Here is a 558,873-nt window from a genome sequence, read left to right as displayed (position 1 = left end):
ATAAGGAAGAAGTTCTTTACTGTGAGGGTGCTGAGGTGCTGCAATGGGTTGCCCAAGGAAGTTGTGAATGCTCCATCCCTGGCAGTGTTCAAGGCCAGGCTGGACAGAGTCTTGGGTGACATGGTTTAGTGCGAGGTGTCCCTGCCCATGGCAGGGGTTGGAACTAGATGATCTTAAGGTCCTTTCCAAGCCAAACCGTTCCATGATTCTATATTGGGAAGAAGGATCCTGCCAGCCCAACCCTTTGCGGGATTCTATGTCCTACGGTCGGGCTTTAGGACCCAGCGGCGCGGGTCGAGCGGAGTGAAGCGGCGTCGGACCTGATTGAATCCCGCGGCGCCGCGCGCGGATTGAAACCCCCCGCGTTGATTCGACCGCGTCCGGCTCCGTCCTGTAGAAAGCGTCCTACAGAAACGTGCCCAAATTGGTACCGAACACACCCAAAATAACCCAAATCCAGCTCAAATTGCCTCAAAACCCACCTGAAATGCCCAAGACCAGCCCAAATTACCCAAATCCAGCTCAAATTGCTCCAAAACCCGCCTGAAATGCCCCAAACCAGCCCAGATTACCTCAAAATCAGCCAAAACCCAGCTGGAGTTGCCGAAAGATGTCACAAACCAGCGCGAATTGACCCAAATCTGCCCCAAAATGCCCCAAACGGCCCTAAAACCACCCAGAAATGCACCATACCCACTCCAAGAACCCCCAAATGCCCCCAAACCCTCCCAAATGACCCAAACCTCAGCCAAAACCAGCTTGAATTGTCCCCAAAGAGCAAAAATCACCCCAATTGACCCCAAAGTGCCCCAAATTCCCCAGGAACAGCTAGAAATGCCCACAAACCCACCCCAAGTGCCCCCAAAATGCCCCAAAGCAGCTGAAGGTGTCCCAAAACACCCTGACCCAGCCAGAAAAGCCCCAAAACCCACCCAAATTGCTCCAAATCAGCTCAAACGACCCCCAAAGTGGCTTTAATGGTCTTAAACCAGCCCCCAAATAGCCTGAAATGCCCCAAAATGCCCCAAAATGCCCCAAAAGTCCCCAAAGCAGCTCAAAATCCACCCAAAATGCCCCAAAGCAGCTGGAATTACCCCAGATTATGTCCAAACAGCACAAATTGGCCCAAAATCAGCTTGAAACCTTCCAGAAATGGCCCCAAACACCCCAAATTAGACTCATAGCACCAGTGAAAACCCATTTTATTAATGGGGGGATGTTTGACCCCACAAAAACCCCCTTTTTAACACCACCCCCCCAGTTTGTTCCATTGGGGGGAGGGTATGGGGGGATCCGGGGTCAGTCCACTTTGCGGTGACGGGGAGGTTTGGGGGTTCCCCCCCCCCCATAATACAGCAGCTGCCCCAATAGGAGCCCATTGCAGGCGGCCAACGTGGCGAAGGTCAAGGCCAGGAGTGGGTCCTCCGTCTCCTGTTGGAACATTGCGGGGGGTGGAAAAGGGGATTTGGGGCATCCAAGGTGGGGGGTCTCACCTGAAGGGAGGTGAAGACCTGCACCCGGCCCCCCCGAACAGGAGGGTGGTGGTGACCCCCGAGAGCTGCCCCATGTGGCCTTGGCTGTAGTTGGTGGCAGCTTGAAGGAGCTGGGGGCGGGGGAGGACAGAAGGGGGAGGTCACACATGGATGCTTCGCATCAAGGACCCCCCCCAAGGGGTTGAATTGGGGGTGATGGGGACCATCGGGGTGAATGGGGGGAAATGAACCATTGGGTTGATTCGGGGGGGAACCATTGAGGTGATTTAGGTGGTGGAATGAACCACTGGGTCGATTTGGTGGGGGGTTAGGAATGAACCATTGGGTCGATTTGGGGGGGGAACGAACCACTGGGTTTATTGGGGGGGGGGAGTAATGAACCACTGGGTTGATTTGGGGGCAGGAATGAACTATTGGGTCGATTTGGGGGTTGGGAATGAACCATTGGGTTTATTTGGGGGGGGAGGAATGAACCTTTGGGTTGATTTGGGGGGTGGGGGGGAGTGAACCATTGGGTTACTTAGGGGGAAGGAATGAACCACTGGGTCGATTTGGGGGGGTGCCAATGAACCACTGGGTTGATTTGGGTGGGGGTGGGAAATGAACTATTGGGTTGATATGGAGAGGGGGGAGGAATGCACTATTGGGTTGATTTGGGGGGAGGAATGAACCATTGGGTTGAGTTGGGGAGGAGAATGATCCATTGGGTTGATTGGGGGGGAGGAATGAAGCATTAGGTTGATTGGGGGGGGCAGGAATGAACGATTGGGTTGATTTGGGGGAGCAGAATGAACCATCAGGTTGATTTGAGGAGGGGAGGAAAGAACCATTGGGTCAATTTGGGGGGGCAGGAATGAACTATTGGGCTAGATTTAGGGGGGAGAATGAACCGTTGAGTTGATTTTGGGGGGAACCATTGGGTTGATTTGTGGGGGTTCCATTGAGTTGATTTGGGAGGGGACCGTTGGGTCGAATTGAGGGGAATGAACCATTGGGTCACTTGGGGGGGGAAATGAAACATTGGTTTGATTGCGGGGGGGGAATGAACTGTTGGGTTGATTTGGGGAGGGGAGGAATGAAGCATTGGGTTGATTTGGGGGGGGTAGGAATGAACCATTGGGTTGAATAGGAGGGAACAAACCACTGGGTCGATTCAGGGGGGGCTTATGGTGACCCAGGGTTTAAACCCTGCCATGGGTGCCCCCCTCACCCTGCTGAAGATGATGATGGGCAGATTGGCCTCTTGGAGGAAGGTGATGAGCCTGAAGGGGTATGGGTTGAGAGGAGGGTGCCCAGTAACACCCATTAGCCAGCCACAGCAGCACCCCTGCAGAAAAAATGGGGGGGGGGGGTGTTGTTATAATGAAGGCAAAGGAGCACCCATGGGTGCCCCATAGAATCATAGAATAGAATCATAGAATCGTAAGGGTTGGAAAGGACCTTAAGATCATCTAGTTCCAACCCCCCTGCCATGGGCAGGGACACCTTGCCCTAAACCACGTGGCTCAAGGCTCTGTCCAACCTGGCCTTGAACACCGCCAGGGATGGAGCATCCACAACCTCCCTGGGCAACCCATTCCAGTGCTTCACCACCCTCACTGTAAAGAACTTCTTCCTTATATCTCATCTAAACTTCCTCTGTTTAAGTTTGAACCCATTACCCCTTGTCCTACCACTACAGTCCCTAAGGAAGAGTCCCTCCCCAGCATCCTTGTAGACCCCCTTCAGATACTGGAAGGCTGCTATGAGGTCTCCACACAGCCTTCTCTTCTCCAGGCTGAACAGCCCCAACTTTCTCAGCCTGTCTTCATATGGGAGGTGCTCCAGCCCTCTTATCATCCTCGTGGCCCTCCTCTGGACTCGCTCCAACAGCTCCATGTCCTTTTTATGTTGAGGACACCAGAACTGTATGCAGTACTCCAAGTGGGGTCTCACAAGAGCAGAGTAGAGGGGCAGGATCACCTCCTTCGACCTGCTGGTCACGCTTCTTTTGATGCAGCCCAGGATGCGGTTGGCTTTCTGGGCTGCAAGCGCACACTGCCGGCTCATGTTAAGCTTCTCGTCAACCAACACCCCCAAGTCCTTTTCTGCAGGGCTGCTCTGAATCTCTTCTCTGCCCAGCCTGTAGCAGTGCCTGGGGTTGCCCCGACCCAGGTGTAGGACCTTGCACTTGGCTTGGTTAAACTTCATAAGGTTGGCATCGGCCCACCTCACAAGCGTGTCAAGGTCCCTCTGGATGGCATCCCTTCCCTCCAGCGTATCAACCGAACCACACAGCTTGGTGTCATCGGCAAACTTGCTGAGGGCGCACTCAATCCCACTGTCCATGTCACCGACAAAGATGTTGAACAGGACCGGTCCCAACACCGATCCCTGAGGGACACCACTCGTTACAGGTTTCCAACTGGACATCGAGCCATTTACCACAACTCTTTGCGTGCGGCCATCGAGCCAGTTTTTTATCCACCGAGTGGTCCATCTATCAAATTGATGTCTCTCCAATTTAGAGACAAGGATGTCATGTGGGACAGTGTTGAATGCTTTGCACAAGTCCAGGTAGATGACATCAACTGCTCTGCCGCTGTCCATCACTTCCATGGCTACATCATAGAAGGCCACCAAATTGGTCAGGCAGGATTTCCCCTTAGTGAAGCCATGTTGGCTGTCACCAACTACCTCGTTGTTTTTCAGACCCCATTTACCTCTCCCCGTGTGCACCCCAAGTGCTGCGTGAGGAAGCCAAGGGTCATGGTCTGCAGGAGGAGGAAGAGCACTTCACCCCAAGCACGGGGGGGGGGCGGAGAGAGAGTCATAGGGGGCACCCATGGGTGCTGCCCCCATCACCACCCCTTTAGGCGCGTCCCTACCTGAAGGGGAAGGCCGTGGAGCAGCCATAGGCAACACTCCTGGCCAGCACCAGCAGCTCCAGTGACACCCCTGGGACGCTGAGCCCGGCCCCACTGCGGGCACCCAGCACCCGCAGCACCTGCAGCAGCTTCACTGGGGGGGGAGGACACAGGTGGGTCCCCCTAAACACCACCCCGGTGTCCTCACACATAGACACACATGCCAGTAACACAAGCATTATTCACTCTCATCACTAGTGCGACTGCGTTATGTCCCCTTACAAATACACTAGTAGCCTTGCAAAAAAAAGTAGATTTTTGCACTTTGTATAAGAAAGAGAAGTCTGCTTACTTCTATGAGCAACATACGTAGAGCAGGAGATTTAACAAGGCAGAAACTGTAGCAAGACAGTGACTCAATCTCCCGAGTATCCATTAACAGATACCAAGTTAAGGGCACTTATTAAATGCTAACCATGTTTGCCTCAGCTGCAGGCACACTCTGAAGTCCCTCTGGAACCCACTATCATAAACAGTGAGGTCAGATCCAGGTACTCCTTTCTGATGGTCGTACTCCCAGTAACAATGCCAGATGCCTGTTAAAAAACAATCAATATAAAATGAGTGTTTCTGAAGAGTGCAGAGACAAGGTTGGGGTTTTTTTAAATCTTTGACAAGTGAAGTGTTTTGTCCTCAGCACGTCAGGTAAGCAAAACCCAAACACGCATTACTGAGAGACTAGTCAGCTGTAACATCACATATATAGAAAAGAAAGATCAGTACAAGTGAATACAGACTAAGCACACTGTGGGTAGATAGTTCGGGTTACTACATCTGCTGCTAAGTGTCAGCACAGCTGGATTCTTACTAAATTTTGCTGCCATTTAAGCCCTTCTCACTTAACTGTGTCTAAACCCAGGCACATGCCACCTATAGCATTTAATTGATGTAATCACTTACTTTCCCTGCCCAAAATTAAGCAATAAGGAAAAATAGCCTCAGAGGCTGGAGGATTACACCTACCATAACCTATAATTCCAATCACACCAAAGATGAAAATCCAGAAGAGAACCCCAGCTGTGAACCTCAATAACACAAGGAAGAGCAGACTCACAATCACTGCAATGAACAGCCCACTAGAAAGACAAGAAACAGAAACACAGGGAAAACAAGTGTGAGACTCTTTCTTGCATGCCTGTTACTCCAAATGAGGGTCACTTCATCTCATGTAAAGAGAATGGTTCATAAAAATGTATTTCAAAATCTTCCTTATGAAATATATCCTCATGGCTCTCTGCTGCTAGAAACAGATAGATTATATATGATGATCTCACAGGACACAGCCAGAAATGTTTGCGCACACTGAGTTCTCAGGGTGTCTGAATGGGACCAGTACAGGTCTGGTTTGGTCATTTACACTGGCTGACCACCCCACTGCCTTTTTCAGGCCATGGCCCAGTCTACAGCACAGAAAGTTAAATGGGAGAAATACCTGTGTGTGGGGAGGTTGCTGCTTTACGTCCTCCATTTAAAATCCCTGCTTGCAAAGAAACAATGTTAGTAAAGTAACATTTGAGGAGCTTTCCTAGAAAAAAATAATTCATTTTAGGAGGAAAACCAGTGACTTTCTAGCCGTCAGAAAAGAAAATGATCGGGGCATAGTGATGCATGCAAAGAAACTGTTAAGAGTTTGTAAGTAATGCAGAGAAACTACTTGAACAGAAAAATGACTTTAACCTTCTGTCATGTACCGTAAGTCACATTATTTGTTTCACAATCAAGTTCTGATCAGATAGCTACCTATATCCCCATTCCACATCTGGACAGATTGGTAAAATGACTGACCCTCACACCAGAAATCACAGACCACTTCAAGCTCTGTGGTTTCAGTAGGCCTTCTCTCTGTTGGCTAGGGAACGTCATTCAAAACCACCAGTTAGATTTTGTTTTCAGAACTATTTTTAAAATGCCTGCAGTTATAGGAATTATAAAAACAAGCAATGCTGAAAAACTTAAAACTTTGATACCACAAGACTAGTAGAATCACTCATCGCAATGCTAGAGAAATCATTTCTGATTTCACCAAATTCAATTGCAAGATGCTGGGTTGCACTTCTAAAGCATATGCCACACAAATGAAAATAATTAGGCAAGTGGCACTACCATTGCTGTCAGTAGCTTGCAAGTCAGCCAGGAACAATTGCTCACCTCTTGTGCTTGGCTGGCGGACAGTTTTATTTGTGCTTAACGTAGGTTTTTGAGGTATACTTCGTTTCCTTATCCATTCTATTAACGATTCAAATTCACCATCCGAGCTATCTGATTCTACCTCTGTACTTTGTTGTAATGCCACAGTTGGCACTTTGTTTTCTGTACTTTTTTCACAGCTTCTTTCTCTCCTTCTAACAAGCAAGTCTGGACTGCCTCTGGAGATTGGCTCTCTCAGGTTTTGTGGAGGTGGGAGTTTTATGCGCTTCTGACTCTCTTTCAGGTCTTTCACTCCCCCTTTTTGGTAGTCAGATTCTACAAAGACAGAATCACCAGTGTCACTTGAAGCCTCTGGATACTGAAGTTCTTGACAGCAACTGTTTTTCTTTCCAGAAGTCATCCACTTCTTCTTGGTCTGAAGATCTTTCTGTGCTGCAATTCAAAAGAAACAACTTAAAATTTTGATAATTAGACGAGGCCTTCAGTGCCATGGGTTAGTGGTGGCCTTGGCAGCGCTGGGGAATGGTTGGACTTGATGATCTTAAAGGTCTTTTCCAACCCAGTTGGTTCTGTGATTCTGCGATTCTATAATTTCATTTAGGAAATTTACCTTTGTCTTAACAGAAAAAAAAAAAAAAAGTCCTTGAAAAAGATAGGAAAACACAAAGAATAGAAACCTATCTTCCCATTTTCTTTATTACACCTCGCCCATTTATCACCATACTAAAGGGCAAGTCACGGAAAGATGTATCTTTTTTAATACATCTTTTCTTTTAAAAAGTACCTTAAACCCCATGTATGTACACATCAGCCATCAAGCCCAGCAATCCTGAATAGCGACTAATGCTGGCATAATCTTCATTCATAATCATTGTTACTTCATAGTAACAGAAGCTATGCGCATGCAGAAGTAAGGCTGAACATTTCATGCTGAAGTTTTATAAAACCACCAAGTGAAGATCAGACCACAGCCTACAGCACAAAGTGCACATTTGTCAACAAACAAGGCTTCTGACATCTCAAATTCGACCTGTCAAGATCAAAGGATCATGTCAGATCTCTTGGTGACTTATTTTTTCTTTTAACGGTGCTTCTGGTCCACTGTGCTTCCCCCATTTCCCCTCCAGAAACCATTCCATCAGCTTTTTACAGCCTGCAGTTGGCATACATGTTTCAGGGTTGACATTCTGACCAGCTGCAAAAGATCCCATCCTTCTTGATCAGGGGTCAGAGCTTTTCCAGGTTCACATGAGATCACTGTTATCATCCCTCATCTACCAAAATTCTATCACCTGATCACTGGCCTAGTGGCTGTGTAAAGAATTCCAGAGCTCTGTTCACCCATTCTACTAAAGTCCAGTTTGCTCCTATCAATGAGAAGCGTGCCAGACAGGTGTAGTCAGGCTCTGGATGTTAGTAAACCAAGGCACTTTCCGTCCTTTGGAGGAAAACAGGGATCCTCTGCTCAGCCAAGCACTGAAGCCCCACAACTAATGGTTTCCTAGAGCATCCTGTAGCCAGCATTAACAGGACCACGCAGAGGACCTTGGCTAAAGAAGCTCCAAGTTAAAGGACTGTCTATGGCTCTGCAATACCCTGGCCAAAACGTGCATCGAATCAAAGGTATCTAGCTTAACAACAGTTACCTTCTTTCTTTACTGAGTGTCTTTTGACCACAGAATGAGCTACTACAGCCACAGGATATGCAAATCAGTGTTCCAAAGTCCTCTCTTCACAGTGATCATGCCACATTTGCAGCTCAGTCTAACCAGCCATGAGTTGTATTCTTTTCACAAACCCAAATGCTAGCAGATAGTCCACAGTCTGTATCTACAGATCTACAGCAATGCTTCAACATATATACTTGTCAGACCATTCTGTTACTCCCACAGGAAACAGAAAAGCCTAAAGCAAGAGACAAAGTGAACTTGTGTTTAACATGCTCTCCCCAAAATTTATGAGCTCAGAAATGAATGCTAGCTTTCCACCCATTAAAATGCCTGCTCTATATTTACTGTTGACTTGCCATGCTTTGTTGGGCTTTTTCTCGCTTTCAAGTCCAAGCAGAAATCATCCAGACCCCCTAAAGCCCCCATCACACAGCTCTAAATCCCCCCAGATGCCCAATAAAAGTCCCCAAGACCCCCTAAAGCCCCCAGCACGCAACTCTAAACCCCCCCAGACCCCCAAAATCATCCCCCAGACCCACTAAAGCCCCCCTCAGACAGCTCTAAACCCTCCAGACACCTCAAAAAGCCCACCCCAGACCACCTAAAACCCCCATAAGACCACTGCAAACCCTCCCAGACCCCCAAAATCATCCCCCAGACACCCTAAAGCCCCCATCACACAGATCTAAATCCCCCCAGACCCCCTAAAGCTCCCATCAGAGCACTCTAAATCCCCCCAGATGCCCAATAAAAGTCCCCCAGACCCCCTAAAGCCCCCAGCAGACCACGTTAAAGCCCCCCAGACACCCAAAATCATCCCCCGCACCTCCTAAAGCCCCCATCACACAGCTGTAAATCCCCCCAGACTCCCTGAAGCTCCCATCAGGCCACTCAAAAACCCCCCAGATGCCCAATAAAAGTCCCCCAGACCCCCTAAAACCCCGAGCAGACCACTCAAAACCCCCTCAGACCCCCAAAATCTTCCCCCAGACCACCGAAAGCCCACATCAGGCCACTCTAAACCCCACCAGACCCCCAAAATCATCCCCCAGACCCCCTAAAGCCCCCATCACACAGCTCTAAATGCCCCCAGACACCCTAAAGCTGCCATCAGAGCACTCTAAATCCCCCCAGATGCCCAATAAAAGTCCCCCAGATCCCCTAAAGCCCCCAGCAGACCACTCGAAACCCCCCCCAGACCCCCAAAATCTTCCCCCAGACCACCGAAAGCCCACATCAGACCACTCTAAACCCCACCAGACCCCCAAAATCATCCCCCAGACCCCCTAAAGCCCCCATCACACAGCTCTAAATCCCCCCAGACACCCTAAAGCTCCCATCAGACCACTCTAAATCCCCCCAGATGCCCAATAAAAGCCCCCCAGACCCCCTAAACCCCCCATCACACAGCTCTAAATCCCCCCAGACCCCCTAGAGCTCCAATCAGAGCACGCTAAATCCCCCCAGATGCCCAATAAAAGTCCCACAGACCCCCTAAAGCCCCCAGCAGACAGCTCTAAACCCCCCCAGACCCCCAAAATCATCCCCCAGATCTCGGAAAGCCCACATCAGACCACTCGAAAGCCCACCACACCCCCAAAATCCTCCCCCAGACCCACTAAAGCCCCCCTCAGACAGCTCTAAACCCTCCAGACGCCCAAAAAAGCCCACCCAGACCCCCTAAAGCTTCCATAAGATCACTCCAAACCCCCACAGATCCCTAAAAGCCCCCATCAGTCCACTCTAGATCCCCCCAGACCACCGGAAGCCCCCAGCACACCGCTCCAAACACCAAACTCTAAACCTGGCCGCCGCTTTTCCGTGCTCTCCTACGTATAAATCGCGGCACAGCACGTGGGAGAGCGGCGATGAGGCGCCGGCAGGAGATCGGTGCTGCCACCATGTGGCCAAAAATCGGTACTGCACGTGGTACAGAGAGGGGCTGCGCATGTGGCGGTTAGCCAATCAGAGCGGTGGGGGGGGGGGGGCCGGACCACGAGTGATTGACAGGCGACTGCGCCAATGGCAGCTGCGGAGGCTCCTGCCAATCAGAGAGGCGGGGGGGCCACGAGTGATTGACAGGCATCTCCGCCAATGGCAGCTGAGGAGGGCTCCTGCCAATCAGAGAGGCGGGGGAGGGCCACGAGTGATTGACAGGCGACTCCGCCAATGGCAGCTGCGGACGCGCCTGCCAATCAGAGCGGCGAGGGGGCCGGCCCAAGAGTGATTGACAGGCGCCTCCGCCAATGGCAGCTGCGGGGGGCTCCTGCCAATCAGAGCGGCGGGGGGAGGGCCACGAGTGATTGACAAGCACCTCCGCCAATGGCGAGCATGATGGGCTATACACCCCCTCGCCGCCCCCCCCCGCCTTAGCACCGTTCTATTCACGTAACACTCGCTGGGACCCGGGTTCGACTCCGGCGGGGAGCAAATTCAGGACACCCCCCCCCCCCCCCCCACCCCAACACACCCCTCCCAAATCCCCCCCCAAACGGTTCCCAAGAGTTTGGGAACCCCCCAGACCCTCCCCCCCAAATAAATAACACCACGAGGCAGCTGCAGTGATGGGGTTTATTCCATTTGGGGTGTCACAACCCCAAAACAGCCCAAAACACCCACAATCAGCCCTAAATACCCCAAAACACCCCAAAAGCAACGCCAAAACCCTCCCCAGACCCCCAAAACCACCCCCAGACCCCCTAAAGACCCCCAGAGAACTTACCCCCCCCAGACCCCTTAAAACCCCCTCTCAAAATACCCCACAACCCCCAATATCCCCCAAGCCCCTCCCACATCCCCTAAAAGAACCCCTAGACTCAAACACACACACACCCAGACCCAAAAAACCCCCTCAGACTCCCCACAACCTCCTGTAAACCCCCTAAAGCCGCCCCCCCAGGCCACCAAATCCCCCCCCCCGACCCAAAACCCGCCCCAGACCCCCTAAAGCCCCCATCAGACCACTCGAAACCCCCCCCGAACCCCAAAAACCCCACCCCGGACCCCCTAAACCTCCCATCAGAGCACTCTAAATCCCCCCAGATGCCCAATAAAAGTCCCCCAGACCCCCTAAAGCCCCCAGCAGACCACGCTAAACCCCCACAGACCCCCAAAATCAGCCCACAAACCCCCTAAAGCCCCCATCACACAGCTCTAAATCCCCCCCGACTCCCAAAATCGCCCCCCACACCCCCAAAAGCCCCCAGCAGACAGCTCTAAACCCCCCCAGACTCCCAAAATCGTCCCCCAGACCCTCGGAAGCCCACATCAGACCACACTAAACCCCACCAGACCCCCAAAATCATTCCCCAGACCCACTAAAGCCCCCAGCAGACCACTCTAAAACCCCCCAGCCCCCCCCCCCAAAAATCCACAGACCCCGAAAGTCATCCCCCAGACCCTCTAAGGGTGCCATCAGACCACCCTAAACCCGCCCAGACCCCTAAAAAAGCCCCCCCAGACCCCCTAAAGCCCCCATCACACCACTCTAAAGCCCCCCGATGACGAATAAAAGTACCCCCGACCCACTAAAGCCGGCAGCAGACCACTCTAAACCCCCCCAGTCCCCCAAAATCGTCACCCCAGACCCCCTAAAGTCCACATCAGACCGCCCTAAACCCCACCAGACGCCAAAAAAACCTCACCCAGACCCACGAAAGCCTCCACCAAAATGCTCTAAACCCCCACAGACTCACAAAAGTGCCCCCCGGACCCCCTAAAGCCCCCCTCAGACAGCTCTAAACCCTCCAGATGCCCCAAAAGGCCGGCCCCAGGCTCCCTAAAACCCCCATAAGACCACTGCAAACCCCCCCAGACCCCCAAAATCATCCCCCAGACCCCCTAAACCCCCCATCACACAGCTCAAAATCCCCCCAGACCCCCCAAAGCTCCCACCAGAACACTCTAAATCCCCCCAGATGCCCCATAAAAGTCACACAGACCCCCTAAAGACCCCAGCAGACCATGCTAAACCCCCACAGACCCCCAAAATCATCCCCCAGACCCCCAAAAGCCCCCATCAGACAGCTCTAAACACCCCCAGACTCCCAAAATCGTTCCCCAGACCCAATAAAACCCCCATCAGGCAACTCTAAACCTCCCCAGACCCCCAAAATCTTCCCCCAGACTCCCAAAAGCCCACATCAGACCACTCTAAACCCCACCAGACCCCCAAAATCCTCCCCCAGACCCCCAAAAGCCCACATCAGACCACTCTAAACCCCACCAGACCCCCAAAATCCTCCCCCAGACCCACTAAAGCCCCTATCAGACAGCTCTAAACCCTCCAGACACCTCAAAAAGCCCACCCCAGACCACCTAAAACCCCCATAAGACCACTGCAAACCCCCCCAGACACCCAAAATCATCCCCCAGACCCCCTAAAACCCCCATCACACAGATCTAAATCCCCACAGACCCCCTAAAGCTCCCATCAGAACACTCTAAATCCCCCCAGATGCCCAATAAAAGTCCCACAGACCCCCTAAAGCCCCCATAAGACCACTGCAAACCCCCCCAGACACCCAAAATCATCCCCCGCACCTCCTAAAGCCCCCATCAGACACCTCTAAATCCCCCCAGACTCCCAAAATCGTCCCCCAGACCCCCTAAAGCCCCCTTCAGACCGATCTAAACTCCCCCAGACTCCCAAAATCGTCCCCCAGACCCACTAAAACCCCCCTCAGACAGCTCTAAAGCCTCCAGACACCCCACAAAGCCCACCCCAGACCCCCGAAAGCCCACATCAGACCACTGCAAACCCCACCAGACACCCAAAATCATCCCCCACACCCCCTAAAGCCCCCATCACACAGCTCTAAATGCCCCCAGACCCCCTAAAACTCCCATCAGGCCACTCTAAATCCCCCCAGATGCCCAATAAAAGTCCCACAGACCCCCTAAAGCCCCCAGCAGACCACTCCAAACCCCCCCAGACCCCCAAAAATCTTCCCCCGCACCCCTTAAAGCCCCCATCACACAGCTCTAAATCCCCCAGACCCCCAAAATCATCCCCCAGACCCCCGATAGCCCACATCAGACCACTCTAAACCCCCCCAGACCCCCAAAATCTTGCCCTAGACCCACTAAAGCCCCCCTCAGACAGCTCTAAACCCTCCAGACGCCCAAAAAAAGCCCAGCCCAGACCCCCTAAAGCTCCCATGAGATCACTCCAACCCCCCCCAGATCCCTAAAAGCCCCCATCAGTCCACCCTAGATCCCCCCAGACCACCGGAAGCCCCCAGCACACCGCTCCAAACACCAAACTCTAAACCTGGCCGCCGCTTTTCCGTGCTCTCCTACGTCCAAATCGCGGCACGGCACGTGGGAGAGAGGCGATGAGGCGCCGGCAGGCGATCGGTGCTGCCACCATGTGGCCAAAAATCATTACTGCACGTGGTACAGAGAGGGGCTGCGCATGTGGCGGTTAGCCAATCAGAGCGGTGGGGGGGCCGGACCACGAGTGATTGACAGGCGACTCCGCCAATGGCAGCAGGAGGAGCTCCTGCCAATCAGAGCGGCGAGGGGGCAGGGCCAAGAGTGAGTGACAGGCGTCTCCGCCAATGGCAGCTGCGGGGTCGCCTACCAATCAGAGGGGCGGGGGCCGGGCCAAGAATGATTGACAGGCGTCTCCGGCAATGACAGCAGCTGGCTGCTCCTGCCAATCAGAGTGGTGAGGGGGCCGGGCCACGAGTGATTGACAGGCTTCTGGGCCAATGAAGGCCGAGGGAGGCTCCTCCCAATGAGAGCGACGGGGGGCCGGGCTCCCAGTGATTGACAGGCGCCTCCGCCAATGGCGAGCATGATGGGCTATACACCCCCACCGCCTCCCCCCTCTCCCCCCTTAGCACCGTTCCATTCACGTAACACTCGCTGGGATTCGGGTTCGACTCCGGCGGGGAGCAAATTCCGGACACCCCCCCCCCACCCCAACACACCCCTCCCAAATCCCCCCCCAAACGGTTCCCAAGAGTTTGGGAACCCCCCAGACCCTCCCCCCCAAATAAATAACACCAGGAGGCGGCTGCAGTGATGGGGTTTGTTCCATTTGGGGTGTCGCAACCCCAAAACAGCCCAAAACACCCAAAATCAGCCCTAAATACCCCAAAACACAGAAAAAAAAGGAGCCCTAAATACCCCAAAACACCCCAAAAGCAACGCCAAAACCACCCCAGACCCCCTAAAGGCCCCCAGAGAACTTACCCCCCCAAGACCCCTTAAAACCCCCTCTCAAAATACCCCACAACCCCCAATATCCCCCAAGCCCCTCCCCCATCCCCTAAAAGAACCCCTAGACTCAAACACACACACCCCCAGACCCAAAAAACCCCCTCAGACTCCCCACAACCTCCTGTAAACCCCCTAAAGCCGCCCCCCCCAGGCCACCAAATTCCCCCCGACCCAAAACCCGCCCCAGACCCCCTAAAGCCCCCATCAGACCACTCGAAACCCCCCCCCGAACCCCAAAAAACCCAACCCGGACCCCCTAAAGCCCCCATCAGACCACTCGAAACCCCCCAGACCCCCTAAAGACCCCATCAGACAGCTCTAAATCCCCCCAGACCGCCAAAAATCTTCCCCCAGACCCCCGATAGCCCCCATCACAGAGCTCTAAATCCCCCCAGACTCCCAAAATCGTCCCCCAGGCCCCCTAAAGCCCACATCAGAACATGCTAAACCCCATCAAGCCCCCAAAATCGTCCCCGAGACCCCCGAAAGCCCCCAGCAGAACACCCTAAACGCGCTTAGACGCTCGAAAAAACCCGCCCCAGACCCCCTAAAACCCCCATAAGAGCACTGCAAACCCCCCATGAAGGCAGCAGGAGCGTCGCCCGGCACCACTCCTCGCCCCTCCCATCTCCGCCATCTGCAGTACCGAGTTTTTCCCACATGAAGGCAGCAGCGAGCGCCGCCCGGCACCATTCCTCGCCCCTCCCATCTCCGCCATCTGCAGTACCGAGTTTTCCCCACATGATGGCAGCAGCGAGCGCCGAGCGGCACCGCTCCTCGCCCCTCCCATCTCCGCCACCTGCAGTACCGAGTTTTGCCCACATGATGGCAGCACCTGCTCACTTTTTCGGTACCGCGGAGGCAACGGGCTGAGTAACGGCCTCTCACCCGCCCTGTTTACATCCTCCGGGGACACCAACTGCTGACTGGGGACAGGGCTGACTCTTCTCTGTCCCCGGCGCCTCCGTACCAAAAACCATTCCACGCCTTTGCTGCTGACGACGGGACAAGGCTGGGGCTGTTCCTCCCACGCTCCACAACAGGGGAAAGCCGAGAGGTGCGTTCACGGACAAGACGCTGCTCAGCGGACGACCGGGGAGCGCCGGGGGTTCCGCCTGTGCTGCGCACGGCAGCGGAGCTCCGCACCCCCCGCCGGTGGGGGGGGAAGAGAACCAGAAGGTAAGAGCGGCAAAACTGGTGGCTTGAGATAAAACGCTTTAACCACCGCCACCACCACCCAGATCCCAAACGGGATGGTTTTCTCTCCAAAACTTGGTGTGGGTATCCCCCACCGCCCGTGCAGACCCAGAATCGGAGGAGCGGTAGTACTCTTGGACTCCACAAGCACAGCCTGTCACAGAAGGTCCCTGTTTGGAGGAATCGGACCCAAATCAAGCTGTTACCCCCTTTTTTCAGGGGATCCAACCCATCCTCACCTGCTCCTCTGCCAAATCATCGCCCCCCCGCCCAGTGACACTGGGGTGTCCTAAATAACACCATCCACCCCCAGATTCCCCCACATCCCCCTTCTTATTTCACCCCCTCCATAAAACACCTGCAAGAAAATGAGGAAAGCTGCCCCGAGCAGCAGCTTTTCACTTTAGTAACTGCCATTTACACAGGTACACGCACTCCTAAGAAAGGCTAGAAAGACAAGGGGGACAGCACCCGCAGCCCCTGTCCCGCAGGCTGCAGAGGATGGTGCCACGGCTCTTGCTCAGGCTCTGCTCTGCGACGTTCACTCTCCATTCCCGTGCTGCGATGGGTGCCCCATGGCACCATGGTCCCGGCCCCCATCGGCCGGGGGGGACCTACCAAGCACCATGAGACATCTGCAGTTACAGCCCCTGAAGGTACTTTTCTCCCCCCCCCACTCCGTGGAGTTATGGACAGTGCTACCAAGACCCTCAAATTCAAGCCCATTTGCCTACTGGAGGCCTGTTTACAGGTAATGTAAAAATAAGTCTGAAAGTATCTATTCCATCTTTTTGGGTTCTGGTCCTGCTCCGTGGCATACAGATGACAGTAAGAAAATACACCAAAACCAAACTCCTTACTTAAAATATGTTTCGAGAGAGCAGTGCGCAGAGTATGTAAACGCAGAGTCCTGACGGGCTGGAAGCAAGCCTAAGGCTCTGCAATAAGGTGCGCAGAAGAGGGGAACAGTTCTGATGGGGTCAAACTACGCCAGGCTTCCAGGCACGCACCCCAGAACCGTTCTTCCTGGTGCTGCGCTGGCTGACCCCAACAGGGAGATGTGCACCCTGCCCGGTCAATGTCTGAAATACGTGTCCCTTCCCATCTGCTTCCTCGTGTTAGGAAACCTGAACACAAAATACTTCTTTCTGCCACGGTCCTCACCGGGCTAGACAACAAATATGGTATTTACGGACGGAGGTAATGAGTGAGAGACTTGCCAGCAAAGGCCTGAAGAGAGGTGAACTGCGGTTAATAGCTTCGATCAATCGAAAACCCTCTTCGGTAAAAAAACACAGTGCGCCGACTACCAACGTTATTCTGTTGCACTGCTATGTTTACAAAGATAGATACATTAAAAGGAAATGTATATCATAAACATATATAAGATATATTTGTTGTTACAAATTACATACTGCACTGTTTTATATTACCAGTTTAATAGATAAATGCATAAGAAATTATGTATATGCACACGCACTTAAATGAAACGTAAGAACTCTTGGCCAAAGTTGGTTAGAAGGAAGTGAAGAAAGACACGTTCGTTCACGCTGGAATACGTGGCTGCGGCCGCTCAATGAAGTTGTACTAAAAAGAACCCAAAACCCCAAGGAGGAAGGATATTCAACTTTCTATTGATTTCCTGTTACTCGCTTTCTAAACAAAACCTGATCAACCGCGTCAATACCGCAGCAATTTGCTGTTACTGTGCTGTTACAAAAAGCTGTGACTGCCCAGTTCTGGAGAGGAAGCGCGCCTGGACTTGACGTTGGATTAAGAGTAATGACTGAGAGAGCTGGAACCCTCCTGGAATAGGCAGCAACAGGATTTACGGATGCACGTTCAACAGTGCAAGGAGAGAGTGCCTGTGCAAGGCAAGTGGACCGTCTGTTCCAAAGACTGCTTTTTGTTAGGCAAGATCTTTACTATCAGATGTAAGAACCATAACAGCAGATACACCAGAAGAAAATATTAAATGTTATACAACTTCTTTGTCTCTATAAAATAATCAAAGGGATATAGTCCGTTATCAGAAAGAACTGTGTTCCTCATATCAAGTAAATGCTTTTATTTCAGGTGTGTTTTGTGGAAAAACCCCGTGACGGATATGGTCTTTCAGTAGTGAATATAATTCAGACTGAGAATTAAGAAACTAAAAACATGTGGAAAACAGTGTTTTCTAATACTATGGGGAAAACCAGAATCATCTCGCAGTCATAAAAATTAGAGCTACAGCTTGTGCAATACGTTACTGTTGCTCATCGTTCTGTTCGGGTGCAGGACAACTGGCTTCATACTTCTTCTTCAAGCCTTTCAAATATATCCGCAAACTGTCCGGATCCAATCGAGAATTTCTGGCAGTCTGAACCAATCTCATTGCTAGATGGTACGCAGCTCTCTGTCTCATCATCTCAGGAGTGCTCTTCTGCCTGTGCTGTTCTCAAAAACACACCCATGCAGTAAAACAGGAAATCAATTCCCTTCTGTTATTAAAATACTAATAGTAGCTATTTTCCAGCCTCCTTCTGACCTCCCGATTCTTGATTTGTACACCAACATTCCACCCTCAACTCCTTCACCCTAAGGACTGCTTTGTGTTGTCACCTAACAGCAACCTTCGGTAGAGTATTTTATAGCTGGCTCAGAAATACAGATTTTACTGAAATCTACTTTGCTAAAACCAGAGGCAGTGCTTCTCCCATATCCTTTCAGGAACTGAAAATCTATTTGACTTTTAGAAAAACTGTGAATTACACTATTACAATTTTCTACTACGTACCAAAATTTGGTTTGCAATGTGATTTGTGATTTCCTTTGCATCCACAATTACAGATGATGGTAGGGAGGAAACTTCTGCAGCTTTTAATCCTAAACATATAAAAACACAAATCAGGGGTTTGGATGTCATTTTTCCCTACCTTCCACACTATGTCTGTCAGAATTAACTTGGCCTATTTTCTAAAGGGAGAAATTTTAAGTTTTATTAAAATAATTTTTATATACATTTTCTCTTTGTGTCTCTTTTTTTTTTTAAATAAGCAGTATGGTTTTAAGAGTTACAAATGAAATGTCTCCTGTGTTACCTCTGAGATACGCTTCCACATGAAGTTACTGCTGGTAACGCTGTAACCGTGCAGGATGAGGTGCAGGAGGGGTTAAAGCTGGGAAATGGCACGCTGGTGCTAGCAGCTTCTCTGTTTATTTCTTTTAATTGGGCAGGCCAGCAGATGCCGTGGTTGTGCTAAATGCACTCTCCGTTACACCCAGATATCCAGTGGATACGGATGTTACGCTACTCTCTTGCCAGCAGCCAAACTCCTGCATACTCAGGGTAAGGAAGAGATGGACATGTTTTTTCCTGCCCTAACACAGTTTTTGCCCCTCTGCCTGTGGCCCTGGCTGCTCTGAGGAAGCTGTGCTTCCCTCAGGTGCTTTCTGATTGTAGGGTTAAAAATGAAAAAGGGTCAAGAAGAGCCCCCACCCTCTTTCTTCAAATGTAACTTTGCTCAAGAAAGGAGTGTCATAGCATCTGAAATCGAGCTTGAGCAGCCAAAGGTAAGGAAACTTCTTCTGAAATTCTGATAAAGAAACATTTTAAGGCCAGTTAATTGAAGCCTGACCGGAATAATTCCTAGTCCTCAGTCGCCGGTAGTTTGCAAAAGTCGTGTAGCTCATTTCCTATTGATTAAATGTCACCTAAATCAAACTTCAGAATCTAGTATTCGGAAAGGTATGCATCTCTCTAACTCCTTAAAAACGTAGCTATGCCTTACTGTCACTCGCTCATTTCTTTATTGACCTGTAATCGGTCAATCTGTACAGTCTTCAGCATGATTTATTCTGAAGTTGAAAGAGAAGTAAATGCACTTTCCTGAGAACACCGACTCTTCAGTGGAACCTCTCAAAACAGCCTTAGGCTGATACACTGTAAAATTCCTGCCATTTTTCAAAGAAATCCGATGCCTTTTTGCTAATTGAAAAGGGCCAAGCTGCTGTTTAACCGATATATCATTACTTATGGCAGACACGTAAGAGAATTAGCATTCACAGCTGTAAGTCTCTCCAGAACTCTCACCCACTTCCATCATCGACTCGAGTACTGTGTGCTGAGTTTGGCTCATCTCATTCCAAGGTGAATCAAGTAGCTACTCACATTATTAAAATGGGGTTTTTTTCATAGAACCACAGAACGGTTTGGGTTGGAAGAGATGTTAAAGATCATCTAGTTCCAACCCCCTACCACAGGCAGGGAAAAATTCATCCGAGTTCTTCATACTACCCCAAACTCTCTGCACAGTTAAAACACACAAGTATTAGGAACTAATTACAGACCTGCAGTTGTAACTCTGAGAGAGATATGAACGCAGGAGAAATCTGTCAGCAGAAAAATCTTGTTAGATGCCTACTAACTGAAATAATGTCCTATATAAGGTTTACTAAGTTAAAGTCAGAGTGGAATCCATTACCATAGTTCTTTTCCTCCGTATAGCCTTTAGAGAGTGCGTAAGTGTAAGCAACTTTCTCCTTATTTCCAGCACTGCTTCTCACATGTTGCACTTCAAAATGGTAGTTTTCCACATTGGGATATAAGGCATCTATATGACACAGTTCCAGGAAATGTGTAGCAAATAATGTAAATGCCTAAATCAGGAAACAAGAAAGAAAATTTGTTTTGGAAATGATCCTGGAATAAATTACAATAAATCAGAAAAATTAGATGATCGCATAACTAGTAACAGAGGTGAAACTTTCCACCCATCTAAAACCATCTTCCTGTTTCCTAAACAAGCCTCCAGCCCGTGTGACCGCTGTGTGGAACTACCACTGTACTTCGGAAAGGTAACAGCCGCGTAAAGAGCTTCAACACTTGAGCGTACAAAGCTGTAACACTTGAGCGTACAAAGCTGTACGAAGCAAAACTAAAGAGGCTGGGCTGTTCTCTTCCCAGACAGAAACGCAAACTTGTATTTATGATAAAATAATTAAAAGCGGGTTTTTGGTTGGGGTTTTTTTTTCCAAAACAGAATTACCTTTAAATTCAGCAGATATTCACAGGCAGCGTAACAAATGCCAATTCCTTCTTCAGCGCCGGTACCTCTGCCAAGTTCATCAATTATGACGAGTGATTTGTCATTAGCGTTTTGTATGATGTATGTTCTCTAGGAAAATATTTCATGTGTTACCATCCCTACAAATGCATTTTTTAAGAACCCCCATCAGGAACAGGCCTGCTCAGAGGGATACTTGAGGAATACTCTGCCTTATTCGGATGAAACTTCATACAGAAATTCTTAAAAATCGTGTCACAGCCATAAATTTTACCTTTTCACAGCTTTCCAACAGCTGCCAATTATAGCCAAGCAAAGACTCCTCTTACAGCATTCCTCCTCTTTTCCATTGAATTCCTCCACTTTCCCTCAAAAGTGTATCAGTTTGGGAAAGGGAACTGAGGGAGCTTAGGCTCATTTAAGGTCCAAGAAATAACAAAATGTTGAACCCACTCTCCAACAGAGCACTGATTTTTACTTGTATCGGCATAACTTGTTATTTAAGACATGCCCTGGGTTTCTGTGGTTTATCATTAAGCTAAGAGTTGAAAGCTGAATTTCCGACTACTTTTCAAAGTACGTTCTTTCAATAGAAATATACTAGTACAATTCTTACTAACCTAACAGTAAAAATGGGCCTTGGACCCTGGCTTAGCCATGTTCAATACCTCTTTCATTTCCTTCATGAATGTTGATGCGTTTGTTTCTATATCATCATCCATACCTATTCTGGTAAATATCTGCTCTGCTATTCGAAAAGAACAATACTCTGCTGGGACATAAGAACCTGCAAAACAAGTAAAATATGAGTTTTCTAGTATCGGTCTGACATGCCAAGCTGCCTGAATATGCCAGTGGGGAAACATGTTAGTTTTACACTTGCCCATTGTGCACTGTAGAGAATGCATCTTATTTGATAAAGTTTCATAAGATTATGTTCTACCACTACTTTGTAAGAAAATATTATTATACAGATAACATAATTAAAGAAGTTTATCTGTAAAACCTTAAGAAATCATATGCCTGAAGCTGTGTATCAGCCCTTTAGACTGATACAAAAAAAGTGAGAGTAACACTAGGATGAATCTACATTTCTGTAACCATTGAGTTATTAATCCCAACGAATCTTAGTTTCCCCAAAACGAGATTATAGTGCCTTTATGAAACTTCAAGGCTCATTAGTCTTCTTGAATAGAAAAGAACAGGAAACCTGACAAAGACTTTACACTCTCCATTATTCATATTAAACTCCTGTTTTTTGAGAGCAATTCCTGAAGAACTTGCAGTTCTTGGGGACTGCACCCACAAACACATGGCAGACAAATTTTATTCACCACTGCTAAGTAATTTCATTCTAGTAGAGACAGGGTCAGCCTATTAAGGTGTTTCTTCTGTGCTACCAGCCTGCTGTGGAACAGGTGGTTACCTTTATCTGTAAGGCAAAAAACATGAGGAGTCTAGCTGAGGCTCATCCCTATACTCACGAACTCCTCACGTTCCTTTTGGATTACCAAGACGTACATAGCTTGATGAGCACGCTTCAAGGACGCTCGCTATCAGTCCAATATAAGGTGCTTGACTGGGTTAAGGGGCTCCAAAGAACTAAAGCATACAACTGCACCTCTCCTAAAGACAGACTGGGGAGGCTTCCAGATACACAAACAGGGCCAATGGCAGACCCAAAACCTTGCAGTGGCTTCCGTCAGCAACAAAAGAGCTGGTAGGAGCAAGCAAACTAAAAAACACCTGGTACTATTTAGACAGAATCTTACTCTCAAAGCCAAATCATTCAACCTCATAAGTATTTTTAATTAGAAAACAACTGTCTACAGAAGATTACTAACATGGTACATTTTCACTCACCAATCTGTGCCATAATTTGACAAAGAGCAATCTGTTTTAGGTACGTTGATTTTCCACTCATATTTGGTCCCGTAATAATGACAAAGTTGTTACCCTCTGTCGAGTATGTATGGTTAGGCACAGGTTTTTCCACAGCTATCTTTTCAAGAATGGGATGCCATCCCTGCTTGATGGCTAAAGTATCTGTAAATTCTGGACGAACTAAAGGAGAAAAAGGATACAGAGCACTGCAGAGTTGGTATGGAAAGCTTCATATTTTTCAACTAGCGCGTTCTGAAACAAAGTCATTCTTGCAGAGCAAAAGCCAAACTCTGGCTCGATTCCCTGATTTTTACTTTCCTGTAGCGAGCAAGACTAACATGCAGCACTTGGGAAGAATTACCAGCCACTTTCAGGTACAGATTCTGACTGTCATGCAAATCTTCACGACTTGTTACTACAGAAAGAATCCCATAACACTTCGCTTCTAAATTAACATTGTGTTTGTGTTCTGTAGCAAGTATGGTTAGACTCCAAGAATAAAGAAAAATATAAAGAGCAAAACTTGAAAAGTAATTAAAACAGGAAACCTGAAAGCCAGTTTCACGACTAAGGTATTTTTCATAATTTATTTTTATACTGCTGTGAGCACATCAAGTACAGGGGTCATCAACTCTGCTACTACGACATATGTACCTAGTTATACAAGCACAGGAAACGAGGAACTAGTATTCCTTCTACTTCTGTTCTATGTTATTGCATTGATTATCTGGGTGTGTACTATGCCTACACAGATCCACTTGATACTGGGACTATCTGTATGCATTTCTGTCAGAATACAGTTCTTCTCTGAACCTGTTCTCTATGTCCTCTTTGTCCACCTCAATGGCAGTACCCCAGGCTAACAAAGAAGCGCTGCCAAATTTGGTGGTCTGCTTAAATGGAGCAGACTTCAAGAGAGAAGTGCCAAAACATTTTCTCAGGTTTAAACTTTGGGGAACTCTAATTGCCTGGTGTAGCTTTTAGTCATTTAATTATTTAGATGAGAGAGTCGACTGGTAAAGGGGACTGAAAGCTACACATGACAGTCCATTTCTTTTGGTGGACGCACGTTCATGCCTGGCTGTGCAAACTGCAGGTGTAGATTTATGGGAGAAGCTAAGTGGCTTTGGTCTTGTTATTACTCCTAAAGAAGACCTGTGCTCTGACTCATCTGGTGGGAAAAGATTGTGATGCCTTGATCACCTCAGGTAATGTTCAGTTCACTTACATATCAATTCATATGCTATGATTGGAATCATCAACGCATGAAGATTCACAGTCCATACTGCAAAGTAAACTGATACTGCTCATGAACTGAGCGCTACATAGCAGCATCAGTAATGATGGGCTAATACAGCTCCTGAAATGGCTTCTAGACCTGATTAAGTATCTACACCGTATTGTACCATAGGTAGCTATTCCAGCTCAGCATTAATTGAAGACAATATGACCAACAGGGAGGGACGGGTTGGAAATGTGACGCTCCAGGGCAGCCTTGGCTCTAGTGATCACAAGGTGGTTGAGTTTGAGATCCTCAGGACAGTGAGAAGAGCATGCAGCAAGCTCACTGCCCTTGACTTCAAGAAAGCAGACTTTGGCCTCTTCAGGAACCTGCTTAGTAAGGTTCCATGGGATATAGTCCTAGAGGGCAGGGGGGCCCAAGACTGCTGGTTGATATTCAAGGATCACCTGCTATGTGCTCAGGAGTGTTGCATCCCAACTAGAAGAAAGTGCAGCAGGAGGGCCAGGAGACTTCCATGGAGGGACAAGGAGCTGCTGAGGAAACATAGACGGAAAAAAGAAGCTTATAGAAGGTGGAAGCGAGGACAGGCGGCCTGGGAAGAATATAGGAGCATTGTCTGGGAAGCTAGAGACCAGGTTAGGAAAGCTAAGGCCCAGCTAGAATTCAATCTGGCAAGGGATGTGAAAGATAACAGGACAGGATTCTACAGATACGTAGCAAATAAAAGGCAGACTAGGGACAACGTGGGCCCTCTCCGGAAGCTATCAGGAGAACTGGCTACCGTGGATTTGGAGAAGGCTGAGGTTCTTAATGACTTCTTTGCCTCAGTCTTCACTAGCAAATGCTCTGACCACACCACCCAAGTCTTGGAAAGCAGATGCAGGGACTGTGGGAATGAAGACCTTAGGCCCACTGTAGGAGAGGATCAGGTTCGAGACCATCTTAAGAACCTGAATGTGCACAAGTCCATGGGACCTGATGAAATCCATCCACAGGTCCTGAAGGAGCTGGCGAATGAAGTTGCTAAGCCACTGTCCATCATATTCGAAAAATCCTGGCAGTCAGGTGAAGTTCCCGATGACTGGAAGAAGGGCAATATAACCCCCATTTTCAAGAAGGGGAAGGTGGAAGACCCGGGGAACTACAGACCAGTCAGCCTCACCTCTGTGCCTGGCAAAATCTTGGAGCAGTTTCTCCTGGAAAGCATGCTAAGGCACATGAAAAACAACGAGGTGGTTGGTGACAGCCAACATGGCTTCACTAAGGGGAAATCCTGCCTGACCAATTTGGTGGCCTTCTATGATGGGGCCACGGAACTGATGGACAGCGGCAGAGCAGTTGACGTCATCTACCTGGACTTGTGCAAAGCGTTCGACACTGTCCCGCATGACATCCTTGTCTCTAAATTGGAGAGACATCAATTTGATAGATGGACCGCTCGGTGGATAAAGAACTGGCTTGATGGCCGCACGCAAAGAGTTGTGGTAAATGGCTCGATGTCCAGTTGGAAACCTGTAACGAGTGGTGTCCCTCAGGGATCGGTGTTGGGACCGGTCCTGTTCAACATCTTTGTCGGCGACATGGACAGTGGGATTGAGTGCGCCCTCAGCAAGTTTGCCGATGACACCAAGCTGTGTGGTTTGGTTGATACGCTGGAGGGAAGGGATGCCACCCAGAGGGACCTTGACACGCTTGTGAGGTGGGCCGATGCCAACCTTATGAAGTTTAACCAAGCCAAGTGTAAGGTCCTACACCTGGGTCGGGGCAATCCCAGGCACTGCTACAGGTTGGGCGGAGAAGAGATTCAGAGCAGCCCTGCAGAAAAGGACTTGGGGGTGTTGGTTGACGAAAAGCTTAACATGAGCCGGCAGTGTGCGCTTGCAGCCCAGAAACCAACCGTATCCTGGGCTGCATCAAAAGAAGCGTGGCCAGCAGGTCGAAGGAGGTGATCCTGCCCCTCTACTCTGCTCTTGTGAGACCTCACTTGGAGTACTGCGTACAGTTCTGGTGTCCTCAACATAAAAAGGACATGGAGCTGTTGGAGCAAGTCCAGAGGAGGGCCACGAGGATGATAAGAGGGCTGGAGCACCTCCCGTATGAAGGCAGGCTGAGAGAGTTGGGGCTGTTCAGCCTGGAGTAAAGAAGGCTGCGTGGAGACCTCATAGCAGCCTTCCAGTATCTGAAGGGGGCCTAAAAGGATGCTGGGGAGGGACTCTTCCTTAGGGACTGTAGTGGTAGGACAAGGGGTAATGGCTTCAAACTTAAACAGGGGAAGTTTAGATTAGATATAAGGAAGAAGTTCTTTACAGTGAGGGTGGTGAAGCACTGGAATGGGTTGCCCAGGGAGGCTGTGGATGCTCCATCCCTGGCGATGTTCAAGGCCAGGTTGGACAGAGCCTTGGACCACATGGTTTAGTGCGAGGTGTCCCTGCCCATGGCAGGGGGGTTGGAACTAGATGATCTTAAGGTCCTTTCCAACCCTTACTATTCTATGATTCTATAATTCTATGATTCTATGATCTAGAGCTGGGATCTCAGAATACTGCAGGTTCTTTCTTCAGATGTTTTTACACCTTCACTTTGCCATTTCTACCACTCCACTTTTATCAGCAGCACTACAATCAACATTATCAGTTTGCCATGTTCCAGCCTGTCTTCTACTTCCTCCTTTTCCATTACTGCTTCACAGTTCCAGCTCTTTCCAGGCCACAAACCCATTGCAATCACATCCTCTTGCTGCAGACATTACCCTTTATTTCCTTGTCCTACCCTGCTCAGTTCATATGCTCTTCCCTCGGCTCCTACACACCTGAAATTACAACGTCTTGCTACGTTGCATTTGAGGACTCTGTTCCCAGCCCCTTTCCTGCCTTAAGTACTAACTATTTTGGGGCAGGGACATTCACTTTGTCTTTGTAATGCCAGGACATGCTAACACCTTCCTGTCACTATGTGACTTTCCTTGCATGTGCCCTAAATGAATAGTGCTCGCCTTTGGCTGTTGGCAGGCAGAAAGAACAGCTTTTCACTGTTGGCAGCTTAGAGAGCTCCTTTCAACATCAAGGCTGATGTTTTAGAGGCTGACATTCTACTAATACTTCTTGTTAGAATGCAACTAGTGAGCAGGAACTTGAGTGTGCCAGTTCCTACTCCTCCAGGACTCCCCTCTGTAAGCGAGTGGATACAGCCCCACTGGCTAAACTGGCCACAGCGACCTCAGAGGTGAGCACCTCCGGCCAGGTTATCTCATGGGATGGGATTTCAGAGAGCATGGTTTTGTTCGCTGAAGCTTATAAGTTGGTTCTCTTCACATTCTGGCCACATACCTCTCCCTGTTACTCTAAATTGTCTTTCCAGTGACCCTGTAAGCTTACCGCAAGCCTTTTTGTCTCTTAGTATTTCCTACAGTATTGACTTGTGGCATTTCTGATGCTATGTGTTTGACAGAAGGCAGTTTCCAAAATGTAAAAGCAGACAAATTTACCCAATTCCTGCTGCTAAACTAGTAAATGCTGGGGAGAACACAAGGGAACTGTCATGTGCACTTGGGAGGTGAAGAGCAACACATCCATTTCTGTCTGAGTCTAGAGATGTAGAAGTCCAGTAAGAAGCACACGGGAGAAATAGTCACTACATACTAGAAGTGTTCAGCAGCTCATGGTAGGCCTCTTGGTTACCACTGCGACCATGGACAGAGTAACGACTGTTAACTGTTTGTACCTATGGATTTCAAGACAATTGTAATATTTTTGAAAGAGTAGTTAAAAGGTATTGAAAAACATAATTTGATTTCCAGTCATTAGCAGCTTGTTTTGCATCTTCCTGAATACAGGGCACGGTCTGTTAGGTTTACAGTAATTGCACACATTGCTTCACCTCATGCATTATGCGTGAGAGTAAAAACATCACCCTCAAGTGACCCTTCCACACTGCTGAAAAACTACAGAATGTTATCACTTCCCAGCAGGAAGTTTATGAACTTCCTGAAATCCTTCTACCTGTCAAGGTTGTGAACAAAAGTGCTGTGGAGCGTTAAAAGTGTTCCTGGATTTTAATGAACAGGAATTAAAGAGGATAATTCAGTGCTGCCAAAATTAATTGCTATCCTTTAACTGCACAGTAGCACAAGGCAGGAAACAGGTACCTGGCTGAATGCAGAACTTCAGTATTTCCTAATCCCATTACAAAAATCCTAAATCCTGACTTCTGAGAAGCATAATGTCAACAGAGAGGGCAGAAAACTACAAGCAAGTGCACACAGATAAACTCAGAGCTAACTCCATGTGCTCTAACAGAGCCCTACTTCTGAGGCCTATGAGACCTTAGCCTATTTGCAATGAAATCCAAGGGTGTGTTAAGTCCACTTCTCTTTTGTTATATTCCCATTAAAACAAATCCAAACCAAACTCAAACCAGAACTAAGAGTTGGCACTGTATAAAACAGGAACCACCGTGAATAAAGTCTATCCACATTTCAGAAAACACAAAATGAAGAAGTCTCCCAGGCCCTCAACTCTCACATCCTGCTCTGCTTTCCTCTGCACTCAGAACTGAAAAGAAGAGCCTTGGACTACACCATATTACCATGCCTGGTCATGGAATTCTCCTTTTCTCTCTGCAGATTTATGTATGTCCAGACAAAACATTGATTGGAGCCATAAGGATCCAGTCTTTCCTAAATTAAAAGCCCAGCCAAAACACCACCACTCCTCTACCATTAATATATGTCTCTGGAGACAATCCAATGACACAGCAAAGCTGGCAGCTATAAGTCTTAGGCTCCTAACAGTGCCCCACACTTGGCACACGCCTCCTTGCACCAAGGATACATGGTGCCGCTAACAGCATATGTACTCTTAAGGCAGGGAGCTGGGAGATAAGAAATGTCTTACTGCAAAAGAGAGACCTCTTATAAGCAGAATCTCATTCACAGAGAACTGGCATTCTTTATCCTATCTATATGGCTCAACAAATCCAGTGTTGTACTTCAACCCCAACTTCCTGTCCTTGGTAATGCAAGATGAAGCTCCAGAAGAGCATACCCCAGAGAGCGTTTAATAAAATTCAAAATATATGCCCAAAAATCAGGCAAACATACCTACTGCCTTCCTTCAAGAGTGCAATCGCAATCTGGATCCGGTTCCTTAGGAAGATCAGCATCAGTATGATTATGACCTCAACACCACAAAGTATGGTCACTGTAAACAAACAAAAGTTAGATTTATCAAGAACCGAACCAATAGGCTGCCTCTGTAATTCCACATCCCCCCGCCCCGTCCTTGTGTTTTGCACTATTGTTCATGAGCTTGACAGAATTCTCCGCTAGAGCAGCTCTTTCCTTCTCTCACGGCAGCTGCCAATCTTCAATCCCATTTCATAGTTTTGTGGGGGGAAATTCTACATGCTGAGAGTTTGCCAGAATGGGCAGGACCCTGACAGTTCACCCTTAACAAATGCTGCTTTTATTAACAAGCATTTTGCATGGTTATACTCTAATGCTGCTAATTTGTAGTATTTAGATACAATAAATAAAAAGGAGATGAAGAGTCAACTTTTTCCTGAAGAGTGCAGTTTTCTGATACATACTCCTCTAACATTTAGATGTACTTAAATCAATAGGCTTGTCTGAGCGTTAGCTTGGCGTGAGCTCCTTTCCCCTCAATTGAGGCAAAAAAGCCAAAGAGGCTAAGACAGTACAGTTTTGGACAAAAATATTTTCACCTTCCAGCTGTGCTGCTGGAATCACACAAACTTGCTCTAAGGTTAGAGAGCTGAGAGCACCATGTCCCAGAACACTTCCTCTCTTAGTTATGAGCAGTGTTTGATTCATAACCCAGATCTTGTTTAAAGAGTCGGCTTCTGTCTGATTTCTATCTGTGCCAGTTCAAAACCTACTTCTACAATAGAAAGTAAAAGAATTCTCTGGACTCCACCTAAAGAAGGCAGAGTCTTCAACGCCTGAAGCACACCTCCTCTGACTCTGAGACACATCCCTTAATTCTGGGTGCTTCAGAGCATTTTAGTCAACATTTAAAATAGCCCAGCAGTGGTGGATGGTTACACACAGCAAGACCTGTCTCCAGCTGAAATCAAGAAGTTTTGTGGAGGGAGAGGAAGACAAAGGGATAGTATCCCTAAGCCATGGCGTGCCTGGAGGTTTGCAATGGGACAGGGGAATTGGCTTCAGGTCCCACAGCTTTGACACAGTCTCAGAGTCCAGACCCAGATAGTCAGAGATGACGTTCGATTGTGATCCCAAGTACTATCAGTACCCCCAGCCATCAGAACTGCACGTGGCAAGTGACCCCTGTGCTGCTCAGAGCCACAGACTTTCTTCAGAACAAAGTTTTTGTTACACACGTCAGCACCTATTTTTGATATGCTTCCCCACGAAGGAATACGTAGTCAGGTTCCTCTGAAGTTGGTCTCAACCCAGTTCAGCTCTCTTTAAGTTAATATAGCTTGTCCCAAGCACTGTGAAAAAGGAAAACAATGTCAGTCCGGGATGAGTTCTAGACTAGGACTAAGAGGACCTATGTTGTCTTCATGGATATTTAACTGATCCACTGGGTGACTTTGGAAAAGTAATTTAATTCCTGACTACCTCAATTTACTCATCTGAAAGTGACACTGACCTCTGGGTAAACTATACATTGGCTGCTAAGAATCAGGCAGGGGAGTTACAAGGAAAGACATAATAAAACCCTAATATTCTCTAGGGCTTTTTAGCACGCTAAAAAGCTCTGCCTCAACAATATGTAGAAGATGCTTGTGAGCTCAATGATCCAACAGAGTTACATGAAGACACAAAGCAGAGAAAAGAGATTTAAGCAGTAAACTACCGCTCTATTAATTTAGCCTCCAATAGGGAGAGGCAGTGTTTTAGGTTATGTGCCATTCATCATCAGTTAGTGTCTGTGTGCCTGCTAATAGAGCAGTAACAGCAGTGCAAGTAGTATTTGACAGGTATTTGTTCTCTCTTGTGCCGCTCCTTCCCTTGGGAATGACGCGTATGCTGCAGGCTGTCTTGCTGCAGTAGGATTGTTTTAAATACGCTGCCCTTGTAAGACAAAATAGTGAAGCACTTTTGAAAACTAGAAGTGATGACATTTGTGATGGTTCATTCCACAGCCTTGGGTCAGCCTCCAAGAAAATTCAGTGACCTGAATGTAAACGGGTCTACAAAAGATGCATAGAGTTATTAATCTCATTTCTGGGGCCCTCAAGGAGGGAGCATAAAAAGACTGAGAGGGAAAAATGCCCCCCCCTTATCTTCATCAGGACTTAGTTATCGCTCTCTACTTCCCCATTGTGAAGACTGAACACACAGGAAGTACAATGCTAGTAACAGGAGTGTTTTTCACTCTCACTAGTGCAACTGCATTATGTCCCCTTACAAATACACTAGTAGCCTTGCAAAAAAAGTAGATTTTTGTACTTTGTATAAGAGAATTCTGCTTACTTCTATGAGCAACATATGTAGAGGAGATTTAACAAGGCAGAAACTGTAGCAAGACAGTGACTCAATCTCCTGAGTATCCATTAACAGATACCAAGTTTAAAGGGCACTTACTAAATGCTAACTATGTTTGCCTCAGCTGCAGGAACACTGAAGTCCCTCTGGAATCCAATATCCTAAACAGTGAGGTCAGATCCAGGTATTCCTTTCAGATGGTCATACTCCCAGTAACAATGCCAGATGCCTGTTAAAAAACAATCAGTATAAAATGAGTGTTTCTGAAGAGTGCAGAGACAAGGTTGGGGTTTTTTTAAATCTTTGAAAAGTGAAGTGTTTTGTCCTCAGCACGTCAGGTAAGCAAAACCCAAACACGCATTACTGAGAGACTAGTCAGCTGTAACATCACATATATAGAAAAGAAAGATCAGTACAAGTGAATACAGACTAAGCACACTGTGGGTAGATAGTTCGGGTTACTACATCTGCTGCTAAGTGTCAGCACAGCTGGATTCTTACTAAATTTCGCTGCCATTTAAGCCCTTCTCACTTAACCGTGTCTAAACCCAGGCACTAGTTCTCCCACCTATAGCATTTAATTGATCGCTTACTTTCCCTGCCCAAAATTAAGCAATAAGGAAAAATAGCCTCAGAGGCCGGAGGATTACACCTACCATAACCTATAATTCCAATCACACCAAAGATGAAAATCCAGAAGAGAACCCCAGCTGTGAACCTCAATAACACAAGGAAGAGCAGACTCACAATCATTGCAATGAACAGCCCACTAGAAAGACAAGAAACAGAAACACAGGGAAAACAAGTGTGAGACTCTTTCTTGCGTGCCTGTTACTCCAAATGAGGGTCACTTCATCTCATGTAAGAGAATGGTTCATAAAAATGTATTTCAAAATCTTCCTTATGAAATATATCCTCATGGCTCTCTGCTGCTAGAAACAGATAGATTATATATGATGATCTCACAGGACACAGCCAGAAATGTTTGCGCACACTGAGTTCTCAGGGTGTCTGAATGGGACCAGTACAGGTCTGGTTTGGTCATTTACACTGGCTGACCAAGCCGCTGCCTTTTTCAGGCCATGGCCCAGTCTACAGCACAGAAAGTTAAATGGGAGAAATACCTGTGTGTGGGGAGGTTGCTGGTTTTACGTCCTCCATTTAAAATCCCTGCTTGCAAAGAAACGATATTAGTAAAGTAACATTTGAGGAGCTTTCCTAGCAAAAAAGAATTCATTTTAGGAGGAAAACCAGTGACTTTCTACCCATCGGAAAAGAAAATGATCAGGGCATAGTGATGCAAAGAAAGAAACTGTTAAGAGCCATCAGTAGGACCCCTAGGAAAGACATCTACAGTGTCTTTATCAAGTCTGTGGTAAGAAAATATTTACTTTCATTTCACTCCCAGAAAGGAAGTCAGAAAGGAAAAAATGACTGCAAAAGGCCTTTTTACTCAGGGGGGCCTTCTAAAGCAATGCGAATAAAGCAATGTGAACAATGGTTCTATCCAACAAAGATCCAGCTCAGTCGCTTCATAGAACATTTCATTTCTCAGAGTTTTGAGGTGTCACATCACAATTTTGTATTAGAATAGACTCAAAAGAAATTAATCCCTTTTCTTGCCTGTGTTCAGGAACTTCTCTTCTAAACATTCCTTTGTTTATTTAGCCAGTTACTAAAGATAAAAAATGGGTCAGCCTGATCACGAACAATCAAAACCAGATGTTTTGGGCAAACTAAGTTAGATGGGCGGAGGGACAAGAAAGAGAACATCAGTTTATTTAGTTAAACCTTTATAAACTGGTCTGAAGTCCTAGCCCTTTAAAGGCTTCCCAGCATGATGTGTGTTCCCTTTCTGAATGGCTTGTTTGAAATGCAGGATGCATTCCTCAAAAAAAAGCTGTCGTTTTGAACTTTCTGACTCCATTCTTGAAAGCAGTAAGTTACCTTTATCTACAGTTACCTTCAGATTTACACAAGTCCGAGTAACACCAAAACTGAATGAATACATGGTAACAACTGTCCTTAATAGAGTGGTTCCCTTAAACTGAGCCTTGAAAGCAGCAGTTCTTAGGGAGTATGATAAAAAGAACAGAGCAATTCCATATTTAATTTTTAATCCAGCCTCCTTTCACCGTCAGGCCTTCACTGTCCTCACCCAAACTCTGGCACTTTAATATGTTTGCCCAGAAATCATTTGATGCATGCTGTCATTTGGTGAAAAGTGTGAAGAAAATTCTATCCAACTACTTTAAAAGTAACGACGATTCCTTATAAAAGTATCATATTTGAAACGTGGAAACTGGCTTCTGTATTGAGGAATTCTGTTCAAAAAATGGTCAATTGTCTCTCCAGCCCTTGAGCAGTTGAGCAGTATCTCCTTTGAAAGAATCTGCACTATAAGCCTGATTTCAATAACAGATCTAGAGGGAACGGCCATTTATGCACATATACTTACATATTTGCTTCAGCAAAATAGCTACTTCTTTTCTTTTGGTGCTGCATTTTTACTAATTGCTGATTATTGAGCAATAATGGCAAGATAAAGCTAACTGTTCACTATTTTTTGTTCCTTAAGTTGCTTTGCCTGCTGCACTGGATTTATGGAGTTATATTGGATTTATGTATTATAATGAATTTAACTACATATTGCTAGTATTAATTTGGAAATTGTGATGTGTTTTATACAGATACCAATGACATTTAGCAACTGCAACTGGTTTGAAAGTATCTTAATTAAGATTTTTTAGTTTTGGAATTACCATGAAGATGGGTCCTGCAACAGAAAACAGCACCTCCTGGGTTTCTGCCTGGAAGGATATTAAAAAGCTACTCCAGGCCATACTGTATGCATGTATGCTGTGCTAGCCTTACCTCTACAGAACCATAACATTATGGCAGAGTTTAAAAGCAGGTTTGGTAACAAACACGTACATGATCTATTTTTCAATTCCCCACACACTCCAAAGTGAGTTTGGAAAAACATAAAAATACCAATTAGAATCGTACATTAAAATCCACTACCAAGGAATGGCATAGTCTTCAAAACTTTTTACTCCAACTGATCTTGCATCCAGGACATTATTGATGCCGCTGAGAAAAGACAAACCAGAGAAAAGGCTGCTTTAGATAGAAAAGTTGTAAATTTATTTACACAACCAATAGGCACAGTAAAGGAATTTGAAATATCTTTGCTAGTGATGAGTATATAACTATCCTCCGGCTCCAGTTCCATAACCAAGCCAACATCAACCGCAGTTACACCAAATCAAAACAACTGTAAAAACGTCCATACAGCTCCTGAAAAAGCTTTATTAAAAAAGCTTCATGAGTACTCACTCTCGCCACACAGAACTGATCATTATGTCATAAGTGTATACTATTCAGATCTGCAGTGTACCAAGAGCCAAATAGTTGTGACTCCAGAACTGCTAATAGCAGAGAAGCAGAAAACAGCTCAGTGAAGCAAAAGGAGGACTTCTTGGAGTTGTTTTCCTATCCTGCAAAGTGCTTGCCCATATTAATCTTTTCCTAAGAAGACATAAAGAATCTTCTATCAAAGAACAATGTAGTTGTAGATGCCAGAAGAAGGAAACTTCGTAACGTGCAGGTGTTATTAGTGCTGGTAAGGCACTAGAATGTGGTAGCCTCAGACCGAGAGGTGAGAAAAGGTACCCCTGTGCTCCAGACAGGCTGAGGATGGAGAGCAGCTGGAAAAGGGAGGCTAATTGCAGCGGTTTTCTCTCATCCTGGTTGATACCCAGGATTGGAGATGCTTGCTGTCCACCTGCAAGGGAGGTGTTGTCTGGCATCAGAGCCCAGGACATTGCCTTTTGACCTTTAGACATGTGCTAAAAACAGGAGCATGCTGATGAGGTGAGATTCCAAAGTACCAGGACAGTCCACATTAGTAGAAAGGCCGTTGTAGGAAGGAAGAGCTGAGGCCATTACTGGCTGGCCCGAGTCCTGCTGCATGAGGATTTAATTTTGAACCTCCTTTAACTTTCCTTGGTACTAATTTTTGCTAGGAAAACCAAGTAGAATGTTTTAAAAACTGACAGTCATTCTGAGGCAGACTAAAGCTTTTGGCTCCTTGCTCATTTCTACAGACCACAGTGCTGGTTTTCCTTACGGGAACTTTGCAAGTGCTCAGGCACAGAAACCATCTACTAGCAAGTCCTCTCTGGGTGCCCTCAGCCATTTGCTACAACAGATTGTGATAATTTTTTTTCAATTCCTATATTATTTCACAGTCTCAGAATCCAAAAAACAAGCACTTAAAAAGGGTAAAACCTGTTTTGCAGCTTCCCTGAGATTGGTTACATTTCTTGTTTTCACTCTTCCATCTTTGAACGTAGTCTGATTTGCCACAGTTAGCACACCGCTCTTCGTGGAGAAGTCTGGGAAGCATCTCTTAAGAACTATTCAAAATACCAAAGGAAAGTAGAAGTGTTACACCTCATGTCGAGCTCCACTTTTGCCGCTTGTCTTTTGTAACGTATTTGAACAATTTCAGAGTCAAGGTCAATTGTTTTTCAGCTGATTATCTAATGGATTGTTGACTTTGACAAGTCTTGGAAGAGCCATTATATTCAAAATTAGGATTTTTATGCTCTGGGACTTTTTGTCCCAGCTCAGGCATGGCAGGATCACAGCTTTCAACTGGAGATTCTAGATGCTAACGAATAACAACAGTAGTATCTGTAGCAGTTTAAGAATTTGTAATAAATGCAGAACTTACTCTCTGTCAGTATCTGGGCAGCTTACAAAAACTGCGGCTTCTTCTTCACCCATGGTATCAGCACCCAAAACAATACATAACAGCAAGTGTCAGCTCCTCGTATGCCAGGTGAGCTCCAGTACCAACCACTATCACTGAACATTCTTGGAAAGGAAGCAAAGGAAAACCGACAGAAACTATTGGTTAGACAGAGGGAGGAGGAGATTATAAAAGAGAGAGACAAGGACAGATGATTACATACTCATTTATGTTGCCCTGCTCTTTGCTGCATGAAGTCCTTGTTTTCATCCCAAAGGGAAGAACAGCTCAGTCCTCCTACACAGCTGTACTTCACCTTTAACAGTTCTGCCCTTTCCTTATCAGGTTCCAATAAGCACTGATGCCTGGGCTCTAGATTCAGTCTGGAATATCTACCCCCCCCCCCAGTTATTCTCAGGAAATAATTAAGTAACATGTCTCTTTTCCTCCCTCTGTAATCTTTGCCTCTTGCTAAAAGAAGATAATAGCTTCTTTGCAAATGATTTTGTCTTTTGGGTCAGTACAGCATTTTTCATACAGATTTTAATTTTTTATCATTTAATCCATTATTTTCTCTTTTTGACAGCCTGTGCCTGGTTTACATGATCTCTATTTTAAAGCATGGAAAAATAAACAGCAGTTCCTTATTTGCATGAGCTTCTAGGTCAGTGACAGATACTCTTGAGCATGGAGACCTGTTGTTATCTACTCAGAAACACCTGCTGACCATAGCGACAAAACCAGGTTTTTGTCTCCTTAATTCCTCTGCCTCCCTACACAGCCAGCACTATGTGCAGCACTGAAAAGCAAGCTGCACTGTAACTGGGCTCAAGTACCACCTGAACTTCAACAGCCGCCCAGATGAGCTTTCCTACATTCGTGGCATTTCCTTCTGCCAAGAGGTTGGGTTGGGTTGGGTGCTCGCATGTTTTGGAAGGCACAATTTGCGCTGTAAAGCTTTTGTTATCAGTGATGATTTAAGAGCAAGAAAGAAAGAGCTCCGCTTTACCCAATCACACTCCGAGTGTCTATGGATGGCACTTAGAAAAAATAATAATAAATCTTTATACTTTCAACCTGCTTAAAATTGAATGGATGCCACTGTCAGGTAACAGCTCCTTGTGATCTTGCCACAAAACACTTGTCAGACTGGAGTTGTGCTTTCATGTGAATGCTTATAATCTGCTGAGATGTGTGTAAGAAATAGAACCACTCACAAGGCCTGCTTGGAATGATCATCGAAGGACAATCTTCATCACGTAGGACTTGAGCAACAGACTAAAAAGGGGAAAAATAGGAATGCTGAATACATAGCAGAGTAGCTACGTGAGTTTTGCTTCTCACCCAGTTTGAGAAAATGCCCCAAACTGGACTTTGTAGCCTCCTGCCCAAACTTGACTGGTGGAGCTGCAAGACATATTCATGATGTGAGAATCTAACCTCTCAATGTGATTTGGGAAAAGACTATTCTTTACTTTTCTCGTGACAAAAAAGACAAGACCTGTTCACTTTGGATCAGCAGGTAAGGCAGTAATGACCCCGCAATTGTTACTTGCCTCCCCTTTACTTTTCTCGTAAAGAGTAAGAATTTAACACAACTAACACAGCTGAAGTGCAAGGTGGTTTAGAGATGGGAGAAATAACACAGTACATTTGAGTCCAAAATCAGTTACATGAAAGACAGATTTCTTTTCCTAGCTAAATTACTGGGGAGCTCTAGATAACTCAGGAGCCTTAAGAACTGGTTTCAGACACACTGCTCTACTGCTGTGGAGTACTTAAGTACTAAACAATACTTGCCACAGTACCACAACCGCATGGGTAGCTGCAGATACTCTTTAAGCAAGCAGTAATGATTTAAAGAGTTAGGGATTTGATGTGCATACAAGACCTTCATCTCTGATTAAATCACTGTCAAAGCATATGTATGGGACAGCTCCTTACATGGCGAAATCAGAATACTTCAAAGCTTTGCTGTAGCTCAGTAAAATCATGCGTATTACACATTGCTTGAAGAAAAAAAAAAAAGGATTCCATCACCTCCTGATACATACAGACCTTGCAAGGATTGTTAAAGCCAGGTTTGTAGAACTGCTTGAAGTAATTCCACCGAGCGGGTTTGTATCTGTAGGAAGCCTGAACATCAATGTAGGTCACAAACCTGTCTGGGCACTGTGAGACACAAAGCTGCAAGAAAAGAAGACACACTGGGGGTAGAGAAGGGTAAGGCAAGTCAGCGCAATCAAAAAGCGAGAAAAAAGGCTACCTGTAAAAGTGCCCTGTTTTATGGAATTGCCTTCAGCAATGTTAACTGCAGCATTTGGAAAGGGACACAATGCACTCGTGATTTCCTTGGTGAGTACTTCTAAACTGCTTTGGTAAATACTTTCAAAGTCTCTCCCCTTACCTGGCACATGAAGCATGGCCTGCATCTCCGTCGGCTCTACACATCCTGGTGGATCTGCAGAGCTTCCAGTCTGCTGGAAAAAAAAAAAAACAACTTTTTTTTAACATCAGGAAAAAAGCATCTGCCGGGTCCTCCTCTGCTCCCCTCAGCAGCCATGCACTGAGAGAGGCAGTGCAGTTGCTGCTTTCACAGTACACACCTCACATTCTTCTATTATGTTTGTAAGGAAAACTTCATTTAGAAAAGGTCTCATCCAGCTAAAATTGTTCAACCCTTCTACGCAGTCTCTTCAGTCAAATACAGCTCCATAGTTTTGTGTAAATCACTCAGAAGTGACTTTACTACTGACTAATGATGAATCTCCCCTAGTTACAAAGCAGGAAGGCACATGGCAGGAATAAAATTCTCAGCACTTGAGGTACAGCCATTATAAACCAGATTTATGTGAGAAATCAAGTGAGGATTGGGGTTTGATGGAAGTATCCACTCAGAAGTTATGATTCGTGTAACGGAGAAGCAGTTGTCCCATTGCCCCTGAAGGCTCTGCAGGGCTCTGGAACCATGCAAGTGTACAGCCGTTCTGACTCCTCGGTGCTCCTAAACACCCCCAGGTAGTCTGAAGTCCACCTGTTCAGCAAGTTTCAGACTTCTCCAGAAGGCTGTTCACTGTTTCCAGAGCTGTATTAACCAAACACCCTCTGCAAAGCTCTACTATCCAAGTGCAAGAGGACATCATGCACAAACCTGTGCTTCACCTCAAGAGATTCCATCATACATGATTCACCTAAAGGACTTTTGCAAAAAGATCTTGTACTAATCCTCAGAACAGGGCGGATGCTGCAAGAGGGTTTTTCTACACGAGTGCTACGGTCCTGCGGACTACCCACAGGCCAAGGAACAAAGAAGAGTTTTGTCTTGCTGGGACAATAGGCAACTAACAAGTACACGCTTTACTCTAACCTCGGCTTCCCACCTATGAAACAGGCAATGAAACAGGCTGTCTATGGATCCAGTGTCTTACTTAAGAACTGAAGCTCTTCCCACACCAGTTCTTGGTTTTTTCCCTCCTGCTGTTTGATATGAATGGGACAGGAATGAAAGACCTTGTCTGCAGTTCAAAAGAGGAATTATCAAACAAGCGTTTTCACAAGAGACTGGAGAATTAACCACTTGCAGGAGCAAACAACCAAAGCCATTCTCTGCTTCAGAGATATTGTATGTTTGGAAATAAACAAAATAATTACTCTGCTCCCCCAAACTCTCCTTCAACAAGCATTTCACCTTACTCGATTCATGACCACTGCCAACTTGCCCACAGCCGAGACAAATCCCACACAATGACCTCAGTATTTCTGAACAGGCTGGATCCTTCCAGCAACAGAGTCTAAAGACTGCAGGGTAACAGTGTCAGTGTCTGCATGTAAACAGCCAGGGATTCCTGGAGCAAATCTGCTGCTGATAGAGAAAGTTCCCATTCTGACAGCAGCTGGTCAGTGTTAAGAGGGTTCTTGCTCTTCCTTGCTGGAGATTTCCATCTCTTCAGCTGTGTCAAATAGTCCATATGGTCACACTAACTGATAGGCCAGAAACACCTATCAAGGACAGGGATCAGGAGTAAGGGCAAGCTGGAATGGGAAGCATTTTTAAATGATAGTCAAATAAAGACAATTAACATTTGTAATCAGTAAATTGGTGACCATGTAACAACCCTCATCCAAATTAACACTGGACCTCACTGGATATTGTCAGGATGGCCAAGACCATACTCGGTCACCTGCAGTTTAGTTACATAGTACAATTACTTTGGCAGCGAAGTTGGATCAGAGCAGCCCTTCGCCTAAGTCCCCTGACCTACCCCATGCCACAAGTTGTCACCTTAGAAGATGGAACAGATGAGCATAACTGTTTGTGCAATTGGCCAACAAAGCAGGCCAGTGAAACCGTCTCATGTAAAAAACATCAGGAGGATGATGTTAACCCACACAAGCTCGGTGCCTGGGTTTATTTCCCAGCTTCACGAGATGCTGCAGCACAGCCAAGGGAGTATGAGTTGTGGCACAAGGCAAGAACAAGCTTTCAGGATCTTCACTTTTCAAAGTGCCGCAGGCTCTAACCATGCCCAGATACTCCTGTCACTGGGGATATGCACATCTTCTTGAACATGTCTAGTTTGGAAAACCCTAGATGTCAATCAGAAGTATTTTCTGCATGCACTGATTACTACTGAACATCTGCTTGTGATGAATTCAGAAGTTACAAATTGACCATTCTTTTTGTCAACTCTTATCCACAATACTCAATCTTCTTCATTTCTGTTTATTTTTTTCTGACCAGCACGGGCTAGAGAGACACACGTGTGCTACAGGTCATCTATAAACCAACCACGTTATATTTTGAAGGATATGAATTTTTAAATCAAACAAATGTATGTCTAGTTTTAAGCACCATAACTAAGAGGCAGGGAAAATACGTTATCTCTGTATTTCACTCACCTGTGTTGTAGGGCGCTGTAGGTTTATTAACACTACGGGGCTGGCACATTTCAGAATGTTGAAGTAAAACAAAATGGTCTTGTTCCTGTGGAAGTGGACGTAAGATAAGTAATGTTATAATTATGAGTGCTTGTACATCCTACCTTTCAAAACCTGACAGGATATATTAATATTTAAATTCTATTATTGTGATTGGTCATATTGCAAACACAAAACAAATAAACCCCGAACAAATCCCAAGCAGACCCTGGGTGTTTCATGCCAAGACATCTCTGAAACCAGAGGCATTTGGTCTAAAGAACTATGCTAGCTAAAGAATGCTAACTTTTGAGAAGGTTTTTTCACAGCACGGTTTTAAGCTGAAACAACCCAGGCACTGTTACAGGCATCTGTAGTCCTGCCTCTGAGCAGTGAGGTCTGTAAAACACCCCTGCAAAAACTCTGTGGTCCCTCTGCTTGCACTCAACATACTGTGTGTGCACTGCATGCAAATCACTACTGGCAAACGCTACACTGTGAAAGCTGCCTATTTCTGGCTGATCAGAAGGTGGCACCCAAATCAATCGAAACCTTTTTAGGGTTGAAACCCGAAAGTAGCTGGCCAGGAAACAGAATGATAACAATAGCATCTGCTCATAACCCTGATAAACCTCCTTTGACGTAAAGAAGGGACAGTCTGAGGAGTTTGAACCCCAGAACCCTCACACTTGACAGCTTCTGGAATTCCACTGCACATCCAAGCTCCCTTTAAAACTGGGATTAGCTCAACTGCATGACATTTTACAAGGTTAAATTGTTTTCACCAACCAAAGTATGTTCTACGGTGCACCAGTAACAAAACACGCATCCTGGCAAAACGAGTTCACTGACATTAGCTGTTATTTCTTCAAATCAACAGTGTAAACTTTTGGACTGCACTGTCATCGCTCTTCAATAGCTTCCTAACAGTGCTCATAATCTGTGAGGGGCTCAAAGCCATTAATGACACCATTTTTTTCCCTTAGGACTTAGCCCACTTGCTGATTTTAACAGCAGGAAAGAAAGTTTAAATATGTGTCTGACACAAGAAAAAAGCCACCGAGAAGTAGGTCTGTGTTCTTTATAATGAAACTTGTGGGGTCATATTTAGAGGACAATGGACATATGATGAACCAGCCATATGAGAGCCTCTTCTAAACACGTAGCCGCATACCAAGAAGAAGATAAGAGGAAGAAAACATCTGCAGTCAGATACATGGGAGGAACACCAGGAACTAGATGAACCAATAAGGACACTTACCGAGCCACGTGATTGCCTCGTGCAAGAGGGCTTTTACCAGTCAAAAGGCGCGTGACTAGTGCATGACCGCATGTAGGGATAGAAAACTTTGTCTATAAAGGGATAGCAAAGAACAATAAAATGGCTTCTGCTTGATTCACATTGAATTGTGTAGGGCCCATGGTATTCTCTCCTCAGAAACTGTGCTGTATTCCGTGATTAGACTGTGCTCTGCAGGAGGCAAAACAAGCTTACAGATTACATGCAGATTAAGGGATGGATTACAGGTAGACACAAAGAGGCCTAAGGAAGACTTGCATGACAGCACAAGGTAGAATTAACTTGACCGCATGGAATTCATGCGAGTTCAAATGGGTTTTTGCAGGAGCTGTGAGTGCTGGCTTGCTTTTTAGCTTCTCTCTTCTACTCCTCAGTGAAATTGCTGTGGATGCTTGTTCCAAGCACAAGACTCAAAACACAGAGACTGCGATCACTTTCCAAGGAACACTTCTCAGACTAAGGCCTTAGGGGCTTAGGAAAACCATAGTCCTGGGTTAGCCTTTCACAGTGCTTATTTTCAGGACATGAGAAAAACCTGACAATGGCATCACTGAAGGCACTATGAGCACATCCCACATCTCCACTTTTAGGGACTAGAGGGACTTGTTCAGAGACGGCTCCTGGCCTACTGCCATGAACACTCCTGCTTTTCCAGTAGGTTGCAATTATGTATCTGTTGGCTTATATTTTTATAAGAAACTCCTCAACCAGTAAGCCAGTAAGTGCCAAAATGCAGTCTCAGCAGCTGTATTATTCTCCAGAAATCGTATATATGGAGGGACATTTGTGAATAGGAACTGGAAATCACATTGTAAAAAATAACTAAAGGGAAGACTTGATTAACAAAGAGAAAGAAGGAATGGGAGTGTAACAAAGAGGAAGAAGGAATGGGAGTGGATGGTAACAGAGATGCATATTTGGCTACACACCACACAGTGCATGGACACTGTGTGTCTCAGGCTCCCAAACCCACTTGGCCACTGCTTCGTACTGACCTGAGAGGGCACAAGGGCAAACTGGGCGTGAGAAGGGGAGCAGAGAAGGGGTGCAGTGAGGGGAACACACAACACGACAATGTTTGCTCCTAGTTTTTCCTCTTCAGGAAGTTAGCCTCTCCAAAAACTGCTGTGAAGAATCTTAGAGGGTGCAACAGGTCTTCTTTACACCATTTAGTCTTGTCTCCTCTGTAACAAAAACTTGGGAGGACATGAGGTCCTAGATCTGCCTCTGCTCCACTGCCCATGTCCTGCTCCTTCCCTTCTGAACTGCCCTTTGGACAGTGGCTTGCTCGGGTTTTTTCCCCAGAAAACTAAATGGGAAAAGAAAGAAGCAGCAAAGAGCTGTTACCGAACACTAGCTTCTGGTTTGCTTCCTGCAGAGCCTCTAGCTTCTTCACGGTGACAAGGGCATAAAGGGTGCCTAACACTTTTTAAAAGGGAGAAGCTGAGGGGAAGAAAACAAACTATCTTTAAAATTCTGTTTCATAAAGCACTTAGATTTTCAGAGGAAACATCAACGCGGCATCTTCCCTTCCTGAGCAGCTATTTCCATGTAGAAGTGCTCTGTTTGTATCGGCAGATTAATTTAACTCTCACAATTCAGAATTTAAAACCACTGGGAAACAGAGACAAGCAAACCAAGCCATTCGGCAGTTATCCCAGGGAAGGTATGCTTACAGCTGCCTGTCTCCCAGACCTCTCAGTCTCCTCTCTACTGGCACTGGGTAAACACCATAAAAAAAACCCAAGGGCTTGTCCTTATGGTCTCTTCTGTTATTTGGTGCATGTTGAGAAAAACTAAGAACCAGGCAACAATGTTTTAGGACATAAAAGAATTAACTATCCAAAATCGGGTAGTTAGAAGCTGTGCCAGCTAGTCAATTGTTCTGCAATTAGTGATGCCATCTTTAAGCTATGTTGATACTTTACCAAAAATATTCTCTGAATGATGAAAACAACTGCATTATAGTAGTAATTTGGATCTACACAGGCACCGAGCAACTCATCTGTTTCTGACCTTTATTTGGTATAAAAATACAATAAGAGCATCGCTGTTTCTTCAGTTTCCCAAGAGAACCCCAGCAGACAAACTTAAAACCTCACACCTTACTCACACTGCGTAACAGAGGTATGTGAATGCATTGAATACTCACTTACTGGGGGTATCTTTCTGACTGCAGAACTGCCCGTAGCTGTCAGTTGGATAAATCACTTCCCTGGGGTCGCCATGCACCCAAGCTGCAAACATACACATAGTCTTTTAACATGTTACACAGTTGATAGTTGAAGCAGACCAGCATGAAAATGCATCACTTCTAATGTACCGTTTAAACTCTATTGATCACCACTGAAGAGTATTGATTTGTAGAGCTCCTAACGAAACACCAAAACATAAACCAAACTAAACTGAACTAAGATATGGATGAATCCGTAAGAAAGCAAACCAGTTCACTTTTTACCTTCAGGGCACGTGTATCTGGGTTGTATCCAAAATATGACATAACGGACTTAAAAACTGATGGATATCAAAAGGGGAAACAAGAGGAGTTAACTATGTAGACAAATCTGAGTGCTCACAACATTTCAATGGCATTGAAATTAACGGGATTAACTGGGGGTGTGATGGATACACACGAGGTGTGACTGAAGTTAATGGACTCCATTTGCACTAAGAACAGAAACAAACTCTCACTTTGTAAATTAAAACATTTCCTGACCTCTCACTTGGCAACTTTCCCAGTTTTCAGTTATTAGGTCTGCACCTGGCAACTTGTGTATGATAGGTACTAGCCAGAACCATAGTACTGAATGGGAAGATGTTTACACTGAACTTTTAAACTTCTTTTCTCCACTTTGAAGCAGGATTTCTTCTCCAAGCCACTTCCACCTGCACCATGATTTCCCCTTAAGGATCAAGTACACACCAGCTATCACTACTAGAATCACCATTCCTAAGCTGTAGTGTGCCGACCTGACTCAGCTTCTTCCATGACTAGCCAACTGCTGACTAGTAACTGCTTATTTGACCCCAAGTAATGGAACTTGCATTTATTTTTAAGTATCATCTGAAAGTAAGATGTAATACTAGAATAGAATTCCCCAGCACTACTCTGAGATGACACCCTCAAATCAGGTGCCTAGAGAGCTGTTAGAAATTGGATCTTCTCCCAAACACTTCCTTGCACTTGTATTATGTGGGAAAGATTACAAGCATTACAAAGCTTCCAGTCCCAACGTTCCCCTCCCACACTATATACTAAATGTCAGGAGCCCACTTAGCATACACTTGAGGCTTTGATCTATGCAAACCACCTTGAACTTGCTTCTCTGTAATTATCCCATTTTCTCTCAACTTTGTGACACTATATTTAGTAATTTGTGCAACTGTCATTTTCCTCAAGGTCACTTTGGTACGAATAACAGTGCTTAACAATGGATATGTGCAGTAGAGACAGAACCTATTGAAGATCTCAGAGCAGCAGAGTGTGAATTTAGTGAAACGTTCGAGACAGATGCACAACATCTTCAATGACTTGCAAACACTTACAGAGAATCTGCAATGCTGCCTTTCACCTGGAACAGTTTTAGGTTACCAAAATGAATCTGCTAGTCCTTTTAACCTATGCTAGTTTTCCTGCGCTTTGGAGTTTGGAAATTAACCTGCTGCTTGGTATCAAACACTTTCTGAACTTTCCAGTCAGCTGCATCTCAGAATAACTGTGGTGTTCAGATGCTCAGAGAAAACTAAAGCGCTTCAACAGTGTTAAGCCCCATTCCCTTTTTCATTTGTTAGCCCCCACTGACTTAGTTCAGTAGCGCTGCTTAACAGGAACATTTAGGAGGCATCAACTCTCTCTTAGGAATTCCTACAGTCAGTTGATAACTCAGGTGTGCACAAGATATTAGAAACCAGGAGGCTCTCTGGTGACTGCAAAGAGTCTCTACACCCTGCCACGTGCACTCTCTGCCATCATGACTGACAAGAGGGAGTTCTTCCTGCTTTAATATGACCTTGCTTTTATAATAAAGAAGTCATTGCTACCACTGACAATATCCCTTTCATATTAAACCTGGAATTCTTTTTCACTCCTTAGACAAACTTGGGAGAAAGGAGATAAACGCTGCAACATAATGGTGGTGGAGGTGGTTTTTTTTGCTATCGCAGTCTCATTAAGGATCTTTCCTTAGGAAGGGCCCACATGAGTCAGGCTTACTTCCTCCAGTCTTCTTGGGTGGACTAACACAGCCAACAGCAGCAAAATCCAGCTGAGCGAATGGGCGGAGCAGAGTATTCTCCTCACGCTCTTTTTAGTTCTAATGCAAAGTCTGCCCATGTATTTCAAAAGGCTCCCTTGGTTTCGCTGGGTTTGTATGAATCTTTGGTCTCAAATTTAACCACTCATCTTTTGCAGTGTTTTTTCTCAATTACTACTAGAAATTAGGAGAGTATAAACTGTACCTGCTTTGCCATTATCAGATTGTCTAAAGCTGTCCTTGGCAGTAGTTCTCCTGTGTGCCTAAGGCTTCAGTCATGTTTTCAATAAAACAGTATGAAAAAGAGTCTGCTTTCTGAACAGCAGATTTAGCACACTTCGCAAAACTCCATCACTGGGATCAGCTGGGGGATGGAGGAAGTCACTTCTCAGTTAAATCCCAAAGTGAAACGAAAACTAATTGGGTCCGATTTACAACATATATATTTAGCATTTCATTAACTCTGCAGCAGAAAGAGAAGGAAAGTGACCCACAGAAGAGAAAATACACAGCTGCTGTCATTGCCTGTGCCAGGGTCTAACATCGAGATGAATAAACTTAATCCTCTGTCACCTTCTTTGCAAACTTCGAGCAAGGACAGTGAAAGAATCCATGTGATAAATAAACAATTTCTCTGGCCTAGGCAGAATTCAACACTTCTCACTGAAAAGGAGGTTGTTGGAAGAAATAACCTGACATACAGAGCAGCATCATGTTCTGCATGTTGTGCTGCACTGCTGGTGACTAAATGAAAAGGAATCCAGTCACATACAATTCTGATTCCAGCGTGCTCTGATGCTCCTGAGGCTGCAGCCTGAGTGCTGGCACAAACATCTGGGCTAAAAAAGAAAACTAAAGATAGCTGAACCACACTGCACAGTTGACTCAGCCCTCGGAGCAGCAACATGACATTCTATGACACTAGAATACCGTTTTCCGGAGGCCTGCAGTTATGTCAGTCCTTTTATTGATATGGAGCCAACACACGTGGACAGTATCAAAAATAGCTGACATCTGTCACTCAATGGCTGTCAGATGCACTCCTTTTTCTATGCTTTATGGGCTATGTCAGTGGTTGTAAAGGTTGCAAAGCTCCCTGTCGAGGAGAAAATGCGACTGGAGCAATGGCATCCTGTAATACTTAAAAATGAACTGCAAATCTATCTGGTTATACATTCTGTCTCATTCCCTTGACTGTGTATTTTTGAAAGGGCAGTCTTGTCTGTATCCTTATTTTGCTGCCCTTAAGGGTATATTTTACATGTTTCAATGTATGAAGAAACTGACCTGCCAAATTGTTCTTACAGCTTTTTAACACAAGAAATTTACCAAGATATTGAAAAAGGTAACAGAATACATGATACAGAATTTGTAAATCCATGTTCCTAACACTGGGACTGTACAAGCATCCCTTGTTGTACTGGAGTAATACAGCAGGAGTTATTACTTTAAGTTAACCTGTCCTTTGATGTGAGGCTTTTTTCTAAGATATCTTATTTGCTGCCTTTTACGTGCACTTTGCTGAATTAAAATCATCTTAAATTAAGATGCTAAACATTTATAAAGTATCACCCAGATAAGCCCAAAGTCTCTGGAATATATATGCAAGTCAGTTTGTCAGGAAGGAAAAACTACATGGAATGTTAAATTAGCACTGTTAGTTCATCTGTGAAGTTAAAAGAATGAGAAAGTAAATCATATAGTAACAACTTCAATTCAGTACAGCCACTCAACAGCAGCCACCACTGAAGCAGAACTAAGCACAGCCAGCAGCAAACATCATTCGGTTTCATCTTTCAAGGAGAGTTGGTTACCTTTTACTCAGACCACATCCCAACCCACAGAAACACGAAACATTCTAATACTGTTTACACAAACACACATATGTGAGCTATGCATACGTTACTGAGGGCAAATTTTGACTCAGATTTTCAGCCATAGCATTGTGTGATGAACCTGCCTTTATTGCGTACTTCTCAAGCCAAATTAAACAGGGATCCAGAGCAGCATTCACACATTTTCAAGAAATAGCAGAAATCTACTTTTCCTTTCCATAATAAAGCATAATTCTTGAGTGAGGATTGATTCAGAATCTATCTTCTCTTAATGTGAACTTCATTGACTCTCACATATTTTGCACATGGCTGGCCCCTGGACCTGGGCCAAAGCTGATCTCATCTTTTACTTAGAAACAAATTAGAGCAAAAAGAATAGCTGAAGCACAGTACGAGCACAGATGAAAAGCAGGGGCCATGTGGATCTGGAGCTGGACTAAATGTTTCTAGATTGAAAATTCAAATCTTCTCTGTAAGAAAGGTAGAAAAAGTCACCAGCTACAAATTCAGTATCTCATTCCAGGAACAGGTTCTAGCTCTAAGCAGCATTTCATAAGGTTTGCAAGAGAAGGCTGCTCAGATGCCTCGTGTCCAGCAGGAAACCACTGCACGTGCAGAGCAGGGAATACGACCACTTCGTTGTCTCACATCACTATAACCACATTGTCTGAGAGGACAGACACAAAGGAGTGAGGAACTGGCACCACTGCAGCTGCTGTACTTACTCACAACTCCTAATGCAATGTAACCCAGAATGACGACTATGAAGATCACACGGCACACAATGTCTGTACGGTGCCTAGGAACAGAAAGAAACACTTTTTAAGAACAAGGTGTCTAGTAGAACCCTTTGAGAACATTGAATGTCACAGGGTATTTTAACATCTGAAGATGTCTGCATCTGCACTAAGTGCAAGTCTTACAAGATCACATTTGAGGTGTGAGCAAATAACTGTATATGCCTTTCGCACTGTAGACAGCAATAAGAACATACTGCACAACAGATTTAAACATTCTTAAAACAATACCTTACAACCCTGAATCTACGAGACCATGTATGGTGTAAGCTACTACAGGACACCTGCCCTAAAGCTGGTATCAAATATTGCAGATAATGTGATGAAAGAAAGATTCAGCACAACTTACCTCTATTATAAAGGTAGCTTATGAATGCAAACATAACAGCAGGGAACGAAAAAAAGGCCTATATGCAACTACCCCTAATCTCTGCACAAGATTCTGACTCAGCTGTTTGACCTCATTTAATGCAACCGAAATACGCTCTACAGAGAGGACAAAAATCCCCAGCATACCGGGGAGAGCCATACCTTCTTTTACAGAGAAGCAAACAAAGAACAACACTCTCCCGTCTGAAGACTAAGCCAATGAGTAAACTGTGAGTATTCAGTTAAATTACTGTCTTTGACTTACCGCTCTGCATACTAAGGTCACGCAGGCAGAGAAGCGGAGGTGTGACCGCTTAGACTAATCTTTCTCCAGTGCCTGACCTTGATCAGAGCAGCTCCAGGAGTGTAACTAACATGAAGTACGATGCTCTCATCGAAGCAGGAGGAGGTCAGTACACACTCCAAGGACTCCTCTGGGTGAAGCCAACTTCACAAGTGCTGGTTTCTAAAGATGCGTGGAAGCAAAACTGCTTCCACTTCACAGGCTTCGGCAGGTTTCACTGGTTAAGAAACAGCTGCAGCTGAACAGGTCTCACCAAGGTTTAATTAACAAAGGAGTGAATTACGGCTAAAAGCGCGTGCTGCCCAGAACCTCCTTATCTGAAGGATTTCAGTCGCTGTTGTTATTTCCCATGTCCCACTTATCTGACACAGCTTTGGTGAAGAATGGCTTGTATAACCTAAAGGTTATAAGAGTGCTGCTGTTCATCTCTGCTTGCGACTCCATACAAGGAGCTGAATCTCACCGTAAAAGAAATCTTAGAATCCAAACTCCAACTGACACACTGTCATTTCCAGCACCCACCATTCTTCACATTTCCCAATCTACGTTTCCTCCTCTCACCGAGACCTGTGATTCTTTAGCATAAAGGAGATAAAGATGGCACGTTTTTTAAACAGTTGGAGAACTTGAAAAGTGTTTCCAGGTGTGGAAAAGGAAAGAAAAATCCTGCCCACTTCTCTGGAGAGACAAAGTGGTCCAGGATTCAAGGTCAACATGACCGCAACCTAAGAAAGGCCTTAAAGCAGAAACAGTAATGCTAAGCCAGTGCTGCTCATTTTCCCAGCCCTGTTCAGAAGCAGTTCTGACACTGCCTAAGCTTGGCTCTCGCCCATCAGAGCCAATTCTAAGAGGTACAATGTTTAATTCGAGATGTCTCAGGAGAAATACGGCACCACAAAGACTTTAATTACAACTCCTATAGTCTCAAAGACCTCTTCCAGTCCAATTCTCATAGGTCTCATTTTATGATACTAAATGCAATTAGAGGTTATACCATTTGTGCTAAAGCTCCCTTTTAAAGTTTTGCAGAGCCATCATGAACAAGTACCCACCAACACTTTACCAGGACACAGGATCTTCTGTTCTGTATAAAGCACAAAAGTATTGCTGCTGTATCGTTATTTTAAATTATATGAGACGTACATAAATCCTCTTCTGGGTGGCTTCAGAAAAATTTGAAACAGTTCACAAAGACTAAATGTTGTTCATACGAAACAATGCCTTATTTTACAAGATACTGTGGGTGAAACCCTGGCTCCGTTGAACGCTGTCGACAGCTCAAGGAGCTCACTTTCAGTGAGATCATAATATTACCTCATAGACGTAAGGCTCCACGGGAGAGGAAGAAAAATGTAAAACATCCTAAATGAATAAATCAAAATAACTCTGCAAAGACACAAGGTTATACTGTGAAGATTCTGGGAGTTTCCAAAGGTGCAGGAACTGGAATCACGGGAACTGCTTCGAAACAGCAGATATTGGAAGCCCATGCTTATTACTGAAACCTAATCAGAAATTCTCCAGCCATACTTTGCCTGAAAATAGATTCGATATTATTTTTTTCAAATTAAGAAGGTGTTCTGTTATGGCAAATCTGCTTTTTCGGTTTGTTTCAGGCTAATGAGGCAGAGCAAAATTACTCAGGAGACTGAACTGTTAAACTGAACCCCAAGGAAGATGGATTAATGAAAACAGGATTATGAGAATAGGAACAGAGAACACTGCTCATCACACGGGCTCTAGGATCTTGCTTACAGATATCGTGATCATCACTTTTCTATAATAATTACGGGTAAACATTCAAAGATTAATGATAAAAACCACTTTACATTTCTTATGGTGGAGATGATGAAAACATTAAAAGCGCTTTTGCTAATAGGCAGTATTGGAAATTGTGATGGGTCTTGGTACTTTTTAGATAACCAAGTTCCACAATCTGAGCCAAACCACAGTGAGTCTGAAGACAGAAACAAACTGCTGATAAAACCACCAGATTCATCATTTTCAGGTGACGTCACGAAAGCCCTTCATTTAGTTAAGTGCACAGTTCAGCCTCCTGCGTCACATTTTACTGCTCACTGCTGTCATTTATCTTAATTTATGGAGCCTCCTTTGCTTTCCACTGTCTCTCGGAAACATACTGGCTTCTCGGCTTCTCTTGCCAGGTTATATGTGGCAGTGCATGCAAAGAATACTTTGGGCATGTGTAATGGCATCCTAGCAAATAAATGAATGCAAAGATAAAATCATCCACACAGATTAGTGCCTAAAAGCCATTTATTCATTGACAGTTCATGCACTTCGTCATTAATGACTGTCTAGAACCTTTCTCTGTTCGGCACTTTCATGCCCCATCTGTCACAAGTGCAATGTCACTCAAGATGCTGCACTAGCAAGAAACTACAACATTCATTAGCAAAGCAGCACGAGCAGATATTAGCACCTACAAACAGCCCTGAGCCTGGCACTAAGCACCCTCAGAGAAAACGAGGCTCGAGATGTTCACAGTGTTTCAGGTTACCACTTTCAACTCTGCTGACACATTAAAGTGACCACTAATGTCCTTGCTTCTGAACTCCTCTTCCCTGCTTGACTGACAGCTTGTGTTCTGAGACTTCCCTAAACCATGTTGTGTCAAGGTGGTGTTATGCTACGCCACCCAATGCCATTAATAGCTCTGAAAACCCCCTTCTCCACTGGGGCTGAACTGAGAAGCAAAATCTGCTGTACAAATGGGCATTTCTATTGGCACAGTGGCACTGAAGGCATCATCCTGCACAGCTGAATAACTCTGCAGGGTGCCCATAAACTAAATATTTGCAGAGAAAGTTCCTTTCAAATCCCCCCAGAATTGCCACTTCTACCATGGAGGCCAAAATGCACAAAAAAAGGTATTTATACAAGTTTTCACCACAAGCTGTTTTCTGTCAACTTAAATTCTGCATTTTCTTAATGAGTATGGCTCATCTGCACTGACTTGCACGAACTTACTGAGTTGATATGTCTTAGTTACAGGTACCGTGCTTTAGCAAGTATTGTCTAGCTCTGGAACACCCAGATTTCAGTATCTGTAAATGCTCAGCACCTGTAGACACTGTATGCCGCAAACCAGGAACGTGAAACAAGTATTCAAAATAAAATGTAGGCTTCTCCATTCATATTAGTGAGTACGTGGCACGTTATGTTGATACAGACAACACCACGTAATGAAACATAGATGGACCAATAAAATACCAGCAGCAAGAGAAGTAATTTTATATTCTACCAACATTTATCTATAGCAGACTTCCATCTTTAGCGGGCTATTTAGTCTGAAAAGCACAAAGGATAATTTAAATGTCAAAAATTGTTTATTATTTCAATATTGACCACAGTATCAAGTGATGTGCATGGAGATATCTATAAGTGACACATCTGTATTTGTGAGAAGGTGAAGTTTGTATTGCTAGTTACAGTCAGGAATTTTCATTAGGTTTTTTCCAAACTCCTAAAGATAGCTCAACGCTTATGGTCATTTACAGGTATTCAATTCACCTGAGAACCCATTAACCGTATTTTCTAATCACAGACAAAAAGGCGATCTTTGTCTTAACAAGAACCCCTAGTTTCTAGAAAGATGGTGAACAATTAAAGATAGCCCAGGAGGTGTCAGGAGCTTTTAAAACGTAACAAGAAAAACAAACCTACAGTGTGTCTAACCAGCAAGACGAAGATGAGAAAAGGCCGAAAAACTGCATAGAAGAAGAAGAAAAATAACAAGGGGCAAGCGAAAGAGTTAAGATAAACTCCACAAAATTGGAGGTCAGAAGCCTGATTTACTAATTTGATGTTGCCAAAGCAGTTTAGAAAAAAAATGCCATGATCGTACTGACTCTACAAACTCCCTTGCTGAAATTTAGGGAAAATCTAAATGGAGGAAGACAGTTCATTTCATACCTAAAGTAGCATAATTGCATTAGGAAAAAGGAGATGCTTGTTTCCCACCCGTATGATGGTACCTGACTGATTTATCCACAAACATATGTAAGATATCTTATGATGATGTCAGTGGAAGAAATGCTTTTTTATTCTTAAAGAAGCATAACACTATCTAGATTTCTTATTAATGGCAAGCCTTCCCCACAGCATTCCCCCTTCACACTGGGGGCATTGACATGAAACACCGAGACCATGCAACGGAGCCCTCCTCTCACATGACAAATCTGCCTCAAGTCCAGTACGAGAGACCATTTCAGCGCCAATGGGAGAGACAGACAGACAGACAGATAGATAGCTAGCTTTAGGGTTGTGACACTAGACAAGTGTCCATACATCTGGAAACTGAGAGGTGTCCAACTCACTCCACTCCTAGGGGTGAACATCTGGGGGCAGGGACAGAAAGGTTGGAGGAGATTTCTGCCTTTGAGGAACCAGAGATAGCTTAGACTTAAAATACGATGTGCTAGATTTTGTCTCGTGTGCATTCAGTTAAGCTGATCATCAGATCTGGTGTGAGGAAGGCGTACGCCTCCAGCTCAGACTGACAGGGAACACCAGGAGTTTCGACTTTCCTTGCGGACTCTGTCTACCAAGAATCCTGCTACATCATTTTGAGCTGAGAAATTGCTGAGCTACTGCTCACGTGGTGGATGCAATATACAAACCTTACAAGCACTTTCTGGTAGAAATGCATGTAGATGAACACTTAATAACATCCCTAAACTATCACTTAAATTCATTGCTGTACACAGTGCATACAAAGTCCCACTGGCGGTATCATAAGGATATTCTCTAAACAAACATTTTCATTTCTGTCTAAAATTATTAGCTTTCAGAAAGGAAAAGAAGAAATACATGTTGCGTAGACAACAGTGTGCGTGTGTTCCAATGAGGGTACCACAAGGCTGCAGTTCTCTGCCACAGAAGACACAGAAAGATGCTGAGAAAGATGAAATTGATAGATAATTTGTGGTTCTCTCATTTATTCTTCTCATTAAGGACTGTAACTGCTAGTTTAGAGCTTATTCTCTATGTTACACTTACGTCTGGAAAAACACTGAGAAATTGCCTGTGATTTCTTAGATGCTTTCTGAGCAACTTCACTTGTAAATTACTGAACCTTCAAAGTCGTAACAGACAGGCTTTCATCTGCAGCACCCACTACGGAGTGAAGTCAAGCCAGATGGTTCTGGTAGGAGGCTTTGTAGCAGAGCTACTTTTAGGTTAGATACAATCCACGTTTTCAACGCGTATTTCTACTGTACACAAACATCTCTATGGAGAACAGAGGCAGACAGTCCTGAACAGTGCAGAATGAGAATGGAAAAACTTGAAAGGACTGCAGGATGTAGTCATACCAAAGACATCATCTTGAGAGCATCATTTTGGATTTTCAAGAGCTGGTTGGCTCAGAGTCAATCAACACCACAGCCATTGCATTTTAATCATTTTTAATAAAAAGATGTTTGCATTAAATACACCAAACTCCATAAACAATCCCCTTGAGAATGATGGTACTAGCAAAGCACTACACACATTGTCTTGCTGATAACTCCTCTTACCCACCATTGTTCAACATTAACCACTGGCAACAGCTCTGTTCTATAAAACAAACAAACAAGTTCAGATAACTCAATCTCCTTGAAGAGAATGCATCTGACAAAAACTGGGGGAGTAATCCATTCTTTAATGTACATTAAAACACCATTATTAAGACCTGGCTTTCAGTTCCACAGTTTGTCAGGCTTTTCATGGTTTGGGGGATAGCTTGGTGCTCACCGACTTCAAAACAGCACTTCTACTCTACACCACCTCCAACAATGCATCATCTTCAGCAGTCACGATGATGGGATGTGACCTTTTCCAGCTGTCTCTGCACCTTTCAACGCACATATGTACAATTTGCAGCCTATCTCCCTAGAAACCCATCCCCTAAATTTTCAGAAACAAAAACATTTTTTCCTGATCAGTGAAAACTGACAAAGAAATCAAGCGCAGGACAAGTTATTTTATCAACAGAAAGCACAAATAGGTGTCTTCCCACCCACGCTGTACACAGTAGTTATGTAGTGGCGTAACTGCACACAGAGTTACGCCAGCCATGGCGCGGCGTACCAGCAGCTCCGTCCCCACCCCCATATGCACCCCTAGCACTCGTCTGCCTGCACAAAAACGTATGCTTTCAGCTTCCTAGTACCTCTTCTACAGAGAAGTGGGAAGCCCCAAAGTCAGAAAGAAATTCAGGGAAGATGCCCATTTTCCTCCCATTGAACTCTCTGGAGCATCTTCTGAGATGAGATGGCATTTTTTTCATAGGAGCTAGATAGTCTTTATTTGCCCAAAAGGCTTTGATTTCTTTATCATTTAATCTTAGTAACTGGAAAAAATTAATTTTAAAAGCCCAGTTCAATCACTGTCTTTAAAAAATCAAGTAATAAACTACTTCAAGGTCATGTCTATAGTGCACTGCATAGTGCCGCACTGATGACCCCAGAAGGTCAGGCAAGTCACAGAATCACAGAATGGTTTGGGTTGGAAGGGACCTTCCAAGATCATCCAGCTCCAACCCCCTGCCACAGGCAGGGACACCTTCCACCATATCAGGTTACTCAAAGCGCCATCCAGCCTAGCCTTGAACACTGCCAGGGATGTGAATACATCGTACATCGTATGTTCAGGGATGGAATTTTGGAAAGTCATTTGGGTATCTTGCAGAAATGGTACGTTGAATTTAAATCCAAGTGCACCTCATTGCAAAGTACGCTCAGGAAGCACCAATGCAGCTCTCACTGCCTTACGGCCTGCTGTACAATGAAGCCATACCCTTCACATTTAGCGAACTGATCTCTGTTACATTGCTTCCAACCATACTATCTCACCAAAGCATTATAAAATCCACTGAACATATGTGGTATAGTGGTGATGCACTGTAGTCATTTGGTTGTGTTTTTAAGAAGCTACTGTGGAATGTACAACTAGAATAGCACATATAGTATATACACACCTGGAATTGCAGAAGCTGTCACAGCAACCACACAGCTGTAACAGCAACCCACAGTGCAAAACCAGTTTTCATCAACAGTATCACACAGTAACAGTAAAAACAAGAGGAGTCCTCCTGGCACACCATCACCAGAGCTTCACCACTCCACACGCACAGTAACAGACTGCTCAAAAATACCCTTAAACTGCAGTACCTCAGGATCCAGCTCTGCAGCCCACAGCGCCATTGGTATTCTCACTCACCTCAGAGAGAGACTCTCCACGCACGTAATAGCTGTCCACTCCAGTAAGGGTTTCCGGGCTGGCTGGCTCCAGCAGTCAGCCCCATCGCTGGCAGTGCTGCTGCCCCTGGCCAAGCATCACCCATTGTCTGCCAGGGATTTACCCGACCCGCCAGCCCTGGTAAAACAGGAATGGTACACACCCAGGACATGCTCTGCAGAGAACTAAGTCAGTCCCTTAATGAGGTGACTTCGGGAGCAGGAAAATCAGCTGAAGAACAGAGTGTGCCAGGGTTCCAGTCCTGTGCTGTATGAAACCAGACAGAGTGCATCACATGGCCCTGCACCCCAGAACATGACAACACCTCAAATGGTCCTACTTATATCAGCACAATGTAATTCAGCAGGTACTAGACAGTACGAGGCATACAGAATTGGCATCCAAACAGAAAGAACTCAAGAGCATACAGTTAAATATTCCCCAGTAATCACACATCTCCACAGGTGGTAAGGACTGTCTTCTGGATTTAAAAGAATTGAAGAATCAGATTCACAAGTTTTGCTAACAAAGTTATTTATCCCGTTCACTGCAAAACTGAAAGGATTAAATAGAATGAGTTAAGCTATTTACCTGTTACAAATAGGTCCTCTGAACTTTGGGTCAAATTTCCTTGGTTCACCTGCATTTAAAATAAAACAGCATAAAAATATGTCCTTATTTAAAATAAGATCTATAGAGAGGGGGGTGTTAGCAGCAGTCTTGGAAGAACATCTTCCATATATTCCTATTTAATCAGTTCTGTTAAAATCATTTCAAGCAGGCAATATCAGTAATTCACCAACGCAATGACCTAGTTTTTGTAGATGAGATCAAAGCTTTTTTTTCTTCTAGCTTAAAAACTTTGCAGGCCTCACACTTACCACACAATAAATTATCTTCACATACATTCTATCACTACACCTCTGCACAGTGTTCACAGTAGAAAGTTGCTGATATTTGAGAGACAAGCATTATGTCTCCCGGTCACGTTAAGTGTGTGTGGCAGCAAGTGAACCCTACCTCTCTGGGGCTGCAGGCTAAGCCCTTCTGATTTTTCTCTAAAAGAACAGTTTGGAGTCATATCTTTATCTAATGTTGTACTTACAGCCTTGCAGAGTTATCTGTACTTCCCACTGCTTTGCTTACAGGACTGCATAGACACAGAGCTCAAGGTCTGCCCTTTTTTCATTGGGATTATGAGATGACGAAGCATGGCTGGAGATGGCAGAAATTCTGAGCTGACCTTGCTCTCTCTACACAGCTCTGATTGGCAGTGCAACTGTTCTGGCTTATATTCTAGCAGTATTCCTTACCAAACTATATTGAAAACTCCCAAATACTAACCCACCAATGTGTGCTTCCAATGGACTTGAAGACAGTGAATTACACTGTTTCCAGTCAGTGATTCACTGACAGTGATTTCACACGTGATTTCTCTCAGGAAAGAGTAACACAAATTTAGCACAGAATTTAAATTTTCAACTTTCAAGCTACTGTTTGAAGAGAGAAGCAACTTCATCCTTCACCCAACAAACCAGGGTTGGGATTTTTCCTTTTGAAGCCAGCTGTTCAGCTTCATGGGGGTTTTTCCAAGTTCAGTAGCAATGGAGATTTATGAAAACAAACCTCGTGTAATGAAAAATTACTTCTTCATTCAAATGTCAGCACTACAATACAAATTACTGTTTCAGAGTGCTTTCTCACGGCCTCCTTAAGGATCTCCTCCTCTGAATATACCTGATATTGACAGGTGTAACCAGTCTAAGCTTTCCCCTGCCCACATTAAAAATACTTAGAATAGTAAGGGTGGGAAAGGACCTTAAGGTCATCTAGTTCCAACCCCCCTGCCATGGGCAGGGACACCTTGCCCTAAACCATGTGGTCCAAGGCTCTGTCCAACCTGGCCTTGAACACTGCCAGGGATGGAGCATCCACAACCTCCCTGGGCAACCCATTCCAGTGCTTCACCACCCTCACTGTAAAGAACTTCTTCCTTATATCTAATCTAAACTTCCCCTGTTTAAGTTTGAACCCATTATCCCTTGTCCTACCACTACAGTCCCTAAGGAAGAGTCCCTCCTCAGCATCCTTATAGACCCCCTTCAGATACTGGAAGACTGCTATGAGGTCTCCACGCAGCCTCCTCTCCTCCAGGCTGAACAGCCCCAACTCTCTCAGCCTGCCTTCATACGGGAGGTGCTCCAGCCCTCTTATCATCCTCGTGGCCCTCCTCTGGACTCGCTCCAACAGCTCCATGTCCTTTTTATGTTGAGGACACCAGAACTGTACGCAGTACTCCAAGTGAGGTCTCACGAGAGCAGAGCAGAGGGACAGGATCACCTCCTTCGACCTGCTGGTCACGCTTCTTTTGATGCAGCCCAGGACTTGGTTGGCTTTCTGGGCTGCGAGCGCACACTGAAGCCGGCTCATGTTAAGCTTCTCGTCAACCAACACCCCCAAGTCCTTCTCTGCAGGGAAGTCTCTTCTTCAACTAGAGAAGACTTCAGCAACTACTCGAAAGCAGAGTAGTAACTAAATACCACACTCTCTTCTTGGTTTCTATCAGAAAAACCTTATCAAAACACACACGGGCCACTACAATAAACACAGCAGATAATGAAATTCTATGTGCCCTTCATCTGAGGTGTTCAGGTCCACCTTGCCAAGCTCCTAAAACAAATGTATTTTAAGATGGAAGAGACTGGGAAAGCTAAAAATTGTACAGGTTATTCCTCTTCACTTGTCTTCTCTTCAATCATTTCTCATACGTAAGCCATCCTATACTTTTGGTCATGCTTCTACTCCTTTTCTGGACCTTTTCCAGCACTATTAGACAGCACTGGAAAAGAAAGGGCCAGAACTGCACGGGATATTCTCCACCAATACTGGCTGTGATTCATACAACCATACAACGACTTTTTCTGCTTGATCTCAGTCCACGCCTAATAATTCTTTCTTAGAGTCTACTTTCACGGAACCATCCATTGAGACCCCAAGTCCTCACGTCTGAATGTCAGTAGTCAGCTCGCTCCCACGACCAGAGGAACCTCTCCTCCAAAGCTATTCAGTATTTCCTTAATGGTTTCAACAATGAAGTAGAATGAACGCTTTGAAGGTGTGCAGGTGACAAGTGTTAAAATACTTCTGGGGGCAGAACCAAAGGGATTTTGATGAATGATTTAACAATTCAAAGGGATTTCTGTGCTCTGACGAAAGTCACAAACTCCATTCACAGCAAGCAGCCAGATTTTCAAAAACGCGATAGGCTTTCAGCAGGGAAGGCAAATACTTAGATTTTGCTTATGGATGTTTCTTAAGTCAGTCTGTGTTGTACTGAGAAAGCTTGTTGACAGGGACTATCTCTTGAATATCAAGATATCTCCATTAAGTAGAAGAGTTTCATAATATAATCAGCTGGGCCAGATGCGATGTGATTCCACAAGTGTCCTCCTTTCCATGATATCATCGCTATTAACAGACTAAATTGTAAATAGCTCAAGTTTTGTTATTTATGTCATGCCTGCGTGCTTATGAAATGGAACAAAGAAAATGCACATGAAAAGACACACGTATTTACGGAGCATATTCAAGTGCAGTAGGTGAACTCCACAATACTGCTACAATGAAAACTAACATCCACTAACAGGCGAGAAAACAAACCCAAAGCACCCCAGAAAATGAGCCCTGATTCAGGTAGAGACTTTCATCTCCCTCAGGCAAGAGGAGGGATGCTATGAGATTATAAGTCTACTCTGAGCTCAAAAGACACTAAAATTCACTGACAGAAGTAGTCTGTAGCGTCACTGTTTGCCTCATTCTCATATTCCCTACTTAATTACTAATTTGGGGGTGAGGTGGGAATGACTGATGTTATTAGTATTTACATAACTCCTGGTAAAAGCAAATCACTTCCTTCGCCATAAAAGCCCAAACGTAGTTAGAAAGCAAATTCCGAGCCGCAGGAGTTTGGTAGGCACACAGAAGAAAGCACTTCTGTGGGATAACGACTGTCATTTTTTTGCTAAAATTAAAAAATGAGATTATATTCACTCTTTGGAGATGAGAGATCTATTTCACAGGCCGATTTACAACAGGAAACATTTATACGTTGAATTAGAATATCAGTACAAGAAATATTTCACAAGATATTTCATTTACCAATCCTGACTCCAAGCAGCATATGAATTTAATTGTTGCACTTCATCACTGTAATAATTTTAAAAAGCAAATCTAACTTAGTTATCTAAAATAAAAATCAGCAATGTATATAAAGTTTACCTTTGATCTGTGATCTGAATAAACTTGCAAATGCCATGCTGGGAAAAAATTAGGATATTGCTAATAATTGAAGAAGTTGCAGAAAACCATTTGGGACTGGATCCAAGCCCATTAAACTAAATTGAAATAACATGGTTGAAATAAGTGAGACTTAGGCCAGGCACTTATAAGCTGTTGTAAGAAAGCAGGTGAATTACCGTGTTTTCCATAGTAGTTTTCCTCATCTCTATCCATGTTGCTGTACCTGGATGGCTTTAGCAAGCTGTCTTGCAGGAGATACTGCCTGCAGGCTCCTGTGCTGCTAGCACACTGTCCCCAGCAAACACAGATATACCAAAATACTATTTAAATAGATTTTAAAATAAAGCTGAGTGTCAGGAACTTCTCCAATCAGAATGACAAGTCCCAGAGCAGGCAAGCCTGGCTGTGAGCAGGAAGGTACCACTCAGTGCCTTGCCCACCTTCTGCAAGCCAGTCTGATAGCGTGAACGAAGAGGAATGACTCTTACCAGCTTGTATAACCTACAGGGTATAAGCAGAAAGGGAAACGTGTGCACCTGAATAGCATTTGTAAAATAATCCTATAGAAGTCAATACAACCGAAAAAATCACTGATGCTTTGCTGGGAATAAGGTATCACAGTCAGTAATTACTGTGCTTTTGTAGCCTGTGCTGCTGCAAGAGAAAACAGTCTTCACACCCCACAGCTGGCCACATCTTTCTTCCCACACATGTGCGACGAGCTGCCCCAAGGTACAAGCTATGCAAGTAGGGAAAATAAGATTTACTCTGACACGTTCGAGTCTAAACTGTCTGTGTAGATCACACTTTCGTTCCTGTCAAATGCAACATTTCTCTGTAGGAGTCATAATTTACTAAATTATTTTCTTAATAAAATCTACATCTTGTAATTCTGCACAGCGCAGAAGTGCAGAACAGAAGAGCTGGTGTTAGAAAGTCTTAGCATTGTTAGACACTGTAATGCTTACATGGTGAAAGGAAGTACATGGCATTACAGTTAGAATGTGAAAAGCCTGAAAGCCTGAGGTCATTAAAAAAAAGAAAAAAGGAAACGCAAGCAACCTCTCCTTTTAGCCACAAAGGAACAGAATCCCTGCGTGGCCATCCTGACCAGCAGGAAACTTCTATTCTCTATGGAAGATGACCAAAACACCTATTGTAGAATTCTGTAATGAGAAACACATACACTTCTATATGCATTCCTACAATAGCTTTACAAGACAGGGCTGAACTACATGCAGGAACACCACGAGTAACGTTTTAAAGTTAACCTTGCCACTGTGTAGTACACAAGGGCAAAGAAGAACGATCTCCTATTACAGTTCACAAATGATGCTGTGATACGAAGTCACAGCCCGTTTTGTTATTACAGAACATAACAGCTATGTTAAAATGGTTATCGGGTGAGATATTTAGTATAACCACTATCAGTAAATGATGGTAAAAATAATATAATGAGGATGTAGATTGGTATTTGGTAAAATATTAACCCTTGACTCAACTCTCATACTTCACTAGACTTCCTGCTATCTGCAGGCAAATACAAAGAAAAGCAAAGCAGGGAAGCCAAATGACTGATGGCACTGTGCTCCTACTCAAGTTTGCACCTCTGCCAAAGGCTGCTTCAGCGAATCCCGATATAGCACCGCAACAGAAGGCCCTGAACAGACAGTGCTTAGCACACATGTACACTAACGTGGCATCTGGCCAGCAGCGTATCACCCTACATGATATAACATGATATTCACAGTTCTATTCATTGTGATATTTCTTCTCTCCTCTTATGTACAGCCTCATTCAGGAAAGCACTTAAAGCGGTCTTAATTTTGAGTATATACTTTCCTTTCAGCATACAGTTAATCGTGATTTGAAATTGAGGGCTTGGTACCTAAACCTCATTTGCCACATGGTGTCTTAAATGCACAGTGACTCTTGAATTCCCAAATCTGCATGCTGCAGAGAGTCCAGCGAGGGACTACCGACGTGCTGCAGGACCTGGAGCATCTCTGCTGTGAGAGGCCAGGGCAACTGGCGCTGCTCAGCTGGAGCAGAGCAGCCTCAGGGGGATGGAATCCACATCCAAATCCCTGCAGGGAGGGAATGAGGAGGATTCCAGAGGCGCTTCCAGAAGTGCCCAGGGGCAAGACCAGAGGCCAGGGGCACACACTGACTCGCAGGAGGGTCCCTCTGGACATCAGAAGACACTTTGTCACTGCGAGGGTGACCAACTACAACCAGGGGAGTGGCGGAGACTCCATCCCTGGAGATATCCAGAACCAATCTGGACATGGCTCTGGGCTACCAGCTCTGGGCAGCCCTGCCTGAGCAGGGGGCTGGACCAGGTGACATATAGGGGTCTCTTCCAACCTCAGCCAGTCTGTGATTCTCCGAGTACTTAATTTCTCTTTTCCTTTGGTTTTTCCCCTCAGCTTTTCTTGGCTTCTCTTCTTTTTTTCTCCTTACCTGAAGTCCCTTAAACTCTTCCATACCTTTGGTTATTTCTTAGGCTGTGTGATCACTTTATGGTTTTTTTTTTTTACTGTTTGATTCATCATATTGGACTTTAAGATCTCGATTACTGCTACTGCCTTTGGCAACCACACATTATCTTTGAATGACTTCTTTTTACTTTTTAATGTTCTTTCTCTGCTCCATATCATTTGAATTTTCTCTTTTCCTTCTACACACTCCTCAGCTGCTCACAATATTTTGACAGTGTAGGACTCCTGGTGAAACTGTGCCTGTTATCGTTCCTGGAAACAGGACAGGCAGGCCTGAAAGGCGGCTGAGGTTATGCTTACCCTATGCTCAGTCAAGGTCTCTGTAACCAGCCTTTGAGGACACATTTACCTGTTCACTCCAGTGTTTCTTTTGAGCTTCCCTTTGACATCCTTTTCACATTAGAGTGCCTTATTGAAGCACATGGATCACTGAAACATAACCCTGACATATTTTGCCAGAAATCTCTTCCTCACACTGCTAGGGACCAGACGAGATGAAACATTTCTGCAGTGCTAGCAAAATTTATCAGAAATACCTATTTCCTGAGATGCAGTGTAGAAAAAAAAAGCAGAGAACAGGATAAAAACAGCTTGTCCAGAGGACCTGTGCTCCTTCCAAGAAAGAGGAATCACACTTTGGCAAACCACCCTTTGGAAGTAGTCCTGAAGATGCTGGAAACTGAGAATCAGCTAGTTCCGCTGATGCTCCAGCCAAGAGCACATTTCTGTCTCACCTATAATTTACCCATCGCTCTGCCTTATATTCATGGAGAAGGAAAAATTCTGACTGATCAGCAATTTTTAGTGTTTGTCTAGAAACGCAATTTGCCTGAATAATTTTGTGGGAGGAGGTAAGTTCATATAAATCTCAATTTTTCATTTTAATCTCATGCAATGATTACTCTTACAGTGAATAAATGTTAAATTGCAGTTAACATTATCAAAAAGCTAGAAAAATTCTGCTGAATTGACATCAAAAGCGGGACGAGACTTTAGAGGAAGGGACAGTATAGTTCTTTGCTAAATAGCCCATGAAGCAGGTAATGATATTGGAAGTAGGAAATACAATTTAATCTGAGGAAACTATGATTACTTTAATTGCAGGAAGGTTAGAGTGCTTTAGCAAGTTTCCTGCACAGTCACTCTGACACTGAAGCCGCTGCCTTACAGAAGGAAGTCATCAGGGTACTACTGGGCTGTATCATTGCGCGTTCTGCCTGTCTGCAATTCTCCTTTTTTCCCCCCCTGGGAAAAATAACATTGATCTTTCTGACTTTGCAGAACAACTAACTAAAAGATACACCACCAGATCCCAGGTCTCCACCTAAACTAGAGACCATTTCTCACAATTCAACTTCTCAGACACCAAAACCCAAGACCCATTCCCTCAGTATGATGCTCACCCAAGATTCCAGCTTCTCAACTTCTTCCTTTTTCTGGGACTCTGCTCTGGGAGGGCAGTTTCTTGCCTGACCTGCTGCAGGCTGCTGCTTCTATTCTCCCTGCTCTTCACAGGCATCTTCCGCACTGCTTTTCTGGTCTTGTTTCTTCCCCCTGCTCTTCTTTACCCGTCTCTCCTAGGCATTCTTCTTCTTCTTCCTGGTCATCACAGGCAAGCAGAGGGGAAAACAAAAAACAGTGGGTTTTTTAATGTAGAAATCCCACGCAAGTGTTTCACAGAAGAGACAATCCCCTGCAAAAAAACATATGTATGAAAACCAGCACTCACAGCAACTGCAGCCATTAGCGAGGGCCTGTGCTGAGCTACAACAGTAACTAAGAGTCACTTCAGTGCAGGATGCGACTCTGTGACAAAGCAAGGAGCCTGCTAGACACCTGCACAGACAACACACAGCCAGGAGCCTGGCCACAGAGCACCAGGACAATATACAAACAAGAGACTTCTCCAGAAACAAGTCCTGGAACATTTTCAATTCATTCTCAAATAACCTCCTGTGACACTACACTCATTTTTAGCCGCACGGAGTGATCAATAAGGTCATAGGTATTTTGTACTGTAGGGCGTTGTAGGCATAGGCTGTGTAACTGGGCCATCCATAGCTATCTCATACTTTAAAAGCACGAGGATTTAAAGGGCATTTGTAGAGCTTTAATGAGAGAAACTCCGTTTAATTTTTAAACGGCGTAATTTTTAGACGGCATAAAATGACATGAACAAGCCTTAGATCAACTGCTCCTAGATCTAAAGCCTTCAGCTCGATGACCAGGGCAAGTCAGCAGCAGAGCAAATAAAGATTCTGCCTGTTCCCAACAGACTGAGACTTGAAATGACTTGGCATAAACTAGAGAAGCCCTAAAGCCACCCAGTCTGGTAACTCGATGCGTCTCCTGTTTACAAGCACCTTGCAACACAGATCGAGATCTGCATCAGCTCCCTCACAACGGTGTCTCTGCATCTACAATAGTAAGCATCTATGAAGAAATCTAACGACTTTATGGTAGCAAGACACGTGTCCAAACCGGCGGGAAACCAGGAGAGCAGCAGCAGCAACTGAAATCCTTGCTGACAGTCTCAACAGAAAAGCTGTGATTAGCTGGGGTCCACCGTGGCACAACACAGCAAGGTCTATTTGCAGAACAAAAGGAGGGCAATTAGCCCTGCTGCTGCAGACCTTACTGATTTCATGGGGAAAGAATTTCAGTCTCCAGGTCTTTCAGCATCTTAAAGCTACAGTACACAGTCTCATTTCCAAAATAACTGCAATTTTAGAACGGAAGCGAGAAACAGGGAATTTCTTGGCTAGTTTCTAAACGGGTATTTCCAACTTCGCCCGTTTCCCTATCAAGGAAGATGCAGTGTGAATTAAGGACCCCCCGGGTAATTCCCCTCAGTTTCTAGACCGAGCACGACGTGCTGTGGGATGTATGGAATACGCCTTTGGCTAGTTCAGGTCCGGTGTCCTGTCTCTGCTTCCTCCCGGCTTCTTGTGCCCCTCCTCACTGGCAGAGCACGACGGACCGAAAACTCCTTGATCGGGGTAAGCGTGACTGGGCAACAACTGAAACACCGGTGCGTGACCAGGGTTATTCTCAGAGTAAAGCCGAGAAGATCCTAGGAAGAGAATTAACTCTGCTACAGCTGAAACCAGGGCAAAGGCAGAGACAAGCACAGGGGCAGGGCGCAGGATGCCGGGGCAGGAGCCTCCGAGGCGCCTGAGATTAATCAAGGGAGATTAAGGGAGAATCCAGCGCACTGGACGCTCCTGACCCGGCTCGCCTCCGGCAGACCACAACCCTGCCGCACCGGCCGCTGTGAAGGTACCCGCGCCGGGCGGCCAGCGGGCAGGAGACGCGCCTCTGCGCCCGCCGAAGGGAGGGAGGGAGGGAGGGAGGGAGGGACGGACGGGTGGGCGGGCGGGCTCGTTCGCCTCCCCGATGGCCCCGGACCCCTGGTGGGCTCGAATCTCACCTGCTGCCGCCGCTGCCGGGACCCGGGCCCTGCGCGCCGCCGCGCCACTCCCGGGCGCTGCGCATGCGACACTCGCCGACGGCGCGCCGGAAGGACCAGAACCGGCGCGCGAACACCGGGCTGCGGCCACGAGCACCCCGCGCGCCCGCGGACACCTGAGCGTGGAGCGGCGGCGGCGGCGGCGGCGGCTCCTCACCGTGAGGCAGCGGCGACCAGGCGGCACTAGCCCGCAGGATCGCGCCGCCACTTCCGGCGAACAGCAGCGGGGACAATGGGAGTGCCGCGGCGCATGCGCAGAGCCCGAGCTGCAGCACCGAATTCCGGACACATGATGGCAGCAGCGAGCGGCGCCCGGCGCCACACCGCGGCCCCCCCTTCGCCGCATTTGCAGTACCAGATGTTGGCCACACGACGGCGCAGTGAAGGGCTTCCTGACGTTCAGCCAGCGCCGCCTGCACCCGGCCTGTGCCCACTGCAACGTGTGGGATAGGGCTCTCTGCCAGCCCTCTGTCCACGGTCACAGGCGTCACTCGGGCTATCCGGGCGGGCTGAGGCTCAGCTCCAGCTCTGCTGATAGTGTATCATCATTAATCCATAAGTGCAGACTGGTTTGGTGGCCTCTGGTTTGGGCAGCAAAGACCAGCTGCCCCCCAAAGATGGGGATAGGCAGGAGGGAACTCAGCACTAGCAGGACCCTCTTGGGCAGATGCAGTCGCATGGGCACAGCAAGCAGAGCTGGGGCTGGTGACCAGGTCCATCGACAGCCACAGCAAGCAATGACCAAGGGCCAGGGTCCAGCAGGAGCATGGGGCTGAGCTACAACATACACCCAACAGATCCACACAGGAGAGGAGCATCCATCCAGCAGACAGGGCTGCAGACCAGCACAGCTACAACAGAGCACAGAGGGCTCAGGGCTGAGCACAACTGGGACTCCTGCAGCCAGGGGTGTGGGGCCAGGTGAGGCTGCTCAGGGAAATTAAAGCCTATTAATGCCCTTCAGGCCCCAACAACTTTAAAATGAGTCTAAAAGTCAGTTTACACTGAATAAGGTCATTTATTGCTCCCTTTCAATAAAGCAAGTGAGCTTACAAGAAAATAGTGCCATTCCACCCACTCTGGAGCTAGATGACTATTATACAGGGAAGCACAATTTGAAGTTATCCTTCCCGAGATCTTCATGACTTTAGAGCTATTTCCCTGTGCCAAAAAAAATACTCAGAGAGAAAAATCCTATATCTACATAGGCCAGTTTGGTCAGGGATTTGTGCAACTGCTCTAGTGGAAGGTGTCCCTGTGCCTGCCTGTGGCAGGGGGTTGGAACTGGATGAGCTTTGAAGCTCCTTCCAACCCATTTTGTGATTCTATGATTCTATATTTAACAAGAAATAATGCTGGTGACTACTTCACTGAGAAAAATGTAGGGTTTTGATCAACATGAAGAAAAGTGAAATGCCCGGGGCAGAATTATCCAATATTGATTACACACCCATAATAACAGGGTTCAGGCACTGAGCAAGGCTGATCTTTTAAGTGGCAGAGTCACCCAGTGATTCCTGCCTGGTTTCTCTGTTCTTCTCCAAAGCTGGGAAAGCCCCTGTAGAGCCAAGTCAGCAAACCTTTAGGAATAGTCACAGTTAATACCTTTCCAAGAAATATTATCCAGAAGAGCATGCTGGAGGTACCTGTTCTTCTCACCTGCCCCAGTGCCTCCAGCAGCCACATCACGCCACAGAGCTGGCACACAGAGGTTGCTATGGGATGGGGATGTTATAGGGCCTATTAAATGGTGGCAATCACCTGCAACTAGGCTTCCTGGGAAATGTCCTCACAAAGGCGATAACCAGCATGCCTCAATTGCCCCCATTCCCTCTGGTGTTATAAGGGTATTGCTAAAAAGATATAGCTTTACCCAGGAAGAAGTCTTTTAAGTGCTTACAAACCGTCTCCTACATCTTTGATTTCAGAGGTTGCACAAGCAACATGGGACAGAAAGACAAAAGAACAGTGGCTTTAAATGATGTTAATTTAAAAGCAACTTAAAGCACTGATCTGCACCAGGTGGGGCAGGGAACAGAAACAGCCAAAGTTGGCTTTAGGTGCATAGAGGTCAGGTCATGCTTCCTCTTCCTGTCTGGCCTTGCCATGCCCTGGTGTGTGGTGGCTTTCACTGGTCGCAGTGGTGAGGTGAAACTCTCTCCAGGGACCTCCTGGGATCCTTGCAGCTTTTGTGGCTCTGCTGGGGAATGACCTTGTCAGGATGTCTACAGAGCCTGAACACCTCAGGAGTTCACTTACAGAAAACCAGGTTGTGGCTGCCTGAAGGTGCTTTGAGTTCAAAGGAGTCTCTTTAGGAGACAGGCCTTGACACTGACCAAATCACCATCTTAATACAGAGACATTAATTAAAACAAGCAGCCAGGACCATGCTTACAACCACTCAAGTCATACCTGTGTATGCATGGCACGAGTTCCCACTTTGTCCCCTTCACTTATTAGCACACGTCAGGCACAGAGCTCCCACAATTGCTCAGTCCCATTTTCTCCACAGAAATCCACAAATTGGGATACTCCTTTACCAACTGTAACAGACACAGCCGGAAAAGGGAACAAAACTGGAAAACCCACATGCTTCATTTTGATGGCTTTTTAACTTACATTTCTCTGCTTCTCCTTATGACAAGATTCTCCAAGCTTTGTCTAAAAATAAAACATCAATGAGGACAAAAGGGTTGTTATTGTAAAAGTATCCCCTCCCCTTTCAGGTTTCTGCATAGCCAAGAATAGCTTAAATATCTCTTACATGTGGGTGTAGACATATAGACCCTCTCTCTCTGCCTATTTATTTATTGACATGGTATGTACACAGTTTTTCATCAACTCTAAGCAGTTTTCACGCTCTGGTGCTGAGCATCAATCCAAGCCAGCAACTGACCTGGTGGCTGTAGGATACCTCATGTTTTTCCAGTGTAACATCAGTCTTGGGTGATCCCTGCAAGCACTTAGGCTTATCCTGCTCAGTGGTTACAAGCTGTGGGTTTTCTGTTCTGTAGCAATCTCCAAGCCCTACCTCCAGGATATATTTATTAGTAGCCCTCAGGCGCTTCTCTGAGGCCATATACTTTTTACAGCCAGAGCACTAAACTGTGCTGCCCTCTCAGCCCAATTCATTCTTGACTTCCCAGTGCCAGGGACAAGCAGCAGGACAAGGCTATAGGACACGCCGCTGCAGGGGATGCCAGCCCACAGGAAGCACCAGCAGGATAAGGATGCACGAGCCTGGCCAAGGGTCCCTGACAGACCTAGTCAGAAGTCAGACCTAGCACCCAGCAGCCCAGAAGCAGTACCAAAAATGTTTTCCATTGCCTCCATCCATCCACCCATCCATGCCAGGCCCTGTGGATTTGGGTTGCACAAACTCTGTGCCTTGCCGTGAGCAGTACATGCCACCCCTCGCCCAGCTGTGAGCATTTAATGGCTCTGCTGTCTTCAGGGGCATCATGGTTTAAACGCAGACGGTAACTCAGAACCATGCAGCCGCTCGCTCACTCCTCCCCTTCATCCCCCCCACTCCCACCAGGATGGGAAGGAGAATTGAAAGAATGTAAATCCCACGGCTTGAGACAGGAACAGTCCAGTAACTAAGGTATAATACAAACCCACTACTGCTACCACCAATAATAATAATGATAAGGGAAATAACAAGGGGAGAGAATATAAAAGAGGAAAAGGAAAACAATAAACACAAGTGATGCCCAATACAACCGCTCAGCACCCACCGACCAATACCCAGCCCGAGCCACGCAGCGATCTGGGTCTTCGGGGTAACTCCCCCCTGTTTCTATACTGGACAAGACGTGCTGGGGGATGGAATACCCCTTTGGCTAGTTTGGATTAGGTGTCCTGTCTCTGCTTCCTCCTGGCTTCTTGTGCCCCTCCTCACTGGCAGAGCATGAGACTGAAAAGTCCTTGATCGGGGCAAGCATTACTTAGCAAAAACTAAAACTACACCATGGACTGAATGAACTAGGCGAACCTTATAGGGATGGTCCATGGACTAAGGAATGATATACCTATCTCTTTGTGTGTGTGTGTATATATATGTATAAAACATGGAATAAGGGGTGGATACTGTCCAGGGTTCAGGTAGCCAAAGTGTGTGTAGTGTTGGATTGTTGCCTGCTGACGACACCGCTGAGCTCGTCTGGTTTCATCAGAGTTCATTCCTTGTTGAGGTGATGATCAGAGGAAAGTCAGGGTCAGTCGATGGTTGACCTGAGGACAGTTCTGGGAGACTCCTGCTGCTGCTGCCGGCTTTTCCCATAACTTTACTCTCTGCTGATGATCATGACAGCACATATCTTCTTTTCAAAGCCCAGAGTGGTGGAGATGGGCATCTAGCTGATGGGCTATAGAAGTGTTATATAGCAGGCAACAGCATATAATTGAGTTCATTGGCTTCTATGAAATCTCAGTGATTTCATAGAATCACTATGATTTGCACAACTGCAAATCAAAACTGAACCAAGAGCTTGATCTCACTAAGGACCAGAGAGCTTTGCAGAAACTCACATTTTCTCCAACAGATTTGAAGCATCACCTACCTACCGCTTTTAACAAAAACAGCCAAGAACCACTCAAGAAACTCTCTTTGGGAGAATGCCTGAACCCATATTGAGGCCTTCCTCAGGCCTGCCACTGGAAGTCATCCAGACAGATCAGAGGATTTTGGCTTTTGGGCCTGGATTTGTCTTGCATCTAGCAAGAATTGACAGATGAACACCTAGCAGTTCTTCAGCACGTAGCCTACAGCATATCAGCTACCCAGATGAAAGAGTAAATCCATTGCTCACTGGAGACACTGAAGACATGCTATGAAGCACTACGTGTAAATACCATTCAGAAAATTCCAAACACAACATGTCAGTACCATGAAGGGCCTTGAACTGCATTTTCCCAGGCACAGGTGGTGTTTATCTGAAGTCTAAGAAGACTGACTTGTGTATTGCCATGGACTTTCTATCATCGTTACTTCTTGTTCACTCTTGCCAATTTTAGAACAGTCTGTAAGGTTTCCTTTATTAGAAGTATTTAATGCCAAAATATTAAAATTATCTAGAATACTCTGAAACACATTCTTAGACTAATGTTATACCCATATACTACTACATGCCAAATTTAAATAGCGTCAAAAAAGGAGCGTATTGAGATATTACAAGGAATCTTGAAGCCTAGTTTTTAAAGCAAAATCAGCACTGAGTTTCTGCATGACTTCTGCAGGACTCAGCCCATGCTGCTCTCTCTTAGTAAGTCCACAGTTTTCTTCCACATGCTTTGCAAAGGGCATTAGATGTGTCCTAGCAGGAGTGCCACCTTTCTGAGTGGGCCGACTCAGGACCAGCTGCCCCCCACAGAATGCACACACAAAGCGCTCTGTGTCCAGAGACTTAGAATGACGTCCAGTCCTGAAATGGAAAAATAAGCACTTTGATTTCATACTTGCAATAGACAGTACTTGTAGGAAAGGGCTCCTTTCTCTTCTGCCAAGCTTCTTAGGTCAGATTTCTAAGCTAGCATTTTAGAACAAGGAACAGACTACATACTTCACATAGTGGAACAATCAAATCTGTATTACACATTTCTCTACCTTAGAACTTCTTCCACTGCCTCTTCAGCTTGGGTACTTCCTCTGTCTCTTTTACTCTCAGCCTAGTAGCATAAAGTGCTACAACATTTCGAAACACCTCCACAACCCATGCACCAACTACCCCTCCTTCAAGTTTCTCCTCAAAGCCATGACCAACAAATCTTGTCATAGAATCACAGAACGGTTTGTGCTGGAAAGGACTTTAAAGCTCATCTAGTTCCAACCCCTGGCACTAGAGCAGGTTGCTCCAAGCCCCTGTGTCCAGTCTGGCCTTGAACACTGCCAGGGATGGGGCAGCCACAGCTTCTCTGGGCACCCTGTGCCAGCGCCTCAGCACCCTCACAGGGAAGAGCTTCTGCCTAAGAGCTCATCTCAGTCTCCCCTCTGGCAGGTTAAAGCCATTCCCCTTGGCCTGTCCCTACAGGCCCTTGCCCAAAGCCCCTCTCCAGACTTCTTGTCAGCCCCCTTCAGGTACTGGAATCTTCTCAATGCTCTGTTGCATCTAAGTAACTAATGAATTGCATAACCATATTAACCACTTCAGGAAGATTCTTTTATATGTGAAATGCTATTTCCCTCTGGTGTTTTTTCTGGAAGTAGCACATATAATCCTGAGGGAAAAAAAAATCCCATGCATGCTTTCTAAGGATGCATTTAGCCCTTAAAGGGGAGGGGGAGAAGGGGAGATAATTTTTTTTCTATATTAAAAACCCCCACACCATTGTCAACCACTTTCCCAGGCTATGCAGAACTGAATGCACAAAACTTCATGCTCTCCCACTGAGACCAAGATGATTGCATATAGAAGCCTGAGGTCAGCTATGATCTTCCAGAAAAGGTGACACTTTCCACACCCATGAAAGGTAAGAAACCTGTGAAATTACTATAGCAACTATTTCTTCTGCTTGATCTCGGCAACATATATAGTTCTCATTTCACAAATACAGTAAGCAAGACAGAAGTCTGATGACCACTGTTGCAATCTAACAGTAGATCTGCATCCAACTTCAATTCTTCACATTACGGTGCTGCTGACACCTGTGTGGCTGCAAACATCTATTTTCCTTTAATAGATACACAAGCTGAAAGAGTCCATGAGGTAAAAGATCAACTAGAAAACTGACTATAGCTTTGATAGTTTTAAACCAATAGAAATCATTATACTGTTGGTCTCTACATTTTACTTTACACTACCATAACAAATACATGAGATTAGGAAAAATGTTTTGTCTTAATTCAAAGTAAAAGATACAAAACCCAGAAAGTTTATTCTGGTACTTTATTCTAGTATCTAATTACCGTGACACATTTTGTGCCTAGTTTTTATGGGGACTTGTTCCACTTTTGAATTCCAGTTACTACTGACTGACTTCCTTCAGCATCAGATGGTCCTCAGCATCTTTACAAGGATGAGCATATAAAAAGCAACTCAATCGACCATGCCACGTCTAGCACTCCCTGTGGACTGTTTCTCCTTAGATCAGACCTAGACTGTTGTCATGGCACATTCAAAGTAACATTCAAAGATGTTACTTTCTAAAATGTAAAATGTGAATAGATGTCAAAAGAACTTGGAATGGCTCATTTCTGCAACACATGCCAGAATTTTACCTACCTGCATTCTACAGGGATGTGCCAAATCCATTCATTGTTCTATCAGTGTAGGCCTACAAGTATTACTCCTGATATGGTTTAGAGGTGGACTTGGCAGTCCTGGGGTAACAGTTAGAGGTGATCTTAAAGGTCTTTTCCAACCTAGTTGAATGTCTGATGTAGTACTTAGATAAGAGTGGAAATACTCCCCCTACCAAAAAGCCTATAATGGCATCAGAGTTGATCATGAAAACAGAGTTAAGTGGTCAAAAACTTTCACAAGTTCACTCAATATTAAATACAGTAGAAGGTGAATCCGAATTTACATCATTTGAGCAATGTTTGAAAAGTGAGAGCAGCCACATGAGGTGTCCTTTTCCTGCCATGTCATTAAAAGCCAAGGCACATATTCTGATCTCTTACTGCTTCCCAAAGACCTTCCATCATCATCAGTGGTTCTCAGAAGACACTTCTGCCTGCCCTAACTTCTGAAATGGAACTGAAACTACCTGAAAACAAACATGTGGAATGGCATAATGAAGTTCTGTGGGCTCAGGAAGTGCGAAGTGACGACTCAGAGTATCCCAGTTTAAGAGACCCATCATTTCTAGATATAGGAGAACTGCCAAGTTAGAGACAAAGTTAATACACAGTCATATGCAAGACCAAAACACTACTCACGTAGCTTTGCACAGAACACATGCATAGATGAACTTGTAATTAATCTCATAGCTGTGGCAACGTGTTACTATCGGCAGTTCTGGATGAATCACAGCTGATTTACTGGCATAATATCTCCAGAATCGTCCATGTCCATCGCGAACACCATTGATCAGCCAGGTGGCTGCATGGCAAGCCTCATGAACTAGCGTGTCTCGAAGACGATCTTGGGGTAAGGCAAACAAACGATATGAAGATCAGTCAGGTACGGGGAAGTACAGACTTTCATCCTTGGTCACTGCTTTAGCACTCATTCTTTATAAAGATGCAAGACTTCATCAGGGACTGTAGTGATAGGACAAGGGGTGATGGGTTCAAACTTAAACAGGGAAAGTTCAGGTTAGATATAAGGAAGAAGTTCTTTCCTGTGAGGGTGCTGAGGCACTGGAACAAGTTGCCCAAAGAACTGGTAAATGCTCCATCCCTGGCAGTGTTCAAGTCCAGGTTGGACAGTCTTGGGAGACATGGTCTAGTGTGAGGCATCCCTGCCCATGGCAGGGGCTTGGAACTATATGATCTTAAGGTCCTTTCCAACCCAAGCCATTCCATGATTCTATGACTTATTTTGGAGGTTGGAATTACCAATGTTTTGATCAGATATAATGTCCCAAAACAAGATTTTACTCAGTGGATTTCCAGTTTTGTGATTAGCCCTAATTCTGCACCCTAGTTACTTCCCTACACATCTAATCTGTTTGGGTTTTTTCTGCTTGGTTGGTTTTTTGGGGTTTTGGTTTTTTTTTTTTTGGTTGCTTGGGTTTTTTTTCTTTATATGAGACCTTAAACACTTTTATTTAGACCAAGATTCACTGAATTTTTTTTGTAACATTGACATTTTTCCTTCAGAAACAACTAGAGCAGAGCACTAAATTTTCTCCACAATTAGAATAGAATATTTCAGTTGGAAGGGACCTACAGTGATCATCTAGTCCAACTGCCTGACCAAAATTTAAAGCATGGTATGAAGGGCATTGTCCAAATGCCTCTTAAACACTGACAGGCATGGGGTGCATCGACCACCTCTCTAGAAAACCTGTTCCAGTGTTTAACCACTCTCATGGTAAAGAAATGCTTCCTGCTGTTCAGTTATCTCCTGGCACAGCTTTGAACCATTCCCATATGTCCTATCTCTGGATACCAGCGAGAGGAGCTCAGCACTTCCTCTCTTCAGGAAGCTGTAGAGAGCAATGAGGTCAACCCTCAGCCTCCTTTTCTCCAAACTAGACAAACCCAAAGTTCTTCGTCACTCCTCATAGGCCATTTCTTCCAGACCTTTCGCCCGCTTTGTTGCCCTCCTCTGGATGCATTTAAGTACCTTCACATCCTTATTATATTATGGGGCCCAGAACCACACACAGCACTTAAGGCTACACCAAAGCTGAATACAGCAGTATAGTGACTTTTTTTCACCAGCTAGTTATACTGTGGTTGATGCACCCCAGGATGCGGTTTGCCCTCTTGGCTGCCAGGGCACACTGCTGGCTCCTATTGAGCCTGCTGTCAACCAGCACCCCCAGATCTCTTTCTGCAGGGCTGCTCTCCAGCCACTCCTCTCCCAGTTTATACTTATGCCCAGCATTACTCCATCCCAGGTGCAGAATCCGACATCTGGACTTGCTAAATTTTATCCCATTAATCATCACCCAATGCTCCAACCTAGCTAGATCCCTCTGCAAGGCATCTTGTCCCTCAAGAGTTAACACCACCTCCCAGTTTGGCATCATCAGCAAACTTGCTAACGGTGCATTCAAATCCTGCATCCAGATCATTGATAAACATATTGAACAGGACTGGCCCTATAATCAAACCCTGAGGAACACCACTGGTGACCCGTCGCCAGCCAGACGTAGCCCCATGCACTGCAAGCCTTTGAGCTCTGCCCTTCAGCCAGTTCTTCACTCAGAACACCATGAACCTATTCATCTCACAGTTGGTCAACTTGTCCAGAGGGATGCTGTGAGGGACAGTATCAAAAGCCTTACTAAATTACAGAAAAACTACCTCCACTGCCTTCTTTCACCCACTAGGTGGGTGACCTTATCATAGCAGAATATCAAATCAGCTAAACAGGCCTTTCCCTTTGTGAACCCATGCTGACTGTGTCTTATGTTGCATTATTCTTCAAGTGTCTTTCAATAGTACCCAACACAATCATCTCCATAATTTTTGCAGAAAGTGAGGTTAGACTAACAGGTCTCTAGTTTTCTGCATCTTCCCTCATGTCCTTCTTGCAAATTGGAATAACACTGAATGGCCTCCAGTCAGCAGGGACCTCCCCAGGCTCCCAAGACCTTTTGTAGATGATTGAGAGGTGTCCTGCCATAACTTTCACTAACTCTTTCAGTACTGTGCAGTGAATCCCATCAGGCCCCATGGACTTGTGACATGTATGTGGACATACAGCTGGTTCTTGACAATTTCAGTGTCCACACTTGCAGTCCTCCAACTCAGGAGACTGAGCAGCCCGAAGTCTGACAGTTCTAGTAAAGACTGAGGCAAAAAGTAGCATTGAATGCCTCTGCTTTTTTGTTCATCCCTGTTAGTCAGCTGACCACAAGCATCACTTCAATGTTTTCTTTAGACCTCCTCTTGCTATTAACTTAAAAAAAAGCCTTCCTTTTTATCTGACAACACTGGCCAGTTTCAACTCTAAATGGGCTCTGGCCTTTCATGTCTTCTCCCTGCATATAAAAACCACAGCTCTGTAATCTTCCTGCAAAGCCAGACCTCACTTCCAGAGATCATACAATTTCTTTTTCCCCTTGACCTGCATGAGGAGTTCCCTGTTCAGCCAAGCTAGTCTCCTGCCCTGCTTGCTTGACTTATGACACAAGACTGTCTGCTCCTGCGCTTCTAAAAGGTACTTCTTAAAAACTGATGAGCACTTGTGGACTACTAAGCCCTCAAAAGCAGATTCCCGGCATACTCTGTTGTATCTCAAGGGCAGTTGTATGCTCCAGTTCAGGAGCACCTCTCCTTTGGAGACAGGCTGAGAGAGTTAGCCTCATTCAGCCTGAAGAAGGGAAGGCTCCGGGGAGACCTTATAACAGTCATCCAATATATAAAGAGGCCAACAAGAAAGCTGGAGAGGGGCTTTGGACAAGGGCCTGTAGGGACAGGACAAGGAGAATGGCTTTAACCTGCCAGAGGGGAGACTGAGATGAGCTCTTAGGCAGAAGCTCTTCCCTGTGAGGGTGCTGAGGCGCTGGCACAGGGTGCCCAGAGAAGCTGTGGCTGCCCCATCCCTGGCAGTGTTCAAGGCCAGGTTGGACACAGGGGCTTGGAGCACCCTGCTCTAGTGGAAGGTGTCCCTGCCCGTGGCAGGGGTTAGAAATGGATGAGCTTTAAGGTCCCTTCCAACACAAACCATTCTGTGATTACATGATACTATGATCCCTCAGATCAGATTTATTAAGCTTACTTAAAAATATTCTATCAATTACAGAACTGGTTCTCCTATGGTAACTGCAACATTAATTTCCCCAAATTGAGAGGGGATGAGGGAGAAGTAACAGTTACAGTACCTGCCACACAACGGAACTTAATTTGACACTGACCTATCTTTATTCCAGCTTTAAATACTACCAACGAGGTGGCTAGCTATGATGGATGAGTCAGATTTTAGATTGCCATTATAGTACATATAAAAGTAACCTACAGGTCTTCAAATCAGTAATATAAGCAAAATATTGCAATTAGCATTAATATATCTCTGTTCTCACATTTTTGTAAATTTGTCTAGCCTCTCAGAAGGGTTGTGAAGACAAGTACTACAATCAAGGGAATTATTTATTCAAGATAATATGAAATATGAAAGCAGGGTCCTGTTCCATCTCAGCTAAGCCTCACATTCATGTTTTTATCTCTAGAACTTGCTTTCTCAAAGAAGAATTGACATATCTTTTCTTTTACCTACCTGCAGAGTCACAGACTTTCTCAGAAAGTTCTATGCGAGCGTAACGCTTTGCTTCAGGACCTTCTGTCTGCCCAGTTACACAATATCCCGCTGTTTTTCTCATTTTCTTATTCCAGATTATTTCCATATTGTCTGGTAACTGGAAAACAAAACAGTATGCGTAATCTGCCCTCTCCTACACCTCTCCTTCTGGAGCTCTGGCTTCCCCTCATATTTACTGCAAAGCCAGTAGAGGATGTGCCTGTTAGTGCCCTTAACACTCTTGTCACTTAAGATGAAAACCCACCCTTCTCCTCGTCATTCCCATCATCAGTTTTTCTGTAACCAACACTGGGAGTTTCGCAATGCACGATGAGACAAAAAGTCCCTTGGATCCTCTGTTCTGCCTCCAACAGTGGCTAACACATGCTGCTTAAGAGGAAATACAAGGTCAGGCATGAAACAGAATTTCCTCTTCAAAAAAGATGACTTCTGTTTTTGCAAGTCATTTTGCAAGACACCACCTCACTGAGCCACAGGTGGTTCCTTTGTATTAAACAGCCCTTAAAAGTGTTTTCTGGTGTTTTGGAGAGTACATGTGTGTATGTTCTTAAACACATGCATGGTTAGCACACAGACCACAATAATAGTCTAGTATCAGAAGTTCTACTGTGTAATAATTTAGAGGTCAAGTACCATTTGCTTTGGTTGTTCTGAACCTGCAACTTGCCATTTTAATTTAATGCACCTTCACACTGTGAGAGGGTGAGTAATCACCCCTTGCTTATTCTCTGTGCTGCTCCTTACTTTATAAGCCCTCGTAATACCTATCTTAGTTAACTCTGTTCTTTTACGAACAGGTTTTTTGTCATCCAAATTAGTTAAATGAGCTTAAATAAATGGTCCAGCAGTAGTTAAGTGCTAGTAAAGGTACACGGTTGAAGCACTGGGGAGCAAGGTATTTTGCTTTCAGCAGCAGTGAGCCTGTCCAGCTCAGCTCTCATGACCTCTATGTGTCCTTGGCCAGCCCAACAACATCTTCTCAGCTGCACAGAAACCTTTTCCTTCCTGAAGGAAATGCTACTGGAATTACTAAGGGCAGCATCCTTCCTTTCACAGATGTTTCTCACCAGGGGAGAGCCTCCAGTATCCCAGAAGATGTAAAGATCAAGACAGAAGTTCTCTGAAATTGAACATTCAATTTGAAACACAACTTACAGCTTTAGGTTCACCCAAAACTGTTAGTCAAAGAATAAGCAACTTTTTAACCTGTTCCAGAATAGCAAACATGAACATGCAATAGGAATGAACAAAGACTGCATGTAGCATGAATAAGCATGAGGCAACAGGCCCTAACAACAATGGGAAGAGCTTTTACCCATCATTAGCTCCCTTATTCGCGACATACGCTCCCGCCACTTGCCTTTTGTCAGCTGCAGGCTAGAAAGTTGTGTTACAACTAGCTATTAGGCTGTGGTAACACTGAAGAGTTCACTAGTACATGTTACTTCTGTAAAAGCTTAATGAGCAACAGTGGTATGCAACCTTCCTTCAGCAGCAGAAAGCCGTAGCTGCCTTTGCTGGGGCCTACTACCACAGAGGTAGCAATAGAAACATTCTCAGGCTGCTCAGCTGACAACCATGCAGGTATTATAAAATCCATGAAGATAAGTATCAGTCACCTATTCAAAGATGAAACCGATCACAGGCCCCTCATATAGCAGTTTCTCTCATCAAGGACTCTTGGACAACATCCAGACTGCTCGCTTACAGATGGTACACCGCTACAGCTGGGAAAGCAAGCCAAGCTGTAAACCGCTGCACCACAGTGGTGATAAAACCCTTTCAAGGAAATTGCTTCAACTAATTCAAACATAAGCCATTGCTATAAAGCTTAACTTCCACTAGCTGAAGAGGATAAAGAGTGATCACATCAAAAAGTGAGGAGCAACACTTTAACCAGCATTTTAGAATTGTAGATTTTGTTTTGAAGCCAACCTTCTGCTCGAAGATGGTACTATTATACAGGCAGTAGAGTTTCCATGCCAGCTCCTCTTTATTTTTCTTGAAATACTTCACATAGTGGGAACCTGGATTTGAGAGATCTTGCAAGAAACAGCCAGGCACTGAGCACACCCTGAGCCTGCAAGAAAAACCATAAAGCAGTTTACAGAAATAAATTGAAAAATAATAGGCACTTTATATCCCATCTCTGGGATGCTGCCAGTGGCATATAGCTCTCCTGACTTTTCTCTGGCTTGCCCTCAGGAAGCCAGTGGGAAGCACAGGCTTATAGTGCCTTCTTCCCTCTTCAGGGGCATGAAGGGGCAGAGCTGTTACAACAGAATCATAGAATCATAGAATAGTTAGGGTTGGAAAGGACCTTAAGATCATCTAGTTCCAACCCCCTGCCATGGGCAGGGACACCTCGCACTAAACTGTATCACCCAAGACTCTATCCAACCTGGCCTTGAACACTGACAGGGATGGAGCATCCACAACTTCCTCGGGCAACCCATTCCAGTGCCTCACCACCCTCACAGTAAAGAACTTCTTCCTTATATCTGAACTAAACTTCCCCTGTTTAAGTTTGAACCCATCACCCCTTGTCTTATCACTACAGTCCCTAATGAGGAGTCCCTCCTCAGCATCCTTGTAGCCCCCTTCAGACACTGGAAGCTGCTCTGAGGTCTCCACGCAGCTTCTCTTCTCCAGGCTGAACAGCCCCAATGTTCTCAGCCTGTCTCCATACAGGAGGTGCTCCAGCCCCTGATCACCCTTATGGCCTCCTCTGGACTTGCTCCAACAGCTCCACGTCCTTCTTATGTTGAGGACACCAGAACTGTACACAATACTCTAAGTGAGGTCTCACGAGAGCAGAGTAGAGGGGCAGGATCACCTCCTTTGACCAACAGTTCTGCAATTACTTTATTAATTCACAAAACTAGATTATGAGGACTCCTAAATAGGGAAAGAGGGTAGCTCAGATCTTTGTGACACAGTGAGCCATTATTATACCAAAACTTGATCCTTACATGAACAGCCCTAACACAATCACCCACAATAAAGGTGTATTTTCAGAAACACAGAATCACAGAATCAACGAGGTTGGGAAAGGCCTTCAAGATCATCAAGTCCAACTGCTCCCCAGCACTGCCAAGGCCACCACTAACCCATGGCACCGAGGCCTCGGCTACACGGTGTGTGAACACTTCCAGGGACGGTGACTCCAGCACTGCCCTGGGCAGCCTGTTCCAATGCCTGAGCACCCTTTGGGGAAGGAATTGTTTCTAATCTCTAGTCTAAACCTCCCCTGGTGCAGCTTGAGGCTGTTTCCTCTTGTCCTATCACTTCTTACTTGGGAGAAGAGAACAGCCATCTCCTTGCTCCATCCTCCTTACCTTTTGGGAACCCTCAGGAATTCACTCAGGGGAAGCAGGTATTTTACTAACTCCAATACTGCAGCATTCTGACAAAGTATCAGCTTTGAAGACACCATTTAAAGGTTTTGTATTGGTATACACAATCATAAAATGACTAAAGGAAACATGACATGGATAAAAGGTGGAACAAAGGCAGTTACCATAAATGAAGAGGATGTTCTCCTGAAAAGCTTAAGCTGCATCCATAGAAAAAGAAAGATGAATTCTGCAAGTTCTAAGAATATAGGTCAAAAATACCAAAGCAAGCTTGTTAAAAAGGCCTGTATTACTAATAGGATCAGTCTGGATGGATAAATAGAGTCTATAATCTGGTGTGAGGGTCAGTCATTTTACCAATCTGTCCAGATGTGGAATGGGGATATAGGTAGCTATCTGATCAGAACTTGATTGTGAAATAAATAATGTGAGTTACGGTACACAACAGAAGGTTAAAGTCATTTTTTTTGTTCAAATGGTGTCTCTGCACTACTGCTCCCAGTGTGCTTGTGGTGTATTTTGAATTGGTGAACTGTTACAGAAATGCCTAAGTGACCTAAGTGAGGTCACAAATAGCAGATGGATAAATAGAATCTATATGGCCAGCCATGTTAGAAGTATGTTGTGCCAAGACAAGGAATAGCAAGAAAGCTAACATTTACAAAAAAGATCTGGTACTTGCCACATTTTTTAATCAGTAATTCCTCTAAGCAGAGATTAGCTTATACTCTCCCTGTCATACCCAAGACTGAAAGCTCTGATTTCCAGCTACTTAACTATTAACAACTGCTGATTTGGTAGCAGAAGTTTCTAGGTACCAGAAAAATCAGAACGACATCCTAGGCAAAATACTTAGCGTCTATTTGTCCATCTATAATGGTCAAACAACATAGTAAAAAAAAAAAGGAGAAACACTTACCTTTCCTCTGTCTTTGCTGACTGTGAGCAACCGACCAATTCATTCCTAGGAATTCTTGCAGAAATCATTATCCTGGAAGGTGTTTCTTGAAGTGAAATGGCATTTGGCCTTGGTGTCTTGACTCCCTCCCCTTTCAAAGGCTGGCCATCTTCGCAGGGTGACTTGGTATTTTCTAGTTCAACAGAAAGAGTCACAGGATTACAAAGAATCTGGAACACAGACATCAGCAACTGTGGGGTCGTATTTAGAGGACAATGGACATATGATGAACCAGCCATATGAGAGCCTCTTCTAAACATGTAGCCACGTACCAAGAAGAAGATAAGAGGAAGAAAACATCTGCAGTCAGATACATGGGAGGAACACCAGGAACCAGATGAACCAATAAGGACACTTACCGAGCCACGCGATTGCCTCGTGCCAGAGGGCTTTTACCAGTCAAAAGGCGCGTGACTAGTGCATGACCGCATGTAGGGACAGAAAACTTTGTATATAAAGGGATAGCAAAGAACAATAAAACGGCTTCTGCTTGATTCACACTGAATTGTGTAGGGTCCGTGGTATTCTCTCCTCAAGCAACCAGGTAACAGACAAAGATGAAAAAGTCAAATACTCCGCCTCAGTACACACACTCTTACTGTGCATACTTGAATGCAAAGGCTTTCACAACCGAGGGAAAGGTAATTTGCTGTTATATAGTACAAAAATTGCCATTCAATGAAGGAGTGGCAGACTCCAAGCTTTCAAACATTCAGCTAGGAGGAACTGGAGGGAAAAACATTTGTGACCTCACTTAGGCATTTCTGTAACAGTTCACCAGTTCAAAATACACCACGAGCACAGTGGGAGCAGTAATGCAGAGACACCATTTGAACAAAAAAATGACTTTAACCTTCTGTTGTGTACCGTAAGTCACATTATTTGTTTCACAATCAAGTTCTCATCAGATAGCTACCTATATCCCCATTCCACATCTGGACAGATTGGTAAAATGACTGACACTCACACCAGAAATCACAGACCACTTCAAGCTCTGTGGTTTCAGTAGGCCTTCTCTCTGTTGGCTAGGGAACGTCATTCAAAACCATCAGTTAGATTTTGTTTTCAAAACTATTTTTAAAATGCCTGCAGTTATAGGAATTATAAAAACAAGCAATGCTGAAAAACTTAAAACTTTGATACCACAAGACTAGTAGAATCACTCATCGCAATGCTAGAGAAATCATTTCTGATTTCACCAAATTCAATTGCAAGATGCTGGGTTGCACTTCTAAAGCATATGCTACACAAATGAAAATAATTAGGCAAGTGGCACTACCATTGCTGTCAGTAGCTTGCAAGTCAGCCAGGAACAATTGCTCACCTCTTGTGCTTGGCTGGCGGACAGTTTTATTTGTGCTTAACGTAGGTTTTTGAGGTATACTTCGTTTCCTTATCCGTTCTATTAACGATTCAAATTCACCATCCGAGCTATCTGATTCTACCTCTGTACTTTGTTGTAATGCCACAGTTGGCACTTTGTTTTCTGTACTTTTTTCACAGCTTCTTTCTCTCCTTCTAACAAGCAAGTCTGGACTGCCTCTGGAGATTGGCTCTCTCAGGTTTTGCGGAGGTGGGAGTTTTATGCCCTTCTGACTCTCTTTCAGGTCTTTCACTCCCCCTTTTTGGTAGTCAGATTCTACAAAGACAGAATCATCAGTGTCACTTGAAGCCTCTGGATACTGCAGTTCTTGACAGCAACTGTTTTTCTTTCCAGAAGTCATCCACTTCTTCTTGGTCTGAAGATCCTTCTGTGCTGCAATTCAAAAGAAATAGCTTAAAGTTTTGATAATTTCATTTATGAAATTTACCTCTGTCTTAACAGAAAAAAAAAAAAGTCCTCAAAAAAGATAGGAAAACACAAAGAATAGAAACCTATCTTCCCATTTTCTTTATTACACTTCGCCCATTTATCACCATACTAAAGGGCAAGCCACCAAAAGATGTACTTTTTTTGATACATCTTTTTTTTAAAGAAGTACCTTAAACCCTATGTGTGTACACATCAGCCATCAAGCCCAGCAATCCTGAATAGTAACTAATGCTGGCATGATCTTCCTTCCCAGTAACAAAAGCTATGCGCATGCAGAAGTAAGGCTGAACATTTCATGCTGAAGTTTTATAAAACCACCAAGTGAAGATCAGACCACAGCCTACAGCACAAAGTGCACATTTGTCAACAAACAAGGCTTCTGACATCTCAAATTTGACCTGTCAAGATCAAAGGATCATGTCAGATCTCTTGGTGACTTATTTTTTCTTTTAACGGTGCTTCCGGTCTACTGTGCTTCCCCCATTTCCCCTCCAGAAACCATTCCATCAGCTTTTTACAGCCTGCAGTTGGCATACATGTTTCAGGGTTGACATTCTGACCAGCTGCAAAACATCCCATCCTTCTTGATCAGGGGTCAGAGCTTTTCCAGGTTCACATGAGATCACTGTTATCATCCCTCATCTACCAAAATTCTATCACCTGATCACTGGTCTATTGGCTGTGTAAAGAATTCCAGAGCTCTGTTCACTCATTCTACTAAAGTCCAGTTTGCTCCTATCAATGAGAAGTGCACCAGGCAGGTATAGTCAGGCTCTGAATGTTAGTAAACCAAGGCACTTTCCGTCCTTTGGGGGAAAACAGGGATCCTCTGCTCAGCCAAGCACTGAAGCCCCACAAGTAATGGTTTCCTAGAGCATCTTGTAGCCAGTGTTAACGGGACTATACAGAGGACCTTGGCTAAAGAACCTCCAAGTTAATGGACTGTCTCTGGCTCTGCAATACCCTGGCCAAAACGTGCATCAAATCAAAGGTATCTAGCTTAACAACAGTTACCTTCTTTCTTTACTGAGTGTCTTTTGACCACAGAATGAGCTACTACAGCCACAGGATAAGCAAATCAGTGTTCCAAAGTCCTCTCTTCACAGTGATTATTCCACATTTGCAGCTCAGTCTAACCAGCCATGAGTTGTACTCTTTTCACAGACCCAAATGCTAGCAGATAGTCCACAGTCTGTATCTACAGCAATGCTTCAAAATATATACTTGTCAGACCATACTTTCTTCTGTTACTCCCACAGGAAACAGAAAAGCCTCAAGCAAGAGACAAAGTGAACTTGTGTTTAACATGCTCTCCCAGAAATTTATGAGCTCGGAAATGAATGCTAGCTTTCCACCCATTAAAATGCCTGCTCTGTATTTGCTGTTGACTTGCCATGCTTTGTTGGGCTTTTTCTCACTTTCAAGTCCAAGCAGAAATCATCCAAGTCATCGATCGAGTCCTTCAAACTGTAAAACAAGTGAATCACATGAAAAAGGGAGGCATAAACAGGAAAACAGAAGAGTAAGTATGCCTTACTGAAAACAGCAAACAAAAAAAGCCACACAATGTAACATCATCAGTTGCTCACAGCAAATGTTACCAACCACGTTCATTAATAGAGCATGCACACCTCCAAACATACCATTTTACATTTGACCTGAACATACAGACTGAAGACCAACAGTTCTGGCTGCGCTCACTCCTATAAACATATCTGCCTATGAACCACTAAAACTTCTACTAATTTTTCTGTATTCTGAACAGTAGATGTGACAGAGAAAACTAATATATAAAAGCCATTAATTACAGCACCCACCTCACATATGCCTTTTTTGAAACAGATTTGGGAGTTTTCATTCTAGCTAAAACTGAAACAAGAAAACATCATTAAGAACAAGGTTCCATTTCTTTTGTTATGCTTTTCTTTTTAAGGAGAAAATTTTAGTAAAAATTTGGTCTAAAGTCTTAAAAACAAAAAACCAAAAAAACCCACAAAACTAAAATCACCACCAAACATAAGAATCCTTTATATAGAATTCCAACTCTCAATTCCCCAAAGTTGGCAGCAGCTTTCTTCATGAAGCATTTCCTTCTTACGAAGCATTTCCTTCACAATCAATCCTTGCTCAGCACAAAGCCAGAGAAGTGCTGTTATGTATCTTGCAGTATCCAGTACAGCCTTCTCATATATGTGGATCATTGGGGGTGGAATTGAATGGGTTTATCGCTATTGTCTCCAAACATTTCAGTGACTGCAGGTAGTAGCTTTTCTGCTGCAAAGAGGTGTCCATATGGTTATTCCACTAAGTGTCTCAAAAAAAAAAAAAAAAAAAAAAAGGGAGAAAAGTCAAACAAAACAGGAACAATACCCCACTGCATTTTAATCACTCCAGGAACATTGTGGTGACTGCTAACGACAAAAACACTGTTCAAGCAGTGGTACTGCACATGCTTGAAGCAGTGAGTCTTAGAGAAATACCATTAAAATTTCATACACAATTTTTATGAGAGATTTAAGAAAGTTGAAGGGGAACAAACTTCATTAAAGCATAAATCAGGCTGGGGAGAATGGAAACCATTATCCCTTCTTCCAAACGCAACTAGCTGCAAGAGCAGTTAAGGAGTGTTTGTTCTCCCAGTCTGCAGCTGCATGCATGACTTCAATGGGATTATAAACTTTTGCACTGTGCCATAAGCATAGCATGGGACTGAGTGTTATCATCTTTGAAGAAGAGCACAAGGGGAAGTGTAAAAACAGAATTCAAGAACTTGAACCTCAAAAAGTGTTTGGAGCAGTAAGTTACTTTCAACTTTAGCATCTGGCAGTCTTCACCACTATCTTCATCACAAAAGAAGTAAACATGGCATCCGCTGCCTTCCAATCCACTTCTTCAAGGTGACTCATTGAAGAACAAATGCCAGCAGACAAAGGCTTTCCTAGATGATCATAACCACAATTTTCCTAGACCATGAAGCAGCACCAAACTATTAAGACTTACAGTACTGTAGCTGAACCCAGCACATGGTCACAGAAAACCAAACCTTACAGAAAAATACAACTTGCTACTTAATAAATCAATTCCCTTTAGTTTCTCATCTCTTGGCACATATTTTTACTTCACCCTTTCCTACAATCTTCACTATAGTGATAGCATGGCAATAGAACAGCTTTGCAAATATTCTGCTCCAAGACCCAACTAGTTACTCTCAGCTACCTTCCATACCAGAGCTGACACTTGGCTTTGGCCTCAACTGCCTCCTGAATGGAGGCAAAAAAAGAAAGAGTAGGAAGAAAGAGCAGACTGTCAAATAACTTTAAAAATTACAGGGAGAGAGCTAATAACCTAATGAATGGAGAGTATTGAAATATTTATCAGATCTGAAAGCCCAGTAGCAGTGCAGCAAACTATATACAGCACATTTTAATTCAACTGGATGTAAGCAGTAAGGCTTGACAATGCTTAAGATCATTCACATGGCACTGAGCTGGAGCACAGCATGAACTCTAAAGTAACGAGAAATCTGCTTTAAAAGCAGCTGGACTAACAGAAGAGCAATATGCAGAAGGTAAAATAAACAAATATGACTTCTTGTCTTACCATTTCTACTACCATCTCTGTTTGAATCTTGAATACATAATGAGGAACATACTGCAAACATACTTACAAACCTTTAAACTACTCACCACCTTGAAACCCACTTGAGGTGTGGTAGAGCCATGATTAGTTCATCTAAGGAACAAGCTAAATAGAACTCTTGCAACAGGGAAAAAAAAACCAAACCACTGTGTACTCAACTACTCTAGCACAAAACAATAGTCATTAATGGCTATTAACAAAAAGAAAAATACAAACATCAGGTTTTGTATGTACGGGCTAGACATAAAAATAAGAAGTTATGCAAAAGACACCATGTAAAATTCAATACTCAGTTCCACTGTACCAAGACCTTGAGCCACTATGAAAACCCCAAAACATCCTAAGTGGTTAAGAGTCATGAAGCAAACACATGCAAGAGGGAATTCTGAGTAGTTTAGATACATGTTTGGAACAGCAACTGCTTAGAGAAAATGGTTATTCAAAGATGCTCCGTAGTGTAAGAAGAAAGCAAGTAATAGGGAACAGACAAAACTGAGGCAACAAGAAAAAATAATGCAAGGCAAAAAGCATCGCGGATTGAGACATAAGATTCAAGAACACTCACTGTGGCATACAGCTGCCAACACTGCACTGCAAAGAGAAAATGTACTTTGCAGCAGGAGCAAGGAAAGAAAACAATGCATAAAAACTACTTCACTATAACTAGACAGAAACATGTTCCTTTCATACTCCTTCAGAGAAAAAACCCTAACATGCTATTACTTACACATCCCAAATTCATCATCGCTGCTGGAAGAGAAGTACAGGGCATGGCTGCAAAAAATTAAATGCAGGGTAGTATCAAGAATGTTAGGTCAACAGCAAGTACATCTGCATGTCCCCTGAAGTACCTGTGAACACCAAGAACCAAATACACACTGAAAAAAAGCACTGAATGTCTCAAATAGGCTGAACTGTTTAGTTTTAAATAGAAGTATTAGAACCGGTATGTTAAAATTTATAACCACCATATACATTCAGTATTCAAGTAGTAATCAACCGCTGTCAAAATCTGAACAACTGAACTATCTGGAGACACAGGCTTAGGCCATTATATTGGCTTAAATCCAAATTGGGTATCAGGATTCAGAAGAGACAGAAAGCTTGTTTCTCATCTCACGTATGGTATATGATCAGGCAGAGGATGCTGTGTTGTATGAAGTCTGAAACCTCAAAATATACAAGGAAAAACAAACTACTTTTGTATAAAGTGCACTTTAACATGGCTGCTATGAATATTTATCAAACAGCAGTAGCTTTCCTGGAGCTCTTTTAAGATGCAGATAGATGTGTTGGCACTTCCACTGGCGTTCTCATGCAGATGTAAAGGCAAGCCGCAATACTCCTACCTAATTGTTTATTTCCTATTCTGACAAAACCCAAACATTAACAACTTAAAAAATACATTATGTGATTGCTTAAGAATGCGAAGACAGCTTCTTTTAATTAGAGTTGCTCAAATTTGTCAACAGAATGGTTTGGGTTGGAAGGGACCTTCAAAGCCCATCTTAGTTCACCCCCCCAACCCCCATGAGCAGGGACATGTTCAACTAGACCAGGTTGCTCAGAACCACATCCAGCCTGGCCTTGAGTGTCCCCAGGGATGGGGCATCCACCACCTCTCTGGGCAACCTGTGCCAGGGTTTTACCACCCTCACTGTAAAAAGTTTCTTCCTCATGTCCGGCCTCAATCTCCCTCCTCTAGTTTAAACCCATCAGCCCTCGTCCTGCTGCAGCAGGCCTTGCTGAAAAGTCTCTCCCTATCTTTCTTATAGGCCCCTTTTAAGAACCGAAAGGCCGCAATAAGGTCTCCCCAGAGTTTCTCTTCTCCAACTGAACAACCCCAGCTCTCTCAGCCTTTACTTACAGGAGAGGTGCTCCAGCCCCTGATGATCTTTGTGGTCCTTCTCTGGACCCTCTCCAACAGGTTCATGTCTTTCCTGTCCTGAGGGCTCGAGAGCTGCACGCAGGGAGCATCTCACCAGAGCAGAGCAGAGGGGCAGAATCACCTCCTTTGACCTGCTGGTCATGCTCCTCTGGATGCAGCCCAAGACACGATTGGCCTTCTGGGCTGTGAGCACACACTGTCAAGTCATGTCCAATCTGTCATCCACCAGTACACCCAAAGTATCTCAAAGACTATAATTCTGACACATGCTAATACCAACCAATTATTGTGAAACACTCGAGACCCTAACCTGAAGCTACGTTTCAATACAGTCAGTAAGCATACCGCAGGACATGGGGTCCGGGCTGCGCCCAGCCAAGCGCCTCCTCACCTGCCTCTCCCCGTGCTGCTGCTGCCCGAAGCCAAACCACAGCAGGAGCCGCCATCGCAGGAGCTGGAGGAGCCGCCGCCGGAGCGGGGCCCGGCCCCGCACTGACCGTGTGGGGGTGTGGCAGCCGCGGGGCGCTCCCCGCGGCCCTCACCGCCCCAGCAGGCCTGCATGCGCCTCTGCTGTGGTGGAGCCCCGTCCCGTGCCGCCTCGAGCTGCAAAGGAAAGAGACCGTGAGCAGAGCGCCGCGCCGGGCCGGGCCGGGCCGGGCCGGGGGGAAGGGGGGAAGGGGAAGTCATCCCCACGCACCGCCGCCCGCTCCATCCGCTTCAAACCGCGCGCGCCACTCCGCAGCGCTTCCGGAGCACCGGGCCAGGCCGCCTGCGCGCGGCTCCGCGCCTGCGCACATAGCGGGGAGAAACAGCGGTTGGAGGCGGGTGCGTCGCGGCCAGGCCAGCAGGAGGGAGGCGCCGCAGCGCGGAGAGCAGGCGCGGCAGGGAGCGGCAGCCCCGGGAGTCCAAGCCGAGCACAACCAGGAGACAAAACTCAATGTCACAATGAGCGAGGTTGTCACTCGTTTATATTGACCCACCACTGAGTGGGGAGGTGGGGAATGCTGGTGTCGCTTATTCAAAACAAAACCAGTGATTTACACACACTCCCTGACCTTCAAGATACTACAGTGTGCGATTTGAGGTAAGAGCACTGGGAAGGGCAGAAGAAACAAGCTGGTGTGAGCTCCCAATAACACTTGTGAATTAAGCAAGCACACACCAGAGCTTTCATGTTTGGGTGGGGTTAGTCTAACAGAAACACATCTATGTGCAAGACCTGCACTTACTGGAGATTATTTCTGCTTTTTAAATAAATATTTATCAATTTAAATAGCACTATTTACAACAAAATTACAGAAAGAAAGATGCAAAGCCAGCCGTTCAGAATACTTCTCGGGCAGCAGCACAAGGGCAGCAGCAAACATGAAACACTGGTCAAATCAAACTGGCAAACCAAAGCTTTATTTTCTTTTTAAAGTCTTTGCTACAGTACCTAGGACTGTGCCTCTATACATAATTAACAATCATTCCTGAAAGATCTGTATTTGGCACCAGTTTGTGTTTACCTCAAACACTTGTGGGGAGAATTAATTTCAAATCAAATTTGGTTTTATAAACAGCTGCCTTAATGAAGCCAATCAGCTGAGTTACTTGAGAAGCTTAAAAACTAAACAAAAAAACCCCCAAGTCTTTATCTAAACCAACACATTACAGAGAGCTCCAAAACAAGAGGTCAAATATTAAAAGGCTGATATAGGCTCAAGTGGTTTATAAAACCTATCCGGAAAAAAAAAAAAAAAAAAAAAAAGACTACACCAGCAAATATGCCCTTTCAGTCCACACAGTTTAGAATTTAATGCAGGGAGCCACACTAATTAGCTGGAAACCTTGTCATAGGAGAACCACACATATACCAACAGGACTACCCAAAATTCAATGTTAAAATGCTCCAGTTCCCAATCCACATAAAAGGAGAGAGATTTGTAGGAAGATTAAATCAGTCCATGAAGTCATAATTGGTTGGGCAGTTCAAACTTCCCCCAGCAATCACTATGTCACTCATACACACAGGCTCACATGTACACAGCTCAATCCCATTCAAATTCCTCATGGAATAAAAGGATCCCAGGCTCTTATTGAGTCTTTCCCTATCATGCAAGAAAGAAGTCTGGCTGTGCTTTAATCACTGTCATGTATTACTTCAGCACAGAGTACCAGGCAGTTTAAGTAGAAATGCACAGTTTTAGCTCATCATCTCAACAGAAGTGTTTAAGAGGGTCAGTTCCTGGAGAATTCCGGGTGGGCATGCTGTCTTCTTCATGCAGACTCACTGGCCTCTACTGGCTTAATCACGTGGTCCGGTTTGTTGCCAGCAGCATAGTGATCCCACATCTGAAGATAAAGCCGCTCCAGGTCCATTGTGTACTGTTTCGTGTTAAACAAAGGACTGGATATTCTCTGCTTCCAGACTTTGCCACGTATTTTTTTCAGGCTACCAAAAAAAACAAAAACAAAAAAACAAAACAAAACAAAAAAAAACACAAAAACAAAAAACAAACCCCAAACCCCAAGTTAAAGCAGTCACGAGGTTCCAAGCACTTTTCAGCTAACCCAGAACTGCCAGTACACCTGTTTCAAAAATACCTGCTCCCCCACTTCCACCAAATTCATACTGTTTCATCCCCTCATAATATCTGATACAGACCAGCAGGATCACCTCAACTCAGAAGAGCTGCAGCATTAATACACTAACTTGCATTACTATAGGGACTTTTTACAGGATTATTTTAACTTGCAGTAAGTGAGAAACTGCTTAATGTTCAATTTAAAAAAAAAAAAACCTACAAAAACACAAATGAAAAGGTAAACTGATTGCACATGAGCAATTTCTTCAGAATAGGCAGCACCGTTAAGTTTACTGTAAAAGCAGAAGCTGAGTTAACTGCAAGACAAGAAAGCTCTAGACGAGGATTGCCTAGATCCTTTAAATATTAAAAGATCCGCAAGATTAAAAGTACTGGTCTCAGCACTGTGCCCAAATCCAGCACTTTCCTTTCTTATTGTTACCACATTATACAGTACAAGTTTGCTTACTATTCCAGATCAGTTCCCAGTTTCACAGCAATATCTTCATATTCCTGTCTACTTTTTGCAATGAGCTCAAGACAACCCAGGCAAGTAAGCTGGGAGGCAGCAACACGTGATGCAAGAGTCTCGCCTGTGAACAGACAAAATTGATACAGGAGTAAGCTTACCAAGTAACATACTGCAGAGCATGACATCCTTCTGCATCTACAAGAGGTAGCAAAGTTTGTTGGGCTTGCTGTTTATTATTTTAAAATTAACAATATTCAAATCCATGACCTGGCAGCATGCGCTCACAGCCCAGAAGGCCAATCGTATCCTGGGCTGCATCCAGAGGAGCATGACCAGCAGGTCAAGGGAGGTGATTCTGCCCCTCTGCTCTGCTCTGGTGAGATGCTCCCTGCAGTACTGTGTCCAGCTCTGAATCCTCAGGACAGGAAAGACATGAACCTGTTGGAGATGGTCCAGAGAAGGACCACAAAGATCATCAGGGGCTGGAGCACCTCTCCTGTAAGTAAAGGCTGAGAGAGCTGGGGTTGTTCAGTTGGAGAAGAGAAACTCTGGGGAGACCTTATTGCGGCCTTTCGGTTCTTAAAAGGGGCCTATAAGAAAGATAGGGAGAGACTTTTCAGCAAGGCCTGCTGCAGCAGGACGAGGGCTGATGGGTTTAAACTAGAGGAGGGAGATTGAGGCCGGACATGAGGAAGAAACTTTTTACAGTGAGGGTGGTAAAACCCTGGCACAGGTTGCCCAGAGAGGTGGTGGATGCCCCATCCCTGGGGACACTCAAGGCCAGGCTGGATGTGGTTCTGAGCAACCTGGTCTAGTTGAACATGTCCCTGCTCATGGGGGTTGGGGGGGTGAACTAAGATGACCATTGAGGGTCCCTTCCAATACAAACTATTCCATGACCTGTTCTATGCAGGTTCCCCCGTCGCATTACCTGGCATAGTGACCATTGGAGTCCCAGCCCAGAGTACATCCATCCCAGTTGTGTGCCCATTGCAAAGCGGAGTGTCTAGACAAACATCAGCCAACTGTCCTCTCCTCACATGTTCTTCTTTGGGGGCAACAGGAGAAAAGATTATTCTGTTTTGGGAAAGACCTAAGTTTTGTGCGTATTGCTGAATATTGGGTTCTCCTACAGCTGGGAAGCGCAGCAGCCACAGCACGCTGTTTGGAACTCTTTTTAGGATCTATAACAAAAATGAAGAAGCAAACACAGAAAGTTCAGTCAGAAACAATCTACTTTTTTGAACAAGGAATTACCACATACCAAAATGAAACAAAAAAAGTGTAATACATTAGTCTTCTGACGTATAAAGCGGGGGGGGGAAAACCCCCCACAACCCCAAAACAGATCACCATTTCAAGCGGAATAACTAGGATTACATTTCTACCTAATCCCACTGAGAGAAACAGCAACTCTGAGCAATACTTCACAGAGAACAACTTAGAAAGCAAGTCTTGAAATTTATGAACTCCTTTATTTATAGGCCTATACTATAGAATATAAAAAAAAAAAATTACCCCTCAAGTAACTTTCAGCAGTACATTATAAACTGGACCATGATAGATGCTCACTGCTTAGATCTATAAATCTACCAAGTGCCAAGGCCAGTGAATGACTGGGGCTGTTCAGCCTGGAGAATAAAAGGCTGCACGGGGACCTCATAGCAGCCTTCCATTATCTGAAGGGAGCTTAATCTGAAGGATGCTGGAGAGGGATTCTTCATCAGGGACTGTAGTGATAGGACAAGGGGTGATGGGTTTAAACTTAAACAGGGGAGACTTGGGTTAGATACAAGGAGGCAGTTCTTCCCTGTGAGGGTGCTGAGGCGCTGGTACAGGGTGCTCAGAGAAGCTGTGGCTGCCCCATCCCTGGCAGTGTTCAAGGCCAGGTTGGACACAGGGGCTTGGAGCAACCTGCTCTAGTGGAAGGTGTCCCTGTTCATGGCAGGGGATTGGAACTGGATGATCTTAAGGTCCTTTCCATCCCAAACCATTCTATGATTCCACAACTTAATTGTGCAGACTAAGGAAGGCCAAACTTGTTTCACAATGTAATACCAGTATACTTGAGCTTAACATGATTTTTAACTGTGTAGAAGCACAGATGTGATTTGAAATCAATCTAAAAAATTCTGTTTTCTGTTAACACCAAGTACTGCAACATGAGCATCATAAGGATTCAAATGGCTCAGGGTCAGTGTATTCCACAGAACATTTTCAGTCTTAACTTGCACGAAGCTTCTGCTAACTTGAACAGAACAGCTATGTTCCAGAAGTCTGACCTTAAATTTCATATTAGATACAGATACTCACATTAGCCCACATCTGTAAAGTGGAAGGATCAATCTTATACAACTGATTAAAGTTACAGTATACAACAGCATCCTCTGGTAAGCCATACTGAGATCGGGTAGTAACAATTATAGTGCGTGGAACTTCTTCACCAGTTGCTGCTTTGTTATTAATCTAAAGAAAAAAAAAAAGAAAAAAGAAAAGCTATTGCAACACTGAAAGTGCAGGAACGAGACTGGGCAGAGAAACACCTCATCATCCATTAACATCATCTGTTACTGGAATCGTACCTTTGGGTTTTATTATACCAAATAAAGTTATCTACCTTCCCATAACAAGAACCTAACTGCTATGCATACATGCTTGTGGATACCACAACATTGCAACCACCAAGGCACACAACACTGAGCATCTTCATGCCCTTGCTGTAGCTCCGTGAAATTCTAATTAACTAGCTGGAAAGATGAATCATATGAAAAGGCATTACACACAGACTCCTCCTCTCCTTAAGGCCACTTCACTTCCTTGAACCAAAAATGAAATTAAGCCTTCAAGAAAGAATAAAAAAAAACTATCTAGAAAGCAAAGGAGGGTTTTCTTGTTTGGTAGGATTTTTTGTGGTTTGTTTTTTGGCTTTTTTGGGGGTGGTTTTTTTTGAAGATAAGCACAGAACAGATAGTCAAGACTGAAGAGACAGACTAATATGTAAATGATAGACTGTAAGGAACTAGCCAAAAAGCAAGTAACAGGAAATGCTGAAAATTAGAAGAGTTACATATGGACTTTTCAAAAAGAACTGATCTTACAGCCTTCGCAAAGAATAGGTATAGGCTAATAAAAAAAACCAGCAGAGGATCAAGTTGGGATAATCAGAATACCACACGAGAGTCCTGAGGATTAGTAAAATGGAAGTATGATTTTTAATTATGTATTTTTTTAATAATGACAGCCAATGGTGGGATCAAAGATAAACTCAACAGTACAGACAGGACAACACAGGTACAGAGAGTCTTGTTTGGTCTTTCCTTTTTTCCCCTCTCCATATGTATTTAACATTTAGCTCAGTGGCAGGGCAGCTAGCCAGAACAAGCATACTGTTTACCAATTTGACATGAATGACAATGTCTCAGTCACTGACTCCATTAGAAGATGCAAAGATAATTTAGTTCAACAAGTTAGTAACAGTGCCTCTTTACAGGTCACTGACGAGACCTCAAAAACACAATGCAGTTTTCATTGACGTATGCCCAAAAGTAGCTGATATCGAATTAAAACATGCACAAAGAAAGTTTATATTATTGTGATCAAAATACAGAAATCCTGGTTTAAAAGTGTGCCAACAGAGCTTATATTGCTTCGTCTTAGTGGTGGAGTGCCAAGACAAGAATTCTCTATTATGCTCAGAGGAGAATAATTTCAGGAAAAAATGCTAATAAACTTATCAACCAAACTAAAACATAACCTATTACCAACTTAAAGGAAAACTGAACTTTGTTCAGCTGTGAACAAAAGAACTCATAAAACAAAACCAAGGCATGATAGAACATATGGATAGAACAGTGATAATAAAAGGCCTTGTGTAAATTAATATGAAAAAGTTTCCTGAAGACTGTAAACTAAAAATTCTTAAGTCTACAGAGTTATGCCAATGTCAAAATGTGGTGTTTTTAAAAAGGAATAACTGTTCTGAAAAGGAAGAAGTATTAAGCAAAACCAGTAACTGTCACTACCACTAAAATCCCATGAATTGTTAAGCACTGTGGGCTGGTGGTATAGTACACAGTTCAGAAGGATGTAAGGAGATAAATAAACATTGTTGAGACACAGTGGAATAACTTTGCCTCTATTACCTATCTTTTTTTTTTTTTCCTAAAGGAAAAACACAACTGAAACTGAGCAGCAGCTCACAAATGCCCTGTAGGCTGCAGGCAATGAGTACATCTTGTCTTCAAATTCTGAACAGCCAAGTGTCTTCTTTATGCAACAAGATTAAATTCCTTTGGACTTCAGACACCTCTTGATATAACTTTTCTACCTTTGTGGGGGAAAGTTCATGTTCCAGTACATCTGTGGCTTATAACACATTTGTGAGTTTCCTTAAGCATGACAACTAAACAAATCAAGGTGGAAAGAGACAGACATTTGTGTGAAGGATTTTCTTCCTTGCTATGTTAACACACAAAATATAAATCCCAAGAAAACGAAATGCCTCACCTGAGTAGTTGCTAGTCCATTACTGATGTTGAATCCATTGATAGTTATCTGAATTTGCCCACGATTGATCATCTCAATCACAGCTTCTGCAATTGTGTTCATAGGAATGACTGGCATACTGAGAGCAGCATTGCTGTCTGCATTGTCACAACTGTCAGGACACTTCATCTAAGATAAATCATGTAACCATCAGAGAAAGCACTAGCTTCAGTCCCCAGGATTGAATACACAAAGGAGTAGCTCTCACCTTAACAATCTTGACATCAGGGAGGCTGTCAAGGAAAGCCTTCAAGTCAATGCCATTCAAAACAATTCTGTTATCATAAATATGACCATTGGACTTGAAATCAATGACTGCTTTTTTCTGTTGGAAAAAAAAAAAAAAAGTTTTAAAAAAGTTAAACGAGCCCTTACCAAGTAATATACTAAATGCCATTTTATAAACACAACTATGGAAAACATCTACTTTTCTTGCCCTGTCTTCCAACATACCTTCAGATGGGGGAACATGTTGGCATGGTCTCCAATAAAGAAAGTGTTTGGCATGTATGCCAATTTCTCTGAATACTGCTCAGCCACCTCAACTGGGGAAGTTTCTTTATCTGTGATGATATAATCCATGAATAATGCCCCACTGGTTCCAGGATAGCCTAGCCACATTGCCTAAAAAATAGGAAAGCAAGGCTCCAGTCCCAGGTGCATTGCAAAAATAAAGGAAGTTAAAAAATCAATGCATTTTAAGTTAAATTTTCAACCTACAGATTCAAGTTCCTTCTTGTGCTTTATCAACTGAAGAGCAATCAGTAATCCCAAACTTTCATGACCAAGACAGTGAATAGTTGAAAGATGTTCTAAAATGGATTTGGCTCAAGCAAAAGGCCAAATTATCCAACTACATGCAGCTATAGCCAGAGTACTAACTAATCAGTAAATACAGCTTCTCTTAACTGCGACAATTTCCATAGCCTAGAGTGACTCTGATTCAGGCTTCTCCTATTCTCCTTCCATAAGCATTTTAGAAAATCCTTTCACATTGATTCTGACTAACTAGAATTTCTCTAAGGCTAAAGAAATTTTAAAACGCAACAACTCATTTCCACAACTGCTTCAAATACCTTTTCTTTGTTCTCACTAATGCAAGAAAGCCAGTGGTGTACAGAATTACAGAGTTCTCTTTCAGGACACAGTCAACTGCCCATAAAACACATAAAACACCCAAACTCCTCTGCTTCAACAGAATGATCCTATTTGCCTCACACATGTCAAGCCCTAAAAAGTCTCTCTCGCTTACAGACCGACATGAGCCTTCAACATTTTTTCCACTCTGCCAGAAGAAAAAGATAAACTCTTCCTACTCACAAGGGGTTTTTTTGGAGATACAGAGCGCTCTAACTTAGTTACCTGAATAGGTGCTGGTCTCAGCGCAAATAGTTCATTTCGGGCTCCTTTGGTATAACCATTCATATTAATGAGAATGTGTATCCCATCCTGATGGATGCGGTCTGCTGCTTTTCCATTACATGGTATCTGAAGAATTAAAAAATATATAAGTTATTTGTGTTTTCAGGCTTTTAGGAATAAATGTGATTAGTCATCTGCATACCAATGGATAAATGCCAACTGCATAGTGTAATTTAGGTGAGACTTAAATCTCATACCTCTGTAAAACCAGGAGTTACAAGTCCTCAACTCAATCAAAAAAACTCCTTGTTGAAGCCAAAATGTGAAGCAGTTGCTGACAAAAATGGTAACTGTGGTACTTGAAGATTGCCTCTGCAATACTTAAGTGTTGCCAAGCTCAGCAAGTCATGCAGAAAAATATCACAAATGGACCACAGAAGCAGCTTCAAGCAACACTGAAACTGCTTCAGTTCTTGGCTAAATCAAAAGCAAAGAAGAGCAGGAACTTCACACAAGGTATTACCAATGACTTGCAAGAACAGCAGTAAAGCCTTGGAAATTACAATGTACCTCTTCCTGTCTAATACTGAAAGGTAAACGATTTCCAAAAGTTTTAAATTCCCCCAACTAGTAATTATATAATTAGTCATTATCTACAACCAGATAAAAAAAAAATATTTGAGACATGTAGTTCAGCAGCAGTAAAACAAAAACCTCAGGCTAGAAACTGAGGCTATATAAGCTAGAACAGCCCCACCACCACCACTCCTGTAAGGCTTCATTAATGATCAAAGCTTGTGTAGGTAGTACAAAGCTCAACTGGTAGATTCCCAAACTAAGGTAATGCACAGAAATTGCTTCAAACTGAAGAGCAAGAGCAAGCCAACTGACTACTCTGCAGCTACTGCTAATGCTGACTCACTCTAATATGCACCAAAAAAGTACTTCACTTTTGTAAAAAGGGAAAACTACTTCACATCTTAGAGCAGGGTAAATGCATGCACACAGGCAGCTATATCCCCAAGTAGACAACAGAGTTGCTGTCTTCTAACTTTCATTGAGTTAACACTGCTAATGCCATAGATCATTATAATGCAATCACAAATGATTTCTACCCGTTTGACCCTTCTGTACAAATCTCTACATGTTGCACGGTAACCTAAAAATACAAGTTTAATGCTCAAGAAAACTCAGTGTATCACTCTGGGCAAAGGAAACAGTTTTTCCTAGACAGCTGTTAGGGGCAACAACAAATATGAAATTGCTGCTCTGCTTCACTATAATCCAGGGCTTTCAACATCCACAGCTGCAAAAGCAGGAGGATATGGATGGCTTTCCACAAGCATAACTGGCACTCGGTATTCTAAAAAAACATTTTAAAAGATCGACTTTACAAAATCCATCTCAAAGAGCAATTCTGCTAACATCAATTTAGCGTTTTTACTTATGAGAGCAGGTTCTGAACAACATGAGTTTAAAAACTACATATAAGTGTCATCTGCCAACTAATCTGGCACTGTCCTGGTGCCAATACAGTTCCGTTATTAATGTACACCGATTATCCCATGCTGCTTTAGGGTTTTGTCAGTTATCTTACGATAGTGTAACAACTCCTTGACCTCTGTACATATTGAAATCCCCATCAGTTTTCACATGGAACTTAAAAAGAAAAACCCAAAACCATCTCTAAATGTTACCAAAACAGCCTTTTGGTAAAGATTTTAATAATCACAGGTCACGCAATAACCACTGCATCCCAGGTAAGGCACCACACCAATATATCTACAAACTCCCAAACTGTCAAGACTAACATCAGCAGAATTCAAGAAATTATTTCAACTAAAAATCTCAAAATTACAGGCTGATTTTTTCTTCTTTTAGGCTTGCTAAAAGGTCAATGCATAAAAAAAGCTCACCTGAGATAAGTCAATGAAATGATTTGCTTCAGCCATCACTTTTACACGGAAGTTAGTACCATCGTCAGGGCTCAGGGCATAACAGAATACCTACAGTATGAGGCATCAAAAATTGTCTATCCGCAACAACTTGCCAGCAAATTACTTTGCTCTAAAACATACGGTAATGCAATTTTAAAATACACTAGAAAAGTTACACCTAGTATACAGTTTCATACAAATTGTATTATATTTATTTGTGTGGCATTTACCAGTTAGGAAAGGGGTCAAATGGGGAGGGGAGGAGGCATTAGGCATTTTGACACATTTGCACCAGGCCCCAGTTTTACCTAGTTCTGGTGCTAGAGTATGGCACTGCACCTTGCATAGACATATATATACATATATATACTGTTCTCATCAGTGCAAGGTAAAGTAATTTTAACAAGTAGATTTGCGTAAGCATTAGATTTTTCCAGAACACCTTTTACAAGACACCTCTGAATTTGTAATTAGTGAGAATCATAATGACGACTCAGGTTGAACAGACAAGCTAAGCCTTGGGGAAGCTTTTTAACAGATTCTTTAAAAGGTGACTAGTTCTCTCCAATTAAGAAACTGCAAATGTATCTGAGAAACTCAAGGTTCAGAGGTTATGTAAACAGGCATCTTTCACTAAGCTAGCACATACAAATGTAGAAGAAATTGAACCAACATGCAGAGAATTTATTGTCTTGCAAGACAAAAGCATGGTTTTAGCAAGATAATAGATAACTTCTATTTACCATTTAAATTAAGCTTTGTAGAGCTTTACAAATCCAGAACAAGAAAGCCTGCCCTTTGTCTTAAACTGATTCAAGGTTAAATAATATATTCTCCCCACACCCCACGTACTGAGACCACCAATTTGTTTCATTAAAAATCCCACTTCATAGTCACACTTCTGATAATTCAAGCATGCAGCTTCGCCACAAGCATTTCAGACTACAAAGACTTCACAACAAGGAAAAGGCAAGAAGGAAGGGGGGAAAAAGCCACAAAACGCACAAAAAAGATAAAAAAACAAAATAAAACAAAACACACCAGACTTTGGCAAGAAGGAAAGACTTACAATCCTTTACAGAGATAAACAAATTCTCAGGTCATGGAAAACAGGAGCTCAGAACCAAGGCAATTTAAACATTCATGGGGCAAACAGTGTAACTGGGAATTAGATCTATTTACAGACTCAATCCCTTAATATGACACCCAAGTAATTATAGACATAACAATCCTTAGCATTGCTAAATTGTAAAGGCTCCTTCTGGAGTAAGTGTGATATATCATTTCCTTTTGAAAAAGCAATACCCAGACCAAACTGAAGTTCATATTTGCAATTCAGATATCTCAACTTAAAATACCTGTAGAACAACAGCAGCAGCACAGAGTGAACAAAAAAACCCCAAACAGATGCATATCTGTAAACCAGAAGTAACCAGGCAGTAGCAGCTTGATGCTAAAACACATCTACACAAAGAACAGCTGCAGAACCTTAAAAAAGGTTTTCCAGGGGCCACAGATCTTACTGTAATTCTAAGGACAGGTACCTAATTTGCCTACCTTCTAAGTAACACTTCATATTGGTAAAACAGGATGACTCAGGCTGGAGAACTCTTCAACCCATAGGATAAAGAGGCGACTAACGGGGAAAAAAAAAAAAAAAAAAAAAAACCAAAACCACCCAAAAAACCAAACACCCCCCACCCCCCCCAAAAAAATCCCGCAAAAAAACAAAACCCCAAAACAAAACAAAAAAAACCAAAACCCCCAAAACCTCAACCTAAAATTTGCCCTTCCCTAATTTACCTGCCTGCACCAAGAAAAAGATGCCACTTACAGCCATATTTAAAGCTTTAAGCACGCCATTTATATTTTTACCTCAAATTTGTCTGGATTATGCATGCCTGGGATTGACTGCATTAGGTGTGAGGTTGGATGGTTTCCAAAATCAGAGCTCACATAGCCAATACGAAGTCGACCTTCACTGGCCTTCAAATCCTTAGGATGCTCATATGGTGGCTTGTGAAGAACATTAATCTGTCAAGAAAACATACACAATTGTTCATAAACTCAGGAACCAAAAGCAAATGCTAAACAGAGGGATAAAAACCTCCAACACATGAGTTTGCAGAACTAGCCTTATCCCACATTCAAGTAAGTAGCCTGTGGGCATCTGTTGTTTCAAACCTGCATTGTATGTACTCCACTGGAGCCAAGTGTCACGTCCGCGAACTCTGATACGGTGTGTCGTGTACCTACACTCAGCCGAAGACAGACGTAACTACTCCAAGTTGATACTACTGCTTTTCTACCAGTTTAAGTATTCCATTCCTGATTATTAAATATATTGATACCACACCACTGTGACCAGGAAGTTCTCAAACTACAAGCCACCTGTGACCAGAACAGTATTTCTGTGAAGCACCACAGCATGCTTTCTGTTCTTATGCTCACCATCTTCCCCAGACATAAGCCTGTATTATCAGGCTATTAAGACAAGCCAGTTTGAAAGCTAAGTGTTACCACCTGAAGTTTAAGATTTTTACATTAGCTAAGCAGACCCTTCCAGTGGCTGACAGTGTATTTTCAATTACAGTTGGCAACCTGCACAAGTAAACCATCTCAACATTCAGAAGTGCGCACAGCTATGATCTTCTGGTTGAAAAGAACGGCTACGGAACTGATGGACAGGGGCAGAGCAGTTGACATCACCTGCCTGGACTTGTGCAAAGCATTCGACACTGTCCTGCACGACATCCTTTGTCTCTAAACTGGAGAGACATCAATTTGATAGATGGACCACTCAGTGGATAAAGAACTGGCTCGATGGCTGCACACAAAGAGTTGTGGTCAATGGCTCAATGTCCAGTTGGAAACCTGTAACGAGTGGTGTCCCTCAGGGGTCAGTGTTGGGACCGATCTTCTTCAACATCTTTGTCAGTGACATGGACAGTGGGAGTGAGTGCGCCCTCAGCAAGTTTGCTGACAACACCAAGCTGTGTGGTTCAGTTGATAGGCTGGAGGGAAGGGATGCCACCCAGAGGGACCTGGACATGCTTGTGAGGTGGCCAATGCCAACCTCATGAAGTTCAACCAAGCCAAGTGCAAGGTCCTATACCTGGGTTGGGGCAATCCCAGGCACTGCTACAGGTTGGGCGGAGAAGAGATTCAGAGCAGCCCTGAGGAGAAGGACTTGGGGGTGTTGGTTGATGAGAAACTGAACATGAGCCATCAGTGTGCACCTGCAGCCCAGAAACCAACTGTATCCTGGGCTGCATCAATAGGAGCGTGACCAGCAGGTCGAAGGAGGTGATCCTGCCCCTCTACTCTGCTCTTGTGAGACCCCACTCACAGCCCTGTGTGCAGTTCTGGTGTCCCCAACATCAGAAGGACATGGAGCTGTTGGAGCAAGTCCAGAGGAGGCCATGAGGGTGATCAGGGGCTGGAGCACCTCCTGTATGGAGACAGGCTGAGAAAGTTGGGGCTGTTCAGCCTGGAGAAGAGAAGCTGCGTGGAGACCTCAGAGCAGCTTTCAGTGTCTGAAGGGGGCTACAAGGATGCTGGGGAGGGACTCTTCATTAGAGACTGTAGTGATAGGACAAGGGGTAACAGGTTCAAACTTAAACAGAGGAAATTTAGAGTAGATATAAGAAAGAAGTTCTTTACTGTGAGGGTGCTGAGGCACTGGAATGGGTTGCCTGAGGAAGTTGTGAATGCTCCATCCCTATCAGTGTTCAAGGCCAGGTTGGATAGAGCCTTGGGTGACACGGTTTAGTGCGAGGTGTCCCTGCCCATGGCAGGGGGGTTGGAACTAGATAATCTTAAGGTCCTTTCCAACCCTAACTATTCTATGATTCTATGAAAAAGCAGCATCAAATTTTAGTTAAAGAATTTGCCATTGACTACAACTGCACTCTTAGCAGCTTGAGGTGCTGTGTAGACTTGTAGAAACAGTTAAGTAATTCAGCAAGAGAATATGCAGTTTTGGAAGAATCTATTCTACTGTACACAAAGTACTTCAAAACAGAATCACAACAAATACTTCCTACTGTGATGCATCGCCCCCGTAAACATTGCTGCCATCACCACTAAAGCAAGTGCATTTTGAGAGCCCAGAGCTAACTGAACACAAAACTCATGTTCCAGCAAGGATTCACTAGAGGCAAGGTCACATTCCAAGCGCTACAGATGCTGGAAAGGACCAGATTTTGAGAGATACTATCACACAGCTGCCTGGATTTATTTTACTGTCAGGAAAGAATTTACTCACCCTGCTTTTCCAAACACCCCTCATATGTACGTTTCAAAACTAGATGAGTAACAGTATGCACCATCTCTCTACAGGACAGTGACTCAGAAACCTTACAAAGGCTAATACTAACTATGTGAGTATTAGAGTTTCAGTAGGAACAGGCAAAACCAAAGTACTTAAATCGCAACTTCCTACCTTGTCCAAACACAGATTTCCATGTCTCTCAGCAATAGCCTTCCTAAAACTGTGAGAAAGGGGATACAGCATGCTATGATGTGGGTGGACAGAAGGCAGTCTATTTTTCTCCAGTTGATCAGCTACAATGCTAACCAGCTTCTTCATTCTTTCATCATAGTCTGTCCAATCACAGACAATCTAGAAAAAGGGGAAAAATTAAAAGAATATTAGGATAACAGCTTCCTTGATCTGTACCAGGTATTTCACAAGTTGAGACTAATGCTTCTTTCACGGACGGAAGTGAGGACTTCAGTAATAACTGTTGGTTACTATATAGTCTTATCTTCTGATTTAAGTCTTAAGTCTACTCTGTAAATTTAAATTAGTGATTTGTTGAGGTGAGCATACTTAACATTTTCTGCAGAGGAATCTTAAGAATTACAATCAAAGCCTCATCTTCCTCACCTGCAAACAGTGGGCCAAGTTGCAGTAGGCATCTGGGAAATCAGGTTTCAGTTTCAGAGCAGTGCGGTAAGAGGCAATGGCTTCTGGTATATTCCCCGAATCCTGTAAGGATGCAGAAATGAGTCAGCAGATAAAAATATACTCAGGGTAAGTACTCACAATGCCCCACCATACTCTTAAAGAGTGAATCATTTGCATGTGCTACCTTGTGAATAGAGGCCAGGTTGCTGTGGGCATCAGCAAAAGCTGGGTTTATCTGAATGGCGCGAGTGTAGCACTGTAGAGCTCCTTGAACATCCTGCATCTCCTTCAAAGTATTTCCCATATTAGAGTAAGCATCTGCAAATGTGGGGCTGATTCTAAGAAATAAACATAATATATATTATCATGAACAATAAAAGCTCCTCCTCCAAAGAGAAACCATACTAACTTTTGGGTTTGTAAAGCAACTGAGTTAAAATACACTACTGTAAGTCACTTTCTGTAAAGAGGTATGGTACTTTCCTGTTAAGAAAGGCTGGGACTATTACAGAAAGCATCCATTTACCTAATAGCCTCTTTGTAATGCATCAGAGCCTCCTGTAACTTTCCTTGCTGTTGCAGAACACTTGCTAAATTTGAATGTGCGGCAGCAAACTCTGGAAACACCTGGAAGAAAAAGTAGAATCTTTCAAATTTCCCACGTACATGACATCAAAAAAATACTTGTGCATTTCCTAATCTTCTTTTTATGACTTGGGTCTCTGAGCAGACGTTCCTCGACTTATGACCGAAGAGGGAAAAAAAACTCGTCTTACTACACATCCCAACTTGAATTCCACAGCTCTCCCACCCCACATTCAACTGTACCTCAAGAGCCTTCCGATAAAGACGGACAGCTTCCTCAATATTCCCCTGTTCCCGTTTGATGTTTGCTAGATTGTTGAGAGAATCTGCATGAGTGGGACAAAGTCGCAGAGCTGTATTGTAGCATTCTTCTGCTTCTACCACCTTCAAAAAAAAAAAAAAAGGATACTGTTAATATGGTAATTTTTGTTGTAACAGCACTGCTTATGAGAAGTCATTATACCATCACTTTTAACAAGCTCAAGGTGGAGATTTCCTGAATTATTCTTCGTTATGACTAAGAGAGGGTAACATCCCATCTTGATAAAGCTGGTGACACCTGGTATCTAAAATAAGCATTCATGTACGTTTAAAAAATTTAAAAAAAGTACTCCTTACACTGCCTTTCTCCTTCAAGGCATTGGCCAAGTTACAATAGGCATCAGGGAAGTGGGGCTGCAGTTCAATAGCCCTCCTGTAGGTGTCTATTGCTAGATCTATTAGTCCTTGCTCATAATACACACAGGCAAGGTTGCCATGCACAACTGCGTGATTTGGACTCAAACTCAAGGCTCGTAGATAAGCTGCTACAGCTCTGTAAAAGAAAAAGAAAGTAAACAATTATCCACAGAACAGCAATTTTATTTACCTTGGTCATAAAAAAGACTTACATAAAAAACCCCACCAAACTTCAAGGAATATGTATTAACACACACACAAATCTGTCCTGTGTTACTGAAAACACAGAAGAGTACTGCCTGAATTAAAAGGCCAATCAAGGGATTATGATGAATGTTATTTTAAAGCTATGCTGAATTTTGTAATGACTAGCAGACTAGAAGAAATACTTCATAAAACAGGAATGTCTTCCTCCCACCTGATGCTGTGCAGTGATAAATGTCTTCGGAAAAAAAGGAAAGCTTTCATTTACTTTTTTTAAGCACTCTTCATTGCTAGGATAAGCATGAGACTTGTTCCATTTTTTTCCAGTTTATTATTCAATTGCAATAATATAAACAGTGTATCATTACATCTTTATTCTCTCCACTAACCTAACACATGTATCATGCTTTACTTACAGTTCAAACTTCACTTTATTCAAAAGTGAGATCTTTAATTATATGCTCCTCTAGCACTATCAAAATGACCGGTGTATTCAAATCCTGTTTCTAGACAAATCACAACAATATACATAGTAAGTAAATTCTCAAAAAGGTGATGGAAATTCCAAAATGCTGAGGAAACATGCCCCTGTTTGGTCCATTAATTCACAGTTAAAGAAGAAACCACCGTATCATTTACTGCATGCAATGCAGCTAGTTAGAATAATTAACCTGTTCCCTGCAAGCTTGTATTAAATTTGAAGCCACAAACTACAGTTTCCAGAGATTATAATCCAATTAACAGATGCAATATGGTACACTGCATATAAACAACACAGCCTGGATCTTCTTCCAGAAGCAAAAGTAAGATTCATGTATCAGATTAGAGGTCTCAAAACAAGTTAGTTCAAAACAACGGCGACAGTACTGCAACCCAGTACAGTAACATGATGCCGACACATAATAAATACAGAATATTCCATCAGATGCTCAGCTGAATTTCAGCTTGCCATACATAGAAGAAAGATTTTAGAAGAGACACGTTTATAGATCATACCCTGAATCACAGAATGAAAACCGAGAACTCAAGGGCTCATACCTTTCTCAGGCATCTTGTTTTAACCCTCCCCAGCCTGTATTACAAATCTATTTCCATCAATACCTTCAGAAACTCTAATTTTTAATATTTTATTAAGTATAAGAAAGAAACAATAAGTACATTCCACTGGATTATATTTTTTATCGTTCCAGTAACTCACTCTATATGCATTTCAAATAGCATATTTGCTTGCTTGGCTTACAGCAGAAGTGTCTGCTATGCTGTCCAAAATGACTTTACATCAGGAAGCTAATTTATACCTCGATACATGTGACACGGCACTGAGAGAGCGACAGTACTTATCTGCTTACCTGTCAAATATCCTTGCCTCCTTCAGAACATTTCCCAGATTGATGTAAGCATCCAAAAAATTTGGGTCAAGTGTTACAGCCTGAAAATATTTTCGAAGTAACAGTTTTGAGCATCAACACAAAAACATTTCCTATGAAACCTAGTTGGTTGTTTCTTGTTGGTGATAGTTGTTCTGGTTTGGGTTTGTTTTGGTTTTAATTTGACAAACCCAATCTGTAAGCATCTAAGACTTTATCAATAACCTAGTAAGGAAGGAAAACTTAAGTTATATAAATCATAAAGCATCAGCCATTTATCTGTAGAAATGACAGCATACACTATATTCAAACTTACTCATTTGCTTACCCAGTCAGTTGCAACTACTGCAGAATTAAGTGTTGAGCACTCATTTCATGCTAGGCTGATCATACTTAACTCTCCTGCCTACCCATGCTATGCTGCCTTTCATTTGGTTTTCGGGGAGAAAACGCTAAAAAACCTGATCCATACCCTTGATCTATGGCAAAATAAAACAGCATTTTAAAACTTTAGTAGCCTAGAGACAGTTTCACAAGAGCAAGAAAAGAGCAAATACATCACGTATGCAGGGAAAATTCGGTAGCCATTAAACTAAAACACTCCCTTCCAAACTAAGAAAGTGCAAAAATAAAAAAAAAAATTAAGATCCGACAAAGTTACAGAAGATGCAGTAATAATCTATAGCTGAGTATCTGACAGGCCACACTTACAATCTTTTTTATAGAAACTATTATTTCCAAATTTAAATACTTCATAATCTACCACTAACTAGGCACAGATAACAAAAAAAAAAAAAAAATCCCAAGCAGTTACAATTATTTTTGTAGATCTTAAGTTGTGACACTCAGAAAGAAAATGTCACCACATCTTAAATACGGTCTTAAGTCACTTCAGAAACTTAAGAGACGATACAAACTGAATTAAGATGTAACCTAGATACTTAGGTATAAGAAAACTAGTTAATGACACCAATGTAGAGAAATCTGAACAACAGTGGTGAAAAATAATTCTGGAGAAGAGGAATTAGTATGACACTTAAAACTGTTTTCCTCTGTTACTCAAAGGACAGTAATACCTGAAACAAAATCACAATGAAAAATTATTTTAAGCAGAAAGTTGTTTCTTCCTCTCACCTATCAAACACACAGAATTCCTATCAAATTAGGCTTTGAAAAACTTATTCCAGAAAAGAACCATGAAACAACTTAAGGAATTTTCTTATATTTGACATTTGCGTGTAGTCCTTAGGGCAATTTTAAATATATGTCTCTAGTCGCATACAGGTAGCCTGAAACATTAACACAGGATGTGAAGTAACAGGATCATAAGAAGTTCTCTGCTGATCAAATTTCTATCACCTACAAGCAAACAACTGCATCTACAATAAAAACTAGCAGTGAAGCTGACTGGCTTTAGATAGTTACCTTTTCAAAGTGATGAATTGCAAGCCAAATTTCTCCTTGGGCATTGAAAACACAGCCAAGATTACTCCAGGCCACTGCAAAGTTTGGTTGAGTCTCAATTGCTTTCAAGTAACAGGCCTTGTAACAGTTAAAGAAGAGAGATACAAGGGAAGGGGGATATTTGTAAAAAGAAAAAAAAAAAAAAAAAAGAAAAAAAAAGAAAAAAAAAAATGAGAAAAAAAATTGTTAGTATGCCTTCTCTAACCAGCCAAAAGTGACCCTGCAGTATAGGCTAGCTTGCGCCAAAACTAATGCGCTGCAAACTGCTGTTGATCCTGCGCCAGCGCCAACCAAAACCCAGGTGCAAGCCCACCATTTTTCAGTTACGCTGCTAACAAATTAACATGCCTTTAGACACCAGGTCACCACAGGAATCATCTTAGAAACAATTCAAGTATCTCAGCGCAAGTATCTGCCACCTTTAAGTGCATAAAAACAAAATCCCTACTGCGTAAAAACAACTTTGCTGTGAAATTTAATTATGAAATTGTGAAATATTCTAAACCAGACAAATCACTTAAAAAAAAAAAAAAAAATAGAAAAACTATTAAAAAAGATTCTTCGGTTTTAATTCTCCCTGTCAAGTGAGCTGATACACCCAACGGGTATCTTGTTTCACAGCTTCTTCACATAAATTCCATCACCTGCAGCTTCAAAACCTCAAATGACAGGATTGCATGAAGGTTTAGGTCCCTGTAATGCAAGCGCAAGAAATCGCTGCGCATCCTAAACAGCACGGCGCCTCGCTATCGCTGCGAACTGCTTTGCTAGATTGATTGCCCCTAGGTCCAGTGAACGGCCAACCAGAGTCATTAATCTACCAGACAGGCCCATACAGAAACTCACATGTTAAATTTGATGTCTGGACTCTAAAATGCATTACAACCCAATTTTATCCAAAAGGCTACAGCCTGGAGCTTGGGCAGTCACCCAATCAGAGATTAATCATCCAGTCAACCGTTCACGAGGGCTTAATCGCACGCAATGCGCGTTATCGCTGCGCAGCCTTTGCGCTACTGCAGGATCACAGCGCATCATCAGAAGAGCAGAACGCTGCAATCCAAACAAAGAAGAAAAAAAGGAAAAAAATGAACAACCAGAAGAGTTAGAAGCTTTTACTATTAACTATCTCCAATTATTTCTTAAAAAAATAAAAAAAAATAAAAAAAAAAAAATTAAAGAAAAATTAATTTACTTTTACTTTATTTCTTTGAAAGAATTTGTGGCTACTAGTATAAAATATTCTTACATTACTTGCTTGTAATTAAATATTTTAAGCTGTTTCTGAAGCCACAAGACAGAAGATTCAGGCATGGAGGCAAATGGTTTTGCTGTGGCAGTTACAAACCCGTTACCATATTTCTCATCATGTGACTTTTCGGTGCGTTCCTTGCTGGAAGAGGAGGAGGAGGTGTGTGTCTGCCCTAGATCCAGGCCTCGAGCTCCCTTCAGCGAGGCACCTTACGCATGGAATAGGAGGTTTCACCCACCTGAAACCTTCTAAATACAATATCAGTGGTGAAAAACCAAAAACAAGAGAGAAAATAAAACAAGATCATTAGTAAGAGTTCAACAAAGCAATTGCATTTTTTTTGGACATGTCTTAACACATAGGAATGAGGACAATCTGTGTGTAACAAGGGAGACATGCAGACAGGAGAGGGTTAATCAGGGCAATTGCATACAGCGGGGACTTTGTTTTCTTTTTTTTTTTTTTTTTTTTTTTTTTTGGAAGAAAGGCTCTGAAATATCTACAAAGAGATTAAATTTTAGTTCAAACTGTAAGGAATCTGCTGGCTTGATCTTTCAAATGGACTGATAACCAAAGAAACACATTGCAATTTACTCGAGATGTTTTTCCTCATTTATTAAATTCTCACAAAACGGAATAACACTTTCAAACTAGGTGTCTCCAGAGCTCTGAAACAAAGAAGTCAGCAACCTAAGGCAGGCGCAGTGTCTTGGCCTATACCAGTCACACTAAAGCTGCAGTGAAGTGCAATTCGTGTTAGCTGTCCGCTTGGTGGGCGGACCAAGTGTCTCCAAGACTGTTCAAACTCTAAATGCTGCTACAAAATATTTTCAACCTGGATCAGACCAAATCAATCAGGCTGCCCTAGGATGGTATGCACATCCAAGTTGTGATGAGAAATCAAAAAAAATAGTGAACTTTGAACCTGCACTCCCATTACCCCATAAAGACCATAACCCTCCCCAAATGGTGCTGCAGCCAAACAGACAGCTACGCTGTTCATACACTCCACTTTTTAGCATGCGCGTGGGGCTTGGAGTGACAGAAGTGGAGTCCAGAGTGTTTCTGATTTCTCCACACTCCTCACCCCTGCAGCGCGGACGCGTAAGGTGGCTTGTAACAAGACAATTTCTTTGTGCAATCCAAGTTTTAACATGCCAAGAATTTTAAACTCATCTTGGTGTTCAAATTCTCAGTTTAGGAAACACAAGACTGCTAGAAGCCACCTTTCCACTACAGCAAGTTTTCTTTTGATCAGTTCATTTCCCAAACAAACCAGCTTTGTCCTTCTGATTTCTTTATTTTGGGGGAGGGGAGAGGAAAGACGAGAAGATATTCGGGGGGGGTCGCATACTGCAGCTATTGATCATCTATTAGCCTTTCTTCCACTATAAAGGGAAGGGAAAAGTTAAAAGAATAAAAATCTTTCAAAGCCAATATTACAAGGAAACATTTGGATAAGTTTCTTCTCCACTTACAAGCCACAAAGGACTTTAGAAGAGCAGCGTTTTCAATAGCACCTGCATCGTACAGGAATCTCGAGCTAACCACAGGCTCTCTGCTTGGCACCAGCAGGCAAGCCTCAGATTTGAAGGACTGTTACTTATTTCCAGATAAGAGCATGATGGAGACCCTGCCCAATACTTCAGAATGGTATCAGATAGTCTAGTTCAGCAGAGAGGCTTGGTAATGTTCCATTTCTTGACTTAAACCAACTTTTAAACATGGACATGCCATATCTTGCCCTGCAACTACTCTGGGGTGTTTCAGTGCCTTCAGTTTTCAGCAGTTTCTCAGACTGTCTGTAGATCAACGCAGATCTGAAGACTTGGTGCAAAGTTCAAGTTTTCAAAACACTGATGTTTACATGTATTCTACCCAACACCTACCTTGGCTTCTTCCAAGCGACCCAGGGCTTTGAGAAGGTTCCCCAGGTCACTACGAACACAGTACAAGTCCTGAAAAATCAAAGTCACACTATCAGCTTCAGGACTTCAGACATCCCAAAGGTCTTCACAGAGAACTTTCAAAGGAAAACCCCAGTCCTCTACAGCTTATTTTAAATAAATAAATACATCATGAATGTTAACTATTTTTCTTGACCTAATATTCACAGCCAACAGACCATCTTACTCATTTTAGTACTGTAACAATACAATCATAACAAAGCAGGAAGAAGTAAAAAAGTAGTATTTCATATAATTCCTCTTCATATGGAAATATAAACCAAGAAACAAATCCCCCTGCCACAAGCAGCTTAAGTTCTTTTGCCATACATAAGTACGAATCATAATATACATACAGGATACATATCTAAGTATGAATCATAAAATCCCAGACTGGTTTGGGTTGGAAGGGACCTTAAAGCTCATTCAGTTCCAACCCCCTGCCACGGGCAGGGACACCTTCCACTGGAGCAGGTTGCTCCAAGCCCCTGTGTCCAACCTGGCCTTGAACACTGCCAGGGATGGGGCAGCCACAGCTTCTCTGGACACCCTGTGCCAGCGCCTCAGCACCCTCACAGGGAAGAGCTTCTGCCTAAGAGCTCATCTCAATCTCCCCCTGGCAGGTTAAAGCCATTCCCCCTTGTCCTACATGCCCTTGCAAAAAGTCACTCTCCAGCCTTCTTGAAGCTTCACATCCCTCCAGTTTCTTTTTTTTTTTTTTTTCCTTAAGCAGGACTGCAAACCTGTATTCTTAAGTTACACCACTTCCATTATGGCTTTAAAATAGATTTTATAATGATTTTGCTTCCTGTATCCTGAAAGCTGTTTTTCTCCCTTTTTCTCCCCACTAATCCATCCATTTTCAACAGCCTTGCGATGTGTTCTTGTTCTTTCGTTTTTCACCACAGCACAGGCACTATCTAGCAGTAATGACCACAGAAAATGGGGACATTTCTGTCAATGCTAACAAAAGAAGCTTCTAACCTAAACAAATCTCCTTAAGAAAACATCATCTTACAGTATTTCTAACCAGTGCATAAACTCTACTACACTTAGCATAATGAATTAGACAAGTTCACCTAGCCTGAAGAACACAGACTCTGAGCTCCTGCTGGACTGGGTTTGCATTTGCTTTTCCAAAGGAAAAAGAATATATGCACACCAGACCAATGCTGCATTTTATGGCTTTTTTGGTTGTTTTTGTGGTTTGTTTTTTTTTAAATATACAACCAAATAGCAAGCAGATACCTTCATCATGCTGAGTAGTACTATACAAATGATTTGAGTTTGATACAAAATAAACAGAAGACAGCAGTCTGATACAGTTTACTAAAAATGTCAATTCAAAACAGTTACAACCAAAAATCCAAATACCAAATCTATTTTATATGAGTCACTTATAGAGAGATACTCCATTTCAGCCTACGAAACATAAAAATGATGCTTCTCTAAACCAGTCCCCAGTGGAAATCTAAGGCAGGCCACTCTCACCACCATGAAATTTCTGACTCTGTGATAAGGTAATACACAATGATTTTTTTAAGAACTCGCATTCGAGATTGAGCAGTGATTCTCTCGCTGTAATACTACTGCCTTAAAGCACACAAAGCTAAATATGAGGTCATTCGCTGAAACATCTGACTTCAGGGTAGGGGGTGGAACTCTTGCTTTTCTGTTATTTCAACAATACGGACAAGTACACAATCAGCATCCCTTACTGTACTGCAATATAAAACTTTCTGTAAGACAAGTCTTTCAAAGATCCTTAAGAAAAGTATTAAGTAGATCATCAAGTTTATGGTGTACTGGTTAGAGGGAAGGTTTATCACTTGCTCATTCTTTGAAACCTGCTATTTGTGTGTCCTGCAACAGAAGTATGGAGTTCTTCTATAAAACAAAGCACTACTTACAGGGTTGTACTGAAGGGCAGACACATATGCCTGTACTGCTCCCTCCATATCACCTGCAGCTACCAGCGCAGCAGCCAAATTAATATATCCATCAATGAAATCTGGTTTGAGGCGTAGTGCATGTCTGTAATGTTCAATTGCTTCTTGTAGTTGTCCACGTTCCTTGTACACATTGCCTAGATTCGAGTAGGCTTCGGCCAACAGTGGATTCTGTTTAATAGCCAAAGTGCTGAAGTGAGCAGACCTGGAAGAAAATTCAACAAATTAGCAAGAAAACCGAAACAAACAAAAAACCCCAAACAGACGCCCTCTACTTGCAGTGTTTGCCTGTTTACCTAGTTAGTTAATGAACATTCATGCTTAATCGAGCCAAACATACAGCCAACAAATCTGGCTTTACAGAGTTGTCTTATGTTCAAGGTCCTAGCTTAAACTATCACCTCCCCTGCTCCTATTTGAGATTCTGCTGAGGAAAGATAACTCTCATTTACAATAAGTAGGGTTCAGGCCACCTCACCAAACATGAACTTGATGCACTTGGAGCAAACACTACAGAAATCCTGTGAAGCCTGTTCCAACATTTGGATGCTTTAAGCAGTGTCCCACTCAATATTCTTTTCAAGAAGCAGGACACAGCTGACATGTAGATGTAAAATTCCATGGAATCTTCCCCCATTTTATTTTCCCTGTATCTGAACTCTTATTACAACTTCATTTAGAAGCCTATATAAATTTCAGTCCAAAGGTCATTAGCACAAACAGATTTACAGCTAGATCAAGAGAAGTTAAAAATGCTTGAGGCACATAAAGCAAGATCAGGAACAGGCAAGAAGAAAGAATATAGAGACAACTTTCAGATGACAAAAATCCTTAACTAATCATGCCATATCACAGCAAATAATCAGTCTTGCAACTTAAAAAAGAAAACAAATCCATAAACCCCCACACTGCAGGTAGAATAAATAAGCCTTTATTTACACATGTAAATACCTCCAAGTACACACAAGTGTGGCCAACACTCCAATATTAATGTGGGCAATATCCATATAACATGACAATAATGGCAAGATCTGTTGTTTGTTGTAAAGCTAGTCATTCTAATTTGTATTTATCTTACCCTAACAAAATTCAAAAAGGAAGACCATTATTTTTGACCAGTCCTTACTGCTGCCATGAAGTTAGTCAGTATTTGCGTTCAGTGATAAAAAAGGAAATCAGTGTTAGAATAAAACTTTCATCAGCTATGCTCAGTACTATTAGAGGAGCAAACTATAAAGAAAGCTTGACATAACTCCTTAAGTCTCCTACCTGTCCAATCTGCGACACTGGAAGTGAATGGACGACAGTAATAAAAGCACACCAGTGTTATCGGGCTCTTGTCTCCAAAGCTGCATGCAGTGTCTCTCTGCTGCTTCAAAGTCTCCTGCCTGATACTCACGATGAGCCAACTCCGCTAACCCTTGGAAGGAAAGGATACGTTTCGTTGGTTCTGGAGAATCACCAAAACATTTAAGGGGGGAAAACAAAAAGTTAGATAATGGGAACAAAACAAAACAAAACCACACACACACACACAAAAAAAAAAAAAACCAAAAACAAAACCACACAACAAAACCACCCCCCAAACCAATATAAAAGCACATACGTAACTGAAGGATGAAAATGCCTGAAATGACATAAAACACTACAGCACACAGCATTTCGAACTCTCAGATGTTCATGTCCCAACCTATATTTTTAACATTACCTGCACAAGTCCATGACTTCATCAGCTAATAATAAGAAACATGTAGACTGTAATGGCTGTGAGTATTTGCAAACATTTTCCATTGACCTCAAGTATTTTTAAAGATATTCCTGACATTCAGGTTAGATATAAGGAAGAAGTTCTTTACTGTGAGGGTAGTGAGGCGCTGGAACACGCTGCCCAAAGAACTGGTAAATGCTCCATCCCTGGTAGTGTTCAAGGCCAGGTTGGACAGAGCCTTGGGTGACACGGTCTAGTGTGAGGCATCCCTGCCCAGGGAAGAGGGCTGGAACTAGATAATCTTAGGGTCCTTTCCAAGCCAAACCATTCTATGACTCTACGACATGATACTGTACTTTGGTTCATAACAGTAGTAGCGCTAACAGAACAATGACTCTCCTTCACTCTCCCCCAAGACTTTAAATCTTATGCTCTGTAATATTAAAAACAAGTTCTAAAAGCTTAATAGGGAAATGAAGGACAGCAGACAAAGACTTCAAAGGATTTCAGCAGAAGAAAGTTTTACTGCACCAATAGTGAAAACCCTTAAAGGAAGGGAAGAAGAAAAAAAAAAAAAAAAAGGCATTCCTTGACTCCTCTATAATGAGTGAAAATTCCTTCACAGGACAAAAATTGGCCCTGGAACAATATCTGATGAGGGACAAACACACAATTTCAAAGATTATGCAACTGGCCTACAGAAGGAACCATTAAACAGGGTACAGGAAATGAGTTACTGCTGCTGGAGGCTTGGCTGGAATGGGAGTGACAAAATGGTTTTTGTGTTTAAGATTCAATTATGGAGAGCAAAATACTTAAATAGAATACCATCTTAAGTATGAAACGTAAATAAAATTTCTTCCAAAGCATAGTTCTTTATTAATATACAGGCAAGTGCAGCTTGGGAAAAAACCACAATCGTTCATCCCAGGAAGAAGTGTTGGCCTTCTAATTCTGCCTTTATATTAATGACTCTTATTTTTAACAGGTTTGATTCATGCAAGTCTCTCTTAATTTTTCCCCTGAAGTCCAGCAGTGCCAGTACTCTGCAGTCACTTAATTCATTAAACACTTCCCACCTGGATGTAGAGTTTTAAAATTCTGAATTTAAATGAAACAGATAAATCCTTCCTATTACAACGAAGCAGCTCAACACTTGAGTACATGTATTTTTGCAATTAGGCACTATAAAAATTCTCTTCTTTTGTGAGAACTTTAAAGACAGTAAAATAATCACAAAGAGATTAGGTACAGAGTTACTATCTAGTGTTTATTTTATGAAACTGGGGTTCACGTAAATCACTTTCAGAATTCCTTTTTTAGCACTAGCTGGTTTTGCAGATAAGACTACAACCACTAAATGAAAAAGTGTAGCTGAAGTTGTTTTTCCAGATAATACACTGTCAGCGCAAAAAACATGAGCTGATTCACAGTAAGTAAACTACTCTCTGATACTCGACAAATTAATAGTCAAGTATCTTCAGCCAGATTAGATTTCTGTTTTCTAGGAACCTAGCTTAATAGGTTTCCAAGTGCGACCAAGGGAAAAGTGGACTTCAGTATCTGGTTAAACCTACTGGTAATAAACAGATACAACTGTTACTCAACATGATAATGACAGCACCATTTATAAACATCCAAAGTGCTGACAGTAATAACAGCACTAGAGTACCGACACACTGTTCCTCACTCCCTCCCTCCTGCTGTTAACAGCCACACAGGTTTAAGCTCTCTGGCAGTCTTGTGTATTTTCAAGTTCTGCCAATGGCACAAAGCAAACACAGGGAAGCCAGACAGAGGAAAAGTATGTCCCATGGACCTAAGTAAAAGATTTCCTCTTCAAATAAATTCCAATGGTGTTACTAAATTTCAAAGCAAAAAAAAAAAAAAAAAAAAATAAAAAAATTTCTACTTAAATTCTTATCACCACTTGGAAAGATGCTCCCAACCATTAACTAAATGCTACATTTTGCCTACTGAAGCAGAAAGTGAAACTTAAGTTGCACCTCCCAGGGCAAGAGAGAAGGTGCTGCAGAATTACTGTATTTAATGCCTGGGAGTAAGAACTGCTAACAAAAGCAACAAAATAAGTGAAACACTTCTTTTTTTTTTCTTTTATCAAGTCTCATCAGCACAAAACAAAGCCCCCCAGAAGACATAAAGCAAACTTTTAAAACATTCAGTCCATCTACTTCCAAACAAGTGTTTTAGCAATGATCCTCGAAAAATTCACTGAAAAGTACAAAGTGGGTGGACACCTGTATCACACAGTTCAAAATGAGCTGAACTTTTAACAGAAAGCTAGCTGAAGAAAAGTTCCACAACCCAAAGAATCCGTAACACGGCCATCAATGGTTGCTCACTGAATCAATTTCCAAAGAAAACAGCTGCAGTGAATACTCACAGATGGATGAATCTCTTATCTACTCTTGCATGCCTAGGGTAACTTGTGCTACATGCTTTGACTATTACCTTGGAAAAGGCTAGCACATGCTATGACAACGACCTTTCCTAAGACATCTACAGAATAAAAGCAAAATAAAACCCACACAGATCACAAAGGTACCCAGGGCTGGGATTATTTTTCCCCCAGAAGTAATGTCCTAAACACCTACCATACACTCATGCTCAACCTTACATTTAGGAAAAATCTAAGGCCCAGACAGGAGCAGTTATCAAGGGAAGGTGGTGATGGATGAGGAGCACAGGACTCTCCCCAAGCATGCACATGCTCTTTTCACCTCCACAGATCAAGGCCGCAAAAGGATGCTGCGACCTCGCTGACTAGACACACAGTCCTAGCTGAGGGATAACAAAATACCGTATTGCAGCACTTTGCCTCTCCATCTCCACTTCTGTTATCACCACCATTTCCCTTTACATCCGTATCTCTGCATTGCTATGCCATCTCTTTCTCCAGAGATTATTCCTCTACTTCTCCCAGACGTTTCAGCTTTTAATACTCTTCCTTGCAGAGCCTCCCCCTCCAAAATTTGGGAGATAAGGCTGTGTTGCCCTTTCAACCTTTCGGTAAGGAGAACACTTCTTTTCCTTGCTCTACAGTCAAAATGCGATTTCTCTTTTACTCTCCCTCATCCCTCAAGCTATGGATCTGTAAACTGTATGTAGAATAGGATCTTTCTTAGCTAGAGCACTCCATCTTACCGCCCAGGGAAGCACTGTACTTCTCGGCTATGCCACAGAAGACCTACTCCTTACGTGTAGGGAGAGTTTCCGGACCAGCCAACGTGCATTCTGGGTCAGGTTTTTATCCTACGTCGTCCTCTAACGCAGTCACCGGACAGTCGGATAAACATAACAGTGAGAGAGCGCCGCACTAAGAAGCAATCGCGCCGTGCTCCTCCAAGAGCAGCACCGATAGGAGCCCGCCGAGGAACGAGCCCGGCCCGCCGGCAGCCCGCGACAGCCGGTCGGCGGCCCAAGGCGGGGGGCGTGAGGGACAAGCACAAAGACGGCGGAAGCCACCACCTCGCCCAGGCCGCCGGTTCTGGAAAACTCCGCCGGGAGCGGACCCGCTCGGGGAAGCCAGGCGCGGCCAAAGGGACGCAGGCCGCTGGGCGGCCCCGGGCAAAGGCAGGGCCCGGCCTCCGCAGAGCTGCGGCGCCGCCCGTCCCCGCGCGGCAGGCCACAGTACCTGTGCTGTCAGCCACGTTCCCCACGGAGGTCGCCATCGGGAAAGGGTGGCGGCGAGGCTCTGGCGGAAGCAGCAGAAGGGCCGCGGGTGCGGAGAGGCCAACTCGGCTGAGGCGGGCGGCGCAGGACCGAGCTGCCCGCGACCCCAGCGCGCTGAGGCAGCTTCCGAAATGGCGGTGGCGGAAGGCAGCGAAGTGCCGAATGGCTGCGGCCGGAACTAACTTCCCAAGAGCAAGTAGTCCGGGCGGAGCCAGCCACCGAGCCTGTGGAGATCCCCCGACCGGCGGAGGGATCCCGACCGGCGGAGGGATCCCGACCGGCGGAGGGATCCCGATCGCAACTTCCTCCGTCTCATTCCGCGTAGTCCGGCCTCCAACAAGCGGCCGCTGCATTCTGCGCAGCTCTACGTTTGGCAGCTCAGGTATCCTTCCGCGCAGTTGTTGCGACAAACGCAACGGAGTTGCGCGTGCGCAACCGCCCGCCCCCGCGATGCCGGCGGGGGCCGGCGGGAAGGCGAGGCCAAGCCGGGGCCCGGCACGGGGTTTCCTCACGGTGACCCGAGCAGTGGAATTCCACGCACAGCCCCGGGCCCACGTGTGCCTCCCCAGTGACCAAAACCGAGGACACCCTGTCAATAATGAACCTTCCTGAAAACTCAAAGGCCCAAATTCTGATTTCTCAGACTAACTGCAGCTTCAAAACAAACAAACAAATAGGGCAGCTGTTTACTGCAGTATTCAAAATAGGCAACTGGGGTAAGGGACCATGGCCTTCACGCTGTGGTCCCAGAGCAAAACCTTCCTTTATGAAATGATGATTTCCTAGATCATCAACCGCAGTTATTTTAATCCAAGCAGTCATTTTTCTCCTGACAGAGGTGCATTTATCCAACAGGCCAGTATTGATGAGAAATTATTTTACATCTATACTGACCTAAAACTGAAGAACAAACCATACAAATCATCATTCTGGAGCTTACACAGGCTACAACAAACCAAAATCTCAGCAGGGCATGCTTGTCCAAGGCTTACTTTTCACCATTTACTCAATCACATCACATGTTTTTATAAGCAATTAAAATACTACATAAAAAAAAAAATCTACTTCTTGCTAATACAGTCCACAATATACTGTTCCTTATACCAAACTGGGATGACCATCAACTCAGGAAGGGGAGTTCATTCGTCTGAGTCCAGGTCACTGTCTCCTGCCATGGAATGGAAGTCCTCGCTGTCTTCCTCATCCTCAGACAGACGGACCTGACTCAATACGCTTGGGCCACAGCGCTGCTGCTCTTCCTCTTCCTCCTCTTCCGAGATCTCATACCCCCCAATACTGCTGAAACTTGTATCTCTTGTGTTGCATTTTGGGTCTGGTTCTTCATAGCTGCCATAACTGGAAGAAAGAAGATACTCTTATTATGCCATCGTTTCATATCATCTCCTGATACCGACAATTCTGTATTTAACTCCTGTAGAAGTTCCCTGGCTTGAAGTCCTTGTGGAAGACTCAGAACCACTGCACACTTCAATTCTGCCAGTGGCCAGCTTTTTTAAAAATACCCACAGTTCTCCTGATGAAACAATTGTCTCTCGGCATCCTCATCCTACTCTGATACACCCAGAGCAGGAAAAACAGATCGCTCCAACACCTTCCATCTATCACCTTTACTGCGGACAGGCAGGTAGACAGCCCATTCTCATCATCATCTCTAGCATTTTCTGCTAACTATTGCCAAGGTACTGGGCTGGAGTAACCATTTGCCTGACCTGGCATAGCTACCTCTATGATCATTTATTGGGCAAATGTCATAATAATAGCATTAAAGTAATGCTATTAGTATTAAAACAAGTAATAAAGTAATAACATTACAGGACTAAATTTCACAAGTAGGAAAACAAAAAAAACAAACCCCAGAGAATCTAATGCTAATACTCTATGCAATGGCCAGAGAAGGAAGAGCAGGTTCTCTCCCGTTAATGCTGTACTTGTCATTTTCTAATAATGGACCTCCTTCCAAAGGACAGACTATGCATACTCCAATTCTTTTGGACTGCAATCAAGCAGTTTCTTTTCACGTAAGGAAATGCTTGTTGTTAGAGAAAAAACCCAAACCAAACCCCATGAAGTTAATCGACTAAGTTATCTTTTAATTTAAAAGGCATCTTGCAGTTTCCAAGACAACTTATGAAAGCCTTTATTAGTCTTCAAAAACCACTGTGTACAGGAAATCATCTGACAATAAATACTTTTTTAAAATTTAACTAATGTTTTTATTAGTGAATATCTAACAGCAAAATCGAATTTCTGTCAATAAGTAGCAAATTGCAATTACGGTAATAATGGCTGCAACATTAAAAACAGTGACAAAAATTAAAAGAAATGAGATAATCTTCAGCTTTTTATGATAAACAGTTCAGAAATCTTGAAGAGAAGGGATTTTCAGCTCTAATTACCTGATATTACTGTCCTCCATAACATGAGATGTCTCCCCACCGTCTCCTTCATAAGACATCATGCTTTCATCATTGTCCATGCCCATTCGAGTGTTCTCTTGAAGAACATGAGGTTGTTTAGGTCTCATTGCATTGGGCTCTATATCAGAGTCACTGCCACTCTCACTCAGTTGGATAGCTGTGTAATAAAGCAATGTTTGGTCAACAAATCAACAGTTTTGTTCTGTCAGTTACATACCCACTGTCTTTGTTTAAAGGCTACAATATGGACTGTAAGGTGTGTATACAAAGTAAGGTCTCCACAAGGTAGCAGAAAGGGTACCTGGAAGGTGATACCGCTCACTGAGTGCCCAATTCTGATGTTATTCAAAAGCAATCTCACAACCACCATTACTCAAAAAGGCCTTATTTGCTTGTCTACTCCAAATAATTTCCCCTTCCTTGCCCCTAATAATTTTCAGAAGCCACTGCTAACTGCCACTATGAACTTTTCTGCATAGCAAGTTTTTCAGTAGAACAGGGAAATAATCTGAAGAACCTCCAGACACCTCTTCAGTTCTTGATACATTGACCACACTCTTTCATATCAGACTAAATGCTGTGCTTCTACTAAACTGCCCATTCTTGGCTCTGCACACCAAATCATAGTCTCAGTCTTTCCAGAACCATGTGCAGTTTCACTTTATGAAATGCAGTTGACCAAATCTTGTATTAAGTCTGCTTTCTTCTGTGTCTGTACTTAGAGCATTCCTACTCCACTTTGCTTTCAGTTCCATTTATGTTCAGCCAGTTTTCTCATCTTGTCCTTTGGTCTCTCTTCCTTCTTGACAGCTAGACCATGTGGCCTACATATCCCAGTTATGCTCTAATCTCTCTACTGCATGTTTTTGTGATGAAAGCATGAGATTAGCTGGGTTTGCAAACAAGCAGTTCCTATTCAACCTTTTATAACAAAAGACGCCTACATGAGAAAGGATTATCTCCCTCTTCATCACTGCCATCATCATCATCCTCTCCATCAGACATGAGCAAATCTTCATAGAGGACACTGGCCTGGGGCTGCTGAGCTGCTCCTTCTTCTTCATCAGCAAGGTCACCATCTGCATCTTCAACTTCCTAGGTCATACAGGGATAGCGAAGGTCAAATAACATATAAACTACTGCTGCCATTTCCAGGACATGCCTATTATTTATCACACTATTCTCTCTGAAGTATTCATTCATTTCATAATACTAGTATTTTCAAACTACATTTAAAAGTCTAGCTACTGCTATCAATACTGCTGTCTTTCAGGGTGGCAGACACAGAAGATAGCCCTTATACTATGAAGACTTCTGCCACAAGTATGCAAGTCATCATGTAGACTGTGGCTGGGATTTCTGTAAATATACTCACTGGGGCTGGAGTCTTAGGTTTCCCATCATCATCCTCATCAAACCCTTCAATATCTACGTCAGAGTCTTCCTCGCCCAGCCTACCTCGCCCCTGGCGCATCTGAATGGGGAACAGAAATAGCAATACCATTGAGGGAGGCTCTAGTGGACATAAACCAAAGACTGATACATCTGGACCACAATGATGGGTGTGGGAGTAAAGGGGGTAAAGACAAAAAGAAAAATATATGTATAGCACTCCCAGAGCAAGGATTCCTTCTCTCTTTATTCCAAGATCAGAGAGCACACAGTCTCCACACACTTTTATCCTCACGTGCTCATCATTGAAAAGGGAATTTCCAGCCTTACAGCACCAGAATTCTTTGTTTACCAAGCTATTTCTGGAAAATACCACCAGGTCTTAAAAAGTGCTTATTTTCACAAACTATTTTAAAAGCAGACAACAGTTTCAACAAATCTGCTCCTGGTCTTCTCTCTCCAGCTCTTCCCTCAGTCACCGCGAGTCCAAGGTAAAGAGGACGTGCAGATTCTGTCCCAAAGTCTATAAATTGAAAGTCTATAGAAAGCTGAAGACTTGCAAATCTAGAAGACATTCTCAAAGCTAGAGACAGACCCAATACCAGATGGAAGTATTTATATTCAGTCTCTGTTTGGATTGCTCTGAATAGCTCTCACTAGTCTTTCTGGCACCACCTTCAGTCTTGTGGCCCTCCTCACCTTCTTCCTCCTCCTGGTAATTTATTTTCACAGTCATATTACTGCATTTCCTTCTGCTATTTCCTCTCCTCAACAATTTTTTGTTTAATATAGAACAAAGACTAAGAAAGAATATTCTGTGTTTACCGTAGCAAGTTCATTTATAATGATTTAACACCTTTAACTTGTTTGGTTTTGGTATTTTTTTTTTATCCTTTTACTACTATAAAGTATCTACAGTGGCAACCATCTCTTCCTACGTGTTTCTACAGCTTCTAATCAACCATAATAATCATAATACAACCATAATAATCTAATTACTATGTTCCAAATCCGTAGAATATACTTTGCCATTTCCTTATTCAGAATCAACAAGGGATTGCATATTAGCCCTTTGTAGCATGAGTCACCAGGTTTCTACTCCCAGAAGCAGTGAAGCAAACACATGTGGCCTTAGGCAGATTCTTTTGCAGCTTTTAATGCTCTATTCTTTGTATTGTAGTCTCTCAATTCCCAGTGCTCTTTCAATTTTTCCTTTGAGCAGTCAAAATGAAGGAAATTGTATAACTTTTGAAATGGATTCCCTTCTCTGTTTGGGAAACCTGCAGATCTTTGTCACCTGTTTCCCACAAAGTAATTGCCTCCTTTCAGTTATTTGCTTATATATCCCAACTCTCCAACCACATGAAAAAATGGAGGATTCTGACCTGAGTTCCTTGCTTCTCTGGGGTAGTGATAGGAGTGTCCATAGCGAAAAAATTGCTCTCATCTTGACAGACTGAAGCATCATGTGACATACTGAGGGAAGTGATGGTATCATACAAATCAGGTGGCTAAAGTATATGTGAAAACAGGAGACATAACACTCTCAGGCACTAAACTGAGACCAGAAGAGTATCTTGAGAGGTAAGACTGGGATTTCAGAACTAAATGAAAAATCCAGTTTTTGGCACAGTGTTTGTATTATTAAACACTGTTTAATCAAAATAAGATATTTACTCTTAAAGAACAAACATGGTAAAATACGACTCATAACCTCAGGTTTGACGTTTTCCAAACAGCAGATTTTAAAATAGAAGTCAGTGCTTCTACGCAGTGCAATCCTACAGAGGCCAAAATCCTAAATGGACTCCAAAAGGATTAGATAGATTTATAGAGAATAGTCCTTTCCGCAGCTCATAAATAAAATGGTCCAGACACAACACCAGTTTAAGGTGTCTGAACAGCCAATTGCCAGAAGCAGAGAGGCTTCACTCTAAGAAGAATTACTGTATATTTGCATCTGTTTACTTCTGGTCCCAGCCAGAGACAGAATACTTGATTACATCAACCTTTGGGCTGACTCAGCATGGCCCTTTTAATTTCCTTTCCTACAATGCAAATGGTGATGCAACTACAAATGCTGCTATCAGAACTGGAAAAGGTCTACCACATATGAAATAGCAAAGATTCAACTTTCAATCAGTTCTGTGTAAATCACTGTCTCAAGAGTCCCTAAAGTAACAAAACAAAAAAAAAAAGGTGGGGGGGAGGAGGGAGGAGTTTGGATAAAGTGTTCTAAAGTCAGTCTGGAGTTTGCATGCCCTTTGACCTCTGAAGAATTCCTGAGGAACTACAGATTAGGAGACTTTGATAAAACGCCCTTTTAAGACACAGTGTTTATATCATGACAATCCTGAAAGTGTTAAAAGCAGCAGCAGTAATGCTTAAATTAGGTAAAACAGACTTCCTAAGAATTTAAACAGACATGTAATCACAGACAGCTCTCTACTTGCTGTATTTGCTTTTTATATCCAGGAGGCCAACTCTTGAAGACACATAGAGGTAAGTATTAGTCATCACAACTGCAATTGAAACAAATGGAACTAAAGCCAAGCGACCATCACCGGACCTGCCATCTGTGGCAAGTCTGTGAGTGTGGGAAATGAGAGTGTATCTCCAGCCAAGAAGCAGAAGGAAAGAGTGGCCTTCAGATGACAAGTGAGAGCTCAGGAAGGTCTCTCCTTTAGCAAGCACAGAGAAAGAGCAGACAACTAATAGGCAGTTCATTGCTCAGGCCTCTTTTCCTCTCTCCTGATAACCGACTTGGAAAAAAATCATAACAGATAATACTGCTCTTGGGAAAGAAACCATCAGATAGAAAGGAGAGTGACATTTTTGTCCCCCATTCTCTGAGGTATTGGGATCATCCCTGATCCCAGGAAATTTTCCTCAAAATGAGTCAATAGATAGTTTCAACAGCTAATCTCCAAAGACTCCCTTGCAGCCTGACACTTCCCGCTGCCAGGAAGGTCTTTTTCCATGATACTCAGTTTCCGTATTCTCATCCCATTGAATTCAATCATCATTCCTAGCAAGTCCTTTCTAACTTCCTAAAATGCTACATTTTGTTTGTTTGTTTTGTGGTGTTTTTTTTTTGTGGAGAGAGATGGATGGTGTTAAATATTGCCCAGAAATTGTTTGTATTCTGCTATTTGATGGATAGACACCTGGTGGATAAAGAATTGGCTGGATGGCCGCACACAGAGAGTTGTGGTCAATGGTTCAATGTCCAACTGGAGATGGGTAACAAGTAGTGTCCCCCAGGGGTCAATGTTGGGACTGATCCTGTTCAACATCTTTGTCAGTGACATGGACAGTGGGATTGATGTGCAAGTTTGCCAACGACACCGAGCTGTGTGGTTTGGTTGATATGCTGCAGGGAAGGGATGGGATCCAGCGGGACCTGGATACGCTTAAGAGGTGACCAATGCCAACCTCATGGAGTTCAGCAATGCAAAGGGCAAGGTCCTACACCTGGGTTGGGGCACTCCCAGGCACAGCTACAGGTTGGGTGGAGAAGAGATTCAGAGCAGCCTGAGGAGAAGGACTTGGGGGTGCTGGTCATTGAGAAACCGAACATGAGCCAGCTTTAGTGTGTGCTCACAGCCCAGAAACGAGCCTGAAGAAGAGAAGCTGTGTGGAGACTTCACGGCAGCCTTCTAATATCTGAAGGGGTCCTACAAGGATGCTGGACAGGGACTCTTCATCAGGGACTGTAGCAACACTACAAGGGGTGATGGGTTTAAGCTAAAACAGGGGAAGTTTAGTTTAGATATAAGGAACAAGTTCTTTACTGTGAGGGTGGTGAGCCACTGGCACAGGTTGCCCAAAGAACTGGTGAATGCTCCATCCCTGGCAGTGTTCAAGGCCAGGTTGGACACAGGGGCTTGGAGCAACCCACTCTAGTGGAAGGTGTCCCTGCTCATGGCAGGGGGTTAGAACTGGATGAGCTTTAAGGTCCCTTTCCAACACAAATCATCCGGTGATTCTGTGATTCATTCTGTATCTCAGACAGTAGGATGACATTCCCTGAATCATTATTTACTGGGCAAATTCCAAAGGCAATTTTATTTTTCAGGAATGAACTTGTCATTCCTGTAAGGTTTTTTACCAATGTTTTTAAAAACAACCTGAGTCAAGACAGCAAAAATGAAGAAGTCTAAATAGCTTATAAAATCTTGTCAAACTGTAAACCCTGAAAAAGCAGTCTGTCATACAATCTCAAGTATAAAAATAATGCTTCCAACTTGGTCTAGAATACATAGAAAATAACTAATACACACAACTGTGTGCTATATAATAATAATGAAGAGTAAAAAAATGTTATTTCCATTAGAACCAAAATAAAGAAATTTAAAGAATCTCACCAAAGAATGTAGAGGAGTCGTACTGGACTGACCATATTAAGCAGTTTCTTTGCTCATTGCAATAAGCCTCTTAAACCATACCCCCACCAAATAGCTCTTTGGCTTCTTCTCAGAACTACAGTTTTGATGATTTTTCCTCATGTTCTCCTTACCTTTCCACTGCTTGTCTTCTGAGGGTTTCGAACTGCTACACTTGCACATTGAGTTTCCAACCAACACTGAGTTGTGCCTGACTGTACACAGCTCATCCTAGACCAGTTTTGCAAGTTGCTTCGGAAATCTCCTTTTTTGTCTTAGATATCTCACTCCCTGAAGCATCATAACCACTTCTCATATTTATCCTTAAAAAATAGCTGTTGACACACTATTCAACAAGACACTGCAGTAAAAAACAAACTGCAGACAGATGAAGAACAGTAAACAAAGAGGCACCTCTGGATCAAACATCCAGGAGACTGAAACTAAAAGAAAGTGAAAACTTTGCATGGTCACTTGCCTGTGGAGTGTACGGACCAGGGGTCATAGGATCAAGACTTTCCAGATCTGCCTCCTCTAGTGCTGCTTCCTTAGCAGTAGAGATGTCTCTCTCAAGTTGAGTCAGGTGCTCATCATACTAAAAGGAAAGAAGCTTGCTAAAGTTGCAGAACAAAAAATTCAAACATACAAAAATTTTGCAGTAGAGTGAGCAGTCCACATACCTCAGCTAAAGTCTGATAACAGATGTTTACAATCTCCTGGGCTGTTTTTGTGTACTGACTGTCTGGGCCTGTAGTAAGAAACAGATCTCTTTATGCATTCTGACATTTGCTCAGTTCTACCTGCTGAGACAGAAAGACTGGTTTTGGTTACACAGTGTCCACTACACAGGTCCCTAAATCCCATCACCTTCTGATCTAAGGAGAAATAGTCAAACCAGCCACCCTCAGAGTATTCAGTCCCCTGAGTTGGATGACAGAGATGGAGAGCTGACTGAAGTCCCCATAATCCAGGAAGAAATGGTTAGTGACCTCCTGCTCCACTTAGACATACACAAGTCTAAGAGTGCTGAAGGAAGTGGCAGAGGAACTAAGCCACTCGCCATCATTCATCAGCAGAGTAGCGGGCAGGTCCCTGTTGACTACCTGGACTTGTGCAAAGCATATGAAATTCTCCCACACAACATCCTTGTCTCTAAACTGAAGAGACATGAATTTGATGGATGGACAACTCGGTGGATATATTGACTGGACTGCCACACACAGACAGTTACGGTCAATGGCTCAATGTCCAACTGGAGATGGGTAACAAGTAGTGCCCCTCAGATGTCAATGTTGGGACCGATCCTGTTCAACATTTTTGTCAGTGACATGGACAGTGGGATTGATGTGCCCTCAGACACTGAACTGTGTAGTTTGGTTGACACACCAGAGGGAAGGGATGCCATCCAGGGGGACCTTGACACACTTGAGAGGTGGCCAATGCCAACCTCATAAAGTTAAACAATGCAAAGTGCAAGGCCCTACACCTGGGTCAGGGCACTCCCAGGCACAGCTACAGGGTGGGTGGAGAAGAGATTCAGAGCAGCCCTGAGGAGAAGGACTTGGGGGTGTTGGCTGATGAGAAACTGAACATGAGCCATCAGTGTGCGCCTGCAGCTCAGAAACCAACTGTATCCTGGGCTGCATCAATAGGAGCGTGACCAGCAGGTGGAAGGAGTTGATCCTGCCCCTCTACTCTGCTCTCGTGAGACCTCACTTGCAGCACAGCCCTGTGTGCAGTTCTGGTGTCCTCAACATCAGAAGGACATGGAGCTGTTGGAGCAAGTCCAAGTAGGCCATGAGGATGATCAGGGGCTGGAGCACCTCCCTTATGAAGACAGGCTGAGAATGTTGGGGCTGTTCAGCCTGGAGAAGAGAAGCTGCGTGGAGACCTCAGAGCAGCTTCCAGTGTCTGAAGGCGGCTACAAGGGTGCTGGAGAAGGACTCTTCATCAGGGACTGTAGCGATAGGACAAGGGGGAATGGGTTTAAACTTAAACACAGTAAGTTTAGTTTAGATATAAGGGAGGAAGTTCTTCCCTGTGAGGGTGCTGAGGCACTGGCACAGGGTGCCCAGAGAAGCTGTGGCTGCCCCATCCCTGGCAGTGTTCAAGGCCAGGTTGGACACAGGGGCTTGGAGCACCCTGCTCTAGTGGAAGGTGTCCCTGCCCGTGGCAGGGGGGTTGGAACTGGATGATCTTAAGGTCCTTTCCAACCCATATCATTGTATTATTCTATGACTGGAGGTTGGCCAATGTAATGCCTCTCTACAAAAAGGTCAGGAAGGAAAACCCCGGAAACTACAGTCCTGTCAGCCTGACCTCAGTGCTGGGGAAAGTCATGGAGCAGATGATCGTGAGTGAGATCACACAGCACGTGCGGGAAAACAGGGGGATCAGGCCCAGTCAGCATGGGTTCATGAAGTGCAGGTCCTGCTTGATCTCCCTCTACCAAAAGTTGACCCACCTGGTTGATGAGGGAAAGGCTGTGGACATTGTCTATTTGAACTTGAGTAAAGCACTGACACTGCCTCCCACAGTGTTCTCCTGGAGAAAGAGGCTGCTTATGGCCTGGATAAATGGATTCTTCACTGGGTTGGAAACTGGCTGGATGGCAGAGCCCAGAGAGTGGTGGTATTTGGTGTCACATCTAGCTAGTGACCAGTCACTAGTGGTGTCCCTCAGGGCTTGGCTGTTTAATATCTTCACTGCTGATCTGGATGAGAGGATCGAGGGCACCCTCAGTAAATTTGTGGACAACACCAAGCTGGGTGGGAGTGTTGATCTGCTGGAGGATAGGAGGCTCTGCACAAGGATCTGGGCAGGCTGGATCCATGGGCTGTGGCCAATGGTATGAGGTTCAACAAGGCAAAGTGCCAGGTCCTGCACTTGAGCCACAACAACCCCCTGCAATGCTCCAGGCTTGGGGAAGAGCAGCTGGAAACTGCTCACAGAAAAGGACCTGTGGGTGCTGATCGATGGAGCTGAAGATGAGCAGCTTGTGCCCAGGCAGCCAAGAAGCCACCAGCATCCTGGCCTGTATCAGCACCAGTGTGGCAGCAGGGCCAGGGCAGTGACTGTCCCCCTGTGCTGGGCACTGGTGAGGCTGCACCTCGAATCCTGTGTCAGTTCTGGGCCCCTCACTACAAGAGAGACATTTTGGTGCTGGAGCAGGGCCAGAGAAGGGCAATGGAGCTGGTGCAGGGCCTGGAGCACAAGTGTGATGAGGAATGGCTGAGGGACCTGGGGGGGTTTAGTCTGGAGAAGAGAAGGCTCAGGGGGGACCTTATCACTCTCTACAACTACCTGAAGGGAGGTTGTAGTGAGGTGGGGTCGGTCTCTGTTCCCAAGGAACAAGGGATAGAATCATAGAATCATAGAATAGTAAGGGTTGGAAAGGACCTTAAGATCATCTAGTTCCAGCCCCCCTGCCATGGGCAGGGACACCTTGCCCTAAACCACGTGGTTCAAGGCTCTGTCCAACCTGGCCTTGAACACCGCCAGGGATGGAGCATCCACAACCTCCCTGGGCAACCCATTCCAGTGCCTCACCACCCTCACTGTAAAGAACTTCTTCCTTATATCTAATCTGAACTTCCCCTGTTTAAGTTTGAAGCCATTACCCCTTGTCCTACCACTACAGTCCCTAAGGAAGAGTTCCTCCCCAGCATCCTTGTAGACCCCCTTCAGACACTGGAAGCTGCTCTGAGGTCTCCACGCAGCCTTCTCTTCTCCAGGCTGAACAGCCCCAACTCTCTCAGCCTCTCTTCATACGGGAGGTGCTCCAGCCCTCTTATCATCCTCGTGGCCCTCCTCTGGACTCGCTCCAACAGCTCCATGTCCTTTTTATGTTGAGGACACCAGAACTGTACGCAGTACTCCAAGTGAGGTCTCACAAGAGCAGAGTAGAGGGACAGGATCACCTCCTTCGACCTGCTGGTCACGCTTCTTTTGATGCAGCCCAGGATACGGTTGGCTTTCTCGGCTGCAAGCGCACACTGAAGCCAGCTCATGTTAAGCTTCTCGTCAACCAACACGCCCAAGTCCTTCTCCTCAGGGCTGCTCTGAATCTCTTCTCCGCCCAACCTGTAGCAGTGCCTGGGATTGCCCCGACCCAGGTGTAGGACCTTACACTTGGCTTGGTTAAACTTCATAAGGTTGGGGCAAGAGGAAAACGGCCTCAAGCTGCGCCAAGGGAGGTTGAGATGGAGATTAGGAAAAATTTCTTCCCTGGAGGGTGCTCAGGCATTGGAACAGGCTGCCCAGGGCAGTGCTGGAGTCACCGGCCCTGCAAGTATTCACACCCCGCGTAGACGAGGCCTCAGTGCCATGGGTGAGTGGTGGCCTTGGCGGTGCTAGGGGGACGGTTGGTCTGGATGAGCCTAAAGGTCTTTTCCAACCTGGTTGATTCTATGATTCTATAAAGCAGAGTTCACATTCAGCTGACAAAGAGCAACCAGTCTGTGGCAGCATTAAAGATATTATTTAGGAGATAGGAAGGTTGAACCCTTTCACAAACTCAAGGAAACAAATCCCTGAAGCAGAGATATGTACTGAACAAGTACAAAATCCTCCCCAAAGGTAACCGCCCCATTCTGCACAAGATGACAAATAACGCGCCGTGTGATAGCGAAAACATCACTGTTTAAGTATCTACTTTCTCTGCAGGAAAGGCAAGCTACAATCAAGGTCAGGAGTCACAGCTTCAGGCTTTAACAGCACTACAGAACAGGTGCCCAGATGTATTCAGTTAAGTACAGAAGGAAGCTATAGCCTTGTTTTCACCACCTACCATTGTACTTAATGCTGTTGGCAAGGATGAGGTTAACATCATCAAGGAAAGTCTCTCTGCTCTGGTATTTGTGTTTGGAGATATTCTGGAAGAGATCATCACCCAGTAAGTAATCAAGTCTCAACATCTCTCAAGAGGCTACTCAGTTCAAGCTACATACCTTACGGATAGTCTCCAGATCCATTGGATTAACAATCACCTTGTAATAATCAGGAACAAACTTTTTGTTAACTGGATGATGAAATGGCCAAGACTGCAGGAAAGAAAACAGACAAGTTTAGAAAATGTCTGTGTAGAATTTTTTAGTTTGAGCTACAAATTTCATAAAGCAAGTCTGCAGAACTGATTAACACTCAAAATGTATGGGAAATATTTATCAGAAGGCATCTTGAACCCAATCATTTAGCTTCAGGAGGGATACATTAAAAAGATCTACCAGTTGGATTTTTAACTAAGCCTGTTGCAACCTGTTTGACTGTAGGAACATATAATACAAAATAATAATAATAATAATAATCATATAAAGGACTTCTCTGTTTAACATCACTGTTTCCTGCACCACAGAACTAGTGTCCAGCAAGAACACTCATTGCTTGTACAATAAACAAACATAAACCTAGGTCTGATCTTACAATGGGGGCTATATATATCCATTTATCTGTTCATCATGGTGAGACGGCACAGAAAAACTCCAAAATCCTTTCTAAACACCAGAAATGACCACTTGGTGACAACAGAGAATGGAACCAACAAGTTAAAGAGGATGGACATTAAGCCCTTTCTGTCAGTCTAACCTCTGTAGAACCTTGTTTCTTACTCCATCCAGACACAATGCACACTATAGAATGACACTGAAGTCTTGGTATGTGCAGTTTTTATTTGATAAGCTTAAAGGCTTTTGGGTTTTTTTTAGTACTAACAAACTAGTACAACACTGGGTAAACCTGATCGATTAGAAATCAGCTTATATTTTGTGTGCATCTGAAAACTTTGCAGAATGCTACCAAGGCAAGTGCTATAAGCAACAGAAGAGTATGTTTTATAATTACCATGCTTAATGAAAATCCGTGACTTCATATTAATGGGAGATTGACACAAGCACCATTCAGGAGTGAGAGCAGCAGGAAAAAAACCTGGAACCCAGGCTTCACTGGACTTTTGCTGCAGTGAAGGGAGTGAGTACACGTGTGTCTGTGCCAGTCAGAAAATCACAAGCCAGCTCCCTGGCAGAGCACTCTTTCTATCACAAGGTAAATATATAGCCACAGGACTATAATCAACACATTTTGCACATCACACACACATTCTACTTAAGCTACATACATCTGGAACTGCCATCATTTTTTGAGTGACAATGTTATCCAAAATGAAGGAAAAGGCCACTTGATCATCATCATCCAGGAGGGGATTAATTGCTTTTTCTAATCGAGCCAGTTTATCTTCCTTCTGCAATAAAAGTAAGGAACATCAGTGGCTGACCCTAGATTAATAACTGTTAATGTCAGAATACTCTGTCCCAAGAGACTCCCATTCACCTCTTCACGAAGACACTTGTAAGGGAGTTTAATAGCCTAGATATAAGCCCACATACAAGATAAAGTAACTAGAGTAACAAACGAGCACCTGTTTTTGAGAAAGACTCTGATGTGAACTGTCTATAATTGTAAAAATTCAAATACACCCTGGAGTAGGGGGTAGTTCCCTTATTCTTCTACCATTCTCCTTAAAGCCCTGTGTTTTGCCTACTCAAGTCCTCTATCCTCAAAATCCTCCACCATGCCTGAACATCCCTCCCCTCTCCACTCTGACCACGCTCATTCACAAGACTTGCCTCTTTCAGCTTTTCATCACACAGGTCCAGCATGGACTGAGATATTTGTGTCAGTGAGTGCTTTGGCCCTGCAAACATACAGCAAGTACAGTGAGATCCTCCAGCCTGATTAAAAAGGCAATTATGTCACAATACGACTTAATCTTTACTCCTAAAGCATTACTGATTATATTTCTAGCAAGTACATTCTCAATACGCACAATTACTAAAGTTTAGTATGGATTTCATATGAGAAAAGATTATTAGTAGCAAATATTCACGCTTCTGGTATACATTCTGTGAAGGTCTGGAAACCCTATAGGAAAGCAGCTGTGCCCATGGAAAACAGACTTCTAAGCCCTCCATCTTTGACTAGTTTTCAGAGTATAAGCCATGAAATTTCTGTTTTCTTCACTAATCAGTCATTGAAGCAGAACTGCTAAGGAAGGTAAGATGGACATTAAGGAATATTCAGAAAACCGCAGCTTTAAATTACTTCATGATTCCTCATACATGAAAACAAGTATTTGCAAGAGAAGTATGAAAAAAAAATCTAATTCATTAGGATAAAACAGGGATTTAGCTGACAAGATAATAAAGGAAACAGTAAAGACACAAAACCAATGCTGCCAGTGTCACCTTGGATGCTGCACGGCCCAGAGAGACTCAACGCAGCTAGGAGGGGTTTTTATCTGTCAAATAAATACTTTCTGGACAAATACCTTTCTATCAGCAGTCACAATACAGCTGACCTATAGTTGCTCAATGAATCAGCACTTTTCCCCAGCAGATGCATGCTCTACTGAATAATCTACACTTTTTGTTTTCTTTAAACTAGCTTTCTAACTTACCCAAATGGGGAAAAAATTATTGCAAGCAGTAAAATATACAAAATCATTACAGTAAACTCAAAGCTGCATGCTCCAAGGGAATGGCTTCAACAGGTGTGAATTATTCCTATTTGTATTGAAAGACTCATTCACTAAAGCATGATATTGAGAAAATAAGTTCACAAATATCTCAGCACCAATCCATGACTGAAAGCAAAAAGGAAGGATGCTCATAATGTATTTTACCAAAAGCAGTGTTTTGCTTAGCTTCACCCTGCATGAAGGGCATATGCAGGGCTTTGCTTCAGTGCAGTTTGACTTAATACCATTCTATGATTTTATGAATACATGCACCAGTGTCTTCAGCCACATAAGTCCATAACTGAACTTCAGTGACTACACAAAATCATACAATCCTAGACTGGTTTGGGTTGGAAGGGACCTTAAAGTTCATCCAGTTCCAACCCTCTGCCACAGGCAGGGACACCTTCCACTGGAGCAGGTTGCTCCAAGCCCCTGTGTCCAACCTGGCCTTGAACACTGCCAGGGATGGGGCAGCCACAGCTTCTCTGGGCACCCTGTGCCAGCGCCTCAGCACCCTCACAGGGAAGAGCTTCTGCCTCAGAGCTCATCTCAATCTCCCCTCTGGCAGGTTAAAACCCTTGTCCCATCACTAAATGCCCTTGTAAAAAGTTCCTCTCCAGCATTCAGTTATCATTTAGTTATTGTTAAATGCTAGAGTCCACTTCTTTCTTATTTATGAATTACTCATTAACATTAGTATAGGCTTTCTAGTACATCTGGAAAAAAACATTTATTGTTGCCATCTGTCAATGAATTTATTCTGCTTTTCTATTGCTTTCATTATTTCTAAAAGATTCACACCTCATGCATTAGCAGAAACAGTTTCCCTGTGTTGTTAATAGCCTACCATTGTATGTGGCACTGTTCTTAACAATCAGTTCCAGATGTTCTCGGAACTCTTCCCGGGATGGGTACTGCCGCTTACGAACGTTTTCACGCAGGGTCTGTAAATCCATGGGCCGAGTAATGATCTTATAATAATCTTTGACAACTTTTGGATTTACAGGTGTATGAAAGGGGTATGTCTGAGGATGAAAAGAAAAGAATGAATGCTCATTACACAGTACTAGCACAGCTAATCTAGATTTAACTATCCTCAGTTCAATAGGTACTAACATAATCATGATCCCCTTTACACGATCAGCTCCTTAAATGCACCAGGGAAAATACAATAAGCTCAGCTCCCTGGCAGCTATCACTTTCTTCTACAATGTATTCTTTAATACCATTATAAGAAGAAGAATCTCACAAAAATTTTCAAATGCTATTTTTGGTTATGCAGCACAAAAGTCAAGAAACTGAACCTGAAAATCTTAAATCTTCCATTTAATCTTTTTATTTTGCATGTTTCTGATAAAATATGCTCAGAAACAGTGAAGTATAGAAGTACAGTGCCACATATATCAAAGTATTCCATGTTGCTACATCGAGTGTTATGCACCCTTTCCTGCTTTTACTGGGAAAAAAAAACCAAAAACTACAACAACAAAAACCCCCCACATCCCAGGCTTTGAATATATCTCAATACAGAAATATTGAACAGTATTTTCTGATGTGGACATTTTCATCTCAAAAAGATTCTGAGCTGAAATAACTTTAGAAATAATGCACACTAACTGTGGACAGAGCAGGGGGAAAAAGGAGTGGCCTACACTCACCTGAGAAAAGCCTACCCTAATTTTGCTGTCTACAACACATAACCTACTTCAACCATATTGCTTAAGACACAGTTTTTTGGTCTCAGAGCTTAAACTTACATTAGGAAGATCCCTTATGTCATTGATGATGCCCTCCAATATGGATGACAGCGTCACCATGGGATCTGTTCGCCGTCGGTGGATAGACTTATGAGGACGCTGAAGAAATTAGAGACAGAAAAGTTAAGGCGGTTCCAAGATGCAAAATATTTACCCACAGAAATGCTAGGCAATTTATTAATTTATTGGTGCACATAGAGGACGCACAGGAGTAGTAAAAAAACTGGCCAGCTGGTACAAACAGAAATAGAGATGCTGCCATCAGCTCAGTAACACCTTCACTCACATTCAAATAATCACAGTGAACAGTTGTCCCTACTCGCCGCTTCTTCTTTGGAGGAAGCTGCTGTTTGGGAAACTTCAGGACCAGTGATTTCCTGCGAACCTCATCCGCACTAGGCAAAACAAAAAAACAGAATGCTTTCTCCAGCCCTTCTATCAATCGAGACCATTTGTCCCCATCAGCCATAATACCAAACACACAATCAAAATACTATAGTAATACTCTATGCAAAGCCCTGCCACTTTATTCTTGTGATTAATATACTAAAGTGCATTCTGCACTAAGCTGTAAATTGTTTTTTCATACTATCCATCAGTATCTCTGCTTCTTCCCTTACCTCTCAATCAGTTGTTTTCCCAAGACAATTTTTGTTCCTTCTACTTTGATGAGTTCTTCATTATCATTGTGAATGACTGTTTTTTCCAGCTCTTCCTCCTGCTCCTCTGTCATTGCGACAGGATTAGAAGGTGGGGCGTTTGTTTGGTAGTAGAGAGGGCAGAACTTATTAGTCCTCATATGGCCAATAGCACCACATGCTCCGCATTTTAGCTGCAGAAGCATAAGAAAGATGGCAGATCAGAATTAGGCTCCTAGTTTAGAGGCAAAGTATCATTAAAATCCCTAGTACGTCACTAGAACAGAAACTTCTCCAATCCCCAAGACCTGTTAGGATGCTTTATGAATGGACGTGCTTACTTTCAAGTCTGGACGCTCTTTCATTTTCTTGGGCTTCTTTTCTGGAGGGCCCTTAAGTTTCTCTTTTTCTTGGTTCCGTTTTAACCGCCGTAATTGTTCCTGGATCCTGCGCCGCTCCTTACGCATTTCCTCACGGTGCTGTTCATCGAACAGAGCAAACTTCCGTCTGGGGGGGGGGACACCGAAACACAACACACAAGGTTTTTCATTCGAGTTGATGATTTCCCAGGTACTCTTCTGTCACGTTAATCACTGCACAAAATTCATACTACCCTCCAAATGGACAGCCATTAAATTTCATTCTCTACATAATTACATAAGTGCTGGGCTTTTACACTCAAGCCTACGTTTCTTCATACTGTCAATAAAATGAAATAGTCTACAGGCAAAATTAAGAAGAAAAAAAAAGAAAAAAGAAAAAAATTATATATAGGTCTTACATAAACTCTTCATCCTTTGTAGTCCGTATTCGGCAGTAGGCATCAATAACTGCAGGCTTCCGAACTGTCTCACACCTCACATATTCTTTCCCATCCTCATCTCTAAACGTGCGATAGATTTTGAGGCGACGGCCAGTGGCAGAGGAATTCAGGCTGGTTACAGAGGCAGTGTCGTCATCTTTGTGAGAGTTTGCTGAGGCTCCTGAAGCTGATGCTACAAGAAAGTGTTTAATTTACTTTTAATTTCTTTCACACTGTAGTAGCATCATTGTTTAAATCAGCAGATAGTTTTGACTTAAAAGCTTCCAAGACACACTTCAGGAAAACCTAAGCAATAGAAGTCTTTTCCTTGCTTGTTCATGTTCTCTTATCATGACATATATTAATCCGAAACAAAGTTAACTACTGAATTATCCACATGGATTATAAAACCAGAAGGAACAGCTTGTCAACAAGAACCTGCAGGTGCCTAAGCACAACCTATAAGGCAACTGCAGTAAGACCCTGCAGATTGCTTATAGTCACATTGTTCATCATAGGTGTGGAGATCTGGCAGAAACTGAAGGTCAACAATTACCCAGTTCTCCACCTCGTGTTACAACCGGTGAGCTAGCCTTGTCTCATGTGACCACAGAGATTTTGTCCAAAATAACACCAATATAATTTCATAAGACAATAATCATCAGCAAGTCCTCCACATATCCCTTACTAAATTATTACAGTAATTATTTAATTAGTGATTTATTCCTGATCTGGGTTTACGACAGCAACAATAATGCTGACCCAGACACAGCAGAGTTCAACTTTGCTTATATAGATGCAGCAAGTAAGAGTGGTCATGACCTCCGTCATACAGACAGAAGTTCCTTCACAGGCCACATATTTCTACCTGCTGGTACAAGGACATGTCAAATTCTCCTGAATGCACTTTAAAATAGAGACATCTCTAGTTGCCCAGTTGCCTCCCAAACACACTGCTACAGCACAGAGTGTAACAGACACTATCAACCTCCATACTGTGCCTACCTGTTTCACACACATAGCTGTGTTTACAAACAAGACCCAACTGGAATACCATGAGGTGATTGCAGCAACCGTTTGTGAATACATCTTGAGAATATCACTATTAAAAAAAATACCACTCCACCCTCCCATTACCATCCCCCCACAAAAAAAGGAACCTCAAGCAGCAAGCAGTGGTGAGTATCTAAAGAAATACCAGATTAAGTTTATAGTTGAAAATAAGCAAAGCTACGGGGCAAAGAAAACACATTAAATGCATTTTCAGCCAGTGACTTCTCAGGAGAAGAAGCCCCAGATAAGCATGTCTGTACATTCTCCCTGTAAGAAATCCACACTCTCCTCTGAGAGGGCAGATCAGCACACTTTGCAACCTGACACAAAGTTCTGCATACCTTCCCAGGCACGTTCTGGTGGCTGAAGTTACTTACACAGCCCCTTTTTGTCTCTCCTGTCCTTTCTGCCCCTCTCTTTGTCATTACCACTGTCTTCTCCCAGAAGCATCCTTTGCAATTCCTTTCGTTCCTGCTCTTCTCTTTCCCGAGAGAGCTGAGAACTAGTTTTCTTGTTCTGTAACATATTCTCAATATTCTTTCCCATTTCTTCAAAGTCACTGTCTTCAGCTGAGCTGCTGTCTGTGTCTGTTGACAGGATCTCAGTGGATTCCAAAACCCTGAAACAGGAGGCACCTCGAAAGTCAGTTACAGTTACCCTCCTACATCTCCCCCCTGCAAAAAAATAATCAGCTGTTACCTCCATAGAAAATCAACGGTAAATATGACACAAAGGTTTGAAAATTAATGTTGCAAATCACTACAAGAATAGGCATAATATATTCCTTTCTCAGTCCTCCTGTTAATTCCCCATGTCCAAAAGATCAATTGTTCCTAGCCAATCTTCTCCAACAAGTTGATCTCTTCACCATCAACAGTACTATATTCCCTCCCAAGTATCAGGTTCTGGCCTAACGAATAACGCATTAATTCTTCTGGCAGTTCTAAATAACAGGACATAGAATTGGTAGTTGCTATCCATGAGAGAGATGGTAAACTGCTGTTAACAAAACAAATGAACAAAAAAAAGACAGCAAGGACAGACAGAAGGGCAGGTGGGTGGGCACGCAGAGAGAAAGAAAATAAGGTGGTGAACTACTGATCTGTCAAACAGCAGAACACCTCACGCCATTATATGCGGCAGATTCATTCTACCTTTCCAAAAGGCCTATGACAGCAAGACTCTAAGGCTAACCTATAAGTTGCTATTAACAGCCAAAGCCCTCTTTCTCAGTGCTATATTTTGTGGGCCCAACCAGCCAAATGAACATCTACTCCACTACATAGCAGTGAGCCCCAGGCATACATTGTGCTGGACTTTCAAGATGGGGACAGGGTGGGGTTCAAGGCTGTAAACATCAGATAAGAACTTACTTATTTTGTAAATCAAAGATGCGCTGACACTCTTCTTTGTACCTCTCCTGATGTTCTGCTACAGAAAACCGAGACCCCCGTGCAAATTTGCTCATAGGACCTTCCCCTGAACGAGCCTGCTCTGTAGACATCGTACGTACCACATCAATCACTTCCCACCGGGACAGCTTCTTTATCTGCAAAGAAGAAGATACACTAGAAATGACTTTAGAGACAACTGAGGGAGCTGACTGTGGATTTCAACCCCTTTCCAAACGAGGTCAGAGCAGAAATGTACACATTCTTTCCACCATCAGCTGCTGAATCTGTTAGTGAAGAGAACTCTGTAACCTGCTCCAGGTCTATGCTTACCTCCTCTTCAGGCACTCCAAATTTACGCAGCAGCTGTTTGGCGTTTTTGAGAGAAAGTCGGCGCAGATCAGCATCTGTCCCAGTCACTGTCTTTTTCACTGGTTGAGGTTCTTTATCATCCTGTTCAGAGAAAGATGCAGCCTATTAACGTCATCAACTAAGTCTTTCCTAGGCTCATCTGATATTTTCTGTTCCTGATGCCCCATATTTACTCCATTTCTCCCACATCACTTCCCAGTCGTTGCTTCTTGTCCAATCCAACCTTGGGGACCATACCTTCTGCTGAGTTGGCTTATTTGGAATCTTCACATAAGAAAATCCTTCACCACAACCAGTAGGATCTGCTACACCAGTCACTTCAAGTAGGCACTTGCCCTTCATAGCAGCAATGAAGGCTCGTGTGGTGTTCCATGGAGCTGTGCGCACCTGCCAACAAGAAACATGCCCTCACAATTCTACTACCATCCATGAGAATTCCAAGCTTTTTATTTTGGATTCTTCCAATCATACCGAGAACTATTCAACTGCCATAATGAGGGTGAATTCCACTTCCTGATCCTCTGGCTGACCTGATAAAACCTCTATGAACAACCAAACTGCTAGATATCTCACAAAAGGCATTTAAGGCAAAAAGCCTAGTCCTGAAAGGACCTGGCAAGAAAGATTCCCAAACACAGGTAGATGCTTGGCAGCATAATTCTCAGAGAAGACACAAGAACATTTGATCTACTGAGTCCTACTTTAAATATGTCCTTTAAAGGCCTTATTTCTTTCCTGCCATGCAGATTTATATATTAGTATGCATGCTCTGACAGTACCTCATCATCAATCTTCATTTGGAAATCTTCTTCATTCTCCTCTTCTGGTGCAAAGAAGGATTTCTCCCCATAACCTGCATCCTGCAAAGAAATATTAGGGAAAAAATGCAAACCGAAAGTCTTAGAAAGGTTACTGGAGAGAGAACTGAGGCATATTATAAATCTCCTGTGGAGGCCTATCATGCTGAACAAACACAGTTCCACCAACAGTTGTTCACAGGATTTGCTGCAACCCACAGTATCACAGATGACAAACTGCCCAGTATTTTGACAAACTCCGTAACAAAATACTGCACTTACCGTCAAAAAAATAATCAGTCTCTCTCACAGCCACATACTGGTTATTTTCTGTTGCAGACCTCCATGCAGAACCATAAGCCCTTTCTCATATCTTCCTTTTGCTACCTTTGAGCATAGCTAACTCAGTATCTAAATAATAGGTGGTAAGAATGTAATGTCTCTCTCTTTAAGACCTTAACTCCTTTCTAACACAGCAGAAAACTTAGCAAGCTGTGCAGTACTCAGGGGCCTACTGTGCCTACTTTATAGCAAAATTAGTTTTAGGCAGAAGGTGTTACCTAGCCTCACCCTTCCAGAACTACTTGGCAGTAACTTCTCTTACAGCCTATAAGGCGCATTTACCTTCAGTCGCTGCTCAGCTGCAATCATGCTGTAATAAGCACAGCACTGTTCTGGGGATACCATTGCTCTGATCTCTTCTTCTGTTGGCAATCTGAAATCTGGCTTTAAAACCCACCAATTTGAGTCCATCCCTGAAAAAGGCACAGATCAAACACCAAGTTTGTTTCCCACAAATGTTGGATGCCATCATAATTCTGACTGTATTTCAAGATTTGGTATCCTGCTACAATGCTGGCAAGAGGAGCAAGTGTGACAAATCCGTGACACTTAGACCACTCAGCACCCTCATGGTGAAGAACTTCTGCCTCAGATCTCATCACAATCTCCCCTCTGGCAGGTTAAAGTCATTCCCCCTTGCCCTGTCCCTACAGGCCCTTGCAAAAAGTCCCTCCCCAGATTTCTTGTAGGGCCCCTTTAGGTATTGGAAGAAAAGTCAGAACTCAGGCTCTCAGAGCACTGCTAGACCCAAGAAGACGGGAAAAGCTTCTAGTGGCATTATTTGCTTGTGAACACAACATAGCCATGCACACAGGGAAGGAAACGTGTATGTGTTGGTGTTGTACACTGTTACTTTACGAGTAAATCATTGCCCAAATGGGAAAAAAAAGTCTAGACTGTAGTCATGTTTCACCATCAAGCACACTTGTGCCAAAAAGAAGTGCACATTTATGAAAATGGGAACAAAAAAAACCCCACCCTATCAGATTACTTAAGTTCTTCAAATAGATGTTTTCAGAAATGGTTTATCAGGAGAAGATTTTCACAGAATCATAGAATGGTTTGGATTGGAAGAGACTTCAAAAGTCATCTAGTCCAAATCCCCTGCAATAAGCAGGGACAAGAAACTCCAAAAGCAGCAAAGAATGGCTGACCACCACATCAGATCTTTACCTGTGCGTTTGAAATCAGCACAAAGCTTTAGCCGCTTTCGGATGCTGCTCTCCGAGTGCGAGGGAAAGGCCTTCTTGATATCTTCCATGCGAATTCTCCGAGGACGGTCTCTGCTTTTCCAGAAGAGGCGATAAATAAACACCTACAAAACAAGACTCATTTGTGATGTCTGAAGAAAGAATGCAACAAACCGGCAGACAGCACAGACAATGCTGTTTATAGTGACTACTTCAGACTTCCTACTTAAGACCCCTTTTTTCTTGTGAATTTACTTAGTAAAGTTTTCCAAGCCACATATCTGCTTCAGGTTCAGCTATTTGTGAGAATCAGATGCACAAAAAAAAAGTCATTTTGAAATTTTGTGTTATCACAATAGAAATGTTCATGCTTTGGTACAGGAACTTGAACTCCGAGTACAGCAGGGATTTTCCCACTCTGCAAATACCTCTTGAGTTATAATTCTGAATTAAACTGACAATAAGTTACTTGAAATGTTCTCAAAAATCTGAATTTGTGGATACTTATTTGAATGGTCACTGACAGTCCCAAAGCTTAAGTACCTCAGGATCTAGGAAATCAAAAACCTATGAAGCAACTCTAATTCTGCGGGGAAAAAAAAAAAAACGCAAACCAGCAAAAAGATCCGTTATTGCCTCTTAGTAGAACCCACGGAACTGTCATTTTATCTAGCATAACCACTTCAAAGTTCATTCTAATTTCTTCAGTTTCCTAGACTTTATATAATCGTATAACATTTTATTTTAGCCTCTATCATATACTTATCAGATAGAATGCAAGTTAAAAGAGGAAGCACGCTATATATCATTGTTTATATGACAATCGAAATGGTGTGTATGGTTAACCTCCAATTCTTGTAGTGCTCTCACCTCACAGCAACAAAAAGAAAGAGAACCACAGCAGGGCAATGAGCATCTCAGGGCAAGGCTGTCGACACGCGACGCGTGCCTATGCCATGGGCTTTCTCCAAAGACCCCTCGGATCCCCAAACTGTCTCTTATCATATACCTGCAGAAAATCTCTGATGTGGGTGTTAGCTCGTTTAGAGTTGGGACCAGGCACTTCATAAAGTGGGCACTCCTGACCAACTACAAAAATATCCACTAATTCTCGAACATAATAGCCTTGTCGTGTCCGGATAATCAGGAAATCCGTTTCAGGCATCTTATGTAGATAGATAGGGGCCCGGAAAAGGTTGTTTTCAAATGCCTAATAAGAGAAACAAATCAAAGTTTGAAAGTCAGGTATTGATCAAATTTTCTGCAACTCAACAAAAAAGATCTTTACAACAAACAACAAAACAACAGTCATTTCAACGGTACAGCCTCATTTATACCACAATGTATATAGGTGTGCAGTCACAACATTCCTTGGTTATGCAGAGAATAACCAAGGACGAAGCACAAAAGCATAACAAAACCTAGAACAAATGCAGAAAGAGTTTGAAGGGCTCTTTGGACTCACCGTTAAGGAAGTACTTTAAAAGGGACAGAAAGAACACATACAGAGCTCCAGCCACACTGCCCAAGTCACAGAAGGCAGGGGCTGGGACTGGGAGAACGAAGAACCGCCTGCTGTAGGAGAAGATCAGGTTCAAGATCACCTAAGGAACCTGCAGGTGCCCAAGACCATGGGACCTGACAAGATGCATCCATGTGTCCCGGGGGAACTGGGGAATGTAGATATCAAATCATTATCCATCATATTTGAGAAGTCATGGCAGTCTGGTGAAACTCCTGCTGACTGGAAAAGGGGAAATACAACCCCCGCATTTAACAGGGAAACAAGGAAGACCCAGGGAACTACAGACCAGTCAGTCTCACCTTGGTGCCCGGCAAGATCATGGAGCAGATCCTCCTGGAAACCATGCTAAGGCACACAGACAGTAACAGAGTGATTGGTGACAGCCAACATGGCTTCACTAAGGGCAAATCGTGCCTGACAAATTTGGTGAACTTCTATGATGGGGCCACAGCACTGGTGGATAAGGGAAGAGCAACTGACATCATCTACCTGGACTTGTGCAAGGCATTTGACACTGTCCCACACAACATCTTTGTCTCTAAACCGGAGGCATGGATTTGATGGATGGACCACTCAGTGGATAAGGAATTGGCTGGATGGTTGCACTCATAGAGTTGTGCTCAACAGCTCCATGTGCAAGTGGAGATGAGTGATGAGTGGTGTTCCTCAGGGGTTGGTGTTGGGACCAGCACTGTTCAACCAAGCTATGTGGTGGGGTCGATAGGCTGTAGGGAAGGGATGGGATCCAGAGGGACATGGACAGGCTGGAAAGGTGGGACCTTGAGAACCTCATGACGTTCAATAAGGCCAAGTGCATGGTTCTGTTCCTGGGTCAGGGCAATCCCCAGCACAAACACAGGCTGGGGGAGACTGGATGGAGCAGCCTGAGGAGAAGGAATTGGGGGCGTTGGGTGAGGAGAAGCTCCCCATGACCCGGCTTCAGTGTGTGCTTGAGGCCAGAATCCCCCATGTGCTGGGCTGCACCCCCAGAGCGTGAGCAGCAGGTCAGGGAGGGGATTGTCCCCCTCTGCTGCACTCTGCAGAGACTCCCCCCTGCAGTCCTGATCCAGCTCTGGGGAAACAGCGCAAGAGGGACGTGGAGCTGCTGGAGCAAGTCCAGAGGAGGCCCCGGAGCTGCTGCGAGGGCTGGAGCAGCTCTGCTCTGGAGCCGGGCTGAGAGAGCTGGGCTGGGGCAGCCTGGAGAAGAGAAGGCTCCTGAAGGGGACACCTTAGAGCAGCTCCAGTGCCTAAAGGGGCTCCAGGAAACCTGGAGAGGGGCTTTGGACAAGGGCCTGTAGGGATAGGACAAGAGGAATGACTTTAACCTGCCAGAGGGGAGACTGAGATGAGCTCTGAGGCAGAAGCTCTTCCCTGTGAGGGTGCTGAGGCGCTGGCACAGGGTGCCCAGAGAAGCTGTGGCTGCCCCATCCCTGGCAGTGTTCAAGGCCAGGTTGGACACAGGGGCTTGGAGCAACCTCCCAACCAAAATCATTCTATGGTTCTACAATGATTCTATGATATGCAGAAGAACACTATAACCACAGAAACCAGCCCAGGACATACACACAGATACTGGGAATGGGAGAAGACAACAGAAACTAGGACTGAAGACTTTGCTCAGGAAAGGAGGTTGTAAGAACCTAAACAGAAAAGCAGAGAGCAGCAAAGTTCAGCATTTAAAGGTAAGAAAGTTTAAACTAGCACCAAGGAGGCACTAGACTGAGTGGAATGGGAAAGACTATCCTCTTCTATAAGGGGTTTTCGCTACCTGTAGGGCTTCCACTAGCCTTACCCACTGATACTCTCCCACTCAACCTTCATCCACATTGCAAAGCTTTCCTGAGATGGCCCTGTCCTCACTTCAAGCTTTCCAGAACTCCTGTTTTATCCAAATGAAGTCTTCTCAGGCTTGAACAATTAGTATTGTCAGTTCTGTGATGAATCTCCAATATCACCCTTTACTTTACTTTTTTTCCTGCACGGACAGAATTATTGCTGCAGCAAGAGCAGCTAGCATTAAATGATATTTTTACATTTATCATGAATTTTGTAAGCAGGTGGTCTTTACAACATTCTTAATTCCTCTCCTAATCTCAGCTGTATGTATTTCAACAACAGAGAAATGCTCATAAAAGCAGAAGTCTACAAACCTGACTAGTAACTGGCATCCAGCAGACAACTAGCAGTGCAATTCTCAGAAAGTACACATAAGATTTTGCTCATTCAATCTGAACCATGACAAATCCATGTTTTCTATACCCTCCAACACCTAGGTTTTCTATACCTCCCCAACATTCAAGCAGCTTTGACCTTCCACTCAGTCCTCTCTAACAGTATTTCTAATACCATTCCAAAGGAAAGCAGCAAAGATTCACTTCCTGCAATTCCTATCATTCCTACAATGGTTTAAAAAAACCCACGTACAACAGAGATTAAAAAAAAAACCAAAAAAAACCACAAACCAAGAACTGAATTATTATCAGTAAACAAAAAGACAAACTGGAAAGGAAACAGAATCTGAAGTTCTTTGGAAGTTGAGCATTATTTGTGATTCAATAAACAGGGCAAAAAACATCCTGCCTATTACTCCATGTTCAACTTTTCCGTCTTCTTATGCTTGCTTTTCTTACCTGCAGTAACTGGCCTGGATGCAGAGAACCCAGGAACGGAGAAGTGTGACAATAAACGGTCTCTCCATATTTACAGTCTGGAGCTCCAGGATCTTTGCCAGGTTTCTGCAACATGCAACAAAGGTGCAGTGAGCACTCAGCAAGAGGCAAAAGAAAATCACTGTCCAACAGTAAAACCTGCATACTCACCCTTTTGTAGTAATTTTTAATCTTTGTTGCCATGCCAACCTGCATCATTAAAGGGGCATTTTCCTCACTGTATTCAGCAAGGATGAGATCTCCATCCTTGCCAGTCAGGTCCTGCGGTGTGCGCATGAAGAACATTTCACCCCCACCAGAAGCCTGACGCTCCTGCTCTCTCATCTGTGCTAGTGAAAAAAAACAGTGTTAGGAAAACAGCACATCAAACACATCTGCTGTGCAAATACAGCCACAGCAGACTTCAGACACAGAGAAAAATAACTGTACCTTGGCTTTCTTTTTTATGTGCTTCAGTAGAGGTTGCACAGCATGGGGCCCTGGCTGGGATAAGGCACCAAAAGAGTATTTCTTCAGAGGAGGCCGATGAAACTGTCGGAGCTTCATAGGACCCATATGGGTGGGAAAGAATGGCTGGCGAAGTTCCACTGCTGGGATAGAGTGCTAACACAGTAACAAAATGTGCGTTAAGAATGAGGTGTATCATCTCCAAACCAAGATCATCCTACTAACCCTTACATGACAGAACATGGTAATATTTTTAGGTCTGATAGCAGGGACACCAGTGCATTGAGATTCGCTTATCATCATGTTGCCTTTTGACAGAAAGTGATTAGTCCATATATAAATCTTTCCTCTCTGTACACAGACAACTTTATTTTTACTATTCCAAATGGTACACAAAGAGAGGATTTGTTAATTAACTAGAAGCATGCAAAGCCATTATCCCTAGCAGTGGGAAAGAAGTGCACTTAGAATTACATATATTTTTTCTATTACAGAAAAGGCTGGAATCAGATGAGGTTTTAGAAGGGGTCACTGAACACCATATTGAAGGAGGAAAAGAATATGACATCTTCAGCCAAGGCTAGTGAGCAGTGCTTCAAATTCATCATTATCTAAATTATTTTTATAATATCCAGATTAAAACACCACTAGTAGCAGATGTACAGCCTCATCTCTTGACTATTTGCACCACATTCCGCCCTCCTACTACTGCCTCAGAAAGAAGAGCACTCCAGAAAGAGAGACCACACAAGTGCATGGCAAGTATGACACAGCAAGATCTAGCACCCAAACCTCAGTTTGATGGGGCAATTAAGAAAAGTTAGTTCAAACTCCTTTCTAATAATTTTAGTTAAACAACATTAAAAATCTCATGAACACTTAACTGACCTGCTGTAACCTAAATTCCAGTTTTCTACAAATCCTAAGTCACACTCTCACCTAGAAACCTCCTATCAAGACATTCTATCTATTTCTCTCTCTATAGCCAATACTACTATGACTACCTGAATGATGTTGCCTCCAAAAGTTCCTCGAAGGCCCTGCTGTTTGGGGTAGTAAAACTCATCATTGGACAGGTTCCAGGGATCTTTCACCTCTGGCTGAGACATGTTCTAATTCAATTTTAAAACACAGAGGGAGACATGTCAGAAAAAGAAAAAAATTACCCCTTCCACATCATTCCCAACCTGCAAAGTGCTAAAGCTTACACTGACCTGCTGTGGTTCTTCCTTAATGACGCCTGTTTTTCCCAACAGGATTCGACTCTTCTTTAGAGAAGATTCTTTCTTGTTCTCCTTGGATGGAGAGTTTGAAGTCATTTCTTCCTTTTCATCAGGAATTTCTAAAAACACAAGTAATCACACTGCAGGGTACTTGCCCTGGGGTACAGAAAACATGGATTTGTTATTTCCCACAACCTCCCCCTGAGCTGCAGCGTGGTCCAGACATTTTTGCCTTTATGTTCAGTTTCCAGGTTGACTGTCCTCCGGCACTCCTCCTGCTTTTCCTCCATACAGGTTAATATGAAACAAACTCAAGAAACACAGAAAAGCTCCATGCTCAAAACTCTACGTTACCTTCTTCAGCAGTGAGTAGATTTGAGTGGGAAGAGAATGATTGTGGGGACTGGTTGGCTATCTGCTGCTCAACACAAAATTTACTAATAAACTAATCATTAAAAGTACAAGAAATAGCCAACTGTTCTGCCGAAGTTATTCTAGAGTTGAGAGTCAAGGCAACAGGAGCACCAACACTGCCTCCCAGCTATGTGTACTAATAATCCTTTTCTTCCCCACATAAGTAAAACATGAAAGTGAGTCTGAATCCAAAGATAATATGGAGCTGAACCCAAAAGGGATTCCTGAAAAATTCCAAGAAAGTAGATTGAATTTTAAGTTAGCAATTTGTGAAGCATGGACTTTCCAAGTAAGATTTTCACCCAAGATGCAGGGCCTAGTGACATGGGCTTGGTAAACACTATACCAACTTCATGCACAGGTCTCATATACTCAATATAAAGTAAGAATGGGTTCACCTTTGTCACTACTTATACAGACATCTGCAATGTTGTGATGTATTTCAGACTTGGAAAGAAAATAATGGCAATTTGTTTTTAACAAGCTCAAGTTAAGAGTGATTGTCAAGGTTGCTGGCTAATGCCAAAACATTCCAAACAATAAATATAGAAATTCTTAGACTTGACCCACTTTCCTGAGGAAGGAAATGCAATCCAGGCCGTACAAAAGGGTAGCAAGATATGCTTATCCTTAAATTACATAAGGCTGCTTGAAGACTGATAACCTGAACACAGATCTAAGAGAAAGCGGTGATTTTAGCACCCAAATAAGACAAAAGTCTCTCCAACTTGTAGCAATACAAGCATGGAGTACATTCAAATCAAGGTTCAGGAATACTGACTAACTTTGTAGCAGCAAAAAGATGCTAACAGATATTATGCAAAGTCATTGTTCCCATGTGCCATTACCGTAGCCTGAAAGAGGCTTAAAGAATCTGTTTCTTCGGGCTTTGAAAACAATGTTTGAGAATAGCATGGGCTAGTTTGTGGTTTACTTCTCTACCTTCCATCTTCAAACCAACAAGCGTGCAAGTAAAATTAACTCAGCTGCTTCTAAAACACACCAAGAGTCAGATTAATCATGTTAAAATTAAGTTTCAGGGCATTAAGTTTTACTCTGTTGTTACTGCTTTTAACTTGCGAGCTGAAATAACATGACACCAGTTACTAGCACTGTCTTGTGCTGTGGTCTTTGATTACTTGCAAAATATCTTCAAACGCTAGAACAAAGAAAGGCCGTAAGTATTGTCCCAATGCATTTATCTCCCTTACACTGAGACTATAAATCCTTGCTTCCACTTGTCTTTTCCCATTTGAGTCAAACTTATGGATGCCATAAACATACCTAGAATTATGTTTTCATCATTTGGATCGAGTGTTAAGACAGGGGGATCCAAGTAGGTTTCCATTGCCTGATCATCCCAGATGATATTGTCTTCCCAACGGCCATATACTAACTCTTCATTATCAATTGGGAAAATAGAGTACCAGGTCTTGTCTTCATCCACAGAAACTGCAACAATCATAAGGTAGAATCCTTAAGAGTTTTATACACTACCTTGGCAGAAAACCATTTCTGAACTCATCCCCACATCTTATTCTCTCAACCTTCCCCGTCTTTCAGGACTTTTTCAGCCAGGATCTCTAAAAGGTAAAAGAAAACTCATCTTGGAAGCAAATAGGAAGCAGAGCCCCAAGTCTCGGCTTTACCAGCCCTTTGAGATTTTGCTCCATTGAAACACAGAGAATCTCCAAGAATTAAATATGGCCTCTAATAGGTTTTAAAGCAATCAAGTATCCCTTTTATCTATACCTTGTTGCCAAAACAATGACCCTGCTATTGCACAGAACACAAGTCTGTGTAATACAAGTCTGTATACAGAAACGCGTGTTACATGCACCTATTGATAGGCCAAAGATTGACATCCTTATTACCTTGCTGTTCAGGGGTTTGCTTTTCTTTGCCCTTTGCTATACCTAGGACTCCTGCTACATTTGGTTTCTGTGCTAGCGGAATTGGTGGATTGAGCAAAGAGCCACTGCGGTTCAAACCTGGAGAAACGGAAAACAAAAGTAAAGTGAGCTTGAGTGGGAGGGTTAGAGCGAATTGCACTGTCTTCAATCGGAACTTGGGGGTTGCATGGCGAGTGGTTTCCAGCCTGAAACAGGATGCGCCTACTGCTCATATCACAAAGAGTTTCAAAATGTCATTAGTATGGGTAAGACTTCATAGAATCACAGAATAGTTTGAGTTGGAAGGGACCTTAAAGATCTAGTTCCAAACCTGCCATGGGCAGGGACACTCACTTACAAACACACATTCACCCACAGCTTACTGCTGAAGTTTGCAGCCTCTTCAAAGTTAGGTTTGGCTTGCTTTGCATATGCTGCATGACAATGGATAACATGCATTTTTACATGGTCCCTATAAAAGTGAAAGGCCTTGAGCAGACAGTTGCGATTGACAGAACTGTTGGTCTGGCCTCCAGCAGCTTCCTGTCTTATGCCACCATCATAGAAAAAAGGATGACCAAGCAGACCTCAAGGAATCGTTCTGTGGAAGCAGCTCCTCCCAGGGCAGACCAACTCACCTATGCTCACATGTCACTTAAGTTAATACTTCTAGAAAGCATAAGATGTAACACATGTGAAGAGACCAACCATGTTTAACATGCTACTGTAGCTTTTGATGGGACTCAAGCACAGCAAGCCCAGGCTTGAATAGCTAAGGCACAACTGTGCTGAAACAAAAATTGCTACAAAAAGCTATCTCCAATTCACCTACCCAACTCAGTGTCTTGTATTCACAGCTGAACAGTGAAGGATTGACACTAGTACCCAATAAAGACCTGACATTCCCATCAGTTTTTCCTTGTAGAAGCAGGGTAAGATGTAACAGGTGATAAGCATTGATTCTACACAAGCAATTTAAATTTCAAATCCATCTCTAAGAGAAGTCGAAGGCTTGTAAGAACTGTTACTTCCTATCTAGAAAAAACCAGAGTATCATTATCACTTGACAGTAAATTTCAGAAGATTTTTACACAACTCTTCCATCTAAAAAAAAAAAAAAAAAAAGCAAGCATATGAAGAAAATTCCATTGGCCTATGAACAGCAGACATCCTAAGCGTGGCACTGCTTGATACCAGTATGGGTGGATCTAGCATCTGGTATTCCCCACGGAGAGAAGAAAGCCATAGTTGATATTCTCTTTAACAGAAAGGACCTACTCTGTTTTTGGAAAGAGAGCAAGAGTCTCAGAATTCTGAGCAGAGCTGTGATTTTGCCGAAAAACATTCCCTAACAGGAAGAATTATATTCTTTATTTGAGATGAAAGCATGCAATGGGTCAGCTCAACTACAGCAAGTACAGTTCATATCAGACCATTGATTACCTTGTTGGGCATTGTATGCGGTAGCATTTCTAGTCATGCTGGATGGCAACCAGCCTGCCAAACTTGCTCGCTGTGTCTTAGTCCCTTTGTGCTTGACATCTTCTCCATTCCAGATAACATCATCCTCCCACTGGAGCTGTGTCACCATAAGGAAGTGCTCATCAGCTAGCAAATCATCCTTCTCATCCATCAACCTTGCATCCTGGAACGAAAGAATAATTGCTTGAAGACCTGCACTGACTCTACTTTCAAACTAAAGGAGGAAGATTAAAAAAGTCTCAATTTTGCATGGTGCACAACCATCCACTGGCCCAACCGTCTCATTGTGCAGCAATCTCCTGTGCCACAAAAATCTCCATACCTTCCCCTACAGTTCCCCTCTCACCTCCTCATCTGCGTGGCCTTTAGTTTCCTCCTCCTCCTCCTCCTCCTCCTTCTTCTCTTTCAGCTTGAAACCATAATCAAATCCACTGCCATCTTCAGGGATGCCCAGCATGTCATACCAGAGTTGTGCTGGGCCATAGCGCCATTCTGCCACTTTCGGCTTGGTATCTGTTACTTTGTCTGTATCACCAGCTGACTGGGAAAATTTTGATTCCACAGGTGCCATCATGGTAATCTGAAGCACACCAAAGGAGGAAATGGTTACACTACTGGTCTAAGTGTCAGTAAGAGGTTTCCTCCTTCCAAGTTTCCCAGCTTATTCTCGGAAGAGAAAAGTATTTCTAAGAATTGCTTTTCCATACTTACTAGCTGCCTTAAGAATGCTCTGCAATTAGACTTCCAAGAACACAGAGATTTCTTCTTGATACAAAGAGGATAAGCTCTCCTACTGATCCTGTACCACAGATGCAGCCTTCTCAGTAAGAAGCAATCACCTGAAGTCACTGACTAGTATCTGTAGAAGAGCTTCTGCACAGCTGGAATACAAGCCAACCCTGTTCTCCAGTTTTACTTTGGAGGAAAAGCTCTTTATTCTAAAAGTTGCTGTCCAATCCACTACTACCCCCAGTGCCAGCTGGCGACCCTCTCTAAGTCTCAGATATCCCACCTCATCATCTGAAAGGCACTGCTCAGGAGGGGGAGGAGCAGCAAACTCATATTCCCAAGGAGATTTTCCTTCCATTCCATTCTCAACTACAACTTCACCCTCCTGTATTTGCACTTCTTGTGCCATCTCCCGATGTTTCTTCTTGCGTTTCCTTCGGGCACTACGCCAAACCGATGGAACATTCTTTCCAGGGCCAAAGAGACGCAGGAAACGCAGTACCTAGATTAGGAAAAAACAAGAGAGTCAGAGAAAAAAAACCCCACTCTGGAATGCTTGTCTGTCTTTCCCTCACCTGAAAAACAGTAATGAAAGAGAGCGCTCTAAAATTCAGAAGCTTGGCCTGTACCACAGCCCCAACCCCTGATGCAACCAACAGTCTCTTGGTTATACTTGAAAGAAGTTTCTGATCTGTCTGTTTGATGGATCCTTCCTTTTCAAAAAGATTTATTCTTAATTTCAGACACAAATTCAACAGATGGAAGAAAGACTGCCTTTAGATAGTGAGCATGTGGTAAGATGCCACATGGAAATAATTATTTTCATTTTGAACAATCCATAAGCTTGAAAAAGACACATGGAGATTCAAGAAGAGTTGATAAAATTATTAGCAAAAGAGACAAAGCTAGAAGGCAGTTAGATAAAGCAGAGATTTCTTAAGCAGAGAGATAACAGCAAATACCATGGTCCACAAAGAGTACACTCATTTTTATTTCCATCATAACGCAGTTCCCCTACGTGCATACTTCATACCTCCAGCACCTGCACTAATGACATTGACAAACTTTCTCTTCTGTTTCTAGTACGATTATGCTTGCTGGTTTTTAAGCACTGATAATTGTTTCTTCAGAGCAATCTCGTGAAGAGGGAAAGCATTACTCACAAACTAATTGAAAAACCAAAGATTTGTAAGAAGACATCCTATTAATGTTCCCTGTTAATCTGTTACGCTGATTCCCAAAGGGAATAATGTTTATACAACCACTCTGTCCATCTCTGCCCACATCCATGTTATTGTTCTTCCCAAAACTCCCCCAGATTACTTCTGAACCCTCTGGCCAAGACAAAGGTCAAAGATCTCAGACATAGTTAAGCTGCTAACAGTTTAAATCAAGCACAAAAGTCTGCTTCTCAACCTGCTATTTTAAGTGGTTTCATGAAGAAAAACTGCTACATTAATATACACATTCTCAGACATCAACCAACCCTCATAGCAAAATTGAGAGGATTTCAGGTTTCGCCAGCTCTAGTGGTCATGAATTAATTATGAAAAGTGCTCAGCATTAACAGCTTGCACTGATTTCTGCACCCACTGGGCATATTCAACACCAAGCCAGTCCCTGATGTGATGTAATGTAAGATGTTGAGCAGCAAAGAAATGAGCACACCAACTGATACAAAATACACTAACACAGGAAACACCAAATTCGCAAAAGCCATGGGAGCACTCAGAATGCTAACTTCTGCGCTAGAGCCTCACCTAGATTTCTAACAGACAGAGGTTAGCTAAATCATTAAAACACAACATTTAATTATGCAAACTGCTCAGCTCCTTAAACAAAACCTGTGATGGAGGCACACAATAAAACCAAGTTATCCTGGCTCCCAAACATCTGTTTGGCAACTATAAGCACGTCTTTATTCTCCTTCCCCTCCTACCTTTCCTCTCGACAGCTTTAAAACTTTCAATAATTACTGAAATACATCCACTATATTTGCTATTTGGGATCATTTAGAAAAGTATCGTAATGAATTCGCTTTGCATCAGAAATGATCATTCTTTCAGCCAACTTGTTATTGAGGTAATTTCTGATCCATACTCTGAGCAGTTACGAGGGAGGATTAAATAAAGGATACAGATCACAAATGTGCCCTTTCAGGAAGAGCACACCAAGTTCAGGACAGCATGAAAGGAGGAGCAAGTATTTGCCAGAAAAAACAGAAAGCAGACAGATTAGCATTATGGCTTTTAGTCATCTGGCAAAAGTATCCTCTACAAATCCAAAAAAAAACAGTTTTCAAAGATAAAGATACTTGTGCTATGGTCTTACAGAACTGCAAAACATTATTTCACACCCTGATTTATATGATGCTTTTTAAGACGCTCCTGCAAATGGCAGGAAAAGCACTGCATATTAAGCAATCTGGAAACAGCAGCACACAGAAACTAAAGACAGCATTGAGGTGAGCAAGAGCGTCTACATGATTACTTACTACATAGCCTTAATACTATATGATGCACATTTAGAGGGCTTACGTGATACAGTTTCTGTCACTTTCACATATCTCTTACAATACCTTGCCTGGTCGAAATTCCGGGAAGAGCTCTGTAACGCTTGGCAACTGTTTGGTAGCATCTCGCTGCATGATTCCTGCAAGAGGAAGTGTGAGTTTGCCTTCCTTGGATTCTGCCTGCCTGGCTTCTTGAGGTCCCATCTCTGACTCAGAATCAGAGCTGCTGCTGAAATCCACCTTGTCGGAGGCAGCAGAGGAAGGAGCAATGATGGAGGGCAAAATGATACCGTCTCCATCTTCAGATACTACAATAGAACAAGCACCTTATAAACAAACAGGTTTCCTCCCTGTCCCCTAGTACAACCCCATAACGCCACAACTACTGTTTTTATACCAAGGTATGCAAAAATTAAGCCTCTGCAGGTGTTATGAGTACCATTCTGGTTTAACCTTGCATTTTATCCTAAGCGTTCCAGGTGAATTTCCCAGCCACAACTGAGAGGATGAGATAAAAAAAAGCAGTTTCATCATCAATATCAGTATTTTATCAATCACTGGAAATACAGTATTTCACCTTACATTTCAGACAATCCTTTAACATTGCATATCAGGACAAACACCCACCTTTAGATGCAGTCTGCAGACTGAATTTTGATGACACGTGGTGCTTGCTGCAGAATGAACTGCTGCACAGCAGTGTTTGCTTCCTTCAGATATTCATATTGCCAGAGAGAGGAAGAAAGTTCCCACTCACCCGCTGCAGCTGCATCCTTTTCATCTTCTTTCTTTCCAGGTACTGGAGGTGGTGGTGGTGGTGGCATCAACTTGGAATCAATATCTTCACAGTCAGCATCATAATCATCCTCGTCTTCATCTAACCAGTCAGGAGACAAGACTGCATATTAAACAGACAATAAAAGGGCACCAGGCACTCTTCCCATTGATACTATCTTATACCTGTCCCAACCTGATGAGAAGAGCATGCCTTCTCATTAGTGAGGAGACCATCCTCATTTTGTAACAAGATGCAGAACTCTCACAAGTTCAGCTTTCTGCACATACTCATTTGCAAGATTGAAATTAAGAAAGAATGCAAAGGAAAGGAAAAGGCAAACTGACAGAAAGATGACTGAAGCACTTAGTATATATGCATATATGATGCTATCACTCCCCCTTATTCATGCTTTGCAGAGCAAATAAAGCTGCTAAAGAATTAAGAAAAACATAGTAAAAAGGTGGTTAAAAAGCCCTAATCACCATCACATCCCACTAAACGCAATATGTCAACAGCAAGGTTAAGTGTAAGGCAGCTTTAAGGAACATGCAAAGGTTTAGCATTTACACTAGCAGCTACTGAAAGGGAAAAGTTTCATGGTTTTGCAAATCTTTTCCAGGTCAGACAGAGATCCCTGGGACTAACAAAAGAACCAAACTGCTTTCTGCAGAAAGTCATTTCAGGAAAAAAAAACCCAGGGTAAAACAGGAGAGAATATTAAGATCGAAGTGACTCTCTAAAGGATCAGGACCTTATCTCTACCTCTGAGTATCTCCAAGAAGCACCAGGCCTGCTGCATAACCCTCTTCCTAAGAACACAGATTAATAAAACATGATCAAGTATTGGGGATTCTCTGCAGGGGATCCCAGAGCAAAAGGAGGGTCCTAGTTTCTTTTCTGAGTATAGTTTAAGTCTAATGAGGAACTAATTCACTAAAACAGGAAGATACCAAGCAGTGGCTTCATCCAGTGAACACAGTTCTACAAAAGCTTGTATTAGGTTCTTGAAGCAAGGAGCGAAAAGGTACAACGTCACCCATATAGAAACTGTCACAGCCCACTGCCCCAAAATACCCTCTACAGCTACAGCTGTAACACTAGTCCCATTTACCTGGTCTTCGAACTGGCTGCAGGCTGCCCATTGCCTGCTTATACCTACGGCTCTCATCTTCTGCCACTTCGTTAATATCTGAATAATCAACAGCATCTTCTGTGCTTTTAACCCAGCCTAGGAAGAAAAGAAATCTAGTCACACAGAACTTTATCCTAATATGGATAACTAATGTTGGACTTCGCTGTGTCCACATGAATCCTTTCCTATGCTTCCTTTTCTTAGAGGAACAAATACATCTGATTAACATCGCTCCAACCAACAGCTCCAAGAGCTCTGAATTTCCCCTTCAGATTGGTAAGTACCAACTTCAGCACAAGGAACACCTTTCACTTACTCAGTAAAACTGTTCAACAAGCTCAGAAATAAAAAGGGGACATGATAATATTATGCACTAAATAGGCTTGTTTAACACAGGGGAAACATAGAATAAACTTATTTATGAGAGAGAAGCGATAAGTAAAAAACCCCGCTCATATAAAAATTAGAGGGAACAAGTGCAGAAGTGACCAGGAGATAATGTGGGGTCAACTCTGGAAAGGAAAAGGCAAGGCCTTTTGGCAGAGGACCTCTGACCAGATAAATCACAATATTCCCTGCGTGATGATCTGGGTACTTTTCTTCCTCTCCAGTAAGACCTCTGATCCTGCAGCCCCTCTACGGTTTAACTGCAGGCACCCCCAGTGCCTAACCTTCCTCATCCAGGTGGGCTCCATCAGCCTCCGGGCTGTCCTCCTCGCTGGCTGTGATCTCGGTGATCAGGTTGCCCAGTCCCAGAACACCCAACCCGGCCAGGTGCTTCTTGGATTCCTGGGGAGACCAGAGCCACGTCCCAGCGCGGAGGCTCCGCCAGGCGGGCCGGGCCCCTCGTCAGGCTCGATCCCGTCCTGCAGCCTGCGCCAGTGCCCAGCTCACCGACACCCCTTCCCCGGCTCGCCACGGACCCGCGCCACTGGACACTGGATTCCTCTCCCGTCCCTCAGCCCGCGCCACGCCGCAGCGGCGCCTCCCCGGAGCGACACAGCCCTACCTTGTCGAGGACGCTGTCCCCCTCCAGCTGCCCCGCCTCATTGATGTTGCCGAAGAGGAACCCGGCCAGGGAGAAGGGCTCGGCGCGGCCGCCTTCCGCCTCCTCCTCGCTCTCCGAGTCCGACATCGCGGCGGCGCCGACCCGGAACCGGAACCGGGGACCGGCCGCGACCTGCGGGCCCGGCCAACAGCGCCCCCGCGCGGCCTCGCGGAAGCGCGAAGGCTCTGGCGGTCACCGAGAAACCGGTTATTGCAGCTCCGAAACGGGGCGTGGCTTCCCACGGGAAAGAACTAGGTTTGGAAGGGGTGCGTGACAAACAGCCGGGGGAGTTAATACGAGAGACAGAAAGAGGAGGAAATGTTTATTACAACGTAATTCTGCATAATTTAAACTAAAAACAACAACAACAAAAATCCTTTAAAACTGTTAGCTGTAGTACAAATTCTTTTATAGTATAAAATCAAGTCGCCAGTGTATGTATCAGTACCACACTTGGAGTCCTGGGCTCCCGCCGCTGACGGGCGCTCCTCCGTCCATTGGCTCCTCGCGGTCAGCCCAGGCAGCACCGGGAGCCAGGTTCAGCACTAGGTGAGAGCACGGCGAGGCCCTTCTCCCTTAGGTTCCATAGAAATAGCCCCGCTGTAAACTGGAGAAAGCACTTGCACATCTAAGCACACCCCATAACATCCTCTGGCCACACAACTCCCGTACTGCGTGGCTCCCTGTGGATGGCTTCAGCTGTATTTCAAAAAAACATTTCAGGAATCATTCACACACTGAAAAATTAAAATCAGTCTCTTCATAGAGAGTCTCTTCTGTGAATTAAGACATACACTATCAGTAACAAACTGAGGAATCTTGAATAGTACAGGAAACCCACATAGCTTAACCTGTGTTTTCTGATCTCCCAAAAACCAGACAAAATCCAGCTGTGGCATTGTGTGAAGTCTGTATGTGCTTCCTGTCCACTGGAAAAAAACAAAACATGTGGGAGGCACAGAATGGATTGTAGACTGAAGCACTGGATTACTCACAATAAAATGCATCAAGAATTGTAGGCAGGGAGGGAAAGGAAGATCACAAACTGAGAATGCCCACTGAATGGAAAAGCTCATTTTATCTGTGTGCTCCTGAAGCTCTTCCTCATGAAAAGCAGAGGCTGGAGAAAACCAGCTGAGCTGTCAGCCAAGCAGGGCTTCTGCTCCTGGCAGAAAGTGACAGAAACACATGGCACCTAAGCAACTGTTAACGAGGTACTCCAAAGTCCGTAAAAGGTTTCTGATGGTGTCCAAAGTTCACTTTCTGCTCATTTTCATCACTATCATGTTACTCTCCTCCATACTGTTGTGTGATCCATTTAGTAAGTAAGCTAGATGAGGATGAAGTGTTCTAGGATAATGCAATCAACAATGTAATCAATTCGAATAAATTGATTAAGTAGATGAATTTTATCTCAATATACTCTCTTCCAGTTAACACAAGGTTGGCTGCTCTGGGAGCCTACAGGAACACGAGGGGTGTGCAGTAATACTTGCTCACAGGATTTCTTCTCCACAGAGTTATTGTCATCCAGTTCAGAATAACCACAAAATATGCAGAACTAAAAGATTTCAGTACGTAAAAAAGTAAAAACTTTTTAAAACAGTAGTAGCTTCAGTACAAAATTGCAAATATATGTAGCAAAGAAAAAAAAAAGAAAAAATAAGAGGTGCCTGTTGTTGAAATTAAGTCTATTTAAGAGCAGTTCAAACATGTCACAAACACTTTAAAGTACATCTCTGAATGAAGCAAACGGGCTTGCACCAGGGTAACTAGACAGTTGATTTAGGCCTGACCAGCATTAAAAAATACCCCATGTGCACTGGCTTAAATAAATATATTGTAAACAAGATAAAGCTTTTTTACTCAGTTACTGAAATTTACCTACAGAAAATAATCTTGAATTACAAGGCACAGAGTTAATTACTACCTGCAAGTCAAGCCCACAGTAAAGGCCTACTACTAAAGTAAAAGCAGAACATGGTGAGTAGAGGTTACCTAACTAAAATACTACAGCCTCACAAGCCTGCAGGGCACTGCAACTGGAGCCACATCTGCAACAGCATTTCCATGAGTGCAAGAGGTGCAATGGCACTTGGTGAAGAAAAGTCCCTAAGCTTCTGCAAACATACATAACAGGTGTTTTGGTGCTGCTTGCAATAAGGCAACATTTGGACCTCTGCATTGGTTCTCTAGACACATATACCAGTATTTGGATTAACTGCAGTTTATAAACTATGGGTTGCAGTTTGCTAAAGCAGTACCAATACAAGCATCTCTTAGATACACAAAAATTGCAGCTAGTGTCAGCATCAGTTACACCAGCTGAAGAAAGGCACATCCTCCTCAAAGGGAATTAGGGCACAAATACGAATGTTTCTATCCACCTGGTATTTTTGCAGGTATCAGATAAAGCAAGGTCAAATTAACACAAGATCCCTAAACCCTTCTTGATGTCCTCTCTGTTATCATGCTAAAATGAGGCTTTTTTTCTGTCCAGGGTATACACCAGTGCAGTTTCACATGTGTGGGAATCACAAGAAAGCAAGTCCTGAATTACCAATTGAGGCTGCACCCGGACAAAGACAGCACTGTCAACTTCAGACAACAAAGCTCAGTCCAGCACCATTGGTTTCACACAAAGTAGCTTTGAAGCATGCTGCTTTCACACCACCAGGCTGTAAGGTTAAGTCTAAGGAAGGTTTCATGCACTCACTCCACAGCTGGTCCCGGAATGACACATAAAGAACAGTACACCCTGAAAGTAAAAGCCAGCTGCCACTCGCTAGAGATGCTAAAGAAAGTTAAAAAAGGATGCAAATAGAACTTCAGTTAAAAAAGTTTATATTAACTGATCACCTACTAGAAAGAAAAAACACTGCCCAAGTAAACCTATCCAGTGACTGACTAACCATTACAAATTTAACTGAAACCATTAGTGAGTTGCCAGGAAGAAACAAGGGTTCCTGGTTCCTGTAAACAGAACCTCCAAATTTTCTGTCAGTGTTCTCCCAGAAAAGCAACACAGCAATTTACCGTTAAAATCTCAGGTGGTGGCCCAAGAACATTAAGAAGTGAAGCAATGAATTCCTCAAGAGCAAATAGCAAATGGGCTGCTATCAAGTCTCTGGGATTCATCAAAGGGATCACACTGAAAATCTCGTTTTGAGAAGTGTCATGGCAACTACCTCAGGCAGTCTGAGAAGGTCACTGAACTTTATTCTCAAGGTGCAAAATCTTTTTGGAGAGTGAAATCAAAACTCAGTTTAGATGATTATGAAAGACTTGCATCTAAACTACTTTTTCACCTCCCCGATTCAAAAGTATGAAAATTGCTCATTTGAGTGATTCATTATTATCCTAAATTCCCTACATCAGGAGAAATCAGCTCCTACTTCTATTAATAAGATCACTGCAGCTGTTCCCTGGGTCTTGCTCATCGGATTAAACACACCTTATGCTAACTCTTCATATAAATGATCACAGTTCACTATAAGGTGAATCTCAGTCATATTTCAGGCATTTTTGCATGTAAACAAATTGTTTCAAGATTTAAATTGACAAATCAGAAGAACTGCACAGTCAGACTTCTGTTTGGAAAACAGATCAGTAAATAAGGGATGGGAAAAGCAGCAGCTACACTTAACGCAAAGTTATCAGAATCTGTGCTTTTCAACAAATCTAGTAACTGATGGCTATCTAGTAAAGAAGTCTGGCTTCAAAGAAGTACCTCCTTTTATTTTCCTCACAGAATAAGGACAGAAGCGAAGTGATCCCTGGAGAAGCTGGAGACTGGAACTTTAGAAATAAAGGAGATATTTGACCTCTCAGCTAGAAAAAAACCCTCTCTTTCACTTTCCCTGAAGCAATAAGACCGCAAGAATATTTGTTGCATAAAACATTTCTGCTTAGAGCTGTTAGTGCAAGATGCAAATCTTCAATTTAACTCCTTAAAGAGCCCTCCAAGATTCTAGTCAGTATTCAACTTTGAACCTCCATCACTCCAAGTAACTACAATAAGACACATTTTCTTGTGTTCTTCTTTGTCACAGGATACAGAACTGCACGCACAGCTTCAGCAAAGACCTCACGAACACCCTCCTGATTCAGTGCTGAGCACTCCAAATATTTGACTGCTCCAATTTGTTTAGCCAGCGAAGTCCCCTGCTGCGGGGTAGTGGGAGCCAAGCTTTGCTCTTTCAACTTTTTAACTGTTTCCAGGTCATTTCTTAAGTCTCTCTTCGTGCCCACTAAAAGAACGGGAACATTTGGACAGTGGTGAGAAACTTCAGGATGCCATTTGTGCCTCACATTTGCATAGGAAGAGGGGCTACCAATGGAGAAACAGATGACGAATACATTGGTTTGAGGATACGAGAGTGTGCGCAGGCGGTCATATTCCTCCTGGCCTGCAGTGTCCCAGAGATTCAGGCTAACAGTCCGGCCATCAACAGTCATTTGGGCACTGTAGTTGTCAAACACAGTAGGGATGTACTCTTCCGGGAAGGCATTGGTGGTATAGCTGATGAGAAGACAAGTTTTTCCCACAGCGCCATCTCCAACAACTACACACTTTATAGTCTGCATTCTTTACCCAGAAACAGAGCCCTGCACACAGCAAGAAAACAGTTAGAAAAAGCACAGTCAATTACAGTAATTTTAAAGATAAGCTAACAATTTCTTATCACAGCTAGACATACTCAGTGTCTCAGAAGCAACTGCGAAGCGCTCGCAGGCTAGAAAGGCAATAGTGACACAGAGATGCAATGAGTTGAGAGCTCAGTGACAACTGGCTGCACTCCAACTATGTAAATACAAATTAGACAGATTCCCACAGCCTTGACTTACTGCCAGGCAGTTTCCCCACAGGCTAAGGGACAAGTACTTAGAGGTACCTGCAAGTGGAAAGGGATCATGACCACAGACGTAGCAACAAGATACTCTGTCATTTGTAGGTTCACACATACCTCCATACACACCCCCCCTCCAGGATTCACACTTCTTGCTACGTAGTCTACTGTGTAAACAAAGAAAGGTCCAAAAATTGTATAATAAATCAAACTGGGCTGCACTGCTACAGTTTACTATAATAATTCACTGGAGCAATCATACCTCAAGAAACTGCATTATTTAGAGGACACCAGACAAAAGGTTCAGAAAGTAGCATTTACAAGAAAAGTTATTCTTTGAAATATAACTAGCCATAGTACCCAGATTAGAAGACATAAATATTTTTTCTAAAGAAGCCAAGAACAGATTACTCTCACTAATCAGAAGCAGAACAAGCAGAACTTAATAGGCTTGAGTTACAATAAAGATAATATACTGAGTATTAGAAAAATACATGCTGTGAAAGATCAGCAATCAGCCTTCCTAGGTAGACTGTGGAATTGTTCCATACAGGAGGTATGTGACACTTAAAGGCTTTCCTATCCCTTTCCCAATACGTGATGTGTAGGTTTGATAATCAAACGGATATAGCCTAAAACTAAATTCATTCTAAACTTTCATTACCTGAACATCACGAACTTTGAATACAGCATGGAACAACTACAAGGAGTCATTTGTTGTACGTTTGTTGTAGGCTGGAGCTTCCACTGCTAGCCTGAACTTGCATGTGGCTTTTCACCCAAATGCCTTTGAGGTACTATCAGTAATCCTCGACTTGCAAGCAGCAGCAAATACACTGCTTCAAACAGAAGAGACAAATAGTGGGAGGAACTATACTGCATATTCTAGAAAGATCACAGCTCCAACACCTTCAAAATAGCAAAGGGAACATATGAAAATGAGCAATAGTGAAGTACTTCACTTATAGAAGTCATGGAACCCCCTCCCTCCAACTTCCTCAAAGCCATCGAAACAAATCAACAACTCAGTACCATTTAAGTCTCAGCTTTGTCCTTTTTGACAAAGTCTTTATCTGTATCCACATACTGCTGTCCTCCCACTGAAAGCATACATGATTCCTCTGTACTACGTGAAAACAGACTTAAGCTTTGGCACAGAGCTGCAACAGGCAACTCAAGTGGTATCAACTGTGGTCATTACAACATACAATGTTTAAGAAAGTGTCAATGTATGTACACATGCACTACTGAAAACCAGTCAGTGGTGGGAAGCAGTGCAGAAACCTTGCTCCAGAAAGACCCAGCAGGACACACGAGGGGAAAAATTTGGAGGAAAACAAGCAGGAAGAAGTTGCAGAAGCAGTTCATCCTTTTTGAAAATGGCAGGAATTACATCTCTAAAACAACATGAATCACCTGAAATGAAATCTGGCAAGTACTTTTGAGCTTTGGCAGAAAAGCATATATGTGATTTTCATCATACATCAAAAAAACTACAGTCATCCCATTTCAAGGCTCCATCACATGAACAGAGAGATGTATATGCAACTGCATATTGTAAAGGTAATCAGTAAATGAAGAACGGCACTGACCAGCAAAAGCTGACAGCAGGACTGCATCTATTATTCCAGAACACTTGCACCAAGATTTTCATTTAACAAGCCTAGGGGGGAAAAAAAAATATAGAAAAAAAGGTAAGTTCTTTCAAAGTAGAGGCTTAGAAATATTTCTTGCATTTTGCAAACCCCAAAGTTGAAGTCCCTTTTAATATAAAATTAGTTAAAACATTACAAAATAAACATTCTTAGCATTATATTATTAATAGAGATTGAACACTGTTACCAGCAACATGCAACACAGGATATTTCTGAATGCAAAGGTTGTAAGTGCTATGAGCAAACAGTGACAAAAGAGACCATTTATTTTAATACCATAACACTGTTCTGCCTAAAGATGCAACCATAACTCCCCAACCTTGTCTCTACTGCTGCTCTCCCTGTAGGACAGATCAGTACCTATTCTGAGACACTGCCACACTCTCTCCAGCAGCGAGGCGCCCTTCAGAAGTTTCCAAACCCTGTCTCCCCTTCCCACCCATGCAGCATGCCACCTCTGCAGCTGTGATCACACACTGAAGAAAGGTGAGGAGTTTTTTCATCCAGTTCACCCTATAGTACCACCATCAACAGTGTTGCTACGACCATGCCAGTGGCAGCATATGGTGGGAATGAATCATGGGGGAGGAACACCATACGCTGCTGTTGCTGCCAACATACCACCAGACCACATCACGAAGAGCAGGTTTTAATGCTTATTCCTGCCTCTACTTCAAACAACTACAGTACTTACTAGAAGATGCTGCGCTTAGTAGTGACCAAGAATTCCAGAGCAAAAGTTTCTTCCCAAAGGAACTATCTGTGCAGCAGACCACTCTTTTGATCAGTCAGTAACAAGTGACATCACAGAGATGGCAGAGCTAAGTCAGCTGGATACACGCAATAAAAACTCAACTATAGCAACAAAAGTCTCCTGGAGAACAAGATACACAAAACCCTTTATAGGCCCAGTTCCTAGTTTATGAAATACACAAATTGCAAAGACTTGGAAACAGATCTCTCTTTAAAACACACACCATGTGCTCCCTCAAGGGCTTACACCTCTAGGCATTTCTGTCCAGAGCTTTTCACAGAAAGAAAAGGTATCCCAGAATTGCACCCCTACCTGCACACACCGGGCACTGACACGTGACCACCAATATTCTAAGACAATAAAGGCAGTTTCATATATAGGTAAACTGAAAAGCCACACGCATCCCATACCATCAGCAGCTAAAGGAGCTTGACTCAACCTGATTTAACATTTATAATCAAAGTGCTATCCAAAGATTATTTTCTTGGGCCTTTATTTGAGAGGTCATTAGAGCTTTCAAGTCAGAGAACAGTAGTAGGGTAACAAAAAAGCCTGGAACACAAATGCTCTTTCACAGCATTAGCATCTTCAATTACCTCACTAAGGCTTGGATTTTAGAAGAGCAACATTTGCAGTAAGAAGTAACTCCATCTAAACATGCCAAAGCATCAGGCTAAGTATGAACTACACACATATAATTAAAGACCTTGTAGGCTTTTAAGTATGCTTCTCTGCAGGACTCCTTTAAAGTAGGCTATCTTAAACAAAATAAAAAAAATTAAGATAAATTAAAACGAGAAAAGAGTAGAAAGAAGTTCCTACACTCCAGAAACTGCATGTTGTGAGCTGGTGTCATCTGGTTAAAGATTTGCATATGGAAGACAAAGCTTTTTTTAATTTAAGCCACAACCAAGCAAACAATATTACCTCCATCAGACCTTTTCTATTAAATCCACGTATCACTTTGTTCAAAATGTGTGAAGACTCTATTCTTTTTTGTAAACAATTTGCGTAGCAATAAAACTCTCATAAGATAGCAAGTAGCTGGGGTTAAAATTTGCATGGAAAATTCTTTTTATTTCTCCAGCATCTTTGAACTTGGCACTGCATGCTATTTGAATATAAATATATGCTGGGAAAAAAAACATACTCCAAAAACAAAAATACCAACAACCAAGAGCAGAAAAATTGGTTTAGAGTTTGTTTGAGGTTTTTTTGGTGAGCTTCAGAAGAATTTTGGGGAAAAACTTTAGAGAGAAAAACTCCATGTAAAACAAGCAACAAGAACTGAAAAAGAGAAAAATACAGATTAACACATCAACACATCAAAACCAAGGTTTAGAATTTAGAACCAGAAAAGCTGGACACAAGCTTCAAAGCCAAGTTTAGTTTAAAAGTTGCTCAGCAAGAGAAAGGAGTGAGTCAAGAGCAGTGAGAGGTAATTCAGGTTGCATAGTCCTGTCAGAGAAAGAACTTTCATTACAACTGAAGTGGAAGATCATCAGAATGTGAAGCATTCCAGCAGTTACAGCAGAATGGGAATCATCTGCAAGGAATTAAAATAAAATAAAATCCACCCAAAACCAAACAACCCACAAAGAAGTGTGCAAAAATTAGGTAGATAAGAGTTATTTCTATCTTGTCCACCACTGCCTTTGAATTAGGAAACTGGCATTCCTGTCTGGGTCAGTTTCCTTCTCAGAAGATGCTGCAAAGTCTGCAGCTGCCTGCACACCTGGCATTTCCTTTGGAATGTACAAGATTTCAGTCGACATGTCAAGACGCCACCTGGAGAGCTGCTCCCATTCTGACCTAATTACCTATCCTACTGGTAGCATTAATGTGGACAGCTTACTCTCCTGTACCCAGCTGGACATCTGCTAGGGAAATTAACTCTTTGGATTCCACTCCCTCTTCCCACAAAGCTATCATAAGTGAAATCACAGAATAACTTCATGTTGCATCAAATTTTTGTTGTGGGAGAGAAAAAACTTCTATATCTTCCCTTTAATATCTCTACTGAGAGAAGGGAGAAAACAGAGACAGAAAACAGAGAGGAAACATGAACCTGAATTCTTCTGAGGTTTTCTAGATTTATGGGTTTTATAATTCCTGCACGACAAAAAATTCTCGGCAGAGGAACTACTTCTTCACAGGATATGCCTCTGCCCGTGCTACGTTACCACCACATGCCTCTCTGTCAGGCAGATTTTAGCTTTAATATTGCTCTTTGGTAACCTCATTTTCACAGTTTGTCAGGTCTTCCATATCTCTGTTTCCAGTTTGGGTAGGCCAAACCTTATTTTGGCCAAAAACCGAGCAGAAAACGCAGTAGTTCAGCTGAAATCACCTGAACTGAGCTGTGTTATTCTGTTCAGCCACCACCTTTGATCAATCCCTCCCTGTTTTGCAGGCTCAGAAGACTGATACTGCTTTATCAGAAGCAAGCAGAAGCAGAAGTTAAGAAATCTGAACGACTTAATTGCTCATCTTCCAGAAACAAAAACTGGACCAGAGATGATTCACTCTATCTGCATGATAAGTGAAGTCGGGCAGAAACATTCAACAATGCATTGGGTGGATAAGGCAGCCCTAAGTATATGCTACCATCCTCAGTCATGCAAAGGAATGAAAAGAGTTTTCATGTGTGCAGCTTAGCCGCCAGACCTGACAGGAAAGAGAAAGGGCTCTCTGCAATTTAATTAAGACTGTGTTACTATTCCACAACAGCTCAGCTTACTCACCACTGTTTTAGTGCCAGACTTTTAGAACGTATGCCAAGAGTAAAAAAGTTAAACAGGAGACCTTATCCCTATTACCCTTCAGCAACGAATGACCTACTTGGACGTCTCAGTGCCTTTCAAAGTTTTCCACGCCGCTTTCTGACCTGCAAGAGAAACAAAACAGACAGCAACAGCCTGAGTGGCAGCAGAGGGGGGGGATCAACGAGCCAAGCCAGATTTCAGCAGCACAACAGGAACCGTGGAGCCCAAGACTGCATGTGAACACCTGAATCAAGCAAGCTTGCTTTCTGCAGAGCTCTGCCTGCAGGTTCAGCACCCATGCACATACTACTGGTGCCTAACAAGAGTTGAGTTCTCTCTGGTTGTTCTCTCAGTGTGAATGCTAGAAAGGCCTTACTCCTTTTGGCACAAAGAGTTTTCTCACAGAAATAAGAGAAACCATCCAAAACCTTTCATATAATGCTTTTTAAATCTCTGCCCTTGTCAAATTAGGCTGAAATTGGTTTACCAATTTAAAGATTTATTTTTTTTTTTAGGCATGAATCGAACATAAGCTTTACCAAGTAAACAGTATTCTCTGGGGAACCACAGTGAAAACTAAGTGGTCTGCAAGAGGTATTTGGGCACCTCAACCACACAAACCTCAGTGCGTCAACATTCTTACTACAGAGACTTGTACTCCAAATTTTATAAGAGAGCAATGATACTAGTAACCAACTATCAGTGACCTTAAATTCTATGAACCCAAGATTGTTTACTGGATAATAAATATTTCCAAAGAGCATTAGAAACAAGCTGGTAAAATAACACTACATCAAGGTGTCGCTGCACAATCATCCAGGAGCTAAAAAACAGGACTTCAGTAGATATTTGAATCACCAGCGTAAGAATGTGACAGGTATCTTGCCATAATCAAAAGCTGCAGAGTATTAAACTTGGTTTTCCTACTGAAACCACATGCAGAAGCATGGATTCATGCAAGACATGCAGAGGTATGAGTATCACAGTCAGTTCATAAAGAGCAAATAACATGTCTGTCCTACCTTTTATAGATTGTGGAAATGCCTTATTCATTATTGCTGGCTAAAAGAAGAAAAAACAGTTACCTCAGACATGAGGTTCTGTAAAGAGGTGCATTAAGCACATTGCAGGATGAATGATAAATCCAGCTAAAGCATCCCTGATTCTTATTCAAGGTGAAGAAAAAAAAAAAAAGCCAACTTTTAGTCTATCGTCCTGTCATCTTGTATCACCTGGCATTCACTGGCACTTCAAACACTCTGTTTTTTAAGAAAAGCTGTAACAAAGCCACTGTTGTATTTGAAGGGTAATGTGTATACCAGGAAAATCTGTCTCCCCTCTGGCAGGTTAAAGCCATTCCCCTTGGCCGGTCCCTACAGGCCCTTGTCCAAAGCCCCTCTCCAGGTTTCCTGGAGCCCCTTTAGGCACTGGAGCTGCTCTAAGGTCTCCCCTTCAGGAGCCTTCTCTTCTCCAGGCTGCCCCAGCCCAGCTCTCTCAGCCTGGCTCCAGAGCAGAGCTGCTCCAGCCCTCGCAGCAGCTCCGGGGCCTCCTCTGGCCTCGCTCCAGCAGCTCCACGTCCCTCTTGTGCTGTTGCCCCAGAGCTGGATCAGGACTGCAGGGGGGGTCTCCCCAGAGTGCAGCAGAGGGGCAGGATCCCCTTCCTGAGCTGCTGCTCACGCTCTGGGGGTGCAGCCCAGCACATGGGGGGTTCTGGGCTCAAGCGCACACTGAAGCCGGGTCATGGGGAGCTTCTCCTCACTCAACACTCCCAAGTCCTTCTCCTCAGTCTCCCCTCAGCCTTTGTCTGTGCTGGGGATTGCCCTGACCCAGGAGCAGGACCTTGCACTTGGCCTTGTTGAACTTCCTTTTTTTTTTTGTTGAGCATCTTTTTTTTTTTTTTTTGCGGAACTGGTAGTCTAAAATACCAAACATGTCTCAAAGTTTCCTACAGAAAAGCTTGTGTGCAGTTAACACTCGAAAACTGGCCAAACAGAGCCTTCAAGCTATGCATTTTACATCTGACAAAGAGGAGACCCATAAGATTTTTAAAATCAAAAAATAAACTTGGGAGAAAGAGCACATGGCTGATGATGGTGGCATAAGGAGCACCGCACCCCAGCACAGGACACGTGTTGCAACCGTAGGGACACAAAGAACGAAAGCATTTAAAGCTTTTCGGTGTTGCTTTTTGTGTTTTTTTTAATAACTCAGAGTAAATATAATTAGAATCACAAGTGCTTATAAAAAGTAAACGGACACTAACTATTCATTGGGTCTTAAACAAACAAACAAACAAAAAACCAAACCACAAAACCAAACACTGAAGGGACCTTAAATCAGAAAGAGGGAGGTGCAGAACAAATCAAAGGTAGCATTGCTTCTCAGGGTTTGAGGTTAAGATAGGAATTCCTCAGTACAGGATTACACAAATACTGAGAGTTTGTAAAACTCAAGAAGAGAACCGTTAAGCTTATGAAAGTAAGCTTAGACAATACCTAAAACTCCTGCCGAAACCCCTCAGCACTCAAAATATTTTAGGTCACTATCTTGCTCTACTCTTCCTGAGACAACAATTTGGCAGTTTTTAGAGAGTCGATCAAATATGACTACTCTTATGTATCCCTGTAAAGGAAAATCCACACTTAGCACTGAAACAAGAGACCTTTAGAAAATAATAACTTATCGCCATATGCCAACTTTTTATTATACCTGCTGGGAGCAGAGGTCACCTTAAATTTGTCACTGCATTCCTGATACAGATTAGCATCAGCCTGACTTTAGAACAGCCCAACCTTCGGACACTGCAGGAGAAGGAAGTGCAGGACCTGTCCACGGAGCCATTCCCGTTCCCTGCACATCCCTGAGCGAGAAATGAAACCAGAAAAACCTTCATCCGAATCATCGCGCTTCCCCTACGCGTCCAGCATCTCCAGGCCCCCTGATGAGCACATTCACCTTCGCAAACCCCGCCTGCAGAAGCCAGGACCAGCACCGCATCTCCGCACCCTCTGGGAACGAAGAAAGCGACTCGCCCCACAGCTGGGGGGTAGTTGCCTCGCTTCCCTCCTCCGGAGCCGGCCGCGTTCCCTGCGGGGCATGGCGCGAATCGCTTCCCCGGGGAAGGAAACCGCGGCAGCTCCCAGGCGGGGAGAGGCCGGCGCCGGCCGCAGGCCACCGCCCCGCTGACAGCGAGAGTGGCGGCGGCCGGACGCGGAGGATCTCCCCCCCAACACCCTTCAGCGTGCCGCCTGCGTCGGCCTCCGCCCGGCAGCAACGCTGAAGAGCAACACCCGCGGGATGCCCGGGACCCGCAGGGGCCCATTCCGCCGCCGGGCCGCAGCCACCGCACCTCAGTTCAGCTTGCTCCACCTCACGGCCCGGCAGGGCCCGCCATGCCGCCGCACGCGGGGACCCCGGGGACGCCACTCGCCCACGGCGCACGGGCACCGCGCCCCCCGCACCGCGCTCACCTCCCGCGCCGCCGGCGGCCGCAGCTCCCGGCGCGGCGGCGGGACCCTCGACCCGGCCGCACCCGGCGCCCGCCCCTGCCCCGCCGCGCGCACGCGCTCTCTGCCGCGCCGCTGTGCCCGGAGGGCCCGCCAGGGGGCGCCGCGACAGGAGGGCGGGGCGGGGCTGGGGGCGTGGAGAGGGGCAGTCGCGGGCCGTGACCGCTGCCGGGCTCCGGGGCGTTCCGGTGCAGCCGGCGATCGCTGCGCGGTTCCTTCCGCTCCGCTGCCAGCGCTGGTGGTGCTACGCAGCCACACGCCCTCGGCGTCCACCCCTCCGCGGCCTTCCCGTCACGCCGCAGAGGCCTTTGCCGAGGGCACGTCCGGTCCCCGCCGGCACCGCGGGTGGCGGTGTCGTTCCGCTCATGCCTGCGGCCGCCATCTCCTTCCTGACACCCCCTGGGCCTGGCGCCCCTGCCCAGCCCGGAGAGAGCGAGGTAGGGGACGGGGGTGCAGCCGAGCTCGGCTGGCAGCCCCCAGAGACGGCGGGATCCGGCGGGGCGACCCGAGGGGCAGACACCGGCGCTCCTCCTGTTGTCCTGCCCCGGCTGGTCAGGGGAGCGGGAGAGGCAGATGGCGGGGCTCAGCTCGCTGGTGTTCCTTAAGCACGCGTCGGGGATTTCAGAATATAACCTTTGCACTGGGTTTTTATTACTTGCTGCTTGACCAGGGGAGGAGGTGTGCTGCAGCCTGCACACGGCTCTGGCCTGGGTCTGCTCCTCTGGAGCGGGCACCAAGGTTCCCAGCAGCTCAGGAGCCAGCACTGCTCAGCCGCTGAAGCGCTTGACTGTCAGTTGCTCGGTATTCCCATTTCCAGCTCCTCCTCGTCCTCCTCTGACCAGCTCAAGTTGTCATCTGAATCCTCCTCCTGTACGGCCCTGGGCTCCTCTGTGCTGGCAGCCTTCTGCTCACCACAGGAGTGTGACCTGCACTGAGGGAGCTCTAGCCTGGCCCAGGAGCCACAGCTGTTTTTGCAGAGTGTGATCTCCACCTTGGTAGGGACCATGCTCACGAAGCTCTTCTCTATTTCGATGACCTAGAGAAAAGGAAAAGTACAGTGAGCTGGGTAGAGGAGGGCAGGCAGTATATGCTCATCCTTTCCCTTCTGGCAGAGCCCTGCCAGAGAAGAGAGGAGGAATCTCTTCTTCTTATGTGCCAGGAGACAGAGCAGGATGAAACCTGGACTCCGTCTGAGCTTCATGGTGCTCAGCTTCATCTAAGCAGCAGTGCAGTGCTGGTACAGAGCTCAGGGGAGCTCAGCTAGCCACAGCTGCATGCGGGGCTGCAGCACAGCCCTCTCCCCACAGCAGTAAACTCTGCTGAAACACAGGCATACCCACAGCCGGCAGCATGCTCTGCTGCCCATGGCAGCACACACCAGAAATAAAGGCGAGAAATGCAGATGTAAATTCCTGAGTCTCACTGCTCCTCCCCAGCCAGCAAGCAGTGGAGAAATCAAAGAGCCTCTGAAACAAGCCTCATCATAACCCCAAAGGCATTTCCAAAGAGAGATGGCTATAAATGTCAGTACCTGGGTGACCTGGCCCAGGAGCAAGAGCAAGCACAGGCTGGCTTGCAGCGTTGCAGCCCAGCCCCATGCAGACTACTGGAATAGGGAAATCAGAGTAAACGGAATCTTACCCCCCAAAGATTCATTTCTGCCTGGAAAATCTTATTCCCTTCAAAGATGACATGAACCTCAAGCTGAAAGATCAACAGAAAATTACCTGAGTGGGTAGCACATCACTGCTAGAACTCTTCCTCCAGACAGTGCAGCTGCCTCAAAGCACCATAACACATCCCATGTCCTGGCTCTGGTGTAATGGTCTGGTGATTCCCTTGGGATCATTTCACCCCCTGGGAGCATTTCACCCCCTTCAGAGCATGCCAGCTTCACCTGTGCCACCAGTTGAGGGATTCAAGATCAGCAAAGCCACCCACTGAGAATGAAAGCTGCTGAGCCAGAGTGGCCGGGCAGATGCTGCTGCAGCAGCGAAGCCAAGGGGCTCTCAGCTTTGTGGCAGCAGGTTGGCAGTGCCAACCCCAGCTGCAGCAATAGACCAAACAGGCCATCAAAGAGCACTAGGCACATGGCCAGCTCCTGGCTGTTGATCAACGTCAGGTGCCATGAAAGTGCACCCCCAGCCCAGCTCTGGCAGCCCCACTCACCACGGTGCGGTTGGCTTTCACACTGCTGAGGGCAGGCAGCGGGTTCTTGGCGTAGACTGTCACCACCACCTGACTGCTGGTTTGGTGCCAGTCCTGCCGGCATGACACTGCCTTCTTGTCCTGCCATGGAGAGGAACCCATCATGGCACAGTGTCTAGCCCAAACACACCTCAAACAGAGGGGATGTCTGTACCAGAGGATGCTCCTTTGCAGAGCACTGGCTGAGGTCGATATCAGCCAAATAAGATCAAGCCCTGCCTTTTGTGCCATTTTTTGAGGGGAGGCAGTTAAGGACATGTTAAGACCAGAGACATCCCCTTCTTGTTCCAGAGCCACTCAGCTGTGCACAAGCTCATACATGCTGTGCAGAGTCAGAAAACTCAGTCTGGAGGGCAGTATAGGGACTGTTGCTAGATCACACCACCATGCTAAACTCTGGAGGCAGATGAGACCCAACTGGTCATGTTTCACCTTTCTGCCACAGGACCCACACCTCTTCCATGTCACAGGCAGCTTTGACTGCACCAGGCATTTCTGGAGCATCTCCAGGAGACAGGCCCCCAGCAGCCCTCATCATTGCCAGCTAAAGAAATGCCCCAGGAGGAGCCCCAGCCCCAAACTCAGGTGACAATTAGCACAAAGCATATGCATCACAACATCACAGTTCATTCCCTGCAGCTTCCTTTATATCCACTACATGTTTTCTGCTCCAGGACAACAGTTTGGTGTCAGAGGCAGTTGCTCAGAGCAGTGCTGACTCAGAGGAACATGGTGCACTTTCAGCAATATCCTGGGCCACTTTCGTGAGACTTTCCCAGCTCAAGCCTGTTTACAGCCAAGATTTTTCCTGGGGAAACTTACACGTACACACACAGTACTGGGAATTCGGGTATTCTCCCCATTGCCCTGACACCATGTTGCTATATAGATGAGATCCCTCCTGAAAAGCAGTGGTAGAGTGAAAGCTTCATTAAAACCAGATTCAGTCATCTGTCAAAACTTGTGGGGGTTTTTGCAGGGTTTTTCCCATGCTCAGCAGCCTGTCCCTGTGCAGCAGCCGCCAGCGCTGCCTATGCGGTGCCTGGGGCCAGCTCCTGCCTTGTGCAGCTTCCTATTGCACATCTGCCTGTTGGCTGTGAGAGCTGACATGTTTTGTGAATGCAGGAGCAGCACTTTAAATAGCAGATGAGGGAAGATGAGGCATTCAACCCTGCACAGTCATCTGTGGCAATTATGAAAATTAAGAGAATTAAACGTAGAACCCTGTGCGAATGCAGAGCAAGGGAAGGAGCACCCCTTGGGTGCCAGCAACCGGACTGTGCTCACAGAGCTCCCCCCTGCCAAGAGCCCTCTTACCCCCTTCCCTGCCCAGCAGTGTCGCCCACGGCTGCAGCCCGGCTGCTCCAGGAAGGTGCTGAAGTCCGTGGTTTTGACTCCGCAGCAGCTCCAATACTTCACCCTGGGGAGAGTGGGGTGACCTGAGCGGGGAGCACCCACAGAAGTTGGAGAGGGGATCACAGCAGGCTTTGGGTGAGAGTGGCCTGGAGCCAGCACCTCCCCCTGCCCACCTTGGGAATGTTACCCACAACTGCACTGGCTGCATTGCTGGGGCCACACAGCCTTGCAGTGTAGCACTTACAGCCCTCAGTAGGGTCAGTTTGCTTCCTGGTAAAGAGTTGTTTCTTACCCCTCATGGAAGACAGGAACACCAGGGTGGAAAGTACAAAACTCTGTGTTGCTCTCCGGGCCTTGGTAGATCTGTGGAGCAAGAAGCAGAGGAAAGTTTTGGCTCTGCCTCAGGCATGACGCAGCGTGACGCAGCCAGGCATCTGCCTGTTGGGGCCCATCCCTGCTTAGCGCACAGCATGATGTCCAACGTCACCCTTTCACCATGTCCAGGATCTGTGAGGACTTACTCTGGCGCTCTGCCTCTCTGGCAGCCTGGCCCTGCTCCCTGCTTCTGCCATCAGGGCAGCCACCCTGACCTCACCAGCACACCAGAGCCATCCCTGGCACCCTGGCAGCAGCCCTTCTGTATGCCATCTCCCAAACACAACCTGATCCCAGACAAGGACTGGGCAACATCAGGACAGTGGGCAAGTTTGTACAGCACAGAAACTTGCTGCAAGGTGCCAGGGGCTGTTTGTCCATCCTGTCCTTTCCCATCCTTCCCGGAGCATGTCAGTCTCATGTCGTCATCCACCTTCTGCCTTTTGCTCCTTGTTCGCTCCCCTCTCTGCTGCTTTCCAAGCTTGCCAGCCCTCCCGCAGCTTGGTCCCTCCAGCACACACAATCCCAGAATTCTTAGGGTTGGAAGGGACCTCTGAAGATCATCCAGTCCAATCCCCCTGCTGAGGCAGGGCCACTGAGAGCAGGTTACACAGGAACGCGTCCATGTCCAGGTGGGCTCCTCGAGGCAGGTTACACAAGGTGGCCTTGGGGTGAGATACAAACTGGGCTCTGCTGCGTTAATTAAATGCAGATGGGAATTATTCCATATGCATTTTATCTATATGCCCATATCCTGAATATGTGCTACATTTCATTGCAAGGAATTAGCAGCAGTGAAATGCAAATGTACCTCCAATCAGGAATCTAGAAGCCTCTGGCAGGAATGTGGCTGGGAAGCGACAGAGTCAGCTGCTCTAGGGATGGGATGAGCAGGAGCATACAGAGCTGATAGGTGCTGCCACCTCCCACCAGCACAGCACCTTGTGGAACTGGGAGACGAGCCCCTAACCTGGACCTGCAATACTCCTGGCCATGTGAAGATGGGACCTGCTGGGTACTCACCACCTTGCAGGCTGCATTCTTGCAGGTCGTGCCAACTCTCACCTGAGCAGTCGCCTCCCCTGTGAGAGCAACACAGCTTCACCCTGGGGCACACACCCCCAAACCCTCCCCACAGCCCCACCACCAGCTCGCAGCTTCTCTCGGATGGCCCCTGAGCGCAGCCCATTGCAATGTGCCTCAAGATACAGCTCTGTGGGTTTGCTGGTGCCGAGCATGCAGCACCTGCCAGCCTGTGCTGAGCCTGCCATGCAAAACCCCATGCCGAACTTGCCATATGCAATCCCGCCGCCGTCCATCAGCTCGCCACTACTTGCGCAACTGCCCTCAGGTGCCTTGTCCTTGGAGGATAGGTTCAGTTTCTCCAGTGCCTGTTCCAGAGACCTGGATACTTTAATGGGCAGCAGTTGTCTTGGCTCATCAGAGCTGGGAAACAGCAGCAGCAAAGGCTGAGTTAGGGTCTGGGTTTTTTTGCAGGGTAAGGGTCTCTGCCTCTCCAGAGGAAGCAGCAGCGCTTCCTCAGGAATGTGTGCAGAATGCATGCAGAAGAAGTGGGACAGCAAGGCAACACTGTTAGCTGAGCCCATCTCACCTTGGTCTTTCCCGTTGCATCTTCTCAGCTGATTTTGATCCTTGGATGGTGAGCTCCTCCACTGGTTTGGCCTTCTGATTGTCTGAGGTCTCCCCTTGGCTGAAAGGCTCAGGAGGCTTCTCCTTGCTGTGGAATCCCTTTGTGCACCCCTGAGCAGCAGAGGCAAGCCCGATGCCTGCTTTGCCCTCCCTAACCTGGCATCTGCTCCCAAACCCTGCAAGTTTCTGTGCTTTTGTGGTTCTGTGTCCTGCAGGGATGGGCTCTGATGCTGCACCAGGACAGGGGCTGCGCCTGCAGGGATTCCCAGGGACAAGACAGTGTGGCAGCCTCACCAGGGCCATGGCAGACAGGTCTCAGCTCTGCTGCACCCCAGCCTGGTTGCTGAAGGGCAGCAAGAGTCTCCCCCACGTCCTTGGTCCTCTGCTGCCTCCTCACTCCCCGACCCCAGCACTACTCAGACTTTCACAGCTGTGCTTGTGCTTGGAGCATTTGTGTTCACCCTTGCAGGATCCTGGTAGGGGACCGTAGCTCCTTTGGACACCCTTCTCCAGGAGTGCCTGCCCCGCACTTTGAGAGTAGCACCCTTGCAGGCTCCTTGGAAGCAGATAGGAAATCCCTGGCTGACAGGCAAAGGGGACAGCCTTGCCCCAGGATGGGACAGGAGAGCACAGGGCAGGGGCAAGGAGGAGAGGACAGAGGAGCAGTGGGTGCATTTGGGCTGGCGGGTCACTCACCTTGATGGAGAGGAACTCAGAGAAGTCTGTTGTGCGTTTCTTGCAACAAGACCAGCCCTAGGCACCAGGAGATGACAGAATGGTCAGGTGTAGGCAATCCCACCAAGCACAAGGCTGCAACTGCAGCCCTGGCTCCTGCCCCACTCACTTTCAGAGCATCGTGGAAGATAGGGACACCTGGGTGATACAGGCAGGAATCTGAAAAGGGAAAATCAGGCAGAACCTTTCAGGAGGAGAAATCCTGCCCATGAGCCACCCGTGACACCCAGCAGCTCTGAGCCAGCTCCTGCCATGCTGGGCTCAGCTCAGCCCTGCTTGGCGGTTCAGGCCATGGCATGGCAGCCAAGGCTGGTTCTGAGATCAGGAAAACTGCACACATTCCACTCATCCCAGTGCAAAGGAGACGAGCCCACTTACCCTCGGTGTTGTGCTCAGGATCAAACCTCTGCCCGCAGCCCTTGTTGTAGCACAGTGATGCCATAGCTCAGGCGTACTTGTGGCTTCCTTCACTCCTTCCACAAAAATCCGTCGGTCTCATCCCTACCTGTGATCCTTCCCCTCTGCTTTCCCACAGTTTCCAGCACGGGCACCAGGAGGTGGCTTTGCCTATCTTTGGAGGCAGCCGGAGGAGGTGGCTGGTAACCGGAGAACAGGCTAAAGATGGACACAGCAGCTCAGCAGCTGACAGGACCCGGCGCCTGCATTATCTCGAGAAGCATTTCTGTCCTGCCCCTGCACCCAGCAGAGGGGATGGGCACTGCAGGCTGGGCAGAGGACCTCCAGCACCCACCGTCCTACCAGCACCTGGCATGGAGGCACTGGCAGCACCCCAGTGCTCATACTCAGCTCAGGGCAACCTGTGACTCCTCTTGACCAACAGCTCTCAGTTTCTTCAACAGTTATAGAAGCAGCTAAAAATTTCCTGAAAAAGAAGGGAAATGACTTCCCAGAGTCACAGGGCGAAACCTGTGCTGACCTTCCCCAGCCTCGAAAGCACCATCATCTGCTTGACAGAGGCAACAGCAGACCAAAGCAGTACACATGGCTAATATGTCCTTTGATGCATGGTCTTGTGCAACCCAGGGATGAAGATAATTGTCATCACAGAAGAAGAGCACAAAATGTTACATGGGTCCCCTGTACCCAGGAGGCTCCCTGCACCCATTCTGGGACCCAAAGGTTTTCCTTTACAAAACTCTTCAGATCAAAGGTTTTACTTAATTTCTGCAAGCATCTGCAACAAATACTCTTTTCTTTTTGTTGTTCCTATTTGGGGGACAGCTGGACACCTCCGTTTCCTGGGCACTGTCCTGACCTGCCAGAGCACACAGCACCAGGAGAGCATTTCTGCTCAGAAATTTGGTTTGACATAAGCCCTTGGCACTACCAGACAGGGCAAAGGACAAGTCATGGAGATAGCAGCTGCCCAGGGAGTCTCTTGGGAGGGGAACCCACAGGGCACACTGTGGCTGGTGTAACCCCGTTCCCATCCCATGATGTTGGTTTAATTTAGTTAATCCCCCTACAACAGCCTGCAGGATCTGCTGCCACCCAAGGGGATCTCCAAAGTCCAGAGTTAGGATGAACCCTTGGTTCTGGAGGTCGCCAGGGAGATGACTTCAGACTCATTTTGCACTGCACTGCTGCTCACCTCCAGCTCAGTTCTGCCATCCCCACCTTGCAATGCCATCGCCAGCAGCAACGTCAGGCTGTTCTCTGTCATCTTGTTAGCAAGGAAGACAGCCCCGCAGGAGGCAAGGACATGTACCACAATCACCACCAGGCCTCCTCAGACCTGGGTAGCCTGTGGGTAAACCCACATCCACCCAAAAGCTAGAAGGGAAACATGAGGGCACTGGGGAACTGTCATGCCAGCATGAACGACATGGTTTCAGGCTGATACCTCCCTCGAAGGTCTGCAGTGCCTCAAGACACAACAAATGACACAGCAGTCCCAAAGGTGGGTAAAAAAATTGCTGTTGGCATCCAGAGCCTCTGTTCAGGCGGGAGGGAATCAGTTGGGACCCAGGAAGCTGAGGGAATTTGCAGTCCTGGGGGCTGAACAGAGCGATAGGGTTTCAGATCTCCTTGTCCTTTCCACAGGCTGGCAGCAGGGCTGCAGCTGTCGCCATCCCAGTGCCAGCGAGAACCGGGAGCTTGCGTTACCGCGCACGCTGGGAGCAAACACCACGAGGATGCTGTGGCTGACTCGCACAGCGAGGCTTGTCCTCGCAGAGGGACCAGCAGGTACATGGGCGGCCGCAGCTGAGCAGAGCCCCCTCAGCACCAGAGGAGCAGCAGCCTGCAGCCCACAGCAGCACTGCTCTGCCCTCGCTCCTCCGCTGCTCCACTGCAAAGGTCTGTGGGGAATGAGGCTCGAAAGACAGAACCTACCAGGAGCACAGCACAGTGACAAAGGGTAGATTGGGGTATCCACAGCTCTCAGCACAGGGGAGGCTCCCCAGGGAGGACAAGGTGATGGGGTGCAGCCTGGGAGACAGTTATGAGACATACACCATGAAACAGAGATGAGCCCCAGGGGAAATCTTTGGGCACCCTGTGCCAGCGCCTCACCACCCTCATGGGGAAGAATTTCTGCCTAAGAGCTCATCTCAGTCTCCCCTCTGGCAGGTTAAAACCAGCAAGGAATGGGGCAGCAGAGAATTAAAAATAAAGCCTCTTTGGTTTATGTGCACTTAATTTAATGTATAACAGAACAAAAAGGAGGTAGAAAAAAGGATCAAATGATTCTCAAACCCAACTTAATGTGCTTGCCCTTGAATGACCAGGGTCAGTTTAAAACAGTCCCCCAGAGTCCTGGGGAGAACATGCCGGATGCCTCTGTAGAAGGAAACTGCTGCTCACTCCTGGCTCCTCAGGATACCCTGTGGAATCCGGGGCAGTGTGAAGGGAGCGCAGTCCTAAAGCATGGAGTAGTTCCTCCATACAAAAGGCTGGTTAGAGAAAGGAAAATCCCTGACATACATACTACTGCTACATATGCTAGTGGGCAGAATTCATGTTCTAGTTATCTGGGAAATAAAATATTCCCCATAAGAATATATGTGAGCAATTCTCCAGCAGAATTTCTGCCCAACTGCTCTTCTTCTGTCAGCACTGATCAGTACCAGCAGTTGTCAAACAGATCTGCCCTGATTGTACTCAGCAGCTCAGAGAACAGCTTGGAAAAAGACCAAAAAAACCATCAGAAATGGGCATGTGGGCAATCTTCACCTCTCCATTCAAGAACACTGTCCTTATGCAGCTTGAGTTATTACAAAGCTATTGCCCCAACGCTCTGGTCTCATTGAACAATTACACCTTTAAACTGGAATCAGCTGCCCAGTTGATGGGTGTTTTCTCCCTGTAGTTCAGGCAGTGTCTTGCTCCCAGAGAAAATTTCATCTCTTTGGAGCTGAGCTACTAAAGGAGCCCATTTGCTCTGAAAACACATCAAAAAGCACACTTTGGTCATCAACAGGAACAGTCCAAAATGAAGAGTTCAGTCTAATCCTAAGATGCAGTTTTCCCATCATTAGCTGGCATCCCTAATAAAAACCTGCTGCCTGGGACAGTCTGAACTGGTGGGAAGTGTGAGGGGTTTACAGGTTTTGCTTTGGAGGGTCCTGTGGCCTTAAAACATGGTCGTTATGAGCTCAGTTAGAGCAGAATGGCCAGGGAAAGTGTCCTAAAGGCAGTGGTGAGCCTGGCTGACCTCCTTGCTCTCTTCCTCTCTTTTTGGCTACCTCTGGCACCCAGGTGACTCACCACATAGACAGTCAGGTACGAAACCACAACCAAGATAGAAGAGGGAACGATGGCTCCTTTCAGCAAGGCCATAGGAAACCACATCTTCTTTCAGCTCCCAAAGGTAGCTCACTGGTGTAGTAAGTTTAGTGTATTACACCACTTGTATCTTTCTGCAGTAAGTGACAGCTTCTGGTGAGACATACTGTGCCAGAAAAAAGAAAAATGTTTGTCTATTGCTTTGATGTTACAAAATTATCCATGTACCAGTTAGATTTTTCAGATTTATCTTTGACTCTTGCACATGCACCCACTGTTGTTTACGGGAAGCTGCATAAAGAACAAGTTGTAACTTCTGAAGTCCAAAAATGATGGGGGCTTAAAGCTAAGAGCAAAATTCAAAGAACCAGCCTGCTCACCAGCCCTTAATCTGGTATGAACTGATTCTGCATAAATGCATTTTAAACAAGCTGATTGGATATGACAGCAAAGAGCAAGGGTTTCCTCTTCGTGATAGTCAAAATACTTTTATCAGTCTGCAACTCCCTAACAGCCAGCGATTGGCAGCAGCATGCAGAGGGAAGTGTTCCCTCCGTGCAGGGGCTGAAGCTCAGTTCTTCCCCGTGAGGGTGCTGAGGCGCTGGCACAGGGTGCCCAGAGAAGCTGTGGCTGCCCCATCCCTGGCAGTGTTCGAGGCCAGGCTGGACACAGGGGCTTGGAGCAACCTGCTCTAGTGGAAGGTGTCCCTGCCCGTGGCAGGGGGCTGGAATGGGATGAGCTTTAAGGCCCCTTCAACACAAACCAGTCTGGGACTCTGTGAATCTTCTCAGAGGTTAAACACCCTCTTTACAGTGCGATGCGATAACTCTTGCACCATAACCTGCAGCTTGGTTTGCTCCAATCCATATGGACACATTTGTATTTAAAAAAAAAAAAAAAAAAAAAATCTCGTAAGAGAAGACACCAGATAAAAAAGGCTTAAAATCCACTTTAATAATGCATTCCTGTAACATTCCTCAGACAAACTCAAACTTGTTAGTGGAACAATTACAGCTTGTGTTCAAACAGTTTACACTAAATGAAAAATCTTGTAGTACTACACAAAAGACAGGCAAGGTAAAGATTATACAAACATTTGTTGCAGTTAAATCTTCAGCAAGAGATACAGTATCTTTGTCCAATAGATTGTACTTTACTACCAGTAAAAATAAACAGCGATACAACACGTTATAAAAAAAAAAATCCATCCAAAGAAGAGCCTCCCACAGCCATTCCGACTGCACATGACAGTCAACTACTTTAAAGAAACAGATGGTCCAGATAAAGGAATAACTACAAGTTAGAAGAAAAATAAACAGAACAAAACCAAAATAACCCCGAACATAAAATCTCCCCCAATTAACTACATGATGGATCATTTGGAGCTATATCAATTTACAGAATCATGGGAGCTGCAAAGTACCCAGATGCTGCCCTAATTCTCCAGAGACTTCCCTGTGCTCTTCAGCAAGGTCCACTACACTAAAAAAATGCCAAGACATTGCAATTTTTATCTAGTTTAGTCTCAGGACTCCAGCTGCAAACAGGAAACCTGGAATGGTCAAGGCATGAGGGTCCTTGCTGGATTTTACTGGCTCAACAACCACGGCAGCCTCCCAGAATCCATTTTTCACATTGAAATTATAGGAATGCACCACATGAATTCTTCTAAAACCTTTACCAGTCAGACTGCACTCCCCTTGGCCTAGAGTGGCTTTACCAAAACAGGCCCTAATTAACTATTTTTAATATCATCACCCTCCCCCCTCGAGTTGAGCCCTGCGTGGCCTGCCAAGATTCCTTTCCTTTTTGGGGCGTGTGCAGGGAGTAGCTTAATCCTGTTAGTATCTGCGACGCTTGTTAGAGCCAAAATCAGCCCCTGGATTTCCTCTGTTGAAGGCAGGTGGATTCCCTCCCATCGCTCCAAGGCCCTCCATCGCGCCACTCTGGCCAAAGCGGTCTGCAGGCGGTGGTGGAGTCTTGTGATGAGGACAAATGCAGAAGAGGCAGGGGAAAAAAAAAAAACCAAGGAATAACAGGCAGTTAAACACCATTTGAGCTGATTCAGGTTTTACCAGGATTTCACAATTCCAGCTGACCTTGCTACAAACCTTCAGCTCATAAAAGAGCCCCCATGCCCCAAAACTGGACTGGCAGCACCATTGCAGGACCAAGTCTTTTTCCCCACATAACTTGTAGTCAAGCATACTGGAATACACTTTGTACTATCTCACAGACTAGTGGAGTGTGTGAATAAGGCAGCCAGGGCAAGCAGGACTTCACATTCCAATCATACTCCTTCACCCAAATGGAATACAAACAGGGGGCAATATACTGATCCTACTGCACTACCACAACCCAGGTGCACACAATATTCCAATTCCAAAATAAGTCTGTGCTCTGCTCCTATCTTGCTATTTCCATTCCTTTGGCTCTCTATTTTCCCAGCTGGATTAGTGCTATTGCACTGCCTCTTGCTTCCAGCAGGGAGGTGATCAAAGGATAATTCAGGTTGGAAGGTACCTCAGGAGGTTTCCAGTCCAAACTCCTGCTCAAAAGTGGAGTCAGCTGTGATGTCAGACCAGGTTAATCACTGGCTTTATCCAGTCAGTCCTGTAAACATCCAAGGATGAAGACTGCACAACCTCTCTGGGCAACCTGCTCCGCTGCTTGAAATGTCCTCATGGTGGACATAGTACTTCCTTTGGGGAAGGTTCTAGAGGCAACCACTGCCTCTTCCTTCCCCCCACACTGGGGCTAAGTGACTCCACTGAGGAGAGCTGCTTTACACCAGGCTCCTGGGTTCCATGTATTCTTTGTCCACAGATTTACAGCAGTGAGATATATATATATAGTGTCATGTGACATACATATATGCACATCATAATTAGTACTGTAGATGACTCCATGGTATTGCCTAACCCAACGTTCAGTGAAACTGTCAATGGGAAGGTCCCTAGGGATTCTCAATGGCACTTCACCAGCAGTGCAGGGGAGGCACTAGCAGTAACACAGCACTCCTACCTTTTTCTCCTCCCTATACATGAAAAATTCTGAATAATCATGAACTTCTCCTGTAGGATACATCACAGGGAAGGACATTGCAATCACTCCAAGCAGCTGGAGCAAACATGCAAAGTAACTGCTCTCTACATGAATAAAAAGCTGGAATTCAATGGCCCAGTAACTCCTAAAAAACAAGCACATGGCCAGGATAGTTCTAAAAAGACTGCACATACTTTTGTCCATTAGAGAAACAGCTTACTGTTTTTTGGAAATACTGTATTATTTCACCATATTGATCTGAACTACCTCCCCTTTCGATTCCTCTCTTCATCTTCCCCCTTAATTTCTTTGTGTAGTACACATTCCCTTAACCTCAGCCACTCTAGTGTCCCTACCACTGAGATACAAAAGCTTATAGCTAAACAAAGCTGTTCTTTATGACAAAAAAAAAAAAAAAAAAATCCCTAATGTAGCAGTCATGATAGATCAAGAAGTCTAAGAAGGAAGGTTTGCAGGAGCATTGTTTATTAGACCAATTGATACAAACTGCTGAACGAAGATTCATTTCTGGACAAACCTGACTGCTGCTGGTTCTGCTGCTGACTGGGAATGCTGACACTGAGAAAGGATTGATGGTCTGTGTTACAAAGAAGAATGAGAGATACCACAGAAGCCATTGTCTATTGTACAGCTCTGCACTAAAGCTTAAAACTAAATCAAATATATAAATTTAAAAAGGCAAATAAATAAGCATAACCTCCACTGATTATTTGCTCTTTACCTCCTAAGCAACTGAGCTGAACTCATTTGAGCATACTCACTATTACCATACTCATTTTCACCTATCAGCATAGCAGAGAATTGTTTTTAAAACTGGTGATGGACACAACATTCCTGACAGCCTGGCTTTATGCCTGCAAGAACCTACTCTCAAAACACACTCATTCAACAAAGTGCTTCCCAATTATGCCTTTTAAAAATTAACCATATTATTGCTAAGATTGTAAGTAGTTATTAGACTTGGTTCAATCTTCTGAAAAATTACCAGCCAGTACTTAGGCAAGATTAACTTTTCAAGATTTCAGCAGGAGTTAAGCAACAGGTCTAGTCCAGACAAACAAGCTCAACTTTAGCAGCATAGTGCTTAATAATGAAAAGGATCTGCATTTAAAAGGTGTGCACAAAAGCAGATGGAGATACATTACCATTCCCATGGCTCCATCAGGTATCATAGCTCCAGGACCAGTTGCAGGAGGTGCGGCAGCTGGGACGTTGGTACCACCCATGGCTCCTCTATTGTTCATGCCAATGGTACCTGGAAAAAGACGACTGAAGAACAGTCCTGGCAGACGCAGTGACTGGGGTCTACTCATCACTCCACAGCCACAAAACACCATGTAAGCACTGTGTAAACTCCGTGCAGTGCTATATTCAGGGACAGAGGCCTAGTCCATTAGCTAGCTTTGCACCACCAGGTCAAGACAAACTGATCTTGCATTCCAGTATTACCTGAAACTACAGCAGGCTTTAACACTCACCACTTTCATTAACCACTAAGCCTTTCCACTTGTTCTTGTACACATGGCCTGAACCATGTAGTCAAAATATGGAAGTACAGTATTCATGATTATTTCCTGGGCTCATGGACTAGCACTGTGTGTCATACCAGCTTCTGTATCAGTACAAACTTCTGAAGCCACTATGGGTCTGATGACAACGTCAACGAAGTCTTTTGCTAACTGAACTGAGTCTTCCACAAATGTACAGTATTGCCCCATACCCAGATTTTGTGGTTTGCTGTCACGTGAACACTGCCTGTTACTGAACTGGGAGAGGATTAGTAAAACTGATTTTCTAAATAAAAGCCGGTAAGACTACTCAAAAATTGAACAGATTTTGTAAAGGAGTAAAGGAACACGCATAGGAACAAAGAGAATACTCTTACCTCCCATACCCATCTGTCCCATCCGCATGTCTGGTGGCTCTCTCTGGAAAAAGAGACACTCATTTCAAACGACAAAAATTCAGGCTTTAAAAAAAAAAAAAAAAAAAAGTTATCCAAGTTCTGTGAGTCCTGAGGTTTGCTGCTGAAAACTGTAAAGAAGTCATTCTCAGGGTTAATTAAGAAAAAAAGGATCTGAGGTACCTTCACACTGTAACTGCTTAACAAACAGGTCTTATTTAAAATAATCTCATTCTGAAGGACTGTTTTTCACAATCATGGTAAAACATCCAGCAGCAAAGCTGTGCGTGCAGATTTTGACAAACAGCAGCATAGAGAGATATCTGATATCTGGATGGGAAGATCTGCTGAGCAGCAGTAACACATGAGAGAGAGTTAGTTTTGCTACTTCCTCAGCATAGCTAAGAAGCTTTTCCAGCTATGTAAGCTTGCATTGAAAGGAACACAAGCTTACATAAAGACACAGCAGTGGGTCACTTGCATTAAAATACCAGCTAGTGAGTTCAATTTCTCATTTACTAATAGAGTGCAAGACACACAACAGATCTCCCTCACTGCAAAATTAGGAGCACCTCCTCACTCCAGTGAGGGTACTACTTTTTCCATAGTGGGAACTGAAAAACAGATTTCACTTTACCTGTAGTCTCAGTGCCACTACTTAGCATATGAAGGCACTATTACTTAGAGAAACCAGGAGTTCTGCTACACAGGCTAATATTCACATATTTACATAAGTCACACAGTTTTGGCTCTCTTGGTTTGACATAAATTGACCCCTGAGCAAAATAGGTAAATATTTCACGAGGATACAAGAACACTTGCCACCCAGTTGCCTCCATGCCATTATACCACCTCAATAGCACTTCAGCTGCCTCCACAATAGAAACTTGCTGGGACTGGAAACGCATTGTTCTTTACAGAACTAGAGATACTGCTATTAAAAGGCGGGTACCACACATTTTACATTACAAGACAATACTTGACCAAGTACGAGCAATTACCATGCCTGCAGCAGTGCCTCAAGCTGGGATCATTTCATCTAAGCATGACTAAGACAGGCTGCAGGCTACAGATATAGCTGGCCATATGACCATAACAGAGTTCTGCTGCACTACTTCAAGACAGTACATCTTTGTTACTGTTAGAATAAAATCAGCTAGCATATATTCTTCTGAACAGCAAGACAGCTAATGAACATGAATATGCACAGCATGAACAGCAGTGGGACAGTAACTGGGGTATTTGTATTTCCCAGACTAAACTGTATTAAGACTGGAGGGAGTCAATAATTTAGAGCAGAATGCACTAAAGATGTAGAGTCTATCAACCAACAAGTTAAGCATTCACAGAAAGCCCTGTGCTGTGGAAGGGCAAAACCCTAATGTCAGTGTCCAGATGTAATGGGAAGGTAGAAGCACTCATACCGCATCAGCAAAATTCCCTTTAAAGCCTTCCTGCTGGCGTCTCATCATCTCTTCTTGCTGCCTTCTCATTTCCTCCTCACGGCGTCTGCGTTCTTCCTCTTGCCTGTAAAAAAGAATCCAAGAATACTCAGCACAATATACCTCAACCATTTGCATCACAGCACTGCAGTGCTGCCCAATTGGTGTTATTTGGAAATTTACAACTTTAAGAACATTGTTTTGCTGAGGCTGTAAAACATTAGGCACCTTATAACGAGAACAAACATGTATGTACATGTTTGTGCACATCTCCAACACTTTCCATTTTAAGTTCATTATAAAATCCAGTATGAACACACCCATGAGTATCTCTCATGAGGAGCGGCTGAGGGAACTCAGGTGGTTTAGTATGAAGGGGGCTGAGGGGCGACCTTACTGGTCTCTACAACAACCTGAAAGGAGGTTGTAGTGAGGTGGGGGTTGGTCTCTCTTCCCAAGTAGCAAGTGACAGGACAAGAGGTATCAGCCTCAAGTGGTGCCAGGGGAGGTTTATACTGGGTATTACAAACAGTATCTTCCCTGAAAGGGCTCTCAAGCGCTGGAACAGGCTGCCCAGGGCATGGTGGAATCACCACCCCTGGAGGTATTTAACAGATGTGTAGAAGTGGCACTTATGGACATGGTTTACCTATGGACTTGGCAATGTTAGGTTTACAATTGGACCTGATCTTGAAAGTCTTTTCCAACCTAAACATTTCCATGCAACAGCAGCTCCCAAATACATGCCGACAACATGCAACATAATGCACTGAAGCCAAACAGTTCTCAAGACCCTTCTATTACAGAAGTAGTCTGGTGATCTTCCTGGGGCTTCTCAAAACAACCCTGAGACAAGGAAGAGCTGGAATGGAAAGAGAAATCTCAGACTAAGCTACTCCTCGAATGGATAGATGCTAGAATGGGGTTTTCCAACCGGCAGCACTGAAGCCACTGAATCATTGCACTGATTCTGATTTTTCTATCTGCTCTGTCAAAGAGCTAAACTGAGACACAGAACTGTAAAAAACGCCAAATAATAATCAGTGGAAGAAACTCCTAATTCTTCCATCTTAAACTTCCTGTATGCTCTCCCTGTGAGCAAAAAGGCCCAAGACAACAGCCACATTTTAGGTAATAATTGTTACACTGAACAATTAGGTGTACTGAAGAAGTATTTTATTCTGTATTATGGATTCACAGCACTTCATCACCTGTCCCCTTACCTGAGTTCCAACTGTTTACGTTTTTGTACTTCTTGGTTATGCAATTCCTCCATTCTCCTCAGCTCTTCCTGGCGTCTCATTAAATCTGTAAGAGACAACAGTAAAGAACCCAATCAAACTCATCTCCCATGCCACCTCTTAACCAATTCCTGAACTAGAACCATAGATCACAAGAGAGTAAGATAACAGAGCCTCCATCAACACAGTAACATCTCTCCATCTGTTTGCCACACTATGCTTGGTTACAAGTCAAGCAGCTACACCATGGCTCAACTTCAGTGTACTCTAGCCAGTCTGCTAAGGTACCACCCCTGGATGTTGCAGGGCCATGTTCTGATACTGTATTTGTCTTGGATTGGTACCTTGCCGCATGAGCATAACTTGGTGCTCATGGCGAGCTGCTTCCATTTCCATTTCCAACTTCTCTCGAGCTTCCTTGATGTTGCGGTCTACTTGCTCTTGCTGCTGCTTCTCCATTTCTATTAGAGCCTTCCAGCGCATGGCATATTCGTATTCAAAGCTGCCAGGCTGTGCAAATCGAGGAGGCTGCTCACGCTCCCTGTCAAACAAGGAAGAGCTAGTGAATGCTTCAACAGAGCAAGGGGGAGCCAAGAAAAACACACTTGTGTGTTAAATGCAATGGCACATCCTTTTAACAGTTAGAAATGCATTTCTTAGCAAAACAAATAAGGAATCACTTTGTCTTCTTTCTCAGAAATAGCTATGCCTGAGCACCTGTTCCTCAGGAATCATCTTACTGAATAGAGAAGCTTAGGCAGAATCCTCCTGCAGAATTAATCATACATGGAAACTGTCCTGTTCTCCTCCATAATAAGCAATGACACTGCTTTTGGAAGACACAAAAAAGTATTTAGAAATACTCTGGAAAGAAACAGCCTTTGCTCCTGCTGTATATCGTATGGACAGATCCACCTCTGAAAACAGGCACTGCCCAAATGTGTGTATTTCACTGATCTCTGCAGCCCCTGAACCTGAAAGCACAAGACTATTCCTAACGCAGCCTCCCAGCTTCTGAAGCTCTAGTCTTTCTTACTCAAAAAATTCATGACCTCACATTATGTACTAATTCCCACTGCCTGGACCACGATACCTACTTATCCTGGGAAGCCTTCAAAGACCATGGCCTTATACCTAAATAGCTCTACAATCTCCTAATGCTATTCATATCATTCCTTAAATTTTCACTGTGGGTTCAAACCTGTTTCCTCTGCAGACTTTCCGTAATACTTAAGAGCACATAACTTAAGTCTTCTCTTCAGCTTATCTGAGCAAGGGGATCTCATGTTATCTCAAACTGACCCAATTTTTTATTCCAAGAACTGAAACAGACTTATGAAAAATATGTGGAGGCTGCCAGTCTTGTCCAGCAGTGTGGATCCAAACCCACTGCTTGCTTTCAGCTGACCATGGCAAGAGAACAGAGTACACGGTTCTCTTTCCAGAGTCAGGTCACATTTACAGAAACAAGGATGACCTTTAGAGCACCAATGAGCCACCCTCTGAAGACTGAGGCACTAGTCAATGTCCTAGCCCACAGGTAATCTCATCTCCTGTCACAAGGCAGGCACATACTTGTGATATTGCTGGTTTTTAATGACTAGTTTCTCTGGTAGTCCCTCTTCATCATCATACTGATCCATGGGCTCCACAGTGACAGGGCGAGGGAATCTGTAAAGAAAAGATGATGTGCTTTTAAGAAAATTCAAGGAGCTTGCAGTGTAGGAAAGCATGCGGCCTGTAGGAAAGTACCGTGTCTGAGCTTGTGTAAGAGTGCTTTTAGCACTGCCCAAAGAAATTCAGAGCAGTTGGGGATCTCAACCAAACTGAAACCAGAAATCAATTTGAACACTTTTTTCTTTCTTTCTAGAATAGGAGTTGAACTGTTAATCAAAATCCTTGTTGAATCCAAACCAAAATTGTACTGAAAGAAAAATATTTGCAGTTACTGGTTCAAATTAACAGCTTAACTGAAACCTGACATGCTCCAGTAGGATCTACTCAGTATGAAGTCTTGTAGTCCCTAGAATCTGTGGGATTTTTCCTCCCTTTCTTCTCTTGCTACGTGGCCTACCCTGGGCTGCAAAAGTCCTTGCATGTCTTTTTATAGCTGCCTAAATAAAACGAAGAGTAACTACATTGCTCCTCACTGGAGGTTGCTGCCTGTATCATTCAGACATACCTCTCTGGTGAGACCACCACACGCCATTATTGCCAAGCAGCAGTGCCCTAAAGTACCTGTTGGGCCCTGTCTGAATTCCCTCCCCCCTGCAAGAAATCCACTGGTGCACTTCATAACACAGACACTGCACACATATGCTTCTGTCCTCCTGGTTTCTGCATGCAGAAGAAAGTACTTAACAGAAGTATTCCCAATCTCTGAATCAACTCCCCACCACAGTACTGACACTGCTCATTATCAGCACAGCAGCACTGCAGCTTTCTCATTAGCCCCTCAACCCCATTAGTCAGAGCTGGGGAAATTGCAGTGGCCAGACTCCAGCAGGAAGGCAGGACAGAGGCTAAAATCTCTCTCCTCATCTGAAGATCCACAATGTAGCTTTTCAGTTTGATGTGTTCATATTTCATAATGAACAGTCTTATTTTCCAATGTGAACCAACTGCAACCAGTTTATCTAGCTGTTACCATCATGAACTAGGACAAACCTGAACAAATTTAATCAAAACCAAAGCATAACTAGAAATAAGCAATATCCTGGTTTGCTGTCCCAGATATCAGATACACTGATAGCTACAAAAAAATTGATAGTTACCCCTCAGGTGCTCTCAGTCATACACTGGTAGTGATTAGTCCTGCATGATCACTTTTAAAAATACGTTTTCACGGTTCTTTCAGGATATAAACTTCCGAATCAGCAAAAGCTCCCTGACAGCAATCCTCCTGCAGAGCGCCACGCACTCTGCTGGTTATCCCCTAAGAGTCTCAGGCAAAAACCCTCAGGTATTAAAGAACCCCAAAGCAAACAAAAAAACCCCAAACCCCAAAACCAAACGAAACCAAACCCCACCACCCCAAAACCCAAACAACAACCAAACCCAACATCTGCTCTTTGAAACAGAACATGCTTTTGTATGGGTGTATGGCTCTGCCATATGCAGGCCTCCAAGAACAAGGAGAGAACTGAGAAGTACAAAGCTTATCAAGTTATTTTAGTAATTAGGGGTATAGCCCCAATTTCAGGAGGTATTCTCTTCACAAATTCTAGGTGCATTCATAAAAAATATACAGTAATTTTATTTCCAAGAGATCGAAAAATCGCTCTTGAATTAGAGCAACGAGCCACAGGCTGTGGAATGCATCTAGAATTAGTCATTTACTTGAGCAAGTTGACGTAATTATGCAAAAACAAGCTTTTTTGCCTTATGATATTCAAGCACAAGGGAAAAAGTTTATTATGGTGAAAAATCCAAACAATCTATCTGACTAGCTTCTCTGACAGATCCCATGCCCACAGTGGCAGATCAGCATTCCACACCAGCAGTGCCTGCTGCTGAGTAGAGCCCATCCCAACACTTGCCTTCTGAAGCGACCCAGAGTGCACAATTAATACACTTGAGCTTCATTTCCAACAAATTACATGGATGGTCTCTGAAACAGCTCCTGCTTCTTAAAGGCTGCTTTCATTGCCCTAAGAAGGCTTTATCCAGAAAGAAAGAGCTTATTGATAAGTTTTTTGCATTTACCCCACTAGCAGCTTCACAGAATAAAGTTTTCAGGCCTGAGTCTCAGCACAGACTCACTCTTATTGGAATAAAGCTCAGTAAAACTCCCCCCGGGCAAACCACCTACCCCCTCCTCCCCATCTGTCCCACTCTGGCGTCAAGAAACATTGCTCACAAGTCAGTGCCACCCCTCAACCTGCACACATGCCAGTGTAACACTTCTCACCCTCCACACTTACGTAGTTAGCAGGAAAGACCCATCACTACATCTATCCAGGGCTTTCCTAGCAGCAGGCTTCCCTGAGAACTCCACAATGCCTTTCCCAGAGGATCGTCCTCTGTCATCCACAATAACCACAGCCCTTTCCACCTGGCCAAACACTGAGAAGGCTTCCTCCAGGAGCTCATTGGACACAAACTGAGGCAGGTTCCTGACTGTCAGTGATGCGCTGTGGCATGCAAAACGCACTCTTAGCTGCTTCCCACGTAGAGGCATGTTGTCTAGTTCCACCTTTGCAATCTCTGCCAGAGTGCGAGTTTCCTGAAGATAAAAAAAGTTATCATTAAAACTCTCAATGCAGTACAGAATCATCCACTGTCAGAACAAGCCCATTTCTCCTGATCAAGTAGTTCACAGAGAGGAACAAATAATCTTCCCATAGCATGGTAAAAAGTGCCCTAACAAACCATAGCTGTTGTCTATCATCAGTGACTCTAGCTGAATAGGTATGCGCAGAGTCAGGCGGGGGAATGTACCACCATAAGCTTAATTCAGCAGCCAGTACAAACTAACCAAACAGTTAAATGATCATTATATATCAGCCTTAACTACATTAAAGCTACAAAGCAGGATTCTTTCCAAAAGATTAAAAAATAAAAAAAAAAGGGAAAATTAAGATTAAGATCCAACTACTAGCCAAGTCTGATAACTGTAAAAAGAAATGTTGATTGTATTACAATCCATGGAAGACACCCTATGCCAGTTTCACGCACTTCCACTCATTTAAGTGGAAGTCACCACCAGGCAACTGCACTACAGCAAAGCACCCAGACTTTGGTCTGGGAACCTTATGCTCCATCCGCTCACCTTGAGACTTTCAAAAAGGTAGTACATGATCCAATAAAGTCCGAGAACCAATACTCTATGTTGGTAGCTACCTACCTTGTAGCTACACTTCTATGTGATCACCTAGAGATCCCCTACATCAAGAGCATTCATCACTCCAGTAATACTGCATGACTTCCTATGTCCATAGAAATTCCATGTTCAACCCTTCCAGAAAATGGTAGTCCACCTTGTCTATAATAGCATCACACTCATGTCTTCCTTCTGTTTTCTACCAGCTGACTTCAGAATAACTTAATCAGATATCTCATAAATCCTGCCACAAACTGCCTGAATTCACATTCCTTCTCATAACAAGATCTAGACAAACCACTTGTAGGAGCTGATCCCATATTCCAGGTTACTAAAATCAACAGGAGGCTTAACTAGCAAGCTATCTCAACATCTACCACTTTCAATTAGCAACACTCCTCCAGCACGAGTCACTGCTACAAAACACCCCAAAGGCAGCAAGTCACTCACCAGCCTGATAAAGCCAAAGCCTTTGTCCTTGTGGATGAAGACTTCACCTGCCTTGCCATACTTCTCAAATAACTTTCTCATCTCTTCCTCTGTAATATCAGGGGGCAGATTCCCCACAAACAGGCGGCTTCTCTGGGTGAATGTCTTTTCACCAGGTTTCCGGAAGTTCTTCAGGTCAATAGTCAGGCCTTCATCTGAGGGGAATAAGGTACACAGCTGCTCTACAGTTGGGGGGATAAATGCTATTAGGTTTCATCAGAGTGAACAGAGAGACATAGGACAATATAGGCAACACCACCCATTCACTTCAGTCTCAAACCTCTCCTGCAATCTCTACAGCAACAAAGGGATTTGATTTCAGAATAGGCCTATATTCCTTTTAAAGAAAACATGTACTTGGACCTCAGTGCTCACTAACAACAGTGAAAGATAACTTAGAACTGGAGAAAAGGACAACACTGCAGCTTGAAATAAAGATGTTTCACCCAACTTTTGGAGATCTGGTCAAGATGATTGACCCACAACAAAATCAACTGTAGACACAATACAGAACTTTGCTGTTATAACCTGAATAATTACAGAAATACCAGTTTGGCCAGCAACCATATTTTGACTGAAAACCAACCAACCCCCCCCCCCCCCAAACAGAAAACTAAATCAAACAAAGCACCTACCCCCCCCAAACAAAACAAACTCCAATCCCAGACGTCTACAAAAATATGCAAACAAGAGGAAATTTTGCCCACAGATAACATTTGAGCTAGCTGTCATTCTGTGAGATGGGATTTGGGTTCTAGAGCCCTGGGTTCCAAGCTGAAGAGAAGGCTGGAATGGTGAAAATAGTGGGGAAAAAAACCCACCCCCCCGAACCCAGCCATACAGGTGATTTCTCAGAAAAAAAATACAATATTTATGAACAAAACCTATATTCAGTAAGCAATGCTGTATCTAATACTAATAAACAGGACAGATTGTAGGAACATTCGGAAATCCCCATATTCATATACAAACTTTAACCCTTAATTCAGCAAAAGTCCAGCACAATCCTGGAAGATCTGTTACATGCCAGATACAGAGGTGGCTTTATCATCACTCTATCTTCCTGTATCCTATTTTCCTAAATGTATATCAAACTTCCTCACACAAACAGCAAGCCATAGAATGCAATTCCTTTGCTTTGCAGAGGACATCTCACAGTCACACATATGAAATAAAACTATGGACATGAGTGGCTTGATTCAGGCTACAAAGCATGGCACTGATCAGGAAAGCCTATTCATGCAAAGAATTATACCACTATCACTGTCCTGCCTTGAGCAGACCCACTCAAAGGAATCTGAGATACAGTGACTCCCTATAAGCTGATCTCTGTGAGAATACCACAATATAATTGTTCTCTTGTACTGTTTCCAACCTGACTGGAAAAGACTGGACTGCCACCCTTGCCTATTATCTTCTATGACCTGATAAGGAGCCTGTTTAACAGAGCCACCTAATAAAAATACGCAGGAATTTTTTTACTAGCCCAGGATCTCCGTGTGTGTGTATATATATAGTTAAACCTACAACTTTGACAGAACTCCCCACACACACACAAAGGAATCATTCAAAAGTGCACGTGACTTCTCTATGTTTTGGTTTGAACAGTGAAAGCGTCCCAACTTAAAAAATGAAAATCCAATATAACTAAAGCACTTCTCCTGAAAATGCTAATTGCAATACCTTCCTGCCACACTTCTAAACTATCAAGCCAGATCAGTTAAAGCCCCAGAAGCCACTGATGCTGCCTCAGCTCACAAGCACCTCCATATCCCAACAACAGAGCTAAAGGCCACACTGGTTGAGAAGAAACCTGGAAACACACTAGATCAATACCAGCTGGTATGTGAATGCTGAAATATTAAGTAAAACTGGCCTCACTCGTGTAAAAAATTAGTCTTAACAGGTGACTGCAGACTGCTATAACAGCGTTCTTCCTATAGCTGTACTTTTACAGCAGATGCATTTTGCTAGCGCTTAGAGAAACCTGTGTTGAAAAACCACCCGTTATGGTTGGATTAGAAAAAGACACGGAGCCAAGGGAAAAGGGGCCATCTCGTATTTGCAACGTTTACAGAAACACTGTTAGAGATTCAAGGACTTCCTGAACTTCCTTTTTTAAGCGAGCTTTTCTGGAGAATTTGAGACAAAGGAACCTCTACATCACCGCCCAGTTTCAGAAACACAAGAAAACTATGAACAAACCCCAGTCAAACCTACGGCAGCTGCATCCATCTTCGAACAAATTAAGCAAAACAACCCCCAAAAATAATCCTGCTGTAATTCAAACCCCCGCCTGCAACAACGGATAAGCCCGACTACTGCGGGCGGACCGCGAACGCAAGCGCGGCTTGCTCGAGGACCTGAGAGTTTACTATTTTAAAGCGAAAGAGCGAGTTCCGTTCGTTTCCGCCAAGACCCGTCGCACCCGTGCGAGCCGGAAGCCGACCGGGACCCGAAGTCACGCTACGCAGCGACGGAGGTCGCTCAACGCCTACCCAAAGCAGGGCCGGGCGGCCCGGCGCGGCGGGCCCGGGACTCACTCTGGCTGTTGGCCTGCTGCCCGTTGGCGGGGATGGACGGTGGCGGGTGCGGCTGGTGCTGGTGCTGCTTCCGCGGAGCGTGGTTCTGCTTCTCCATGTTGAAGCCCTTGTTGCCCTGCATCTTCCCCACCTAGAAGCAAACACGCCCGGTCGCTCGCGGCCCCCAGGCCCCGGGTGGCTCCCGCCGCCTCCGGCCCCGCCTCGCCAAGGCCTGCCCGCCAGCCACAGCGGCCGCGTGCAGCGGCGGGGCGGGCCGCGCAGGCCGCGGCGAGGCCCGGCGGCAGCGGCCGCCTGGGAGCGCCCGGCCCGCAGTGGAGCCGAGCCGAGGTCCCGCCGCCGCCTGGGCTCACCTGGCGGCGGACCCCGGCCCCGCGGCGGACGGTGGCCTGCTCACCCCTCAGCGGCGCGGAGGAGAACGCGCGCGCAGCCAGCACTCGCGCAACCTAACCAAGCGCCCCTCACCCGCGCTCCCATTGGCCTGCCAGTCTCCAGCGCTGCGCCGCCATTGGCCGTGCTCGCCGCCACTCACAGCGCTCAGGCGAGGAGGGGCGGGACCAGCCGCCCCGGCGAGCCCTCCACGTGCAGCCGATTGGCTCGTCCCGTGGCGACAGCCCGCCGCACGCGCTGCCAGTCATCGCAGCGGGCACAAGGCTTGGGTGAGCGGCAGCCGAGGGACAAAGGAGCCCAGCAGCTGCCGGGGCGCGCGGCGCAGGCGCAGTGAGACGGGAGCGCGCGCAGGCGCGGCGGGGGCCGCGCGCTTTAAAGAGACAGAGGCGGGGGCTGAGCGCGTGCTTTGGTGCGCTCATTTTCCCCCCCCCTCCCCCTGCCCCCCGTGCCCGGCGGCGGGAGCGCGGCTTTGGTCTGCTCGAGGTACCTCGGGCGAGCGCCAGCCCCGTGCCCGCGCCCTGCCGCACGAGCCCCGATGCCTTCCCTCTGCCCGCCAGCCTCCTCGGCCGGGGCGGTGCTGCCCCGCTGCGGGCGGGCAGGGCCCGGCAGGAGGAACCGGCCTGCGGCGTCCCGCCGTGCCCTGCTCAGACCCCGGGGCGGTCGCGGCGTGGGCGAGTTCACCGCCTTTCAGTAAACCCTTCCGCGCCCCGCCGCAAGTAACAGGGCGGGTGCCGTGCGCCCGTGGCCAGCCCGCTCTCTGGGCGCAGCAGCCCTGCCGGAGCGGGTGCGGCCGGCGGCGTGGCCGGTTCCCCTCCCCGGAGGTGGCCCCGACGTCTCCTCCCGGCCCCGGCGCTGCGCACCGCGGACCCCGCGGGGAGACAACGGATCGGGCCGGGGCTGTGTCCCGGCGGGTGGAGGAGTGGGGCGGCCACGGGGGGGAGTGGTGGGATCCCCCTCGGGCGGGAGAGAGCCCCCGACAGTTGGGGAGACACAGCCGGGCCCGCCGATGCATGGCGGAGGAGAGGTGCGCGGTAGAGGGTGCCGTGGGCGGGCGAGCCCATGCGAGGGGTGTCATGAATGGGGGGGCGGGGGGGAGCCCGGGGGGTGTGGGGTGCCGCGGGCATGGAGGGGGGCGGAGCCTGGGTGGGGGAGGGGAGCCCAGGGGGGCGGTGGCCGGGGCAGCCCCTCCCAGGGGCGGAACGGCGTCCCGGGCCCCGCGGAAGCCCCGCCCGGCCGCGCTGTCACTCACCGCCCCGGGGAGACTCTCCAGCTCCGGGGAGGCGGTAGCGGCGCCTGGACGCGGCCGGGCGGCTCCTCCCGCGGGCAGGTAGAGGCTGTGGCGGCGAGGTCAGACTGGGCCCCTCCGGGGTGGCAGCAGGGCCCGGGTCGTGCGAGGCGGCAGCGATAGGGTTAAGGGGGGGGGGGAAGTGGGGTGGCAATCCTGCTCCGCTGGATCCGCTCCGCACTTTGCGGGTGGCCGCGCGGGCACCGGCGGGGATCGGGGCACCCCGTTCCGGCCCGCGCCTCCCGCCTCGCACGCTCCCCCGCCTCGCGCCGTGCCCCGCCGGGGTGCGGGCGCTGCCCGCGTTCGGCTCCGCGCTGTCTTTTCGCGGGGCCCTGCTCCGCCGCGCTGATCCGCTTCGGGTTTTCCTGCCGCCCGGCGGAGTGCGGGCTGTGGCGCCAATCCCGGGCTCCGGGCTCCGCTCCGCGTTTCCGAGGCTGCCGCCTGCAAGCGAGTCTCGCGAGCCCAGGCCTCGCCGCGGCCAATGGGAAAGCGTCCCTCGCTCTGTACATCCAATAGGGCGCTGCGTCCGCCCCCCCGCTGGCTGCAGCGCGCTGAGGGCTCCGAGCGGCGCCTCCATTTAAAGGGGCCGCGACCCGAATCCGGGCTCTGGGTAGCGCGGGCGGCGCAGCGCGGGGTACCAGGTATGAGGCGCGCCGGCCGCAGGCACCTCCCTGCGGCTGCCCGGAGCGGCGGCAGCATAGGGTGCCCGCGCGTGGGGCGCCGGTGCTTAGCCCCGCGGGTGGGGGCGGGGCAGGCGCGTGCGGCGCGGGTCCCGGGCGGGTGCCCCCCGGGTGGGCGGGGCGGGAGGGGTGGGGTCTTTCGTCCCGGGAGGGGGCGGGGCTTGCGCCACTCACCCCTCTCTTGCCGACCGCTTGGGGGCGCCCTGCGGCGGGGGGCGGGTCCCGGGCCAGTGTCTGCGGGGGGGGACGGGACCCCCCGACCCGCGCTCGCCGTGTGCGGCCCCGTGCGGGCCCCAGGGTGCGGCACCCACCGCATGCAGCCCCTCTGCGAGGAGCGCAGGGCTGCGGTGTCCCCCACCCCCGTGCTGGGGCGCGCCGGGCTCGGGCATTCATGGGGCTGACGCCAGCGCTTGGAGCACCCACCTTAGTAGGGCCTGTCCCCATCCCTGTCCCTGCTGTGGGGCAGCGCCCACCCGGTGCTCTGCCCCAGCACCTTCCTTGGTCACCTCGCCCTGCGCCTTGGGCAAGGCTTTGAGCAACGCAGCCTTAATGCTGTTGTCACCACATGTAGTAGTGAAGCCTGTGGAGCTCTGAAAACGTGCAGGTCTGTGACCCGGCCACCTGCCCTGTCCTGCTTCCCCCTCTGTGGGGAGGGTGGCTCTGGAGCGCAGCAGGGACTGGAGTGAGTCTGTGGGTTCCTGGGTGCCATGCACTGCCCTCGAGAACCAGGCTCTGTGAGATAAAGGAGCAGCCCTATGGGGCTGCTGGTGCCGCTGGAAGAGACCAAGCCCCAACCTGCTGAAGCCTCTCTGACTGGGCTGCATGTAAGCAGCATGGCCGTGGACAGCGAGGTGCCCTGGGTGAATTAGTGTCTCCCATGGGTTTGCAGGACTGGCCCCGGGAGCAGGAGGGTGTGCACTGGCGAGGCTGGGGGCTGGCTGTGGCGGGTGCCTGGCACGGGGAGAGGCCATCGCAGTCACGTATTGCTTGTGTGGGCAGAGGCAGTGCTGGCCATGGGCTGGGTCAGGTGATGGTGGGGGATAGAAAGCTCAGCTGAATGCTGGGGAATGGTTTCTGAAGTCTCTTTCTGGTGAGGGTGAGAGCTGTGTTGTGCTCTTCCCTGCTCCTCCTGCTGTACTTCAGCCTCTTGGTTTAGGCTGTAGCTTCTTTCCCTCTCAGGGCTGCTACATTCCCCAGGAAAACTTAATCTGCATTTTCTTGCCTAACCCTGCCTATCCTGGGACCAAAGCTGGTGATAGGATTGTAGCTCTGTTATTGCCAGTCCAGCTTTACTAAAGGAATAGCCACAGCCTAGAGAGCTGCTGCCTGTAATGGCCAAGCTGCAGCTCACAGCCCCAGCGTCCATATTTGCACCATCTCTGTTTCTCTCCATAGCTGCTTATATCCCTCTTACTGCAAATGCCCTTGCTTTGGAGGATGCTTTGACAGTAAGTCACAGCAGATTCCTCCACAGCCAGAGCAAGGGCCTGAGGCTGAGTCCATGGCTTTTCGGAGCAAAGCCCCTTGTGTAATTTCTTTTAGGGATGTTCTGTGGTCAGTGATGCTGGGATGCATGACCCTGATGGACACAGGTGTGCTAGCAGAAGCCCCTAGTGCAGAAGGGTTATGGTAAAAGCAATCCAAGGGAAGTATGGAATAGTTCGCTACAACACATGACAAGGAATTTGTTAGCTTAGCAAAGGTTGTTCTAGCAGGGTTTCACTGGAATCGTATTGTAATCTCATCAGAGTGTTTTAAGCGTTAACTACTCCCTCTGCTGGCAGCATAGGTCAGGAAAGGGCAGTGCTTGAGACCATCTTCACCAGTCCTGCTGACCATGGGCTCTGGGGGTGTCTTCTGGCCGCTTCCTCTAAGCCTGCTCTGCTGCTCAGCCCTCGGCAACATAAAGAGAATGAATGGAGTCAGTCACTAGGCTGGGTGAGACATTGGTCTGTTCAACACGGCTTTACCCCGCGCCAGTTTGTACAGCTGCACAGGAGGTGAGGCATCCTGACACTGGGATCCGTTTCTGGGGACCTGGCAGCAGGCACCTTGCAGAGCATTCCGAGACTTGTCAGCAAGGCCAAGGAGACAGCTTACCTTGAGCTTCCAGTATTTTGGCTCTATAAAGCCAAAAAATTAGATGGCTTGCCGTCAAAGATACACCCTCTCTGAGATTCTGCCCTCTTGTCTTCTCTCTCTTCTCTGTGCAGTAATGTTTATTCAAAGAATCACAGACAGATTTAGATTGGAAGGCACCTCTGGAAGGCTCTAGTCCAATTGACCTCCTGCTCACAGCAAAGCTGACTTGACTGTGTCATTCAGGGCTTCGTCCGGTGGAGTTTTGAGGACCTCCAGAGCCAGGGAGCCCGTGGCCTGTTCCCAGGCTGGTCAGAGGCCCTCCTGCAGTGTTTGGGCAACAGGTAGAAACCTGGGGGCCATTTCTTTCTGACCACTTCCAGGTCTACTGTCTATTTCTGTCTTTCAGTCGGTGTCTTCTTATCATTAGGGCAGTTTCAACAGACGCTGCTTGAACATGCTGTGCACCTCCATGCTTTTCTGTTGTTCTTCAGCTAGTACTCCCAAAGGTTTTTTACTCACCCACCTCCTTCCCCCGTGTATAACGCTATTTTGGCAGGGCAGATGTTGTTATGTGGCAAGTGGTGAGCCTTGGAAGAAATGTTGCTTATTCATGCTATAGACACAAAGCTGTACAAGTAACAGGAGAGTTTTCTCTCTAACTTGATCTCCAAGTGCAGTTGGTTCTAGAAGCTATTGCTCTCCAGGCATTGCTGCTAAGACTCTGTCTTAACGTGTAAACAAAACAAGTTGTGTTAGAGTATACTTGGATGTGTTGCTCCTTTCTCTGTTGCAAAGCCTTGATGCTTAGTGCTTGGAGGGGGGGATCCTGGTCTTATGCAAAGACATGAGAGTCTTCAAGCAGTTTCAAGCTGCTGCCAGGATGGTGTCCTGGACGGATGAGCATGCTCCTGTTGGTTGTCTTAGAGTTTACTACTAATACAGAGGTGTTGGGTTAACAGCAACCAATGTTGAGATCCAAGCAATGCTGTCAAGTACCTTTTGAAGTGTTGCAGGAAATTTCCTGGTAAACCTAATTCCAGACAATTCTGCTGTTTTGCAGCACCATCTGCTCTGTACTGGAGAGTTCAGGCTTTGTTGATTCGGGTGGCTGCTATCATAGAATCATAGAATGGTTTGGGTTGGAATGGGCCTTAGAGCTCATCCAGTTCCAGCCTCTAGTTCCTAGGAACCTCTAGTTCCTCGAGTTCCATCCTGGAAATAGCTACACAAAGTTTGAGAACTGCACCCTAAGCTGGTGCTCCTGCTGTAGAAAAATCTAGTGGTGGACTTGGTACCTCCTGGCTTTGGGACCGTTAAAAAAACATCACTGGAGTCTTGAGGCTGCTGCTGATATTCTGGGAAGTTCCTTCTTTACCCCTTCTGCCAGTTCCCGTTGCATAGGCAGTTCCAGTCACACATGGCAGTGAAGACTGTCCTGAAGGGGACGTAGTGATAGCTACTGCTGGTTGCACTCTGAGGGAACCGATAATACATTTGTGAGATGAGAAGAGACAACTGTTCACTGAGGCCTGCCTGCAGAGCACAAGCTGAAGAACTTGACCAGTGACATCTGCAGTAGCTATAGCTGACTTGGAGAGAGTCACAGAATGCTGCTGTAAAATCTCCAAGTCACATAGGGTTTTCATATCCCTGGGTCAGTTATCTAAATCAACCAGGTTGGAAAAGACCTTCAAGCTCATCCAGTCCAACCATTACCCCAGCACTGCCAACGCCACCACTAACCCATGGCACTGAGGGCCTCGTCTGCATGGTGTGTGAACACTTCGAGGGACGGTGACTCCAGCACGGCCCTGGGCAGCCTGTTCCAATGCCTGAGCACCCTTTGGGGAAGGAATTGTTCCTCATCTCCATCTAAACCTCCCCTGGCGCAGCTTGAGGCTTGTTACTTGGGAGCAGAGCCCAGCCACCTCCCGGCTCCATCCTCCTTTGAGGTAGTTGTAGAGAGTGTTAATCTGGAAATAGCTGATTCTGAGTTTGTCCAGCTTTGGTTTCCAATTTTTTGAGTCCTCATGTTTGTTTGTTTGTATCTCTGAAGAGTCATCTGCTGTAGATCTTCTTGCCTTGTGGGGTTTTTTTTTGAGATGGGTCATGTCTCCCCGTTTCTTTTCAATGAACAAAATAGGTTTATCACTGAAAGGTGTTTCCTGAACCATAGTTGATTCTTAAAGCAGTGGGATTCTTGCATTACTGTTTTTTATTTTTATTATTAGTATTTTTATTATTGTTATTTGAAACCCCTGACATAGGGGTTGGAACCAGATGATATTTAAGGTCCCTTCCAACCCAAACCATTCTATGGTTCTATGAAGCATCTTAGCTCTTTCAGTGTATGTCATCAAGTGCAGAAACTAGCCAAGAATGAGACAGTAATGGTCTGATGGGGTACTGTGTGCAAGCAGCACTGCACTAAATGTCACCAATGGGCTTTGTGCTCTTTGAAGACCGAGTCTGGGCTGCCAGGTAGGAGCTCAGAGAACGGCCTCTCCAAGAGCTCCTTTCTGCTCCTTTCTGGAGAGTTTTGGCTGGACTGAAACTTGGTCCTTAGCAGTGTGCTAATTTACTGGTTTCTTCATAAAAATGAGTTAACCAATCTGTAATAAATGTTTTGCAGTGCTTGAATCTGGAAAGCTATCGACCGCTCAAGTAAACTCGGATAAGTCACAGCAATGAAGTTAGCTTTTGCCATGTTTGTCACTCAAGGTATAATACTGTTAATGAAGATCTGTTGGCTGAAACCATGCTGGTAGGACTTGATATTATTTTCCTAATGATTTATTGATAGAACTGAGCATTGACCAGTGTTGGTTTTGTTGAGAAATACTAGGTTGGGAGTTACTGTTTATTCTAAAATTTGGCACAAGAAGTAGGAACTTCCTCCAGAGCTCTGCTCAGGTCTTACAGAACTTGTAGGTAGGGATTACCTGCGATGTTGATATAAGTGTCCTAATTTTTTTTACCTATTAACACTTTTCATATTTCAAATGATCTCTAGTAGCAAAAAAAGATAAATCCCTTCAGCCTTCAAAAGTCTTGAAAATCTGAATCCATGTCCATACCCATGGACAAAAGTCTAGGATAGGTACCTAAGCAGTTGCTGTTCCTTTGCTGGAGGAAAACAGTAACTTCATGGCCAAGCTATTTTGTGGGCAGTAGAGACTTCTGAGGTATTCACTTCATCATGAGAGAGCTGTTACAGTATTTTTCCTTACTGCCCGATTTTAATTAAACATCTGGTGGCAGTTCCTCTTTTTTGTAGGTAAGCCACATATTCCCCTGCTAATAGTAACCTGAGGAAACTGAGATGTGGAAGATCTGTGCAGTTACAGCACCACTGATGTCTTTGATAAGCTAGATAAAGTCTTAGGTAGTCACTTTGTGTACTTGGGTGTCTGGCAGAGATGACTCACTCTGAGCTTCCAGGTCTGAGAAGAGATCCATGTTCCCCTCCTTTGGCAGGAAATGCAGGTCAGTTTTGGTAGTCACATGTGTTGGATCTGGCTGTCAATGTTGCACTCTATGCCAGTCCTGCCCACTCCTGAGGGGCAGACCCTCAGCCATGCCATCATTTAGAATCACAGGCTCACAGAATCTCAGAGTGGTTTGGGTTGAAAGGTTGGGGCAGCTATAGTTTCCTTGGGCAACTTCTTCGGAAACCTCGTACACACTACCTGAGAAGCAGTCTGCTTCAGACTTCTGTGCAGGGGACTCCTTGAACTTGATCTTCCCAGGATTATCTGTTGCTGAGTATTTTGGAGAGGATGGTGCTGAGTCCTAAGTAAGGAGTTTTCAAATGTCCAACACAGCAGTCATATCTACTGCCTCCTCTTCATTTGTCTAAGTCATCTTCCAGCATACTCTCCTTGCTGCCAGGTATGTGGCTGGAAAAGAGGAAGATTTCAAGCAGACCCCAGCAACTAAGCTGTGCATTAGCTGATCCTGGAATAAAAAAGACAATGACTTGTGGTGGATCATTTCAGCATCACCAGAAACAATAAGCTATTTTTTTTCCTGTTGGAGCAAATGAGAAGAAACTTTACCAAAGGTAAAGTGGATGTTCAGTTGGAAGCTTAACTCACCTTGAAGCTCAGCAGAAAGCCAAGAAGAATGTGAATGAAAGCAAACAGAAGTAGCATTTCTTACCCTGCTGCAGCTCTTAATTTTCTCAAGTTGAGTTTGACTTCAGTGACCCTTGAAGCTGGAAAGCGTAGTCCTCTCCTGTTCTGAGGGCTGCCCTCTTCATCCTCATCAGCTGGCAGTTGAAAGCCACTGTAAAGACTTCATTGTAAGGGAAACAGAATTGCAGTGATGGGTAGGGACATTCCTTGATTTCCTGCTCAGACTGCTTGTCAGCGTCACCTCCTTGGGTCCTGCCTCAACTCGAACTCCATCAGCTTTTCCAGATTCATAGAATCATAGAATGGTTTGTGTTGGAAGGGACCTTAAAGCTCATCCAGCTCCCAGCCCCCTGCCATGGGCAGGGGCACCTTCCACTAGATCAGGTTGCTCCAAGCCCCGTCCAACCTGGCTTAATACATCAAAAGTCAGCACTCATCTGCTCTCTGTTGCCTTCTCACAGAGCTCTGCTGCAGCACACTTAAAATAATCCAAAGGAAAATATTTTTAAAACTAAATGTTGGACTGCAGAACACATTGCCACTGGCATTGGTTCAGAGAGGGGGTTAGGCAGATTCAGAGAGGATTTGCCCAGTACAGACTCTTATTGGTGACAGTCTCAGTGCAACTCAAGCAGTTCTTCAGCAGCTGATTGCCACTTGATCAGAGGATGTGCTGAAGAGGAACGTCCTCTTAGTTGGGTCTTATGCTCTCTCCCCGAATATCCATTCTTGGTAGAAACAGGGTATTAGAATACATGGTCCTTTTGTTTGACTGACTGCAGCAGTCCTTAGCTTTGCATGTCTCAAGAAGAAATTTTCGGGTCATTCACCAGAACATGTGAGCTGTTCTGCAGGAGACAGAGCTGCTGTCTCTTAGTCAGAGCTGATGAAAGTGAATGGGATCTTGAACACAAAGGGCAGGCGCTGTGCTTCCAACGAGAACATCCAACTGAGTGGTCTTAACTCCAGACTCCTGGGTCTGCAAAAAGGTCTGTGTATCTGTCCCAACCACATACCAATAGTTTGGAGTTAAATTAATCTGCAGATTATTTATTCTCTTTGAGACCATTTTGTTGGTCAATATTGTCTCCCATTAAGTTTGTCAGTCTTGTCTTGCATCATTGTGAGGGTGCTGAGGCGCTGGCACAGGGTGCCCAGAGAAGCTGTGGCTGCCCCATCCCTGGCAGTGTTCAAGGCCAGGTTGGACACAGGGGCTTGGAGCAACCTGCTCTAGTGGAAGGTGTCCCTGCCCGTGCCAGGGGGTTGGAACTGGCAGAGCTTTGAGGTCCCTTCAACCCAAGCCTGTGATTCTATGATCATGATGCTCTTGCATCCAGAGTTTGAAATCAGTGTTAAGGTATGCACTGTTGAAACCGGACTCTTTTGGTCTATTTGTAGAGCACATGAGAAGCATGGCAAGATCATAGATGAATTGATGCTTGCATTATTGTCTGGGAGGGAATGCCCAAATGGATTTCTTATGCTTTAAACTGTTCCCAGGATCTATTTCTGCCAAGCAAAGACTAGGCCAGCTGAAACTGGCAACTACCATATGAGTATTGCCTCTGTGGTTCATTGCAGACTCATGCAAAGTGTCTGAAGGTGAATTTGAGGAGGACGTTAGTCCTGTCAAGTATACCTATAAATAAACTTTTTTTATGCATCTGGTGACTTGACCTTTCTGCTGCTTATTGTTGTAAGGTCTGCTGTCTGTCTGGAAATCTGGGTGGGGGGCATCTTTGAGACAGAGGCATTGTTTGCTTTCTGAGCAGCAGAAAAAACGTGTTTATCATCTTGGGAGGGTTCTCCCCTGCTTCCAATCCTTAGGAGCTTTCTTTCAAATGTCTTTATTTCTATTTTACTTTGTTATTCTTTCTGTCAGTCATCTGAAAACACATATTAGGTCCTGAATTGCTCTGGAATTGGCTCATTCTAGAAGCTTCATCTCCGCTGTAACTAAAGAAAGTGAATGGAATCATCAAAGTCTTCAGTGGTGAAACTTGCTGGGAATCTCTGAAGATTATATCTTGTGTAGTTTCTGTTTGTGATTGTGGGAACAGTGCTTATCTGCTGCTGTGAAACAGAAATTGTTGCTGTGTTTTAAGATAAAATAAGGAGGCAATGACTTTGAACTCCTGGGTATGGAGTAGGGTATGATTCGCTAAACTCTTGCTTAAACGAGTTTCAGAAGTTGGGTACTTTCTCTGTCCAAGTATGTCCTGTTCAGTTCTGAATACACCATCTGTGAGTGAGACTTGGTTATTCTTTCAGGGGGAAGGATACAAAGAAAGACTTAATCAGCCTTCACCAGTGAAATTATTTCAGCCTTCCTCCTTCATTCATATGGGTGAGTTATGCCCATAGTAAGCCCCAATAGACAGGAATACTGAATCTTCTGCTTCAGGGCCTAAAACAGTGCCAAATTTAGAATTAGAATGATTCTCATAGCGATGAATAGGTTGGTGCCATATCTTTTGATTCTTGTGCCTTCCTTGTTGTGTCTACTAACAGCTTGTTTTAGAATCATAGAATCATGGAATAGTTCTCTGAGTAACCTGTTCCATTGCCTCACCACTCTCACACTGAAGAATTTCTTCCTTATATCTAACCTAAATCTCCCTTGTTTCAGTTTGAACACGTTCCCCCATGTCCTATCACTACAGTCCCTGATGAAGAGTCCCTCTCTGGCATCCTTGTAGCCCCCTTCAGATATTGGAAGGATGCTACTGGGGATGCGATGCTTCTTCCAAGTTTTACTCTGCCTGATTACTTGTAGACTCCAGCTCCTAACCCTTTCCCTCTTCAGGTTTTTCAATCATTATCTCTTTTTGGGGGTATAATTCATTTTTAGCCAATATCGATAGAAATGCTTACTTGCCTTATCTCAAAGTCTTGCCTTTTCTGTCTTATGATAACGTGAGCCATAAGGAGCTATGCTGTAACTTTGTCCCCTGATGTTAGAAGTCAGCATCACATCTTCCTGTGCAAAGGAAGATGTCTGTGCCATGCAAAGTCACACTGGTCTTTTTTCCTGACTCTGCTTTGCATGCGTATGACTACTTCGCTACTTGTTCTTCCTCTTATGACTGTTCTTAACATCATGGGCTTTACCACCTTTCTTCTTGGCAGTCTCCAGAATTCCTCTTAGTTCTAAGTTAAGCTTTTCTAAATGTTCTGTGTCTGAATTCTTTACTATGAGAATATGGATACTTTACTATGAATTTATTTACTGAAATTCTTTACTATGAGGGTGCTGAGGCGCTGGCACAGGGTGCCCAGAGAAGCTGTGGCTGCCTCATCCCTGGCAGTGTTCAAGGCCAGGTTGGACGGGGCTTGGGGCAACCTGCTCTAGTGGAAGGTGTCCCTGCCCATGGCAGGGGGTTGGAGCTGGATGAGTTTTGAGGTTCCTTCCAAACCAAACCAGTCTGTGATTCTGTGACTATTATCTCATACGGTTTTGAGGCTATGCTATCGCTGTAGTTTACTATAACATGGTTTATATCTGTCCTCTGACAAAATTCCTGCATCTTGTCATCCCGTATCTTGTTCAAGGCACAGTCTACAGACCTGTAAAGATCTTTCTGCCTCTATGTTTAAGAGAAAAGGTATTTTAAAATTAAAGCTATGTTAGCTCCATGAGAACAGACCAGGAGAAAGAACAGACCAGGTTATTTCAGTCTGGTGAGACAGAGAAAGGCAGGGAAGGGGGCATTACACACCACAGAACAGCTGTGTGAAGCCTCAAGTTGGTACTCAAGTCATTTCTGATATCCCAGTGTCATTTAGCATAAGCAAGTCTGGTTGCCATGCTGTGGTGAGGTGTACGGAGGCTGTAGAGTTCCCAAAGGTTTGCTGTGTCCTGCTGCCTTGTTTTACTCCAACATTGTTCAGAAGAGTGGACAATTCATGTGCTGTGTTAGACTACTTTTCATTAACTTGCAAGTCTTTCTCTCCTTTCCAGTTGCCATCTTCTAAATGGATTCCAGCGAATTTCCAGGATCTTTGGACCCCTTGTCCTTGCCTGACAAACCGCTTATTGGTGATCTTCCTGCTGACATGGAGTTTGGTGAAGATCTCCTGGGCTCCCAAACAGCTTCTACTGAGGACGTTTCAGTTCTTCAGCCTCCTGACTGGGATCAATCCAAGCAGATGACTGCAGATGGGGACTTGGGCCTTCTAGTGAAGGCAGACAGCCCGTCTGAACTAAACAAATCAAACAACCTTGTTCTAGATAAACCTACTGTCTTAGATATGCTGGAGAAACCTGACGTCTTAGATGACTCAGATAAAACTGCTGACATGATGGAGCTGGATAAATCGGAGGGTCTGGATGGGCCGTATAAGGTGCATCCTTCCCAGGAAGTGGAGGAGGGACTGGCAGACTCCTCTGCCCTCTCTAGGGAAGCCCTTGTTCCAGAAACATGGAAAGAAGGGGAAGATGCACCAAGAAGTGATTCTGGGGATGTAAAGGAAGATGGTGCTGCTGCTATTCCTGCACTGTCTGATGACAACACCCCTGAATCACCCCCACAGCCTCTTCCTGATTCTGGGAACCTCAGCAGTGCCCCAGCCATGGAAGAAATCACAGAACAATCCTCAAGTCTGCCAATGGCCCCCTCCCAACCCAATCTTAAACAGACAAAGAAGACAAGGTTGAAGGCACCAAGGAAAAGCTCACCCGTGCAGAAGGAAGGGCTAACAGGGGAGTCAGAGGTGGAACTGAGCATGGACAACAGAACTGCAGCTTTGCCCCCTGAGCCCACAGAGGAAAACCAGTCAGAGGAAGGGGATAATAGTGGGAACAACTCACTAAAAGAAAGTAGTGTACTGAAAGCACAGGAAGCCTCACCACCTGCAGGTAGGTCATTACTCTGCAGAATTTGGCTTCCTTTTGCTCAAGAGGTAATCCTGCACATTGCTGAAGCTGGAGTCTGTTTTGCATTTCAACTTTGCTCATCGTTCACCTGTTATGGGAATTGTCAATGCTCCTGATGGGCTAGGGAAGGAGTCTTGCTTACAGGGAATAATGCTCTGGAAGCTCCTCCCTTGATGTGCGCAAGCTTTCGCTCTAGCTTTCATAGCTTTAACTTTGTTTTTTGATGCTTGTGTCTGCTAGGAGGTTCCCTGATAAAGCTGCAGCTGCACATGCTCGGCTTAGCTCATGCTCTTCACTGGAGTTCCTTCTTTGCTGGAACTGAGGGTCAACCAGAAGGTGTTTCCAGTAGGCAAAGTCCCTCTGCCTAGGCTGGACCTCCTCAGGAGATGCTCAGTCTTGGTCAGAAGCAGTTGAAGGCAACTGTCCGGCATGCCTCTCCCTTGCAGGGAGGTCTCCCCCTTAATGGACTTCTCCCAGGCCATGTGTTTGTATCTCTAGCTATAGATGGTTTAGGAACTTTCCTGTGTCTGATCACCACCAGAACTGTGCTTCTTAGCCAGGACTGTCTGAGGCCTCATGTGCAGACTGACCCTAAGGGTGACTGCATTTGAAGAACACCTGTCCCCTTCTGTAAGAGAAAAGCAAGATGTTAGATGCAAGCTTCTTCTGTGCTTCTGTTCCAGGAGAAGGCCTGTCTGGGAAGGGAAGCGAGCTGCCCACTGAGAAGGTGAGGATAATGCAGTCAAATATATATGCTACAGGAGCATAGAGGGTGGCTGACATTCTCAAACTCTGTGAGGGACACTGGCTGTCTCGTCACCCCTCTGGGAAGGTGTTTGCATGTCTCCCGTGACAGTGATCCCTGTGCGCTGCCACTGTGCTGTAATGTGGCTTTAGTGTGTCTCTGCTACCTCCAGCTGGAATGTCATTCTCATAAGCCTACTTCCTCCTATCCCCCATCTTGCCAACGCTGGTCAAGCATCTGTGGAATTCTATCCGTTTTCAGCCTAGTTATTGGGAAAGCAGATCCCAGAAGTTGGAACTCCACCATGATCTGGGATATTTGTCCATGGTTGTCCTGGCAGATGCTTAGCCTGAATATTTTTTTAATGTCTTCTAGGAGCAGAAAAGAAGTGAACGAGCCAGAAGATCAGAAGCTGCCAGGCCTGAAACTGTGAACTCCTCTGAGAGCAGTGAGTAACTAGGGCCGGCCAGTGCCTGTTTTCAGCCCAAGAGCAGGGCCCAGGCCCGCTGTGGGCAGGTGGCTCATGGTATGAGTGCAGTGGGAACTCTGGAGCTCTGTGCAGACCTTCCTCTTATGCAGAACAGGCACCTTCACCCCATGAGTCTCCATCCTCAGGTACTTGCCTTGCTTTCTCAGGGCACTTAGGTTAAAGGGAGGGTTGTAGTATTTTTACAAACACCAAGTAATAGAGGAAGATGGGTTGTTCCCAGGAAATCCATCTTCCATCTCCTTAGCCAGGAACTTTCTGCCTTTGTCTCTATGGCTGCAGGCTCTCTGAAGGAAGATTACATTTGGGGGATTTTCCTGCAGAAGACCATGAAGCCTCTGGTTGAGATGTTGAGTGTCACCCTGCTATTCCCTAGTATTTGTATGTTGCTCCTTCATTGCCTGCCTGTGCTGGAAGCTGGTGATCCAGCTTGGTCCCTTTAAGGGCTTGAAGGGTTTCCTGCTGTAAATGTTCACTTTGGGCTTCTGCTCAATCTTGGCAAATCCTGATTCCTAGAGGGGAATCATGCTTAAGTCCAGTTTGCTCAAAACCCCCCTGACTCATCTCCAATTCCAACAGAATACCTTTTAAGGGTCCCTTTATTGTTCCACCCAGACAGGCACAAAGCATGTAGAGGGACTCCAGAAAGGTGACCCCAGAAAGCCCCAGTATGTGTCTCATGGCAGACGTTTCTGTCTCAGTTTCTAATGAGGGATTTCTGTGCATCTTTCTCTGCTGCTTTGCAGTTCCGGTCTCTGATGAAGACTCTGATGCCATGGTGGATGATCCCAATGACGAGGATTTTGTTCCTTTTCGTACCCGCCGCTCAACTCGCATGTCTTTACGCACTCAGCTGGCTCAGCGAGCTGCCCGCTCTACCGTCACCAAGATGACTTGTGCCAACTGCCGGACGCCGCTGCAGAAGGGCCAGACTGCCTACCAGCGGAAAGGGCTCCCTCAGCTCTTCTGCTCCAGCTCCTGCCTCACCACCTTCTCCAAAAAACCACCTGGCAAGAAGATATGCACCTTCTGTAAAAAGTATGTGCTCCCTTCCCTCTCCTCAATGCTCCCCTGCTTGTGACCCCATCCACCTACCCCACAGCTCTACCTGCCAGTCCCCGTCCGTGTGACCCTCATGCTTCCCATTCACCCACATCACTCCTGTCCAGTGCCAGCTGCTGCCCATGTCTTCCTTCACACACCATATATCCCATGCTCCCTACAGCCTCTTCACATTACTGCCTTTCCCTGCCTGTCCACAGGCTCAATGCCCCATATCTCAGCCTCCTCCCAAAACAACCTCCTGCATACTCCATCTTCAGGCACCATACCTCTGGCTTGGGAGAGCAGGTGCTATGAGACAGTTCTTGCCACCCCTTTGGGACCCCAGGAAGTCCCGTGCATTGCAGTGTGCCATCCTGTACCTTCCTGGCAGAACTGCTGTGTCTCTGCATTAACACATCCCCTCCTGATCCCAGGGAGATCTGGAACACCAAGGACTCTGTGGTTGCCCAGATTGGTTCAGGTGGCTCTTTCCATGAGTTCTGCACCTCTGTCTGCCTCTCCCTCTACGAGGCCCAGCAGCACAGGCCAGCACCTCAGTCTGCAGATGTATTGGACACCAGCCGCTGCAGTGTCTGCTACAAGCCTGGCGAGGTAAATGGATCTCTTGTGCTTCATGTCCTGGATGAGGTGCTTGCGACGTGCAGCACTTGGTCCTGCCTGGGGGTCATCACAGGGCATTTGTTGGGTTCACCCATGGTGTGAGGCTTCAGCACCTGAATTGGCTTGGGCTTACTGCCAGGTCCTTCCTTGTTGCTGTGAACCAGTCCTTGTTATAGCAGAAGAAATAAGGCTTCTGCTTCCCCCCACCCTGAAGCTCACTGCTTCCTGCTACTCCCCTCTGCCAGATTGCTCTGCTGACTTTTGGTGACGGAGGTCAGCCTAAGTCCATGCCAGCTTCCAGTGTGGCACTTGCCCCAGTTTAAGTGTAACAGCCTGTTCTCCCAGGGGCGATGTTGTAGTGGTGCACATGTGTTGAAGAGAGGCATACGCTGGTTTGCGGGGGTGACAGCAACGATGTCTCCGCAGATCCAGCATGAGGTCAGCAATGGGAGCGTGGTTCACCGCATCTGCAGTGATGCCTGCTTCACCAAGTTCCGGGCCACCAAGGGGCTGAAAACCAACTGCTGTGATAACTGTGGACTTTACATCTACAACAAGGGCTTGCCGCTGGAGTACCTCTTCCACGAAGGCCAGCAAAAACGCTTCTGCAACTCTGCCTGTCTCAACAGTTATAAGAAGGTGGGTAGAGTCAGCTGCCTGGGGTGGGGGGGGTCTCTGTGAGCACACAGCTCTTTTGCTTGGGTGGCACAGGGCACTTCATGCAGTAGCAGGTGACTTGAATCCCCTTGGCCTTTTATTGCTGACAAAGCATTTAAGAGATTGCTGTGGAGAAACTTTGAAGCAGGCCAACAGAATTTATTTATTCTGTGTGCAGCCCGTCTTGGACTTGACCACGGGTCAGGCACTCCATAAGCTGGACTGTGCAGTGACACTGGTATATGTAACTAGTATGGGCTGGCTTCTTTTGGATGTCTCCCCAAAGATGGATATGTTCCTCTGTGGCCTGAGCAGGCTTCACTTAACTGTCTTGATGGGATTGCCAAACTCTGTGTTCCTGCCAGAGTATCCATGAATTGAGAAGGTGAGGTGCCGAAGGCAGCCTGAACCTGCAGGCTATGAGCCTGGCTCTGGCATCAGCTGTTCCTGCAGGAGAGCTGCCCAGTAGTGGATGCAATAGTGGGGTAGGATATGAGGGTTGGACCTCATTGGCTGTGATGGTGCCCTTGGCAGCTCTGTTCTGCTCTGTGTTTGCAGAAGAACACTCGGGTCTACCCGTGCATGTGGTGCAAGACGCTGTGCAAGAACTTTGACATGCTGCCCAACGTGGATCGCAGTGGCAAGATGGGCCTATTCTGCTCCATTTGCTGCACTACCTCCCACAAAGTGAAGCAGTCAGGCTTGGTTGGTAAGAGCACCTACGTTCAGGGAGCTGGTCACCTGTCCGTTCTAGCTCCTTCCTTGGTACCATTTATTGCCTGTGAATGAGGCTGGAAAGAAGGTGTGTTTCTTGCCTGGGGAGGAGTCTAGTGAGAGAAGTGGAGGAGATTTGGAGAGGGAGGAACCCTTGCATGTAAACATCTTAATACTGAGGGATAGTGTACATTGCTGATCTTGAGAATGCAAAAAGCAGTTGTAGCACTGTACTGTGCTGGCATTGCTCTTTCCATTACATGGAGTACCAGGGTGTCCAGGAGTGGGTATGGTCTCTGGTGCAATATGCAGCCTGTTTTGTCCAAATTCCTGTAAAGCCAGGGTCACTTCCTTGAAACACTCTGCTTTCCATCCATGTTTAACATTTCTGTCCTAGCAGAATCTGGTGCTCTTAGTTTCCTGGTGTTCTTGTCCCTTGCTTTTTGATAATAGCTTGACAGACTGAGAATGAGTGAGTAGCTTGCATGTCATCCTCAGAATCCAGTCCCACATCCTGTGCTGCTGCCCTCACCAATGCCTGTCTGTTTCATCAGGTGCCCCTAGACCCTGCAGCTTCTGCAGAAAGAGTTTATCTGAACCCTGCTATTACAACAAGACAGACCGGGTTGTCTACCAGTTCTGCAGCCCCAGCTGCTGGACCAAATTCCAGGTATTGAAATATCCTTCATGCTGGGCTGGGCAATAGAGCTTGTGCCTCCTTTCACACTTAGCAGAGGCTTCACCTTCCTCAAGCTCCTCAGGGAGGGTCCCTAAGAAGGTCTCTGATGGAGCACAAGAGTTGTAGTGAGTGTAGCTGCCCATAACTCAGTCTTGGCCTTATCTCCCCTCTCTCCATTGGGATAAGGTGGACTGTAATTCACTCCCATCTATCAGGTTTTGCCCAGTGGGAGCGCAGTGCAGAGCTGTGCTGTGTGAGTGGTTTGGGATGTAATGGCCTTATGAGGGCATGAGCAAAAGCACAAGTAAGCTAGCAGAGCATGGTGGGCACATGCTAGTGGGGTGGAAAGGGGCAGAGCTGCCCTCTGAGCAAGGTGTCAGCAAAGAACATAAGACTTCTAGAATGTGTTGCCTAAAAGTCTCCAAGCAGAAGGCCTGGATACCTCATGTTTAATAATCCTCAAAGGCTTGACTAGTGGTTTTCAATCTCCTGATGTTATGTTTCAGCATATGTGAAATGTTTGTGGTGTTCAAAGGCAACTGGAAGAATACTAGTTTTGTACAGTTGTCAAAGAACAAAGCAACAGGCAGGAAGACCTGGGAAACTTAGGCCAGGACATGCTTTGGGCAACTGTGAAAACTTAGAGAATCTGGAGGTAGAGAGTTAGTTACTGACAGTTGCAGCATTTGGTTTTGTGAGGTTTCTTCTTGTGCTATTTGTGTTAGGGGTGGTTTTTGGTTGTTTTTTTGTTTGTTCGATGTTATCATTTGCTGAGATCACGAATGGTTTTCTTAGGGTGCCTGTAGAGGTTCTACACTTGTAGACTTCATAAGACTTGAATTCTAGAATAGTTTGGATTAGAAGGGGCCTTCAAAGCTCATCTAGTCCAACCCCCCTGCAATGAGCAGGGACATCTTCAAGTAGACCAAGCTGCTCAGAATCACATCCAGCCTGGCCTTGAATGTTTCCAGGAGCATCCACCACCTCTCTGTACAACCTGTGCCAGGATTTTACCGTCCTCATTGCACAAAATTTCTTCCTTTTGTCTAATCTAAATCTCCCCTTTTTTAAATTAAAACCATTACGCCTTGTCCTATTGCAACAAGTCCTACTAAAAGGTTTGTTCCCATCTTTCTTAAAAGCTCCCTTTAAGTATTGAAAGGCTGCAGTAAGGTCTCCCTGGAGCCTTCTCTTCTCCAGGCCAAGCAACCCCAGGTCTCTCAGCCTGTCTGCAAAGGAGAGGTGCTCCAGCCCTCAGAGCATCTTTGTGGTCCTTCTCTAGACCTGCTCCAACAGGTCCATGTCTTTCCTGTGCTGAGGCCTCCAGAGTTGGACACAGTACTCCAGGTGGGGTCGCATCAGAGCAGAGTAGAGGGGCAGAATCACCTTCCTCAACCTGCTGGCCACGCTCCTTTGGATACAGCCCAGGATGTGGTTGGTTTCTGGGCCGCGAGCACACATTGTCGGCTCATGTCCAGCTTTTCGTCCAGCAGTACCCCCAAGCCCTTGGCAGAGCTGCTCTCAATGCCTTCATCCTCCAGCCTGTATTGATACTGGGGTGGCCCTGACCCACATGCAAGACCCTGCACTTGCCCTTATTGAACCTCATGAGGTTCACGTGGGCCCACTTGTCGAGCTTGTCCCAGTCCCTCTGGATCCCATCCCTTCCCTGCAGCATGTCAACCGCACCACACAGCTTGGTGTCAGATGCAGACTTGTGAGGGTGCTCGTTCCCACTGTCTACGTCCCTGATGAAGATGTTAAATAATACTGGCCCCAGTACGAGCCCCCGAGGGACAGCACTCGTCACTGATCTCTATCTGGACATTGAGCCATTGACCACCACCCTCTGGATGCAACCATGCAACCAATTCCTCATCCACCGAATAATCCATCCATGAAATCTACATCGCTCCCATTTAGAGAGAAGGATGTTGTGGGGGACTGTGTCAAAGGCCTTACAGAAGTCCGGACAGATGACATCTGTAGCTCCTCCCTTGTCCACTGATGCAGTCCCTCCATCTCAGAAGGCCACTAGGTTGGTCAGGCAAGACTTGCCCTTGATGAAGCCTTGTTGTCTCATCCTCCACATGCCTTAGCATAGCTCCCAGGAGGATCTGTTCCGTGAGCTTGCCAGGCACAGAGGAGAGGCTGACAGGTCGGTAGTTCTGAGGGTCCTCCTCCTTCCTACCCTTCTTAAAAATGGTTGCAATGTTTCCCCTTTTCCAGTCACCAGAGACTTCACTTAATTCATGTAATTTGAATTTATTGCCACATGAAATTGGGATTGTAACGAATGAGTAAACCCATGCCTAACCTGGATTAGGAACTGTCTTGCTGGCAGATCTCAGAACACGCTTGGGAAAACCACTGACAAGAGTGTTTCAAGATGGTTTCTTGGGGATTGGTATTAAGCCCAAGGAGTTGAACATCTTCATCAGTCATCTGGCAATAAAGTCAAAGTAAGCGTGATGGAATTTTGCAGATGAAACAAAAACCGGTGAAGTGTTAACTCCTGCTGAGGTCAGGGCAGTCATAGAAAGGAAAGCAATTGTATTGCCTGACAAGATGGGTTCCTCCTAACGCGTGCTTGAACACAGTTTAGTGCAAGATCCTCTATCAGCCTTACTCAGGTAGTGGGGGGATGTAAGTTCTGGGAGAGGAAAGATTTTACAAAGGCCCTGGGATTGCAGCAGATAAGCCATTCAGTGTGAGCATCTCAGTTTATAACCGAAGAGGGAAGGATTAATTAAGTTATTGCAAGTACAAGCAGAGGAACAGAGAGTTAAAGTCTGAGGGCTAGGGAGCAAAAAAGCTACCTAGAATATTGCACAGATAGGGAGGATGTTCATCTGATGTCCAATTTATTTTCAACATTGAAGAAAAATTGAAGTATGCTGAAAAAAAAGACAGAAAAATTACATTTGGGCTTGAAAAATGCATGTACTGAGGCACTCACAGAGCACCTTATCTGAGGTTATCAGAAAGAAAACCAGGAAGATGACTTTATTAATAAATATGTCCTTGGGGACAAGACACCAAGTGCTAAATGGCTGTTTAATCTAACAGAGAAAGGTGGAATGAGAACGTCTGCTTGAATTCTGAAGTTCCGTTACCTTGAAAATAGAAACCAGGCCCCTATGTTTCAAAATCTTACAGAGGAATTCTCAGAAGAGGTAGTGGATAATATGTTTAAATCCAGAGGAATGGCAGCTTGAAAGCTTGCCTTCCTGAGAAGAGCTGGACCCAGTACACTGGAAGAAAAGTGAAATTGCTCAAGAATCTGCTTGCCAGGAGCTTGAGACATGATGTGATGGACTGACTGTGAGCCAGTGACAGTCGCAGCAAGCGCAGGGCTGAGCAGGGGCAGGTGGGCTGCTGCGAGTGGTGGAGGAGGCAGGAGATGGTGGCAGTGCGAAGCGGGTGCTCACTGCCCTCTGTGTGTGTCTCCCTCCATGAGCTGTCTCTGTCTCCTGCAGCGCACCAGCCCGGAAGGTGGGATCCACCTCAACTGCCATTACTGCCACAATCTTTTCAGTGGGAAGCCGGAGATCCTAGACTGGCAGGTGAGGACTTTTTCCCAGGAGGATGTTGAGGTGGAGGCCAACCCCACCTCCTTCCTCTTCCTGCTCAGAGCAGAGCTCCTTCAGTGCCAGTGCTCTGAAGGCCTTAGCTGCAGAGATGTGCCTGGAGACTGCGTGCCAAATGCTGCGCTCCTGATGTTCAGCAGGATGTCAGAAGGGCAGGAGGAGACCACTTCTGCCAAACTGTGCCAGGAGAGCTGGGGACTTGGCTCAACCTGTAGTCTTGCTCTTGCTTCCCCGAGAAGTGTGGGGACCTCCTGCCAAGCCTGGCTGACCCGGTGGTGGTCTCTTTGGCAGGACAAGGTGTACCAGTTCTGTTGCAAGGACTGCTGTGAGGACTTCAAGCGGCTGCGTGGGGTGGTGTCTCAGTGTGAGCACTGCAAGCAGGAGAAGCTGCTGCATGAGAAGATCCGCTTCTCTGGAGTGGAGAAGAACTTCTGCAGCGAAGGTACTTGGGGAAGGCACAGGAGAGGCAGAGCTCCCATGCCAGCCCATGCTGGGGGAGGAGAAGAGAGCATGGAGAGGAACAGAGGGGAGACTGTCTTAGCCAGGCCCTGGGGCGAGAGCCTTGCCATGCAGTGAAGGGAGGACTGTCGTGGGGATGGCTTGCTGTCCAGCCAGGCCCTAGGGCAAGATCTTTTACCGTTCATTGTGTCCTTGGGGAGGGCTTTCTCACAGCTTTTCTCTCTCTGGGGGCTGGGGAGACAGCAGGTGGCAGCTCCGCTCCTCCTGTCATCATGCACTTCTACTCTTGCGTCTGGGCTGGCCTGACCTGGCCTTGCCCTGCCTGCTGGGTTCCTGCACACAGGAGGTTGGAGTCAGACTCTTCCTAGAAGCATGGAGGTGAGAGATGGCAAGTCCCCATGAGGTCCCATCTTATCCCAGCCCCAGGGGCCAGTGCTGGATTGTTCCCTACAGTGTGTTGCGCGTGCTCTGTTGTCTCCGCAGACCTGGATTCTGGTCATGTTTGGGTCAGGGAGGCCCCCCAGTTCATCCTGGGAAGGTTTCACTCCTATTGTTTCTCCGCAGGGTGTGTGCTTCTTTACAAACAGGATTTCACCAAGAACCTGGGCCTGTGCTGCATCACGTGCACCTACTGTTCTCAGACCTGCCAGCGGGCGGTCACCGAGCAGCTGGAGGGCAGTACCTGGGACTTCTGTAGTGAAGACTGCAAAAGCAAATACTTGCTCTGGTACTTCAAGGTCAGTATTGGCACTGGCAGCTTGTGCTAAGTGCTGTGGTGGGCACAGCACCCAGATATGTGGGCATTGCACTGAGGAAGTTCGCACTGCTGGAGTCTGGCTGGCACTGCTGCGGAGAACCTGGCACTGCTGGAGTCCTGCCTGGCAATGACGGGACACTGCTACGGGGAAGCTCACGTAGCTGGAGTCCCCAGCTGATCCTGCCAGAGCACTGCACTGAGGAAGCTCACAGTGCTGGATCCGCGGCTAGTGCTGCTGTGAGAAGTTCGCACCGCTGGAGGCCCCGGCTGGCACTGGCAGGGCACTGCTGTGGGGAAGCTCACAGCACCTTGCTATGTGCACCTTTCACCGGAGAGTTGTGTTGCACTCGGAGGGGGTGTGGTTAGTTACTCGTTGTTTCTCTCCTGCTGATGCGGGCTTTAGGCAGCTCGGTGCCATGCCTGCAAGCGTCAGGGGAAGCTGCTGGAAACCATCCACTGGCGGGGGCAAATCAAACACTTCTGCAACCAGCAGTGTCTGCTGCGATTTTACAACCAACAGAACCAGCCCAACCTGGACACGCAGAAGGGGCCCGAGAGCCTGCTGAACAGTGAGTAGGAGGGAGGGAGGGGACCTGCATAGCTCAGTCCAAGAGACACAGGGAAGACTGAACAGCAAGGGGTGGAAGCTTCCTGCCCAGGACTGGATGAGACGCTAGGGAACAATCCTGCACTGGCCCTTGGGGGGGGAAAAGGACGGAGTGGGACCTAATGGGGCTTCTCCATCTCTAACGTCTATGGTTCTATGACACACAGGGCCCAGACGGGAGGAGCCGGTGCCAGCGTGCTGCCTGTAGCTCACACTCTTAGCGAGGATACTCAGGGATTTAACATCCTCATGTTGCCAGCGGAGAACTCGATTTACAGGGTTAGGGGACAGCGTGGTTTGGCATGATAATCCACCTGCAGCCCCACACCACCTCCGAGCTGTGACCTTCTCAGATCTCATAAACTAATCAGGATTGGGCCAGGTCAGTGCTTGGATGGGAAACATTCAAGGAAAAAGCAGGGTGCTGCAGGAAGTGGTGCTGGTGATGCTGTAGGTGGGCTCTCCTCAGCCAGAGCTGAACCTAGAACGATCTTGAGGGAGCGCTGAGCTGCTGGAAGCACTCTGTCTTGTGATGTTAGATTGGAGTCCTACCACTTACCCAAAGATCGCTGCAGCTTTGGGGAGTTGCCAACCCCGTGTCCCGGATAACCCCATTCTGCATCTATGGAGTTCCAGCTGGAGAGGAGATTTTAACTGCCTGTTGCCCCATTTCCTATCATTAACTTGAGCCAGTTGCTTATGGAAGATTGCAAAGTGCTTTGGGGTCCCTCAGGATGGAAGGTGCTGATAGTGACAGTGACAAGACATCGCTTGGCCCTTGGACACTTGTGTAGTCTCATTCTGCTTGGTCTTTCATAGGCCATGATCTTCTAGGTAATCTGTGTGATCTTGTTAAAATACCTGCAGCTTATGGTGGGACTCGCTTTGGTTCATCGAGCTTCGACAGATACCTGCATCACAGGCTCAGGGCGTTGCTGCCCTCCCTGGCAGCAAAAGGCATGAGGTGTAAAACCCTGACTAGGGTGCACCAAGGAGGGGAAACCAAGGCAAGAATCTTCCCACGAGAGACCTCGTCTTCCATCTCCAGACTCTTCCTGGTTCCTCTCCTGACAGCAGTGGACTGAATGCAAGAAGGGGGAAGCCCTGGATGTCGGTGCTGCTTACTCAGCAAAGCAGAGCTGCTCTGCCAGAAGCAGCAGGTTCCCCCAGCAAGGGGACTCCCAACCTGCCCTCCAAGAGCCACCCTCCATAAAAGGCTGCGTGAGGCAACAGCTCAAGTGGCAGCACACTGGAGTGACCTGGATAAGGAACTAACTGTTGGTTTCTACTTTCTGCTGGCACAGGGGTGCCCAGGGGGAGTCTGCTTGATGGGGCACAGACTTTGCTGCTGCCCAGGGGAGGAAGAGGTGTTAAACTTGCTGGCTCCTGTAGCTCATCAAGTGATTTCCACAGCCCTAGCCATGCTGTTCCATTTGTCCGCTCCTTTCAAGGCATCTCACTTGTGGTGGACCAGTAACTGCTTTTGGGACACAGGCACAGCAAGCAAGCTCTGCCTGTAGAGGGAAGCATGTTTCACGCCATTTCTTCTTGGAGCCATGGACCACAAACTGAGAAGTACCTTCACCACCACCACCTTCTGAGCCCCCTTCTCCGCCACGTCTCTGGAGGTGGCCCAAGAACTTTGCTGTTTGGCATGTGGGGCACCACCCTTCACCATGCCACAGCTATCTCTCCATGCACCCTGTGAGGCACAGGGCTTTGAGGGCATGCAAGGAAAAAAGCTTGTCAGCAGTGGTGAGTGCTCAGCTGAGCTGAGCTGCCCCAGCAGCTGCCATGCTTGGTGAACGCCAGTGGTGGCACTGGGCCCTCTGCGTGTCCTGGCACACTCATCCCTTGCCAGTTGTGGGATAGCTGTGGACACCCTTGTCCCAGGACTGTGGCATACTGCTAAGCTTGAGGAAGGGTGATGGAGGCAGGGCCTGCCATGTGCTTACACAGAGAGTTTTCCAGCCCGGAATGCTGAGTGTGGGATTTTGGGAGGAGCAGCTTGTCAGTGCATGGTGAGGAACAGCTTCTGCCTGGTCCAGCCAGGGTCTCCTATGGACCTGGTAGCTGTGTTGCCAGCTCACAAGGGATTGTCTGGATTTCAGGCCCATCTTGGGCAGAGCTGCTGACTACCTGCTGCTTCTCTCCCAGCCAGTGGTTGCCTAAAACCATTCATTCCTGTGACCCAGTGGCTGCTGCCAACCCAGTGATCCTGGGAGTGCTTGCTGACAATAAAAGTGGCCATTCCTTTGCTGGGGACAGCCTGTGTGATTAGGGATTGAGGAGCTTCTGCCACAAAACTGTGCCCAAAGACTTCCAAGGGGAACTCGCTCTGCACGGGGCCATCCGGCTGGAGAGGATAGAGGATCAGAAGTCATGATTGGTGCAGGCAGTGCAGCTCCTTTGCAGCTCCTTGCTGTTGTTGGGATGAGAGCAAAGAACAAGCTGCAGCTTTCCTGGAAGCGTGGACATGTGGCACATGGAGCTTTGTGGCAGGAGGATCTTGTTTCCCGTAGCTCTGAATCTTTGGTCTGTGGGACAATCAACTTTGCTTTTTATTCTGCTGTGGCAGAAACTGCTCATACTCCATAGCTTGTCTTTTCTTATTCAAGACATTGATGTCTCCCACCTAGGCCTGCTGCCCGCCCGCTTTGGGCTGGTCAGGGGGAGTTCTTGGACCCATTGAGACTGTTTCAGATCCTATGGCTGAATGCTCATCTGCAGGCTAAGGAGCTTCCTCCAGATGGAATTTACCCGTCCCCATGTGGCGGTCAGCAAGTGGACCCTGCTGGGCCTGCAATTGTTCAAGAGCTATCCTGTGTTTCCTCAGGACAGAGGAAATCTGCACAGTGCATATGTCCATTGGGTCTTTCCTGGAGAGCCTATCTGTGTGTAGGAAGTGCAAATGGACCCGCCACTCCCTTTGGGTGCTGAGACCTGCTATTTTCCTTGCAGGTTTCTCCATGCATGGCCCACGGTTAGTCATTGCTGTAGAAGGCAGTTCTTTTTCTCAGCCACATGGGTAACCAGGGCTCACTGGAGACTTGGATGAAGGTGCTCTTTTAGCTCATCAGCCTTTGAGATATGTACAGGTTCCCTGCAGAGCAAATGAACTTGAATTATCATCCAAGCCAGGATGATATTGTCACCACCTGAGACTAGCGTCCGCCACATGTGCCTCTTCCCTGCAGGTGATCCCCTCTTTCCTTAGGGGAAATCCATTGCATCCCTTGGGCTGGGGCAAAGCTGTCTCTCTGCTTTCTGGGATATCTCATAATGCTACTGCTAGCTCTGTCACCTTCTTCCTAGGGATCTCGAAGCACTTTGCCAAGATCTTTGTAGCAGGGAGATGGAGGCACAGGGAGGGGCCATGGCTCGGTACAGCAAGCCAATAGGCAGAGCTGGGAATAGAGCCCTGGATTCTCTCTACAAGGGGCTGGGATTTCTCCTGACTTGTGATGGGGATGGGGTGGACTGCAAGGGAGCACAAAATGACATGGGAATAAGTTGATTTTGGAGTTGTAGTGTCTTCTGAGCTGCTAGGGCTAGAAATTGTGGAAACATTAACTGTTCCTGGAGCGACCAGGAGCAGTTTCTGGGGAGCCTGTCCCTGTGCTCTGGCTGCTGCCACCTTCAGTCCCAGCAGTGGGACCTGTTGGCCCAGGAGCTCTTGAACTTAGAGCTGTTGCTTTCTCTTACAGGTCAGACTTCAGAGCCAAAGCCACCTGCTCCTTCCCCACAGAAGGCAGAGACTAACACGGTAAGGCCCATTGGAGGTAGGGGTTTGCAAAATAGCACAAAGGGGCTGTCCCCAAAGAGAGGACAGATCTGCCATTGCTCAGGGAGATTTCATTCTTCTACAGCGAGTGTGTTTTAAAATGGCTGAGTAGTGGGAGCTGGTAAGAGCTGCTGGGGAGGATGGCATCAGCGTATCTCCTGCAAGGAGGAAGAATAACCATTCCCTGGCAATTGATAATAGGTTCACAATCAGCCTGCCACTGTGCTCCCCTGTGCCTGGGGACAGTCACTGTCTCACTGTGTTCCCCACTGCCCTGTGGGGCGGGAGCAACCAGTGCCAGGCTCTCTGCTGGCAGCTGCAGAGGTGCAGTACAGGCTCGCTGCCTGCCAGGAGCAGCTTGGCAGTTCTTCTCCAGGTCTGTGTGTGTAGGGCACTGCCAGACTCCAGAAGGTGCTTTGGGAGTCCTTCCAGCTGTACCTGTGGTTGGGAAGAGGTGGTGCTGCCCCAGGTGGACACCAACCTCCTGCTTTCTGCATTTCATCAGCTCTCAGCAAAGGCCTCCTCAGCCCAGATGTCTCCAGCTGTGCCGCCGCCCCCCGCCCCTGCGCTTCCAGCCACCCCTCGGAAAAACAAAGCTGCCATGTGTAAGCCACTGATGCAGAACCGTGGCGTTTCCTGCAAGATAGAAATGAAGTCCAAAGGATGTCAAACAGGTAGGAAAACAAGACATAACGGCAGGATTACATGGGCTTTTTGGAAAGGCCAGTGCCACGTCCCTGCTCCAGACTAAATGTGAATCCAGCTTGGAATGCTCTACAGAGTGGCTGGGTGGTTGGCACCTTGCTGAAGAGTCTCAGGACACTGCAGGGCACATGCAGCAGGGCTGGAGGTAGGAAGCCCATTTCCATCAGCAGCGAAAGGAGAGACACAGAGAGCACTGCAGCATGATCCCACCTCTTGTGGGACAACACTTCCTCCGGAGATTGTCACCTTGCCTGAGGGGCTATCTGCTGAGCAGGTTCCACTGTGTAGCTCCTGTTGGGCATGTGTGTGCACTACCATCTCTTTTATAAGAGCAGGTAGTGGTAGGACAAGGGGGAATGGCTTTAACCTGCCAGAGGGGAGATTTAGGTTAGATGTAAGGAAGAAGCTCTTCTCTGTGAGGGTGCTGAGGCGCTGGCACAGGGTGCCCAGAGAAGCTGTGGCTGCCCCATCCCTGGCAGTGTTCAAGGCCAGGTTGGACACAGGGGCTTGGAGCAACCTGCTCTAGTGGAAGGTGTCCCTGCCCGTGCCAGGGGGTTGGAACTGGGTGAGCTTTGAGGTCCCTTCCAACCCAAACCAGTCTGTGATTCTGTGATATGCAAGGCAACTCTCAGTAGGGCCACATAAGAGTAGGGCTTGCACCTCTGCCAAGCTTCTCTTGTTGCAGGGCTGTCTGGCTTGCTGCTGGTCCAGCTCTGCCCATGAGTCATAAAAGCTGGTGCCTAAAAGGGCTTGGTGCTGGATGGCTGGGGCATGGCAGTGCACAGCAGGGCTGGGTGGGGGAACTGCTGGGAGCAAGCTGACTGATGTACTTTCGCTCTTGTCAGAGGCTGACTGGAAGCCCCAGGTGATTGTGTTGCCAATCCCCGTCCCGATCTTCGTGCCTGTGCCTATGCATATGTACTGCCAGAAAGTACCTGTGCCTTTCTCCATGCCTGTCCCGGTAAGCGACACACTCCACCTGCTCATGTTCCCGTACTGTCTTGATCCTTGCTTCTGCGTTCATCCTCTTCTCCTGCCTCTGCTTTTACACTAGTTGGCTGAGTATCAGTTTTCTGCCTGGTGTGCTGCTGTTGACAGGTACCTGTGCCAATGTTCCTGCCCACCACGCTGGAGAACACAGATAAGATTGTGGAGACTATTGAGGAGCTGAAGGTGAAGATCCCCTCCAATCCCCTGGAGGCTGACATCCTGGCCATGGCCGAAATGATTGCAGAGGCTGAGGAACTGGACAAGGCCTCCTCGGACCTGTGCGGTAGGTTTCTGCCATGGTTTGGTCTGGCTCAACAGCTGGGATGATGTGGGGTTTGCCAGCTCTTGGAACTAGATAATCTGCCTGGATTGCAGCTCTCCCAAAGCTTTCCAAAGCCTTTGAAAAGGTAACAGAAAAGAGCAAGTCCTTGACTTCTGCTGAAGAGGTACCAGGAGGGAAGAGCTGCAGCAGGCAGTGGTGTCTGCCACTGTCCCTTTTGGGGATGCCAGTCTTGTGGCACATGTGCAGCACATTTTATTCGGGTGGCTGTTCAGTCTCTTGCCTAAAGCAGCTTCACAGCCAGAAGACCAGCAGTCCTGACCTCACAGGTCTTTTTACTTGGGGGCTCCATTCCTCAAGCACCAGTGACTAGGGCTGTGGCTGGGGAGAGGAAGAAAGTCAGATGCCTTGCTGTCCAGGGAAAGCTGGGCAGTGCAGGTGTCATGGGGCTGCTCTGCTGCAGGGAGCCTGACTTCATTTCCCAGCTGCCACAGGGAAAACAGACAAGACTTTCTTGAAAGTTGGGTTTATGATCTGCTTTTGCATTGCAGACCTGGTGAGTAACCAAAGTGCAGAGGGTCTCCTGGAGGACTGTGATCTGTTTGGACCAGCACGGGACGATGTGTTGGCTATGGCTGTCAAGATGGCAAATGTTCTCGATGAGCCGGGCCAGGACCTGGAGGCTGACTTCCCTAAGAGTAAGAGCTGGGTGAAGCAGGCATGCAGGGCTGCTCATGCTGCAGCAGGATTCTCCCCCTGCCCTTAGCCAACCATTGCCAGCAGCATTAAGAGCTGTGTGAACTCGCCTCCCTATGCCCTCTGACCAGGCTTGAGGCTAGGAACTGTGAGTTCTTGCAGATGACTGCTTGCAGTAGGGGTGAGGAGATCACCGCTTTTGAAGGAGTGTGTGTTTGCCTAGACTAACTGACCTGTTGCAAACATAGGTCTGCAGAGAAGGGGGAATGAGATGGTGATTTTAACAGCACTAAGACCAGAGTAGCGGCACTGGTGTGCTTATGGATGATGATTTCAGAGGATCCAGCAAGGCAAGAGAGAGACCTGGACAGGACATGACATCCTGTGAGGCAGCAGGATTGCTGTGTGTCCATTAGCAGGCAGACCATGGAAGAAGAGGCAGGGACATGTAGGAGCACAGCAGTGCTGAGGCATGCTAGCAGCAAAAGACAGGGAATTGGGGTGCCTGTGCCACGCTGGCCTGGCACAAGAGCATGAGGAATGTTCCTCAGGTTTAAAAAATGAACAAATGAAAAAAGCTGTCAGAAGGAAGAATGTGGGGCTCTGGTTAGTCTGAGAAAGCTTAGCATCATCTGGCAGAGCTGTATTTCCTTTGTTAGGCTGTGGCTAAAAGTTCGTGCCATACAGAGGTGAGGGTGTGAAGTGTTGGGCTGCATGTTCCCTCTTCATCTTGCTGTAAGAACCAGGCCAGTGCAGGGGACAGGATAAGAAGTCTCAGCTGAGCCCTTCTGCCTGTGTTTCCTTTCAGACCCTCTAGACATCAACCCCAGTGTGGACTTTCTATTTGACTGTGGACTGGTGGGACCAGATGATGTGTCCACAGAGCAAGATCTGCCTCGTGCTGTCCGAAAGGTGTGCTCTCAACGGGTATTGCCTGCTTAATGCTCTTTCGGCTTGGAGCAGAAAGGTCTTGGTCTCTGGGATGCTCCATCCCTGGCAGTGTTCAAGGCCAGGTTGGATGGATTCTTGGGTGACATGGTCTAGCGTGAGACGTCCCTGCCCATGGCAGGGGGTTAGAACTGGATGATCTTACGGTCCTTTCCAACCCTAACTATTTTATGATTCTGTGTACGAGGTGAAGTGTGCCAGAGGCTTTGGTGTGCTGGGAAGGTTGTGCCCTCTCCCTTTAGGGCATGCCTGGCCTGCGGGCCGCTCATTGCATGAAAATACTTGCCTGTCACTTCAGAGGAGCTTTGAATGCCACAGGTCATGTGAGAGCTGGCCTCTTCCCTGCCTGTGGTCCTCATAACTAATGGGTCTTGTTGGCAAGTATGCTTGCTGGCATGCACACAGGTATGGTGGGGAGGGAGCTGGCAGTCAGCAGGTCTGAGGGGTGGCCAGGACTCCTGCATCTGTCCCGGGTAGGTGCCCAGTCTCACAGTGCACCTCTCTGCAGGGGCAGAAGCGTCTGGTGCTCTCTGAAAGCTGTTCCCGGGACTCAATGAGCAGCCAGCCCAGCTGCACGGTGCTGAACTACTCATACGGTGTGAATGCCTGGAAGTCCTGGGTACAAGCCAAGTATGCGGGGGGAGAGACGAGCAAGGGAGAGGAGCTACGCTTTGGCCGTAAGTGCCCTGTCTAGGTGGGATGAAGTGTCAGAAACCTCCCAGAAGCTGGGTCCTGGGGTGCTGAGGTGCTCCTGGCCTTGCAGGCTATTGCCTGAGGCTGCCATGCTTCTCTCCTCAGCCAAGCCCATGAGGATCAAGGAAGATATCTTGGCCTGCACAGCAGCTGAGCTCAACTATGGCCTGGCCCAGTTTGTCAAGGAGATAACACGGCCCAATGGGGAGCGCTATGAACCGGACAGCATCTATTACCTCTGCCTTGGCATTCAGCAGGTGAGGGAGGGCTTGCTGCCTCAAGTCCTCCACAGCCAGACCTGGCGGTCAGATCTAGAGTGGGGAGCTAGAGAGGCTCACTGAACTCTCCTTCAGTGCCTTGTCCCAGGACAGCAGCCTGCCTCGTTCAGTCTTTGTTCCCAAGCCCAGTAGGAGGGTGGCAGCTATTCCCCAGCTTTGCACATCCCTGAGGAGGGCTGGGAGATCTCCCTAAACTCAGTCCCTTCTTCAGTACCAAGCCTGCTGTGTCATGCCTCAGGGTTTTCCTCACAGCTCTCGGAAGCAGCTGGTTTTAGGACTCTGCCCTGCAGCTCTGGTTTTACAAGGAGGGGTGCTCTCTGTGTGGGCTCTGGACTCTCTGGCATGGGTTGGCATTCCAGGTGCTGCCATGTTTCTCTTGACTGTGTGTTCTGTCTTTTTTAGTACCTGCTCGAGAACAATCGTATGGTGAATATATTTACAGACCTTTACTACCTGACCTTCGTGCAGGAGCTGAACAAGTCCCTGAGTGGCTGGCAACCCACGATCTTACCAAATAGTATGTGTCTCCAGAGTACCTTCAGTCACCACATATACCCAGGTTTTGTTTCTAGCCTTGGATTCGTCCAGTCTAATTGTGCTCCCCCAGCCTCAACCGTCTTCCTTGGTACAGGCAGCACAGCCCCGCTGTGTCTTGAGGTCATACTGACCCATATTGACAGCAGAGCTGGCCTTGCTTATGCCTCAGCAGCTTCTTGTGCCCAGAGTCAGGGTAGCTGGGAGCAGAGCATGGCTGCTTTGCGTCCTGGGGCAGTTTGAATCTTTACAGCACTTTATAGTGATGTCTCTGCCCTTTGGCAAAGAGGATACCAAGCCTGGAGGCATGCTGGCACATGCGTTTGTGTTCCCAACACATGGGTAAACCCTGCACACTGTACTATGTATTGGCCAGGGTTGCTGTGCTGCTGCCTTGTGATCAAACTAACTTAGAGCCCTGGCAGAGGCTTTTCATGATGCTGTGGTCTGTGCTGCCTTCCTTGTTCTGTTTTGGCAGTGGTTAGTTCACAGGTCCGGCCTCTGCATATTGGTTGTCCTGGGCAAAGGCATTTGGCTCCAGAGCTGTGTGCCTAGGCAGGAGCTGGCCATGTCTGTCCTGCCTGCTGCTTTTCATTCATCTTGTGCTGAGATGTGGTGGAGCACTCGCCTGAAATACATTTATGGCCATCTATAGGGATGAGTAGTTAGGATTGATTTGGGTTCTGGCCTGTAGTTTGGCTGCACTCTGACATGGCTTGTGGCTGGGCAGAGCCAGCATCTAGCTCTGCTGGTGGCTCTGGAGAAGTGACCTCTTGGAAAAGGAGATGTTGTGAAGCATCAATCTTTTGCAGTTAGCTTGCCTGGGCAGGGTGAAGGGATTGCCACAAGGCCACTGTTGATGTGACCTGGTTCTTCCTCTGTGCATTGCAGACACAGTTTTCTCACGTGTTGAGGAGGAGCACCTCTGGGAGTGCAAGCAGCTGGGCGTTTACTCACCCTTTGTGCTCCTCAACACCCTCATGTTCTTCAACACCAAGTTCTTCGGGCTGCAGACAGCAGAGGAGCACATGCAGCTCTCCTTCACCAACGTGGTGCGCCAGTCCCGCAAGTGCACCACGGCACGTGGCATGTCAAAGGTGGTGAGCATCCGCTACTACGCTCCTGCCAAGCAGAAGAAAGGCCGAGGTAGGGTCTGACAGAGCATCTCTGTGCCCCTCTCCCTGCTTCCCCCATCAGGTCCCAGCCATGATCCTGCTTTCTCCCCCTCTGCAGATGGTAGCTCTGGAAAGCGGAAACGTGAAGAGGAGGTACCAATGCTGGAGCAGCGGGAGAACAGGATGAATCCGCTTCGATGCCCAGTCAAGTTCTATGAGTTTTACCTCTCCAAATGGTGAGGCTTTCTCTGGAAAAAATGGCATGTGCCATTTTAGGGCTACCTCAGTTTTGGTGAGACCCTGAGGAGTGGCTGCTGCTCCCCAAACATTTGTACTTGAGTGTGAAGCCTTGCCCAGGGTCTGCACTGCTTGTATAGACCATGGTTGAGAGAATGCTTTTCTCTGCCCCCTTCCACTACGTTCCTCTCTCCAGCCGGGCAGGAGTGTGTGCTATGAGTCCTGGTGCTTGGCTGGTTAGGGGCTTTGGTCCTGAATAAGGAGCTGCAGACTCAGTTTGTGCCCTCATCTTGCCAAAGGATGAGAGGCTGTGGCAAGCCTTAAGCCCCTCCTTGATAGCCATGAGGGCAGGCAAGGCTTTCCCAGGGCTCACCTCCCTCTCTCTCTACAGTCCTGAGAGTCTGCGGACCCGCAACGATGTCTTCTACCTGCAGCCTGAACGGTCGTGCATCGCAGAGTCCCCGCTCTGGTACTCGGTCATCCCCATGGACCGGAGCATGCTGGAGAGCATGCTGAACCGCATCTTGGTCGTGAGGGAGATCTATGAGGAACACAGTCGTCTCAGTGGTCTGGAGGATGACATGGACTAAGAGTGAGGTGCTGCTGGGCTGGCTGTGTCTCAGCCCTGGATGCCTCGTGTCTCTGCCTCCTGCTGCAGGCTGGGGGCTGTGCAGCGTGCGAGGGGATGGTGCTGCAGCAGTGCTGTCCCTTCATCGTTACCGGACTTGGACATCCCATCCTGCTCATCACAGGCCTCTCCTCCGTACGTGGCCCCCATGCTCAGTCATGCCCCCTCTCCTGGCTGCTGGGTGAGCGTCTTCCCCAGGGCCAGCCCCCAGAGCACGGCGGGGCAGAGCCCCTGGGGCAGCTCCCCTTGCCAAGTCCTGTCCTCTCCTACCCCCAACCCTGACACTACTCCCTCCAAACTGCACAATATGAAAGAGCGTTGTCTGGAACCAGTGGCCCTGAGGTTTTTAGTTCCCCCCTTCCCTTCACATCCCCTGAGGAGGCTTCAGGTGCCACAGCAGGAAGGGTAGCTCTGCTGCTGCAGCAGGATGGTGGTTTTGAGCCGGGGGAAGGATCCCTGGCATCCTGAGAGCTACTGTCTCAGAGAAAGGGCTTGTTCCCAGGGGTGGGAGAGGTTCCTGTGCTGTAACATGAGGGCAGAGCCCTGGCCTCCCGAAGGGGATGCCTCCTGTGTACACCACTGGGCCACCTCCCTCAGTTTTGTTAATGTTTTCTGAGTTGGTGGAATATTGATGGAGACGGGTCTGTGCCATCGCTGCTCCCCTTTCCCCACTGTGCCCTGTCCTGGCCCAACCCCCCTTCCCCGGTGCAAGGTGCCATCAGTGGGTCCCTCTGCTGCTGCTGTGGGCTCAGGCAGCCGCTGGCAGAAGCAAGGAGCTCTGTCTGGCCTGTACCCTCCCTCCCGCAGCAGCAGGGTGCCCGAGCCTGGCCCCAGCTGTGCTGCTGCCTCCTGCCCCTCCTCGTGTTTTGGTCGGTTTTCTTCAGCTGTACATGGGTCTCCTATTGAGCCTGTATATATTGTTCTGGGCCCTGGCCCGGGGCCATCTGTTCTCTGTTTCCATGTGGAGAGTGAGCCACTCACCAGTCTTGTTGTAGTGATGCCAGGGCAGTAGGACTAACCCTGTGTCTCTGGAAACCATTCATTTCAAATAAAGATGCGGAAAACTTTTGGCAGCCCCTGCTTCCCCTCACTAGACAGGGTGGGCACTTCAGGAGAGCAGGGCTAGTGTCCCACTGCTGCTGTGCATCTTGCTCCTGTCCAGCCCTGCCTGCACTTCCTACCTTTTCTGGCCGCTGGTATGCTGCCAGCTCTGGTGTGCTGGGATGGCTCCTGCCCCCATACTTGTGTGTACCAGCCCTTGCCCATAGGGCTGCAGTGGCCCTGCCATGGCCATGCAGCCTGTCCATGAGATGGACCAGTTGGAGAGCAATGCCGCAGTGCCCGTGGGCAGAGCAGGAGGCGAATGACATGCAGTAGGTGTTTTATTTGCTCCCCCTGGGTTGACAGGCCCCAGCCCAGCGCTACTCTCAGCCCCACTGCTCCCAGGAGCACAGGGTGCGGCTCAGCCATGTTCACGGAGCCCATCTCATGCCGGCTCTGGGGTCCACGTCACAAGCCTGGCAGGGCCCAGAGACAGAGCCACCACTGTGGCCACCCATGCACTGCCCATCGCAGAGCATCCTATCAGGCCCTGTTCACACTGCCAGGTCTGCCCCTCGCACCTTCCTGTGGGACCCACTGGCCACCCCTAGCCATGCACCCCCCTTCTTCAGGGGTGTGAGGCTGGGGGGAGTTCTGCCAGGAGCTGTGGGGCTGCTGCTGCCGGGCAGGGTGACGTGGGACTTGGGGCCTGGCCCCTTCCAGCACTTGGTGAAACCCAGATGGTAGATCTCCACCATGTTGAGCAGCAAGGACACGCAGGCCACCCCCAGCATGAAGAGGATGAAGATGGTCTTCTCGGTGGGTCGGGAGATGTAGCAGTTGACGGTGTTGGGGCAGGGCCAGCGGCTGCAGGTGTAGAGGGGCTTCAGCTGGAACCCATACAAGGCATACTGGCCCACAATGAAGCCCACCTCCAAGAGAGCCTTGAAGACAACATTGCAGACATATGTCCTCAGGATGGCTCCCCGCATGCAGACCCGTCCCCGCATGTCCCCTGCAGGGAGCCGGGGCTGCCTCGAGCGCTGCCGCCGGGCCCCGCTGACGGCCCGTGCCACCGCTTGCTGCTGTGCCTTCTCCTCAAGGTGCACCAGGTGCAGGATGTGGCCCAGATATATGAGGCTGGGAGTGGAGACAAAGATGATCTGCAGGACCCAGAAGTGGAGGTGGGAGATGGGGAAGGTGCTGTCATAACAGGCGTTCTGGCAGCCGGGCTGCTGTGTGTCACAGGAGAAGCCAGACAGCTCATCACCCCAGACTCGCTCAGCGGCCGCCCCCAGCACCAGGATGCGGAAGACGAAGAGAACAGTGAGCCAGACCTTCCCCACCACCGTGGAGTGTTCCTGGGCATTCTCCAGCAGCCGCCCCAGCAGGCTCCAGTCCCCCATGGCATGCGCCGCCGTGCCCTACAAGACAGCCGCTCTCCAGACGTGACCACTCCACACCCCACCGAGCCACCACCCCATCCCGTGGCCAGGCAGGGACCTGACCCAAGGCTGCCCCTGGGGTGTCCTCACCCTACATCCCATGGGACCCCCTAACCTGTCGTGGGGAGGGCAGCAGGAGCAAAGACCTACGGCAGAAAGCAGTCCCGCCAAGCTGGGAGCACCGTGGTGGCAATGTGGCATGGGGACCCCTCACCGTTGGCCGGCACGTGGGGCAGAGCCCACTGCTCCCGCGCTGTCAGCTCCCCTTGGCAAGGTGGCGTGGGTGCTGCAAGGCCCCTTCCCAGCTGGTCCCTGGCTCCTCAGTGGGATGCAGATGGGTCCGCCTGGCTCTGCCTGTCTCTTGATAGGTGCAGGGTTATGGGGGCATGAGGCAGCTGTGTGCCCCATTGGTGGCTTTCACAGTGACTGGCAGATGAAACAGCCACTGCAGAAACATTTTACCTCTATTTTTGGTCTGGGCACTTTTCTAAATATATTTGGGGCTGCAGGGGCTGGTGCTGGGAGAGCGCGAGCCCTTGGACACTGCTCAATGCCACCCAGGGGACACTTGCTCCTGCACGATAGCTGCCAGGGCACCATGGCCATGGCCCAACCCGGGCACTGCAGCAGCCACAGCCCCTGGGGGCACCCATCTAGGCTAGTGTGCAGGGGCAAGCACCCTACACTGGCACCCAAGCCCCTGGCATGTCCCATCCAGAGCAGAAAGGAGGGAGGCAGTGCCTGAGAATGGAGATTTAATGGCCCCAGATGCCCTCCTGGACATCCAGAAGGGCCAGACCGGCACCTGAGGGATGCTGTGCCTCAGGGACAGGGACAGCACAGGGCCATGGGGCAGCTTTGGGGCAGGGGCAAGGGCTGGGGCCTCCACAATGCTAGCCCTAGCAGGCAGAGCAGCGGTCGCCCTTCTCCTGCAGCCCGGGGTTGCGGCGCAGCATGTCCTTGAGGGAGCCGTCCTGCTCCGTCAACAGCTGGTTGATCTCGTTCTGCTTGTACTCAGAGGAGAGCTTGTGCCCATAGAAGGAGCCCTTCCCTGACGAGGGGTTGGAGTTGTGCTGGCCTCGGCGGGCACAGGCCCTCACCACCAGGTAGACCAGCTCTGCCATGTTGAGGACAATGCATATGCTGGAGGTGACCAGCATGAAAACGGTGAAGATGGTCTTCTCTGTGGGCCGGGAGATGAAGCAGTCAACGGTGTTGGGGCAGGGGTAAGCCTCGCACTTGACCAGCCGCATCATCTGGTAGCCCGGGTAGAGCATGTAAAAGATGTACATAAACACAGCCTCGAAGAGCAGCCTGAAGACCACACTGCAGACATACGTCCACCACAGTGAACCCGCTATGCGCATCTTGTGCTTCTTCACCTCCTCCATGTGCTTGGGATCTGCATGCCCCGTCAGCACCAGCAGCTTCTTTTCCTGATGCTGCTGGTAGGCCACGTGCATGGCCACGAGGAGGGCTGGCGTGGTGACGAGGATGAGCTGCAGGGCCCACAGACGGATATGGGAGATAGGGAAGAAGTGGTCATAGCAGACACTGTTGCAGCCAGGCTGCTGGGTGTTGCAGGTGAAGGCAGACTTCTCGTCCCCCCACACGCTCTCTGCTGCCACCACGAGCACCATTATCCGGAAGATGAAGATGACGGAGAGCCAGATGCGCCCGATGGCGGTGGAGTGGCGGTTCACCCCGCTCAGCACTGTGTACAGGCCAGCCCAGTTCATCGTTCCTCACGTCTGCAGGAGTGAGCAGCAAGAGACAGCGTTAGGAGCGGGAAGGGGCCCTGGCTGAGCTGCCATGTCCCAGCCCTGGTGGCAGCAGCTCCAGGAGGGAGCAGTGGACTGCCGCAGCCCTGGTAGGTAGACAGCAAGATAGACAGACCGCAGCGTGGCTCCTGCTGCTGACACGGCTCAGGGCAGGCAGGACACAGGTTGGTGCCAGCTGCTCCTGCCCTGCCACCCCACACTGCCATAGGGATCCTAACCCACGGCTGCCGCAGAGGATGGGGGTGAAGCTCCCACACCTTTGCAGGGATGCCCGATCCGCACCCAGCACTGAGCTCTCTGCTAGCGATGGACCCAAAGACCTGCACAGGCTCCTCTGCACCAGCGCCTCTCTTCTCTCGTCTCCCCATTCCCTGCAGGAGTGGGGTCGAGGAGCCTCAAGCTGGCAGGCTGCCCAGTGCAGCCATGCATTGCCACCCTCTTAGTGCCGTCCCTGCCTGGGGGGCATGGGGTGACCCCATATCCCAAGCACAGACCCCATCACCCTGCCAGGACCACCCACCAGCACTGAGCAGCCCCGGGAGCTGCTTCCCACCCTGAGCACGAGGCTGGGACCTGTCCCCAGCCACCCCTGGCGTGGAGGGTCCCGGCAGCGCATACCTGCCAGTGAGAAAGGGTCCTCGCGAGCTGCCCCAAATGGCCCCTCTAAGGTCTCATGTCTCCCACCGGAGATCTCTGCTCCGCCTGCCCTCGTCTCTATCCGCCACTGCCCTGCACTGGAAGTCATATGCTGCTTTATAAACTATTTACATACAATGAGGCCTTTATCGGCCCCTGAACAACACACTTTAGCATTCAGATCCAACACCCTGACTTCCGCCCACCCCGGCCAAACAAAGTGCCTGTGTGCCGCATTCCCTCCACACAGCCCCACACCCGCTCCCCCCTGGCCCCACGCCGGCCATGATCTCCCCCAACCACTAGCTGTAGGGTGCTCATCACTCTGCCCATCAGGACCTGTGCCACAGGCACCACCGGGCTGGATGGACACCCTGCTGCATGCCCACCCTGCAGGGATGGCACGGGGAATCATGACTGGAGCTGGAGTCTGGCTGCTCCCCAGCATGGTGCTGAGCAGTCTGTGGGGACCTGTGGGGCTGGGTGCGCTGGGTACAGCTCCTGTGGGTCCCCCATGCTCTTGAGGCTCTGCTGCCAGGGGATTGGTGCCAGCAGCGTGGCTGTCAGGGTGGTGGAGCTGCCCCACACATGCCCTGTCCTGTTGGGGACATGGAAAAAAGCCCACTGGGGTGATGCTGGCTGTGTGCTGACAGGGGCTGCACACAGGGCTGGGAGCTATGTGCCACAGAAGCTGTACTCCTCTCCTGGGACAGGGGCCACTTGCTGCCCCACTGCTTGGACATGCTGGTGGGGGCAGCACTCCCTGTGCTTGCAGACCCCATGCCCCTTGGAGCTGGTGCTCCATCCTTGAGAGGATGGTGCCGTGCCATAGAATCCCGGACTGGTTTGGGTTGGAAGGGAGCTTAAAGCTCATCCAGTTCCATGCCCCTGCCATGGGCAGGGACACCTTCCACTGGAGCAGGTTGCTCCAAGCCCCTGTGTCCAACCTGGCCTTGAACACTGCCAGGGATGGGGCAGCCACAGCTTCTCTGGGCACCCTGTGCCAGCGCCTCAGCACCCTCATAGGGAAGAGCTTCTGTTTAATGTCTAATCTAAATCTCCCCTCTGTGACACATGTCCCTTGGGTTCTGTACCAGCCTCAAGTGAGGAGCAGCACATCCAGCAAAATCTACCAGTTGGGGACCTGCAGGTTGGTGGGGCAACAATGCCACCCCAATGGTACCTTCACCCCTCAGCCCAGGATGCGAGTGCCTGGAGCTGCAGGAACGGTGGTGGGCAAAGTCCCTCTGGTGGAGCTGCGGGGAGGACAGTAGGTGCCCCAGCCAAGCTTTGCTCCTTGCTTCCCGCTCACCAGAGCTCCAGCACTCCTGGCTCTGCCCTCCCCGGCCCACGGCCAAGCCCTTTGAGGCCCCCACCCTGGACCCCCCCAGTGCCCCTCAATCGGGAGGCGTGTGGCCAGCGCCGCAGCGGTGCCGTGCCCCCCAGGCTCTCACCTCAGCGCCAGGACAGGCAAATCTCTTGGGGAGCGCAGTGGCCTCAGCCTGCAGCACAGCACCCTGGACTTTATACTACCCTGCGGCGCGTCACCCCCCCCTCCCAAACAGCCTCGCTCCTTCCAGGACCTGCTCCCTGCCAAGTAAACACCGCCGCTGTGTCCGGCCGGGCTCAGCCGAGGCACCTCACGGGACAGCCCCTGTGCGGGTGGTTCCTCAGAAGCTCTCAGATCCCTCCCGCCGCGATCCCCGCTGTACGTGTCCTCCCTGCCACATGCCCCGCGAACTCCGCACATGCCCCGCGGCGGGGCCCCGCTCTGCACCCTGGGGGGCGGCTCCTGGCAGCCCCAGCACCAGGAGCACCTTGATCTGCCGCTGCAGACTGCCGGCTGGTCCCCGGGAAGCCACCAGCACCCAGATTTAACATGTAAAAGCGCCGCGGGGAGAAGGCAAACAGCCGGTCAACTATTAACCGGGCTAACGGCCCGCTCCAAGGTCCCGCCGCCCAGCACCCTGCGAGGCGCCGGGACGTGGCGACCCTGCCCCGAGGTGGGCTGTGGGGATCCCGCACGGAACCCCCCGCACGGAACCCCCCGCATGAGGACGGCGGGGTGGTACCGTGGGGCGGTGGAGGCGACGGGGGTCCCTCCGCAGTGTGGCGGGTGTGGGGGACAGCGGGGACCAGGGGTGGCCGGGCGGATGCGGGGCGGGTGGGGCCGGACGAGGCCGCAATCTCGGCCCGCGATAAGCCACCGGCTGAGTCAGCAGCGCCCAGAGGCAGCGGGAGCGGCCGCAGCCGCTGGCACCGCCCTGGGCCGCGCTCCCGGGGCTCGGGAAGTGCTGCAGGACCGAGGGGGACCTGCCCGGAGCGGGGTGTGGGGATGCGGCTGGGAAGTGTCGGGGAGAAGACAGAGGGGACAGTATGGCCAAGGGGCTAGAGGGGCCAGGGAGGGGAGAGGGCACTGGAGGGTCTTGGGGGGGGGCGTCAGACTGGTGGGCCCTGGGGGATTTGGAGGGGGGTGCAGGAGTCAGGCTGGGGGGGAGTACTCGGGGTGCTGGGAGCCAGGCTGGGTGGTCCGGGGGCAGCGAGGCCGGCGGGTTGGTGGTCGCCGGCCGCGCCCGCCGCGGCAGCAGGGGGCGCTGCGGGGCGAGGCCGAGGGTGCGGTGGGGCAGCGCGCGCCCGCCGAGTTCAACGCGTGGGAGTGGGCGCCAAAACACCCTAAAAACGGGAAAAAACCCGTCGCAGCGGGAGGAGGGAGGCGCTGGCTGCCCGCTGCTGCCCGCTCCTGCCCGCTGCTGCCCGCTCCTGCCCGCTGCCTGCCCGTTGCTGCCCTCTCCTGCCCGCTGCTGCCTGCTCCTGCCCGCTGCTGCCCGCTCCTGCCCGCTGCCTGCCCGCTGCCGCCCGCTCCTGCCTGCTGTCCTCAGCGGGAGGTTACAGGAGGACCAGGAGCGCCGGAGATGGGAGGGAGCGGGCAGCACCCTCCCCTGCCCAGGGCGGCCGCTGACCTCCGGGCCCAGCCTCTGGCACTGCCACCCGTTTGCAAAGCGGTTGTGCAAAAGCCACCGGTCAAGGACAGGCCGTACGAAGCCTGGAGCTGGCGCTGCCTCCAGTGAGCAGAAAACTGCCCCGTCTGTGCCCACATGGACCAGAAACGGGCTCTTTGTTAATGACATTAATTGGGAGGTTAATTGGGTGTCTGAAGTTGCAAGCGAAGAGCTCGAGGACGTGGGCATGGCACACACAGACAAGCTGATGAGATGGGCAGGGCTGAGCCAACATCCGGACAGCAGGACCAGAGTGATGCAGCTGCTGGCACCTTGCTAGGGAGAGACCTCAGAGCCCAGCAGCCTGCGAGGAAGCCCAGTTCCAACCATTGCTGAAACATCTCTGCTGCCAGGAGGCAATGGGTGCTGCAGAGCAGGCTCTCAGAGCCCCCTTGCTCCTGCTGGCCTGCCCGGGGCAGGGGCGGCCCCAAGCATGGCTCAGCCTTGCTGCCAGCCTGTATGACTGTGGATGGTGGATGGTGTGTGTGTGTGTATGGATGTGGATGGTGTAGGGGCCACCAGGTGTTCAGGCTTGAGCTGATGGCAGGACAGGCATCCCTGGATCAAGGCTGCCATCCTCAGAGAGACAAACCCCTCTGGTTCGAGTTACCTGTACTGGGAAGGGCATTTGTATTGGAAGGGACCTTAAAGCTCATCCAGTTCCAGCCCCCTGCCACGGGCAGGGACACCTTCCACTAGAGCAGGTTGCTCCAAGCCCCTGTGTCCAACCTGGCCTTGAACACTGCCAGGGATGGGGCAGCCACAGCTTCTCTGGCAATGTCCTCTGAAGCTGAGGATGTCCCACAATCATCACACATGTACCCTCTGGGGCACTGTGTCCCCTGGGCTTTGTCAGGTCTCCAAAGATACACTGCTGATGGTCAAGGACACCCTGGGCAGATGGCAGGCTCAGGAGTTTTGCAAAGAAGTAGCATAATAGCAACATGTCATCTGTCACCAGATTCCTCTTGGGGTCCTAGTTGGGGTGGCCGTGCTGGAACACAGGGACAGCAGGCAGCTAGGGCTGTGCAAGGTTGAGGAGGGGGGGACAGAAGGGCAGGGCAATCCCCTATTGTGGGGCAGGGAGGCATCTCCCCTTCAAGAGGGCACTAGGCACCACAGCATAGGCAGCTGATGATGCCAGCATCACCTGGATGGGCCACTGGTCACCAGGCAGGGCTGGCCCTGCTGCTTGCAACATGGCAAGGGGGCTGTTGTTGGAGCTGTGCTGCAGAGCATCAGCATTTCTATAAGGAAACCTGACCCTGTGGCCTGATGCGGGTTTTTCACCTTGGTTTGTCTCCCAGCTGGTCACTAGACAGGGGCACTTGGTGGCTGCAATGGAGGGCACTGGGATGGCAGCCCTGGGGCTGCCAGGTGGTTTGGACCAAAGGGGCCAGCAGTTGGGGCAGCACTGCAAGGCGCTGCAGGTCTTGGTTCAGGTGGGCAGCTCTCCCTTGCCCAGAGAGCTGAGCTTGCAGGGAGCAGTTCTCTCTGTTGGCATGGAAAAGCCCAGGGGAAGGCAGCCCCAAGCCCTGGGCAGGAGTCCCATTGGCCCATCAGAGCCTCATCACAGCTCGGTTCTGTGGCTACCGCCCTGCAGTGTCCCTGCCCTTGGTGGCACAGCATGGCATGGCAGCCTGCCCGCCACTGGCACCTTCCCTGCCCTCCCCATCTGCCCCATGGTGAGGGGTCCATCACCATCCCAGGCTGATGCCCCCAGGCCATGCCCATGCTGCCGGCCATGTGCTACAGCTCCAGAGCACAGGGCACAGGCTGGCAGGGGCTGCGGGACCCCCACATCGGGCAGCACTGGGGGGATCCGGCACAGGGGCTGGAGCACGGTGCTGGGCGGGGTGACGTGTGCCAGTGGCACTGTAGCTGCAGTGGGCCCGCAGGACAACAGGGCAGAGCCCCCCATGCAGTCCTCGCTGCCCCTCGCCTGCCCCCTGCCCCCCGGCTCGGGGCTCAGCCCTGGCTCTGCTGCCTGCATGCTGCCTGCAGGCAATTCAGGCCCCATGCCTGGTTTCCATGGCAACTCCAGTTGAAATTACATTAAAAAGAAATGAAACCAGCAGCTTTTCTGTTTGGCAAGCAGGGGGAAGGGAGCTGGGTTGGGAAAGATGGGGGGTAGGGGAAGATGAGATCCCACATAGTGGTGGGGCAGCAGGGCTGGGGGCATGCGGGAACCCCCCCCCACTGCAGCAAGCCGGGTCCCGCGGTGCTGGCTTGCATGGGTGCTGTGCTGGGGTGATCCCAGGATCCTCCTGCTGCATCCGCAGTGTGGGTGCCACAGACATGGGGGCTGTCTGGACCCTCTGCCAGTGGGCACAGCCATGGCCCCCCACCCAGCCTGGGAGCCCCCAGCCCCTGCACACTCCAAGAAGACGTGAAGACACACTACTATTAAAAATATCACTTCTGTTTTATTTGGAATTTGTTACTTTGCACGGGTGACAGGGTATAAATACATTCTCCAATGAGGATCCTCAGCCTTGCCTGGGGCCGTGGCAGGGTGCAGGGCCGGGGTGCGCTGGCCCCAGGTTGTAGGGCCAGCCGGCACCGGTGCGTCACGGCCGCCAGCTCTGGCAGCGTCTGCCAGCCGGACCGACTGCACAGGGACGAGCTATGGTGTCCCACAGGACCCGGCCCTTCCTCCTGCCTCTCCAGGCCCTGGGGGCCAGTGCCCATCATGGGGGGAGCTGAGACTGGGCTGCCCCATGTGGGCTCCCACACCCAGATGCACCAAAGCCTTGAGCCCTGCCACCCGCAGTTATGTGCGGTTCCATGGCCACCACCAGCCCAGTGGGTGTCTCAGCCCCATCACCCCCAGTTGCCCACTCAAGCAGCCCTGCTCTATCCCAGCCACATGCCCCAGATGTCAGAGCTGGAGTCACCCCACCATGGGGGGAAGGCCCCAGCAGAAGCAAGGCAGGAGGCAGAGTCGCTGTTGGTGAGCAGCTTCACCCTAACCCTGCCAGCCCCCACAGTGCTGCACACCCTGCTGCAGGCTGCAAACCACTGACGGGCAGGGAGGGCACAGCATGGCCTGGGGGCAGGGGTGAAGAGATGTGGGATGCTCCCAATGGAGCAGGGCAGGCTGGGGAGCACTGGGACATGGTGCTGAGGATCTGCCCTGGTTTTCGGGGTGTGGGCAGATGGTGCTCACAGCAGGTGATGCCCACGCAGGGTGGTGGGTGGCAGGGGCTGTGGTGGCAGCAGGGTGGGCTGGGGCCATGGGTGTCCGCAGGCCAGCCCATCAGGTTGGCTGTTTGGCTGAGACACGCGGGCACGGGCAACAGAGGAGGGAGAATATCAAAAATACAAAAGAGGGCAGGAGGCAGCGCCCTGCCTGGTGCCCGCGGGGGCCGTGGGGCGCCAGCACCGTGTGCACACGCTGGCTTCCAACTGGCTTTTTATTTTGTATCAAGAACACTTGGTTTTAAAATCTTTACAAAGGACAAAACGCGGCGACTCCGTTAGTTGTGTAAAGAACTAAAGATCTGCTTAAAAAACGTCTCTGCAAAGAGAAACAACTGACACAAAAGAGATTCTCTGCAGTGCAAAGAAGGGTGGATGTGCCAAGTCTCCAGCCCGGGGCCCTGTGTCCAGGGTCCCCAGGGTCCTCAGCCCCCCGCACCAGCCCCAGCGCCCACACCCAGCATGAGGCCGGGTCTCTGGGCCCTGGCTGCTCCCTCTGCCTATAGCACCATGGCCCACGGCCGCTTCTCGACACAGGCAAGGAGCTGATTCCAGGGCACTGGGGATGCCAAGCTGCCCGAGGATGCTGCACACCAGCTGATGGGATGCCCAGCCCCACTTCTCGCTCCTCATGCATCCAGGGGTGCGTAGCAGGCAGAGCGCTGGGGATGTGATTGCCCTGGGGGGAGGCACAGCCCTGATGCAGGGAGCCCTGTGGCTGCTGCCAGCAGAGTCCCCTCCTGCCTGCCTGTGCCAGTGCATAGGCGCAGGGGCTACGCTGTGTCCCCCCTGCATCCCAGCAGCGCCCCAGGGCGACCCGTGGGGGAGCAGGGAGAGTCAAAGCACTTCTCGAAAGTTAGATAGGAACGAAAGAAAGCGCTGGGGGCGGGGAGTGGGGCATCAGCCGCGCTGGGACCCCGCAGGTCTCCGGCTGCAGAGCCACACCATCCACGGCACTGCCCCTCTGCCCGGGGAGCTCCGCTGGCCCCGGCAGTCCCTCTGCCAGTGTCTGTGCGTGCGTGTGCGTGCGTGCATGCGTGTGCGCGGGCGGCAGGCGGCTATACCCGCGTGGTGGAGTGTGAGTGCGGGAGGCCCGTGCTGTTGAAGCCGGCGGTGAAGGTGTTGTAGGGGTGCAGGGTCTGCAGCCCCACCAGCGAGTTGGGGATCATAGTGATGGTGTTGGGGGTCATGAGCGGGATGTCGTCTGGAGAGCGGCGCAGGGTGAGGGTGTAGTCGGGCAGACCAGCCAGGCGCAGGGCATCGTGAGGTGGCACAGCCTCGCACTCGTGGTGGCCCTGGCTCACCTGCAAGGACGGCATCTCCTCATCAGGCGCATGGGCCATGTCGTTGGCGGCGCCACGCTGGGGGCTGGGCTGCCGGTGCGTGTCCTGCCGGCGCTTGTCTTTGCGGTAGTAGAGGGCGGCAAAGGCCAGCACGTTGAGGAAGAGAAGGGAGGCGCCCACAGCGATGGTGACGCTCAGCTCCGTGGAGTAGTCACGGGGGCTCTCGAGCAGGGTGCCTGCCTCCTGCTCCGGGCTCCACTTCTCCTTCCCGTTGTCACTGTTGTAGGCAGGTGAGATGGCAGGGCGCTTGGTGGTCCAGATCTTGCCATTGGGACGGCGGGTGATGTGGGAGTTCTGCGTGGTGTCAGGGGGTGGCACTTTGGTGGTGGTGGAGGTGTAGTGGAACATATCGTGCAGGTTGTACAGGTGGGGGACCAGGTGCTTCCAGAAAGCCACCTTGGTGGCCCGGTAGTGGTCACGTACCCGTGGCTTCAGCCCTATGTGCAGGTACAGCTGGTCACGGGGGTTGTACTTGGACCAGGCCACCTCCTCAAACCGGTTCGCCTTGGTGTGGATGAACTTGGTGTCCTGGGGGACGGGCTTGTTGGGGTCCCTGAAAAACACAGGCAAAACAGAGCTAGCACTGGGAAAACCAGAGAGATGAGGAAGGAGAGACAGACACAGAGATGGAAGCTGGGGGGACCTTTGCCAGTGGTGGCACAGGGTGGGCTGGTGAAAGGTCCTGCATAGCTGGACAGCACTCCAATCCTGACCAAGTCTCACGCACGATAACCAGTGGCCAACCAACCTCCCCACTCCGGTGCTTGGCGGGGTCCTGCCCCAGGGGCTGGCCGTGTGCTCAGCTTTTCTCTGTGCCCTGACCCCGCTGGAGGTGCAGCACATGAACCTCTGGGCACAGGGGCTTCAGCGTTTCATACCAGGCAGGGCACCCCCCCCGAACAGCCCCAAGGGGTGCAGCTGCAGTGAGCGCAGACCACCCAGGCACAGCACCCATCCCCACTCACCCTGTCTTGGCAAAGTTGGTCCAGTAGGTCATCACCACGGCGCTGAGCATGACGTCGTTCTTGGAGAAGTTGCAGGGAAAGAGGTCTGTGGGGCCAATCATGGGGATCCCGAACACGTAAGGCACCTCATCCCCGTGGGCCGCGTCAGACCACGCAGGCTTCATCAGGCTCTGGCAGTGGTGGTAGAAGGCGTAGAAGTACGTTGGGGAGCCATAGCGGGCATGCAGGTCGGCCGTCACCACTGATGGCTCTACCCACTGGTGGTCAGTGAAGAGGGCCACCAGAGTCTTGCGACGTGTCTCAGGGTTGTCCCTGTCAGCCCAGTCTGTGTACATGAACTTGATGGTCTCCCGCAAGGTGTCCTTTCCCTCAGGGTAGCCATACAGGTTGTCTACAAAGTTGGAGACTGAGTAGTCGAAGTCGCTGCCTGAGACACCATCCTCAGGGTCCACCACGCCCTCCACGAACTTCAGCCCCTCGCCTTGGTTGACCCCCAGCATGATGTCGTAGTTGAGGAACTCGCCTTGCTCCATTAGGATCTCTGGGTCATCTGGGATCACATCCCCATCAATGACCGGCCCAAAGGCCACATGGTAGCGAGCTGGCTGGATGTCTTGCTCCACCAGCTCCTTGGCACTCTTCTGCCGCAGGCAGTCCACCATGTCCACTGTGTCCAGCACGTTGCAACCCACCTTGTCGGCCAGCATACTGGTGTACTTCACGGGTTGGTAGTTCACTGCCCAGCTGGAGAGCGCAGAGCCGCTCTGGATGATGGCTCTCTGGAAGAGACCTGGAAGACAGGCAAGGAGCAGAGGAAGCTCACAGTGCTGTTCCCGCACTCCAGCACTGCAGTGTGGGATGCAGCATGGAGAAGACATTGATGTGCTTGGACCCCTGCAAGGAGCCAGCACTCCAGCCCATACCTGGCCCTGACCTGGGCTGCGCTGCCTTCTGAGCCAGGCTCACACAGGGGGTCAGCTCAGGGCCAACAGAGTGGCTGGGTGACAACCGGGCATGCAGCAGGTGCTCCTGGCAGCAAGCAAGGGCTGCTGTGCTCCCATTGCAGAGATGGCCTGGCACCCCTCTGCTGTGGGGAGGAGCGGGGCCATGGCTGCATCACAGTCTGGCCCTGCTGAGCAGTTCATGCTGTCCCAGCCACCCCGGGGTGTCCTGAGCCCCGAGGCGCATGCGCTGCCCCACTCAGACCATCCTCCAGCCCAGGGTGGCCTCATGGAGCAGCATGGCTGCAGGCTGACAGCAGCGGGAGGGTTAATGCCTGCTTGGAGACACTTAACCCTGCATGTCCCACCCTACCGCTTTGTCAGGGTCCCCCTCGCCCCCCTCCCTGCCGCTTCCTGCCCAGCTGGGGCTGCTCGGTGCCAATCCGGCCCCGCAGGAGCACGCTGCCAGATGCACAAAGAGGGCCTTTCTGCCACCGGGAACACAGAGGGAGTGGACTTTCGCCCTGGAAAACGGGGCCACAAAGGCCCTGGCCCAGGCGGAGGAATGTGTGGCTTCGCTCCAACCCCATGTCAATGGCGCTTGTGCTCGGAATACAAAGGGCGGTGAGGAAGTGGAGCCTCCGGGGCTATGAAAGGCAGCCAGGCTCGGGGTGCACCCTGGGGTCCCTGCTTTTGGGCCAGCCCTCTCTGGAGCCCTGGGTGCTGCCTGCGCCCTTGTCAGACCCCGGCACTAGCTCGCCATGAGGGACTGTCTCAGCCGGTCCCTGAAAGCTGCTGGTACAGCAGGATGGTGGCTGTGGGGCTGCCCCTGGTCCCCTGAATCATGCAGTGCCTGCATGAGACTCCCTGTGCAACCAAGGCCATGTCACTCTGCAGGGGAAAGCATGTACCTTCCTCCAGCAGAGGTGTTCGGAGGCTCCTGCCTCCCAGCCACCATGCCCATAGCTTTTGTCTGTACACACAGTCCTTGCTCTGCCAAGTACCTGACGTACAGTCCCATGCACTGGGACAAAGGGAAGTCACAAGCTCTGTTTGTCACCTCCTGCCACCCTAGAAAGCTGTAACCAGCCTACGGGCTGGAGACTGGCCATGGGCTTGCTTGCTTTGCGCCATCATCCACATGCCAAAGGGCCAGGATGGAGGTTTTCTGGCTCCGAGGAGATGCTGTCCCAGCAGCAGCTGTTGCTCCCTGCCAGCAGCATCACTTCCCAGACGGACCCACCACACTGGGCTCTGCCACTGCTCACCCCTGCCTGGGGAAGCACGGGCAGCTGGTGTCACCAGCAACTGGCTGTGTCGCCAGTGGAGTCCCTTTGTTGTGTCTCTACATGGCCACATCCTGATCCAGGAGGACCCAGGAGTCAGCGAGATCCCAGCCCTGCCATGCCCTCCTGCCCCATGCTAGCACCCCGCTGGAGCTCAACAAGCATCCCAGGGAGGCATCACCACCCTGCAGCTCACCCCAGAGCTCTCCAGCTTGCTAGGGCCCAGGCAGGAAGATACAGCTCTGTCTTCCCTGAATGTTCCCCTCCAAGGTGAGGGTCCCGATGCACCCCATGTCCTGCAGAGCTGGCTGCCACAGCAGAGTGGAGCTGAACAGTGGGCCCAGGGCTGTGCCAGAGGGTGCCTTGTACTGCAGGCTGCCACCAGCTCTTGATTTCCCATTTGCTTTGCACAGGAGCTGAGACTAGAAACACCTCTGCAGTTGTCTGTGCCAAGCCCCGCTCCAAGCAGGGTGCTGGGTGCCTTGTCCAGCTGAGGATGGAGCATACCCAGAGCTGGCAGCAAAGGGCACCAGCCCCCACAGAGGAGGAGATGGGGCAAAGGAAGTACAAGAGGTTTGCCCAGCAGTGACTGCTCCTGCCCCAGCATGGCCTGCTGGGGAGAGAAGCAGCACTTTGGTCCTTGGTGAGGAACCAACCCACCTACAGGGGCTGAGGCTGGCAGGGAAGCCGTGGGTGTCCCTGGCAGCCAGACACAGCATGTGCTGCACCAGCCTCCAGCATCTGCCTCTTGCAGCACCTGGCAGAGCAGGCACAAATTAGCAGCTTCATTAATAGCTCTTGATCACAATGAGTTTTATTTTGATGCAATAAAAACAAATCTTCCTGGTCTTTATGATGCATCTCAGTGCAGTTTTCCTACCCTGCTCCAGTGCCGGCTGCCCCATACCTAGGGAGATGGGTGCTCTGGAGCAGGGCTTTTTTGAGGTCATTTTGTTGCCGTTTGCTTTGATGAGACACTGCAGCACTGAGCACTCCCTTCCTGCCTCTCAGCATTTACAGCTGGCAGCAGCTCCCCTGCCACAGCAGTGAGGGTGCCAGGCACCCAGTGCTACCGTGATGCAGGGGGGACCACACCACAGGCACTGGGCCTGGATGGGAGCAGCAAAAGACATCATGGGCAGATGCAGTGTTTAGTGGCAGAAAGCCTAGTGTCACTTGAGAAGCGCTACACTGGCACAGCAGTATTTTTCATGGCTGGAAAGTCAAGGAGCAGCCCCTCCATCCCCAGCCTCTCTCCATGCTGCTCCCTCCATCCCAGGCTGCCTAGGCAGCCAAGCACACTGTCCTGCTTCCTAAGAGGTGTCACCATCTGGCCGTGAAAACCAGTCTACAACCTTGGGGCTGCCCTGCCAGAAGCACCCAATCACAGAGAGGAGACTCCTGGACCAAAAGCACCTCCCTGCAGTCTCCGCCTGCCTCTAGGCACTCCTGTGATGGAGAGGAGCACTCTAAGAAGTTCCGTGAATGCACTACACCTCGCATCCCCTCCCTGGCCTTTCACGCTCAGTATGGGCAAAGAAAACCTTTTTCTTATGTTGGTCAAGGGGATGCTCAGGGGCTGGAGCACCTCCCATATGAAGACAGGCTGAGAACATTGGGGCTGTTCAGCCTGGAGAAGAGAAGCTGCATGGAGACCTCAGAGCAGCTTCCAGTGTCTGAAGGGGGCTACAAGGATGCCAGAGAGGGACTCTTCATCAGGGACTGTAGTGATAGGACAAGGGGCAATGGGTTCAAGTTTAAACAGGGGAGATTTAGGTTAGATATAAGGAAGAAGCTCTTCCCTGTGAGGGTGCTGCGACGCTGACACAGGGTGCCCAGAGAAGCTGTGGCTGCCCCATCCCTGGCAGTGTTCAAGGCCAGGCTGGACACAGGGGCTTGGAGCAACCTGCTCTAGTGGAAGGTGTCCCTGCCCAGGGCAGGGGGTTGGAACTGGATGAGCTTTAAGGTTCTTTCCAACCCAAACCATTCTATGATTCTTTCTGCAGGAGCTTTCAGCTTATGAAATACCCCCACCCCTGTGCCCCCTCTGCCCAGGATGCCTGCACAAGGGTAGGAGGGCACACAGAGCTCCGGCCATCCACACAGGGGTGGCGCAGTCCCGCACAGGCCCCTGCAGCTGCAGAGCATTCTCTGTCCTGCCCACTGCTCAGAACTGAGTCTGCAAAGATCTACTCATGCTCCTTTCCCACACACTACTCACCACCTAACACAAACAAAACATCCTCTGGTTTTATCTGTCAAAAGCATCTCCTCCTGTGTGCTAAAGAGTTGCTGCCTGCCCAGCACAGCTTTGGGTAGCTGGGAATCCTACCCCAGGAGCCCCTAAAGCAGTGAGGTCCTGCCCTGCTCTGGCATTGCAAGATCGGCAGTGGCTCTTTAGGTATAACTCACATTTTCCATATTCTTAAGCTTATTGTAGTCTAATACCCATTAATATTTCTCCAAGCCAACAGCCCCAGGAGCAACCTGTTCAGGAGCTGGCACGGGGGAGCAGGATGACAGAGGGGCTCACTTCAGGCACTGGGCGCTCCTGCAAGAGTACAGACAGAGCACAAGTGTCCTGAGCACCCTCGGGTAGCAGGGAAAGGGGTTTACCCAGAACAGACATGTCCTGAGCAGGCAATGCAGCTCCATATGTGCTTTCAGCTTTGGGAAGCAGCTGCCCACCAAGTCCAGACATGCCTCTGTTGTCGGGTCTGTGGGGCAGAGCATCTCCCAGAGGTCTGGTCCTTGGGGAACCAACGGTTGCCCAGCAGTGGGAGCAGCCACCCTGAGAGCAGGAGCACTCTGCACAGGGTGAATTAGTGCTGGCTGTGCCCCAGCCCCAGCACAGAGGGAGCACAGAACCTGTGGGCTCCAGAGCGTGCTAGGGATATCCCCCCACCCAGAAAGGTCTGGAGCCCCTCTGCATACTCTGATCCCCTGAGCCATGGCAGCATGTCTCAGCCTCTCCAGTTCACTGGCCCATCCAAGGAGAGGCTGGCAGCTGGCTATGACCACTGGCACCCTGATGGGCAGCAGGGACGGGTTCCTGCGGAAGGGTCATCAGTGGGAAGCAGAGCCCAGCACAGCAATGGATCTGTGCATGGGGGTGGGCAAATGGTGTGCTGGAATCAGGCAAGTTTAACCAAAAAGGGCAGCTGGAGAAATCTGGGAGAGCTGTTTTGGGCTTGCTTTTGACTCCATGGGGCACCAGCATCCTACAAGCCCTGTGCCAGGTCTGGGCTCAGCAGGGTGCTGCCCTTCACTCCCTACCACGAGCACAGGCTCTGCCATCTCTTACTGCAGCTAACACCAGCAGCACCTGCAAACCTCCACATTGAGGGCTACCAGGCAGACCATGATGCTGGTGCTGGTGCAGCCACCTTCGCAGCAGCCTGGCCTGAGATCATTCCTGCTTTCAATACTGGGGCAATCAGTCCATCAACAGCTCCTGGGCCAGAGGAAGGCTTTGCCAGCAGCCTGGCCAGTGCCAGCCTCCTCCCATAAACCCTCCACCATGCCACCAGCACTGCTGAAGGTCTCCATTCCTGTGTGGTTCCCAGGCTCTTGAGCTGGGCTGCAGCTCTTTGCAACAGCTTCAAGTGCAATTGTGTGTGTCTCTGAGGTGCAAACTCATGCCCGTGTCCATTGCTCATATGCCTACTCTTCTCCCCTGCGCTATGCTTGGAGGCACAGCACTGGAAGAGGGCTGCACCCTCATACAAAGCCCTGTGACCAAGACCCTGGCAGGCTGGTCCCCTGTGGACCAGTTCAGGCTTTGTGCCTGCTGTTTTTTCCTTTAGGACATTTATTGAGAACACTTCTACTCCCATGGTTAATTTTTTTCCCTAGTGTTCAATGTAAATGTCTTTGTGGGTGGTTTACATGCATTTGCTCTCATGCCAACACAATCTTCTAGCGTAAGGAATTCATTTCTTTATCTAGCGTAAACACTCTGCTATATTTACAGATATCAACCATATCACTTCCACTGTGTTTTGCAGCACTTTCAGCTCGCCCAGTCTCAAAAGATGGGGCCCTCCTAGGCTCAGGTCCGGCTTCCCCTCTATTCCAGTATGAATGCCTTTCCGAGCACTGCGATCTGTGCTCTCAGTGCCCTGCAAGATGCCCTACACCCCCTCCACACCTGCACATGGGCCAGGCACTGCAGGAGGGGTCCCCACCTCTCCCCACACCTAGGTGCTCGACCTGGGCTGCAGCCCCATGTGCTGGGAGCACCAGCTCCATCCCTGGCTCCCATGTGTTCTGCTGCTGGCCTCTCCCTGCCCATGATGAGGTTTTGCTTCCCAGCCCTGGATCCCGCTCTCACCAGTGACTAATTAAACCGCAGCCCTGACTCGGCTGGAGTGGCCGGTGGTACCAGGTTAGATCAGCAGCCACAGCATCCTCAGGCACAGTTGGCACCTACCTTCAGAGTGGTGGGAGAGGGTGAGCAGGCTGACACAGGAGGCACCGATGCCGGAGCCGAAGACGGTGATCCGCAAGGGATCTCCCCCAAAGAAAGCGATGTTCTCACTGACCCAGCGTAGCGCCTGTATCTGATCCAGCAGCCCGTAATTGCCCTTGGCAGCCTGGTCCCCCGTGCTCAGGAACCCTGTGAGCCAAGGGGAGCCTGGTTAGGGATGAGGAAGCAGGGGGTGTCCTGACCTCCCACCTCCCTTTCCCAGGCCTAGAGGAGCTTCTATAAGAGCCTGTCCTACCACAGCATGAGACCCCGCTACCAAGAGAGTCGTGTGAGCTCTAAGCTGGAGGAGGGACATGACTGAGCTCCAGCCACCCTCTGTGCAGCACAGAGGGGTGAAAGGCTGTGAGTGGTGGGCATGAAGCCTTGTCCTACCCTTGTCCCACCACCTGTGCTAATAACAGGTCAAGATGCCTCATGCATGCTCCAAGAAAAGACAAGAAAGCAGTGGTGGCTGCAGGCAGGCTGAGTGTGTGCACAGCCAATGCTTTCCATGGACTAGCGCGGCCTGGAGGAGGCTCTATAAATGTAAGGAGGTGGGCTGGGCAGAGGGGAACCCACTGTGGCTTAAAATACAATGTCTCGCAGTGAGGAAGATGCTGAGAAATGCTTTCAATAGCAAAGGCAACACCCAAGATAAGCTATCAGTGTTTCATTTGCTTTGACTCAAAGAAGGAAGCCAAAACCATGGCCCTGAGCTAAAATCCAGGCAAGTAACCCTGGCAGGCAGGGAGCGGCACTGTTGCTGCTTCAGCACTGGAGGTGCTCTGGCCGGGCACGTTGCACCACCTCAACGGAGATGACAATGGCACCATTAAAGTCTTATTTCATATTGTGACGTATGTGTCTTAAATTTGCACCTATCTGTCTTAAGAGAGTTGACTTTTAATATTGAAACATCTTGAATAGGCTTGTTTTTACTGGAAAGCCTATTTTAACTGCCATCTTCCCCAGGAGACTATGGGGTCTGGAGGCTGTCAGAGGGACGTGCTGCCCTGGGTTCTGGCCGGGAGCCCAGCTGTGCCACGCTGGATGGCTTGGAAGAGAGCTGGCCCTGCAGCAGCTTGGCTGGGAAGGAGCTCTCCCCAAACCTCCACACCCCTTGTTCTACCTGCTGCTAAGCGAGGCATCAGTGATGCTCCAGGCAGGTCTCGTGTCCCAGGTCATGGGGGGGTCTGCTGCAGCAGACAGGGGACCGCACTGCCTTTTGACCCTGTGTCCCCATTTCACCTCCTTAGGTCACCAGTGCTCATGAAATCATAACTGCCACCCTCCTCTATATGGCACATGACACTTTTCTGTGACCCCTTCTGCGACCCCTTCTGCAGTCAGGCCACGGTGAGGGGCTGCAGGGGTCCCAGTAGCTCAGCTGGCTTGGGGGCAGCCCATGCCTGGTGAGGGAGAACTGCTGGGTCCCAAGGGGCAGCCAGGCCGTACCACTGGCAGCTCACTGCTCTGAGCCCTCCCTGGAGGAGATGCTGGCTAAACACATTTATTATTTATTTAACTGCAGACCAATATTTGCTTTCAGCTGAGCCAGGTTGTGTAAATGAGCCTGGAGGGGGCCAGTGCCAGGAACCAGACTCCACTGCACCAGGGCAGAGGGCAGGGGCAGCCTGCCACAGTGCAGCCCCCATCCTGCTGGGTCCCATTCCTCCCACCACCCCCTTCCCAGCTGGTTCAAGCCCTGTCAGCTGTGGGGGCTCGTCCCACTGCCCGTCTGTGGCCACGCTGGCCAGCCCATACCAAGCACTCCAACGCGGTAGTTCAGGGTGATGACAATCACGTTCCCGTAGCTGGCCAGGACGCTGCCATCTATCATGTTCCCCGTGCCCTCCATGTACGAGCCACCGTGGATATACACCATCACCGGCTTGGCCCCACTGTCCCGGATGTCTGGAAGGAGAGGTGGTTAAACACAGGACCCTGCTGATGGCTGCAGTACCCTGCCTGACAGGCAGGCCAAGGACGAGGGCAATGCCAGCTGCCAGGACTGGGGACGGGGGCTTAGAAACCAAACCCAGAGCTCTCCTGGTGGTCACAGCATGGACCTCCAAGGCCAGCCACCACTGAACCATTCCCGCCAGCCCCTTTCTGCTCCATCTCCACACTGCTGTCCCACCGGGGGTCTCAGCACATGCAGGAGAGATGCCAGCTGGACCCAGCTGCTCTGGGTGCGTGCGGGAGCCAGACCAGTGGCACCTCTGTTGTGGGTGGGAGATGCAGATTCCAGCCCCAGGATGCAGCCCCATGTCCTGTCTTTGGCTGGACCCAAGCCCTCAGCTCCAGGAGTCCTGGAAGCTGGCATTGCAGGGGGGCAGGGATTGGGGTGTGCAGGACCTAGAAGGCAGGGGGGGCAATCGTGGGTGCTCCAATATCTGACTCTCCCACCCCCCCACTCCCATCTCTCCTGGGAAGGTAGAAACTTGCCAGCTGCCTGACCGTGAACCCATGGCACCCCAGTGCTCAGACGCAGACATGGTGATGAGGCAGATAGTGTGTGCATGTGTGCGTGTCAGGGAGGTGAGCACAGTGTCCAGACGAGGACAGGGCATGAGGCATGGAGTGACACTGGGGAATGGGACCCTGAGGGCTGGGGAGGAAGGACTGTGGGAGCCTAGGGGACAGGGAGTAGCCACACTGCCTCTCTTAACCAGCCCTGTCCAGAGGAACAACCTTCCCCTTTTGCCACACTGGCCTGGGGTCCCTCTTGGAGTCGAGCCCAGGCACAAGGGAACAACACCCGTGCTCAGCTCCTGCTCCATCTTGCCCATGTTTGATGGAGGAGGTGGTTGCAGCTGTGGTAAGCCAGCACTGATGGACTCTGCCCTCCCTCATGCTCACCTGCACCTGGCGCTTCGCTCAGGCGGGCTGCCATTGCCTGCCAGGGCTGCTCACAGGCTGCTCACTGCTGGCCCCATCACCGGGCACCACGCGAGAGCCAGCCCCAACGCGGTCCCACAGGCTGGGCCTCCCAGGCACAGCCGCACTGCGCAGCAGGGATGCTTGGCTGGGGATGCTCAGCACCTAACCCCTGCCCACGTCCACTCCTCACTGTGGCTTGCCCGTGGCAGAGGGCTGCTGATGGGTACCTTTGGCATCCCCACCTCCAGCTGTGGCCTGAGGCATGGCTAAGGGTGGCCTCCCTTCCCTATAGAAAAACTCTTCCATCCAGGAGAATGAGCATGTGCCAAAACCTGTGCCGGCGCTTTTCCTATCGCCAGGGTGAAGCCAGGCAAATGCACAGACCTGGGGAGCAAAAAGCGTTTGCACAGCCTCCGGGACAGACATTGCCCGTGTAGCAGAGCTACAGCAGGACAATTCTTCCCAGGAACCACCTGCTTGAAATGCAAAGCACGGGAACATCCATGTCCGTGTCCTCTCCTCCCTGCCACATGCTCCCACCAGCGCAGAAAGGGACTTCCTTGCAGCAGAATGGCAGCAATGTGCAGATGTACCACAGTGGCTCCCAATGGCTGCAGCACATTTTAGCGTGCAGGATCTAGCACAGTTAAGTCACTTAAGCTGAATGCCAGTTTATACCCTGGTACAAGAGATCCTGGGGCACAGGTTACTGGGAGAAAACAATGGGGTTTTTGTCCTGCCAAGGAAAAGCCTTTTCATCTGTTTCCTAAACGCCATCTGCCATGCTGTGCTTGAGCTGCACTGGGACTCCTGCACACCATGAGGGTTTACTGTCCTTGCACATTAGGGCTGCACCCTGGCCAACCCCTCCTGCTGCCTCCTCTTCACATTGCTGCAGCTAAACACACCAGCTCCACACCCTGCAGATGAACAACCCTGGACCACTAAAAATAGCTTACTCTGCAGCTCACTTAGCCCTGGCGTAAACCTAGAATCACATCTGCTTGAAAGCTCACTCGCTCTGACTTGGCCGGTGCCGGTGCTCTGGTTGAAAGCAAGACCTTGCTTGTGTTGAGAGGAGAAGGAGAGAACTGAACAGAAACCATGTCCAAGTGGACAGTGGGTCTCCTGTGCACGGCCCTGCAGGTGCCAAGGTTGCCAAGCTGCTGGCATGGCCACCGTGCAGCAGTGCCCGCGGCAGGCCCGGACACGGGCAGAGGTCACTGGCTCCCAGCTGCATGTCACTAAGTCCAAAGGGATGAGGCTGGAGATGGGATGTGACTGGGCTCAGGGTGAAATGGGCCCAGATGCCCCAGGGCTCCTCTCCTCCCAGGCTGCCATGCTTCCTCCCTGCCCTCGCTCAAGTGGGAGCAAACTTCTCCTAAAGCAAAAGACACCCCACAAGCTTCTCCCCCTATCCTGAGGAGGGGAAGGGCCTGGGCGCCTGCACAGCCAGCCAGCCTGCCCCCCGCCCTGCGGCCGCCTGCGGCACATGGACACACACAGGGCTCCCTGGGGATGGCAGCGGGTGGCAGGCAAACGGAGTTGTTTTGCGTGTCATGCAGTGGCAGCCTCAAGCACAGAAATACCTTCGTCTTCATCACCGTCATTATCCGCTAAGTCCTCGCCCTGTTTCTTAGCGCTGGCTCCTAGGGACCAAACACGAGGAGACAGAACAGAAAGGAAAACAAAACCAAAACCAAACAAAAAAGAAAACCAAAACAACAAAAAAACAAAACAACAAAAGAGAATTCAAAAATAGCGTGATAGCAGAGCTGCTGGCGCCAGGCCTGTGCCCCACAGCACTGCTGGCTACTCACACTGCACCTCTCCCTGCGCCAGGGCAGCAGGCAGCACTGCCCCGGCAGCCGCTTCACCCAGGCCCCTTTCCTGGTCCTGTCCGGGAGCACAGGGGCCTGTGGCAGCACCAGCGCTGGTGGTGGATCAGCCTCTGCAGGCACTCACTGATCCTCCTGTGCCCCAGCCTGGCCCCACACGCATGCAGCCCCTCGGCTCCCAGTGCCAGGCCAAGGCTCCTCTCCCAGGAGCAAGCAGAACCCCTGCTCCCACCTCTGCTGCCCCTGGGGGCAACCGTCCCCAGCCAACAGACCAGCTATGTGAAGGGTTGCCCTGGGTGGCCTCTGGCCACCACCTGGGATCCTGCTTGTCACCACCACGCAGCACGTGGCCGCTCATGCCCGGCATGGCTACACCACAAACCACGAGTGCTGCAGCACAAGCCCACCGCAGCAAGCTGCAGGGAGCCATTGTGATGGGCGCCTCCGGGCACTGCTCAGCTGTCCTGTACCAACTCCCTTCCTAAAAGACTAGTCATGTGGTTGACTGAGGATTGCAAAGGCACCAGCCAGCTTGCCCTGACCAAGGCAGAACCCTAAAAATACTGGTTTCTGTAACATCCTGAATGCCTTCCAGTTGTTACATGGCGCTTAGCAAACCCATGGTGCCAGGGCCAGCAACCTCAGCCCAGCACTGCGGGATGCTATTGTAGATGGCACATGCTGAGCACCGAACATGTCACCTCCTGAGCTGCACGCTGCTGGCGTGAGCCAGAAGATGTGGCCTGTGGGTTGGCAGGGAACAGATGCAGTGCAGACCTTTACCAAGGCTCCATGCCCTTGTGGGCACAAAGCCGAGGAGTGCCATCAGCCTCAAATTTCAGGAAGAGGCTGAGGTCCTCTTATCCCCTTAGAGCTGCAGACTAGCACCTGCAGTCCTCTGCTGCCCAGTGCCTGCACCAAACAAGAACCCTGGGTGAGGGTGACCTAGGGGGTGACAGCAAGGTTTCCCCAGGACTGACAGCACTGTGCCTGTGCTGCCCAGTGACCTCTCCCAGACACACAGGGCTCCAGGGTCCTGCCAGGCACCCGCTGATCCCTGCTGCGATCACCAACAGGCCCCATCACCACCACAGCAAGGGTTCTGCATGGTCTCCAGCAAGGCTCCTGCGAGCGAGGGGCAGCCCCACAGCTAGATCAAACTACAACGAGGCAAGCACAAGACAGGAAGACCAGTTGTTCTCATTGCCACGCTGGAAGTGGGATCCTGCAGGTGACCCCGGTGACGGATAACAGAGATGGCAGCATGGAGTGGGACAGGATTTGAATTTAAAAGGGATTTGTGATGGGGGAGTGAGAGTTCTGAAATGGCCATGAGGCAGCCCCATCGGGGCAAGATGTTTGCACAACACCTTAAGCAGATATGACCCGGAGCCAGGAGCAATGACCAGAAGTCTAGAAAAATCCCTTTTAAAGAACTGAAAAATCTGCAGGCATGAAAAGTTTGCAGGTGGTGGGTCACATGAATCTCAGGAGCAGAGTGACAGGAGCTACAGCAGCACCCCAGCACATGAAAGGCTACTCCTAGGTGGTGAGGTAGAGGAGCAACTCCCCCTCCACTGTGCTGAGCACAGGCAGCACTGGGGCTACCCAAGGCAGTTTGAAGCTGGATGAGAAGAAAACCTTCCCGGCAGAAAGGGCAGGAAAGCTCTGGAAGAGGTGGCCTGGGGTGACCAGGTGAGACACACACTGCCAGGAAGAGGTGAGGTGGAGCTGCTCCTGCCTGGGGCAGGGATGGATCGGCTGTTCCCAGTGCCATCCTGATTTCTTCTGACTCAGAGTTCACCTCCCAGCCTACCCCCTCCACGCCCCAGCCCTGACTCCCTAATTCCCGCTACATCGCCCAGCCATCCTCTGAGCTCCTCATGTCATTCTCCTGTTTTCACCCAACACCACTCCCATCCCCGCCATCTCTCGCCCCAGCCCCACAGCCCCAGAATCCCCAATTCCTGCTACCTCTTTCCCTCCCGCCCGCCAGCCTGTTTGCAGGAGGCTGCAAGCTTGGCCTACTGCATCTTCATTAGGAAGAGCTGCAAGCCCAGAAAGCAAAATGCAAAGTACGTGTGCTGTATTGGCTCATCGGTGCTGTGCGCCAACCTCCTTGGGACTGCTAAGGGGTAGCGGTTTTCCCTAATGAAGACTGCAGGCGCAAGCCTTCATCCGCACTGTGCTTCAGAGCTGGGAAGCCCATCACAGGCAGCCGGAGATCCATTTCCATTGCCAAGCGCCCTGGTACTGTTAAAGCCTTGGGACCAGCTGGATTGCAGCCCTCCAGCCTGGTCTCCTTCAGGGTGCAAAGGCCTCGTGCAGTCAGGGATGGAGGAACCAGCTACGAGGAGCTGCCAGGTTGTAAGAAAGGGCAGTGTACAATATCCCTGTGACCTGAGCAACCTGTCCTGGCTGAGCAGGGCAGGATCCAGCTGGAGACTGCTGCCCCGGAGCCTAGGGATGGCTGGGGCAAGCCTAAAGCAACCTGAGCTACACACACCACAGAAGGGACAGTAGAAAGCAGTGCTGGGAAGCTAAGCAAAGCAGGAGCACAGTAATGCAGGCCAGGGGGAACAGCGGTGCTACGTGTGCGTGGCAGATGCAACGCGTGAGCCTTCCCTACCAGCAGGAAGGTGCCAGGGTAGCAGAGATTATGGTGAACACAGGCTGCTGCAACCAGCAGGCTCTTTGCCTCTTACTATATTGTTCACCTCCACAAGGACCCACTGATGCCCCGGAGCGCCTGAGAGTAGTTACAGATTTTCTTCCCTCACCCATCTTGCATGTTGCTCCATTACCTCTCTCCAGTGGTTATTGCCATGTTCAAGGACACCAGGAGATCACAGAATGGCTGAGGACCATCAGAGGTCATCTAGTCCAACCTCCCTGCTCAAGCAGGGTCACCTACAGCACATCACTCAGGTCTGTGTCCAGATGGTTCTTGAATATCTCCAGGGAAGGAGACTCCACAACCCATCCGGGCAATCTATTCTAGTGCTCAATCACAGCAAAAAAGTTCTTCCTCATGTTCAGGTGGAACTTCCTGTGGTTTAATTTATACCTGCTGCCTCTCATCCTATTGCATGGCACCACCGAGACTGGCTCCATCCTCTTGACACCCTGCCTTCAGATACTTATATATATTGATCAGATCCCCCCAGAGCCTTCTCTAAGCTGAACAGACCCAGCGCCCTCAGCCTTTCCTCATATGAAAGATGTTCCAGACCCTTAATCATTCTAGTAGCCCTTTGCTGGACTTGCTCCAGGAGCTCCATGTCTCTCTTGTACTGGGGAGCTCAGAACTGGATGCCGTGCTCCAGGTGAGGCCTTGTCAGGGGTAAGTAGAGAGAGAGAGTCACCTCCCTTGACCTGCTCTTCCTAATGCAGCCCAGGACACCACTGATCTTGGCTGCAAGGGCCCATTGCTGACTCATGACAACTTGTTGTCCACCAGGACCCCCCGAGATCTTCCTCTGTACTGGCAAAGGCCACCACACAGAGCCACAGAGCACCCACTCTCATGAGGATGGGTTTAAGCTTGTGGATTCACAGCTGGAAAAACCAAACGGACTCGAGGCTCGTACTCCCCTTACCCATCAAAAATGTCCTCCACTCACCCAGTGTGAATGCCTGTTGTGCCACTTCACTGTAAGCTGACTGTGAAGTGACATTGTTCAGGCTGATAGGAAGAATGCACACGGTCTTATCTGAAGGCTCTAGGAAGATTTAAGCTCAAGTTCAGTAAAATATAAAATCACTTTCCCTGAAGCAGGGGCATCCACACGAGATTTATGCTATCTTAAGTAAAGTGTGCCGACAGCACTGACGCCAGTGTAAACAGAGATAAAGGAGGGTGAGGAGCCTCACTCCTTGGAGCCTCTGCACTCAGCATGGCGTGGGTAGGAGAAGAGCAGGACCTGAGCTGACACCTTTCCTGACCCAGACATCTGCTCAGGGTGGCTGTGGGTAGCCCCAGCACCCCTTCCTCAGTGCAAGCTCTCACACAGTGGCAGCAATGCCATGGGGAGCAGGACCCCACAGCAGCGCTGCTACCACATCTAACGGCCACGTACAGCCAGAGGCACACATGCTGGTGGCCAGATCGGCTCAGGTGCTCCTCCAGGACTGATAAGGAATAGGACCAGGACTGATGACAGCTGCTGACCCTGCTGCTGCACCACCCCACAGGCAGGGGCAGCTCCCCTGGGGCCTGTGTTGGGTGGCCCTTGCTCCAGGACAGCAGCATCCCTCGGTATTGCCCTGCCTCTCCCTGTCCCTGGGTGATGCAGAGGACTAATCTCTGTCCTTTAGCGCACACCATAAAAGCACTTCATCTTCTCACGCTCTGCTGCCTCCACCAGCACAAACACCCACCCTCACCTCTGCAAATCACACCCTAGGAGCACAAGGCCAGCTCTGCAGACCACCAGGCTTCATAGGAGGCTGGCAAGAAGCCTTCCTGCAAGGGAGCACTGCAGGAGTCACACAGCCATAGGGAAGCCTCAGCTGGTACTCAGACATGTTTGCTTCTTGGAAAGCAGCAGAGAAGCCACTATGCTTCTCCCACAGAGCAGCTGAAGCGCATCTCAAGCCCAGGAGCTGCTGGAAGCTCCAGCCAGCCTTGCACAGCAGAGCAAGGTGCTGGACTGGCACATTTGTCCCTGCAGCGTCATGGACTCTGCACAGCCACAGCTAGAGAGATTAGGGCAGTAAAAACTGAGGAGGGCTGCTATGTGCAGGGCAGCCACACTTTTCCCCTCTGAAAATGACATCCACCTCCTCAAAGAATCATGGAATGGTTTGAGTTGAAAAGGACCTTAAAGCTCATCCAGCTCCAACCCCCTGCCACGGGCAGGGACACCTTCCACTAGAGCAGGTTGCTCCAAGCCCCTGTGTCCAACCTGGCCTTGAACACTGCCAGGGATGGGGCAGTCACAGCTTCTCTGGGCACCCTGTGCCAGCGCCTCAGCACCCTCACGGGGAAGGCCTGCCCAGGGTGGTGGTGAAGGAGAGGGAAAAGCATAGGCTGCAAGTGTTGGCAGCGCAAAGCAAAGGGCAGAGCTGCATTTTGCACATAGGTTCTGTACCGCATGTGTGTACATGCTCTTCAGGTGGACAGCATTATTTTCACAGAAAACCTGAGCCTCAAAGCTATCAGCTCCCCTGGCACCATCCATGCCTTGCTCCCAGTGAAGGGACCAATGTGCAGGGAGGAGACTGGCACATACTAAATGTCCATATAGGAAATTATTGTGGGCAACTGGGTCTGGAAATGGAGATATTTTTCTGTCCCAGGGATAAATTCTGATAAATTCTCAGTCATTTGGCTGCTATGAAATATGCTGAGCTTAGGAGTGGCAGAGATAATGAAAACTCCAATAAGCTGGGAGCTGAGGCATTTTAAACCAGCAAAATACTGCTCTGTGAGAGGAGAGCTTATTCACTGCCCATATGTGGCCTTACAAATAATAATCACTAATATTCCAGAACAAGCCAATGTTCAAATGGCACAGCCCAATACAATCAGCACTGTAGGTACATGATCCTTACCCCAAGCACTACTAACCCCGGATGCACAATGAGGGACCGGGGACCCTCTGTCTCATCACAAGGGACTCAATTTGAGCCAATGGCAGCACCAGTGTTTGGGTGCTTTAATTACCGGCACATCAAGCCTGGATGCCCAAATGGCCAGCACAGGAGATCTGCTGGTCTCTGAGTCAGCAGAGCCCGGTGCAGGCAGAGGGCACATCCGGGAGATGACCAGAAGCAACTGTAGGTGGGCTGCAAAGAAACTGACCATGAGCAGAGCTGACAGGGAGGGAGAACCAAGAGATGAGCATGCCTGAGATGTTTCACTGCACCTTATATTGTCCCCCTTCTCCAGCCATAATCCGGACCCTGCTTCCCTGGCGCTGGGGGTGGCGGGGGTCCGCCAGCCCCAGCAGCCGGTGGGAGGGCCGGGAGAGGAAGCGCTTTGAAGTGGCTGGTGATCGTTGGCACAGCTAGCTCCGGAGGCAGCGTGCGGAGACTCCCTAATGCACCAGCCCTTTCAGGGCCAGCCTTGGCGCTCAGAGAGATGGCGTGTGAATAGCCAGGGCAGCAACAGGAAAAGCAAAGCAAAGAAACCCAGTAACAAACCTCGGGGAAACGGCTGGAAGGAAAGTGCTCCCCAAACCTCCAAGCCCAGCTGCGCCAGCCCTACCAACCCCAGGGGTGCAGGGAGGTGGAGGCCAGGATGCAGGGACCCCTTGCTCACCAGACACCCCCTCCCTGCCCTGAGCCTTCCAGAAGAGCTTGGCTGCCTTCTGCCCACACGTCCGACCTGGGGGTACACAGAGCAGCCCAGGCTCTCCCTGCCTGCAAAGGGGCCATGTGGTGGGGTGGGCAAAGTCTTGTGCCCAACAAGGGGCTGAACCAGCTCCCATTTGCCTGTCTCCAGTCCCCAGCCCACAGCACTGGCTGGGAACACAGGATCACTTTGAGGCAAGGGGTAGCTGAGCTTTTCCCTTTGTCCCAAAGTGCAGCAGGATGAGCCCTGTGTAGCCCTGGGGATGGAGACAAAGCAAAGCAGAGATGTGCCTGAGCTGGAGGTGCTCGGCTGGGGCTTGGGGAGCATGCTGTGCCAGGGGTGGAGAGCAGGTCCTGACTGGCAGGGCTGGCAGAAGCATGGGAGTGTGAGCAGCATTGGCAGGACCATGGGCTGAGGCAGAACGTAGAATCCCAGACTGGTCTGGGTTGGAAGGAACCTTAAAGCTCATCCAGTTCCAACCCCCTGCCGCACGCAGGGACACCTTCCGCTAGACCAGGTAGCATTTATGCAGCCAGGAGATGTTTTATGCTTTTAACCAAGGATGCAAAATGACCAGGGATGCAACAGGGTAATTGCTCAATCCAGGATGGGCTGCAGGCCCCCATCACACTCATGCTTCCCTGAGTGGGTTCATACCCCCCCCAAGGGGGAATGCATCCATAAGGGATGGGTGCATTCAAATGCTACCCACCATCAGAGGCCCTCATTGCCAGGGGCTGGGAGGCTGCTGGTGCCGGTGGAATGAAGGCTCAGCCCCAGAGAAGCTGTTCTGAAAGGCCTGGAGCAATGTGAGCATCCTTCTCTGACCTGCTCCCAGACCTGCTCTCCCAGCCAGCACCAGTCCCAGCTCCCGTGGCCAGGGAGCAGAGGCGGCTGGAGCATCTGCGTGGCTGCTTTGAGTGGGAAGTGGGGGACAGCAGGATGGGCTGCTCGGAGGGCCCGCGGTCTGGGTGGCGGCACAGAGAGGTGCCGGAGGAGAATGCTGCTGCCAGGGGCCAGCCAAGCACCCTCTTGCTCTCTCTCTCTTTCCTTTCTGTGCCTCTCTGCCGGTCGCCTTGCTACATACCTCCTTTCCTACATATTTTCTTGTTGGGCTTTCGGGTGCATTCCTTGGAAATCCGTTTTACTGTAAAATGAATAAAAGACTACAAAATAACAGGAGGCTCCACGGGTGGGAGTGGGCATGCAATCACAACCACCCTGCCACCCTCCCGCCACCCCCGGGACCGCGGGAGGTGGGGAGGGAGCGTTGCTGTGGGAGGAAAACTCTGGGCCAGCCGTGCTGGGCAGGAAGGAAGGCACGATGCATCCCGTGGCCAAGGGCCCCAGGGACAGAGGAGTGGAGCCAGTCGGCCTGGGAGAAGCCACCTGCCCCCCAGGCTGCCCCGCTGCATGCAGCAGACCCACTGCAGGTCCCTTCCACACCGCTGAAAACCCCGGGGGCTCCTGTTGCGGTGAGGCTGGGGTGGACACACGGGCAGGTGCTGCCTCCTCTGCCCTCTACTTACAGTTCAGGTGGGATCCCCTACAAAGGAAAAGGTTAGACAAGGAGGCACCTGGCCCCGCTCAGCCTCACCCCAACAGGACGGCGCCCGCAGGTCTCTAGCACCCCAGGCTCGTCGCTCCGCCACTGTCCCGCCAGCAGACGGGGGAGCAGCCAAGCGATGCGCCTGCCAGTGCCCCAAACTCCCATTGCTACCAGGGCCTGGAAAAAGGCTCCAAAGTCCCTTCCTTGCCAGAGCCCCTTCTCAGGGAAAGGCAGAGAGTGTTCCTCCCAGCCGCAGCCCACACCCACAACTAGCGCATGGACCTGGGGAGGGTGGGAAGCAGGGAGGAAGGACAAACCCGAACCAACTCAAGACAGAACCTGGCACTCGGCGCCTGGGGAGCACAAACCAGCTTGTCACTCTGTGGATCTGCGGTCAGAGAGTCGGATTCAGATTTAGCAACACAAGAGAGGAACCCGTGACAATGCCATGGAGGTGGAGGGAGGAGGAGCTGGGAGGTGGTGGAGGAGAAGGAGCACGCAAGACAGAGATGGCAGCTGAGGGCAAGAGGGTGAGCTGCGTGGCTAGAGAAAGCTTTAAACAAACAGACAGCATGCTGCAGGGTCCACAACCACATGCTTCAAACACAACACCCAGGTGAGACCAACCACTGCTGGGGAGGGGCGGAGCGGCCTCCCCTGCCCGCCTGCGGGCACCCCGGCGGGACTCACCATCCTCCGTGGGGATGTAGATGTTGAGGTACAGACAGTCCTCGTTGGGATCCTGGATGTAAGTGGCTACAATATCCAAATTGGAAGTAAACCAGATGGGCAGCATGATCTCGGGAACAGCGTTGTGGATGTTCTGGGGGCAGACTGGTGAGAAGTGAGTAGCGTTCCTGATGCCTGACCAGGATGGCGGTGGCTCAGGGGGCATGAACCTCTTCTCCCCGATGGGGGGGGCGGCGTAAGGCACCCCCAGGTACTGGTCCACAGGCCCCAGGATCTCGCTGGGCAGCGGCACACGCACTCCCCGTAACTTCCCATAGTGCGTGTTGACAGTGGGTGAGTAGACCTGGCCCTCCATATGAACGAACGCTGAGGTGAAGCTCAGGATCCAGAGGGCGAGGCGCAGATCCCAGCCAGCCACCAGCTCAGGCACTTGGAGAACACGGGGCACGAGAGGGCTTCTCCAGAGTATCAGCCACATTGTCCGGGAGGAGCAGCACCAACATCCAGGCCTGAAGCTCCTGGGGCAAGGGCTCAGAGCATCCCGGTCATGCCAAGCCTCCAATTTGCCCACTGGGAAGAGACGGAGCAGAAGAGCCAGGAGTCAGGAACCGCACCTTCTGCTGGGTGAGTCGGGAGCGCGGTCGCAGGGAGATGGGTCCTCACAGCTGCCCCACTGCCCGCTGCTGCCTGCCTGCCAATGGCCCAGCCCGGGGGGCACTGCTGCTGCTGTGGGGAGATGGAGGAAATTAACAGCAGACTTGCTCTGGGAAAGCCAAAAGCTCCTGCACAGAAGAAGCCAGATCCCTGGCCAGACCCTCCCACCCATGGGTGCTCGTTGGCTCTGCCACCTCCCAGGCAGGCAGCTCTGGAGCACACCAGCGCGGGCAGCACCAGTACAGCATATACAGACACACAGATGGTATCTGTCCATGCTTGCAGAGCCTGTCCCCAGTGCTCAGAGGCCAGGCCAGCCTCTGCCCCACGTGGGTGAGCCCCGCAGTGCTCTGGGCAGCAGCGTGGTGCCCTTGCCCCATGCTGCAGGAAGGTATCAGCAGCAGGTTACAGGTGCCAAGATAAGCAGGACAGTGCCACTTCCCTGGCACCATCCCTCCACACTAGGAATCTGTCAGGCACCACCGCTCCCCAGCACGGCCCACTGGCTCCTCTCCCCTCCAGGCTGAGCCCACACTGCAGTCAGTGCTCTTCAGCTGGGCTGCATCCCAGCATCACTCCCCTGCCCGTGTGCCACCACCCCACTTCACATACCAGCAAACCAGACCCACATGTCCTACCCAGCCACCCATCTTGCCCATCCACATGCTCTCCAGCCTCCTTTCTCCTTCCACCTGCTGCTGGCCAAAGCAGTGAGAACCCAGGCACAACTCAGGTGATGGGCACAGCCTGGGCAGTGTCCCACTGTGCCAGCCCCCCTACCCTGCCTGCCTCCTGGCCACCCAAGCAAGCCCTGGGGAGGCAGAGCTCTGCTCCCACATCCCCACATCGGGCTGCCAGCAGCGTCGGAAGCAGATGTGGCAGCCCCTCTGTGGGCCCATAGGGAAGGGCGGGAAGGGCAGGCAGGGCAGGCAGGGGGCAGGCAGGGGGTTAGGCAGGGGGGCAGGCAGGGGGCAGGGCAGGCAGGACCTGCAGATGGGGACCAGTGCAGAGCTCCTGTCCAGGGGAGCCCTTGCTGGAGGCTGTGTGGATTTCCAGTGCTCTGCTCTTCACCTCCCCACCGCCTGCCGCTTTCCAGCTTTTATGCAAGTGCAGCCCCCCCGCCAGCCCCGCCAGCACCGCTGCTCCCCAGGGACCGGGACCGGGGCAGCTGCAGAGGCCGTGCTCATCCTCGACCGGCTGGGCAAGAGCAGCATCAGCCCCAGGCCAAGCTCCGTGTCTCGGGCTTTGCAGCCCAGTCCCTGCTTGGTAGCAGGTCAGAGGATGCTTGTCCTGTGCCAGCCACATGTCCTTACCCTGGGAGAGATGGCAGGGGTAGTGGGGCACCTCCATTCTTCCCTAGAGCATCCTTACATGCCCATCCGGTAAATCTCTCCCAAGCTCAGAAGGAAGCAGAGTTGCCTTGGAATTATTGGAGCACAAAATAAGGGCTGTATGCAGATGGGAGGGTGCAGCCCTCGTGGAGGCTCAGCTGGGCAGGGACTCCAGGAATGGAGAATACCTTGTTCAATGAGGAAAATGGGCAGGAAAAAACCCCAATCAAACAAAAAACCCACCACAGAGGGTATCTCAGATCTGCACTGCATATGTGCAGGCAATTCACTGCTGGCCACTAAGGAAACGGGCCTGTGCTGTGCCTGCCCTCCAGATGTGCCCAGGGAACACGGCAAGCTCAGAAATCTGGCATCGTAAGAAATAGCCCAGAAAATCATGTTGCTGCACCCAGCCTGCCCGAGGCCTGCCGGGACTGGGCATGCCAGCTGCTCTGGAGCCCATGGAGGGACCGCAGGCAATGCCAGACAAGGAGGGTGGTAAAACAATGGGGAGAAGCAGTCGCACCTACTGCCCCATCCACAGCACAGGGACAATCTGGGAGCTGAGCTATCATGACCAGGGCTGATCCTGTTCTACCCCTGACCCCCATCACCTCAGCTCACCGTCCCCCTCCACCTCCTCCTGCCCCAGCAGGCAGTGACAGCAACATACACATTATCTCCAAACAGCCTAAGAAACAAAAGGTGTGTCAAGGGACAGAAATACAGCTGCAGCACCCAGAGACCCCAGGCTCTGCTCTGCCACGCCACTGCTGGAGCTGCCACTGCAACACAGTGCCTCCAGCTCTGGAGGAAAACCATCCTTCATCTAATATCCCTTGCAGCAGAGAAATGACATTTGCCAAACAGTGACATCCCAGGGGTGCGATGATGGCTGGGGACCCCCCAGAGCTGCAGTAGTCCGACGTGGGCTCTCACAAGTGCTTCAGACCCACCGCTCTGCCTGGCATTGCTGGAAGGCAAACGGCCCAGCGCAGATCTGCTGAGGGTCCATGGGTTAGCATAAAGCCCAATTATTAATGACTGTCATATCTAATTTGTATGACTGGAAGCTACAGGCAGCTTCCAGTCTTTATGATAGTGCCCACAACTCCCCACAGAGCCATTTCAACCAACCCGTCATTGTTTTTTCCCTCTGCAAGAGCACCACAGCCCTGCCTGTGGTGGCTTTACCCAGCTGGTTTCCTGACTTCCTCAGGCTGTGGCCGCACGCTACTGTGAGCACCACTGCTCCACCAGCTCCTCCAGCTAAGCTGTTTCCCAGCACCAGGCAGCACTGCTCCACAGCTCCCAGCAACTGCAAAGCCAGGACTGAATTCTGGCTTTGCACAGACCACCTGCTCTGTGCCCCTGGAATGGCCACATGCCCAGCGTGACCACCCTGACCTAGCACCAGGAGGAATCTCTTTATAAAACACTGCCAAAACCCAGCTTCTTGCTACAGCTCCTCAGAATTACGTTATGATGATGGTCCTTTGGGGTTTTGTTTAATCCTCATCCATGGTTCTTTTAGCTTATGAAAACCATGGAAATTTGAAGACAAAAACCATAAGATAAGATAGAATTAAAGTTCCAAGTACACATCTTTAAGTTAAATAAAATGATACCACAGGACTTGCAACTGTCTGCAATTATGAGTTTTATGAAGCATCAGGCATAGAGGTGAGTTACATTAGCGATAGCAAAATATGTCCAGATATGGAACTCCACAGTCAAGACCCAGTAGCCCTGACATTCCCCTGGAGAGCGCTCAAATGGAGATCGTGGTGTTCTAACATTTGTAATTCCACATCTGGTTCTATCATTTTAAAAGACTTTTTCCTTCCATCTGGCCCTGTTTTCACCAGCACAGAATAAAGGCATCCAAAACAGTCTCAGCGACATGCTCCTAAGCCTTCCTATGTTTGGACTGTTTTTCAATTATAAACCCCAAAAATGATGCAAACCCTGAATCTGGAATTCCCTGGGTTTCAAATGCCTCATTTGGGATGATTACAATACCCCCGTAACACATCTTATACCCCCGTATTGCTGTTCTGTGCTCTGTGCTTTCTGCTGTAACTTCATGTTAACATAACATTTAGGATGGGAATTTAGCCTTAATTTAATATTGACAGAGTGCCATGAAAACCAGAGCTCAGCCCTCTTCACCGGGGGCTATTGCATGTGCCTTTCTCTGCTGCCTGCTGCCGCATCAGGTCTTTAGCTTGCCCTTGGCTTTTCGAAGCAAAATAACCAGGAGATCTGAGAAAGGACATTTCGTTCAGGGAAGTGATTCCCTCGCATCCCACAGGAGGTGGGAGCAAAACTTTCCGCCTACAGCGCTCCCATTCTTGCCTCCAGCTGCGAAGCCAAGCGCATCCCCCAGCAAAGATGGCTGCTGGCTCCCGGCGGCGCTCCGCCAGCAGGAGCCGAGCCTGCCAACTGGAAAGGAAACGGGGCTGGGCTGGGCAGATACGGCCAAACTGGGGATGCTCAGACGAGCGCGCAGCAGGGAGCCGGCGGGAGAAAGACATCGCAGGCATCCCAGGTCGCTCTGCCAGAGTGCCGGTGGGTGAGCAGAGGAAGTGAGGCTGTTAGGGGTGTTATTCATCCGCCTGGGAAAACAAATGCTCTATCCGTATTTCCAGGGCTGCACTGTCTGCCAGACAGCTCCCTCCTCAATGCTCTCCATGGAAACCTGGGCGGGTGGGATCCTCTGGAAGCCTCCCTTGCAGATGCACAGGCAGGCATCTCCACACCAGCCAGACAAGCTGGATCCACACCTTCCCCAGGAGGCAGCCAAGGCAATGCAAGTAGGCAGCCTGCCCTTGCCTTGGAGCCTTCGCCAGACTGCAGCCTCCTGCCCCTCAGCACTCAGGCTGACCAGCCCCAAGCTCATCATGGTGGTGCTGTGGCTCTGTGTTCCGCATGGTCCGAAGCCAGGACAGACCAGGACCTCAGACCGCCCAGCTGGCACAGATAGATGATTTCCTCCCAACAGCAAGCAGATGGGATGTCCCACTGCACCCTCTGGCCATTCTGCCTTCTGTAGCTTTGCTCACCATCTGATCTTGTTGTATCACAGTGAGAGGTAGCAAAGGGCCAGCTCAGGCACCCCAACACAGACATGCACCTGGCGAGCAGCATGAGAAACCTCTGCCTACTCTCGCCCAGGGTGAGCAAGGTCCAAACCTTTCCACCAGCCTGTCTGCAAGAGCAGGGTCTTGGCTTGCAGCCTCTGATTGGCTTGTGGCCTAGGTCAGTGCTTGAGAAGCTGGTGGTTATGTGCTATGGATTGTGCCCTGTGTGTCTTTCTGACCCACCCCAAGTTACCCATCCATGCCACAGGCAGATGTTTCCTGGTCCCACAGCACTGTGAGAGCAATTCCCAGGACTTCAGGTCCATCACAGAGCTGGTGCACAGTAATAGGTGGCTACCAGTGGCTTGCAGCTACACTGAAAAGGGGCAAGTAGGGCTTCAGAAAGGTCGGCCCTGCTGCTGCTGCTCCTGCTCTGCTTTTCGATAAACGAGCTAAATGACAGGACAGAGAATGTTTTAAAATCTGCATGTGACACCCAGCACTATGGAGGCCAGGGCGGGAGTTTGACACGCTCCCACCAGACTGGAGAAAGGGCTGAGAGCTGATGGGCAGGGCTGTAAGCCATCAGGAGGCAAAAACTTGCACAAACAGACGACAGAGGAAAAGACAGAAGCATTCGTGCCAGAAGGGTCATAAGGGCTGCAGGGGGGTACAAGTTTAATGTGAGCCAGCACGTCATTGCCACCAAAAAAAAGGAGGATCCAGTAGGATGTGCAAACAGCCAGTCTATAAAGACATGTGAAGTAATTACCCTGCTCTCCTCTCAGCTCATAAAGGCACGTCAAGTAATTATACTGTTCTCTTCCCCAAAATATTCGGACCAACTAAGAGAGGCCACAGGAGACCAGCAAGACCACCAAAAAGCCTTGGACAAAAGCCTGGAAGTGTGGGGCTAGTCTAGACAAGACAAGTCAGAGGACACGGGTTTATAACATGTAAAGGCCACAGGAATAAAGGTCGGAACAGTCTGAAATTGAACTTCATGCTAGGTAGGAGACATGTTCATATTAAGAGAGTCAAGTTAAAGCACCCCATGCATATCTGGAAAGGATGCTACATGGCAGATGGGTGGATCAAATCCATCTTGACTCCTCAGTGTCCCCTCCAGCCCAGTCTCCTCCACTTCTTATCTCCCTGGTTGGCAGCTCTGTCCCTGCCTTCCTTTGTTCAGCATTTGTCATCATCTGAGCAAACTCCTGCCACCCTGACCATGAAGACTTCAGCATTTAGGACACTGACAAAGCAGAACACTCAGGAGGCTTCCCAGCACCGTGGAGCCTACACACATCTGCTCTCCACTTTGCAGAGGCCTCCCCCAGAGTCCGGTGTCCATCTCACTCTCTAGGTTTCTCCTAGAGGCACATCTGCAACACCCCTGATATCTATGCACTACAGTCACTCTGATGGGACACAAGTTAAAACAGTCACAAACCTCACCCTCATTTGCTTCAAGTGCAAGAAACACCCCTATGTCTTGCCTTTCACAGCACCACCAATATTCAAAACAAGCTGAATGTCAGAAGCCTACAGCACACTCCACTGCACATCCTTTGCCATGGGGAGAGGATGAGAGACCGCGTGAGAAGTGTCAGTTAAGTTCCTCAGTGCTGCAAGAACATATGTGGGACAGAAGCTCTTTGACAACTCCCAGACACGTGCCAAGATCCTCGAGAGCTCCCATTCAGAACAGAAGAATGTTACCAAAATCTCTAGAAACAGACATTTCAAGTGCCACTTCTGCTGTGGTGCCAATGCCCTCCTGCTGCAATATGGTCTATCCCCGTTTGCTCCGTGGCCTTTAAAGATTCCTTCATGAAGGAGCCAAGCCTGCCTTGGGAAGGACACTGGGGCAAAGTAGACCTTCCCCCTGCCCACATTTCAGCCTTTCCAGGCAGTTTTGGTGTTGAATGCCAGCACACTGCTCAATGCCCAGCTCCAGAAGGCACACTACCCTGCAGGTGAGATAGCCTGGCTCATTTCCAACTCCTGTTTAGCACCAAAAGCCCCCAAAACACAGGATGTTTCTCAGTGTCACTGAGCTGAGACTGGTAGTGTTGCTGAAGGACAGCCAGTGAGCACTGCAACAGGGGCAGTATTGGGGTCAGCACCCAATCCTACCAATGCAAGCAGAGGGTAGAGGACTCAAAGACAACTGTGCTTGAAAGCCTGGGCTCTTTCAGAGTGGGCTCCATGCTCACCTTGAGCTGGTCTAGATTTTGACTGACCTTCCCACTCACTGCTTCCCAGGATCTGGAGGGAAGCTAAGGCAGGGCCACGTGGCACAGCCAGCAGCTGCTGTGTGAGCAAGAGGCTCTGCCAGGACAGGTCCCTGACTGTGAAGAGGGCAGTGGCAGCAGCCTCTTGGTGGGCTGCTGGGTTTCCACATGGTTCAGGGATAGCTGCTGGAAGTAGGCCATTTAATGCTACATTCTGGATAGAAATAATCTGGATTATCTCATGTTACAGCTTCCCTGACTCCAGCCTGAAGAAATGGCGGCAGCTCTTCTCTCCTTCACCTTGCTGTTTGCATAGTTTCCATTTACAAATGCTTTCCCTGCTAGGGCAGAGGTTAATGAGAACCGCTGTCTAAACACCAAACACAGTTCCCTGGCCCTGGCATGGATAGATATACATTTGCTCTCCAGCCAGAACAACAGGCAGCAAAGAAAGAGGTGCTGAGGCACTGGCACAGGGTGCCCAGAGAAGCTGTGGCTGCCCCATCCCTGGCAGTGTTCAAGGCCAGGTTGGACACAGGGGCTTGGAGCAACCTGCTCTAGTGGAAGGTGTCCCTGCCCAGGGCAGGGGGTTGGAACTGGTTGAGCTTTAAGGTCACTTCAACCCAAACCATTCTATGAGTCATTCTAAGAGAGCCTGACCACCCAGCCTGGAAAATCAGAGAGGTGTAGAGGAGACTCCAGAAGCCATGCGAGGGGTCGCTGGAACAGCTGGACATGGCATCGCTCTGTTCCAGCCTGAACGCGCCTGGTCCGGCCTGGCAGGACTGGCCACGAGGGGCCGGTGCGTTGCGGTGTGCCTCGAGCATGGTGAGGGGCGGCGCAGGCTGCCGGTGCCTCCGGTCCCACCCGCGGTGGAGGCGGCGGGAGCTGTCCGTTCAGCACTGCGCCACGCCGCGACGGGGGACGTGCCGGTTCTCCTCCAGCCCGGCCACACGGCACCCAGCGCCTCCAGCGAAAGCGCCTGGCCTCTCTCGGGCTCCAGTCCGGCTGGCAGCCGGAGGAAAGGCGGGACAGGCAAGGACAGCTGCCGGGCAAACTGCATCTCCTCGGCTAGACAAGGGACCACGTCATCGTTGTCTACAGCTTCCTGAGGAGGTGGAGAGGGAAGTGCTGATCTCTTCTCTCTGGGATCCAGTGAGGGGACGTGTGGGAATGGTTCAAAGGTGCGCCAGGGGATGTTTAGACCCGACATCAGTGTCTGACCACCCCTTCACCGAGAGGGTGGTCAAACACTGGAACCGGCTTCCTAGAGAGGTAGTTGATGCCCTTCATGCCTGTCAGTTTTCGAGGAGCATTTGGACAATGCCCTTAATAATTTTGCTTTAACTTTTGGTCAGCCCTGAATTGGTCAGGCAGTTGGACTAGATGATCATTTTAGGTCACTTCCAACTGAAATATTCTATTCTAGATGAAACAGCACTTTGTAAATAAATGGCAGAATTACTGCAGCACTCACTTTGCGCGGGCAGGTGACTGGCAACGCAAAAGTGTAGAACCCTGGAATTTCCAGACATCTATTCAGGAGCGAACTGACAGACAATCTGCTTTCAGCAAGCCCTTGGCACCAGCACAAAGTTCACACCAAGACAACTTGCTTGCTCTCCATAATACCACAAATAAGCAGCCAGCACCTACTTTAAGGCAATATAAGCTCACTCGCAAATCCGAGATCAACACTCCACAGCTAGCAACTGGAGTGTAAATCTCACCCAGCAAAGAGAGCTGTCTGCACAAAGCAGCATTCCTTCACTTCCTTCTCCAGCTTTGGCAAGCCGTGCTGTGACATTATCCCAGCTGCTCGTCACCATCCCCCTCACATCTGCCAGAGTCATGGCTCCTACGTCCTCTCCCAAACAACTGCCCCAGAAACTACCATGGCTAAAGGGGCCTGGATATTTAAATTAAACTGGATCATTATGACTGAACCACAGTAGGGAGCAATTACACACACAGCTCTTCAGAGCAACAAGCTTCTGAAACTCTGAGTCCAAACACCTTCATATTTCTTACATTAGAAAAAGCAGGTTTGAAACGTAATAAAGAAAGGACACTTCAGTGACCCAAAGAGTCTGGCTCAATGCAGTGACATCCCCATTTCTGAAAGGCTCCAAACAAACCAACAAAAATGAAAGCCAGCTGCTGATGGAATGCCCTTCACAAAACTCTCTCATAACCCAGTCCCTCAAGTTCCTTTCTGGAAACCCAGCCATGCAAAAGACATGGACCTCCTTGAAACGATTGGGCCATGGGCAATTTGCATGAAGCCTTGTCCTACCTGTACCACCACCTGTGGTTATAACGGGTCCAGACGTCTCCTGCATGTGCCCAGAAAAGCCGAGAAAGCAGTGGTGGCTGCAGGCAGGCTGAGTGTGTGCACAGCCAATGCTTTCCATGGACCAGCATGGCCTGGAGGAGGCTCTATAAATGTAAGGAGGTGGGCTGGGCACAGAGGAACCCACTGCAGCTTAAAATACAGAGACTTCCTGCAAATGTGACTAGAGAGGGTGGGCAACAAAACCCAAGAGTGCCTTGAATGGGAACAGCTACACCCAAGATAAGTTGTCAATGTTTCAGTTTTGCTGACTCAATTAGAAACCAAAACCCACTTAATCACAGGCTGTAATCCAGACTGTGGCTGTAAGAACCTCTGGTTTCAGCGGCAGAGCTGATAATGGATTGTTTCCTTTACTGACACCTGCCCCAACACCTCTGCCTCACACCACTGCCCACCACTCCTTGTCAGCTAAGCAAAGTTTTGCAGGGCAGGGTTGTAAACCAGGTCATGGAGGTGACCCAGGCTAAAGCTAACGAAACCCAGGGCAAAGAGCAGATATGAGGAAAATAACTGAGACAAGCGGGAATGAACTTTTCCACAGAAGCTGAAACACAACATAATCAGTTTTCCTGTGCTGAGATAAGGTTACAAGTTATCTGTCGGTGTACAAGCACCACCTTCCTGCATCACCCATTACCACCCGATCTTGTACCATGGGACACCCACCCAGCTACCAAGTCCATGGAGCAGGGTGGCTCTATGGGGACAGCAAATCCCTATGCATGGGGTATGGGCCATCCCGACAGAGCCACCCCTCCAGGTCACAGTGCAGACAAAAGGGGCACGTGTGTTCCCTCGCAGTACTTGAAAGCCCAAGCATTGTAGTCCAGCACTAAACCATTTCCTCACTACAGGGTCAGTGGTGGCAATGCTCAGGAAAGCTGTCCTAGAAGATGTTTGAACTAGTATCACCTCCACCATCCATACCACCTCCGTCTTGTTACAACACTCCCTACTTCCAAGTGAAACACCAGACAGGCTCCATGCAGACCCATACACCCAGAGCCCAGGACACAGGGCTGTGCAGTCCCATGCCCCTCGTTTCCCACAGCTAGGAGAGCTGCAGATCCCATCCTGTGCCCAAGAGATGCCCCAGATGAACCCGAGCCCATCACCCTAGTTGGAGAGGCGAGTGCCCCAGCACATCCCACCTGACACAAGCTGCTGAATTATGTGTTAGTGTCAGTGGCCTTGACCAAAGGCCAGACATGATTTTCTGACCATATTGCAACAGCCAAGCAGGGTCATGGGAGCAGCACTTCCTCTGGCCAGCAAGGAACATCCAGACAGAACAATCACACTGTCACCATCATGCTGGTGCCCCTTCCAGTGACCCACCACTCCATGACACTGCAGCATGCCTGGGGACACAGCCCCAGTGGCAGCCACCACCAAGGACCAGGGCACTGCCCACTCCCAGCTCTGCTGTGGCTGGCCTGGGTGACCATGCTCTCCTCCTCATAGCACTGGTGTCTTCATCCCCACTGAGGGCTGGTCTCTGCAAAGCACTCAGAGGTGGGAGACCCAGAAAGCTCTGGACTGGGACAGGAGAAGGGGAGCTGTGGCAACGGGTAGCAGTACATGCTGAGTACAGAGCACAGGCCAGCACAAGCTCTATTTGCTAATGCTGTAACACCCTTTTCCTCTGCTCCCACCAGCAAGCAGGAGTCACTGGAAACATCAGGAAGGGAAGATCTGGATGTGGAGGTGGGAAAATGCTATTGCTGCTGGAAGCACCGCGGGCTTCTCCGTCCACAACACGCATCCCCAGCAAGCTGCTGGTGGCAGAGAGCACCACGTCCCTCTTGCTTCCAGCTGTGCCATGCCCCTCTTCTGTGCAGGGCCAGGGAGACCAGCCTTGGGGCAGCACCTCTCGCCAGGGCTCCTGCCAGGGCTGCACACACAGAGCCAACATGACACAGCGTCAAGCAGCCACGTCCTGCAGCAGCCACTGCTCCTCCAAGGTGACGTCAGCCTCTGCAAGAGCTGGCAGGCAGGACATGCTGTGCATGCTGGCCATGCTGCTCCCAGACACCGCCTGGCTCCAGCAGACACCGGGGCCTGCGATCCTCACCAGCTACGGCTTATCTACAAATTGAATTTCACACTCGCATGCTCCTGAATAAGGCAAGGTGCTGAGGAGCCACCCTCCCACTCCACATCTGTCTCCCCCCTCACCCCACTACGCCGCTGAGTGCCGGCACCAAGGGTAATGACTGGCGGGTGTGGAGGAGCCCCAGGGGAAAGGTACGACCCTGCACAGCCAGCACCAGCCCATGGCAAAGCTGCCGTGGTGCTGGCAGTGCCCTCCAGGCTCAGTGCAACACCAGGGCAAGGGCAGCCCTGGGGCTGCTGGCACAGAGGCCACCTGCAAATGCTGCTGGCACAGCATCCAGAAATGCCCATCTGCAGCTGGGTAAGAGAAAAGCCTGTCCTGGAGTTGCTGGATTCCCCAGAAACGCTAAAGGCTTTCCCAGGAACTCTGGAAACACACTGGAGCTACGTGCTCCAGTGAGCAACCTAAAGAGTTCACAGAGTGTCACAGCCTGAGATCACTGTTGTCACAGGTTGTGCATATTGCTGGCAGCTTGGACAGATGTGGTGTCACAGAATCCCAGACTGGTTTGGGTTGGAAGGGACCTCAAAGCTCACCCAGTTCCAACCCCCTGCCACGGGCAGGGACACCTTCCACTAGAGCAGGTTGCTCCAAGCCCCTGTGTCCAACCTGGCCTTGAACACTGCCAGGGATGGGGCAGCCACAGCTTCTCTGGGCACCCTGTGCCAGTGCCTCAGCACCCTCACAGGGAAGAGCTTCTGCCTCAGAGCTCATCTCAACCTCCCCTCTGGCAGGTTAAAGCCATTCCCCTTGTCCTGTCCCTACAGGCCCTTGTCCAAAGCCCCTCTCCAGGTTTCCTGGAGCCCCTTTAGGCACTGGAGCTGCTCTAAGGTGTCCCCTTCAGGAGCCTTCTCTTCTCCAGGCTGCCCCAGCCCAGCTCTCTCAGCCTGGCTCCAGAGCAGAGCTGCTCCAGCCCTCGCAGCAGCTCCGGGGCCTCCTCTGGACTTACTCGAGCAGGTCCACAACCCTCTTGTGTTGGGGGACAAGGTGTCAGTCACCTTGGAAGGACCACACGCAGTTAGATGGTTCAGCCCAAGCCCACAACAGCCTCTACTCAATTAAGACAAGCAGCTTCCTCAAGCAGGGAAGCCCGCCCTTAGCAAGAGCCATCAGCTGCTCACGTTCCCAAACTGAACCAGAGCTGGCATGACTGAGCAGAAGACCATGGAAGCCTCTCGGGCTGGGGCTCAGCTGCAGCCAGGGCAGCTCTACAAAGTCTGACTTCTTCCCATGTAACCAGGGCTTGCTAAGAACTGGAAGCTGGGCAAATCAGCAGCTAGGATGGAAGCCTGTTCAGATTTAATCCCAATTTATTCTCTATTTTGCCTTGTACCTTTCTCCTCACACATTTTCTATCTTCAAGCACAAAAAAAGCAGAAAGCCTAAAACCTCTGGAAAAAAATCGTTTGCTGTGTTTTAGTGCAAAGGCTGCTGGATCAGCCTGGGGATGCCCTGTCTCTCCAGAGGGAGCAGACCAGGATGAAGCAGGATATACAGGCAGGCTGCAAGTACCAGCAATGCCAAGGAAAGGCAAGTCCCAGTGCCAAGGCGGCTCTTGTGCTCCCTGCTGCTTCTCAGAGGTCCCCGAGCACAGCTCAGCCTCAGCAGATGCCCATTTTTGAAGCATTGCTCCCCACAGACACGGAAGGAGGTTTTTGTTACAAAAGGCAGGTAACCACCTGGCTCCTCTTAAAGTCATGAACATCAAAGTACAGCAGCTCCCTGCTCAAGTCTGCAGCCTCAGATCCTCATCAAGACAGGCCGGCAGCAACAGAGACCAAAATGCCAATGAGGCTAGGCAGAAGCTCTTCCCTGTGAGGGTGCTGAGGCGCTGGCACAGGGTGCCCAGAGAAGCTGTGGCTGCCCCATCCCTGGCAGTGTTCAAGGCCAGGTTGGACACAGGGGCTTGGAGCAACCTGCTCTGGCAGAAGGTGTCCCTGCCTGTGGCAGGGGATTGGGGCTGGATGAGCTTTAAGGTCCCTTCAACACAAACCAGTCTGGGGTTCTGCAACAGCAACAGAGATAATTTCTATCTGGAGGCACAGGATCTGTGCCTTACGGCTGCTCGCCAAGGGCAGATGCGGGTTTTGTGGTTGCAAGGATGCCATGGTGCTGACTGGATATTTCCCTCAGTCCTCACAGACAGGGTCCTCCTGGAAGTCATAAGGATGGGAAAGAGCGTCTTCTTCATGAACTTCAACCTTGCTTTTCCTCATCCTGCTGCCCCATACTCAAAGCCCACTGGGGACCGCTAGATCCCTAGCTCACCTTTGCATCCTCCTCTCCAAGTCTACTTCTGCCACAAGAAGCAAACCTCTCCCAAACCAAGCCTCCCTGCTGTCTCTACACTGCTTGAAGAGCTGTGGGATAGCCTTCTGGCACCACATGTATTCATAGGTAAGGCTGAACTGGACCCTCACTGGTAGGAGGACATGAGTCTTTTCTCATCTGAGCATAAAACCAGGAACAAACCCGATACTGATATTCCCTGATGTGTGTGAGAACTGGCAGAGCCAGGGGACTGAAGGAGATGAAGATCAGATCCCTGGTGATCCCACAGGGAACTGGGACAATGCCGGGATGAGACTCCAGCTCTGCTGCCAGCACGTCGGATGTGTGTCCTGGGGCCAGGGAACCAGAGGAGGCAGAACTGCCAGGTGAGACAGGAGGAAAGGGATATTGTCATCCAGATATGCCATCCCTGGAGACATTCCAGGCCAGGCTGGATGTGGTTCTGAGCAACCTGATCTAGTTGAAGATGTCCCTGCTCCTTGCAAGGGGGTTGGTCTAGATGGCCACTGAGGGTCCCTTCCAACCCAAACCGTTCTGTGATTCTGATTCTATGATGATATGATAAACCCATCCTTCTTCACCAAAGCCCAGTGCTCCCTCCTCCCTTCACCCTTGCTGGTAGGCACAACGTTATGAAAATAACAGCTCAGACCAAGGGCCCACCTTGCCCTACGTACTTTCTTACCAGTACTCAGACGTATGAGCACTTTACAGCTCAGCAGCTGCCCGAATCAGAGGTAGATCTTGGTGTATTTCTTGGTTCTGAGGGAACCTCTTGTCCTTCCTGAATTCACCCTGTTTCTCCTGGAACCCATGTAAGGTTTCGCTGCTCACGACACCTTGTTCTGAGGACTTCTGCAGTTTGACAGAACATCTGCAAGAGGCAATGCCCCTCCTGTTTGGCACCTCCTGCCAACTTCATTTGATGCGACCTTGTACTTGCATAGAAGGAAACAGTAAACACTTAACCTCCATGCCTCCTCTCGTGCCCTCCTGTAGACATCCTTTATTCATCTTCTGCTCTTTCTTTTCCGTTTTTAAGAACCCTGCCTTATTTAGCCATTTTGCAAAGGGGCCATCAGACCTGTGAACATTCCTGCTGCAACTTCCAGGCATCTGACTCCACAAGGACCTCAACATGTCTCTCCAGTGCTCCCCTAGGCAGCTCTAGAGACAGACACACAGAGCAACTGCCCCCCTTCTCCTGCATCACTGTCTCACAATTCCTCAAGCTGCTCAGTGGTGCCTGGAGTCATGTACAGGTAGAGAAAAGATACAAACGCAGCCGGACTCACAGACTCTCCTCCACAACTCCTTTAGCACTGGGTGCCAGCACCAGGACATGGACAAGGCCACCTCCATGGTGAGTGGCATGCAGACACTTTGGCCACACGACAGACTTGAGCTTCTCCCACTCCTGTAGAGCAGCAGCTAATGAACGGCTGATGGAGGCAAAGTCCCTGCAGCCCCATCACACACCAAAGGCCATCCTCAGCAGTCCCCTCCGCAAGCCCATGTGAAAAGCCTTCCTCTGCCAACCATCCTCACCTTCAGAGAGCTGCAGCAGCCCTGGAGCAGACCCAGCTCGCCTCTCACACAGCACAATCGCTGTAGCACTCACCAACCTTTGTCCCTGGCTCCACTGGCATGGCCAGACCATGCGGCCCCCGGCAGAGCCGCGCTCTGCTCGCAGGCTCCTCGCAGGGCACGCACACCCCGAGATGCACTTTGAAAATAACAGACGTTACTCCCCTGTTCTGCATTTTGCAGTGTCAGGAACAAGGCTTCTTCTCCAGTGATCCCCTGAGCTCTTTGCCAAGGCTGCCTCAGCCCAAACAGAGCTCCCCAGCGTGAAGCCTTGCTCACAGACACTGTGACACCCCCTCCCTGCCCCGCTGCCGTCAGACAACATGGCAAAAGGAGCATAGCGGAAAGGCAGAGCTTCCCCACACAACTGCAGGACTAAGCAGGAGCACAGGTTCCATAATGGGCTGCAATACCACATCACTACTGAGCCCAGACAAGCCTCCAGACAAGCAGCACGCACCCTCCTAACCGAGGAGTGGCACACACCCAGCAGCCACAGCCAGAAGCCCCCGTGCCTTTCCACTGCTCCCACTTCTCCCTGTGACCCCTCAGTCAGGCTCACTGCAGGGTGTGAATGACACGGGGTCACACTGCCAAAACTGGCAACTGCAGGACCTGTTCTTCATTCCCCTCACACATGCTGTGGTGCTGCCAAGGCCAGCACAAGGCGCGGGGCACAGCCCCAACCCCGGGGCCACGTTAGGAGACCACCACAGCATCTCGTCCACCATGCAGCACCACTGAGCTGTGACAGCTCTTCTGAGCAGCCCAGCACCAAGATCCAACCCACCTCCTTCTGCTGATGTACCCCCACCTCCCCCCCATGCAGATCCAAGACCCGCTGGGGCTGTGAATGCAGATACAAACACCAACCCTGCTTAAGAAGCATCTTCTGAAACTCCCTGTCAGCAGCAGCCAATAACCACTGACCATTACGGGAGGAATCTCTGTCTGGGATCCTGCAGAGAGCAAAAAACTGTCCCACCCCAATGGCACCGAAAGCCCTATGGGCAGAGCCAAGCTGTCCCTGCCACGTCCCTCTGCCCACACTGCACAGCCTCAGGACAGCAGATCCTTAGCCCCTCCATGCTCTGCTATGAGGTTTCACAGCCTCCTCCATGGCTCCACCACAGCTCGTGCCCAGACATATGCTCCATATCCCCATCCCCACCGCTTCCCACCCTCCTCCTGTTGCTGAATTCCTCCAGCTGCCACTGGCCACCCCACACTGGTCTGTCCAAGGCCACAGTTGCTCCTGGAGAGCCAAAAGGGCTTCCCTTCTCCTCCACTTGCTGTGTAGAAATAGCTCCTAGCAGGAACGATATGGGAAGACAGCAGCAAACTGCTTGGGAGGCAGCAGAACTGCTGTGGTGGGGGAGGTTTAGGAGCTGGCTGAGCTGATATTGCTCAGGAGTGGCTTAGATGGAGCTTAGCGATTCAATCACCTCAAGGTGCCTTCCATACTTGCTGTCCTAAAACTCCTCCTCCCTTGACACAAAGACAAGGCCAACGTGGACCTGCCAGAGGATTTTGGCAGTCACTATGTCCTTGCTCTCTCTCATAGACTCAATGTGATCCTGGTCAAAATGCACCTGGACCCCGCCTGTGTTGGACCTGAGCATCCACAGCAGACCCCACAGAGAGCCCGGAGAGATGCAGCCACCACAGCTGGAGCCTTAGCACAGTGCTCTGCCAATTCTCATGCTCCCTTCTGAAGCCTCAGCAGGCCCCTGCCCGTGGGCAAGGCGCTGCCAGCCCACACCATGCTCCCAGCACTGCCCGGCTCCTGAGCACGTGCTCTCCAGCCCTCTGGGAGAAGAGCCTCTACACGGGTTCTGGGAAAGAGACAGACCCAAACGGAAGGTCCAGAGCAACAGGCTTGGCATGGGCTCAACCTTCCTCTTCCACAGCGCTGCCCTAGATTCACATTCAGCCATCACCATGCTGAGTCTGGGCAGCTGGAGGCTGTGCAAGGCACAGGCAGACCCTGCCAAGACGGGCGCTGTGGCTCCTCAGTGCGGGAGGGTGCAAGGGCTGCCCTGCGTCTCGGCAGCGTCTGCCTGTGCCCCGGTGCTCCGAGGTTGAGCTGTGTGTTTGCAGGTGTCCAACCCAACTCCACATCCCGACCGCACACGTAACCATGGCAACTGCACATATGAGTGGCAAAGCCTCGAGCTGGGCTAACTGCGAATGCAAATGAAGCAAACACATGCACCGTGCTCAGTGTGACCTCTAAATGTCAGCCCGTCACCATTCTGCAGACACCAGCTCTGGGGGTGGCTACCTGCAGCCTGCGGACAGGAGGAGGGACCTCGGGGTTGGCACAGGCGCTCTGGTGCATCACCCCTGCCTTGGTACCCCGCAGCTCCCCGAGGACACATCTACCCCTTGCGCAGCTGCAGATGCCCCCTGATTTCACCCTGGTTTTCAGAGGAAGGAAGGTCGCACCAGGCTGACATAAAGCGTGGCCAGTGCAGGGGCCCAAGGGGAGCTGGGTCTGTCAGCCCAGCCATGAGGGCACCTCCAGCATCTCTGCCCCCACCTATGGCATCAAATGAGGCACCCACAAAGGACAAAAAGAGAATCCCAGTGCCACAGGGACTTCGTGACAGAGCCACCTCCCCAGGGGAGGCCCGTGGCCTTGGAAAGGGCTGACAGTGAAAGCACCAGGAGATGCTACCATTTGGGAGACCATGGTCCAGAAAGAGACTGGCTGGCCAAAGGCCTCACATCCCTTCTCACTTCTCCTCTCCCATACTGCCAACAGCGCCAGACGTGGGCAGGCCCCGGTGGTGACCATCACCCAGCACACCGTCCTGCTCCACGGCTTTGAGCACAACAGAGCTAAACTCAGGCAAATAGTGCAAGCCTCAGCGCACATCAATGGAGACACCAGCAACCCAGAACCACGCTTCTGACCCTCCACATGGCTCAGGGATCAGCACCACCAGCACGGTAGAGCCCGTTTGCCACCGAGCTTCCCTTCACCCTGGCTGCCTGTCCAAGAGAGAGACAGGGAATGATGCCCTTCTGCTCCAGGAGCCCGAAGACCAGTGTCATTCCCCATGCTCCAGAAGCCCAATGGCCAATGTCATTCCCCATACAATGGCCACTAATCTGAGCCACGGGCATCTCCTGCCTGCCCTTGACCTGAGGATGCTCACGCCAGCAGCCTCATGCGGGACAGTACGCGGCGCATCCTTGCACCCCAAATAACGACCCCCACCGGCACCCCGCACGGCGCCTGGGCGGGAACACCAGAGCTGGGACAGCGGCTGCTCCGCGGGGAACGGGGCCAGCCGGGGCCGCGCCGGGCCGGGGCCGCGCAGCCGAGGCGGGCGCACAATCCCCCTTTCAGCGCGTCGCCATGGCAACCCGCCGGCTCGCCGCGGCCGCTCATCCGGCCCCGTTAACCCCCGCCGGTACCCGCCGGTACCCGCCGCCGCGCTCGGCACCACCCGTTAACTCCCGCCCCGTTGCCCAGCCCGGCTCCGGACGCCCCCACCCCGGGATGGGCCCGCGGCCACCCGCCCGCCCGGGAGCCCCGTCACCTCCATCACCCAGACCCCCGTGCATCGGGGCCAGACCCGTCCCCCCGCCGGAGCCGCCGCGGTGCGGGCCGGGCCGGCCCGGGCGCACTCACCGCCTGGGCTGCCGAGGCTGGGCCATGCCGGTGGCGGCAGCGGCTGCTCCGCGCCCCGCTCGGTCCGGCCGGCCTCGGCACCGGTAGCGCGCGGCGCGTGCACGCAGGGGCGGGCGGGGGCGGGGCCGTGCCGCGGCACCCCTTCGCTGCCGGGGGCCCCGGCCCCGCACCCCCCAGCACCCGCTGGCCACCGTGACACCCCCCCCCCCCCGACCGGACACTCGCACACCCTGGGGCGCGCTGCACCCCCAGCGAACGACCCCGTCTGTAGGAGCATCCGCATCCCGGCACCCTCTTCTACCCGGCCATCCTGCAGCACCCCGGGCATCCCCACACCGGCATCCCGCACCACCGCGGGCATCCAGAATCCTGCCCCACTGCAACCTGTACCCTCCCCGGCTCCTCTGCATGCGTCCTGCCCGCCCCGTCCCGCATAGCTCCAGGCTCCGTAGCCCTGGCGCATCCGCAGCATCCCACACGTTCCAGCCCCGCGCCAGGGGAGCAGCCCCAGCCTCTACCACTGCTCTGAAGCACCCAGCTGTTTCAGGGAGGATTCGCCAGGTCCCAGTACGAGATGCCCCATCTCAGCCTCAGCCCTCAGCGGCAAAGCCGCCTGCCCACCCCTGGCCACGCACAGGGCTGTGAGCTCAGCAGCCACAGCCCCATAGGCCCCAGCAGCACGACCCAGCACCTCTGGTCATTGCGCTTTCCCCTCTAGGGAATGTCTTCCCCTTGCTCAGAGCCTGCTGGCAGGAGCCGCCTCTCCTCCAGCCTTCCTCTGCCCATGGCGGGGCTATCTCTGCTCCAGTGCTGCCTGGCAGGATTAAAGATCATTTGAAACAGGGCATGGATCTGAGTCCTGCTGGATGCATCCGGTCTCTGCATCTCTCTGCCGTAGCCAGGGCAGAGTCAGCTGCAATGCCTGATCAAAGAGGACATGCAGTTACCAGCAGACACCTCCGCGCCTTCCGATGCAGGCGAGGAGAGTTGGGCCCTGCCTCACTCCTGCTGGGAGAGCTGCAACCCAGACCCTACCCAGGCTCTGCAAAGCAGTCACCGCTTCCCGTTTAAGCTGCTCATGTGGCAGCACGCAGAGGGCAGGCACTTATTCTAGCGCTCCCGCATGCCAGCAGCACATGCACTGAGCTGGTGAACATGCAGCCACAGGGAAATCCCCAGCACCCTGCTCTGGTTGGGCTTCAGCGGCCCCAACATCTTCCCGCTGCTGCTGCAGAACAGGTCTGAGCTTTCCTGCCCCACACCCTCTCCCAGGGACTGTGGGTGGCAGCTTGACCAATTGCTGGCCTGTAACACCCATGGTGAGCAAAGTGCCAGCTCTGCACACCCTTGAGCAGGCAATATGGTCCAGCACCTTGTGGGATGGATGCACAACCCTGCCTGGTGCCCACCAGGGTTCATCAGCCCTGAGAAGCATCTTGAAGGGGCCCCTGGACCAGTGCAGAGCTGCCCCACAGCAGGCAGGGCTCCCTATGTTCCACTGCTAGACAAAACCAGCCCAGGACAGGGCCACGGTGTACCGTGGGCACCACACTGGGAACACTGGGTGCTGGCAGAGCTGCTCCACTCCTGGCTTCAGCTGCTTGAATGGGAAGCCATGGATCTTCTCGCACAGCTCCAGCACTGATGATGCCTCACGACCTGCCTGGAGCACAATCCATGGGCAGCACTCGCATCAGACTGCTGGGTGTGGGGGTGCATGGGACAGAGCCTGCTCCTGTCCATCCATCACCCTGCCCAGGCACCCCTTGGGGCTGCCCCCCTGCCCCAGGGAACCAGCATCAAACACCCCTACCCTGGACCAGCGGCCACAGCAGGGCAGCTGCTCACATCACTCAATGGGCAGCGTGTAATGACACACACCCCACCCCGGTCGCCTCTGGCTCCGTCACAAGCAGCATTTAGAGGAGGAGGAGGGCTGGAAGCCGTCAGACCTACTGAAAGCTGCAGTGGCTCAGCACTAACGTGCAGCACAGCAACAGCGGCTCCGAGGCATGCAGCCAGGATGGGCAGAGCGCAGCTCCCAACGTGCCCCAGTCCCATGGCACCCTGCAGCCTCCTGCAGCCCCTGGAAACCCCTGGCAGCCAGAGGTTCTTGGAGACTGGGAGCCCTGAGTCTGCCACCACAATGGAGCTCTCGAGTCCTGCTCATCCCACATCGGCATCCAGCCCCAGGAAGGGACAAATCGTCCCCTTTCCCCCAGGGAGGCTGAGCAGGCCTGGGGTGCTTTCACCAGGCACAAAGCAGGAGGTTAACACCCAACTCCGTGCTCTCCAGCATCCCTGCCCAGAGCCGTGCTGCCTCCTGCCACCCCACTCCAGTGCTGGCTGCTGCAGAGCCATCCTCCTCCCACCTCTGGCACCGCATGGATGCAGACACGGTGTGGATGCAGATGCCACTTGGCGCAGACCCAGCTGCCTCCCAGGGCTGGAGAGGAGGGAGCGGCAAGCCCCGGGTGCACACACCAGGAAAAGGGGCTTGTTCTGGCCAAAGCCAGTGCCCAGCTTGCCCGGGGTGGGCTCTGCTGGCCCCAGGGCACTCCCTGTCCACAGCCCAGCCCTCCTCCAGAGCAGTGAGCAGGGCTTCCACGGCCTGGGTCACCCAGCACAGGCTGCAGGAAAGCAGAGCCCCTGGCACACACCTCCCCTGCGGTGTGAGGGGACCTCACAGCTGCTCCCCAGCCTGATCCTCGTGGAAAGGGACAAGCAGCGATGCACAGAGGAAGCAGCCGGGCACACACCTCCATCCTCCTGAACAAGGAAGAGTGCCCATCTACACCAGGCCTGGCCAGCAACACCTTCTACCCCACCTGCAATGAGGTGGCAGGAGCCTACATAGGCACAGGGGACATGCAGTGTGAGATGAGCAGATCCAGTGCTTGGGGCAGCAAACACAGGCCCATCAGCCAGCACATGGGTCTGAGGGCTAGAGCCCCACCATCCCGCCTTCCTCTCCACTTCCTAAACTTGCCTTCTTGCTGTGGCCTACCCTACAAAACTGTGTATGTGCCCTCAGATTAAGATCAAGGGTAACTTCTCCACGAGTTCCTGAGAGCCTCACCCTATCCCACACAGATGGGACAGAAGACAAGAGTGGTCAAGAAAAGCTACCAGAGGGACCACAGGCCAAATGGTCCACAAGCAAATTGCGGAGGAAGAACCAAAGAGAGAAGAAAGGTGCTAGTGATGGTGGTTTCCAGGTTCCAACAGACAGCAGGAACAGAGAGTACTAAACTAGAGCAGCCTGCTACAGAGATGACTCCACGCCAGCATGCTGCATTAGCCAGGTCAAAAGTTGAGAGTGCTGCATGTTACCCATCCACACAAAGCACTGTCAGGAAGGAGTGAACAGAGGAGTTTTGGTGCTTATGAGCAAAACTGTGCTGCAAAAAAGTACTGAGCACACATTTGGTCTGCAGTTCCTCCTAGACTGCAGGGGTACCAACCTGAGCCTCAGCACCTGCTGTGGCTGGGAAGCTTGGCTTGTCAGGGCTCGGGATTACCCTGCAATGTAACTCCCTCTTTGCTTGGTACTTCTGTCCTGGTGGAACATGGCACTAGTAAAACTCTGGACCATGCAAATCCTACAAAGCTTGCACAAACCCTTGCAAGCACATGAACGCCAGCTCATGAAACAAACAGGGAAGAAGGGCTTTCTTTCCCAACCCAAATTGTTTAGCCATTCACAAAAGCTGAAAAGACAGACATTAGTCCTACTGAGGAAGAGAGACCACGTGTAGAGGTGCTGTGGGGCTGTACTGGGGGGAGTGCTGAGGAGGAAAGGCAGGCTCTGAATACACACTCCTTTTGCAAAGTAAGCTCTCTGTATTCATCCAAGAATGTCTGCAGTATGGAGTTCATCTGGTATAAATAAAATACAAAATTTTACAATGTCTTAATCATTATTTTAACAAAAATACTAAAAACTGAGTAAAAACCGAAACTGAAGTGGGGAGGGAGACTATCAGCCACAAGGGATCTCCATAAACATTTGTAGAAATTGGATAGTAAAAACACTTTCTCTGTACAACAAAACCATCTTCCTGGCACCTCCCCGTGAGACAGGCAGCAGCAGCACTGGCAGCAGCACCGCCAACCACTGGCAGAGGTTGGGCCAGCCCCAGCTTGTGGGTCAGGCTGGAGAGGCTGTGTGCAGTCCACAGTGATGCCTGCCTCCTGGATCAGGCTGAAGTGCCATGGATCAGTAGCGTCCAAACGGGTTGTTGTTCTGCTGTGTCTGTGTATCTGTTGAGGTCAAGACAGAGATAGACAGTCACAAGGTCTGGTTCAGAAAAGAGGTCCGTCTCCCCACACCACCAGCACAGAAAGATGAGCATGTCACAGGGTGTTAGAAGTATAACCTTTATGGCACTTTCTGCTCTGCTCCTTTGTCTGAGCCTTGAGGCAGCACCACAGTCAAGACCCCACATTCTTTGAGGAAGACACAGATAATGTGCCAGTCCTGATCCTTAAGCTCCTCCACGAAGCAATCTCCCCACCCCTTGTGGTGGAAGTGTTGCACCATAACAAAGGTGGCAGCGAGCTGGGAGGAAGAGTCTGGGGATAAGTTCTTTCTGATTTCGAAAGAAAAAGCAGCCTGTAAGATTGCACAGCACCTGTGGGCATACAGCTGCTCAGCCAGTGCCGAACACCCATCCCGAGGCACGCCCAGAAACCAAAGCCAGTGAAGGTTTCAGAGACAACCATCCTGGCCCCCTGTCAGTATCTCAGTACAAATGAAGAAACATGCTAAAGGACTTCCAGATAGCACAAGAAGGGCAGGAAACATCATAAAGTTGTATTGAAGAACATCATGAACTTCAGACTGCTGGGACTGATGTTTTGTGATGTACAGTGCTCACAGGACACTTGAGTACTGTCCTGTTACAATGAAATTCTGTCAGTCTTTCCTGAAACCCCATCAGCATGCTTGATCCTAAGTCAGACTAAGTAAAAGGAGACCAATGTAACCTGGTTAGCATGCTCTCCTTCTCAACTTGGCTGGACAATAGCACATTCAGAGATACCCTGGACTCTCCTAACAGAGTCTATCCTGAGGCCAAAGTATTCTTGTCCCCCTCCTACAGGCTGTTCTTGGTTTATGTCCTGCTTTCCACCCCATCCCAAACACTATAAATAGGAACTCCAGATGGAACTGATGCAAACCCATTGAGGAAGCATGGAAGCTGCATGCAGATACATGGCCCATGTAAACCAGCTCTGTTTGCTGTACAGACAGCATACAAAAATATGGCTCTTCTGCTATATTTGGATTCTTATATGAGGTCTTGCTATACTTGAACGTCCTGGCTGGAATCCTCACACAGACTTGTGGTTTGTGAATCAGGCTAGTGGGAAACCCAGCACTTAAAACTGCTGCTTTGGGGAGGGCTTTTTTTGGTCACAAGGACTAAGAATTTGTCATTAGGGAACAAGTATAAGCACAATTTCCAAGTCCCCATTCCACACATTATTACATTTAGCACAGCCTCACACTTAATGCACTGCGAAACCCCTGTGCAGTCCATTTCTGGGCATTTTCATAGCATGTCTGTCATTTTTATGGCAGAAAAGTCAGCGAGGTGACAGTAAAACAGCAGGCCATTTGGAAGGGAACAGCACAGACACTGGGTTCTGCTTCTAGATTCCCGAGCCAGTAGTTCAATGCAGACTATAGGAATACAGTGCCAGACTGAACACCATCTAAGCCATTACCCTGTCTGTGCTGGCAGCCACAGAGGCCCACATAACACTGCAAACACAGCAAGTGTGCAGTAAGACTTCCCAGAACACCCTCCCTGCCTCCAAGAAGTCTTGTCATGATCACAACATGAACACAGTACCTCTGGATCATCCACCAAGTGAGTGCCCCAGGATTACAGCCTCCTTGTGCCACTTGGAGGTCATCTGCAGCAGAGGAAATACCTCTGAATGCCTTAAAGCTTCAGACTGGCTCCTTTTGGGAAAGCTCCGTGGCAGTCCCTACAAAGGCTCAGCTCCCTCATCCCTCTGCAGGCAGCAGCAGGAGGGTCTGGAAGGTTGCTCACAAGCTGCCAAGCACTGCCTGCCCAGCTACTGCGTCCCCTCAGGCCAGAAGCTCTAAGTCCTGATGCCACCTCCCTGTCAGCATCATTTATGGCCTCAGACAGACAGTCTGGCTTAGCCTTGCTTCTCTACACCAGGGTACCTACAATAGGAAACAGTGAGGAGGAGACAAGAGACAGGATCAAGAACACTAAGGCTTACTGGAAAGCTGCTGCTGAAGTTGTCGAACCAGAGCAGCTGTTTGCTGCTGCTGCTGTGTCTGCTGAAGGCCCTGGCGCTGGAACTGCAAAGAAAGAAGTGTCGTTATAGTCGCACCACCAGGCTGGCAGCCTTGGCACGCACAGAGCCCTGGGAAGTGCAGAGGAGGGAGAAGGGGGGATGCAGGTGGAGCACTGCTGGCTTTGTGCTGGACTAGCATGTCCCTCTGCCTCTGCGTGAACACTCACAATGGGCTGCTGGGGGGGAAGAGCCTGCATCCCCAGCCCTGGGGGCTGGCCCTGCGCCTGTGGCTGAGGCACTGTGGAGACCTGGGGTTGCTGCTGCGGCTGTGGTGGCTGTGGCTGTTGCTGCTGCTGCTGCTGTTGCTGCTGCTGTTGTTGCTGTTGTTGCTGCTGCTGTTGCTGCTGTGAAGACAAAAGAGAAGGGACCATGAGGGAACTGTCTGAGCAATACACACAGCAACAGGGCACAGGAAGGACTGAAGGAGAGAGGATGTTCCATGCAGTAACATAGCCTTCTTACACCAGTTTCCTTACAGGTACCTAAATTACCCAAATTTCACCAGGACCCTGCCCCGGGCTGAGAAATGGCAAGAAATACAGGGACAGTAACAAAGCTTTTCTGCAAGATTAGATATTCACAGATGGCAGGAAGAGAGCTACGAGCCTACTGGTCAGATGGGAAATGACCAGCAGCAAACAAGAAACAAAAAAAGAAAACTACTAAGAGCTACCTCAAGAGGTCGGCTGGTTCCTCTCCTGCCTCCTGGTTAAGATCAGCAATACTGACTTCACTGAGTATTTGCCTGACCTGCCCTCAAAAATTTTCCAGAGGCAGCAACAGAGCTCCTATAATCTCCTTACAAAATCCACTCCAGGTCAGTTACTCCTACTACTGTTTTCCCTATCCTCTACCCTGAACCTCCTACGTTATGATTGAAGACCATTTCTTGTCCTCCAGCCAAGGCACAATAAGGGGGTTTTGGCCTTTTTTTTTTTTTGAAGACAAGAACTTTGGCGATTTCTCTCTGCTCTTGTCTCTGCCCCTCTAGCTCAGTGCCCAGCTATTTCAGCCTTTCCGCCTCCATCACATTCCCCAACTCCTCGATTTATCTTGCTGCCACCCTTCTCTGCCCCTCAGGCCAGCCGGTGCTGCACTTCAGTAAAAGGATGTGGATAAAACTGAATGAAGTGTTCCAACCTAGATGTTGACAGAACTAGTTATGGTGAGAAGAATATTCAGTATGCTGGACTTGGAGTCAGAATATATCTACTATTCTTCAGGTTTTTAAATTTCTCCTAATTTTCAGACATGTCTCCCACCTGCCCAATATAGTTTTGAACTCTCTAGATCAACAGAAGAATTTCTAGCAGATATAGAAAACCACTAATGCTATCACAGAAAACCACCCTGGTGATGCTAGGTACAGTTTTGACCACTGGCTCAAAAGGGTAAGGTTCAAACCTTGAACAGACTCAGAAAACAGACAAAAATATAATCAAGAGAAGGGACAGTATTTTATGAAGAGGTTAGAAAAACCTGGACATATGGAAGCTGCAAATGCTGCCTAGGAATACATTGGGTAAACAGCAGAGAGGAAGAAGAGCCAGTAAACAGTAGGACAGAGCAGACAATAATAACTGGATACAAGAAGCAGTCGCAAACACATTGAGGCTTGGATCAAGGATTAAAACCCAAAGAGAATGAGTTTGTAGAAGAGCCTCTGAATTCCCATCTTAAACCAGTCTGGCTACTTAAGTTCTTGAAATGGATGCTATCACCTGGGTACACAAAAAAGCACATGGCTGACTAAATGAGCCATTTCTCCTGATTTCATGTCCTACCTTCTTGCAACACATGACTACCAACCCATGCAAGACAAACCAAAAGGCCACCTGTCCTTTCTAAAAGCCACTGCACCATGACAGTCAACCCAAGCACCAGGAGTCTGCTCTGCATCTGGTAGGCCTTTGATAACACAGGAGGAGACCCAGTAACAGGGGAGACTTTGGGCACTCCATTTTTTTTTTAAGCATCCAAGCGAAGTCAGCTAAAAGCTGAAGGTGTGCATGAAGTTACTGAGCTAGGAGAAGTGGTGGCAATTTGTCTGAGACATGTTCTTTTTCTACATATGACTGATGGAGAATGCTGAAAGAAACCAAGTGAATAGTCAGGTGGTGCTACTCATCAAAAGCACTAAAACTGCTGACCATGCTATGGGCAGTCTCTTGTCCAGTGCAAGACAGCAATTCTCAAATACTGCAGACTGCAGCTCTCTGCAGGAACCACTGTCTCACCGAGGTCCCTCTCAGAACACAAAGCCTCAGCACTCTGTGCCATGTGAAGTCTCCCCATATTCTACAGGTTTGCTAAGCTTTGTCATAAGGTATGCAACTCACCAATTAACCAAACTATTTCTGTGTTTCTCTGTCAGTTCAATACATTTCTGTAACTCTAAGAAATGCATTCATAGTTGTACATCATGTAAGTATGTAATGTTCGTAAGGCCATAATGCAAATCCATGGAATACTCATGTCTGTTGACACATGCCTCTGAACTTCTTCAAACCTAGAGTTGGGTCTAAAAAGCTCACTTTGGATCAGTTTTTCGCCATCCGCTGTTAGATGTGCAGTACAAGGACTGAATCACACCATATTTCCTGCCACTGAATACTGCAACCAGTGCTTATTTTGATCTTGTGAAAACACAGATATAGCCCTAAAAAAGATTTTGTAAGGAACAACTCTATCTGCTCTTGTGTGGGCAGGGGGATTTTCACTTTGTTTCTAGCTCCTGCAACATTAACAGCTAGCTTTCTGCACAATCTTAATGGCTCAGCTGGAGCAGGAAGAAGTGGGTTGCAGGCCACAGAGGACTAAGCAGACCTTTACAGCTCCTAACTTCCCTTTGGCTCATGCTAGGTGATTGGCAAAAGGCAGTGCTGCATGTGTCTCCATCAGGAATGGCCAGTTCTAAGGAAGAACCAACTAGCAAATTATTACAGACAGGCCTGAACAGAGTTGACACAGAGCGGCAGAGCAGAGCGTTGCTGACACAGACGTAAGCCTCCTCTAGGCCCAGCAGCCTTTCTCCTGTCAGCAACCACTCACCCTCAGCATCTGCTGCTGCTGTTGCTGCTGCTGCCTCAGGTACTGCTGCTGCTGCTGGTCAGGCAAGATCTGGCTGGGTCGAATTCCTGAGGGGACTCCTTGGGGACCCAAATGGTTCATCCCACTCATCATGGGGGCCTGCTGTATTGACTGGTGAGGAAACCTGCAAGAGAAAAGGACAAGCTCATGGAGTAGAACATTGATGGGTGGCCAGCTTCTTTAATCCAAACCCAACTTCTGTCATCAATAAGACAGCCCAAACAGCCCCTTTTGCAATCCATGCTGCTTCTCTGCAGAAAGGTGAGGGACACCAGGGCCTCTCAAGGGTTTCGCCCAACCTGTTTTTCTGGAAGCTCTAAGTAACAGTCTTTGGCCCACTTTTCTGCATGGTTTCCCTGCTGGATTTATGCCTGCTCAGGAGCAGTGGAAATCCCATATCTAGCCCTTTGATGGTGATCTGCTGGTTATTAAAACCAAACCCGTGACTTTCTCAGGTAATTTTTCTCATACTTCCCAATACCTTCTTTCTCTGGCTGGTAACACTGTCTCCTGCCTGCAACTAGCATCCCCAAATTTCATCCTGTCTCTCTATTCCTTTCCAGGACTGAAAGCTGGATAAAGATGTCCCCCTGAGGGTGCAAAGGACTCCGATACTGCAAACACAGCACAGAGAACAGGCTCTTCATGAGTTGCTGTTAGGGTTGACTGATGAAATACAGCTTATTAACATCCAGTAGGGTGGGAGGTACCTCTGTGTGTTGCCCAAGGTGTGCCCATAGCCAGGAGCCTGCTGGTGTACGTAGCCACTTGGTCTCTGCTGCATCTGTCTAACAGGATCCACCAGGGCGGGATTAGAGCTGGGGTGGGAATTCTGGTAGGGCTGGCCAGAGTAGGTAGGAGGTACCATTGTGCCTGACTGGGGGGGATGCTGCTGAAGGCCTATGTGGGAGACGTAAGGTGTGTAACCCTGAAATGAAACAAAAAGCCTTTTTCAGTCATGGGGTGAGAGGTACAAAAGAGAATTGGGACGAGAGAACATCAACCTCCTGTAAATACTGTCACAAGGCTGCCCATCTCTGGAATTCAGATTCATGGTGCTCAGTAAATGAGAATTTAGCAGCAGAAATGAAGATGCTGCCCTGTGGTGGAGTCAGATGCCAGATTACCTGTGGTCACTGCCACTTACCTGGGAGGGCTGCAGTGCTCCATAGGATGGGGTTGGAGCCATCTGGCGCACAGGCTGCTGTCCCATTATGCCTTGGCCCTGCTGGAAGGCCACAGAGAAACACTTTTTTCCACATCTCCAAAGGCCAGGACACTGCTGCTCTCTTCTGGGCAGCTCCCACCAAACCAGATAATTAGCTTCACTGCTGAACCTATGAGGCTGCTGCACAGCACGCAGATGCTCATAACTCCTGCCTCACCCCAGCTTGGGACAAACAGGCCACTAACATCCCCACCACTCCATAGCCAGGATGTGGCCCTCTCACCACCACAGATGCCCCCGTACACCTCACTGGCAGCCTCCACCAACTGTGACATGGGCCCACAAAGCGGGTGGTGCACACAGTGCTGCACCAGAAAAGACACAGGAGATACCAACTTTTTGGGCAGAAACAGACAGGGTTTGAGAGCTCTGGCTAGGAGGGACAGCAACCCCAGCGAACCAAACAGCTTGGGTTTGCTGTACTGTGGGGTCCAACAACAGCAAGAGCACAGCGCTGACTTACCAACTTTGCTTGAAGCTGCTGCCTTAGTATCTGTCCCTGGGACACTGGAGGCTGCTGTCTGTACACTGCTGGCTTGTAAGAAGGGTCAATGCCCATCATGCTCCCCATCCCTGGAGGCAGTACACCACTATAGGGAGGACGACTTTGAACTAGTTTCCCCAGTGGCATGCGTACAGGTCTGTAGGATGTATCTAGGCGAGGGCCACCTGCAAGAGGAAGAGAAACAGGCTGACAAGTCACATGCTATTGCTGATCCAGAATGACTGTTCATCACTAGACACATGACAAGAAAAGTGGGAGAGAGATGTAGGGGAAAGCGGAGGGACCTGCCTAGGACCATCTCATAGAAGTGGTTCTTACAAAAGGCTCCCAAAGAAATGCAGCACACTCTCCTCTCCTGTGCACCTACCTGCTGGAAGAGGCTGATTCTGGGCATAGAGACCCACTGGTGATTGCCCATATGCCAGCCTTGACATAGTGCTTCCTGACTGGTGATGCAAGAGATCTGTAGGCATACCAACTCCATACGAAACCCCGCGGCTAGGGCCCAAGACAAAATCCTGTAAAGACAAAGAAGGAGTAAGAAAGATTAATGTCCACTGGGAATTCACAAATGGATGAAAGGGTTGCAAAGTCCGCAGGGGGAAGCCCAGGAAGCTATCTGAACGGGGCAGCCTTCTTCCCTCCCATCAGGTATTAAGGAAATGTTTCCTCTGCTCCAGGCTAGAGAGAGCAGGACAGAGCTCCAGCACTCCCAGCTGAGAGGAAACACATCCCATCTTCAGCATTACACCACTCTCAGGCTCCTCAGGAGGAGAGCTCTATGGGAGTGCTCTGTGACTAGGAGATGGGGAGGCCCATAGCTGTTGGGCAGTCAATTACCTCGGTTTTGCTGGCAGATTGGTTGCGTTTCTTAGTTTTGCTCTGTTTCTTCTTGCGTTCTTCAGTGGAGGTGGCAGGATTAGAGCTTGTTTTGTCAGCCTTGGCTGGTTCCGCAGCTTTCTTCTCCGGCTCTAAAGCCACAGGTGTAGGAGGCTCTTCCTCTTCAGGGGGCAGTGGCAACGGCTCCAGGTAGTAACTGCGGGGCTTGGGTTTCAAGTGTGTGTGGTACAGAAGAAGCCTCTGCTGCTCCTCAAACCTAGACACCTTGCGATCCACCCGGACTGTCCCAAACCACCCCCAGGAGAGGGGGGCTGAGTGCTTTAAGCCCTCAAACAGATCCCAAGGGGAAATCTTCTGCTTTGTAGAGACTTGCAAACCCTTTAAAGCAAAAGAGACAAGAACCTCCAAGTCCCTGCTGTTTCTCCTATGAGGGTACAGGAAACTCCATGCTTTCTTCAGGCTCTACAACATGTGTCTGAGTAAACAGCCTGAGCCCTTATTAGTGGTCCCTGCTCTTCCACATGCAGTAATTTCTAAAGACCTTCATCAACAACTGCCAGTCTCCTTCATCCCATGTCTGCCAGTCTTCTGCACGCTGGTACTGCCCAGTAATCTACGTGACAGAGATTACGGGTTTCTCTTTATGCTTTATATAGCCGTAAGTACAAACCCAACGTTTAAATAGCTTTTCAAGGCCATAGCAGCATGTATCGCTGAGCTTTAATACCCAGCTTTGCCCTTTTTGGACATGGTCATGTGCCAGCTTGTCTGCATACAGCCAGCCACTTCAAGTTCAGCAGGCAACAAGGCGCTGCATACAGATGCCTCCCAAGCTGTGTAGACTCAAGGCATCAGAGGACAAGGTGACACCTGCACTCAAGAGCTATGATGCAGACAAAAAAGCTTCACTAACCTCCTTCTTGAAGATGGAGTCAAAGCCAGCTATTTTATTGCCTTTAGTATCAATGAGGGATCCCTGAGGTTCACAGGTGATGACATCTCGGGTCTGCTTGGGAAGTGGCAGTAGCTGTCGCACCTTCTCCAGGCTGTCAGACTGCCGGTCCCCCAGCTCTTTCTGCACAAGTGGAATAGAGAAAACTTGAATAATCACTCAGGAAAAGTCATCCAAAGCCCACCTGTGCCACTTTTGGCATCAACTTCCAACCCTGCATTACCTCTCACCTTTTCACCCTTCAGGCCTACAGAGCCATTGGGGTCACCCTCACTGCTACATCTAAACAGCAGCAACAGGACAAGTACCATTTGTGAGACACAGGTAAATCTGCATAGCTTGTCAAGCACTATGCATCACACGCTGCTTCCCATACAGGGCCTAGTGTCCCTCACCCTGAGTTTCTTGACAAGATTCATGTATGCCCGCTTGTTCTCCTCCATGCTGCCCTGAGAAATGCTAGACATATCAGCAGCCAGGGTGCCGTTGATGAGAACACTCAGCATGTCCAAAACGGTGGTGAAGAGTTCACTGTCGGTGAAAGCAGAAAGGTCAGAGCCACCAAGAAGCAGATATAAAGCCTCTATCATCATAGTAACACCAAACATTACTAGATTGAAAAGAGCCAGAAGTGCCAAGGACTCTTCAGACTAACCTCCCACACTAATCCTCCTTTTGCTTATTCACCACAGGGTGTTCACACTTGACTCAAGTGTAGTATCACAGATTAAGACTGGCCTCCTGTCTATCCATTCAGCTTCTCCAAAAAACAGCTCTCCCCTGCTTACCTCTGCGCAACTGGAAAGCCAAATCTGCTCTAGATATGTCAGAGTGCACTTGGATACTATGACCTAGGTTGTAGCCTGCTATTACTCTGAAATCTCTTTTGGCTGTCACAGCACTTCTGACAAATCCTCCAGAGAGACAGGCAGCTCACATGAGAAAAGGGGCCACGCTAACAACTGCCTCACTTGAGAAGTGTATGGATCAGAAGTCAGACAGAAAGTTACTTGTTTGACTGCATGTCCACAGTGCCACTGCTGATGATGTCCAGGAGAAGCACAGCCCATTCAGTTGTCTGCTGTGTACTGCGCTGAACTGTGTCAAACATTCCTCCGACCTGGCAGAGAAAAGTAGTTTAGTCACAAGGAGACCATGAAGAAATACTACGATTTAGAAGTGAGAAAGGAGCTTAAACCAGAGCAACTCCTGTACTACAACAATTCCTGCTGAGAGCTGAAGCAGACTGCAGTCAGCAGGACAAACCTCAGATGCAAGAAGTAGTGCTGTGGAATGCAAAAGCACTGAAATGGGAAGGCACATCTCCAAAACAGAGGCCAAGGCTGTGGCTTTCATCTTGGCAAAATACAGCAAGGCAGTTTTTCCATGCACCCTATCCCACTCAGAGCTCAAGACCCAGAAGCAGCACAAATGCCTCTCCTTCTTCCTTGCCTCAGAACATATATAGCCCCCTCGAGCATGTGCCTGTTCCGGAGAAAGGAAAGACGCAAACAACTCTTCATCCCATATGGTTAAGTTCTTTTTCTGCAACTGCTCACCAAATTCAGACGTAGCTTGAGGGCCTCATGCATCAGCTGCTTGGCTTTGCAATCATCTTGGTACTGATCTTCCCGCCAATTTGTTACTATCTATGAAATGTACAAGAGAGGACAGACCTCACAAACTGTATGCTCAAGTTTATAGAAAGCAGTTCGTACTGCCCACTATCCAGTGACAGAGATGGTCAGCTCAAGCACCCTATACCAACCAGGGTAAGATCTCTGCAGCATTGAGCACGTAATCAGACAGACAACATCCCTGAGGACATGCCCAACAGCCTTGCTGGAGGAACAAGCCCTTGAGGAAAGTGAGGGGAGAAGCAAGACACCTACCTGCTGAACCTGGCTGTACAGAGAGGTCAGGAGGCCTTCCCGCTGCTCATCCTGTCCTTTCAAGCATGTTAGCACCAGTGACAGAAATGGCTGCTGGCTTAGGAGGGACATGCTGCAGAGAGAACAGAGCTGGAGCTATGCTGCCAGGCTGGGGGATCAGCACAGCAAGCACCACCTGCCCTTTCCCCAGGACTCACCTCTTCTGCTTCTGGCGGTCCCGCTCTTTGCGGGATGATGACCCCAGATGTTGTCCTTTCTCCAGTTCTTCTCCAGCAGCTTTCAGCACATGGCCCTGCACTGACGTTGGAAGCTTGGCAATCAGGGGGGCCACCAGCCACACTCCTGATCTCTCCAGGGAGCTGTGACAACACAGGAGAGAAAAACAGTTTGCCACCTAACATACAATTCAGACTTCTCTATCTATAAAGGCAGCTGCATGCTGGGACTACACCTACCTGAGGATGGGTTTGGATTTGTTACTGGCAGGCGTAGCACTTGCTGAGCTACTGATATTGTTGACTCCATTGCCAGCACAGCTAGCAGAGCTGGTCTCTGCTGACTGCTGGAATACCTCAATGGTGGCCTTGGCTATATTTTCTAACAAGGAGTTCATCTCCTGGAGATAGGAAAGAAGAGATAGCAAAGTCCTGCTCCAAGAGCACCCACTGACAGGGCGTGCCCATTTCAACTAAACTCAGTACAAATCCAGTTTGCCAACTTCCCCACGGCTGCTGCTTTTCAGGCCTCACTCATTGCATCTTACTCATGCTTTGCTTTTACAGGCCTGACTCCCTCTTTGTTTAGTTTCTCCCTACTCCCACTTCTGCCAGGCCACCTCCCCACCACCTCATAAGTAACCACTTCAACACTGGCAACACACATCCCTCTAAGCAGGAACTCACATTGTTTGTTGTCTGCTTAATCATGAGCTGCAGCTCCAGTGAGGACTGCCTCATGGTCCACTGGTCCAGATTCTGCAACACACACGTGCATACTTCATGAGTCCTTATCTCAGATCAAGCTACCTCAACCCACACCTTCAGCTCCTGTGATAATGAGTGTCAGACCCCTCAGAGGGCTGCATTTTGGACAACCCCACTGTAATGCAACATCAGGCAATTACTAGACACTCAGATTCTGCCAGGAGCCTGTACCTGTAAGATGCGTTTAATCCTCTGGCGTTGAGGATTTTCTCCTTCCTCATTGTCCAGCAGACGGTGTGGATAACAAATCAGCTGCATCAGCCTCTGGGCCTGTGTGCTGCTCAGGACAGGATCCTGCAAGTCATTGCTGTCTTCACAGAGGGACTTCAGACATCGCTCACCTACCCACTCCTGCAAGACGAAAACAGAGTCAGCACAGACAAACTGATGTCTGACTCCAAACTGGCGCCTCTGCTTTCAATCTCGGAAAGATGCAGGGAACATAAACTCATAAAAACCTTATTAGTACGCAGTAATGCCTGATAATAATTTCTCTTCATGAACTGTACTATCCTGATTCAGCAGGCATCAGGCACAGCACAGCAATCACAACAGAGGAAACATCAACTCTGACAAGTCAGCAGTGGTGAAACACAGTAGCTGCTCTTTCTTTTGATAAAATATTGGTATGATTTAACAGTACAGAGTCCCTGCCATGACCAGGCTCCATTGACACCACGGCTTGAGCTCAAAAGATCAGAGGGGATCGCTTGAAATTATTTGGTCTATTTCCTGCACAACAAAGCCCTGGAGCTGTCCTACGTTAAGAAATTCAGGGCTGCAGCTAAGACTACACTAGAATATATGTTATGGAAAAGCACACCCCTTAATTCACAAATAGTAACGGAAAAAACATTCCATCCTTAGTAAAAAACAGTGACTACTTCTCAAAGCCTGGAAGGGGAAACAACTGGCTGGACCCAAGCCACTTATAGTCACAAATCATGAGAAGGTAGACAGAAGACTGTTATTGTCAGTCTCTCAATTTCAGTTGGTGCTCCCTAAGTGTACGATAAAATAAAGGCAGCAGTTTCCAAACCAAACATGGGGTAGGTGCTTCTTCACACAATTTACAGTTAACTGCAGCACTTGTTACTGCAGGATTTTTTCATACTGAAAATCAATTAGGCAAATTCATGAAATTTAAATCTACACAGGACTGCCACACAAGCACTTCTGCAGCTGTAGAGCGAGCCTGAGAATTCTCAGAGAATTCTTCCACTGAGAAGTGACAACTAGAGGAGAAAAGATGAGGACCCAGTTCATGAAGCGCAGGTGCTGGTGCTGAGCCTAGAAAGCTGGAACAGTCCCTCTCAGCAGCAGCCAGCATGCTAAGCACCAAGTAGGGCACAAAGATTGGAAAGGCTAAATCTCTGGTTTCAAATCTTTGTGAATCCACAGCCCAGATCTTCAGCTTCATCCCAGATGAAGTCTCCATTTTGCCAATGCACGTGATCTGGTCATTTCTCCAATGCTTATTGCATTTCTCCCTTCAGTGTTGCTACATCATAACCCCTTGAAACTTCTCTTCCTCGCCTACGTAATATGCATATCCTTGGGAAGACCCTTTATGTCACTTGTTCAGCTTCCTGCAAGAATTCAGACTTCATCTCTAATCCACTTTATTGGTATAATCAACCACCATCTTCAACCCCGAAGGACTTCTAGCCTCTCTCTGCAGTATTTCTTTACAAAACAGCCACCTCTGCACGCTTCATGTTACTGAAACGGCCGCTCATCCGTCTCTTCCCAGGAGAGCACTATGAACACATCTTCCAAGCACTATGGACAACTCCACCATCCCAATCACCAGGTTCAAATTAGCACCTTTGACTCAAGCCTCCCCCTTGGTTCCCATGGTGGTTTATCACAGCTCTATGAAATTAACCTTTCCAAAAGGCCAGTCACAATTATGTTTCTTCATTTAAACAGGCTTAAGGGCAGAGCAGCAACTGAGTCATAATCATTCGCACCTAAGAAACCTTTAACTTAATTCTATCATCTGCTCCTTTTCCCCACCCCCCATGATAAAGTCTATTACAAAATCTACACCTGAATATGTGATGCAGCATTTTCTGAGCTTCAGAAATGACAACCCATGGTTTAAGTCATTCTACAGACATTCCAGAATTGACAGTGTGAGTCCTGCAGCATCCGCTGCTCACACTGGAGGTGCTAATATTAAATGCATCATTTTACCAGCCCTTTCCCCTGCAGCTCTGGCACGATTTGGTGGTACTCACTGCTGTCTATTGGAATGCTCACTTCTACATAAGCACTCCTGCCAACAGCTGGTATGAATACTGATACCAGATACTGCTACTCCCTCCTGTACAAACACACTCTCTTTCTACCTACTGTGAGTCCTTCCTACGTAGACTGGGACCAGCAAGTGAGTATCTACTTGTGCCAATGCTGCAAGTCAGTTTTCAGGAGCACCAAGTATGTTGAATTTATGCTCATAAATAGGTGGCTCCAAATCTTCTTTGGTGGGCTGGGAACACTGCTATATAGCTAGCCAATTAATGAACACCACCATCACAAAGCATGAGGACAACACAGCACTAATGTGTTGTGTTTACACATTAGTAATACAGAATACAGGTTTCAAATTGTAACTGCACCTTTCCTGTTGATGGAATAAATTTGCAACCAAGGACAACCTGCAACACCCATTTTCATAGAGTAGTGGTAACAGCCACTCCATTCGGCAACCAAGTACCTTATTAGCCAGGTTTCAGTTCCCCAAATGTCAGTTTTCCAGAAGAGGAACAGAAACACTGATACTGTCAGATTAGGCTAAGCAAAAGATTTTTGTTGTTGTTCCTTTAATTAACTAAACAGGGCACTGCAAAGTCCAGGGATATGTTAACAGCCTAGCTGCAAGCAACACTTAAGCTGCATTCTGAAAGGCATCATTTATCATTTCAACAAGCTGTCTTGTCTTCTTTGACTCCAGCAGACATCTCAGCAAACCACTCCCAGCATTCCCCTCCTTGTACATGAGCCCTGTGCTGTTGCCAAAGCAAAGGGGATGTGCAGTTCCTGCATACTGCAACACCCAATTCTTGACAACTGGTTGTCTCTCTGGTTTTTGCTGATGGTGACCAATCCTTCACACCATCACGTGGCAGAAGCTTCTTCACAGAAATACGTGCCAAACCCAATCTGCGGGAAGTCATATGGGATATATCTCGTTGCAGAAGGGAGAGGACAAACCTAGAGATGGGACAGACTCACCTGCTGGCATATACTCCTTAGTACATACTTGGCATAAATATCCAAGCTAGCGGTTTCTACAGTTACTACCCGACCACTGGCCTTCCTGGTGCCCAGTTCATCATCCATGAGATCATCAACACCTCCAAGGTGGGAAAAGCCAGAGCCTTTCAGTTCTGCATCTCCTGCAAGAAAAGCACAAGTATCGCTTAACTATCAACGCTAAACCCAAAGACTGACCCACAAGATATCTTGAGCTTTTATAAACTCTCTCTGCAGCTAAGTGATATGAAGCACATTTACAGCTCAACCAAAGGGCCTCAGGCAAGCCACATATCCACCAAAAGAGATCTCCTCTGGCCTTCTATACAGCCAAACACATGAAATACAGTGCCTTTCTCCCACCCCCTAGAAAACCTTCTGAGAGGTTCAGGCTAACAGGTACACACCCAGAACAAAGACAGCCTTTAGCACTGCGAAGACCGCTCCATCCACAATACGATTCTGGGAAGCTGCCAGTAAGTGACGGTCACAGGAAGAGCGAATTCCCACCGTGGGTTTGTCTGCAAAGAGGGCAATGAGGAAGGGCAATACCCAGCAAGAGAGAAATCCAGAGCTGCCCGAATTATGTGCTAGCCAGTACCACAGAATCCAGCTCAGAGAATCCTGAGGCAAGTCCTTTTCCCAACTTTAACATGGGGTCCATTTAACTATGTTTCATGAAGCACAGTGCCAATCATAAAACTGAACCATGATATTCAAATGGGGAGCAGTGCCTGTGGCATGAATTCAAGTTCAAACACTACTCTAACCTGGATTACAGGCTGGGTTTAGAGATCTGAGCTATCAGGATATTGATGAAGAGCCAAAACCAGAGCTTTCTGGACTGTTTCCATCATCAGACAAAAAGGGAATGCTGTAAAATAGCAGCTTCTGGCACCAAGTTAAGAAGCTATACAAAGCTCAAGACAAAAGAGAAGTGATCATTACTCTAATAGCTTAGTGACAGCGAGGCCACCTCTACTGGCTGGTTTCCTGCCTCCAAGGGCCTCATCCCCAACATGCGTGGATACCATGGAATGACATAAATGGAAGGATCTTCTGCTTTGTTCTCTGCAGAAAGTAGTGTATCAGGCTTTGCCTGCTTTATTCAAAGCAAGCAGGTCATGATCTCTAATCACAGGTCCAGTATTCCTTTTTTTGAGGCGCAAGAGCCTCAGTACTTGCACAATAAAGAAAGGCTCTACTTCCATTCACTTACTGCCATCCTGCTGGCATGGGTTCAGCTGTGGAGTCTTAAACAGATGGAGTAAGATGCGGCAGGTCAGACGTGCTCCTGGTTCTGAGTCCTGTTCACTGCAGGCTATGTAAAGAGAACAGTCCACTGAGATTTCTTAAGCACTGGGACACTGACTCTCAATCCAAAAGCTATTCACAGTGCACTGCCCTGAAGCAGACAGTTGAGAAGCTGCAGCAGCCTTATTGTATTTACAAATATGGAGCATGTGCAGCAATTAACATGCAAGTGAGCAAATCAATCGGTATTATCCCCAATGACATGCACTGCATTCTGCTTGCTCCATCTTCCCAACTTCACCCTGTCAGACTCGGAGTGTTGCAATCCCCAGAGCAAAGCTAGGAAGGCAGAGTAAAGGCAGAGTGACCGAGGTGCTGCAGGCCCAGCTGGTCATCTGGCTGCTCTATCCAAAATGCTAAGCGGAACCACATCAGCAGTGGGAGGTGTACTGTTGGAGTTCAGAGCTAAGTACACTGGTCAGACAGTGTGGCTGGTAACATCTCTCTGTGCTTATTTCAGCTTGCACACATACTCCAGAGAACAAGACATTGAAAAACCTCAGCACAACCAGTTTTTGATAGAAACCAAAAGGCCAGAAACCCTCTAAAGCAAAACGCTCAATTCTTAAGTACCATACTACATAAGAAATATTGGAGTCATGTTTCACAACTATGGGGTTCACAAAGTACCCTTCAACCACAGGCCTTTGGGCCAGAACTGAGACTAAAGACCAGCTTTCTGCAGGGATGCACTTACCGGCATTGAGGAGTGAGGGGATAGCAGCACAACGAATCAGGTCCTCCAGCAGCAAGCACTGCCGGGCAATGAGAATGGCAACAAAGGTGGCCAAGGAATCATGGAAAGATAAGTCACTGACCTGGAAGAGAGGACACCAGCCAGTGACCACAACAACCTCTGCCTCATTCCCTCTGTCAGCAATTCCTCAGCTTGCCTAGAAGCTGGGGGTAGAAGGGCCCATAACCCCAGGTCAATGTCCACGATCAGCCCAGGCTGCAACCACCACCAAAAGGTAGCCCTGGTTTTCAAAGCCTTTCCCCTGTCCTCAGAAGACAAAGCTTCCATCCCTTGTTCATTTCTGCCTTCTCCCAAGGGATCCCTCCACTCCTGCTTCAATTCCTTTTCCCCTTTTGAATGTTTGCACTTGCATCAACATTGCAGAGGAGATCATTGAAGCCACAGGTCCCATTATTGGAGGAACAGCACAAAGCTTTGAGCACACCCAGCCACTCGGCGCTTAGAGACTTGCAGTAGCCAGTTAGCTCAGCACACAGGATAGCAATGTCGTTCACCCTGGTAAACAAATAATGAAAAGCAAAGGGTCAACTTTGCTACTCATGCATGCCATCAAGTCAGTGACTCCCTAAGGGACCTCAGCCTTTGCTCCCTCTTCCTCACACCCTGAGATAGCCAAGGAATGGCTACTGGCTTTCTTACCCTCACCTAAAGATTTTACTATCTTGATAGAACCGTGCAAGTTCTGCGTCTCACCTGTCTGGGTCGTGGTGTCCCACACACACGTGCATAAGTGCATTACAGACAAAACTGTAGCGGTTGGCTGGGTTTTCATTGAGGCTCTTGCCCAGGTTGGTGTACGTAAAGTTATGTGCAGATGGATTTTCAATAGTGTCAATCATGAACTCTGGTTCCCATAGCATGTTGGAGTCAGATGGCTCAACATTGCAGTAGATTGTGTTCTTCACCTTGGAGCAGAAGTCACTAAACAGGACAGGAAAGAGAGATTAGGAATACAAAAAACTAAGCTTCTACTGAACTCCGATAAGTAAGTAAAGCAATCCTGTGAAAGACAAGCCCTCTGTGGGCAAGAACGTGTGGAAACTCAAGATCACTGCGTACCAACAAAGCCTCTCCCAAAAGAGTGAAGCTGGTCCTTTGTTGTAGAAGCACCTAGAAGTTACCTGTGGACTGAATGAACACAGCATGGGAATGGCTATTGCAGTTCAGACTGGGGAAAGACCTAGTCAGCCCCTGGTGTCAGAGCAGCTGATGCCCAGAGAAGAGTTTAAGAGCAAGGCAGGCACGTGGCAATACTGCTCCAGCACCCTTCACCACCCTGCTGCAAGCTAGGGCTGACAGATGTTCAGAGTTAAAGATAATGCTCTCCTCAACAGATCTTCTTCCTGAAAATTTGCCCACCTACTTTTTGAATCCCATAGATTTTTAACATTCACAACATGGAATGAGTTCCATGATAACTATGAGAACTATGAAGTTTATTCTTCTGTTTGGAACCTACCATTTGTTATTTTCTCTTCATTCCTTTTTGTGCTTATATTATAAAACAAAATGAACATTCAGTTTATTTTCCGTATCAACAGGAACTTTACAAACTTCTATCATTCCCCTTTATGTCTTCAGTGGGGAGGAGATTCAGTTCCTCACAAGTAAATCATTCCAAACCTCCGGTCATTTATCCACCCTCCTTTGGGCCTAACTTCATTACATGCTTTTTGGAGTTCATTGCCCCAAACCACAAGGCACAATTGTACCATGACTTAAATGGTGATCTAATGATGCTCTCTGATCTAATCTCTATTCCTTTCCAAACAATACCCAATATTAAATTTGCATTTTTGACTGTTACTGAACACTGATATTCTCAATTATGCATCTGTTAAAGCTCAGAGAGTAGGATATATCCATCCCTACACAGAGTTTAGAAGGGGACAAGGACAATCCTATGTGCATTATTTTATGTTTAACTTCATCTGCCAGTTTACCACCAGGTCACCATCACTGTGCCCTACTACAACAACCTGCAGCCATCTTCTCTTGCTACATCGCGAAAAACAGTTAAATGAAAAGTTTTGATATAGCCACTCATACAACTTCCAATGAGTAGAACAGCACAAGCACTAGCAGAGTCCTATGGGACTCCTCAGGAAGGGATCACCCTCAAACTACTAACTGCTTCCCACTCCTTTGCTTCATCTCTAACCTACTGTTTGCCTGCTAGAAGATATTCCTTTTCATCCCCGGCCATTTACTCTAAAGCCTTGCTGAACAGCTTTTGGGAATTCAGTTAGCCTAAGATGAGGTTCCTCCTTTCGATATGTGTGATGACTCCCCCAAAGAACTCCAACGCACCTGCAGCCACAGCGCTCCCTCTTGCTCTCAGTTCAGTCCAGACACGACTCCAAAGGCTCTCAGTAGCCTGGAGTTTAGCCAGCTGACAGCAAGGTACAAGCCACTCTCAGAACCCCTCAGTGGGGGTAACCCTGAGGGTTAGATGTCCCTGTGGCATATTTGCACTGAAAACACCAGTATGGAGCAGGGGCTGTGAGAAAAGACAAAGTGAAGCACTGTACTGGGAAACAGGGCTCTCAGGAGAATCACCCCTTCCCAGGATCATGTAAGCAAAAAGCCAGGGAGATCCAGGTACTCCATCTCTGGGCTGCTAAGGAAGGAGCTGGAGGGGAAGAGTTCCCAAGAGAAGAACTGCAAAGGGGCAAAAGGCCACCGGGTAAAGTAAGCCCATGGGACAGAGCCTCAGGGCAACATCAGCAGAGCAGAACCTGAAGAGAAACAGGGGCAGAACAAGGATGAGGAATGCAAAGGAACAAACCCAGAACCAAGCAGAGCAGGTTCAGAAGCAGTTCAAAGATTATTGGGCAGCTGAGCACAAGCAGAGAACAACCTTTAGAATGAACTGCTCAGTCATCAGAGTTTGGTATGAACAGATCTCTCTACTTCTGTCTTCTAGGAGTGGAGTAAGAAAAGACCTGTGAAGGTGAAGAGGACTACTGAAGGTAATGTACTAAAACCAACTTGACAATCTAAGGTTATATACTAGGTCATTACTGCCTGTGAAACAGTTGATACTTCAGTTCCCCATTGAGAGGATCTCAGGGACAATCCCATCAAACAAGATTACAAGCAAAGCTTAAGCCAAGGTGCTACACTGGTCAGCACCCACTGCATCCCACCTGGCTCATACTCACCTGAAGAGCTCCCCAAATTTACTTTTGAGGTGACTGCAGGAGGTATACAGGTCGTAGAGATAGGCCAGGATACAGCGCTCTGCGGAGGAGCCATCTGAGCGGTTCATGCCATGTTTCACCACCCCGCACAGACTGCATAGAGACAAAAATAACTGCTGCAGGGACACAAAAAGAAAATCTGAAGGAATAACCTCATTACATAGATATCTTCCTGACCACACAGCAGCAGTGCTCAGTGGGCAATATATCCTGTCCCTGACAAATTCCGTGAGCTGAACTTCCAGACACAAAGCTGCTGCCATTTAGGAAGGACACAGATACATCCCTGCCCCTTACAAGCCAACAGAAGATATATTGCTTCCTTCCACACAGTGAGGTGAAGATTCCCTTACCCTTCGAAGACCTGAGCCATCTGGTCCTGGTTCAATATAAGGCAGGAGTGGTAGTGCCGCAGCACAGCCACGATGCACAGGCACAAGCTGGTAGTGTAGCTGCCAACAAGGTCGGAGGATTTCAACAGCAGTTCTGCCTCCACCACGCTCAGTTCATTCAGCAACTGCACCCAATGACAGAAAAACCCTTCAACAGCCACAGGGGTAAGGTATGGTCAGAAATGGAGCAGGCACACCACACCAGCCTATAGGACCTGCCACAAAAGGGACTGGCAGGCGCTCGTTGCCTAGAGATGTACCCCTGAAACAGTTGGCATGCCATACTTGAGCAGTGTCTCAATCAGGCAGTACCAAGGGCTGTCAGTGCTAGGGTATCAGAGAGCGAGTGGGATATGGCCACAGATAGCAGCAGGAAGCTTGTTTTGTGCTTTTATCCTGCATGTCTCTATCAAGCTCCCTTTTTAAGGCTAACAGCCTTAATTCCGTTAGCAACCACAGCAAGGCTTCAAGAGACACCTGGCACAGGCTGCAGAAACAGCAACAGGATTTTAGCAGGACACAGAAGGCAGCCTGCACTGCCATGTGCCAAGGATCTTTCCAGGGGAGCGAGGCGGGAAAGCTGCTGGAGACAGACAACTCCCTTCTCACTCAGCACAAGGCTTTGCTGCAGCCAGGGACAGAGATGCAGTGCAAGTCCTTTGGAGACAACCCTGAAGCCTCTTGAAGAATAATCCTCAGAACAGAACATGTAAGACTACCAGCCACAACCTATTCTTACTAGCTGTAGCCTAGGAGCACTGCAAGGACCACCTCCATGACACATGTCAGAGGGCCACCAACAGTCCCAGAAGCCCAACTATTGCTGTGCAGATCTGCTGTCTTTCAGGCTGATGAGCCCTGACCCAGAAAGCATTTGAGGACACTGACTTACCTGGATGGCAAAGTCGATGAGACCACTGATATTGAGTGAATACTCCATCAAGTCAAATATGAACTGCACGTGCTGTACCAGAGGCAGGTGGTATGACATTCCCAAGGCAAAGCTGGTGATCTGTTCCAAGACATTGCGAGATACCTGCAAGTGCAAGAAAACACACACTACTGTCTCCCCTTGCAGAAGCCACTCAGCAGGCCCATTTCCCTTTCCCTCCAGGAAGCTGCTCTAAGTAACTTGAAGGGACACAGTCAGGGCCTAAGAAGGACAGCAGTCCCATAAACTTCATACCTGAGATGTGACTTGGTGCTGATCAAAGTGAGAAAGGTGCTGGAACTTTGCAAAGATATCTTCAGCTGTTGGGAATGCTTCTGGCTTGCTCTTTTTCCTCTTCTGGCCTTCCTCTCCACCTACCAAAGTTGGGAGGATCAGAAACCAGTATTAGGTTACCTTCCTCATCAGAGGAGGACTAGACATCAGCCATCAGCCCCTGCTGTCCAGCATAGCCAAAAAGCCTGAGCCCCACACCTTAGGCTGATAAGGACCATCCTGAATTCAAAATAATAAACTGCTGAGGAAGGAACTCCTAACCTGAGAATGGCAGTAGGGTTAATATCTAATTTATCCCAAGTGGTAAGTGAGGGTACTCTTTGGAGGGAAAATACTCTCTCCATTTAGATGTACACTGATTCCCTGAGGAGGACAGACGTTCTGTATTGGAGGTGTTTAGCCTCCAAGTTTCTTTGTTAGAGCACCCCATCTTTTAAAGAATCATCTTTCTACCACATTTCAAGTTACTTCTCAAGAACCAGACTAAGAGACAAAAAAAAAAAATTGTAGCCAGATTCTCAGCCAATAGAAGTCAGAGGTTTTCTATGGATCTTGACACAGCTACCCAAATTTCCCATCCAATGCATTTAGCATGTGCCCCAAGCATAATGGCATGCTACATCTACTCAAAGTCTTTGATGAATATGTATAGGCAAAGTCCTCTTCACTTCTTGTGCAAGCATCTAAATGGAAGACTAAAGAAAACCTGAAAAGTGGAAGTTTCGGCCAGGGTCTCACTCTGAACTGATATGACTTACTGCTCTTCTGAAGAAAAGTGTTTTAATTAAACAGATATTGCCACCAGGAAACCAATCATCTCACTTGCTTATGTTCCCAGACATGCTTGTTAGTATGTCTGGGAACAGAGCACCATTCCAGACTCTCAGTGACTGACAGAGTTTACCAGCCACTGTAGATTATATAAAATCCTTTCACTGCAACCCAAAGGAGACAACCCAACCGGACAGATGCTTCCACTTCAGAAGCTCAAACTCTACTAACCTGTCTCTGCAGTGCTCTTTCTGTTTAAAACTTTTAGAATGTCTTTGGTTATCTTCTTGATCGTATGCCGAGCATCGTCTCGTTGCTTTCCAACTCCAAAAAGAACTACCAGCCGCTGGTTACACTCGTGACTGCATGACTCCTCCTAGGGAACCAGAAAAGGCAACTACATTAGCAACTATGAGCCTGAATGCTTTCATCTTGGTTTACATCTGCATCTCTCAAAAGAAGAGTAAAGCTTCATCTCATAAGTTGTTCTGGGTATAAGCAAGGAGACATCTTAAGTAGTTCAGCTCCTGCAGCAGTGCAGCAAAGCCTAACTGGTCCTTACCCACCCACAGCAGTACTGCAGGGAAACCCAGCAGCCTCATGAACAGAGCACAAGGCAGCAACAGGGGAGGGGTTATGAGCAGATCTCATACCTGAGGAATAGGGAAGTGTGTTGCATACTGGATATGCCGAGGCTGGTCATATAGGGATGCTAGCATTCCTTCTACAGACTTATCCTTCAGCAGAGGCTTTGCTTCCTTTTCAGGATCTGGTTTCTCAGGGGAAGGGCTGGCTTTAGATTCACAATGCATTGGAGGAGAAAACATCTAGGGAGACATAAGAACAAGAAAAGGTAGTTAGGGAACATAGTCATGCAACAGCGAAGATGGCTGAAGGAAGGTACAGCTCCTCAGGCCTAAAAAGGGGCAGGAAGAGAGAGGGTTCGAGAAACATTCAGTTCTTAGGGCAATGACCAAGGCAATGTGCTAAGACACTATTCCCATTTCTGCTTCTGCTCCATGTTGTGCCTGGAGTTAAAAACAATGGGAAATAAATAACTACGACTTCGTATTTTGGGAACCACCTCCATAGAACAAGCAAGGATCCTAGGAAAATCTCAGGAAAGCCACATAGCTCTGCACAGCACACCTGCCTAACACGCACCTTGAAAGGCCAGAAATGGCTAGAGGAATGTAGGTACTTGGGGATTTTTCAAACACCACATTTTTATTGTTAAATGCCTCAAAACATTCTGCAGCCATGAACTTCACCAGGGACTGTAGCGATAGGACAAGGGGTGATGGGTTTGAACTTAGACAGGGGAAGTTCAGGTTGGATATAAGGAAGAAGGCCTTCCCTGTGAGGATAGTGAGGCGCTGGAACACGCTGCCCAAAGAACTGGTAAATGCTCCATCCCTGGCAGCGTTCAAGGCCAGGCTGGACGGATTCTTGGGCACACTGGAACAACTCTGCCACCTCCAGCACACTGGCTCTACAGCAGAGAGGAAACACTCACAGAAAAGCGAGGCACCTGCTGGCCCTGACTACAACATACTGACCTACTTACTGAGTAGCAGGCAGAAAATGCAGAAACATACCGAGAAGTCTGTTTTCTCCATGTCATCAAAAAGCATGCTGGAGTTGTGGTCAATGTCAATGGGCTCAGAAAGACCTGTGTCCTGGGAAGAGACAGAGCAGCTTTAGAACCTGGTCTACCAGGGAACAGGAGAATATTTATTTAACACAGCACTTGATGTCCATGTTGGACAGTGACAGCAATATGCCAACACACCCACAGACCTTCAACCCAAGCTGAAACTTAGCACACTGCAAACATCATGGACAGGCCTCACACAGCACCTCATTATATGCTGCTCTGCTCTGAGCAGTGCAAGATTTTCCTATCTACCCCTTTACATTCTGCAGGCCCTTTCCATCCACTTAGAACATAGCTTTCTACTTTTGAAACTGAAATGCTAAAGAAATAGGTTGGGGAAAGGGGAAGCATGAGTCACTGGTACACCCTCTGGCAGATAACAGCAAAGAGGCTGCAAAGCTGGAAAAAATGGGCAAGCACAACACAGGGACATGTGCAGGAGGACCATGATGCTTGTGCTTTCACCTCTAGCTTGATGCCACTGTTTCCTTCTGTCTCCTTCCTGTCATGCTCCTCAGCAGGGTCATCGAAGGGCGACGGCGGGCGAGGCCCATGAGAATCCATGGCAAGGTCACCCCGGGAGATGAGTGTGCACATGTAGATGTTGTGAGAGAAAACATCGTGTCGGATTAACTCACAGAACAGCAGCACCAGGTTAAAGAACTCCACCTTCTCATTTTCCTTCCCAGGATCAGCTGAAGGAACAGCACAGACAGTCAGGGCTATCAGAGGTCTACTGCAATGCTGAGCAACAGCAGCCACCTAAGCTAGGGCTAGAGAAAGTGTTTCCAGAGATCTCAACATAGCGATTGATACACAGTTGTGAGATTACAGCAGGGACTAAAAGCAGAAAGTTCAGTTTCAACAGGTAGCAGTTAAGTAAAAGCTCTCCAGTTAGTCCCTCAGACCAGAGGCACAGGACTTCAGTGTGGAAGTGCCATTTCTGGGTGTACAAACCAGTATCATTCAGAGTTGATAGTATCCTGTCCCCCTTAATCTATTTCAGTAATTCCACTGAGAGACTATTCCAGAGCTTTGTCACTTACTAGTTAGAAACCTCACTCTAGTTCTCAGCCTGAATTAATTCCAAATTAGGCTGCACTCATTTATTCTCAGCCAATGCTCTGTTAACAGAAGTGCTTCTGCATTATCTTTCTGTCACCTGGCCCTCCAGGATGCTTTCCCCCCCTCTCCAAGGTGTGCTCTGGATCACAAGCAAGCCAGAAAGAGACTTAAATATATCCAAGACCTAAACACAAGAGAAGAGCACACAGTTCAAAGTTTGCAGAAGAGGGAAAGCTAGAAACTGTGAGACCACAAGTTCTTATTACATACTTAACATAGGAGCTTGAGTGTCAAGGAACTGCATAAGGACATCCTGAAAGACAGGAGCGCTGGCTGCTGAGAGAGAGCCTGAGGAGATGGAGCCCTTCTCATCCACAACTTCAGAGTCCCCACATCTCTGTAGAAACAGAAAAAAGCACTGACAGCTGTCCCAGAGGAGAAAGTCACTATCCATAAACCCCTAAAAGAAGTTTTGAGAGACTTCTCCTATCTTGCACTTATAGGAAAGCCACCACACAGGTTTCTGTGAGCTACTTCACAGTCTTCAAGTATGCCAGTACTTCTGCACTGCAATCACCTGCCTTCAAACATAATCAAGAAATGGGATACACACGATCCCACAGGCTCATTTACAACCTACTTTGACTTAGGTGGAGCAAATGCCATAATTAACAGCACCAGTGTTAAGAGGTGCTGATCAGCCTTTCCTTTTGGTGCAAGGTAGATAATCATAGTTGGGTAACTTCTGCTCTCCTCACCACTGCTAACTTTCCAGGAATAAGGATGTACCTCAGCTTCTATCTCTGCTTGACGCTTCTCCAGGAGTTTGGCCACAACCATAGCCCTGTGGCGTCCAGAGCGCTTATAGCTGACAGCCCACTCGCACAGCAAGGCCACCACTGCATCGTCGTCTGGGGAGATCTGTTGAGATACAAGCACTACAGTGAGAACCTGAGCCAAGCACAAGAGGTGAGCAGTCCTAAGGCCTCAGGTTGGATAATAGTCAGTCCACTTCTAGTAGAGCACAGCCTGCAGACCACTACATTCCTGGAGGACAGATGTCAAGCTAAAGCTCTCCTGCTTTGCCTCTGCTTTGACTCCACTTTGCAGCATGAGGTGATCCACAGCCCTTGATAAATCTCAGGATGGCTTTGCTTCAGAAAACCATCTCTTCCGGCAGGACATCTACGGAGTGTTAATCCTAGCATACAGTGAAACACAGCTTCGAGCGCTATACAAAGTATGCAAACTACCGTTCCTGCAGCTCGCTGCCAGGAACCAATACAGTATTGGTAGCACTATGGTCCTACACGTTGTAAGTATGTCACCTCCTGGGCTAAAAGGAACTTGAACTGTGAGCTCTGACTGCCAGGAAGCAGCTGCCAGGCCAGAATTTGACCAGGCTAGCATTTACTTCTCTCAGACACATAACATGTCCTTATCATCAATGCGCTATCTGGGCTGATGTCCTCCGTCAGGAGACCTCCTCTGATGGCTGTGTAGATTCTCTCAAGCTTACACATTTTTGTTAGTGCAGACTTTCTAGAGCATGGACCCCCCCTTTCTCACTCTAGTACCTCCCTAATTTAAGGCTGGGCAAAATATTTTTCAATGGAGACTGCATCTCTTGGCCAAATGCCAGCCCCTGGTCAGCTCTGTGCAGATACAGGACAGCAACCATGGAACAGAAACAAGAACATAGCCACATGCAAGACCAGGCCCAGCAGCAAAGTCCCAAGGCACCTCATGACTGTCTTTGGTTGGGCCCAGCCCAAATATCCTGTTATACAAGGAATCCAAAGAGTTGCTGAAGTCAGATCTTTCAAAGCTATGGCTGTCCAGAACTTCTAAAGTGTGCAAGACACGGCCAATAGTGAAGCCTAGAAGAGAACAGAGAAGAGAAATGCATACTTGGCAACTGGTACAATAGACCCTGGAGCAAAAGTTTCTGTAAGCTCAGGAGACTGCCTAAGAAAAGCTGTACCAGCCAGGCAAGCATACCTAGCTCGGTATCCTGACTCTCACATCAGCCAACAGCTGATGTTAGGGGAAAGCATCAGAACATGGCATATATACAAAAGTATAGTTCTCTGGCCCACATTTTCAGCTTCCAGTAACAGAAACTCTTTATAGAAAGAGTTAGTTTCTTTACAGAAAGAAACAGAAACTTTTACACCTGGGTAAAAGGACCTGAGCAAGATTTTTGCATTGAAAAGAAAAAAAGCCATTTGTGTTTTATCCACTGCTGACAGTAAACACCAACAGCAGCAGAGAGGAAAAAATCAAAGAAAATAGCCAGACAGGAGGTTTCTCAGGGTAACACATGAAACATGGGGAAAGAAACTTTAACCTACACCAAGTTACCTGCTGTGGTTTCCTGGCACTTGTCAAAAGACCAGCGAACCTCCACAGCCTGGCCACGTTCCTTTATCTGCTGCTCAATCTCACGCAGCTTTGCCCGAACCTGAAAGCAATGCACTTGTGTAAACATACAAAAAGATGCCTTAGAAGTATTGGGTACCAAAATATCAGAAAATAAAGAGCATGACAGTAATTCTACTCAAGGTTAGATTCTGCCCATCTTCCAAAGGCATCACTGTCTTGCTTATAGCAGAATGGGAGGAATTAATTCCTTAGGAGTGAGACAGCACATCCAGCTCTGCTTATCACACAACATGAAAAGAAAATCCTGACAGAGGTAAGATACAGCTATTGCCTTGGGCCACAAGAGCCCCCTTTTTTGAAGGCTGCTCACCTGCTGTGTAAAGGTTGAATTCCCTCCTGGCATGGGCAAGTTGGACGGGGCTATAGGCAGGTGGTCCAATGGAGAGCCAGTCTTTATTCTGCTGTCAGTCAGTGAGTAATGCCACACAAGGGCACTTGGGCAACACAAAATTATACTCTGCAGCAGATAGAAAAGTCAGTATCGTTGAAAGGTCAAAACTAATCAAGTTCAATTACTTTCTACAGAAATAACCACTCCTTTATCCCACTGCCTAGACATTCATCATCCTGCATAAATATTTACTATCTGGGGGGAGTGTGTGTGTGTGTGTTTGTCCTAAGCTCTCAAAGTGTTTGGGCTAAAGACCATACTAGAGGAGACAGGAAGAAACTACTATTTCTGCTGCACTGAGTTTCTTGCCCTAGGTATGCTTAGGAAGCCAAGACCAGAGTTCCACATTATCCAAAAGCAGTACATGTTGCTGCAGAGCTCCCTGCTGCTTCTAAACAGAACTTATTTTCTACAACTCGCACAGTCAATGCACAACCCAACCCTCACGGTTCAGAAGAAGCATTTACGCTAGTGGCTTACAGCCCTCATCACGAGCAAAGTGTGAGAAGAAACATGAGTCAACAAACCCAAACTCTTTATACTGTATTATTTAATAATTCCAAGTATGATTATAGTAATGATTCTAATAACAGCACGATTATATATTTATTTTTATTCTTTTGCGATCTTGTACAGACACCCAGACAAACACACAAAACTTCACTGAACGATTCCGAGGATACACCCTTACAGCTTCTGGCTCACGAGGAACCAGACATTAAAATGGACAAGCAAGGCTGTTTTAAATACTCAAATGAAAGAATCCACCATATCTGGAGACCACCTGAGCAAAGGTTAATTATGTACGCTGTTAGAAATGCATGGTTCCAGCCTGACTTTACCCAGCTCCAACTTCCAGCCTCTAGATCTCATTCTGCCTCAGCCTTATCTACTATCTTGAGATCAGATCTGTAGATCTTCTACCAGAAAAGCTCTTCTAAGACACAGCAAAAAAGATCAGACCATCATTAACCAACTTGAACTTGTTCAGCAGGTTGTGTTCAAACTCCAAATCAGCCACATCTCTGAGGTGTATATGCTCATATATTTTTCCTAATGCTCCCCAAAGGATTTCTATATTTAAGAAGACATGTTTTATCACACACAAACTAGAAAAAACCCAAACAACTGAACTGCTCCCCATCCCTCCGGGAGCAGGGAGAGAAGAAGAGGGGAGTGAGCAAGCAGCTGCGTGGTTCTCAGTTACCGGCTGGGCTTAACCCACGACAGGGGTTGCTTGTTTTTAAGAGCTCACAAAACTACAAAACACTCATTTTTCACATAATTTCTTTTCCTAGATGACAACCTGTTACTGACACACTCGAGGTGAAACAACCCTTTCTTTCTCATCCCCTCTTCAGCAAAGCTTTCCCAGCTATCTGGGGCAGCTGTGAATAGAGCACAAGGCTCTATTCCAACCCAATTTTCTCATGCAAGTCAGTCAAGGGCATTGCTACAGCACTGATGACTGGTACGAAAGCTCTGTAACACCTCAGCAAAGACCCACCCTCAGACAATCATGGTTTGATATTTCTGTACTCAGGAAGTTGCTGACTCAGACTATAATATTTTTTCTGTGATGGCACACAACATAAGCTCTCCCTGTTGACGCCAGCATCGCCAGCCACTACTCAAACCTACCTGGAGGATGCAGCTGAGCCCATAAACCACTGGCCGGTGCTGGGGGCACAGCAGTAAGTCACTGAAAGGGCTGGGAGGAGGATTCCCTGCAGCTGGCTGAGGGGTGGGAGTTGAAGGAAGAGCGTTCCCTGTCTGGGCAGACAGGATGTGGGGTGGGTGCCCACCAGCACCATCCAGCTGCATAGCAAGCCTGCGGGTGCAGAAGTAGGCCAGGCGTCTGGACAGGTATGCAGACTGCACAAACTCTCCAGAGTACTGCAGGGGAAGAGAAAAGGGGAAAAAATCCTTGTTACAAGTAACACAAGAGAAACGCTTGACCCTCCCAAAGCAGATACTGTGTGGCACTGCCTTGTACAGACAGTCCCTTTTTACAGAGAGCTCCTTAAGCATCATGGATCGCCCACTGGCTACTAAGCATCAGAAAAGCCTTTTAAATGCTCTATGGCAATGACTTCAGGTATCAGGAGGTACCCACACCCAGTTTCAAAGGTCCGCCTAGAATCTGCTGCAACAGGAAAGAAAAAAAGCAGCAGTTGTCATGTAGCAGTGAACAGCGAGTCCAACTATCACAGCTCTGACACGGACGGGGATTACCAAGTCCAGTGCAGGGAAACAGGATAAAGGAGAAAGAAACAGAAGAGTACAGGACTAAAAAGGACTCCTTGCATAAGCAAGGATCGCTGTGGCTCCCAGCACCCCTGAAGCCCAGCAACTGTTCAACAGATCCTTTTTCTTCTCCCATTTTACACTCCTGGTTCTGATTTCATTTCAAGTATTTTGTGCTTTCTATAGAAATCGATGGTTTAAGAGCTAACCTGGTTAGATCTGTACAACGTCTTACTCTTGGCTTGTAAGTCCTCTGTGTTTAATTCTGCTTCCAAGGGGTGAGTCTGGGGGTGTAGGGTGGAAGGAGGGGGCCTGCAGCTGTAAAACGTGAGGCAACGCTGCGTTTCTCTGTAATTTTTTTTTTAATGGCCAAAACACTTGATTTGCAATTTTCTAACTTCCAAAAAAAATCCCTCAAAAAACCCAACAAAAAAACCCCAAACTATAGAGCTGTGGGGGCTTTCTTGTATCCTTGTAATATTTGAAAGGAATAAATGGTGACCCTTTAATATTTTAATTTATATTAAAAAAAAAAAAAAAAAAAAAAGAGCACAACAAACTAAGATGCTCCAAGGGTGGAGCAGCTCTGCTCTGGAGCCAGGCTGAGAGAGCTGGGCTGGGGCAGCCTGGAGAAGAGAAGGCTCCTGAAGGGGACACCTTAGAGCAGCTCCAGTGCCTAAAGGGGCTCCAGGAAACCTGGAGAGGGGCTTTGGACAAGGGCCTGTAGGGACAGGACAAGGGGAACGGCTTTAACCTGCCAGAGGGGAGATTGAGATGAGCTCTGAGGCAGAAGCTCTTCCCTGTGAGGGTGCTGAGGCGCTGGCACAGGGTGCCCAGAGAAGCTGTGGCTGCCCCATCCCTGGCAGTGTTCAAGGCCAGGTTGGACACAGGGGCTTGGAGCAACCTGCTCTAGTGGAAGGTGTCCCTGCCCGTGGCAGGGGGTTGGAACTGGGTGAGCTTTGAGGTCCCTTCAACCCAAACCAGTCTGGGATTCTGTGATTCTAAGACACTCCCTAGCATTCTCTGTGCAAAACAGCTTATCAACCCTTAGGCAGCAGGAAGGGGACACACAACAGTGGAAGTCAGCACCAGGTGTACATTTCTCACCCGCAGCAGCAGGGGCAGGAGCATTTTCAGAAATTCATCTTCTCCTGACCGTATTTTCTCAAAGCATTCAAGGACCCACGTCAGGAACTCATGCCGGTCCAGCATGCCATCCTGCACACAGATACAGGCAGAGCAAAACAAAAGCTTAAGCAACATGAGGGAAAGGCAGAGCAACAGCAGCTGCTTGCTTTTTAACAGTGGAAATCACTCTAGAAGTTTGCACAGTTCTGTACTACCCCTTTCTACTACTGAGCTCAAAACTATCTCCTGCTCTATAAGTCTATTCACAGAAAGAGAATATTCTGCAAAAATAAGTCACTTTGCACCACCTCCCCTAGCCCTCCTCTGCTACACACAGCAGCCCCCTCCAGTGCCTCACCTGGAACATAAACATAGCTAGTTTCTCATTGTAGTCCCACTGCTTCAAAGCTTGTTCCACCTCCTGAGGCATTGGCCCAGATGGTGAACCACATCCTTGCCCTGGGAGCTGTCTATAGAACTCCGCGATTTTCTGCAGCTGCTCCGACAGGTACTTGGTGATGATCTGTGTCCATTCTGGAGAGGAGGAAACAGGTCAGCAATGAGTGTCATGGTAAACAGAAGCAGGAAAGAACCAGGCTGGTGGACAGGAAGAAACACAAAGTGTTCCTGTCATTTGAAAAGGACAGAAAGACAAAGAAAGAAAACTCAGAGACACGATACTAAGTTTGCTTGTGGCCTGAGGGTGGTATGGAAGAAGAGGCATCCAAAGAAATAGGAAACAAGGGGAAAACTTCCATGTTTAGGGGGCATGGTTACTTTGTACAAGGAAAGTTGGGAAGAAATATTCCTCAGTTGCAGTTGTTGAGCATCTTTGAGACTTGCATTTGTTGAGCATTGGAGAGAAGAGACTTTCCAGCATGAAGCAGTGTTAGGCCAGCCTGGTTCAGTATTCTCAATGATGTGACAGACAGCAGAAACACTGGAAACACTTCAACTCTGAACTTGTTCTCAATCTCTTTCAGATATCTGTGTAAAGCCATGGCCAATGATTTTATAAAGTAATTGTCTTCACTTAAAACCTAACTGTATAAGAGACAAACTCAATACACAAAGTGAGCACTATTACACTCCTCTGGGACAATGCAGATAGCAAACCCCAAGGCAAAATATACAAGAACATGAACAAGACTTACAGGGTCAGCGGGGCAGGACAAACACCCAAAGAAATAGGAATAAATATAGTTCTACTTCAGGAGATTGGTTTGTCAAGAAGCCTGTGTAACTTTTATAACACAGAAAAATAAGAAGATAAAAAGAAATATAAGTCCATGGACTTCAGCAGCTAATCCTACTTTCCAAAGGAGTGATCAGGTCCTGTAGTCACTGCCATACAGGTTTAGGAACCATGTTTAAAAACAGAAACAAGGAAGACCCAAGGAACTACAGACCAGTCAGTCTCACCTTGGTGCCCGGCAAGATCATGGAGCAGATCCTCCTGGAAACCATGCTAAGGCACACAGACAGTAACAGAGTGATTGGTGACAGCCAACATGGCTTCACTAAGGGCAAATCGTGCCTGACAAATTTGGTGAACTTCCATGATGGGGCCACAGCACTGGTGGATAAGGGAAGAGCAACTGACATCATCTACCTGGACTTGTGCAAGGCATTTGACACTGTCCCACACGACATCTTTGTCTCTAAACCAGAGGCATGGATTTGATGGATGGACCACTCAGTGGATAAGGAATTGGCTGGATGGTTGCACTCAAAGAGTTGTGGTCAACAGCTCCATGTCCAAGTGAGACCAGTAATGAGTGGTGTCCCTCAGGGGTCAGTGTTGGGACCGATCCTGTTCAACATCTTTGTCGGCGACATGGACAGTGGGATCGAGCACTCTCAGCAAGTTTGCTGATGGCATTGAGCTGTATGGTGGGGCCGATACGCTGGAGGGAAGGGATGGGATCCAGAGGGACATGGACAGGCTGGAAAAGTGAGACTGTGTGAACCTCATGATGTTCAACAAGGCCAAGTGCAAGGTCCTGCCCCTGGGATGGGGCAATCCCCAGCTCAAACACAGGCTGGGGGGGGACTGGATGGAGCAGCCTGAGGAGAAGGACTTGGGGGCATGGGGTGAGGAGAAGCCCCCTATGAGCTGGCTTCAGTGAGTGCTAGAGCCCAGAACCCCCCATGTGCTGGGCTGCACCCCCAGAGTGTGAGCAGCAGGTCAGGGAGGGGATCCTGCCCCTCTGCTGCGGGAAGGGGAGACCCCCCCTGCAGTCCTGATCCAGCTCTGGGGCAACAGCACAAGAGGGACGTGGAGCTGCTGGAGCGAGGCCAGAGGAGGCCCCGGAGCTGCTGTGAGGGCTGGAGCAGCTCTGCTCTGGAGCCAGGCTGAGAGAGCTGGGCTGGGGCAGCCTGGAGAAGAGAAGGCTCCTGAAGGGGACACCTTAGAGCAGCTCCAGTGCCTAAAGGGGCTCCAGGAAACCTGGAGAGGGGCTTTGGGCAGGGGCCTGTAGAGACAGGCCAAGGGGAATGGCTTTAACCTGCCAGAGGGGAGACTGAGATGAGCTCTGAGGCAGAAGCTCTTCCCTGTGAGGGTGCTGAGGCGCTGGCACAGGGTGCCCAGAGAAGCTGTGGCTGCCCCATCCCTGGCAGTGTTCAAGGCCAGGTTGGACACAGGGGCTTGGAGCAACCTGCTCTAGTGGAAGGTGTCCCTGCCCGTGGCAGGGGGTTGGAACTGAAGGAGCTCTGAAGTCCCTTCCAACCCAAACCAGTCTGGGACTCTATGAAACCAGAAAACAGCCAGGGGAGCTCTCCTAGATCATGTAATCTGGGGCAGGCCAGGATGCAAAGGATGTTAGATACGGGATCCAATGAAGCTAAATCGAATTGGAAACACAAACAGGGAGTAACACATCAGAATTTTCTGAGAAGTGTACTTACTCACTTGAGAAGCAGCTAATCAGTCATTGCTAAATTATAATATCTACAATCTTCGTAAGGTAAAAAAACCCAACAGGTTGGACAGCAGAGAGGCACAGCAGAACTTAAGGGGGAGAACGAAGAGGTAGGCTTTCAGGAAGTGTTTGTGGCTGCTACAGCTTATTGTTCAACAGCGTACTTTCACAGGTGGGCTCTGTTGTTTTAGATAGTTACACACGTCAGAGCACTAGGACTTATCAGCAGGAAACAAGCGTATATGGATTCCCAGGCCACCTCTTACTATGCAAGAGCAGACTGAGAATAAAACATATGGGATGGACAAAACCAGTGCTTACCAATGAAGGGATCAATGACATGACGCTTTTTCACCTTGGTTTCTGTGATGGCAGCATAATAAGCACAAGTCATTTTGATGAGCCAGGCTGCTCTCATTACTGGAACGGTGTATTTTGCCAAATAACCAAAGACTTCTTCCTTCTTGCTAAAGATTGGCACCTGTAACAGAATTGAGAGGGAGAATTGCAACCAAGGACTGAGACAGGAACTATTCCAAAGCAACTACACACACTGTAGGTGCTGCAAGCTGTGAAAAAGGTACTGTGTTGCTCTGTATCTCAAAACACTTACTGCAAGAATTCACCTCTGGTCAGAAAGATGATCCACATTTCAGTATAAACAGAAACAAAACAAATTGAAAGAAAACAGAAAACACAATTACATCACTGTAAATCCACACCCTGAATCCCGAAAACAGCTTTGAGGATATCCTCCAGAGGTGACATAAAAAACTACAAAAGACAGACTAAGAACCGAGTCAGAAACACACAGTATCTACTCTACAGACTCAAGACAGGACTCTTCATTATGTAAACAGAACAGAGCGGTTATAAAAGTCTTGTAATATCACAAGTAGCCAACAGAAGATTGTGAGAAACAGGGAATTGAGTATCATAGTAAGAAGGAATTCGTGAATCCAAGATTCGAAATTCAAGATACAATTCGGGGAGAATACCAGTGAAATCCTCACACTGCAGATCTATAAACCAGCAAGCAGTAACACATCACAGGTAATAGCACAGCTGTGGGGCTCACTTCCACACGGTATTACGGAGAGCAAAAGTATGCCCATGTTCACAGAGGAATGAGACAAATTCACAGGGAATGTGTCCATCTGAGAGCTAGCTCCAAGTCTGAACTACCTGAACTACCAATGCTTCAATCGCTTACTTGCTGTGTTTCTTACATTCTTCCCAACCGTTCTGACACCTCAAAGACACACACAGACCACTTGGTTACCGAGTCACTGCTTCCATGTCTAAGTCCATGAAAACTGATGGAGCCCACAGCAGAAAACTGGGGAGGGCCTCGAAAGGTTCAAGCTTTCAAACTGACCTCAGGAAACTGACAGCCAGCATGCAAAGACAGACACAAGGACTAAGTTTACAAAGAGACAGATCCTGGGAAAATCTGATTATTTCCCCCCCGAGAGTGACTCAGAACACCAAGGACCAAGCTCCGGTTTCTAAGCTCCATGCTCTGCTACCGTTTCACAACTGGAAGTTATGTTTTCACTTAATATGTACTAGATTCCCGAGTTCCTTGTTTACAGGCCCACCCTGACAAAGAATCAGCTCCCCTTGCTATCGGGCCTCATGCAATGCAGAGTAAAACCCTTCTTTTTACTTTCATACTCTACAGAATTCATTGCTGTCAGGGAACTACCTAGCCCTGGATGCCAGGGCACAGAAATGCTGTAGCCTGGCTGAGACCAAGCTATAATACACATACACTTCCAGCTTAAAACCAGAAATGTATCACTGCAACCAAAGCCTGGGAAGTCACTCAGCTGATTATGCCCAGTAATTCTCACTATGACTTTTGAGAACTTGAAAAGCCCTCCCTATAAGAATAGCCCTAATCCAAATAATAGACCAGAGGCAACAGTGGCAGCTCTTCTGAAAAAACAGCCAAACCTTTAAATAGATCAGTTGTATCATGCAAGCCAAAAGCTTGCACAACCTCCAATCAGACAAGGAACCAGTTCCCTGAGTGGGAATGATGAAACCAGTGCACTACAAATCCTGGATACTCTTTTCAAGCTGAAAGCTTCAAGAGTTGAAGACAGAAGAAACATCTCCAAATAATAAAAACCTTCTACTATAGAAACATTTCAGAAACAAGCAGACACTAAATGCTCTGCCCTGCCAGGCAGCCTCTCCTGTGACATACCTTCTTAGCAAGATGAGTGAGGGGCTTAGTTCCAGCCAGGTCTGTGAACCAGTTGTTTATGGCACTCTGGGAACGCGCTGTCACCAGCCAAAAGTTATCCTTCTGATTCACCTGGGGTTTCCGTCTTCCTGTGTCAGGCAGTGTATTGCACCGCAGCTTTTCTGCAATAATACTGCTAAAATTTGAGCTGATCTGGGGAGGGGAGGGGGGAAAGGAAAAAACAAAAGATGAATGACAGGTTCACAGGTCAGAGATCTATTCTATGTGCTTAAAATCTCATTCATCATTCCTACCAGTAGTCTCACCAGTAAATACTCAGTAGTATCTACACAAAAAAAACCCCAGCCCATAGTTTCCTTTGTTATACTTGCAGAGAGGAATGCTTCTAGACAACTCATAAAATGACCAAGCAGGGACTCAAGTTGAGACAGAGTTCTCTATAAACACTTGTCAAACCAGACAGAAGGCTTCATGGACAGATGTCAGCCAAGGAAAACAAATATACTGTGCTTATTGATGCCTTACATCCCAGGTCACCACTAGTCCTCTGGTCAGGGAGGCCAGGAGGTCAACATCTTGATTTTAGAGATTGGAAAAATGGAGTTGAAGCCCATGTTTAAATTGCCAAAGGTTTCAAGAAATTTTACTTCCTTTCTACCACGGCCATAATGTAACCAAATCAATAGGGAGTTTCCCATTTCCAGTATCCTAGCCTTCCACTTTAATTGTGAAATAAAAGAACTATATAAGAATACAGGAACTCTAGATGCTGGTTTAACAGAGACCAAGACAAGAACCCACTCTGTCAAAGGTGGCACACAGTTCCAAAAGAATGCAGAACTTTGATTCTACAGGGAGAGAGAGTTCGGTCCTAAGATACCCATCCCCAAGGGAAGGGTCTCCTGGGCCTGGACACAGGAAGGAACGAGCCCCAGGACAGTCCAGGAGGCAGCAGCCTACCGGCACACCCCACCGCCCGCCCGGGGCTCACCTTCGCCGGGTTGAAGTTGACATTTTTGGCACTGCCGTGCTCGTCCCCGGAGACCGCCGGCTGGTTGTTGAAGCCTTGCTTGACGTTCAGCGCAGTCAGCTCGTCCTGCGGGGGAAGCACGGTCAGCAGGGCCCGCCGAGGCCGCTCCGAGGCCCCTCCGCACCCCCCGCCGCGGCGGCTCAGCCAGCGCGGGGCCGGAGCGAGGCGAGGGCCCGGCGGATCCCGGCTCCCTCCACGCCCTCGGTGGCAGGCGGCGACCCCGCCGAGCGCCGGGACACGGGAGCCCCGGCCCCCGCGGCCAGGCCCGGCCCCGCTCTCGCCCAGCCACCACGGGGACGGCCGCGGGACTCCTCACCCAGCCCCAGCCCCAGCCCCAGCCCTGCCGCGGGCTGCAGGCACGACCCCCGGCCCCGCGCCCCGGGACCCCCCGCACCTCCTTCTGCTTGGGGTCCTGCGGGTACACGTCGGGCGGGCCGAGGCGCGGGCGCTTGAGCGGGCGGTGCTCGTAGCTGAGGACGCCGAAGGCCGCCATCCCGGGCCGGCGCGGCCACAACAAGGGCCGCGGGGGCCGCCCGCGCCTGCGCCCTGTGCCGGGGCCGCCCGAGCGCCGCCGGAGAAGCCCGAGCGCCGCGATGCTGTCACAGGCGCTCCGAGAGGAGCCGGAACGTCCCGAAGCTGCGCCGAGGAAACACGAAAAGTCCCAAGCGCCGCAGGGTAGGGCCCAAGCCTACGCCGAGCGGAGGCGGAAAGTGCCGAAGAGTCACGGGGCGGCCCGAGGGGCCCTGCGCCGGCGGAGCGCCGGGCCGAGGTCACGTGGTAGCACCCGGCTATCGCCATCCTTCCTCCCCGGGCACCCCCCATAGCCCCGGACACCCCACACCAGCACTGACCCCCCCCGAGCACACTCCCGTCACTGTGCTGGTGACCGTCCCCCGTCACTGCCCTGTCACTGGCACCATCACTGCGTCCCACAACCACCCTCTGTAACTGTCCCTGGCTCCTGCAGCTGCTCCTGTGAGTCCCTTGGTGCCTGCCCCTGGCACTGCCCCAGTGACTCCCAGTTCTGCCAAGTTCTCAGGGACCCAGCGCAGGATGCCCACGGTTGGGCTGTGGGTCGTGATATTTACACTGACTCTGCTTGGGGGGGGTAGAGCTCATGGGATGAGCCGTGGGGACATGGCAGGGTGAGCTGTGGGGACATGGCAGGGATGAGCCATGAGGACATGGTGGGGATGAGCTGTGGGGACATGGCAGGGGTGAGCTGTGGGGCCTGGACAGGAAGGGTGGCGAGGCCCCAGTGTGATGAGCTCTTGGGCCCTGTTGGACTGAGCCATGGTCCTCACGAGAGTCACCCGTGGGGCGGTGCCATGGGGCAGGAAGTGGCGCGGGTGCGGAAGCAGCAGCCCTGTGTGGTGGGCTGTGCGCAGAGGCTGCTCGCGCTCATCCTGTGGCTCACCCCACCATGGCAGTGCTCAGCGCCTTCCTTGGGCCTGTTCTCTTCTTCGGGCTGGGCCCCTACCTTGTTGCTGCCCGCAGCCCTCCAGGTAAGGGGGCACATGGGCCCCGGCCCATGTTGCCACATGGGTGGTGGGGCTGGGGGATGTTGGTCCCTGGTGACACTGAGGACAGGATGTGGGGCTGTGTGGGCCAGCGAGCCGCTGGGGCATAGCTAGGAATCCTGTGACTGCCCCATGCATCCCGGGACCCCTTGATGGCCCCTTGCAGTGGGACTGCCAGGAGAGCCACATTGTGCTTGGGTCCCCTGTTGGGTGTCCTTGCTCCTTCCCCAGTGCATGGCTACCGGCTACCGCCTGGCCCCGTAGCACTGCTGGCCCCACAGCTCCTGGCCCCATGGCTCTGATGGTGCTGGCCCTGTCAGTGCTACAGGAGGGACACTGGCCATGGGGGTTCCCTGTGGCAGGCTGGGGCGAGTGGCAGCAGCAGGACGTTGATGTGCAGGTCCTATCAGCCCCGTGCGTCAGACAGGGAGGGCATCAGATGGTGGATCTGTGCCAGCCACCCTTTCCATCCTGGTCTTGTCAGTGGGGCCGTGCTCAAGAAGGAGACAGGGGCTGGGGACAGTGACTCCTCTTTCCACCAGCACCCTCACCCCAGCCATTGTTTCCTAAGAAAAAGTCTACTTCTTGGCTGTGTGTCAGTAAAACAGCAGCCTCCCATGGAACCACAGCCCCTCCGTATCCCTGAATCTCCTGGGCTTCCAGGAAGGTGCTCTCCATCTCCACATGCAGAAACAGCCAGAGTGCAAAGCCTGTTTGCTCCATCGTGTTGACATTACAACCCAGGAAAGCCCAGCTCTGGCCTTCTCCTACCCCCGCAGTGCTGGCTGGTTGGTTGGACCTCACAGAAGGGACCACGTGTCCCATTGCCTGAGTTTTAGGGGGAAAATACCATGTTCTGGGAGCCTCCAGGGCAGCTCTCAGCCACTAGCAGCTGGTGTGGCGCTTGCAAGGGCTCTGTGAGGCGCCTCACTCCCGTTGCTCACCCCGCAGCAAGCTGTGCCAGTGCTGCCGGAGTGGACCGAGGCATGATGCCTGGCGCGGGGACCAGCACCCCGCCGGTGGCCCCACAGCCCCCAGCCAGCCCAGGATGTGGCTTCTGGTTGTGTGTCAGGTCCCAGGCTGGCACAGCGCGGTGGAAGGAGGGGGCAGAGGAGACGATGTGGGTGTCTGGGGCGGCTGCTCAGCCTCTGGCACTCGGCAGCGCTTCCTATGGAGGTTGAACTGCCAGGGCCTGGTGGAGGGGCTGCAGTGGGGAGCACAGCTCCATTCAGCAGACACGAGGAAACAGGGGCACCTGCGAGCACCCAAAAAGGTAACAGCGAGAAGAATTTAGCCAGGATGGAGACATCAGGCACAAATCCTGGAAAATCCCTGGGTTTCTCATGGGGTGATCAAAATGAGTTGGCAGGGAGGGATTTCCATCCTGTCCTACAGTGCCAGGGGCTGCGAACAGCAGATGAAGGGAGCAGATGAAGACATTGGGGTGGAACACCACATCCAAGCAGAGGAGCCAAGAGCAGGGATGCGGCAAGGAGAGCTGCTTGGCCAGCGCTCCTCTGTAGCAGGATGCGGGGCTGCCGCAGCCCAGGCATGACCAACACATCACGTGTGAATGGGATGGCGGGGGCCCGGCACCCCAGGCTTGGAAGAGCTGGGCTGGCTTGGCTCGTGTGGAGGAAGGCTGAGGGGATGTGCAGGGCCTCCTGGCACGTGCCATGTCTGCCCAGTGCACCCCTGGTGCGGCCGCCCGCCGCCGCAGTGCCCAGCAGTGCCTGTCCCTTGCAGGGGTGGAGTGTGTCCTTTTCAACGAGGAGTACATGACCTGCACGTGGGGGAGCAGAGAGACGCTCACAGCCAACTACTCCCTCTACTACTGGTAGGTACCACTGCCCCACGGCCAGCCCCACAGCAGGGTGTCCAGCAGTGGATCCCTACATAGGAGGCTCCTGCCAGCATTGCTGGTCCCAGCAACAGCCTGTTCCTCTTCTCCAAGCCCAGAGTGGGGGATGCTCTGTCCCCAGAGCAAGAGGGGTGGGATGTGCTGGGGAGAGGGGTCCTGAGGAGGGCTGGGGCGTGCAGGGTCTTGAGGAGCTCCGGTAACCTGTTGTGGCACAGGTACGAGAACGGGTCCCCCATGGTGGAGTGCCAGCACTACCTGCAGGACCATGGCATCAGCGTTGGCTGCCACTTCAATCAGAGTGAGATCATCCAGTTCCGGCCTTTCCACGTTCTCGTCAACGCCAGTCTCGGCGGCAGGACCCTGAAGATACCCAGCGAGCGCATGGAGCTGCAGGACCTGGGTATGGAGTGGTGGGGGGCACACACTCCCCTCTGTGGGGCTGCTGCAGGGGGCAGGAGCTGGGCTGCGGGTCCCCAGGGCTGCCCCATCATGTCCCAGTTGGCGTTGGGGCCACCGGGGCATGGGGAATGGCACTCACCAGGCATCACCTGTGCCTTGCAGTGAAACCAGAGGCACCCGTCAACCTGACCATCCACAACGTGAGCAACAACCAGCTGCAGCTGACCTGGAGCTCCCCATACCCCAAAGCCCAGTGCCTGGAGCACGCTGTCAAGTACAAGAGCAACAAGGACACCAGCTGGACGGTGAGAGCCACCGGGATGCAGCCACTGTGCATGGGGACCAGCCATGCGCCACAGCAGTGCTGGCCCTCACCGCATGGCCCACGTCTCTCTGCAGGAGCACCGGGTGAAAGGAGACATGTTCTCCTTCCCCAGCATGGACCATGAGAAGTACTACACCTTCTACGTGCGCAGCAAGATCAACAGCTACTGCGGCAGCACCCGGCTTTGGAGCGAATGGAGCGTCCCTGTGGTCTGGGGCAACAACTCCACCAGCAAGGGTAGGTCCTGAGCACTGCAGTGGGACAGGATGGGCTGGGGTATGGAGGGGATTAGCAGGCATGGACCACCGTTGTGCCCACCCCACTGCTATGGTGGTGCACTGGGCACGGGTCCGCATCACCACAGCTCTTTCCAGGCACAGCGGAGGAGCAGCTACACTGGTTCTGGATCCACACAGTCTTAGTCCCCATTGCCTCCTGCCTGATCTTGCTGGTCCTTGTCGTCCTGCTGGTGCGCATGGAAAGGTGAGCGTGGGGGGCTGATGGGAGGCAGCATCACTGGGGCTTTTCTCCTCCAACACATCTGTCCCGCGCAGGGTGTGGGTCATCCTCATGCCCCGAATCCCCAACCCGAGCAAGAACTTTGATGAGCTCTTCATCACCCACAACGGCAACTTCCAGGTAAGGCATCTGCAGGCAGCCCTGCTGCAGGCTCACCCCTGCGCTGCGGGTTGGGGCTGGGCTGGGTGGTGGCTCTTCTCACCCCGCTCTGCTCCCTGAAGGAATGGGCTGGAGTCCCCAAAGATGTCGTGGAGAGCTTCAAGCCCAACTACAGCGAGAACATCTGCTACGTGAGCGAGCTGCCCCCCAACAACAGCTACGAGCCCCTGTGGGAGAGCAGCAACTCTCCCCCGTCTGCGGTGCCCAGTGCCCCGGCCCCCCTCCGTGAGCACAGCCCCTACAAGAACAGCTACATGGGGGTGTGACGTGCTGCTGCACCCTGTGCCCCGCAGGCCTGCACCCCGCTGTGTGAACCCTGCTGCCCCGCGGCCCTTGCTACCTGCTCTCACCTAATGCCTGAGACTCCCAGCCCTGCTCCCTGCCACAGCCGCACACAGCCCGCCATGACCTGGTGGCTGCAGAGCTCCAGTGGCACTGCACGGTGCAGTGCGTGTCCTGCGTGGTGCACAGCGTGCAGTGCACAGAACCCTGCGTGCAGTATTTCATAGAGTCATAGAGTCAATCAGGTTGGAAAAGACCTTTAAGACCATCAAGTCCAACCATTACCCCAGCACTGCCAAGACCACCACTAACCCATGGCACTGAGGCCTCGGCTACACGGTGTGTGAACACTTGCAGGGACGGTGACTCCAGCCCTGCCCTGGGCAGCCTGTTCCAATGCCTGAGCACCCTCTGGGGAATAAATTGGTCCTAATCTCCATCTAAACCTCCTCTGGTGCAGCTTGAGGCCGTTTCCTCTTGTCCCATCCCTTGTTCCTTGGGAGCAGAGACCAGCCCCCTCCTGGATCCATCCTCCTGTCAGTTGCTCTATGGGGTGCACTGGGTGGTCTGTGGGGTGCAGACCCCAGAGACATAGGGACACAGGTACAGGGGACACAGGTACAGGGGACACAGGTACAGGGGACGCGGGTACAGGGGACGCGGGTACGGAGGACGCGGGGACTCGCTTCCTCCCCCGGTGCCGTAGCGCCCCCCAGCGGCGACCAGCTGCGGCCCGGGGTGGGCGTGTCCTCCGCGCTTGACGGACAGGTAACTTTCCATCCCTGCCCACGTGGTCCGCCGGCTCCCGCCCCCTCTCCGCCGATTGGTGGGGTGGCGGCCGAGGCCCCGCCTCCTCGCGGCGGTGATTGGCGGAGGCGCGGCGGTTGGCACGCCCCCGGCGGCTCGGGCTGCCGCGGAGCCCGGTCAGTGATACCGGCGGCCGGGACGGGGCGGGAGGGACCAGCGCCGGTCACCGGTGCGGCGCGGCACAGCGCGGCACGGCACGGGCTCACCATGATCGTGTGTCCACAGAGCGTGGAGCACCCCCGAGGAAGCCGGTGCCAGCGGCTGCCGGGGCAGGTAGGACCCGCCCCGCCGCCACCGGAGCCCGTACCGGAGCACCAGGCTCAGCTCTGCTCGCCGCCACCGACCTGGTCCGGCCGCAGCACCAGCAGGCCAGGGCATTCCCGTCCCCCGGCGGTGGTGCGCGGGGTCGGCGGGGTCGCGCTCTCCCGATGCGGTGGCCGGCGGCCCGGTGCCGGTACCGGTGCGGCAGCGCCGTCCCCATCCCCTTTGTGCGGGATGCGGGAGGCGCCGTGCCTCCATCACTGCCAATCAAACTTGTTTTTCTCTCTCCGCCTGCACTGCTCGCGCCGCGCACCGGGGGCGCTGCCGCCGCCGCTCGCACAATGGGGCCCCAGTTACGGGCCGCCAGCCCTACCGTAGGGACCCCCGCCGCCGGCACTAGCCGTTCTCCCGTCCCCTCGAAAACCGGGGCGGGGGGCAGGCGAGGGGTGTCCGCTGCGGCCGCGTCCTCAGCGAGCATCACCGGCAGAGCCACCGGTACCGGCGGAGACGCGGTGTCGCCTCGCGCGGGAACAGAGTCCCGAGGGTGGCGGGCGGGGGGAGAGGCGGAGGCCCCTCTCCCGCGGCTTCCGGCGCTGCCCGGGCTTGCTCCGGGCGCAGGACCTCCCGCCCGCTTGACACGCACAGTGCCGCCCGCCGGTTGTCTGCCCGGACAGCGCCGGGGCCGGGGGTGCCTGTAGGGGTTCACGGGGCTTGGGGACGGCAAGGACCCCCGGGGAGGGAGGGATGCGCCCCCCGTCCACCGTGCAGGGACGAGGAAAAGGGTTATGGCTGGAGAGGCTGAGGAAGGGGACCCTGGGGGCAATGCGAGAGGCAGCGCCAGGGGGAGGAGGCAGGAGAGAGTCCAGCCGAGGTGAGGGCTGCCCTGCACCTTTCTTCATCCTCCCCTTCTAAGCCATGTCTGCCTGGTCCCTCACTCCATCATCACCTGGACAAACAGCAAGGAGAGCAGAAGCTGTGGGCTGGTGCCATGGCTCCTTGCTGGAGATCACGTTCTCCTGAGGAAGCGGAAGGGCCCCTGGCTCCTCCACCTCTGCCCACCAGGAGAAGACCAGTGGCTGTAGTCTGTAGGTGTCCTCAGGGACATTTCACCTCGTGTCCATGACGTTCCACCAATGTCCTGTTCATTTCCCTGAGCGGAGGGACTTTGGGGGGGACTTTCACAGGTCTCCTCTGGTTTGCACCTTTTCCTGTGGGCCAGAGAAGCCGGTGTTCTTCACCCCTCACCATTTTGAGTTTTGGGGGCTTTTTTGGACCCGTTTGGCCAGAGGAAGCAAAGAGAAAGCTCCAAATGGCGTCAAGTAAATCTCTTGATCCTGAGCAGTGGTGTGTGCCTCAGAATTGCAGGATGGCAGAAAACAGCTGGAGCTTGTTCCTGCGACTGCTCTGTGCTCTGCAGGGCAGGGACAGCCCGAGGTCATGGTGGAGCAGGCACTGGTCTCCAGCAGTGCTCCTGGTTTGCTGCTGTGATGCTGTGGTCGCCTTTGGGTGGGTGGGAGGAAGGTGACAGCAGTGTCAGTGGGGCCAGCTGCTCCCAGGGGAGATTTGGATTTGAGCCTGGGAGGGGAGGAGCATCCATTGCACCTGTGGGTGCTGCCCAGGCTGGTGAGCGGTGGATTCTGTGTGACGGGGTTGGTGGCCGGGCTACAAGTGCAGACCCGCTGTTGGGTGGGAGGTTGCAGCACGGCCATGGGGCTGCAGGAGCTGCCCGGGTGCACGTCCCTGCTCTCTGCTCCGGCCACCCTCTCTGTTTCGCTGGGGCCGTGGATGGACACCCCTTGCCACGTTCCCACCTGTGTTTTCACTGGCGCTTGGGTCTTGTGTGCTGCAGGACCTGCACGGGGAGACCTCCGAGCCCCTCCATGTGCTCCTGACCGTATGGTGCGTGTCAAGACATCGCTTCCGCCTTGGCTTGCCAGGGCAGGGGCCCGGGAGCTTGGTGCTGGTGAGAAGGGTGATGGGATGCTCCGTCCTGGGAGGCCTTGCCTTTGCCTCTGAGCCTGCAAGGAAACATCATTCGTGGTTTGCCCATTGCTCTCCAGGCAGCGCCCTCTCCCTGGCAGAGACCAACCTGTGTTTCCTGCAGCCTGCTGCTAGCAGTGACTGCACCAAGTAGTGCCCAGCTCCCCTAGCCTTCTGACCTGATGATGTCCCTCTGGGAGCACCAAGCTAGGAGAGGGAATCCCAGCCTCTCCAAGAGCCTGGGCTTGGCTGGTGCACACTGCTGCTGCACGGAGAGCTCAGCGGAGTGTTCCCCACAGGTAGTGAAGATGTCCAGCAGCGATCCCGAGCGGCCCCAGTTCCTTTTTGTGAAGGTGTTGGCGAGCTGGGGGCGGCTGGAGGCAGTGACCCAGCAGATGGGCTACCACCCACAGTACCTTGACAGCTTCCTCAAGATGCAGCACTACCTGATGCACATGGATGGGCCCCTGCCCTTTGACTGCCGGCACTACATCGCCATCATGGTGAGCGCTGCTGGGACTGCCCAGGGACATGGGGGGCTCCCTGCTCCCCTTCGCCAGGCAGCCTGTGCTCGGGCTCCTCTGCAGAGGCCACAGTTGTGGTGTGCCAGGGCTGGGTGAGGTGGGTGCGGGCCCCAGGGTGCTGGTCCTGCAGTGTGGCTCTGGTGACATGCTGCTCTTGCAGGCAGCCGCCCGGCACCAGTGCCGGTACCTGGTGAACCTGCACGTGCTGCAGTTCCTGCGTGCGGGGGGAGATCCCCAGTGGCTGCGTGGCCTCGACTTCATCCCCCCCAAACTCCGCAACCTCAACGAGATCAACAAGATCCTGGCACACCGGCCATGGCTCATCACCAAGGAGCACATTGAGGTATTGGCAGAGGGGCTGTCAGACAGGGACAGGGCAGTGGCAGGGACAGCAGCATCCCCCGGGGGGGCTGGCACCCTGTCTGCCTGCATCCCATGGCTGCTCTGTGTATGTCCTGCAGAAGCTGCTGAAGATCAGCGAGTGGAGCTGGTCGCTGGCAGAGCTGGTGCACGCCGTTGTCCTCCTGGCCCACTGCCACGCACTCGCCAGCTTCGTGTTCGGCTGTGGCTGTGAGCAGGATGAGGGGCCGGGGGGCCGGGGCGCACTGAAGCCCTTGTCCCCTGGGAACCAGTGCTTCTGTGAAGCCACCACCGGCAATGGCTGCAGCCAGGAGTTGCTGCGCATCAACCGCAAGCGGGTGAGCCTTTGAGGTGGGTGCGTGGGGGCTGGGGCTGCGGCAGGGGCTGCTGCCCTCACCCTCAGCCTGTGTCTGTGCAGTCCCTGGACTCCTGCATGGAGCTGGATTCCCTCCGGGAACGCATGCAGCGGATCCACGTGGAGACAGAGGGCAGGGAGGAGACCAGGCTGTTGCAGCAGGACCGAGAGGAAGGTGAGGGGCACGAGTGGAGGTGGGTGTGCAGGATGGGAGCTCATCAGGGCGTTACCTCCCTGTGTCTGTACTTACATTTCTGTGATGGACGGTTCAGAGAGGGGCTTCTGGAATGCTGGGGGGAGGCAGTGGCTCTTCCCAAAGAGGCACAGCAAGGACCTGCGTTCAGCCCCTGCTGCGGCGGGGAGAAGGGGAGCTGAGCATCGGGCTGCCCCGTCCGCGGGGCTCTCCCCTCTCGCAGATGCCGATGGGGCAGTCACCAGCGCTGCCAACCTCGCGTGCTACATGCAGGACCCCGACTTTGGGTACCAGGACTTTGCCCGGCGTGATGAGGATCAGACGCAGGTATTCAGAGTCCAGGTGAGGTTCCTGCTCTTCCTGCCTCTCCCACCCTCCCTGCAGCCACAGGGTGCCTGTGCATCACACATCTGGCACAGCTGCTTTTGTACCATGCCTGCGCGGGGAAGCTCAGCTCTGAGAGGGGACCGGCTCTGAGCGCTGGGGAGAGGAAGGGGACTGGGGGCTCCTGTCCCCCAGGACTGCTGGTTTCTTCACCTCTCACAGAGGCCAGGGTCAAAACCTGCCTGACAAGGGATGTGGTTTGTGGCAGAACCACCCCCAGAGCAAACCTATTGAATTCTGCTGCATCCTGAGGTCTCCAGCTCTTCGTTCCTGGAAGCATGCCCCAGGATCCTATTTGCAGTTGTAAAAGCCTCTTGGTGTGCTCAACAGGATTACTCCTGGGAAGACCACGGCTTCTCGCTGGTCAACCGCCTCTACTCTGACATCGGGCATCTCCTGGATGAGAAGTTTCGTATGGTGGATGGTCTGCAAAGCAGCACCATGGCCAAGCGGCAAGGCTGTGAACCCTCCGTCTTCAAGCGAGGCATCTGGAACTACATCCACTGCATGTTTGGCATTAGGTAGGGAAACCAACCTCGCGGTCACGGGCAGAAAACCGAGCTCAGGCAGGAGGGAGGAGGGTCGGGCACTTGGCTTGTCTTGCAGGTGGGCTTGGAGAAGCAACCGAGGGGAATTGCCTGCCTGGATGCACAGGCAGGGGAGAGATGCTTATTTTTGGCCAGGGCGCTTCAGGGTTGGGACTTCAGTGCCTGGTGGCTGCTGCCGTGTGCCCCCTGCCCCGGCAGAGCACAGGCGAGGTGCTGCAGAGGGACGTGGTGCTGGCTGCGAGTCGCCCCTGTGCTCCCCACAGGTACGATGACTACGACTATGCAGAAGTGAATCAGCTCCTGGAGCGAGTGCTCAAAGTTTACATTAAAACTGTAACCTGCTACCCAGAGAAGACAAACTCAGAAATGTTTGACAGGTTCTGGAAGCAGTTCAAGCACAGTGAGAAGGTGGGATGGTCCTTCCAGGCCCAGGGTGGGCAGAGGCTGCAGGCTGAGGTGTTCGGGGGGTGCACGGGAAGTGTTTGAGCCACCAAACCAGGCGGGTGAGGGGGGATGGAAACTCTGTGGAGTTGGGGTTAGCGTGGCACAGGGCTGCCCGCAGTGTGCTGAGCACAGCGGCGCTGCGGGGCCTCCAGGGCCATCACCCCACAGGGGGGAGCCTCCAGCAGCCCTTGGTGCAGCGGCTGCGGTGGTGCCAGGCACAGTGCGGCGCTGGGAGGCAGCCACGGCCTGCGGGGCTGGGAGGAGTGCGACGGGGAAGTGCTGGGAACCTCGGTGGCATTTTGTCCTGTGCCAAAAGCCTCCCTATGCCCAGCGGGTGCTCACCTGCCCCGCTGCGCTGCCTGCCCCGCTGCCTGCAGCATGCTGCAGCAGCCTCAACCGCTTTTGCTTGTCCCGCAGGTCCATGTGAACTTGCTCATCCTGGAAGCCCGGATGCAGGCAGAGCTGCTGTACGCGTTGCAGGCCATCACCCAGTACATGGTCTCCTAGGCCGTGGGGGGCTGCGCTGCGGCAGGGCCAGGCAGCGTTCTCTCTCTGGACTCGCGCTGGGACGGATGGCGAGAGATTGCTCAAATTAGTTTACTTGACTGTCTTGTTCCCTTTTCCTCCCTTGTGGGGTTCACTGAGTGGCCCCGTTACGTGCAATTACCAAACTGTGAGGCAAGTCCGTGCTGCTGAGATGTTGGTGTGATCCTGGAGACTTGACCATGGCCGAGGAAGACTGCCAAAGACACAGGGCAGAGGGAGGCGGGAGGGGACTGGGGCTGCTTCAGGAGCAGGAGCTCCTCGCCCGGGCGCTGCAGGAGCTGTGGCCAAGGGCAGGGAGGGCAGAGCTGCTCCCCCTGTGCTGCTCATGAGCCACCCCTGGCACGGTGCAGCTGCAGGGTCAGGCAGGGGGGAGCAGCCCGGGGTAGGAAGGGGCTGTGCTGGCTGCCTGTGCATCCTGCCCTTGAGGTCTATGTGCCAGACCCCTCTGGGATAGATGAGTGAACTCCAAACTGTGAAGTTCTTGCTGGCACTGGTGCCCTCGTGCTCTGCCTTTGCTGGTGGTGGGGTGAGAAGGTCTCTGACAGTGCTCAGGCTCTGGAGATCGCTGCAGGAGGCTTTGGGCAGTTCTTGGGAGGGAAGCTTGCCTCAAAGCCCCTCCTCTACCCACCATCAGCAGAGGGGCTGCAGGAACGAGGGAGGCTTCTGAGTTAACGTGACATGTATGTGCTTACCACCATGGGAAGGCTGAAGTCCGATGCCTGGTCACTTGCTGTTTACCAGCGTGGTGCAGGAGCACGGTGGGAGCTGTGGGAAGCGTCTCCTTGACCCTGGGCTGGGGGGGGCTCCCTGAGCTGGTGCCATCCCCGTGTGAATGGGGGTAGCCCCTGCCCCAGCCTCACCCTCTGCCCATGGGCATGACTGTGCACCCGCCCCCCCACCGCCACTGCTCCCCACTCGTGCCACAGCCCTGCAGTGGGAGGGTTGGGGGGTCCAGCGTGGAGAGCAGCCATGACGGCGGGCAAGGCCATGGGGGAGCTGGAGGCCCGTGCACGCTGCTGCCCTTGACCTGTTTACTGCGTAAATGTAGGGGGAGAAAACCTTGTGTATGGAAGCTACAGAAAAAAAGCCTATTTTTGCTATAAATACATTATGTTTGACATGGCTGCGTGCTTCATTTCTGCCAGATGTTGGGGGACAATCCTGCTCATGGTTCAGTGCCGCAGCCTCACTGTGTTCTGCCCCTGCAAAGCAGCGCTGTCCCCACAGGGCTGGGGGACGTGCCACAGGAGCCAGCTCCCAGGAGGGGTGAGCCCTTCAGAAGGAAGCAGCACACGCACAGCCAGCTCTGCTGGCAGCAGCAGCGTGGTGCTGGCTGGGGCCAAGTGCTGCCCAGCCCCAGGACATCATAAAATCATGGAATCCCAGACTGGTTTGGGTTGGAAGGGACCTTAAAGCTCATCCAGCTCCAACCCCCTGCCACGGGCAGGGACACCTTCCACTAGAGCAGGTTGCTTCAAGCCCCTGTGTCCAACCTGGCCTTGAACACTGCCAGGGATGGGTGCAAAGCAGGTTCCCGTTTGCCCCCCGTCTCTCCCCATCTGTGCACACAAAGGTGGCCGTGCAGGAGCCAGGGCAGCTGCTGCTTGCTCTAACTCATGGAACAAGCACCAGTTGCACTAGCAAGATGAAGGGCTCCAGGGGCCATGACCCTGACCAGGACTGAGCACTGCTGCTGGCACGGCCAGAGGAGAGAGCCAGCCTCTGTCCCAACACAAACAACATGTCCCCATGGGACCTCAGAGCTCAAAAGCAGCAGATGAAGCAACTACCTACTCCAGCGTCACCAGAATCACCATCACGTCCCAAGGTGGTCTTGTAGCAGATGAGTTGAGTGTGGGGGATTCTGTCACTGGAGAAGCCTGAAGGACCTCGTTGACCAGACACTACAGGACAGTTCTACACCCACACCAGTAACTGCAGCTCAGCTTTTGAAATCCAACTTCAATGCTTGGACTCTGCCCTGCTGCCCCCTTCACCTGCTCAGACGAGGCTGTTCCTCTATTGCACTGTGACTGGGAGGAGAAGAGCTGCCAGGCTGCTCTGCAGGAACCTCCAGGATGCCCAGCACACCTCCACGGGAGCCAGGACACTGCGACCTTACCTGGACCTGCTGAGAAGAGGGTGCAGGCACACGTCCACAGCAGTCACCGGGTCTGCTGCAGCAGCCTGGAGCATGAAGGCACGGGCAGGATCAGCCGGGACTGGTTCTGCAGCAGCCGAGCTGCCCCCGGGCTGCGGGGTGGGAGGAACGGTGAGTCCTGGCCTGCAGAGAACAGCAAGCAGTGCTGCAGCAACGCTCACTGCCACAGCGCTACCATCCACCCACCAGGAGCAGAGCGGTGGCTGCTGGTCTTACCGCAGAGGTGGAGGGGGTAAAAAACAGTACACGGGAGAGGGGGACAAACCGTCCTGCCATGAGCCTGCAGCATGCACCTGCCATCCCCCCGCTGCCCAGGAGCGCTTCCCCACGTGCCGGTTTGTCCACCACAAAAGCTGCGTGAAACAGAGCAACAGCCTTTCCCGGTGTGCTTCAACACGTGGTCCCATCACTGGTGGCACAGGAGAAGTGTTCATCAACCAGCAAGCACCAGGGGAAAGCAGGTCTCTGGCCAGAAATGGAGCTGAGCAGTAAAGTTTTTGCACTGTCTTCAGGTACTGCTGCTCTACAGACACCTCCTCCATAGGGAAAAATGCTTGTGGTGACAACTGGAGGGAGCTGAGAGGTCTCCAAGGAAGGATGACCTACTGCAAACCAGGTCCACTGAACCCACATGGCTGTTGGGACAGAACAGCAGGATTCTTGGGACTACCCTGAGCCAAGGCACCCCAGTCCGAGCCTGGCATCTATTCCATGCTCTGCTCTCCCTGGCAATGCTGAAGTACCAAGTACCAATGCTCAAATTGGCATAAAAACCATTACCTGGGGGAATGCATGTTCCCTCCTGTCGAGTTTTGAATGCGTCCACTCTGATCCGATCTGCAAAATCCACCCTTGGCATTTTGCTTCTCCAACAGCACCTACGTTACACGTGCACAGGAAGCCCTAAGAAGTACCCAAGGAGCAGATACGGGACAGACAGCTTCCCTAAGGAGCTCCCATTTTTGGAGATTGGTTCTGTAACATCCTTGATTTCACTCCATGTCTAACCAGGTCAGGGCAATCCTTCACCCGTTTCTCTCTGAACTTTTCACCTGCCTCCACTCCAAAGCCACACAATCGAAGCTCTGAACTGGTCTCGTCTTCTGCAAGGCCCATCCTGAGCTGTGGAGCAGAGAGCACCCCCAGGGCAGAGGGGCTCAATGTCCTCCAGCTCCCTCCCCGCTGTGAGCACAGACCTGCTCGCATCATAGAAATGATTTCAGTCGAAGGGAGCTTAAAGCTCCTCCAGGTCCAACCCCTGCCACAGGCAGGGACACCTTCCACTAGAGCAGGTTGCTCCAAGCCCCTGTGTCCAACCTGGCCTTGAACACTGCCAGGGATGGGGCAGCCACAGCTTCTCTGGGCACCCTGTGCCAGTGCCTCAGCACCCTCACAGTTAAAATGATGGGATTTGATTCAAGGGCTCCACCACATTCCTCAAAAGCTGCTTCACTGGCTCAGCCTGTATCTGCACCCCTACCTGCCTCCTGTCAAGGAAGGACACCTTAAAGCACTTAACTGAAGCCTCCTCCTGCCCACAGAGGCCTCTTACCCGCTTGCACACCCCTGAGCAGTCCCAAGGAATAACCATCTCCTGGCTTCCACTGTGACATTCATGTCCCCTTTGATGGGCAGCTCCAAGCCATTATCTTCTCTCATCAAAAGCACTCCTCAGGTGTAGTAATCTTCCTCTTGCTGATGGAGGACTTGGGGGCTGCAAGCAAAGATAAAAGCTCACTCACATGCTCATCTGTCCTAATGAAGTGTCAGTATCTGCTTGTGCATAGGGTGGCTGAAAGAACAGAGTAGCAGCAAATCCATCTCTATCCCTAAAGATAACTGGAAGAATTGCTGACATTCAAACATGTAGCATGTTTGAATGTAGCAATATAAAATGAACAGTCAGCTTCTGCATGCAGAGGTCTAGAAGGGCAAGGAGGACTCTAGACTAATCCTGCAGAAGCTAGAATTCCCCAGGGTCAGTTCTAGGGCTTGGCATCCTCACAGGCCCCCACGAACTGCCAGCAATTTGTAACCATGGTTCTACACTCTGCAGAGAACACTGGAGCCTTTGTGGGCTGCCCCGCTGCAACCCCTCCACCTCTGGCAGCTCAGGGGCATTTCACAGAGGGGCTGCCCCAGCAAGAGGGCAGAGGGAAGAAGCCAAGGGCATGGAGCGAATAACTGGATCTTGCCAGGGAAACAGAACAAACTGCAGGAGACACAGCAAGAGGATTACAGGTTTTTATTTGTCAAACATTCCCCCCTAGTCTAGCACGTTCTACAGTCTTGCTAGCACAGATGTACGAGAGCCCGCGGTGGCGCAGGGTTCCGCTGCTCCCAAGAGCAAACAGAAGCACAGACTTTTCTATGTAAAAAAAGAAGAATGGTGAGAAGCGGGTGCAGGAGTGCAGGGGGATGGTGGAAACTGACCGTGAGCGGTGCTGCCCTGTGCGTAGCACACATCTGTGCCAGCAGTGCAGGAACCCTTCTGGGACCACACCGGGTGAAGACTCCGCTGTGCTGCAAGTATCATTTCACAGAACCATCCCCATTGCCCTGTGAATAAAGCTCCTTTCGGGAGCAGTGACCTATTTCTGTGTAGCCAAACCTCTCAAGACACCTTGGGGAGCACCACAGCACCAGCTGCAAACATTCCTTTCTACCACACACCATAACACTGCCTTAGCCAGAGAACCTTAGCCAGAGAACCAACACAACACCATCAGCTCTTTGACCTTTAGCTCCTGCTGCCTCTCCTCCCTCCTCTACATCACAATCCTGGATGCAGTTTTGATTCCACCCAGAGATGGTTTTCCATCACCTACAGACACGCTGGCTGGAGGGAGAGACATAAAGGCTACTGACGAGAGGGGATCCCTTTCTTGAAGGGCAAGCAACTGCAGTCAGGGATTGCCATGTGCTACAGAGCTTTCACATGGACAGATCTTCCAGGCTTCAGGAATCACCTCTTGCTGGCTTTTCCCCACCGTAATTAGAGCACGTTTTCCTTGCAACTGAGGCAAACCCTAAGCTACCCCTGTTCATGCCCCAGAGCTGACTGATTTGCTGTTGGGTTTTTTTGATCATAGGTCCAAAGTTGAATATTATTGTTGTGACCCAAGGCACTTCTACCTGTGGCACCAGACACAGGTTTCTCATTCCTGGAGCACCGCTAGCCCTGAAGCATTGGAGTGTGGCTATAAATAAGCAACTAAGTAGAAGAATTAACAAATTATGGTCTACGTAAAAGCTTTCTAGGCATTTCCTTTGGAAAAGCTGATTAGTGCTACTTGCTTCTAGTATGAAACTCATTTATGAATGCACTCAGGCTCTGGAACGTTTCATTCCTCTTGCTTACCAGGATGATCCGACTGCTGGTTTTACTCAGCAGAGTAGGAGATGACATGGGTTTAGACACACCACCAAGGAAAATTAAGGGCTCCAAGAAGCTTTCAATATTCCAAGCTCTCAGAGGAAGCTGGGGGTAGAGTAAAATACGCTTGTTATAAAGAAGGCTCAAGCAGTTTGCTAAACCCAGAAGTAGATCAAAGCAATGAGTCTGCCTCATACTAGGCTTCATAGGCCTAGCTACCCAAATCCTTTGCAGCCTGGAGCTGCATGGTGGCTTCACACTGTGGAAGATGGCATTTGATCCTCTGGAGATGAAGAAACTTGTTACCCAAGCTTAGTGAGGACAAGGATAACCCACACAGCCCGACATAAGTCCCCTGCACACACCCCTCAGGCACATATCCAGGAGCATTGCTCCCCATGTCACTGGCTCCTTCCCTCCCCAACCAGCTGACAGATGCTCTCAAAATCCCAGCCCAACCTTTCATTAGAGCAAACACTAGCCCACAACTATGGGGTCTGCAGGATGAAGATCCACCAAGACAGGCTGCCGAGTCCAGCAGCAGTCAGCAGCAAACACTTTGGGCAAAAATACAAAACACTGGACAAGTATTGAGCCAGGTTCAGCCCTTCAGCAAGTAGTTTAGGAAATTTAAGGTCTCCTGTGTCCTATGAGGAAATATCCCAGCCTAGGAAAGCTCAAGGTTTATGAAAAGGAAGTGATTTCAGAAGGGGCTGGAGAAGTCCCGAATTCTCTGCATCCCTGCCCTCTGTGCTCATGATCCAAGCTATCCTGCTACACATAGAAATGAGAAGCCAAGTTGCCTGCTTGAGCCTGCAACATTCTATTCATGATTTACTGAGCCCTCTCGGAGCACTGCGAGTCTCTGAACACCACCCTCAGCACTAGGGCACTCTCACACTTCTTCAAACCCTGTTGGCTCCTGTTGTGTTGAGGAGACAGCAAGCACCTGCACAGACTGCTGCAAGACAGACATCGCTGTCAGCACACTGCTACAGCAGCACTCCAGCCAGAGGTGCTCCTGTCTCCATCACTGTCCTCAGGAGTCTGGCCTGGGAGTATGGGGAAAACCCTCCCAATGAATAGGTGCTATTGTCCTTCCTATTGCTTTGGACTCCATTTTAATGAGAAATGAGCTAGAGATTCAGGTAACATGACCACACATACCACTCTCCTGTCCTTTAATATGTGGCTGTGAAGCATGGGCAGTCAACTTGCTCTGGAGACCATGGGGTTCATTTTCCCTCAGGGCCCAAGCTGACAAGGTGGCATATTATGTGCCAAGGAACACAAATCCCTCCGGATCTATTAACTGCAGCACAGAACAGCCACAGATTCTTCTGTGCAGCACATGCCATCAGGTATCTGTGGAAAGGGTATCTATCCATCTGTGTCATGAACTAACTGCAGTGAGAATGTCAATACACAACTCCAGTCTGCGAGGCCTCGGGTTCCAGCTTAGGGTCTGCCTTTTTGTTTGCTACAATGAGGTGTTACCAGACATGCAGACTGGGTAAATTAGAAACATATCACCGTGAGGTCTGCCATGGAGGCAGCCCTCATAGCAAAGGTTATCCAGCGATTCAAAGGCTCTGATGGCACAACATGCTAAAGGTAAGACTGTTGAAGACTACTTGCTGCAGGTAACCAGATAAACCATTCCTTTTCCCATCGTCACTCAAATGAAAATGAAATTAAACCCGTGCACACAGAGCAGACAAGGTGATAAAACAGTATGGCTCATTGCACTGCATGATACAAACCTTCAGAACGGATTGGAAAGGCTTTCTGCCAGACCAAGCCTACCCGAACACCACGAAAGCATGTCTCACACAGATCCTGCCACTGCAAACACCCAAGACAGGACATGACAGCTAATGAACTGAACTCTTGACTCCTAGCTTCTGTCCTGTAAGAACAAAAAGACAGGGCAGGTTCCCAGGCACATTCCTAAGGGTGAGCCTACAGGCTTCAAGTTCCTCCACAGAAGCAGAAACTTCAGCAAAAAAACAAAAGCCCGCAGAAACCAAAAAAGGAGCTACCAAATACAACCGATCCTGCCTTTCATAAGGGCTACCCAGAGTGCCAGCAGATCTAGCACGATCCAGCCCACACCAGCTTCTTAGCAGACTAGGGAATCCGTTCTATGTATCAGCTGCAGTCCAGCTACTGAAGCGACGAGCTGAGAATGAGCATGCTGCTAATGATCAGCATTCCTCACATCATGCTCTCGGCTGGCGGGAGCGCGCAGTGGAGGGAGGAGCCTGAGTGGCTGTGGCTCAATTGCGAGCCATGCCGGCGCCTCCTGCCTGGGCTGGGGGGAGCAGCCGTTCCCCCTTACACTGGGCTGCCCTTCCTGCTTTTCCAATGCCGCTTTCAGCTTCCTGGCCCAAAATGCCTAAGGCCTGTCCCTCCCATGCTGTAGTGTTACCTGGTATCACGTGGACAGATGCAGCAAATGTGGGTTTGTGGGGTTTTTTGTTGGTTTTTTTTTTTTTAATCCAATATTCTCATTTTCAATTAAAATATATAATATATATTTAAAAAGGTTTAGAAAAGAGTCTATGTAATTTTCAGCTACTTTTACATATAGATTACAATAATGTACAAGTCTCCCCCAAGGTGGTTTGAAACCACGGGGACCCACCAATTCTTTCCCCTCAATCATATACATTATCAAACATCAAATGCATTTGTTCCTAATACAGCTCTGAAAGAGAAGTCTGTCACTGGTACCTTCTCAGAGGGAGAGATGCCTAATACACCTAATGGGGACACATTTAACATTGGCTTCATATTCACTGTAGAAAGTTCCCAGATTAGTACAAAAATATTTCATCTATAGAAAATGCCCTTCTGAAAAGCAACCAGGGCTCTGTTAAGGCCACACCCAGGCTTTCCATTTCTCTGCTGTAGCAAGACAGATCAGAAACAAACCCAAAATGATGTTTTTATGTCCCAGGAACAGCTATTAGCACCTGTGCTTATTTTACGGCAGCCTGGTGTATCAGGAAAGTGCTGAGAACAGCATAAGGGACTTCTTGAAACATGCTTCTGATTCAATGGGGCTCAGTTGGCACAGTGAAAACCTCTATGTCCTCCTGTTCCACTCAAGTGGACAAGAGGAAGCCTTCTACACCACGACCACCACCCTCCCCTGCAGCATGATGCTGGATGCTCCAGAGTGGGCACACTGAAACCACTGAAACCAACCCCTGAAACAGCGCACCCCTTTCCCACAGGCTTTCCACCAGTGAGCTCCTTCTAATTCCTCTGTGAGCCTGTGGGATACCAAGTGCAAATCTGGTGGCTTAATCCAAACATCCAACTACTCTGCCCCAGAGAACACCAAGTGAGAGCAGAGCCAACCTTCCGCCAGCCCGAGGCACTGGGAAACCTGCTGCCATAGCAGAGAGAGGACAGCCATTGAGAGACTCCTCCAGCAAACCCAACTCTTCACATGGGAAAACGCTATTGCCTGGCACAGTGTCTTCTGGCCAAGGCTTTTACCAGTGCTCCTCTTCGGACATGTACAGCCCGGAGTCTCTCCAGATGGTTCAAGACAGGGGAGGTTTGCAGGAAGAGCCGTGACACACAACAGGATTGTTATTTTCAAGCTCTTCCTGTTGCAGCCAGACGCAGGTCGCCCCTTCTTCCCAGGTGGGCAGCCCCTTCTGCCCAAGGCATGGTGTGCAGGGAAACCGAATCCAACATGCTCCATTCTTTTCTCTGCCATGGGTGGGAAGTGAAGTCAGAACCCAATCTTCAAACCTGAAGGACACTAGGAAGAAGAAGAATAAAGAGAATGGTTAGATCTCAGTCTCAGTGGGAATCCTGGATGCACAGATAAGGCATTAATTACTATCTATCAGCCCCTGCTGCTCAAGGGATGCCAGCTTCAAGCAAGGAACAAGCACAGATCACAAGAGACCTTGACCAATGGAAAGTCAAGTGGAGGATACAACTGCTCAGCTTCAAGCTTCACAGTACACTTGAGAAAGAAAGACAAAACAAAAGCACAAAGGTCAAAAGTAAGCACTGCTGTAAGGCACCAGCAGAGCTCTGCAAGACAAGGAGGTTTAAAAAAGGACTTGGCTAACACCAAAGGCATTGCAAGAAAGCAGCAAGGAAAAGGAAAATTACTCTCCACCTTAAGCAATCACGAATATCAGCTGGCAGGGAAGAAACTAAAAAAAAGGGATTTTTTAGAAATCATACGCTAAAACCCTTTATCTCACCCACTTAAAGAAATCCTCTTTCTACCTACGAACTTAGAGACCGAGATGAGCTCTGAGGCAGAAGCTCTTCCCTGTGAGGGTGCTGAGGCGCTGGCACAGGGTGCCCAGAGAAGCTGTGGCTGCCCCATCCCTGGCAGTGTTCAAGGCCAGGTTGGACACAGGGGCTTGGAGCAACCTGCTCTAGTGGAAGGTGTCCCTGCCCGTGGCAGGGGGTTGGAACTGGGTGAGCTTTAAGGTCCCTTCCAACACAAACCAGGCTGGGATTTTGTGAACTTCATGCATAGAACAAAGCAAATCCATTGTTTTTAACATCAGTACCTCCTCTGTATTGATTAAGCAATTCACATACTAAGTATGGAATCATGATATGGAAAAAGAACATAACCATGCTGTTAAGAGCTCATGTTCTCCCTCTTAAGCATTATAGACAAATCTTCACCACTACTAGACTCTACCCTTTGATAAACATTCCCTCAGCCTCTCTGCTTTACATTTGAAAAGCCCAGGTAATGAAGGCATCCAGGACCACAGGACAACTTGCATATATTTCAGAAACACTCCTGTGTTAGTGAGAGACAACAGGAATTTCATTCAGGTTGCTGCTCTACTCCATAAAGGAGTTTACTACCTCTTAAGTTAAATCTACCTACCTTTACACAGCTTTTTCTCCTTCTAAAAGGGAATGCAGCTCTCCCAGCAGCTTTTTTTACTCAAAGAGCACCTCATTTCCGAGGAGGAAGTGCCTAACTGCTGCAGAGTTGGGCACAGGAACCATCCTAGACAGGGCTGTTCCCACTATAGAGCTGTAGCATTTTACATAACTACACCTACCTTTTTGTGCTCCTGAAGTTAACTTGGTACCCAGGTATGGTTGGAGGCCTGCGAGGTGCTGGGATAGCTGGGAGTAGACAGAATGGGTTCAAAATTAAAGTCCAATCCTTCTCCATCCATGAGTTCGCTGTTGATGATGTAATCCATATCGCATTCAAGGTTTTCCATGTACATGTCAATGTCCAGGTCAATGGGCAGCCTGTCCTGGTTCAATCCCAAGGGAGCAGGGCTAGCAGAAGAAAGAAGCAGTGGACTGCCCAGCTGGACTGACTGGGCAGTTGTTGCAGAAAGTGGAGCCTTCAAACTGGTGATGCTGGCAGTATTCTGAGGAGATGTTACTATAGGAAGTGTTGATGGCAAAACACTGGCACTGACTGGTTCTGCCTGCTGCTCTGTAGGCTTTCCTCGTGGATTGCCTGAGCTCATCTTACTCTGGGCAGCTTGTCCACCTAGAAGCAGAAGAGTTCGGCTGCTCATCCTGTTACCAGTCTGCGGGAGAACTGGATCCACCTGAGTCATCATAACATCCCTTGGAGGTGGAGAGCTGGGTGTCAGAAGAGCTTCCAAGGTCTGAGGGGCAGAGAAATGGCTGACAGAACTTTGTAGTGAGATATCAACAGGGTTAAACAGGGAATTGCCAAAAGTAGTGGTCTGACCAGCTGCATTCCGCAAGGAAAAGCTGGAATCTCTCTGGATCTGACCACTTGAGGCAGATTGCTGGGTAGATAACACAGATGAGCTGGGAGACATCAAATTTAACCCATCAATGAGCTCAAGCTCCTCAGTCACAGTTGGTGGAACATTGCTGGATGCACTAGAGTACACTAGAGAAGGAAGTAGCTCTTCATCGTGGAGGTCATCCTGCTCTGTCAGGATAGGAGAAAGCCTGGCACTAATGGTGCTTGCATTGGAACTGGTTCGAGGCCGGAACGTGTTCCACATGTCAGAGTCCTCATTGCTTCTTGAGGATGGGCTCCCAGGCCACTTAGGGAATTGGGAGCCAGGACTGTCAGCAGTGGATTCTGGAGCAGACTGGAGAGGCGGCTTCTTTCTAGATGCTTTACCTCTGACTTTTGCAAGTTTGCTGCTGTTGTCCATGGAGGCAGCTCTTCTTCTTGGTGCTTTTCCACTTTTACCACCCTCAGGATTAAGCATCCACCAGGAGCTCTTCCCTGTGGCTTCATTGTGGACTTTAATAAACTTGCTGTGCAGGGACAGGTTATGTCTAATAGAGTTCTGAAAAACAACACAGAAAACCAGAAACGCAAAATCAAGATCTGAGGAACTTTCCCAGCTAGACACTGCACAGGCATAAACACATTCAGACAGTTCCCAGAGAATAAACTTATAACAAAGACCTACCCATTAAAAACTGCTGTTCCTCCTTGAACATGCTTGACAGCACTAGCAAGCAGTGCCACGTCTCACTGCAGCACCAAAGGTGAAACTACCACAACTAGCAAAATTCTAACAAAAGAACTTTTCAAGACCATACAGAATCTGCAAGAACTGGGCACACCCCAGAGCAAGTAAGCAACTCCCCAAATACAGGCTGCAGCTTCAACATGAGCCTAATTTGAGCTAATGCTGCTCCCACCTTTCTGTCAACCCCACTACTGAGTGTAAGCGTGGCTGAACATTCTAAGCACAGCCTGGCAGCAAATCAAATAGACTGGGTGAAGAGAAAGAGCAAACCACTTCTAATTCACTACACCCGGCATCATCTTCATCCCAAAGCCAGAGAAACAAGGGAAACTCTGTAGAACAAGAGTCCTAGCAGTCCTGGAGCCTGCCAGCCTCCCTGGGCATGGAGCAGCATGCTTTCCTCCGCCTGTGTTTCTCATAGGGTAAGGTGTTCGGTGGATAGTGCGCTCCCGCACAGCACATGCCAGTCTGAGCCTCTGCCACCTTTCCATTTGGCAAGACACACATTCTTGCTTTGGCAAGACACACTCTCCTAAGTCCCTCCTTTTGGCTTAGCTTTGCTGGAAACTGGAAGCTGACATATCTGTACACCATCATCAAACTGAATTTCCATCCTGCAGCTGCTAAAATCCTTGGTATTTTAGAGTAAGCAAGCAGTAACTCCTTGTCTGAGCAGATCCTCCCTGAACTCCCCTTGAGGCCTGTGTCATGCATTTGTCTGATGTTTGCATTTCACTTGTTCAGATGGCCAAACACATCTTTGAAAGATGCTACACTGGTAGCAGAGCAGTGGTCCAAGAGCAAGATCTTTTCCACACAAACTAAAAGGCATCTAGCAGCCCTCAGCTTCCATGCATTCTCTCTTAATTCTGAACCAAGTTAACTGTGCTTTTATCACCCTTTCCCACCACCTCTCAACACAGTTCTTTCCTGCCTGCTGCTTTCCCTCTCCCCACCCTTTTCCTCTCGGGTAAGACCTCCCCATGCTAATTTTGGCCACCTCACCAAAAGTACTGTCCTAGAACACAGCAGATGTAGATAAACAATACAGGGAAAGTGGAACGTTTTCCTGGAGAGGGAACAAGGTGTGAGAATCACTCTGTGTCAGCTTTGGCTGTTGGGAACTTGGAGCAGAATGGCTGCTTGTTGCGATCAGTATCCAAGGATACATGTGCTCTGACCTGGAGAGAGCCCCAAGGGTTACTGCAGAGCCAGGGCCTGATGGAACATGTGTTAGCCAATGCTCTTACACAGTTCTATTATCTGAGTTGTTCACAGCAACAGCTATACAACACTCCCGCTGGCATCTTCTCTAAATAAAGCTTTCTTTTCCTTCAAGTCTTGAAGAAAGCACCCCAGACTGGTACCCTGCCTCCCAGAAGGCTGCTCGTTTCCTTTCCAAAGAATCCCCCCCCCTCCTTTCCCAGGTAAATGCATGTGACTGTGAATGCAAACGGCTGCAGCAACAGGAACCACCAAGTTGTCACCAATTCTTCATCTATTCCTCTGAAAGTAACCTGTGAACTCAGGATGACACCCAGTCTCATCGGGAATGACCCAGTAGCTTGTACACACAGTATACATTTGGAGTCTCATAACCACCCATTTTTTAGCTCAATTTACTAAAATGGAACTTTAAATCAATAGGTCCAGGACTTCAAAATGTCACAAATATTCTGTCTTCCTCTAATGCATGGCTATAGGCAGGCTTTAATTCCTGTGTCAGTAAAAGCACACTGTATTGGTGCAAGCACTTCTGAGACCTCAAGAAAAAACAGCACCACTTTGGGTACCATAAGGGACAGTGTTAGCAAATAGTTTTCTACATTCTTTGGCTGAAAAGCAGCTTGAAGACAGACATCTTGGAATAAGCCTAGGATTCACATGGACACAGATATGTGAAGCCCAATACCTTTTATGAAACAGCCTTGAAGTGCTTTTGCGAGTTACTGCTAAACTGACATAACAGCTAATAGCTGTAGAAACAGGTAACTGCTGCACCAGTCCTTTCTCATCCTCCAACTCTCCTCTTCTAATAACACAAGCATCTGTGACCCGATGAGCTTGCTCAGAGTTGCTAACCCAACTGAAAAGCAGCTTTATCCTCCCTTAAAAATCACAGACCTCCAGGCCAAACCTGACAGAGGAAATGACAGAGTTGAGTCACCCAGGCAACCCCGACGTGTTTCCTTGCTCCAAGTTACGCAACTCAAACTAGAAACATACAGATGACATTTAACTTTTTAGATGCTCAACTGCAGCAGTGCAGGAGGACCCCGCTGGTCTGAGCCATCCACACAAGATCTTGGCTCTTCAACATCTTTGACCATAAGGAAGCCTGACCTGAAGGAAGAGGCAGAGGCAGGAATCCTCCAAATTCTTAGGGACTTCTTTGACAACCAGCTCGAACTGGTTATTGCTGTTCATTCACACATCTTACACAGGTTCTTATGACTGTATGTTAAGTATTGTGGTGAAAAACCGGCAGTCTGTATGTGTAACCCATGGGAGATCAGAGGTTACTCCTGGAGCCATTTTCAGACAAAACCATCTGAAATTCATGACAGTATGCACAAAAGCATGGCTAGAGATATTTCTTGTACACTGGAGGGAGACTGCTCAAACCATGCCTCAACCACTGGGGTACAAGCCAGGACACATGGCCCAGCCACAGGAGTGTGCCTAGCAGCAGACACCCACAATCTCCTACATCTGAGTTACCACAACATAAACCCCACTTTGACAAAATCTCCCAGCCCTATTCAAAGGGCAGCAAAACTCCTCACCACTGGACCAGGCCTGCCCCCACACCAGCAACAGCGCTGCTGCGGACCCTGCTCAGCAACAAATAGTGCTTCAGTCTCAGGATGGGAAATCAGCTACAGAAGCTGGCAGCACAACCAAGCAATTATCCCAGTGGATCAGCCTTCTTTCTGGACAGCTGCCACGAACACCCAAATATCATGGAAAAAAGCATAGAGAAGAGAGAATGCCAGTGAAAGCCTTTTCAGGGGACTATACAGCTTTGTAGGTAAGGCCGACGTAATCTACCATAAACCCAAAGTTTTACTTGGAGCAGGTCAGAACATTCAGGATGGTTTGTTCAGACTTGAGGGTTCCTCACACTAAAAAACAAGTTTAAACTCACCTCCTGTGATGTTCTTTCTTCTAAGCACAGATGTGCCCCACCTGGAGCACTGCATCCAGCTCTTGCTCCCCCAACACAAGAGGGACATGGAGCTGCTGGAGCGAGGCCAGAGGAGGCCACGGAGCTGCTGCGAGGGCTGGAGCAGCTCTGCTCTGGAGCCAGGCTGAGAGAGCTGGGCTGGGGCAGCCTGGAGAAGAGAAGGCTCCTGAAGGGGACACCTTAGAGCAGCTCCAGTGCCTAAAGGGGCTCCAGGAAACCTGGAGAGGGGCTTTGGACAAGGGGTGGAGGGACAGGACAAGGGGAATGGCTTTAACCTGCCAGAGGGGAGATTGAGATGAGCTCTGAGGCAGAAGCTCTTCCCTGTGAGGGTGCTGAGGCGCTGGCACAGACTTTTCCCAGAGAAGCTGTGGCTGCCCCATCCCTGGCAGTGTTCAAGGCCAGGTTGGACACAGGGGCTTGGAGCAACCTGCTCTAGTGGAAGGTGTCCCTGCCCGTGGGAAAGGCCCAGGGAGTGGAACTGGATGAGCTTTAAGGTCCCTTCCAACCCAAACCATTTTATGATTCTACGTTCTTCCTAAGATACAGCTCCTTGTCTGCTGAGCTCAACATCTCTGCTCACATGTAGCTCCTGGAAGGGGATGGCTGGTGACATGTTTTTGCTCCCTGGCAGTTGGTTACTTGCTAGAGTGTAACTGCAAAATCTCTGCAACAAAGTCTTCTTCCTGAAGCCTTCAGAGCCAGGTGTCTGGGTGAGCACCGAGAGAGGCTCTGACACATGCAGCAGGCAGGGCCTTTTCCCTTTGCAGCCTTCCAGGAATGCCATAAGAGGCCTGGCTCGGGAGCACGGCCCCGCACTGGGACGTGACCACGTTCTTTGTAGGCAGGGAGAGTGTGCTCCGGGCAGCTGCAGTGAGCGCACGTTTTAATTTTTCCCTGTCACTTTTTCTTGAGACTTTCTGTTAAGGAATCCTCTGTGGTTTGTAGGAGAAACCTGACATTTCCCGGGAGAATGGCCCTGATGCCAGGGAGCAGTGATTGGGAATTCAGGCAAATGTGGACAAGCACAAAATTTTCAAGGATAGCTACTGTTTCTTGTGCCTTTCTCAGCATAGCTTGTGCTCGGCCCCAGGTGCTCTGCTAGCACAGTTCATGCACTGCTGCTGCACGGGTCTGCTCTTCTGGGCAGGGCACAGGAGCCTCCTTCTGCTCCTGTCACACAGAGTGGTTTGAATTGGAAGGGATCTCTGTGCCTGGCAAAATCCTGGAGCAGATTTCCTGGAAAGCTGCTAAGGCACATGAAAAATGAGGTGGTTGGTGACAGCCAACATGGCTTCACTAAGGGGAAATCCTGCCTGACCAATTTGGTGGCCTTCTCTGATGGGGCTACAGAACTGATGGACAGGGGCAGAGCAGTTGACGTCATCTACCGGGACTTGTGCAAAGCATTCGACACTGTCCCGCATGACATCCTTGTCTCTAAATTGGAGAGACATCAATTTGATAGATGGACCACTCGGTGGATAAGGAATTGGCTGGATGGCCACACACAGAGTTACAGTCAACAGCTCAATGTCCAGTTGGAGACAAGCAGCGAGTGGTGTCCCTCAGGGGTCAGTGTTGGGACCAATCCTGTTCAACATCTTTGTTGGCGACATGGACAGTGAGACTGATGCACCCTCAGCAGGTTTGCTGACACCACCAAGCTGTGTGGTTCGGTTGATACACTGGAGGGCAGGGATGCCATCCAGAGGGACCTTGACACACTTGTGAGGTGGGCCGATGCCAACTTTGTGAAGTTTAACCAAGCCAAGTGCAAGGTCCTACACCTGGGTTGGGGCAATCCCAGGCACAGTTACAGCTTGGGTGGAGAAGAGATTCAGAGCAGCCCTGAGGAGAAGGACTTGGGGGTGTTGGTTGATGAGAAACTGAACATGAGCCATCAGTGTGCACCTGCAGCCCAGAAACCAACTGTATCCTGGGCTGCATCAAAAGCAGCGTGACCAGCAGGTGGAAGGAAGTGATCCTGCCCCTCTCCTCTGCTCTCGTGAGACCTCACTTGCAGCACTGTGTGCAGTTCTGGTGTCCCCAACATCAGAAGGACATGGAGCTGTCGGAGCAAGTCCAGAGGAGGCCATGAGGGTGATCAGGGGCTGGAGCACCTCCCATATGGAGACAGGCTGAGAACATTGGGGCTGTTCAGCCTGGAGAAGAGAAGCTGTGTGGAGACCTCAGAGCAGCTTCCAGTGTCTGAAGGGGGCTACAAGGATGCTGGGGAGGGACTCTTCATCAGGGACTGTAGTGATAGGACAAGGGGTGAGGGGTTTAAACTGAAACAGGGGAAGTTTAGATTAGATACAAGGAAGAAGTTCTTTACAGTGAGGGTGGTGAGGCACTGGAACAGGCTGCCCAAGGAAGTTGTGAATGCTCCATCCCTGGCAGTGCTCAAGGCCAGGCTGGACAGAGCCTTGGTCTAGTATGAGGCGTCCCTGCCCATGGCAGGGGTTTGGAACTAGATGATCTTAAGGTCCCTTCCAACCCAAACCATTCATTGCTTCTATGAGTCGTCCTAAGATCTCATCTCAATCTCCCCTCTGGCAGGTTAAAGCCATTCCCCTTGTCCTGTCCCTACAGGCCCCTGCCCAAAGCCCCTCTCCAGGTTTCCTGGAGCCCCTTTAGGCACTGGAGCTGCTCTAAGGTGTCCCCTTCAGGAGCCTTCTCTTCTCCAGGCTGCCCCAGCCCAGCTCTCTCAGCCTGGCTCCAGAGCAGAGCTGCTCCAGCCCTCGCAGCAGCTCCGGGGCCTCCTCTGGACTTGCTTGAGCAGGTCCACATTTTCCGTTCTGTAACCTTTCAATGGGAGCCCAGAAGAAGAAAATCCTAGCTCTTTAAAAAACAAAGACCAAGGCGATTTTCAAGTTTACCAGGACAGGCAGGCATATACCACAAAAGCTGAACAGCTTTTGTTGTATATCAAAAGCTGACAGAGCAGAATAAACTTGTTGGAACACATAATACCAGCAGCCCAGGAGCAGCCTTTTCCTAGGGCTGCCTGGAAAATTAAGCCATGTTGCAAGGAATAATCTTTCAGCAAAGCAGCTTTCCAGAACAAACTGGCAGGGAGCAGGAAAACATAGGAGCAAAATCTCGAGGTAATTTGACTGGCATTGCCGGGGGCAGATGGACTTTTACCAAAGGACAGGCTCTCCCCTACTTGTGAGGAGAACATCACCTTACAGAGTGTAAGGATTCAAGTGAAAAAATTAATCTTACACTTCCATGCTTACTCAGAGCATTGCACCTTGTTTGGGAGAAGGAGCTGTTAATGTCACTTTAACAAGGGTTAAGTACATATCCCTTCATTGCAATGGTGGGCCCTCATCACAGTTGACCACTCGTCAGTATGTTTTATCCCACCTGAAGAATAGGACACCTGGTAACCCCACACTCAGACCATCATCTTCCTCCTATGTACTGCCTCATTTTCCGGACCCAGCACTTCACCATCTTCCTGTCCACAATTCCCTGCCATACCCAGCTGCCTTCCTCCCTCCTCACCACTGCTTGCTGTGGCCATACGATTTAAGGATTAATGGGATCAAAAGGGAAGATTCTGTTCAAAGAAAGACTGATGGACAAAACCCACCCATGCTCCTCAGGTTTCCCTGCTAGACTCTTCAACTACAGCCTCTGAACAACTTTCCTTCAGCTTCTGTTTGTTATTGTCTCCCCTGCTTTAACGAAACCCAGCTAGGCTGTCAGCAGCTGGGACAGAGAACATCTCCCTGTTGCCAGGAGCACTCACATCACTAACACCACATGAATGCATTTGGGGGCATACAAGGTAGTGGCAAGAGTCCAGCAGTTTCCACCCAGCCCCAACTACTCTGGATTCAAAGAGCCAGACCCTCCCTCCCCTTGCAGGGCAGCAACTTCTAGAAACCAAAATAATCCCAACTTAAAAGGAAGCAGCACCTACACCACCACTAAGGATTAACCAGTCTTAATGTGCACCAAACTTTTGCTTTACAGCATCAAGTCAGTTATGCCTCAGTGAGCAAAGACTGGGAAATACTTTGAATGCCTTCTCAAATCATCATCTTGATATTACCATTACCAAAAGCCAAAAGCAAACCTGTGTGAAGCGTTCCCACCAGATGTTCCTTCCCAGATAAAGGGTTTCTTTGTGGAATTAAAGCAAACTCTCCCAGGAGTGATTTGGGCCCTCACCTGTCCGTGTTAAGAAGCTACAATTCAGAGCCAAAAAAACCTTCAAGGATACAGGGACACTCCAGCACAGACCAGATGGATAAAAGAAAACAGCTGATGTGACCGTTTTAGGAACCAACCATTGCTTTTTTTGTAGGTCTGACTTTAGAAACCAAAACTAAACCCCACAGAAGCTGGTTGAACAGCAGCCAACGTGCCAGTGAACCAATGAACAACAAACTTTTCCTCTTTACCGAAACAAGGGTTCACATAATTTTGTATCCACTGCTTGAGTTTATTTGCAAAGCACAAAGATAATCCGGCTAAACCTACCAGCTACAGCCAGGCAGAAAGAGCCTGGAAGACGGACAGGCTTGCTTTTGTCTGCTGGCCTATTACTCTTTTTGATGGAGGAGCTTCGGAGAGCCACAGGATGAGCAGCTGCTCCAGCCCGACGGAGCTCTGTACCTGCTCTGCCAAAAGGTCAGACGTCCTCAGCTCCGGGAGAAGCTGGGAACTACAGCACTGGAAGCTGTGAAGTCACTCTGTCATCATAAACTGAATTGCGGGGCACATGCAAGGCCCCGAAAGCCCTCAGCCGGGTCTCCTGATCCATGTGGTCAACAGTTAACATCAACTGCAGGCAATATGCATGTAACGCAAGCATGGAAGGGTTTAAAGTAAAATGCTGCCTACTGTAACAAAGATTAAGAGCAAGCTCAGTTTCCAGATGGAAGACATATTCTGTTTCAGACAAGCAGAATGCTTGGTAATTTTTAATTCATAACACAGCTACCTGAGCTGTATACATACATATGTGTATTTACATGTACACACGTGAATCCAAGTGAAGTACCACAATGCAGAGGTGTGACTTCAGCCTCCTGTAACTAATCACAGACTGGTTTGGGTTGGAAGGGACCTTAAAGATCATCTCGTTCCAAGCCCTCTGCCTCAGGCAATACTGCAGCATCATTTGTTCTTTCCTTTATATTGTAAGCATAGGAAATGCCCAATTTCTGCTCCAGTGAAGCATCTTTGGAGGGTGAAAACAATGGTTTTAGAGTTCATCCTGTTCGTACAAAGGGAAAGACAACAGCTTTGAGAGAATACACAGAACGCCTCAGTGAGAAAGACAAGTCCTTAACTTGTCCTTAACAGCTCCTCACTGTGTCCAACTTGCTCATACTCATAGTCACAGAATGGTTTGTGTTGGAAGGGACCTTTAAAGCTCATCTAGTCCAACCCCCTGCAATGAGCAGGGACATGTTCAACCAGACCAGGTTGCTCAGAACCACATCCAGCCTGGCCTGGAATGGCTCCAGGGATGGGGCATCCAGCACCTCTCTGGGCAACCCGTGCCAGGATTTTACCACCCTCACTGTACAAAGTTTCTTCCTCACATCCAGCCTCAATCTCCCTCTTTTAGTTTAAACCCATCAGCCCTCGTCCTGCCGCAACAGGCCCTGCTGAAAAGTCTCTCCCTATCTTTGTTATAAGCCCCTTTTAAGTACTGAAAGGCCGCAATAAGGTCTCTCTGGAGTTTCTCTTCTCCAGCTGAACAACCCCAACTCTCTCAGCCTTTGCTTAAAGGAGAGGGGCTCCAGCCTCTGATCATTTTTGTGGTTCTCCTCTGGACCCTCTCATGGATGTGAGAAATGCAGCCATCAGTGCAGGCTGCTTCAGAGGGGTTTATGCGCTTCTGCTTTATTCAAAACCCTCAACACCTTCCTCTCTCAAGTAACCACAAAGCCAGAAGGAATTATCCTCTTATGCACAGAGCAGCTTGCAGAGCACCGAGGGGAGGATTACAAAGCAGCCCCACAACACACCCCTGCGAGGGCATTTCTGCCTTTCGGGCTGGTTAATTCTTAACTTCAGCCGCACACCAGCAAGTCTGTCCTTTACAAAGTGCTCGAAGGAGTTCAAGAACAGCAAACACCACCTTCCTCGAAACACAGATCCTTCCAGAACGCACACGGGTTACACCCTGGCAGGCTGCAACAGCTGCATTTCCCCCCATTGTATAGTGGGAGGACAGCTGGAAAGTACTTGTGAAGCAACAATGACTTGATGGGATTTATATTAACTAAAGTAGATTTAAAAAGTTTTTAAAGTCACATTTCTTTTAAATTCCCATTTAAAATTCCCCATTAGAACTACACGACATACAGATGGGATGTATTATCAGTACCACTCTGCCCAAACAACACAGAAATACCAGAACTAGGAGCTGTAGCAGTATCTTCACAGGCATCCAAACGCTACGCCAGCATTTAGCAGCAGCTTCACATCAATTTCCTTTATCCCAACTCATTCAGTTCAAAACTGAGAATCGATAAAACGAAAAGAACTCCAGAAGATTTCGTTTTACTTCACAGATTATTTAAAAAAAAAAAAAAAAAAGCAAGCAGAGGTCCACAGCTTTAAAAATAACCAGAAGAGCGACAACAAGAAGCCAGGCAGGTCCATTCCTCAGCTGAAGAGGCACATTTATTCTTAAATATAAAACACACGCCTAAATAAATGTAATAAAATTTAAGTCATTAAAATTAAAGTAAATCTAATAATTTACTCTAAGTCCACAAAATCGAATTGAACTGGTTTGATTGATTCCGCATCTTTAAATCTGTGTCTAACCTGCCTCCATCCAATGCACCTTGATGCAAATAGACTAAAGTCAGTGAAACAAACAAAACCTCTCGCAAATCTATAGAGCTGTTTGTAACATCGTTAACATAACAAAACAAGAGTAGAATTCAGAGCTCTGCAGTCACATGTGATGGGGCACGCATGCTGCCAAGCCCTGCCAACAGCACTGGAGAGAGCAGGGAAGAAAAGGCAGCCTCTTGCTGAGCATGTAAGGTTAACCGCATACCCCCCCCAAACTCTGACAGTATTTGTTAAAAATGAAAACAAGTTTTTACAAGCATTTCCCCTGGCACTGTAACAGTTTCAACTGTATTTCTACCAACTGTATTTCTACCACGGTTTTCTGTTTGCTGGTTCAAGTCAAGGGTCTGAAACTGCACTAATCAAAAGGCAGGCCAATTGTCACCACCGCTGCTGTCATTCTGCCCTCCCTCATCTTTCCTGGGAAGAGGTTTCTGTTCTCTTGCCCTCCTAAAGCCAGCCTGAGTTAGTCCATTCCCAGGATGAAAAACTACAACTGAATTTCCCACTGAAAAGCCATCACAGCACAGCTCCAGCAACAGCCTCTGAGCAGGGACCTCACACGTGCACAAGCTCTCAGCCCTACCTTTCTGCAAGTTAAGTCCAACTGCACTTCCCAAAAGAGATACACGATTAAACCACAGAGTAAACACAAAGACCGATGGTCCTGTTGCACATGAATGAATACAGCAAAAGAACAGTCATCATGAATACAGCCGCAAGTCTGCCTTTTCCAGTAGGTAGCATCCAGTCCGGCTGGACACTTTGCTATATCCCACGTTCCCCATGACATCAGTGGATGCATTTCAGAAGCCACACTGAACTTAGGCTCAGGCACTACTGCCAAACAGATACAGACATATCCCTGAAGAGAAAATGTACCAGCTCCATAAACTGTCTGCCAAAGTAAGGACTCCACACAGTGGCAGCAGGACCAGGACAGCACACCTAGCCTGAGGAAGCAAGAACTACCTTCCAGTGAGAGCACCAAGTCTTCTGAAGAGAAAGAAAATGCACCCAAGCACTGCCCCAAATCAGAACTTCATAAAGAGGATTCAACCTGCACAAAGGAGGGGAAAAAAAAGTTTTAGTCAAACAACGTGCGCTCTCTGGGAGCTGTCAGCAAGCTGGATACATGGAAAAGGTGAAAATCTTTCTATCTACCTGTGCCAGCCTAAGCTGTGACATCTGTGGCCCTCTCACCACATTCCTACCTTCTCCTTGGGCAAACGTTCACACTCACACAACCACATGGGGTGCCACTTGAGAGCTGAACCAGCTGAAAGCTCACCTGCCAGAAAAAGCAAATTCACTCTCTGTGCTGACTGACTGCTCAGTCACACAGGCAGAGGAACGCGTGGCTGGAGTCATGGAAGCCCTAAACCACGCTGGCTCAAGCTGTGATGAACTGCTAACCAACACCACCAACGGAGGGGTACACAGCAACCGAGAGCCAAACAAGCACAACTCCAGTCTGCAGCAAGAGCAGGGGAGCACAGTCTTTAGACTACACTCACCACAGCATTCACTGTGATAGATCAGGACAGCCTGAAGTACTATTTGGCAAGCAAACTCTCCTATCTCCCTCGCTCTTTGCTGGAGTCTGCTTGACTAAAGAGATGGGAACACCTGGCTGCCACCTGCAGAAGACAGAAATGGAGAATAGCTCTTTTAATAGAGCTTCTCACACGCCTACTTCCAGAGCAAGAGGAGAAGACAACATTGAGACCCTAGAGCAGGATATTGCTTTCCCTTTTCTGACCTCGAGCCAAGGTTGCCGGTCCCTGCATGGCCACAGTGCTGACACTGCTCTGGGACACTGCAACCTTTTTAAACGGATTCTCCCGAAAGCCAAGAATGCCTGTTATGAAACAGTTATTTATATTGAGCTTCAGCACAGTCATGTGACGAAGCGCCAGGGCCTTGTGTTTAAAACCCCTCCAACTGATGCTTCACCTTGCACAGCAGCTCAGCACAGACTTTTTAACCGATCCTGCCTCCTTTCCTGGACAACTTCCCAAACTCAAAGGGCACAAGCAGCAGTCTCGCAGGGCCGTGCGGTAACCACCCGCCCAGAGATGCCCGCTCCTCTCCGCTCCAGCTGCACAGAGCCGGAGCTCGGGCTGCGTCTGCAGAGCCCCATCCCCGCACTCCCGGGTGGACAAACCCGCACCAGCCAAGCGGCTTTCGGCAGAGCAGAGCCCCGGCCACCCGCGGCACCGCCGCCAAGCCCCAACAGGGACGAATGGCGACGGGTGAGCGCAGAGATGGGGGCCGGGGCGAGGCCCGGCAGCCGGGGAGCGGGACAGCGCCTGGGGCAGCCGCTCCTCGACAGGCCGCCCCGGCCCCGGCCCGCCGCGGGCGCCCCGCCGAAGGCCGGGCCCATCCCTCCCGCCCCGTCACGCACCTTCCAGCCGGCGGAGCTGTTGCTGTCGCCCTTGTCCTTGAAGTAGGGGACGGAGCGGACCATCCACTCGTAGATCTGCGCCAGCGTGAGCCGCTTCTCGGGGGCGCTCTCGATGGCCTGGCTGATGAGCTCGGCGTAGGACTGGTTGCCCCAGGCGTTGCGCCGGGAGCCGCCCTTCCGCGCCGCAGCCCGCGCCCCCTCTGCCCGCCCGGGCCCCGCCGCCGCGCCGCCCGCGCTCTCCTCCGCCGCGCCCGCCGCGCCGCCCGCCTCCGCCGGCAACTCAGGCCGCGGCAAGGGCCAGGTGCAGGAGCGCGGCCGGCTCTGCGGCTCGAAGTCGGGGTCGATGTCTGGCGCCCCCGCGGCGCCGCCCGCCTCCGCCATGGGCCTCCCCCCCCGCCCCGCCTCAGCAGCGCCGCCGCCTCCGGGGGTGACCGACCCCGCGGCCGCGCATCGGCCCAGCCCGTGCCTGCGCCGCTTTGTGAGCGTTGGGCCCCGCCGCGCCGCTCTGTTTACCAGCGGGCAGCGCTGCGCATTGCGCCTGCGCGCGAGGGGCACGCCGGGAGCCGTAGTGCCGGCAGGGCGGCGGCGCGCCGCGAGGCGCGGCCTGAGGACTACAACACCCAGCGTGCACCGCGCCGAGGGGCGGGGCCGGGCCGCGGAGGGTGCGCGTGGCGGGCGGCGCGCCCCGCGCGACTCCAGCCCCCGGCGGCGCCCGCCGCAGCGCGCGGGGGTGCGGGCCCGGGAGCCCCACCCCGGGGGGAGCCCGGCTGCGGGACACGCCCCAGCGCGAGGCGTGACGGGCCCGACCTCCCCCCGGGTCCGCAGCCACGTTCCGGGGCCCCGGCCCTGCGCGCACTGCCCGGGGCCGGCCCCGCCCGGAGCGCTGCGTGGCGCAGTTCCTAAGTACGTGCTCCGGCCCCGAACCCACTCCCCAGCCCAGGCGCCCGGCGCGGCCGAGGGCTCCGCATCGCCCCGCGGGGGCTGCGCTGGATGTCCCGGGCAGCGCCGAGAGCGAGCCCCGCCGTGCGGGTTCCGGGGCCGCGCCGTGTCCTGCCCCGCGCCCTGAATACCCGCTCCGCTTCTGCAGGCGGTGGCGCTGGCGGGCGTGGCGGCAGCTGAGGGGCCCCGAACCCTGGATACCCGCCGGGTTATGCAGGCAGCGGGCGGGCGCCGCCGCGCCGTGCGCGGGCGGGGCGGGCTGCGGCAGCGGGCGGGCCGGGTGCGGCGGCGGCGGCGGCACCACCATGTCGGAGGCGGCGGTGGCGGACACCCGGCGCCTCAACGCCAAGCCGCAGGACCTCACGGACGCTTACGGGCCGCCCAGCAACTTCCTCGAGATCGACATCTTCAACCCGCAGACCGTGGGCATGGGCCGCGCCAGATACACGAGCTACGAGCTGCGAATGCGGGTGCGGCCCCCGCGGGGCCTGCGGGCCCGGGGCGGGTCGTGGGGGCCTGGGCGGGGCTGCGCTGCCGGCGGCCGCGACTACGGCCCGGGGAGGGGCGGCCGCGCTCGGTGCGCGGGGCCGGGGCAGGCCGGGGAGGTCCCGCTGCTCGGGCCGAGCGCGGCCTGCGCGGTGCGTGCGCCGGGACCCGGCCAGGGCGGCTCCGTCCGGCCCGGGCGCAGCTCCCGGGGCTCGGGAGGGCCGGGCAGGGGCTGGGGAGCTGCGCCCCGGCGGTGCCGGGCTGGGGCTGGCGGGTTGCCTGCGGCTCTCCGGCGGGCCGGGGCTCAAGGTCAGCGCTTGAGCTGGTGGGTTTGCCGGGGCCCTTCTGCCCGCAGCGAGCGCCGGTGTGCGCAGGGACAGGGAGGGGGCTGCCCAAGCAGGCTCCGCCGCGGTTCCCCCGAGAGTGCGTGGCCTGGCTCTTGGGCATTACTGGAGGGTTGCTGAGCAGGGCGTGACTGCAGCTGGTTATGTCGAGCAAGGGAGACGAGAGGAGAGGCAGCTAGCAGTGTCTTGGGGCCTGATCACAGCACAGTCCAGCTACCCCTTCTGGGTCATAGAATCATAGAAAGGTTTGTGTTGGGAGGGACCTTAAAGCTCCTCCAGCTCCAACCCCTGCCGCGGGCAGGGACACCTCCCACTAGAGCAGGTTGCTCCGAGCCCCTGTGTCCAACCTGGCCTTGAACACTGCCAGGGATGGGGCAGCCACAGCTTCTCTGGGCACCCTGTGCCAGCGCCTCAGCACCCTCACAGGGAAGAGCTTCTGCCTCAGAGCTCATCTCCATCTCCCCTCTGGCAGGTTACAGCCATTCCCCTTGGCCTGTCCCTACAGGCCCTTGTCCAAAGCCCCTCTCCAGGTTTCCTGGAGCCCCTTTAGGCACTGGAGCTGCTCTAAGGTCTCCCCTTCAGGAGCCTTCTCTTCTCCAGGCTGCCCCAGCCCAGCTCTCTCAGCCTGGCTCCAGAGCAGAGCTGCTCCAGCCCTCGCAGCAGCTCCGGGGCCTCCTCTGGCCTCGCTCCAGCAGCTCCACGTCCCTCTTGTGCTGTTGCCCCAGAGCTGGATCAGGGCTGCAGGGGGGGTCTCCCCAGAGCGCAGCAGAGGGGCAGGATCCCCTCCCTGAGCTGCTGCTCACGCTCTGGGGGTGCAGCCCAGCACATGGGGGGTTCTGGGCTCAAGCACACACTGAAGCCAGGTCATGGGGAGCTTCTCCTCACCCAACACCCTAAGTCCTTATCCTCAGGCTGCTCCATCCCATCCCCCCCAGCCTGTGTTTTGGGGATTGCCCCGTCCCAGGGGCAGGACCTTGCACTTGGCCTTGTTGAACATCATGAGGTTCACACAGTCCCGCTTTTCCAGCCTGTCCATGTCCCTCTGGATCCCATCCCTTTCCTCCATCGTATGAACTGCACCACACAGCTCAATGCCATCAGCAAACTTGCTGAGGGTGCTTGATCCCACTGTCCATGTCACCGAGTCAGCTTGATCATTCTAGAAAAGAGCCTGTGATCCAGCAGTGTGCACAGAGGCTGAGCTCTTCTTGCCGGGTTCTCTTTCCTGGGCCTTAACCAAGCTGATCTGGCAACCTCTTCACAGCTCTGCATCTGGTAGCGCAAAGAAGTAAAATTGAGCTTCCCCTGAAACAAACTCCCTTTAGTATATGTTACAGTGCTGGTGCTGACTCCTGTTCACAGTGTGGTGTAACTGCTAACCCCCCGCTGCCTTTCAGGAGAATTGGGTGTTCGCTTTTTCCTGTTCTGATGCTTGGTTTCCATCAGCCAGGCAAAGGTGCCTGGCAGGGGGCAGGGAGAACCTCTTAGTCCCACAAAAGTAGCTCTTGCAAAGACACTTTGAAAGTTGAAAGCAGCTGATTTTATTTCACAGACCTCATAAGAATATAGTTAAACACGTTGCAGCAGTACCTGTGCTCATCCGTGTGCTTGCTTATCTTGGGGTCTTGCTGCCTCTGTTCCTTGGACGCTCTCGGCTGCACTGACAGGGTAAAGGTGGAGTTGCTGGAGTTGCAGTCCCGGTCATTAGTGGTGAGGGAGAAAGGTGGAAATTGCTGCCCGTTCCTCCAGTGGCACAAGCCAGAGATGAAAAAGCTGCTCACTTGTTAGGGCAGGTGATGTGTGCCTAGGGAGGATTGTAGCGTGAGATCTGACCTTGAACAGTTGCTGGGACAAGATTTCCTTCATTAGCTCTTCCATGGAAATGCCTGTGTTGGCTCTGAGGTTATTTTGCTCTGCAGGCTGGTGTGGAGCTCTCTTGTAGATCATGTCAAAAAGGAGTGAACTGAGGGGTAAAGAAAGAAATGAGCCTTCTCTGTACTGTGAGCCCTGGTTCCAGTGTGCCCCTGGAGGGGGTGTGCTCCTGAAATAGTCACTTGAGGGGGAGGGGATGGTTCTGAGCAGCCTGGCAAGTACTTGCTTGATTCTGAAGCGCTTCAGTGCTTATGTCCTAAATAAAGCAGCTGGGTGTTCTCGTGGTGCCTCTTTCTCAGGGGGCTTGGTTTTCTAAACACAGCTTCAGGTTTCGGGTACATGTTGAAATCCTGTCTGGCTTCCAAAGCAACCTGCATATTAACTGCTTCTCTTTGTTACAGACAAACCTCCCGATCTTCAAATTGAAAGAGTCGTGCGTGAGGAGACGATACAGCGACTTTGAATGGCTGAAGAATGAGCTGGAACGAGACAGTAAGGTGAGACCTGGCTCAGACCTGCCTATTCCTGAAACCAGGACATATGGGAACAGCTGTAGCTGTAGTTGTTGTTGTTGTTCAGTTAGCATTAAAGTTGTAGTTGTAGTTGACCTGCCCAGAAGGGGGGCTGTTGTGGTGGGCAGCTGGTGTGGGGTTTCATCTCTAGCCACATAACGGGGCTGGAAGTGAGTGTCATGGGCACACCGCTTGCAGATGGCCGTTGTGCTGACAGGACGGGTCTGTGCTCTCAGATTGTAGTGCCACCTCTGCCTGGAAAAGCTTTGAAACGACAGCTTCCCTTCCGAGGAGATGAAGGCATCTTTGAGGAGTCCTTCATTGAGGAGCGGAGACAGGGACTAGAACAGTTTATTAACAAGTAAGCTCCATGTCGTGCTTTGCTGTGTGCTGCCTTTCCGGCCACGAGGGCTGTGGGTTGGCCAGGAAGGAGCCTGCCCGCAGGTGCTGTGCCTGCAGCCGGGTAATGAAAGCACGGTGCCGAGGCTGTGGGCTCTGCTCAGTGTCCTCTTCTGAGAGTGAGATGGGTGTTGCAGGACAGCTGTGCTGCGAGACCCACTGACAGCATGGACTCGGGATGTGGGGTGGGGGGAGCACGCTGCGCTCAAGCACCTCGCTGGCCCTGCTGCACGCTGAGCGGTGACCTCGGCCTGAGCCTGGGTGCCTCCAGCTGGCTGCTCTGCGGGGGGGGGTGGTTCTTGCTGGTGGCTTTGCTAACCTCTACATCTGATTTTCTTCCAGAATTGCTGGACACCCCCTGGCACAGAACGAGCGCTGCTTACATATGTTCCTGCAAGAGGAGACTATTGATAGGAATTACGTCCCAGGGAAAGTGCGCCAGTAGGAGCACCTGGCACCGTCTTCCTCCATTCCACCCTCCTTCCTGCAAAAATGACATTTATTTTTACACTAAATCTGTCTTCTCTGAACCAGCTTTTCCTCTCTTGAACCTCCCAGTTTGTTCAGTATTTTCCTCTTTTGTAACTGGCAGCAGCTTGTTCTACTGGGCTGTGGTCTTGGCCTAAAGTATGAAGATTTATGCAAGTGAGTGTGTTGTCCCGTGCCTAGGGGCAGGTGTGAATAGGTGTGGAGCAGGAACTTGCTTATGGCGTTACAGTGTAGGAGCTGCCTCTCTCCCTGTACAAGAAGGTATGAGATGCCATTCACTCCCCCCTGTCTGTGCAGCCCCCAAGCATCTCTGCAGGAGACTCTGAAGAACAGCAGTTGTCCTGTTGGTCAGTGATCACCTCCGGTGTTAGAGTTTTAGTAACTATCCAGAACAGCAAGTAGGTGCCTGGGTGTGTTGGTCTCTCATCCACCCCTCTCACCCTGCATGAAACCCCCTTTCTTCACTGTCTGGAAGTGCTGAGACCCTCCTGGGCAAGGACCTCCTTCTAACCCTGCTCTCAGCCTCCTGCGTTACAGACCCGTGTGGTGTATCTGTGTTAATCTCCCTCCTTCCTAACGTGCTGCTAGCAGCTCAAGGGGTTTCCATGATGTGTGCTCTCTGTGGGCACTTTGGTGTGTGGTAGCTGGGATGCCCTGTCGCAGGGTGCTCCGCTGAGCCGGGGTGTCCGTACCCCGCACCCCGGCAGCAGAGGGGAGCAGACAGGGCTGGCCGAGGGGCTGGTGGGGCTGTTGTGTGGTGGCTGCCGCGGGAGGAGCCCAGCGGTGGGGCCTGGGCTGAGGTCACCTCCAGAAAGGGATGGCAGAAAATGGTCAGTCCTGGACTAGCATTTGATTGTGGAGCAGAAGAAGTTACGAGGCTTTGTGCGTGTTCTCCCCTGTTCTGCAGGGAGCCAGGCAGTGGCTGATGTGGAAGTGAGGACACGGGACTGGTCAGGAAAGGTTTCAGAGCTTGAGGGGGACCGCGAGGCTGTGACTTGCTGCAGCAGAACTGTCTTTTGAAGGCTCCTCCAGCTGTGACAAGCGGGGTTGGGCCTCAGCTTGGGGGCTGCTCAGGTCAAGGCTGGCTGGTTTATAAGCGCTTGGTCACTTTGTGGTGGCTCTTTGCGGTGGCACAGTTGAGCCCTTCTCGGAGCACAGCCCTGCAGTGGCTGCTCTGCATCCCTGCCACGCACCCCCCGAGGCCTCCTGCACGTCCTGGGTTTTCCGGTGAGGAACTGGCACTGCTGGGTGAGGGGTGGCTCTCGGGGAGGAGAAGTAGCTGATAGCAGGAGGGAGCTGCCCTGGGGGCCCAGAGGGGCAGTGGGTGCCAGTGGAGGCGGCCACCCGTGCCTGCAGTGGGGCTCAGCTCCGGCCCCCTCCTCCTGCCCCGCCTGTCCCGCCCGCCCGGCTGTCTCCATCCCGTCCAGTGTAACGTTCAGTTAGCATTAAACCACTGTGAAGCCACGTCTCTGCCTCGTCTAACGGGCATCTACGGGGGCGGGGGGGAGCTGCGCGGAGGCGTTGAACCGGGAGGGGTGCGGGCGGTCCTCCGGGGCGGCAGGGGGCGCCGCAGCGGGAGGCGTGCGGGTGGTCCTCCGGGGCAGCAGGGGGCGCCGCAGCGGCAGGAGTGCGGGTGGTCCTCCGGGGCAGCAGGGGGCGCCGCAGCGGCAGGAGTGCGGGTGGTCCTCCGGGGCGGCAGGGGGCGCCGCAGCGGGAGGAGTGCGGGTGGTCCTCCGGGGCGGCAGGGGGCGCGGCGCGGCGCGGCGCGGCGCGGGGCGGTGCGGGATGCGGCGGGCGGAGGGCCCCGGCTCGCCGCTGTGCGCGGCCCCGCTGCGGGAGGCGCGCGGCGGGGGGTCGCCGCCGTCCTCGCTATACCTCAGCTTCTTCGAGCAGGAGTGCCGCGACATCGTCGCGCGCCTGCGCCAGGCCGCCGAGCCCTCGCCGGGGCAGGGTGACCGCAGCGCGCTCTGGCCCGACGCCGCCGCGTTCGTCACCTCAACGCCGCTGCGGGACTCGCCGCCCCGGGACGATGCGGCCCCGGACAGCGCCGCCCGCCCGCGCGCGCCTGTCCCTGAGGCGGCCGCGGCTCCGGCTCCGGACCCGGCCCGGGGCGGGCCCCGCCGCCTCCCGCAGCGCGCTGCCGGCGCGTGCCCCGGCTCCCGCCCGCGCGCCCTGCCCCGCACAGCGGCCCCGCGCGGCGCCGCACAGCAGCGCTGCGGGCGGCAGGGCCCCGCGGGCTGCGGCGGCAGGAGGGCCCCGCCGGGCCCGGAGCTCCCCAAGGCCGGGAAGGGGCTCGGGGCCCCGAGATCCAGGCTCCCGCAGCCCGCAGGTGAGGGGGGTCGCTGGGGAGAGGCCCCAGCGCGGCGGCCGCTTTCCCCGCACCGCGAACCTCTCTCTGTCCCCAGGTGCCGCGCTGAGGCCGGTGCCCGCGGCCGGGTGCGGGCTCCAGCCCCCCCGGCAGGGCTCCGCAGCCGGCGCCGCCTCCCGGCGCCCCCAGACCCGCTCCCCGCGACAGAGGGACCCAAAGTAACCGCATGTGCGGGGCGCGGGAGGGGCCGGGGGGAGCCGGCGGGCCCGGGGACACCGCCGGCGCCGTGTCAGCCCGTCCTGCCGGGCGCCGCCAGCAGCCCCGGGGCTTGGAGCCCTCACCGGGGGTGCCGGTGCCCGCAGGCCGGGCCGGGCTGCCCCAGGCGCAGTGCGGCTGCTTCGGAGTAGCAGCTCTGTGCGTAACGTTCGTGCTTGGCGTTTCCCCGCTGCAGGTGCTGCCCGTGCCGGAGCACTCAGACAGCCCTCCCGGGGGCTCTCCACAGCAATTCCTGCTGCGGCTTCTCGCTCCCGGCTGCGGCCTCTGAGAAAGGTGGCTTCCCCCAAGCGGTTCCGCGGTAAGGGGGAGCCTGGGCAGGAACCTGGCGGCGCCAGCGGCGCGGGAGGGGGGAGCTGCTGCGCCGGGAAGAACGTTCAGGTCAAGGCTGGTGCTGAGGGAGGGACAGGAGGGGGCCCGGGTGCCCGGGCTCAGGGGAGGGGCAGCCCCTTTCCCTGGGGAGGCACCAGCAAAGAGCCTCAGCACATCTGGTGCTCCGGCTCACGCACAGGGCAGGCAGCGGCCCTGGGCAGTGCATGTTGCTGTCAGGCACTCTCTGAGCAGAGGCTGATGCTCTTTGCTTTCCTTTCCTGCACTCCATCCACTTCAGGATCAACTACCCAGGAGCTGGTGTGCAATAGGACCCAAGAGCTGGAGAAAAATGAGAGCAAAGAATGGCTGGTTGGGACCGTCCTGGGCGTGGGTGAGCAGTATTCCATGGTGTGGTCCCATGCAGGATCAGGGAGCTGGAGCTGATCCCCTGTAGAAAAGAGCCCTCTGGAGCTTACCTGGCTCCTGACTGCCAAAGGCCTGCTGAAAACCAGGCATGGTGAGGAGAGTCTGCGTGTCTGTGCTGGGCTCTGGTGGGTTCTCACCTTGTGTTGGGGTGAGCCCGGGGAAACGGGGACAGCTCAGAGCTGCTGGGAGCTGCACTGTGCAGGAGAACCTTCTCCCAGCAGCACCCGTACAGGCCAGGCCAGCAGAAGCTGCTGTGCTGAAGGGGCTTGAAGACCTCTGGCTCCCTTGGACAGGTTCTGCCCCTGGTCTGGAGCAGCAGCGGGGTTGAAGAGGGGCTGGGAATGGCAGTTTCTAGTGATGACACTTCTCTCCACAGGTAAGGCTGACCAGACGTGGGTGTGTGGGGAGCCCTCTCTTTGTAGTGAGATATCCTCTGACCCAGCCCCAGGGTGTGGGGATGCTGTCACTGCTGAGCAGGTAAGAGCCAGCTGTGCCCTGGCACCACTGAGCCTCGCTCAGCCGGTGGTTTGGGTCAACTCTGCTAGAGTGAGAGGTGATGGGGCCTGTGGCTGCCAGTTTCTGGGGTGGCACCTGAGGTGTTTTAGCCTTTCCCTGGGGTTTACACAAGACCTTGTGCATTTGCTGCATGGCTTTACCACCTCTCCACTGCTCAGAGCACTGCAGGCTCCTATCCAGTTATTTTTTTAAGAGGTTTTTGAAAGCTGCACACCCTCTGTGCCTTGTGGTGTCACTTTTATACCTCCTGATATGTGGGATGTGTCCCCAGGATGGGGTGAGCAGAGCCTTGCAGCAAGGTGGGGCTCCAAGGTGTGGAATCTCCTACCTGCAAAATGCATCTGTGCTTTTGCCAGCAGTTTTGGGGCTCTTTGCTCTCCTGCCAGGTTGGTTCTTGTGACCCATGGGCACTGGCAGGTGCTCCCTGACAAGTGACCAGTGGCTCCTTTGCCAGGCACCGCTGCTGCGCTGAGCACCCCTTGGCAGTGGTGGGTGTGAGGCTGGGTTCTTGGTTGTGCTGCCCTGGAACAGGCCCAGGCTCCTGCAGCAGGGCTGGGTGTCAGATGGAGCTCTGCTCTGACATGCTGAGGGGCTGAGCAGGGCTCCCTAAGCCCAGAGAACCACTGGTGTGTGTGTGCTGCCTGCAGAGATGCTCCTCCACAGGATGGGCTGTGCTCGCGCTGTGCTGCAGCTCGTTTTGGGGGGTGAACACCCCTGCGTCACACTTAGACTCTGCCCTTGCCAGTCTGCAGGTGATCAGCTGTCTCAGGAGCTGAAGCATGTGAAGAGCGAGCTGGAGCGAGTGAAGGGCGAGCTTGGTACGTGGGGCTGGCTGGTTTGGGGGCTGTGGGACACCCTCAATCCAGGTGATACCCCCTGCACTTGTATCTGGAGCCTGGGGCCTGCCGCTCTGGGGGATGGAATCACAGAATCCCAGCCTGGTTTGGGTTGGGAGGGACCTTAAAGCTCATCCACTTCCAACCCCCTGCCACGGGCAGGGACACCTTCCACTAGAGCAGGTTGCTCCAAGCCCCTGTGTCCAACCTGGCCTTGAACACTGCCAGGGATGGGGCAGCCACAGCTTCTCTGGGCACCCTGTGCCAGTGCCTCAGCACCCTCACAGGGAAGAGCTTCTGCCTCAGAGCTCATCTCAATCTCCCCTCTGGCAGGTTAAAGCCCTTCCCCTTGGCCTGTCCCTACATCCCCTGTCCAAAGCCCCTCTCCAGGTTTCTTGTCGGCTCCAGAATTCTTGGGGCTGGTTTTCATGGGGCAGAGCAGGACACTCGCTGCTGCTGGCAGGTCTGGTTGTGGGGTGCTCAGGGCGGGCTGGGCACACACCTACTTGCCTCCTGCCTGCAGCTGACAAGACTGCCCAGTGTGAAGCCTATCGCCGGACGATCTGCTCCTTGCAGGCTCGGCTCAGGGCAGCAGGTACGTTCCCCTCGCTGGGGTGAGCCCTCGCCCCAGGCGGGCTGCAGGGATACTCCAGTGATCCTTTGCCAGGGTAGCTGAGGGCTGCTCGGTGGAAGGGATGCAGCTCTTGGCCTTCTCCGTGTGGCGGGTGCTTGGTGCTGGGAGCAGCAGAGCTTCGATGCTGCCTTTGCTCCCCAGGAATGTGTCTGGAAGATGCAGCAAAGGAGGAAGGTGGTGACTTGGGGAGAGCCTGACAGCAGCACATGGAGACAGAGCCACAACAGCCACTTGTTTGCCCACCTGAGCTGCTGGGACAGTGATACGTGGATCTTTTGAACTAATTCATTTTGCACTCCTTGTATTTAAAATAAAGGATTTGTATTTAAAACAAACCTCGCTTTTTGCAGTGAGGCTTTGCTGTCTCCTGGGCTTGGGCTAGTGACTGGTGCTGCCCCCTGTTCTCCTGGGCAGAAAGGGCAGCTCTGTGTCCGGCGGTTCCGGTAGCTGGTTCTGCTCAGCCACACTTACATGGTGAAGGTGGGTGCTGGTGGATGGAGGCACAGCATGGCTCTGGGGAAGCCTTTCTGGACAAACCTGGTGCTTCCAGGTGGGATACTTGGATGTGGTGGTGGCATGCAGGTTTCTGCCTTAAAACTATCTTCATGCTGGGTGTGGGAAGAGCCAGTGCTGGCTGATGGCACACTGGGTTTCTGCAGCCATTTAGCTGCTATTTATCATTTCTTAGCTGGTGGGTGCAGGTGGGGGGGAAGCAGCTCTTGGGACTCAGTCCCTTACTGTTCCCTCCTGCTGGTGCTGGAGGCCCTGCCCTGCTGCCTTCTGTCTCTTGCAGGTTGATGCAGGCTCCTTGTTGTGCTGCCTCACGTCTGGGTGAGACCCTGGAGACTCTGGCTTAGCTGGAGCTGGCAGCATTCAGAGAGTGGGCCGGGAAGACCAGCCTGCTCCTGCTCCCTGTTACCTCTGGCTGGTGTTCCTGGCTGCCCTGGAGTGCAGCCTGTGCCCATCCCAGGGGTGGCTGCTCTGGGATGTTCCATCTGCTCTCCCAGCCATGCTCGGCGCTTGGTTGCTGAGACAAGTGGCTCTGGTGCACTCTAGTGCGCCCATACCCTCCCTGTATGCGCACGTTAAAGAGAACTTGGTGCAGGTACTAAGGGAGCCAACTAGGAAAGGTGCCTCCCTAGGTTTGTTGTCATGAGGGACTCATGAGCCAAGTGGTGATCGGTGCTTGGCTTGGTCACAGTGACCACAAACTTTCAAATAACTGGTGGTAGGAGGAAAACAGCCATCAAAACTTCGACCCTGGGCATGGGGAGAGCAGACGTCGGGCTGCTGAAGGAGCTGGTTGGACCCCTGCAGTATGGGCCCCGGCAATCGGCCTTTGAAGGTATTGGGCACCAGGAATGCTGGTCACTTTTTAAGTGACCATCCAGCCTGGCCTGGAATGTCTCCAGGGATGAGGCATCCACCACCTCTCTGGGCAACCCGTGCCAGGGTTTTACCACCCTCACTGCACAAAGTTTCTTCTTCACATCCAGCCTTGATCTCCCTCTTTTAGTTTAAACCCATCACCCCTCGTCTTGACACAACAGGCCCTGCTGAAAAGTCTTTCCCCATCTCTCTTACAGGCCCCTTTCCATTGCCTTGAGGTCATTTTGCCGAGTGGGGGCTTTTTGTCTCCTGGGCCCTTGTGTGTGCTCCCCGCCTGCTCTGCTGTCACAGCCCTTTGCCTCTGGTTCTGCCTCTCGCATCCCCGGCGGTGGCGCTGGAGCAGAGCCCTGCCCGCGGTGCCAGGCTGGGGCTGGCTCCTGCGGCATCGCTGCCGGCTGCCGTGGGCTGCTCACGACCCGCGACCGCTGGGTTGCACCAGGAGCAGGTCTCTGGCGGCTGCGGAGGATGGTGCTGCTCTGCCGAGACGGGTCTTTCCCATCGCTCGGCGCTGCCTGTTGCTCCCGGAGCTGAGGAGGCTGCAGCGGGCCTGGGCGCTGGCCGGGACCCCCCCGCTGCAGGGGACGCGGGGGTCGGGGCAGAGTCCCCCTCACGGCAGCGGGGCTGGCTCTGCCCTCCCGGCACAGCCGGGCTCGGGGCACCCTCAGCCGCCCCCTCCGTGGCTTTTCCCAGGGGAACACGGGGAATGCTTGTGACAGGCTGAGAGAGCTGGGCTGGGTCAGCCTGGAGAAGGGAAGGCTCCTGAAGGGGAGACCTTAGAGCAGCTCCAGTGCCTAAAGGGGCTCCAGGAAACCTGGAGAGGGGCTTTGGACAAGGGCCTGTAGGGACAGGACAAGGGGAATGGCTTTAACCTGCCAGAGGGGAGGTTGAGATGAGCTCTGAGGCAGAAGCTCTTCCCTGTGAGGGTGCTGAGGCGCTGGCACAGGGTGCCCAGAGAAGCTGTGGCTGCCCCATCCCTGGCAGTGTTCAAGGCCAGGTTGGACACAGGGGCTTGGAGCAACCTGCTCTAGTGGAAGGTGTCCCTGTCCGTGGCAGGGGCTTGGAACTGGATGAGCTTTAGGGTCCCTTCCAACCCAAACCAGTCTGGGGTTCTATGATTCTATGCCGAGCCGTGCTGACACACCCCCCCCACCCCCCCGCCCCGGTGCCGTTTATGCCTCGTTATTTTAAAAGAATGAACATCAGTGACTGGAGGGCGGCCGAGCACAGGGCACCGGTGGAGCTGGGAGGGGACGGGGCTTCCTCGCACCCCCACGGGGCTTGTCCCGCTCGCCCGGCGCTTTCCCCGGGGCGGCGGGCGGGTCTGCGGCGAGCCGGGGACTCGGGGGGCATGGCCGAGCGCCGGTGCCTGTTCCTGATGCTCGGCTGGGGCGGTGCGATCCGGAACCCGGCGGGCGGAGCCCGGTCCACGTTCCTACCCCTTCGGCAGTGGCGGCAGTCCCGGGGTGAGCAGAGCGGGACCGCACCGGTACGAGCCGAGCCGCGCCACCGGTGAGTCGCGGCGGGCGCCGCCGGCGGGCCGGGCGCGGCCTGGCGCAACCGGTGCTGCGCTTGCATCAGCCGCCGCCCGCACGTGCTGTACCGGTCCCCGTCTCCGGGGCAGCGCTGGGCTCCCGGCGGGATGGAGCGTGGCTGGGAGCTCCTCGGGGCTGGAGACGCCCCCGCGGGTGCTGGGGGAGGGGGTCCCGAGCGGGGATTGACGGCCCTCGGGATGCGGCGGGGTGCGGTGAGTACCGGGGTGCGGTGGGTACCGGGATGCGGTAGGTGCCGGGGTGCGGTGGGTACCGGGATGCGGTAGGTGCCGGGATGCACCGCCTGTCGCCCGGCACGTTGCCGCTCCTCTGCCCGCCCGATGCTCTCCCGTCTTCGGCGACAACGTGGCTTCTGCGCGGCTCGGCCAGCTTCCCCGGAGCCACTTGCTTCCCCGACCCCCGCAGCCACTTGCCCTAGGCCGGCTCCTGTGGCGGGTGCTGCGGGTCTGGGTGCTCTAACGTGCTCTTTCCGCGGGGCAGCAGGGCCCGCGCGGTTCCTGCTCGGGGCCGTTGGCGCGTTTTTTGCGGAAGGGCTGAGCACGATCCCGCTGCCGGCCCCGCGCCAGCAGCGCGCGGAGGTGCTTCGTTTCGGTTGTCAGAAATGGTTGGAGCCACCCAGCACCGCTGGGGAGGGCAGCAGAGCACTCCGGGCACTTGTTCCCTTGAAGCCTGTCCCAGAGGCTGCACATGGGATGGGACAGCTCCTTGGGGTAGGACTGGGCTGAATAGAGATTTTAAGTGTGTGCCAGCTGAGCAGGAGGTTTCATAGAATCCCAGGCTGGTTTGGGTTAGAAGGGACCTTAAAGCTCATTCAGTTCCAACCCCTTGCCACGGGCAGGGACACCTTCCACTAGAGCAGGTTGCTCCAAGCCCCTGTGTCCAACCTGGCCTTGAACACTGCCAGGGATGGGGCAGCCACAGCTTCTCTGGGCACCCTGTGCCAGCGCCTCAGCACCCTCACAGGGAAGAGCTTCTGCCTCAGAGCTCATCTCAATCTCCCCTCTGGCAGGTTAAAGCCCTTCCCCTTGTCCTGTCCCTACAGGCCCTTGTCCAAAGCCCCTCTCCAGGTTTCTTGTAGCCTCTTTGGGCACTGGAGCTGCTCTAAGGTCTCCCCTTAAGGAGCCTTCTCTGGTTCGCTGGTTATGGGGAAGCAGCCAAGCTGGTGGCTGCCACTGCGAACCCCATAATCCCCCTCAGAGGAAAAGGGTCACAAAGTTACCCCCGTGTGTACTGACACTGATACAGCTTGGTGTCAGTGCAGCCAAGTCCAGCGCTAGCTGGAGTGTGTTTCGTTTCCCAATGGAGGGAGCAGAGGGCAGGGAGAAGGTGCTGATGGTTGGGTGGTACTGGGCACAGGATACCAGCCTTGGCTGTGAGCACTGGGAACTGCTTTTCCCACAGCTCCTTTCACCCTGTGCCAGGTGCCTGCTGCACAGGGTGCTTGTCTCCCAGCAGCTTTTGGGCACGGATGGCTGCTGTGAGCAAAGGGGTGTTGCAGAGGAGAACTGCAGCCTGCGGAGCACACGAGGGATGTGCTCCGGGGCCTGTGCTGTGTGTGTGGCCACGCAGCCCTGCCGAGGGCGTAGCGCAGATGCTGGGAGCGAAGAACGGCCACATCCCAGTGAGTCAGCCAAACCCTCCTCTGGAGGAATGCTTCTCCTCTCTGCCATTGCTGCTGTGCGTGCCCACGCGCCGGGCCGGAGGGATGCGCCAGCAGCAAGTCTGGGCTGAGGCATCTCCAGGCAGCCAAATTAGTGGGGAGTTGCTGGGAGACAGTGGGCAAACCCTGGGATGTGCCCGGGGGCCATGTGGTGGGGCTCATGCAGTGCTTGTGCAATGAGCCTGTTCCCCACCACGGGTTCACCAGGTTCAGCCCTGGCTCGCTGCGCACGTGGGGTACGCACAGCCCCAGCCTCTGTCCCACCAGCGTGGTGGGGCTCAGTGCTGACGGGTCGGCTGGGAGCAGGCACGGCTCCAGTGGGCACCGCTGCCTGCCCTGCTCCCACAGCGTGGGTCCTGCAGGACACTGAGCTTCATGCTCCTATGGTCCCTTCTGCAGGGGCTTCGAGCAGCTGAGCACCACCCAGGAGAGGACTTTGGGAAAAAAATGACCAGTGTTGGGAAGAAGCTGATCCGCCGGCGCGTGGTGGATCTGAGCTCCGAGGACACGCGTTTCGCTCGCTGCCTCTCCACGCTGGACCTCATAGCCCTGGGGGTTGGCAGCACGCTGGGGGCCGGTGTGTACGTGCTGGCCGGGGAGGTGGCCAAGGATATGGCTGGTCCCTCCATCGTCCTCTGCTTTTTGGTGGCTGCTCTCTCATCGGTACTGGCCGGACTCTGCTATGCAGAGTTTGGGGCCCGCGTCCCCAAGACTGGCTCTGCCTACCTCTACAGCTACGTCACCGTTGGCGAGATCTGGGCTTTCACAACTGGCTGGAACCTCATTCTCTCCTACGTGATAGGTGTGGGGCTGGGCTGGGTGCTGGCACGTGTGCTTGGGCTCCTTCCAGCACCGCGCTGGCAGTGTGGGGGGCTTGTGGGCCAGCATGTGGTGCTGTGGGTGCAGGGTGTGGGGTGGGATCAGTGGGGAGGTGGGTGCTGGGGTGGCCGGTGCTGCTCTGTCCTGGGCTCAGACTGATGCATAGATTTGCCGTTGACCAGGTACAGCCAGCGTGGCTCGAGCCTGGAGTGCGGCATTTGACAACATCATTGATAACCACATCTCCAACTTCTTCATGAACAAGACCACACTGCACCTGCCAGGGGTGCTGGCTGAGCGCCCGGACTTCTTTGCCCTGATCCTGATTGGGATGCTCACTGGTGAGTGTGCAGGGGTGGCTCTGCAGGTGGTGGCACAGGGGCCAGCAGGTCCCCACTCACCCCTTCCATCCTCGCAGCGCTGCTCGCCTTCGGCGTCAACGAGTCTGCCCTCGTGAACAAAATCTTCACGGCGATGAACCTGGTGGTGCTGGGCTTTGTCATCATCGCTGGCTTTGTGAAGGGAGACATCAAGAACTGGCAGCTCTCAGAGGAGGACTACATCAACCTCTCGTACCTGCAGCCGCTGGTCAAGTGAGGAGTGCAACAGTGCCACGCCAGGGGCTGGCACGGGGCTCGCACCAGCCCCGTGGTCCGTGCACCCCATGGCAGCTGCTCTCCTCCCTCTTTTCCAGGAAAGCAGACTTCGGCTCCGGCGGGTTTGTCCCCTTTGGGCTGGAAGGGATCCTGACTGGTGCTGCCACTTGTTTCTATGCCTTCGTGGGCTTTGACTGCATTGCCACCACAGGTACTGCTGTGGGCAAGCGCAGCTGGCTGGGGCCCGTGGGGAGGGTGCTCCGTGGCGTGGGAAGTAGCTTGTCCCGCTGCTCCTGGGAGGTTTCCCCATCCCCAGCTGGGCCGGCACACAAGGGCTTACAGGGAAAGGGGCTCCCGGTGCCCGGGGTGGGAGCAGGGCTGCACCCTGCCTGTGCAGGCAGCTCCGGGACAGCGGGAGCCTTCCTGCTGCTGAGCCGAGCCTGTGCCGGTGCTGGGAATTGCTGTGGCCTCTGGGTTATTTCCCAGCCCTGCGCAGCATGTTTTCCGAGTGAGTGAGCTCCGCAGGGCCCATGCTGTCCCGAGGGCTCCACCATTCCTCCCGTCCTCCCAGGAATCTGCTTCGTGGGTGGCTGGTACAGGCTGTTCTGCCTGGCCCCCCTGCCTGTGCCTCCCGGCCTGGGCTGCCCGGAGCCTGCCCCCTCCCCTCCCGCGCGGGTCACGGAGCCCTGGCAGGAGCGCGGTGCCCCGGGGCTGCTCGCTGTGCCCACGCACACGGGGGTTCAGACCCCCCCCTGCAGCAGCTCCTGCCTGCTGCTGGCCAGCCCCACGCTGCCGCGAACGGCCCCGCTGCGGCTCGTCCCCTGGGGCTGCGCTGCGGAGCGGGGACCGATGCTGCCTCGTGTATTCGCACAGGGGAGGAAGCCAAGAACCCACAGCGCTCCATCCCCATTGGCATCATCGTGTCCCTCCTCATCTGCTTCGTGGCTTATTTTGGGGTCTCTGCAGCCCTGACCCTCATGGTGCCCTATTTTCTCCTGAACAAGAAGAGCCCCTTGCCTGAGGCTTTCAAGGCAGTGGGCTGGGAGCCCGCCCGGTACGCTGTTGCTGTTGGCTCGCTCTGTGCCCTCTCCACCAGGTAGGGCTGGCTCCATCCCTGGCATGGCACAGGGACCAGCAGCACACATCCTGCCAGGGCTGGGGGTTCTGCTGTCCTGCTCCTGGCACAGAGCTGGTCCCATCCCTGTGGGCAGCTCTCCTAGCAGCCCCTGAGCCATCTCTTCCCTTGGCAGCTTGTTGGGCTCCATGTTCCCAATGCCTCGTGTCATCTATGCCATGGCAGAGGACGGGCTGCTCTTCAAGTTCCTCTCCAGCATCAACAGCCGCACAAAGACCCCTCTGTCAGCCACCATCACCTCGGGGCTCCTCGCAGGTACAGCTCCCGGCTGCTGCCTCACGCTCGGCCCCATGGTGGTCCAGAGTTGTGCTCATGCCACACGTCCTCATTGCAGCGGTGATGGCCTTCCTGTTTGACCTGAAGGACCTGGTGGACCTCATGTCGATCGGCACGCTGCTGGCTTACTCCCTGGTGGCGGTGTGTGTGCTCATCCTCCGGTGGGTGTCTCCTCGCTTGTGCTGGTGCTCAGGGTCCACGTGCCTTACGTTAAGCCTGGGCTTGTGCCCACAGCTTTCTCCTGGGGGATGCAGCCTGGGGAAGTATCAAGCCCCCAAGGTGAAGGCTGGTCACAAGAGGTGGTTGTAGGGAGGTGGGGTTGGTCTCTGCTCCCAAGGAACAAGCGACAGGACAAGAGGAAACGGCTCAAACTGCACCAGGGGAGGTTTAGGTGGAGATTAGGGACAATTCCTTCCCCAGAGGGTGCTCAGGCATTGGAACAGGCTGCCCAGGGCTGTGCTGGAGTCACCGTCCCTGCAAGTATTCACACCCCGTGTAGCCGAGGCCTCAGTGCCATGGGTTAGTGGTGGCCTTGGCAGTGCTGGGCAACGGTTGGACTGGATGAGCTTAAAGGTCTTTTCCACCTTAGTTGATTCTATGACTCTAAGAGCCTGCGCAGTGTCTCTGGGCACATCCATGGAGTGCCTGTCACAGGGCTGCTGCCAGAGCAGCACCTAGGGCTGGAGGAGCAGGAGGGGTATGAGGCTGCTGCCCGCTGTCCCCTCAGGCTCTGTTGCAGCTTGTCGCATCTGTTCAGGTACCAGACCGGGCAGCTGAACTCCCCGAAGGCCATGGAAATGCTGGAGCAGAACGGGAATGAGGAGGAGAGGGTGATCATGAACCCGACTGTCACCAATGCCAGCGCCCCGCAGAAGGAGACGCTGTCCCTGGTGATGCTCTTCAACCCTCCTGTGGACACCCCCACCATGCTCTCGGGGCGCATCGTCTATGTCTGTGTGTCGCTCATAGGTGAGTGAGTGGGAGCCAGCAGCTGATGTGCTCTTCTGCCAGGGCTGGGACACCTCCGCAGAGCCAGGAGGGGACAGCGAGCATGTCAGGAGGAGGAGAGGGGCTGGGCAGCACTGATTGCCAGCTGCTGCGCGCAGTGCCAGCAGGCGCCAGACCCACCGCACCCTGAGCAGGGCATGGCTGGGGTTTGGGGTGCACAGAGGCTTATGGAACACATGGTTGCTGAGCCAGGCATGTGCAGGTGGTCCCTGTGACTTGCCTGGCCCAGGCTGGCACTCAGTAAGGTGGTCCCCAGGTCCCTGAGAGCGCTTAGGCTCAGCCAGCAAGGTTTGATCCACCCAACAGCGCTTAACTGTGCAGCCGGGCCTGGGAACGCCTCAGAGCTGGGTCTGAGCTCAGCCAAGTGCAGGCTCCCCTCGGCTCACCGGGCTTTGGGGTGGGTGTTGGAGGCAGCGCGTGCTGGACCTGAGCAGGAGCAGTGGGTGCCGCAGCCCAGCCACTGGTGAGGCTCAGGGTCCCACGTGCTGTGCAGCCCCCAACTGCTCCCTCTCTTGCAGCCACACTGATCACGGTCATCTGCGTGGTGCTGACCCTCCAGGTGTCGGCACTGAAGGACGGCAGCGTGGGCTGCATCGTGGCCCTGGCGCTGCTCATCGCGGCCCTGCTCATTCCCACCATCGTCATTTGGAGGCAGCCGCAGAGCAACGCGCGGTTGAACTTCAAGGTGAGTGCAGCCCCCAGCAGCTCAGCGTCTGCACCCCCACGGGCCCTGGCAGGGTTTGTGCCATTGCAGGGTCTGCCAGGGCTTGTGGCAGTGTCAGGTACTGTGTCTCGTCCCTTGCAGGTACCTTTCCTCCCCCTCCTGCCGATTTTCAGCATCTTTGTGAACATCCTGCTGATGGTACAGCTGAGTGCTGGTACTTGGGTACGCTTTGCCGTCTGGATGGCCGTGGGTAGGTGTCCTGCAGAGGGGAGCACGGTGCCTGCAGGGTCTCCCCTGGGGGGCTGCTACACTGCACATTTCATTGTGGAAACTCCCCTGCAGGTTTTATGATTTACTTCGGCTATGGGATCCGAAACAGCGTGGAGGGGAAATCCGCGGAGGAATCCTGTGCCACAGGAGAAAAGCCTCTGCACCAGCCTGGACTGGACTCTGGCCCTGGCACTGCTGCAGTCTGAGCTACCAGGCACTGGCACTCCGAGGACCTCGGCCAGTATTCCCGCTTTGAGATACAGTACATCCATCCCCTCTCCCATGGGAGCAAGTCCCAAGAGTCAGGACCATGGAGCCAGGTCGTGCGTTGCCCATTCCCCTTGCAGAGTACAGGTACCAGAGATGAGCTCCTGGTGGCCCGGGGCTGGTCTCTGCCTGCCCTGAGCCCTGCTGAGGGTAGTGACACCGGCACGGCCCTCGTGCCGGGAGCTGCTGTCAGCACTGCTGCTTTCCCTGCGCATGGGCAGCCCCATGCAATGGTGCAGCTCTGTTTGTGCTGTCTGTCCATGTGGCTGTGGTCAATACCTCCTCTCTGTGCTTTCCAAGCACCAGGCATGTACACAGCAGCCATAGCTGGAGCTGTGTGACAAGGCCTGGGGCCGCTCGTTCTGGTACTGCCCAGTGCTCCCTGGCAGCACGGAGCTCAGCTGGTGAATCTGTCTCTTGTGCCATCCCATGCTGAGCCCCGTGCTGCCTGGCAGTGCTGCTTGGTGTGAGCATCTAGCTTGGGTGTCTGTGAAGATGTCCACAGTGTAGCCATACCAGTGTCCAACCTCATATGCCTCTGTAGAGTTGGTACTTTAATATTGACTTTTATACCTATTAAACTAAATGTTTTTTTAAGTGCTTGGCTCTGTTGTTCACGCTGCCTCCTGTGTTAATGCCCTGTCATTACAAATCCCTGGGCAGGACCCCACATGCTGCTGGGCCGGGTGCTGAGCTGATGCCAGTGCAGAGCAGGGTTTGCTGTGCTGGGTCAGCTCCCTGCCCAAACCCTGTCCCTGGGACAGGGAACCATGCAGCAGTGCTCCAGGCCAGCTCAACTCAGTGCTGCTGGCATGCCTGCGCAAGGACACCAGCCCGCAGGGGTGGTCACCACTGTGTCACCGGCTCCCAGGGAAGTGGCTGCAGTAAAGGTCTTGGGAATATCCCCTGGAGGCTCCAGCAATGGCTTGCAGTGGAAGCATGCCAGGAGCTGGGCTGCAGCCATGGGAGAAGATGGTAATTCCTCAGTTCTGCTCTGGTCTAAGTCAGCCCTGACAGATTATTTTGCAAAATAAACTAATTTAGGGCAGATGGACCTTGCGTGGGTTTGGCAGCTCCCTGTTTTGTGGCAGGGTTGCTGCACGGTCAGCGGTGCAGGCCCCATGCCATCAGCTCTGCTTGTCCCCGCAGCTGGAGCCAAGCCCTGCCCTGGGTCTGTGCCCACAGCAGAAGGGGCTGTGGCACAGGGTGCCCTGCCAGGGCCTCAGGCTGCAGCCCTTGAGTGCTGCGGGCTCCTGGCACTGGCTCCTCGCAGGTCCTCCAGCTCTCCTGGTCATGCCTGTGCCCCAGTGTGCAGATACCATCCTGCCTGGTGGGTATGTCCTGGCTGGGGCAGTTCATGAGCCCACAGTGCCCCCAGCACCCCTGCACCCAACTCCAGGTGCTGCTGCCCAAGCCTAGTGGTCAAATGGCCTGTGGCAGGGCTGCAGCCCTTGCCCCGGCTTGGCAGTGCTGTAGCCCCCCATGCCTTTGTTTGTGCCTGTGTCCCTGTGCACGTGTGCACATCCATGCCTGTGGCCATGTGGGTCTGTGCCCCGGGCATGTCCATGCCTGGCTCCAGACCATCCCACTGAGCACCAGTCCCAACCTGGGCACCTGCTGGGACTGGCAGAGCTCTGGACGTAGCTGGAGTGCTGGAAGCCCTGGGCAGGTCCCACCACAGCAGCCTAGTAGGGAAGCAGCTCTCTGGCACCATGCTGGTGCAGTGCAGTGGGTTGGTGCCATCCTGCCATGGGCAGCAGCCCTGTCCACCACCAGGCCCATGCCTGGGGGGGCTGCCCCAGCCCCATTCTGGAGCGACCCTGTCCCCCTCTGCCTACTGCATCCTTCGGCACAGAGCTGCCAGGGATGGCACCACATCCTTTGCCAGGCAACACCTCTGGCCTTCCTTGGCCCCACTGGCATTACTGTACATGGAATCACAGAATCCCAGCCTGGTTTGTGTTGGAAGGGACCTTAAAGCTCATCCAGCTCCAACCCCCTGCCACAGGCAGGGACACCTTCCACTAGAGCAGGTTGCTCCAAGCCTCATCCAACCTGGCCCTGAACACTGCCAAGGATGGGTCACCCCAGCACAGCAGCTGGTGGATGAATAACACCCAGCTGAGCCCCAGCACACTGGCACAAGGGAGCACCCACTCCCACTGCTGCTGTGCCAGCCCGCGTGTGGCCTGTGAGGTGCCAATAGCACCTGGGGCTCTCCCACACAGAGAGGGGCCACGAGAGAAGTGTGTTCCAGGTGATGGCTCGTGGGTGCTGGGGCTGCAGGATGAGCTTTCCCCTCCTGTGCCACTCTGGAAGGGGCCATTCCCTGTTCTGAGGAAAGGCAGCAATCAGCAGAGCCTGCTCTCCACCCCTGCACACAGCTGCTGGCGGTTTGCCCGTAACCGGGGGAATTTCCACTCGGATCCAGAGCACAGGCTGTGTTCCTGCCTGCTGCCTGCCCCTCAGCCTTCCAGTGGAGGCCTGCAGGGAGCCAGACAAGCCTGGAGCTGCTCTCCTGCCTGCGCTTCTACCACCGATGGCTACTGTGCAGAGCGGGCACAGGCATGGGCAGGAGCACAGGCAGGGCTGGTGCCTGCTCCTGTGCTCTCCTCCTGGCTGCAGCGCCACTTGGGAGGCTCCCCTGGGAGCCACGCTTGGTTTGTGATCTCCCTTTTGCCACTTGCCCTGGGTTTACAGGTTGCTGAAGGGCTGTTGGCTGGGGCTGTGTTTGGCACAAGCCATGGGCACAGTGCTCCCTCTGGGAGTTAAAATAGGCTGGCCCACGCTGCAGCATGAGGAGATAATGACCTGCCTTCTTCCCTGTAGGACTGGTAGCAGGTACCCTCAGGTCCTCCTCCCCACGGGTGACCGGCCAGTGGAGCAGAGCTTCGCAAGTGGGATACATCCATCAGCAGGGCCCAAGCCCCAGGATCCAGGGAATGCCCCTGGGACAGACGGGGTCCCCGGTGTGACAGAGCGGACTCCTCGCGCTCCGTTGTGCTGCAGCCCCTGCCCATCCCGAGGAGCTGCAGGAGATCAAAGTGCTGCTGGGGAGATTCCTATCACTCCTTACTCACCGTCTCCAGGCAGGTCCCAACCCCTCAGCTCACACACGCTTGACCTGGTTGCTGGCACCAGGCGCTGGCAGGAGGCTGCGTGTGCCTGACAATCCTCCTGGCCCACGCCACAGCAGATGGCCAGCTCTCTAATCACCCCCTTCATGCTCCCCTCGCTTTGCCTTTGCAGGTCTGGCACCATGAGCTGCTGCCCGGCCGTTTCTCCTCTCCTGCTCTTCTTTCTCCCCAGTGCTGCTGCTGGTGGCCCGGCTCCTGCTCTTGTTCCCTGCTCATGCTGCAAACTAGCCAAAGGGCAGGTTCTGTCACAGCCTGGCCCAGGGCTGACAAGGCTGCAGTGACAGCGATGACAATGTGCCTGTGCACAGCGGGTCCTGGTCCCTCAGGACTCCCAGGAGTCCCTCTTGCAGTGTATCCCAGCAGCACCCACACTCTCCCCACCATGGAGGCAAGTGATGTGGAGAGGAGACAGTGGAGGTGGCACGTGCAGTGCGAGAGGGTGGGTCATGGTGCAGCAGGGACAGGGAAGCTGACAATGCCTCGGTGCAGCACATGGAGGTGCCCACAGGCTGGATGAGAGGCCCGAGCTCAGCCAGCATGGACTACAACACCCCCCTTTTGAGCCGTGCAGCTGCACCAGCGCCCGCACATGGAGCTGACGGTGGCTCTGGCAGCGGAGATGGCTGGGAAGAGGATTCTGAGCAACCTGCTCTAGTGGAAGGTGTCCCTGCCCGTGGCAGGGGTTGGAACTGGGTGAGCTTTAAGGTCCCTTCAGCACAAACCAGTCTGTCATTCTATGATTAATTTCCTGCGGTGTGACAGTGCCCAGCCACGTGAGCTGGTCTACTGCTTCTGTGGGGTGGAGGACAACACGGTCCACCTCCTCTACCAAGCACTGTGATGCCAAGCCTGGTGGGCCTGGCTCTGGGGTTTACAGCAAAGTGTGGGATCCTGTATGACACCAGTGGGAGAGGAAGGTGATCAGGGTCTTCTCAGGGCACGGGTGGCTGGGGAGCACCATGAGTATCGTGCTGCCATTCTCCTGACTGCTCTAAAGTGTGCTCTTGTTCCTGGATCTAAGTGGATTCTGAAAGCTGCTGAGGCAACCTGCCTCTCCCCCTCCCCAGTGCAGATGGCTTTGAGTGTGGTGCTCCTGAGTGAAACTGTGGCTGAGGAGCCTGAGGAGGAGCATCGTTTCCTGGCCAACCTGCTTTGCCTGATTAATTTCTTTATCTGGGAGGAATTATGTCTCCGATCACAAGGGATCCAGCAGAAACTCACTGGAGTCCAATTCCTGATCCCCCAGGGAGCCTGAATGGTGGTTTAAGCTCCTTTGGTTGGTGCTGGCGTGAACTCAGCTCATTACAGAAAGAGCATGGCTGTTGGCCAGGGAAATGGGGCCTCTGCTTCCAGCATTCCTTGGGGAGGCAGCCACATGCTTGCTGCTAAGCTGCACCCTGTTTCTCTTGGGTCTCATCAGGTCTCAGTCTGTTGGCTTGGCACTGCCCTAGCAATGTGAGGACGAAGGGGTTTCTCTCATAATAGGACCTTTGTGTGCTGGTGAAAGGTGTCTGGAAGCAGCCTGGGAGCCTGAGTCTCCAAGGCACAGGGTGAGCCCTGGCCAAGAGCTTGGCCAGGGCAGGAGTGGCTGAGCAAGGATCCTTGGGAACGCTCTTGGCAAGGACATCTTTTTGACTGGTGCAGCACAGGCCAAGGGGGTACCTACACGTGGCAGCACGGGCGGAGAGCTGGGGACACCTACTGACTTGTGAACTTTCTCATCTCTCTTTGGTTCTGCCTGGGACTGCTGTAGGAGGAGGGAGGGATCCTGACATTTGCTGTAGCTGTAGTATTTGAAGTGGATTCTTTTAGGCAAATACATGTATTTGAATAAAAGTCAGCACAAATCTCTTTGCAAAGGTTATGTTGAAAGAGGAACAGTGCATAGATTGCTAGCCCTGGTTTGGGACTTGCTGAAGGAGACACACTTCCTTCAGGCTAACATGAGTGGAAGAGGGAGATTTGTGTAAAGCTGAAATCACAGTATCTCATAAAAGCAGGGACTGATGCCTTCTGCAGTCATAAACCAGCCCAGGTGCCTGCCTCAACAGGTTCCTGCGTGTTCTGTCAGATACATAGGACTGGTGTGTCCAACAGGCCACACCAGGCTCTTCCAGGAGCAAACTGAAACTTGCTTTACCTTTCCCTACAGCAAACACAAGAGATTCCTTTGCTAATCCTAGAATTTCATGGCTGAGACCTCTCCTCATCTTCCTTATTTTTTCCTGTTTCCTTGCTGTTTGCCCAGGCAATTATTCTCTCTGTAATTCACATTCTCCACAAGGGACCTCGTGCTGATGCTGCTTTGCCAGGCTGGACAGATGACTGCTTGTAGCTTTTGCTCTCAATGTCCTGCTCCTTTCACTCCACTTCCACCTCAGGAGCAGCCTGCATCACAGAGGCTCTTCTCAGTGCTGTCATTGCTTCAACCTGATGAAGACCGAACATGCAGCTCCCTCAAAGCCTGTGACAGTCGGACAGGCGCCGCAGCCTGACTTGCAGAACAAACAGGTAGGACACATTTCAACAGTCTAAATGCGAATGCAGTTATCAAGACTTCGGGGTAAGGAGAGTGCTAAACTGATTTGAACTGTGTGCCTGGTCTGCAGATGGATGTACAACCATTTCTATTATCTTGGATGAGATAATGCCTGAAAAATCATGATTAGACATTACTGGGCAAGGAGCAGCTGCTATTATCTGCATAATACAACCCCAACTCACAGGCAGGATTTCACTTCAGTGGAATTACCTGCCCAGCTGTTGGTGAAAGGTAAGGGAAGGTTTTCATCTCCTCTGGTCTGCTGTTTGGACCCAAAGAACAGGCTCTTCAGCCATGTTCTTCTGAAAAGGGGAAGAAAGCCCATCAGAAACACAGGGAAGGGAGTTCCCAGTTCCTTGCTCTCTGAAGCACACGCTGGGCTTTTGGTTTGCTTTAAACACTCTTCTGATTGTGGAACAGGCAATAGGATAGGGAAAGTTCTAGAACCTGCTGATGTGAAAAGTAAGGACGTGTCTTCCTCAGAGCAGCCATACACTTTATGAACAACTCCTTGTGACAGGCAGGAATTCAGTCACCCATCTGGCAGCTGTAATCTCTCCATGTCTCAAAGTTCTGGTGAGGCCAGAGACCAGGCAGATTCTGCTTCTTGTCTGAATTCCCTCACTTCTTCCTCCAGTTTCTTGTCTGAAGGACCAGCTGCTTGATCAAACCCTTCCTCTTCTTCCTCCTCTCTTGCTGATGATGTGGACCCATTGGCCTCCTGGTCCGCTGTATCTTTTTCATTACTGGGACAAATACTGTTGTTGTTGTTTGGGCCCCTATCTCAACTATGGTGTCCTCAGATGCAGTTTGGGTCCCAATCTCTACTATCATGTCCTCAGATGTAGTTTGCGCCCCAGTCTCAGCCAAGGTATTCTCAGAGCTGGTTTGGGTCCCTGTCTTAACCACAGTTCTCTGGTAGTACTGAGCAGCGGCTCAGCAGGCACAGGCCAAGCCCCAGTACAATGCCAGAAGCTGCTGGTTTTCACTGGGGTAGGCAAGGCACCCTCCTGTCAGCTGGCCAGCAGCTTGCCAGGGTTACTTGCCTGTTCAGTTGTGAAGTCCCAGGCTATGAGAGGTGATACCTGCCCATGGCACCTGCCCAAACCCTTCCACACAGCCTGCACCCAGGGACCAGCCACGACAGGGCACGCTGCAGTGTTGCCTCACCCAAAAGTTGTCTTCTCTTACACCAGGATGACACCAGATCCCACAAACCCCATAATGTGTTAGTAGTATTAAACAGCTTATGCAAGGGTGAGCAAGGACCTCAGGAGCCTGCGTAATAAAAGCACCCACATCAATCCCAGGTAGGAAGAGAGAGATATATTCCCTCATCCTCTCCACACAGCAAGGCCACCAGTACCAGGGAAAAGCAGAGAGCCATGGTTGTACCAACATGTTCCTAAGCCAGCAGTCAACAACCTTGGTGAGCCACACAGAGGCTGGCTACTGAGTAACTGCTGTAGCTATAGCCTGCTGGGTACAGAGCTGCCCTTGTCTCAGGCCCCACGTTAGGCACTAAAAAGGACGGCAGTGGGCTGCCCTGGGCTGGTCGCCAGATGCCCACCAAGCTGCTTTGTCACTCCCAGGACAGAGGGGAAGAAAATAAGATGGAAAAGAACTCGTGGATCAAGATAAAGGCAGTTTAATAAAGCAGAAGCAAGGCTGTGTGCAGAAGCAAAGGAAAACAGGAGATTTATTATTTCCCATCATCAGGTGATGTCCAGCCAATTCCCAGGAAGCAGGGCTCCAGCAAGTATAGTGGCTGCTCCAGAAGACAAACATAGTAATAGTAAATACCCCTCCTCTCCTCCTTTCTCTTAGCTTTCATTGCTGAGCAGACATCATATGGCATGGAATATCATAGGACCACAGCCTGGTTTGTGTTGGAAGCGACCTTAAAGCTCATCCAGGTCCAACCCCCTGCCACGGGCAGGGACACCTTCCACTAGAGCAGGTTGCTCCAAACCCCTGTGTCCAACCTGGCCTTGAACACTGCCAGGGATGGGGCAGCCACAGCTTCTCTGGGCACCCTGTGCCAGCGCCTCAGCACCCTCACAGGGAACAATGTATTCCCTTTTGTCAGTTGGCGTCAGTTGTCCTAGCCCTGTCCCCATCCAAGATCTTGCCCACCCCCAGCCTACTAGTGATGGGGGAATGTTGGATGTACAGCCTTGATGCTGGGGAGCACTCAGCAGCAGCAGCCAAAACACTGGTGTGTTGTCAACACCTAGTTAGCAATACAAAGCCCTGCACTATGAGGGCTGCTGGGGGGAATTAACTCCATCTCAGCCAGATGCATTCCAACTGTTTATTTAAAACATTACAAAACACTTTCAACAAAATCACAATGAACAGTGAGGATCTGAAAAGCCACACAGCACTGGGGACATCACAAAGAGAAATGCTCTGCAGGCCCTGACCAACCCAAGGGCTAGATGTGCAGTCAAGCACTTCCAAGAGGATGATACTACCTTGTTCCACTTCTCTCAGCCAAACAGCGATACTGCTTTGTAAGCAGATGAGGTTGTAAATTAGAAACCCCAATCTCTTATCTACCTGCAGAAGGTGCCCAGGCACCTGGAGGGCTCTGATGCTGGTAAGCTTTTAAGAAGTTTCTTACGAGAGCAAGCATGGCTGCAGTCACAGCCTGAAGGAAGCCACATGCTGAGCTGCAATGTGAAGACTATCCTAGCACAAGGTGTGTGGGACATGCTGCATTTCTTCTTACCCAGAATCCTCTCCATTTTGTTTCCCTTGTTGCCCTGTATCAGCACAGAGCATCCTCTCTAGCCCAGAAGGAAGGGGGAATGAATACACGTACATCCACAGACTAAGGAGGGTCACCTTTTGCTGGAACTTGGATCTCACTCCCTACCCCAATCCAAGATCTGAGAACAGGGCTAGCTCTGGAAGGACAAAGCCCTCTACGAGCTAGGACCCATGAGGCAATTAGTAGACCGCAGGCTGATGACTCGCCTTCTGCATCTGAATGATCTTGCCAAAGCCACCTCTTCCGACATCGTAGTCTGTCCGGTACTCGTCTCGCACCTGGGGTACAGCAGGAACACAGATATTAGCATCCTGCACTGCCTGTCTCCTGCTAGGCTCCAGAATCATCACCCCCTCCTTGCTTAGCTGGTGGAGAACTAAAGTTCAGGTTAGAAGCACTCTGATTCATTTGAAATCTCCTAAAATAATCCACCAAAAAGGAGGTAATGGTGGTGAAAATGACAAATGAGGATATATCTGATGGTTGAGGTCTTTAATTTGGACAAGAAGCAAACAAGACTCCAAAATATTTGTATTCAGCTTTGCGATCCAGCTTTCTGAATTGCCAGGCTTGGCTTCCAGGGTATTTTCTCCCCTACACCCCGGATATTTTTCTCCAAATCTGCAAAGGAATCTCACTTTTGCAGTGGGGCAGCCTGCTGCATGCTGAGATTAGCCTAGTAGCTACGCTGTCCCCCTCCATGCAAATATGCATAATTTTAAGAATGTCAGCTTGAATTTAGGTTCCATTCTGCTTGCATTGCAGGAATTTTGGAGTCCTACACAGAAATGGCCTTAAGTTCTATTTCTAGCTTTTAACACCAGGTAACAGTTACTGAAACAACCTGGGAGTGGCTAAAGTTCATCATCAGGTCTTTACAGCCTACACATTGTTCTGCATGAGACAAAACTAGCACAGTCTGAGGGGGATCAAGTTCAAGGTATGAACTGGGATTGCCTTTACCTGTCCTCCAGTCTTTCCTCTTCCATACTGCCGCCCCTCCTTAAACCCTGCATCCCAGTCAGTTCGAATGATGCGGTCGTCCAGTCGTGTGCCGTTGACAAAGCGCATGGCGTGCTCAGCGTCTGCCCTTGTGTAGTACCTGGAGCATACTATAAGGAGAAATAAGCACACTATTTTGTTGGGTAGAAGGATAATAAAAGGAAACTATTGTATTGGAGAAGCAAAAAACCCCTGCCTTCCAGCCTTTTCTTCTCTAACTGCTCTTTATGGGATCAAATACTGTATTCATATAAATCCACACTAAAAATAGCTCTCACACAGAAAGGATTCTGAACGTCGATGCTAGTACCTGCACAGACAAGAAGTAGCTTAGGACTGCTTATTCCTAAAGTAGATAAAACATGTTAAAGCTTTGCTAAGGGCAAGAAACCTGTAAAACGCTTTCTTATACTCTGTGAAACTTGACTGAGTTTGAATATGAGGCGCAGGCCTCACGGGAGAGCAAAGACAGTTCAGGGTACGACTTGTACAAGCGTGCACCCTCTGCCTGGGAATGCTGCCATGGCTTATCCTGCTACTTTGCTCAGGTCTAAAGTTAAGCTGAGAAAGTGAACATGTGCCCTGGCCATGCAAGAGCTCAGACTGATGACTGCAACAGTTCTCATTCTGGCCCTAAAATGACTAAGGGAATTAACAAATTCAAGGAGGTCTCTGCACAGCAGCAGTGGCACTGTCCATCTACTGTGCACTCTGCTTCCCAACTGAGGTGGTGCTGTTGGAGCAGCGAGGTTGGAAGGGAAGCGCCTGGCAGAAAGCACCCGATTATCACTGCTTTCGAGGCTTTTCGCAGCAGCCCAGCTAGGCTGGCTGCGCAGGGAGAGGAACCTGAGGTGGCAACCACGCACACGGGCTGGCTGTAGCAGGGAACCAGAAAGGATACTCGACAAAGCAGAAGCCACAGGGGGTCTTCTTGATCTTGTCCAGCCCCATCACAATCCTCTTGACGTCTCCGCACTTGGCGAAGAGCTCCTGGATCTGCTCCTCGGTGGTGTAGAAGGACAGGTTGCCGACATACAGCGTAGAGGAGATCTTCAGGGACTTCTCCTGCAGCTGCCGGCTGCCCTGAGGGCGGACAGCGCGCAGCGGGGTGAGCGCGGCACCGCCCGCTTCCGGCGCCAGGCCCCGCCGGGCACCTGCCGCCTCCTCGCGCGGCCGTGCCCCGGCCGCAGGCCTGCCCCGCTCCCCGGCCCGGCCCCGCCACCTCCCCGGCACCGCCCCGCTCCCCGGCCCGGCCCCGCCGCGGGCGCACCCGGAAGTGCTGGTCGCGGTACTGGCTGATCTCGCAGTAGGAGTCGCTGTTGAGCCCGCTCAGCGTGGTGCTCAGAAGCCCCGACATCGCGCTGCGCCCGCTCCGGGACCCCTCCGCCGTCGCCATCGTGACCAGCGCCGCGACCACCGCCCCGCTCCCGGACCGGCCGCGCCGCCGCCGCGCCGCCCGATTGGCCCCAGCCCCTGTCGCTCGGGGCGGGGAGGCGGGGCCGTAACGGCGCGCAGCCAATCGGCGCGCGGAGCCGTCGGAAGCGCCGGCTTCGGCGCGGTCCCGGCGCGGTCCCGGCATGCCCCGCGGGCTTTTCTCGCACGGGCAGCCGCCGGAGGGGGCGCGCGGGCATGGCGGGGGCGCGGCTCGCGGCCGTGGCAGGTACCAGGGGCGGGCGCGCGGCCCCCGCCGCTCCGGGCCCCGCCTCACCCCCCCCCGGTCCTGTGTTCCAGGGCTGGTGCGGGAGCTGCTGAGGGAGGAGGCGCCGGCCCGCATCGCCGCCCTCACCGAGGAGCTCTTCCAGGCGGCGGGGAGCGTCCCCGAGCAGGGCGGGAGAGCGGCTGAGGTGGAGGCGCGGGCTCCCGGCCTGCCCGACGGAGGCTCGCCCCGCACGGCAGCGCTCGCCCAGGTTGGTGCCCGGGGGCTCTGCCTCTGCGGCCCGGTTGAACCCGTGGCTCCAGCGCTACGGAAGCGTGGACAAAGCGGGGTTTTCATCAGCCCAGGAGCTTGGAAGTGCAAAACAAAGTGGAAAGTGTCGGCGCACCATGTTCAGGCTAGGTGTGAAAGCACATAACAACGAGGAGGGTTACTGCTACCTTAGTGATGTTGAGGGGTTTTACTATTTCACTTTTCTAGTAGTATCTAATTGTAACTTCAAGTAAGAACGCAAGCAGGGAGCGCTGTGCGCTGAGGTGTTGGCACTGGGTGAGAGGAGAGGTCTTGCGCACGTTGTTCATGGATTCCAGTATCAGTAGTGGGTGCTTGAGGAGGAGGAGGATGAGCAACATGTTTTACCTCCCTGGTAAACTCAGCACATAATCTTAGAGTGGGAAGTACTCATCTTCATACAGTACAAAAGTGAATTAGGTGGTTGTTTATACTGTTTTTAATTTTTTGCCGCATTTATCAAGCCCATTTAACAAGTCCAGAGGAGGCCACGAGGATGATCAGGGGCTGGAGCACCTCCCATATGAAGATAGGCTGGGAACATTGGGGCTGTTCAGCCTGGAGAAGAGAAGCTGCATGGAGACCTCAGAGCAGCTTCTAGTGTCTGAAGGGGGCTACAAGGATGCTGGAGAGGGACTCTTCATCAGGGACTGTAGTGATAGGACAAGGGGTGATGGGTTCAAGCTTAATCAGGGGAAATTCAGGTTAGATATAAGGCAGAAGTTCTTCCCTGTGAGGGTGCTGAGGCGCGGGCACAGGGTGCCCAGAGAAGCTGTGGCTGCCCCATCCCTGGCAGTGTTCAAGGCCAGGTTGGACACAGGGGCTTGGAGCAACCTGCTCTAGTGGAAGGTGTCCCTGCCCGTGGCAGGGGGTTGGACCTGGATGAGCTTTAAGGTCCCTTCAACCCAAACCAGGCTGGGATTCTGTGGTTTATTTATTCTAGAGGAGTACTTATAGAATAGTAAATGTCAGCTTTAAAAGGTTTTTCTGAAAAAGAGCAATACATGAATCTGGAATAAAAACAAGGCTGGTGAGATATTGCCCAACCTTTTCCTCCATAATTGTTTTTTGGAAAGAGATTTAACTCAGAGTGACTATAGGAAGCCTGATTTTGAAAGTCGTGTTTGTGACAAGGAGCAGGACAGGTTTGCAAGTTTAATAACAGAAAGTAATGCTTAGTGCAGTCTGTAGAGAAATACAGGAGCATAAAACTGGTGACCTTCAATTCCTACTGAATCAGTTGGGCTAAGTCAGTTTGAAAGAAAGGAGAAATCATTCATTTGTAATCTGATCTCTTCAATTAAAGGGGCCATGAAATGACTCCTAGTTAGGCAAGAGCATATTTGTAAACAAGATCTGCCACAGAGACAAGGATTAGAAGTGATGGGAAGTGCAATCATTCAAGGTGGGTTGTTAAAGGAGCTTATTGCCTCGATGTGAGACTGAATCATCTTTTTAACAAGAGTATATAGTCAGTAGCCTTTATTTTTTGCTAAGTTTCCTGATGGAGGTATTTAAAATAATTAAACTACTTAGTTTTCTTTTTGACAGACAGAAGAGGTGAAGCTGTACTACAGATCCCAGTATGATTCCTGTAGCTCTTTTCCAATCCCTTCAAGCTTTTCACCATCTGTTCAAAATGTCCATGATGTATTCTGAAAGCTGCCAGTGAATCGGTTGGGGTTTGGTGGTGTGCTAATGCACACATTTTGTATCTGTGAATGCTGGTGAGAAAACTTGGTCCCGGATGGGTAGGGTAAGTGACGTCATGTTTGGATGTGAAATAGGCTTTTATAAAAGACTGAATGGATCTTATGGAATATCCTTATGAGAAGAGCATGTGCTTCCTGCCAGCTGCTTAGGGTTCTCCTGAAGTGATGAGTTTATAGAAAAGAATGATCCATACTTTTAGCTGAAGATATGTGGTCCATTCAGCATGGCTGTTTTCAGGTCACTATCCCAGATCTCCCTGTGGGATCATATAACAGTTTCATGGAAAACTCACATCTTTGACTCCAATGTAAAAGGGAGCGGCACAAACATGTGGGCAGGTCATTACTATGATACACATGAATGATGGCTCCTTTTCCAGTAGTAAATTTCCATGTGACCCAAATGCAGGACAAAATTAAATCTAATGGAATTCTCCTACTCAGGTCGAAGAGAGTGCAGTAAGCCTGTGGAACTGGGCTGTGACCAAACACACGAGTTCTGTTGTCAGTGATGAGCAAAGAGCTAAACGTACGTATGCGTTCCATACTTTCCTCAATGTGTTTTGTGTGCTGTAGCATGAAAAGGAAACTCTGCTGCCAGGCATACATGTAGTGCTGTAGATCTGTTTGGATCTTTGCAGATCGGGTGTAGACAGAGGAAAATATGCAGCCGGCCTTGTATAAACAGTTTAGGAAGAAGCATCCCCATGTAATAGTGGTCTTCAGACAGAGATTCAGTGGAGGCATTCTTATCATTCCCCCTTTCCATGCCAGCATCAGTAAAGAGCTGATGTGACCAAAGGAAGCTATAATTTGTCTTCTGATGTTATGGTTTTAATCTAAAAACCTATGGAAATAACATATATACAAATTTTAGACCATTGGGTCACTTAATTTACATCAAGTGAAATTGTTTTTTTAATGTAACTGTCTCATAATACAGAAAAACTCTAAATCCTCTTTTACTTCCCTGCCTTAGCCAGGTACACAGCTGGGGTGGATTTACTTGGAGCCAGGAGGAGGGCTGGGGGGAAGCAGAAGTGAGCTTTTGGTCTTTTCCTTCAAGTGTTCTTTATGTGGTTCTGCAGGATTGCAATATCTGGCCTACAATTTTATCTTTAGGAATTATAGTCAAAATTAGGCATAATCCGCACATATAAATTGTATCAGGTAACGGGAAAAGGGTAAATTTACCCAAAATAAGTAGTAATTGTAGAGTGTAATGTTCTCAGATCTTGTATCACAGCTGAAGGGCCAGGGAGAGGCTATTTTAAATACATTAAGTGGTGTCTTTTCCACCCCTGATGTATAAGGAAGGCCTGAAAATATGTTTCTTTTTACTTTGAAAATGTAAAGATGATTAAACTTCATTTCCCTATTTTGCTGAAGGCTATTTTGAGGCTCTCAAGACATGTTACTGTAAGCACCTGCAGTGTAATTAAGTCTTTTAATACTGTGTATTTAACTTAAACTCTCTCTAAAGTGTTTAATAGGTAATTTTGAGAATATGTTTGTTTTCCTTACTGCCTGAAAAGATGTTTTGAGCAACTTGGCTAAAAGTCAGAGTGCTTTGACTCCTGAAGCTTTCAGATTTTCTCTTGTAATTTAAAATGGCAAACAATCTTTCAGCCTCACAGGGCCTGGCTTTCTAAAGGCAAAAAAAAACCAAACCCAAAGGAACAGTGACCTTAGGAATGTCTGCCCTGTTTTCTTGCAGTACGGTTTGTTGCCTGCAGGTTGGTGTGCCTTTGTGAAGGCAGTGATCCTCCGGAGGCAACTATCCGAAGACAGATTTTGGTAAGGCCAGTGGTGGGTGAGCAGTGAATTATAGGTGATCTTCAAGGGAAACCTTCAAACCCTGTTTGGGTTGCTTTGGAAAGGGAGTGAAATGAACTTCTGGGGAATAGATGCACTGCAGGGGGAAGCTGTGTTATCACAGGGATACCTTGCTGAGCCAGTGCAGTTAGCATCACAGCTTTGTCATATCGAAAAATGTTACATGAGCAGCATGTTCATTTATTTCAGAATCTTATTGTCTAGTAGGGCACCACGTCTTATGCTGCATCTAAGTGTTCAGGACTTCATTCAGGCATGAGAGGTGCTTGCCAGAAAGCAGACAGGTGAAACACCCCTCTCCTAGTTTAGATATGTACATCAACGAGATGAGATCTAACATTGCCGTTCTTGAAAGTGGCTGTACTGTCACAAAGCACGTATCATTTTCTCCTTCAGATGTCTATGAAAACTGGGAAAGGATGGATAGATATTGGAAAACCTGATCTTGCTGATGGATTTCTGGAGATTGCCATGAGTGTAAGTTCTTTTCCAGTTTTGATTTCTTACAAACACATCTATTTGTAGGTTCCACGGGTGATGCTACGCTTTGTTTTCCAGAGTATAGAAAAACTGTATGCGAAGTTACTTGAGAGGAGCGATGGTGAAGCAGATATTCATATGCACAAAGCTGATGTGGAGAAGAACCTCTTCAAAGTACTTTCTTATCAGGCTGAATCAGTATGTGTTCTTCCCAGTTTTCCTTATAAGTCACTAGGGTATAGAGGGAAACTCTGACACAGTTATTAGATGTATGAATACTTGGCACTGAAGACTTGCTGGGGGATATATTTCCTTCACTTAGATGTAAGATAGCAGATCTCGTGTTTGCATTCAGTGTTGCAATCATGTAATGGTTTTTAATTTGACTCGTTTATTGCAGTCATTTCTGCTAGTTCAGATTTGTTGCGCTCTGATTTGGCTAACATGGCTGTTATAAAACAACCAGCTGCCTTTCTGAATCAGAAATGTGTCAGTTCCAAAGGTGTCCTGTGCTTGGCTGAAGAAGGGGGATAGGACTGGTGTAGAGCCTGCATCCCCAGACTGCATTCACGTAGCACCTGCACAGCAAGACTAATCCCTTTGGACACTCATCAAAGTGAGGCACTGTTGTGCCTGGCTGCAGTTTCTGAGTATTTTATCAATGCTACAGAGTATTGCAGGCATAAGAGTGTAAATATGAGAAAATGTAGTTACCTGCAGTTGCTGATCATGGGACTGACCTCAGTATCCAGGAGGACTGTCTCCAAATTCTCAAGAGCTTCCCAAAACAGCCAAAGCAGTGGCCAAAATTTTTAATTTGATCATGGAGGCAAAAGGGAACCTTAAATTATTGGAGAGGTGGTTTAAGATTTGCTGAACTGTTGTAACACCTTTACATCTGAAAGAACGGGGGACATTAAGATTAGGTACTAGGGAAAAACTCTTCCCTGTGAGGGTGCTGAGGCGCTGGCACAGGGTGCCCAGAGAAGCTGTGGCTGCCCCATCCCTGGCAGTGTTCAAGGCCAGGTTGGACACAGGGGCTTGGAGCAACCTGCTCTAGTGGAAGGTGTCCCTGCCCGTGGCAGGGGGTTGGAACTGGATCAGCTTTAAGGTCCCTTCAACCCAAACCAGGCTGGGATTCTGGGATTCTGTGATTGTAACTTCTCCCGTGCATCTGGCCTTTTCACACTACCTAAGGGCTGCTGTGTTTTTCTGGATGTTTTTATCATCTGCCAATATATAGAAATATACAGAGTTACTGTAGCAGTGTAAGGACACATATCTAATCCCAAACCTAGCCTTACTGAATGTAAAAAACCCAAGTCCTCTTTTATAGAATCATTCTTTTAATGGATTCTAATGCCAAGTTGCTCAGTACAGTTTGCTGGCATGCTCTACTGCTTTCTTAGGCAGTTGCTCAGGGGAATTTTCAGAAAGCAGTGATGTGTGTGCAGCGCTGCAAAGATATGTTGATGAAATTGCCAAAAGAGGTAAGTGAAATAATCTCTTCTTTATCACTCCAGACTTGGCAAGTCTGCTTTCCTCTCTGTATGTTCAAGAATGACATATGCCATGTAACATTCTGGAAAGTACCCTGAACTGTGTTCTCTCTTCTGTGCTTGTTTGCTTATTTGATACTTTCTTACTGAAAATTTTGCTTGAAAACAGCGGGTTTTTTCTTCAAAGTTAATTTTTTTGGTTGCTGTTGTTCCTCATAGTTTATAATTCAAAATAGAATGATAAACTCTTCCTAAAGAATGAGAGAAGACCAACCAGCAAGCAGGGCAAAAAGGTTTCTAAATTGAATGTGTCACCTACCCTTGCACAGAACCAGCTGCATTTTACAGCTTGATCTTGTATTCATCTTCCTCACTTGTACCCACGTGAACTTTTGTCTAGAGACAGATGGGACAAGAGAAGAGCTGAGTCACTAAGTTTTTGATATGCAAGTCTGTCACTACTCTCAGTACTAATCTTCATCTTCATGAAGCTGTAGAGCTATGAATGGAGGCTTCCCACTGCACCAAACTGTGGTTTTTTGTAGTCCGTATGTCACAGAACAATGTCCAGAGAAATAAACTCGAGCATATATAGGAGAGTTCTTTGTTGGTAAAGATAAAAGACTAATATGTTTATATCAGAATAAACTTCCCCACATGTATTTTCATTTGCTTGCTTAAATGTTTTCCCAGTATTTAGGAAACATTTTGTTCCTGTCTCTGTGGTACAGGTAATAAAATATAAAGGGGTAGATCTGAATTCTGAAAGGGAAATACAGGAAGTCTGGTTGGAGTTTAATTGGGTTTTAATCAATTGAACTCCACCACTTTTAAATTGGGTTGTTTTCTTGTGATCTGCAGGCCCTGTTCAGTGCATTGAGGCAGTTGCAGGGGTCCAGCTTTGGTCTGAATTGTAAGAGCAGAGCAGAGCTCACTGGATCTTTGGATCATTTAAATTAATTTAATGCTTTCTGCTTAAACTCCTCCATTAAATAATATTAAACTTCTCATGATGAATGCTCTTCACAAACCAGGAGCACTGATGCTGGCAAGGAGAGGGTTTCTGATCATGAGCGATACAGTTTACTTCTGGTTTAAAGAGTGGTATTTAAACAATGAGGAGGAAGGAAGAGCTGGTGATGGCTGAGTGACTTTGAACCTTTGTGAGCTCTAGGTAGCCCTGAGTCCTTGACCCTTCTAGGCTCCCGTTGTACCAGGGAGCCCTTGCAGAGTATCACAAGGAGGTGGTTGGTAGCACTGAGCAGCTGGAGAGGATTTGCAGCTTGTGGATCGTCAGTGAGCTATGAAACGTAACTGTGAACTCTTGCCCTGTACGTGAAATGCTGGAATTGTTCCAAACACTTGTTCAGAGAGATGCCAGGTTTCTGGGGATATTTAGTGTTAGGCTTGACACCTGGAACACAGTCATTCACTGAAATAGGATTTTAATTACCCTTTGAAATACTTCTTTTCCAAGCATGCAAGTAAGTGGCTGGGATATGCCACAGTGTGCATACAGTGTTACTGCATGGAACCCTCTCAGTACAGAGACTTTTCTGTTCTGGAAAGAAAATGTTCACAAATGAACTAATGAAAATAAGGGTTTCACATCTGAGAGCAATGGGGATTTTGTTCATGCCTACTGCATCTGTGCTTTTGTCTCTGGATTGCAGTGAGATAAACAACAAATTTGAAGCAAGATGCTGTGCTACCTCTCTCATTCTTGCCTGAGGAATTGAAATCTGGAGTCACTTGCAAGAAGCATCATTTATGATTGGAAAAGAAAGTTCCTGCAGAGGCAAAATAGATGTAAATAATGGCAGCCTGTTGGCATATAAAATGTTTTTTCTGTCTCTTTGGACAGCATATGACACCTGCAAATCATTTCAAAGGAAAGATAAATTGTTATGAACAAACATTGTCAGGGCTGACTGATTAAGTAGAAAGCAACAGTGCTCTGAATAACCAAGCATTCAAAAACATTTTTCTCCTAAAACTTGTAATGTAGATGAGGCTTTTTTAACCCCAAAGAGACATGCTGGGAAGGAGCCTTCCATGGAAGAAGTGCAACACTTAACTATAGAAAACTTCTTTTGTAATTTAAAAAAATGAAGTTGCAATGTTCCAGTTGTCCCCTCTCAGGTTTTAACATTTGTTATTTAGTTTACACTTCTAGTGCCTTCGGCATGGTTTCTTGAGGAACTGTTCTACCTCATGTGTTTCTGCCTGCTGGTTTGCATGTTCTGGACCGGTTACTGATGCTTCACTTTCCCACACAATTATGGTTCCGTTTTAGTCATTTTTAATATTCCCTTGTATAAGGTCAGAAGTGGTAACAGTGGATGTATCTTTGACGTAAAGTGCATTTTAAAGAACTCTTACGGTGTTTCTACAACAACATTATAGAAGGAGGAGTCTTTTATTACAGACCTGTTACCTGTCAATCCTCTGTTACAATTTTGGAGTGGAAACCTATGAACTGAAGAGGTATGAACAGAGCTCCTTCTGGCTCAGGTAATGTGCAGAGGCAAACAAAATCCTGCTTTTGAGATGTAAAAATTGGGGGGTGTGCAAGGGAGAAGTAGAGGTTTAACTAAAAATGTGAGAACACAAGTTTTTAGCTGAAACAAATGAACTGAGCAGGTACTCAGTGACTGTTTCATTGTTGCCTAACATTTATATCTGCTGTCCACATGGATTTTCATGTCATTAGCATGAAAGCTGTCTTTCCATGGTTCTTGTCAATTCTCTCCCTAACACTTCTAAAGAGAAGAGGCTGCTCCCAGTTCTTGTGTCATTCATAAATGGTAGTGAAGGGATTTGAAAACTTTGGAAAAGAGTAGACAAATTATTTGGAATGGTTTAAAATGGATTTAAGTAGCATTTGAATTTCTCATAAAGGAGGTGCTTCATTGAGAGTAAGTCCTTGACTGATGAGACATCAAGGTGAAAAGGAATAGAGGTGGTTTGGGTAGGATCCAAGTAAGTAATGAGGTACTACTAAGGAAGAAAAAATGTAGGCTATTGGGAGGAGTATCCTCATGTTACAGCCACAGCCTCAGCTCAGAAAATTTGTTTTTATTTCTTCCTGTTCTTTTTCTTTCAAATAGAAAAAATGAATGGCAACAGAGCAAATTCATAATAGTTATAATGGCGTATATTGTCAAAGAGCATTTGTAGAAATGCTTAGAAAGCTGATGCTTTGGAGCTTCTATTTTATTCCTGTGGAAAATGCAGCACCCAGTGCTGATGGCAGAATTTGAGGAGGAAATAACCTTTGCAAGTTGCAAATAATTATCTGGAGAAAGAGATGTGGCTCCATCTAGTGGCCTCCGGTTTTCCTGTACTCAGGATATATTGTGTTAGGAAACAAATCCTAGTTATTGTTTTTGTTTCTAACAGTTCTTCATTTGCAGTATTTACCGTCGAATCTGCTTTTGTGGAATTACCAGTGTGTTTTCTCTCGGGTGGTCCTTTGTGCTGTCATTTAACCTCTAGGCCAAGAGTGGGGAATCATGACTCCAGGGTTCTGTTTCTGTATCTGCTATTGATTTGCTGTGATCTGGAGAGCAGGTCATGTACAGTTTTGTGTATGACTGTATCATATGTTAGGTGAGATTGAGAACGCTTGCTTCTTCAAGCCCCCTGTGGTTAAAACTGATAAAGCCTGCTGAAACATTTGACCAGACATTGCAGAAGGTGGTGCAGAGGTTGGAGAAGGTGATCAAGCACAATTTTCAATGTGAGGATTTAGAAAGAAAACAAAATTTTCTGTTTTCCAGTAAGTGAGTACTGAGATCAGTTTGCATGATTTCTGTGGTTTCTAACTGGTTAAGAAGTGGGAAAGGACAAGAATGTTGCACATGTCAGAAGACTGGCTGAATTTATCTCTGTCCTCCCATTTAATCCTAACTTTTGCTTATCATTGATAGCCAGAGTTATGACATTGGGAAGATGGACATGAAATATTCTCTTGGCAAAGAAATGCAGGTAAGAAAGAGAGAAATTGTTTTTTACCAGTAGCAGGATTTTGTTACCCTGACTGCGCTGTATCATCGGCCTCTGCTGTGCCAAACCTGACCAGTGATCCTTTGGCTTCCTCTTTAATACTGTCTGCTAGGAAGTCTGGCAGAGTTGCAAGTGCAGTTGCTTTGAGTGTCAGTCTGAAAGTTCAGTCACTGATGGGTGCCCTTAAATCACATTTGAATCTACTTTTTCACAGAAATTAAACTGTAGAGAGTAAGGCTGAAGTAGAGCCTGAACGGCCATCTCTTCTTCCCTTTCCCCTTCTTTCAAGGCATCATCAGTTACATCGGTGTCATTTCTCATAGGTGTTTATCTGCCTGATTCATAAGCTTTATTACTCCTTTTACTACCCACAGTGGATATAGAGAAGATTTTAATCTCTTCCTCTTCATATAAATCACTTATTTGAAGGCAATTATCACGTATGTCTTTGTGATGGTGGCGTTTGTTTGTTTTCCTCTCAGTAAAATTTGTGCCTCTTGTTCCTCCAATTTCTTCTTTCACTCTGTTTTTTCCAGACCTCTGATTTTCCCTGCTATCCTTCTGTTTTCCTCTGAACTCTAGTTGATTCAGGTCCTATGTGAGTTGCAGTGCTACAGATTGGATGCACTTCAGAACTGAGCAATCACCTGATATGTCTGATACCAGTCAGGCATTCTTTTGACTCAGAGAGCTTTTATTTTTCATGATCTTATATTTTAAGTCTTGTATCCATCTGTATGTTCATGTATGGCTATTTTTTTCTGCTCTTCACATGGCATTTAAACTTCCAGTTTGTTTTTCTTTCCAGGCTAAAGTGCTGCGGTTGTTGGCTACAGCTTATTTCGAGTGGGATTGCAATCTGTATCTTGACAAGGCATTGAAAGCTGTGAGCTTGGCAAATCAGGTAGTGATGTGTTGCTGTATTTATAGTGTGTAATAGTTGAAACTCAAGCATTTATCAACACAATAATGTGATGAATCATGTGTTGTCCTTGACATCAGATGGACATGTGTTTGCTTTGTGTTTGTTTTTCATACTCGTAAGTATGTTTTGGTGTTCTCAGCTTTTTAGTAGAGAAACACTTCTTTGCATGTAGAGGTAGAGCTGTCTTGCTGCCTCGTGTTAATAGTGAGGTCCTTTGACAATGATGTGACTACAGTTTCTCTGGCACATATTCATGGAAACTGTACAAACAGAATGAACTACAGTGTGGTCCACTGGAGGTTTAGAGCAGCTGGCTTTTTATGCACCAGACCTTTTGTCTTGCTTTGGCAAAGCAAGGGTTTTGAACTCCGCTACATTTTGAGTCCCCATCTCCTTTCTATAGAAATGTTTGAGCAAATGCCAAACAGTGTTCAGTTTTGAAAGCTGTGTAGCCATGCTACTACATCAGTCTTATTTCAAACAACTAAGTTAACTATTGCAATTTACTAACATGTCTGTGTTTCTTTTGGAACCTGGAAAACGAGCTGTGTAAACATACCACCTGCCCTGAAGAAAGTTCATATATATCTAAGCAGTCACTTAGTGAGGTCTCTTGCTCTTGCACAGATTCTGTTTCCCATATAAAGAGTTGAATTAATTTTGTGCTTCTATCTTCTCAGGTTAGAGTAACTTAGAAAGTTCTGTACTTGTCTTTGGCCATTTTAAAATTTCCATTATCTGTTTCATGCAAAACAAGTTTGAAGTACAAAATCCTGTTTTAAATGAAAGCTCAAATTCAGTTTTCTAGATGCTGTTAAAATTTTCACAGAGATGATGATGCATGTGCTCATGAGATCAGGATAAAAGCCAATGTATTTTAATCATTCTAATAACATACTGCTGTAGTACCTGAGCCCTCTGCAGTTTTTATTGTATTTACTTTTGCAAAACCTTTTGAGGGGAAAGTGTTTTTATAATCATTTTGCTAATGTATGTTTTGATACTGTTTGAGGATATGGAAAACTAGGAGAAAATTTTTATTCTAGAGTCTGAAATGTGCAGTGTTTCAAAGAGAGCTGTAGCATACAGTCTTCATTATATCCATTTGCTCCCATTGTTGTTCTTTCCTAAATTCTGTATTGTTATAAGCTGCTTTGAATCCTGCTTATGTTAATTCCAGACTAATCCAGCCAATTCACACATAGAAAAGCAGGAAATGTTTCTATCATTCAGTATTGTTCAGCTTCTATTCAAAAGTATTGGAAATGGGCAACAGCAAAATAGGAATCATGTATCTCTTGCTTTCATTGTCCTTATGGTCTTCTAGCAGTATGACAATAAATAATAAAGATGCACATTGCATTTAGGAAGAAAATATTACCAGTTGCCTGCCTATTGCTTCAGTTATTAAACCAGAACAAGGATACAGTAGAGTTTCTGTGATTTCCTGATATTTATGTGTATTAGCAATGTGCTGGACTCTCACGGGATCTGTATTCTACAAACAGCTGTCCAAGTAATGTGGTGTTTCTCGTTGTGCAGGAGGATTTGCATCCAGCAGGGTTTTTCTTGAAAATGAAAATCCTTCTTAAAAGTGGAGCATCAGATGAAGATATCAGCTCAGGTATCCCAGCTCTGTGTAGGCTTCATATTAAGGTCACGCTCTGCCATATCCAAGAAATGGCTCAAAGACAAAAGAAAATAGAAAAGACAAAAAAATAAATCCCTTTCTCATGTGTTTTAGAGGAAGCTTCATTAGCTAAATATTGTTCTGGTTTTGGAGTGTGAGACCTAGTAGTCATTGTTCACAGAGGAGTTATCCAGGTGCTAGTGTAAGTTTGAATTAAGTGTCATTTTATTATTGTTGGGAATTTAAACTGATCTGCTGGAAATAGGGAAGAAGGAAGACTCAGAAGGCTGTTAGAATGAAGACAGTGAAAATATAGCAATGTAAAGGTATGGCTTATTTTAGACATAGGCCACAGGCTACTCAGAAATGGTGAAGGTGGATTGTCTCTTAAACAGTCAGCATAGAAGAAAGGCTTGTGAAACACTGCTATCTTGTGTGTGTGATTTTGCAGATTTTGGCCAAGAGACATCAAGTGCTGAGCAGCGTGTTTTTATAAACCCGTGTTACCAGAGTTTAATTTACCTAGGGCAAATAAACTCTTTTCTCCTTATCCCTCAAACTTGTCATTTGAAGAAAACTGATTTTTCTATTGGCATGAGAGAAGAAAGTTTTGGGGGGGACTTTAATATAGAAAGGAAAAATTTATTTCCATAAGTAATGAAATCTTAAGGAAGAGAGGCTCTGTATGGTTGGAAAGCATCAGATGCATAATGAATCCTGTGAGAAATAAATGTAGGATGAGATGAGGAGTTTTTTGCAGAGAGTGGAATGGTTTGAATACTGCCAGACCAGCAGGAATGTGAATTCCACTTCACATTGCTCCTGGCGAATTTCAGCCAGCTTTCCAGTGGACAGTTGTTCAAAACTTCCCATTGCAATGGTTGGCTTCTGTTGTGCAGTTTGAATTGTGGAGCCATGGTGCTGCCTATCACAACAACTCAGCTTATGTTAGTAGCACTAAGAGTCAGTTTTGAACCAATGAGTGGCTATATGTCTTGTGTGGCTGGCAGGAGGGTGTCGTGTCCGTGCACTGCAGCTTCTCTGTCTCTTGAGTGAAGGCTCCTGCCAAGTTTTAGGCATTTGACTAAAATCTTGTATTGCGCATTTGTACACAGGTGCCTTAGAAATGCTTCCTTTAACAACAGCTCTTACAGTCATGTCCTGTGTGTTCCTTCTCTGATCTCATCCAAGCTACAAATGTCTAAATCTTGTTATTAACCATCCAGCACAGTCTGGCAATTTTTAAACTGTATCTGAGTGGTCTAAAACTGATACCTGCTTATCAGCACCAGTCAGTTCAACGGCTGATGCTAAAGGCATTGGGCTTTAAGTAGTTCCCGTTGCAGTGTGATACCACCATGTAGCCTGAGCGCTGACCTCAGTCTTAAGTGGTTCCTGCTGGATAAGGATGAGTCATTTTGATGGAAAGCACCTTGAGGCAAAAGTTTGTGCTACTAATGCCTCTGCAGTTCCTGTTTAAAGAGATACAGGGACAGGATTCCTGGGCTGTCAGTCTGTAACCTTTCGGTAGTACTACAAGAACTGTAGTGTTATCTTCCTTTGGTTTTAGAACTATTACATTGGGGTTTTTAGTTTGGGTTTTTTTTTTCCCAAAGAAGCTGTAAGAGGTAAATGGTAAATTGAGCAGTTAAGTGTCCAGGTTGATAAATAGTCTCTACTGCTCTGTTCTGTCTAGCTGTTGCAGAATTCCTGCACCATGAGATGTCTTTAGACTTTTGTCTGAATACTGCCAAACTGCTGCTGGAGCATGGAAGGTATGAAAGCATCACTGCGTGGGGTGAACACAATATTTGGGCTCATGATGTTCTTTTATAAGCAAAGATCATTTGTTATGCATTGATGCTTTATTTTAAATAAAACCTCACAGAAGAAGGAGGCCCAGAATAATTGAAAAACAGTGTAAGGGTGAACAAGTTCCTGCAAAACAACTTGAGGTTGACATTTCATGCAGTTGAATGCTCCATCATGATTGCTTATGGATATGCTTCCATCTTGCAGTAGATTCTTACTCTTTCATTGTGAGGAGTAAACTCTTTTGAATACTGTGGAACAAGTGTGTGCACATAGGAAGTTAGAACTAAATAGATGAACTGCAGTAAATTCATACCTTGACTCACTTTGTCTGTGTGATTGCCAGTAGTGTTAATGAGAAACATGCTGTATGGCATGAATATGTTACTCTTTAGAATGGAAAATTAACAGCTCTTCTTGTGCAGCCTCTTAAAACTGCATCTGTGTGAATAGGGAATCAGTTGGGTTTGATTTTCTGAAATCTGTTTCTGAACGATTTGAATCTTCACCCGACCATGGAAGAATTGCCCTGCTCCACATCGAGTTCCTGTTGCAGAATAAGAGAGAGCTGCTTGCTAAGCAGAAGGTTGAAGAAATTATTATAGGTCTGTATCCATGTCTTGCTGCTGTTTACTGAAAGCTGGGTTTGGTTGACTGAAATCTTGAATTCTGATTTTCACTTTTATTTTGGCTTATTCTCATCTTTCTTTCTATTTGTGTCTGTTTTCCCTTATGTTTCTTCTGTATGGCAATTCTCCACTTCCATCATGAATGACAGTCATGGTAAAGCTCAGGCTTAAATTCACTTGTTCCTTCTTAGTGTGGACTGTGTGTGGCTGATACACGTGGGATTAGAAGTATTTATCAGAGTTCTGTGTAACGTTAATACTTTGTCCCTCCGGCCCAATGTATTGCTATCAGTACTAAACCATGTTGCACATCCTTGTTTAAGCACCTGAATAACAGTTTCTTTTTCAGGTCTCTTGCACCTGTAGCACTGTAATATTATTTGACTGTAAGATCTGCTGGAAATCAGACTGTATTTTACATAACATCCAGGGAGGTGCAAGAGCTACATTTGCACTGTTCAAGCATGAGAACAGTTTCCTCTTACCCACTGTTTTGGTGTGGGTTTGTTGTTTGTCTGTTTGTTTGTGGTTTGGTTTTGTTTTATTTGTTTCTTTAATTTTCCCCCCAGAAGCAGCACTGGGTCTTGGCTGTAACTGTTGCTGGGTTGGTGTATTTTTATTGTATCATAGAATCTCAGCCTGGTTTGTGTTGGAAGGGAGCTTAAAGCTCATCCAGTCCCAACCCCCTGCCACGGGCAGGGACACCTTCCACTAGAGCAGGTTGCTCCAAGCCCCTGTGTCCAACCTGGCCTTGAACACTGCCAGGGATGGGGCAGCCACAGCTTCTCTGGGAAAAGTCTGTGCCAGCACCTCAGCACCCTCACAGGGAAGAGCTTCTGCCTCAGAGCTCATCTCAATCTCCCCTCTGGCAGGTTAAAGCCATTCCCCTTGTCCTATCATGACATACCCCTGTAAAAAGTCCCTCTCCAGATTTCTTGTAGGCTTCCTTGGAAGACTGCTATAAGGTTGTTGTAGGCTGTGGGACAGTCTTCTCAGATAGTTCTTAGTTGCTTCTCAGTGTGCTTCTTAAAGTTCTTGTAAAGTGATGATTTGCGGTATCTTTTCAGGTTATTATACTGGGAAGCAGCTGTTGCCTGAAGCCTCGAACCGGCTGCACATCATCTTGTGGGACATGGCTGCCAAACATTATGAGGTTTGAGACCAAATAGTAGTGTTATTTGTATGACTGAAAATGAAGATCTGCTTTTTCTGACCTCTTTGGTGTGTCTGGTTTTGATTGAAGCGCGAACTGTTACTAAGAATCCTGTTCCAGTTGGCACTAGTTTTATTTTCTGCCAGCTGGCTGCTGTTTTCCATTACAACATCAAGTTTGAGGTAGCCTCAACTTTAGGTTTGTGTCTGGGAACAGTTATGACCAGAATTGATCATCCAAGGAACCTGTGTAGCCTGACATTCCGGTTCTGTCCTGGGAATGGTACAAAAACCTGAAAATATTCTTTACATTGAGCTGTTTGTTTTACAGTTCTTACTCTCTGATAGTCAGTTGCTTCTTTAAGGAGCATGAACTGTTATCATTTGTACATTGATTTTCTTTTTAGCTTCTATAAAGTAGTTTTGAATGCTTCCATTGTATCTTAGTTCATATACATTCTTCCTGTGAGTGTATGTAAGTTCAGTTATTCAAAACCAGGTACCTTCTTATTCCTTCAGTATTTGGAGGAGAAGAGCTCATGTTCTACTCTTGTATTTCTGTTTTATGCTTGTTTCTTGAATATAAAAACAAAACGTGTCATTTCATTACCTCTCATCTGTGTAGTCATGAAGGAATTTTGCTGATGACACAGCTTCTTTCCTCCTTCTTTTAAACTAAATTCTCTGTCCAAATTGGAACTATAGTTGGGAGTACCACGTTCAGCAGAGTATCATCAAAGCTCTCAATCTAAACGAGATAAACATTTTTGTCTTTTTCTACTAGTTTCAGTTGCCTTGTATTGTGAAGAGAGAGGGCTTTTGTGTTTTGTTCTGTTGTGTATTTAGTCCTAAGAATGTCCTTTCTGGGCCAGATGGATGATCCATCCATTCCAGCGTCCTGTCTTTGAGAGTGGCCATAGAATAAGGGAAGAGCAGGAAGAGGTAAAGGGCAGTTCTACTGTGAATGTTACCTGTGGATCACCCTTCTAGGAGAAAGCTTACACTGGAATATATTTGATTATCTAAATCTTTCATTTCCTATGACCTTTTTTTTTTTTTAATTTGGGCAGTTTGATCACCCCAATAAGGGTGTTTAGTTGGTTGTTTTTTAATTTCCCAGGCAAAAAGCTATTCTGAAGCTCTTCACTGGTACAATTATTCTGTCAGTTTCTACACCCCCGGGCAGATAGATCAGAACTTGGCTAAGCTGCAGAGGAACATGGCTTCTTGTTATCTTCACCTGAAACAAGTTGACAAGGTATATATATGTATAGATATTGATTTATTTGTGTTGCTTTTATTTTTGTAGCTATGTCATTGGGACTTAATCCTAGAATCACAGAATGGCTTGGGTTGGAAGGGACCTTCAAAACTCATCTAGTCCAAACCCCTGCAATGAGCAGGGACATGTTCAACTAGACCAGGTTGCTCAGATCCACATCCAGCCTGGCCTTGAGTGTCTCCAGGGATGGGGCATCCAGCACCTCTCTGGGCAACCCGTGCCAGGGTTTTACCACCCTCACTGTAAAAAGTTTCTTCCTCACATCCAGCCTCAATCTCTCTCTTTTATTTTAAACCCATCAGCCCTCGTCCTGCCGCAACAGGCCCTGCTGAAAAGTCACTTTATCTTTTCAGCTCTGTTCTATTGCAAATTATATTACTGATTTCTAGATGTCATTGTACTGATTTCCTTTAATCTCTTCTGTGAATAGGCTAAAGAGGCAGTTAAAGAAGCAGAGAGATGTGATCCAAACAGCATCTTTACTAAATTCAGTGTCTATAAGATTGCAGTGATGGAGAAAGATACTAATAAAGGTAGAACTTGAAAAATAAAGAGTTCACTACAAGGAGCAGAAGTGCTGAATAGATTAGGAAATACCAAGCAGATTTGGACTGTTCATCTTGAGCAAGACACCACAGAGGGTAGCTAGAAGAAGGGTCTGTGAAGTCATTGAAACTGTCAGGCTGTAAATTTCAACTGACAGTGGGATTCTTTGTATGCACAATATATAATATGTGGAGTCCATGGCCATTTCTGATACTGTCTGGATGGAGCCTCTGGCTGGGAGGTTTCTAACCTTTTCATGGGCAGAAGCTGTAGCAGCATCCCAGGGTGAGCATTGTTGTAGACTTACTGGTTCTAATATTCTTTTGTGTGCATACGCAACATAAAAAAAGGATGCTGAGCTAAATGAGCCTTAACAGAACCATTATTGCTGCTCTTAGTTTCTCTGGACAAGTAGAGCCTGAAGTTACCAGAAAATACATGAATTACTGAGATGACTTTCAGCCTGACATATCTCTGTAGACTCTTTCTTTTTGTTAATGAGTTCTGCTATTCCATGTTTTAATGAGAATCTTAGCTGAAGTAATGAAAATTAAGAACTACAGTCTATACTTGCTTAGAATACCGAGTAACATGCAGAGCTTATTTTCTGATGAATCCCGTGCCAATTAATTCTTCTCTATACATCTTTTTAATGACAGCTTAATTTGTTCACATACTATAGAGTGGGAACCACAGTACAGTGTGAACATAAAAGCATCAGCACCCTTAGCATAAGCCAAGATGTGGGAGCTTGGAATCACGCCCAGACAATGTATTAGAGAAAGTCTTCTGTCTTTGGTGACAGTTATTTAGCAGAACAAAATGAAGGATGTGAGCTAGTTTAATTTGTATGGCATCCTCGTTTCCTGAGATTAGGAGTTTGAAAAGGCTTTGGCACCTCTCTAGGAAGAAACGTGTAATTGTGGGAAGTGCTGCTGTGGTCAGGTTTTCTTGTCTTGGTTTTCATATTAAAAAACATTACAGCCTTTCAGAAGTCGTTGCTAACGCCTCGTTAAAGCAGTAGAACTTTGCACCTTCCAGTTGCTTCTACAAAAAGATATTTAAATGTTTCCTATGTATATTTCAGCTGTGGAAGCAGTTATTGAAATGGGGAAGCTAGCAGAAAAGTCATCTCAACATGAAGACAAGCTGAGAGGGGAGGAAAATACAGGCACTAACCTCTTGAGTCTAGCTGCCCAAATTGCTTTGGAGGTAGAGTAGATAACATTGTCTTTGCTTTATTCCTATAAGTAGGACAGCTCTAACCTGGCCTACTTCTAGTATTTCTATGTATTTCATGCATTTTGAAGTATTTTGAAGTATTTAATGTGTCCAAGGTCTTACTCAAATGTGTTGTGTAATGCAAAGTAGAAATTGGGGTTTTGGGGCTTGGGGGTTCTTGGTAGTAACTGGGGTAATGCAGTTTATCCAAAACATGTTTTAATTTCTTTTCAGAATGAACAGCAAGTTGTGGCTATCAAAGCTTTGGAGTATTTGTCTGAGCATTTACAAGACTGCCGACAATTATTTGCAGCTTTAAAGTGAGAACTGAATGTATTTACAAGGAAAGATAATTTTTTCTGCTTGCTTTTTCGAAAAGACTTTATTATATTGAGGAAGGTGGAAAACAGATGAAAGATTAGTTATCAGTCTTTTTGGTGCTGCAGATGTACCTGAAGCCTGAACTTTGATGTTTATCAATGTTCCAAGTCCCTCTCAAGCAAATAGCATTAGTTGCTCTGAACTTTAGGATTACCTTGTGAACAGATGAGCAACAGCAACTCTAACGAGACTACAACTATGTATTTGGTGAAAATACCAGTTTGTTTGTATCATCTGATGGAGCAGTATCTTACTGAAATATTCCATCATGTTTATAGCAACAAATACTGTGACAGATGTATTTATTCCCATATTTGCTTAAAACCTGTGTTAAAGTACATTTATTTACTTACTGTTCCAAGATTTAATAAAGTGATATATAAAATAAGGCAATAAGGTGGAAAACAGTATAATATTCTCAGTTTGACACTTTGAATTCTGTGAGTTTCACGGGCTGATAGCAAAAGGTCTAGAAGTGGGATCCTTTCTGGAAAATTAGGACAAAGTACACTGTTGGAAAAAAAAAGTCTTGTTTCTTCATTGCTTGTTTTCCTCATATTTAGATGTTTGGTTCGTCTTACGTTGTCAAGGGTCATGGCAGAAAATGAAGAGAAAAGGTGAGTCCGTTTGCAAAATCATTTTCTTATGGTGGATATGTTGTACAGATGAGGTAATATTTTCTTGCTGGGCTTATTTTCTTGCAGAGTAAGCGAGAGATCAGTTTTTGTGCTAGTAACAAGTCCACACAGATGACTTCCCACCTTGACCTAATGACATTACACAGGAATAACTTTTCTACTTGTATAACCTTTCCTTTAAATATTTGCTCTTCACCTTCCTCTCTTATTAATGTGTAAGAATGTCAGGTGTGTTTGATGGGGAAGGTGGCCTAAGGCGCTTTGGTGCTAGGATGTGGTATCTTTCAGAAGTTCTGAGTGAGAACTTCAGAGTGAGACGTCCCTTGCTGAAGAGCAGCCACTTTGCAAACGATGTGTTAGCTTAGCAGAACTGTACTGCAGCGTTTTGACTGTTAAGGAAACAGTGCAGTGTCAGTGGGGTCTGAAGTTTAACCTGCAGTTCCAACCACTGAGAAAATCTCCTGCTGCACTTCTACAACAACCTTCGCTGCTACAGATCAGTCCTTCAGTACTCCTGCATCTTCAAATGCTGAAAGTTTCTAATGCCCGAGGTGTTTGTCAGGGGAAGAATTATTATATCCATAATTATGGAGATGTATTCCAACATAAATAACGTGTTCTGTTGTAAGAAACTTAATCGAACAATTTCTAAAACTTAATTTTTCCTCCATCCTAGAGATGAAGACATCAACTCGATGCTGACTTACTTGACCTTGGGTATACTTTTGTTGCTTTTACATTTTCTGGAGTTCTTCCATCTGTGAACATTTTCTGATATGATTAGGTCCATACCAACCAAATGGTTACACTCCCTATTTCAGTCCAGGTTCCCAACTGTGAAATCAGTGGAAATTCAAACTGGAGATTCAACAATGCTGTGAAGTTGGGTCTCAGTGTTACAGGTTTTTGCTATGGAAACCTTGCAGGCCCGTACTGGAAAAACTTTGTAGAAAAGCCTGTACTTGGGAGCTTCTGTCAGACAAAGGGACAGTTTCTTCCAGGCAGTTTCCCTTTAATCCTTCATAAGGCCACGCATGCAAACAGCAGATACTTGGTCACAAGCCACAGCCTGGGTGGCCTCAAGTGACAGTCTCCTACTCTGACTCACTGGCAGGGACAAGGTTAGTATCTTTAGCAGCAGGGCTACCACAAAAGGAAGAAGTTTGGTTTCGTAAACTGAATCAACAGTGTAACTGTCTATGACATTATCAACAGTGGTGACTTTGCTGTTCCTGCTGTTCAAAAGGGAGCATTTTTTAGATGAAGGTAATGGTTTGGGTTGGTTTTTTTGTTGCCCTGGAGGGCCTAGAAAACTGTAAACTGCTGAAAGGTGGGAGAGGCTTGGTCAAAATGGGTTCCCTCTTTAAAGATGTGTTGCCCTTTGAAAAAGAATTGTCTGTTTGCGAGGTACAGGAGTTTTACGGAGCACTTTCCTCCATCAGAAAAAGTACTTATTTTCCCTAAATCTTTTCTGATCTTTGGACAAGAAAGTCAATGAGATCGTAGGAGCTTTTCGTACACTTGCCATTCCTACTGCAACTGGGAGAGAATGAAGGCTAGAATTGAATGAATTACAGGTTCCTTGAAGAAAGGCCTCAAACCTACCATTCAATTTAAAACCCCTCAACTTTTTTTGTGTAGTTAAGTAAAACTCCTCTGCATTATGCTTCAGTGTCAGTAAACTTCGACAAGGCAGAACTTGCTGGCAGCCTTATGTATCTTATCTAAAATGCTGTTTGAGGCACTTTTGGATGTATTTCTATCCTCTCTGGTCAAGCATGTTAGATGTGAGTTGTAAGAATAACTCTTCATCACGAATTACATGGGAGTTTTGGAAACTTCTGTTTTGTAGTATAGTTATTAGACTTGGAAATGTTTTTATTTTGCTCAGAAAGTGTTACTGATCTATTGAACAACACATTTTTTTGCAGCTCACAAGAGACTCGCTGAGTCTTTCACAGAAGAAAAATTTACAGGGGACATGAGGGTCCTTGAAGCTCACTGGTTTAGGAAAGTTGGTAGGTTGGCACTCACAAAACCTAAACTGAATCCTCTTCACCTCCACTTAGCCAGACCTTAAGGAAGAAAGAAGTGTTTAAAGATGTAGTGGATTTATAAAACTTGTCACCTTTGGCAGTTGCTGCCTTAGCTAGTCGGAAGCTATCTGGTATAGCTCATGTTTTAAGTCAGTTTTCAAGACAAATACCCACACAAGGTCTGTTTGATTGCTGGGATAGCTGATACGTTATTCACTTCACTACAGGAGTTGTGTCCGTGATAGAACTCTTAAGAGTTCACCATTTTTCTTTTAGCCCTTTGCTACCAAGACTCTGTTACAGAAGTAGAATGGAGATCAGGCAAATAGAAGGAATAATGGTTTTCTTCAGTGTCTGAAAAAGAATTGCTACTAAGAGCAATAAAACCCCCCTTACTGCCCATTGAATTGTAGAATGTGAACTGCCTGTAACTAGAGATTAGATGGGCATACCTGTAATGCTGAAGATTTTTACTCTAGCCTCCATTTTTTATGTCTTTGTTAGCTTGGAACTTGGCTGTACAGCTGAGGGGCTGCCCTGCAAAGATGAGGGATTTTTTCCTACTGTCTTTCAAGGTACGTACTCTTGCTGATAGTATCTCTGATTGAGGAATATTGTCCTGCCTGGGTCTGTTGGAATTTACATTTACATATCAGGTATCTCCTTGGCTCTGAAGGTGGAGTGCTTTTGTCACAAGGAGACTGACTTGTTATACTTTACATTCTGTTGCTTAAAAATGTCATAAGAAATTTGGACTTCAGTGAGAACTTTCTAAAATAAGTGGATTCTGATCCTTGGAAACTGTATCATTAATACAAACCTGTTAAATACTCGAGCCCTAATCCCCAGACAGAACTTCTACCAACACTGTCAGTTTTGTATGTGTTTGTAGAGAGGGGACTCCGACACTGCTTCACGCTTTAGATCTAATCTTCTTGTGTAATTGTACAAGTAAAATTGCAATATGGTTATATAGTTATGACTGATTACTAAAAGTGTCATAGAGGAGAGTCAGCAATCATCTGTCCATGAAGAAATTGCTTTATATGGGCTCAATTCTCATTACCTTTCCATGTTTTTGGTGTCAGTTGTCCCAGTTTTGTCCTTCGGACAAAGCTGTTCTAATTGCTCAGAAGACATGCCTGTTAATGGCAGCTGCAGTTGATCTGGAAATGGGGAGACAACCAGTACCACCTTCTGAACAGGTAGGGCATTGCTCAGGTAACTGCTGCTGTAGGTATTGGGGAGCATTTTTTGTCTTTTGAGTTTGAAGTCTTAGGGTTTTTTTACTCAGAACAGGATATTGAGAATCATAGAAAGGTTTGGGTTGGAAAGGACCTTAAGATCATCCAGTTCCAACCCCCTGCCACGGGCAGGGCACCTCACACCAGACTATGTCACCCAAGGCTCTGTCCAGCCTGGCCTTGAACACTGCCAGGAATGGAGCATTTATCACTTCTTTGGGCAATTTGTTTCAGCGCCTCAGCACCCTCACAGGGAAGAACTTTTCCTTTATATCTGAACTTCCCCTGTTTCAGTTTAAACCCATCACCCCTTGTCCTATCACTACAGTCCCTGATGAAGAGTCCCTCTCCGGCATCCAAAGATTAAGAATGTAAGCAGGAGAACCTTTCATATCTCACTAGTATCAATGCACCTTGTGCTTTCCAAACAATCATAAATGTTGGATTTCTGGGAGTTTGAACAGATTTCTATCAGCCAAAGGTCATGGCAGTATCTTCTCTTAGAGGAATTTAAGCCTCCCTTAAAATATTTTGTAAGGAGTCTGGTGCTGAACATTGGTTGGTCAGGCAGATAAGTACTGCATCTTTAGGATTATGCCATTGCTGAAAGCAGTTACCAGTCTGGTTGTGATAAGGCTCACAATTATGTTTGTTTTTTTAAGCATGCATCCTTTTTTGGGTGCTGCACTTACTATGGTAAGATAAGGAAGATGTAAGTGGTTATGACAGAAGCACGGAAGTCTGCTGTACAGTGATTGTGGTAGAAACTTATTTTGTGGGGTGCAGTGCACAGCAGTTTGTGTTCTGGGATTTAGGGGTTTGTCACTCTCAGTAGCACTGTTTTATGCTTGGGAGGTAAAAGAAATGATCTTCCATAGGAACCCAGATGGTTCTTTCTGGACCATTGGAATGCTTGGTGTGAAGAGGCTTTGCTGAGTTGTGGAGGTCTTTGAAAAAAGAAACAGTAACTGGTGGAGATGATGTACTAATTAGGCTGGTTCTTAATTTATTTTATAGTTGGGTATAAAGACCCTTCCTGCTGTGACATGTACATTCCTTTCTCGTTTAAAACTATGACAAAAATAACTTCTTCCATTTTGTAAAATAGGTGGAGCTTTTGACTCAGGCCCTTCAGCACCTCGAGGCATGCAAGGAGATCTGGAAAGTTCTGAAACTAACAGGTAAGCTACAACATGTGTCTGTTCAGCACAAGCAACTCTTAAACTTAGTCACTGTATTAATGAGAAATACACATACAGAATTGCTGTCTCAGGTGGGGAGTGTTGAAGCAGATGATACAAGGCTTTCCTACTAGCTGATACCTTGCCTGAGGCGGTTGCATGAATTTAGCTAATTACAGACAAGCCAGATGTTTTTACTGAGGGAGAGGCATGGTGGTGGGGTCGTGCTTTGGACATCTGAGGCTTTGTTCAAGCCTGCTTCAGAGTTCCACTTGCTCTACTGTGAAATCTGAGTACCTTAATGGTTTTCCTGCCTATTGGAAGCAAAATTTATACCTTGTGGTACACCATGTGCCTTTAAGAAAATGAATCACTACATACAGGTAATTCTGTCTCTTCTGCAGGAGATTTTGCTAAAGACCCAACAGACACATTGCTGCTGCTTTATGAATTTGAAGCAAGATCCAAACTGAATGATCCAGCACTCCACAACCTTATGGAGTCAGTATGGGAGCAACCACAAATAGAGGTCAAGACGCTAGAAATCATTGCATGTAAGGGCTGCATTTGTGCTTTCATAGTTGTTCAAGTCATGAAAACCAGCTTTTGTTGCTCTTTCCTGTTCATTTGGGGTGACCAGGGTTATCATGTATTGTGCAGCATCCAGTAAGAAAGTAGTAGACTGGTCGCTAGCTTGTGACCAGCCTAGGCATCTGGCAAATCTCTTTGCAGTTGTTTATCACAAGCAGGCATCATGCTGTAGTTTAGTTTAGTGACCAATGAGATTAAAGTCTGGCTGCAGTAATTTCTTTCTTCTTCTCTATTTTCTTTTGGTTTTAAGCATTAGCAATGGAATCTCCAGCTCGGTATCCTGTACTGTGTAAGAAAGCTCTCAAGAGTGCATTAAACCTTCACAGAAAGCAGGCTGTCATTGATGTTGAGAAATTTAGGTGAGTGTTACCACATAGCTTTGCCATGAGCCTGTGACTGGAGATGCTGACAGGGAATAAGGCCTTTCACTTCGAAAAAGTGGGTTTTAGCTTACGTGCAAAGTTCCACTTCTTGCTGGCCAACCAATGTACCTCTCAGTCATGACTGTCTAATAGATGTGTTAACTGCAAGGTGTTTCCTGGGCATATTTTTTGAGGCAGTTGTATTTCCAATAAATGAATCTATTGAGGAAGGAAAATGAAAATCATATCCAGAGGGGGTGTCTGGCTGTTTCTTGTGAGGAAGGAGTTCATTTCAAATGGTACCCTGTAGTAGTGAACTATGTATTTCAAAGGCAATGAAGAGATGATTAACAAGAGAAATTAAGTGCTGAGAAGAAAGCCAAGAGTTGTAAGTTAGTGATACGATGCCGCAGTCCATTATTTTGCTGGATAACTGGCTCTCTAACAGCTGTACCTTATGGTACCTGAAAACCAACCTGGCATGTGTCCTTCTCTCTTATTTATATCCCATAAAGGACTTCTTTTCTCCTTTCCAAGTTCCTTGCAGTAACCCCTGGGCAAAGGCAACTGTTAATACTGCTTTTCTCACTTCACATTGAGAAAGAAAAACCTGTTTTGAGAAACCATGTATTTATTACTGATTTTCTGAGGCTGCTGACTACTTACTTCTTGTTGGGGAAGTTAGAAAGTGTGCTTTTTCCTCACTGTTACATGTAGCACCCTAGAAAATATTATGTCTTTCCTTCTTGTGTTACTTTAGAGCTGAGCAATGAAAATCATGAATTGCTTGCTGCTCTTGGCTCTCTTTTGGCATAGTTTGTATGAATGAGATCTGATATAATATCAGATGTATATTTCTGCTTGAGTAATGTGAATGTAGTAAGCACCAGGGTGGACCTGTCTGTGTGACAATCACAGAGACATAAGTTACTGTGCTGCTGATACTAAAAGCTAGCTGTTTGTGCACATGGTATTTAATCTTCCCTCTTTTGCTCTGTTTCAATTCTCAGCAAATGCTTACATAGTTTGATAAATCTTTCTTTACCAACTGGATTAACAGACCTGGATGCCTGTGTACTGCAGGAGGTGTGGGGCTACTTTGAAGATGGTCTGAGCATAATCAGCAGCACAGTGAGTTGAACAGGAGAACAAGAGACTGGGGGATGATCCTGAGCACATGAAAAATAACAAATCTCATCAGGCTGAGAATGCTGAGTAGACTGAGCAGAGCCTGGTGTGATGTGTCAGGCAGCCAAGATTTCTTCAGTAAAAGATACACTGACATTACCTCTAAAGAAATGCCTCTTGGATATTTATGACTAATTATGAGGTTCCCTGGATTTTGTAAGGGCTTTTTTAGAGACATTCAAGGCCAAATTTTCAGTGCCTATTTTAGAAACATCTGGAGCTGAGAGTTCCCATCGTTCCTCCTCTTGCCTTCTACATTCTCACGCTGAATATGTTGGGGGTTCTTTTAAATGCAGATTACTTTTCCAGATCAGTTTAAAGCCAGCTAAAATCTGGAGACCAGACTTGCTTTTGTTCTCAGCTCTGTCTTGTTAAATGTATTTGGGAATGTACTACATTATTGTTTTTTCCGAATGACCTAGAACTGGGTTCCTAGAACCGAGCTGTCAGTACCTCTGGCACCGTGTGCTTTGTTTCTGTGAGAACAGGTTTATGGAGAGTAAAATCTTTCTTTCTGTAAGCATTTCTGCTGCTCCTTTCAAGCCTGAAGCAAACTGCTGTACAGTGAAGTCAGTCGTACTGAGGAAGTCAGACATTTCTACTTAAGATTTGATAGGTGAAAGTCAGTTAAGGAGTATTCCTGTTCAGGACTAGTAAACCAATACTATGTTTCATAGCTTCATTCCATTGCATGGCTGGTTGTTTGATAAAGGTTTGAATGTCTCTTCTTAATGAAAGTGGCATAAAGATATGCTGTTCCTGACCTCCCAAAAAACAGTGTCCCCATATTCATGCCTGCCTTCCACTGAAGTCCTCATCTCTAATTTTGATAATGTTCTTGTTGGGGGCTACAAACAAAATGTTAATGTGGACTGATACACCAGCAGAACTCCACAGCACTAGAAGGCCGCCTTTTGCAGTCTTGCTCATGGCAACAGGTACTAATTGGTACTGTGCAAGGAGAAGGACACTGGGGCATCACATCAGTCCATTATCAGTTAGAAAGCTGGTGCATCTAGTTCAGAAATTCACTCTGGGCCCTCTTACTTAGGATGAGAAGTATCTATCAAAGGGGAAAAGAAGTCCTTCTGGCCTCCCCTTAAGGATTTGCATGACAAATCAGTAACTGCTTGTCCTTCCCTTCCCCAGCTGAATCAGTTTCCCACCACGTTCACGTATTGTAGGGTATTCTGGCTTCTGTTCTGCAGTTACAAAGGCAGTTTTCATTCCAGTCCCACAGAATTCTATTTTCTGATCTACCAATAGGTAATTACAACATGACTTACTTACCCATCTGCAGTAGTGCAGGTGAACTGTGAAGTACAGGATGGCTCTGAAGGAATTGCCCTTTGCTTAGGAGAAAAAAACCCAAGTAACTGTTTTCCCACTCTAAAACTAAACTCTAATGCACTCTTGTCAGTTTTAAAGTGAAAAGTCTATTTTCTGATGAGCTGCTGCTGCTTCTTTTATTACTCCAGAAAGCTTACCCAGAGATGGAGATCCTTTGGTTGATGACAAGAGCCTGGAATACAGGAATATTTCAGTACACCGCTGGGAAATGTAGGGAAGCCGAGCAGTGGTGTGGATTAGGAATGCGCTTCCTCAATCACTTAGGATCTCTGAAGAAAAGCTATGAAGGCCATGTAAGTGTAAGCAGATGGATTTGAGGATGTGGGATTTGAGGTCTGGCCTGAATTTTAGATACGGATCTGCCTGAAGAAACCGCTGCAGAGTTTCATGGTACCTAAATATTCTGGGAGAGCTTGATGCTGAAAGGCTTTTTCAAAGCGAGGCCAAAACGATTTGATAGACAATAGAAAGAGTAATGAAGTGTCCTTTTACTGGAAGGGTTGTGTGAATGCCTGTCTGGAAATAAACTTCTGTCTGTGTGTGGCCATAGGAGAAGCCTTGTACCTTGCTTGCTTTCACTCAGCAAGCCAAGGTGCTGTACCAGTTTACTTAGATCAGCTGTATGAACACTTTCAAACCTGGTTTCTAGAATAATCTAAGGTCTTATAAATAGGGTTTAAGCTGATGTGAATATAACACCAGTTAAGACAATAAGAATTGAGATCGCTTCCTTCCAACCGCAGCCATTCTGTGGTTCTGTGAATGGGTTTGTTCCCTGACACAAGACTCAAGTATAAACTATGCTTTGTGGCAGTATAAATAAACCTACCTTTGTCAGGTTGCACTGATTTAACTTAAACCACTGTATTTAAACCTGTGCCAAAATCTTGACATCAGTTTTAGGTTTAGAACCTGGTGGTAGTCTCCCACCTATTCCCTTGCTTCTGTTCCCTGTTGCTTTCTTGTATTATCTAGTTAAATGGTAGAACTTGTTAACAGCTATGGTGCTTATGTTCTCCAGATGATTGGTCTTTATAGTGAGGTTCTGGACAAACTGGACAGAGCAAAAGGGTTTCTTTCAAACGAACCAGAATAATGAGAGTCACAACTGCAGAAGGGAGGACAGGAGTGGCTCCTGGAGATGTTCTGCTGGATGAAAGAGGCTGTCAGCTCTGTGGAAGCATTGCGTCATGGGAGCAGTGGAAGAGAAACCAGGATCTCCTCCTTGTTGGTAATTAATCTGTGTACTTTTTAGGAAGTCTTTGTTGAATAAATGGAATCGTTTTCCTCTAGGCAATAGTTTTCAGTCTCTGGAGCTATTTAACAGTTAGAAATAAATATTTAACTTTTTTCATGAGATGTGTCTGCTCTTGTGTAACAGGTTGAGTAAATACCTGATTGTAGTAGTAAGTGGCAATAAGAACATTAAAAGTATTCTAAGACCAGGCATCTCTTCTGGATGTCATAGCTACCTTGCTACATAACTATCAGTGACCCCCGAGTGAGCAGGGCCACCTCTCAAGGTTGCCCCTCAAGGCTGAGAGATCCCTTACCTGACACCAGGCATCCATGGCTTGGTGAGTGGCATGCATGGCACATTTAAGATACATGCAGTAAGCTTAAGGGGTAAATAGTAAATAGTATTGACCACCCATTAATCTGTACTTATTAAATATTTTACATTCCCAGATTTACTGATGAGAACTCAGTAAACTAGCTACTAGATCAGATCTATGAACTGTCACACAGCAGTCACAGTTAGTATTTACCACAGCTTTTAAGGAGGGCAAAAATTCCTCTCCCGGTTGGATCAGACCTCAAGTAGCTGGATTTCCAGTGACCATTCCCAACAGGCAGTTCGGCTGCAATCGCTCTGCTTTGCAGGTGCCTGTGCACTGAGTTTACCACTGTCAGTGCAGGCTGGGCCGGGGTTTATTTCACCAGGCTGAATGGTGCCTGGTTCAGTAGCCCACCTCGGCTGACTGGGGGATATAAATCAGTTGCTGGCTTAAAAGAGCTGGGTCTGGGTGCTCCTGCTGCGATGCTCACAGACTGCTCCAGGGGGTGGCATCGCAGCAGCAGTTTCTGATGGACACACCATCGTGGAAGGAAGCTACAGCGTGTGCTGACACTTGCTCTGTAGCTGTAGAGTTCCTCCTTGCTTCTGACACCACAGCTGGACCCTCGGGGGCAGGAGTTCACACATGCCCTCCCTTTCCCCGGCTCTACTTTAGGCCCGTCTTTTTTCCAAATCTGATGATTTCTTCACTGGTGGGGGAGCAGCAACATCTTAGAAGCACAAAGGAAATGCAGCGTGACCTAGGGAAGGGTCCAGGGAGAGGGTATTTTTACCACGGAGCCAGTAGGAATGTGGCTGTGTTGAGCGTTCTGGAGAGGCAGGAAGAAGAGGGGCTGGTCTGGCCACTAGTTTTCAGTTGCACAAGCACATTCACAGGTAAAGGTGTCACACTGTACCCGAGGAGAAGGTCATGTTTGCCCAGTAAGTGCAGCAGGTAATTACATAGAGCATCAAAGGCATCCAGCACTAAATGTGGTTATTTGAAATGAAATGAAGGTAATTAAAAGAGGGCTGAAGCTTTTTCAGGTCGTGCACTGGAACTGAGGTGTCCCTCAGGTCAACGAGCCTCATAAACTGTGACCTGTCTGCAGTCTCCATTCCCATGCTCAGTAACAACACCCCTGCTCCCCCCAAATCTCACTCTGCTTCTCCTGTGAGCAGTTTGAAAGGAAAACATTAAATCAAATCCAAGATTTAAACCCCAAACCCCTCTCCTCTTTGAAGTAGCTCAATGACAAAGCACCGTATGAACCACTTTTCTTCCAGTGAACACTCCTGTTCTCTGCATTTAGAGGTACCAGGAAAAGATACTTGTTGTCATTACACCTTTTCTTCTGCTCCCTGTGTCTAACCACCATATTAAACCCTACAAAGCTGCTGCGTCTGAGCTGGACTACACAGAATCCCAGACTGGTTTGTGTTGGAAGGGAGCTTAAAGCTCACCCAGCTCCAGCCCCCTGCCACGGGCAGGGACACCTTCCACTAGAGCAGGTTGCTCCAAGCCCCTGTGTCCAACCTGGCCTTGAACGCTGCCAGGGATGGGGCAGCCACAGCTTCTCTGGGCACCCTGTGCCAGCGCCTCAGCACCCTCACAGGGAAGAACTTCTGCCTTGTATCTAACCTGAACTTCCCCTGTTTCAGTTTGAACCCATCACCCCTTGTCCTATTGCTAGAGTCCCTGATGAAGAGTCCCCTTGTAAAGTCAAGCCATGACCCAAAATACATCTATGGTCCAAGACCAGAGTCAATCTGTGTTACAAACACACACTCACCTAGAAGAGCTTTTCAGTGGCCTGGTTACGGCTGTAAATAAGCAGACAAGCCCACTCCTTCCTTTTTGGTTTTCTTTTCCCATCTCATTTGCTTTCAGGCAGATTCTCAGTGACCACCTTATACTAAAAAAAAAAAAAAGGCATTTATTTATTTTTTTAAGCACTGTTACCACTTTGCCATGGACAGAGCAGATGGAGAGTCGCTAAGATCAGCACCAAAAAACCAGTTCCAGCACCCAGTGAAGGACTCAAAAAGAAGGTCTCAAAGACAGAGTTCTTTCTTTGTAACTCTCTGTTTATTAAAAATATATGTCTCCTTGGAAGAAGCACTGGTAAACCAACAAGCCTTGTCCTGATCGACTCGATACCATCAGCTATGCCATGGAGTACATCCTCTTCTCCTTGTGACTTCATGAGAGGGAGACAGGAAGAAAAAGAAAAGGAAAAAGAAGGCAGGACTGGTGTGACTGGCAGTTCAAGGGCTTCTGTTTCACCCCCTCCACTTCTCCAGGGTCTGACACTGGGAGCAGCCGAGGCAGGACCAGCGCGGTAGGAATCTGTTGCCAAGTTCCCTCATGTAGGCTCAGTCCCACAACAGCAGCATCCTCCCTGTCTGCAGCACCGTTTTCTGTCCCGGGAAGAAGCTTGGTCCCCGTACGGCTCTGTGTGATGCAGGAGGAGTAACAACAGCTTCTCACCAGGCTGTACAGAGTCCTACAGCAGTTCTCATGCATGCTGTGGCCTGCGTGTGCCCTGCACCAACTGACACCCTGATAACCACTGCCATCAGGAACGGGGAGCAGCACCCCTCACTTATCCCTGTAAAATTGGGGAGGGTGAATGGACCAAGACTTACCTGCTCTGCTCGTAGGGTGACCTCTTTCGTGCTGGTGCTTGGCACTGTGACTAAGAAACAGCATTCACCAGTCCTTTGTAAGGTGGGAGCTCTTCTCCCTGTGCTACGAGTACCCACCAACACTGTTCTTCTTCAAGGCTGCGTGACTTCCCCCACAGCTTCACACAAGGCTCTTCCCATGATGTGGAAACCAGTGTCCTCAAAGCCAGACATATCTCAGCTTAGGGCCAGTTAAGTCGCCTCCCTTGAAAACCCCCCTGCGCAGCAATGGGTGCAGCTCTGCAGCCCCTGCCCCACAGAGCGCCCGGCTTGATCTCCTAAGGGGACCCTGCGAGTGGGAGCAGAGCCCAGTGCCAGGAGGAGGATTTACGCACAGGTGGCAGAGGCAGAACAGCCGCGTGTTCACCCGCCGAGCCGCAGCTCCCGAAGCAGCCGGAGCCGTCCCTGCTGTGTGGGAAGGACAGACCTTCCCCTGGGAAGGCCACCACCTGCAGAGCTGGGAACGTGGCACGGAGCAGGGAAGCAGCTTTTCAATTCTGTTACTGATGTGGGAACGTGTGAGTGTCCATCCAAGGCACAGCGGCAGCTCTTCCTGCCCGTGGCTGATGCAGAGGGAATGCCAGCGTGCTGGCCCAAGCTGGAAGGGGTCACCTCACCTGCACCCACAGGCACAGGGCCAGCCCAACATCCTGGGTTTCCCACAGCAACACAGGACAGCCAGTATATTTGTTCCACGTGGCCGGTACAGTAATTCCTAACTAACCATCGTCGCTCTGGATTCTATTTACAAGAGAGCCAGTTTAAAAAAGTAAGTTAAAAAAATTGATTTTATACCCATTCAGTTCATGATTAACAAGAGAAAAATGGAACAGTGGGAAAAAACCCCAAAAAACCAAAAACCAAAAAGCAACCAACACAGCAACACAACATGGTTTTGGTTTAAAATCAGCTTAAAAAAATAGAACCGAAAGGAAACCTCTCATGCAAACACGTACGTGTGTGGAAAACAATGTGCAATTTAATACGTAGCATCATCCATTCTCTTGCTGGGGCCGGCTCCGGAGCAGCTGCTGCTCCTCCTGGGGCTGCTCTGCACCTCCAGCCCTGTGAGCCAAGGGCGTGGGAAGGACCCGGCCCTGACCGGAGCTGCCTCCGGGGCACCCGGCACCGGCTGAGCTCCTCCTGCCCACCGGGACGCCCCTCGCCCAGGGCTGGGGCACAGGAGCCGAGAGCTCCTTGCAACAACACGGTACCTTTCACGAGAGGTCCCTCAGGTTTCCTAGTCCACGTACATATATATATATAATATATATATAATATCTCTCTCTATATTATATATAAATTACATATACAGATAAATAAAATGCTTTCTGCTGCCTTCCTGTCGCACTGTTCAGAGCTGCCCGACAGTCACACTTGGAAAAATGCCCCTGGAGCTCTGATACGAGCTCATGTGCTCAGAGTCCATTGCTTCACTTGTTCCTTACGTTCCTTATGTTAGTCCTCAGCCACCTCCTCCCATCTCGAATCTTGATTTCATAATAATAATAATAATAATAATAATAATAATAATAAAAAACGACCTTGAATGGGTTCTCATCTGTCTCTAATGGAGCAGTGGGAAGGTCCATGCAGGAACAGCGGGAACAGTCACGTGATGAATGAGATGAGTTCATCCCAACAAAAGAAACAGGACTAGAAAACTCAATTTTGCGACGATCTAAAAAAGGGGCAGGAATAGTTTTCATATCCCCCCCCTCGGGGCAGAGGGCTCGGGTGAGGTGGGACTTGAGAGATCTTCTGCTCACAGGGAAGCAGGTGGGGGATATCTTCAGAGTTTCTCTGGGGATGGGACCCAGATGTAGTGCCCAGATTGGTCCTCAATGATCTGTTTGATTTTGCTGTAGATCTCTTCAAGAGAGTCTCCTTGTACAATGGCTGGAAGAGGAGAGAACAAGCAAGACCCTGAGCATCCGGCAGTGCTGCGCCTTCCCCACCACCAGCTAAAGGAAAAGCCCCTGCAGGGAGTAGCTAAAGGGTGAGCCCTGCAGTGAAGGGGCTGGTGCTGGCGTGACCAATGATGAGCGAATGAACAACCCGCACCAGAGGAGCTGGGATGGGCACACAACGACGATGAGGGTTAACCCAGTGTGTCCAAGGGGATTAGTGAGAGCTGATCCCGCTGCAGAGCGCTCGTGGGAAGGGTTCTCCTTCCACAGCGGGCAGCTAATCAGCTTTGCAAAGGGTGTCAGGGCACCCTGGGCTGCGGCTGCGTCGCAGGGACCGGAGCCCTCACACGGACTAGCCCGTGTGTGCGCCCCGAGGAGCCGGGGCTGTCCGTCCCCTGTGGCCTCTGCCGAGGGCTCCTCGTGTTTGCTGCTTCCTCTGCACCAGGTGGGCATTGCAGTGCTGGCTGGCTGGAAAAGGCAGCTTATGGCTGCTGCTCCCAGCAGGAACTCACACAAAGACCAGAACAGTTCCACTGTTTAGTACGAGCTCAACACAAAGCACTTCACTGTGCTGCCTACAAGGGAGGAAGATACACACAGAATCACAGAATGGTTTGGGTAGGAAGGGAGCTTAAAGCTCATCCAGTTCCAACTGCCTGCCATGGGCAGGGACACCTTCCACTAGAGCAGGTTGCTCCAAGCCCCTGTGTCCAACCTGGCCTTGAACACTGCCAGGGATGGGGCAGCCACAACATCTTTGAGCTGCCTGATCCAGTGCCTTGCCACTCTCACAGGGAAGAACTTCTTCCTTATGTCTATCCTAAATCTTCCCTGTCTAAGTTTGAACCCACCACCCCTTGTCCTATCCCTTCCAACCCAAACCAGTCTGGGATTCTATGAAACAGTTACTGCACTGGAGGAAAGGTGACAGACCAGTGCCTCTGCCTCTCTCCCTGCCCTGTCCAGAATTAATCATGTATGCAAATATTAGTTTCTTAATGAATGGCCAGGGATGCCTGTGTCATGAGCCACCCGTCTCCGCAGGCACAAAGTGCCAGGCAGCCCCTCTGCTTCGGAAGCCAGCTGAACTGCTGCCCTGCTTTTGGGAGAGGTTCTGTAGTAACTTGGGGCAGTCTCCACCACATCACTCGTTTTATCCTTCCTCTTTCAAATGACAATCTTCTCTTTTGAAAACACCTTTCCTCCATGCAGGGAGTTCTATTCCCTGCCGCCCTGGAGCACTCAGCCTGTGCTGCGTTTCCCTGCCTAGGGAGGGGTTTCGGGGTTGTTATTAAAGCTGGCACTAAGCTCCCACAGACTCACTGCCTGACAACTTGTCTCCTCCTCCAGAGCTGGCTTACGCCTATCCCCTGCTCCTGGGGCCGGCCCTTGGCAGGGCTCTCCTGGCAAAGTGCCATTTCTTTCCTGCTTTGATGAAGCTGGACATGTTCCCATGACCCTGTGGCTGGGACAGTGCTGGGAGGGAGGTCACAGCTGCTGGAAACACAAAGTCAATCCGACAGGAGCCTGCTCAGGACACTCACCTGTGAAATACTCTCCAAACTCCTGCTCGAGTTTCATGGCTTTGTCGAAGACCTTGTTGGCCTGTTCATACGTCTGCCTCCGGTTCATCTCCCTGCCACGTGCGAGAAATCAGCTCAGCTACCCTTAGTGGTGAACAGCAGCAAAACTCAGCCCTGGAGCTGGGGGCCTGGAAGCCCCTGGCCACCAGGCACTGAAGCTGTGCAGGGCCCAGCGCCCCAAGACAGGACCCTTCCCCACATGATCTTTGCTGCCTTGGCTCTTCATCCCAACTCCCAACTGCTCTCCCCATCGCTACCCCTCCTCTTCCACCATAGCACATGAGGGGACTCAAACCCAGACCACCCAGCGCCAGAAGAGTCTCTTCTGATCTCACAGTGCATCTCTAGCTACTGAACCCCCCACAGAGAACACTCCTCTCCTGCCTGCACCAGGGCCCAGGCGAGCAGGTTACACCAGGCACATTTGGGAGCATCTTTAGATTTCCCATGGATAATCCTCTTTGAGATGAATGAAGTGCTTTAAGCCAGAGCAATTCATGGAGCCTGGATGCACCACGGCATTAGATGCGGAGGGACACCAGAGACAGCAACGGGCCCAGCTCCTCTTAAAAAGGGACAAGTCCAGCACTAGCAGCAACTTCTGCTGCTTTCTAAAGAGCAGAGGCAGCAGAAATGCCAACCAGTGCCAGAGCTGCTCGCCCTGGGAAGGCACAGAACAGAAGCACAGAACATGGTGGTGTACTTACATGAGAGCTTCAATGGATTTTGGTTTGATGAAAATGGCAATGGGATAAAGTTGTGCTTGTTGCAACCTCTTGATAGCATTGCCAGACACATCCAGGATGCAGTGTTTCCCCTGGAAAGGAGACAATTGGGATCAGACCTACCCACACAGTCTACCCAGTGCACAAACCACCTTCCTCAGATGTGCCTACAAAAGAGAGGACCACAGGGATGAAACACCAGTCTTGAGACATGAGCCAACTCCCAGTGGCCTTCAGTTCTGCTCGCTTAGGGCGGGAGAGCAGCAACCCCACATGGAGCCCTGCGTCCAGCTCTGAGGCAACAGCACAAGAGGGACGTGGAGCTGCTGGAGCGAGGCCAGAGGAGGCCCCGGAGCTGCTGCGAGGGCTGGAGCAGCTCTGCTCTGGAGCCAGGCTGAGAGAGCTGGGCTGGGGCAGCCTGGAGAAGAGAAGGCTCCTGAAGGGGACACCTTAGAGCAGCTCCAGTGCCTCAAGGGGCTCCAGGAACCCTGGAGAGGGGCTTTGGACAAGGGCCTGTAGGGACAGGACAAGGGGAATGGCTTTAACCTGCCAGAGGGGAGGTTGAGATGAGCTCTGAGGCAGAAGCTCTTCCCTGTGAGGGTGCTGAGGCGCTGGCACAGACTTTTCCCAGAGAAGCTGTGGCTGCCCCATCCCTGGCAGTGTTCAAGGCCAGGTTGGACACAGGGGCTTGGAGCAACCTGCTCTAGTGGAAGGTGTCCCTGCCCATGGCAGGGGGCTGGAACTGGAGGAGCTTTAAGGTCTCTCCCAACCCAAACCAACCCAAGCCAATCTGTGAATCTGTGGTCCTCTGAACATGTGAAATGATGTATGAGCCATTGGTACACTCCAATGCTCCTGCAGAGGAAATGCTGCTGCTTGGAGGGCAACCAGGCTCCTTTGCCCTGGGAGCTGCTCAGTACCAGGCTGCTGCCGCCAGCACCAGGCTCTCGGGTGGAGTCTGGGTGACACCAATGTGGAGCATCGTGGCTGAGGAGAGCAGGGGTATGGCGTGGCGGGGCTCCAGAGGGAGGAGAGGCTCGTGCCTGCTTGATGTGGTCACAGCCCTTTGCTAACCCCAGGGGGAGAGGAGGAGAACTGCCAGACACATCTGGGTTTGGACTGGACGTGTCCCGGTCCCACCTGACACTCACCCGCTCTGCCACTGCCCGCACGGACTGGATGCTGGTCCCGTAGAGGTTGTCGTTGAACTGCCCAGCCTCTATGAACTTGTTGTCCTGGATGTCCTTCTCCATCTGCTCCCGGGACACAACGAAGTGGTAATCCTGCCCGTCCACTTCGTTCTCACGACGGGGCCTGGTGGTGTCTGCAGGAGAGGAGGAACCATGGGTGAGCCTGGAGTAATGTGTGCCCCGTGCTCCCGGCCCCCTCCCACCCTGTGGCGCTGCTCCCCTCCTGCAGCACGGGCACGGGCAGGGACTTACGGGGCACGCAGGAGCCGAACTTGTGTGGGAATTCAGAGATGAGGTCGTCGTTGACTCGGTCCTTGGTGGGCCCCAGGATGATCACTGGCCTCGCGTAGTGAACTGCCAACAGGAGCCACAGCCTGAGCCCGCGTCTGCACCGCTCCCGGACACCACCACCACCTCCCTCCCCTCTGACCCAAACCATATGTGGCCCTGGGGAACATCTGTGTGTCTCCAGGGTACGGACCAGCAAAGCTGTTCCCTCGCTCAGGGCAGGAGCCACACAACTGAGTGAGGATGCCGTGCAGCTGGGGGAGTAATGGGAGCCCAAGACTGGTTCAGCTTCTGGCAAGGAGAGGCCACTGAGGCTGGGACCATTGAGCCTGCAGGGATTGAGCATTGTGCAGGGATAAACGCTGAGAGCTCGGGGAGGAAGGGGGTGGTTGCTCTGCAGCAGGGACCTGCCCCGAGGCAGAACACAATAACCCTGTCCTCAGCTGAGGATTAAAGCCCAGCTCAGGTTTAACTCCGGATCCCTCCCTTGGTGCTGTGGGGCAGCTCACCAGCGTTGTCTGCGGATTACAAAGGGGAAGCCCCGTGGGGCGGTGCCATGCCCAGCCCCGTGCTCCCCTGGGTGCTGTGCTGGTGTGGTGGGGCTGGAGGAGGTGGGACTGGTCCCCCTGCCCGTGCTGGACCCGTGCTGCAGCAGGTACATGCAGCTCAGCACTGGGACTTACTTTCTTGCCGTGTCACTGGCTCGTACGACAGGATGGTGTCCTCTTGTCCTTCTGCAACAGAGCCGGGGACATGCAGGTGAGCGCTGCCCATGCTGCTCAGCCCCAATGCCTCCCACCCCACCGCTGCTGCAGGCCCGGGGCTCTTGGGATGCACCGTCTGCCCTGGTAGATGAGCTGCAGGTATGCAGAAGAGCTGCCAGGGATAGGGTGAGCATTCCCTGCAGCTGGACCCCCATACTCTTGTACAGGCTTAGATGCTACATGACCTATGCTACAGACCCAGCCTCTGGCCATTGCTTCCCACAGCAGGCACCACGGGGGACCACCATGGATGGGAACCTACCACTGACCCTTGGAGCAGAGCCCTGCAGCCAGGAGAGAGCAATGGGCAAGATCCCTCCTGCCCCAAGCCCCTGCTCCTCCTGGCTGCAGCATCTTGGTGTCACCAGCAGGAAGGACCAGCCTCTGGACAGAACCACCACCAGGACAGGACACGATGGAAGTGCCAACACGTCACACACACACACACGTGCACAGGGCCGGGAGAGCAGGCGGGATGCACTTACTGGAACTGCTCTCGCTGTCACTGGTGTTAGATGTCACGCCCTCTGCAAAGAACCAGAGACACCCCTTCAGAAGGGGCACAGGCAGCAGGCACCCGGCTGTCACCCAGCACACTGACTCCAAACACCCACCCCAGCACCCACATGGGCATGGGCAGCATCTCCCACCCTTTGCTGGGAAACCAGGGATGTGCAAGGGGGCAGTCGGCTACTCCGGGATGCCAGGAGAGGGCTACCTGGCACGTGTGGGGAGCACATCCTGGTGCTGGGCTTCCCAGGCCAAGTGAGGGGAGGTGGAGGGCACCGGGAGGAGGAGGTGCTGCAGGGGGAGCGGGTGCAGCATGCACACAGGGACAGGGAAGGCACAGCTCCATGCCAGCACAGAGGTGGGAAAGAGGGAGCCTGCCCCTGGGGCTGGGACTCACAGAGACAGGACAGTGACAGGAGGGGACAGTTTGGGGCTTTGCTTGCTCAGGCTTGATCCAGTGCTGCAATTACCCCACAAGTTTGCTGGCCGCTGCCTGCCCCAGGCTCACACCCAGCCAGGAGGACCAAGGGGCTCCTGTCAACGTTGTTCTGCAGCTCTGGGTACGTGGTGCCCCAGAGGATGGGGGCAACACTTCCAAACACTGTCACCCTCCAACTCAGAGCAGACCTGTCATGGTCACTGCCACCTCCCACCCACGCTGGCAGCGGCTCCCGGGCTCCGAGCGCTACACCAGCAGCCAGCCCAGCCAGGAGCAGGAGGCAGAGGAAGATGAGGAGCAGCAGCAGCCCTCGCTGGGCACGCTCAGGGCACAGCAGCATCCCAAGCAAATGGCCCAATCCCCTCCCACGTGCAGCAGCGCCTCCTCCAGCCCCGCAGCGTCCCGGGGCTCCTCCGTCCCGCCCAGGGAAAGCGCAGCGCGCCCAGGCACCACCAGGCATGCCAGCGACGGAGAGAGCGATGCGCATCCAAATTCCACTTACTCAGGTTCTTTGCTCCATAATAATCGTCACTTAACCCAGGGAAGTCCTGATTTCACAGACAGCGAGAAAGGGGAGAGGGGGGAAGAGAAGAGAGTGCAGGAGAGGGGAATCAGAGGGACGGGGGAGACAGAGCCAGACCAGCATTAGTGACAGGAGTGCAGAACGGCCCAGAGCTGCAACTGCAAGTGAGGTTAAGTGTAGTCAGAGCTGACACCATCAGCCTGCTGCCAAAGTCTCACCTCGCATGGCTGGACCCCCCTCCCCACTGAGCCTACCCCCTCTGTCAATGACCCCCAAGGGCCACCCTGGGTCTGGGGAGGGCAGAGGGCCACGGCAGCACTGCTGGCACTGAGCTGCTGGGGAGCAGGGCTGGGTATTCCTCGGGATACCCAATGGCTCCATGCTCTCTGGCACAGCCAGCCCTCCAACGCATGGCGGGGGCATGCTTTTCTCCACATGTTGGCTGCCCGCGCCCAATGCTCGCATGGGCTGTGGGACCATGGGCGAAGGACCCCCAGCTGCAAGCTGGGATGGGCAGCAGCACAACACGAGGGAGCTCACTGTGACATGGGCTGGCAAAGAGCTTCCTGTCCCGGCAAAGCGCTGCCTGTCCCATTCCCAAGCTGTAAGTCACTGAACTGCACTGCCTGAAAGCAGTGCCCCAGCAACCCCCCGCTCCAGCACGGAGCTGGCTGGAGCCCAGCCACGTCCAGGCACTACAAGATACCCACACACAGACTTAACCCCTACCACAGGCCAAAAGCTCATGCTGGCTGCCAGGCTCACGGGAAGCCAGCGCCAGCCTGGCATGGGCAGCAGAGGGAATTGGACAGCCCCTGGAGCAGCCCAGCATCAACCTCCTGCTTCTGCATCATACCCAGGAGAGCCACCAGCCTGGAGGGGATGCACCTGCTGTGCTGGCACCGGGGCAGAGCCTGGCTCCTCTGCCCTGAGGTGTGAGGAGCACTGCTCTCCAGGTGCTTGCTGACAGAGTGGATGCAGTTTAGCATCTGGAAGGAGCAGGAACTGGGTTTGCTGAGCAGCCCCAGAGCTGTCAGGGTGTGGGGGAACAAGCTGAATGACCTGCCCTCACTGGGAGCCCTGGGGTGCTGCCAGGGTCTGCAGCTACCAGAGATGTGCCTCAGTTGCAGGTGGGCAGCTCCTCCAGCAGCGAGGGCTCGGCTCCCCTGTGTCCTGGGGTTTACCTGCAGGAAGGGCTCTTGGGAGGGAATGTGGGGCTGCGGGTCACTTCTAGGGGAGCTGGGGAGGGCGGCCAGGATCCCTGCAGCTCCTCAGGCCTGGCAGGGGCAGGAGCAGCTCTGCAGGAGGTGGCAGCCCCTCGTGCTGAGGGACGGGAGAGCCCTTGGCAGGCAGAGGGAGGGAGCAGAGCCCGCAGCGGAGGGGAGGGCGGCGGGAGGCATAGCAGGGGTCAGGTGGGTGTGAAGTTGGATGAAAGGATGAAGACATTGAACATGAGAGAGAGAAAGAGTGCCAGCCTGCAGCTGCAGCGTTCCGCTCCAGCTCCGGTCTGTCCCTAGTGCTGGCACGGCTGTGGAGCAGCCAGGACCCCTGGCTAAGGACACATGCCGCGTCTCTCCCCTGAGGCAGGGGACCTGAGGGCTGCATTGCTCTCTCTGGCCAGCTTCTACTTACGTTCCTGTCTGCTGCTCTCCTGGGCCAGGTTCTCTTTGCTCTTGTAAAATGGAAACTTTCGAGAGAGGCGGAAACTCTTTTTACGTTTCGTTTTGATCAACTGAAGAACATGGAGATGGAGGACAGAGAAAACACCGGTGTTTAACATGGGGGGAAAATTAAAATGAAGAGACGATGAGGAGCTGGGTCAGGGCAGTTACCCTCGAATGAATAATGGAGATTACATGAAAACTGTAATGCAGGAAAAAAATTAAGCATGGAGAAAACATGTGGTAGGGATGCTGGGAAGCTGACAGGCAATGAGCAGCTCTGCAGGGGTAGCCAGGCCGTTCTCCCTTCCTTGTCCACTCACAAAGCACTCTGTGTGAGGGGTGAGGGCAGCTGCCTTCCCCTGCATGAGCTGCCTGCAATCAGCCCCTAGCCATGGGCCACAGTGGGACGGGCTCTGCTCCACCACCACTCCAACCAGGGCTCCTTCCCCAGCGCCTGCACACATCCTGGGCTCCTCTGCTCACTCCCTGCAGCCACAGAGGATTCATGACAAGTAGACGCAGCTCTGGGGCAGGTTCAGTGCTGCTCTTTGGGATTGCTCCAGCTGCCCCTCTGGGAGCTCCGGCTGCTGGGACTCCTCCTGCCCCGCTAGCTACCAGCTTTGGGTGCCTCACTGAGCCCCAGCTTGGTACTTACCCTGTTAGACTCAATCATGCCGGTCCTGGCGTGGAACTTCACCGTTTTCAACCGCGCTCTCTCTTTCTTTTCCACCCTGATCAAAGTTAAAGGGGAAAAAGAGCTGCTAGTCCCATGCGGGCACCCTCTGTTGCCCACTTGGCTCCCCAGGCAGCTCTGTGCACCCTCAAGTGGTGGCCCCACTGACAAAGGGCAGCTCCTTCCCTGAGAGGGATGGCTGTGGAGCTGCCACCCGGAGTCTGGCCAAGGCCAGTGTCTGCGGGAGCAGGACTGAGGACAAGCCAGGCTTCCCATGAGGGAGGGGACGGAGAACAGAGGTGGGCCTGGCACTGCAGACCTGAAGGCAATGGCAGCCAGCTCCTCTGCTCCCTGTGACTTCCCATCTCATGGGACCTGGCTCACAGAGCCAGGCAGGTTGTCAGAGGATGCAAGAAGCAGCCTGAGTCTGTGACTCTGCGACTCTGCCCTCACTCGGAGCCCCAGACTGGCTACACCAGCTCTCCACCCCCACAGGGACCAGCGCGGGGGCTGAGCACTCCCCTCCTCCCCTGGAGTCTCACCCAGATTTAAAAGACCCCTCTGCAGGGCTCTGGGAGGCACCAGTGTGACAGCTCCTGCTGATGGACACTCACCTCTTTTTGCTGGGGATGACCCCGATCTGCTCGCTCTCGCCGTGTGGTGTGACAAGCCTGGCTTGCCACCACTCGTCATCAGAGGCATTAATGACATGCAGGATGTCCCCATAGGAGAAGCTGAGCCCCTGGCTGGGCAAGCAACTGTCCCGTGTCCGGTCATAGTCAAACAGGGCTCTGCAGAGGAGAGATCACAGAATCACTGAATGGCCTGCGTTGGAAAGGACCTTAAAGCTCATCCAGCTCCAGCCCCCTGCCACGGGCAGGGACACCTTCCACTAGAGCAGGTTGCTCCAAGCCCCTGTGTCCAACCTGGCCTTGAACACTGCCAGGGATGGGGCAGCCACAGCTTCTCTGGGCACCCTGTGCCAGCGCCTCAGCACCCTCACAGGGCAGAGCTTCTGCCTCAGAGCTCATCTCAATCTCCCCTCTGGCAGGTTAAAGCCATTCCCCTTGGCCTGTCCCTACAGGCCCTTGTCCAAAGTCCCTCTCCAGGGATATATACAGAGATACATTAGTCCAGAGCCGATGAATGCAGCTGAGGGTATGTACATACCTGCGTCCACAACTGATCCTTTTCAGACTCCCAAGTACTCCCCCAAGAACAATTTAGTTTAAAATTATCTTCAGTATTAAACTAACCAGCCCCAGAAAAGATTGGTTTTGTTTCTGAACCCCAGGAGCACTAACATCCTCCCTGCACACGCTCCATCGCACACAGCACCGCAGCCCGTACGCACAAGCTGCTCTCAGTGGTTTCACATGCCGTTCCTTCTACCAGTGTCAGCTCTCAGTGTCTGCTTTGAGATACCAACTTCACAAGAAGCCAAACCAAGGGAAGTCACTACAAGCACCACTGCCAGCAGCACAATCCCTGTGTTTCCTCCTGGGACACTGGCCCCGCTTGCCTCCAGCTCAGCACGAGCCCAGGCACCACAGACACTGGCTGGCTGCTGGCTTAATGCTGGCACTAACGAGCCTTCCTCAACCAGGAAAGAGACCTTCTGCTGTGCTCATCACGCCCTTCCACTGCAGGGACTCCTAAGGGGGCCTGAAAGCACACGATGCAAATGGGAGGGAGAGGGACCATGTGGCATGTCCCGTGGAGAGCACTTCTTCAGGCTCAATCCCTGCTCCAGCACCGCCAGGGGCCTCTTTTAAGCCTCTTGGGACCGGGTCAAGGCAGCCAGTCTTAGACGGGGAGGAGGAGAAGAGGGGCTGCTCCTTGGCTTCCTTGGGGAAGGTTCTTTGGACAAGACCTGATGCAGTTCCATGTCCAGATACATCTAGCTACCAGGTCACTCCCCCTTTCCCAGCCTGCTCAGGGCTGGGGCAGCTCTCGTGCTCAGACCCTCCGCACCCAAGCGCCACAGGGTGCTTTGGCAGGAGGTAAGCAACCCTTGCAGGCAGCTCCTGGCTAAAAGATAAGGCTGTGCATGGCCAGGAGGCCCCTGCGAGGCCAGAGCCAGGAAGCAAAGCACAAGCCATGGCCCTGGGAACTGGTCAGGCCGGTTCTGGAGCAGAGCCTGGCTGCAGGGATCCTGCCCACACCCTGTCCTGCAGAGCAGCACTGGCCCCGCAGCTCCTGCCTCCTCCTCCAGCAGCCACTGGCATCCCAGGGCAGGCACAGCAAGGTCTCTGCAAGGGTCATGGCCCTGCAAAGCTGATGTACAAAGCATTCGCTTCCCCAAGGCATGATGCTCCTGGAGACAAGCCCCAAACCATGACAGCACCCAGGACCCGCTGTGGCTGGATGCTCCCCGCGGCACACAGCGTGCAAGGGCCAGGCAGCAGCGTGGCTGCTCTGCTCTGCTCCCAGCCCGGCTTGCAGCACGCACAAGCAGCCAAGAGAGCAGACGGTTTGGCTGGAGGGCAGCGGAGCAGTGCCAGGGACTCCCACAGCATCCTCCCGGTGCCCAGGCACAGTGCCCACCTCACCCCATCCCCACGCGGCACGGCCCCAGTGCCCGTGGACTCTGCCCTGCCGCAGCGCAGGCAGGTAGCATTGGACCTGCCTCATCCCGGCCCGTGCTGTGCTGCTGCAGCTCCAGACCACACCGCGAGCACTGGCACCCCCCAGTCAGCTCCAGCAGCACCGGGGCGCCCAGCTCCAGCATGCAGGGTGCCACACAGTGGCGCGGGGCTGACTCAAGCAGTCGGGTGGCAAGTCCTGTAATTGGTGTCCTGGCCACAGCGCAGCAGCAAAGCTGGTTTCGGGTAAAGTGTGCTCGAAACCACCCCGCCCAGAGGAGCCGGGCAGCCCGGGCACCGCGGGGAGCACCAGCACACCGGCAGGGTGCGCGGCCACAGAGACCGGGAGGGATGGGAAGGGCCATGTTGGAGTAAAGCTCTCCCCTGGGATCACCCTCTCGGCAAGGCGCTGCCCAGCCTCCATCTGAAGCTGTATGTGAGGGGACACAGTGCGTGGAGGCCACCAAAACCACATGGAAGTATGCATCAAGAGATGCAAGGTGCTACAAGCAGCCTGGAGGCAGCGGGAGCTCTCTGGCTCGCAGGCATGCCCGGAACCGTGCAGCACATAAGCAGGCAGGCAACAGAAGCCTCACAGGCTCCACTCAAGCTGGACCCAGCCTAAACCCTGCTCCACCCATAAGGGTGTCCCTGAGACAGCAGGGGAGCAAGGACAGGACTAGCAAGAAAATGTTTATTCAGCCTGGTGCCCAGCTCACTGCACAGCCCCAGCACATAGCCCTGAGATGCTAAATGAAGCGAAATGCCTGCAAAGCCCCACAGGAAGTGGTGAATTGCTGCAGCTCTCCCCTCCTGCCAGAACAGGCTTGCACCAGGTCCAGCAAGAGCCTGAAGCCCCTCTGTATGGGGCATCCAGCCATGCAGTGGGAGATGCAGCCTGAGGCTGATGCTGCCCTGTCCCTTATCACCCTTCTCGCAGGGAGGAAGAGGCATCCGCTGTTCCTGCCAGCCCCCACCCACAACAGGCTGGGCAGAGCGAGGATTTACAGGATTGCTTTAATTACCCAGTTAGAATTACTCATTAGCTGCCACCCCACTCGTGCTGTGGTGGCAAGAGGCAGGCAGTGAGCAGGGTGCAGGATGCAGCAGTTAGAACTGCACGGCTGCTCGACCGCTGCCTGCCCTGCGTCTGGCTCTGCACCAAACGCGCAATGAGGGCTCAGAGCAATAATCCTCCTAAGAGCTCATCTCCCCTCCTGCCAGATCCTGCTGCAGGAACGGCGGGAGGAGATGGGGGAAGCCTGTTACATTGAGTGATTCAAGGAGAGCACCCCGGATGTTGCCCTGAGCTGCCTGGGAAAGAAGCAGCACTGGATGCCCAGAATTTTCCCATTTCCCAGTGGTCCCCAGTGGGTCAGCCTGGCCAGCAGCTGCCCAGGGCTCTGTAGAGACACCAGCACTTCCCAAAGCAGAGCAGCCCTCAGAAGGGGCTCTCCAGTGCAGATCACCCAGCCCCAGCAAACCAGCACAGAAGCATGGCTCTCCCTGCTGTACCCTCTGGGCTCCACGATGCATCTATCACACTTGCTGCCCTGGCCTCCGAGACACTTGGCCACAGGCTGAACCATCCCACCCTGCATCCTGCACTGTGGGGATGGATGCACCCACCTCACCCACTTTCGGCTGCCTGGAGCAAGGGGGGCAGGCAGGAGGGGCTGAGCCTTACCGGACATAGAGAGATCTCTTCTCGCTTGTCCGGAGCGAGCCGGAGCCGGAGCTCATGCTGCTGTTCATCATCTGCTCCCTCAGGTCGTGGATCTTCGACTCGAAGCGGCTGTACTCTGCAGGGAGAGAGGAGGGGTCAGTGCAGGCAGGAGCTGCCCCCCGCACCGGTGAGTGCCGGGAGAGGCAACACCAGCCCGTCCACGGGCATCTCGCCATGAGCCTGCGCCCACCGCTGCACAATGCCAAAGAGGCCGCAGCACCCCGAGAGAGTCCAGGCGCTGCATCAGGACCCAAACCCTGGCACCAGCGGCTCAGGCCAGGGGTGCTGAGCCCTCCAGCACCACAGCAAGGGAGCACCAGGCAGAGCTCAGCAAGCCACTGCCCTGTAGAGCAGTTCAAAACCTGCAGAGAAAAAGGAGACCCTTCCCCCCGGCCCCAGGACCCCGTCACCCACTGACTGCAGCAGCAAGGCACAACCACAGCGCTCTGCCCAGCAGCCACGGGGAGGGGGATGCAGAGCATGGGCCTGGCCCGTGGGAGGGGAGCAGGAAGGAGGAATTCACCTTTTGCTCCTACATGCCTGTGGCAGAGGCCCTGGAGGAGCCGGGGACTCTCCGGAAGCCGTTGCTGGGTGGCTGGATGGGAGCAGCCTCCACACCGGCGCCAGCCGCCGCGCCAGCCCGACCTTCAGCCTGTGCAAAGGTCGGGCCGAGGGTGGAGGCACCAGCTCTGCTTACCCAGGGCCGACCAGGGAACGTATGTTGGGCATGGAGCAGCCCGGGGTCGCTGCTGGCACCGGCACGGCTCACCCGGCACTGGGACCCTCAAGGTTGCTGCCTGGGCATCCCGTGGTTCCAGCCCCGTGTCCCAGAGAGAGGGGACCTGTCTCATCTCTGCTCTAAGACTTGCCTAGAGAAGCCGTGTCCACAACCCAAGGGTTCAGCTGTGGTTTGGCAGGCAGGAGCACAGCAGCTCAGCAGCACAGGCAAGCGCTTGGAGCCCCAGCAGCGCGAGGGGCTGTGCTCGCTGCTGCCTGGCCTGCAGAGCTGCATCACGCAGGGGCAGCGGGAACAGCACTGCTTAGGAATGCACTGTGGGCTGTGCTTGAGAGCCAGCCCCTATTTCCTGCCTCTCCATCCCTTAACCCTGCAGCCAGACCTGCTTGAGCATCCCCCTCCTGCACCCAACTTCCAGAGATGCATTTCTGCTTAAAGACTGGAAAACCCCCAAATGGGTGATACACACAAAACCTGCTGAGCGCAGACAGACTCCACAAGAAGCCCCTTCCCTGCCATGGGACGTCAGAGGTGCCACACACTGAGCAGGGTCACCAGATCCCAGCCACCCCACGGGTACCCACTGCCCTGGCCAGCCTTCCTGCACACAGAGGGAAACAGAAGCAGCCAGGCACAGGCGAGGCTTCTTTTATAGGAAAAGGGAATTCTGTCACCAAAGCAGCAGCAGGGTTTGATGGAGCTCCGGGCAGGGGGAGGTGAGATTCACTACACACCTCACACGGGGTGGACTAGAGCATCTGCAGCAGAGTTCATTCTGTCCCAGGATGTCCCACATCCCAGAGGAGCATCCACTGGAAGCGGGTACAGCTGCTCTGTGACACCTCTTTGGTGCAGGAGGGCAGTTTCTCCTGAGAAGCTGCCAAGCTGGGCACTACAGACCCCATCCCAAACCCTGCTGGGCACAGGCTCACTGCATGCCCTGCCCTGAGAGCATTGCTGCTCCCTCCACATGGGCTCACATCCCGCTGACACCCTTCTCCACCAGAGCCCGACACGGAGGATGCGCTGCCCAGGATCGGGCAGGCAGCGAAGGGCAAAAGCAGGTTTAGCTGCCACTGGCTTCAGGGTGGGGATGTTGGGAGGACAACCTGCAGTGCCACCACCCTGCCAGCATCTGCGTCCCCTGCTTGCAACCCAAGGGCAGAGCCCTCAAATGCCCCAGCTGAGGCACTGCATGAAAGAGACTTTCAAATTCTGCTGGGGAAAGCCCCCCTGGCACAGGAAACACAAGCCAGGCTGGATGCAGCAAGCTGAAGAAGGACACAGGGGCTGCCCTGGCTTTATCTTCCAGACAGCAAAAGGTGTCTGAGGAAGGGTCTCCCAAGGAGCTCTCAACCCGTGCTCGCTCTGACTGCAGAGGGCACAGGACGAAGCAGCCAGCCCCGAAAGCAAACCCCCAGCACGGGGGAGGCAAAGCTACCCCAGCAGCGAGCACGGGATGCTCCCGCTGCCACCACCCCTCATCCGCACACTGGAGCCGCCTCCAAGCAGTTACCAGCAGATAAACCCCAGCAAGCAGCGCTCCTGCCTCTGCTCTCTGCCTCGCAGACACTTTGCCTCCGTGGCCTGGAAGGAGATGTCCTGCAGAGGTGAGCCAGGGCTGATCCCCACCTCCTCAGCATTCCCACGGCACCCAGGAGCCAGACACGATCAGGACACGCTTATCAAAACTGACAAATATGCAGCAGGTGACCGGGCGCCTCTTGCAGCGGTGCCACGTGCCAGGAGGGATTGCACACTTGCTGCTCCCACTGGGCCACTCCATAAAAACTCTGCTCCACCCTCAGCCACTCTGCACTTCCCAGGTTGCAGACGGCTGGAAAGCGGGCCTGATCCAGCACGGGGCTTGGAGAAACCTGGTCTACTGGAAGGTGTCCCTGCCCATGGCAGTGCGTTGGAACTGGATGATCTTAAGGCCCTTTCCAACCAAAACCATTCTATGACGAAGCCTCGCGCCCATGCACTGCTCTCAGCTGTGCAAACATGCCTGCCCATGGCCACGCTGTCAGCAGAGCCCAGGGATGCCCGGCCACAGGCTCCAGCCCAGCCACCTGCGAAAGCTACCCCAGCTCCATCCTTCCCCCGCAGCACAGCATTTCACTGCCCCGAACCCACACACCTTCCTGCTGTGGGGTTAAAGTACAGACACTGCCCTGCACGGGGCACATGTGCGCAGGCATAGGCTCATGGATGGGTAGGGTTTCAGAGGGCAGCATGGCCATGGGGAAAGCTTGGAGGCTCTGAGAAGTCATTGCATGGTCCTGGCACTTCCCTTTGAGAGGCCAGCTCAGAGAAATGCCGTCCTGCAAGATTTCTCTTTTCAGGTGAAGAATATCAAGGCTCTCTGGGGCATGAGGAGAGGGAATTGCCAAATACAAGGACTTGTGATAGTGGCAGGCAAAGGTTGGAGAGAGAAGTGCTCAGAGGGAAGGGACCTCACAATTGCTCAGAGGCATCATCACAGGGAGCAGCCTGCTCCTCCTCAATGGCCTGCAGCAGTGGCTGGAGGCTCTGCGCCAGACACTGGTGCTCAGAGGAGAGCCAGGATCCAGCTTTCTGTCCTTCCCCGATTTTGTCTTTGCTTGTTTCCCCTCCTCATGCCTGCCACAGGGAGGTCTCATTCCCCAGGACCTGTGCAAGCAGCCTCTCTGCTCCCTCAAGGACCTGGGAGGTCAGATGCAGAGCACATGTGCACTCATAGAATCAACCACGTTGAAAAAGACCTTTAGGATCATCCAGTCCAACCATTGCCCAGCACTGCCAAGGCCACCACTAACCCATGGCACTGAGGGCCTCAGCTACATGGTGTGTGAACACTTCCAGGGACGGTGACTCTGGCACTGCCCTGGGCAGCCTGTTCCAATGCCCAACCAGCAACCCACAGGCAAGCCATGTCTGTGCTCACGTATAAGAGACAAGGTGCCATCCTCTGAGGAGTTCCTCCCTGCTAGCAAAGGCAAAGCCGCTTTCCACCAGCATCTTCTCCTTCTGAGCACTCTGTGATCCAGCTCTCCTGCTCTTTTCCACAGCCATGATGCACGCAGAAAAGGCAAACATTTGGGAGCACACATCCCCTCAAGGAGACCCAGCCTCACCTCCACCTGGGGCTCATGCCAGGGAGACCTTTCCCCCTGGCCCCCAGCCCTCTGAGCCTCCAGAGTGCTGAGGTCAGCTCCCAAGAGACAACATTCTAGGTGTCACAGCAGCACTGCTGCCTCCTGGGAGGGCTGCCCCCAGGGTGCTTCTGCCCGCACGTGCCAGGAGCCATCGCAGGCCTGGAAAGCCACCGACTACAAAGCACTAACATTTCAGCCTCGGTCTACAGCAGTTTCAAACCACTTTGTCTAGTCTGACGTTTAGGAAGCGCTCCTGGTTGGCATCTTTGCCAAGTCTCGAGGGGCAAAAGGAGCCAGAGATACAAGAGCATGAAGTGCTTCCTGGAGAAAAAGAAAGAAAAAAACCCACGCCAAACCAAACAAACCCCACACCCTCAGCACACCCTGAGCAGCACCACGGGCTCCACGCCCAATGGCCTCGGCCATGGGATGGACAAGGAACAGCAGGGACAGGGACCCGCCGGGCACTGCCCAGCCGTGCCACAGAAGGGCACACGAGGGGCAGCAGACTGGCCTTGCTGGAGAGGACCAGAGCTGCCGGGGGAACAAACCGGTGGGGCGCAGGAGCGACACGAATCGCTGCACCCAGCACGGCGCTGCTCGGGACACGGCAGCGGCGCGGCGGCAGCTCCGGGCCCATCGCCTGTCGCGGCTGCTCCCGGAGACACCCCAGCCCCGCCAGCCCGGGGGGTCCGCAGGAGCCGCCAGCTCCCCCCCGCGGCCATGGGCTGCCCCTCGGGGCACCACCACCGGCCCCCGGCACCTCTGCCGAAGGAGCTGAAGGCCGGAGGTGGTGACCGGTAGCTCCGGGGCCGCACGGCGGGCGGGATGCTCGGAGCAGGGCATGAGCCCGCACCCAGCACCGAGGCGCCGGTCGCAGCGCCGCCGGCCCGGTGTTCACAGCGGGGTCCCCCCAGAGCCCACCGCGCTGGGCGGCGTGTGAAGGAGCCGCTCCCCAGGACGAGGGGCGGCCGCCGCACCCGCGATCCCCTCGGGAGCCCCCGCCCCGGCCCCGGGCCCCCCAGCAAGGCCCGCGGGACCCCACGGAGCGACGCCTCGCGGTGACCCGGGCCCGCCGGACCCCCCCCGCGCCGCCGCCGCCCCGGGACGGGAGGGGCCGAGCCCGGAGCCGCTGGGGCCGCGCTCACCTGAGCCCCGGAGCCGCGCACAAAGCCGCACACGCACCGCCGGCGGGACGCCACCGCCCCGCCCCGCCCCGCCGCGCCGACCAATCAGCGCCGGCACCGCCCCCCAGGCCCCGCCCCCGCCAATCTGCGCCTCGACCCGGCCTCCCGGCCCGCGCGCCAGCGGGCGCCCCGCCCCCTGATCTGCATGCCCCGCCCCCACATATGAGCATCCCCGCCCCTCCCCTGCATGCCCCGCCCCCTGCCGCACGCCCCGCCCCGCGGGCCGCTGCCCGTACCTTCGGGCCGATACTGCGCGACGATCGTCACCGTCTGCCCCGCGCGCTTCAGCGCCGCCGCCGCCTGCTCGTGAGTCGCGTTGCGCAGGTTCACGCCGTTCACCTGCCGGGACAAAGCGGCTCCGCTGCACCGCAGGGCTCGCACCGCCCCGGCACCGCCCCCCGCACCGGCACCCGCACCCGCAGCGCCTCGGCACCTGAGCCCCGGTACCCGCCCGGCTGGGCACGGCCGGGGCAGCCCCCGCTGCGCTGCAGAACAGCTCCCGAGCCGGCCGGTTCCAGCCCTGGCACCCAGGGGCAAAACACACACTGGCCCGGCCGCGCCATGTCCCGGTGCCGGGAGCAGGGGCCCCCCGGGGCTGGGCCGGAGGCACTCACCGAGAGGATGCGGTCTCCCCTCCGCAGCTCCCCGCTGAGGTCGGCCGGGCCTCCGGCCAGGATGAAGGACACGAAGATGCCCTCGCCATCCTCCCCTCCGACGATGTTGAAGCCCAGGCCGGTGGAGCCTTTGTGCAGGATGATTTTCCGGGGCTCCCTGGAAGGACAGATATGGGACAGGGAGACATCAGGGTGAGGAGCAGCAAAGCTGGTGACAGGGTCAGCGGTGTCAGGGCTTCCCAGCACACCAGCAGGGCAGGAGTCATCCCGAGTGCAACCCGCTGTGATGCAGCCCTCAGCACCGAGGAGGTGATGATAAACCAGGAGAGGTGTGGGCAATGGCATGAGTGACACGAGACTGAGCATGGATGGAGACAGAGCATCCGCTGCAAAATCATGCACAGGACCATGGGGCTGAGAGGTGGCACCGGATGCCACAAGCCTGGGCACCGGGAGCAGTGTGGCCATGCTGGGACAGGGAGGATCGAGCCCCCCTGCAGCACAACGAGTGTGCCTGCGCCCCACACTCCCCACGCCACAGGCCCTGCGCGGCTCAACACAAGTCCTGCATTTTTTGATGATGACTTAATCCTTTCACAGCTCAGACAACAGGCAGGCGAAGGCAGAAAGGCTGCCTGGAATCACAAAAATCCCGGGAAAAAGAAAAAGCAAGTCTGATGGGAACAATGGCAGCTCCCAGCTCAAGCACTGCATTAAAATAAGAAAGACTCGATGATGCCAGCACAGGCTGGTGATGACTGCAGCCAACATGACACCGGGGACCACCAGCGCACCCACTGTGGTGGGCTGGTAACATACAGAGAAGGAATGGGGCTCAGGCGGCAGGAGCAGAGCAGGGATCTTGGGGAATAAACTTTGGCTGAGCAGGCAGCACGAAGTCCTGAAGCCTGGCAGGGTGCTCCCAGGTCACTGGAGCAACTAAACATCTTTTTCAACACCCCAGGCTGGGGTGTCAGTGCTGTCACCTGCGCAGATGGGAGAAGTCTTTGGTGCTTTCACGGATGCTGGTAGCAGGATTTGCTGCAGGAAACTGGATCCAGGCCTGGAAGGCTGTGTCTCCTTTGGGAATGGCTGGCAGGAGCCTCCTGGGAGACAGCTCCTTTCCCAGGGGTGTCGCTGCTTTTCCTCACACCAGTACGAAGCATTTGGACCGCACCGGTCCCACTGCACAATCTTGGTGATGCATGACCAGACAGAGCTGCTGTGATGAGGCTGTCCTGTGAGGCTCGGTGGGGCACAGGAGGTGTTCAGTGCTGTGCTGGGATGGATGAGGGAAGTGCTGTGCCTATTGCAGGCGGTGAACCTGTTCCCTGTTGGGTGGCAGGGGGCTGTGGTGGGGGACAGTGGCCAGGCAGCGCCAGAAGGGCACTGGCATGGCAGCACCATCCTCTAGTGGCTGCCAGCACGTGCTGCACCAGGGCCACCACAGAGCCACCGCCGAGCCATTGCCGTAGAACCACAGAACATTGAGTCATAGAGTCAACCGGGTTGGAAAAGAGCTTTAAGCTCATCCAGCCCAACCGCTCCCCAGCACTGCCAAGGCCACCACTAACCCATGGCACTGAGGCCTCGGCTACACGGGGTGTGAACACTTGCAGCGCCGGTGACTCCAGCCCTGCCCTGGGCAGCCTGTTCCAATGCCTGAGCACCCTTTGGGGAAGGAATTGCTCCTCATCTCCATCTAAACCTCCCCTGGTGCAGCTCGAGGCTGTTTCCTCTTGTCTCATCCCTTGTTCCTTGGGAGCAGAGACCCCACATCACTACAACCACCTTTTGTAGAGAGGGAAAGCTGTGACTCAGGCAAACAGAGCACAACCAGCCAGGTCTCAGTTTCCTGTCCTCAGCATGAGGCTTTGGAGAAGTTTTACACTGCATTTAGGCTCAGAAAAATGTGCTCCTCTTTATTTCCTGGGTTCAGGAAACAAACCGGCTCATGCAGTGTAAAGGATGCTGGTTGGGAAAAGAGGGCTGTGCCGGGGCTGGCAGCTGGTGCAAGGAGGTTTGGGATGCCCTTAGGGAGGGCTCGTATCCAGAGCTGTGCCCCCCTGAGCCCTTCATCCCCGGCACAGCTGAGCTCGGACACAGCTGGTTCCAGCTATTGTAAAACAACTGAAAGACTGGAGCTGAAGTGCCTTACACAAGGCTCAGGAAGGAGCAGGAGGGAGAATGGCTGAGGGACACACAGGGTTGGAGCTCACTGCGGGGCCCCAAGCTCTGCACTGTGCACCCACAGACAGGCTTTCAGCTGAGGCTGCACCAGCAGTGGGGATGAGGTCAAGCAGCCAGAGATGGAAAGAGAGGGAAGGAGAAGGAGCAGAGATTAGGGATGCCCATGCCTGGTACTTACCTGGTGAAGTCTTCGTCCCCAATCATGTGCCGAGGGATGGGCGAGTACCGAGATGGAGTCACCTGCTGGGGAACAGGGTAGGCAGGCTTGCTCTCCATGCTGCCCAGGTAGCCCAGACTGGAGTTATGGCTTATGTGGTTGTCAGCCAGTGCTGAGAAGGCTGCAGGAAAGGAGAAGGGCATCAGGAGCAGAAATCCATCCACAACATGGAGATGCAGACCAGCCCAGCACCGCCCCGGCATGCTCCGTCCCCCTGCCCCATGGTGCCCAGTGCTGCACCCGTGGCCAGCGCCGTACGTACTGCTGGCGTAGTCGGGGGGCGCGTACATGTCGTTGAGGTGGATGTTGCCAGGCTTGGCCACCTTCAGGTACACCATGTCAGAGGTGTTCTTCAGGGCGGCCACTGCCTCCTCGTGCCGCACGTCCTGCAGATTCGTGTTGTTCACCTGCCGGAGGGAACGGGCTGGGTGAGCTGCAGGCAGGGGGCAGGCAGGGGGGCAGACAAAGTGCAGGCAAGGAGCAGGCAGGGAGCAGGCAGGGGGACAGGCAAGGGCTTAAGCGGGAGGGGGGCAGGCAGGGAGGCAGGCAGCAGTGGGGAGAAGCAGTTTCCCGCAGTAGCTCTGGAGACATGGTCCCATCTCCATGGTTTGCCCCCAGCCCACATGTCCCAGCAAGGACCCCGGGCAGGGGTATGGAGCTGCCAGCACAAGGAGTGCCGGGTTAGCATCTGCACCGCGGCACAGTGGAGCCTGCGGCATGGGGCTTACCGCGAGCAGCCGGTCCCCAATCTGCAGGCGCCCGTCCTTTTGGGCAGCGCCTCCCTCGATGATCTTGGTGATGTAGATGCTGTTGTCCCCAGGGATGTGCTGGTTCCCGATGCCCCCGGCGATGCTGAACCCCAGGCCTTGGGGGCAGTGAGAGGGCAGGTGAGGGACAGGCGGATGGATGGAGGCCTGGGCTGGCACCGCAGCCCCTCTGCCTCACTGCGCTTCCCACCCTGCCCCTAACCCAGCAATGGGCCACCCCAGCCCAGCCACCATCCACTGCACTGTGGGGCTGCCCCACACCCTGTGCCCCACCTCATCCGCCCTATGGCCCCTTGCACCGTGGCAGTGCCACTTTGCATCCCATATCCCCTGTGATGCTGCTTTGCACCCCATGGCATCCCACACCAAAGGGTCACCCCACACCATCCTGTGGGGCACCCCGGTCCTGCGAGCGGAGTGAGGGGTTCACCTTTGGGGCCCTTCATGAGGTTGACCTCCATGATGGTCTCTGGTGGGGGCTGCCGACGGCGCACCACAAGCCGCACCACAGGGCCCGCTTCCTTCAGGGCCTCCACCGCTTTGCTGTGCACCACCTCGGAGACGTCCACGTCGTTCACCCGCAGCACACAGTCATTCACCCTGCAGGAACAGGGTGGCCCTTGGCTTCCCTGGGGAACCACCAGCCCATGCCCCCTCCCCCTGTCACCTCTGCCACCCTCCTCCATCCACGCGCACCCCTGAGACGCTCCAGCTGACCGGATCCTGACTCCCAGGGTGAAAGGGGGAGGCAGCAGGGCTGGTCCCCACAGAACCACCCTGATGGAGATGAAAGGCGAAGGGAAAGTCTGGGTCCTGGGGCTACAGAGGGAAGGATGGGAGCAGGAGCCTGGCGCAGGAAGGGGAGGAGGGACGCCTGCAGACAGGAGGCTGATGGCAGGAGACCATGGGCTTCCCTGCTCTGAGAACCTGGCTGTGGGGAAGGGACCATGGGGAGGGGAGTGGGGCAGGACCTGCTTAGAGGGTCTCTGGGGAGATCTGGCATGATACCCTGATGGGGCTGCTCCCCTGGCCTGGTACTTACCCCAGACGGCCATCCATGGCTGCAGCTCCCCCAGGGATGATTTTGGTGATGAAGATACCCGGGTCATCTGGAATGTGGGGGTTGTCAATCCCTCCCGCTATGCTGAAGCCGAGGCCGGAGTTCCCCTGTGGGCAACCAAACACCGCGTCGTTCCCCGTGCGCACCCGCTTGCTCTGGTCCTCCCGCAGCAGCTCCCACCGGCAGAAGCTACCCAGGGCATGGAACCCCTGCAGCACCCACAGCACCCTGGGGTGCCACACGGGGGGCTGAGGGACGCGTGGTCGCAGGGTGCCGGCGCGCTCGGCCGAGGCGCTTGGTGCGGCAGCGCGGAGCAGATGGAGCAGGAGAGTGGGAGCCGCCAGGACCTCCCTCGCCACCACATCTGCCGAGAGACGCTGAGGCAGGCGGTGAGCTGGGAGAGGGGGTGGTCCTTGGCAAGGGGAAAAAACCTCCCCTTGCTGGCTGCTCCCCAGCAGAGCCACAGCGCTGCAGCGCGCACGGACGTGTGCGGCTTGTTCCAGTCCCCAGCAGCCCACCCCTGCCCCTTGGGATGTAGTCCCGGCATGGAGCCAACTCCAGTGACCAGCAGTGCTGATGCCAAACTGTGAAGGGTTGGGTGGAGGGGGCTGCAGGGTGGAGCAGGGTCTCCAGTTCTGCCTCCTCTTCCTTCTGGACATACCTGGAGGATCACTTGAGCTGAAGTCTGCCTCAGGGTAACACAGTGGCCGTGCTGCATCTCCAGCCCCATCCCAGCACCATCCCAGGATGAGCAGCCTGACCCTGTGAAGCCTCTTGCAGGATCCCCATCAGTGACATGCTCACAAGTGCTGCTTCCAGCTCTGTGCTTGATGCAAGTGGACAATTCCTGCTTTTTTTGCTCTGCCTTGAAAATCAGACGGCTCCTCGCCTTGTTTGCTCATGCAGAAGAGCTGACACTTAGTCACATCCTATCGTGCCCGCCTCTCGTACACAGACAGGCTTGGGCCAAGCACTCTTCCGGCTGCCCACAGCCCCAGTAGCTCAGCATTAGGTGATGGGAAACTGCCCTTCCTGGGGACCTGTGGCCAGCAGGGACACACAGAGCTCCCCAGGATCATTGAGCACCAGCAGCCAGCTGCGGCTTGTGCTTCTCCCCCTAGTGATGCAGGGGTCTCCAGACTCTTCTACTGCCTGTGTGCGCTTGAGCCCAGAACCCCCCCGTGTGCTGGGCTGCACCCCCAGAGCGTGAGCAGCAGGTCGAGGGAGGGGGTTCTGCCCCTCTGCTGCATGAAGGGGAGACCCCCCCTGCAGTCCTGATCCAGCTCTGGGGCAACAGCACAAGAGGGATGCGGAGCTGCTGGAGCAAGGCCAGAGGAGGACATGGAGCTGCTGTGAGGGCTGGAGCAGCTCTGCTCTGGAGCCAGGCTGAGAGAGCTGGGCTGGGGCAGCCTGGAGAAGAGAAGGCTCCTGAAGGGGAGCAGCTCCAGTGCCTAAAAGGGCTACAAGGATGCTGGAGAGGGACTCTTCGTCAGGGACTGTAGTGATAGGACAAGGGGTGACAGGTTCAAACTGAAACAGGGGAAGTTCAGGTTAGATCTAAGGCAGAAGCTCTTCCCTGTGAGGATGCTGAGGCGCGGGCACAGGGTGCCCAGAGAAGCTGTGGCTGCCCCATCCCTGGCAGCGTTCAAGGCCAGGCTGGACACAGGGGCTTGGAGCAACCTGCTCTAGTGGAAGGTGTCCCTGCCCGTGGCAGGGGCTTGGAAGTAGGTGGGCTTTACAGCAACGACAAGGATTAATAATGGTAACAGACCAGCAATTTTGGGGTACACTGAGGTCATCTCTGGGAGCCAAGCACCCCAGCAAGGGGACAGCTTCACCTGCAGGCACGAGGGTGCTTCTGCAGTGAGATGGAGCTGATGGATCCCACTGGGGACCAGGTGAAGGACCTGGGTATGTTCCATGCTGGCCCGGCTGCTAAGCACTGAAATTCCCTCATGGTTTCTCACTGCTGGAGAGGGATTCGCTGCCTGAGGCTTTGAAATGGAGGCAGCAATGAGTGCTGCCTCCCTGTGCAACCCTTCCGGCTCCCGCCTTCTGCCTGCTGTGGATAAAGGATGCTCTGAAGAATCCCTGAAAACAAGGCTTTTGCCTCTGAATAGGGCCTGGAGCGAGCAGCACTCAGCCTGAAGTGGCAGGATCCCCTGGGCTGGCTCCGTCAGGCGCGCGGGGAAGCGGTGGGTGAGGCGGCAGCCCCAGATAACCTTCCGTCCACCCACCGCCGTGATGCAGAGCGAGGGGAGGAGGGAGATGACTAAAGGCAGAGAGGAACAGAATAATGAGTGATGTGTCTTCCCCTGCGACGCGGCCTCACGGCGTGGCCGAGCCACCGCTGAGGCAGCGAGGAGGATGGGGGGTGCCATGGGCAGCCCCCTGCCAAATCCCCCTTGGAACCAGCTCTTCCTGCTCCCTCTCCGTCCCTGCTGCTCCCTGGGCACCAGGGGAAAACCCTCTCTGCCCTACATGGTGCTGGCTCACCCTTGGGTAAGCCCCATCCATGAGGAGAGGTGCTTTTAGCCACGGCTGGTGTGATGCGTGTCATCAGCTCTGTGTTGCCAACAGACAAGACAAGGCTCGAGCAGAAACTGCCCCCAGTTCACCAGAAAACCTGTCCTTGGTGCTTGGCACCCGCAGGCTGCGTGCCCGGGTGCTGGGGGGGCTGGCGGCAGGGAGGCAGCGGTGCCTGTGCACGAGCAGAGCTCCCGGCACCGCCGTTCTCTGGCACAGGCGGTGACAGTGAGCCATGAACCCCCCCGGGTTTGTGTGGGTGCAGGGTGAGAGCGAGGGAGGCGAGGGAGACGCCTCTACCCCTCCCTCCCTCCCTTCTGGAGGGGCTGCGGGTGTGCAGCATCCAGCCCCCTCTCCCTGTGCTGGGTAGGCAGAGTCTGACACCCCCAAAGGGACCCGAGAGCAGCCCCTCCCTGGCAGGGCGTGGGGATGGGGGTGCCCGGGGGGGGCGGGTGGGAAGAGGCAGCAGAAGCTGCTGGTGGGTGAATAAAGAGCACTTACCCTCTCCAAGACGATCTCCTCATATTTGAACATCCCATCACTGCCGTTCACCTGGGGAGAGGGGGACAGCGCGTTACGGCTCTGTGCTGGTCCGGGGGGGACTTTCTTTTCCCCTCTGGCAGCTGAATACCAAGAATCCAACGTAAAAGCTGTGCCATCAACCTTAAATGCAATCGCTTGAGCCTGCCCTGGAATGAAACCGTGCACTGCTTTTCTTTCTGGGCATGAGCCAAAGCCCACTGACTTTAATGCACTTCAGTGCAAAGCCTTTATTCTCCCGGCTCATTTCTCCAGCCATGAAAAGGAACACAACCGGAGGCACAAGAAGAAATAACGCCTTTGTTACGCAGCGTGTAATTAACCTCGGGAATTCAGTGCTGCAGGAAGGAAAGAAAGGGGGTTGGTCCATGTAAAGTGAAAAAATAATAAACACCTTTAGCAGCTTCTATCTTTGAAATGTTTTAGGAGCATGACTCTTAACAGGGAATGCAGAATGATTTATTCTACCAAATCAGTTGGGTGCAAAGGAAACAAGGTGCAAGTGTGGGGCACAGTGAGAGGGGAAAAAAAATGTGATGCCTTTAGATTAAAAAATGGTGTAGCCTCTCTCAGTGCTGTACAGCACTGACACCCAGGCTTCAGAATCTCCCATACCCAGCGTGCAAAGCAGGGCTCTGGGAAACATAAAGGCTTGAAACAAAAGGGATGCAACTGTGGGCTCTAAAATAAGAAATGGTGAATGTACAGTTCAAAACCTTCCATTTTCCCCATATGCAACAGCGCACTGGAAAAGGCAGCACCAGTTTTACTCCAGGTCATCACGATCAGGCCATAAACAGCTGCCGAGGTCTAAAATTTGGCAAGATTTGCAAAGCAATTGGCCATTATAACAGTCTTCCAATACCTACAGCGGAGCTAAAGGGAAAATTCTTCCCTGTGAGGGTGGTGAGGCGCTGGCACAGGGTGCCCAGGGAAGCTGTGGACCTCATGAGCTTTAAGGTGCCTCCCAACACAAACCATTCCATGATTCTTTGACTGGAACATCCAGAGCTGTTGTTACACTCAACAGCAACAGTTTTGGAGGGGACTGGCCTCAATCTCCAAATCTCACTTTGGAGAACAAGGGCTGGGACTCTGGGAGGCCTGTGTGGCATCGCAGAGACGGAGGGACCCGTGGCGCAGCAGACAAACACCCCTCCCTTCATGCAGCCCTGCCTCTGCCTGCGGCTCCTGGACAACGTGCAGGGTTCCTCGTGTGGATTTTACATCCACCATTAACCGATGGCTTGTAGGACACACGCAGCCACTGATGTGCTCTGAATCAAAATCCAGAGCTGCGGTGGCTTTGTTTGGACACAGGTCCCTTTATCCAGCAGCAGCACCTGAGTTCTGTCCTGCTTGCCCAGCTTCCCGCTCTCCACCCCTGTGGAGGCACAGCCCGGCTACCCTCAAATCCCTGGGTTGTAAGATGGAAGGGACAGCAAACATCATTCATGCTAAATCTGACACTGTGGCAGGAAACTCAGCTAGGTGGGTCTGACGCCCTAGCCCTATGTACAGGTAGGAAAAGGAAACAGGAGTTTTTCTACATGGGAATAATTGGGTGCCCAGGTGGATCAGGGCATGCCAGGATCAGGAATGGGGCTGTGGACCCTCATCCCCTGCCTAGTTCAGCCCTGGTGAGGCCAAAGCAATCCCACACCCTGTTGTGGGTACTGCGCTTCAAGAAGGATGAGGTTGGGAAGAGTCCAGAGTGGACAGGTGGGATGGGGGCTCTAGAGAACATGGGCTGAGAGGGTTGTCCCTCTGTGGATGTGCTCCGTTCCTGGTGCCTCTCAGCCACAAGAAGATTTCAGGGTACGGTTCAGGGTCAGGACATCCAGATACTCCAAAATTAGGATGCTCTGATCCTCCCAGCAAACAGGGAAAAGATTTGGTCAGCTCTTGAACAAGACTCCCCTATGGAAAAGCACCGGGAGTGGTGGGATGAACCCAAAGCAGGACCCCCGACAGCATCAGAGGGACTACGGCTGGTGCCACCTCCTGCCACACCACTGCCCTGGCCCGTGCTCCTGCAGGCAGGGGGACACCACTTCTCTCGCTGCGGGCTCCCTCTCTGCCATGGGTCGCCTTTCCCTCCTCGCATCCTGCTGTCTTGACTAATCCTGGGGGGTGCGGGCTCACGCTGCCCTCACAGCCTCCCTTGCTGCAGCCTCCAGGCTCATCTCATCTCCACAGTTGGTAGCGTGGGGCACGGCGTCGCCTCTCCCCAGCTTTCCAGCAACTCGGATTCCTGGCACCCTTCACTACTACACACATTGTCCTCTCTGCTTTGGCATTCAGCACAGTTGCCACACAGCCAGCCATATGTACACCCACGGCCGCAGAGGAACAGCACATACATACCTACAGGATGGGGATGTGCAGAAAACGTTGACAATCTGTGAGCCGCAGAGTGCGCCAGCAGCGCCAGCCCCGCCGAGCGAGCGGGGACAGGGACACCCTGGCAGGACACCCGCTGCCAGGCAGGTCAGCCTGGGGTATCCCTGCTCCCCACATCCCGGGGCTGAGCCCTGGTTTGCATCACCCCCCAAAACAAGCATTGCTGGCGCTTGCCCAGTGAGGCACGTGCTGGGGGCAGCCTGCTCCAAGCGGGCACTCTGGGGGCAGCCAGGCCTGACCACGAAGCTTTAGCTCTGATTGTACTTCCAAAATCCATGCCACCAGAATGCCAGTTAATTGCATAAGGAAGCCAAATGGAGAACTTAATATATACCATGTAACCAAGGGAACAAGCCAACAAAGCAAACGTTCCAGCGTTGGAAAATTGAATACCAGTCACTAACTGACGGCAAAGCCTCCCCATGGCTCACACCAGAGCTGCCGGGACCTGGCTCTGCTGCAGCCTCTCCCCCCACTTGCTTGCTGGTGCCCCCAGCACCTCCCAGCTCCCACCTGGGGCTGCCGCAGTGGGGAGATGACGGCTCCACGCCCCCAACAGGGCGAGTGCATCCCACCCTGCTCCCACCTCCCCATGTAACGCCCGCAGAGCTGATGGAGGTGTTGGGGGCTAATTAGCTGTTCCCAGCGTATCCCAATCCTGAGCACCACATCATTTCTCATGGAAAAGAGTAAGGCTATTTTTTCCCAAGCCCTTCCCACACAGTAAACCCACCTGGGGGCTCAGGAAGAGGCCCCCTTTGCTGGCCTTCACTTCCCTCTCATGTTTTGAGCAGCAGGGAAATAGTGATGACATTTAAATCATCAACAGAAGGCTGCAGAGTTAACACTCACTTGATAAACAGAAGAGCACACACCTTCCAGAGCTACTGCAAGCTGTCTGCAGGCTCTGTGGCCAGCACCGCACCAGCGCACGTGGAACGCGCTGTGCAGTTTGCTAGAGGCAGGGTCTGGTTTAGGGTTTTGTTTGTTTGTTTGCTTTTAACTGAAAAAAAGAGGCCAAATTTAGAAGGCCAAGATGAGGTTCCTCCAGCCCAACCCAAACAGCCCACCAGGCTGCAACAGCAACTCACCTGCAGGAAGGATAACGCTGCCTGCAGCTGCTTGTGGAGCAGGATCTAGTCCATACCCTGCAGTTAGGACAGGCTCAATGGGATGTGGTGGTGGAGCAGCCATGGACCAACACGAAGGGTCAGTGCCCAGCAGTGCCGGTGGACCCGGGGTGGAGGGCACCTGGTGATGCTCCAGCAAAGGGAGAGGAGCACAGCCCTGTGCCGGGCAGCGGGTGCAATGGGCACCAGTGCTGCTGGCGAGGGAGAGCCCCCCATGGCAGGGGCAGAGTAAACAGGTCAAGAGCTCCCTCCCTTCACCTCCCCACATTCTGCTGCAGCACTGACACCTGCTAATGCACTTCCAGCCGGCTCCTGGCCTCACCCTGCTCTGTGCATGGCCACAGCACCAGCCTGTGCAGAGAGTCAACAAACACTGCTTTTCTGGTCAGCCTGGTGCCAGAGAGCCACGGGGCTGAGCCTGCTGAGCTTGGGCATGGGGAACATCCCTGGCAATGCTCAAGGCCAGGTTGGATGGGGCTTGGAGCAACCTGCTCTAGTGGAAGGTGTCCCTGCCCGTGGCAGGGGGTTGGAACTGGATGAGCTTTAAGGTCCCTTCCAACACAAACCATTCCATGATTGTATGAAGGGGTTTGAAGCCTGACAGCCCTAGCACAGGGCTGGGAGGGCTCTGCAGTCATGCCGTCTGTGGGAATGGGCAGCAGGCTGCACCCAGCCAGTGCGTGGGACCAAAGGGTGAGGATGCCCACCTCTGCTGCCCCCACCCTGCAGCCACCATGTCTGGGGACCCTGGCAGCAGAGTCAGTGCTGCACAAGGAGGAGCCTCTGTGCTCGCCGGTGGCAGAGCCTGGGACTCCTGTGGCACTTGCTGGCTAGGATCAGGCCTGAGAAGCACTTGGCTTCCTCAGACCTGGCTTAGGACTAAGGAGGAGGTGGCAGCTCGCTGGGTGGCGAGGCACCAAAGAGAACACCAAGGAGTAAAGCTATGAAATCGTCAGCTCCTCAAGGGCTTTGGAGTGACCTTCCATGCTCACTCTGGGGCTGCCTGGCAGCAGTTGCCATGCACCCTGGGCAGCAAGAAGTTGGCTCAGCTTCAGAGAGGCAGCTCTGAAAGGCAGCGACCCCATCCACTACGGGAATTGTGCTCCATCCCCCCTCCTATGGACCTGCTGGGCAAAACACACCAAGGGGTGAAACTGTGAGCAATGACATGGAGCTGGCATTGGTGACCCCCCCAGCACCCGTCCTTACCCTTCAAGGGATGCTTTTAATACAGCAGGAATTTTATAAGGACTTGCAGGGTTCTTACACCCTGGGGTGCTAGGGTCTGCACAAGCTGCAGCAGCAGAGCTGAGCCCTGGCCCCGGTGCAGCAGCTCATACCTTATGGTGCTGCTGGTGCCACATGCTCTTGGGGATGGAGGTGGGTGGACAGAGACTGAAATGAGGAGCAGACTTCTTGATAAACAGCCGAGGCCAAATTCAGCCCAGGAGGGAGTCCAATGAAATCAATGGAGCTAGAACAGGAAGGAACTAGACTACATCCATCTGTTTATCGTTACAGAAAGCATTGAATAGTTAAGTAATTAAAGCCTGGAAGATGTGACTTTAACCCTTCCAAATACACACTACACCAACAGGCTTCAGCTTTTGGGTTTGTACAAAAACCATGCTTCCAGATCTGCCATTTTGGGTGCTCTTCTGCAGCACACCCCTCGTGTGGCTCCTTTGCTGACCTGGGAAACCACTGAATGGGAGGTTTTGGGGGGTGTTTTCCCTGGAGCCCGGCACCCCAGGGAAGGAAAGGGTGGAGCAGGACTTGTTTCTGTGCTGGTATGACATGAAATAGAAGGCAAGAGGGCTTCCAGGCTGGAGGTTGAGAGGAATCAATGTCAGATGTCTCCCCTGCTCTGAATCTATGCTCCTGCAGGCTGGTGGTCCCTGGTCCACCCAGCAGACAACAGCCACAACCTGCTCCTTCGTTTTGACCACCACAGGGCAGTTCCCCCCGGCATGTGCCGCTGAGGTTGGATGGATGGGGTAGGTGACTGCCATCCCCAGGGTGATGCCGGTGCCTGCCCCAAAACACAGCCAAACCCACCCCAGGGGCTGCAGGAAGGGAGCTCCCATCCGGCACAGCAAGAAGCAGCTGTAGCCAAGGCGCAGAGAAAGGGTGGATGGGGATATGGAGCTAATGAGGTGGAGGAGAGGGGGTGGGAGGGATGTGGAGTTAATGAGACAGAGCAGAGGGAAGGCGAGTGCACTGCGGTGGGAGGAGGCGGCCACTGGCCCCTTGGACAGGCTCCCTGCTGCTGGTGGGAGCCTGCCTGGGGAGACAGAGCCTGCCTTTGGCCTCAGGCTCACCCCTTGCTGCCCTTGGGCACAGGGGCAGGGAGGAGGAACCGGTGCGGCTGGAGCCTGGCAGAGGATGCGGTGCCGGTGGCTGCAGTGGCGAGCAGGCAATGTCCCTCCAAGGGAGGGTACAGAACAGATGTGACAGCAGACTTCCCATCCAGGGACACCCACAGCACAGCCCTCCCTTGCCCCAGTTCAGCCTTATGGTGTGTCCTTCCCTTCAGGAGACACCCCCCTGCAGAAGGGCACCAGCAGATGAACACAGGGCACAGCGCTGCCCTGCAGCCGGGGTGCCCAGCAAGAAGCCTCTAACGCCACCAACACCCTGCCCTGCCACACGTTTGGGGAAGGAAACCTTTGGGGACAGCAACTCTCTCGTGCCACATTCATACAAGGCTGCTGGACCCAGGACCACAATGCTGAGAGAGGCACCGTCACCTTCCTCCCAGTGCTGGGTGGCTTCAATTCAGCACCCGAGGCATAATTAAACCGTACAGGGCTGCAGAGGTCTCAGCTGGGCTCCTCCTCCCTTTCATAGCCCTGCCCAACCAGCCCAACTCAGCACTGGTGCGCACTGACCCCACCGCAGCCTGTGGGCTGAGATCTGCAGTTCTTTACGAGGAAGGTTCAACCACCAGAAGTCACCTGCAGCCCCCCAGCATGGCTCCAAAGACAAACCAGCCCCAGATCGCAGTCCCAGTGCTGCTCCATTAATGTGGAAGGCAGCTAAAATCTGCTGCATCAGAAGAAAACCAGGTGCAAAGCACCCAGTCCTGGCAAGCTGTCAACTGAGCTCCCTTTGAGGAGCCCCCCACGAGCATGGTGCCAGTACTGCAGGAATCTGTGCTGGCCACCCTGCTCCCTCCACCTCTCCAGCAGGAATGATTCGCAATCGTTCTGGGAAGGGAACCCTCTGCAACAAACCGAGGAGGATAATCCTTATACTACGCCAAGAGTGCCAAATGCACTGTCGCTGCAAACATAGCCACCAAGCACTGCTCAGCTGCTGGCAGCCTGCACTGGGACAGGAAGAGCAGCACCTGATGGATCCTGCTGCTCTGAGGACCAGTGGATGTGATGCCAGCGAGTGCCAGAGAGCCCTGCCTCCCTCCTGAGGGGCTGGGGCTGCTGGAGGTGGTGTAGGAAGCCAAGTGATGCCCCAGCATGGGAGGCTGAGTAAATGGCTGTGTGGGTAGCCCTGAATCATAGAATCACAGAATCAACCAGGTTGGAAAAGACCTTTAAGCTCATCCAGTCCAACCATTGCCCAGCACTGCCAAGGCCACCACTAACCCCTGTCACTGAGAGCCTTGTCTACACGGTGTGTGAACGCTTCCAGGGACGGTGACTCCAGCCCTGCCCTGGGCAGCCTGTTCCAGTGCCTGAGCACCCTTTGGGGAAGGAATTGTTCCTCATCTCCATCTAAACCTCCCCCGGTGCAGCTTGAGGCCATTTCCTCTTCTCCTGTCCCTTGTTCCTTGGGAGCAGAGATCAGCCCCCTCCTGGCTCCATCCTCCTGTCAGGTAGTTGTAGAGAGCGATAAGGTCCCCCCAAATGGGAATGCCACCAGCCCAGCTTCCCCTCCTCTCTGATGCCTGCTTACCACACAGTGTGCCCCTCTGAGTGCCTCCTGCCTTGTACCCTCCCTGCGCTGGAGTCCCCAGCATCACTTGCTGCTTGCCTTGGCTCTGCTCAGCATCACCCAGCCCCAGTGAGGTTTGGGGGTGGGATGTGCTGTGGGGATGTGATGCAGGTTCTGGGCTCCTCTGCCACCTCACCAGGGCTTCCTTGGGCTGAAGGAGCCTTTTCTGCACCGCTGAGCAGCGAAAACACACCACTTGTTCAAAGGAAGCAAAACAAAACCAGGAGACTTACAGAGAGCCCTTGTTCCAGCGACTCTGGGTTCACGATAATGGGAGCGGGGTTGGCCTGTGAGAAGACAAAAGTGGGATGTCACCAAGCTGAGCGGCAAACCCAGCCCTTCACAGTGCACTGCCTCTCCCATGCCACGTCACCACTGACCCTCTGAGCCAGGCAGGAGGGAGCAATGCAGGAAGGGCTCTGCTCTTGTCTCTCCTCCAGGTGCCCAACAGCCCTGGGACAGGAGCAGGGCCACACACATCATCTGGGCATCGATCTCCTCTTCAGGCCTGGTGTGTCCTGAACACGCCATGGCCTCAGCTGCTGGGAAGGAGACAGGGAGGACTGGGAACTCCCAGCTTTGGGCCAGAATCTCACCAGCACCAAAATTTATTTGAAATCCACATGAGAGCTTATGAAACAGGAGCAGTAGGGAAGGAAGTCCTGAGGGAGGGAGAGAGAGAGGGAGGGAGAGATATATTGCCAGCAGCAAGCCTTGAGGCCTTCACACACCTTCCAGCAGCTGCTGCTGCCCTTCTTAAGCATAACATGCCCTTGGAGAGGTGGCAGTGTTTGGTCCCTCATCCTTGTTATTCCTGGAGTAAACCCTCTGCTCAGCAGCCTCAGTTCATCCCGCACACCACCACACGCGTGCCCCCTCTCTTAGGAGATGAGGTTTATGGGAAGCCCTGAGGAGGGGGACCCGGAGGGAGGGTCTTCTTCCTCCTGGGCTTCCCTCTGCTCATTAGCTCGTTGGATATTGTATTAGAGACACAGGCGCAGAGGGCAAGCACAGGCAGGAGAGGGCAGGAGCAGGCAGGATAACGCAGGATAAGGCAGGAGAAGGCAGGATAACGCAGGAGGTGGCAGGAGAAGGTAGGAGGAGGCAGGAGAAGGCAGAAGAAGGCAGGAGCAGGCAGGATAACACAGGATAAGGCAGGATAATGCAGGAGGTGGCAGGAGAAGGCAAGGAGGAGGCAGGATAACGCACGATAAGGCAGGATAACTCAGGAGAAGGCAAGATAACGCAGGAGGAGGCAGGACGAGGCTGGGCGAGGCGCGAAGGGGCGCTGCCGCGCCGGAGCTGTCCAGCACCGCAACCTCCTGAAGGCGCGGAGCCGGCGGAACCCTTCGCGCAGCCTCTGCCCGGCAGCAGCCCCTGCCCGGGGCAAGGGGAAGTGTTTGCGTCTGAGCGGGAGCGGGAGGCAGAAGCGGCAGAAAGTGAGAAATTTCAGATTAATTACAAAGCCGACATTCCTTGCTGGCACACAACAGCAAGTGGTGTAAAAACCTGGAAGGTCAGGAGTGAGCTGGGACTTGCATTATCATTCCAAGGCTTGTGTGAAGAACAACAGCCAGAGCGAGACAGGGAAATGCTAAAAGACATGAGCTACAAGGGGAGGTGAAGCCTCTGCCTTAGGGCATCAGAACTGTTCAAGGCCAGGTTGGACGGGGCTTGGAGCAACCTGCTGTAGTGGAAAATGTCCCTGCCCGTGGCAGGGGGTTAGAAGTGGATGAGCTTTAAGGTCCTTTCCAACCCAAACCAGTCTATGATTCTGTGAAACAACAGAGTCAGAAACAAGCAAGTCAAGGTGTGGGGTAGCGAGCAATTAACAGGAACCACCGTCCAGTAATGCAGGTGGCTGGGTTGCAGAGTCCAGTGGCCTCTGTGAGCTTGTCGTATTTTCGCAGGAGCAGGCTACCTCCTCATTGCCCTGCTCTGGGTTTATAAGGACTGAGACCAGCTTCCTCACGTTACCCAGCATGGCAGTCCCCACCATCCGTTGTTTAGCTGATCATATTTCTGGACTTTTCACTCTCCTTGGTTCATAGGTGAGAGAGTTTGGAGTCATCCAGATTGTAGTTTAAATCTTGCCCTGAAAGGTTCTGTTCTCATGGATGGAGGCAGTTAATTTGATTTATTCAGATGCTTTCTGATATCTCCTGCAGCTGTAACTATTGGTTACAAACCCATAGTTTTTATGGCAGTTAATTCTCTAACTCAGGCAGATATGACCACTTCCAAGCACTGCCAAACCCCTCCCACACACATAAGAGAATTGCAATTTTCAGGTCCAGTGTCTTGGGATCTCCATGGCCCAGAAGCAATGTTAAGCTGGGAATATCCCCTCTCTGGCAGTACACAGTCCTTGTATTTAATCTAGATAATTTGTGAGATAGCATATATTAAACCTGGCACTGGCTTTTATTAGTCCCCAGTGCAATTCTAGGAAGGGATTCCACATTTCAAGGCAAAAAAGCAGCACTTCTATTGCCAGCAATTAACAAACGATGGATGTTTGAACCTTGATGTGCCAGAGGTCAGCTCTTACTAGATGAGTTTCCAGGAAGGATGCAAAAGAGGCAGTCTAAATGAATGTAGCCCATCACGTGCCCTCTGATTTATGATATGACTTCAACTCCACAAATGACGCTTTGGATCCCTCCCAGGGAGAAATGCTCTGTATGATAATGGCATAGAGGCTTTTGCAGGTCCAGCCTGAGTCCTCCACTGAGCCCTACTGCAGTCTCTTTGTTGAATTACTAATAGCCCACAAATCACACATCACATTGCCTCGCTCGCACAGTGGTGAGCCCTAAGGAAATACTTTGTCTAGCCTGCTCACTGTGCACTGAGCATCCTCTGCAGCCATTCCACACTAGTGATTCTTACAGCTCAAAATACTGCTAGGAGCACAATTTCCCACTCAGGCTCCAGACGGGACCCAGGAGATGCTGCTTGTGAGTGGCTGCTTGAAACAAAATCACACATGGTCAGGCAGAATTCAGACCAGGAAATCCCTGCTTTCCTCCCATAGCCAGCTATCCCAGCTACTACAAGAAAGGTGTTTGGGCATTGTCTCTGACTTCCACTTGCAAATATTCCAACATTTACACCCTGCCTACTCTACCACAAAGTCATGCAAGACCTAAGACTCAGAAGAGGGCCTGAAAATGAAAATCCTCTGCCTCCCTCTGTCAGGCAAGCACATGTTCTGAGCCTTCTGCTAGCCAGGGGAGGAGAGAGAACGTCATCACTTTTTGCTGTGCAGCGGGAACATGCTGGTGAATTAACCATGCCCTCAATTCTATAGGGAATGGTAAGTAATTTATGCCCTAAGGAGCAGGGGGTTACTGCATGCAGGGAGGAGAGGGAACAGGGCTGTGCATTCAGGCCACATTCAATGGGGGCTGTCAGATCTCTTCCATCTAAATGGCTTCATCACATTATTATTATTTACTAAGCCCTGTTTGTGCTTGGGAGGGTTACAAATGGAAAGAGAAGAGGTCCGATCCCTACAGCGCAAACCAAACACCAGCAAGACCATCAAAGCCCAGCAGAGCTGGAGATGCCCTGAACTCCCTCCATCAGGAAGAGGCACAAGGGGCTGCACAGGGCTACACAAGGAGGCTGTGGGGAAGGTGGACCTTGGGGAGTGAGAGGGGTCACTGCACAGAGGCAGAGAGATTGATCTAGGCGCAAAGCCAGCAAGGCAGAAGACAGCTGCTGGAAAAATCTGGACAGCAACAGGAGTCAAAGGGAATAGCAGTGAAGGGGAATGAGGTTTGAAGGTCAGGATTCAAGAGCTCTCTGGTCTCACGGGGGCTGATAGAAGCAGAGCCTTGCATTCACATGTGTCAAGCGACCAAGTGCTTGAGCACTACATGATGGTCCTAGTGGCAGCCACAGCCCAGGAGCTAACGGAGGGAGCAGCAAGGCTGCTGCAGAGGCACCAGGACAGCCTGGAGCATGTCTGGGGCAACTGCCTCCATGGCTAAAGCTGCCAAGGTCTGCATGCAGGGCAGAGGGAAGCCTCCTCCCCACAGCCCACAGCCCCACAGGCTGGAGCACTTCCACTGCAGCATGTGCAGGGAGCAGCAGGACAGAGGGCAGCACGCTGACACACCTCGGGAGCAGGATGCAGCCTTTCATAAACACCTTTAGATACCACCTCTGGGCAGTCATCCAAAAGGGACCACTGCCCTTTGGGCTGTATTTCTGATGAGTGACAGGCACTAAACACAGTCCCCTGGGGGCAGCCAAGCCCCAAACTTCTACAAGCAGCACCCTTCACCTCTGTTTCTATTGCTGTCATCTGCTGGGAAAAAGGTAGGAATTGCAGAATACAATGATTTTCCCAAAATTTCAACCAAAAGAAAAGCTGGGATTAAATGCAAACAGAGGATGCTCATTAGTTTGCTTCCAAGGCCTGAGCCTTCCCCTGTGGCATTGCATAGAATCCCAGGCTGGTTTAAGTTGGAAGGGACCTTAAAGCTCACCCAGCCCCAACCCCCTGCCACGGGCAGGGACACCTTCCACTAGAGCAGGTTGCTCAAAGCCCCTGTGTCCCACCTGGCCTTGAACACTGCCAGGGATGGGGCAGCCACAGCTTCATTTCCCCAAGGACTGCTCTCAGGTCTGGCACACGGGAGCCAAGCACAGAGACTGAACAGGAAGTTCAAGATATTCTCTCCAGAGTTGAAATCCTGAAGCCTTGCAACAGCTTCGCATCCTCCACAGCCAGCCCCGGCCAGCCCACAGAGGTCAAGAATTATGTGCCTCCTCCAGACAACATACCTGCACTGCAGACGTCCCTGGCCAACGGCAACTGGATTGTGCCCACATATAAAATCATTTCCACCTTAACCAGCAACAGGACTCAAACAGGAGCCTCCAGAGATAACAGAATACCAGAATCATTAGGGTTGGAAAGGACCTCTAGAGATCATTTAGTCCAACCCCCCTGCTAAGGCAAGGCGACCTAGAGCAGGTTACACAGGAACGTGTCCAGGCAGGTTTGGGATGTCTCCAGAGAGGGAGACTCCACAACCCCCCTGAGCAGCCTGTGCCAGGGCTCTGCCACCTGCAATGAAAAGAAGTTCTTCCTCATGTTGAGGTGAAACTTCTCTTATTTTAGTTTATGGCCATTGCTCCTCATCCTGTCCCTGGGCACAGCTGGAAAGAGTCTGGCACCATCCTCCTGGCACCCGCCTTTGAGATACTGATCTGCATTGATGAGATCCCTTCTCAGGCTGCTCTTCTCTAGACTCAACAGGCCCAGCTCTTGCAGTCTCTCCTCATAAGAGAGATGTTTCAGACCCCGGAGCATCCTTGTGGCCCTCCCCTGGGCCCTCTCCAGTAGCTGCTGGTCTTTTTTGTACTGAGGAGCCCAGAACTGGACACAGGACTCCAGATGTGGCCTCACCAGGGTCAGTAGAGGGGAAGGATCAGCTCCCTTGACCTGCTGCCACACTCTTCCCGATGCACCCCAGGACACTGTTGTCCCTCCTGGCTCAAGGGCACACTGCATCTCATGGGTGACTTGTCATCCACCAGCACTCCCAGGTCCTTCTCAGCTGAACTGCTCTCTAGTGGGTCAGCCCCAGCCTGTGCTGGTACTTGGGGTTCTTCCTCCCCAGGGGCAGGACCCTCCACTTGCCCTTGTTGAACCTCATCAGGTTTCTCTCTGCCCCATTCTCCAGCCTATGGAGGTCCTGCTGAATGGCAGCACAGCTTCAGGTGTATCAGCCACTGCCCCAGCTTCCCATCATCAGCAAACTCCTGAGTGTGCACTCCAGCCCTTCATCCAGGTTATTGATAAACAAGCTGAATAAGACTGGACGCAGTACTATCCCTGGGGAACACCACTGACTACAGGCCTCCAGCTGAATTCCACTCTGCTGATCACAACCCTCTGAACTCTGCCATTCAGCCAGTTCTCAATCCACCTCACTGTCCATTCATCTAACCCACATTTCCTAAGCTTACATACAAGGATGTTACGGGAGACAGTCAAAAGCCTTGCTGAAGTCAAGGTAGATGACATCCACTGCTCTGCCCTTGTCGACCCATCTTGCCATGTCATCATAAAAAGCTATTAGATTGGTCAAGCGAGGTGACAAAAGCCAGGCCTAATGCGCAGAGCTGGTCTCCACAGGAAGCTGGTGTGCCCCACGTGTCACACACTGAGGGATGCACAGGAAAGGGTGACTATCAATCAGTGACATTGCACCAGTGCATGAGAATCCACGTACTAACTTAACTCCTTTATTTCTGCAACTTCCCCAGATTGGATCAGAGTGGAAAGTCAATCTGCCTTTTAATATCCTTTGCTTCACACCATCTGAGGTATAATAGTAACACTCAACAGGAAATGGCTCTGGAGATAAGGGAAATTCAGTCTTTACATCCTTTTAAAAGCTCTCAGGGGCAGAGGCCAGGCAGGGGATGTCCAACAGAAGCATCTAAACAGGGTGGACGCAGAGGGCTGCTTGTAGCCCGGCTCCATCTGCTTTGATTTCTCTTTTACTGGGTGTTAAGGCATGGAGAAAGCTGTGCATTCACAGCCATGGGAGCAGCTGCTCTCTGGCAGCACCCCGCAGTGCTGGGCACTAGCTGTGAACACTCAGGTACTGGCTCTGGGACACGGAGGAGCGGTGTGATGCTGACACAGCAGTGGGATGCTGCGCACTGGTGGGTTTGCACTGAGCTAATGGTGAATCCCTGTCACAGGAGCGAGCCCGGATCCCGCCAGCACAGCACCAGCACACATGGTGAGCCCCTGCTCACCACCGCTCACCCTGAGGAACTCCCACGAGCTCATCTGCTCCACTCCAGATTCCCTGACCGCTGCACAGACGCTGGTTTTCCCAACACTGGGGCTGCCTCCTGCACCAACCCAGAGCCCAACAACTCACTGCCAGAAACATCACGTCCTGGAGCACCCGAGAAGACACAGCTCCTCCACAGCAACATGGGGTCAAGGACAGACAGAAACCCATTCCTGAAGCTCCCTGTGCTTGAGGTGAGGGAGAGGACGAGCCCTGGGTCTGCCACTGCTAGAGGGCAGGGACATGGAGCAGAGAGGTGCTGGCACCCTCCAGTCTTCTTTGAGCTCCCCCAGATGCTTGCATGCCTACGGACCCCATCGGCTTTCACCTGGCCATGCCCAGGGAAGCCACCTCACACACCTCCCATTAAGAAACACAGCATATCCCTTCCTGTACGAAAGCCTGGCTCCCCAGTGGCCCAGAAGATGTAGGGCTTTTCCTACATCTCAGTACCAAATCCATGCTTTGGCCTTCCTACCCCTTCCCTTCTCAAGGGCAGAGGTACCACTGCTGCCAGGGGCTGGTCCCCTTGTCACAGCTCCCTGTGCTCACCTCTTTTTGCCCATGGGTCCTTTACATGGTGACCAAAGACAAGGGTGCTTGGGAGCATCAGAGGGCTACAGAGCCCTGAGGAAGAGCTACATCCCTCAGGGTTTCCACATGCTGAGATGGGCAGAGGGAGCAAAAGAAAATGGAGGCTGGAAACTTCTGGAGGCTGAAGAATTTCATGGTTAGAGGCGAGTCTCCCTTCACTTTAACTGGGGTGGACAAAGTAACTCTCTTTGCGAGAGTCTCTTCAGCTCCAGATGTGGCATGAACAACCCAGGGGATGCTGCTGGGGCCAGCTCTGGAGCTCTGGGTCTGTGTCAGTCCCGGCTGCCCCAGCACTGCTGCGGCACGGGGCAGAGCTGGGCTGGCTCCGTGGCACGGGCAGGCTCTGGGGCCACCTCGGCACCAGCTCAAAGCACCGCGGCCATCCGGAAACAGGGAACTTGGAAGGTCCCTGCTCACAAGGATCTTTGGCAAAGCCACTGAAGTGCCCAAAGTGTAACGTGAACACAAGCAGCTGCTGAGGGACCAACCTTTGGTTTGGTGCCTTTTCTTAATCTTTTGTTTCTCTTTTTTTAGAGTAAATAGGGACTGGGAAAAGCCTTCACTCAGCGGGGGAGGGAGAAAGCTTCCCAAGAGAGCAGCTCTGTGGAGCCCAAGTTTCCATTTAGAAACCAATAAGGCCGGTGTGCTCATACTTGAAAGTCAGACATCCTGTTCCAGGCTCAGCCCGCTAAAATAAGTGACCCAGTTTGCATTGCTGCCGGGATGCAGAGCTTCCCTCTGACCCGCACTACCAAATGAAATGGGCTCAATTCCCTTTTTTCACAGGAAGAGTTATTATCATCTGAAAGACTCATGTGCTTCCTCCCCTCCTCTGACAAATACACATGTACAGGGGAAAAAAGAAGAGTGAATAAGGGACATCACTAAAATAAGGATTTCTTTGGTTCTGGGATTAAAATATCCCGTTTTCTTTTCTTCAGTAATTCCTGGTTACAAACTGTTAAGAAAAATGTTTATGTGGGACAAAACCAAACTAAAATCCATCAACAGAGCCTTCAACTGAACTCCACTTAATACAAAGGTGACAAAAGTGTACTTTGGGGCCTGGTCCGAGGCGCTCTGAAGCACCATGTGCCCCCAAAATAATCACACCCCTGAGCAGTCCTTCAGCAATCCCTATCCAAGTGAGCTTCTGCAGACTGAACCGGGAACTTCATTTCACACTGAGCTATTCAGAATTTGTTAAATGCTGTATTAAAGGTTTTCACCTCCAAGTCCCTCATATATGTTCATAGCACATGGCTGGATCTGCACTGAGGGCCCTTGAGGGATCCCTGTGCCACCCCATTTCGCATGTGCTAAAACCAGCTGTGAGCATTAGCACAGCCCATAGCATTATGCCTTCTCCCACCTTCCAGCTGTGATGCAGAGGCAGGAATGCACTGACCCCCAGCAGCACATAGGGTTTGAGGTGGCAGGCAGAGCCCCCCGTGCCCCAACCACACCAAACCCCTCATGTCCCATTGTAAGACCAGTGCTGGCCCTGCTCCCTCCCTGGACCCAGAGACCATGGTCCTCAAGGAGAGCATCCTGTGTGGGGCCGTGCGCTGCAGGCATGCAGCACATAGCCACGGCCCTGGCTGATTATGGCCTGATTAGTCTTAATGACTTCCTCTCTCTTTAAATGAGCATTCGCAGCTAAAACAGGAGCGGAAGCTCCTCTCTTCCCATCCCAGCACATGACATGCCGAGGGGTTTACCAGAACAAGGCAGCTCTCCAGGGATGGCAACAGCTTTTGCTTCCCTTACACCTCCCAGCCTCCGCTGCACCCAGGGTACGTGGTGGGACCTCTGGTACGGTCACCCCTGCAGCTCCCTCTCATTCACCCCCAGCTATGGGACCTTCCGCCCTGGAGCACACGCTGTGGGTGGCTGGCACATCCCCGCGCTGGTCAGGACTGGGCTCAGCCAGGTCCCAGCCATGTAACACCCAAAACCATTGGGGAAAGCACGGCCACAGGGAGCAGGGAGAATCCTCCAGCAGCAATGAGGGCTGGTGGGGGCTGAAGGTCTTCTTCCTGTCACCCCAGGTTCTTCATGACAAGCCACCTACACATGGGCTACATCCCTGCTGAAACGGTTGGTAATCCGGTGGAAGTGGGGCTAAGAGCAAGTCCTTCAGCTCCCCTCTCTTAATTCCAATGTTATCCCTTACCATATTAATGGGATGTGTCAGAACGGTCAGCAAGCACAAGCACACAGCCCCTTTTATGAGGGATTCACATGCTCGAGAGAAGGGGGAAAAGTCTTACAGGTGAATAAAGAAACCAAGGAAACAAATTATAGAATCATAGAATGGTTTGGGTTGGAAAGGACCTTAAGATCATCTAGTTCCAACCCCCCCGCCATGGCTGTCCACTCCTAAATGAACTCAATATGTTTTGGGAAGGAGCACTTGAGAACATCCGACCCTCCTCAGCCTGGCCCAGAGGATGGGTGACAGCAGGACATGGGATGCTTTGGGGTAGGCGAAGGGAACCAGCTCACCCAGTGTTTGGGTGTTAAGGCATAAGTTTCCCCAAGGAAATGCATGGAGAGGGGGAATGACTTTATAAAGCATGAACTGAGCCTTGGTTCCAGTTGGGTGGCAGGAAGGGAAGGTCAAGGCCATCAGAGGTCTCATCTGCCCCCAGGACTGTGGGGCCAGGGATGGGCGCGAGGCTGGGGTTGGGGGCAGGAGAGCAGCTGAGAACCTGGTTATAGCAACTCAACTGGTGATGACGGCAGGATCACCAGACGGAGATGCCCAAGAAACAAGCTGAGAGGTGAAATCAGATGGAGGGAGATATATTAGGAACAGACACGCAGATTTACACATCGTGAGTGAGGAGGTGACAAACAGGTCTGTGGGATGGGAATCAAACTCTCACAACGAGGGAGTGAAGCGCGATGAGGAGTGGTGGAGAGGGAAGACCCTCTCGGAACTCCGGCTGGTGGGAGGACAGGCTGGAAGAGATGCTGGAGGTGGAGGGAGAGCAGGGACCGAGCTGGTGGATGAGGTCAGGAACAGAGGAACGCCGTGTTCAGCGGCGGAGCCAGCCATGAGGGGCAAGTTTCACTACAGTTGTATCTACATTTAGGTTGCCAAAAATACCTTTCACAGATTGGCTGTCTTTAATTAACAGGATGTCTCCTGTGCTCCTGGCACGATGCAGAGCTCGTCCTGCTGCGCGGGGCACGGTGTGGGCGCTCTGCAGGGAGGCAGAGCTGGATGCTGGATGCTGGGTGCTGGGCAGGGCAGGCAGCGGCGCTTCCCCCAGTGCCCCTCCACGTGCAGGCACAGAGCAAAAGAGGAAAACTTCACCCCCTTCCTGTTTTGGCTTCTCTCCTTCCCTCCGAACGTGGAGAACGCCTTCCTCCTCTCTCCTCCTCCACCTTTCAGTGCAAAGATTTAGCTAATTTCTTCTATGAATAGCACAGGAGTAGCCATAGCAACATCACCCTGCCAACCTCACCACCTCCACTGCCTCCGTGTCCCGGCACCCTGTTCCTCTCACCCTCCCTCGCACCTCCCCAGGGAACATCTGGGGCTTCAGCCATTTCCCACGCAGCAGCCGCGTCCCGCCTGCCCTCGGCGCCCTCCCTCCTCCCCTCCAGCCGCGCTTGCTCCTCACACGGACACTCAGCACAATGGCCTCCACAAGGCTCTTTCCTCCCCCCACCACCCATTGCCCCAAGAGCCAGGAGCCCCAAATCCAGCAGCATCTGGAGACTCCACACTCCAACAAGGTGTGCCGCGCTGTGCCCACCTCCTCCAGGTAATTCCCAGTGCACAGAAGGAACTACACCAAGCAATATGTGTGCATGGAAAGAAGCTGCCTTTGGCGGAACACTCACTGCTGGAGACAGGCAGGGAAGACCTGTCCTCCCTCCTCTACCTGCCTGGCCATGAGGCACCTCTTCCAGGGGAGCCACACATGCCTGGCATGCTCTGGGCACTTGTAGGTGGTCAGGGATTCATTTTGATGCTGCTCTAACCCCCCTCTGTATCCTCCTTATCCCTCCAAGAGGAAGAAAGGGGCTGTGGGAAGCAGGGACAGCAGGACACTGCATTTCTGGCCAAGCAGGGCCAGCAGACCTGGGGCACTTCCCATCCACATGCTTGGGACCTGCTCTGCCCTGGTCCCCTTCCACAGCCATGAGAGGAAGTGCCTGCGCTGCAGCCACTCCAAATGAACATGAAAATGCTGGCGAAACCCTTGGCTCTGGCCACTGCACCCAGCAGCAGGGACCTCAGGGTGAACTAAACCACAGGGCTGGATCTTCCCTGTGGGAGGGTTGCGGGAAGGAAATGTGTTGGCTGCTGCCGGACCCTCAGTGGTCCAAGTGCTCTGCTCCTCTAGTGCTGCACATCAGGGATGCTTCCCTGGGTGGCACTGCCATTCCTCCCCTAGAGCCTGCAGTCCTCCTCTCACCCCTCTCTAGCATCAGTGAGCAAGGAGGGACAAGGAGGGTGCAGGGCCAGCCGGAGGGATGGCCATGGGAACGATGGAGCATAGCAATGATAGCAAGGGCAGGGAGCAAGGAACATGGATAGATAAGGGAGAAGAAATGAAAAAAATCTCAGAGGTGAGAGGAAAGCAAAGCAAAAAGAAATGAGAAACCCAGAGCTCAGAGATTTCCTCCTTCCCTGCGGTCAGGATTAGGCGTTCTCAGTTACTGGCACTGCCTGAGCAAGCTAATCTGTGTCCTGGAGCAGGGGTGAGGCAGGAGGAGAGGGCACTGGGGCTGGCAGGAGGCGGTTGGATGCAGGGACCGTGCCATGTGTCGGGCAGCACATGTGGGCACATCCCACCCGCTGCGCACGGGGTCTGCGAGCGCACATGGTGTCAGAGAACATCCACCACCACCATATGCAACCGTGAGCACGCTTCCCATGTCAGCATGCACGCACGCGGCCGGCCCAGCGCACGCAGCCTGCGCACGCTCCTCTGCTTACGTGGAGCAGCAAGGCGAGAAAAAAGGCTTAAATGAGAGGTGGTGAAGCTCCCCAGGAGTGAACCCATCCCTGCTGTCCTGGGGAGGCTCCTGGCCCCCACATCTCTTCCCACCTCTGCTGCTGGAAGCACTTCCAGGGACAGGGAGCTCAGTTAAACCAGCAGGACTGAAAAATGGCAGCCCTGCCGGTAGCCGAGGCTCCCAAGGACACGGAGGCTGGGGCTGCCTCCTCAGCTTTTGCAAACCAGCTTTGCATCCACAGCATCCGGCCAAACCTACCCAGGAACCAGCAGCTCCCGGCCTCCCAGAGCCAAACCTGTCCTCTGGGAACAAGCTATGCCCAGCCATTGCCATTTTACCACCTCTTGTCCCTCTGCCCACCACGGGACTGGGAAGAACATGGATTCCTGACAGCTCAGGCACTTGGCACCCTTGGATCAGAAGGGGAGCATTGCTGAGGTATTTGCTGCAAAGCTTTACTCATTGCATACATTTGCTACACACCAGGGAGCAAGGCTGCCTGCTCTGATACAGGCAGCGCACATAGCACACACGTCACATTCTACATGCAGCTCCTGCCATGCCCACATAGCCTCACACACTGGCATCCTCTGTTGCTTGCAATGCATGAGGAGCTTCTGATATTATTATTATTGTTATTATTACTATTTTCATCTTCAGAAGGGCTGAGGCCAAGTAGAGATTCCCACCGTGCACCTTCAGAGCAGCCCAAGCCCTGTGGCAGCACCACAAAGAGACAATGGTTTCTCTTCCACCACTGCAAACCCATGGAAAGCTCTCTGCCCAGCCTGCCACAGCAGCACTGCAGCTGGCAGCGCTTCCCTCCCTTGCAACAGGAGCCCTGGGCCGGGCCTGGCATGCAAGCAGGAGTGGAAAGGAGGGAGCTGACATGCTTCAATTCCCTGCTCCTCCCCAGCTCCCTGAGCTTGCTGCTGGATAGAGGGAAGGAATAGATAGCAAAGGAAAGATGGAAGAATGCTTGCCAGGAATCAGCCAACGAGAGCGAGCTGAGGCTGATTTTGATGCAAAGAGTGGCAGAGAAAGAGACAGAAAGAAGGACCAGGCTGATAAGAAGGTGGGTTTTGGGTGGCTTTCTGTAAACATCATCTGAGCGTATCAGCTTTGAATCTAATTATTTCAACCAGAGCTACAGACTGAGACTGTAATGAAGAAAAAACCAGGGGAAGGGAAGAAGAGGGTTGTGTTTTCTGAGGGGAGAGGAGGAGAGAATTTCCATTGATTCCCGTGTGTCTGCCTGCTACAGCATCTTGAAATAATAATTAGAAGGATCAATAAGAAATCATGTGAGGTTCGAAGATAATGAATGAAAGAGACAGAAGCAGCAAATTGAGATGCCTTTCTCTAAAGCAGGGTAAATTGTTTTTCAGGCAGGGTCTAGCCTCCATTTTAACGCTTTGCAAACAGATCCAACCATTTTCTAAGCTGGCTTGTGGGTTCAAAACAACACTGGTCTCTCCATTTAGGGGAGAAAGAGAGACACAGCCTGAGAATGGGTCCTGGAGGACAGCACTAATAAAATGACTGTGTGTGGGAAGAAATGGAGGCAGTGAATCGGGGCAGAACGCACACAGCTTGCCAGCGACCAGAGCCGCGTTACGTAATGATGTGGGGAGCAGGGACACAGAACCGGATCCATGGGGAGCGGGTGCCGGGTCGGGAGCCAGCCCGCGGGGCTGCCTAGCGGGCAGCGCACCCCGCGCTGAACGCCGCACGGCGGGACGCGTCCGCACCGCCGGGGCTTCGGACAACGGCATCGCCGAGCACCCGGGGTGGGGTGTCCGAAAACCACCGCGCCCGACGCCCACCTTATGCCAAGCGAGACCTCGCTCGGCCCCGGTGCGGAGCTCCCATGAGAGCCAGCCCCGGAGCGACGGCGCTGCCAACCTGGGCGATGCCGGCGGCCGAGCCCGAGCGACAGCGACGGCCAACCGCAACAACGCGCCGGCACCGTCAGCATCCGCCCGCGGAGCCGCCGGGGTGACGCTGCCACGGCCCCGCCACACGTCCCAGGGTACCCTCCGTCCCCGCCCGCCCCGTCCCGCACCCGCCCCGCACCGGGGAGCCGCTGCCCGGGGCTGGCCCGTACCTGCTCGTACCAGTCGCGGGTCGAACACGTGCACTCGGGCCACCAGCCCGGGCCGCTCCCGTTCACCTTGGGCGCGCTCTTCCCCGGCGGCGGCGGCGGCTTCAGCGCGGCGGGGTCCCGGGGGGGCCCCCCCCCCCAGCTTGGCCTTGCCGCGGGTGGCGGGCGCGGCGCCCCCGGGCGCGGGCAGGGTCTGCGAGCCGTACCCGCCGTACCCGTACTGCTCGTGCTGCCACTCGCCGTAGGAAGGGGGCTCCATGCGCCGCAGGGCCGCCATCCGCGTCACCTCGTAGCACTCGGGGCACTTGCAGCAGTGGTGGTGCTTGTGCATCGCTGCCCTCACACCATAGAGCCGGCAGGGAGGGAGGGAGGCGGCGCGGAGGGAGGGATGGAGGGAGGGATGGATGGAGGGATGGATGGATGCTTGGGGGGCGGCGGCGGCCCCCGCCCCGCGCCGCGCCTGCCGCCGCCTCCTCGCCCGCTCGGCGCCCCCGGACCCGCGGGCGGGAGGAGGAGGAGGAGGCGGAAGGCGGGGTGCGGGTTACAGCGCGGTGATCTCCGCCGGCATCGTTCCGCTGCTCGGGGCAGCTCAGCCCGGCCCGGCCCGGTTCGGGAGCACGGCACCTGCGGCGGCGCGGAGCATCCCCCGCCCGACCCCCCCGCTCGTTCCCGGTGCCCAATCCGCGCCCGCGGAGCCTCCGCGCCCGCCCCGCCCGGCGGGGAGCGCCGGTCCCTCCACCGCCCCGGCCGGGCGGCTGCCGGGAGCGGGTGCCGGGCGTGCCCGCAGCACGCGGAGGGAACAGGACCCGGCTCGGCAGCCCACAGCCCGTCCCCATCCCCACCCGCCCCAGGCGGCTCCAGCGCGGCTCCAGGCCCCGCGGTGGTGGGCAGCTCTGCCGGCTTTGGGGGTGACACCAAGAGGGGTTCGCTTTGCATCAGCTGTGGTGCACACCGGAGCATGGCAAGTAGCCCAGCAGCAGCATCTCTGTGGCACCTGCACATCAGCTCTCACTCTGGTTTGCTGGAAATAAGGTTTCCCTGGAGAAAAGAAGGCTCCAGCGAGACCTTAGAGCAGCTCCAGTGCCTAAAGGGGCTACAAGAAACCTGGAGAGGGGTTTTGGACAAGGGCCTGTAGGGACAGGACAAAGGGAATGGCTTTAACCTGCCAGAGGGGAGACTGAGATGAGCTCTGAGGCAGAAACTCTTCCCTGTGAGGGTGCTGAGGCGCTGGCACAGGGTGCCCAGAGAAGCTGTGGCTGCCCCATCCCTGGCAGTGTTCAAGGCCAGGTTGGACACAGGGGCTTGGAGCAACCTGCTCTAGTGGAAGGTGTCCCTGCCCGTGGCAGGGGTTGGAACTGGGTGAGCTTTAAGGTCCCTCCCAATACAAACCAGTCTGGGGTTCTCTGGTTCTGTGAGATGCTGCCATGTGCTCTAGCACAGCGCCCTGGGGATGCTGCAATTGCCCAGTGAGCCACAGTTGTGTTGGGTGTGTAGAAACCCTTTGCTGGGCCTTCCATCTGCTGCCATCTCACAGCACTGCTCAGGCAGTCCCTCACCTCTCACATTAGTGCTGGACTGGAAGAAGTTCTGAAAAGAGTCACCCAGACACACTGAAGTGCAGAAAGAAAAAGACGTTACAAAAGCCCACGTCTGACCAGTTAGAACCTGAGCCTGGCCTCCTAATGCTTGTTGGTTGTAATAAACATTAGGGTGGATGAAGAATTAGTTAAAGGAATGGTACATAACTACATAGAAGAGCAATGGAAGGTGCACAATGGGGCTCCCGCAGGGTACAATGAAGGAATGAGGCAGAAGCGGGAGGGGGCTGCAAGCTGAGCAGCAGGATGTGCTGGGCCAACAGCCCTGCTCAGCCTGCAGGAGCTGCAGGCTGGTCCAGCGTGGCCCTGCACACAAGCAGGGCAGTAGGAGAAGGAAGACAAATGCCCCGGCCTGCTCCTTGTTTCTTTAGCTCTCCAAACTGCAATGCCAAATCACTTCTGCACTTGCCCACCACAGACAGAGGTGCTCCTGCACTGTTTGCTCCCAAGCAGCCAAGTGAAATGGTGAGTTCTGGGCAGAGGGGAGGGGGCAGAAGACACCCCATCATCCCACGTCCCCAAGCCCCATGGTCTCCGCTGCACGGCTCAGAGCCCATCCTCTGCAGCACAGCCGGTGCTTCACTGCCTCTGGGCTGCTCAGGGTACCTCCACCACGGGATAGGTGCTCTGTGCTCAATGCCATGGAGCAGCTCAGCTACACTACACTGAGATTCCCCCAGATGCAAGATAGGACAGTCACAATGTGCCCTGATGAGCAAGTCTAGAGAACCTGTCCTCACCATGCTGGCCTTGAAGCTCCTTTGGTGAGTCTCATCCTGCACTCCCAGGGGCTCCCACTGATGAACAGTCAGCTACGGGACCCGTGTACACTGTGGCACTGACCCAAAGACCCAGAGATGTGGCAAGATGAAGCCAAAAGCTGTGTATAAGAAAGTGCTTCTGCCCTGAACAGCTCAGTGCCACAGGATGCTGCAGACCCCAGGAGCTCACTAAGGCAGGGAAGGATTGGATGCCTGCATGCAAAGAGAGCTTCTTCAGAGTTATTTTAATCAATGAAAAACCGTGTTTGTGTGCACAGAAGGAAAACATGCAGCGCTGGCATTAACAGAGAGCTTTATGCTTCAGGCTTTAAGAAACGAGGATCATCTCCACATCTTCTCCTGCTGCTTGTGCCATCTCCCAGAGCACATGGTGCTGGCCCTGCAGGAGGGTCCTGTGCTCAGGTGAGATGCTGAACCTCCTCAACAGCCAGGGAGGACCAGGGTGGTGGGGGATGTCACTCGTGCAGAGGGGGCATCTTGCAGCAGCGAGGGCAGAAGTGGGAAGGAGGGGAGGGCCGGGGTGAAGCTGAACTAGGGGATTGCTGCACCAAAGCAGAGCAATAAGCCTTGTAGGAACGTGCAGGTGGCCAGTGTCTCCTGCATGAGAGTAAAAGTCCACCTTGGCTGCCCGCTGTCTCTCACCTCGTGATACCTTAGAGTTGCTCCATCAATGAGATGTGCCCAGAACCTGTAACAGAGCCATAACTAACTACTGCTCCAGCCCAGCTGCAAACCTCCCTCCCATCGCAATTCCCACCCTGGGATAGCAGGAGACCTGTGTCTGGAAGAGGCTGGCTCAGATGGGAGAGAGCACTGGGAAGGGCACACACAGAGTTGATAACCCCAAGTGCTGGCACCTGCCCTGCTCCAGACACATCTCCTCCTTCCACTCAGCCCTGGAGTAGGGGCCGCAGGGACATGGTCATTCACTTAGTGGGGAAGTGCAAAAGCAAAGGACAAGACCTGTTAAGGAAAAATGCTTTAATAAGGAGCTGAGTGAACAATTAAGCATTTGATCCCCCCCTCCCCTGCCATGGCAGACTGGACAAGGAAGGTCTCTGTCCTCTCCCTGCTCATCTCCTCCATCCCTGCCGATGGGGCAGCCATGCATGCAATGGGCATCCCTACATGGGAACCACCCTTGGTGCCAGCCCTGGAGCACCAGCATCACACCGCTGCCTCCACCCCACCCTGTCTGCCAGCTCCCAGCCTCAGGGATGGCTCCATCACCTCAAACCTGCTGCTGCTTCCCCCAGTTCTCTTGTCTGCCAGTGCCTCATCACCACCTGCCAATGGAGAGGCCTTGAGCCTCAGCGGCTGCAGCTCTAACACAGCCCTTCCCTCTCCACTTGCAGCTCCCCCCCTGAAAACCCCCATGGCCCATTTTAGCTGCCACCAGAGTTGTTTAATTCCCACTGCTGCACCAAAGCAGAGCAACAAGCCCTGTAGAAACATGCAGGTGGCCAGTGTTTCCTGCATGAGAATAAAAGCCCACCTTGGCTACTGCTTTGTAGTGAACTGCACGTGCCTGAATTAAAAGGAAGAAGAAAACTCCCTGTTTGCTGCCGCCTGCTTGCAAAGCTCCCTAATGCTGTGTGGGGCTTGGGATACGTTACTGAGCTCAAGAGGAGGCCAGGGCCATCTGCACTCTGCACTTCTCCAGTTTCCTTCAGTGGGTACTGGTGTTCTGGATACTGGGAGAGGCAATGCCAGAGCCCAGATGGTGTTGGCACTTGCACTGGGGTGCCCAGCCCTCGGGCTGGCAGGGTAGGCACAGTGAACAGTGCTGCTGTAGGCATCTCACCCCAGTGACGTGGGCACTGAACAGGGCTAAAAGATTTGGAAGCTGATTTCCAGGCAGGTGCCTTCATGGAGGGAAGCAGCTCAAGGAAACCAAGAGCTCTCTCATCCTCTCCCCTCTTCCTACCAGAAGCCTGCCCGTCTGATTTAAATGCAGCTTTGGCAGCTGCTCTTTTTGCGGGTGCTAATTTCAGCAAAGTGTCAAGAAATCCCTGGAGATGATGTTATTTGCACGGCATGAAGGCGGCATGGAGCTAGGTTTTATCTGGTGTTGCCGGCATTTCAGTCCCTGTTGTCGCTTCCTTCCTCTCAAATGAAGTCATGTGGGAAGAGGAAGGCAAGTGTGAGGGACCAGGAGCTGCGGGGCTGTTGCTCCTGCAGCCTTTACTAGGAGGAGTGGATGGGGCAGGCTGAAGGCAGCCGCTCCTTGCAGAGATGACAGTCACACGAGCGCTGTCATAGAATCATAGAATCCCAGACTGGTTTGGGTTGGAAGGGACCTTAAAGCTCACCCAGTTGCAAGCCCCTGCCACGAGCAGGGACACCTTCCACTAGAGCAGGTTGCTCCAAGCCCCTGTGTCCAACCTGGCCTTGAACACTGCCAGGGATGGGGCAGCCACAGCTTCTCTGGGCACCCTGTGCCAGCGCCTCAGCACCCTCACAGGGAAGAACTTCTGCCTCAGAGCTCATCTCAATCACCCCTGTTTCAGTTTGAACCCATCACCCCTTGTCCTACCACTCCAGTCCCTGATGAAGAGTCCCTCTCCAGCATCCTTGTAGCCCCCTTCAGACACTGGAAGCTGCTCTGAGGTCTCCACGCAGCTTCTCTTCTTCAGGCTGAACAGCCCCAATGTTCTCAGCCTGTCTTCATATGGGAGCTGCTCCAGTCCCTGGTCATCCTCATGGCCTCCTCTGGACCTGCTCCAACAGCTCCATGTCTGTCACACTGCTCCTTGCCTTCAGCCCAAGCGGGAGCTGGGTCCTGCCGTGCATGAGCTCTGAGCCCGGGTGCAGACGGGGAAGGTGTCACCTTTGCAATGCTGGGGGAGGAGGCAGGTGATGGTTTTCATGGAGGAGGTACCTTTCTTGAACACAACCACCTGCGAAAAGCTGCCCAATGTCAAAAGCATGGCATAGGCAGGAGGGTCCACAGCCACCCACCAAGAACTGAGAACTGGGAGCACTGGGAGGTACATGGGTGAGGGGAGCAAGCCATAGGGAGATGAGAAGCAGAGAGGAGCCAACCGAACTCAGCACAGTCCATCAGTTCCTTAGCACTATCACACATCCCCATCGAGCAGGAAGCTGCAACTTCCAATTTGCTTGTCAAAGAAAACTTGAAGAAACTGATGAGATTATTCCTGAGGGAAGTGTTGGATTCCCCAAGGTTGGATGCTTTCAAGATTCAGCTGGACAGGGTGCTGGGCCATCTTGTCTAGACCGTGCTTTTGCCAAGAAAGGTTAGACCAGATGATTCTTGAGGTCTCTTCCAACCTGGTCCTCTATGACTGATTGAACAGCACTCTGCAGAGCTGGCTGCACACTGGTGGCAAATGGGGCCAGCAGCTCCTGTGAGCGACAGAGGGTTTGTGCAGTCGTGGTGAGTGGGAAGGATCATGATAACAAACACCTCACCCTGCGATTGCTCCTCCCTGCCACTGGCAGCAATTCACGCTGGGAAACATGCAGCTGGGATAATAACAACCAGGCATACCAAGGGACCAAGGCTCTCTGTGCTCTCAGGGTAGTTGCCAAACAAACTATTCTCCTCCAGGTCAAAACCATTTTCATTCTATTACTGATCCCTCATCCTTTGCCTGGTGCCACTGTGGCAGCAGCAGCACGAGAGTCTTCAACAAACACCACCAGCTGCTTTCTGCAATTCAAATTGCAGCCAACTAAACATGTTCCACAGCTGTGCCAGGGGGAGAGGAGCAATGGAGACCTGCACCAGGAGGTCCCTCCAGCAGAGCCCGAGCTCTCTCCCTGTAAAGCAGAGCCCGGAGGCTCTATTTAATAGCAATCAGCTGCAGCAGGCTTTATGGATTTCCTGACAGCCTCCAGCACCCACAGCCGCTCTCTCCATTGCCGGGCAGAGGCTCCTGCACTGGATCCGGGGCTGGCCATGGGTGCAGGAGGAGCCTCGCTGCTGCACGGCCAGAGCAGTCACAGCACTGCGGTGCCTCCTGGCCCGTGGGTGCCCGGCCGTTGGCTGTGCCTCGTTTCCTTTGGAACAAAGCACATTTCCAGGCTGATGGAGCAGAGGGAACATTTGGAAAGGTGACCGGGGCACAACATCACCACCCCGAGGCGCAGTGAGGTGCTCTGAAGTCTCGTGTCTTCAACAGAATTGGTTGGGTTTATGTTTTTGGACCTGTACCTTGATCTCCAGCCAGTTGTGCTGAGTGTGACCCCACCAGACATCTGTTTTCCTGCATCTTTCACTAGCCCTGAGCTGCCCATGGATGTGTTTACACACTCAGGCTTAGTGGCAGCCAAATACACCCTGCTTGTCTTGAAGCCGCACAAGTCAGCTCCTGCGGGCTCCCAGCCGGGAGGTTCCTGCAGGAGCCAGTCCCATTCTCTGAGTGGGTCAACACATGGCTCTGAAAGTGCTAAGAGCGCTCAGTACCACTCTGCCCAGCTGTGGGGCTGCCCCAGGCAGCACGGATGTGACCAGAGGGACCTTTCCACACACCCAGAGATGCCTTTTCCTCCATTATTCCCACCCTGCATGGGGGACAAGAAGGGGAGCTCTGTGAGTCCACACTTTCCCTCTTCCACCCCGCTCCAATCTGCCCCTTCCAGATGAAGAAGAGCCCACCCAGCAGCTCCCACTGCCCCCAGAACCCAGAGATACCGGTGCCTTGTCCGGGCTGTGCTGCCCCAGGACACGCTTTCTGGGCTGGGAACCTGCACAGCTTCGAGTAGAAAGCGAAGGCCGGCGTCCGCGGGAGCCCTTCGATGGCGGCCCGCTGGTCCCGGCGCTGCCCCTTTAAGGGAGGAAGCACTGCTCGGAAATTTGTGAATGGCTGACCCGGCCCCCGGCCCGCCCACCGGCTGCTCAGCCAATCAGCGTGCGCGCCGCAGGGCAGCAGCCGGCTCACGGGCCTCTCTTAAAGGCGCTCGGTTCCCACCCGCCCTCCCCCTCTGCCGCCTGCGCGCTGGGAGACACAGCATCGCTTCAGAAGTCCCGAGGTGACCTTCAAACGGGTTCCAGCCCCGGGGCGAGGAGTTCCCGGGGCACACTCATACACATAAGCACGTGTAACACCCATGCACAGCTCAGGGAGGGGATCCTGCCCCTCTGCTGCGGGAAGGGGAGACCCCCTCTGCAGTCCTGATCCAGCTCTGGGGCAACAGCACAAGAGGGACGTGGAGCTGCTGGAGCGGGGCCAGAGGAGGCCCCGGAGCTGCTGCGAGGGCTGGAGCAGCTCTGCTCTGGAGCCAGGCTGAGAGAGCTGGGCTGGGGCAGCCTGGAGAAGAGAAGGCTCCTGAAGGGGAGACCTTAGAGCAGCTCCAGGGCCTAAAGTGGCTCCAGGAAACCTGGAGAGGGGCTTTGGACAAGGGCCTGTAGGGACAGGACAAGGGGAATGGCTTTAACCTGCCAGAGGGGAGATTGAGATGAGCTCTGAGGCAGAAGCTCTTCCCTGTGAGAGTGCTGAGGCGCTGGCACAGGGTGCCCAGAGAAGCCGTGGCTGCCCCATCCCTGGCAGTGTTCAAGGCCAGGTTGGACACAGGGGCTTGGAGCAACCTGCTCTAGTGGAAGGTGTCCCTGCCCGTGGCAGGGGCTTGCAACTGGGTGAGCTTTAAGGTCCCTTCCAACTTAAACCAGTCTGGGATTCTATGATTCTATGGCGTGTGTTCGCCAGGAATGACACACCGGCAACACAAGCCCTGGGTGATGGATGACGTGCCATTTCCCTCAGCCTGGCTTCAGGGCTTGATTTGGACATAGGATGGTTGGTTTCCAGCAACTGGGTATCCACAGGGGCCAGAGCACACAGTTGGGTTGAGTGTCACCCCAAAGGAAGCCAGGCCACAAGCTCTGCCACAGAGCAGTGAGAGCAGGCAGCTGGGAGAGTGGGCTCCTCACCTCACTCTTGTTCTGAACCAGAGCAGTAATGTGGGAGCACTCCCACAGCAGCAGAGCCCTACATCTTACAAAATCTCCCTGCAAAAACACTCTGTAAGATTCAGCAGTGCAAAACCTACCCCTACCCAGAGGGGACCTGGCTGTGGGTACGTGCCGAGGGGCTGGGAGCAAACAGAGCAGGAACAGGACTGCGACGTGCTCATGAAGCTGTAGGCAGAGCTTGCCCCTGCTTCCAGCAGTGACTCCAGCCCAGGACCAGCCTGGCTCTCCCCTTGCACTGCAGAGCAGTGCAGTGTCCCTCGCTCGCTCCAGCACAGCTCCTCCTGCAGCCTGCTCTAGCCCAGGCTGGGAGATGATCTGGTCTAAAAGTACACCTTACAAGAGGGGAACAGCCTGGCCGGACATTGCCACGTTGTCTGGACACGTGCAGGTGGGGAGCTGGTTGTGAGGCTGGGAAGCAAAGCGGGCCAGGCATGATGCTCCCCATGCCTGTGCTCTGGGCACAGGCACCGTTGTGCCTGAGCGGTGCCAGCACCGAGAGCGTATCTAGGCCACAGACCACAGGAGGTCTCTGCCCAAGCCTCAATACTTGGAATAAGCTTTAGGTGCAATGCCAGCAAGACTCCTGCAAGGTGCTTTGTACCTGCAGGCTGCAGGGCTCTGGCAGGCGCTGCCCTGGAGCAAACCCTCGCTTCTGGCAGCAGGGCACATGTTGGCTTGAGATGCTTTGCACTGCGGCAGCCACGCGTGCTGTAACCCCCAGGCAGGCAGAGCGGAGCCAGGGGAGGCAACACACACCAGAGAGCACCTTTCAAAGGGCATTCGGGTTTGCAAGCGCGAATGAGGGATGATTCCCAACTCTGCATTCATCCACTGCCCTCCCGCCCTTGCAATTCCCCTAGCTCCTACCGGTGCCGAGGATAATGGATCTCTCAGCGTAGATACTTCATACTGATCCTCCAAATCCTAAAGACTAAAACCCTTCATGAGCAATTATCGTGGCTGCTCTACTTATAACAGTGCTGGTATTGCCTCTGCCACCAGAATCCTGATTTCTGTCCAGCCCGATGCCATTAAGATGCAGTGACGCTCTCCCAGTTCCAGTGCTCCAGATAGCAGCTGGCCTGTCAGGCTCTGCCTTCGAGCTTGGTTTGTTCCTTCAAAACAGGGTGAGGAGAGGCCACTTGTTTTGCAGCAGTGCCCCCAGGAGACATGTCCTCAGCCTCCCCAGATGCTGGGGTGTTGTGAGGGCAGTGAAGGGATTGGGGGAGGTCAGGGTGGCACACACTGCACTTTGGGAGCCCCTGGTTGGTTTGTGCTATGGGAGACCGGCTCCAGCACTTCGCTTTGGTTGCAGCAGGAATGTGGGGGTGTGGGCAGCCACCCCTCAATGCAAAGCAGGAAATGAGTGACCTGGGTGCTGCTGTGGGGAGCCTGCACCGAGGATACACTGGGTCATTTTGGAACTTCCTGGGCAAAGCAGGCAGAGACCCAGCAGGGACAGCATGGTGGCTCATGTAGCTCCTGGCCAAGGTACCGATGGGGCTGGCCCCTGTTCAGTCCGAATCCCACTGAGATGCCTGTGACTGGTCTCAGTTCTTGTGTTCAGGGCTACACATGAAACCCATCCATGTGAATATGTGTGTGCCCCAGCACTGTGCTCCCCTGGGGATGGGCACAAGATGGAGGGAATCAAAGCTGCAGCCTGAATCTGGAGGGAGGATGCATGGATGGATGGATGGATGGACGGACTCCAGGCTCATCTGAATGACTCTTGAGGCCACAGAGCCTTCCCCTCACTGTCCTCTTCCCACCGCTGCACTAGCACCATCACACAATCACTTCAGAACAATGATGATGACTTGGATGAATGGGTGGACCAGTGGCCCTGTGTCTGTCAGGGCTTCCATACGCTGCACAGCCAGTAAAGCCTCGGGTCTACCAAGGATCTTCCTTTTGCCACTGGTTTTAGACATAAGGTCCCCAAATAGAGTAGGAAGAGGCGGCCATGCATGAGCCTTTGGTTTGACAGCCTGGTGGCTCTTCAGACTTCTTCATCCTTTGTTGAAGCTCTGTACTGAGCTGGGAGAACTGAGGTCTAAGCATCTCCTTGTTCATCTCTGCAGCAGGAATAGCAAGAGCCTCTAGTAAAGTTGAGGCCATTCAACCCCAAAACGTCCACTGAAGTGACAGCTCTTACTGACACAGCCCGTGCTGACCCCACTTGGAGCAGCAGGCACAGGCAGCGGACACAGGCAGCGGCTGGACACAGGCAGCGGCTGCCCAGCCAGGTGCCCGTGCTGCGCAGGGCTGACGTCGGGTTCAGTCTGAACGTGTTACTGCAGACAGACACCCTCTTGGCTTCAGCCCTTTGACTTTACAGCCTGTGTCTGCAATGTGGAAACATAAAACTGCTGGAAAGCATCTGAATGCAGAGCCCTGAAATGACCTGCAGGCACAGAGCTGTTCAAGTGACACCAGGGCAGCAGCCGGCTCCTCTGGGCCACGGATACAATGTGGAGGGGGGTCCCTCCAGGAGCTGGTTGCTCCTCTGCTCCTCCTGCTTGAGCATTATCCGCTTCCCAGGGTTTGGGGGTTGCAGGGCTGATGCTGCTGAGTTGGAGCTGAGATAAAGCAGCGGCCAGCCCGGCCTGCAGCGATGGCTGCGGCTGCTGCCTGCCAGCCCCAGAGAGGACACGGGCTGGGGGGGACAGCAGGGCTTGTGCAACCTCATGGCGGGGGGGCTGCATTCACTGTCAGACATTCCCCGCATCAGGGACCTACTTCATTTCCCTGATGCCTCCTGCAATAGCGAACGGCCTCCTGGTGCTTCCCCTCGCCCCGCAGAGAAGGTGCAGAGCGATGGGGCTGCAGCACGGGGAGCGGGGAGCTCGCAGCAGGCAGGTCTGCAGCCACAGCATCCACCACATGCCAGCCTCATCCTGTCCAGGCGCATAGCACAGGAAAGCCCTTCTCTTTGGTCAAAGGCAAATCGGGAACCAGGAATAAACACTTGAGAGAAGGATGGGGAGGCAGACAGCCGGTCGCCGTGCACAGCCTGCCTTTCCCTGCCATATCCCCCGGGATATGCTTGAGCTGTGGGTTATAGGGCAGATAAATGCATCTTCTTCAGCGGCTGGAGCAGCAGGGAGGGCTCGTAGCCCTCTGCCACGGCGTGTCTGCAGGGCTGGGCTGTGTCCTCCTGGGATGCAGGGAGGGAAGGGGACATTCGTGGCATGCTGCGAGCAGGCTCAGCGGCTCCCCACGCACCCCCAGCCCACGAGAGCGAGGTTTCCTGCCCACCGGCTGATTTTCAAGGAATGCGTTTCCCTGCAGCAGTCTCGCTTGCCCTCTCCATCACGTTAAGACCCGCTGTTGCTCAGTGTCGGCTGTTGGGCTGAAAAAGGACAGAGCCAGGCAGCGAAGCCATGAAGCCCTTTGGTGGGGAGGGATGCTCGGACAGGCAACTGCCCTGGATGAAGCCGGAGCCGCTGCGCGGCAGGCGAGGGTGAAGGGGAAGAGCAGCCCCTCCTCGCAGCAGGCACCGCTTCTGCTCATCAGCACCATTGTTCCCCCTTCATTTATATCCACAGCTGGCTGCTCTCTGCTCCCCACACGGGGGATGAGAATGGCGCTTCCCAGGAGGAGCAGCCTCCTGCCAGCCTGTGAGCGCTGGCACTGGCCACGGAGCATCCTGCCGGCTCTTCCCTCTGCAGCCCTGGAGCAGCCCCGGAGCTTGTGGAGAGGTTGAAATGGAGGTTTTGGCAAATAAAACACCCCAAACCCCATTGTTCGGACGCGATTGTGCCTCTGAGTGCCTCAATGGGGCATCTCAGCAGGCAGAGACCCTCTGCTCTTGCCCCTCTGAGGGCTGAGCATCCACTTTCCCATGGAGGGATGGTTTCATCCCGAAGCCTCGCCGTCAGGAAGCACATGTTGCTGCTGTATTTACTGGTGCCGCTTCCTTCGCAGCAGCCATTTGCACACTGCAGTGTACACACACATCCTCTCCAGCAGACAGAATATTTCCTGTTCCTGGAAGCATTTGTGTGGAGAGGCAATTTATTTCTCATGCCTCCTCCTGGCTACAGCAGGTTATGGTGGCTTTTTGCTCTCCTATCACTGCTGGGGAGAGCTGCAGGCAGGGATGAGGACAAAGCCAGGACAAAGGAAAACTTACTTACATTGATGGATGCAATAAGAGAATTGCACTTACTTCAGGCAGGACAAGCCAGTTCATCATCCTGCCTTTTATCAGCGGCAGCGTGTCTGCCAGAGCTCTTGTTCCTGGGCTGATAGCAGCAGGGGCAGCTGCTCTGCCCTTCAGCTGATGCCCTCCTGCCCTAGCATTAAGTATCATCTATTATAAAAGCTTCCCCAGTTCTTCCAAGTGCCATTTGCCATTTCAGGTGTCTTCCTGAAACCCACTTTGGAACTGCCCATGGCAAAAAGCACAAACTGAAGGCTGGGGAGCAGGAAGTCGCTGTGGAGGTGGGCAGGAGCTGGGTGTGTAGATGTTATCCAGCCCCGATGCTGTCCTGCATGCTGGGGCTGTTGAGAACCAACACAGGAGGTGGTGCTGGGCAGGAGATGAGGTGTCCTTAGCGCCTTCATGCGGGAGCGAGGGATGTGAAGCAAGGTCCATCAGCACAGCCTGCCCCCAGGCACGGCTGATCTCAGGTCACGGTCCGGATTGCTGACATAGAGGACTGCTGGAAATGCTCTTGCTCTGCTGGGACAAGGGCTGTGTTCAGCCACGACGATGACATCCTATGGAACAGGCTCACTGCCATGTCAAAGGCCCCTGTATGCCAGCACAGGGGCTGCCACAGGGGAACAGCACTGGGTCTGCAGCAATCCAGCACTGCTTGATCCCAGATCCCAGGAAAGCTGCTGGGTCTCTGCAGAAAGCTGACTTTCCATCAGGAACATGGGCATGGCTAAGCCCAGCACTGAACACCACCATCCCAATGTAGATTCCTCTCCAGGTCCCTCCTTTGCCTGTGGCCATCCTCTGGGATGAGAAAGCTCTGCCAAGCACAGCCCTCTGCAATGCCTGTCCTGCCTGTTCCCCCCATCCCCTCCCTGCTCTGGGCTGGCACCTGCAGCCCCAAAGATGGGAGACCCCAGAAGTGCCCGCGCTGGGCACTGGCTCCAGCCCTGCGCTCGCACAGGCTGGGAAAGGAGGCTGAAAATAAAAAGAGCTTCGGAAAAGAATGCATGGATTATTTCAAGCCTGGAACAACCTGCCTCACACTGAGTGAGGGAAGAAGCCAATCTGTTTAGTTTATCTAAGGGAAAGTTAAGAGGGAACTTAGATGCATCTATAAATACCTACATGTTGGGAACATTTCTGATTGCCACAGTTCTTTATCCTAGCAAACAAAGACAGCAAAATTTCCTGGGGCTGGGAGCTAAAGCAAGAGAAATCCAGCAGCAAAGTGCAGGTTTTTGATGGGAAGGATAAATACCCATAAGGCCAGCCAGGTTGGGGGGACAGCACATTCCGCATCGCATGAAACCCAAAGAGCAAAGCAAGGTGGCTACTGCTAAAGGAGACACTGCAACTCAGACAGACATTTGGGGCTGGAGGCAAGAGGCACTGTGCTCCACAGCCTGCGACAGTTGGGAAGAAAATCCCTTAAAATCCAACTGTTCCCAACTCCTCGGGCTGGCAGCCCTCATGGGTTTTGCCCTGTGACCCTCCATCCACAGCTGTGGTTCCCTCCCACTGGGGAATGGAGACTCATCCTCCTGCTGTGCTCAGAAAGCCACCATCCTGCCCTTCCAAACCGGTAAAGATTTGGGGAATGTTTGCAAACAGAGAGAGCAGCAAGAAGAAAAGGAGAAATTAAACAGGAAGGGGAAAAAATGGGGCATTACCCATTTTATTGCAGTCCAGAATAAGAAGGAAACATTTATAAAGGAGAGAAAAGCAGCAGTGCAATCTTTGTCTTTAAAATATTTTGGGAGAAGACTTTGACTTAGCAAACAGCATCATTTCAAACTATACCAAGGCAAACACCATTTTCAGATCATCTTAAATCCACAGTGAGCCCCATCCATCCATCCTGGCCACTTTGCCCCTCCCAAAAGGGCATTTTGCCCTTTGCTCATCCCTAAAGCCCCTCTTAAATGCGTATCCCAAACGATGCACTTGCACCAGGAGGAAGCTGAGATTTACGATACACATCCAAAGAAACAGCATTTCCAAGTCAATAAGACAGCAGAGAAAGGCTCCCAGTAAGCTGAGGAATGGACCTGCCATTTCAGAGCTCAGAGAAAACAAATATGGAAATCTGCAGTGTGGGAGTGTGCCAGCGCTGGGGGCGAGAGGGATGGGGCTGGGAGGATTTCCAGCTCCACACAGCCTCTTTACTTCTGTACCATAGCCCTCCAAGCCCTGGGGGCTGACACTAGGCCATGGTAACTGCTAATGCAAGGGGATAATTAGAGGTTTAGGTGGAGATTAGGAACAATTCCTTCTCCAAAGGGTGCTCAGGCATTGGAACAGGCTGCCCAGGGCAGTGCTGGAGTCACTGTCCCTGGAAATGTTCACACACCGTGTAGACGAGGCCTCAGTGCCATGGGTTAGTGGTGGCCTTGGCAGTCCTGGAGGGACAGTTGGACTGGATGAGCTTAAAGGTCTTTTCCAACCTGGCTGCTTCCATGACTCCATGATTTCAGTGCCACCCACCCCTGGCATAGGCAACTGCTGGGTTTCCCAGCCTGAGCATCACCAGAATAGCCATGAGGAAGCACTGCCCGCGCCAGGGGAGTTGCCTCCCAGCAGGGTCCCGCAGTGCCAGGGGCACACCATGTCCCCTCAGCTGCCACCCAGGCTGGCGGGGTGGGACGCAGGGTGGGACGTGGCGAGGGACGCTCGGGGGCTCACCTGGGGCAGGGCGCTGCGGGAGCTGAGCACCAGGCTGCACACGCTGGCCGGTGCCGCCGTCCTCCGTGCCGTCACCCTCACCAGCCGCGGCGGCGTCCCCGGTGCGCTGCCCCCAGCTCCTGCGGGGAGCCTCTGCTCGCCGTCCCGGCACGGGTCCTGGAACGACACCGGGGGTGCATGCAGACAGGGCAGGGCAGCCGCCTCCAGTCCCTCCCCACCGCTGCTGGAAGGGCCAGAAGGAGCTGCCCCCCATGCAAAAGGATCGTGCTGCCTTCAGTGAGCATCCTGCCACCCTGGTCAGCCTGCCCCAGCACCGGCCCCATGGGCAGCGAGGTCCCTGCAGGCTGTGTTTGGTGCAGGGAAGACCTGAGCCAGAGGGACACTGACATCTCCTGCACTGACTATGGGCAGTTTTGTCCTCCCTGTTCTTGATCAGCAAACTTCCTTGAAGTCTCCTTAGGAGCACAGAGTTCAGCTCCACTGTCCCTGTGTGCCACTCAGATTTGCCGTCCCCACAGGCATACGGTGGGAAGCCAGTTCAGTCCCTGAGGCAGAAATCTGGTGTTTGTCTGGTAGGTTTATTTCATTGAATTTTTCCATTTCTGCATCAGTGTTCCCATATCCCCAGTTGAGGGGGATCCCACAGCACCCCTTGGCAGGGCATGAGGCGGTGAGAGGGGGACGGGAAAAGGGCCTGCAAAGGCACAAGGCGATTTCATCTACCTCGGTGCCTTTGAGATAAGTGAGACCTTACTTCTCACCTCCTGCTTCCCCGCCCGGTGCTGTACCTTTTAAAAGGCTGTTGAAAATTAAAGAGAAGGCAGATAATAGGGACAGGAGTTATCTGAGAGCTGGGAAAAATCTGAAAAAGGAAACTTAAAAGACTCAACCTGCTTCACTTATCAAAAGCAGCCCGCAAGGCAGCTGGATCAGAGAGCCCCAATGCCTCTGCAGGAGACAGCGTCAGACGGGAGCAGCTAATCCAGCTGCAACAGCAGGACAGGATCCAGAGCTGGAACTGAAGCTGTTTGCATCAGGAGTAATTCAATTAACACTTGTGAACCAGAGAACGTGCCTCCTTAATGAGACAAGCTATGGCAGAGGAGGTGTGGGAACATCCTGGGTGCGAGCTGCGGTGGCAGCAGCCCCCTGTGCCCCCTGGTCCCCCGCTGAGCAGGAGTGAGCAGGGTCTGGCCCTGCAGCATCGCACTGGAACAGCTCTTACCTCAGGTGAGTGCTGGGGCTCTGCGGGTGGGATGGCAGAGCCGGCCCCATGCTGCTGCCGAGCAGTGCCATGGTGCGTGTCTGGGCCGGGGGGCTGCAGGGGCGCGGAGCGCAGCGTGAAGTCGTAGAATTCATGGATATCTGCAAAACAGCACGGAAACATTCCCAGGACTGGTGCTGAGCGGGTGCTGCACCCGTGGCACCGGCCCTGCCGCTGGAGCATCCTGAGTCTGAGCCCTCTGTGGGAGGATGCTGCCTGGGTGATGGGCTGGGACAAGGCTCTGCCGGCTCCTCGCCCTTGCTGTGCTGCCCACTATGTCCCCTCTGCAAGGCAAGTGGTGCAGGGGGGTGCCTGGCTCGGCATGCAGTGCCCCATAGCTCTGGAAGGCACAGGCAGTGACCACACAGCCCACGGCGACTAAAAGCAAACCCTGCTCAGCAACAGCTCCACAGGCTGGTTTGGGTTGGAAGGGACCTTAAAGCTCATCCAGTTCCAACCCCCTGCCATGGGGCAAACACCCAGTGCCCAGCCAGGGGACAGTGACAAGGCAAAAGGGAGGAGAGCCAGGCTGGCCGCAGGGGAAGGCAGGCTGGTAAAGGCGAGGAGGCATTCACCTGCGTCCAAATGAAAACCAGGAAGGATGGTAACTGCTGGCAGGTTAAAGGTAAAGCTCCAAAGGGCTGGCCAGGAGAGTTTGGTAAATGCCTTGCAAAAGGTACAACAAAGTAATAGATCCCTTCAAGCACCTGGGAAACAGGAAGCCTGGCAAAGGCAGCAGAGCCCCAAAGTCACGGCAGCATAAACAAGCCCTTGGAGCAGGGAAAGCTGCAGCAGGAGCCAGAGCTCATTTGCTGTACCTGGGTCCACCGTGGAGGAGGCTGGAGAGACACTCTCCTGGAGCCACCCTCTCCTGGAGCCACCCCAAGGGCGAGTGGGGGTCTCAGCACGGTGGGACCGTGGCCGTTGCCCTGGTGCTCCCTGGGACCACACCAGCCCCTCAGTGTATAATTGCTCACCTGAAGCACACGAGGTGCCACACGAGCCATCACGGGGGGTTAAATGCCCACTTTATAAGGATTTCCAGAGGAAACCTGGTGAGTGCTGTGTGAGCAGGGACAGACATGCTGAGCGCTGCCAGAGGCTGTTTCCCAGGGAGGCTTCTACAAAGCAGGATTGGCCCCCCCCAGATGCAAGTCCCCATTCTCCCCCTGTGCTTAACAGCACGCCCATGCACCACAGCAGCACATCCCTGCTGCTGACGGGACGGGAAGCAGCATTGGCCCCCATCACACAGCTCCTGGGGGCTGCCTGGGAACGTCCCGGCCGCAGGGACGAAGCTGCTGTACGTGCTGGCTGCTGGCAGGGCAGCTTCGTGCCACGGGGAGCCCGGCCCCAGCCCAGCGAGCACCGTGCTGCTGCCTTCACACTGCACCACTGCCAGGCTGTCCTGGGTGCTGGGGCACATGGGGCAGCTGGCGGTGACAGGAGCCCCCAGATCTGCCCCTGGGGCAACTCCCGAACCCCCCCAGATGAGACATGAGGTCACGGCGAGCAGCCATCGCGCAGCCACACAAACGGGTCTTTGTTTTTGTGCAAAACCCTCTGGTTATGAAAATAGCCATTGCGTAACGGGCTAGCAGGAGCTCCTGGCTGCGTGGATTACTCTTGGAACGCAGGGAACGTTGCAGGAATGAAAACAGGATTTGAACAACCCCGTCGTGGGGGTGCACGGCTGCCAGCGTCCTTGTTTGTCACCCATCTGCTGCAGGAACACAGCCTCGGGCAGCCAAGCTGGCAAGGAGCCTACGGAGCAGGAAGCTTGTGCTCCCAAGCAGCCACTTCCCACCTCCGACACCCTCAGCCCATTTTAGATGCTTGCCAGGAGAGGGAATCGTTGCTGGGAGGAGCTTCAGGACTGGGGGATGAGGTTCAGGCAAGAAAAGGCTGTGACAGGAGTGCATTTTAGGACATGTGCAAGTGGCATTAAAGATAAATATAGTTTCCTTCATTTCTTATGGGCGTCACAAGTTGCAGCCAAGTCTGCCTCACCTGTGCGCTCTAAGAGCAGCACCACGTGAAAAGCCTCAGTAAGAGAATGTTGGTAAAGATGAAGCTGTGCTGTTTTACAGCCCAGTTTCTGTCTGATGACTGTCAATCTGCTCTGTGTCGAATAAGGAAGAGTAGCGTAAGATTTACAGAGGTTAGAACCTGTCTAACAGTTTCCTCCTGGGGTCAACCAAATGTCATTACATATTTCTATGGCACCAGCATCTGAGGGCTGGTGCAGCGCCCTCGTGCCAGCAGCACACGCACCCACCTTCAGAAAATCACATTTCTTGCCCAGTGTTGTGCTGTCATCAGCTCTGTCACCACATTCACCCCGAGCAGAGCCTCCAGCCTTGCACCAGCCCCATGCTGCCAGGGGAGGATTCCTACCTACGGCTGCCACAGCAGAGCTTTCAAGCAAGCTACGGGTTTCCAGCCTTGGCTATTGGCTAATTTACAAGAGGAGTCATCCTCAGGGCTGAGAGTCCTCCAGCTGACTCCAGTTTTCCACCCCGACTCCTGCAGCAGCTGGTGAAGCCATGACCAGCATCCCCAGCAGTGCTGGGGCTGGCAGCAGCCGCCTCTCCTCAAGCCTCCACAGCAGTGGGGCTCTGTGTGAGGAACCTTTCTGGGGGTCACAGGAGCCACAGGGAGGGTTGGGAGCCCAAGCAGCCAACAGGACCTCGGTGGGGTCTGCGCCAGCCGCTGCTCGGGCATGGGATCGGAGCGCAGCCCCAGAGGGCTCAGAGGGGGAGCGCTGCCCTTTGGGCTGCCGGCAGCACACAGGCCCTGCCCAGCTGCCCACCTGCACAGGGCACAACAGCCTCTTTCAGCCCTGGCTCTGGGAAGGAAAGGTCAGGGTTCTGTGTGCGAGCCCCATCAGCAGCACTAGAGGAGGCCAAGCATCTCCCCGTGAGGCAGAGGGGAAGCAGGACCGTGACCACCCAGCCCAGCTGCAATGTCCCCAGCCCCGGCTCCTCGAGCCCTTGCAGGGCTGCTCCCTGCTAATCACGCGCTTGGCTCCATGGCCTGGGACGCAGGGAGAGGGGCCAGGAGGAGGGAGCAGCACAGCCCGTTTTCCGCTGTGCCGCCAAGGAATTTCTTTTGTGCGGAGCAGGGGCTGGTGCATTCCAGTGCAGAGCAGCTCCTGCATCGCAGCCATGGCTGCCGCGCCGAGCCGTGTGCGCAGGACCAGTGTGCCCAGGCACAGGGGCAGCTCCTGGGACAGGGTTCTGGTGCTCACTGGGGTTCAAGGGGCTGTGCTGTGCTTGGAGGAGCCTGGCAGAGAATGGTGCATGTGTAGAGCAACACCAGGCACATCCACAGCGATAGATACATCCAGCCCTGGGCACCACACAGGCTTTATCTGAACATCCCAGCAGATCCTCCCCTGAGATGGGCAAACTGGGGCTTCTAGAGCCCACAAACCAGCTTATTCTTAAGAAAAAAGCATATGAAAAACCATATCTATCCCTGGCATTTTTCATGTGGACTAACTCGGAAAACTGTATGATGTTTGGCACTTCTGGGGCTCTACTGGGCATGATGCACTTTGGTGTTCAAACGCAAGCCAGCCAACACATCTCAGGAGAGCATTACCTGTAGGAGCATACAATTCGAGGACAGGGATGTATTATGCTCATGCATTCATGTTTCCCAGGGGTGGAAAAAAGGCAGGCCCATGTTCATAGCATCATAGGATCACAGACTGGTTTGGGTTGGAAGGGACCTTAAAGCTCATCCAGCTCCAACCCCCTGCCATGAGCAGGGACACCCTCCACTAGAGCAGGCTGCAGGCTGAGCCCTCTCCAGAGCCAGAAGCATCCAGCATAGTGTGGGGCAGCAAGAGGGAACCTCTGCACTGGGACATGCACCCGCGGCCCTGCTGCAAACCCTCCTGCAGACAAACTCCAAACCAGCCCCGTGGCTCTGAGCACAGTTCAGAGACAGACACAGCAGCTCGCTGTGAACAGGGCGGTGAAGAGTAAATCAAATAGAAATGCTCCACCATCCTCCCAGTTCTGTCCCTGCAGTGCTGGACTGTGGACACCAAGTGACCCTGCTGTGTGTGGGCACAGTGACCACGCAGGGATAGAGGAGTTCACAAACCCACGCTCCAGGGGGGCAGGAGTAATTAATGCAAACTCCTCGTTAGGTAAACACAGCTAGAGAAAGCTCACAGGGAACTAATATCCTGTTCAACCAGTCGAGAAGGTCACCAGCAATCCAGCGGCACTCCCCCGCACCAGTGCCGATGCGACACCAGGACACACGGCTGTAGAGTGGGAAACCCGCGCAGTGCCCATGTGCTGCTTGGCGTGTGTGAGGATGTGCTCTCTGCAGATACGCTCCCAACAACACTTCTGCACTAATAGGAACAGCCACACTCAAAAAGGCATTTTCTGGTGCCCAGCCCCAGGATGAACCTTGCTGTCAAGGATTTCTTGTGTGAAATGGAACCACTTGCACAGTGCGTTACTCCCAAATGCTTGTGGGTCTAAGCGCAAGAAAGATCAGGATAGCCCAAAAGGAGCTGGGTACGTGTGGATTCTCTCTCAAAGACATTAAAATTTAGTTTCCCTCCAGGCTGGTAGCAGGAATGGGAAGTGGCAGGTTGTGATGGGGTTGAGGGGCGCACAGAGGAGCAAGGCCCCATGGTGGGGTGTCCTTGGTAAGGCAGCAGAGCTGGAAGCCTGCGGTGGCTGTGGACACACCACACCTGCGATGCACAGAGGGTGCTCACAGCATTGCAGCACCCTTCAATGGGCGCTGGATAGATCAGGCACTGCCCAGCAGCATCCTTTAGTGGGTGCTGGATAGATCAGGCATGGCTTCAAGAAGGCTTTACTCCTTGTCCACAATCACCCGGCTGAGGACTCCTGTTCACATCGCAAACACCCACCAACTGCAGCCCTGACCCAGGTATCTCCTGCCTATGCTCCGGAGGGGAAGGACAGCCCAGCTCCCCAGCGTTACAAGCACCCCTGTGTTTGCAGGGGATGCACCCAGCCTGGTCAGAGACAGGCCTCTGTGCAGGGTCAGGCCCACTGGCCACAAAGCCCCAGGGACTGCACGGTAGGGCCTTACCCAGCAGAGCCTGGAAGAGTTCACTTTGGAAGATGTGCGAGACTTTTCCAATGGAAGCTTTTAGCTCCTGCTCCTCCGGGGACTGCAGGGTGCTTTGGTATCTGGTCAGAATTTCCACTGCCCGTTCAGTGTCTGCAGAGACAACACAAGAGTAACAAGGCTTTAATGCTGAAGGATGGATGGACAGACATCAGCAGGGAAGGCTCAAGTGCAGCCCTGGAGCAGCGCAAAGGGCTCGCCTGCACAATGCCTCAAGTTGCCTTCCAGCTCTGGGTTTTTAAGAGCCAGACAACCACAAAACCACCTCCTCACACATCCCTACAAGAACTAACCCTGCTGTGAGGTGCAAGGGCTGTGGTAGAGAGCTGGGCAGGGACAGAAGGGGGGTGGTTCTGCCTGCTGGCCTCCCTCAACCCTGACAATCAGGGGCTAAACCCAGGCTGACTCACCTCCAAACCCTGCGGCTCTGGGCAGCCTGAGCTCCTCAGCTGCCTCCCAGGCAGAGAAGCTGATCAGGAGCTGGACACGTCCCAGTTGCACAGGGCTATGAATACTACCAGTTGCAGTCTGCGGGGCCAGATGGCTGCAGCAACGCTGAGCACAGCCCCACTCACGTAGCACAAGATCTTGCAAACAGCTCAGCTATAGGAGTGGCAAAACTTGGGTTTCTAGAGGGTGTAACGTAAGAATTGCTCTATGCAGTGAGCAGCCTTGGGGCAGCAGGGAACACAGGGGAAGGAATACGATGCCTTGAGGTCAGGGAAGGGGGGATGCTGGCCAGGAGGAGAGCTGGAGGCTGCCATGAAGCAATGCTTTCCTTAAAGCCTGGGCTCACCATAGCTATGAGACAACCTTGGACCCAAGAGTGGAGCTGTGATCTGTCTGTGGCAGGACACCTCAATGCTTCTCTAGGCAGATGCCTGGAGCTGCCAGCCCAGGTCCAGATGTGACTCATGTCTCAGGTGGGTGGGAGCTCCCATGGACCTTGAGCCCGTCCCAGCCCTATCAGTGACTATTTCCCTTTGTCACCCAGGCAGCCTCAGACAAAGAGCGTCTGTGTGAGGAGGCGTGGAAGCCATCCCGCCACTGCAGGGGACTCATGTTTTAACCCAGGAACTCATGCAGAAAGAGTGACCCTGCTCATCCCAGGGCTCTCAGCAGGGAATTCAGGTCATCAAACAAGGGGCCTGTGTCTGCTGGCGTGTGTGTGACCTGCTGTCCCAGCTCCCACGGCCGGCTTCCCACCCAGCTCTTCCTTGGCCTATAGCGGAAGCAGGTCCTGCCTGGGACACTGGCCCACATGGACTCATATGGGAGCAGAACAGAGAAAGAAGCCTGGGGAAGTGGGAATAGCTCCCTGCTGGCTCAAGGAAAAGCAGGGACTTCCCCAAGCTCCAGGTTTGTTGGGCTTTATAGACATCTGAGTCCTGTGCTACCATTAAGGGCTTCCTTTCCTGCAAGATCAGCCAACGGCTTCAGCCACTGCCCAGCATCCCCTGAGCAGGGTTGAGTCATCTTCATCTGGTCACTCCCGACCTTGTCAGCAGAAGCTGAAGAAGCCGGTGGAGTTCCGGGGCCACCACACCAGGACGTGCACACTGCAAACCTGGTGTGAACATCCCAGCCCAAGTGCACAGAACGAGCAGCACGCAGCTGAGCCCCGCACTGCTGGCCACCAGCCCCGGGGACAGGCAGCTGGAGCAGCGAGCACCGGCCCTGGACCACCGAACCCAGGGACTCGCCCCAGGACGGAGGAGAGCCCAGAGGACCCTTCCTGCAGCACCCAACCAGCCTGTGGCGTCCAGGGCGCATCTCGCCATACCTCAAGGTGCAAACCCCACTTTCAGGAGACCCTTCCTCGCAGGGCCCGCCCCCCATACCTGCCCTCCGCGCAGCACCCAAGCACAGCACCCCACGTGTCGCACCGCCCGGGGAGCGCACGGAGCCGGGGCGCCCGCTCCTCGGCTCCCAGCGCCCGGGCGCAGGCCGGGAGCGCGGGGCTCGGTATGGGCAGGGCAGGCACTTGTTGAGCGCGGCGGGCAGGGCGCTCCTTACCTTCCCTGCGGATCATCGCTCCGCCGTGGCCAGCGGCCGCTCCGCTCGGTGCCAGCCCCCGAGGAGCCGCCGCCGCCGCCCGCCTCTCCCCGCCCCGCCCCGGGGGGACCGGCCCAGGAGCCGCCTCCCGCCGGCACCGCCCCGGGAGCGCCGGCACCGAGCGCGCACCCGCGCCCGGACCTGTCCGCACTTCACCGCACCCGCCCCGCATGGCTCCGCACCCGCTCCGCCCCGCACCCGGCCGCGTCCGCACCCGCCGCGGCTCCGCCCGGCTGCTCCGAGTCTCTGCTCGGCCTCCCGGCCCCGGCAGCCGCCAGGGCCCGGCCCGGTTCCCCCGGCTGTCACTAGGTGGCACGGACGTGCCGCGGATCGCCGCCTGCGCCCGGTGCCGGTGCGCAGCCAGGCGGGTAGCGGGGTGCAGGGGTAGTTATCGCCCGAGTCACCCCGCAGGCGCTGGCTGGCACTTGGCCGGTTTATTGACATAAATACAAACAAGTAAAACTGACCCGACCCCCTTCCCAAGCTCCAGGCCCTGCTTCAGTCCTGAGCCCCACCACTCCCCTCCCTGCCCATCCCCGCAGCCTTGGGGTAGCAGGACCGTGACTGTGGTCCCCCCAGCCCCAGCCCCTGCTCAGCCCCAGCCCCTGCTCCCTTCCCCACACAGCAACAGGCACCAAGTGCTACATGGGATGCCAGCACCCTGGTGTGCAAGCATGAAGCCAACAGCAGGGGCAAAACTTGTGTGCAGCACAAGGGTGTGCAGGGCTCAGCTCCCCTCCAGCTAGTGAAAAACTACCCCCAACCCCCCCGTCCCATTCCTCAAGCCAAGGGCAGGGCAGCCCCCAGGAGCAGCACTTCAAACAAGGTTTCCTATTGCTGGCTGCAGAGTTAGAATCATGGAATGGTTTGTGTTGGAAGGACCCTCACAGCTCAGCTATCCTGCAATGAGCAGGGACATCTTCAACTAGACCAGGCTGCTCAGAACCACATCGAGCCTGGCCATGAATGCTCCAGGGATGGTGCATCCACCACCTCTCTGCAGAGCTGCTGATGACAGGCAGAGGCTGCCCTTCCCCTGCACCAAATAGTGACTCAGACCCCCAAACCCCCACCAGTCTCCAAAGGCCAGTGCAGAAGTCTCAGCCCCAGCACCGCTGGATGAGTGCTCAGCCCCCAGGCACAAGCCAGCCCCAGGAACCCTCTGCAAAGACTCCAGTTCTCACTGCCTGTGGGAACTGGGAACCCACTTCCAGGCCTTTTCAGCTGAGGGCAGCTGTGCACCACGAAAGGAGCCAGGAAGACTACAGGGGATGGGAGCCTCAGGAAGGAGCCTGCGAAGGAAAGGAGCCTCGAATTGGCCTGAGGGATGCTCCCCACCGCAGCGGTGCAGGGCTCTGGCTGCCCCCCACTGTAGGAGCCCTGCGGGATCACTCCTGCATCAAGCTGTTGATCTTTGTGAGCAGCACGTCTGTCTCGGACTCTGGGGAGACAGAGAAAACAAACTGTCATCGTAGGCACCATCCCGCAGTCACGGGCAGAGCAGCCTGAAAAGCAAGTTTGAGGAGTCTCAGGGAATGTGGGATTCCCCAGTGCTGTTCCAGAGGGCTGTTTGCTAAGGGCACGACTCCCTGGGCTGGGATTCCCTTCCCTCCCCGGGCCATCCCGAACCACTGTGTCACGTTCAGCTGGAGAACGCCGCCTGCCCGGGAGGCAGAGCCTGGCTGCGAGGGAGGGAGGGCAGCTCGCATTCCTGCGCACTCACCCGCTGGCCGCCTTCTCTGCGAGCATTTCCTAGGAGATGGAATAGGATCGATGTTAGCACGTCAGGCTGGCCTTCCCGCCCATCCTCCAAGCTCCCAGATGCAGACTGTGGGGCCCCCCAGGACAAAAGAGTTCCATGAGGATCTGCTCTCCGTGTCTGCAGCACTGGTAAACGAGCAGGGACAAGGTCTCCCAGTCTCCTCCCACCAAGCCCTGGGGTGCAGAGCGTTCACTAAGCGTGAACTAAGGCATCCAGTGGCTTGAGGAAGGGTCAGGTCAGAGTTTTAGCTGCAGCCTGGTGGTAAAAGCTGCCTCCACATACTGCTGTCTCACTTAGCCAGACAGAGGAGGGCCCCCCAGGATCTCAGTTCAGAGAGGGGTGGCAGCAGCTACAACCATGTTTGAGTGTGTAGCACCCAGCTGGGGCACAGTACAGCCCCCCCCAACAGACCTGCCCACTGGAAAGGGATCCAACGTACTTGAGCAAGAAGAAGGCCCAGAGGATGGCGAGGAAGGAAGCGCAGTCCACAACAACCCAGATCATGAGATATGTGCTGCTGGGCTGCAAGGAAACAAGTCAAGCCATGAACCCCAGCCAGGGGTGGTGTGCCAGCAGTCCCCTCTGCAGGGTCACACGCTCCGTGCCAGCACAGCACTGAGCAAAAGCCATCCTCCAGGCAGCTGGCTGCCCAGGGCTGGGGCAGAAAAGGGACCCACATGCACCTGGGGCACAGGGCTGTGGGGCATGGTGAAGGTCACTTACAAGCAGCCAGATCGGGCGTTTCATCTCCTTCAGCACCTGGCAGGCATTGGTGGTGACAGAGCTGACCCCAGAGCACCACAGCACTGAGAAGAGCCAGGGCTGGTTCACTACGTACAGGTTGACAGAGATGTTGTCCTGGTGGTACTGCCTGCATAGGCATAGCTGTGGTCAGAGCAGCAGACAGCAAGGTGCCTGCACACTCAGTGTACAGCCAGAGAGGACTGTATATCTGGGATGTGATCCAGCATTTGCAGCCACATGGAACAACTGCCTGGAGAGCCAGACCCAGGGTGGATTTGCTGGCAAGGCAGAAGACTGCAGCCAGCTCCATCCCCTGCACCAGCCCTGCCTGATAAAGCATGCTTGTCACAAGGCTGCAGCACACACTCCCAGCACTTGGCCTGAGCTGGCCCTCACATCTGCCAGCCCCTAGGACAGAGCTGGGATTGTGCCCAGGCCCCACAGCTCCTGGGCACAGAGCTCTCACCTGATCTCCTCAAAGCTCATGTCCTGGTAGGGCAGATTGACATGCAGCAGTGGCTCCTTCTCATCCTGGAGTCTCTTCCGTCCGTAAACTTGCTGAATGTCTGGGGCTTGCTGTTTGACCTGTTCCCTGAACCCATCCGGCAGCCAGAGGACCTAGGCAAGAGCCAGAGAGCACATGCAGAGGAGAGGTGCTCCAGAGAGCTGGTCCAGGCACACATGGTCTGCTCAGACAGCTGCTCCCTGCCTCTGTCTCCATGCTCAGCTCCTCCATGAGGATCTCAGCCAGGACAGTCTCCAAAGAGCTTGCCTCAGCCAAGACCCCACTGAGGGGAGGAAGCAGTTCCAGCCTAAGAAAGCTGCAGCAGTTATGTCCTTTCTAGGCCCTTGAATGGATCAAGCAGCACATCCTTTTGGCCCCAACTCTGCAGCAAGGGTACATCTTGGATCAACACTACATCACCAGTCTTTGCTGTGTTCCTTCCAGCTCTCCATTCTCAAAAAGCCAAGAAGGGAAAGCACCATTTGGGTGCTAATTCATCCCCGCAGGGCAGCATGTGTCCTGTGCTGCAGAGGTTGGATGAAGTGCAAAGGCAATACAGGAGGTTGCTGCAGGAGTCCAAGAGCTGCAGGGAGAGGTGTGGCCCAATGTGGTGAGTGGAAGCCTGAGCATTGTTTTCCTGCCCCTGCCGGCACTCTTGCTCCCCTCCTTAGACTGAGTCACTGTTTACACACCAGGGTGGCCAGTGCTGGGGAACCGGGGTATTTGGAGATGTCTGAAGCTGTAGGCATTAACCCTCTAATTATTGGCAACTTCTCCCAGCTAGAAAACCCCATGGCTGGCCAGGGCTCCCCAGCAGGGATCACAGATGGGGACGTGGGTATGGGGTGGCAGGGATGTTCAGTGACAGCAGGGCCTGGCGGCGGTGGGGCTGTGGCCAGCTCACCTGCTGCAGTGGGATGCCCGACTGTAAGATCACTTCCAGGGTGGCATTGACGAAGCTCTGGTAGTCACTGTGGTTCTCGGGGCGGAGGTCGAACATGATGGAGAGGTTGCTCTGCTTGGCTGCCTCTAGCGCCTCCTTCAGGGACGGGATCCTCTGTTTAGTTGCTCGGTAGCGATCGCCCACAGAGAGACTCTGCACGGTGGGAAACGGCCTCCGCTGCAAGGGCGACAGTCAGTCACCAAGGGCAGCCCCACCGTAAGCTTTCACCTCCCAGGCTGGTGCCCATCCCAGGCTCTCAGTTTCCCACACTGGCCTGTCCACCTGCTCTCCAGTGCACACAGGGATGCTTCCCCTGCACATCCATGGGGCACCTCTACCCTTTTCCCCACTAACAGCACGGTTCAAGCAGCTCAGCAGTTGGTTAGTCACCTTCTGGGGAGAGCTTTGCCACAGCTGCCTCCAAGCCCGGGCAGGCTGTGCAGCGCGGAGCGAACATGAGACATCTCCCCTCAAACCAGCCTCCTCTGTGACTCAGCTGAGCAGTCAGAACAAACCCCAGCTTGGGGCAGAACCACACCCAGCAGATTCGTGCAGGCATGGAAGCGCCTCTGCACCCTGTCCAGGTGTCTGCCAGGACCAGCGCTCCTGCGGGAACCTCCCCCAGCGCAGGGCTCATGCTTCACCCACGCCTGACCAGCCACCCCAGGAGCATCCTGACCTCCAGGAACCAGCTGCCCGCATCCAGCTGCTGCAGGTCTGTCCAGTTGAAGGCGGTGCTGTTCAGGGCAGCCCTCTCAGGGAACACATCCTGCACGTTGGTGGTCCTGGTGAGTTCCTCGTCATGCATGAGGAATGGGACCCCGTCAGCACTGGCAAAGGAGCAAAGAGGGAAGCTCTGTGCTGCAAGCTGTTTGTCTCCTATCCCTGCCCTGGCATTTCTGCCCCCTCCCAAGCTACCCTGCTATGGTAACCCCAACCCTTATGCCTGCTTGTGGTCCTCTACACAAAAACGTGAGTGTCTGGAAGGTACAGAGCACCTAGAGACCAAGCCAGGAACCAAGTAATGCCTTGCTCACCGCAACAGCTGTCCCCATAACAGGATTACATAAGATGAACTAGTCATGGTCTGTTTTCCAAGCAGTACCTCCCTACTAATGCCCTGGAAGGCAACCTGCATGGGAAGGACAGAAACCCAGGACCTCTCCCAGATCATTGGGACATCAAGTTGGAGCCAGTCCCATAGTGGGAAGGTGGGAATGGCAGAGCCCTTTGAACAGGGCTGCTCCAGATGCAGGCTGTACCAGTCCTCCAGGCGTATTCTGGAACGCCCCATGTGGGAGGTGACATCCCAGGATACGCAGGCCCCTTCCTCCCTTTGAGTCCCTGCTGCCTCTTTACCTCACCATGATGTCTGTCTCAAAGACTTGCACGTTGCAGTCCACTGCCTTCTGCAGTGACATGAGGGTGTTTTCGGGGGCCAGCTGGAAAAGGAATGGTAGGAATGGTGTTAGCGCAGAGGGCAGGGGCAGGAAGGGGAAGGATGCAGGCACTCACCCTGCCTGGCTGCATCCAGCAGCTTGCCTGGGCTCTAGGGCCGCCACAGCGAGACACGGGGGATGGAAAAGGCTGGGTGCAGACAGCCAGAGCCTGCCTAGTCCCTGCTTCGCAGCCCACACCACACAGCCAGGCTTTCTGCTGAGGGCTGCCGGCTCCTGGTCTAGCAGCACTCAACAAACAGCTCGGCCCTCCTCAGCCCGTGCTCACACGTCTCCAGCTCTGTGCTGTCCTGGCTGGTGTGAGGACCCCAGCACTCATCCAGGCCTGCAGCAGCAAGGGTCTGACGCTGGTGCCCCCCGGCCAGGCACAGCCTGGCTTTCACTGGCCCCATCCGCCCTGACCCCTGTGCCAGGGTGCTGCCCGTGCTGGTCACTCACCATGGGTGCTCCTCGGTGGCCAACCAGGGCTGGCTTGGGGGGCAGCTGGTTCTCCTCCATGATGCAAGGGGAGGTGATCCCCAGGGGAGCCAGGTACAGCACGATCATCACCATGCAATACAGAATCAGCAGAAACACCTTGAGACCTGCAGGCAGAGACAGAGAAGATAGAGGGGTGAGGCGCAGAGGAAGTGTTTCGCAGGCTGTTAGGAATAAGCCAAAGCTGCTTCACCTGGCATTAACTTATGATGCCCCTAGGTCAGGCATTGCATCCCCAGCCTCAGGAGCACTGCAGATTTATTCCTGGCCCACTACATGTCCTTGCACTCCAGCCCAGCACTTCTGTACATTTTGGAACGCCATCCATAGCCTTCCTTCAGCGAGGGCTGAAACTGCCCCCAAGGCTGAGCAGGAGAAGCAGCAGCCAGAAGTAGGCGTTACTACCAGGCTGAGAGCTGGGGACCTGTTCCCACTGCTCCTATGCTCTCTGTGCACCACTGTGCCACCAGTGCCACTCAGCTGGGTGACAGGAAGCAGGGCACCAGCTGAGGTGGGAGATGGAAACCTTGGAGGGGGCATTACCTGTCTTGCGGGTACGGTAGATGAAGCTGGCCAGAGGCCAGGCAAGGAGCGTCATTCCCCCCACAATTCCAATGTGCAGGAAGGGACCTGTTGCCTGGAGAGGCAAAAGCAGGGTGTCAGCCAGCAGCAGCCCAGCCAGGGATCTGCCACTGCTGAAAGAGCCACAGTGCCAGGGAGGGGATGGGCTCCTGGGGGGGGAATCTGAACAGAGTCCCCACCCTGGTTCAGCCACCATTCGTCATCCTGACTGCAGAGCTCCAGGCAGGACTGCAAGAGCAGGAGCAGCACCCTGCCTTGCCAGGCAGCAGAATCAAGGGCAGGGAGTTAACCCCCATGGCACAGAGCCATGCTGGGGGCTCCAGTCACCACCCTTCAGCTATTCCCCACAGGCTGGGTACTGCGGGGGAGCCCCTGGTATCGGGAAGTGCACTCACCTGCAGGGAGGTACGTGCACTTCTCCACTCCTCCGCCCACTTTATTCCCAGTCCTGTGAAGGCTGCAGCCACCACCAGGGCAGTGAGGATCAGCAGGGTCTGTGGGGCAGGGCATAGGGCAGTTACAGGAGCACGTAGTATCCTGCAGGCCAGCTCCCAGCTGAGCCCCTGCAAGTCCCAAGACCCCACTTCCCCCATACGGGGAGCTCTGTACCCCATGCTCTGAGCAAGGGGAATATTCTCATCTGAACTACACGGCTGGGGTACTAAGCCCAGGCCAGGGGGGACACACAGCCACCCTTTAGTGACACAGCAGCCACGTGCAGCCCCACAGGCTGGTCACAGCTTCCCAAGGTGCAAGGGCAGCCACCAGCTCCCTGCATCCCCTGTCTCTCACCTTGTGCAGCCAGTGTAGCTTCAAGGGCTGGCCACAGAGCTGCAAGCACAGAGCAAGGACCTGAGAGAAGAACAAGGAGCTGTCAGGGCTGGGCTGTACCCCACACCTCAGCCCTCTAAGGGCACAGGACTCGGCCACAGGAGCTCTGGCCCCCAACGCAGGCAGAGGCTGTGGCCAAGGTCAGGCTGACCCAGCTCCAGCTCTGGATGCTTTGGGCTCCACCGTGGCAGCCAGCCCGTGCTCAGCCCAGCTCCATACCCCCACCAGTCCCAGTGCCACCAGTGGGGCTCACCAGCAGCACGGCAGAGTAGGTGATCAGCACAGCCGTGGCTGTGAGCAGGACCAGGGACCAGTCCAGCCACAACTTCCTCTGCTTGAAGATGAACCTGTCAGCAAAGGGGACAGTCAGAGCGGCAGGGGTGGCATGGGGAGCAGGGCTGGACACAGGATCCTACTCACTCATTGAAGTTGTGGAAATCATTGAGGATGATGATGGCGAAGTACAGCCACACCAGTGTGAAGAGGAAGACGCAGAAGAGGAAAAGGAACCAGCTGCAGTCGCACTGAAAGCCAGAGATGACACCTATGCACACACCTCCAGGGCACCTTGCCCCTGGCTACGTTCTGAGAACCCTGCGGAGCACCCCGCCTGCAGCTGGTTGCACAGGGTGGCACGGCAGGCACTGGCCTCATGGGTCCAGGCACTGAGCTGCCCCATGGAGAGGGAACAGAGCTCCCCAGGAGAGCTTTTTTGGCTGCCCCATGTGGCAGCCCCTGGGAGCAGGCTGGGACTTTGGACATGGGAAGGGGCAGAGAGCCAGGCCCTGTTCCCCTCCAGCTGGGTGAGCTGTGGGCTGGGTGGGAGGGATGCTATGGGCTGGGTGAGAAGGGTGCTGTGCCTCAGAGCTGCCAGTGCAGTGGTGAGCCTGCAAACTGCTCCTGTCTGCCCAGCCAAAGCCAGGTCCAGCTTCAGGGTCTCTAGCCTCCAGCCCCGTGTGCTCGGGGAGGTGAGGGGTGCTATGGGTGCTGAGTGGGACACCCAGCAGCCCAGCCCAGCTCACGCATTCCAGGCAAGACAGGACAAGCAGCGGCACAGCCGCTCCCATGGGAGTTGGAGACCTCAGAGAATCCCAGGGCCTCACCCCTCCCCGCTTACAAATTGCCAGGGACACCCCCTTTCAGCACCCCGCACCCAGCCCTGGAGCCCCGGAGCCGTGCCTCCCACGTGCCTCAGCGGGCTCTCGGCACCCCGGGACGTGCCCGCGGGGAGCACTGTGCTCCGGGCACGTGTGAGCCCTGTGGCAGTGCAGGGATGGCGGTGGCTCAGCCTCACCGCTCTGCCCCTCCTGTCACCCAGCACAGCCACCCCATCCCTCACTGCTCCAGGACACAGAGGGTGCCAGGGAGCACCCCAGCTCTCCTGGGGCTCAGCCCTGGGAAGCAGGACCAGTGGCAATGGGTGAGCAGCCCAATGTCTGCGCTGAGCCCCCCCAGCCAGAGCTGTTCCCCACCCAGCCGCCACTCTGATCCTCCCACACAGGGGCTGGCAAGCCCCAGCTCAGCATCGCCACCACCACATGGTATCACCTTGGTGGTTCTCAGGCCCTTCCTCTTCTCCTTCTTGGCAGTGATCCACTGGCAGCTGTAGAGGCAGAGCAGGCACGTGGCGCAGGGCCGGCCGCAGCCGGGAGGGTCTGCCATAGCGCTGGGCTGTCCCAGGCAGAGGTATCCTGCGGGATGCACACAGCGTGTTGGCACAGACCTCCCAACTCACCACCCCTGCCCCATAGGGATGGGGCACTGCAGCACCGCATGGCCAGGTACCCCGCCAAGCGGCTGCCCTGGAGCCATGGGCATAGCGGGGCCACTGGCTGTGTCCCCAGGCAAGGCACAGCGCCAGGGACAGCGGGAGCACAGGGTGCAGGCCCAGCCTGTTCAGCAGGCTCCCTGGGACCCTTTCCTCAACGAGCCTGAGCAAGCCTGGAGCTGGCAAGAGCATGGCCTGATCCCCAGCTGGGGTTCAGTGCTCCACCGGGAGCCAGGGGCACCGGGCAGGCCCAGGGGCCGCAGCCTTGCTGTCCAGCTCGACATAACCTTGCACCCAGGCTCCCCAGGAGCAGCCCAGCTGCAAGGACCACACAGCCCCATGCCACAGCCTGGGGCTCCTGCCCCTAGGGGTATGTGCAACAGCCTGGGAAGTCATAGTATCATGGAATGGTTCATGATGGAAGGGACCTTAAAGCTCATCCAGTTCCAAGCCCCTGCCACGGGCAGGGACACCTTCCACTAGAGCAGGTTGCTCCAAGCCCCTGTGTCCAACCTGGCCTTGAACACTGCCAGGGATGGGGCAGCCACAGCTTCTCCGGGCACCCTGTGCCAGCGCCTCAGCACCCTCACAGGGAAGAGCTTCTGCCTCAGAGCTCATCTCAATCTCCCCTCTGGCAGGTTAAAGCCATTCCCCTTGGCCTGTCCCTACAGGCCCTTGTCCAAAGCCCCTCTCCAGGTTTCTTGTAGCCCCTTTAGGCACTTGAGGACTCTTACAAGGTCTCCCCAGAGCCTTCTCTTCTCCATGCTGAAGACCCAAGTCCCTGTGCTCCTCCCTACTCGCACAGCAACAGGTTTGCAGGGTGCTGGAGGAGCTGCAACCAAGCCAGTGCCAATGGCTGCTGGTCCCAGCACTATGGAAGGGAGGAGGGAGAGTGGCAGTTATAGGCGAAAACCCATTGCTACAGTACAGACACCCACACTGGGTGCTGGGCTACCACTGCGTTCCCCACACATGGGAAAGGGGAGGGGGCCAGGACGCTTTGCTGTGCTCCCCAGGTTCCTGGTGCTCTACTGGAGGAGACAGGGAGCCCCAAACAAGGTCTCTCTTTATCCACCCTGAGAAACCACATGTTTAGTACCACTTGCCCTACTTTGAAGCAGCTGCCCCTCCTCATCCCAACCTCCCCAACAGGCCAGGCACCCCATGCAGCACTATCGCCCCACAGATTAAGCCAGACTCTCATTTCACTGCAACCACTGAGCCAGGTATGGGAGCCAGCTGACCACATCCTCTCAGTGCTGGGGACAAGGGTGTGCCTAGCACAGCCATGTCCCATTCCAACCTGGGAGCTGGAGAGGGGGAGCAGAGCTAGCCCAGGCCCTCCCAGCCCCAGCCAGCTATACCAGAATGGCTCTGTCATGCCCTGCGTACGGCCAAGGTCAGCCTGGTCTCTGCCACAGCAGCCCCCCATGGCAGCACCTAGCTACCAAATACCACTAGTACACTGGTCTCCAGGGCTGGGGTGCAGAGATTCCCCCCAGAACCCACACAGAGCAGCAGCCACTGGGGCACGCACAGCCAGGTACCATCCCGAGAGCTGGACCCCCCTGCCGGGTCGGCTTCTGCAGGCGGGGGGAGGTCTGGCGCTCCAGCAGAAGGTCCAGCCAGCCAAGGTGCAGGGGATGGGGAGCAGCACAGCGGTGCCCACATCTGCTGCCCCCCTTCGTCTTCTAGGGACCAGATCAGCAGCTGTGATCTGCTCAGTGATCCCACCAAAGGAGCCAGCCTTAACGTGAGCACTGGAAGCCCTGGGACTGGCAGTTTCCCCCCCTGATGCCCAGCGGCTCTGGCTGCAGGCTAGTATCCCTGCTGTCACCAGCAGCAGAGGCATTGCTTCCACCTGGGCTCAGCCAGAATCCCCTGGGATTTGCCTTGTCCCCCCCTCAGTGCTCACACAGGCAGAGCAGGGAAACCCTGTCTGGCTTGGCTCCCACAGGGTACAAAGTACAGCAGGAATGGCTGTGGGGACCAGCAGAACTTCAGCATTCAGCTGCTCCAAGAGGCTGTTGCTGCCAGGACTGGAGCTTGACAGAAGGATGGCATGGGACTGGCCACAAGCCTACACCGTGGTGCTGTCTGGAGGGTTCGGAGAGAAAATCCCAACACTAGTCCCCAGTTCAGAGCGGGACTGCAGCAGCAGCACCAGTTACTGCGCAACACCGCTGTACAGGGTGCAGGTCCCAACCAGAGCTAGGCTGAGCACGCAGCAGACCCTGCTCAGCTTCTGCTCTGGATCCAAGGGGAGCTGGGACTCTGTCAGGAGCTCTCCCCAAACAACCCCCCCGGCCCTAGTGTAGGGGGCACAGGGGGCTTGCAAGGGTGACAAACCCATTGCTGCAGTCCCCGACACAGCAGCACGCACTCACAACCCTGCAGGGGTGCTGGCACAGGACAACCAGATGGCCAAGGGCAAGACCCCTTTGCCCTGCGAAGCCGAGCCAGCCCTGGCCAGGTGGCATCGGGCAGGAGTTGATGCCCAGCCCCAGCGTGCCCCGGCCCCACGGGCAGAGCCGCGGGGTCAGAGCACAGCGCCCTCGAAGTGAGCAGCTCAGCCCGGCCCAGACCCCCCCGCCTCACCGCCCGCTCCGCGCAGCCCGCTGCGGGGCAAAGTACCTGCTGCTGCTCCCCGCGACGCTGCGCTCCCGCGGCCGCGGTGCCGGGCGAGGGCCGGGCTCCGCGCTGGGCGGCCCCGCGCTGCTCACACCCGCCTGGGTGTGCTCGGGGCCCGGCACGGGGCCGGTCCCGCCTGCAGCGCCGCGCAGGGGCGGGCCCCGCTCCCGGGACAGCGGGGAAGGGGCCCGGGGGCAGCCCGAGCGCTGGGGAGGGCAGAGGGGAGCGCCAAAGGGAGACTTTCCCCGTCCCCGCAGGGGAGGCTGGGGCAGGCACGTCCCGCACCGCCGCTGGCACTCCCTGGAGGCACAGAGCTAAAAGTGGTTTTGTCTTAAGTGCTTCAGCGCCACCGCCACCGGGCTTTGCTAAAACAGCAGATGAAAGAAGGCTCCAAGGCAGGGGCCTGATGCCACCCCTGCGGATGGACGGGGGACGATGCTCCTCGTCTCCCTGGGGCTCAGCACTGCTGTGTCCCCCCAGGTCTCAACAGAGGCGCAGCCCCTGGTGAGCCAGGGTGCAGGACGGGTGCTCGGACCTTCCCATGTCAGTGACATGCTCCATCATTTTCGCAGTGAGGGTGGTAAAATCCTGGCCCAGGTTGCCCAGGGAGGTGGTGGATGCCCCATCCCTGGAGACATTTCAGGCCAGGCTGGATGTGGTTCTGAGCAACCTGGTCTAGTTGAAGATGTGCCTGCTCATTGCAGGCGGTTGGACTAGCTGAGCTTTGAAGGTCCCTTCCAACACAAACCATTCTGTGATTCTATCATTGCCTGGGATCTCGGGGGACCTCCGTGATCTACCGCTTACAAAGGAGCCAAGAAAGCCGATTGACAGGGAGGTGACAGCACCTGCAGTGACACAGCAACTGCAAGGCTAGGCAGAAGCCTCCGCCCTGGCAGCTAATCCCATTCCACACCAGTAACAACAGCTTTGGCACAAATCATGGAACAAGCTCCATGAAATGTGCTGATCTGCGAGGCCTTGCCAGCGGAGGGTCCTGAGCTCTGCAGGATGGGATGTGTAGTAACACCCATTGCTCCACATGGAAGGAGTAAGCTGAAAGCATTGCACTGGCCAGGAATGCTCCCAGGACAAGCAAGCAGCCCTGCAGCCCAGATTTTGTCAGCTGTGAGCAGCTCACCTCCTGCATGCATCCATGTGCTCTGCCATCTCTGGCATGGACCAACTGTCGTGCCACAAGACAGAGCAGATGGGTGGATAGGGGTCTTCCCAATGGGCCGGCGCCCCAGGAGAACTCCTGGGATGCAGAGAGCCCATTCTACCAGATTAAAGGTGTTTAATGTTGGGGATAGGGCTGCAGATGATAAGGAGATGAAGTAGTGAGTACTGAAGGGGGCGAAGGACCACTTAAGCCAAGAAGGCACTTAGGCAGTGGGGAGGGCAGAACTGAGCATGAATAATGAGACCAAGATTGATCTCGGCAGGCTGGATCCATGGGCTGTGGCCAGTGGAATGAGGTTCAACAAGGCAAAGTGCTGGGTCCTGCTCTTGGGCCACAACAACCCCCTGCAATGCTCCAGGCTTAGGGAAGAGTGGCTGGAAACTGCTCATGCGAAAGGACCTGTGGGTGCTGACTGACGGAGCTGAACATGAGCAGCTTGTGCCCAGGCAGCCAAGAAGCCACCAGCATCCTGGCCTGTATCAGCACCAGTGTGGCAGCAGGGCCAGGGCAGTGACTGTCCCCCTGTGCTGGGCACTGGTGAGGCTGCACCTCGAATCCTGGGTCAGTTCTGGGCCCCTCACTGCAAGAGAGACATTGAGGTGCTGGAGCGGGGCCAGAGAAGGTCAACGGAGCTGGTGCAGGGCCTGGAGCACAAGTGTGATGAGGAACGGCTGAGGGACCTGGGGGGGTTTAGTCTGGAGAAGAGAAGGCTCAGGGGGGACCTTATCGCTCTCTACAACTGCCTGACAGGAGGATGGAGCCAGGAGGGGGCTGGTCTCTGCTCCCAAGGAACAAGGGATGGGACAAGAGGAAATGGCCTCGAGCTGCACCAGGGGAGGTTTAGATGGAGATGAGGAACAATTCCTTCCCCAGAGGGTGCTCAGGCATTGGAACAGGCTGCCCAGGGCAGTGCTGGAGTCACCGTCCCTGCAAGTGTTCATACACCGTGTAGCCGAGGCCTCAGTGCCATGGGTTAGTGGTGGCCTTGGCAGTGCTGGGGAGCGGTTGGACTGGATGAGCTTAAACGTCTTTTCCAACGTGATTGACTCTATACTGAGGGGGGTTGCAGCAGAGCGGGTGAGTCAGCGGCAGCTCTTTGTGCTGCCCGTGCCGCCTAAAGGCAGAGGGCAGCCATACCGAGCGAGGGCAGCAGCCCCGCGCGGGCGCGGAGGGCGCAGGAGCCATGTTGGGTACTGGCACGTACGGCGGGAGAGCTGCCGCGGAGCCGCCAGGGGGCGCGCTGCGCCCGCGGCTGCACCGCCTCGGCGCCCCGCCAGGGAGCAGCCGGAGAGATGCCGCGTCCGCGGAGCTGTGCCCGGCCGGGGGCTTTCGCAGCACAGCGCAGCCCTCGGCGGGAGCTGCCTCCGCCTCGAGGCGCTCGGGCTCAGCCCGCTTGGTGCTGTGAAAGGGCGGTGGAGGTGACACAGTGACATGTAGTTGATGCTCGCGCAGCAGGAGCCAGCAGCACAGCGCAGCTGAACTGCGGCTGCCCCGGGACGAGGCAGACCCGCCTCCTGCCGCCGCCGTTCAAAGCGAGGAGCGGGTCCTGGCTGCCCCAGGCGGCTGCAGCGCAGGGGTGCACGGCAGCGTTCCACCCAAAGGAAGGAACCAAACTTCGGGATGCTCCATGGCCGAGTCCATTAGACTGCCGTATAACTCGGAATGGTTTGTGTTGGAAGAGACCTTAAAGCTCCTCCAGTTCCAGCCCCCTGCCACGGGCAGGGACACCTTCCACTAGAGCAGGTTGCTCCAAGCCTCATCCAACCTGGCCCTGAACACTGCCAGGGATGGGGCAGCCACAGCTTCTCTGGGCACCCTGTGCCAGCGCCTCAGCACCCTCACAGGGAAGAGCTTCTGCCTAACAGCTCATCTCAATCGCCCCTGTTTCAGTTTAAACCCATCACCCCTTGTCCTATTGCTACAGTCCCCAATGAAGAGTCCCTCTCTGACATCCAACATCAAGACTTCCATTGGTGTAAGTAGTTTTTTGATCACTTGTGAACAGTCTCATCTCTAACTATTCTTTTAAATTCTAATAAAGTTATAAAAAACCCAAACACACAGAGAATGGTCTAAGTGAGCACAGAAGCCTATGTTGGTATACTGCAGTTCAGCTGAAGTTACCTGCCTACGCCTTTAGCTTGCAGAGCAGAGAAGGTATTTTCAACATATGGAGGTGACTTAATGGCTTTATGTGAGGTTCTTGTTTGCCAGCTGAACTGGTCACAAACCAGTCTTTTCAGGAAAAGATGTAAGCCACTGGTTCAGTTACTTCTGGTTCTCACCAGACTGAACTACAAGAAATACGGCTTTTAAGTTTGACTGTTTCAGGGAATGTTTTCCCTTCATGTAATCTCCCCTAGGAGTCAAGGCCTGGGATAAAAGGGTAAGGTTTCCAAAAACATTATTTCACACTCTCTCAGCTTGTAATGGACAACAAAAATGCAGTGTATCACTACTCCTCTGCTGTCAACACTTCAAATCCAGTGGCACAGACTGCGCTTCCATCCCAGCTAGTAGCTGACCTGCATAAACTGATAGGTCAAGGCAAAGATTTCTCCATCAGGAATCTAAAAATCTCTACTTGCTGATAATCTGTAGTAATATAGAACTTGCTACCTTTTGAAGCTATCTTGTATAGGCACACTAAGAAATTAAAATTGTTGGAAAGAACTACTCAGAAGGTAAAACACTTACTTAAGGGAGGGTGTATGATCATGGCACTAGTCTCAATGGTTAGAGCTTTACTTTTTCCTAAAGGCCAGAAGGAATTAAAATAAGAAATTAAAGTCTGTGGTGAACAAACTTTGGATTAGAGATTTCCTCCCTAGAAGCAGGCTAGTTAAGGAGATCAGGAATGCAGTCAGGAATGCAGGTTGTGAGAATGTCATTCAGCATGAGAAAAACCTCTGCGGAGAACTCTGTTTATTTCAGCTCTTACCACTGAGTTTGTACGATATGAGGCAAATCACTTGACCCAAACTTTTCACCGGTGGTCCTTATAGTTTTCATTTCCTGAGTACTTGAAACCAGCACGGGGCTGATTTTCAGGAGTGCTGATCATTCATTGTTGTAATTGAGCTGAATGACAGGAGCTCTGCAGATCAAATGCTGATGAAGGTTAGGAGATCAAGCTGCAGGGTAAGAGCAGATCCCAGGTTGAACACTGTACCAGTGCAGCTCTGAGCCCCACTGTTTTCAGAGGGATCTAGCACCCTTCAATACTTTATGCAGATACATTTATTAATGTGTGGAGGACATAGACTTTTACAAGAGCCCAGTAGAAAAGCAGAAGGCAATCTGTTCAGTGAGCAGCATACATACAGTTAGGAACTAATTTTTAGGCCTAGTGTCATGGCTGGTCTAAAATCGATGATAAGGCAAGGATGACTTTTGTGGGGCTCCCTGAAAAAAAGAGAATTCCAATTGGCAAGACTTGCTTTCATTTGAATAGGTTTAGTTGCCAGACTGTGCTATTTCACTCAGAGATCAACCTGTGAGGTTTGCGTGCTATACTTCCATTGACCATTTCAAGGACTGAAATAGTTATTCTAGTTCAGATGTAGCTTTTTCTTTTTGGAACTTGAACTAGTTTAGATTTTGGAGATGTTTATCATTTGCCATTTCCTAATTGCCTTATTGCATACTTAACTGAAGGCACACAATAACAAGCTGAAGACAAATCTTAAGTATTACATTTAAGATACTCTAGAAGGGATACTCACATGGTACACTCCTGCAATTTTACATCTTAAACTACATATTTTTGTTTTCTGTATAATCTACAAAGGAAGCTGAGTAATTTAATTACAGCTAAGCTGTTTTTCTAGCTAGTCCATTTTCTTTCTAGGGATAGTAAGCTTTACTGGAAGTTAAATTGTAGGCATAGCTTAGTGAATGGAGCAACACTGACACTGCAGATCTGGTTCCACTTGCTCTGCACTGAAACACATACTTGAGCAGTATCAGTGGTTCATTCTATTTTCTGACCACTACTTTTCCAGGAAAAACCCACTACTTCTCCTGTCAATAAGCATATCTGCCACTTACTGCAGCTGTTCTACTACAGAAACTTTTGTATTTAGCCTTTTTTTGTTAACTAACTTTTAAGACATACCATTATTTTTGCACTGGGATAAGCCTTTGCTATGCAGTGTTTGCTTCTGACAGATCTTTAATTTCTGTTCCGGGTTATAGTTACTGTAGAACAGCATTTCCACCCCTTTCAGGATACAAAGCAGCTGCAAGATCACTGTGTTAAGGCATGCTATGGATCACAAACTCTATTTGTTGCTTGGGCTGCCTTTCTTTTCTCCTTGTTTCAGAAGCCTTCCATGAAGTCATTACTGCTCACTGACATTACTGTTAAGCCACATACTTTATTACAGCATTAGTGAGAAGCTAACAGCAGTCTAGAGAGGATGGAGACTGTGAAGCAGCGTTCCTGTCAAAACCAAGCTTAAATACTTGACAAAGAAAAACTCAACTCTCAGGCTATCACAGGCACCTATTAAGATACAGCCCAAGCTCCTAACTTGTTCAGTGCTTGCTTCCTATTCAAGTATCAACACAGGGAGAGGTTCAAGCCAGTCCTTGCTCACAGAGCGCTGCTTCTGACCCACTACTAGCCTTATCGCTCATGGGGTTCTACCCTTTCTACTCTGTAAATGTAGGCACAGAGAACAAAGCCCTCTTGCATATGTGTTTTACTATCACTTCCTTATTCTCAGATATGTCATTTAAGGATGAAGAACACTTTAGAGAGTCATGATGTGCTGCAGCCAGTAATACTCTCATTGTACTTGCACCACTACATTTTTCCTCCTAATACCTACAAGCTGTTACTATCAGATAGTTTCACAGAACTATTGGAGCCATTCCTGGTGTCTTAAGGGAGACAATTCACTTCTATTAGATACTTCTATAAAACCAACTTTCCTACACATGTAACTTATCTGGATCCCATATTTTACTACTACAAGCTATCCATTTACATACAAAAACCCACCTCAAACTGAAAAAAAATACCCAAGAAAAGGCCCTAAACTAGCACACTTACCAGACTGAAGAAGCTGCTTGTCTCAGACTCTCTAGTGTACGTGAGCAGCAGCTCTTTGCCATTGCCAAATTTATAGGCCCAGCCTCCAGAGAGCTGTGCTGAGGGTAGGCTCCTATAAAGGCCCTTGGCAAGGGAGTGGTGAGGAATCTGGAGGGGAGTGTCTGTGGGCCTGTAGGTGGCTGGGGGTACAGCTGGCTTGCACTGAAGCCAGTATATAGCATTTTTAAACAGAGGAGTTTTTATTTACAAAGATAGCACTTTGGATCTAGAATAGCTTAAATTTTGTTGTTCCCTGTCAGTGTACTTTCCTGGCCATGTTAATTTATGGTTTATTTTCTTGTACCTATTTGAATTCTTTTCAGTTATAAATATCTTTAGGCAAATGTTCTACTGAACTGTTTAATATAACTGAAGTGTTATGGTACTTAAAGGAAATAAGCTTTAGTACTGTCTACAGTCTTCCTTGACTGTTACAGATACCAGCTGGTAACTTCTATGTGATATTTTCCTGAGCCTTCAAGCAGCACAAATGGCTGTGGGGGGTTTTGAGCTAGTGGTCTGCATTTGTATGTATTTTCTCAGAGCTACTGTTGTAATCTGTATCTCTGGGGCTTGTCCAGCTGCCTGTGGTTTCTCATGTTCAGTGTTTATGGACAAAATGTTTATGTTTGGTGCCTGATTGCAGAAGGCGCTTGTGCAGTTCTGAAGATACTCTTTGCCTGACATCAACCAACCAACAACGTGTTGGTTGGGGGGAAAAAGGGCTTTTTTTTTTGCACTGAACTTCAAGTGCAAGTATAACATTCTTTGTCTTGCTTCCTGTGAGACCTTCTTTAGAACCTAGATGGAGTGCTTGACAGCATGTGGAGGCTTGACATTGTGGCTGAGCTGCTCTGATGCAGAGTAACTACTAGAAAGTGTAGCAAAAAGCAGTTTGATTTTTTTGGCTCTTAGTTTTCTGACAATAGAAACCTGAATTTCCTGTGGTGGTGGAAAAGCTCAGCTGGGGACCTGCTGGTAAATTAGGGCTAGCTTGTGTAGATTGTGCAGGTAAATACTACCTAGGGTCAGTGTTTCTCTGTCAGCTTCAAGGGGCTGTTTGAACATTTAGAATAGCTAAATATCCTTTCCAATGAGCAAAGTGAATGTATTAACAACATAACTGATTTGTACTGTAGTATGTGAATCTGGGTATGTATGGGATGTCAGATTTCGAAGGAAGCCCCTTGCTTTTAATTGTCCTCTTCCTTTTTTTGTTGGTTTGTTACTAGCTCCCAGCTTCCTGGATTAACACCCTTCTCCTTTTGTGTATGCGCTATGGTGGACGCTTGTGGCCCCTGCACAGATGGGGCCCGGAGCAAGCAGCCTAGCTCCCTCTCAGCTTCCCTGACATCTTTTAGCTACTGACAGTCGCCGCAGCTCAGCCCCTGCCGCAGGACCTCCACCAAGCACCGAGCGCAGCCCTGCCCATAGTGCACCCTCGCCTCAAGAGACCAGTGGAGACACTTCGTACGCTCCGAGCTCTGCGCCGCAGCCTCCCCTCTCATCGGCTCTGTCTGGTGCCGCCGCTGCCACCGCCGGGGCAGCCAGAGCGGTGCTCCCAGAGCGGGCCCTGGCCCTGGGTCAAGCGATCACTGTCCCGTTCCCCTGCCCGCGGCAGCGCCGCGCTCCCCGGAGCGTGCTCTGACCACCCCGCGCTGGTGCCGCTGGTGCCGCCCGTCCCGTCCCGCCCCCTGGGAGTCACCTGACGAGCCGCCGGCTCCCGTGCAAGGCCTGTCGAGGACACGAGGCTCCCGCTGTTCGGGATGGAGGCTCCGGACGCGGTGCTCCCGCTCGCTCCGGGGTTGGAGACTGCTCTCCAGGGCTGCTCACCTCGGCAGTGACCGTTACTGGCCGGCGGTGACCGGTTTAAACCTGCCGCCGTCCCTCCTGGCGCCGCCCCCTGTCAGTCAGCGGCCCGCGCCAAAAGCGGTGCCGGCGCCTGCGCGAGGCCTGTCGAGGACGCGAGGCTCCCCCGGCCGCGCTCGCTGCTCGGGTTGTGCGGTGCTGAGGCGCCTTCTCTGGCCAGGCTCCCTCCGTCAGCGCGGAGAGGTAAGTGTGTGTCCTGTGCCTGGGGAAGGTGGCCATCCGTGAACGTAACCACAGCAGGAATATCAGCTTGGGCGTTCAGGCTCTGGGTACGGATGTGATTGATTCTTTCATCTTCTTCCTTTGTACTAATCCTTGATCTGAAGTCCAGATTACTTGATGTTGACATAACTGCTAATGAAATGACTACCATGGAACTAGGACTTCAGTGTTAAGAGTAACATTGGAATAGTGGAAATAGAAAAATATTCTATACATATTTACTTATGAAATCTAGTCGTAAAGAAAACAAATGAAGAGTTGTGAATAACCACTCATGCCTTGCATCACTAATTTAAGTGACTGAGATAGTTGGTTGGAGGCAAAGGAGGAGCTGCAGAATTGAGATTCTTGCTCAAGTGTGTGGTGTTTGGCCTCTTCCCAACTTAAATATTTGGAAAAAACCTCAAACCCAATTTCCTGTATATTAGTTTTGCCATTTGAGGCAATTTGGTAAATCTCTGACTGAAATACCTCTGCCACAGCCAGTGTGTTAATGATGTGCATGATCCATGGCTATATCTCACAGGAAAAGCAGTTCTTGGATGCTAGGAGTGCATACACTGTGGGATTACTTTGTGTTTCCAAGGTCCCTGGAGTAAAAGTAGTGCTCAGCATGAATCTGTTCAGCTGAGCAGCTACAGGATCTCAAGTACATGTGAATGTCAGTATTTAGCAATTACTGTAGTCAGTAAATGACCCTAATTGAAGGGAGGTGTATGAAATGAACAGAAAGAGGCTGTTTCAGCCTTGACTCCTTTAAGGGTAGGAGACCTCATGTAGGAGGTGAAAATATGGGAAGTCGTTAGGGCCTTCTAAATTCTGGAGACCAGAGATTACAGATCACACTTAATCATCAAGTCAGGCTGTGGAGCTTTGCTCATCCATAATGTCCGTAGATTGGCATGCTCTAGAAGTAAAGGATCATAAAAACTTAGGTCTGTGACTTCCAGGCAATGCTATTTATTTCAAATTTGTTCTTTTTATGATATGACTTACATAAAGTGCTGTGAAAGTTCACTTGAAAATTATCCAACTTAAAAATAAAGGATTAGAATTTCAACTGAGGCAAACTGTTGGAAACTCAGCTCTGTGCTAGTTATTGCCAGCCGAGTATCTCCTGACACTTAGAAGATGTGCTGGGACAGTCTTGAATGTAGTTGCCCGCAGTTGAGGGAGTAAATCTGTTCTTGCCTCTGCCTACTCTAGAATACTTCTGAGAATGAAAGGACAGAATAATACAAACCACCTCTCCTTCCCTGTCTGTTGTGCTTTTGGCATTCCTTCACCCTACACTACTGAAATGGAAGAGCTAATTTCAAATATGCAATGGAGTCTGCTGAATCCAGCAAAAAATTGTTTGCCAAGGAATGCTTTAACTTCTCAGATCAAGACTCTTGACTAATATACGTATCTTTAGCTGTTTAGGGTGATTTACTGAAGTAATAATGTATGGTTAGCTACTTTGTGTGCATTATGTAGGTGTTATGTATTATGGTAACTAATGAGTGAGCCTCCCAGGATGTTAGTCAGTTAACACAGCTGGTTAAAGTTAACCTTTAATTCTGAGAAACATTCTAATGACTCGTTTCTGAGGGTGTTTTACTTTGTGTGAGGCCTAGAGAATTGTGTTGTACTTTGTTTCTCTTCATTTCAAGAACATCTTTGCTTCAGTCAGAGGGATGAAACATTAGGAGCAGCTTCCTAAATGGTAGGTTCTGGTAATGCAGATGGTTCTTCCTGGCTCTTTGTTAACTTCCTGCCCCTGTGTCTGTTGTTAATGGAGTACCAGGGCTGTCCTTTCCCCTTCTGTTTAGAGAAGGGCCTGGCTATTCCATTTACAGCCCATGAGGGGAATCCCATGAGTGCAGATAGGATTGTTAAGAGCAGTGGTGCTCTTTTGTACTAGTGAAGGCCATTCCTGGTGGTGGTGCAAGTCAAGGGAGTGTTTTTGCCAACCTGTGTTGGCAATGAGTGCATTCATCTTCCCTCACTGCCTCTTCAAGTGTGTGCTATGGACCCTGCTTGTGCACCAGGTGCCTCAAATCTGTAGGCTGTTGGCTTTCACCTCTGTGTATGCTTGAAGGCCAGGACCCTAAAAAGCAATGACATCTGCATCTGCCATCTCATTCTGTTTGAGCATGTAGGAAGAAACTTGCCTGAGATTAAATGGAATGTGAAATAATGTTTAGCTGGGAAATAGATGGATTTACTGCTGGTGAGCAGAATGAGAGCAGTTACTGATAATAAAAATAAAGCATCATGCTGAGGAAACCTAAGCAGATACTTAGTGGTGCTTCTGTATACAATGTGATACATGTAAATGAGGTTGCCAGATGGCATGAGACAAACTTGCATAGATCCTACCAAAATAAATGACACTTCTTGCGGTGAAAGTCAACAACAAGCGGAAATACTTATAATGCATTCCTTTACAGTAATAGAATATTCATAAACAAATGATAGATCCCAGGCTAATCTATCACTGCCAAGGGGGACGTGCCAACAGCTCAAGTCTTGACAGAACTTTTGTCCTTGGTTATTTAATTTCTGAATTTAATCATTAAGCAGTAAGATTTATAACTCAAGCCCTATTTGAAGGAAGTTGTGACTCTGGTCTGTTTGAGTAGAAGCCCTCTATGCAAGTATGGATAGAAAATTTCAGACACATAACTAGAAAGAAGTGTAAGTAATTCTGGGAAGCTGCCGGGGCCTTAAAGAAATTGAACAACTAAGAGGGAGATACCTATTCCCTAGGAGTCTGTACTGCACCAAAAGGCAGGTTATATTGATTCTTCTGACTTTGGGAAAACATTTGCTCTTAATGATGAAATGAATTTATTTTTTTTTTATTCCAAGGTTCTGCACTTGAAGGTGCATCATGCATTACTGCTTGCATTATCACTTACATTATCACTTGATTGCCCTTGCCTGGAAATTAGCAGGATGAAACCATTTAAAATGATGCATACTAAGGAGGATACTTGCTCAACTCAGTTATTAATCTGAAGGAATAGAATATTCTATATAAAAAATAATCCTGTATCAAATTATTTGCTTCCCGCACAGTGTATATGATAGGCTGCTGAATTCAGTTGCATATTGCTGTGGCTTTTTTGAAAGAAATAAGTATGAGTAAGTGCAGAGGTATTTGGTAGTCTGCTCACACAAGTTAAAATCTTCCCACACCTTCTCGCCCCATCCCTGCATATGCCATTGGAGTTGGCAGGTCAGGCCTGGTGGAATCGGCCCTGGGCACGGGTCTGTTTGCTTCCCAGCTTGTGCTGCTGGAGAAGCAGATGTTTGTGGAACAGTTTTGGACTCACCCGAAGTCTGGGGTGGCCTTCATGCAGGGAAGGGCAAGCTCCTGGGGAAAAGTGTGAGTATGAGATAGATGGTAGGAGTGGGAGCTCTGAGCTGGACTGAGAGCACAGGAGAACACTTGCTGTAAGCTCAGATGGATTCTGCTTCAGTCAACCTCCACCTGGTCTTGATAATCCTGTGTGCTTTGGGCAGTTTTTCTTTGTGACTTTGTGAGATGCAACCTCTTCTGACTCGTGGAGCATCATTGTCACATCTGGGATCCAACTTTCATACTTCCTGAAAATACTCATGGCAGTAAATGTCCTTTAAGACCCTTAAATGTGAATAGATTTAATGGAAGGACCCCCAAACTGGAAATAAATTTTTGTGGTAGGAAGCTGCTGTTTTGGAGACCTCATCAGGCAATTTTTCTATTCCAGAGTCTTGTGTCTTAACACCAATTCCATGTGTGGTCTTCACTGAAAGCAGAAAGCTGACTTTTTCCTGTGATAAGCATCTATGCATAAGGACTTCAGGTGAGATAAGCCTCAGCAATGTGTAATTTGAGTGTGCAGGCCATCTAGAGGGTTCTGGACTGGAGACCTGCTTGGGAGTACAAGCTACTGCTGGTAGTATGTCCATATGGGAGCTGCACTGCCGGGGATGGCTTTTGGGAAGGACACTACTAGCAAGGCGCAGCCAAGTGTCCTGCTGCAGTGGGCAGATGGTTGGGATTCACAGCTCATAGTAACCCTCGGGGGTGCAGGTATTATCTGGGATTTACATGCCAGCAAATGACCAAGCATGTGATCTTTAAATCTGGTTAAATACCTAAAGATCAAATCTCCCTAATGGGATTCTAGAAAAGCACTTAAGAGAGTGAATTTCTTAGTCACTGAAACCAATGAGACCAACACCTTTTGGTGTCTCAGTCTAGTTATTAGGCTGTGCTTTTAGCACTATGCTGTGCTCCTTTGTTATAATCACTCACTGAAAGTGATGCTGCTTGATACAGTTCTCATCAGGGGCTGTAATTCTTTTTCTACCACTAGAATGGTGTGAGTGTGGAAACCCCGAGTGCACCAGGATGACGGTACCAGCTGAATGTTGCACTGGTGCCAATCTAGCTTAGCCAGCATGACAGCATCTCTGGGGGTGCCAGTGCAGCTCAGCTGTGTGCACACTCTTCCGCATGTGCTGTGACAGCCAAAGTCATAGAATGGTCATGCTTGGCCTGCCTCTTGCACCGGAACTCTTCTGCATGCATCGGTCCCTTCCAGCCCAAACCATTCTGTGATTCTATGAATACCTCTCATATCTTTAAGTTCCCAGTGTATCCCTGTTCCTTAAGTGTTCACAGTAGACAAACCACACAAGTTTTCCTGCTACATGGGCCCCATTCCTTGAGCATGTGTTCTGCCTGTTTTTAGGAGAATGGCATAAGTAGCTTATTAAAGACATAAACTACTCTGAAACTAGCTGAGCCCTGAAGCCAGCACAACAGTTGCTGTATTACCCTGAGGTCGGAACGTGGTGGTGAAATACACTGTGCATTAATGTGGTGACAGTATAAAGACAAAAAGTACCTGTAGTGTACTAAAGCTTATAAAGAGGCAGCAGAGGAAAGGTAATAAGCAGGAGAAGGAGCAGGCCCTACTTGGATGTGCTGTCAGGGCTGTGATGAAGCACCAGGGCTGGCACTTACTGCTTCGCTGTAGGCATCAGGCCTGTCAGAGATCCCACTCTTATCTTCCTTTCTTTTGGCTTTTAGTTGATTTGCCTCTTAACCTTACCCATTGCACCTGCTATTATGCACTGTTGTTAAACCACTGTTTAACAACATTCTGCAAGATATTTTGATTTATGTTGGAATTGCTCAGCAAAACCCCTTCTTAGCTGTTCAGCAGGACAAGCTGCTCCCTGCCTAGCTATGGGAAGCCCCATTCAGGGCAGTATTGATGTGGCTTTCCCTGTTTGCAGGGAAGCCTTAGCCAGGGATTTTAACCCCTGTTCTACTGAGCCATGGTAAAATGCCACAAACAGACAATCTTCAGGCACCACTGGTGAGAGCGTCTCGGGAGTTTCTGAGTAAATTGTCATCCCGGGATTCTCTGGAGGATATTGTTGAATAAATCACATTCACTGCACTGCTGGGCTGCTGAGTAAGAAAAGCATAGCTGCTTTGTTGATATTTGTATTTGGATTAGCAGGAGAGTTGGGAGCATTTACTTCTTTGTCCTTCGTTGTACTTTATAGCACGTTTGTGCTGCGCCACGCTGTGCTAATTCAAACATCCCAAAGGGAGGAAAAACAATAATGTACTACCACTGCTGGAAGAGTCATTGCATTAGGTACTGGCCTGCTCCCACCTGCCATGGTGGGTGGCTCTGAGTCATGGAGTGCTAATGGCAATTTGATGAAAGGTGCTGAATTTACAGTACTAGTTACACAGTGTTTGTAACGCTGCAGCTTACAAGCCAGGCTTTTTTTCCCCTCTTGAAACATGATAATAAATGGAGAGGTTCTCTCCAGCTCTTCCAACAACCATGATTAAATTTACAGAACTGCTTTTACATTTTTCAGCTCTAGATGCTAGAATAAAACATCTTCTCACTGACTGGGTGCTCCCCTGTGGCACTGAGCTCTGTGACAGTTTGGAGCATCAGGCCAGCTGTATTTTTCAGACTGGATCTTCCAAAGGTGTGTGGTGTGTAAAACTAACAGTGTCTTGTCAGGGAGGGAGGTTTGGAAGACTGCATAGGCTTTTGCTTGTAACTTGGAGTAGCTAGCTTGAGAACATCATGATGGACTGTTATGACTGATAGCTCTGCATCAAAAGGTCCTAACAGCTGGCAGAGAATGTGGACATGCTGAAAGAGATGCTACTAGAATGGATAAGGAGTGTGCATTTGATTTGTATTTGAGTGTTGCTCTTTGGAGTTCGCTGTTACTAAGAGGCATCTTCCAGAGGTTCAAGATCCCTTCAGGGTAAAGATTCTGAACCAGTAGTTGTCTTTTTTTTCTCCCCCCCACCCCCCAATGATACCGTAGGGAAATGCTGCTTCCTTGAGAGTGCAGAGGGAAGAGCCACTCTTACACTTGTTTATTCTAGCTTTTTCACTCGTATAAATTCTATTTAATCAAAAAGCTGGAGTGAAGTGTGGCTGTAGAAGGTCAAAGCAGGGGCAGCTGTGGCCTGTCTGGCAACCTCTGTGAGCAGTTAGAAGGCTCTGCTGCTTCTGACTGCTTTGCTCTAACCCGTAAGCAATGCTTCAGGTGCTTGGGCTGTACCAAGACACATGAGGTCTGGTGTGGCACATCAGGCTGTACAGAGACAGTCATGGCTGTAGGCTAGAGCTTCTCCCCCTTGAATCCTTGTGGCACTACTGAATAAGCTCTGCTTCTTCCAAGGTAAAATACCAGCCATCAACTATTAAGCAATATCCTGCCTCTGGCTTACTGCTGCCTCTGGATGTGAACTCAGCACAAACTTTGTGTCTCAGAGCATCTTGTCTCTGAGAAGCAGTGCTGGTTCCCTGCCTAGGGAAGCCGAGCAAATACCTATTTCTGTACGAGTCTGTAAACAAATAATTCTCATGGTCCTTGCAGAGGGTTGAGAAAGGTGAACAGGATTATGAGAAGCTACAAACTTTGAGTAAAGCCTTGGTCCTGAAGAAGGAACAGAAATTTCTTGGGACTGAGATCTTTCAGCCACTTTATTTGGTGCACAATGTCTTTCTCTCCTGCAAACCTAAGGCAGCAAGTTTTATAACCAGGTTGGCTCCACAGTGATCACCTTTTGGCCATGTTGGCCACTAATTAACTCGTTCTTGAGAAGACAAAAATTCCCACTCCTGTCTCAGATCTTTGAATTTCCTTATGTAGGAAAAACCAAGCAAGGGCAGAGGAGATTGAAGACTTTTGGCAGAAAGTAATTTAAAAGTGGAAGGAAAGTATTGATCTACAAGCTAGCAAACCTCAGACAGGATTCTTGCTGATGACCAAAACCATTTACCCATGGTCTTAAGTGGAGAAGCAGCTTCATCCTAAAGTGGCCTGCTGGCCTTGGCATTCCTATGGTCCGAGCAGTGACTTCTACACAGAGCGGTACCAAGAACAGGGCTCCCCTGAATGTGCTGCAGGGCCATAGAATCCCAGACTGGTTTGTGTTGGAAGGTTGTTTTTTCTTAAATAGATGAAGATACTGTACTACAGGGCTCCTAAACCCAGCAGTTCTCTCAACTGTAAGCTTGCATATATTGCAGATCTCTATTTAGTCCTCTAGCTTCATGGGAATGCAGCTGAACCTCTATTTCAACATAGCTGGTAGTTAAAACCATTGCATGTGTCAGAGCAAATGAGGTCAACAAATGAAGTGAAAAATGTCACTTGTAAACAGAATTGTAAAAAAACTGGCTCATCTGGGTTGTGTCTTGTGGGACTGTATGTTTGACCTCTATTTCCTTTGGCTCCATAGGTTCAGTTATAATGAAAACACATTCAGAAATTGGAGTGGAACACGGCTTTGGTTAGAAAAATCAACCAATCTTTTGGTTCTGAAATGTTGTTCTAATTGAGTTCGTGCTTTTTGCAATAACTTCTCTTCTGTGGCTGCATCTTTCTGGTTTGCATAGGTGGAAACTTAAGGTTGAAGGTGCACATTGGGCTCCTCCATTAAGTAACCTGGGTTTTCTGTGGGCAAAGTGGTTGAGCAGTGTCCCGGGATTAGAATCCATCTATTTAGTGCTCAGTTTATTAAACGTATTTCCGTAATGGGATTTTGTGGTTCAGAGTCCTGGAACTAGGAAAAAGCTCATCTTTTATGGAAAGATTGCTTAAAACGTTTAATCTGTGCTGTGGCTCTTGAGAGCTCTCTGAAAATCATGCACATTTCCCAATGTGTCCCCGACAGTTTTCCCTATGGATACCGAGCTGTGTGGCATCTTGGCCGGGCTGTGCCCTGATCCGTGTCCTGGTTTTGTTTCCATATGGGAATCAGTCAGTTGTGCTCCCCACAGTTCTTTAGTGGAGCGCAGAAGTTGCTGACTGTGCAAAGCAACAAGTGTGGAATGTGATGGAGCTGTGGCTTATCTCCTGAATTGGAAGAGCAGTGGGATAATAGGCAAACTTTAATGGGCTTTGCTACTATGTATTTTCTTTTTGTTAAACTTAAACACTCGTCTTCTGTCTGTTTTTAAACCTGCTTCATTCCACTTTGCTATCAAAGCAAGGCTTGTCACAAGAAAACCTAATGCTGTATTAATACAATTTAAGTCTCCCAAAAGAGGCAGTGTAATTCTGAGCTCCTAACTAGGCAGATAAATCCTACTCAGTTTTGCCTAGTAAGAGAGAAAGTCTTCCTCAGAAGAGAAATCTTGTGGTTTCCAGTCAGGGAAAGTGCTGTATGAGATGAAATGCTGAAATTCCATAGACACATCCACAGGCAATCCATCGCCTCTGGATGTGCTCCTTCCTGTCTGATTGTATGAAGTTGCTGTGGGATTTCTCCCTGTTCCTCGGAGCACTGCTGAATGCAGAGGCATTGTACAGATCCTGGAGGGCTGAATCCACCTCTTGCATGCTGTGCATGAGTGTTGATACCTGTCCTTAACATCCCACTGATTTGGCACTGACCTGTCATCTGGATAATGATGTTCATGGGACAGAAGCTGTCACCAGTTATAAGTACTTGGTATTTTGGTGAAATAGATAATGTAGGTTCTTATGCAAGAACAGCCTAAAGCTGTGAATGATGCTTATGGGTTGCTGCTTAACTGCTGGGAAGCAATTGAAATGTCATCAGAGCTGTAGTTAGTGCTGCCTTGAGCCAGTGTTTGTGAGGAGATCCACCTTGCACTAAGGTGGTGCAAGAAGGTGGATCTCATTTGTCATCTGCCCTTTGTTTGCTGTTCAAAAGGCACTAAGTTTTCAGCAAGGCTCTGGGGAGACCTTAGTGCAGCTCCAGTGCCTAAAGGGGCTATGAGAAAGCTGGAGAGGGGCTTTGGACAAGGGCCTGTAGGGACAGGCCAAGGGGAATGGCTTTAACCTGCCAGAGGGGAGATTGAGATGAGCTCTGAGGCAGAAGCTCTTCCCTGTGAGGGTGCTGAGGCGCTGGCACAGACTTTTCCCAGAGAAGCTGTGGCTGCCCCATCCCTGGCAGTGTTCAAGGCCAGGTTGGACACAGGGGCTTGGAGCAACCTGCTCTAGTGGAAGGTGTCCCTGCCCGTGGCAGGGGGTTGGAACTGGATGAGCTTTAAGTGTCCCTCCAACCCAAACCAGGCTGGGGTTCTAACTGTTTTAACCTAATAGAAAATCTTAAACCTAGATTCCTTAGGCAGAGTTTGGTGTGTAGCTGAGTGATGCATCATCTACTGCACTTTGTTACCCTGGAGGAAAACTAGAGATGAACTTGGTGAAGATGTGTGTCACATCATCTTCATGTTCCTTTGGTTTTGTGCAAGTGCCAGATTTGGGCGTTGCTCCACTAGCTCATCTGAGTTGTGTGGATGATCACACAGACATGGAAAACCACAAACAAGTTCACTGGGAGAGGAGTTAGGGATGAATTAATGTGCTCACAAGATGACTCTCATCCCTCCTCACTGCCTTGGAGAGTTTGCCTCAGTAGGGTCAGAGTTAATGCTGTATGTTGCAGTACCAGGGGTGCAACCTGACACTGGTGATACAACACAGCAGGAAAGCCTGTATTCCATTGGGATACAGATCTTGTTCTATGGTACAAGACTTGGCTGTCTATTCACAGCTCTCTGTGATCTTTGCCTCTAAATTAGGCTTCACAGTATTTCCTTCAGTATCCACTAAAGCATGAGGAGATAAGATAGAGAGTGTAGCAGAGAGTAGCCCAAATCTGGAAACCAAAACAGGACAGGGAAAGGGATAGTGCTCCGGCTAGCAGGGAATGGCACTCTGCAGTTAGCTGAATTGTGCTGGGGCCTGGGGCTCTTCCTATGCTTGTCTGCAGCTGGGTGGCAGCATGTCTGCAGTGATTCATGTGTGTGCTGAGTCGATTACTCAGATGTTTTTGAAATGTTATGTGCTTATTTCTCAGCTGTGATCATCCTTTTTAGAGCAACATAAAACTCACCCAATCTTTGTTACGTGCCTGTAATAGTGAATCGTAATGATGCTACTGCAAATATCAGTAGGTGCAAGGAGTTTATTAAACTGCAGTGCAGAGACTCGTCTCCTGTCAATCCTCTGTCTTCTGGCATTTGGTGTCTTCCCTGTCATTCCCAGGCTGTGTTCAGGATTCCCCAGCTCAAACACCACTTTGCTTCATTTACACACATCTGTGAAGATGAATTCAAATGAACTGATTGCCTCAAAGATCTGAACTGATACAGTTTCCTCCACTGCATTTCCCATTTATCTATGCCACTATGTTAGCAAATTAAACCTTAACTTCAAGGCTGAATTCTGCAAGCTTAACCCTTAAGCCATTGGATTCTATTGTTGGCATCAGAAGGAAGAATTCCTCACCATTTACTTCTTTGTGAGATTATCATAGGGTAATTGCATATCCTTTTTACATCTCTTTAAGCTTTTTTTGCCCCCTCAATGAAATTTACTTTTCCGGGTAGTTTTTATATCTGTCCTTTGAATGCATTCCTGTTTTCCTCTGTCCTTGTGTAACTCATTTTTGGGACGGATGTAGTTTTCTAGCAACATTTTACTAGTGCTGGATACATAATCACTGGCATGAGACAGCTTTTAATGGTGATTTTCCATTTTATGAAGGGTGCTGCAGACACACACGGAGATCACGCTGAGCCAGTTAATCCTGTCACCGTTACCTGGTGCTTGGCTGTGTTAAACCAGATCTGGTTAGATTGTGTCTATTCAGTAGGCAATGCAGATGCTCCCACATTAGTGACCTGTTATTACCCTACCGAACTTTGGGCTAACTGCAAATTTTATCAGCTAAGATTTTATACCCCTTGTAACAATATTGAACAGCACTTGGTTGAACACTGCTCGCCGGGACAGCCACCAGTGATGTTCATGTTAACTGTTGTTTTCCCATTAGCAACTCAATTAAAGAGCTGGTACTAAGTAAATTTTAAATCTATTTTATGTATCCTTTTAGTACTACTTGGTATCTTGGGGGGGGGGGGGGAGCCCAAACCAGAAAACTTGCGTTCTATGGAATTAAATCTGAACAGCTCAGAGAAATTCAAATAGAGTATGTCAAAATAGCTGCCTTGCTCTACCAGGTGAGTAATCTTGTCAGCTCTAACAGGCTTGTTTGAGAAGACTTAGAAAGGCACAGAAACACTATGAAACCATATTGACTGTCATTAATTGAGCTTTAGCTTCTAATTATTTTTTGGTACAAGACTCACAGTATGTGTTCTGTGGGAGTCCCATCATGTTATCCAGGCTGTAGCTCCCTGGGATTCCATTGTGTCATTTGTACATCTTGAAACTACCCAGGGAGTCCTTCAAGACTTGTGAAATTCCTCGGTTTATAGGATTTATGAAACATAGGATTTAGAAGGCTTCTCTGTTCATCCAAGTGGTGCCTTACAGATTCATAGAGGCAAATCTTCTGAATGTGCTGGTTTGAAATGAACAGTGTAAGTGGGTTCTTCCTCTGTTCCTGATTGTAATATTTGTGTTGTATCTGGTAGGATGCCTGTGTCTCTGTTTAAAAACCCAACCAAACAGTTCACAAGTATCTGTTGTACTCTTCCTTAGTCTGTATCCCTGGTTAGATTCTATCAACTGCATTTGGCAGTAAGCTGTGTTTGCCTTGGGATTCCTTTTGTATCACTGTATTTCCCTTAACTGCACCAGTTTGGTTTTCTCTAACCGTATTTGCTATCGATATCTTACTGTTTTGCTTTAATTTCCTGTACAGGTCACATGCTTGAACTCAGAACTTTGATTTGGCACCCTTAGCTCTCCCATTCCACATTACTTAATGGGCTTTTATGTTTTCTTTGCTGTTTTAACGTCCTCTCTCAACAGGAAGGTTGAGTTGCCAGTTTCTTTTTACATTGATGTGTTTGTGGCTTTCTGACCCATCTTCTATTTTTGGGGTTTCCTTTTAAGGCAGATAAATGACTATTAATGCACTGCGGAAAATACTGAATATCTACCACAAAACTGCTCAGCTGTCCTGAAAAGTAGTATTTCTCTCACACACAGACATGTGATTATAGTTTTTTATACTAATCCAGCAGGCTGGGATTGTGCTTTCAGTTAAAATGGCTTAGTGAAGCAATTGGGATTTGTTGCAATCAATAAGGATAAACTTGATAAAGGAGGAGACTGAATTATTTCATAGGGTTTTGCCTTGGCTGTGTTTTTGTTAGCAAATCTAGCTAAATAGCCTGGAGCCACTATTGCTGAGAAGCCAGTTAGTGCCTTCAAGATGCGACTGAATACTGGCACTGTTTGTCCAATACTTAATATGCTACAAACCACTGTCTTCTCCTGGATACACTGGTCATCCCACAGCCTGTGGCTCAGTGCAGGATACTGAATAATTGCTGAATCAAATGTATGTGTTAGAGGGAACCTTTTCCTCTGTTTCCAGGACATTAATGTGATTCCTTGTGTCTTGGCAAGCTCCAGGCCCAGCCACTGTCCTTCACCCTCCTCAGCAGGGTAGGAGGGAGGAAATGAGATGGAGCAGCTTATGGTTTGAGGTAAGGACAAGGGAGATCACTCACCAGTCACTGGCACAGGCAGAGCACACTTGACGTGGGGGAAATTCATTTATTGCCAATTAAAAATAAAGTAGGATAGTGAGAAACAAAGACAAAACTAAAGCCACCTTCCCCCCCATTCCCCACACCCTCCCAGGCTCAACTTCACCCCATCATTCCTGACTCCTCTACCTCCTCCCAATGCAAGTGGCACAGCAGGATGGAAAGAGGCTTGCAGTCAACTCATAACGCTTCCTCTCTTCTGCTTCTTCCTCCTCGTGCTGTTCCCCTGCTCCAGCATGGGATCCCTCCCATGAGATACAGTCCTTCCCAAACCTCTCCAACATGGATGCTTCCCATGGGGTGCAGTCCTTTGGAACAGACGCTGCAGCGTGGGTCCCCCACAGGTCCTGCCAGGAAACCTCCTCTCCATGGGCTGCAGCTCCTGCCAGGAGCCTGCTGCAGTGTGGGCTCTCCATGGCTGCAGCTTCCTACAGGACACATCCACCTGCTCCAGCACAGTGTGGCTTCAGGTTGATATATCTGCTCTGACATGGTTCTCCAGGGACTGCAGGAGACAACCTGTGTCACCACAGTCCCTGTGTGGGGAGGACGAATCTCTGCTGTGGTGCCTGGAGCACCTCCTCCCTCCTTCTCAGGTCTCTCACAGCTGCTGCACAGCATTTTTTGCCCTTTCTTAAACACCTTATCACAGAGGTGCCACCAGCTCTGCTGATGGGCTCAGCACTGGCCAGCGTGGGTCCATTCTGGAGCTGTCTAGAACAATGTCAGAGCCTCAGGCACCATGGTCTAGTGTGAGGTGTCCCTGCCCCTGGCAGGGGGTTGGAACTGGGTGATCTTAAGGTCCTTTCCAACCCAAACCATTCCACGGTTCTGTGTCCAACATGGGGCAGCCCCTGGTCCCTGGTCACAGAGGCCACCCCTGCACCCCCTGTGACCAAAACCTTGCCACATAAACCCAATACAGATGAGAGCTATCTGTAGACATCAGAGAAACCCCTTGAGCAAAAGAGCATCTTGCACTTTGGTTGAGGTGGGTTTACCATTCCCGTCACAGACATCCTCAGGCTGACCAAACCCCTGTGCTTTATGTGGTGGTTATCTTATTTTTAATAGTGCTTGTGCCCCTCCCTCCCCATTAACATGCCCACATGGACCTGCCTAATTCTGCATAGAAATACTCCTCAAATAAGACCACATTTCTCTCTCTCCGGACTCCTGAGAGAGCTTAGTTTGTGAATTCCTAAATCTGATGGGTGGATGAGAATACTGATTTGTATTCATTTTTAATCAGCAGAGGATTAGTTATGCTGACTTGTGATGTTATCACTCCATGCTTATAAGGCAAGCAGCTTTTGTCCAGTCTGGAAATTCCTGGTCGCTAATACACTGCAAAAGGGAGCATTCGATTTAGGAGGTGCGATCTCTCGTTTAAGTGAATGTTTTGGCATGGTACTGACTGTTTGGGTTTTTTCTGTGGAGTGGCAGAAATGCTTATTTGCACTGATTGCAAAGCCAGCAGTGAAAACAAATGGAATGACGTGAGGACTCTCCTCCTGGTAAAGCTCTAACCATTATTTGTTTAATCCAAGAAGTATTTCTGCTGCTCCCTTGGTGGAAGTGGTGGAATAGATACAGAATATTTGGAAGAATTGGAGGCTGAACCCATCACATGCCCAATGGTTTGCCAATGTTTAAATTAACGTCACATAATCCCAACCCAAAGTCCTCTATCCAATATAAATGTTGGGGCAGATTCTTCTTTCCTGAAAATGGCCAATAAGTAAACTGTTGCGTACTTTGAAGTCATGTTTCTTGTCACGCCTGTCCTTCCTGCATGCTCTATGCAAGAGGTAATCTTCTGGAGGACAGGTTTGGAGTCGGTGGTGCTGTTTTTCCTTTCACGGTTGCTCTCTCATGGATTTTTGAAAGCTTTTCACGGAGAAATGTTTTTCTTGTTTAAACTTTTTGTCCTGGTTTTGATGATGCAGCTTTCACTGCTGTTGTTCCGCTGTTGTCCCAGGCTATTTATACACTGTCTACTTTTATGAGATAGCTGGTAGTGAAGCCTTGGAGCTGTCACTGGGTGATAGCATTTCTCCATGCTGACCCTCTCAGCTTAATGGGAGGTGCACTTTAACTGTTGACTTGTCTCAAGTGTCAGGCAGCTGCAGGATATCCATACATCAGCATAGAGAAAGGATTCCTTTCAAAGCAGTAACGGTATGTCAGAGTCCCTCTTGCTGACAGTTTAAAAATTGGAGTGGTGAATGCTATTCTGGTGAAGTGGTTACAAAACTGGAATAAATCTGTAGACATCGGGGGGGGGGGGGGAAGGCAGCATCAAATAAAAGCTGCAGTTCTGCAGAGAATATGCCTGATGTTAAGCTGTTACCTCACATTGTGTTTCTCTGCAGTGTCTTTTGGCACTGTCTCAGTTCTCTGTCTCTGTGGCTCTGTCTTTCCAAATGCATTCTGCTCTGGTACCCCTCTCTAATTGCACTTGAGCGCTATCAGGATGCTGTTGAGCAGTAATGAGTCTTCAAAGCAGTACACAGGGACTCCCACTTCTCTTTTGTTCATGCTGATTAAGTTAGGGAAATTTTATATTGTGCTTTGATTAATTCTGGGAATTTGTAAGAATGCAAATGAAATATTGTTTATCTGCAGCAGAGTTATCTTTTGATATGCAAACACACTTTGATTACCTTCCTCTTTGGGAAGGCAGTTGAATTACAATTCCATCTGACTCCTCCCCGCACAGATGTGACTTCCGTTGCTCATGCTTCATAATTGTGTACAAATTCCACTGCCCTTGGGGTCCTCTCACCTCCTACAAGTCTTCCATTCAGCACTGGTTGAAGGCAAAGCCATTTTAGGTTAAACTTCCATGTTTTGACACAAGTCAGAAACTGCTGGCCAAGGCCAGCAGTGGTGCAGCAGAGAAGTGCCTGGCATCAGCGCTGATTTGAGTTTGTCTGCAAGCCTCAAGAGGTGAAAAGCTCTTGTACAATGAACTTAGAGATGGTGCTTCTCAAATGGCTTCTCAGGCCATGCATCCATGAGCCAGAGCCTCGAGCAGCTCCTTCTGTGGGTGCACAAGTTGCGGTGGTGTCTGTCTTTGGCTGCCTGATTGGGTAACAAGTTAAAAACTTGCCTTTAACACGAGTGTATGGATGCCCTTAGCGAGCAGGGGCATGGCAAGACACCAACATGTCGCTTTATTGAGAGAACTGCAGAGCATGTGCTAATGCCAAACTGACTGTTTTCTTGCAGATATTTGCCCTCCCTTTCCTCCTCCACAGCTGTGGAGGTCATGGTCCCAGGATATATAAAGTGGATCTACACTTTGCAGGCCTTCATCTTGACTCATTTGGCTCAATTATGCCCGTCTGAACTTATTTTCTAAGGGAATCTTTGAGTAAAATAGCCTACACACCTCCATTTAGCAAAGAAACAGTTTTATAAAGGCTGTAGTTAGCATTTATTTAGTTTTTCGTGAGCAAGATGCTTGTGGGAGCTCCTCAGGGATCTGTTTAATGTCTTTTCTAAACAGATAAGTCAATTTATACATGAAAAATATGCACTCATTTGGTTTCTTTGGAGCTGGCTTGCCTTCGCATGGTGCTTCTCACTAGAAATACATATGGAGGACTGTTCATGGTGCTATTTTAATTCTTGGTTTGTCTTTTCGTGTATGTCGAGTGTTCTATTATAGGATACAGAGCTAGATAATGTGTTCAGTGTTGTGGATATAATAAAGAAGGATCTTGTAAAGCTTTTGCTTTCTAATTATATTCTATCTTAGCCCACAATGTGTCCATACATCTCTTCCTTATCCTGAAAGACACCCTAAACACTAGAAAGTGCCAAGACAAATTAAAGCACCCATCCAAGTAAACAACCACATGGCAGAGTCCATATGTTCTAAAATTAGGTTTATCTATGTTTATAACAATATATTTCTTCTGCATCTAGAAAGGGAAATCAAACCAATTCCCTTGTGTGGAAAGAATCCCATTACATTTGGAATGACTATTAGCATATTAATCACTTCCTGTGATATTTTTTCAATTTAGTCTTTTGAAGTCATCCCTGGCAGAGTATTTGCTCTAAAATAACATTATCATAGACTTTAAATGCATATTGCTTTCAGTCATGCTAATGTACCTTTTAAGTTAAAAGCCTCTTAAGTTAATGTGCTGCCCAAAAATGAACTCTGCATTTTCTATTAGAAGCTGGGATGCAACCTTTGCGTGCTTTATGGAAGTGACCTGCTATGGAGTACACTTTGTGACATGAGTGATTCCCTGTATGTTCCTCTCTGCTGCCCTTCAGACCTGCTGGGTTATGTCATTGTTGGTCCCAGACAGGGTTTTGTGTGTTTGTAGGGGGCAAAACTGATGACCCAGGGACCTAAGGCAGAGGCTGATCCTCCCTGTGTCTCTGGGGCTCTGTGGCAAGGCACGCAGAATGATGTCACTGTGTGTTCTGAGGACACGCTGTGTCTCTGAAGGGTTAGGGCTTAGTTACATCAGGCACATGGACGTTTCCCGGAGGAGGAATCTGTGCCAAGCCTCGCTATTTGCTGCTGTGATCTGTCTCTGTGTGGGTAGGAACCCCAAGTGCTGTGCTGGTACTATATTGATAATATCAAGTTTGGACTCCAGAAGAACAAAAGTGAACAGTGCTGAGAATTTTAATATTCCTCCCTAGATGCCGAGGACTTTTGCGCCTCTGGACTGATAATAGCTGCATGCGATAGTGGTAGAAAACTCAAGAAGTATGAACTTGGCTGGTTGTTTTGACCAATACTGGGCTTAGGAAAGCAGTTTTGTTGAGATTTCATTTGCTTATTTCTATTTCTGTAGGAAAACAATTTGTTTTGGCTGTGGGACAGATGAATCCCCTGCAGAGCAAGACAGGTTTGGTCAGAAGAGCTGATGGCAGTGACCAGGTCGAGCTTTGTGGGTTTTGTAGTGGTCTGCCCAATTCACTTAAAAAACCTGACCATGGAGCTGCCTGTAAGTCTCAGCAAAATGTATGGCAAAGTTGTGTGTGACTGCGTTCCTTCTGTGACCAGTTCTAGTGCTGTGACTACAGGGAGCAGCACTCACCTTTCATGAGCAGGCTCTTCGGTGCCCTGGTGCCCCTTGTCCTGTCTCACATTGTATTCAACTTGTAGGTAGCAGAAGTCCTGAAAGGCTTCAGTTTTTCAGAACACGCATACCCTTGAAGTGAAATAACATCAATAACTACTTGGCTGTCTCAGTGAAAAGTGTTCTCATCTGCACTGAGACTGTTGTCATGTTGTTGGCCAAGGTCAGGAAGAAGTAACTGTTGTGCCAAGGTCTTCCCTCTGGCAGCTTTGAGTTTTGGTGGCACTGGTGACATTCTGAGCAGATGCAGCTGCTGGGCAGGAACCTGAGTAACAGGGCAGTATTTTCTGTTGGGAAAATAGGATTCAGAGAACCTGAAGTCTCTTCTTGGAAATGGGAAAGGAAAGGCACTGCAATTTGTCTCCTGATGGCACTTACAATGCCATCAGAAACAGAAAGATCTGCTTCTTTCCCAAGCTCCTTGTATATTTGCTTAAAACTTGTTTTCTCTGAGAAATGTTGACCTAATGGGTTACCTTATGGGGCTCCTGCTGTTCTCTGTGCATGGCAGGAGTCCCAGTAGGAGTGTATTATAAAAGTTTGTAATAACCTAAGTGTCAGTGTTTCTTTAGACTGGAGAATTTGGGCCAGGAAATGTAGTGAAAGATAATGAAAGCTTGCAGGTCCTAGGTGACAACTTCTGCATTTGGATCAATTACAGTTGAAGTGTGCACCTAAGAGGTTAACAAAAGGTTAAGTTTTTCCATTAAAAAAGTAAGAATGATGTCTTGGTTCTTCCATTTTTCCCCCATACTCTGTTCTGTGCATTAACTGAGGGCAAATGAGGAATAACCTACTGGTGGGTGTAACTCTTGCTTTCCCAAGTCTTTGAAAAGGATTTGAGAGCCCTGTGCTTGGCAGGAAGCAAACAGGTCAATATCTGCTCTGCTCTCTCAAATAGGTGATGCTCTCGTGGAAAATGCCATTCCAGGAAGATCATCTTGGTGATCCTCTGACCCAGCTTCCTTCAGGAGTGTCTAAATTTCTCACATAATGACTCAGTGCTGCATGTTTGAACTGAAGTATCATAGAATCATAGAATCGTGAATGTTTTGGGTTGGAAGGGACCTTAAAGCTCATCCAGTTCCAACCCCAACTAATGTAAACCACAAAAGAATCCCTTGAAATAAGGTGAAGCTTCTACTCAAAAAAGCAATTCATCCTCCTGCCAAATACCTCTCCAAATGTCCTTTTGCGAAGCAGTAACATAATATAAAGCAAGAAATACTCACTAGAAAGTTGTGAGCTTTGGATGTCAGTTTATTTTGAGCATGCATTTCAGCTGCTGCTTAAATATGTCCAAAATGATCGTTTACTTCTATTTGCCATGCTATATTTTTCATTTTGAGTTTGCTTTGTAGCACAGTGTTGTAAATGCAATGAATGACTCTGCCAACCTATACCTGCAAAAAGCTTTTTAGCATGTTTAATCTTGGTCTGTTTGGAGGTAGCTTAATTTATGTGCTAAAATACTTGTGCTATGAATCACGCTTAGAGGAAAAGTACAGTGGTTGAAGCAATCAGAGTAAGTAAGAGTTGGTCTGTATAATGTGCACCCTGCAGAAAGTCAAAACCTGTTAGTTGTTGGATATTTATGTGATCGGAGCAAGGTGATTCTTTGCTGAGGGCAGCCAGCAATACATTTCATTACTTCCGAGGTGATTTTCCAAGTGCCCAACAGAGATGATCAAAACTGAATTCTAGCTATGTTTTTACCACCTTATTCTTCCGGTGTATTTTATTTCCTAGTTAAAAGGAAGGCAAGGCAGAGGCACTGTCAGTGCGAGTTGGACTTACCCCTTCAAGGCAGCCAGATAGAATTGAGTTTCCGAGCTTGAGCAGCAGGCAAGTGATGTACAAAGAGATGCTCCTGGCTCCACTGCTGCTCTGGCAAGAGGCACTTACTCTTACCATTCTTTTTCTTCCCAATATTTTAAGTTGCTGTACCAAAGTGAACACACAGTTACTGTGTGAGTAAAATCCCCTGAGGACTTGGGTCTCTTGCCTTGTGTCCCTGTTATCTCCCGTCAAATATGCCAGGCAGTTGGAGTTTAATCTAAGATTTCTCTCTTGTCTTCATCTACTCACTTCTTAATTGGCCTAGCCTGCCAACTGGATACTCAGCCACACTGGCAGCTTGTGTGACATGCATGATTATCAACCAAGAACTAGGTAGAAATTGCCAAATCATTTCCTAGTTTGCTGATTAGCCACCTGCTTAACATGGCTTTCCTCATGACTGCAATTACCGTGGTGCTGGTGGTAGTGTCAAAACTTCTGTGGAGGAGTGGAGACCAGTGCCAAGGCTGCTTCGATTTGATCTGCTGAGCTGTAGATACAGCCCTGAACTAAATATTTGCTCGATGAATAGCACGTACGTGGGTTTTTTTGCCACATTTGCCACTTGTTTATCTTCAGCTGAAAGATGTCAGCAAAATGTGGAGAGAAAGAAATGTTTGAATTCGGCCCCAGTCCTAAAGCCAGTGTTGGTGCTTCTGGGTTTGAGTGATTGCTCTTGATTGGCAAGAATTCATGTAGTTATGAGGAAAAAGCATGTTCATAATCAAACATAAGTGTTATAGTGAGCAATGCTCCAACCTCATTTTCTTCTAGTTATCTACATCCCAAGACAATCCTTGAGGGTAATCATCCAAAAGTGTTTGTACACAGTATATTTACAAAAGCATAAAATTATGTGTAACAGCAAGTAAAGAAACAGAAATGGATTCTCTTTTATGCTATGGGCAAGAAAGTTAAGTGAAATACTTGGTTGTAGTAGTCAGCATACCAAATGATGCTATTCTACAAACTGGGATGATTTGAGAAGCAGGTCAGTGATACCACTTGCATGTTCCTATCAGGGAATGCAGGGAGGTGAAGGTTTGCTAGAACTGGCAGGCTGCAGTGGATGCAAGGAGGAGCACACCTGATGGCACCTACTGAGTAAAGCATAGGTTAGAAGTGCACATCCCTATGATGGGAGTCTGCTGATGGGGGGCACTGGTGTTTGGCTGGTTTGGGGTGTGGGGTTTGTCTTGTTCACTTCTGAAACTCTTCCTGGAGCCTTTCTCTAGGTTTGGCAGAGCAGTTAGTGGCTTTAGAAGTTTAGCTGCTATCTCCCTGCACCTCAGTGAGCCACGGTTTGTAGTTTGTTCCTAATACCTCCTGTCTGCATTCAGCACCCAGTGCTGTTATCTCTGAAATTGAAGTACAACATTACATTTACGTTGAAGGAAACAGAGCATGGTTCTGCTTTCTTTGGTTTTTAGTAATACACGATGTATAAAGCTAAATCCATATGAAGTATCTTCACATAGACAAATAAGATTCCAATATAGAGCATACTACAAATGGGACAGCTTTGACTGAGATGAAATGCAGGTAATCTCTTTCGGCTCCCTCTGAAAACTGAAAATGATTGTTCCCTACTTGAAAGGCAGCAGCCAAAGAGCAACCAGAACAAAAGAGTTGTTATTCCTGTCTAAGAGAATTATTGTCAGGCTTTTGTGATCATCACGAAAATCTGTGTTACACAATGGTGCAGCTGTCTGGATGCTACACTGACATCTCCTGCTTTGTGCTTTATTTTTTTCAAGGGAAGAATTATTTCCATTTTTCCTTATCAGCTTTTTCTGTTTTACAGACAATAAACATTTTCTTTACTTTTGCTTTTTGCCTGTGTTGCAGATGTTAATGGTTTAATTCTGAACTTGCTTAATCTAGTTTTACATGATGTTGAGTAGTTTACACCTGAGAGCAGAAACTCATTGATTCTCTGGGTAAGAATGAGTGTTTTGAGATCTGTGATTGAGCCTATTGAGAAATCTGAATACTGAGCCAGCCACGAAAGCCTCAGCACAATTCATTCACCCTGAGCTGACAGAAGGGCTGTCAGAGGCTTCAGTAGTCACTGAAATTGTTGAAATTTCAGTGAAATTTCAGTTGAAGTTTCAGACACTGAAATAGTAGGAAGTCAGAAGCCTTTCGAGGAAGAGCTGCGGCACACTTGCGCTGTGCTAGAAGTGCTGCTGGTGAACCCGTGTCCCTAACCCGAGAAAAGCAGACACAAAACCAGTCCACCACTGTTTTGTTTCCTTATCGGAACTGATATTTGATGTTTCAGTGAGCATCTTGTTGCTGGGAATTTGGCTTAAGGTGCACAGTGAGCTGTAATTGGGGTCCTTGGGGGAATCTGGTGTTCTGCACGTCAGTGGTGAAAATATTTTCAGCGTGTTTATGCCAGCACTGAAACTGTAAGAGTTTATGCAGGCCTGGGAACAGGAGGGAACTGCTGACACATGCAGTATGGTGCCATATTTCACAGGAAAACAAGAACTTGTGTTATCTGCTGTATGTGAAGTAGTTTGAACGGGGAAGAACTACAACGGCCACATCTGCAAAAACTCTCTTTGACTGTATACAGCTTCAGGAAAGGGAGCATTGCCACCTGCTCCCACTCTATGCATTGTGGTTGAAAAGAAAATGTTCTCTTAGTCTCCATAAGAGCCCGAAAGGCTTTCTGAGAATCAGCCTGTTTTCTCTGGGCAGCGTGAGAAGGATCCATTGCTACTGACTCTGCTCCTCATGTGGCTGTAAGTTAGTGCTTGGAGTCCTGCTGAGTTGTCTCGAGACTCTTGCTCTGCCTTGAACACTGCCAGGGATGGGGCAGCCACAGCTTCTCTGGGAAAAGTCTGTGCCAGCGCCTCAGCACCCTCCCAGGGAAGAGCTTCTGCCTCAGAGCTCATCTCAACCTCCCCTCTGGCAGGTTAAAGCCATTCCCCTTGGCCTGTCCCTACAGGCCCTTGCTGGAGGTACAGTGAGGGGTGCAAGGATGGCTCAGGGGGTGGTTGTCTCTCTTGGAGCATCACTCCATGCTCTTGGCAGGAGTGTGGTGCTGGGAAGGAGTTTTTCTCTCCAGGGAAAAACCTGCCTTACAGGGAAATAACCCAATTACCTGGTGATGCATGATGGTTCAGCTGCAGATGTACAGTGTTTTGTTTGCTTGTTTCTGTGTTTGTTTGTTTGGTTTTTGTCTTGTTTCTTCCAATTTCTTTCACACCATCTGGTGCAAGTGGATGGGAGTCTTGTCAGGAGCTGTTCTTTTACCAGCTGGCTGTGGCATTATAATTGAGAGCACAGCCCCATTCAGTCCTGGATGTAGGAGGCCTTTTAGGAAACACTTATTCTTTATTTGCTTTGAGTAGATCAAAATGATGTCTGCTGTTTTGTGTAAATCCATGAAAATTGTTAAACTTAAGAGGATGAACAGGGATCAAATACTGCAGGATCACAGAATGGTTTGGGTTGGAAGGGACCTCCAAAGCTCAGCTAATCCAACCCCCTGCCATGAGCAGGGACATCTCCAACTAGACCAGGTTGCTCAGAACCACATCCAGCCTGTCCTGGGATGGCTCCAGGGATGGGGCATCCACCACCTCTCTGGGCAACCTGGGCCAGGATTTTAGCACCCTCACGGTACAAAGTTTCTTCCTCACATCCAGCCTTAATCTCCCTCTTTTAGTTTAAACCCATCAGCCCTCGTCCTGCTGCAACAGGCCCTGCTGAAAAGTCTCTCCCCCCCTTTCTTATAGGGTCCTTTTTAAGAACTGAAAGGCCACAATATGGTCTCTCTTGTAGCCTTGTCAGAAGCAGATTTAATCTTCGTTTTTTCCTTTTTGGGTTTTTTCCACAGGACTGTGAAGCAGGAGTTCTGCTCCAGGCTCTGTTAGTGAGGGCTGCTTCATTATTACACTAATTCCCTTCAAAATTTGATAAAATAGCCAAATAAGGTACAAGTAATTTATTCACTTATCAAGGTAGACTCTCACAGGGAATTACTGAGCAACGTCTTCAGCAGAGCTGCAAACGTGTTTATTTTTGCAAGACAATAGGAAGAGCAGTCAATATCTTTTCCATGCTTGAGCGGGTTTGATTCGTGGCTTCCAGAGGGGGATTTTTCTGCCCCTGACAATGATGGTTTCAGCCTTTTGCAAAGTGTTTGCCCAGGTTCCTTGGGCCCCACTTCTCCAATCCAAAGCAAATGGAGATTTTCAAATGCAAAATAATAGGCCAGGGATCAAATCCCTGAGAAAAATGTAATTTTAGCGAGAAGGAAGTACCTCTTGTGACAGAGATTGTTGTAAAACAGTGTGCTATGAATACAATTCTGTCAATCTGTGAATTACCAGTATACACTGAACTTCAGTAACATGGCAGCTGGTTCATATTCTGTGCTTGATCACAAACATATTTATAACCTTTCCCTTGTTTCATTGCAATGAGGGTGGGTCTGACTAGACTGCACGTTTATTTGCCACACTATCACATTTATTTACCATTTCTGTCAGCCGAAGGTATCGGTGACGTTAAACTGACCCCGGTCCTCATGTCACCAGTGAGGAGGCTGGGGGTGCATGACTAGTTGGAGGGGACAGAGCCAGGGGACAGCTGACCCCAAATGACCCCAGGGATATTCCAGACCAGAGGGGGACATGCTCAGCATATAAAGCTGGGGGAAGAAAAACGAAGGGGGATGTTTGGAGTTAGAATCACAGAATGGTTTGGGTTCGAAAGGACCTTAAGGTCATCTAATTCCAAACCCCTGCCATGGGCAGGGACACCTCACACTAGCCCAAGGCTCTGTCCATCCTGGCCTTGAACACTGACAGGGATGGAGCATTTATCACTTCTTTGGGCAGGCTGTTCCAGTGCCTCAGCACCCTCACAGTAAATAACTTCTTCCCTATATCTAACCTGAACTTCCCCTGTTTAAGCTTGAACCTATTCCCTCTTGTCCTATCACTCCAGTCCCTGATGAGGAGTCCCTCTCCAGCATCCTTGTAGCCCCCTTCAGACCCTGGAAGCTGCTCTGAGGTCTTCATGCAGCTTCTCTTCTCCAGGCTGAGCAGCCCCAATGTTCTCAGCCTGTCTCCATACGGGAGGTGCTCCAGCCCCTGCTCATCCTCACAGTCTCCTCTGGACTTGCTCCAACAGCTCCATGTCCTCCTGATGTTGGGGACACCAGAACTGCACACAGGGCTGTGAGTGGGGTCTCATGAGAGCAGAACAGGGGGTCAGAATCATCTCCTTTGACCTGCTGGTCACGCTGCTTTTGATGCAGCCCAGCACACGGGTGGTTTGTGGGCTGCAGGCGCACACTGGCGCGGCTCATGTTCAGTTTCTTGTTGAGTTACAGCATTTATGTTCCCCTGTGACTGTTACGTGTGCGGGAGCTGTGCTGTCCGGCGCATGGCTGAACCGCTGCCTGCCGCTGGGGAGTGGTGAATGAATTCCCTGCTTTGCTTTGCTGGTGTGTGCAGCTTGTGCTTTACCTGTTGAACTGCCTTTGCCTCAACCTATGAGTTTTCTCACTTTTACTCTTCTGACTCCCCTGGGTCTTGCGATGAGGAAGCAAGCGGCCCGTGGGGCTCAGTTCCTGGCTGTCATTCTCTCCTTCCATTGCTCCCAGTCCAGGGAGGAACTGGAGCCAAAGAGACACCTGCAGTGCCTCCTATGAGCCCTCCTTTGGCCTAAAGTACAGTGAGGACAGGGGCATAACTCCAACTTTGTGAGAGAAATCTTACCCCCCATTCTAGCCGTGGCCCATGGTGCTACAGAACAGGAATATGGCCTTTAAAACATTGTGGGTTTGTTCAACTGACATTTCTTAGGGGAACTAAGCACGTTTCTGACTTGCTGTAGTCCTTCCTGCAAGCTTGGTTTGGTAACACTGTGCAAAACAAGTAGGAAATGTGATATCTGCTGCAAATGACTTAGCCTCAAATTTAATGCGGTGTACAGTGACATGAGTGCATCTTCATATGCTCTGCAGTGCTGAAAAATGCTTCAGATGACTGAATACAACATCGCAGCAAGTTCTGCTGACAGAACCACGTTGCTGTTCTCATAGCTAATCTAATACTTCCTCTGTGACAGAAGGTTGCTTTTCCAAGCTCTCAATCCTCCTGGTCTGGAAGACACAAAACTAATATTTTTACTGAAATGAGGTCACCCAGACCAGCCAATAAATCAATCAGAAATAGTAACTGGATTTTTGTTCTAATACATTTGATCTATGAAGTGGAAAAATTCACTAAGTTTGTTTAGAATAAATCATCTCTTCAAAAGCCTGACCTTCCCCATGAGAAGATACTTTACCCCATCAGAACTTGCTGTGGAGGTGCAGTCCAAGTGTTCTCCATCAATTGCAGTAGTTCTTGAATTTAATAGATCATTGCTGGGTCAATGTCACATTTATAACCATTGCCTGAAGAGGTTTCTTCCTCTTGTCAGCAGAGAAAGAAGCCAACTTCATAATATTTACATGAGTTAACCTTTCAGCCTTTCTGTTTTTGTTGTAGTGACCCTGGACAACTTACTTTGGAATAATCTGGCAACTTTAGTTTGCGTTCAGGACTAGAGTTGTGCCAAGTGATACGATCTGCCTGGAGGGTTTGGGCTTTTTGTTTGTCCCAGCACTCCCTTTAGTTTTAATGAATTGGATCAGACTTCCTAGAGCATGACTGGTAGAGCAGCTCCGCCTGCAGTGTGTTATGAGCTACCCTTGCCCCTGGTGTCCCCTGTATCCTAAACAAGGCCCTAACAGGAATCACCTGCTGCAAGCTCATAGACTGCCGCCTAAGTAATAGGGTTCCAAAGGTCTCCTGGTCAATAGAAGGTGCCAGATTGTTTTAACCTTTGGGAATTGAGAGTTGTAGCCAATTTGTATCTTTTTTCTTTTTTTCTCTGTTTCTGAGGACTGTGGGGTCAAAGTACATAATTTTGACAGAAAGAGAGGAGAAAAAGCAGTAACATTAACATTCAGTGCCCATGTTCACGGTATTTAATAGTAAATGATAGATGCTACATGCAGGTGTGACAGCTGATGTCAAGGACTCACGAATTTAAACTTAAGGAGGACAAACCTTTGTTCAAGCACATGCGTTTGGTTTGGTGTTTTCCTCTTTACTGAAGTAGCTGGGAGCAGACCACAGCGAGGACTGGCAAGTCTCTCAAATTAGCACAAAATGAGGGAGAGCAGCTTCCAGCAGCCATCTCCCCAGTTTACACCAAGAATTTAAATAGTCCTGAAGCACTGTTGGGAAAGCACAGAAAGGAAAAGATGCTATTTCTAGTTGTGAAAAACTGCTTTCAGCAACAGCTTTCCATTGCAGAAGGTGTTAAGGTCAGTGTGGGGTGGATGCTAATTACAGCAGGGATCATGCTGGCACTCGTTAGGAGAAGAGCCCTAAAAAGCTGCAGCTGGGCAGGGATGGGTTGTGGTGGCTCAGGAAAGGTTCCTGCAGTGGGCTCTATTTGCAGTGTTTGTGAGCGGCCGGTGGCTCGTGGTTTGGCTGAACGTGGGACTCTGCGGCCCTGTGGATGTGTGCCTCAGGTATGAGTTGTGTGGAGAAGGAAGAGATGCTAAAAGCAAATCTTGAGGTCCTACTTTGGTGAGAAGCTATTGAGCATCTGGTGGGTGGGGGAGAAGACTCTGGTTGAGTGAGGTGGGTGGGCTGAGGTGGGTGAATGGATTGTTTATGGGCAGATTTAGGCACTAGTAGAGAGCTTGTGTGCTCAGTGTCTTGATGTGTTATGATGTGTAGGGGCAGAGCAATTGACATCAACCTGGACTTGTGCAAAGCATTTGACACTGCCTCACACGACATCCTTGTCTCTAAATTGGAGAGACATGGATTTGATGGATGGGCCACTCGGTGTGTAAAGAATTGGCTGGATGGCCACATGCAAAGAGTTGTGGTCAACAGTTCAGTGTCCAGGTGGAGACCAGTAAAGAGTGGTGTCCCTCAGGGGTCGGTGTTGGCACTGATCCTGTTCAACATCTTTGTTGGTGACATGGACAGTGGGATTGAGCGTGCCCTCAGCGGGCTTGCTGGCAACACCGAGCTGTGTGGTGCTGTCGACAGAGGGAAGGGGTGCGATCCAGAGGGACCTGGATGCACTTGAGAGATGGCCAGTGCCAACCTCACAGAGTTCAACAAGGCCAAGTGCAAGGTCCTGCCCCTGGGTCGGGGCAGTCCCAGGCACAGCTACAGGTTGGGCGGAGAAGAGATTCAGCGCAGCCCTGAGGAGAAGGATTTAGGGGTGCTGGTTGATGAGAAACTGAGCATGAGCCGCTTCAGTGTGTGCTCGCAGCCCAGTCCTTTCGTGTAGGTGACATGGATCTGCGTATCTTTCCACCACCAAACACATGTCAAGAGCTCTATTGCCTGCTTTACTATTAGATAATCATAGAATCCCAGACTGGCTTGGAAGGGACCTTAAAGCTCCTCCAGTTCCAATCGCCTGCCATGGCCAGGGACACCTTCCACTAGAGCAGGTTGCCCAAAACCACCTCCAGCTGTTGATATGAACCCCAAAATAGGTTTGAGGGGTTTCTCCTGCTATAAAAGAGGGAAATAAGGATATGTGAATATATGCAAGATATGGAAATATAGAGGAAGTGAGGAATGTTGGAAGAGCTCTGATAGCTCTGTGGTAGGCTACAGCATATCGTACAGCTCTCAGTGCCAAGGAGTCCGTCTTCATTCCTGAGAATCTTGTTGGCAGCCACCTTATGATCTGCAGTGTTGGTACCTTGCAGTAACCCCAACCTTTTCAAAACACCCTTCTGTCATTAACAGTTCTGAGGGAAAACCTTGGAACTCTTTTGGGAAGCTGATTTCTGAGCTGCAGACTGGACTTCAGAGAATTGGCCAGCATGACAAAATCAATGGGAGAGCAGCAGACTCTAATAGTCTCAGTCTGGAGTCTGCAAAGGTATATTCAGGCATGTTCTGCTTCATGTATGCTACAGTAAAGATCACTGTTGCTTCTGTGAGAACGAAGACATGATATGGGTGTAGTGGGAAACGTGTCACCAACCACATCAGAATGCAGTTTCCCACCTCTGCAGAGCGCTCTGGTGGAAGGTGTCCCTGCCCATGGCAGGGGGTTGGAACTGCGTGAGCTTAAGGTCCTTTTCAACGCAGAGCATTCCGTGATTCTATGCTGGCTGTGGGGATGCTGGTATCCCACTTCTCTAGGGCCTGCTTTTGGCTTTGCCTTCGAACTTCTGATCTCATATTTTTTTGATGCAGTCCTTTGGACCTACAGTGTCACATATTTCAGTGTAGATCCGGCTGCAAAACCTTCCTGGGAACACAGTGCTGAGGAAAGCCCACTTCACAGGATCGCAGAATTGTTTAGGTTGGAAAAGACCTTTAAGATCATTGAGTCCAACCAATAACTAAATCTACCGCTAAAACATGTCCCTGAGCACCGTACCTAGATGTCTTCGAAATCCCTCCAGGGACGGTGCCTCCACCGCTGCCCTGGGCAGCCCGTTCCAATGCCTGACAGCCCTTTCAGTGAATATGTATCTTACAGCAGATACTGTGCTGCAGCAAGCTGCAATCTGTGATTTTTGGCGGCAGTAATAAGAAAGGAAGAAGTAGCAATAAATGGATGATTTCTTTTTTTTTTCCCTTTACTCCATTCTTGATGGTTTTGTGCTGGCAGTAAATGGTCACTGCAGATAATCACACCTCTTACTGTGTATCAGTTATAAGAAACCTGGACCTGAAGGAAGAGTGATAATCTGGAGCACTGGAGTGACCTGACTGCAGAATGGGATAGCACTTTTGGTTCTCCCTTCTGCAGCCAGAGTTACTAGACTTGTGTGGTGTCTTGAGGATTGGATCTTGAACAGTAATGTGGAAGTTACTGAAATCTTCATGCCAAAGCTGTAGGCATGATGCACTTAGTGACTGGATTCCCTCTCTCCCCCCACCATCACCTCTTACTTACCTCTTCTATAAGAACTGTAAATCTTCAGCCCTTTAGAGGGGATCGTAGCTCAAAATTGCTGTCAGCCAAAAAGCAAAGTAGTGATTTCTTCAGGAGGTGAAACCTTTTCTAATTAAGTACTAGCCCTTAGCTTTCAGATGAGTTTAATTAAATACCACATTCTAAGCCTAATTCAGCTAAAAGCTGTTTCTCAGATGCTGTTTAGCTTAGAAATGAAGGGCTGTTATATTTTCTGGTTTTCACAAGAGAAAAAGGAATAAAGGGATGGTTCGATCTTGTGTACAATTCTTGAGTAAGCTGATAAGGGGGGGAGCACAAGAGGGCCACAGTCCTAAAAATTTTTCTGATTTGCTTTTTAAAAAGCTAAGTTCTAACTGCGAAAAGGATGCAGTTCCTTCTGTTAATGCACGTTTCATTCCTTGGTAACTGTTTCCAAGCTGTATTGTTAGCGATGAAAACCAAATCAAAACTCTTCCTAGCCTTTGAAATGACTTGACAGTTCTTCCTTGCCTGTTTTGAAGCTCCTCTGGGTGGGTTTGGATCATTCCGGTTAAGGCTTTTTCTGTAGCAACCCCAGTGGCAAGAAGTTTCATGCTGGAGTCAGTGGTCTGAGTGTGCAGAGACATCTTCAGCAGGGTTAAACCTCCTCCAAAGAGCAGCAAGATGTGCCCATTGACTCCAGTGTTAGTCCCGCTGCTCCCCTGTGCCAGCAGCAGAGCAGGTGTCTGCACAGCCTCCCAGCAGCTCACTGCCATGTGCGCAGCGGGTTTTAGGGCCCTTCTTTTGCTTTGTCTGCATCAGCTCCATCTGTGTTTCATATTGGAAGCGTGCAGCTGAAAGGATGTTTGCTAAGAATTCCTCGGTGGCATGCTGTCAGACAGCAGCCAGGGAAAAGCACACCTGGGGTGGAGGAGTGGTCCTGCCTCTCTGAAAGGACTTGTTTCTTGATGTCATGGTGCTGAGTCCAGAACGAGGAAGATCGTAGCTTAGTGGTGTTTCTGCTTCAGCTTAACTGAAGAGGTCACTCAAAAACATCTGGTTGGGTTCTGGTGATCGTGTATTTAAGTACAACTTTTCTTTTCCCCATTTCCCAATTGCATGGAAAGCAGTTTAAATTTAGTGCCAAAATATTTCTTGTTGCTAACATGTAGACATGCACCTGAAAGTGGGGATTTTTGATATTCTGAAGGGTAAGTTGAGAGCATATTGGACAAAGAGAAACACTATTTGACTGTGGGTGAGTGAATTTGCATCAAAGTTATTATATGTCTCTGGTCTTAAAACAAAATTCCTTTTCCTAAAGCTGTCAAGGCTTTAAAAGACCCTTTTCCATCTTCTTAATCTAGTGATCCATGTTTGCAGTCAATTCATAATTATTCCCAAAATAGAGACCTATAAAACAGACTAAAAGCCTTTACAAAAGGGAGGTAGGAACATGTTTCTGTCCAGACTGAGGTAAAACTTGAACTTACTGGTGTGTAATGGCACAGAGATTACATTGCAGTTATGTAGTAGCAGAGATCTCAAAGTACCATGGCACAGCAGAAATCGTAATGATCTTCTCCAAAGATGACAGCAATTGTAACTTCAGACTGAGGATTTCTGCTGGGCAGTGACCCTGGGTGAATCCTTGCGCTATTAGTCTTGCACCTTGGGAAGTCTCCCATCCAATAATCTCCTTTTTTAGTAGAAAGTAAGTTTAAAGACATGTAAAGACAGAGCTGTAAATAAAAACCTTCAACAACAGTATCTGGTGCAAGGTGGACAAGGCAGACAAGCCTTGCGTGCCCAGGATCTCCTGGGAGCTGGGTTATGGGGTTGTTCCTGCAGATGGAGAGGAAGCTGCTGGTGTCCGAGTTGTGCCGTGGCCAAGGCCCTCATGCGATGTGGAAGCAGGGCTGGAGACAAGCAGTGCCTGCTGCAGGGGGCTGGCTCTGCTCCAGAAAAACCCCACGTTGCTAATCCTGAATGCAGCTCCCAAGCACCCACAATTCCAAATGCGCATATGTAAAACCCTGCGGCATATGCGGGTAGCATCCTGCAGCCCGGATGTCAGAGTGTCACACTGGTCCTGGGAAGTGGATCAGTTAACGTGCTCTTGTACTATCCCGTATCAAATCAAATGTGGAATTCTTTATTGGCTGACTGTCCAGCTTTCCTGTGTGAACCACTCAGGTTTAGCTGTTTGTCTGAACTGTATGTGATTGTGGAGATGAAGTGACAACCGTCCATCCCACCAGGGGTACCTTTGCACAGGGGGAAGGGGCTCTGAGTCCCCTCTTAACTGTTTCCTATGATAAAAAGCATATGTAGTGTCTGCTTTCATTGCGTGAAAATCTACGGGGCTTTGAAGCTGTAGTGAACAGAGTATTCTGGGACATTGGGGTGATTTCAGGACACAGGGACGTGGGGGAAATCCTTAAACAACCTGGAGTTTTGCTGAAAACTACAAGCCGAGGCTTAAACTGACAGCAACTTGTGATTGTGGTGTGCGTTTGTTTTCCTGGGTGTGGAAAAAATATAAAAGCAAGGAAGCAAAGCAGGGAGGAAGGAGTATGATGCTAAAGATATATTAATCCCTACTATAGAAGCAGCTTTCCTTCCTCAGGTTTAATTTTGCTGAGAAATAAATGTGAAGCACTTGTGAAATGAGTCACTCAATGTTCCTGTGCTAAATCACTTGGTTAAACTTAGGAAAATGCATTTTACATTTACCAATGTAATTGTAGCTACAAAGACCTTTGCTAAAGAATTCTCAATGATGTTCCTGGTGGTTAATTTGGAAGACATTTCTGTATGTGGCTTCCATGTGCATCTCTGCTGGGGAGGGGAGATGTAGGCATGATTGCGCAGGACCTTCACTGGTTTGTCATGGTTTTGAATGGATTGAGAAATACCATTACCTTTGGGTGAAACATCTCCCAGCTCTGCTGGCTAACCCTAATGTGTTGCTAAAGTGTTACTCACCCGGATTATTTAGAGATGCCTCATTCATGCCGGGCTGCACCCCCAGAGCGTGAGCAGCAGCTCAGGGAGGGGATCCTGCCCCTCTGCTGTGCTTTGGGGAGACCCCCCCTGCAGTCCTGATCCAGCTCTGGGGCAACAGCACGAGAGGGATATTGTGCAGGGGGTTGGAACTGGGTGAGCTTTAAGGTTCCTTCCAACCCAAACCAGTCTGGGATTCTTGCTTCCCAGGCTAAGGTGGCCCCTTACACTGCAATCAAACATAACTGTTTATAGGTAGTTGTAGCTCTGCTGTGCTAATCATGTGTGTTCAGGAGTCCCTGACAACAAATGCGTGGAGTCTGCTGACCAGTGCTGCAGAAGGTCAAGGTTTTGTTTATCTCTGTGCTTTGGTACTGAAGAACTTGATAGAGAGGAGAAGATCAAAGAGGGCAATAATGCTGCTTTAGATTTCTCTCTTTCCCACTCTGAAAGAAAGAGCATCTGAGATGCTTTCCTTCTGGCTTTAGAGTCAGAGGAAAGGCAATCTGAGCTGATAATTGATTTTTTTTAGAGGCAGAAGGTCAAATAGTGACTCATGAGCTAAGTCCTGTTTGCAAAGCAGTCCTCTGACCTGAGAGAATGACAAATGGCTGGGGGCTGTGTGACTTACCAGCTCCTCAGCACAGAGACGAAGTGTTGCTGCCAGTCCAGGATGCTGTGCAGGGCTTGTGCACTCCCAAAATAAGTGTGGTCCAGGCTTGGTTTGAGCAGAAGGCTTTCTGGGATGGCTGACAGCTACCTTGGCATGGGACTAAGCTGTCTGGTCATCACAGCAGGTTTTAGTGCAGCCTGTAGGTCCCGTTTGGACCTCACCAGTAACTTGTGCAGTCAAGAACAAAATTAAACCAAAACACTTACTCAAGTATTAGTATTTGAGATGATGGCTCATAAAGATCCATGACACATAGAAACAGAAGCAACAAAGCTGTGTTAGTGTGTTTAAAACAACAACAAAACCAACATGCTGCGAAGTACAAGGATCAAATATGAAGCACACTGTAGGGATCGCAGGGATACCTGGAGCTGAAGCCTCACGAGGAGGGGGAGGAAGCGACAGCTCCAGCACAGAGCTACTTGGAGCACATTGTCTGTGCACCTGAGTTTACAAGCTCAAGCTGTAAGTGACAAAAGTAAAATAAGTTCTGTTTGTTATGAATCATTATTGACTAAATGATTTATAGTGCAAGCAGCTTGTACGAGAGACTGCAGATGCAGGTGCTTTTGTATTGCCTTTCTCACTGATTGGAATAAGGTCACTTTGACTCCATGTGATACTGGCTTGGACTAATTACAAACTTTCCATGCAGACCTTCATCTCTGAGACACATAGCATGGTAAGACTTCTGGAGGCGGAATGATTGATACCAAAGAATAATGAAGTTAATAGCAGCTTCTTAACTTCCATCAACAAAATCACACCCTTCCTTGTTCTTCTGCTTGGCAACCATGTGCAGATGGGCTAGGGCTTGGGAGGACAATGTTAGAATTGATGAACTTCTCAAATAATTATTCTAAAGGAGGGTGTTGTTGCTGTCTCTTGAGAACATGGCAGTGGTCTTCCAGTACATAACAAGAAATCAAAGGGTCAGGGGATCGATGTGCCAGGATGTCAGCTCCTTTGTACATCTGTGTAACACCCCTTTTCTTCAGGTCATCTCCATCTCCCTCCTGCAGCAGTATTCCATGAAGAGTGGAGTTTGTGGCCCTATTTGATTTTCATAGAATCCCAGCCTGGTTTGTGTTGGAAGGTACCTTAAAGCTCCTCCAGTTCCAGCCCCCTGCCATGGGCAGGGACACCTTCCACTAGAGCAGGTTGCTCCAAGCCCCTGTGTCCAACCTGGCCTTGAACACTGCCAGGGATGGGGCAGCCACAGCTTCTCTGGGCACCCTGTGCCAGCGCCTCAGCACCCCCACAAACAAGAATTTTGCTGCCTGTCAAGCGAAGAGGAGCAGCCCCTTATCTTTGTTCCTGACAACAAACTAAAATTAGCATTTTTGAAATAGCTGGAAAAAATAACCCGCTGAACTGCCATAAAGGGCTCTTTGCAAAGCTGCTGTCAAGTGTTGCAAGATTTCATTGTATTGTTTCATTTTCAGTTTCCTGTTACTTTTTCAGGCCAGGTTCACTGTTTGTTATATGGAGGATGTTTAGCATCAGTGTACCAAGCAATCCACGTAAGCCATGCAAGGTATCAGCATTTCTAGAAAGGAGATGATTACTAATTGTGGATTCTTCCCAACCTACAGAAGGTTCTGTTTTTGAATATATTCCACGTAATTGCTCATTATATAAGTATGTTAAAATGTCCAACCCCCTTACCATGGCGTCTCTCATCGAATGTCATGCTGTGAATTAGGAATCTGTTAATGTAGATGGAGAACTTGCACATTCCAAATGCAAAGATCTATTTTCTGTTCCAATTCTTTTATGAGACCATCTGTGATTGCCAGTTTGTAAGAAATGGATAGGAGCAATACGTGCTTCTCTGCAGGTTGTACATGAACTCTGTACTCTTTCTAACTACTGTAACATGCAGTTTGTCAGCTTTAGAACGCCAACCAGTTTTTTGTCTTAAGTTATGATAATTTATGCAGTATTTATGTACCGAAGCTTTTCTGTAACTGCTTTCTGACTTAGAAACCATTAGGAGTCCAAATTATAAAAATCATCATTAACTGGGTATGTGGTATAGCTGCCTAGCAGTGATCCCTTTATGCGAGAGATGTGGTCAGCCTTTCAAATGAGGATTTAATCATCAGCTCCACCCTAGATTAGTACAGGGGAGAGAATCTGTCACTACAGGTTAACCAGGTGTAATGGGGGCTTTCTGACAATGGAACTGTCTTGGGTGGAGGTGTAGTGCTGTGCTGCTGCAAGGATGAAGCTGGCGGACACCCCAGTGCGAAGCTGTGGAGTCTTTGGGTGATAGAGAGCTCTGTGATTCAGTCCCTTTTCTCTTTCTTTGCAGGACAGAATTGTTCTCTTCAGTGTGATGCTTCAGCAAGGACACAGCCGGAGAAAGCCCCGAGGGGTTTTGGCAAGGTTAGACCATGTTCTCTCTGAGTTCATCCATGGGTACAAATGAGCTGCTTCTGTCAGCTGGCATTTATTGTTTTGTCTCTTCCATTTCCACCAAATGACAAAGTTGCAGTGATCCCATGGATTGGCTGGGATTTGTGAAAGTCAAAGTACATGGAGTGTTTTAAAGCAAAGGGTGGTTTAGGCTCTGTCACTGCTGTTGCCCACAGCCTAGCATGTGTGTGTCTTGGGAAAGACCAATACATGTAGCAGTACCTAAAGCTGTCTGAAATGATGCTGTTGTGTTAGTCTGAGGCTATTGGTGTCAAACAAGGTATGTGACATTATCCATGTTGTAAGACCTGGACCAAGTGTGACAAGCTGGTCTGAGACATAAACTGCTGTGTTACCTGGCTGGGTGCTGGAGAAGCTAAAGATTCTGTGATGATTTAGGCTTGTGAAGATTGAGTGGAGAAGTAACTGTTGAATGGGGAAATAACTCTGGGCTGAGGCAGAAAGCAAAACCCAACTCTTTGTGAAATAAAAAGTATAATTTTATGTATTGTATATATACTATATTTTATATCATAGAATCCCAAACTGGTTTGGGTTGAAGGGACCTTAAAGCTCATC

At 50.1% G+C, this 558,873-nt stretch overlaps 24 protein-coding genes and 2 long non-coding RNA genes across 99 annotated transcripts; 9 read left to right on the top strand and 17 right to left on the bottom strand.

Moving 5' to 3' along the window:
• Positions 1–1,183: 1,183 nt before the first annotated feature.
• On the bottom strand, positions 1,184–5,876 carry LOC115603079 (mannose-P-dolichol utilization defect 1 protein-like). The gene is given in 7 exon segments (XM_032920159.1): positions 1,184–1,431; positions 1,494–1,519; positions 1,522–1,603; positions 2,704–2,820; positions 4,815–4,935; positions 5,363–5,475; positions 5,832–5,876. Coding segments are annotated over 5 exon segments (360 nt in total). The 5' UTR covers positions 4,818–4,935; positions 5,363–5,475; positions 5,832–5,876; the 3' UTR covers positions 1,184–1,299.
• Positions 5,877–16,484: 10,608 nt separating this feature from the next.
• Positions 16,485–69,022, bottom strand: LOC115603094. The gene is made up of 18 exons (XM_030474703.1): positions 68,983–69,022; positions 67,298–67,832; positions 57,050–57,154; positions 49,081–49,154; positions 44,420–44,504; positions 40,950–41,034; positions 38,109–38,237; positions 37,268–37,328; positions 35,585–35,712; positions 31,948–32,060; positions 31,391–31,520; positions 30,186–30,291; positions 28,916–29,015; positions 21,311–24,350; positions 20,673–20,801; positions 20,109–20,283; positions 18,422–18,510; positions 16,485–18,076 (listed from the first exon to the last, which is right to left on the bottom strand). Exons 1-11 carry the CDS (start codon positions 69,020–69,022, stop codon positions 31,493–31,495), a joined length of 1,383 nt encoding a protein of 460 aa, XP_030330563.1. The 3' UTR covers positions 16,485–18,076; positions 18,422–18,510; positions 20,109–20,283; positions 20,673–20,801; positions 21,311–24,350; positions 28,916–29,015; positions 30,186–30,291; positions 31,391–31,492.
• Positions 69,023–72,349: 3,327 nt separating this feature from the next.
• On the bottom strand, positions 72,350–91,464 carry GCNA (germ cell nuclear acidic peptidase). Of its 3 annotated transcripts, XM_030474635.2 has the most exons (10): positions 91,261–91,464; positions 89,709–89,755; positions 87,160–87,211; positions 86,736–86,809; positions 84,854–85,285; positions 83,491–83,662; positions 81,151–81,295; positions 79,174–79,312; positions 75,219–75,423; positions 72,350–72,762 (listed from the first exon to the last, which is right to left on the bottom strand). In XM_030474635.2, the coding sequence occupies exons 1-10, from the start codon at positions 91,428–91,430 to the stop codon at positions 72,510–72,512; spliced, it is 1,689 nt and encodes a 562-aa protein (XP_030330495.1). In that variant the 5' UTR covers positions 91,431–91,464; the 3' UTR covers positions 72,350–72,509. The 3 variants fall into 3 exon arrangements, with proteins under 3 accessions (XP_030330495.1, XP_030330496.1, XP_032776048.1); XM_030474636.2 differs by lacking the exon at positions 89,709–89,755 and having other exon boundaries at positions 91,261–91,396; XM_032920157.1 differs by lacking the exons at positions 89,709–89,755; positions 91,261–91,464 and adding an exon at positions 87,351–87,676.
• Positions 91,465–92,246: 782 nt separating this feature from the next.
• Positions 92,247–121,938, bottom strand: OGT (O-linked N-acetylglucosamine (GlcNAc) transferase). Of its 7 annotated transcripts, XM_030474634.2 has the most exons (23): positions 121,473–121,700; positions 117,379–117,529; positions 116,071–116,314; positions 114,104–114,172; positions 112,318–112,462; positions 110,924–111,040; positions 109,481–109,560; positions 107,868–108,063; positions 107,493–107,633; positions 107,191–107,291; positions 106,849–107,002; positions 106,644–106,745; positions 106,197–106,376; positions 103,628–103,786; positions 101,732–101,821; positions 99,816–99,941; positions 98,907–99,077; positions 98,662–98,778; positions 98,415–98,582; positions 96,222–96,374; positions 94,840–95,092; positions 93,906–94,029; positions 92,254–93,303 (listed from the first exon to the last, which is right to left on the bottom strand). In XM_030474634.2, the coding sequence occupies exons 5-23, from the start codon at positions 112,330–112,332 to the stop codon at positions 93,129–93,131; spliced, it is 2,622 nt and encodes an 873-aa protein (XP_030330494.1). In that variant the 5' UTR covers positions 112,333–112,462; positions 114,104–114,172; positions 116,071–116,314; positions 117,379–117,529; positions 121,473–121,700; the 3' UTR covers positions 92,254–93,128. The 7 variants fall into 7 exon arrangements, 6 of the variants coding, with proteins under 6 accessions (XP_030330489.1, XP_030330494.1, XP_030330493.1 ...); XR_003989749.1 differs by lacking the exon at positions 112,318–112,462 and having other exon boundaries at positions 92,247–93,303; positions 93,906–94,346; positions 117,379–117,559; positions 121,473–121,637; XM_030474629.1 differs by lacking the exon at positions 112,318–112,462 and having other exon boundaries at positions 92,247–93,303; positions 117,379–117,559; positions 121,473–121,637.
• Positions 121,939–122,300: 362 nt separating this feature from the next.
• On the bottom strand, positions 122,301–161,567 carry TAF1 (TATA-box binding protein associated factor 1). 7 transcript variants are annotated; one of them, XM_030474620.2, is made up of 40 exons: positions 161,393–161,564; positions 161,055–161,172; positions 160,363–160,479; positions 159,231–159,371; positions 158,540–158,781; positions 156,245–156,463; positions 155,579–155,812; positions 155,194–155,395; positions 153,733–153,849; positions 153,143–153,310; positions 151,436–151,563; positions 151,226–151,333; positions 150,204–150,377; positions 149,925–150,098; positions 149,736–149,840; positions 146,590–146,790; positions 145,564–145,705; positions 144,673–144,803; positions 144,031–144,111; positions 143,489–143,638; positions 143,213–143,332; positions 142,862–143,037; positions 141,866–142,107; positions 140,415–140,628; positions 139,975–140,140; positions 139,616–139,827; positions 139,282–139,390; positions 138,996–139,094; positions 138,086–138,263; positions 136,346–136,413; positions 135,838–135,960; positions 134,675–134,767; positions 134,515–134,599; positions 130,406–130,473; positions 130,204–130,320; positions 126,726–126,851; positions 125,324–125,422; positions 124,893–125,043; positions 123,928–124,105; positions 122,301–122,866 (listed from the first exon to the last, which is right to left on the bottom strand). In XM_030474620.2, exons 1-40 carry the CDS (start codon positions 161,516–161,518, stop codon positions 122,650–122,652), a joined length of 5,919 nt encoding a protein of 1,972 aa, XP_030330480.1. In that variant the 5' UTR covers positions 161,519–161,564; the 3' UTR covers positions 122,301–122,649. The 7 variants fall into 7 exon arrangements, with proteins under 7 accessions (XP_030330480.1, XP_030330481.1, XP_030330482.1 ...); XM_030474621.2 differs by having other exon boundaries at positions 159,231–159,350; positions 161,393–161,563; XM_030474622.2 differs by having other exon boundaries at positions 140,415–140,622; positions 159,231–159,350; positions 161,393–161,563.
• LOC116915277 lies at positions 124,426–144,033 on the top strand. The gene is made up of 3 exons (XR_004389955.1): positions 124,426–124,438; positions 128,247–128,249; positions 143,919–144,033. It is a non-coding gene; the product is annotated as an uncharacterized LOC116915277 (long non-coding RNA).
• Positions 161,568–161,732: 165 nt separating the features above from the next.
• On the bottom strand, positions 161,733–175,036 carry LOC115603078 (rho-related GTP-binding protein RhoG-like). Of its 15 annotated transcripts, XR_003989755.1 has the most exons (5): positions 174,926–174,999; positions 172,478–172,517; positions 171,532–171,577; positions 167,874–167,944; positions 161,733–166,039 (listed from the first exon to the last, which is right to left on the bottom strand). XR_003989755.1 is itself a non-coding variant. In XM_030474648.1 (4 exons), the coding sequence occupies exon 4, from the start codon at positions 166,016–166,018 to the stop codon at positions 165,443–165,445; it is 576 nt and encodes a 191-aa protein (XP_030330508.1). In that variant the 5' UTR covers positions 166,019–167,944; positions 171,532–171,577; positions 172,478–172,517; positions 174,926–174,991; the 3' UTR covers positions 161,733–165,442. The 15 variants fall into 15 exon arrangements, 9 of the variants coding, with proteins under 9 accessions (XP_030330508.1, XP_030330515.1, XP_030330516.1 ...); XR_003989756.1 differs by lacking the exon at positions 172,478–172,517 and having other exon boundaries at positions 171,435–171,577; positions 174,926–175,010; XM_030474648.1 differs by having other exon boundaries at positions 161,733–167,944; positions 174,926–174,991.
• A 68-nt stretch (positions 175,037–175,104) lies between these two features.
• On the top strand, positions 175,105–183,926 carry LOC115603080. The gene is made up of 3 exons (XR_003989758.2): positions 175,105–175,398; positions 181,821–183,206; positions 183,350–183,926. It is a non-coding gene; the product is annotated as an uncharacterized LOC115603080 (long non-coding RNA).
• On the bottom strand, positions 175,625–181,727 carry ITGB1BP2 (integrin subunit beta 1 binding protein 2). Its single transcript, XM_030474646.1, has 11 exons — positions 181,664–181,727; positions 181,395–181,444; positions 181,247–181,303; positions 180,513–180,661; positions 180,234–180,346; positions 179,924–179,982; positions 178,818–178,888; positions 178,487–178,589; positions 177,131–177,250; positions 176,603–176,665; positions 175,625–175,997 (listed from the first exon to the last, which is right to left on the bottom strand). The coding sequence occupies exons 1-11, from the start codon at positions 181,725–181,727 to the stop codon at positions 175,752–175,754; spliced, it is 1,095 nt and encodes a 364-aa protein (XP_030330506.1). The 3' UTR covers positions 175,625–175,751.
• A 2,035-nt stretch (positions 183,927–185,961) lies between the features above and the next one.
• NONO (non-POU domain containing octamer binding) lies at positions 185,962–201,135 on the bottom strand. Of its 11 annotated transcripts, none has more exons than XR_003989750.2 (11): positions 200,889–201,135; positions 200,494–200,668; positions 197,957–198,198; positions 196,608–196,909; positions 194,260–194,355; positions 193,029–193,225; positions 192,667–192,751; positions 191,426–191,528; positions 189,984–190,067; positions 189,244–189,353; positions 185,962–187,011 (listed from the first exon to the last, which is right to left on the bottom strand). XR_003989750.2 is itself a non-coding variant. In XM_030474638.2 (11 exons), exons 2-11 carry the CDS (start codon positions 200,657–200,659, stop codon positions 186,874–186,876), a joined length of 1,482 nt encoding a protein of 493 aa, XP_030330498.1. In that variant the 5' UTR covers positions 200,660–200,668; positions 200,889–201,131; the 3' UTR covers positions 185,962–186,873. The 11 variants fall into 11 exon arrangements, 9 of the variants coding, with proteins under 9 accessions (XP_030330498.1, XP_030330500.1, XP_030330501.1 ...); XR_003989751.2 differs by having other exon boundaries at positions 197,957–198,150; positions 200,539–200,668; positions 200,889–201,133; XM_030474638.2 differs by having other exon boundaries at positions 189,984–190,026; positions 200,889–201,131.
• A 1,032-nt stretch (positions 201,136–202,167) lies between these two features.
• Positions 202,168–236,301, top strand: ZMYM3 (zinc finger MYM-type containing 3). Of its 5 annotated transcripts, none has more exons than XM_030474659.1 (25): positions 202,168–202,252; positions 213,070–213,966; positions 214,668–214,711; positions 215,105–215,177; positions 215,963–216,254; positions 216,695–216,872; positions 217,308–217,520; positions 218,097–218,247; positions 218,807–218,922; positions 222,411–222,497; positions 222,813–222,963; positions 223,545–223,717; positions 224,141–224,306; positions 228,052–228,110; positions 228,634–228,802; positions 229,679–229,794; positions 229,932–230,106; positions 230,655–230,801; positions 231,608–231,711; positions 232,256–232,424; positions 232,546–232,697; positions 233,121–233,235; positions 234,144–234,398; positions 234,486–234,603; positions 234,996–236,301. In XM_030474659.1, the coding sequence occupies exons 2-25, from the start codon at positions 213,084–213,086 to the stop codon at positions 235,192–235,194; spliced, it is 4,305 nt and encodes a 1,434-aa protein (XP_030330519.1). In that variant the 5' UTR covers positions 202,168–202,252; positions 213,070–213,083; the 3' UTR covers positions 235,195–236,301. The 5 variants fall into 5 exon arrangements, with proteins under 5 accessions (XP_030330519.1, XP_030330523.1, XP_030330522.1 ...); XM_030474662.2 differs by having other exon boundaries at positions 202,252–202,272; XM_030474661.1 differs by lacking the exon at positions 202,168–202,252 and adding an exon at positions 202,760–202,851.
• A 295-nt stretch (positions 236,302–236,596) lies between these two features.
• On the bottom strand, positions 236,597–238,367 carry LOC115603083 (gap junction alpha-3 protein-like). Its single transcript, XM_030474673.2, has 2 exons — positions 237,834–238,367; positions 236,597–237,697 (listed from the first exon to the last, which is right to left on the bottom strand). Exon 2 carries the CDS (start codon positions 237,677–237,679, stop codon positions 236,828–236,830), a length of 852 nt encoding a protein of 283 aa, XP_030330533.1. The 5' UTR covers positions 237,680–237,697; positions 237,834–238,367; the 3' UTR covers positions 236,597–236,827.
• Positions 238,368–238,456: 89 nt separating this feature from the next.
• GJB1 (gap junction protein beta 1) lies at positions 238,457–241,843 on the bottom strand. Of its 3 annotated transcripts, none has more exons than XM_030474674.2 (3): positions 241,590–241,842; positions 240,118–240,233; positions 238,457–239,469 (listed from the first exon to the last, which is right to left on the bottom strand). In XM_030474674.2, the coding sequence occupies exon 3, from the start codon at positions 239,455–239,457 to the stop codon at positions 238,618–238,620; it is 840 nt and encodes a 279-aa protein (XP_030330534.1). In that variant the 5' UTR covers positions 239,458–239,469; positions 240,118–240,233; positions 241,590–241,842; the 3' UTR covers positions 238,457–238,617. The 3 variants fall into 3 exon arrangements, with proteins under 3 accessions (XP_030330534.1, XP_030330535.1, XP_030330536.1); XM_030474675.2 differs by lacking the exon at positions 241,590–241,842 and adding an exon at positions 240,607–240,679; XM_030474676.2 differs by lacking the exon at positions 240,118–240,233 and having other exon boundaries at positions 238,459–239,469; positions 241,590–241,843.
• Positions 241,844–245,540: 3,697 nt separating this feature from the next.
• Positions 245,541–288,010, bottom strand: NLGN3 (neuroligin 3). Of its 6 annotated transcripts, none has more exons than XM_030474664.1 (8): positions 287,896–288,010; positions 268,597–269,322; positions 267,445–267,504; positions 259,811–259,870; positions 257,103–257,252; positions 255,303–255,488; positions 248,644–249,433; positions 245,541–248,231 (listed from the first exon to the last, which is right to left on the bottom strand). In XM_030474664.1, the coding sequence occupies exons 2-8, from the start codon at positions 269,072–269,074 to the stop codon at positions 247,394–247,396; spliced, it is 2,562 nt and encodes an 853-aa protein (XP_030330524.1). In that variant the 5' UTR covers positions 269,075–269,322; positions 287,896–288,010; the 3' UTR covers positions 245,541–247,393. The 6 variants fall into 6 exon arrangements, with proteins under 6 accessions (XP_030330524.1, XP_030330526.1, XP_032776046.1 ...); XM_030474666.1 differs by having other exon boundaries at positions 268,597–269,166; positions 287,896–287,954; XM_032920155.1 differs by lacking the exon at positions 287,896–288,010 and adding an exon at positions 268,246–268,294 and having other exon boundaries at positions 268,597–269,434.
• A 3,705-nt stretch (positions 288,011–291,715) lies between these two features.
• On the bottom strand, positions 291,716–330,302 carry MED12 (mediator complex subunit 12). 3 transcript variants are annotated; one of them, XM_030474681.1, is made up of 44 exons: positions 330,144–330,302; positions 329,711–329,815; positions 328,720–328,911; positions 326,826–326,985; positions 323,942–324,117; positions 323,563–323,673; positions 321,850–322,104; positions 320,128–320,274; positions 319,737–319,836; positions 319,116–319,252; positions 318,162–318,293; positions 317,643–317,769; positions 316,773–317,002; positions 316,249–316,329; positions 315,304–315,477; positions 314,882–315,026; positions 313,841–313,959; positions 313,547–313,690; positions 312,616–312,779; positions 312,224–312,355; positions 309,753–309,980; positions 309,410–309,554; positions 309,000–309,120; positions 308,208–308,309; positions 307,396–307,509; positions 306,968–307,131; positions 303,899–304,078; positions 303,647–303,718; positions 303,200–303,360; positions 302,942–303,103; positions 302,745–302,856; positions 302,412–302,501; positions 301,863–301,972; positions 301,248–301,383; positions 300,814–300,975; positions 299,901–300,278; positions 299,428–299,578; positions 299,019–299,224; positions 298,475–298,555; positions 298,038–298,255; positions 297,289–297,451; positions 294,405–294,581; positions 294,160–294,241; positions 291,716–292,158 (listed from the first exon to the last, which is right to left on the bottom strand). In XM_030474681.1, the coding sequence occupies exons 1-44, from the start codon at positions 330,240–330,242 to the stop codon at positions 292,115–292,117; spliced, it is 6,489 nt and encodes a 2,162-aa protein (XP_030330541.1). In that variant the 5' UTR covers positions 330,243–330,302; the 3' UTR covers positions 291,716–292,114. The 3 variants fall into 3 exon arrangements, with proteins under 3 accessions (XP_030330541.1, XP_030330542.1, XP_030330543.1); XM_030474682.1 differs by having other exon boundaries at positions 294,405–294,578; XM_030474683.2 differs by lacking the exons at positions 291,716–292,158; positions 294,160–294,241; positions 294,405–294,581 and adding an exon at positions 296,586–297,150.
• Positions 330,303–331,058: 756 nt separating this feature from the next.
• IL2RG (interleukin 2 receptor subunit gamma) lies at positions 331,059–335,261 on the top strand. Its single transcript, XM_030474701.2, has 8 exons — positions 331,059–331,254; positions 333,016–333,106; positions 333,346–333,530; positions 333,692–333,834; positions 333,929–334,091; positions 334,229–334,337; positions 334,409–334,493; positions 334,595–335,261. The coding sequence occupies exons 1-8, from the start codon at positions 331,173–331,175 to the stop codon at positions 334,796–334,798; spliced, it is 1,062 nt and encodes a 353-aa protein (XP_030330561.1). The 5' UTR covers positions 331,059–331,172; the 3' UTR covers positions 334,799–335,261.
• A 436-nt stretch (positions 335,262–335,697) lies between these two features.
• Positions 335,698–342,339, top strand: LOC115603091 (sestrin-3-like). 8 transcript variants are annotated; one of them, XM_030474696.1, is made up of 10 exons: positions 335,714–335,737; positions 335,847–336,377; positions 338,162–338,365; positions 338,547–338,729; positions 338,848–339,084; positions 339,165–339,276; positions 339,518–339,636; positions 340,009–340,199; positions 340,490–340,634; positions 341,088–342,339. In XM_030474696.1, the coding sequence occupies exons 3-10, from the start codon at positions 338,171–338,173 to the stop codon at positions 341,175–341,177; spliced, it is 1,272 nt and encodes a 423-aa protein (XP_030330556.1). In that variant the 5' UTR covers positions 335,714–335,737; positions 335,847–336,377; positions 338,162–338,170; the 3' UTR covers positions 341,178–342,339. The 8 variants fall into 8 exon arrangements, with proteins under 8 accessions (XP_030330554.1, XP_030330556.1, XP_030330559.1 ...); XM_030474697.1 differs by having other exon boundaries at positions 335,725–335,737; positions 335,847–335,894; XM_030474694.1 differs by having other exon boundaries at positions 335,698–335,894.
• Positions 342,340–344,993: 2,654 nt separating this feature from the next.
• On the bottom strand, positions 344,994–366,426 carry FOXO4 (forkhead box O4). 2 transcript variants are annotated; one of them, XR_003989759.1, is made up of 4 exons: positions 365,679–366,426; positions 351,823–353,058; positions 350,288–350,534; positions 344,994–345,091 (listed from the first exon to the last, which is right to left on the bottom strand). XR_003989759.1 is itself a non-coding variant. In XM_030474678.1 (3 exons), the coding sequence occupies exons 1-2, from the start codon at positions 366,057–366,059 to the stop codon at positions 351,841–351,843; spliced, it is 1,599 nt and encodes a 532-aa protein (XP_030330538.1). In that variant the 5' UTR covers positions 366,060–366,426; the 3' UTR covers positions 345,608–350,534; positions 351,823–351,840. The 2 variants fall into 2 exon arrangements, 1 of the variants encoding a protein (XP_030330538.1); XM_030474678.1 differs by lacking the exon at positions 344,994–345,091 and having other exon boundaries at positions 345,608–350,534.
• On the top strand, positions 366,306–372,183 carry SNX12 (sorting nexin 12). Of its 2 annotated transcripts, XM_030474679.1 has the most exons (4): positions 366,306–367,087; positions 369,721–369,816; positions 370,068–370,192; positions 370,573–372,183. In XM_030474679.1, the coding sequence occupies exons 1-4, from the start codon at positions 366,923–366,925 to the stop codon at positions 370,673–370,675; spliced, it is 489 nt and encodes a 162-aa protein (XP_030330539.1). In that variant the 5' UTR covers positions 366,306–366,922; the 3' UTR covers positions 370,676–372,183. The 2 variants fall into 2 exon arrangements, with proteins under 2 accessions (XP_030330539.1, XP_030330540.1); XM_030474680.2 differs by lacking the exons at positions 370,068–370,192; positions 370,573–372,183 and adding an exon at positions 369,923–370,063 and having other exon boundaries at positions 366,885–367,087; positions 369,721–369,886.
• Positions 372,184–372,448: 265 nt separating this feature from the next.
• LOC115603093 (translation initiation factor IF-2-like) lies at positions 372,449–376,359 on the top strand. The gene is made up of 7 exons (XM_030474702.1): positions 372,449–373,048; positions 373,479–373,601; positions 373,911–374,003; positions 374,415–374,515; positions 375,300–375,372; positions 375,914–375,985; positions 376,166–376,359. Exons 1-7 carry the CDS (start codon positions 372,505–372,507, stop codon positions 376,219–376,221), a joined length of 1,062 nt encoding a protein of 353 aa, XP_030330562.1. The 5' UTR covers positions 372,449–372,504; the 3' UTR covers positions 376,222–376,359.
• A 952-nt stretch (positions 376,360–377,311) lies between these two features.
• On the top strand, positions 377,312–386,258 carry SLC7A3 (solute carrier family 7 member 3). Of its 4 annotated transcripts, none has more exons than XM_030474706.1 (12): positions 377,312–377,369; positions 381,023–381,425; positions 381,625–381,783; positions 381,861–382,035; positions 382,137–382,249; positions 382,912–383,134; positions 383,289–383,428; positions 383,508–383,610; positions 384,207–384,418; positions 384,976–385,142; positions 385,263–385,371; positions 385,464–386,253. In XM_030474706.1, exons 1-12 carry the CDS (start codon positions 377,343–377,345, stop codon positions 385,595–385,597), a joined length of 1,965 nt encoding a protein of 654 aa, XP_030330566.1. In that variant the 5' UTR covers positions 377,312–377,342; the 3' UTR covers positions 385,598–386,253. The 4 variants fall into 4 exon arrangements, with proteins under 4 accessions (XP_030330566.1, XP_030330567.1, XP_030330568.1 ...); XM_030474707.2 differs by lacking the exon at positions 377,312–377,369 and adding an exon at positions 378,759–378,922; XM_030474705.2 differs by lacking the exon at positions 377,312–377,369 and adding an exon at positions 378,896–379,157 and having other exon boundaries at positions 385,464–386,258.
• Positions 386,259–393,637: 7,379 nt separating this feature from the next.
• Positions 393,638–396,675, bottom strand: LOC115603070 (nuclear cap-binding protein subunit 2). The gene is made up of 4 exons (XM_030474619.1): positions 396,386–396,675; positions 396,017–396,198; positions 395,077–395,215; positions 393,638–394,391 (listed from the first exon to the last, which is right to left on the bottom strand). The coding sequence occupies exons 1-4, from the start codon at positions 396,509–396,511 to the stop codon at positions 394,293–394,295; spliced, it is 546 nt and encodes a 181-aa protein (XP_030330479.1). The 5' UTR covers positions 396,512–396,675; the 3' UTR covers positions 393,638–394,292.
• Positions 396,153–426,115, top strand: TEX11 (testis expressed 11). 4 transcript variants are annotated; one of them, XM_030474615.1, is made up of 28 exons: positions 396,153–396,223; positions 396,847–397,022; positions 399,217–399,301; positions 400,490–400,569; positions 401,005–401,085; positions 401,167–401,286; positions 402,498–402,578; positions 405,016–405,101; positions 406,520–406,577; positions 407,404–407,499; positions 409,063–409,144; positions 410,847–410,925; positions 411,416–411,567; positions 412,659–412,744; positions 413,864–414,001; positions 414,456–414,558; positions 415,659–415,783; positions 416,027–416,112; positions 416,737–416,790; positions 417,488–417,528; positions 419,352–419,422; positions 419,936–420,052; positions 421,200–421,272; positions 421,677–421,826; positions 422,114–422,222; positions 423,236–423,356; positions 424,892–425,056; positions 425,785–426,115. In XM_030474615.1, the coding sequence occupies exons 5-28, from the start codon at positions 401,005–401,007 to the stop codon at positions 425,857–425,859; spliced, it is 2,349 nt and encodes a 782-aa protein (XP_030330475.1). In that variant the 5' UTR covers positions 396,153–396,223; positions 396,847–397,022; positions 399,217–399,301; positions 400,490–400,569; the 3' UTR covers positions 425,860–426,115. The 4 variants fall into 4 exon arrangements, with proteins under 4 accessions (XP_030330475.1, XP_030330473.1, XP_030330476.1 ...); XM_030474613.1 differs by lacking the exons at positions 396,153–396,223; positions 400,490–400,569 and adding an exon at positions 418,743–418,829 and having other exon boundaries at positions 396,955–397,022; XM_030474616.2 differs by lacking the exons at positions 396,153–396,223; positions 396,847–397,022; positions 399,217–399,301; ... (2 more) ...; positions 401,167–401,286; positions 405,016–405,101 and adding an exon at positions 418,743–418,829 and having other exon boundaries at positions 402,186–402,578.
• A 2,276-nt stretch (positions 426,116–428,391) lies between these two features.
• DLG3 (discs large MAGUK scaffold protein 3) lies at positions 428,392–502,251 on the bottom strand. 8 transcript variants are annotated; one of them, XR_003989760.1, is made up of 25 exons: positions 502,143–502,251; positions 500,088–500,219; positions 494,955–495,094; positions 493,730–493,885; positions 464,284–464,337; positions 456,525–456,575; positions 453,480–453,604; positions 452,868–453,037; positions 452,399–452,535; positions 451,933–452,077; positions 451,632–451,791; positions 449,264–449,420; positions 448,886–448,988; positions 443,551–443,665; positions 439,893–440,069; positions 439,261–439,336; positions 438,574–438,673; positions 435,955–435,996; positions 435,389–435,439; positions 434,670–434,771; positions 434,379–434,551; positions 433,210–433,319; positions 432,464–432,555; positions 428,971–430,908; positions 428,392–428,776 (listed from the first exon to the last, which is right to left on the bottom strand). XR_003989760.1 is itself a non-coding variant. In XM_030474687.1 (25 exons), exons 1-24 carry the CDS (start codon positions 502,156–502,158, stop codon positions 430,802–430,804), a joined length of 2,691 nt encoding a protein of 896 aa, XP_030330547.1. In that variant the 5' UTR covers positions 502,159–502,251; the 3' UTR covers positions 428,392–430,690; positions 430,779–430,801. The 8 variants fall into 8 exon arrangements, 7 of the variants coding, with proteins under 7 accessions (XP_030330547.1, XP_030330545.1, XP_030330548.1 ...); XM_030474687.1 differs by having other exon boundaries at positions 428,392–430,690; positions 430,779–430,908; XM_030474685.1 differs by having other exon boundaries at positions 428,392–430,908.
• Positions 502,252–502,589: 338 nt separating this feature from the next.
• On the bottom strand, positions 502,590–514,011 carry GDPD2 (glycerophosphodiester phosphodiesterase domain containing 2). Its single transcript, XM_030474684.2, has 16 exons — positions 513,885–514,011; positions 511,031–511,173; positions 509,903–510,006; positions 509,736–509,829; positions 509,444–509,503; positions 509,047–509,145; positions 508,613–508,706; positions 508,031–508,176; positions 507,495–507,577; positions 506,815–506,965; positions 506,097–506,312; positions 505,154–505,305; positions 504,667–504,814; positions 504,383–504,465; positions 503,905–503,933; positions 502,590–503,622 (listed from the first exon to the last, which is right to left on the bottom strand). The coding sequence occupies exons 2-16, from the start codon at positions 511,142–511,144 to the stop codon at positions 503,570–503,572; spliced, it is 1,626 nt and encodes a 541-aa protein (XP_030330544.1). The 5' UTR covers positions 511,145–511,173; positions 513,885–514,011; the 3' UTR covers positions 502,590–503,569.
• LOC115603068 (skin secretory protein xP2-like) lies at positions 513,845–547,866 on the bottom strand. Its single transcript, XM_030474611.1, has 3 exons — positions 547,739–547,866; positions 516,202–516,463; positions 513,845–514,087 (listed from the first exon to the last, which is right to left on the bottom strand). The coding sequence occupies exons 1-3, from the start codon at positions 547,864–547,866 to the stop codon at positions 513,845–513,847; spliced, it is 633 nt and encodes a 210-aa protein (XP_030330471.1).
• Between the last annotated feature and the right edge of the window lie 11,007 nt (positions 547,867–558,873).

The sequence above is a fragment of the Strigops habroptila genome, chromosome 9 (assembly GCF_004027225.2).
Source record: "Strigops habroptila isolate Jane chromosome 9, bStrHab1.2.pri, whole genome shotgun sequence".
NCBI lineage: Eukaryota > Metazoa > Chordata > Aves > Psittaciformes > Psittacidae > Strigops > Strigops habroptila.
The sequence above is the reverse complement of the archived record's forward strand: the minus strand, read 5'-3'. Positions and strand labels throughout refer to the sequence as shown.

Bases quoted from the DNA above. Each gene is read 5' to 3' on its own strand.
- LOC115603094 (XM_030474703.1), bottom strand. From the start codon at position 69,022: ATGTGGCTGCTGGAGGCACTGGGGCAGGTGAGAAGAACAG. The intron at 67,833-68,982 runs GTACCTCCAGCA...CCGCCCGGATAG, and splicing joins GGGGCAGGTGAGAAGAACAG to CCCGAGTGACGCCTGTGACC. The intron at 57,155-67,297 runs GTGAGATTCGAG...ATGCTTGGCCAG, and splicing joins CCCGGCAGCGGCGGCAGCAG to GGGCAGCAGCACTGCCAGCG.
- GCNA (XM_030474635.2), bottom strand. From the start codon at position 91,430: ATGCAGGCCTGCTGGGGCGGTGAGGGCCGCGGGGAGCGCCCCGCGGCT. The intron at 89,756-91,260 runs GTGAGGAGGCGC...AATTTTTTGCAG, and splicing joins AGCAGCACGGGGAGAGGCAG to CCATGCCCTGTACTTCTCTT. The intron at 83,663-84,853 runs GTGAGCAATTGT...CTGTTGAACTAG, and splicing joins CCGCCAGCCAAGCACAAGAG to AAAATACCAAGTCACCCTGC.
- OGT (XM_030474629.1), bottom strand. From the start codon at position 121,509: ATGGCGACCTCCGTGGGGAACGTGGCTGACAGCACAG. The intron at 107,003-107,190 runs GTAAATGGATGC...TTTATTTCTTAG, and splicing joins CATTACAAAGAGGCTATTAG to AATCAGCCCCACATTTGCAG. The intron at 93,304-93,905 runs GTAAGCAAACTT...TTTTTTTGGTAG, and splicing joins CTGGGAACTGATCTGGAATA to CCTGAAAAAAATACGTGGCA.
- TAF1 (XM_030474620.2), bottom strand. From the start codon at position 161,518: ATGTCGGACTCGGAGAGCGAGGAGGAGGCGGAAGGCGGCCGCGCCGAG. The intron at 149,841-149,924 runs GTGAGTATGCAG...TGCATGTTGCAG, and splicing joins TTAAAAATTACTACAAAAGG to AAACCTGGCAAAGATCCTGG. The intron at 144,804-145,563 runs GTAAAGATCTGA...TGCCTTTTTCAG, and splicing joins TGCTGATTTCAAACGCACAG to GGATGGACTCAAATTGGTGG.
- LOC115603078 (XM_030474656.1), bottom strand. From the start codon at position 166,018: ATGCAGACTATAAAGTGTGTAGTTGTTGGAGATGGCGCTGTGGGAAAA.
- ITGB1BP2 (XM_030474646.1), bottom strand. From the start codon at position 181,727: ATGGCATCACTGTGCTACAACAAGGGCTGCGGGCAGAGGTTTGATCCT. The intron at 179,983-180,233 runs GTAGTGGCGAGC...TTGCTCTCACAG, and splicing joins ACCTGAGGGCAGTTGCGCAA to GGGAGGCGACTGCTCAGGTG. The intron at 178,590-178,817 runs GTAAGAAACAAC...CACTCTCCCCAG, and splicing joins GTTCCTGTCTTCCATGAGGG to GGTGAAGTATTGGAGCTGCT.
- NONO (XM_030474638.2), bottom strand. From the start codon at position 200,659: ATGCAGGGCAACAAGGGCTTCAACATGGAGAAGCAGAACCACGCTCCG. The intron at 191,529-192,666 runs GTAAGGGGACAG...TCTTTTTTACAG, and splicing joins CGTAAACAGTTGGAACTCAG to GCAAGAGGAAGAACGCAGAC. The intron at 187,012-189,243 runs GTAATGTATCTC...CCTCATCACAAG, and splicing joins CTGATGGAGCCATGGGAATG to ACTCCACCACCGCCTGCAGA.
- ZMYM3 (XM_030474659.1), top strand. From the start codon at position 213,084: ATGGATTCCAGCGAATTTCCAGGATCTTTGGACCCCTTGTCCTTGCCT. The intron at 230,107-230,654 runs GTAGGTTTCTGC...TTTGCATTGCAG, and splicing joins GGCCTCCTCGGACCTGTGCG to ACCTGGTGAGTAACCAAAGT. The intron at 232,698-233,120 runs GTGAGGGAGGGC...TGTCTTTTTTAG, and splicing joins TCTGCCTTGGCATTCAGCAG to TACCTGCTCGAGAACAATCG.
- LOC115603083 (XM_030474673.2), bottom strand. From the start codon at position 237,679: ATGGGGGACTGGAGCCTGCTGGGGCGGCTGCTGGAGAATGCCCAGGAA.
- GJB1 (XM_030474676.2), bottom strand. From the start codon at position 239,457: ATGAACTGGGCTGGCCTGTACACAGTGCTGAGCGGGGTGAACCGCCAC.
- NLGN3 (XM_030474664.1), bottom strand. From the start codon at position 269,074: ATGTGGCTGATACTCTGGAGAAGCCCTCTCGTGCCCCGTGTTCTCCAA. The intron at 255,489-257,102 runs GTATGGGCTGGC...CTTGGCTCACAG, and splicing joins CTACCGCGTTGGAGTGCTTG to GGTTCCTGAGCACGGGGGAC. The intron at 249,434-255,302 runs GTAGGTGCCAAC...CCTGTCTTCCAG, and splicing joins CCTCTCCCACCACTCTGAAG to GTCTCTTCCAGAGAGCCATC.
- MED12 (XM_030474681.1), bottom strand. From the start codon at position 330,242: ATGGCGGCCTTCGGCGTCCTCAGCTACGAGCACCGCCCGCTCAAGCGC. The intron at 301,973-302,411 runs GTGAGCAGTTGC...TTTCTCTGCCAG, and splicing joins TCAAGCTACGTCTGAATTTG to GTCGGAGGAATGTTTGACAC. The intron at 300,976-301,247 runs GTGAGGGACACT...CCACTTGTGCAG, and splicing joins ATCTTGTCAAGAAACTCAGG to AAAGAGCTGGGGGACCGGCA.
- IL2RG (XM_030474701.2), top strand. From the start codon at position 331,173: ATGGCAGTGCTCAGCGCCTTCCTTGGGCCTGTTCTCTTCTTCGGGCTG. The intron at 333,531-333,691 runs GTATGGAGTGGT...TGTGCCTTGCAG, and splicing joins CATGGAGCTGCAGGACCTGG to TGAAACCAGAGGCACCCGTC. The intron at 334,092-334,228 runs GTAGGTCCTGAG...AGCTCTTTCCAG, and splicing joins CAACAACTCCACCAGCAAGG to GCACAGCGGAGGAGCAGCTA.
- LOC115603091 (XM_030474693.2), top strand. From the start codon at position 337,590: ATGGGGCTGCAGGAGCTGCCCGGGTGCACGTCCCTGCTCTCTGCTCCG. The intron at 340,200-340,489 runs GTAGGGAAACCA...TGCTCCCCACAG, and splicing joins CACTGCATGTTTGGCATTAG to GTACGATGACTACGACTATG. The intron at 340,635-341,087 runs GTGGGATGGTCC...CTTGTCCCGCAG, and splicing joins AGTTCAAGCACAGTGAGAAG to GTCCATGTGAACTTGCTCAT.
- FOXO4 (XM_030474678.1), bottom strand. From the start codon at position 366,059: ATGGCGGAGGCGGGCGGCGCCGCGGGGGCGCCAGACATCGACCCCGAC. The intron at 353,059-365,678 runs GTGCGTGACGGG...GTTGTTTTTCAG, and splicing joins ACAGCTCCGCCGGCTGGAAG to AACTCTATTAGACATAACCT.
- SNX12 (XM_030474679.1), top strand. From the start codon at position 366,923: ATGTCGGAGGCGGCGGTGGCGGACACCCGGCGCCTCAACGCCAAGCCG. The intron at 367,088-369,720 runs GTGCGGCCCCCG...TCTTTGTTACAG, and splicing joins GCTACGAGCTGCGAATGCGG to ACAAACCTCCCGATCTTCAA. The intron at 369,817-370,067 runs GTGAGACCTGGC...CTGTGCTCTCAG, and splicing joins AGCTGGAACGAGACAGTAAG to ATTGTAGTGCCACCTCTGCC.
- LOC115603093 (XM_030474702.1), top strand. From the start codon at position 372,505: ATGCGGCGGGCGGAGGGCCCCGGCTCGCCGCTGTGCGCGGCCCCGCTG. The intron at 373,049-373,478 runs GTGAGGGGGGTC...TCCCCGCTGCAG, and splicing joins CAGGCTCCCGCAGCCCGCAG to GTGCTGCCCGTGCCGGAGCA. The intron at 373,602-373,910 runs GTAAGGGGGAGC...CATCCACTTCAG, and splicing joins TTCCCCCAAGCGGTTCCGCG to GATCAACTACCCAGGAGCTG.
- SLC7A3 (XM_030474705.2), top strand. From the start codon at position 379,053: ATGGAGCGTGGCTGGGAGCTCCTCGGGGCTGGAGACGCCCCCGCGGGT. The intron at 379,158-381,022 runs GTGAGTACCGGG...TCCCTTCTGCAG, and splicing joins TCGGGATGCGGCGGGGTGCG to GGGCTTCGAGCAGCTGAGCA. The intron at 382,250-382,911 runs GTACTGCTGTGG...GTATTCGCACAG, and splicing joins TGACTGCATTGCCACCACAG to GGGAGGAAGCCAAGAACCCA.
- LOC115603070 (XM_030474619.1), bottom strand. From the start codon at position 396,511: ATGGCGACGGCGGAGGGGTCCCGGAGCGGGCGCAGCGCGATGTCGGGG. The intron at 396,199-396,385 runs GTGCGCCCGCGG...GTCCGCCCTCAG, and splicing joins ACCGCGACCAGCACTTCCGG to GGCAGCCGGCAGCTGCAGGA. The intron at 394,392-395,076 runs GTAAAGGCAATC...GCTGTACCCCAG, and splicing joins GAGGAAAGACTGGAGGACAG to GTGCGAGACGAGTACCGGAC.
- TEX11 (XM_030474613.1), top strand. The intron at 416,791-417,487 runs GTGAGTCCGTTT...CCTCCATCCTAG, and splicing joins GCAGAAAATGAAGAGAAAAG to AGATGAAGACATCAACTCGA. The intron at 420,053-421,199 runs GTAGGGCATTGC...TTTGTAAAATAG, and splicing joins CAGTACCACCTTCTGAACAG to GTGGAGCTTTTGACTCAGGC.
- DLG3 (XM_030474685.1), bottom strand. The intron at 464,338-493,729 runs GTGAGCCCCCGA...GTCTTCTCACAG, and splicing joins CCCGCAGCGCCCTGCCCCAG to GCCAACCCCGCTCCCATTAT. The intron at 434,552-434,669 runs GTAAGTCCCTGC...CCTCTCCTGCAG, and splicing joins GTTCGGCTCCTGCGTGCCCC to ACACCACCAGGCCCCGTCGT.
- GDPD2 (XM_030474684.2), bottom strand. From the start codon at position 511,144: ATGGCAGACCCTCCCGGCTGCGGCCGGCCCTGCGCCACGTGCCTGCTC. The intron at 506,966-507,494 runs GTAAAGAGGCAG...CTCCTTTGCCAG, and splicing joins GAGACAGACATCATGGTGAG to TGCTGACGGGGTCCCATTCC. The intron at 503,623-503,904 runs GTGAGTGCGCAG...CTGTCTCCCCAG, and splicing joins GCAGAGAAGGCGGCCAGCGG to AGTCCGAGACAGACGTGCTG.
- LOC115603068 (XM_030474611.1), bottom strand. From the start codon at position 547,866: ATGGAAGGAGAGAATGACAGCCAGGAACTGAGCCCCACGGGCCGCTTG. The intron at 516,464-547,738 runs GTAAAGCACAAG...GCCCTTTCACAG, and splicing joins AGGCAAAGGCAGTTCAACAG to CACCAAGCGGGCTGAGCCCG. The intron at 514,088-516,201 runs GTATGGCTGCCC...TGCCCTCCCCAG, and splicing joins GGGGCTGCTGCCCTCGCTCG to CGCTCGGGCTGCCCCCGGGC.